The sequence below is a fragment of the Gopherus flavomarginatus genome, chromosome 3, assembly GCF_025201925.1.
Source record: "Gopherus flavomarginatus isolate rGopFla2 chromosome 3, rGopFla2.mat.asm, whole genome shotgun sequence".
In the NCBI taxonomy this organism is placed as follows: domain Eukaryota; kingdom Metazoa; phylum Chordata; order Testudines; family Testudinidae; genus Gopherus; species Gopherus flavomarginatus.
In genome coordinates this window covers 69,367,938-69,922,379 of record NC_066619.1, presented here as the reverse complement: position 1 = coordinate 69,922,379, position 554,442 = coordinate 69,367,938, and the positions used below count along the sequence as shown (strand labels likewise).

General features: G+C 42.3%; 2 protein-coding genes across 19 annotated transcripts; one reads left to right on the top strand and one right to left on the bottom strand.

Annotated features, from left to right (window-relative positions):
- Positions 1-93,707: 93,707 nt before the first annotated feature.
- FER (FER tyrosine kinase) lies at positions 93,708-549,934 on the bottom strand. Of its 18 annotated transcripts, XM_050945724.1 has the most exons (21): positions 538,298-539,007; positions 535,553-535,685; positions 515,101-515,230; positions 500,738-501,002; positions 494,340-494,513; positions 489,304-489,403; positions 462,507-462,690; positions 457,705-457,842; positions 456,695-456,814; positions 433,664-433,786; positions 429,717-429,906; positions 385,077-385,169; positions 371,771-371,974; positions 356,791-356,913; positions 278,249-278,305; positions 267,692-267,807; positions 265,248-265,342; positions 203,357-203,480; positions 110,428-110,582; positions 101,289-101,411; positions 93,708-99,706 (listed from the first exon to the last, which is right to left on the bottom strand). In XM_050945724.1, the coding sequence occupies exons 4-21, from the start codon at positions 500,942-500,944 to the stop codon at positions 99,564-99,566; spliced, it is 2,469 nt and encodes an 822-aa protein (XP_050801681.1). In that variant the 5' UTR covers positions 500,945-501,002; positions 515,101-515,230; positions 535,553-535,685; positions 538,298-539,007; the 3' UTR covers positions 93,708-99,563. The 18 variants fall into 18 exon arrangements, with proteins under 18 accessions (XP_050801681.1, XP_050801679.1, XP_050801682.1 ...); XM_050945722.1 differs by lacking the exons at positions 535,553-535,685; positions 538,298-539,007 and adding an exon at positions 549,696-549,791; XM_050945725.1 differs by lacking the exons at positions 535,553-535,685; positions 538,298-539,007 and adding an exon at positions 547,711-548,000.
- On the top strand, positions 516,470-518,377 carry LOC127047565 (uncharacterized). Its single transcript, XM_050945982.1, has 2 exons — positions 516,470-516,854; positions 517,863-518,377. Exons 1-2 carry the CDS (start codon positions 516,674-516,676, stop codon positions 518,357-518,359), a joined length of 678 nt encoding a protein of 225 aa, XP_050801939.1. The 5' UTR covers positions 516,470-516,673; the 3' UTR covers positions 518,360-518,377.
- Positions 549,935-554,442: the final 4,508 nt, after the last annotated feature.

The following is a 554,442-nucleotide window of genomic DNA, read 5'->3' as shown; positions in this document are numbered from 1 at the left end:
CCCTACTAAACTGCTACTTTGGAGTCACTGGCATGTTGGACATTGGCAACACAGATCCAGATGGTACCATGGTGAAATGAGGAGAGCAAGGTAGCTGTGTGATCTTTAAGGTTCTTTCAAGGTCCACATGAATCTTGGGGCATTTGAAGATTTAGGAGGCAAGACGGGAGGGAAAGTGCAGGATTTAAAACAAATTCCTGTCCCCTTCATAGGAAAAACATGTAAAAAGGTGGATATAGTGATGTGGGGCTGAGTTTGCTCCTTGTTAATGTCATTGTTCTATATACTACTGCACATGTGCAATTGATAATACTACAGATTTCTTGACAAGCCTATATGTATTATTTGGCTCTGTTGTATACTGGCTCTGCACTGTAAGATGCCCTTTCTTTCTTTCTCCTAAAGAACAGTTGTTTCAAAGAGAGTTCTCCCAGCTTCTATGTTACGATTTAGAAACTGCTTGCCAGTTGTTCAAAATTTTCAATTCTAAACTCCACCAGCAGTGTCAAGAGCTGTTAGGGTTTTTTTTTTTGTTTGTTTTTTGTTCTTGCTATCTGTTGCTGGTCTCAGCCCTTGTCTCCCTTCTATCTCTACAGAGCTGGTACACAAAAGTTGTTCAAAAGTTTACTTTTTAAAATCTGTATTTATAGGCCTTCCTTGCATACCTTTCAAACTCCTCGTCCTTAATTGAGGAATAACACACAAAATCTCTCTTTAACTAGTGGTTGAATCAATAAATACTAGATCATAATAAAAGATTACCAGTCAAATTATATCTCAGAGGAAGAGGAAGAGTCAAATGATGAACTGTTCTCCAAATGTTATAGCTACTGTTTTGTTCGTTATGGAAGCAGTATCCTATGTACGTGCAAGATTCTGCTTTGAATATAAAAATATATCTGGCCAAAATAACTCCTATATGGGCATAAGTGCTCAGAAAAGCACTGTATTTTGTCCATAGTCAGTTCAAGGTGACTTTTATAGGCTATAACTTTGTTCTCAGAGAATAGTCCACTCATCATCTTATAAAAGAACTCTGATCAACCACCAGACTAAATACTTCTGTTCTTCCCTGTCACCTAAAACACAACTTTCAAGCTCTTAATCTGTCTGCATGGCTAAAGAAATAACGTGACAAGTTACGCTCATTTATTTAAAAGTACTTCTTCTTGGTCTTCTGTGCGTACAGCAATATATTGCAGAGTCTCCTTAAGAAAAGACCACAAAAATGAGTAGCAGAACCACAACAAACTACCCCATTTTGAATGTTTGTGTTAATAGAGTATTCATTCTCCAAAAGCAGTTAAATATATGGTATAAACTGATTGCACTTAATATTGTAATAAAACATCTCTAGTTCTAAAGTTAGAATGCAGATTTTTGTTAGCCAAAAATCTAGTATTAGTCACTTTGATTCCCCCTCAGCCCTTCCCCCTTTTTCCTTCCCTGCCAACTCCTCCCCCATACACCTTGAAAGAAAGAGACTTTGGAAAGTAAGTTCTCTATTTGTGCACAAAGTAGATCTGGATGGAGTAGTGTGAGCTTTCTGGCATAGCCATAACTAAATGAAAGAAACCACCACAAGGCAAGAAGGTAGTTTAATCCAGTTTTCATGTCCATTCAGACTCCTCTTTGCTGGGAACTGCAGTCAGACCACCAATTTGTTTAATGTGTCCTTGGTTTAAAAAAGAAATTTCATTTTGCCTTTGCTTAAGCTCCTGAAAGATCCTTTTAGATTGAGATTTCTGTTTACTACAAAAATTCATTATATGTGCCCAGACAACCTGAGAAATATATATGTTGTAAACAGATGACTTGGGGTATTTTTATCCTGAAGAAATTACACACCAGGTATCACAGCTGAAATGGCAGCCATTGAGAAGGAGGCATTGTGCTTTCTAGAATTTTTAGTTGTTACACACACGTGTGCACTCAGACACAATCCTACAATATTAATATCCCATAACTGCCAAAACATGTTGTCCAAGGCCAGCCAACCTACCTAAACATCAAAATACTAAAATTCAAAACTGAAGTTCCAGGTAGTAAAACAAAATAATGAAAGCCATCGATTTGAGTAGCTGCTTCTGTATAATACATATGAGGGACAGTTAGGTTCATATCTCAAGTATCAGAGGGGTAGCCGTGTTAGTCTGGATCTGTAAAAGCAGCAAAGAATCCTGCATCTGAAGAAGTGGGTATTCACCCACGAAAGCTCATGCTCCAAAACGTCTGTTAGTCTATAAGGTGCCACAGGATTCTTTGCTGCTTATTCATATCTCAGTTTATCAAGCTCTGAGAAGACTATATGATGATAATTGTAACCCAAACCAATGGGTTGTTTGTTTTGTTTTACTGTATTTGATACCCTCCAGAGGAAACTGTTTTTCTCTTAAATGATTTCATGCCATATTCATGGCAACTTTTTGATCCTTTTTATTAATTTTGATATGTACTTAATAGGTAAAATCAGTTATTGCACACACATTTCTGTCTAGGCCAGTCTTCTTCCAAGCCAAATAAACTATTTACATCAAGAATTATTTTAACAGGACTTTTAGTGTAGCAATACTAAAAACTTTATATTGTATTACAGTTCAAGCTATTGCATGGCATTGCTCTCATTGAAGGTTCACTGTCATTAAAGGTTTTTAAAAATATTTGCTACATGGAGGCAGATACTAACAACACGAATTTAGAAGGCGTGGTTAGATGTTGATAGATGTTTGGCTGCGTGTGCGTGTGTGTTCCCTCTGTGTGGGGCTCCAGCCCTGCACAGACAGCTGGCATGGCAGACTTTGAGTGAACTGCCCAATCACCACAAGATCTAAGGGAGGAAGGCACCCAGCCAGGGTTATTGTCAATGAAGTACAGTACTAGTATCTCGCAGACTCTACTGGACCACTAATATTTGTATGCCCATAACAATGGACCAGCTCAGTGAACGGCAGGACTTTCCCTTCCTCCCTAGGCCAGACAAAGATACTCCCTCTGAGCTACATCTTTATACCCTGATACAAACAAGTCAGTGCTGCCCCCTGACATAGTTACTGCCTTCGACGTGGCTAGTTATTACCCATCACCTTGTACATGTTGGTTCAATTAAAACATTTGTGTTACGTACTGTTATCCTGACTTTATCTTTTAAGAGGGGTCACTGTGTTCCTGTTATCCTTGGGGAATATTTTTGTACCATCCTTGATATTGGGATGATCTGCTACCACTTGGGATGTGTTTGTGTGAGTACTCTGTGACTAGCACTTCTTAGGAATGTGTATTTCTGCAACGTTAACCTTGTTCTTGCCAGATTCTGTGAGCAGGTCCTGCCTCATACCAGGCCTCTAATACAAGGGCTTATGTCTCAAGCTCTTTTCCTGCTACACATAGCAACACCATTGGAAATAGTTTTGTGCAAAGAGATCATATTTCTACTTTTGGATCCAGCTCCCTAGTGAGAGATAGGATGGAGCTTCTCTATCTATCAAACTTTGTTAGCCCTTTGAGGTGCTGGCAAGTCAACCTCATTCTAAGACCAACTGCCTGTGTGTCTCTGCCTTCTTGAAGACTCAAATCCAGTTCTTTTATGACTGTGCTCAGCTAAGGAGTTCCCTGTCTAAAGTGTAGTCATTTAGGCTTATTTCTTCAATTTCTTGATCTCTGATTTTTTTCTATCAGGCCTCAAGTGGCTTCTCCATGACATTGGTCTTCTTTGGTTTCAGTGGGGGACCTGCCATTGTCTTTCAACTGGTGGTACCCCTCTGAAACAATGAGAGTTTTTCAGCAGCCCCAGTTCACTGTTGATTATTGTGGCCCACTCTGGGTCACTGACTTCATCATTTCCTCAGTGTCCTTTGGTGCTTGATGCATCATGAGCTTCCATTTTTTTATTGGTAGTATCACCTTTTTACCATGTTATACTTCTGTGTTCAACACTTGCCCTAAAGTTTCATATACCCCATCTAAATTTACTAGATTTGGTTCCTTGATGTATGGTTTCGATGCTGAGTTCCCTCTCACAATACAAAGTCTATGCACAAGTGGTGTTGGTGCAGAATTCTTACTACACATTCATTCTAGGCATGAAATAGTTGATCAGGAAACTAATGCATGCACTGCTCAGAATCTGATTTTGTTCACTCAAGACTGTACGGGAAGTAACTAGTTGTATATAATTCAAATAAATATTTTTCTTGTCTGCATTCTTATAGAAGCACTTAGCATGGAAGTTCAGTGTATAACACCTTACTTCTAGTCTTCTCTTGCTATTACAGAACAAAGAGTCCAGTTCTGCTCAGTAAACCTGTTCTAAATATTTTCTCTTCTGTCTTTAATTTGTTGCGTGTTTGAGTTGCATAAGGTAGATACTTGCATCTTGTAGAGACAGCTCTTTGGCTCGTTAGCTTCCAGTAGTCTGTATTGTCAAAGTTAGAATCAGGACTCACAATTTGTCAGACCACTCTGTTTTATTAGCTCAGCGCTCCGCCAATAACACCCAGATAATGTGAGTGGCCGTGCAAGACCCAAACAGTCTTATTTATACAGATAAAAGAGCGGGAATTAGAAAAAGGGACAAAGAAAGCAAAACAGTAAAATTCACCAGGGGCATAGCATGCATATCCTATTTCCTTACTAACTCTTATCGATCTAAGGCTAATACTTCACCAATTGCCCTTAAATGGTGCAATTGTTCTATGTGAATGTCTGTATTCCCGACATCTGGATTGCAGCATTCCAACAGTTTTACTTAAAGGTACAGACAGCATTTCTTTAATCCTTTCTATTTTCACAATATAATTCATTCTACTTTCACAGTATGAAGCGCTACTTTAATATAGAGCGGTTATATTACTTACTTACTGCATCTGTAATTGTTCTCTGAAGATATTTTCTTGCATCAGTAAATATCTGTTCCATTCAGTTTGCATCAAGGGTTACCATGTTATCTTGAGCCTGCAGTGGGGATATACAGCAACCTAATTTTTACAAAAACTCTCACAAAATTAGCAAGATACTGTCTAATTACAGTAGCCTAGAACTCAGTATTTTCTCGTAATGGACACTGCTGTTCCCAGTTTTAAAAAGCTGTTGTGCATGTAATTCTTTCTGTAGAACAAAACAATGGGGGCAAGTTAAATATGGGTGGACCATATAAAGGGTGTTTGAGGTGAAAAGTGAATGATGAAGCATTTTAAGAAAGAGGGGAATTAGAAATGAAATATTAAGAGATGCAGCCAGAACTATTAACTGTTTGGGTTGGTATCATCTGGCTCTATTGAAACACACTTTCAACCTTAATTCTTCTTATTAAGCTTTTTGATTGGGAATTACTACAATGTTTAATTTCAATTGCCTGAAAACATTTGTTTGGTTGTTGTGTTATTTCTTTGCCTCAAGGAAACTATTGGGCCTGGTGTGTTTACATGTGTGAACTTTTTTATATATTATCATATAGTAATGGATAGTCCATACGTGAATGATCCAGAATAGACTTCTTATCTGAAGAGAATATTTCTTTCTGTTTGCCATACTCAGGATAAGAATAATCCAATTTTACAAGATCTTTTTCTAATCCTCTTTTTCTAACCTTTTTGAAGACACAGAATGCACAAATAAGTGGCTTTTTTATTAACCACGCATACATTTAATATATGGAAATATAAATGGGCGGATGCTTTCAGCATTTTGTAAATAAAAGAATAAAGGAGTTACAGTTTGCTTAACAGAAAATCAGCCACTGTGAAAACAGTTCTAGAACCTATGGATAGTTTCATAACAGGTAGGATCAAAGATTGAAAAGACTTGACTGAGTCCATCCCTCTACAAGAAGAAAATACTATTATATAATGGAATGAATTACATATTATTTGTACTACATCCTATCTTAGCTAAAAGAGAAGGAAGAAACCAAAAATGCCAAAATGAAGAGTTTTTCTCTTTGATTGCATGGTTGTTCCTGCACCTTGGAGGTACTACCCATATGACTCCTTTCTTGTGAATTCATTTTTAATGAGATTATGCAGAGTGTTGAGGATCTCCACAAGGTGGACCTCCTTGAAATCAAGATCGTGGATGTCTTTCTAAAAAATATGCTGTAACTCAGCCAGAAAAATACATAAATTAGTAGGTGGGGTTCTATGGCCTCTGTTATCAAGATCATAACGATCTCCCTCTGGCCTTAAGAAGTATGAAACTATATCAGAGATTAGGAGCAATGGGTGAAAAGTCCCTAGTTCACACTGAAAGTCAATGTGACTTGTGTTCAACCCTCACTTAAATGCTTTTGAAAATCCCACCCAAACTAATTGAAACAAAAATTGGTCCCCATTTTGACCTTCTTCTTCTGAATCATACCCACATTTTTAGAGGTCCCATATTGATGGATTTAATATTACTAGTTTTTACATTTCATTTTACCTTGATTTGTTTAAAACAGATAATAGAAGTACCCATTCCAAGATCTGGTTTCTTTTTACTAAAATTAAAATTCACAACAGTAAAAAGTAAGTAAATTAAACTCTTTAAATACACTGCCAGCCCCTTTCTTATACCTTGCCCCTCACCAAATCGTAATTGGAACCAGCTTCAAAATCAAGTTAACTAGAGCGAAATGTAAACAACCAGAAGTTTTGTAAGTATGACTGGACTGTTGCTATTGAAGGAAAAGGCTGTGACCAGATTGATGTGGGAGGGTGTAATATGCAAATGTACCAAACTAACCAGGCATGCTGCTCATTAAATGACTTTTTTTTCCCCTGTTTTTTTTCTTTTTGATATCTGGAAGCCTCTTCCTTTCAGGGATGCTGCTTTATTGATTGTCTTGTCCGCTGAATACACCTTTGTGAGTGCAGCCTCTGTAATTGGAATTTGCAATGTACTTTATACTGCATGTAGAGACTTCCTTTTTTCAATACTATAATATAGGCCATGACCCTTCTAACATGCAAATACTTAAGTTTTAAAGTGCTTAATTTTAAAGTTAAAAATATGCATAAGTGTGTTTGGAGGATCAGAATCATAATGTATGATCCAAACTGCATGGCTATACTCAGAATTTCTAGCTTAAAGAAATGAGACATCTTCTCTTTCTTTCATCCATTCTTGTCTGATTATAAGATATTCTTTAGTCTTGCAGCAATATTATTACTTCCTGTGTGTTGGAGGAAAGGTTAACCAATAGGGAGACAGCTATCTCACAAATACTATTTCAGATTATGTTCGTTAGTTTAAAAAACAAACAGTATTTAACAAATCGGGTGGCAACATACTAGACACTGATAAGAGAGTGGAATATTTGTTCCTATTGGACTTTCCGGAAAGAACTGTAAAACTTCTCATCGTGCCCATTTTTGCAATAACTAGATGAAACTGACGTTCTGGGGGCTGCCCTAATTTTTTCTTATATTATTTTCTGTTAGAAATATGTGAATGCTCCTTGGAGGAGTTGTGATCATTTAGATGCACCTCTTCTTTTATAGTGAATGATGGGGATTTTCAAAAAGCTCAACTCTTACTGACTTCCTGTGAGAATTGCACACCTCTCTCCCTTAGGAACTTTTGAAAATCCTCACCAGTATGTCACTTTTACAAGTGTTTTGGGCAACTAAATATAGATCCAGAATTTGACCTGTATCTTATGCGCTTGTTCCATGACACGTTATTTTATTGATGGACCACAGGAAGAACTACCATCTTCCTCCACAAAAACAACATTATTAATTTTCTAGTGAATTCACCCGGCCCACCTCAGCTTTCTTTTTTTTTTTATTTTGTTGTTTTTCATGTCAAAATAATTGTATAATAAAATTTTGAACCTCAATTTTTGACTTTATCCAGTGCAGGACATTTCCTTGTACTGTACTGATAGTGAACCTCCATCAAAAGTCTGATCCATCTGAAATTATTTGGGAGCCCTCTTTGCACTTTCTTAAGCACTGTTCAGTATAGTATGGTGGGACATTAAATCCCAAAACAATCGTTGGTTGTGTGTTTATATCAAATGCAATGATGTACATTATCTATCAGCTCTGAATACACCCTGCCAGTTCCTTTCTTCTTCAGCAGGTGTTTATTTCTCCCTTGTTTAACTTCCTGATCATTGATATTCATTTTAAATACCATCCTTGTAGACTAAGGAATTTCACCAGATGGCATCTGTATTCCTTTCTTTTTCTAGTACCATAAAAACACAGAAAAAGAAATCTGTATTTGCAAATTTTGTTTCAATGCTGAAACTCCATATTGGAAATTAAGTAATTTTTTTTAAACTATTAGTTTGAAACATTTCAGTAGGTGTATTTTTGAGGTAGATGTCTTTGTAATCATTACTGTTTAAGAAGCATATTGGTTTAGTGGTGTCTCATACATTAAAGGCTAAAACATAATGGGCTAGATTCTCATTTCCACTAAGGTCCTTCTGCATAGGTGTGGCAACATAAAACTGCATTAAAGTGGATGTAAAAGTAATTTATGCTGCCACAGCAGTATAAAGGAACCTTTATGTAAATGAAAATCAGGCCCAATGTTTCTCAAACAGCCTTTAAGCAAAGGTAAAAATAGAATTGATGGGCACAATTTTCAACAGTGAAACAGAACCATATTTCACCTATTCAGACAGAAATTTTCCCAGAGGCTTCAAAGAAAGTCAATTACACTTTATTTTAGGAGCAAGGTAATTTTTTCAAAGTTTGAGGTTGGGTACTTTGCACCAGTTCTTCTATTAAAGAAAACAAACGATGAAATATTCAGTATTTTAAGAATACCTTGAATGGTCCCTGTTAACTACTTATGCTAAATAATCTGTTCCATACTGTATTTATGTGCAACATTAAGTTTCCCATAGCTTAACAAGAGCTCTGTGTAAGCTCAAAAGTTTCTCTCTCTCACCAGTAGTAGTTGGTCCAATAAACGATATTACCTCACGCACATTCTCTCTCTAACACTGATTAAGAACAGCTAGACGCTAGTGGCTGCTTGATAGCCCTGAAATAGGAAAACCAGATGAGTTTTTTAAAAAGTACAATAAAGGCATATTTTTGTTGTAAGTTGAATAATAGTATTCTACTGTGACCTGTTAATATGTAAGATAATTCCTGTAAAAGTGGAAATAAGCGTCACTGCACATGAGCAGAATTCTCGTAACAAAAATTTGAAGTCAGGGTGTGTTTTTCTAACGCTTCTTGAAAATTATAGTATAAAGATACTAGCTGCAACAATATTTGTATAGATTTGAAATAAATATATTTACTTATGCCAGTAAATTCCTTATAAGACAAATTCTGTCTTAAACTGACATTTTGATTACATTTGCTAGTTTAGGGAGATGCCACTGTGAGCCATATTGGAAGTAGATTGCCCCTCTGAATTACCACAGTGGAATGCATTACAAGTGGGCTAGAGCCGTTCATGTATCTCTGATTGTACCTGTTTTAGCAAGATAGGTGGATGAGGTAATATCTTGTACTGAACCATCTTCTGTAGGTGAAAGAGACAAGCCTTCAAGCTACACAGACTACTACTTCTGTTTTGTTATTTTACTAACTTGAAGCACAAAATTAGTTCAGGAAAGGGAGTTTGGAATGTTTGCTGATTAAATCAGAAAAATGGGACCCAGTCATTCAAATAAATTAATGTAATGTTAACCTAGGGAGACTTTCCTCTGGGTTTTAAATAACTTGTTAAAAATGCATCAGTCCTTAGCGTGAAAACTTTGAGAGAGGCTCTGCAACAAAGGAGTACAAATGAAGGGGCCATTTCAGTCAACAATGGTGAAGGAGGTGAGTTCTGTACAGAGTGCAGAGCACTACTCTGTTTTGTAAATCTACTTTTATAATCAGTAGTAACAATGTAAATTTATAAACCAAATTATTTTTTAAAATGCAAAGTCATTGAGGTATGTATGATTAACCAACCACATGAACTTGTTTCTGACTCTTTGTGTCAGGTTTTACTTTGTCATCAAACGTTGTGTGTTTTGTCAAAATTTAGGCCTAAATCCTGCACATACTTGCAGAGGAGCATAAATTTACTCCTGTGAGTAAAGCTCACTTCAGTGGAACTACTTGCAATACTTGAAGTTAATTCATTTGTCTGGAAAGTAACACAATAATAATCAGTACTACTGAGGGTCCTAATTCCAGAGGATCAGATTTAACCCAACATGTGTTCAGTTTAGTCATTACACATTACACAGGTTTTTAAATGCTTACAATGAGATAGTTGGACATTTTTTGGGGAGTGGGGAAGTTTACTAAAGGTAAAATCCTAAATTGAAGGGGCTCAGAGACTCCCCTTCTATAAATCTTTTGGAACAATAGATCTCTCTCAACATTTTGATGCCAAAAGGGCAACACTCTGTCTCTATTTTCACTTCCATGTTTGGTTTTCAGACCTTTCATCAGATTATTTTTCTGTCACTCTTGCATCTTCCCAATGTATAAATCTGCCATTCTGCATGTAACCTGTCCTATCTGTTATTACCTGAGACAGTGTTTCTAGAAAGATGAATTATCCACCTCTTTACTTTGCCTTTTGTTTTCTTCCCTGTATTTTCTGGTTCCTCCTGTCTTTCTCTTTTCTCTGCTTTTTGATTTTTACTCTTCCCTTCTATTTTCCCCTGCAGTCACTTGCCTCCATTTGTAAAATATGCACATTTCAGCTCACTACCTAGGAAACCCGCTTATGTGTAAACCATTTGCTGATGGTGAACTGGATTTTATGTGGGCAATTTCTCTACTTTCTGTGCTAACCTAAATCACTATTTTAAAATTTGGCCCTTAAATTGATTTTAATTCATGACACACAATTAAAAGCTAATTTGTGTCAATCTCAGCTATGTGAGAGACAGGAAAAGGTTCAACCATAACAGTAAGTATAGAAAATTTGCAAAATTCCTTACAAAAAGATCAGAACTTAAACAATGAATGTATTACTGAGTTGCGTAACTTGGGATAATGGTGAGTGGCCAAACTTCTAAAACAGTCATCGCCTGAGAAGAGGAATAACTCAAATAGCAAATGAACATTCAGTAATACTTGCCTATTGACAAATATGTACACAACGTTATATGGAAAAACTAGTGTTGAAATAATAGGCTGCTATTGTGTTGTTTTTTTCTTTTGTTGTGTAAGGGAAGGAAAGAGAATAGGAAAACATTTATTACTATTTACATTTCAACGTTGGATCAATTGGCATGTCTAGGCAAAAGAATGAAGCACCAATGTATATTACAATATTTTGTATTACTTTACAGAAGACATACTGGTGAATTACAGGATTTGAGATGTTAGGAGATGAAATATAAAGGGTATAATATTATTATCTGTATAGCCATTATGCATATTCATGAGAAACGGTCATTCTGCATGAAGCTGCAGAAAGTTATTACTTTCCCACCCATATACCAGTGAGTGAAGAAAACATTTCTTTTTTTGTAGAAGTAACTCCAGACCTTAGTATTCAAAGGCAGCTTGCAGATGTTTCATCTTGACAGCTGGCAAATGTTTATTATCAGAAAATTCAATTAACAGTAATCAGATTTCTAAACAATTATAGTTTCTTCGTCTTTTGTTTTGGGTTGCAATTTGCTTTTCTTGCCCACTGAATGCCACTCACCCTTTGTATTTTTAAGCTGTCACGTCCTGTAGTAAGTGCAAGGATCAGACTGTCTAGATTTAGTGCCAGTCTTCCCCTACCAGAATAGGATTAAGAAGCTGTTTTTATCCAACATGTTCTAAAACTAGAGTCTAGACACAGCAAATTTAGTAATTTTTAGCTGGGCGAGTTGAACCCTAGAAAAGAGCATGTGTAACTAGATTTGTGTGGGCAATTCTCTACCTAAAGGAGAGCCTCGGCTTCAGCTCAATTTAACACATGGTAAGTACAACCTGACTTATCTACACTGTGGTTTTCATTAGACGTCGTAACTAATGTATACTAAAAACATTTTTACTCTAGTCCAGACCTACCCAAAAAGACAGAAGGTGCCAAAATCAGGAAAGCTACTTCAGTGGAACAATCTAGCTCATCAATGAGACACTGGACAGTATTTCCAGAAGCAGACAGTGGAGCCAAGTGGGCTCTGGTGACTACTAGGTTGGCAGAACTCAGCCTTTACATAATTTCAAAACTCACCAGAAAGCCTTCTGAATACTCTAACATATAATAATAGCACCTGCCCAGATTTAAATGTCTGAATAATATTTGTGACTCCCCAAATAACCTATCCTTTTAAACAAAATTTTCATTTATGCACTTCAATACAGTACAATTCCTATTTGTTGTTTTAAAGCCTTGAAGATGTTATAAATCCTAGGAGGGTTTATGTGATTGGGAAGAAAGTGCTTTTGAGGTTCAAGAAATTTACTGAAAAATAGCAAGCTGATATCACAGCAGGTAAAAAGAAGGGCTAATTTTGATGAAGTATTATTTTCAGTGAGAAGTGACCTAATGCCAATTTGAGCTAACATTAGATGGTCCTTAACAAAACTGATTTGTTCATGTACATTTTGTATCCACAGAGGAACCGAGCTTTGGTAAGGATCTAATGCTCCAAAATCCCTGTCACTCTTTTAATGAATTAAATTAGTATTTATTAATCATCCCAAATGCAAAAGGCCATTGCAGTGAGCTATACAGAACCTCTTCAATCCCAGTGGTCTTGGTATTGAAATAGAGCACTGTTAGAGTAAAAAAGATGCACAGCCTTAGTTTTTATCTTTAAATTAGTAAGCCTTTTGTTTTTTTCTTAGACTTAATAACTAATTTTGTGGAATATCAGTAAATGATTTGTAATGGCATTGCTTGCTGGATAACATTGTGAAAGCTGAGTTTTAAATCTTAAAATAATAGTAATTGCAAAGAGGCTTCTGGGCTTGCAAGCATTTACATTTTTATCTGTACAACATAAGGATATCTCTAGACTATACGTCTTACAGTGGTGTGTAGAGTATATATGCCACCTGTCGCCCTAGCACAGGTATAAATAGCAATGTGGATGGTGAGGCACTGATTTGGCAAGTAAAATGTACACCAGAACCTCAGAGTATGTACCCTAAAGAGTGCCCAAGCAGTGCCCTCCCCACCACCACCACCATCTACACTGCTATTTTTAGCAGAGTAGTGTCCTGCTGCCAGAGCCTTTCCCCACTGAAAGGAAAGGCTCTGGCAGTGGAGGAAAAGTTCCAGCATCTCCCTGCTATACAGGCCTTTCCCTTCTGCAGGGATCTGCTGCAGCCTTTCCCTACTTCTTTTCTCTGCTGCCGAAAAAGACTCCAGCAATGGGAAAAGGCTCTGGCAGGGGGAGGCAGCGCAGGTTGACTCTGGAAACTCTGTGCTGCTGGAGCTCTGTGCCTTTATACTTACACACAACTATTTCAAATTTGATGACAATATATATCTCCAGATCAGTGGCACTGCTATGGGCACCCGCATGGCCCCACAATATGCCAATATCTTCATGGCCGACCTGGAACAACGCTTCCTCAGCTCTCGTCCACTCACACCCCTTCTCTATCTACGCTACATTGATGACATCTTCATCATCTGGACCCATGGGAAGGAGACTCTGGAAAAATTCCACCATGATTTCAACAGCTTCCACCCCACCATCAACCTCAGCCTGGACCAATCTACACGGGAGGTCCACTTTCTTGACACCACGGTGCAAATAAGTGATGGTCACATTAACACCACCCTATATCGAAAACCCACCGACCGCTATGCCTACCTTCATGCCTCCAGCTTCCATCCCGGGCACATCACACGATCCATTGTCTACAGCCAAGCACTGAGGTACAACCGCATCTGCTCTGACCCCTCAGACAGAGACCAACACCTACAAAACCTCCACCAAGCATTCTCAAAACTACAATACCCACACGAGGAAATAAGGAAACAGATCAACAGAGCCAGACGTGTACCCAGAAGCCTCCTACTGCAAGACAAACCCAAGAGAGAAACCAACAGGACTCCACTGGCCATCACATACAGCCCCCAGCTAAAACCCCTCCAACGCATCATCAAGGATCTACAACCCATCCTGGACAATGATCCCACACTTTCACAGGCCTTGGGTGGCAGGCCAATCCTTGCCCACAGACAACCTGCCAACCTGAAACATATTCTCACCAGTAACTGCACACCACACCATAATAACTCTAGCTCAGGAACCAATCCATGCAACAAACCTCGATGCCAACTCTGCCCACATATCTACACCAGCAACACCATCACAGGACCTAACCAGATCAGCCACACCATCACTGGTTCATTCACCTGCACATCCACCAATGTAATATACGCCATCATATGTCAGCAATGCCCCTCTGCTATGTACATCGGCCAAACTGGACAGTCTCTACGGAAAAGGATAAATGGACACAAATCAGACATTAGGAATGGCAATATACAAAAACCTGTAGGAGAGCACTTCAACCTCCCTGGCCACACTATAGCAGACCTTAAGGTGGCCATCCTGCAGCAAAAAAACTTCAGGACCAGACTTCAAAGAGAAACTGCTGAGCTTCAGTTCATCTGCAAATTTGACACCATCAGCTCAGGATTGAACAAAGACTGTGAATGGCTTGCCAATTACAGAACCAGTTTCTCCTCTCTTGGTTTTCACACCTCAACTGCTAGAACAGGGCCTCATCCTCCCTGATTGAACTGACCTCGTTATCTCTAGCTTGCTTGCTAGCTCACATATATATACCTGCCCCTGGATATTTCCATTACATGCATCTGAGGAAGTGGGTATTCACCCACGAAAGCTCATGCTCCAAAACGTCTGTTAGTCTATAAGGTGCCACAGGATTCTTTGCTGCTTTTACAGATCCAGACTAACACGGCTACCCTCTGATGCTTGAAAAGGTGTTGCTTAATTCACTGTAGGTTTTATGTTAAAATCTGATCTGAATAGGTAGCCATGGCACTTGGATAATAATTTGCCCTAAGATACAGGGAGTGGAAAGAGATTAAAGATTATTTTTCCGCTGTCAAAATGTGGATACTGCAATGTAGCTCCAAGTCTCCAGCTGGCAGTTCTGGTTTATAATGTCTATAAATTGACAGTGTCTGTGGGAAGCAAGGATATGCATAGATCACTGTCCATGGAGCTTTGTGCCAACAGTTGTGGAGATTAGATTGTCAGTTTTCTTTCTCTATTTTCAGAATCAGCGTTGCTTTTTTGGAGGAGAAATATTATAGATTTTCATTCATAAATAATTCTGTTCATTTAGTGAAATCATTGGAAGATAGTTTTGTGTTTCAAAGGATTATGTAAAAATGGGTATTTTTAATGCATGTAAACTTCTGTTTGAGAAAGCCTTACAAAACTGTTGTTTTATACAGATATTCATGTAATAAAGAGTCTGTTTAGAAAATGTACCGTCTCAGAGGAACGAGTTTTAAAAAAAGAGAAAAGAAGTGGCCGGCAATTAGCCAGTAACTGAAAAACAACTCAAATTGGACAGTGTTGCAACGCTTACTCAGGCAAAATTCCCATTGAAACCAAGGTACTAAACCCCATAAATAATCATTTAAAAGTGGTGTAGCTTAGCTTTCTTCACATCAGTGTAATTTAATCTAGAAACATAGCTCTTTGTTGAATTAATAGAAGCATTTTAGTATTTGCCATTAACCCCAAGGCATTTGCAATCTGTCTTCCTCAATTGTTAGTCATCCTATACTATTATTTTTTTAATTATTATTTGTACTACAGTAATTCCTAGAGGTCCCTGTCAAGAATTAGGGCCCCATTATGTATGAACAAATTAAAAGAAAAAATATGAAAAAGTAAGGGTTGCTAGCCTAAGGTGCACAGAATCTAGGATTATGATAAGATGCAGTAGGCGGAAGAAACATGCAATAGGGTGGGATAGAGGGATGAGAAGATTGTAAAATAAGAATGTTTTAAATAAATATTTAATCTTTGCTTGCCACCTGCCTAACCATTATCAGATTGCAATGTTAGTCATCATGACAGAGGGTTAAGGAGGGATTTGAAGGGGAGGGCATGATAGTAGCTTTATAGATTTTGACAAGTGACTGTATTTGCTTTTACATTTTTAAAAATTCCTGCCTCAGTGGAAGTTCTGAGTCAGGACTATAGAATTAGCTGCTATGGCCCAAATGTTTTGGTGCCCACAGTGAACAGTGAGGCTGTGCATGATGGTACATCTCAGGAGGTGAGAAAAGATCCTCAGGCTGCAGTGTGGCAGAGGAGATACTCGTAGTTGCTACTGTAACCTTAGGGCTGCACTAGTCCCTATGATGTTGGTCCTCTGAGCCCTTATGTGGGAGAAATGGTCATTGGGTCTGGACAGCAGTACATCCATTTGGTCCTTCAACTGCCGTGTCTCAAAATGGTACGCATGGGGCTCCCTTACAGATGGGTTCTGTGGTGCCTAGAGGCTTTGTGTTACATGCGTGTTCTCTAGATTTGCCCTCATGTAGAGCAGAAGTATTTATTTTGCCCAGGCAGGAAGAGGCAGAGTTTGAACCTTGATGTTCAAAAAGGGAATAAAGACAACACTGTTACAACCAGTTTTGTGACTTCACCATACAGAACATTCATGCCCTTCTGTATATTTTAGAACAACTGTTGTTAGTGGGAGACTGAAAGAGTTGTTTTGTCTCTTCATTATGTTGTCATCTTTGAAAAAGTCTCATAATTTATCATCTGTTGCCTTAGGTAGCATAAAAGAGATGAATTATTGTTTAGATTTGTCTATTTAAAAATCAGTGTAATACTATGATGGTTATTCAGACAATATAATCTCAGAATAACTAAATACAATCTGTTACATTTTATATGTGCAATTGAAGTTATAGCATCTGCTTACACTGTCTGTTATTAATGTACAATGTGCATCCATGCATGTAGGTATATATGAGAGAACAGTGAAATGTCAATATTAAGATGAGAAGGCAATGGAAACAGATGGCACGTTCACTTAAAAAATGTTCTGTTGCCAGCTTTGGTAGAACAAATACTCTTGATGTACTTTCATTTGTAATATTGTGCGTGTGTGTGTGTGTGTGTGTGTGTGTGTGTGTGTGTGTGTGTGTGTGTGTAAAATGTATATATGTGTCATATACACAAAATATTATGTGCTTATGTAATAAACACAGAAAATATTACAAATGAAATTATATCAAGAGAATTATATATAAACTAGCCCTGAATATTTGTAATCTGGAGACTTTATTCACTGAGTACACTTAAAAAAGAAAGCATCTTCCAAAATTGCATATTATTTTTCTCAGTGATTAATGTAATATATTTTATTTTTAAATGAAAAACAGGATAACATTTTTAATATTCAGTATTTTATTTGACAGCTGTACTAAAACTCTTGAATATATTGATCTTCTAGGTGCATATTTAAATGTATATGGCTCAAGATATACATAAGCTTCAATCCTTGAATTTGCATGTAATATAATATGTAAATTTTTAATAGTTGGTAAAACTATGGAGCTGGTTTTACTAGTTAGGTTTGCTTGTTTTTGAAACATGATTTATATGTTCTTGATCCTCAACTTTGTGGCTTCTACTTTCATCCCATGGGGAGCCATTCATCTACAAATGGCTGCAGGGTCCTGAATCATTTATCCTCATGGAAGGCACAGAAAGTTGCAGATTTCTTTTTAGCGTTTCTTATGCCACCGCTAACCTGACCACTTTTCCACCTTTCGCTAAGGTACTTATCACCATGGTATCGAAGCAACACAAACAAGTTATGCAGAAGCATAAGACTCCAGATAGCTTTTTTTTTTCCTTTTTGTTTGTCCAAGTGCCAATGTGTGTGTGTTTTGTGTTCAAGGACTCTTTTAAATTAAGGAGGATAAATCCTTCCCCCTTTTTTCATACCTCACTGGGACAGAATTCCTGAAGGGTCTTACTAAACTTTTTTCACCAGTAAAGGAACCTTCCCCACCAGGAGACCTCAGTGAGGTTCTTACAGGTCAAAAGAGTCTCTCCTTTTGAACCCATGGCAACCTGTTCTTTACTACATCTGTCTATGAAGACCTCTTTTTTTTGGTTTCAGTTATGTCAGTGAGAAGGATTGAGGAAATACAGGCCTCTATGGCAGACCCATCTTATACCATATTCCACCCTGACAAAATATCTCTCAAACCCCACCCAAAATTCCTTCCTAAGGTAGTTATGGACTTTCATTTGAACCAAATGATCCACCTACTAATATTTTCCTCCAAATCTCACTCAAATAAAGGAAAAGATATATTCGAGATGTTCAACAAGCATTAGCCTTTTACTTTGGAAGAACTAAACCTTTCAGAACATCCCTGAGGTTCTTTGTAGCAATTGCTGAGGGAATGAAAGGTCAATCAGTTTCAGCTCAAAAATTTTCTAGGAGGAGTTTGGATTGTATTCAAACCTGATATTCTATGACTAGGGACCGACCAAATTCATGGTTAATTTTGGTCAATTTCACAGTCGTCAGATTTTAAAAATAGTAAATTTCATGATTTCAGCTATTTAAATCTAAAATTTCATGGTGTTGTAATTGTAGGAGTCCTGACCCAAAAAGAAGTTATGGGGGGGTTGCATTACTGCTACCATTACTTCTGCACTGCTGATGGTGGTGGCACAGAGCCACTGCCAACAACAGTGCAGAATTAAAGGTGGCATGGTATGGTATTGCAACCGTTATGTCCGTGCTACTGGTGGTGGGGCACTGCTTTCACAGCTGGGTGCCCAGCCAACAGCCGCTGCTCCTTGGCTGCCCAGTTCTGAAGGCATCGCAGAAGTAAGGGTAGCAATACTACAACCCCCTCTAAAATAACTTTGTGAACCCCCAACCCCTGCAACTCCCTTTTGGGTTAGCACCTCCAATCTGAGAAACGCTGTTGTCCCACATGAAATCTGTATAGTATAGGGAAAAAGAGCACAAAAGAACAGATTTCATGGGGAGAGATGAGATTTCATGGTTGTGAATTTGGTAGGGCCCTAGTTATAACATTGGCATTTTCGGTACTCAAGATCAGATTAGGGTTTATTGTGTTAGGGCTCAGGCAGCTTCTGTAGGTTCTTTGCAAAGTATTTCTATTTCAGACTTCTGCAAAGCAGCCACTTGGGGGTCAATATGTCTACAAAACACTGTTCCATTAAGACTGTATGCTCAGAGCTGTAGTGCAGTCTCTTTTTAGCTGGACACTGAGTACCCACCTTCCTAGATCAGGTCACTGCTTTTGAGTGACCAAGAATGGAATGAACACACACACACATACACACACACACGAAGTGCTTGAACACACAAGTGTGCTCGAAGTGTACCGTAACCGAAGTTGTTCTAACAGTATTTTATATATTCATGTTCCATGACCCGCTCTCCTTCCCCCTCTACTATAGAGTCCTACACCATCTGGATTTTACGGTGACAAAGGACCTGAATGATGGTGGGCTGCTCTGCCCTTCATGTCCTCAGTGCAGGGCATGAGGCCACGTATGCATGTGTGGTCAAAGTACACAGTGCTGGCCAAAGGACTCTAATCCCGAGTTCTTGGGGCACATGCAAACCAAGAGTGGAATGTATATCTATGGATTACACATCTCAGAGCACTCCAGTTACTATCCAGGTAAATAACTTTTCTCTACTTGCTCTTGTCCTAACCATTTAAGACATTATTGAATGAAATGTTTTAAAAGGCTTTTAAACACAGAAAAATCTTCAACCTGTTTAGCAGTGACTTTGAAAGTGTGTGTACATACAATGGAAAGCGGCTATTTCATGATGAAGAACTGGAAGTATAAAACAAGTTCTTTGCGTACCATCATCCCTGTCCTTGTTCCACCAGACATGGAGAGCATGACCTCTCCTTGCTGTCCTTATCATTTGGGACTGAACTTCATCTTGCCTTTAATTCTTAGTACCGTCTTTCCAACTTCAGCTGGTTGTTTTGGTCTGCTAACAGAGCAACAGAAATGTCTCCTTTTCAGCAGTTCCTGTAAATATAATACTATGAATTGGCAACCAAAGAGTGCTAAAAGAGAAGCAAGTTGGGCAAACCTTTTCCCCTCCTCCACTTCTGTCTGCAGTGGTGGAAAACATACGACTCACTTCCTCAAAGTACTGAGATCATACTAGCCCAAAGAAGATATTTGCTGAAACTACCTCAGATCTATCACTCCTGCATTAGCAATGGAGATTGAAGCCCATGTCACCCTTTGTCTCAAAATTATTTTCATTATAAATTCTGAAATTGTTTCTATTTACTACTGAAAAAAGTGTAGATGGAAAATCTTTTACAAAGTGATACTAACATCCATGTTAACCTCTAGTTTTGTTACAATCAGTCCTGGTTCTGATTTGAAATAGGGAAAAACAACTTTCCTCAGTAAGATAGATTTGATATTTGTATACTGTAACACTTCACTCCTGAAAGATTCTAAAAGTGCTTTTTTGATACACAAATTATATGCAAGAATCACTTCATCCATCATGGAAGCGTAGGCACTTTTAGACCAAGGCAGTGTGTTTTATTTGATATTGTACAGTACTGGTAATCAGTACTTCTGTGTTATGTGCCCACATCTTTGAAAAAAAAAAAACCCAAACCTATTCACTCTGTAACCTTGGGCCACGTCACTTAATAACTGTATTTCATTTTACCATCTGTAACATGGAGTTAATGATACTTAACCACTTTGTAAAATTCTTTGAAATCTATGGATATGAAGGAGTAAGTATTATGAGTAATCACTTTAGAGTGTAGCAAGAATATACCAGTTTAACAGGCAAGAGAAGACCCTCAATGGCTTTTTATAAGCTTAGGACAAAATGTTCTAACTAAAATTAGGCACCTAAATCTATAATTGGGTTTCTAAGTTAGCTGTCTGATTTTCAGAGGAGCTGACCACCCACATCTTCACGTGACTTCAGTCGGGTCACTTGTAGATTTCAGGCACTCAGGTTTGTAAATATTGATCCTAGGACATGTCACAAACAGCACCATATCATTTAAATCCTAATATCTGGTTGACAAAAGTGGTGTGGTGGAGGAGATTCTTGGGATCATCCCCTCCTTCTGATGGCAGAATTTCAACAAGGGAAGTTTTCGTCACTGCCAATGCTAAAGAATGAGAGTTTAACATGGAACAGCCTGCCTGAATCTTCGCTGAAGATTTAAAGAAACAGTATGCACATCCTCACAAGTTGGATGGTTTCTTTGGCTCTAATGAAGAGTACCAGTTCCTATGTACAGTTTACTAAAGAGATCTCAGGGGCTCTTTAAATATTTCTGAAGAACAATATTTGTGTTTGAACCAAATAGCATTTTCCAAACATCTTCAGAGGATACCCAGGATTACCCAGTCCCTCACTCCCCTTCTCTGCACCACCCACTCCCCTTCTAGATGGAATTTTTCACATGCTAAGAGGGGGGAATTCTGTAGGATTCCCTTGTTTAAAACACTGACAGCTCACAACTGATTGGTAGTTTGTACCCTTTTGCCTGAAAGTCAGGAATTCCTGAGTTCCAAATGTCATCTTTGCCAGTGGTCTGCTGTTTGCTTGGGCATAGCACCTTAACCTTTCTGTCTGTTTTTATATCTGTAAAATTGGGATAATAATGTTTGTGGACTTGAACACCTAGCACAATGTTAACCCTAGATAAATAATAGCTCACAGGAGTGTTGAGATGATTAATAATTAAACACTTGTACAGTGCTCTGAAGATGTGGAGACAGATTTAACTCTAGGATATGCCAACAGAAACAGGATCCCCAGCACTAGAAAGACTGCCTGGAGGAAGGTGTTGCAAGGTGCCTATAGCCTCTGCTCCCGTGGGAAGCTTGCAGCTGGCTAGTGCAAGTTTTAAGTCTGCAGGCTGGATACTGTTGTCTAGGGAAGGGGCAGAACCTTGTGCAGAAACAGCACACGCTAATTCAGAGATACTTAGGACAGCTTTTTGCTGTGGTTGCAATTTTATTCTGACACTACCTCCTCCTTAGGTTTGAGCAATGGAGGCAATCCTTGACCCACAGCTATACACACCAAGGCAGGAGATGTAGGTTGGATCCCTTGGTGCAGAATCAATGTATATAAAAATGCCTTTCCATGTATAATATAAAATTTCCTGTCACTTTGCTTTGATTTTCAGAATTCTAACATGGAAGCTGCAATGTCATTTCCTTACAGCACTCAAGGGCCTTAAAATATTATATAAAGTAGAATACTGAAGCATTGAGCCATTGGATAAATCTAAATGAAATGACAGGTCATCGTCATCTAAAGTTAAATAGTTGAGGAAAAGGCTCCTTGTGCATAATATGTGTGTAACATATTCTTAATATCTTTTGAGGTCTGTGACTAATATTATGACAGACTCCTCAAAACTGTTTCTGAAAGCCATTTCCAAGTTAATATTATTCCAATTGATTTTCATCATCCCTGGAAGTTTTTCTTTTCAAAAAGACCAGTTGCATCTGTTCTACCCTTAATTAAAAAAAAAAACAAAACAAAAAACAAGCATCACCTCAAAGGCAGACATTTACAGAGGCATAAATTAGTTCCCTAACACAGAACACTACTCAATGGCACCTCTAATCCTGGTTTAGAAAAGCAGAGCCACTCTGAAAAAACAAGTTTGTATGATCCTGCTAGTCTTTCTGTGTTCTCAATCCTTTTTATTCTCTGACTGGTTTAAAACAAGGGTCCCACAGAAATTCCTGATCAGATTTCTGGTACAAATTTTGATGATATCAAGACAAATTCACTTGGTAATTGGACTTTTCAACTGAGTTTCTCATTATTTTTATTTCCTGTTATTGCTTAATTTAAAGTGATGAGCAGCAGATATATGTAGAAGCAAATCAACCTTATTACACCTCTACCCCGGTATAACGCAACCCGATAGAACACGAATTTGGATATAACGTGGTAAAGCAGAGCTCCCGGGGTGAGGGCAGAGCTGCACGCTTCAGCGGATCAAAGCAAGTTCAATATAATGTGGTTTCACCTATAACGCGGTAAGATTTTTTGGCTCGCGAGGACAGCGTTATATTGGGGTAGAGGCGTATTTGCAAGTTACCAAGCAACCATGGAGCCCTGCAAAGGGTGAAGCCTACCATTTTGGTCCCAGGGCTGGAATCAGTCTCCCCCTACAATTGCATAACCAGAGGGAGGGAATAAAAGATGGCACAGACTTCCAGATCTGATGTTGAACTGCAAAGCCCCCAGTAGAACAGGGCTCTGAGTGGCCTTGTGCTTCGCTTGTGTCTAAGGCTGATCCTGTAGACAGTCAGCTTCTTCCTGTATTCAGAATGTTGTTCTTTACATTCTGCAGGATTTCCAAAATTAACTGTGTTGACAGAGGAGGGGAAGTTGCAGGAGAATAAGAAGGAAACCATCAAATGTGTTTTTAATATGTTGTATTTTGATTTTGGGCCTCCAATTAGCAAATGCACAAGCAAGTCCAGTGTCACCCAAAATAATTAATAATTCCGGGTTTGCTAAAATGTGTCTGCTTAGAGTATTTGTCTGAAATGTTTTTGTGCTGATCCTGTTTGAAGGCCCACTACTGAGATAAGAATTACTGTAAATACCTCATGTGTGGCATTCTGGAACTATGCAGCCTGTCAGCTGGAGATTGTCAACCTCAGAAGAGCTGGCTAAGAAACTTTTCTTTGTTCTGGTAGATGCCTGGAAATATTGATAAGAAGTCTTTTTCATATGAAATTTCCAGTAATTCTTGGGTTTTTCCAGGCAGGAAAAGCAATCACAACACCTTTTATTCTGAGTTATTTATTAAACACCAATAATGTGCTTGGTGCTGTACACGACAAAAATACTAAGACATTCCCTGTGTTATGGTGTAGAAAACAAAGAGAAGATACAAGGAGAGCTCCAGAAGGAGGGGTTACTTTTCCCTCATCTCAGTGTAACATTTTGCAATTTTTTTATTTTCACTCAGGAAGAAATGAGAATGTAGGAGCTATTTGAATGAGGAACAGGCAGGCTCTGGTGCTCTTGAGTCTGAGAGATGGTTCCATGCATAGCAGGGAGCATGAAAGAAGGCACAAACTGGGAGCAGAGCAGCTTTTCTTACTATATACTTTCACTTCCATTTCTGGAAGAGTTGTATAAAAATTAAAATAAAAGCACTAAAAAAGTAGCAAAGCCTTTTTTAAATACCAGAAAGACTTCAATTTGATTGGGGTTCTTATTTCATTCAACCCAGTTTGTCCATCTTACTTGCCAAAAAGGAAAGTCAAGATTTGGAGGAGATGTAGGATGCTTGGTCTTGTCCTCTTGTGAAGCCACACATAGTTTCTGGGTGTTGTAATGCTCCATGTTTATGGAAATTTCCTTTGTGGTACTCAGTAGATCAGTGGTTCTCAAACTTGGGCCACTTCTTCTCCAGGTAAACAAACTGGCCTGGCCTGCCAGGGGCTTTCCTGAATAAGAGGCAGCCCAAGTTTGAGAACCACTGCAGTAGATTATCTTCTATCCTGACTATTGAGTTTATTTTCTTTTCTGGACAGAGGATGTACAGTAACCCTACTCCCAACATCATGGGAAATAGTAAAAAGCTGTGCCAGTGGTTGCTAGCAGGGAAATGTCAAGACAATTTTAAAAAGCTCGTATAAGCTGCAATACAATTTCATCCTGATATGAGGCAATTTGGAAGCACTTTGTGGAATTTAAAATGATGGGGTATAAGTGCATCTCACATACTGATATATGTCTTTGAACATGGTGTGTTTCACACTGTGTGAAATATGTATGTATCACTTAACTATATATATGAAATGTAATTGTAATCTCTTAACAGAAGGGAGAAATGTCTATTTGTTATTTCTTATGTAACTATAATGTTCTATTCATTATACCTGAGCTCAGTGTTGCTGGTTATATGTCCAAGTGCAATATTGCTTAAAATGAAATAATGATTTTTCTAAATAGAACAAATAGCAATGTACATTGTTTTTTATTGGCTGAGTAACTGAATCCGTTTTATTTTCTGTAGGGTGTCTTTGTCTTTGCTATTGTGTTGGTTTAAAAAACAACAGGACCTCAGAGTAATAAATTGTTCTTACATTTTAAATGAATACTCTTAAGACATTGGGCCACATTCACCCATATGGTAACTGTATTGGATTCAGTAGGTTTACCAGGTTCAGTTTGGCTCATTGTGTCTAGCTTTGTAAAGCACCATCTGTTTATGCACTTAACAGGTAAGTCTCTTTGCAGGTCAAGAAGAAATTATACTGTCCTCTGAACAGCTTCAGCAGCAAAAAGAAAATTTCATTGCAGTAAAACCCATAAAGTGCTTTCACTGTATATAAGTAAAATAAAGAAAAACTATACACATTTTTCTTTCACAGAAAAGAAATACTACATTTTAAAACTACCTTTATAGGTCCTTTGGTTTTCATCATCTTACAGAGCACTAGTCAAACATGAGTAAGAAAACTGTTTCTGAACTGAAGGACTATCATACCTGTCTCGGAGGGGAAGCGACGGAAGGGTTATAGAGTGAGTATGTGTTGGCCATGAAGTTAGGGATAGATTTTTTTCTTTTTTTTTTTGTTTTTGCTTTTCACCTTCCTCTCTGCTTTTCTACCCTGTCTGTCTCTCTCTCAGAATTGAACAATGGGGCAGGTTTCAGTGTTGGAGTTGCTTGTAAGTTCTTAGAAAATTCATTCTGCACTCTTTACTAACACACAGAGTTCTCTCCGGTGAGGGGCACCTTTTCCACCCTTGGGCAGAACAGAATGCGTCCGTAAACGGATAAGTCCAAGGCCATAGTTTCCTTAAGGATGGAAGTCCAGTGGTATGTTTCCCAGAAGACTAATCTTATGTAAGTGGCCTTTGCACCCAAAATAGGGGCACAGGGGCATGACTGTTGGGAGCACTCATGATGTGGTGTGCCTAGGGTCACAAATTACTTTAATCCAGCCTTGCATAAACAATTGGTGAGTCTCAATTTAGAGGTTTAGAGTGATTAGTTAAATCAGACAGACTATTTATGCAGTGTTATCTATCTTGCAAAATCAAAAATCTTTTGACAAACCAAAAAATTATGGTGGGTGTTTTTTTTTTTTAACTCTCATTGCTTGTAGGTTTGTTTCCTGATTTTTAAACTAAAAAAAAATTCACACAGATTAGCGGACCTCTTACTCCTCACAGATAATTGGACACTTCCCCCACCACACTAAGCACTGTACTCTGCCCCTTGCAGCCTTCTCCCTCCAATGGGTGCTGACACATTAATTTGGGTGCAGTAAATGGGTTATAGGGGTTTACATGACCCACTCACTGTTCAGTATTCAATAGTGTTAAACAAGATTTGGGGCTTGATATACAGAGACCTCAGCCTGCTTAGCACCATGGCAAACACATCATTAAAAATCCTTTAAATCTTTTGTTTGAGATACAGAAAAGAAAGAAGAACACAGCATTTAGAAAGTAAAGCACTAAATGTGGCTTTCATTTTAACAACATCGTGTGTTCCCTATTCATTTACAAATAGACAGTTTTTTAGAAGGAGAAAGATTTTTTTTTTACGAGTTTTTGACAGTCTCTTTGATACCATCTAAGATGTTAATAGCTATCCTTTGGAGAAAAGAGAAGTTAGTTGGGATGAGCTGGAGCTGCCTTTGCTGCTGTTTAAAGTCCAGTCTTAGGGTATGGCTACACTTACAGTTTTGCAGCGCTGGTAGTTAAAGCTGTGTTCGTACAGCTGTGTAGGGCCAGCGCTGCAGTGTGGCCACACTGACAGCTACCAGCGCTGCAGTGTGGCCACATTTACAGCACTTGCAGCGCTGTTGGGAGTGGTGCATTGTGGGCAGCTATCCCACAGAGCACCTCGTCCCATTTTGGCACTGTGGCTTGTGGGAAGGGGAAGGAAGTGTGCGGGTCTTTCCGCTTCCTGTTCCAACGCCCCGTGGTGCTTTGCTACACATTCCGAGCAGTTTGGCGGCATTGTGAGTCTGCAGCGCGATTTCTGAGATTTCTGTTACAAATGGAGCCTGAGCTGCTGAGGACCTTGCTGATGAATGTTGCCAGCACATCACGCATGGCAGTGGAGCTATTCCTTCAGCTGCAAAGTGACAGTGAGGAGTCAGACGATGATATTGAAATGCCTGACGCTGAAGACACTCAATTGCTTGTGGCAGTAACAGACGTGCTCAGCACCGTGGAACGGCGCCTTTGGGCTCGGGAAACCAGCACTGAGTGGTGGGATCACATCGTCCTGCAAGCCTGGGATGACGAGCAGTGGCTGCAGAACTTTCGGATGAGAAGAGCCACTTTCATGTCACTGTGTGCTGAGCTTGCCCCTACCCTGCGGCGCAGGGACATGAGATTGAGAGCTGCCCTGCCAGTGGAGAAGCAGGTGGCTATTGCAATCTGGAAGCTGGCAACTCCAGACAGCTACCGATCGGTGGCGAACCAGTTTGGAGTGGGAAAGTCCACCGTTGGAATGGTGCTGATGCATGTTTGCACAGCCATTAATCGCACCCTGCTAAGAAGAACTGTGACTCTGGGGAACGTGCAGGACATTGTGGATGGCTTTGCAGAAATGGGGTTCCCTAACTGTGGAGGGGCAATAGATGGGACGCATATTCCTATTCTGTCACCACCTCACCTGGCATCAGAGTACGTTAATCGCAAGGGGTATTTCTCCGTGGTTCTCCAAGCGCTTGTGGATCACCGTGGGCGTTTCACTGACATTTACTCAGGATGGCCTGGAAAGGTGCATGATGCACGCATCTTTCGGAACAGTTCCCTGTTCAGGAGGCTGAGGGCCGGGACTTTTTTCCCAGACCACAAGATCACTGTAGGGGACGTCGAAATGCCCACTGTGATCCTTGGAGACCCCGCTTACCCCTTAATGCTATGGCTCATGAAACCGTATACAGGGAAGCTTGACAGGAGCAAGGACCAGTTCAACTACAGGCTGAGCCAGTGCCGAATGACTGTGGAGTGTGCTTTTGGCCGTTTGAAAGCCCGCTGGAGGTGTCTTTATGGGAAGCTAGATTTGGGGGAAAGCAGCATCTCCGCTGTTATATCCGCGTGCTGTACCCTCCATAATATTTGTGAAGGGAAGGGTGAAAGATTCAGTGAGGAATGGACCTCCGAGGTTCGACGCCTAGAGGATGAATTTGCACAGCTAGAGAGCAGGGCTACTAGGGAGGCCCAGGAAAGGGCTTCAAGGATTAGGGATGCTTTAAGGGAGCAATTTGATGCTGAGAGCCAACAGTAATGTTTGGTGCCTTTGCTGTGCTTTGTTCTACCTTGAGGTACAATATTTACCACTTCCTGCAATACTAAAACGTATTGTAAAAGCCATAAAATCCTTTATTCAAAGTACAGTACATAAAAGGCCAGGGGGGTTAGGGTGGTGGACTGTACATTTATAGGTTTGAATATGTCCTGTTTTGATTACTGTTCAATGTCTGCTGCACTTCAGGATTACTATGCTGCAGGGTAATGGGGGTGGAGTGCACAGGGTAAGAATTATAGTTATCAGGGCTGGTAGGTGATCGTACAGGTGTTGGGGGCAGCTGGGGGTAATAAGAAACTGGCTGCTGGAGAAAGGTGTTTTGTGCAAATACTGGGGAACAAGAAAGAGAGCTTTGGGAGGGCTGTGGGTTACCACGGTACATATCTGCCTGCATGGCTACGAGAGACTCGAAAGACTCAGTTTGGCGAGCCAGGAGGCTTATCATCTGCTTTGAGGTTTTTTTGATTGCCAATTCCTTTCTCCTGCTTTCTGTTTGCCTCCAGTCATACATTTTCTCTCTCCATTCATACATTTTCTCTCTCCGTTCCTGCGTCTTCCTACTTTCTCTGTTGTAGTGATTCATAACTGCTTTGATCAATTCTTCTTTTGATTTTCTGGGATTTCTTCTCAAGTTCTGCAAGCGACGTGAGGCCGGTGATCCGGCTGCATTAGTCAAGGTCACTAGAAAAAACAAAGATAGAACCATGTAATACACAGAGGCTACATTGTTTATTATCACACAGTGAAGGAGTTTTTAGACTTTTTGTAGCATCCTTCCCACATACCTCACATAACACAGAGAGGCCAGGGAAGCTGAAAGTCATGGCGAGCAATGGTTTGAGTGTTTCTGCCCCGAGTGCACCTGGGACGGGGAATTGACCGATGGGTCACTGGGGTTTATCTGCACTGGGTACAGGAGGTAGCTGGTGTCCTGCACAGGGGACAGTAGTGAACAGGAAGGTGGCGAGCTGCTGGTGGGGGGGGGGTCCGCGTAACTGCCGGCCTGCTGGTGAGGGGGGGGAAACGCACAGCTGTGCTGGCTGCCTGCTGGGAAGGGTGAGGGAACACCGTAGTGCACCGCGGGGCTGGATGCCTGCTGGGGGGGGGGTGGAAGACCGGAGCGCACCGCGGGGCTACCTACATGCTGGGAAGGGGGGGAGAAGACCGGAGCGCACCGCGGGGCTGGCTGCCTGCTGGGGAGGGGGAGGGGAGACCGGAATGCACCGCGGGGCTGAGGGGGGGACCGCGAACCTGGCACCCTGCACTCAAGTATCCCTAAATTCTCAACAGGGTTTCCTACTGCCAGATATATCACTGCTGCGTGTTACCTGGGAAGAGAGGGAGGGTCTTTTACAGCAATGTGGATTCCGCCCTGGCCCCTATGCAGCTTGCCTGTGTGCAGCCATGGTCCCCCCACCCCTCGCTGCACAGTGGATCGGATGAGTTAGCCTGACCGGGACAAGGACCACGGTGGCTCTCCCGATAAACTTGAGAAAGCACATAGCGCACACTTTGGCCGCAACTTTTCAAGAGATTACCGAGGCAGATTACAGAGACGTGATAGAGCAAATCAATGGGCTATTCCACGTTTAGGCATGCATGCAGGCAGCCATAACCCAAACCCTCCTCTCCCAAAACATAAAAATCTGCTTACCCCGAGCACGCTCCTCAGTTTCTTCCTCACCAGCAACTTCCTGCTGCTGCAACTGGCTAGCCTCCTCCTGGCTTGAGAAGAGCTCCTGGCTGCATGGCTCCTGGGACTCCGAGGTGTCTCCCTCCACGCCAGTAGCCTCACTGTCGGCTTCCTCTACACCCTCCCCCACTTCTCCCTGCTCTGAACTCTCCATCGTGGTCCTCGGATTGGCAGTGGGGTCACACCCAAGTATGGCATCCAGCTCCTTGTAAAAACGGCAGGTCGTGGGGGCAGCTCCTGAGCGGCGATTTCCCTCACGGGCTTTGCAGTAAGCACTCCTCAGCTCTTTTATTTTGACCCTGCACTGCAACGCGTCCCGTTCATGGCCCCTTTTCAGTAAGGACTGCGATATCTGCCCATAGGTATCATAATTTCTCCTTCTGGAGCGCAGCTGTGCTTGCACAGCCTCCTCACCCCAAACACTGATGAGGTCCTGCAGCTCGGAATTGTTCCATGCTGGGGCTTGTTTGGGGCGTGGAGGCATGGTCGCTGATTGATTGAATGATTGATTGCACTCCACACCTGGCTGAGCAAACAGGAAGGGGATTTTTAAAATTCCCGGGGCATTTAAAGGAGGGGTCAGCTGAGCCCAGGGCAGTGGAGTGTGCATGATTACCAGAGAGGCTTCTAAGGTATGCTGGGATACCTCCTTATACTACGGAGGTCAATAAAAGCGCTGGTGGATGTCCACACTTGCTGACCAGCACTGGATCACCAGCGCTGGAATCCCTACACCCGAGGCTCGACCGGGTGTACAGCCAGCGCTGCAACCAGGGAGTTGCAGCGCTGGCCGTGCTTTGCAAGTGTGGCCACATCCTAAGTTGCAGCGCTGTAACCCCCTCACTAGCGCTGCAACTCTGTAGTGTAGCCAAGCCCTTAGAAGGAAAAGCCCCTTTGTTTGACTGTCTCTTAGATGGTAACAGCTATCCACTCAGGTGGTGGTTTGGATTAGCTGAAGCTGGTAGGGATGGCGATATCATCTAGGTAACCCTCTCTCTGGCCTATTCTGGCCAGGACATCTCCTGGGATCAGGATGATGGAGGCCCAGGGTCCCAGGAGCAGGTGATGAAAGCATTCCTAGTAAAAGTACCATTAGTAATGTTGCCACATAAGAGCAGGAAATATTTTTTTTGGAAAGGCAAGCTTATGGATATGGTAACTCCCATCAAGGATATTGGTGAAAATATAGTGTGGAGAAATGGGTATTGAGAAAGAAGACCTTTGATGCACTTGCTCCACCACCAGTAAGAAAATACCCTGCCTGGAGGATGTGGATTTTTTTTCCTGATTTTTGTTTTTAATACTCTGAAATTTGCTTATACACTTCTACCTCAATATAACACTGTCCTTGAGAGCCAAAAAATCTTACTGCATTATAGGTGAAACCATTTTATATTGAACTTGCTTTGATCCACCGGAGTGCACAGCCCCACCCTCCGGAGTATCTGCTTTACTGCATTATATCCAAATTCATGTTATATCAGGTGGTGGTATATCGAGGTAGTGGTGTATGTTACAAGGTAGAAGGAAAGGAAAGACTGTCTACGTTTATATTGTGTTCTTAATTTTGATGTATTTATTTGGTATTGCTGGATAGGACTAATACTCGATACATCATGTGGGAGCAGATTGTAGTATATATAGTATAAGTAAGTTGTGGTAGCCAATAAGGACCAATCCAGGAAAGTATATAAGCCCTTTGCTGGATCAAGGCCTAATAGTTATACAACAACCTTATTGAAGAATTATTATGAAAAACAGCAAGTATAATGCTTATCAACAAAAATGATATGATACGTTCTATGTTTTAAATTGCAGATCTCAAATATTTATTCTATTGAAATTAAATACAGACACTAGATTTCATGTTGCTGTTAGTCACGGTACTCCTGCAAAATGATTATATTTCTAATGTATCTTTCTGGTGCCATTTTTAATGCAACTATATAAACTGTGAAGATTGAATAGCTAAATATTGCATTTATTGAAACACAGAGACTGAAAAGGACAAAGAAATCCTGGTTATGTAAACTATCAACCTCCAGCCATGCAGAAGGCATTATAAATTTGTTCTCTCAACACGAAATTGCATGGTTTGCTGTCCTGCCTCTACTCCTCTGTTCACTTCTGGATTCCCAAGTCCAGTCTAAATCTAATTAGAAAAAAATAAATCAAGCACTATGTAAAGAACAGCAGATATTATGCAGTTTTGGATAATTAAATTCTGTCTTAACTTTCAAATTGAATTTTTTCCCTCACAGTAATGTGAGACATGGGCATCTGCACCTCTTCTTCAATAAAGACTAAGAGCTTACAGCCCTGCATTCCAAGAAGAGAGAGACAGTAAATACATTTAGTACAGCAGTATCCTAAGATTTGTAAAAATGTAGATTGTTCTACATAGTGCATACAAAAATGTGAAAAACTTTACTTTCGCAAAGTAAGCTGCCACGGGATAAGAGGGAAGGTGCTCTCATAGATTGGTAAATGGTTAAAAGATAAGAAACAAAGAGTAGGTATAAATGGCCAGTTTTCAGAATGGAGAGAGGTAAATAGTGGTGTCCTCCAGGGATCTGTTCTAGGAGCAGTCCTATCCAATAAACATTCATAAATGATCTGGAAAAAGGGGTAAATAGTGATGTGGCAAAATTTGAAGATGATACAAATTACTAAAGATGGTTAAAGCCCAGGCAGACTGCAAAGAGCTACAGAAGGACCTCTCAAAACTGGGTGACTGGGCAACAAAATGGCAGATGAAATTTAATGTTGGTAAATGCAAAGTAATGCACATTGGAAAGCATAATCCCAACTATACATATAAAATGATGGGGTCTAAATTATCTGTTACCACTCAAGAAAGAGATCTTGGAGTCATTGTGGATAGTTCTCTGAAAACATCCACTCAATGCGCAGCAGTGTCAAAAAAGTGAACAGAATGCTGGGAATAATTAAGAAAGGGATAGATAATAGGACAGAAAATATGTTGCCGCTATATAAATCCATGGTATGCCCACATCTTGGATAGTGTGTGCAGATGTGGTTGCCCCATTTCAAAAAAGATATATTGGAATTGGAAAAGGTTCAGAAAAGGGCAACAAAAATGATTAGGGATATGGAATGGCTTCTGTAGGGGGAGATTTATAATACTGGGACTTTTCAGCATGGAAAAGAGATGGCTAAGGGGAGATATGATTGAGGTCTATAAAATCATGACTGGAAAGTCGATAAGGAAGTGTTGTTTACTACTTCATATAACACAAGAACTAGGGGTCACCAAAGGAAATTAATAGGCAGCAGGTTTAAAACAAACAAAAGGAAGTATTTCTTCACACAATGCACAGTCAACCAGTGGATGTTGTGAAGGCCAAGACCATAACAGGGTTCAATAAAGAACTAGATAAATTTATGGAGGATAGGTCCATCAATGGCTATTAGCCAGGATGGGCAGGGATGGTGTCCCTAACCTCTGTTTGCTAGAAGCTGGGAATGAGCAACAGGGGATGGATCACTTGAAAATTACCTGTTCTGTTCATTCCCTCTGGGGCATCTGGCACTGGCCGCTGTCGGAAGGCTAGATGGACCCTTGGTCTGACCCAGTAGGGCCATTTTTATGTTCTTATGTGAAGATTTTAAAACATTTGCAGATTTAGGGATGAGCAGGCTGCTAACATCTCAACTTGACTGTGTCTCATCCCTGGCCTTTGACAGGCTTTTCATCTCTCCTTTCTTTCCCTCGCCCCCAAGAATTGCCATCTCCATGGTAAGCTCTTAAGTCACTGCTCCTAGCTACATCTCTCAGCCAGAATGATGTTTCCTGTTTAGCTTCAACAAGGAAATCTATCAAATGTGTCAGTGCCTGTAGGATTCTCATAGGCATTTCCATTCCTTTCTTCTATCTACCAACATGGTGTACATGTTTTACATTGAGAAATGTGCAATCCTCTGCTACTACAGCTTTGGTAGCCAAAAAGGGTTTTACCAAGGAGGGAGCTGCTGTATGGCTTGCTCTCAGAGACACAATCCTACTTGTATGAGCATATCTTTCACCAAAGAACGTCTTAAATTGCCTCCCTTTTCATTCCTCACAAACATCACAGTCTACAAAGTGGCATATATCAAGTCAAATACAAGTATCTATTTGTTGCCTTTTCTACTTACTACTTTCTAGGTAACACTCTCAGATTGGGTCAACTTGTCATGGCAGCACCTCAGTACTTCCCCACCTGGACTCTCTAGGTACATACGTGGGCAGCTAGTCCAAGCTACCGCCTGTGCTACCCATGGCTACACTGCTATTTTTAGCACACAAGCAGAGCTAGCATGGGCCTGTCTATTCGAGCTGGGAAGCACACTCCCAGCTGCAGTGTAAATGTAAGTGCAGTACAGAACTCACAGTTTACGGCATTGAGGTGGTTCTGGCAGCTTGAAGCCACCTCTTGCACTCTCTCAATCTTGGACTGCTGGTGCGTGGACAGCCCTGAGGCACCACTCAGGCAAACTGCTCAAATATGTACCCAGGTGGTCAAGTGGGATTGTACGCAGAGAAGCTAGCCCAAGCAGCCAGCTTTGCTGCTGTGAACACACTGCTATTTTTAAGTGCTAGCTGTGCTCGAGCCATGTCTACGCAAGCTGGGAATCAAACGTCCAAGCTCACATGTAGAGATACCCTTAGTTACAGCAGCCTCCTGGTGCTGCGCAGCCCAGAATCTCTGGAGCACTGTTTGCTGCAGCCGTGCCTTAGCATGGCCCTTGTGCCAGGGTTGTCTTCCACAGTGCCTACGCCAGGGGAGTTCTCACCCAGTTGGAACCAGAGCTTTTAGGGCTCTTTTATACTGTTCTGATCCTTCAAATGCACCCTAAAGGGGCGAGAGTAGGGCTGGGGATCTCAAAGGCACTGAAAAAATTTTCTAATAAAGATTATGAAATAACAGTAATATATCAGATGCATATTCTTCAAAAAGGCACCACCAATAAATGTTAAGAACTATGTGCAAATGTAAACCATCCCACATCCCTTAACACTGCAGCCCTGACACCCCAATATTAAATTAATGGAATTTTTGATTGGTTTTTCCTTTAATCTGAGGTGTAGTACACATGATTTTCATCATTGCTAATACGCATATAATGAAATACATTACTTATTTTAAATAATAAACCCAAATCACACTTGATAAAATTTGATTTTTCTGACTTCAATTTCATAACTTGTGGGTGCACATAACTTAATTTTCCTTTTCTCCTCTTTCAAGCTTGATGTTAAAATTGACAGTAGGTAACTTCTATAATTTTTTTCTTTTTCTGTAATTAGAAAGCCTTTAGCTTGTTCATCTAATCCCCAAGGACAGAGTGATTGCTATGTAAGAATAAGTGGTGGTCCACTTACATTTTAATTAAAAAGATGTTGCACTCTGCAGGAAATTGATTAAATATATTAATACAGAAGTGTTTAAGACAAATGATTTTTTAAAAAATGTTTCTATAGGTGTAGTAAGTTGAACAATGATTTTTCCTAGTTTCTTTTCTTAGCTTTATTCAGGACTCATCATCTCTTCACTCTAAGGGCATGTCTACACTTGCCATTTAAAGCAGAAAAAGGTCCCTTTTTTGCGCAAAAACCATGGGAGTGTCTATCTTTGCCAGTGATTTTTTGCTATGAAACTCAGAAGTTTCACCGCAAAAGGAAAACAATCTCCATGAGCGGCGTACATCTCTTACCAGTGATGCTTTTGCAATGATGTGCAAATGAAGGCACGTTCTTCCTGTTCACACAGCTTTTAGCCTCTGCCGGATATCACACAGTGCCTAGGTGATCACTCTAGCCAGCAGCTCTTCTACTCTGATGCCAGCTAAACAGACATCCACTCCTCCCCCTGTAAATCCCCGGGAACTTTGAAACTTCCCTTTCTGTTTTCTTGGCAAGTGCTCAATTATCATCTGGCCAGGTGACATTGGCTGCTCCACGGAGCAAGCGATCCCCTGCTTGGAGCAATGCTGAGCTACTGGAGCTGATCAGTGTTTTGGGAGAGGAGGCTGTGCAGGGACCCAGGATGCCCTGCGATCGTCCCCCATCTTCCCACAAGACCTATCATCAAAATGGAGAGATCTGCATTGTGGGATATCTCCCTAAAGTGCTGTTCTCGTCAGCGATGGAAGAGCTGCAAATGTAAACACTCTGTGACACCTGTGGAAATGAGTGAGTGCATAAACCAGCGCTTTTCTTCCACTGGTTCGCTATCACCGTTGAAACTGACAGCACAAAAACTCTGCAAGTGTAGACATAGCCTGAATATGTACTTCCATGCTCCTTTCTTTGTTTTTACTATAGCAGCCCAATAAAGGCTGTGACCTACATTCAAGACCTCCTTCTTGAGCCTCATGACAGAAAGTATTGCCTGAGCAGATAACCATTAGGAATTCTCACATTGCGTCCTGTGATGACGAGTCCTCGGGTATGGAACATATTCAGTATTCATAATAATGTTGTCTCTTTGCTGAGTGGCAGCAGAAGTCTGGCTTTTGCAGTTGTTTGCTATTTGGAGCAGTAATTGTTGACAAGGAATTGGATAATTTCATGGTGTAATTGTTTATCTACAGAAAGTACATGCATCCTGTTTCCCTGATCAGTGTTGGTAACAGACAACACAGAGGCAGTTAACTGCCTGTTGCAGAAATCTCAGGGAAGGCGCCTCTGTCTTGGGAGCCGCACTCCCAGTTCTGGTAGCTATTCCCCTCGTGGAGGTGGGCTTTTAGAGCGCTGGGAGAGCTTTTTCCCAGTCCTGTGCTGAGACTACACAAGCCAGTTGCCAGTGGAGACATGCCCTAAGGCTGCTCACTGAGGTCACATGGCCTGGAAAGGTGGGCCTGGGCAACTACCTTTCTTGTATTGCAGAGCAGCTGCACAAAAAGGAACCTCAGAGCTTCACCTGCCAAACAAATGTCCACACAATGTGCTTATCAATGCGCTGAGTAGTTATTCATTACACATTCACACTGAGTGCTTACATATCAGTGACGCCTAATGTGCATGCTGTTAGCACTTTTTGCCATGCCAATAATTGTGTATATATATTGTTGGAACAGCGCTGGTTACGTAATCAGGTCTCACAATGCCATTCTGAGCAGCCCTATATTAGGCAAAGGGAAATCAAGTCAAAGCTGAAGTGACTTTCCCAGCGCTACACAGTGAATCAGCAATGAAAACAGAATTAAGCTTTCCTGATTCTCAAAAGCTTTCAGTTCATTTTTTAAATAGCCACTATTGGCACTGTACTTATTCTTCCCTTTTCCCCATTTTTTTTGCAGTTTGAACCAACTCTTATACATTTTCCAAATCTAGATCCACAGGTGGGGTGTGCTTCAAACTTTAAATTGTGATTTGACAGCACATTGTTTACTATCACCCATTTTAACTGGTAGGACAAAGTAAATATCTGAAATCCTGAATCAAATTGATGCAGCTGCAAGTGGGGGGAGAAGAAAGCAGTTCATCCAAATTATCCTGAACTTCACCATATCTATAGCGTGCCCCTTAGGTTGTATTTATTCCTAAATTAAAACCTTCTCTTTTTCTGAAATCAAAGCTATTCCCATTCTAACTTTCCCATGCCATTTCATCTTATTTTCAGAAGAACCCAGAAAGCAAAAATGACTCAAATGTTTTGCCCTGCTGTCACTTACTAGATTTTGGTCATGTTTTCAGGGGCAGTATTTCACTTGATGTGCAACTACATTACACCAAAAAGGTTATGAGGAAAATTGGTATGTTTTATATTTCTCTTACAAATCTCTCTCCTGTCCTTTTTAACATTCTTTGTTCTTGTCAGCTGTAGTTGGTATGGAAGGAACTTTTAATCCTAACAGCATAAAACCTGAGGACTTTTAACATGGAAGTACTAAAAATAAAAGTTAAAAATGAGTTTGAACTGATTTAACATGTTTTATGTTTGAAACTCATGTGCAGCCTATCAGCCCCAGCACAGCCTTTTCCGTTCATACACTAGTCCACAATGACACATCTTGCTATTAGTGACTCCGGTGGGTATTTCAGAAAATAAAACCACATCTGGCATTTTTTGCTGTTAGACATTTTGATCACGTGAAGGAAAAATGTGATCTATAAAACTTTGTAGTTTCCTAAAGGTGCAGTTGAGGTGAACTTTGATCAATGAAAAGTGTCAACATGTCTCAGGAAACCAAGCCTGTGATTAAAGGGTGGTTAATTGGCTACACCTTTGTTAGATAAGCCAGCTACATATATTGATTGCAAAAAGTAGTGTGGCTTGATTAACAAAACCTCTCAGCATCAATAAAATAATTGCTTGTTTTAAATTCAAATTTTCACCCCAGTTGTTAGTAAGTTGACATAAATAGCTTTGAAATGAGATAGGAAGAGGGTGGTATGTGTGCGCACATGTGTGAAGGGGGAACAGCGTATAAATGGAGGTCTGTTTTTGTTGTGGACTGACCAAGTAAGGCCTAACCCTGTCCTTGCACTGAAGGGGCAAAACTAGGGAAATTGAGATTTGTTCTACTGGAGAAATCCCAGGAACATTATAACTCTGGGGAAAATTAGATATTGGACAAGAGCTTGTAGAAATCTCAGATAGTGGGCAAAAGTCTATTCTTACTTTGTGGGAAGGGTAATACTTATCTGAAGAAGATATTTGTAGGCAAAAGAATTGGAGACATTGACACAGGAAGGAAGACTTGCCTTGTTAAAACTGGAATTCTAAAGGAATCTGTAGTAATAGTTTGTATTCTAGTGCAGTCCAGAAGACCTAACCGGGAGCTGGACTCCTCTGTGCTAGCTGCTTTACAGCCCCTGTCCTCAACAGCTTACGGTCTAAAGTCTGCTTCTGTCATCTCTACATTAAATAATTTTCTGTTCTTCCAAAAGTCCCACTAGCATGGATGGGACTACTTGGTAAGAAAGGTATGACCTGGCATGAGTAAAGACATCAGAATCTGGGCCTAAATAGACAACAGATGAAGCATTGGGGTGGCTTCAGTCTCATCTTGGTGCGGGAAAGAGAGTGGGGAGACTGAGGTGGGCTAGACAGAAAAATCAGAGTGGGGGGGGTCTGTGCTATACATCTTGTGGGCACACATTCTTATTTTTTTTAACAATATGCACTTAAATGTGTGTGTTTATCTGTTTTCCTCAAAAAGAATAAAAATATATACAGACAAATCTGTTTTAAACTTCATCTATGACAGGTCACTTGTCCAACATTTTATTCACAGAAAATCAATAGGAGAAAAACCTAAGCCAATAAATAAATAACAAACAGAACATTCTGGAAAATAATTACTGGTTAAATAATACTAATAGCTAGCTACTTTAAATCAGAGAATGTACTGTATTATATTATAAAATTAGCCATTTGCACATGGCAAAGTAGGATATTTGGAGACTCAGAGACACAATACAGCAACTCACACTGCAGTCAGTCTGGAGCAGGGGACCTCGGTGCTAGAGATGGTTAACTGAGCACAAGTGCTGTAGGAGGTGTTACCTGGGCACCTTCTGCTCTGTCCTGTCCAGTATATACAGCTGCAGCAGGCACGTGGCAGAGAGCCACATGCTGGGGATGTGAACCAGGTGGGGAGGATGCAGGCGTGCCATTTCAGATTTTGGTTGGCAAGGCGAGGGGGAACTTTAACTGTGATTTCATGGACTACTCACACATCTGAAAACTCTTGTGTTTTTGCAGATAGTAACTTAGAAATTAGCTGACAGGAGCACTGTATCTAATTCTTATATAAAGAAAGAAAAGAGTATACAAACACAAATTAAAGCCATATTTTAAGTTTATATGTACGTTTAGAACAATCAAGAGATAATACATCAAAATATTCCCAATCCCAAACCTTGAGGTATCAGTTTTGAAGCCTTAACACAGATATCAGAAACACACATTTGATACTGTGTACTCTATCCTTAGTAGAGATAAATAAAATCTGCTTACTTTCTCTAACAGACATACTCTATTACTGCCATTATCTACTCTACTTCAGTCAATTGTTTTTCAATCCACTAAAATGTATTTACTTAATTTTAACATACATAATTATGTTCTCTTTTATTAGAAATGGGAATTTATTTTTCTAATTATTTTGGCATTTGTTTTCCAGTCACAATCATGTACATGATTCACCAACATTTGACTCAGTCATTACTAGTATCAGATTTAGAACTGCATTTATTTGTGTGAATTTTAAGTTATTTTATAGATAATTAAAAATACAATTTGAAATTAAGCAACTTTCATGTGCACAGTGTCTAACGTTATGTGTTTAGCTAATGTTTTCTTTTTAACTGGCACTGCTAAGGTGAGTCCAAGCTAAAATTACATTATAGAAGGTCTGACCGGAATCCCAGGGGATCCATGCTGAGGTCACTCAGTGTGGGTGATTAGATTTACCAAGCCAGCACAAAATAGCTTCTCTAATACCTCACTGGTTACCCAGAAGCCAACAACACCATTCCCTTAAAGCAACCCAGCCTCAGGCCTCCACCCAGACATCCAAGTCAAATGTGATAAGGATTACTGAAAATCTTAATCATCATATAAGAATGTTCTACCAATCCCAAAGGATCGGACACATTACCTCCCAGGTTAATGAATATTGCAGATCTTACCCAAATACACGCTTACAGTTAATTCTTATTAACCAAACTAAAATTTATTCAAAAAGAAAAGAGTTGTTTAAAAGATCAGTATACATACAGACATGAGTATAGTTCTGAGATCAGATTCATAGTAGAGATGGTGAGCTTTGTACTTGCAAAGAGTTCTTTCAGAATTAGTCCATAGGTTATAGTCCAATGGCCATATTCAGGATGATTCAGACAGGACTATGGAGATCTCAGCCTTATGGCTTAGGCTTCCCCTGGATGAAGCATCAAGCAGAGCTGAGATAAAAAGAATCAGGACCCAAGAGGTGTTTATACGGTTCCAGGCCTCCTCTTGACAGGTCGGAGTCCTTAGGTGAACAGTAGGCAACCATGGAAACTTTGAAGTAGATGTATTTCCTAAGAATCGTTGGTAATTAGCTACACAGATTAACATAAGGCAATTGCCTGTTTGCCACCATTTGCAGGTGGTTTGCTATACATTTCAAAGAGAGAGGAATACAGTGGTATCACTATGTTTACAGTTCATTTAAATGTTAAGAAGTCCTTTTGATCTCTGAATTAACAGAATACAACGTAGACAGGGACTGTTTCATTACATTATTAACCTCTAACAATATGTATGTAAACACGCAAAACACAAACATCTACCAAAATGTCTCTAAGGTTTGAATTTGGGTCAGTTAGCCTGCAAGCTGCTTGAACCTTATACAAAGTGTGATGCATGGCCAGAAAGGGTTGTTGCAATTATATAACAATGGTAGCAACAGTGATTTGAATGGTCATATTTTAATTATGCCACAGAAGGATACAATTATTTGATTGTGACAATATGGTAATAAAAGTAGTAATGGATAATTACTCCAACTGGGATAGGTTAGGCATTTTAGAACTCACTACTTAAATAATTAAATTTAAGCATCAGAGAAAAATAAAATTAGGAAATACACAGACTAGTCAAAAAACTTATGTAACAGTACTGTAATCCTTAACAAACTTTGAAAGAAAATTACGGAAATATGTGCATTGCTCATTTCAATGGGAAATACCAATGAGTAACTGCAACAAGACCAATAATACTAGAGAGAGAGAGACGTGTGTGTGTGTGTGTGTGTGTGTGTGTGTGAGAGAGAGGGAGATGCTGAGAGACTGTGTGTGCTGGGGGGACTCTGTCTGAAAGAGAGAGTGTGTGTGCCTGAGTGATCGCGTCTGTGCACTGTCTCTTTAAGATGAGCACGCAGGAGCTTGAATGCTTATTCAGTGCAGCTGCAGCTCCCACTTCCGAGCACCAGCACACACAGGCTTCGTGTCCCCCCATCTCAGCTCAGCGGAGATCCCTCTGTGGAGACTCTGGCACAGCCATCTCAAGCATTTGGCGAGATCCCCCAGCCCCAAGCCAGCCATGGGTCAGCTTCCCAAAGAAGGGGAGACTGCAGCAGCAGGAGCTGGGTGGCTAGAGAGCAGCATCTGCTGGTTGGATGCCCAGCTTTGGGAGGGATGCATGATTGGCGGGTGAACTGTGGGCTTGAGGAGGCTAGCCCCCGGCCTGGCCCGCCCCTTCTGCCTGAGGCCTAGCCCCGCCCCTCCCACTAAAACCGAGAGGCCCCCCCACATGGCTGCCAGCCACCCTCTCACCAGCTCCAGGCTGTCCCGCTGCCCCCAACACACTGGGCGTTGTGGCCCCTCTCCCCCAGCATTGGGGGGTGGCAGGGTGGGGAGTGCAGCCCTCCCCAGTCCTGGAGCACTGGCAGCCCCCATTAGCTTCAGCATGGGGCCCCAGCCACAGGGGGAAGAGCCCCCTCACAGCGCTGGGAAGCAGGAAGGGCATGGGAGCAGAGTGTGAGCAGGGCCATGCAAGGCTCTTTGGGGAGGATCAGCCTTCCCCTGCCTTCGATACCCACCACCCATGGGACGGCTAAGGCAAATTTTGGGGTAGCTATAGCCACCACAAGCCCTCCTCCCCAGTGCCACCCCTGTGAAGCATCAGGGAAAACAAGGATACAATATACAAGCTGAATTGACAATATGGGTAGTATGTTACAGCAGCCAAGACTCATACTGGGACTTCTTTGGATCAAAGGCACAAGTACCCCCAGAGTACAAAGAGCACTGACCTCCTGAATCAGAGGGGTAGCCGTGTTAGTCTGGATCTGTAAAAGTGGCAAAGAGTCCTGTGGCACCTTACAGACTAACAAACGTAACCACCTCCTAACAAAGACTGACTACCTCCTGTAGTGCAAGCTGGAAATGTGCTAATCTTGTCTCAGAAGAAAGGCTGCTTGTTGCATTTCTCACAGCTGTCTTTAATGGATAGGGTTAGTTTTCGGACTAACATTCAGAAATCTGTTGTCTAGTAGTTAACCTAAATTACTCAAGGAATTGTTTGCTTCCCCAGCGTGTTCCAATCAGCACTGTAGGTCTGTTATTATTCATTGATACTGTGATTTGAAGTTAAGCTACAAGAGAAGCTAAGATGTTAGTTGATTCAGATTACCTTGGAATGATTGAGGGAATCCTTACAACAGAAATTCTTCTATATAGCCAGCTGGCTAGATATTATTTTATTTCAACAGATCATTGTTTCTGATTAATGATAAAATTGTCTTCATCTTAGGAGAAGCTGACAACGGCAATTTAAAAAAAGAAGCAAGACAATGAACAATTGAGATACTTGGAGCAGAAGTTTCTGAAATGACATGGCAAACTGTAGGGGTTGATAGTACTAGCAACCTAATTCACCATTTAAGACACATGTCACTATGTGATGTAAATGCACCAAAAAAGGCTGTTTTACTGTTCTTCTACAATCTAGGATCAATAGCAAACAAGAACTGAGGACATCCATCAGCAGAGAAACAAGCAGTACTTTGAGAAAGGAAAAAGTGCAGGAATGATTCCAATAAATATCCTGTAGAATGTGGCGGTAATTTATTTGGCTCCCGTACTAGCTTATGGTGGTAACAGTAAAGAACATCCATGTTCAGTACTAGGTTAATCAGTCCTGCCCTCAGACAAACGGACATTTATGTATCTCCTATAGTAACAATAGTATTTTATTGTGGGCAGAGATGACCCGTGCTTGCCGACGTGGGGGGCAGAGTGAAGGCAGGTGGCTTTGCAGTGTTACTGAGCATGCTCAGTACAAGCCAAGGAGCAAGCCTGGGGGGGGGGGAAGTAATTGCCTACAGTTCCCCTCCCCCCACACACACACACCACCTTTGCATGTGGGTAGTGACATAGGAGGGGCAAGAATTACAAGGCTGGGTGGCTGTGACATAAGGACATGTTTAGGTTCCTAGTTGGCTAGCTGGCCTGTTTTGGTATGCAGGCCGTGTGAGGTGAGAAGAGCATAGTGCTCCTTTTTACAAGAGCATGCACCCCATCTTGAGGTGTAGTGGTCTAAGCAGGTTTTGATGACACTGTTAAATGCCTGTGCTCTCGCTGGAGTAGTACTAACACTGGTGGAATTGTAGGAGATTGAGAAAATTGCTAGTGTAGAGTCTTGCAAAGAAATGGATATGGTTTTAATTCAAAATGTACTTGGGCCATCAAAATTCTACTAGTATTAAACTCAGGGGTCTAAAAATTACATAGGAAATGGAGTTCACACACTACTTCTTCCATTCTGAGCTCCCTCCCTCCCCCCCAACTTTTCCAGCATTGGCTCTTTGCTACATCCAGTCCCCAAAGCAAGAATTTCCTTTTTAGCTGTGCTAACAGGAGGCAGTGCTTTCCTTTCTCTCCCCACCTAGCTTTCTGTTTTCGGCAGTTAGCTTTTTATGTACCACTTAACTTCTGCCATAAGATCGGCCCATATTGGCTCCTGTCTGCACAGATGAGCCGCAAAGCTAAAATGAAAGCTGATTCCACATTTCTGTGGCTGCTCCTGCTAAGCAGGTCCTGGATAACAATCAGCAGAGAAATATTTTAATGAGAACCAACTTTTAATGGATGGTTGGGCAGCACATTGAGAGGCTTCTGCTTCTCTTCTTGGGACCGCTACTGTAATGAATTTGGCAGGGTGCCAGTTAGATTTTAGAGCTGAAATTTTATGTTGACATAACTTACGTTACTCAGGAGTATGAATAAACCACCTTCCCTGAGTGTCATAAGTTACACCAACATAAGCACTGGTGTGGACAGCACTATGTCGGCAGGAGAGCTTCTCCTGCCCACATCACTTGTGTGAGCGGCAGAAGCTGTTTTATTATGCTGACGGGAGAGCTCTCTCCCATTGGCGTTAGAGCATCTTCACCAGATGCGCTGCTTCAGCACAGCTGCAGGGCTGTATGTATAGGCAGGCCCTAATAGAATCCAATAGGATAACTCCCTTTTATTGAGTCCAGGGAGTGTTAGCTGCATGCTGGGTTCTTTTCAGGTCAACTTTTAACTTGAACAGTATTTCTCAGACTAGAACTCTTGCTTATTCTTAATCAACTAACAATTTATTAATTCACCCAGAACCCCATTAATATATATAAATCAACAGTTCAGCACTCAAATGCAGACACAACCAATTGTGTCTTCAAGGCACTTTGAAGAGTGTGATTACTACTTTGACTAGATTTGTCCAAAAGGGACAAAGTGTTGTTTTCAAGCTGTCTTAGGCCAATTTGCCAGGATATATAAAGGAGTTAGACTCTGAAATATGGGGTTCCGTGAGTTCTCATTAGTCATGTAGACTCAGAAAGATAACCTATAGTTTATTTATGTTAAAGAAAAGAAGAGGAAATACAATCTCTGCAATGAAATCTCACCATTTCTGCTTAGCCTCCTAACCATGAGGTTGGGGAGTGGCCTTTCCACACAGCTGGTCTGGATGTCAGTTAAGATTCTGCAGTTTCTGATGACAGGTTCAGTCTGCTCTCTTGAGTGCATGGTGACATGAGTTTTATGTTCCCTAGTTTCAGGGCTTGTTGGAGAGAGCCACCCCTCTTATTGGTGTTGTACACATACCAAGTGGGTGTTCAGATTTCAGCTCAGTCTCTCTGCTGCTTCCATTAGTATCCAATAGATGATGACCGTGTAGACCAAATTTTTGTAATCCTTTTCTTGTTGGAGGCTTTTTACATTCGATTCATTTAAAGAACTGTATTTCATTATTAGCCCCTACAGCTAGTTGAGATCCCCTCTTTTAAGCAATTTCTCTTAATACCTCAAAGTTATACCTTGGTTTATATCTTTTAACATTTCTTCTTCCTTGTGCCAGACAATTCCTATTATTTCTAAAGTGCCATACTTATTACAGTGAAAACCAACAAAATACTTTAAATCTTCTAAATTTGGAGGACGCACTCCATACTTTATTTAATTTATATTGTAAGTGAGTCTCGCCGGGGCTCGACCCTCCCGGATGAGGAGGGGAGCCACAGCGGCCGTGACTTGTCCTCTGAGGGTCTCGGTTCTCGGAACTGTCGCCCACCGCCTGGGTAGCTCGGTCCCTGTGGATAGGACCGGGTAGTGGCACAGTCAAAGGAGGCCCAGCCCTTGGTTCGGGTGGGGCACCAAACACACAGTTATCTCAGCTCAGGCCCTTTGGTTCAGGGGCGGGCTGGCAGGAATGCGGGTTGCTCGGGCCCTTTGGGACAGGGCCGAGCAGTGGCACAGTCAAAGGGGGCCCAGCCCTTGGTTTGGGCGGGGCACCAGTTACACAGTTATTTAGGAGCTCAGGACTTCTACTGCAAGGCTGAGTGGCAATATATGGTCTGTTGAGAGCTCAGGCCCTCTGTCTCAGGGCTGAGCAGCAACATACAGTCAATTCGGGGCTCAGACCTTCTGCTGCATGGCTGAGCAACAATACACAGTTACCAGTTTAGCTGGCCTCTTCAGGCCAGGGGAGGGGGATTCTGCCACCCGTGGACGGGTGGCAGGGGGAACGCAGGCCCACCCACTCCACTGCGTTCCAGCCCAGGGCCCTAGTAGTGGTGATCACCGCTGCGGGTGGTCAGAGGGGATCCTGACCGTAACACACTGCCATGGGTATCGGGAAATCTGCAGCCTGACTCGGGTCGGCTGCCCCCAGGCTACTTCCAATATCCCCCTCCAAGCCTACCTGGTTCGTGCGATCAGCTTCGGGGATGTCCCACCACGTCGGCTCCTCACAGCCAGGGCTGGGCGGCAGGTCCGGCAGCTCCTCCTGGAAATCTGGCCAGGCCTGTTCCGGGGTGTCCTCGGGGCCGCAGCAGGGACGAGGCGGCTCTGGCTGCTCCTCGTTTTAGCGAGCGCAGTGAAGCTCTGGCAGCTCCTCGGTATAGCGAGCGCAGGGAAGCTCTGGCCACTCCTCGGTATAGCGAGCGCAGGGAAGCTCTGGCCACTCCTCGGTATAGCGAGCGCAGGGAAGCTCTGGCCACTCCTCGGTATAGCGAGCGCAGGGAAGCTCTGGCCACTCCTCGGTATAGCGAGCGCAGGGAAGCTCTGGCCACTCCTCGGTATAGCGAGCGCAGGGAAGCTCTGGCCACTCCTCGGTATAGCGAGCGCAGGGAAGCTCTGGCCACTCCTCGGTATAGCGAGCGCAGGGAAGCTCTGGCCGCTCCTCGGTATAGCGAGCGCAGGGAAGCTCCGGCCAGTCCGGACACCAGCCGGCGGCCTCAGCAGCTTCCCAGTCAGGCGCTCCCGCGGACAGGTCTGCTCCTGACGGTGGCTAGGCTCCAACTGAGGGCTGAGGGCCGGCTTTTATCCTTCCGGGTCACCGTTTGACCCTCTGAGGGGCGCGACTTCCGCTTAGAGGCCCCGCCCCTATGGATGATTGACAGGGCTCGACCCTCCCGGATGAGGAGGGGAGCCACACCGCCTCGTTACAATACATAAGAATTTCACATCCTTTAGGACTTACAAGAGACATTATCTATGTATAGAAGGATATTAGATTCAAGGCAAACAAATGTACAGATTCTAATTAGGAGTGAAAGTTGGCTTATTTATGGTATATTCGAATTATAAGGACAGCAATCTATAGTTTATTCTTTGGAGTGAAAACTTGTGGCTTTGATTTCTTGGAGCAATGGTAGTTTGTCCAATTTGACCTTTGATCTTACTGCCACATTTCTAATTTTCTTAACTTGCTGTCATAAACAGATAGTAGGAGTTACTAGAACAGAAGTACTTTATATCTCTTTTGCCTGTAAAGGGTTAACAAGATCAGTGAGCCTGGCTGTCACCTGACCAGAGGACCAATCAGTGGACAGGATGCTTTCAAATCTTGAGGGAGGGAAGTTTTTGTGTGTGCTGTTAGTTTTGGTTGTTGTTCACTCTGGAGCTCAGAGGGACCAGACATGCAACCAGGTTTCTCTCCAGTCTTTCTGATACAGTCTCTTATATGTCCAGAATAGTGAGTACTAAGTAGATAAGGCGAGTTAGGCTTATGTTTGTTTTCTTTATTTGCAAATGTGTATTTGGCTGGAAGGAGTTTAAATTTGTATTTTGCTGAAAGGATTTTACTTTGTACTTATATACTTAAGCTGGGAGGGTATTCCCAGTGTCTATAGCTGAAAGACCCTGTAACATATTCCATCTTAAATTTACAAAGATAATTTTTACTGTTTTTCTTTTTTTTTATTAAAAGCTTTTTCTTGTTTAAGAACCTGATTGTTTTTTTATTCTGGTGAGACCCCAGGCGACTGGGTCTGGATCCACCAGGGAATTGGTGGAGAGAAAGGAGGGAAGGGAGAGAGAGAGGTTATTTCCTCTCTGTGTTAGGATTACTTTCTCTCTCAGGGAGAGTCTGGGAGGGGGAGAGAGAAGGAGGGGGGAAGGTGGATTTTCCTCTCTGTTTCAAGATTCAAGGAGTTTGAATCACAGTGATTTTCCAGGGTAACCCAGGGAGGGGAAGCCTGGGAGAGGCAACGGTGAGGGAAAGGGTTTACTTTCCTTGTGTTAAGATCCAGAGGGTCTGGGTCTTGGGGAGTCCCTGGGCAAGGTTTTGGGGGGACCAGAGTGTACCAGGCACTGGAATTCCTGGTTGGTGGCAGCGCTACAAGTACTAAGCTGGTAATTGAGCGTAGAGGAATTCATGCTGGTACCCTATCTTTTGGACGCTAAAGTTCAGAGTGGGGAAATTATACCATGACACTTGCATCTTTCGCATTCACCTCTTGATCCATTCACAATGTGCAACGGGTCACTGCATAAGAAAGTAAGGTGTCACCCTTACTGGGTAACTTTTTAGCTAAGTTGGAGGAGAGAAAGAGGTTTTATCTGTATGCAAATTGAGAGATTCTTGACTAGGTGATTGACAGTACTGTCACTTAGCCATTTTAGCTTCTATTCGTGGGGAGAGGAACTTTGGCTGATTTGTGTGTCCTCAGACAAAGCGTCTCATGTGGTGTAAGGCATTTTCTTATTGTCTTTACTTCTTAGGTTGATCCTGTTTTGGGGATAAACAGAGAAGGATAACTTTTCTAATTTTTGGGGACCAGAAGGAACCATTAGCCATTACTCATTCAAGGCATATGTGTTTCTCATAACCCATATACTATCCTTAATCAGATTCCATGGCAAGCTGCTGCATTGCCTCCCTGCAATGTTCAGCAGCTTACTCCATGATTCCTTGATTTTGGGGAAAGGATGCATGTTGTTTCTGCTCATCACTGGAAACCTTCATTGGTGGCTAGTGAGAGGGCAGCCTAGTTTTCAGGCAGCAATCGGCTTAGGAAGAGGAGAGGATCACCTACCAATTTCAGAAGCAGGGATAAGCAGGGAGTGCATGTGGCTATGGAAGGAAGCATGGACGCATGGAGAAGCATAGGCAACAGGAATGGGCTGACAAGTATCTTTTGAGCAATTTGCAAATTGAGTAATCTGCAGGTAGAGGGATGGGGGAAGAGAAGTCTTTAAAGAGGTTAGGGGTCAGTGGAATGATTTCTTCCCCTAGGGAGGGATATTTTGGGAAGAAGAGTACATGCAAAACTGATGCATTCCCAGGGCAAAACTTGCTCTCATGAGTGTCATGAGCTAGGGATAAAAGTAAGGGATGGTTTAGCATTTAATCCCATGAAAGCCAGGAGAAATCCCTGCCCACTTCATCCCTGCTTACTATTCTAGCATTTGCAGGCAGTCAAAATGATAGTTAAAATGATAGCAACTTAACAACCACAGTGCTCTCTGGGAGTATTTTACCTCATTACAAGTGACACCCAAGCTGACTGTAACCAAAAGATTAGAGACAAATGTATCTTTTTGTCACTTTATTTGCTTTGTGCATTTGAAGGGTTTGCATATAGTCAGTTTTATTCTCCCATTTTTGTGTGGATTATTATTAATTGATATTAAGATAGCTATGACAAGGACTCCATTGTAGGAGGCATGGAGCAGACATAACAAATACAGTGCCTGTTGCAAGGAGTGTACATTTTCAGTGTTAAACTATAAACACTGCTGGAGAAAACAAACAATGGGAAGCACAAGGGAAACAATGAGAATATACTGGTCATGTAAAGAAATCAGTTGCAAGAAACCAGCTGCCAAACCATTTCACACCAAGAGGGGAGAGACGGATACTGTTTTTTAAAAAGAGGAAAATGGAAAATCACAAGGAGCAGAGCGATAAAGAGCAGGTGTAGTACCTGAAACTATGTCTTCTACTTTATGTTTTGAAACTGACTAGAGTTTAGTTTGATGCCATTCCTTTAAGGTTGAATTCCAGCTTTCATTAAAACCTGTCTCTTTTGGTTGCTTGTACTTTTCTCAGACAAATTCCTGTTAGGCTAGATTGCTGTTCTATGCTTTCTCTCTGCTCAGAGGTTACTGCTTTGTTTTGTTTTCTTGAAGCTGTAGCAATATCCCTTCAGCCGTTGTTTTGTTTTTAATTACCATGTACAATCAGAGATTGTAGGTCCATAAGTCAACATCAACTAAACCAACTTTCTTCCCCCGGGGGCTGTTCTTGAAGAAATTGAGTTCAGTAGCTTTTGCAACATGAATGTTCAGTTTTCTTATACATGTGCAGTAAGGTGAATCTTTTTTTACATTTCAGTCAAAGCCATGTATGTTGGGGTGGGAGAAGAATGTGCCTAATCCTTTGTTTCTTATTGTTCTGGGAATTCAAAACAGCTGGGAGCTTCGAAGTTTTTCATCTTATCTTGTGGAGTTTCCTAACTTTTGAAAGCTTGATTTCTTGTTGTTCATTAATACCAATATTTTGCATGAAATTTTATATTTGTATATATTTAGTTATAACATTTCTGGCACTTATCTAAGAACAAATGGGACTCACTATAACTTTATTCTTTTCCATCTTTTCATTCTTCATTCCACTTTTCATTTGTCTTCCTCTTTTAGTCTTTTTTTCCTCTTCTGTTTTGCTTCCCTTGCCTGAATTGCATTCTCTCCTTTTCCTTCTGAGCTTTCAATATCTCTTCCTCTTTCATCTCTCCTTTTATCTCCCGTCTTCCTTCCTCACCTATTTCTTACCATTTCTTGACACTTCTGTAAAATCAGCTGAACATGAGCTCCTGATGAGATGCTGTGTCCAAAAGGGCTAATGTGATCCTTGGATGCAGAAACAGTAGGAGTAAGGAGGTTGTGTTGCCTGTGAATTTGGCACTGGTGCGATCACTACTGGAATATAATCTCCCACTCTGGTGTCTAAAATACAAAACAATGTTGATAAATTGGAGAAGTGTCAGAAAAGGACCATCTGAATGATTAACGGACTGAAAAACACGCCTTGTAGTGAGACTGCGGGAACTCAATATATTTAGCTTAACAAAGAAACTATTAAGGGGTGACTTGATCACAGTCTATAAAAACCTAAATGAGGAACAAAAATTGGTAATCAAGAGCTTTTCAATCTAGCACACAAAGGTGTAACAAGTTCCAGTGGTTGGAAGATGAAGCCAGACAAATTCAAACTCAAAATAAGATGCACAAATTTAATGGGATAATTAGCCATTATAACAGTTCACAAATATTGTGGTGGATTCTCCATCACTGGAAATGTTTAAATCTAAGACTCAATCTTTTTCTAATATATTTACTCTAGTTCGAACAGGAATTAATTTAGGGAAGTCCCATGGCCGTATTTATACAAGAGGTCTGACTAGATGATCACAGTGGTCTGTTCTTGCTCTATAGTCTCTGAATCTATGAAAAAAATCTCCCTTGATTTAAAACTACCCTTCTGTACTCCAGTAATGTGGAGGGTGATGACAAGAGGATCTGGTAGCCAGAAGTAGTAGGAATGGCATTGGTTGCTTATTAGATGGAGCGTTCCTCACTGCCTATGGTGGGTTGGGAATCCTTCTCTCTCCCCCTCCCCAGATTGAGCTGTTGAAGGTGGAATCACTGGGTATGAATTGCCTGTATCTCAGGGATGAGGCCTGCCAGAGCAGGAGAAAGTTATTCCTACATAACTTGGGAAGCCAGAGGAAGGTGAATACTAATACCCTTTACAAATGATAAAGCTAACTAACCTACCTCTGTTCCGCTGAATTACAGAGAGTTATCCTAGGGGACAAACCTGGTCAGGCAGAAGTTTGGACTGATGATGTGAATAGTTTGATTCCGTGATGATGAAGTAAATGCAGAATTAATGACTATAGCTAAACATTTCTAGAACTGTGCTACTTTGTGTCTGGAATTCCTAACCTGCACCAAATGTGTACAACGGTATAATGTACGCGGAATGGGTGACAGCTACTTTCATGTGTTTATCCATTAAAGGGTAGCATCATGTACCTAAAGCAGTTTAGTACTTTTCCCCATTTTAGTTGGTCAAAAGTTGCTGGTGCCAGAAATGTACAGACTAATAATTGGGTGAACAGTGTCACACATTCTGCTGCAAGAAACTTTGTATGTATTTCACAACCTAAGAAACAAGGTGCCCCTCCTTCCTCTTTGCCTCTTGTTTTTGGCAGCTATAATGCCCCCCTTCACTGTGGGTATGTCTACACTGTGATAAAAGACCCCCACAGCATGGCTGCAACTGGCTGTCAGCTAACTCAGGCTCACAGGATTTGAGGTGCAGGAATATAAAATTGTAGCATAAATGAGCGCTGACTGGAGCCCTGGCTCTGAGATCCCATGAGGGGTCCAGCCTGAGCCCAAATATCTACACTTCTATTTTTTGCCCCTAGTCCAAGCCCCCCAGACCTGGGTCAGGGACTCAGTGCTGCAGGTGTTTCATTGCAGTCTAGACACATCATATATGCAAGCTCCATTGAGAATCTGTGTGTGGCTCTCATCCCCTAAGCTGTATCTTTAGAGCTTTGATATGCCCTAAGAGCTCCTCTGGTACCCATGATGGTTCAAAGGAGATGCAGCTGTTGCTAGCAAAGAGGACCCTGCAGTGCACCAGAGATCAAAAGTACCTGTACAAATGAAATCTCTGAAGTGTGGAATCTATTGGCAGCGAGAACCCTGCGATGTCTCTCCGCTCAGGAGGTTTTAGGACATGCTTCAGAGCTTTTGAAAAGCTGTGGTAACAGGGACAAACTCCTGGGGTGCATAAGAGCAGCATTTTGAGGATGCTGGGTTACTGCACCTTGGCGCAATTTATAAGTAGGTAGGAGGTGGAAAATGGACCTGATTCTCCACTGCCTTGCATTCTGTATAATCACTTGCATCTGTGCAAAATTTGTATACAGTGCTGCCCTGTCAAAACTGCACGGTTACACATCCACTTGGCAAAAATGTAAATGACTAGATTAGGGTGCCAGGCAGTGGAGAATTAGTTAGCCCTGATGATGAGCATTTCATATTGAGAATCCTGAGCAGGGGAAAATGAAGGCGCTGATAAAGAGAGAAGTGCATTGGTTGAAAGGAGACCTGTTGTTTTTCTCTGCAATAAATGGTGTTGATTCAAGTTCTGAGGTTTGTATTTAATACTAACCATTATTATCCCATAGGGTATAATAGGCTTCATTCTCCTTCCATGGTCTGAAGGGCAAATGTTTTTCTGATTGCCTTAGCCCTTCTTGCTGTAGCCAATATCAGACGTAAAACATTTGCAAGGTTTTAGAAAACAAAACAACAGTTCATGCAAATGTCAAAGAGCTGCCTGTTGAAGTAATAAAAGGTTATGCAAGATATCCAGGCTGACTTCTCTGCCCCAGTACTCTTGAAGGTTTTAGGTCAGATGCGCCAATTTAATGTGGCCCTTTAAATGATTTGCTCTTTTCTAATGTGACTATTTTAGTGTCACTAAATGCTTTCTCTTCTCCACCCCTTGAGGTTGCTCTCGGATTTGTGAAATGTTTGAGATGTGATAGTTGTATAACTCAGTTTACCACCTTCCTAAAAGCAAAAAAAACCATTCAATTTTAATTGCACTGATGCAGAAAAGTCCATATATTTAAAAAAAAATTAAAAACAAACTTTTTAACTCAGTGTCTTTCAAATGTAGCAGCCACTACACCTGCTAGGCTGCACGCTCTTTAATGTTTGTTCAAATGGAGGTAGCCTCCATATTTTACCATCAGTTCAATAGAATTGTATCAAGAATGGTTAAAGATTAATTTACAAACCTGAATGGAAAGTTGAAGCCAAGTGAAATCGGAGTTGAAGTTCATGCTCTGATCTTCATGGAATTCGTAAGAATTGGACACCTGGCAACCCTAGGCATAGCCCAGATTAGGACAGTCTGGGCCTGCTCTAGAGACAGCTGGAATGCACTGCATTCAGGCTACTTCCCCTCCCCCGGAGCCTGCAAGGAAGTGAGCTAGGAGCCAGCTCCATACCCTCTGGGGACTTCTCCAGGCTGGGGCCATGCCCAGCAGAGAATTTAGGGGATGCATCTGGTCCCGATGTGCTCTTTGAGTGTGCTACCTGCCTCTGTTAGGAACTGTTAGAGCAACATGCTATAATCCCCTTGAAGTTCAATCATGTACCACCGGTAAGAGTAGTGCTCACTTTCTAGCTTGGGGGAGGGCAGTACTTGGTAGTCTGCAGGTAAAGAGTATCCACAGCTGTGCATCTTGACCTTCCTTTGTCACACATTCTCTTTTCCCCTCCCAGAAGTACTGCTGGAGCACAATCCAATTGTCTGAGTCTAGTTAAGATCTTATGGTGCTTCTTTAACACCTTCCCTTTCAAATGATCTTTGTTTTAGTCCTCTTTTTGGCAATTTGCTCTGTGATGAATAAAGTGGGGGATAGTTCCCTTTGATAGACACCCAGTCAGCCAGTTAGCTGTAAAATCCCCCTTGGTAGCTCTTCTTTACTTGCTTTATGTGTAAAGGATTACAAAGTTCTCCAGGTAAAGAAAAAAAAAGTGGGCACTGACCAAAAGAGCCAGTGGGAAGGTGGAACTTTTTAAAATGGGGGAAGAAGCTTTCCCTTTGTCTGTTGTTCTCTGGGCTGCAAGGACAGAGCAGCAATGCTGTAAGCAAGAGTGCTGTGTAAGGCTTGAACCAGGTACAGGAACTCCTCACTTAAAGTCATCCCCGTTAATGTTGTTTCGATGTTCAGTTGCTGATCAATTAGGGAACATGCTCGTTTAAAGTTGTGAAATGTTCCCTTCTAATGTTGTTCGGCAGCCACCTGTTTTGTCCACTGCGTGCAGGAAGAGCAGCCCGTTGCAGCTAGCTGGGGGGGAGGGGAGGTGGCTTAGAACCAGGGTGGACCAGCAGCCTCCTAAATTCCCTGTGCAGCAGCTGTCCTTCCCCACACTGCCACGTGCTGCTCCTGCCCTCTGCCTTGGCGCTGCTCCCAGAAACTCCTGCTTGCTGTACGCAGGAAGGGGGGGAAAAGGGGAGTTGATGTCAGGGTGTCTCCCCCTCCTCCCTGCTCCTGCACCCTGCTTACCCCATCTTTCATAGAGCAGGTGGGACCCGCGATGGAGGGATGAAGCTTCTAGGCCAGGGGTCAGCAACCTTTCAGAAGCGGTGTGCCGAGTCTTCATATATTCACTATAATTTAAGGTCTCACGTGCTAGTAATACATTTTAACATTTTTAGAAGGTCTATTTCTCCAAGTCTATAATATATAACTAAACTATTGTTGTATGTAAAGTAAATAAGGTTTTAAAAATGTTTAAGAAGCTTCATTTAAAATTAAAATGCAGAGCCCCTCCATACTGGTGGCCAGGACCTGAGCAGTGTGAGTGCCACTGAAAATCAGCTCGCGTGCCGCCTTCAGCACCCGTGTCATAGGTTGCCTACGCCTGTTCTAGGCAGTGGCTGCGGTCTCAGGTCTCAGCAAGCTGATTTAATTAACAAGGCAGTGTACTTAAGCCTGGGGTCAGCTACTTAAAGGGGAAATGTGCATTTTTTCTCTCACACACAGGGTGTTTGTCTCTGTCTGCCCTCCCTCCTTTCCTGCTGCCTTTTATAGTGTTGTGAGAGTTAACCCTTCAGGGCTCAGTCAATTGCTAGTTCATTCAGCAGTAAGGCATTCCCTGGGAAATATTCCACCCTCTGACTCCTCCACCTCAACCAAGCTTCACAATCATCATCGCTGTGTATCAGTATTAAATTGTTTGTTTAAAACTTGTACTGTATGTATGTGTGTGTGTGTGTATATGTATGTGTGTGTATATATATATACATATATATGTCTTTTGTCTGGTGAAAAAAATTTATCTAGAACCTAACCCCCTTATTTACATTAATTCTTATGGGGAAATTGGATTTGCTTAACATCATTTCGCTTAAAGTCACATTTTTCAGGAACATAACTACAACATTAAGTGAGGAGTTCCTGTATTAAAATTCATCAGATCATACCTAAAGTTACTTATTTGGAACCCCCCAAATATGTAAGTAAATTAGGGACATTTAGCTAGATGCAATCTGGTTTGTTTTCTCTGTTTTGGCTTGTGGATCTCCTCTGTGCTAACTCCTGATGCTTTTGTTTGCTTGTAACCTTTAAGCTGAGCTCCCAAGAAAGCTGTTTTGGATGCTTAATTTTTGTAATTGTTTCTAGCCTGAGTTCTAGATGTATTTTTTCTCTTTTTGGTTTTAATAAAATTTACCTTTAAGAACAGGATTGGATTTTTGGTGTCCTAAGAGGTTTGTGCATGTTGTTTGGTTAGCTGATAGCCATAGCTCATTTCCTCTGTTTTCTTTCTCAGCTCTTCCGGGGTGGAGGGGGTGAGTGAAAGGGCTTGAGGGCACCCTGCAGGGAGGAATTCCCAAGCGCTCCTTCCTGGGTTCAAAGAGAGTTTTTTGCAGTTGAGTGATGACAGTGTTGACCAAGCCAAGATCAGAGAAAAGCTGTAACTTTGGGAGTTTAAAACAAACCTAGAGTGGCACATACTAATTTTTAGAATTCTTGTAGGCCCGCACCTTCTGCACTTGGAGTGACAGAGTGGGGATTGAGCCTTGACGGCTCCATATTTTATTTTTTACACCAGATATGGAGCAGGATGGGATTTTACCCTATAACAGGGTGGCTTGCCTGGAAGGACTGGAGCCAGCCAGCCCTTATTACTAAGGAGCCACACCTGTGTGATGGCAGTAGGCAGCTGCAGAGGTGGGAGGAGGGGGGATCAGAGACTGCTAGGAGTGAGCAGGCTGTAGCAGTGGCCTCGGGCTTAGGACTGAGACTTCAGCCAGGTAATGTCTAGGAGTGGTGTTCTAAAGCAGGAAAGACCCCAGGTAGGAAGGCCTGAGAGGAGGTAGGGCAACCTGTGTTTTGGGTGGACTTTGTTCTGGGATTTTAAGTTTTATTTTGAGTTTATTTTGTATCAATAAACCCAGGCCTTAGGGAGGGGTATGTTTGACCACAAAAAGATTGGGTGAAGTTTTAGTTTTATAATCCAAGAGGGGAAACAGGCAGGCTGCCTGCATTGTGGCCCCCAAAGCTATGTGTATGGGAGGGATGGTGTACATAGAAGGCTGCCAGCTTGTTACACTCCCAGACAGAAATAAGATGTCCCAGAACCCAAGCATTATAGCTAAAGCAGGAATCCTAGAAAAATAAGATACATGTTTTGAGTGGTTTTTGTGTGAGAAACAGGCAGTGGTGGCTCTATCTTGGGAGAGGAAGAATAGATTAGAAAAGATGACTTTACATTTAAATGGCACTTTTTATCGTGTGTGCTTGTGTGTGTATTCAGGATAAGAAGTGCAGAATACCAGGACCAACAGAAACAGGAGGTTGGAAGGATGTGTGTAGGCAGGCTGTAGGTAACAGAGGGAAATTTGGTTAGGGCTCCAGAGCTAATCCCACTTTGGCAAAATCCTGCAGGATGTTTAAAACAGGAATTAAAGTCAGGAGAGAGAGGTTATTTCCCCCACTTGTTATATGATATAGGCAGTCAGTTAACTACTCTGGGCCTCAGTTTTCTCATGTATATACTCACCCACCTGTGTAAAATGCTTTAAGATCATCACATAAAAGGCATCCTATAAATGATGATGATTATTTTCAGGGACTCAGGTTTACATCTCATCTAAAAGATGGCACCTTTCACAGCACATGAACATCAAGCTATAGGTTTGATTTAGCATTCAGTAAGACTTATCTAATGAGCCACCAGCACCATTCCTATAGCTGCAGAGTTTTTTGGGTACAGCGCTGCTTTTCAAGAACTGAGGATCAACCCAGTTAGTTTTTGAGATCTGACAAGATCATAGGCTGGGGGGGTCTGATGGAAGAAATGTTCGGTGGGGGAAATAGACAAAATAAGCTCTTGGCTAAGTTTATGTGTATAATTGCTTCTATGTTGGTGTCCTGAGCGTTGCTTGTATCCCACTGTGGTTTTCTACTTCATCTCTTCTTCTGAAGGTTTTTAAGAGTTCAGCCTCAGGGGGTGCCTTGTAGAGTGGTGACCCCCCTCCATCAAACTTAATTGCTGTCCTTTTTAATCTTAGCAGTCACCAGCTTAGCAGCTAATAGCTAAAATGAAAAGTCTTGGAAATGTTATCTAATATTTAATCAATAATCCCATCCATCAGACTGCATTGAAAAATCATAGAAAAGCTATGAAAGGGGGGAAAAATAACCATGAAGTGAAAAAGACAGCTTTAATACCCTCCGGCATGCCCAGAGGAGAGATGTGCCTCATCGCACAATGTTTGGACATGGAAACCAGCTGTTTGTAACCCCCCTGGCAGCACAGTTTAGAATGCAATTCATCAAGTATATCTCTCTTGATCATAATTCTAACAAGAACTTTTTTTTTATTACCAAGAAAAATTACATTATTTTGCACTTTGAAGACTGATTATGAGGATTGTGGAATAATCTTCACTAATGCATAATTAATACACGCTGATTTAATTTGATAATCAGCCCCCCCCTCTTTTTGTTGTTGAGCAAAAAATTTGCATTTATATTAAAGTAGAGAAAGTATTAAGGAAGAAACTGCTACAGATTCCAATTGTTGTTGTGTCTGACAGGAGAGAAAACAATACATAGATTGGAGACTTCTTTCTTTTTAAAAGGAACACCAAAAAAGCTATGAGTCAGGTCAGGAAATGAAGTACTTTTTACAGTCGGTCAGTGTTTCCGCTAATTCATGAGGAAATTAAGGAAGGAAAGAGCTGATCACAGATGCAGGGATACTTTTGAACAGGTGAGAAAACATAATATTGACAAAAGCATTCTCCTTTTATGGTTTTCTATGCAGAACCAAGGCCAGCTGTGCCAATCATTATTGCAGCACTCTGTAACTGTGCATTTTGTTCAAACACTACCAGAGGTTTGTCGCCCCTCCCCCCACCACTTTTAGACTGAGCATTTACTGCAGAGCGCTGCTAACTCTTGGATATTGGAATGCCATGTTCTAAGCATACCATATATTTCAGGAATATATCTCAGCATGCACACATAGTATCTCACAGTACTATGTACCGTGCATACCTGGATCAGGGCGCTATTGTGCTAGGTGCTCTTACAAAAAGACCGTCCCTGCCTGAAGGGGCTTACAATTTATGTATAAGATGACACAAAAAATTGATACATGTAAACAAAGAGACAGTAATAACATGGTAGGCAGTGGTCTCTGCACAGCAGCAGCAAATATTTCTCAAGTTTTATGCATGCATCCTGGCAACAGTTTTGAGGAGGGATTTGAAAGAGGCTACTGAAGTAGCTTTGTGGATGTATATGAGGAGCACTTACCAAGTATATGGGACAGCATAGGAAAAAGCATAAAAGTGCTTGCTGAAAATTTTACTAGTGGGCAGTAGAGACTGGAATCATGAGCTGATCAGAGGTGAAACTCATCTGCTCAGCACCAAATGAGAGAATGGCTGTGAAGAGCCCTGAAAGTGAATATGCATGTTCTCAGAGAGTTTGGTCTCATGGCTAGATTTTTTGGAACTTACTATTTGCCAAATTCCAGCAAAGTGTATTAATTTCTGAGCTATCTGGATAATTGAACTGATCCATCTCTTCGTAGAGCCCAAGATCATTTTAAAAGACTGTCCACTTTTCAAATATGGACACCTGTTTTGCTCTGCAAAGTGTCTGGGGGGGCATGCAGGGGAGGATGGGGTCAGGCAAACAAGTTATCATTCATATATACTGGCTTATTTTTTCAAATAAAATATGTAAAGTAAAATCAGAAAAATCTCTTGCATTTGAAATTTTAGGATCCTTTTTTAAATTATGGCTCTAATTAGTTGTATTTGTGCACTAAAGGTAGAGTATGGAAAAGCAATGCATAAATATGTTGATAACATTTACTACTGTCCAGTGTAGAACGTATACTCTAATATTTCTTTAATTGAAATAGAAGGCAGTTGTGCAGGAACTGAAGGAGGACCAGTCCCAGAGCTTCTCTCTGTTGATTGCCCACATAACTAGTGAGGAGTATTGATGACTGTTGAGCTTTTCATGCAGAGTACGGAACGGAAGAGTGGCTCTACCTGCAGCAGAAGCCCTTATTGGTCAGTCAGGTAGAATAGGGCACTCACCAGTCCTCTGCTAGTGAATAACTGTTTCCACTCTTTGAGAACTCAAACCTTCCCCGTCCCTCATCCCTGCTGAGTCTGAGATCTTCACCCCATGGCAGTGCTGCTGTTTCCATTACCAAGTCACTGTTATATGATTTAATTTGAAGGGCATATCACATCAACCTCTTGTTGTTTTTCCATTTGACTTTCTGTGCTTCATTCTGTCTGTTCTCAGCAACAACAAAATAATAAGACTTTCAAATGTGTTTACAGAAATACAAATTGGTCTTCTCTTTCAAAAGCAGTTTGCTTGCTGCATATTGAATGCCACTGCTACATAAATCTAATGCTCTCTTCAGGCCTAGATTATGCAATATTTCTCTAGAAAATCAGCAGAATACGTAAAATCAAGCTTATTCCGAGTGAGATTGTGGGGGATTTATTTGAGGGGAGAGGGGAGGAGATTAAGGAAACTGAGAAGGTCTTAGCAGCAAAACAGATTTTAAAACTGGTTGCACACAGGAATCTAATTTAAAAATGATCACTGTTTGTAGGAGTTGAGAGAACTTACTTGAATTGTTTTAAAAGGAAACTTTTGCAGTTGTTTGAGAAATTCTTTTGTGAAAGCGAGATATTAATAAATTGTAAGTAACTATGGAAGAGAAGACAAGCAAGATAAAAAGGTTGCAGTCTAAGTAGGAGATATAGCAATCTAAACAAAACAAATATATTGGAAAACAACAACAGTAAAAAAAAAACTTGTGCCAGAATGTTTCAATTACCCTTCACCCAGAATTTCCGCAGTGGCATAGTAGCACAGAAGTGGCCTCAACCTAGCCTCCATTTTTGTGGAAATAAGTAGTGTTGCTGCAAATTCTAATAAATAGACATGTAACTCTCTGATTTCCAGGTGCAATCAAATAGTTTAATGTCTAAATGCTAAATAGCAAATACCCAAAGTCAGAGATGGAACATAGCCAAACTCCAGCCTGGCCTCCTTATTCCTGTGACAGTGGGTTCTCTGTGAGGGGATGTATAAACAAAACATTGGCATGACCACCTCAGCTGTCAAATGATGTCTGCACTTGGCGTGTTTCTTCAATAGCCACCATCAATTGCTATTCCCTTCTGGGTGCATTTGGTGAAGGCCGGATTTCACTACCACAAGGACCTAATTGGTGACTCGCCCCACCCCTATTCTTTGCCAACCTGTAGTGCATGCCACTGTAGGCAGGTCCTAGAGCCCTGTGGAGTTTGCATTGGTAAAAGCCATATTGTTGTTTGTATTACAGTAGCACATGTCCCAAAAGGACAAATTTCTCTTCCCATTAATTGCGTTCCTGCATGTGGAACCTACGTTTCTGCTAGTGTGCCTGGGCACTGCCTCCATCCTTACCCCTAGCACCTAACTCACAGCTATGTCGTGGCAACATGCACAAAATTACTGCCCTCCTGCATCAGGCCACACACAATACACAGCTGGATGAGTCTTTTACTCAATAGCCCAGTGGTTTGAGCACTCATGCCTGATATGGGAGATGCAAGTTCAAATCTCCACTCTTCCTGATGTGGGGCAGGGACTTGAAGCCAGGTTTCCACCCTCCAAGTGGCTTCCCTAAGCACCAAGCTATAGAGTTGTTCTTGTTGTAGTTCTCTGGCTCAATTAACATTTAATTATTTTATAAAAAGTGTAAGAGCTCCAACAGGAGAAGTAGAGAGAGACTCTCCCTAAATACCCTATAGCTCAGGAGTTAGGTTACTCCTTAAGAGGTGGGACACTGGTTCAAATTCCTGAATGCATATCAGGCAGAGTTTGGATGTGAATCCAGGTCTCCCATAGGTCGGGTGGGAAGCACTGGATGTTCAGAGAGAGATTCTAGGCTGTGAGTTGGATTTTATACAGACATATCTATGCTTATTTCATTTTACTCTCTTAAAAGCAGAGCCTCAGTGACGTCACTAGGTGTGGGACTCAGGAGTTCAGCACATGTAGAATAAGATGCCTACTGCACAGCACGGCAGGCTCAAAGCCTGAAGTCTAATGGTGTTACTGTGTACTCCTTCAGTTGCACTTCTTCTCATTAGCCAGCTATTTCCAGTCACTGCTGCTGAACGTGCGTACTACCACCCCACCCTCTATCGCTACTGCTTCAACTATCTCATGAAAGAAAGACACCTCTAGAATAAAGAGACATCTTAGTTCTTCTCTTGGTCAGCTCTGGCAATGATGCTGCTTTCATTCCCCTGTCTATTGTCTTCAGGGCTGGTGCAACCATTTAGGTGACCTAGGCGGTCGCCTAGGTCATTAGGATTTGGAGGGCGGCATTTTCTTCAGCAGCAGCTACGGCAGCTGGATCTTCGGCTGCCTCATTTGCCGCGGCATTTAGGCAGAGGGAGCTGGGACGGGGAGCGCAGGGAGGGCCGCCTGCAGCAAGTAAGGGGGGGGCTGTGGCACACAGAGGAACTCCCTGCCCCACCACCTCCTCCCTGAGCACGCCGTGTCTGCTTCACTTCTCCCGCCTCCCAGGCTTGCAGCACCTAAGCTGCTTGGCGCCGCAAGCCTCGGAGGCGGGAGAAGTGAAGCAGCCACAGCGTGCTTGGGGTGAAGGCAGGGGTGAGCTGGTGGGGGGGGATGCCTCAGGGCGGAGGGTGGGGGGTGGGGAGTTGCCATGGAGGGGGCGCCTCAGGGCAGAGGGAGGGAGCTGCTGTGGGAGGGGCACCTCAGGGCGGAGGAGGCTCCTCAGGGCGGGGGCTCGGGGACAGGGGAGGGTGCAAGGTGGAAGTTTCACCTAAGGCACGAAACATCCTTGCATCGGCCCTGGTTCTCTTTCGTCTTTTATGCCTATTTTGTAAATATTTTTCCCAACCAGAAAATATCCAAACATGAATGTCATTGGAATCTGAACAGCCACTCATAGAAAATTCATCAGTTGAGAAACATTTGGAGGCTTTTTGGAGGAGATGGGGGGCATTTGATAGTTAGGGTAGTTCCTGAATATTTCTCAAAGAAAATTTCATATGTTTGAATCTATATATGCAGGAAAAAAGCGTGCTATCCCAGCCTATCTACGTCTTTCTCCTTTTCCCAGTTCCCACTTCTTTTTTTTTTTAGCAGCCACAAGCAGAACATAAACATGGGCATACTGGTTCAGAGCAAAGGTCTATCTAGCTCAGTATCCTGTCTCTGATAGTGGCCAGTGCCAGATGGTTGAGAGGGAATGAACATCCGGGACAATTTATTGAGTGATCCATACTGTTGTCCAGTCCTAGCTTCTGGCAGTTGGAGGTTTAAGAATACCTGGCGCATGGGGTTGAATCCCTGCCCATCTTTGCTAATAGCCATTTATGGACCTATCCTCCAGTAACTTGTCTAGTTTTTTTTAAATCCAGTTGTAGTTTTGGACTTTACAACATCTGCTGGCAATGAATTCCACAGGTTGACTGTGTATTAGGTGAAAAAGTACTTCATATTGTTTGGCTTAAACCCAGCTGTCTGTTAATTGCATTGGGTGACCCTAGTTCTTGTAAATAACACTTCCCTATTCACTTTCTCAATACCATTTGTGATTTTTTTTAATAGACCTCTATCATATCCCCACTGAGTCAGCTCTTTTCTAAACTAAGCAATCTCAGTTTTTTAAAATCTCTCCTTGTATGGAAGCTGTTCCGTACCCCAAATCATCTATGGTGCCCTTCTCTGCACCATTTCCAATTCTAATGTATCTTTTTTTCAAGAAGAGGCAACCTGAACTGCAGGCATTATGGATGTGGGCATACTATGGATTTATATAGTGGCATTATGATATTTTCCATTTTATTATTAATCCCTTTCCTAATAATTCTTAACATTGTTAGCTTTTTTGTTTGTCCATGCACGTGTTTTCAGAGGACTACCCACTGTGACTCCAAGATCTTTCTTAAATGGTAACAGCTAATCTAGAACCCCATCATTTTGTATGTATATTTGGGATTATGTGTTCAATGTACATTACTTTGCATTTATCAGTATTGAATTTCATCTGCTATTTTGTTGCCCAGTCACCAGTTTTGTCAGTGACTCTCTGCAGTCAGTTTTGGATTTAAGTAATGAGTAATCTTAAGTAATTTTGTATCATCCTTAAATTTTGCCACCTTACTGTTTACCCCTTTTTGAATATGTTCAATAGTAAAGGTCCCTGTGCCAGTCTTTGGGGGAATGCACGCTTTACCTCTCTTAATTGTGAAAACTGATCATTTATGGCTATCTTTGAGCCAGTTACTGATCCATGAGATAACCTATCCACTTAAGCAAACTAAGCAATCATGGGATAAGAACCTTTGGTGACGACCTTGTCAAAGGCTTTCTGAAAGTCCAAGCACACAGGATGACCCTTCTCAACAAACACATGGAGATTAGTGTGGCATGATTTCCCTTTACAAAAGCCATATTGACTCTTCCTCAACATACTGTGTTTAGCTAGGTGTATTATAATTTTGTTCTTTACTATAGTTTCAGCCAGTTTGCCTGGTACTGAAATTAGTTTTACCGGCCTGTAATTGCCAGGATAGCCTCTGAACTCTTTTTTTTAAAAAGCAGTGTCACATTAGCTACCCTCCTTTCCTCTGGTTCAGAGGCTGATTTAAGCAATAGATTACATGCCACAGCTAGTTTTGCAATTTCCTATTTGAGCTCCTTCTGCACTCCTGGGTGAATACCATCTAGTCTTGGTGATTTATTACTGTTTAATTTATCAATTTGTTCCAAAACCTTCTCTGTTGATACCTCAGTTTGGGACAGTTCCTCAGATTTCTCACCTAAAAAGAAATGGTGTCGGTGTGGGTATCTCCCCCAGATCCTCTGCAGTGATGACCAATGCAAAGTATTCGTTTAGCTCAGTGGTCCTCAAACTGTGGGTCGGGACCCCAAAGTAGGTCACAACCCCGTTTTAATGGGTTTGCCAGGGCTGGCTTAGATCTGTTGGGTCTGGGGCTGAAGTTGAACCTGAGGGCTTCAGCGCTGGGCAGTGGAGCTCAGGTTAAAGGCCCCCTCGCCTGGGCTGAAGTCCTTGGGCTTCGGCTTTGCGCCTCCCCTCCATCCCCTCGCTGCCCAGGGCAGTGGGGCTCAGGAAGGCTCAGACTTTGGCCCCCCATTCTGGGGTCATGTAGTAATTTTTGTTAGAAGAGGGTCGTGCCGCAATGAAGTTTGAGAACACCTAGCTTTTCCACAATGGCATATCTTCCTTGAGTGCTCTTTCAGTATCTTGGTTGTCCAGTAACCACACGGACTGTTGGGCTGGCTTCCTGCTTCTGATGTACCTAAAAGAATTTTTGTTGTTAATTTTTGTGTCCTTAGCTAGTTGCTCTTCACATTCTCACTTGACTTGCTAGAGTTCATGATTCTTTCCATTTTTCTCACTAGATTTGACTTCCAATTTTGAAAGGATCCCATTTTGCCTCTAATAACCTCTTTTACTCTGCTGTTTAGCCATGATGACATTGTTGGTCCCTCTTACTATTTTTTGGTTTAGTTTGACCTGCTATTATGGCATTTTTAACTAGTCTTCGGGCAGTTAGTATGCATTTAATCCTTTGTGATTGTTCCTTTATAATTTCCTTTCAACTACCTTCCTCATTTTTGTGTACTTCCCCTTTTTGAAGTTAAATGCTACTATGGTGGGTTTCTCTGGTATTTTTTCCCCTACCAGGAAGTTAAATTTAATTACATTATGGTTGCTATTGTTGAGTGGTTCAGCTATATTTCCCTCTTGGACCAAATCCTGTGCTCCACATAGGGCTAAACCAATAATTGCCTCTCCCCAGGGACAAGCTGCTCCAAGAAGAAGTCATTTATGATGTCTAGAAATTTCATTGTTGCATCCCTTTCCGAGGTGTCATGGACCCAGTCAATATGAGACTAGGTGAGGGAGGGATAGCTCAGTGGTTTGAGCATTGGCCTGCTAAACCCAGGGTAGTGAGCTCAATCCTTGAGGGGTCCATTTAGGGATCTGGGGCAAAAATCTTTCTAGAGATTGGTCCTGCTTTGAGCAGGGGGTTGGACTAGATGATCTCCTGAGGTCCCTTCCAACCCTGATATTATAAGATTCTGTGAAATCCTCCATTATTATTTTTTTGCTTTTGTAGTCTCTCTGATCTCTCTGATCATTTTGCAATTATCACCATCCTGGTCAGGTAGTCGATAGGAGTAAAGCAGTAAGAATCTATTATTATTCATGCCTAGAATTTCTATCCATGGAGATTCTATGATACTGTTTGATAAGATTTATCTCATTGATAAGATGACTCTATGCTTTCTCCCCCACTATGTGACCTACTTTCTCATTCCTATATATTTTGTACCCTGCTATTACTGTGTCTCATTGATTATCCTCATTACATCAAGTTCCTGTGATGCCTATTGTATCAATATCCTCATTTAATGCCAGGGACTCTAGTTTGCCCATATTAGTATTTAGACTTCTAACATTTGTATATAAACACTTGTACATTTTGTTAGTAATTCAGTTGATTGCCTTCCTGTATTGTATGTTTGACTATTCCTTGCTAGTTTCTACCTGCACTATACCAACTTCTTTCCTATCCTCTTTATTAGTATAGAGTTCCCCCTTTAATAACTTCATCCCTAAGGAATGTTCCACCGCAAACCACATGCGCCTGCACGCTTTGGCTTTCCCACAGCCTGTAGTTTAAAAACTCCTCTACAACCATTTTAATTTTAAATGCTAGTAGTTTGGTTCCATTTGGGTTTAGATGGAGCCCATCCTTCCGGTGTATATACAGGCTCTTCCTCTCCAAACAGGTTCCCCCATATCTCTTCCCTACACAACTGTCCTCCCTACACAATAGTCTTATCCATGTATTGAGACTCTGCTGTTCTGCCTGTCTTTCTGGTGCTGTGCAAGGAACTGGAAGCATTTCAGAGAATGCTACTATGGAGGTTCTGGAATTTAATCTCTTACCTAGCAGCCTACATTTGTCCTTCAGGACTTCTCTCTTACCTTTCCCTATATCATTGTTACCTACATGTACCATGCCCATTGGCTTTTCCAGCGCTGAACCTAAGTCTGTCTAGATGTCTCTTGAAATCCGCAATCTTCACACCCAGCAGGCAATTCACCATGCAGTGCTCCTGGTTATCACAAACCCAACTGCAGTAGAATCCCATTTATCAGACTTTCTATTATCTGACTGACCATGTTTACTGGACAACCAGCATGCACAGATCCAGAAGGGGGCGATCTCTCCTGTGACCACTAGATGGCGGTGCATCGTTGCACTTTCCCATTCTTCGTTTCATCTGGATTTTTAATTATCCAATATGACCCTGTTCCCAGTTCATGGCCTCCCAGAAGATTCCGGGGGCCTGGGCCAAAGCAATTTTGGGGGCCCCTTCCATAAAAAAAGTTGCAATACTATAGAATACTATATTCTCATGGGGGCCTCTGTGGGGCCTGAGGCAAATTGCCCCACTTGCCCCCCTCTCCCCCCGGGCAGCCTTGTCCCAGTTAGATCAGATAAATGGGATTCTACTGTGTTTATATTTCTAATAATCAAATCTTCCATTACTATTACCTGGCTCTTCCTAGTAACAGGGTTCCCTCTCCAGGAGTTTTCAGTGCAAGAACATACCATGACATCTTCTGGATGGAGAGTCCCAACTATGGGATTGTTTCCTTCCACTCCAGCTTGATGTTCCCCTTTCCTGAGACGTTCATCCTCCTTAACCCTACAGAGGCTGTCAGATGGGGTGGGACCTTTCTACTGTGTCCCTGAAAGTCTTGTCTGTGTAATTCTGTGACTCCCTTAACTCCTCCAGTTCAGCCACTCTGATCTCAAGAGCCTGTGTGATGTCTCTGAGGGCCGTGAGCTGCTTGCACTGTATGCTTACATACACCACCTGCCCATGGGGCTGGCAGTCATACATTCTGCATTCAGTGCGATAAGCTGGATCACCCCCACTCTGCTGTTAGACTTCTACCTTCATTATTTATACTCTTGCAGGGGGGAGGTTGGGGGGGGACGAGGGAAAAGGCAGTGTTGGTTAGGTGTAAGGAAATGAAAGAGACAGATACAAAACTCTTCTGTTTGCTGGTCACTTAGGAGCTGGCTTTTTAAACTCCTGTTCTCCCTGAGTTAGCCCTGCCCCCTTGTTAAGGGATTCTAGAGGGATAGGTTTGGTCTACAGAGTTAGGTCAATGTAAGGCAGCTTATGTTGGCCTATGTTAGTGTCTAAACTACAGGCTTGCTCCCGCCGATGTAAGTGCCATACTACACCGACATCATAACTCCACTTCCATGAGAGGCATAGGGCTTATGTCAGTGTAGTTAGGGCGACACAGTGTCCATGTAGACACTGCGTTACTTACGTGGGCTGTTGGCTAAAATTCTTGTCAATTTCACAGCTCTTTGTAGGAGCCATAAAATTTGAGGAGAGAGGCTAGTTAGTTCCTTGCTGTAAACCCTGTGCCTGGCTCACAGCTTGGGCTGTCACCACACAGTGGGTGGGGGTTCCCAGCTGCAGCCTGGCTGCCTCCCGGCCCCCAGCTGGGCTGCTGCCCAGGCTCCCTGCTCCGAGCCCAGGTGCCCAGGCTTCCAGTTCCCCATAGAGCTTGCAGAGTTGTTAGAGTGCAGCTGCTCTGAGCAGAGACAGTAGCAGCATGAAATTTACAAGAATGCCAGTTTCATTGCTGCTAGGCTCTGTGCTGTGAAATTGAGCCTGTATGGGGCTCACAGCTCGACTGTCACCCCAGGGTGGATGAGGGGGCTCCAGCTGTGTGAGCTCTGTGTGGCTCAGTGCCCCATACTCAGCTGTCAATGCTCCACTTCAGTTGGTGCAAGCGCTCCTATTGAGCGTATGTTCCACCAGCAGAAGGAGGGGAATGTGGACACCAACAGCTGATTGAATTACTGCAGTGGCTGTAGGTTGATCTAAATTAAATCGACCTAATTTTGTAGTGTAGACAAGCCCTTGGGAATCAAAGAATAAGATACATGAGCATGATATATACATGCCTATTAAGAGCATTATGGTATCCTTTCTGGACTCCACAGATATGTAACAGAACAGGTTCCTCTGAGGATATGCAATTGATGCGTTGTTCTCAATGAGAAGATAAGTCACAAATAATTGTATTTGAGAGTGAAAGGACAGTGGAAACTCCACAAAATGCTCTGGGGCCAAATAGAGTTTTGTCCTCAGTCATGGAGATCACGAAGTTTGAAAGAAACAAAAGAGGCATTGGTGCTGGGATACTCTCAGCGGGACCAGATGGGTTCATTTTATCTTGAACTTAGTGATCTTTATGATACAGGACTGGCAGAACAGGAAAAAATTCAGCCTCTGATTTATGTGTAACTAGCATGGATGAAGAATGGTAACTAACCCAGGCTGCATGGGATTCAGCCAGACTTCAGTCCATTACCTGGCTCAGAATGATTTGTCATCTGCCCATTGTTTGACTGTGGCCGTTACAACAGACCTGGGTTCTTTATTGCCCTAAAGCAATGCTCCAAAGTCTTGGTGCCACATATAGCTGGTATATTGGGTGATCGGGCTTTGTTTGTTTTTAATGGGGAAAGTTGTATGATTCATTTTAAATAGTTTCTAAGAGGAATGACCAGTCCTCCTCTTCATGCATAACCCATGACATTTATTATTTATTTTATTCTAATTATTTAGAGTGCCTCTTACTGTGCACAGCAGCTACTGCATCAGAGAGAGGATTGGGTGTAGCTCTTTTGCAGGAGCAGTGACTGGACAAGTGTATGCCTAGATAGAAAAATAGCTTCTGGCTGTGGTATTTGGAGTGGAGCAATTCCATCAATACACCTATGACCATCCAGTAATTGAGTAATGGTAAGGTGGAATCAGCTGTGAAAACCTCAAAGAGTCTGTTACACAAAGCTGTTTCTTGTGGTTCACACCCCTTGTTAGAATTTTTGACACACATGAATACCCCATCACAGAGATGCCACAATAGTTCAGTGCAGCCATTGATGGTGCAAAGCACCAAAGCCCTGCTACCAATGAGGGGAGACAAGTTGCAGCCAAAGGATGATGATATCACTGAGAGGAGATGGCCAACAGATCCGAGGAAGCAGACATTAGAACACAACAGGTCAGCCAAGGACCTACTGCCCCTGTAGACAGGCACTCCTGTAAGGATCCAGCCATTAGAAAGAGACAGCAGAAAGAGTGGACCAAGTGAGAGAGCTGCAGTGTCACCCAACTCATATGAGATGAGGAAGGCTATGATTATGTCACGGAAGCCACAGAATCTGTGACTTCCGTTGGCCTCCATGACCTTTTCTGCCCCGAGGCTGTAGTTCTCAGCCAGCCCCACCCCTGCAGATCCCAGCCCCCACCCTGGTGGGGAGGGACCCTGCAACTGCCCAGCTGCAGAAGAAGGGGGCTGGCAGACCCTAAGCTGCTCAGCTGCAACTGGGGGCAGGGGACCCCCCCGCAGCTGTCCAGCTCCACGAGCAGGGGGACCTGGGAGCCCCAGCAGCAGTGGGTGCTGAACCTGCCTACCCCTTTTGTCAGGGATATTTTTAGTGAATGTCTGTCAGGGACAGGTCACAGGCTTCTGTGAATTTTTGTTTATTGCCCGTGACTTGTCCATGGCTTTTACTAAAAATATTTGTGACAAAAACGTAGGCTTAGATGACCACTCAAAAGGGACAAATGAATCAAAGGAACAGAGCACATGAGCCAGCAGACACCTCACCCAGAGGGAGCCTACAGAGAGACAAAACCAGCCAGAGGTCCACAGGGAGGGAGGAGACTGCAGAAAGATAGTTGGCAAGACTTTGAGACAGGTGACAAGGAGACAGAGAAAGTTCCCTCATGATGGTTGGTCTCCTCAATGGATCACTCATAGACTTTGTAACCAGCTCGGTCTGTGGTAAAATCAATACTCTAGTTTGGCTATGCGCTAGCAATCTCTGCCAAAGGGGACAGGATGAGGGTCTGGGCATCAAATATTTGTTTTTAATGTTTATAATAAAATGTATGTAAAATAGGGAAGATGTCATTGGTGGAACTGGAATCAAAGAGCTCAAGTTCCCTAAAGGGACTGTTGTTGAGGGAACCCCAGAAAAAACAGGCAATTTGAGCAGGGGCAATGCTAGAGAGGGGCAGGAATGGTCATTGCCCCTTCCCCGATGCCTGCAGTGGCACATTCTAGAGGGGGTAGGGGAAACTACAGCTGTGCTCAGGTATGTGCCTCAGGTCAGGAGGAGAGTACCTTGCCTGTGCTCTTTGGCTGCTTGCCTTGCCCTGGTGAGCTTCTTTTTTGCAGTGACAGGGCAAAATGGGAGGGCCCAGGGGTAGAGTCTGTATATGTAGTGGTAGCTCGGGGTGAATGCTTGCTCGTTCACTCCATTGCCCTCCCAGAATCCCAGGTCAGAATTAAAATACCCTGGATTTCCTCCCTGACAGACACATCTTGAGTCCCTTAGAATTAATTATCCCTGGGAATTGTGGTCCCACCGTTTTCTGTTCATGCCGTCATGTCTGCAGACAAGTGAGCTTCACCTTGCTAAGGCCCCTACTACTGGGACTGACAAGAGCAGCTCAAGGACAGTTCTCTGAGCTGGGGTGTAACTGCTTGAGCCCTGGTTGGATGCTCAAGTGGTTAGAAAGTCCTGGTTCAAACATGCTGTCAGTAACCTAGTCCCAGATTTGGACCTTAGCGTCCAAAATATGGGGTTAGCATGAAAACCTCCAAGCTCAGTTACCAGCTTGGACCTGGTACTGCTGCCACCACCCAAAAAATTAGAGTGTTTTGGGGCAATCTGGTCCCCCCAAAAACCTTCCCTGGGGACCCCAAGACCCAAATCCCTTGAGTCTCACAACAAAGGGAAATAAACCTTTTCCCTTCCCCCCCTCCAGGTGCTCCTGGAGAGATACACAGAAGCAACCTCCGTGAATCTAAGCAGAGGGAGTCCACCCTCTCTAATTCCAGTCCTGGAAACAAAAGCACTTCCCTCTTCACCCAGAGGGAATGCAAAGTCAGGCTATTAAATCTAACACACACAGATCTCCCCCTGACTTCTTCCTCCCACCAATTCCCTGGTGAGCTGCAGACCCAATTCCCTGGAGTTCCTCACTAAAGAAAAACTCCAACAGGTCTTAAAAGAAAGCTTTATATAAAAAAGAAAGAAAAATACATACAAATGGTCTCTCTGTATTAAGGTGACAAATACAGGGTCAATTGCTTAAAAGAAATATGAATAAACAGCCTTATTAAAAAAGAATACAATTCAAAGCACTCCAGCAACTATAGACATGTAAATACAAAACAACAAACCATTTTTGTACTCACAACTTGGAAACAGAAGATTAGAAAGCAGGAAATAGAAAAATCCTTCTCATAGCTGAGAGAGATTCAGGCAGAAGACAAAGAACTCAGACACAAACTTCCCTCCACCCAGAGTTGAAAAAAATCCTGTTTCCTGATTGGTCCTCTGGTCAGGCGCTTCAGGTTACTTTTTTTTTCAGGTGAAAGAGACATTAACCCTTAGCTATCTGTTTATGACACATGCCCAGTGCCCCTTCCTCATTTCCTTACCCTCTTCTGAATGGGCAGGTTTAAACTGGGAAAATAGGCAGTGTTTAAAAATATGTTTGCTAACATGCTTGAACTATCACATTTTTCAATACAACCTACTTCCTAGCCTAGACAGGGTGGGTCAGTGTCATATCTCCACATTCCATTCTTCCCTCCAGTATAGGCTTTAAAGAGGGAAATTGCTCTATTGCAGTGGTTTTCAAACTTTATTTTCTGGCAACCCAGTTGAAGAAAATTGTTGATGCCCATGACCTAAGAGAGCTGGGGATGAGAGGTTTGGAGTGTGGGAGGGGCTCAGGGCTGGGGCAAAGGGGTGGGGTGAGGGCTGTGGGCTGGGTATGGGAACAAGGGGTTCAGGGTGTGGGAGGGGGTCAGGGGTCTGGGCAAGAGGTGCATGCTCTGGGGTGGGGCTGGGGAGGAGGGGTTTGAGGTGCAGGAGGGGGCTCTGGGTTTGAGGGGGGCTCAGGCCTGAGGCAGGGGATTGGAGCATGGGGTTGGGGCACAGCTTACCTCCAGTGGTTCCCAGTCAGCAGCACAGCTGGGGTGCAGAGGCAGACTTCCTGCCTGTCCTGGCACCGGAAACGGCCAACAGCAGGTCCCACTCCTAGGCGGAGGTGTTCAAGTGGCTCCGTGCAGTCTCGCCCTCAGGCACTGCCTCCCTTCCCCAGTGCAGAGCTGGTGCTCAGGGTGGGGCAGCATGTGGAGCCCTGTGACCCCCTGCCACCTAGGAGCCAGACCTGCTGCTTCTAGGGCGCAGTGTGGTGTCGGAACAGGTAGGTGCTAGCCTGCTTTAGCTGGGCAGTGCTGCTGACGGGACTTTTAATGGCGCGGTCGGCAGTACTGGGTCACAACTCACAGTTTGAAAACCACTGCTCTAGTGTATATTCCTGCAATGTGTCTCTTGATTTTCATTATTCACCCTCTCTCATAGCCCTGAGACAGAGGCAGTTGCTGATTCTAGGCTCCTTTAAGAACCAAACCCTCTCTCCTTTCTGGGAGTGTGAGTTGTATCTAATGCTGGAAGAGCTGTGCAGCATGTTTAGCTGATGATCTCCTTTCACGCTATGCCCTTAGCAGCCCATCCAAGGTAGCCCTTCATTTCATATGTAAAATCTTCTGATAGAAGAAGTTTGGACTGGTCAGGTGGGTTGTTTGCATTAGCACTCTGGTTTCTGTAGGTCTACAGCACATGCGCCTTATTCCCATAGTAGCATTTTGGTGGTCTTGCTCTGTAACAAGAGAGCCACTTTCAGCTCACATTGGATATACAGAAAGTAGCATGGATGGCAATGTTTTCACTGCAAAGAGTTTGCCAAGAAAGGATAAGGACAAAGTGTTAGCTGCTCTCTCCCACCAGGTACAACGTACACAACAGGTGTGCAGCGATCCTGAGTGTCACCTTACAGCACCCATCCCTGCAGTGGCTGAGTGTTACATGGATACATACGTCAATATTATTTCTATTACAATATGTGGGTACCTAATAGGGATTTATAAGTTACAAGCTCTGAAAATACTGTATACAGAGTAGGGTATTAGAAGGTATGTATACAGTGCTGGGTTGGAAGGTATGGCATATTGTGTACAGTGGAGTATTGGAAGGTATGCTATAGTGTATTGTACACAGTGAGGTATTGAAAGGTATGGCATATTGTTGCACTTCAAAAGCTAGGGGTATAATTAATCTGTTGTAATTCCAATGACTCCAGTGAAATTACACCAAGGGTAAAATTGGCCTAGTAGATTTAATTCTTTTTCTGTATTGTTGCAAAAATCTCTTATGGCATACATTGTTCCAGAAATCCTCAGCAAACATACAGTTAGTTATTGTTTGTTCCCTGCACTTCAGTGTAACAAAAACTAAAATGGAAAGAAAAACGTAAGGCTTAAGCTATAAAGCAAGCAGGTCAAATGTATAATTGAAGTGGCTGAGCAATGCAATAGATGTCCAAAAGCTGAGCTGCTAAGGAGAACCTGGTGTCCGGTGGAGAGAGGTAATTGATCTGCTCTGCTCCCAAAGCCAAACAGAAAATAGCAGGTTGGTGGTGATAGAGGAGGTAAACCTGGTCTAAAATGATCACACCATTATCCATCCCTGGTATTACGGACCTAAGGGACAGCTCTCTGCTTACGCAGCACAGAGTGAACTTGAAACAGCCAAAGGAATCTCCCTAGTGGCAGTGATGGTTCTGCATCTGCCATCTACTGTGCTGCAACCCACTGCATGGCATAAGGGAAAGCAAAGGCTTCTCAGAGGCGAGAAGACAGAGCATGTGAGGGAAGGGGAGGAGGCAGAGGCAGGCTCTGATATACTCGGTTCTCAGCTGGCTTAAGGTCCTTGAGGGATATTCTCCACTGTGCCCAAGTGGAAAGTAAGCCCAAGTCTCTGAAAGAGGCCAGAGTAATGGATCACTGAAATAAGCGTCTTGGCCTGGTGTCTGAGGAGAGCGCCCAGCAAATTGTGCAATAGAATGGGGACTTAGAAGCAAATTAGCAAGATCTTGTTCAGCTCAGACAGTGCACAAAAATGTGTCATTGATTTGCCATCTAGCTGGCTTTAAACCCTGCTAAAGTGAATGAGAATTTTATGCCCTTGAGCTGCTATAACCTCATCAAACCAGTGAGACAGCTGATCCACCTTTACTTCTGTATTACTTATTTTAAAAAGACCAGCCATGGGCTAAAATATAAGAGACCAATTTGAATAGATGTAAACTGCAGAAGTCCAGTTACATGAAAAATCTTTCCCCTCACCATTTTCACACCACCTGTGGCTAGCAAGAAGTAACTAATCTTGTAACGAGAGGAGCCCTGACAATGGACCTTGTAGTTTGTGCATGGTGGAATGATGTGCTGAATGATGTCAGCTGTGGCCTCTGACTTGGAAAACATTTCAGGGTTTCACTTTCAAGACTGTCCATCTTTTAATTCAGAACAAGGAGAGTGTAAGGGTAGCCTGCATTTTCTGAGATTCCTTACCATCCGAGATTCTGCTTAGTGCCGTTCTGAGAAGTGTCGGAACAATGAGTTGATGAAATCAATATGCAGTAATGTCAGTTCAGGAAGCCTGGTAATTGGTTTCCTTCTTAAATGGAACGCTTGTCAGGATGCATTTGTTGTCTAGGAGTCTCATCTAAATAGCTTTATGAAGAATGAATCTGACTCGATCCAAAGGACAGGCACATAGACATAAGTTCAATGGAACTTATTTTCTCTCCAGAAAGCTTACCAAATCTATTTTCTTTTAAAGTGAAAGTGGAAATGAAACACTTTAGCTTGTACAAATTACAGTTCAAATTGATTGTTCAGGACTATCAACAGCATCTCTTCTATCTCAAATTCCAGCCATCATAACCATGTGAGAAAAGGAAACTGACTGACAGCCTCTTCAAAGTAGGCCGACTACTTCTAATATCATTATTTTCCCATAGATTTCCTTTTCAAGCATGATCACTGATCATTTTTATCAGTGATCAAGGACTGTGCCTGCTGAGTATGAGGGAGAGTTGGCTGAAGTAAAACCAGGGCAGGAGTCCAGATTGTAGTAAGGCAGCACAAACCTTCTCTCTTACGCCAAAGTAGACATCATGCCAGCACAAAGCCATGGCCCAGCGATAGAAAGGATGGGGAGCTTCCTCCATAACAAGCAGAAAGGCAGACTTGCCCATTTCCACCTCAACTACTCACCTCCAGAACTGAACTATATCAAATAAGTAGCCTAGTATGATAACTCAGTACAGTAACTCCTCACTTGAAGTCGTCCTGGTTAACGTTGTTTTGTTGTTACGTTGCTAATCAATTAGAGAACATGCTCCTTTAAAGTTGTGCATTGCTCCTTATAACGTCATTTGGAAGCCGCCTGCTTTGTCCGCTGCTTGCAGGAAGAGCAGCCCTTTGGAGCTAGCTGGTGGGGGCTTGGAACCAGGGTGGACCGGCAGCCCCTCACTCCCCTAATTTCCAACAGTTCAGCTGTTCCTGTCCCCCACTGCTATGTGCTGCTCCTGCCCTCTGCCTTGGAACTGCTCCCAGAGACTCCTGCTTGCTGTGTGGGGGCTGGGGGTAATGTCAGGGTGCCCCCTGGCTCCTGCACCCCCCTTACCCCTTCTCCATATAGAACAGGGAGGGGACACGGACAGAGAGAGAGCGCGCGAGTGAGCTTGGGGCAGCAGCTGCAGTCTCAACTTCCTGATCCACTTAAAAAGACATTGCACTTAAGAGTGGGTCAGCTTACTTAAAGGGGCAGTGTGTATCTCTCTTTCTCTCTCCCACACATAAGGTGTCTCCTATGCTGTCTCTCCTCCCTTGTGTTCATGCTGCCTTGTGTGAGAGGTTACATTAACAATGTGTTAACCCTTGAGGGCTCGGCCGAGTGCTAGTTCATCATTTAGCAGTAAGGCATTCCGTGGGAAATATCTCTCCCTCTTCCATCCTCTCACTTCACCACCTCAACCAAGCCTCACAATTATCATAGCTGTGAACAGTATTAAATTGTTTGTTTAAAACCGTATACTGTGTGTATAGCTATATAATATATAGGTTTTTTTTGTCTGGTGAAAAAAATTACCCTGGAACCTAACCCCCCCATTTACATTAATTCTTATAGGGAAATTGGATTCACTTAACATTGTTTCGCTTAAAGTTGCATTTTTCAGGAACATAACTACAACGTTAAGCGAGGAGTTACTGTGTAGCTGTGAGATTATTCCACTGCATCTCTGAGCAAGTGTTTAATAGAGAGCGCACCCCATCTATGTTTCCTTGCATTTGCTGATGCTCTTCCCAAAGTTTTCATCAATTACATCATTGTAAGGAAACATTGTCAATAACTTTCCATGAAGTTTACCCATTTATTCACTTTTCAGTTAGCTATTCATTCTTCTTCCCCCACCTCCTTATTCTGGTTACAGACTATTTGGTACCATTTTTCTAAAGGCGGTGCGGAAAGTTTGTGAGATACATTGGATTTAATAAGGAGCTAACTACTGTACAAAACAAAACCCTTGAAAAAGCATTAACCGTCTAAGTGGGCAAGTTAAACAAGATACAGTCTGGGCTAAAATGTTCCCTGTCATTCATCCTGAGCATCCATTATGTAGGGATTTAACAGATAAACCAATTTCTCTTAACATATCTTTAAAAAATATTATAAAATACCTATTTATCCAAATAGCTTTTATTGGGTATAACATGATAAACAAGACAATATACACTGTATTATTTTTCCTTCTTGAAAATATATTAAAACATAAGAATGGCCATACTGGGTCAGACCAAAGGTCCATCTAGACCAGTATCCTGTGTTCTGACAGTGGCCAATGCCAGGTGTCCCAGAGGGAGTGAACCCAACAGGTAATGATCAAGTGATCTCTCTCTTGCCATCCATCTCCACCTTCTGACAAACAGAGGCTAGGGACACTGTTCCTTACCCATCCTGGCTAATAGCCATTAATGGACTTCACCTCCATGAATTTATCCTGTTCTCTTTTCAACCCTGTTACAGTCCTAGCCTTCACAACCTCCTCAGGCAAGGAGTTCCACAGGTTGACTGTGTGCTGTGTGAAGAAGAACTTCCTTTTATTTGTTTTAAACCTGCTGCTCATTCATCTCATTTGGTGGCCCCTAGTTCTTATATTATTGGAACAAGTAAATAACTTTTCCTTATTCCCGTTCTCCACACCACTCATGATTTTATGTACACACTCATGTTGTGTAGAAATATAGAGAATTTAAGGTTTGCAGCACTCCTCATGTTACTCTATATTTTGTTAATATTATTACTATAGTAGTGTTAGAAAAATTTAGGAAATTTAATCCATTCAATTGGTAATCTGTAGTGTCAAGGCAGCTGACTTATTCTGAACTTTTTCACTGTCAAGTTAATACAAGGAAAATACTTCGTTCAGAAAACTATTTTTTTCTTCTATTAGCATCATAATTTGTCACCCAGAGAAGTGTCCGGATTAGCTCAAGGTGATGCATGATTTATTTAAATGTTGTTTGAATGCAACAGAACCATGAATTCAATAGAGGAAATAACATTACCTTTTTCACTTCAAGACACAACAAACCTGACCTTTATTATGTTTTGACTTTGTCTAATTCCTGCCAATGAGACTTTAGGGTGAAGAAAGAATTGCTTTTATAAAATGACTGATGATCACTAATATGGATTTGACAGTAAGCAATATTCATATCCAGAAATAAACCTTCAGTATTTAATTTATGTTGGGCAGCAATACTGTTTCACACATGTAAATGTTGGCATGGATAATGCCCCAAAGCCATGAAGGCCAGGCTGATAGCTCCTTGTTCTCTGATCTTTGCTGGTCTTCTAACTAAAGTTGTACCCAGATTTAGCTTTGAGACTCACTTCAGACAACACTCCCAAATGTGCAGCCAAACGCAGCCGTCTCATGTTGCAGTGACAGTAGTATGTTCAGTGCTTATTCTCCAGTGCTGTTCATTTTACTGAAGATAAGCACACTTGTTCCTAGTATTGTAAGGGACATTAAAAAAAAATTCTACCTGTACTGTAGCTTTTTCCTAACATGTTGTGAAGATAAAATGGGGAAATGGCTGTTTGACTAATATATATGGTGAGGTAATCAAGTTAGCTAATTATTGGCACTGGCCAAACGCCTCAAAAAGAGGAGCCTGATGTCAGGTGGGATTTTTAAGTGCCTGAATCATAGACGTGTAGGACTGGAAGGGACCTCAATAGCTCATCTAGTCCAGTCCCCTGCACTCAAGGACTAAGTAATAGACCAGCCCTGACAGGTGTTTGTCTAACCTGCTCTTAAAAACCTCCAGTGCAGAGATTCCACAACCTTCCTAGGCAATTGGGCTCAGTGCTTAACTACCCTGATGGTTGGGAAGTTTTTCCTAACGTCCAATCTAAACCTCCCTTTCTGCAATTTAAGCCCACTGCTTCTTGTCCTATCCTCTGAGTTTAAGGAGAACAATTTTTCATCCTGTTCCTTGTAACAGCCTTTGATATACTTGAAAACTGTTAGGGCCTCCCTCCATCTTCTCTTTTTCAGACTAAACAAACCCATTTTTTTTCAAACTTTCCTCACAGGTCATGTTTTCTAGACCTTTTAATCATTTTTGTTGCTCCCCTCTGGCCTTTCTCCAATTTGTCCACATCTTTCCTGAAATGTGGCACCCAGAACTGGACACAATATTCTAGTTGAGGTCTTATCAGCACAGAGCAGAGTGGAAGAATTACTTCTCATGTCTTGCTTACAACACTCCTGCTGATACATCCCAGAATGATTTTTTTTTTGCAAGTGTTACACTGTTGACTCATATTTAGCTTGTGATACCTCCCCCTGTCCCCCCGCTACCTTTCCATAGTAATCCTTCCTAGGTAAGTGTGTGTGTGTGTGTGTGTGTGTGCGCGTGCGCAATTGATTAATGCTTCCTAAATTGGAATACTTTGGATAAATAGGATTAAATTCAATAAGGACAAATGCAGTTTATCCAGATCATTTTGAATTTTAATCCTATCCTCCAAGGCACTTGCAACCCCTCCCAGCTTGGTATCATTTGCAAACTTTATAAGTGTACTCTCTGTGCCATTATCTAAATCATTTTATGAAGGTATTGAACTGAACCCAGGACTAATCCCTGCGGGACCCCACTTGCTATACCCTTCCAGCGTGACCTTGAACCACTGACAATTACTCTTGGGGAACAGTTTTCCAACCAGTGATGCAACCGCCTTAGAGTGACTCCATCTAGGCTATATTTCCCTAGTTTGTTTCGGAAAAGGCCGTGCAAGAGAGTATCTAAAGCCTTACTAAAGTAAAGATATATCCCATCTCCTACTTCTCCCTATCTACAAGTGTTGTTACCCTGTCAAATGACTTAAGAGCACAAGTCCCACGTGCTTTTGAAAATCCCACCGTTGTGGCTTTAGGCTCCCACTTTTTAAAACTTTAGCTGTTGTTCTCATCGCTAACATCCCGTTGTATTAAACAATTCAGTATAATATTATAGTTTACAGCCATGTCTGGTAGTTGGCTGTGAATTAATACTATTGCCCTTATTTTATATTAGATGTTCGGTACCCCCACATTTAACCATTAGAAAACTAACCAGTTATTAAGGTTTTGCAGATAAAACCATTAGGACAGTTAATCCAGACTAGGGAGAAATTCTGCAGAGATGAAACATGCTTCATTCAAGAGTCCCAAACCAGCAAGTCCTGACCTATCCCCAGGACTGGCAATAGTGTTTTTAGTGCCCTACGCGCCCTGCCATTTCGCCGCCCCGCACGCTGGTCCCACGGCTCCGGTGGAGCTGCCGCAGTCGTGCCTGCGGAGAGGTCCACTGGTCCGCGGCTCCGGTGGAGCTGCCGCAGCCGTAGCCGTGCCTGCAGCAGCTCCACCGGAGCTGCAGGACCAGGGGACCCTCCGCAGACACGACTGCGGTAGGTCCACCGGAGCCGCCTGCCGCCCCCTCCAGCCAAATGCCACCCCCCAATAATCCTGGCGCCCTAGGCGATTGCCTACGCCGCCTAAATGGAAGCGCCGGCCCTGCCTATTCCCATCTCCCCTGCCAGAAGCCTCTCCTAATCCAGGCAAGTGATTCCAACACAACCAACTTCCCTCTATTTGGTTCTTGAGCTAATGGAAAGTGTATACATGGGAATGAGGGAACAGGCAGGGAGCCAAAGTGACCGGCAGTGGGGAAATAGAAGAGAGAGAGAGAGGGAGCTAATAAAATGGCGGTACATGGGTTGTGCGGTTCTTTGCGTGGGAGGAGAAGGGAACTGGGAGGGGGAAAAGAGGGGATGAGAAGTTGAGCATGAAAATAGTCTTTATTTCCTTAGGGACGCTTAGGACATCTACAACTAGGCTTGATAAAGTGATGACAGGCAGGAGCAACAGCTGGGGGCCTCCTCCCTTTGGGAGCAACAGAGGCAGGGGTAGGGTACCCTGTCCTCCCCCAGAGAGGCAGGGATGGCAGCAGAAGGGGTCCCCTAGTACTTACCTCTGCATTTGGAGGGAGTTCTGGGCCCTATATACACTTCTCTTCCTGCCTCACACAGAATCCTTTGCTAGGAGGGTGATAGTGCAGCCCCCAGAACAGTGGAGGCTTGGAAGTAACACCCCACTGATAATGAAGCAGTTCACACCTTCAAGAGGTATTGTTTCAAGCTGTCTGCAGACTCAGGCAGACATTATTGTATCGGTTACATTTGGTCAATGTTTTCAAGCATTTCTCCACAGCCACCAGCCATGAGGTATAAAAAATGTGTATCAGAATCTTAGCTTTCATTAAAAAAAAAAAAGTGATCACATGACTTGAACAGGCACTGTACACTGCCAGTGCCCAGTATTTCCAACCCTACATGTTCACTAATGATGATTCAGCTTCCTAAACGTCCTGAATCTGTGGTCTTTAATAATATATTCTGAATCCTTTTTAGTTGCCTTTTGGGTTTTAAACCTCTATGGTGCACTTACTTGACATTTTAAATATATATTTTTTCTTCCACCCTGAGGGGGTAGAAACTTGCTTGTTTCAGTGAAAGCTGAGCAGTTCATTCAATCTCTTGATTCCAGCAGCAGGGGCTTTAAGGAAAAACTCCTAAATTGTGAGAGTTGGCAACCTCCTGCTCAGAACTGATCCCATATCTCCTGTGTCCCAGGCCAGTTAAAATAAGGGGGCCAAATGTTTACTCTTCTAACTCTGTGGCTCCTTTGTTTGCTCTTTCTGCAGGTGCTACAATAGGACAGGCTTTCTTAGCTGCTGCTTGTACTTCCTAAGTTTTAGCTGAAGGATTAGCCTTCTTGTCCTTCTCTGTGCTTTCTCCATTGTGCAAGCCCCCTTAAATGTGTTACCTGAGGGAAACATGGAGTGTTTTGCCTTTTCAGCTCTCTAATCACACAGTCTCAGAAATTCCTTAAAACAGTAGGAACTATACCCTAGGCAACTGGCAAAAGACCAATGGATCCTGAGCCCAAAACTATCTGCACTAGAATATTCTCCCCAGCATTAATACACAGTCAGCGTTAGGCTAGTCTCTTGAGGTTTCAGGCCAGCAGCTGGTTAATATTCCACACCTCTCCTTTGGGGTGGAGAGAAATGTATTTGCAGAGTATTAGGACAACACAGACTATTAACTCACAGTTGCTAGAAAAAGTAGGCACAAGCTTGTGATAACTTTCCTACTGCTGCATAATGTTACCTCTTTATTTCAGTTGCATTTCAGAGGATAGAATCACACAGGAGCACTTCTAGAGTAACACGCTTCTAGGGAATTAAAGTGAGGGGAGAAGCTAGTAGCAAAATAATCTATTGAAGACATGGCAGGTTGCAGTTTCCATGGTGTCTGCATACAGTCTGAGGAACTAAACCATCTCTGGACTTAGGTGTGGTACTTCATCTGAGACAGGAAATGTACAGCTCCCAACTTAGGCCAGGCCTGTTGTTGCATTTGTACATTTCTTACACATTTATAAAATGGCTGGAATGAGAGTTGCAATTTGATTGGTGGCAGAGCATTTCTAACGAACACACATGGTGAGGTCACACAGCCTTGTCATAAAGTCTCTGACTGCACCTCATCCAAACTTGGTTTTACTAAAACTTCACATTAGAACCCCACTTTTACAAGCTGAATTTATTACAGTCCTTTCAATTTGAAATATCTTTATGGCCTTCTGTCCCCATTGGTGTGCGTAGCCTCTTTGTCAGAAACTGGGAATAGGTGATAGGGATGGATTGCATGAAGAATGGTACTGTTGCAAGTTATCCTCAGTTGTATCATGGTAACTCCTGAGACATTAATAAATTCAAATCCTTTCTGTAATATGGGTGTTGTATCAAACAATCACAGTATAGCATGTAGGAGACTTTTAAATTCCCTCGAGTCACCATTCACTGTTCAGTTTCTTCTCCCATCCCATCTCTTTTCTTCCATAGCCTCCTTGCTAATTAGCAGGACGAGAGCTTCAAAACAGAGGCCACCGCTGCTGACCCTGTGCTATACTGCAGTTGATAGTAGCAAGTTTTCAAAGAACGAACGTGTCTTCATTCTTCTGAGGCCAGCCATCACCGAGCTGAGCAGAACAGGGCTGGTTGCAGCAGCTTCTTTTAAAATTCTGTTATTGATAATTAGAGACTGTTTTAACTGGATAAACTGTCAGGATGATTTTCCCAGAGTTTAGCATGCAACATTGGCTCCCTCTTCACTTCCATTGCAAAGTCCATGTCCTAAGCTTAAAGGTCAAAGCCCTCAATAGGTCTGGACACATCTGTATAAGAGGCCTCTTCTCTCATGTATGACCCCGCCTCAGAGATAGCTGTGGCCCATTGGGAAAATGCAGCTGACAAAGCTTGTGAGAGCCTGAGATAAAACGTTTTCAGGCATGAGTGTTTGACTGATGAATTAGCTACCAAAGGAGATAAGACTTGTTCAAAGCCTGTCTGTGTCCAGAGCATGCTCTCATATGCACTTATTTGACATAGCCTTGCTCCCATAATCAATGGCCCTTTACAAGAGCCAGTTGAATCCATTTTTTACAACAAAACAAAACCTGTTTGTAGAAGAAAAATCATTTTTGTCAATTTTTATTTCAAAATTTTATGAAAAATGTACAAAATATGAAAATTTCCAAAATCATCTTTTTGAAAGTGTATAAACCTCTGTTTCTTTGTCTCAAATTTTTTTACTCTTCCTTCTCCCTCTTTTCCCCTCCCCCCATTGGAAAAACTTAAAAGTGAAAGAAAACAAATATAGTTAATTTAGAACCAAAAGTTCATTCAAGGTGCCCTAATATCAAAATCAGGCTCAAACTATCTCAACTTGGGCAATGAAAAATTAAGCTTCCCAAAGAGTCAGTGACTGCTTCTGATGCACTGCCTCTAAATCTCTCTGTGACTGTTTTTTCATTTATAAAATGGGATCATGGCGGTGTTGTGAAGCTTAGTTCATTAATGTTTGTAGAGCACTTTGGAGTTCTTCAACTTACTGTCCCTATGTGTGCTTCACTGTAGGATGTTTGTGTGCCTGTGCACTCTCGAATGGGAATTTGTAGTTAGTAGGGGCCGTGGATTCGCGCTTGGGTACTTCACATCCTCATGCTCTAGTATAAGGGTGTATTGGGAGAGGGGTGCAGACCTGCCCCTGCCACCATTTCAGTTCCTTGTCAACTGCCTCAGCTTGAAATGGAGCATTCATTGTCCACTGCTAGATTCTCAGCTTCTTCCTTCCTTAAGTATTTTATTTAGCTTATCTTATTTTTATTCACTTTTTAGTTTAGTTTTAGCACAGGCTTGTGTTTTTGGGCTCCTCTTAATCCCTGCTGAACAGTACCCAAGCTCTCCTCTATTGTCCAGGTTCCTCACTCACAAAGACTACCTGGTTCCAGAGGAACCAAAAATTCCTATGCTAAGGGATACTGAGAGAGATTTCTTCCTGGGACTGCTGCGCCCTTCAGAGATGGAGCCTTTATCCTTATGTGAGGCCTATAACCCCTGAAAGAGGTCCACACTTCACAAAAAAACGCCCTCCTCAGCAGTGACCTCCTACTCTGCACCTGCTTTCAAACTGCCATTTTGACAGATTTGTTGAGGGTTGTGAACCACCCTCGAGAGTCTTTCAGACATCCTGAGGGCCTTTACAAAGGTCCCCTCAGTCATCACAGCTCACTTGCATCAGTGGGAAATAACCATCATTCCCTATCTGTATGATTGGCTCTTCAAGGATCACTCCCTCTTCAGGGTCCAGTGAGCAGCTGACAAAGACCTAGCCTTATTTCACTCCTAGGACCTTTGTCTAAATGTGGAGAAATCTGCCCTAAAACCAGTACAGTGCACAGACTTCATCAGGGCCATTCTGGACTCCTCAAATGCTAGAGCCTACCTGCAGACAGTTTCACAATTATAGCAAGTCTTATCGCCACACTATAACTGAGCCCATAATCCACAACAAGGGCTTTCCTGCAGCTCTTAGGCCACATGCTGGCCTGCATGTGTGTAATGCCTCACCCAAGACTACACCTTTGATAACTTCGGACCAGTCTCAGGGCTATTTACATCCTCAACTGTCTTTTTCCAAATGAGTGACCGTAGCTCCCAGTGTTCTCAACTCCCTTAACATGTGGAAGGCTCTTCTCAAAGTCTGTGTGGAAGTTCTGTTTTCATATCCACCCCACCTCAAGAGTTACCACCACCTGTTCTTCCTTGAGAAGCTTCTCTGCTCATCAACATTCTCTAACTCAGGGCAGATCACTACATGGGCGAATACTTCCTTTGAAACATCAAGGGCTGCCCTGGCAAGTTTACACTGGACAATAGAGCAACAGTGTACTGTGGTACTGTATCAGTTGTCAAAGTGCAGCCAGGTCCCAATCTTTATGCACAGAATCACTAAAACTATGAATATCCTACTACATAGAAATCTCAGTTGTCTACTTTTCTGGGCCTGCAGGATAACATAGCAGATACCCTGAGCAGGCATTTCCAATTGAACCATAAATGGGAACTCAACAACTTGGTCTTTTAGAACAGTGTTTCTCAACAACTGATCCATGGGCTGGCATTGGTCCGTGACACAGTTTAGGAAGGTAGCTAGCCGATCCCTGGTATCAAAAAGGTTGAGAAACACTGTCCTAGAGTGACTGGCCATTTCACTAGGGCCCAATCCTCCTCAATAGCCTTTCTTAGAGACATATCCATCTTGGACATCTGCAGGGCAGCAACCCGATCCTCCATTCACATGTTCTCCAGGAACTATTGCTTCCTACGTCCTTTCAAGGCAGATGTGGCCTTTGCTGACACAGTCTTCAGCACCTGCCTCTATCTTGAGATACTGTTTGGAAGTTTCCAGCAGTGGAGCACCCATAGGGACAATACCGCAAAGTAGAAGGTGAGATCACTTACCTGTACAGTAACTGGGCTTTGTGTTAAAAAGGAACTGAGGTGGCTGCAGATCTGCCCCTCCTATATACCTTTGCACTGGAGCATGAGGATCTGTAATGCATAAGCATGTACCTGTGGGCACTGCTGACTAAAATCTCTGATCAAAAGTGCAAGGCACGTGCACACCCTATGGTGGAATGCCCATAGAGAGAAAACATCTCAAAGAACTCCAGTTACTCTACAGGTAAATAAACTTGCTACCTTTTAGCAGGAAGACACTATATAAGAGCAAGATCCTACATTGTAAGAAGATCAGTGTGCCTTTTAAAGCAAATGAAATCCATGGGTGCAGTGGTGGGGTGACTAGGTCATGCTATAACGAATGGGAGGGGAAAGGTAGGCTGGTCAGCCATCTCAGGACTGGAGTTGGGGAAGTAGGTTACCAAGTCACCTCTGAAGAGGAAATTCACTTCCTGAGGGAGTAGAAAGATGTCTCATGCCTGCCTTCAAAGAGGATCTACTGAAGACCAGTGGCCGGGAGGCCTTAAATAAACACATCCAAGCTTTTACAACACCCTAGTTTGTGTTTTGGTTAGTTTTTAGCTTTCATTTTTAACTAACTGGTTCGCTCATCCCTAATAGTTTCATCCTCAATCTATCAACTTTTGTTCTGGAAAAATCCCTTGGGATTTTACATAATTAGCTAAACTAACAGTGGGCTTCATAGAGAGTGAATAAGATATGACATAAGAAAGCAAATAAAACTTCAACTGTAACAGATATTTAAGGTGGTCTGCAAATCTACTGATAGGAACATGTAATGGAGAGAATTTCATTAAGTAATAAAATACCTTATTACTCGTATATTTGAACCATGAATTAATTGAAATGTGTAAGACTTGCTAGCAGGGTGGGACAAAGGTGAAGTCTTAGGTGTTCATAAGTATCTCCAAATAAGTAATTAAAAAATAAAGCAAATAATACACTAGGTCAGTGGAAATGTCCTGAAACTGAGTAAAGTTCAGAGATGTCTTTGTTCGACTTTAGGATTATTTTTAGTAAGCGCAATCAGAAAATGAGACTTTTTGGAATCATAGCTTCAAATACAGGTGGGGAGGATTTGACCCGTTGTTCTTCAAGGTAACTATATTGAGTTCCAGGCGTTTTATTGTGTGTGCGCATGCACCTGCATGTCCATCTTTTTTGACAGTTCTTTAAAAAGAGAGAATATCTGCTTCAAGTGGGCATTACAGAGACCATCTTTATTCTAAAAATAGGGGACTGCTTTGGTGTCTTTGACTACAATGTGTGCTGCTCACACTTGTGCAGTGAAGTGGTGGCCTCCAGTCCAGAGATGATACATGGAAATCAGTTTGGGATAAAAGGCAATAGATATTTAATATAAAATATTTGTGACAAACAGTACAGCACATGTAAACACCCTCCAGGCTGCACACTCTTGTGAAACATGATGCCATTGGTAAAGTTAAACTGGTGTAAGGTAGAGGTAACCAGATTAAATCACATCACAGATGGCATCACAGAGGCGTCTGTGCCAGCTACTCTGTGCAAATGACAGAAAACCTTTTTTAGAAAGATTATTGATTTGCAGAATGGAGGGTAAACAGACATCAACAAAAGTGAGGCTGTTCCTACTATCAATTGAAAAAAGAAAATATGCTCAAGTTACCAGGGTTCATTGTTCTAACTTCAAAGTCGGTCAGACTTTGGCCATGTTTTTTATTCTTGTGCTCATTTTTGGCAGTATTATAATGATTGAGCAACTCATAATAATAAATATTGGCAAAGGACTGCCACACACTAAACATGTGACAATTGAACTCTAGCAGGTAATGTCTGAGGCAAGGCAGCAGGGATTGCAACCAGAACTCAGATAAGCTTAATTGCCACAAAGTGGTATATTATGTGTATTATGCATTGTATTTGTAACATCTCTAGGATGAAGGTTACTATGGAGATAATCCTCTGTCTTCAGTGTACAATATATTTGTTTATATTTCTCCCCTTCCTGTTATAAATATTGATATTTAAATGAAGTAGAAACACACCCTGACATAAATATTTTACATTTATTGGAAGAATGCAGTAAAAAGGGGACTGCAGACTCAGTGGTAATTGGTCCATCAGAAGAAGCTAAAAAAAAGTCTGAAGTTTACAAGAACACGGACCTCCTATTTTGTAACAGACTAGGAAAAAATGTTACCTTAAATTCTAAAATGTAACTTTTATGTATATAAAAATTGGCAAATAAGTTAAAATGCAGATCTGTTAAAATGATAGACAACTAAACTGTATTACACAGCTATCATTCTCAGACGTTTAAAAACCAGATAAACCTACATAAGACTCCCCCCCCCACCTCTCTTTTTTTACACATGCACTTTTGGGAAGAAGCACCCATTTCCAGTGTTACATATTATCAATCTGTTTCACAAATATATTATTTTTAAACAACAAAGAGCATAAAAGGTGTTTTACCTGATGTTATATTTGCTGGTGCATTCATTGGTATTAAATGAAAAAAAACCTAAATACATTTAAAAATTGTAAACTACAGCAGTGCCTGGCTACTCCAGGCTACAGTTGTCAAAAGTCTGCAATGGTATGTCAATGACTCTTTCTTTCCCCCAGTTTCCACCATGCAGTTATACAAAAGAAAAATAAACACATACACAGTTGGAAAGACAGTGCCCCTACAGCTCAAGTGTCCTTTCTGGAAACCTCTTGATTACACACAGGGGCGGCTCTAGACATTTCACCGCCCCAAGCACGGTGGCATGCTGCGGGGGGCGCTCTGCACGCCTGCGGGAGGTTCACCGGAGCTGCGGGATCAGTGGACCCTCCACAGGCATGCCGCCGAAGGCTGGCTGCCTGCCGCCCTCCCGGTGACTGGCAGAGCGCCCCCCCCCGCATGCCGCCTCAAGCAAGACTGTGCAATTGCTGTAGGGATGGCAATGAAATGATACAAAATATATGTTGTGGTTTTCAATCCTTTTCCAGGATGTTTTTAGAATAATTAGGTCAGATTAGCTCTTTGGACTGTTTTTTGGATCATGTCCTTTGAGGTAACACAATGCCCAAGCCTAGACCTGGAGTCCTTTCCTAGTAGATTTTTCTATTTTCTTAAGCTTTTAGGGAGCTAACATGTAATAATCAGATGGGCAAGCTCCCAGTAGGAAATATGTTCGTTAGCCATTATTATGCTGACATAATAAGGAACAATGGAAGTTTTAATTGATTGCATTTCATCTGGTTGGCCCTCCTATGGAGGGATTAGTCGAATCTCCTGCACAGGGGATATGCAGGAAGCCTCATCTACATCTTCTCCCTTGTGGACCTGTATAGGACCCAGGCAAAATGCTGTCACTATCACTGCCTGGGCACTGGGGTTGTCCACAGTTGCAAGCTGGCAGAGGTAAGCCATGAGGGGGCATGGCCAGGTTTCTGCTACTTGTGCAGCAGTTAGCAATTGGCAGCAGGTGCTGGGGGGAGCACAGCGTGCACATTTTACTAATGGACGTAGGCAATGCTATAGAGAGCGCTCCCAGCAGCAGTGCTCTGAGGCATCCTGGCTACATCTGACCTGTATAAGGCAGAATGCCAAAAAGCACCTCTATTTGGCTGCTACAGTTCTGCACACACCTTCCCTAGTACTCCAGAGAAGAGCTAGAGCACAGTTTAACTCTTTTATGTGGAGCACCATTCAAATAAATAACATTAGTGACTAAAAGAAAAGCCATGTACCTGTTAAGGAGAAAACTGCATGCAAGAGACACTGATATAACTTTAAATAATATTTTTTTACCAACTCATCTGTGACTGATTATGACACTACTGGTATTTGATCCACCTGCTGAGGAAAATTTATAAAGCTTTATTAATTTGGTCACCTAAAAATCAGTCACTTCATCATGTATTAAATGTTCTGCAAGTAACTATATATTTAGTGGATTAAAAAACCATAAATTTTTAGTCTGCAAGTCTGATCTTGAGCTGTACAGTATTTGCTCACCAGTACACCTCGTTACATGGTGTAAGCAAGGAAACCAGGCCCCTAAAAACAAAATGGATGACAATAAGAATGATGATTTAGGAATGCAGAATGTGTTTGGAGTTCTGAAATGGGCTAAAAGGAGAACACATTTCCTTACTGAGGATCAGTGGAAACTGGCATCACAACACTCTTTATTCAGTAGGAACTGGTCTGTTGACTGCAACTGAAGCAGGGTAATTCTCTCAGTGGGGGGGGCACAGTGTTAGTTACACATTGTTCCTCAAAGATGAGGAATAGAATGCTGTGTATTTCAAAGAAAACATCAGTAACAGAATGTCATATACTGTAATATGAAAAAGGAATTTGTCAGCTTTCTTGAAGAAGTCTTCAGTTGGATGAAACATTAATTAGAATGTGAACTAGGCATTCACCTTTATCTTACAGTTACTTTGGGATGTTATACCTAAAGTAGTATTTTTGGGGTCTCTGGAAGTAGATGTTGGGCCAAATGAAACCAGAGACGAAGCTAGAACTTTGCCTCTGAAGAGCAACTCACAGAGTAATGTGAAATGGAAGTATGTGAGGGATATGGAGACATCTAATTCAGATGTCTGAGAAGGCCTGAAGAAGGAAATATTAAGGGCCAGACTGTCCTCTAAAAATAGTCTTGGAATGAAATTTTGCTGGCTTCATACATAGCAATGCAACTGTGCTAAAATCAAGCATGAGAGCAAAATTTTTTCCCAAGAGACTGATCTTTTTGAAAATCCATACACAATAATGAGAGGTGTATCTTACTCTTTCCATATCCCATAATGGTGGTTACATTTGTTTTTTTGTAGCTGGTTACCCCTAGTTTTGTTCTGCTGCTAAAGTTGAATACATCTTTTTACCAGTATTCAGCAGAATGATTTTTTCCCCTCTTTATTTCTTGATACAGTTTAGCAAGACTGATCTGATATGTCTGTACTGGCTGTTCAATAAGAGAAATTTTAGTTGGATATGGAGAATGCTCCCTCTGTAAACTAATAATCCAAGACTGCCCATTCTCTTTCTTGTTTGACAAGCTGTTTTTTTTCACAAATCACCTTAGCTTGGATTGTTGATGGTATTTGGTACTGGTGTGTGCTTTTCTGTCTGCTCTTACTACACACAGTCCAAGTTTGGTGAAGTGGGATGCTCTGCATGTTTACAACCAGTTCTAAAATTATAGCAGGGTTGTAAATACAGCATGGTGGTAATTTAGGACTATTCTAGCAGCAGTTCATGCTTTTTGAAGTCATGTGACTTCATTGTCTTCCATGCTAGCCTGCAGGCATTTTCAGAATGAGAAGTAGGCTCTTGAGTTCCCAGTTGCAAAGCTGTACCCTAAAATTTATGATCTAAAACAAACATTTGTTTGCAAGGTGATTTGCTCATAAAGATGCACTGTGGCATTCCTTTTTGGAAAAACAAATTAACGTAAGAATAATCTAGTGCAGTTTTTTCACTGATGGGGTTTTGTGGTTTCAGCCTACTTGAATTTATTGACCATATTATTAAACCACTGCAGAATTGAATGTGACCCATGATCTCTCTGATCAGGAGTGAAAGTCCAGTGCTAGCAAGAGATCTGCAAGTAAGTCAAGAGTGAATATAGAGTGACGAGGGGAAGCATCAAAGTAACTGTGTGCCCCTTATGCCTGGCTCTAGCCAGGATTGTGAATTAGTACTTATGAACTCTTTTAAAGCCTTTAAGATAAGTGCTCTCCTGCTAGAAAGTTCAAAAAGGTCCTGCCTTAGTGAAGTGATAATGCATTTGAAAGAAGACTAGTCTTCAAACATGGCCAGTAATAAGAAACCTGTAGAAAAAAGAAATCAAAACTGAGGCCCCAGTCCTGAAGTCTCCCTGCACAGAACTCCAATATACTTCAGTGGGAGTTACATGGAAGTAGGGATTTCAGAAAGTTAGTAAGATAATTGCTTTCTTTATCTATACGTGCAATTTCCTCTTCTTAATAACAATTTTAAATGTATGTATGTCCTAAAATTCCCATCTTTTCAGATTACTGGGCAGTAGATATATGGAAATCATTTTTTTTTCTTTTTAAGTGATGATTTCCTTTGTTCAGGGTCAAACCAACAAATTTTCTTTTCTGGTGTCAAACCCACACAGAGGATTTAAAAAGTATGCTATCTTGAGTGAGACACAAATTAAAGATGAAATCTCTAAATTCCCCTTCCTCCCAAACTGCTGGGTTGTGGTACCTAAGGATTGTATCCTGTAGTCTCAAGCATCTTCTAGCCAGAAATCACATTTGTCACATCAAAGGAGAAACATCTTACATATTAAGTAATAATTAAAATTTAAAAAAAATTGATGGAATTTAGCAAAGTAGTTCAATGGGATTCTAGCTCTGGAGCCAGTGACTGCTGCGAGGGATTAAGGGGAGCAAAAATGATGAGTGGAATTTGAAGAGAATTCATTCTCTTTTTAAGGAAAATGTAAGGAATGTAAACTTTTTGGAAAAGCACATTGCCGATCTGAAAACTCAGCTTCCCTCTGCAAGCCCACCAACCATTTGCTGAATGTTTTGCTACTATAAGTGACCATCTGATCATGCAGGGGCGAAGAGAGATTTTCAGAGAACATATACTAGAAAATATTATGCCTACATTTTTGCTGTTTTCTTACCAGTATCAGGCGAGGTCTACATTACACTTACATGGGTATAACTACGTTGCTCAGAACTGCAAAAAATCCACACGTGAGCAATGCAGTTATACTGACCTAACTACGGCCCCAAAGATAAATGAGTTCAGATCAGGGAAGGAGGAATGGGACACACCCGATGTAAGGACTAAAAGCAGGAGAGGCAACATGTCATGAAAATCACACTGACAAAATCTAAGGACAAAAATCAGCACCTTTATTTTCTAGAAAATGCTGTACTAGCGGGAGAATAAATAAGGTGTTTGGCGACAAGTCGCTTTTTAACACATTGCAAGGCCAATCATGAAATACTCCACATGGTGCTTGTGTGATAAACACAATGAATTGATGTTGGCATTTAAATCTGCTTTTAGTTTTCGTGTCTGAGCATGCAGTATGGTTTCACCTGAAGTACTGTCCTGCTTTCTCTTTCCTATCCAAGATGACAAATTATGTGCTTTAGGACTGCACTACTTTTATATTGCTACAGCGAAAGTTCAGCTAGCAGTCACTATACCCCTACACAGTACAGCTTCAGAAAGGAAAGATATTGGCAAGTGAGTGGCAGGAAAAAAAGGATTTCAGCAAACTAACAGGAAGAGAGACTGTTGTTTTTTTTTCCCACTTGAGAGTTTAATCTGCTTTCCTTGTAGTTGTTTGTGCCTCCACTGTCAGAACTAGACATTATACTGGGATATTCTAGCTATTGGCTCAAAAGCCTTATGATATGTCCTCTGCGGTATAAATAATAGTCCTTAATGAAATGATTATTTGTCCTCTCCTTGGTAAAACTGCCCAGTTTGCTTATCAGCAAACATGTTTTAACCTGTATATTTTTCAATCTTTTGTCAACTTAAATTATAAGTGGAAACAAAACAATGAGAAATTATGTCATCATATCCTTATTAGGCAACCAGCAGCATCTGTGTATAGGAGACAAATCTCTAATCTTCCTGTCATGACACAAAGAAATGACAGGGTCTGGGCCTGAAGGACAACACTGTCCATCCCAGCCGCTTGGGCTACAGTTTATGTGAGGATAATATATCCTAGGATCTCATTTTCCAAACATTCTGTGAGAACATCCTTTCTTTAAGGGATATTTCTTCTTGAAACCTCTCTAGTACTTTCTTTCTACAGCGTTATTCTGTTTCCAAGGATTTCAACAGGGCACTCCTGTAAGTGTCTTCCCCTCCTGCAGTAGGGAGTGTAAGGACTGGCTGAATATGAAGAGGGAAGGTGCCCTGCCAGTTGGTGTGGGAATGGAGTGGACACAATCTGCCCTGTATGCCCCCAGAGCAATTATGGCTAAGTCAGTCAGAATGTTTCCAAGGATTGTCACTACAGCATGAATTCTCTGTACCCCACCATAGTGGTTTAGGAGTTACTGCTAATCATAAAATGATGTTAACCAAGTCTAATAAAACAACTCATGTACTTTAGGCAAGTAATTGGAAAAGGTGACCTCTTTATTTCAATGGCAAACTTTCATGCTTACCTAAATGGGTAATGACACGGTAACAAACAAATGCATTCTCCAGTGCTAATGAATAAGGTTATTCTTTTGGAAAGAGACTTCTTCCTCTTCACTCCATCTCTCTCTCTTCTTGCTCCTTTACATTATGTGCCATTACTGTCTGTGACATCTAGCCATCCTAACAATCACCAGCTATAATGTCAGATTAAGACCTCTTAAAACCACAGGGCTAATTTACATATCTTATTTACACATGCCTTTCTCCTGAAATATTTCCAAGGTACTGCTCTATCAATGAGTAGACTTCAGTGTTGCCGACCCTGTCCAGAGCTGTCCAGAAGTTATGATGATACGAATGCTGGCAGCCAGCCTACATTAGCAGTCCCACCATTGCTACCACTGGTGGGAAACATCGCAGAAAAAAGGCCAATATAGACAAGATGCTATTGGCACCAGTAATTCACGTGAATGAGGAAAAAGAGAAAGCACAGGCCTAAACTTTAGATCTGAACAACTCCAAACTTTAGACTCAGCTAGAAATGTCGTGGCTGAGGCTCTCTAACTTTGAGGGGGGGGGGGGAAAGCACCTGCTTGCTACTATTTTTGATTAATAGTATTACAGTAGTAGTAAAAATGCCATAAATAATGTATATGACTTTACACTGATGTGTATCTGCAGCATTTGAATAAGCACAAAGTTACTCATAAACAAACATGGGTGGGTGAAAAACCAAGGGGAAACAATGAGGTACAATAACCTGTTTCCTTACAACTGCTTTCTGCCCAAGAAAGGTTGAGGTTTATTTTGTAAACGGCACTGTTCTGATACTGTACTTCCTGACACAGACAGCATATAAAGTGGTGTTAAGCCATTGAAAGCCACACTCCAAAATAGAGGCTGATTTTATGACATAGTTAGTTACAAAATGCACATCAAGCTCTGAAACAAAAATGCAAAATGATTGCAGTTGCTAAACACTGTTGTTTACTTTTTCATTTTAGATTAAAAATCTAAAACAATTTTGTGAAATGCAGACTGTAGAAAAAGATTACACATCTGCTGAGGGCACAGGTCTCCGTCTTGTTTTCAAACATGCTGTTTCTCAATATTGCACTTTCTATAAAACCATGAACTCCAGACATTTGGGAATCTTAATAACCAGGATGATGATTTCAAAACAAAACACAGGCTAGTTTTAAATGCTCAGTTTTGATTGTAAACAACTGAAACTGTACACTCATTATTAGCTTTAAAATAATCTCTTAAATTTATAAATGAAATATGACAGTAGCACTTTTCATTCTTTTATAATGCCTTGAAAAGGAGGAAAATAATTGGCAATAACTGGAGAAATCACACTCCATCTCCTATAATATACGTAGAGGTTTTAATTTTTAGGGTACTATTAAGTGTTATATGAATTTTAAAAGACAGGAGTATTTCCTGGATGTATAACCATCTGAACATTTCCAAAGCCTGTTAGAACCCCATAAAATGGGGAAGTGCAGATGTCAAAGCCTATTAAATACACTGAATTTCCAAAAGCGTATACTCTTCATTTTGCTGTATCTTAAACAAAATGTACAAAACACTGTAAAAAAATTAACTATCCAATCTCCGATTAATTAATTAACAATGCTAAGATTTTAACCCTATGTTCATTAAAAAGACATCAAGACTACAGAGAAGGCAGATAGCTGCCAATTTGGTTCTTGAATGCTATACCTGGTTTTCCATTGATTAAATTGAAGGGCTTTTCTTTGTACATTTTTGTAGTCTCCCCTGCCATAAACTGGCAAAGTTAAGAAAAGTAGTTATAGACATGTATCTGATACTGACATAACCTCCTAAAGTACACAATTCCAATAATTTACATGTGACAGATGGGACAAATAAATTATGCCACAAATGCAACTGAATTAATGCTGACAAAACAGTTTGAAAAAGTTTTTGTGAAAAACGCACATGCCTATATTAAATTTATTCTATACCAATGAACTCATCCTGACAGTCTCCCAAAGGATTATTAATCATGAATTGAATTCCTGTCTGCTTTCGGACAAAGAACACAACATACTCTAGATGCTGCAGGTGTTCCATGTTTTGAAAAGCCTTTTCAATGTAAACAGAAGCATGATGTGAATTGCAAAATGTTAACTGCTAAGATAAGTGAAAAATGAAAACAGTTGTTGTCCTTTTACCTCTGTACATAAGAATCAGAATTGTGTGTCCTGTTTACCAAATTTAGACAAAAAGAACTGTTCTGTTTTCTTGTTGAAAGGTAGGATATATACAGTCCTTTGAAATAGTATAGTGTCTTTCATTCATTTAAAAAAAAAGTGTGTTAATCTAAAAGCGAATACATTCTTGTCCTTCCTTTTAGACATTAGCGAGTCCATAGATGGGGACCTATAGTTGGGTGATTTATCTGGATTCTTACCAGAGTTATCGTTGCACATTTCTGGCATTTTCATGCACTTTTATTCACACAAGCATGCCAGCTCATTAAGGCACGCTGTTTGTGTAACATTTAGTATCAATGCTAACTGACTAAACAATGTTTCTTAGTGGTATTGAGACAAAGATCTTTGGACCAAGTGTGAGCACAGTGATGATTAAATATACATAGTAATTACATAAAGAAATGATGATGATAAAGGGATTACACTAATTTTTCCTTTATTTTCAGTTTCTACTCCTTTTCCCCAGTGTGTTTTGTTTCCTTTGCCCCCAGAACAAACCTAAACTGCTAACAATTCCACCTACACTGAAAAAAGTGTTCTCCAGTATGGTGCTTCACTGTTCATTTGGACACTAAATTTAATGTAACAGATACTGGTCGAAAAACTCATAGCCTACAAATACTTCAGTCACTCATCTATCTCCTTCAATACTACCATAAATGTACTTTAAAGAGCAGAAATTATGCTCTGCACAATAGAAGAGTCACCACAATAGAAATAAAATATTATACAGCCCCACGAAAAGAAATAGGGCCACTAAAAGTCCCAAATGCTGTTTTTTCTTTTATTCCTCTGTTTTAGTCACTTGGTCTGGCAGTTAATTCCTTGTTAACACACCTTGAGCTGATAACAGTTTGATAATTATTAGAGAGAGGTCTCCCAAACTTTGGATCTCAGATCATAACTTTGTTGCTAAAGTCACAGGTCTCTATGGCAGTTGGGAACCCTTATCAGGTAGGTCCAAGCCAGAAATAATTTGTGCTCCCTCCCTCCCCCCAACTGATTAGCTTTTATTCTTCTTATAAGAATACTATTTTTATACCAGTCTTTTCCTCCTTGACAGTGTGAATATGCAAATCTGAACACAACTAAAGACATTTCTATAGATTAATATTTCTACTCTATGCCTTGTTCAGCCTTCCAGAGGTTTAAAACAGGTAGCATTTCTTTCTGCAAGTGAGATGTAGCCTTTTTCTTTGGACAATATGCATGGAAAGTATTCTTTTAAAACATGTCCTTTTGCTGACTCCAACTGCATGCAGAAAAGGAATATCAATTATTTGAAAATTGGAAAAAAAAATCAAACTATCAGAGAACCTCCAAAAGCCAATTTGGTAGTTTGCATTCTTTTACTCATCTAAAATCAATGCTACCAGTTACTTTCCACTCTCGTTCTCAAACTTGCTTCCTGCTGACCTCTTTTCTACATATGTACATTCAAAACCAACGGTTTTCTTCTTCTGCTTGTACTTTGAAAGGCAGATGATTTGGAGTATTTCCTGACAAACATGTATCACCCAAGACTGGATGTTGGCCTTTTAGAAAAAACCTAGCCTATCAAAGGAGATTTGTGCATAAAGATTCCTGATAAACTACTTAATTTTTCACAGGAAAAAAAGTAGCAAGTAATGTCCAAAGTTGAACATATTTACTATGATGGGAGCAACTGTAAGAAATCTAAGGATGCATTTGTAAATGATGTGAATATTATTCTACAAAAAAATTATGGATTTCTTTGTTTAAAAAGAATACATGCACATCCAGAATCTTAACTGATGTTCTCTCTTAAAGCAATATATCATTTAAAATATCAGTTGCAGAAATGGTTTAAAAAATATAAAGTTCCTGATTGAAATACTATTCAAAAATTGTGGTCCTCAGATTTAAAGTCTTCAGAAACATGGCACAGCAACCATGTTTTAATGCCACTGGTGTTGATATCTGCAACTGAGATAGCAAATTAAGAATACAGCATAAAGTAGAAAACCTTTAGGAAATGTCACTAGCAGTTTATCACTGTAAAATAGATAGGAGTCATAGTCCTTTAAATCTACAGTATCTGATGTTCTATTTACATGTATCCTAAATGACAGTGTTAATGTGACTAGATATATAACATTTGGCAGAATCGTCTCCCTTTTTAACATATGCTTAGACATTTTCCAAGATGGTGCGCACACGCACACATATATATAAAAATGAGTTAATTTTAAAAAGTAACCCTAGAAGAATATTGCAGATAATGTGGTATAAATGCACAGTGTTTGAGGGGAAAATATTACTTTGTTGAAAAACAGAGTTCTGTAGGTTGAGTTTGGCACTATTTTATCACTATGTCACTTTCTTTTTGATTGAAGATAGTTCTTTCTGAATTTCGCTGAATTTTGGTCGGTTTTCTGGTTTGTAGTCCCAGCATCTCTGCATTATTTTATATATTTCCTCTGGGCATTTCTGAGGTGCTGACATTCGATATCCTGACATGCAAAGGGAAAAAGTTTAGTATGCAAAAATAACATAAATTGAACAAATGTTTAAAAAATAATAAGGAACTATAATTAAAAATGAATGAGCAAAGTTCCTTGAGGTCACTAAATACAAATTTTTATAAGGTCAGATTTATGCATCTCCTAGGTATAAATTAGATGATTTTCACACTATGAAGATTATAGTGCTTGACTAGCAAACTAAACACTGCTCACATTGGGAAAGGTAAAATTGTCAGTATGCTCCTCCAACTGCCTAAAAATTCACTCTCCCCATCCTAGGAAAATGACTGGCCCCTCTTTTTCCTGTGTCATGAAAATCCAATAAAATACAGGAATGCTAACAAATTAAAACACACTTACCTTAAGGGTGAGTGTGAATTTCCCTTCTGCCCCTTTTTTTCCATTTCTTTATTCCTTCCATCTCCCAGTCCCACTCTTTTTTCTTTTCTTTCCATTTTGATTTCCCTTGCCTCTCCTTTTTATACTGAAGAAATAAGCCCCCCTTTCACCCTCTAATTCATTTTTCCTTTCCCCTATTCTCTTGTCCCTCCTTACTCTAATCCCTTGTTCTTGTCTCCTCCTCAATTCCATTGCCTGCCCTCTTTTCTGCTCTTCCACTTTACAAATTTCTTTTGTTTGCTCCCTGCTTCCATATTGTGACCAAATAAATGACGTCTCTGGCTTCTTGGAGTGCAGGTGCCCAGGCAGTCGGCAAAACAAGTCATCAACTGCGCCCAGGCAGTCGGCAAAGCAAGAGCAACCTGGGTTAACACACACCAGATAAAATTTACAAATGTAAAGCCGCATAAAATCCATGTTATGTATATAACTCCTACAGCTGTCAGTATAGGTTGTGGGCACAGATTGGGGAAAGGACAGTGTGATGGAGACATCACTGTGGAAGGAAGGAACAAAGAATGCACTCAGATACCTAATATCTTAATCAGAGTTATCTACTTTTCATTACTTCGTGAAAGAAAAGCTGGGGTTCACTACTTAAGCCAATTCAAATGGAGCTCTTCACTACATTTGTTCTTAAATTTTGCTCCAAAGGCCAAAGCTTTAACAAAAGAAAGTGCAGACAGATAGTGTTTTTCGTATTTCCAGCAGCTTGGGATGTTAGCACTGAGAGTAAGAGCAATTTACTTGACGAGCATCTTCAGGTTTAACCTTTGTGCTGCCCAAGCCTCGCAACTAACCACCCCCCTTATGTTCACCTCCCACTCTAACCTTCATGTCTTCTTCCATAAAGCCCTACACGGTACCTCAACCTTTCGCGGATTCAATCAATTATGCCTGTATCCTCCCAGCCTTCAAGACCCCACTCTTCTTCCAGGAGGCCTATAAACCCTAATCTTCCTCGCAGGGCGCTCTTAGCAAGTGATTTAAATAAGATCAGACAGCAAACTTGTGGAATGACCAGGACATTTTTTAAAGTTACTTGATCATACTGTGTGTCACTTCCCATTTGCAGATTGTCTCTTTTGTTAAGCGCATGGACCTTGTCTTCCTACAGATCTATGAAGTATATCTTGCATGAAGCTGCACCCTATAAATAATAACAATTAACCTTTCTCCACTTGTTCCCGTGCTTGCTGGTTGGTCATTCCAGGGTATGGACATACGCCTAGACTGAAGGTCTCCCAAAGAAGGATCCCAAAGCTCCATACATCACTTTCAGAAGTGTATCTCCCTGAGGAAGGAGAGAAAGTAGATAATATAAATTCAAAGAATATTTCTGAGATGTACTGTACGCTGCCCTGAACCATTGGTAAGAATTTTATTTAAATAAAGTAATAACAGCACATTCCCACTACCCTTGACGAGGTGAAATTAAAGCATTATAACTGAACATTCGCTCCTAATGGATACTCTTCCCATACCAATGATCTCATTTTTCAAGTGATTAACAATCAATTATCTTAGATCAAGGCAAATGTTTAAAATTTGCAATTCTGTGATTTGATGGGCAGACTTGTTATGCTAGTAAAGATGCGAATTTACCCAGGGCCAAGAGACTGAGATGATTTAAATGAGCTGGATTTTTGCTATTTTGTTTTCCAGATGGACTGAGGTCTCCTTCTCCATTCTCCTGTCCAGCAAACTTTGAAAGAAAATAAATTTAAAAGGTGAGGGACAGTTAACTTTTTTTTTATTTTTCCTTGTTCACAATTTCTCAAACAAGCACTGTACTTTACTAACCAGCTGTTCTTTTTCAATCCCCCAACTTGCCATGGCAATTAGTATTCTGAAAAGAGCTAAAATTGACATGATTGTTATTAACAACTTCTTGATATTGCAAAGCACACTATCATGTCAAAGTGCCTTTGTGAGCCAGCAGCATTGAATGGTATCAGCCCAGCTCATGGAGTAGTGCTTTTATAGGGTCTACTGGTAGCTTTTTTAATGTAAACAAAAACAACTTTCTCCATATACCCCATCCCCATGTTTTGTTTTTGTTTTGTTTTGTTTGTTTTTTGTTGGGTTTTTTGTGGGACAATGGGTGAGATATTGTTCAGAGAATACAAAACAATTTCATCAACACTGGAATTAAGAATCTAAAGGACTTTATCCATTAAGCTATATCAACTGTAGAGACCCTGTTTTCCCCATAACATGTTAATAAAAGAAAAGGCCAAAATTTTGGGTACCTCAACTTGAGCTACTGTGAAGGGGGCCTGGGTTTTAGCAGTAGTGAGCACCTACCATCTCGAAGTCAGACTCCTTTACAATATTTGAAGCTGGTCATCCAAAAATTGAAGCAGCCCAAATCACTAGTCAGTCTTGGAAAATTTCAGCCTATAGTTTTTACTAATAAAACTCCAACTGTGCTTTTGAACACAAATTTCAAAGTTAAATTGTCTGTTTCTACAGCCTCTGTCTTAATTGGATGAAAAGCAGGCCCTGTGGATAAGAGTGATGCTGCTAGATGGAGAAGGTGAGACTCTTAAGAGCTAGGCGCCTCAGCCCCTTTGTCCCTTTAGGCATGACCGACATTCACCAAACTCCTGCTCAGCTGTCACCTAACACTGTAGGCCCTGCACACTTGGGCAACTCAAAATTCAAATCCCTACTCTGCCTGATTTGGGAGCAGGGATTTGAACTCAGATCTCTCTCTTCCCATGTGAGTGCCCTAACCCCTGTGTTTACAGGTTTACTTTATTTGTGAGAAAGGGCTGACAGGGCTTACCTCCAGAAGAGAGTTCACCGGTGAGACACGAGCCTTGCTCCAGCCTGTCAGTCTGGTGCTGAACGCCCAGATCAAAGGGGAGTTAGGCACGTCTGTGCACCTTTGAGGATCTGGGCCTTATGCCTCCCTGCATTTCATTGCTGACTAGTTTAGGTAGCTCCTCACTCAGCTTGCTGACTTCTGAGAATCTTTCTTAGATACCTAACTCTCCCTATACAAGTCAGGGGCAGCCTGGCACCTACCTCAAGGCTGTGAATTCCACTAGGCAGCAGGGCTCTGCAGCACTCGGTGTTGCAATACCTATAGTCCCCTTGTGAATTTTGCCCTTAAAGACAGTGGCCATGGCTACACTGGTGCTTTACAGCGCTGCAACTTTCGCACTCAGGGGTGTGAAAAAACACCCCCCTGAGCGCTGCAAGATACAGCGCTGTAAAGCCTCAGTGTAATCAGTGCCGCAGCGCTGGGAGCTTGGCTCCCAGCGCTGCAAGCTACACTCATAAGGGATGTGGTTTACGTGCAGCGCTGGGAGCTGCAAAGTGTGAGTGTGGTCGGAGCGTCAGCACTGGGAGAGCTCTCTCCCAGCGCTGGCGCTCCAACCACATTCACACTTTGCAGCGCTGCCGCGGCAGCGCTTTGAAATGTCAAGTGTAGCCATACCCTGAATCTCACCACAGTGGCCATAGGGTATAACTCTATTCTCCAGGTTTGAACTTCCTTTCTAAGGGTATGTCTACACAGTAGTTGGAGGTGTGATTCCCAGCTCAGGTTAGACACATAGGTGCTAGCACTGCTCGAGTTAGCATGCTAAAAATAGCAGTGTGGTTGCAGTGATATAGGCAGTATCTGAGTACAACACTGTCATAAGTATGTACTTGGGCAGCTGGTCCAAGCTGCTATAGCTGCTATTTTTAGCGTGATAGCTCCGTAGAGCTAGCATGTATATGTCTACCCAAGCTGGGAATCACGCCTCCCAGCTTCTGTGCTGACGTACCTAAAGAAGCCAGTTTAGTGAAGTGAAGTGAAACCTGGGGGCTCTGAAAATATATCTTAAACAGTACATTTGCTTCTGTCTTTTCAAAAGCAGACCTGTCCTTTTATTAGTAAGAACATTACTACAGAGGCCAACAGCAATGAGAAAATCCATTTAACGCATCTTTGCATCAGTTATCTCTGAGCTTTTAAAAAAAAGCCCCAAACATTTCTCCTTTATGTATCTTCTGCCCCATTTCCAACACTGCCATTTTTCCAGTGTCATGCTGCTGATGTTTGAGTGTTAAATATTCAGCTAATCATTTTAAATGTAGGATATGTTTTTTTTCCTTTCTTTTTTCCCAGTCTAAATGAAGTAAATGTAAATGATAATGACAGTTGGGGCCATCTGATATCAGAAAGTTCAGTTTGCACTTAAACTAAATTTCATTTCCAGCTGTGTTAAATTAGCTTGCTTGCTTAGTAGATAGTAATTATGGACATTCACTGTGCTGCTGGTGGTAAGATTAGTTTTCTTGTCTGTATATCAACTCTCTTCAGAGTTTGGAATCCAGTAATTTAACACTTTTCATTAAAGTCATTCAGTGGATACAAGTTAAAAGTAATTAGTTTCTTAAGAAAGCACAAGTTATGCAGAGTCAATTACCTTTCTCAGTATGATAATAGTTGGGCTGAGAAAGGGCATGCTGTTTATATATACGATTATTTATTAGTGTTGTAAAGAACTGAAGAAATTATAGTGGAAGATCACATCAAACAAATATACAAATTTTACTTTTTAAGAGCAGTTAAAGCACAAAAAATACACAGTGACCAAACATATAAAATTTTACTAGATACTTTGATGAGTAACTTTTTCAAGTGTTGAAAAGTGTTTTAAGCCATGCAACTCCGAATAGAAACAGGGCTGAAATCCTCATCCTACTGAAGTAAACGGCAGAACATGCATTGACTTCACTAGGGTCAGGATTTCACCTGAGGAGTCTTATGACCACAATCTGAATGTAAAACATGGAAAATGTATTCTTAAGTATTTTGTGTGTTTTATTCAGTGTCTACATCCTAAAGTGTATACTATTGTTGTCTGAAAACATACCTTCCATTTTTTTGGTCTCATGAATACTACTATTTACAGCCTAAGTTTAAATTAAAGTATTACCTTTACACTACAATCAAACTATTCCTGCCTGTCTTCCCATATATAGTGAAAATGGAATAAACTAACCATTTTGAAAGACATATTCTAGATAGTGGATAATTCTCATTTGCACTGTTGTTCTCAGTGATACCCCAACACGTGTGTAATAGTTTTTAGTATGAGCACAAGTATCCTGCATGTAATTTTCATATGAATGGCAAATGATAAACCACACCTTTGTAAATGTACATTTGAACAACGTGGGGAAAAAAACCCAATCAGCAACTGAGGAAACTTCCTCATATACTCTTGCAACAAGGAATGCCTTTCCTTTCCCCAGGCCTGCAGAGGCATTGTGCTGAGTTGGGCTGTGGAGCAGGCACTTTGATAAACGAAAATGAATGAACGGTGCTAGCATTTTTGCCAAAAGTTAATGTAGCTGAAAGCCAAGTTACTACCCTATCCACTGACGGACTGGTATTCAGAGGTGTTAAGCCCACAACAGCAACAGCAACCAGTGAAACCTGTTGTTGCTTAGCACCTTAGGCCATATTTCATTCATATTTTGTTTAATTGAATTTACAAAGACTTGTCAATCATTTCCTCGCCCAATCCTTGATTTTTCACTAGCGATGTTTCACCAGGAAAAAAGAGTCATTGCAGTAATTTTTACTGTGCTGAACCACAGTCACTTCATTTTAAAAAAAAACTATTTCTTGTTAGTCAGTTGAAAGTTATGTTCCTTTTCCCTAGGCTGCCAGGTTTTTTTCAGCTAGTGTAGCAATGATTTTATATTTTATTGTCTATTTAACTGTAAACACTGAAATAATAAAAAGACCAAACTTTCCAGATCTGAATGAACAAATAAAACACAAACAATATTGCAAGCGAAACATTAGAACAGATACTGACCAGTGGTGGATTCACTCTAGCAGCAAATATTACTAACTTTCCAGAGGGAAAGCTTTTATTCTCACAATGTAAAATTCACCCCTGTATAAGGCCCACAAGACTTATTTAAACCCTATTGTGTGGGTTTATGCAGCGGCCCACCTCAAAGGAGTCAATTTCACTCATGGGGACTAATATAATCAAAGGATGAGAGCTTCCAATACATTTTCTTTATGTAAACGTTTCTCCTGTTAAAGTTTGTGAGAAAGCTCAGTTGTAAGATTTAATAGTTTAATTTTTCACTTAAAATATTAAACATCAAACTGGTTTACTGGTTTCAAGACACTTAGCATTGCAATGCCTAACCTCCTGCCCTGACAAAAAGTGGAATCCACAGCCCGCAGTTAGGCTCCCTGTGTGATGCAGGGGGGTGAGTTAGGCATCTACAAATGAGATCCACAAAAGCCAGCAAGCTGAGGAGGGAGTTACTTATGCTAGTCAACAGGAAACATCAAGGAGAAAGGTGTAGCCTAAGTCGCACTCCAAAACATTCCACATTGGAGGGAGGCACCTATCTCCACTTGGTATTCACAGCCAGGAACCCTCTGCTTGAGTTGGAAGTCAAAGCCCTTTCTTGTAAGCAAAGGGGGAATAAAAAAAGAGGCAGTGCACTGACCCTCTCTCCATAACCTTTAGCCCAGTGGTTAGAGCAGTTACCGATTCAAGCAGATTCAAATCTCCCTGAGGTGGTGCAAGGCTTGAACCCACATCTCCAAGCTCTCAGGAGAATACCCTACCCATTGAGCTATGGGATCAGTCTGCAGTTAGTTGCTCTCATTCTCTCCATTGAAACTGTTCCACTTAGTAAAAATTGTAACTGAAACAGGGCTTGGATCTCCCCCATGAGTACCCTCACAATTTGGCTATAGTCATTCTAACTCTTTCTCTGGCCCAGTGAATACTATAATTATTTTTATAAAGAGGAATGGCTTCAAAAGGAGAGCCTGAGAGAGAGAGAGACGCACATCAGAATACCTACACCAGGGGTCGGCAACCTTTCAGAAGTGGTGTGCCAAGTCTTCATTTATACACTCTAATTTAAGGCTGAACATGCCAGTAATACATGTTGACGTTTTTTAGAAGGTCTCTCTATAAGACTAGGTATTATATAACCAAACTACTGTTATATGTAAAGTAAACAAGGTTTTCAAAATGTTTCATTTAAAACTAAATTAAAATGTAGATCTTATCAGTTTACTGTGATCCTTGCCCTTGCTTTCCCTTGCTGAGTTTTCCAATGTCTGGCACGTATTTGGATACTTTAAGCTGCACACAGGCTTCTGAGTGATCAGTTGTTAACCGGCTGGCAGGAGGTCAGCGGCTGGAACCCCAGATTGGCAGCTGAGGTGAGTGGAGCTGGCGGCTGGTAGGGCTGAGCAGAGCCAGAGGCCTGGACCTTGTCTGGCAGGGGGCCTGCGCTGGAACTCCAACTGAAACCAAGGTAAGTGGGGCTGCGGCGGGGTCCCTGGCTGGCAAGGAGCCAGCAGCAGGAACCCCAGAGCAGCGACTGAGCGGCTCAGCCTGCCGCCTTTCTGGGGTTCCAGCCACCAGCTCCTGCCAGCTGGGGTCTCAGCCCACTGCCAGCCTGAGGTTCCTTCACCCAGGCCAGCAACGGGCGCTGAGTGAGACCGGTGGCGGACCCCAGCTGGCAAGGGGCCAGCAGCAGGAACCCGAGAGCAGCGACTGAGCGGCTCAGCCTGCCACCGCTCTGGGGTTCCATCCGCCAGCTCCTGCCAACCGGGGTCTCAGCCCGCTGCCAGTCTGGGCTCCTTCACCCAGGCCAGCAGCAGGCGCTGAGTGGGACCAGCAGCGGGACCCCGGCTGTCATTACTGTAAATAATCACTCATTTTTCTGTTGGTGAGAGAGACAACTTTTGAGCCACACAGAGCTCTTCTATTCCTGGTCTTACTGATAAATAACAAAACAGAAAATATCATATTACCTCTGCATAAATCCATGGTACACTCACATTTTGAATACTATGTACAAATGTGGTCTCAAAAAAGATATATTGGAATTGCAAAAGGTTCAGAAAAGGGCAACAAAAATGATTAGGGGTATGAAAGAGCTTTTATATGAGGTGAGATTAGTAAGACCAGGACTTTTCAGTTTGGAAAAGAGATGACTCGGGGGATATGATAGAGGTTTATAAAATCATAATTGGTGTAGAGAAAGTAAATAAGTGTTATTTATTCTTTCTGATAACACAAGAACTAGGGATCACCAAATGAAATTAATAGACAGCAGGTTTAAAACAAACAGAAGGAAGTATTTCTTTACACAATGCGCAGTCAACCTGTGGAACTCTTTGCCAGAGGATGTTGTGAAGGCGAACACTATAACTGGGTTCAAAAAGAACTCCATAAATTCATGGAGGATAGGTCCATCAATGGCTATTAGACAGGATGAGCAGGGATGGTGTCCCTAGCCTCTGTTTGCCAGAAGTTAGGAATGGATGACAGGGCATGGATCACTTGATGATTACCTGTTCTGTTCATTCCCTCTGAAGCACCTGTCATTGACTACTGTTGGAAGACAGGATACTGGGCTGGATGGGCCTTTGGTCTGATAGAGTATGGTCGTTCTTATGAAAGCGTGTCTCTCTCACCAACAGAAGATAAAAGATATTATCTCACCCATCTTGTCTCACTAATTATGTATGTCCACTACAGGAACAGGCCTTTCCCCCACGCTCCACAAGAGGGTTATAATTTAAAGCCTGGGGATCTCAATTCTGCCATATCCTAACTAAAATCTCAATACACAAACTACAGGCAGAAAAATAAAGTTAAACTGTAACTGTCTTCATACATATGTGTTTTACTGGTGGTAACACTAAAGCTACACTAACAAGAAACTACAAAAGGGACACTAAATGATGTTCTGTTTTGCCTATGGAAATCTGAAGAAACTGAATGTCAGCTGGGGTTGCTGTGCTCTTTATATCCTCATGCCCCCTTCCTGAGGTTATAAAGTGCATGAGTATGACCCCTTCAGACACTGTTAGTGAAAATGTTCCAAGCTACTGCAGGGGGATGCCCATACATCAGGAATGGGAGACAGATATGCAGTAGATAAAGAGGAAAGCCTAGTTTGAGGGTCCCAGCAGGACATACGTGTGCATGCTCACTGGCAGATTCTTAGGTTCCTACGGGAGTTTATGGGCTGAAACTTAGGCACCTACAGGCTTAGGCAGCAGCCGAGCAAGGACTTTGAGGATCTAAATTTTGTAGTTAGGTGACTAAAGTGGCAGTTATGCACCTAAATTCCTTTGTAGATCTAGTCCACTTACTACACCATTCACCAGTTTTGCGGCGCATGTGCTGCTTCTTAACTACCTTTTTCCTAAGTAGAACTTGCTTACTAATTTCACTTTAACCCTCCCACTCCCTCCAATCTGGCTTTTTCTCTTTTTGTTCTCAAGCTATTACCCCTCATGTTATGGGCCATTTCCCCCCACCCACAAATAGGGCTGTCTTATTTATTTTCACTGACAACAGCAGAAAGATGCATAAAATTGCAGGTTACAAGAACAACGAGTTTAAAAATATATATAATCAATTATGATCCTGTCCTCTTCCACAAAGATTTATGTAATGTTTTCTCAGATGTTAAAAGTATCTCTAGTTTTCATAATAAAAGGCTAAATCAATCACCACCATTATTTTGAGGAACTTGCCTACTCATTTTGCTAATGATAGTCATCTGGATGAATGACTAGGTAGTCTACTGTAATGTTCTAGCTTCAGAGGATTATTATGCAGACATTGTAATTGTTAAATCAGAAGGATTTAAGTATTCGACTTTTGCTCTGTGGATAGGAAAAATGTTCTTGTTTTTTTTGTGAGGAAAGGGGAATCTTAGGCCTGGTCCACACTACGCTGTTAAACCGATTTTAACAGCGTTAAATCAATTTAACGCTGCACCCATCTGCACTACACTGCTCTTTATATCGATTTAAAGGGCTCTTTAAATCGATTTCTGTACTCCTACAAAAAGAGGAGTAATGCTAAAATCGATATTACTATATCGATTTAGGGTTAGTGTGGACGCAAATCGACGTTATTGGCCTCATTCTTTTACAGTAGCTACCCACAATGCACCGCTCCAGAAATCGACTCTAGCCTCGGACCACGGACACACACCACCGAATTAATATGCCTAGTGTGGATGCGCACAATCGACTTTATAATATCTGTTTTATAAAATCAGTTTTAGCTAATTCAAATTTATCCTGTAGTGTAGACGTACCCTTACATTATGAAGTAAAAGACATAACCTTAATAGGGCTGAATTGTTAATTTATTTAAACTGAAATGTTTTACAGACCACAAGGAAGACTATATATTTGTGTACAGACCATAGTGTATTTCCTTTATACCTTATTATCTTACATAGTACATTTCTACAATAAAAAGTTAAAGATAACATCTCCTTACCATAGTTGAGTGCCTCTGGAGCAGTCCATTTGATAGGAATCTGCTTTAAGCCTGAAGATGAATATACCCCATCATCCTCTTGACGAGACATTCCAAAGTCACTGATTTTCAGAACATTATTTTCACCTACCAGGCAGTTCCTTGCAGCAAGGTCCCTGAGTTAGATTAAAATACAGAAAACATCCCTTAAAAATTAAAAGCACTGTTTTTATGTTCATAACGTATTTATACTGAGATGTGAAGAAACACAGGTTCAACAATTTCCCACATATTTTCTATTACAACTAAATCTATCCACCAGTGATGCATGCAAGGCTCCTGGTGCACAAAATAAGCATATACAAAGCAATAATGTGCTGTGCCCATACTGCCCATCAGGCTTGTCTGCACTACATTACATGCCAACAGACCAAATTTGATGCAGAATGTAACACAGCTCAAAGACAAAGCTGAAACACTTGTTCCGACAACCATAAAAAGAACTAGAGAGGCTGGAAAACTATTTCTACCACAGCTAAATCAACACTATGGGTTCAATTAAAAAAAATAAAGCTGATCTATACTACCTGATCACTGCCAATGGAAGAAAGGTCAAGTAAAAGCCCTCCCCACAGAAATAAAGTTTTTTTTCAGTTAAAAAATCAGAGAAGCATGATTTCAGGCCTTATATTGTAAATTCTATGAACACAGCCTACAGCCAACATTTTTTTAAAGAAAAAATATTAAAAATTATTTGAAAACAAATCCTTAGTATAGAAAACTACCAATGGGGGCATCAACAATAATTCCTTCTACAGCTGTCTTTACCAACAATTTATGAGATTTGTTTTCATCTTAGATCATATGCTAACAAACAGGTGGCTATACATAATAAACAGTTTCTTTTAAGATAATTAATACTCAATTATAATTTGCTTTTAAAGTCATCGTTATATTATTCCTATGAAGCTGTACAACCAGTAGGAGGTTTGAAACATTCATACATCCCTGGGCCTGAGCCTATTAATTTCTCATTGAGATAAATTAGGAGAAACTCCTCTGAAGTCAGTGAAGTTACACTAGTTTTAAAATCGGTTCATTATCAGAATCAGACCCCATCTCAGGAAATATGCAGCTTTGTTTATAAATTATGAAATACACATTGACAGAGGCATCTCAAGTTGTATAAGAGTCTACTGTGACTGGTATGGGCAGGAGAATTGCAAAGCAAAAATCAAGAGATTCTGGTTCCTATAGCCAATTCCATAAGAAGTGTCCCAAAGAGCCTCAAGAGTGGAGGGTGAAATCCCAGACTCATTAAAGGCAATAGGAATATTGCCATTGTCTTCAACAGGGCAAGGATTTCACCTGAGGTGAATGCAGGGAGTGAAACAAATCAAAGTGGCAATCTCTGGAAGGAAGACTGAAATGCTGATTGATAACATAGGAATCTCTTTATCTGAATCATTCCTGAACTTTAAAAATATTTTGGGTTTAAATTGAAGAAAAGGCTATATGTTGATCTAATACTTATGTTTTTGCCTGATGTTTGGTCTTCCTACCCCTGAATATCTGAAATAGATCCTACTTACAAAACTTACTACTATTTTATGCTTACAATCAGGACACATAATTTGTATGTTTTCTATGTAATAGCTGGTTCTTTTAAATTACGCAAAAAGAAAAAGAAAGATATGATTATGCTGAAAATCTAGGAGTCCATTTTCATGAAAATTAAAGTTAATGTGTCATTTTGAAGAGGTTGGCTATGACTACTGTAGTTTAGCTAAGCACATCTATATTAATAAGGTTCTTCGACAGACAAATGTATGAAGCTGTTGCTTTGCAAAGTATTCTCTTCTACATCATCAAATCCATTATAAGATTTGGAGTTCAAAAGCTCTTGTAAGATTCTTGGACTATGTAAACAATGGAGGCCTGCAGTGTCTCCACTAATCTTGATTTCTTCAAATTGAGAGTGGGACCAAAATTTTTGCTGGTGGTGCTTCAAATCACATCCAGCCAAGAAGCTAATTTTGCTTTAATTTGCCACAAGCACAAGGTGACTTCAAGCTTTCAGATCCCTTAAGTTTGCTGTTGAATCAATTTAAGATGCTCCTCAGTAGGATGTAGTGGTAGAGGAAACAACTTCATTCTCAGCATTACTACCATCAAACTGGTAGCTCTGTAGCCATGTCTGTTGTGGACATCTTTCTCGCTTTTTCAGGTTCTTTTTTCACTAAGTATCACCTCCATCAAGTTTGAGACTCTGCATAAAGTCCTTTTTTTCTGACGTTTCTGGCATTTAGCTCCTTAAGCTGGGCATATTTTCCATGACTGTTGGGTAGTCTCGCTAAATTTTCTGCATGCCATTTTCCCTTTGTTTCTTATCCTCAGAGTTTTCTGTTGAGACCTGCCAGGTTTTCTTATGTGTGTGTCTGTGTGGGAGAGGGAGAACAGTCAGATGGGAGTAGCTTTTTTGTTGAGCTTCATGAAATTGAAATGTACATCCTCATGTTTTCCTTTCTTGCTCTGTAGGGTGCTGTTCAGGTTTTTTCAATGAAATATATACCAAACAGTTTCTTCACTGTTTCACTAGCTCCACTGCTGTTTCATTAGCTCCACTGCCTTTGAAATACTCCTTCTATGACTTTAGAGCATTTAAAAAAAACCTTTCACTGTTCCTGTGGAGATAATCATCTTCCTTTCTACTGCTGTGGGATATAGACCTCTTTGCTACAGCTAGCCTGTTTTGGACCTGTAACCCCATTTCACATCAGAGGCCCCTTGTTTAGGAATTTACTTCTATCTTTGCCTGTCCGTTTGAAATGGCATTTACTTGGCCCGTTTCAGAGCACTTAACTGCTCTCTCTTCTCTTTCAGTGCTTCTGGAGGCTGTTCCACTGCTTGGACTGAGGAACACAAATCTTCCTTCCTACTCTGCAGAGGGGTCTCATATGCTCTCTCTTCCCTTCATTCCTTTCCCTTGTTTTCTCCTGTCTCTGGAGGTAGGTTCTAAAACCATGTTGGAGGCTGGTGCAGGGAGATGCAAGGAGCAGAAAGACTGAAGAGAGGCGCAAGAGAAAATCAGAATTAATCCTGGATGTATTGAAATCTATGGTAGCAAGTCTTCCAGCACACCATCTACATCATATCCATCTAATTCTCTGTATAAAATGCACCAAACAGGATTTCCCTCAAATGGGATCCCAAAAGACAATATACTATGTTGGTTGCTATTTGTGAGGCAGGTTATGGGATTATAGTGATGTGGAAGAGGGTGGTTTTTAGTATTACAAAGTTTAGACAAAACTGGTGGCAGATTACCAACTGTGAAAACTGTCGCCAGAGAGTAGTTATCAGTAGTTCACAGTCAAGCTGGAAGGGCATATCAAATGGGGCCCTGCAGGGATCAATTCTGGGCCCACTTCTGTTCAATATCTGCATAAAATGATTTTGATAATGGCATAGAAAATACGCTCAAAGTTTGCAGACGATACCAAGCTGGGAGTGTTGCAAGTGCTTTGGAGGATAGGATTAAAATTCAAAATCATCTGGACAAATTGGAGAAATGGTCTGAAGTAAACAGGATGAAATTCAATAAGGACAAATGCAAAGTACTCCATCCACTTAGGAAGGAATAATCAGTTGCACACATACAAAATGGGAAATGACTGCCTAGGAAGTACTGCAGAAAGGGATCTGGGGATCACAGAAAATCACAAACTAAATATGAGTCAACAGTTCTGGGCACCAGATTTCAGGAAAGATGTGGACAAACTGGAGAAAGTCCAGAGAAGGGCAACAAAAATGATTAAAGGTGTAAAAAACGTGGCCTATGAGGGAAGATCGAAAAATTAAGCTTGTTTTAATCTGGAGAAGAGAAGACTGGGACATAACAGTTTTCAAACATATACAAAGTTGTTACAAGGAGGGGAGAGAAAAATTGTTCTCCTTAACATCTGAGGATAGGACAAGAAGCAATGGGCTTAAATGGCAGCAAATGGCAGTTTAGGTTGGACATTAGGAAAAACCATCTCGGCGGGGCTCTGCTAGGAGAATCACAGAATATTAGGGATTCCACTACCTCCCTAGGTAACTCATTCCAGTGCTTCACCACTCTCCTAGTCAAACAGTTTTGCTAATATCCAACCTAGACCCCCCCCCACTGCAACTGGAGACCATTGCTTCTTGTTCTGTCATCTGCCATCACTGAGAACAGCCTAGCTCCATCCTCTTTTGAACCCTGCTCAGGTAGTTAAAGGCTACTATCAAATCCCCCCTCACTCTTCTTTTCTGCAGATTAAATAAGCCCAGTCCTCATAAGTTTTTGTGTAAATGCTAACTATGTTAAACTGTAATATAAATGAAACAAAAAAGTTTACTTAACTACTGTATACAAAGAGGTATAAAACAGTTTCTCTATAATAGTTATAGCCCATGCTTTTATAGACTCATCAATTTGGACCTAAATTAAGAAATAAAAAGTGCATACAGGTTTATATCAGCAGTGCACAATAATTTCTATTAATTTACTGCTGTAATAAGACTCAGGACTGTGTTAATTTGTATAGTCTGAACAATGCTCAGCTGCTAATGAACAAACATAATTACAGTAGAATATACCTATATTTACAAAGATCTTGTGATGGAGAATGGATACATTACTCAATTGTATGTGCAGCCATGGTGCTGATCTTAGGACATTAGAGGGTAGTTAAGCACTGGAATAAATTGCCTAGGGAGGCAGGTTAGACAAACACTTTCAGGGATGGTCTAGATAATACTTAGTCCCACCATGAATACAGGGGACTGGACTAGATGTCCTCCTAAGGTCCTTTCCAGTCCTATGATTCTGTGTGTCCAAGTGGAGAAAGTAAATCTTGACTTTTTCCCTGACCTGAATTCAGTCTAGCATAATGTACTGTAAGTTTGAAAATCTGTTCATGCAAGTACCGAGCACTAAAATTCAGGATATAAAACTGAAAATTCTACATGATCACTTCAGGTCTTTCTTATCTCTAGTATGTGGCAGCTATTGACTACATCATGCTTTGTGTGTCACAGCTTCTGATATGATAAATTATTCATTTATAAGCCTTCATTTACAACACTACTTCAGAAATAATGGCATTATTCTTCACTCCTCAACTAAGTCAAATCTTTTATTATAAGTTAGACTTCGCTGTGGCATCGGAGATGCCTGGCTTCTGACAGCAGGACTACAGTTCTACTGCGAAAGCAATGTAACTCAGATCTAGCTACACATCTTTTGAACATTATCAACAATGCACTGTAAACTGTTACAGCTTCAGTGATTTTTTCTCCATAAAACAGGTATTCGTCTATATTAAGATATTAGCATCTCTTACCATAAAATATATACGCAAATACTACAGAGATATACATATCATGTGTATATTCTCTGTTTAAGTTACAATTGCTGTGTCTGCAAATGAAGTGAAGGATTATTTTATCAGTGCTTGTATTAGTGTATACTACAAGCCATGTGTTAATTAATTTCCATTTACTTCTGTATCAGGCCAGTTAGATGAGTAATAAGTTAGATGGATCTTACTAGGCAAATGTCTTGTAAGGAACAGTAATTATTTTCTCAGAATACATTATAAATTACAAGCTAGAAGACTTATGTTCCCATTTTGCTGTTGCTAGGCTCAAGCTTGATATCTTTATTTAAGAGCCCACAAGTTCTCAGTAGTGGAAATGGGCCAAGCTCATTTGGAAAGTTCACCCCTAAACAGCATGCTATCTGCCCATCAGTTACAATGGTGGGCATTTAAGTACTCACATACCACTAGTATTACTGTGATTAGAATGGGAGTGAGGAAGAGATAGATGGGACTAATAAACTTCCTTTCCCCTGGGATTTTCTATGACTAGAGGCTGCCTCTGATTAGGCGCCAGACAATGTTTTGTCCAGGGTATTAGAAGGAAAGATAATAGAAGCAAACACACTTTTATGACATGTTAAAAGCAGTTGAATCTCTTCTTTAAAAGTATTTGTTTCTAAAAAGTATTTTAGTGTCGTGTTTGGGTTTTTCTAGTTTTGATGGAAGGAAGATGCCTGTTTGGGGCAAAATGTTTTGTAGCAACTCACCACAGTTTTCAGATGAAGACATTGTATATACTTGTATATACTTATGATTAGTTGAACAGATTTAGTATTGTGTGTGTTTTCTCTTCATTTCCCCCCTGAAATGTTCTGGCTTCTTTTTTCCCCAGTGGATGATCTGAATATTGCAGCAAATACTCCAGTGAAGCCCAGAAATTATTTTACAGAAGACTCAATATTCTCTCTCTACGGATTGGGCAGAGGTTTTTTTCTTTTGAACAGTATTTACTACTTGGCTCCAGAGATTTCATGAAGTCAATATTTATCTTTGACATAGAAATGTAGTAAATAATGTTTACTTTGTTTTGCTGTGAAAGCTATTTAGGTTGGGCACAGATTATAAGGAGCCACTATAGAGTAGCTGCATTGGTAGGAAAGAAATCATATATTCCTGACTTGTTGGTACTAGCGTCATGGAACGCCTCAGTTCAGGTAATAGATACACATAACAATACAACCCCCCCTCCCCGACCACCTTGCAAGATCATGGAGTTAACATAAGGAAAAAAGAATTGTCATTATTTTAACTACAGCTCTAAAATTCATTCCAACCACAAATACCGTATTGATGACATATCACTATTATACCATGAGTGTGCTGGAGCCATTGTGAGGCTCTCAGAAATCCCTTGTTAAAATTTTATCACGACACCGAAGAGAAGTTAGGGGAGATTTCTTGCCTTTGGAAGTTCACCCCCTCTTTTGATTCATCTCTGCCACAGAGTACTTGAAGCTCACAAAAAGACTTATAAGAGACTTTGGAATGAACCAAATGGCAGTTCCACCTATTAAAACCTATCCATGAAGAGCAACCTACTATTGGTACACGCTGCCTCATGGAGGAAATCAATCATGCTATTAAAGAACACAATAGCCACTACGCAGTTTCTTCCTCTTTCCTGGTAATAGTAAATAGTAAGCAGCCCAAAACTGTTCTAACAAACAATATGCAGTAAGCATTCAGTGTGGAAACAGTTAGGTTTATGCTACTTCCTATGCCAGTTTAATTTGAATAAAACAGTCTCTGACCCAGCTTTAGAGAAGGGGTTGGAAGGTCAACTAGTGAAACTGTTGTGTGGGAGGATTAGTGCTAATGGGTTACATACACTTCCTCTGTGCAACAATTGTAGGCAACTTCCAAAGGATTGCTAGATAGCTAAATCAAAGCACTCCTGTACCAGATATCTCCTACTCTTTGTGTGCTGCTGCTGATCCATCTACAAAACACATCACGTGTTAGCTGTTTACTTAGAATGGATTGGAAATATGAATATTAGAGAGTCTACAGCACAGTTCAGAAACCTTTCTTTCCCAGTACTCTCCTTCCACTGTGCTTCAAGGTTTTCGCCTTCACACTATGGTAGTTAACCATAAAATGAATACTAATGAGACGACTTTGCATGCAACTCCAAGCAGTTCTTTTAGAGTCATTTCTTTGAATAACTAGCACGAATCCTCATTTTCTCAGGTAAAAGTGGACTGGGTTAATAAAATACATGAGTATTTTGGCAGTACCCTCATGTGGTACAGTGCTTAGACACTATAGAAAAAATCTAAGTTAATTGACTCTCAGAATCTGTATCTCGACTCTGCCACTGACAGTCTATTTGGCTGTGCCAAGAAGTCATGTAACTTCTCTGTGTTTTGATTTTTCCCCCACTGTAAAATGAGCAGAATATCACCTACCTCACAGGGTAGTATTAAGGTCTAATTATTGTTTGTAAAGTGCTTTGAGATTATCAGATAAGAGGAGTGTCATAAGAGCTAAGTTCTAAATTAGCTGTGTAAAACTAATGCTAAAAAGCAAAATTTGTTATTTTCAGTACCAAGTGAACAACATAAAAAATAGCCTTATCATAAATGCACCCCAAAAAACTATTCTGCATCATTGTGATTAAGCTGGCAACTTTATACTTTTATGAAATCTGTAGTCTCCATATGTAGGATAAAATGTATATTGTGTTTGGAGAGCATTCAGCATTCCAATCAAGGGCTATCCTGTGAAATGATATAGAGGAGCTCAGTGAATCTATCCTCGTGCACAAAAAAGTTTTAAGAAAATATTGGTAAAAAGGCAAACCTTATAAATAAATAATACATAGATCAAAGTGGAAAAATACACAAAACTTATGAAGCCTAAATATTTAAATTACTTTAATTTACACTATAGTTAAATCTAACTAGAAACTTGAATTGGTAAATAACAAAATGATACTCCATTTTTAAAAACTATATTCTAATTCTAAACAGAAATCTGAAGACACAATACAAACCCCTGGTACAGTAGACACTCAGTGTACCAAACAACAGCAATACTAAAACTAGTGTTTTCTTCTACTATTTTTCAATACTTTGATTAAAAAAAAATCCTATATAGTTCTCAGCAAAATGCAATTGAGAATAGTTGTTTTCCCTTAAAACAGTATAGAAGTTTAGAGAACAAGTATTGTGTTAAAGTACAGTATGACCTATGAATTATTTAAAAAAAAATAAAGATTAAGCACCTTATCTACTAAAAAGTCATTTTCCTTGGGTTATAATGTTTAATTATACATTTTAGGTTTATCAACCATGTTACAGTATTCCTGCCAATCATCTGGACAGGGGACAATCAAGTACTTATCAAATAATAATAATAATAAATATAACATCATGTATAACATCATAAATAGTGAATAAATGTATGTGTGCAACTGTGCACACCAAATTTAAAATTCTAGTCATGTATGTATGTGTACACTTGTAGTCTTTGCTCCTGCTTCACCCCTCCTACAAAACTTACTTTTGACTATCATTTTGTTCCTGATTCTCTCTTCTTCTATAAATGCCTTACTGCATAGGAGGTAAATTGCGCTATTTATGCCTTGGGTCTAAGTAGGAGGCAATGTAAAACTATATTCCCCCAGAAAGAACTGCAGAGAAATTGTATAATCTCTCCAGGGCTGCTCTGTGCACATAGTGCAAAGGATGATCTGTCTGCCCCTTTAGTATGGAGCAGATTGCTTCAGTTGATGCTCTATCTGTTGTGTGGGCTGATGCAGAATGGAGGCAGGGAGGGCACCCAAAGCCCTGCACCTCCATTTTTAGCATGTTGTTCCCGGGGAGGAGCATGGGCTTCCCGGAGTAAAGGGACTGTACTGTGGGAGACTCTTGCACAGTCATATCAGAGGTTACTTGCAGTCCACTGCATCCGTGTGTGACCAAGCAAGAGTCTCTCATAATTTGGGACTATAGGTGTATGGTATGCAAGTGTCTCATATTCTAGTGCCACCCTCTTTCATAGATTCATAGAAGAGTAGGGTTGGAAGAGACCTCAGGAGGTCATCTAGTCCAAGGCCCTGCTCAAAGCAGAACCACCCCCAACTAAATCATCCCAGCCAGGGCTTTGTCAAGCCGGGCCTTAAAAACCTCAAAGGATGGAGAGTCTACCACCCATTCCAGTGCTTCACCACTCTCCTAGTCAAACAGTTTTTCTAATATCCAACCTAGACCCCACCCCACTGCAATTGGAGACCATTGCTTCTTGTTCTGTCATCTGCCATCACTGAGAACAGCCTAGCTCCATCCTCTTTTGAACCCTGCTCAGGTAGTTGAAGGCTACTATCAAATCCCCCCTCACTCTTCTCTTCTGCAGACTAAATAAGCCCAGTCCTCATAAGTTTTTGTGTAAATGCTAACTATGTTAAATTGTACAATATAAATGAAACAAAAAAGTTTACTTAACTACTGTATACAAAGAGGTATAAAACAGTTTCTCTATAATAGTTATAGCCCATGCTTTTATAGACCCATCAATTTGGACCTAAATTAAGAAATAAAAAGTGCATACAGGTTTATATCAGCAGTGCACAATAATTTCTATTAATTTACTGCTGTAATAAGACTCAGGACTGTGTTAATTTGTATAGTCTGAACAATGCTTAGCTGCTAATAAACAAACATAATTATAGTAGAATATACCTATATTTACAAAGATCTTGTGATGGAGAATGGATACATTACTCAATTGTATGTGCAGCCATGGTGCTGATCTTAGGACGTTAGAGGCGCCTCCATATAATTCTCATATCCCTTTTGTGCTCCAGAGCCCAACTCTCTCTCTCCTCCCTCTCCAGATCCTCCTCAAAGAATATGAATAACCCCCACTGATTTCCAACAGGCAGAAGTTGTGTCCCGGAAGTGCTAGGTGGAAGTAGGAGCTCTACTAGTATAGTGTTTGCCAAGTTGATAATTTTGTTGCAACTCTCATAGTTGGTATTTTACATACAGCCCCCGCTCCTAAAGTCAAATGATTATGTGAGAATCTGAGTTTTCATTTTAAACGAAGTTTCTAGCTTAGATGTTTGTAGCGAAAAGCTTGAGCATGACCTGAGTATAGCTTTCATACTACAAAAGGAATGATTACTCACTCTGTAGTAATGTTTGAGATGTTTTTTCCCTGTGTGTAGTGGACTTCTCAATCACAAGGTCATAAGATGGGATCTGAGGTAGCAGTGAGAAGGAACTGAAACAGCAGCAGTGTGGCAGCCCCCTTTATACCTTTTGTGTGGAGCATGAGTAGAGTGGGGGTGCCTGCATACACTGAATGGACACTACTAAGAAGAATTCTCTAGTCCTAGGTGCATGCAAAACCTGAAGTGCACTACACATTGGGACAAGCACTGGAACAATGTAAATAAGATGCCCCCGTATTTATTATTAGTTCTTAAAAGTTTCACGGTTTTTAAGACAATCTCATGATTTTTGGAGTGCCTGACTCAACACCTGAGGTTGGCAATACTATGTACAAGAGGGTAAGGGATGAGTCTACCCTTGTTGTAAAAGAGCTGCTCCTAATAGCCTCCCTAGGAAGAAGGTGGATTCTTACTATGTCTTAGCACAAGGAAATTGACAAGGTAAAAATCAGAATGAAGACAAGACACTTGTAAATGTTAACCTGTGTTAGCAGCAGTGTTGGATTAAAGAACGTTGGGGACCTGGGCACTATAGAAATTGCCCCTTCCTCCCCCATGACTGGCTCTGTGACTTGGTGCATGTGTCGTAGCATCATTCCAGTTTTTTTCCCCTAGTGGTCAAGGGCCCACTGAGATGGGAGCTGGTGCAAGCGAACCAAGTCGACACTGGTTAGTCTGGGACTGATCAGCAGAACTAGGCTCTGCTTCTAGTCTTTACTTTGATCTACAAGTACATGTTAAAACTACACCACCTTATTTTCACCAGGATTTTACCTCATGTTAGTTGCCATGTTTTAACTCATTTTTTTTCCCCTAGTGAAGACCATCTCTGTCACAGCTGTGCTGAGAGGCACAGGAGTGCCAGGGCCAATTACAGCAGGGCCGAGAGGACAGGCAATCACAAGGATAATAATGCCAGAGAAGCTAACTGTGGAGCTGCAAGTATGTCAGAAGTAGCAGAGCAAGAAAGTTGCAGTGCACAGGACCTGCTCCCCTACACAAAGCCCCTGCATCAACAGCGTTTTCATATGGACTAGGACCATCCATAGCAGTAGCAGCTGTATGTAAATCATTGTACTCTCCAATATTTGTAAAAATGGCAAAGATGTGGTGGTTGCTTCATGTGTATCTAAACAGTTATTCATGTTCTTTTGATGAAATTTTCATCATTCCAATTTCAATCTATAATGTAGTTTTCTTTGTTTATATATACACACAGCGATATCCCAGTTGACTTCATAATAAATTTCTTGTGCTCTTATGATTGCTTTCATTGTGCTGAAACAAAATATAAGACTAAGTTATGAATACAGGTCTTTTTTCCTGTAATTCATTTATACCTTGAAACAAAGGTCTGCAATTCAATTTCTTTTCTGTCTTGACATATTTCCTTTCTGTAGACAGGAAAGCTTGCCTTATCTTTGTCCAATTTCAATAATTCCACAGTGTGTTTGATAAGACTTTATTTTCTATGGTATTATATTAAGATGCAGTTTCATCTACGTGGCTGGTTTTTCCTTTCTGCAGTCATGTGAGTTGAAGAGTTTTTATTTGGTAAGTTCACTACTAAACTCCCCATCCTCAGGTCCTTATGCCTTTCATTCATTTAGCTCTCTCACTATTTCATATAAACCAACACAATCTACATATTATATCCATGAAAAATCATCTCATGTCAAACTGTGATTGTGAATGAACTATCCAACCTTCACACTTCCAATGCATTAACAGTTTTCCATGAATGTTCTAATTTCCAGACCACACAGAGCACAATGTGGGCTAAATGATCCTATTCTGCAGAAAGGGATGGAAATGACGTTATTCCATTGTGTGAACTTTCTGGTTCATTATCAGTTTGGGAAAGGGGTGAATCTTGAGAAGATGACAGCAGATGTGGATGTTGTATGAGTTACAGTGAAACCCCACAGAGTTCAGGGCATCTGGAAGGACGGATATCCCTTGTGTGCCTGTTCCAAAACATGGCAACATGACTCACTCAGGAACTACACTGACAGTGGCTCCCCTCATGTTCCTACATACTACCCTTCACGCTGAGGATAACAGAAGATGCAGAATAATGGCTATTGAGAAAACTGTCAGCCAGGGCTGGTGCAACCATTTAGGCGACCTAGGCGGTAGCCTAGGCCACTAGGATTTGGGGGGCGTCATTTTGTTCGGTAGCGACCGCGGCGGTCAGATCTTCGGCCGGCCCGGTTGCCGTTGGTATTTAAGCGGAGGGAGCTGGGGCAGGGAAGCGCGGGGAGGGCCGCCTGCAGCAAGTAAGGGGGGGGCAGCACGCAGAGCTCACCGCCTCAGCTCACCCCTGCCCTGCCTCCTCCCTGAGCACGCCGTGGCTGCTTCACTTCTCCCGCCTCCCAGGCTTGCAGCACCTAAGCTGATTGGTGCCGCAAGCCTGGGAGGCGGGAGAAGTGAAGCAGCAACGGTGTGCTCGTGTGCAGAGCAAGGGTGAGCTGGGTGAGGGGGGGTGCCTCAGGGTGGGGAGCTGCCACAAGGGGGGCATCTCAGGGCGGAGGTGGGGAGCTGCCGCGGGGGGGTGGGGAGTCGCCAGGTGGAAGTTTCACCTAGGGCGCGAAACATCCTTGCACCAGCTCTGCTGTCAGCATTAACACCCACCGGTGTCCCTAAGTTAATTCCATACTTTTGCCATGGAGCAGCTGTTTTCCACCTACTGCTAGAGGACAGTGATGCATGTTCAGCTCTTCCTCCACACTTCTGCACTTACTAGTCAGACTGGGCTGGAGTTTGTGTACCTAGCAGCAAAGAGGATGACATGTCTCTATCAATAAAACACTTCATCCAACACTGAAATGCAGCCACCTCTAGGCATCTATTTAGCAATCTCAAAGCAGCACTACAGAACACTTAAGGACATGACCTGAAGAAGTGTATCATACCCAACTGAAATTACATGGGGAATTAGCTGTTTGAAATCTAATTACTCAACATGGAATCTGGCCAGGACACTGCAGTTAATACTCTGACTCTCAAGAAAAGTGAGATGGGAATTTTGGTAATCACGAGTGGTTAAGATCTCAGTTTTACATCTCCTCCAAAACACAGCTGTACTTGATAGCATTACTTGGTTACGCTGTTAGGATAGCTTCATGGAATAGTAAAAGACGGTTACTCACCTTTGTAACTGTTGTTCTTCGAGATGTGTTGCTCATATCCATTCCAATTAGGTGTGCGCGCGCCGCGTGCACGTTCGTCGGAGATTTTTACCCTAGCAACACCCAGCGGGTCAGCTGGGCGCCCCGTGGCGTGGCGCTGCTATAGCACCGAATATATACCCCTGCCGACCCGTCCGCTCCTCAGTTCCTTCTTGCTGGCTACTCCGACAGTGGGGAAGGAGGGCAGGTTTTGGAATGGATATGAGCAACACATCTCAAAGAACAACAGTTACAAAGGTGAGTAACCATCTTTTCTTCTTTGAGTGCTTGCTCGTATTCATTCCAATTAGGTGAATCCCAAACCTTACCTAGGCAGTGGGGTCGGAGTGAGAAACTGCAGAATGCAAAACTGCTAAGCCGAAGGCTGCATCGTCTCTGGATTGTTGCACCAGGGCATAATGGGAAGCAAAGGTGTGTACCGAAGACCACGTAGCAGCCCAACGTATCTCCTGAATAGGTAGTCGGGCTAAGACGACAGTCAACGAGGCCTGGGCCCTGGTAGAATGTGTGGTAATATGACTGGGAGAGGTATGTGCTAGATCACAGCAAGTCCGGATGCACGCTGTTACCCAGGACGAAATCCTCTGAGAAGAGACGGGCTGGCCTTTCATCCGGTCCGCCACTGCAACAAAGAGTTGGGGCGTTTTACGGAAGGGTCTCATACGGTCAATATAGAAGGCGAGCACCCTACGGACGTCAAGCGAATGTAACTGCTGTTCCCTACGAGATGTATGCGGTTTGGGGAAGAAGACTGGGAGGAATATGTCCTGGTTGAGGTGAAAGGTCGAGACTACTTTCGGGAGGAACGCTGGATGTCGGCGTAGCTGCACCTTGTCTTTGTGGAACACCGTATACGGTGGGTCCACCATCAGAGCCTGAAGCTCAGAGACTCTCCTAGCCAATGTAATAGCCACAAGGAAAGCTGTTTTCCATGATAAGTATAGGGATGAGCAGGTTGCTAATGGCTCGAACGGGGGGGGACATAAGTCTCGTCAGGACTAAACTGAGGTCCCAGGAAGGGGCGGGGCGACGTACTAGGGGTATAGATGCTCCAGGCCTTTGAGGAACCTCAAGACCATAGGGTGGCAGAAGACGGAGTAAGCTCCTTCTCCAGGGTGGAAAGTAGAAATAGCCAAGTGCACTCGCAAAGATGAGATAGCGAGGCCTTGTTGTTTAATATACCGGAGGTAGTCCAAAATAGTGGGGATGGGAACCTCTGTAGGTGCGACATTTCGCGTTTGGCACCAGCAAGAAAACCGCTTCCACTTGGCTAAGTAAGTAGACCGAGTAGAACGTTTCCTGCTACCCAGGAGTACCTCTTGCACCGGTGCAGAGCAGCATAACTCCGATTGGGTTAACCATGCAGGAGTCACACCGTTAGATGGAGGGATTGCAGGTCTGGGTGGAAAAGCCTGCCGTGGTCCTGCGTTATCAGATCCTGATGAAGGGGCAGGGGGATCGGGTTGGCTATCGAGTGGTCCAGCAACGTGGTATACCAGTGTTGTCAGGGCCATGCAGGGGCGATCAGGATCAGTCGAGCCCTGTCCCTGCAAAGCTTTACAAGAACCCTGTGCACCATCGGAAAGGGTGCAAAGGCGTAAAGCAGGTGGTTCGCCCAAGAGATTAGGAAGGCGTCCGATATTGAGCCCGGGGCGAGACCCTGGAAGGAACAGAACCTCGGACACTTCCTGTTGTTGTGGGAAGCGAAGAGGTCTATGTGAGGAAAGCCCCACTTCTGGAAGATGGAATGTGCAATGTCCGGGCGAAGTGACCACTCGTGGGAGAGAAAGGATCTGCTGAGATGGTCTGCCAGAGTGTTCCGGACCCCTGGGAGGAAAGACGCTACAAGGTCTATGGAGTGGGGTATACAAAACTCCCACAGTTGGATCGCCTCCTGACAAAGGGGGGAAGATCGAGTCCCTCCCTGCTTGTTTATGTAGTGCATGGCTGTTGTGTTGTCCGTGAGTACTAGAACACAACGGCCCTGCAGATGAAGTTGGAACGTCTGGCAGGCGAGGTGAACTGCTCTCAGCTCCCGGACGTTTATGTGCAATGCCAGCTCCTGAGAAGACCAGAGACCTTGCGTGTGACAATGGCCTAGGTGTGCTCCCCAGCTGAGAGATGACGCATCCAACGTTAGGGATACTGAGGGCTATCTCGGTTGGAACGACATTCCTGCACACACCAGGGGAGATGTTAGCCACTAGCTGAGGGAGCCTAAGACGCTCTGAGGAATGGTGACGACCAAGTCTATGGCATCCCTGCCTGGACGGTAAACCGAGGCGAGCCAGGTTTGAAGGGGACGCAGGCGTAATTTGGCGTGCTTGGTTACAAAAGTGCCCGCGACCATGTGACCGAGAAGGCTGAGGCAGGTGCAGGCCGAGGTCGTTGGAAAAGTTCGGAGGCTTTCTATGACCGAGGCTATTGCCTGAAACCGGGGTAGTGGAAGGCAGGCTGTTGCAAGTTTTGAGTCTAGTACGGCCCCAATGAATTCTATTCTTTGAGTGGGCACTAGAGTAGACTTCTCTAGATTGATCATCAGGCCCAACCGCTCGAATAGGTCCATGATGAAGGCAACATGCCTGGTAACTTGGGCTTTGGAGGTCCCGCAAATAAGCCAGTCATCTTGGTAAGGAACGACGTGTATTCACCGACGACGGAGGAAGGCGGCCACTACAGCCATGCACTTTGTAAATACGTGCAGGGCGGTGGAGAGGCCAAACGGAAGGACCGCAAATTTAAAATGTTGATGGTGCACCATAAACCGTAGGTACCGTCTGTGAGGAGGGTAAATGGTGATGTGAAAGTATATGTCCTTCATGTCGAGAGCAGCGAACCAGTCTCCGGGATCCAAGGATGGGATGATGGTCCCCAGGGACACCATGCGGAACTTCAACTTTTTCAGAAAGATGTTGAGACCGCGCAGGTCCAAGATAGGTCGAAGACCTCCTTTCGCCTTGGGGATTAGGAAATATTGGGAGTAAAATCCCTTGCCCTGAACTCCTCTGTCACCTCCTCTATAGCTCCGATAGAGAGGAGCGTACGAACCTCTTGACAGAGGAATTGCTCGTGAGAGGGGTCCCTGAAGACGGATGGGGAAGGAGTGTGGGAGGGAGGGGGTGAAATAAATTGGAGGTGGTATCCAGACTCCACCGTGCGCAGGACCCAACGATCTGAGGTTAATTGGGCCCACACAGGGAGGAAGGAGGAAAGACGGTTGGAAAACTGGAGGGGACCCTGGGAAGGGACTGGTGCTCTGCTCTTGGGCGCACCTTCAAAAGTTCGGTTTTGGTCCCGCTGATGGTTTGGCGGAACCGTTATTCTGGCTCCCTTGGGAACCCGATTGCCGTCTGCGGTTCCCGCGAGCATGCCTCCTGCTAAAATCTTGTCATGGTCTGGGTGGTGGGTAAGGGCGCTGAGGTTGGGTACGGAAGGACCTCCGTTGGGTTTGCGGGGTATGCATCCCGAGGGAATGCATGATGACGCGATTGTCTTTGAGACTCTGGAGTCTAGGGTCCGTTTTCTGAGAGAAAAGGCCCTGTCCATCAAACGGAAGGTCCTGAATAGTGTGTTGCAGTTCAGGAGGTAGACCTGAGACCTGTAACCACGATATTCTCCGCATCGTAATCCCTGAGGCCACAGTTCTGGCCGCCGAGTCAGCAGCGTCGAGGGAGGCTTGCAGGGAAGTCCATGCTACTTTCTTCCCTTCCTCCAGAAGGGCTTGAAATTCCGGGCGGGAGTCCTGTGGGACCAGTTCAGCGAACTTACCCACCGATTGCCAGGTATTATAATTATACCTGCTGAGCAGGGCCTGTTGGTTGGCTACCCGTAGCTGGAGGCCCCCGGCGGAGTAGACTTTACGCCCCAGCAGATCCATCCGTCTAGCCTCCCATGATTTTGGGGCAGGGGCTTGCTGTCCATGGTGCTCTCGCTCATTCTAGGATTGAACGACCAGAGAGCATAGAGGAGGATGGGTATATAAGTATTCGTACCCTTTAGAGGGTACTATGTATTTCCTTTCCACGCCTCTGGCCGTAGGAGGGATAGACGCCGGAGATTGCCAAATGGTGTCCGCTTTGGCTTGGATGGAACGGATGAATGGCAGAGCCACGCGAGTTGGGGCATCTGCTGAGAGTATGTCAATGACTGGATCTTCCACTTCCGGGACCTCCTCCACCTGGATGTTGATATTTAGGGCGACTCGCTGAAGAAGATCCTGGTGGGCTCGGAGGTCGATCGGGGGTGGGCCCGATGACGAAGTGCTGGCTACTGCCTCGTCCAGTGAAGAGGACGACGACAGACCCGGCACGGTTGGCTCATCTAGTAACTCCAGTTCCGGAGGAGCATCAGGGTCTGGGAGCACCTGTGGATCCGGCGCCAGAGCCGACTCATCTGTACCCATTGGAGGAGGGCGGCTAACAGTGGCCTCTGGTGCATGATGTTCCGACGGGACGGAATGAGGTGGAACCATGGGTTCGCCTTGGGCCTGGTGATATGCCCAAGGCGTCCAGAAGGACCACTGAGGCACTTGTTCCGAGCCCTGAGCCTCCTGGAGGACACGGCTCTGCGTTTCTGAGTCCCCATATGCGGCGCTATCCGCGTGTGAAGACTCAGATGGGTGCCATGATCGCCATGGCGGAGCAGAGAGTGCATGAGGAGCCCTGTGAGCATGGTACCGGACGTCGTGCCGTGCCGGAGAGCAGTACCGGGAGTCGTAACGGTGCCGAGAGGTTGACCGGGACCTGCGACCGGTACGGTGCTGGGAGGTTGACCGGGATCATGAGGCTCTATGGTGAGAGCAGCTGCGGCGCGAACGGTGCCGGGACCTGGACCGCCATCTGGAGTACCGGTCTGGAGAGCGGGACCTTGAGCGGTGCCGCGAGTATGACCGGTACCGAGAAGGAGAATGGTACCGGGACTGCGAGCGGCGTCTAGATTGGGATCGGCGACGAGATCGGGAACGCTGTCGAGACCTCAATCTGGAGTGGTGCCTGCCTGCGGCGTCGATGGAAGGTGGCCTGACGAGGGCAGGCTTCCCTGTTGACGCAAAAACCCGCACCAGCGGTGCTGGGGGTTGAGGCAGGGAAGGCTCCGTCAGGGCAATCAGTTCCCTCGCCGTCGAAAAGGTCTCTGGCGTGGTGGGAACGATAAGCTCTACCGAAGCGTGTGCCGGGGAGCTATCCTGCACCGGATTTGACGGCTCTTGCATGGCCGGAATCAACGGTGCCGAACCTGCGGGTGCCGCGGCAGTTGTTGGCGCCGGGCGACTCGGCTTTGGCTGGTGCTCAGACTGCGGTGCAGATATCGGAGCCGCAGGAGCTTTAACCTTTTTGGCACGCGGGGAGAGGGAGCAGTGCCGGGCTGGCTTCTGTGCCGGTGACGGCTGTTGCCGGGGCATCTTGGCGGTGCTGGCACTCTCCGGTGCCGATGGGGAACTTCTCCCCAGCGCGGACTGTGAGGTACTCGGTGCCGAGGATGGAGGGGTGAGGGCCGCCTCCATTAGGAGCTGCTTAAGACGAAAGTCCTGCTCCTTTTTAGTCCGCGGCTTAAACGATTTGCAAATCCAGCACTTATCTGTGAGATGGGATCCCCCCAGGCACTTTAGGCAGGAGTCGTGGGCGTCTCCCGTTGGGATTGGCCGCCGGCAGGCCGAGCACGGTTTGAAGCCCGGTGAACCAGGCATGAGCCTGGGCACCGGGAGAGGGGAAGGGCTAATCCCCAACTCTGAACTATATACACTAACTACGTTAACAAAAGGTTATGAAAAGTATTAATTACAACTATGAACTATAAAACTATATACACAATAAGAACTAGAACGAGTGAATAGCTAGGGAAGTGGAGATCAGCTGAGCCGCGCTCCACTGTTCCAACGACCAACACGGGCGGTAAGAAGGAACTGAGGAGTGGACGGGTTGGCAGGGGTATATATTCGGTGCCATAGCAGCGCCACGCCAGGGGGCACCCAGCCGACCCGCCGGGTGTTGCTAGGGTAAAAATCTCCAACGAACGTGCATGCAGCGCGCGCACACCTAATTGGAATGGATATGAGCAAGCACTCGAAGAAGAACTAGCTACCACAGCCACTGTCCTTGAGCCTTCACAAATACAAGCCTATACTTTTCATTTTACTTTCACTGGTAATGTTGATGACTTAACTTTTAATTAGGGTTCTGTGTCCTTTGTTTATTCTGTTCTACAGCACACTGAAGTGTCTGTCACAGAATCATTGATTTCTATACAAAATCATTAAATACGAGTTTAACATTGTTCACAGAACTGATAACATCTGACCAGGTAGTCCACCTCCATGATGACAAAGACATTCACTCAGACATTATAAAATCAATGAAACCAAAGCTTTGATGCTGAATTTAAAAGAAAACATTAATAAGAGAAAAGGCATTTTTAACACTCAGTCTTTCTGCTGGTTAGTAATATTTTTTTTTTGTTTTTAAAGTGGGTTCGTTATACTGAGCTAAAGCACTTTCATATTCCTGGTTTTGTACTATTATGAGTCAATAAAATAGGAATTTAACAACAGTTCAAGGCAGAATCTAGAGTGAGGAAACACACTAAGGATAGATGGAAGATACTGGAAACAGTTTAAAAGGAGCCCAAGTATTCATAACTATCATAATACAAGTTGGCTGTTCTGTCATTTCCACCTCCACTAAAATAAAAAGTATATATTTAAAGCAGGGAACACAATCATACTATTGAGCAATGCAGTTCTTACCTGAAACAGCCATTTTTAAAGTTTTCACCATTCCTCCTGCTAGTTAGTATAATTTGTTGTGGCTAGAATGTTTCAAATGCTTTTAGATCAGCTTTACAGCAGGAGCCAAGAATGTTGTGGAGGGAGGCACCAAGCTCATCCCCTGGTACAGGGAAAAGAAGAAACAGAAGGGAATGCCTCGTTCTCTCACTAGCTAACTCTCTGTCGTCTCCTGGAACAGTGCTGATGGGCTCCAGTAAGATTCTAGTCCACCTCCTCTCTGCTGGAAAGAGGATGGCATTTGCACAGTCCTTGAGGATGAAATGTATACCACAGTGACAAGCAAACCTCAAGCAGGAACTACCATATCATATCAGAACAATGGTTCATCTAGTCCAGTAACCTGCATCAGCTACACTGAAGGAAGGCCCAAGAAACCCTTGGAAAATTATGGAATAACTTGCCTACAGAGAATGAATGTTTCTTCTTAACCCTGGCCATGTAGAGGTTGGTTACTGCCCTGACACATGAGAATTTAAATACACCTGTAAAGAATTTTTGAAAAAATTCTAATTGTAGATGCTCTGTTTATTCTTATGAATGTCTAATCCTTTTGTTTACAGTACTAAAAATCTTGCTCTCAGTCTTGTGCCTATGAGATAAAAGCAAATAGTTTGGACAACCATGCAAAAGAGTGGATGCTCTCAGAGTCTCTATTTGGGAAATTAGAATTAATTTTCCTTGAGCAGGGTTTCTTGGAAGATTCAGTATGTCATGCTTCTGGACAGGCAAGAAAGAGTGCAAAACAGCTTCCACACCTGCTTTCAGTCCCAGTTAGAACCCAGAAGTGCAGAGATGATGAAAATGAAATTTAAATTTTCAAAAAAAGTATGCTGAGTTTTTCTATACTTTGAGCAAGTTTTGAACAATTCAAGTTTTGGGCATACCTTCAGGCTAGTTCTTATTTTTTCTGAACAAAAACACACAATAAAGAGATATTATGTTATAGTTACACTGTATTCCACAGAAACAAATTACATACAGATAACACACAACCATGGAAGATTATGAACACTAATTCTTCACAGATGATGTCTTTGGAGGTGATCTTCACATAGATACTTTGGCCAAATTGAGTGAAAAGGCTTATACTAGAGTATTGGATTCACAGGACATTGCTATGTAACACAAAGCTAATTTAGCTGAGTCTCCATGCAAGTAGACTGGGTGCCATCCCCCTTGGTTATAAATAGACAGGGCTTCCTAAGTGGTCTTTAAACTAGATAGGAAGGAAACCTCTATCTTCATTATATAGGAAGGGACAATCTGTCAGACTTCTAATGGAGTGTGTCTTAATTTTTAGACCAGAGTCAAACCAATAAAATGAACAACAACAAAAAAAATGTGAGGACTCAAGCTAGGCTATAACAATGACAAATTTACATCCACACATTTTAGAAGTAGAGTTTTTGCTTAGTTAAAAACATCTATTGTATGAAGCACTTCCAGTATGACTAGAAAGACAATGGAAATGTTCTACAAAAGATGACTAAAAAGGAGATATTACTAGTCTGAAGGGTTTATGAATGCATGCAAGGGATATTACAGCTATGGTGTAGTGTACAAAGCGAAGAGCATATACAACAAAAACAAGATGATAAAAAAGTCACTGCATGCTTGATAGTTTAATATAATGGCATAACTGAAACTTAGTGAAAGGTGGCTCACAACTAAAATAGTCATGCCGAGGGGTAGGAAGAGTTGGAAGAGTAGCAATTTAAAATAACGCTGGACCATGTACTGAAGATTTTGAAGCCAGAAGAGTGCACTTGTACTCATGGGAGCATCAAAGAGTTTTCTGAGCTGCACATGATAAAGACCAGTAAGAGAAGAATTTAAAAAGAAGGGAAATCATTCTAAATCTACCGTCATTCCTACCACTAAAGGGGTACTGATTAAGAAAGAAGTTAACAGGGAGAGTTGGGCGAATGACCATGGATTTATCAGACACATCAGTGAATGGGTGCTAGATTTCCAGACAGTCTATGTAGGGTGGATATGGCACAAAAAAAGGAAGTTTAAAAATCTTTTGAGTGTAGCAGACTGCAAAATCCTGAAAAGTCACTAGATTTAAGGTGCAACAGACTACAAATGCTGTGGAAATTTTTTTTAAAGCATGATGTGACCAGTGTGGCCTTATGAAGGACTGTTTAAGGATGAGAGGGGAAAAAAGTACCTGTACTGAAAACAGATAAATAATTCAGGTCAGTTCAAGCTGGCAGCAAAAAGATATGGGCAGTAAAGAAGCAGAATGAACTAATGGCTAGTCAGAGGGATTATGTAGACGAAGAACTTTGACAATATTTTTAGGAGAATAAAATGCTAGAGAGAAAGTAAGACAAACAGACAAAAGGAACAATGATTCTAAAATGACTGAATTAGTAATTCGCTTTTGTCAGTTATTAATAACAAAAATAAAGTAAAGGGATATGGATTACAGGGATGTAACGTAGGCCAGGTCAACATCGTAGTCAATGAATACTAGGTAAGGGCTACAGAAGAACTTCACTAATTCATACCGTGTTAATCAGTACATCAGATAATTTATAAATATAATCTGATAATCTCTCCTTACTTCTCGGCAGACTCTCAGTCACATCCTGAATTCTAGCTCCAGGCAAGCAGCACACTTCTCAGGATTTCCAGTCCAGATGGCAGATGGATGATTCTGTCTCCCTTAGAAGGGAGTCCCCGACCACCACCACCCTTCTTCTCCCTCTTTGGAGTGGTGTCGTGGAACCCCCATCCTTAGGACAATTCATCCCATGCCTTCTGGTCAGCAGCATCTCCTTCTGATACCTTCCCTCAGATGACTCTTCCAAGGCATTCTCAGCAGCACCTGTGCAGAGAGCCTGAAAATGGTTGCTTACCTCTACCTGCACTGGGGGTATATTGGTTCTCCTCCTTCTTCTGGAGGAAACATGCTGCCGACTTTCTTACTTGTTCTTCAATCCCCATTCCCCTCCCCTCTGCACTGCCTTCTCCAATTCTTTGGCACTCTGTGCCCGCAGTACCAAATCCTGACTTTTATCTAGGAAGTCTTCGTTTTCTCTGACGCAACATAGAGTCATTTACTTGGGTCTCTAGACCTTCAGCCTTTTCTTCCAGTATGGAGACCAGCTTGCACTTCGTACAGACACAGTCACATCTATCCTCTGGGAGAAAGACAAACATGGCACATTCCATGCAGGTCACGACAGCTGATCCCTCAATATCCATATTTCCTACCTTGTAATGTATCAAGAGCCTCTTCAGATAATGTATTTACTGCTTGCAGAAGCCTGAAAGGCAAAACCTTGTGTGGCTTCTCCCCGTAGGTGAACTCTCTCTGCTTCTCCTCTGTTTGCAGTTGTATGCATGTCCACCAGAGAAGTATACATGGAATGGTATGAGAGTGTAGAAGCAAAAACAGGAAAGCCAAGGCAAAGAATGAATTACAGCTGGCAAGAAATGTTAGAGACAACAGGAAAGGATCTTCAAATATTTCAGACAAAAAAGAAAGATCAAGGACTGTTTGGGTCCACTGCTCAGTAGGGAAGGTGAGCTGGTAACAGAAGATGATAGAAGGCAGAGCTCCTCAATGCCCACTTTGCTTCAGTCTTCTCACAAAAAATAACATGTGACTGGACAACTAATGGAGTTACCATAGACAATAAAGAGAAAGGGATGCAGATTAGGATAAGTAAAAAACATGTCATAGATCTTCTGACCAATTTGAATGAATTCAAATCAGTAGGGCCAGATGCTATTCACCTGGGGGTACTGAAGGAATTAGCTGGAGATATCTTGGCATCCCCAACAATAATATTCACAAACTCGTGAATGACAGGATGGGTCCCAGAAGACTGCAGAAAAACTAACATAGTACCCATCTTGAAAAAGGGGAAAAAGGAGGAGGTGGGAAACTATAGATCAGTCAACTTGACTTCGATATCTCGGAAGCTACTAGAGCAATGTATAAAACATTCAATTTGCAAATACTTGGAGGATGAAGGGGTAATCACTAGTAGCCAGCATGGATTTACCAAGACCAAATCATGCCAAACCAGCTTGATTTCCTTCTTTGACAGGGTAACTGATTCGGTGGATGCTGGAATGCGGTGGACATAATATACCTAGAATTCACCTATGCTTTTGACATATTCCCATAACATTCTGATAAGTAAGCTGGAGAAATGAGGGCTCGACAGAACTACCATTAAATGGATACAGTAACTCCTCACTTAACATTCTTCCGCTTAATGTTGTTTCAAAGTTACGTCGCTGCTCAATTAGGGAACATGCTCTTTTAAAGTTGTGCAATGCTCCCTTATAATGTTGTTTGGCTGCCTGCTCTGTCCACTGCTTGTAAGATTCTGTGGAAGAGCAGCGACTTCACAAGGGAGCATTGCACAAGTTCCTCTTCTCCACCTCCTTCCTCTCCCTCCCAGAAAGTCCTAAGCGCCACCAAACAGCTGTTCGGAGGCTGCTCTTTCCTTTCCCAGAAAGTCCTAAATGCAAAGTGCTGGGAGGGAGAGGGAGGAGCAGGGAAGCGCTGCATCTCCGCTCCTCCCCCCTCCCTCCCAAAAGTCCTAAGCACGAAGCACTGGGAGGGAGGGGAAGGAGCAGGGATGTGGCGTGCTCTGGAGAGGAGGTGGATTGGGGGTGGGAAGAGGTGGGTCTGGAGCATTCCCCAGCAAAGTGGGCGCCTGCTCTCTGGAGAAGCTGCTGCTGTGAAGGTGCTTCCTAGAGTCCTTGCCTGCCGTGGGCTGTGCCTGTGTGAGGTAAGCCAGGGGCACTTCTCAACCAGATTATGCCTTTTGTCTGCCCCTCAAAAAATTTCCTTGGAACCTAACCCCCCCGCATTTACATTAAATCTTATAGGAAAATTGGATTTGTTTAAAATCGTTTCACTTAAAGTTGAATTTTTCAGGAACATAACTACAACGTTAAGTGAGGAGTTACTGTACATAAATGGTTAAACAACTGTAAACACAGAATAACAATTAATGGAATTATGTCAGATTGGAGGGAGGTGTCAAGTGGAGTTCCACAAGGATCTATTCTGGGTCCAGTGTTGTTTAATATCTTTATTAATTACCTGGATGTAGGTACAGAGAGCATACTGATCAAGTCTGCAAAGGACACAAAAAAAGGGGGTTTGCCAATATTTTGGAGGATAGAGCTAAAATTCATAGGAATTTTGATAAACTGGAGGACTTGGCTTTAGACAACAAAATGAAATTCAAGAAAGACTAATGTAAGGTGCTACACTTAGGGAAGAAAAACCAAATGCACAAATACAAAATGGGGGGCAGTGGGAGATGGCTTGGCAGCAGGACTGCTGAGAAGGATCTGGGAGTTGTGGATCACAGTCTTAACATGAGTCAGCAATGTGATGCTTTTGCTAAAAAAGCAAATGCCATTTTAGGTTGCATGAACAGAGGCATAGCATACAAGTCACAGGAGGTGATAGTATTGCTCTAACTTGGCACTCGTTAGGCCTCAGCTGGAGTAATATGTCCAATTTTGGTCACCAATGTATAAAAAGGATGTAGACAAATTGGAAAGAATCCAGAAGTGAGGAAGAAAGATGATTAAAGGGAGGGAATGCAAGCCTACAAGCAAAGGCTGAAGGAACTGGATATATTTAGTTTGGAAAAGAGGAGATCGGGGGCAGGGGGGAAGATAGGATAGGGATCTTAAGATATTTGAAAGGCTACACGAAAATATGGAGAAAAGTTGCTCTCTTTTGCCACAGAAGCAGGACAAGAGGCAGTGGGTTCAAACTACAGCATAGGAGATTTAGATTAAATCTCAGGAAAAACTTCCTAACTCTAAGAACAGTAGGACAATGGAACAGACGGTTTTGGGAGGTTGTGGAAGCTTCTTCCCTGGCAGTTTTCAAAAGGAGGCTGGATAGTAATCTGTTTTGGATGGCTTAAACACAACAAATCCTGCACTGTTGGCATGGGGTTAGACCAGATGTCCCTTCTAATCCTGTGGTTCTGTGATTCTCAGCAAAGAATTATCAGAATGCTTGAGTGAGGACTTGCAAGTTAAGACTTCATAGTATACCAGTAATGTTCTGTAGTTTATTTTGTAAAAGTTATGAAATATTACCAATGAAAGCTAAACTGCAATGAAGATGATGAATAATTTACCAATTTCCTTGAAAAACTAAGTAAGATCTGCAGTTAACTAATCTCACTAGTCAAGATATTTCTTGTGATAAGTACTGTATAGGGAACTGTAAAGAGATACTGCAGAGAGTGTAATTACCATATCTATTTACTGTTGCTAAAACTGGCAAGATTTTCTGTACCATTACAGTGCACCTAAGACAACTGGACAAATAAGTTTTGAAATAAACTAACAAAATCAAAGATAATGTATTTACTTGCTAATCCACAATGCTAATCCTAGTCATTAATTGGAATTAGCAAAAACCTATTGTCACTGGAAAAAATAACACCCACAGAAAGTTTTACATATTTTGGGTCACAGCACATAGAAGAGGGAAGCTAGGGGATACTGGCAGTTTGTGGTGGGAGCCTTGGCCTAGGAGGCTATGGATGGTCTGATGACTGATTGAGGGTGGGGATGAATTGGGATTTTTTTTTTTTATTATTATGACTGATGTGATGAGACTGCAGGAAAGTTTAGAAGCAGAGTGGGGGGTCACATGCAAAGTGTGAATGTGGAAGGATTTTGCAGTTAGGTAGGGCTAAGGGTGCACATTTGTGACCATCTGGGTCCTCCATTTATAAATCACTGGCATTCCAGTCTCTATTTCCCTGCTTACTGCAATCTCACAAAACCTCCCTACACCCATGTATCACATGGACCTCCTTCCCTTGAAAACACCACAACTTTATATATAATATAATTATGAATTGCCCCTGTTGCCTGCTTCTCTGTTGAATCATGTGCTCACTGGTGCATAACTAAATCTTGATTGCCTGGGATTTAGAATGCCCCTGAAACCTCTGGACACTCAATTAATTAGGGGTACCGAAAACTGTTCCCTAAACTTAGTACTAGTAAGGATGGGAACCAAATCACTATTATAAAACTGGGACAAAACCTTGGTTTAGATGACAACAGCACTGAGATACTTTGACATTTCCAGGAACCAAGCACATCTAGTTACCCTACAGATAAACATGATTTTTTTTTACTACAGGCAAAGGTGATATAGTAAAATGCCTAAAATTTAGTAAATCATTCGACACAATGCCTCATAAAATCCTTCTAGAAAAATTAATTAAAAAAACCTTGGCTCTGGGTACTGGGTTTGAGGCTTACAGCTCATAAAAAAGGCAGTGATAAATGGTAAAGTACTGAATTGGGGGGGGGAGCGAGGTGTCCAGGAGGTGCCTGTTTTAGGCCTATTTTCATTTAGCAGCTTTATTAATGGTCCAGAGGAAGAGGCAAACAGCACATTAATTCACAGCCAACAGAGGTGCTACAAACACCAGTGAGAGCAAAGTAACACCACCACAAAGGAATCAAGGGAGGCAGAAATATGGGCAAGAAATAACAAAATGAGATTCAACCTGAAAAACAAAAGCCAGTATATGTCTGTGGAAAAATAAGCCAAAGTATCAATATTCAGTGGGAGGGAAATACATGGAAAGCAGTCATGCTGAAAGAAAGGGAATTCAAAAGAAAAATAGAAATGAGTAAGGAGCTAAAGGAATTGACTATGTATAAACAGGAGTAATGGGATTAAATTGAGCATAGGGAAATAAAAGATGATTATCTCAGATTGTGGAAAAGTCTCTCTAGATAAAAGGCAGAAGTACTTTCTTAAGCAATTAAAAAAATAAAACTGGACAAAGAACCTGAGAATATATTGTAAAGAATATATTGGCATGAGGATGAACAAATTAAGGTAATACGACTTCTCTCCTTGATTTTATGTGAAACTTTGTAATGGTCATATATGTTTGTACTGTAGTAGTGTGCTACTGTTTATACACTATAGACTTATTAGTGAAATCAAGTATGCCCCAGAAACCATTTTCTGAAGGGTTCATTAATTCACTTTACTCTACATGAGCAGATAAGCTTGTCAGTTAGTCATACATGCATATTCTAAACAAACTGTTGTCTATCTCATATAAAGATCTGAAAGGATAATTACTGTTACTTAGGATAAGAATTCCTAACACTGCACAACAAAACAACCCTAACATTTACATATTTTTTTAAATGTAAGTAGAATACATTGTACTAAACAGATTGTCTTGATGAAGTTAAATTGCAATTTTGGTCTGTTTTATAAAGTAAATTGAATTACTGATCCAATGACACCCTAAACAGAGAATAATAGTTTTATTCACACACCTTTGTAAGCATACTTCCAGTCAATTACGATTTCTGAAAAAATCTTTAACTTAAACAACACTAACACCAATGTTGTTTCTTGAGTAAAACAAAATAATTGTTGGTGTATGCAGTAGTCCCTCCTTTGTGTGCAAACACATTACATCTTAAATGTTACCAAGTGTGCACAAGGAAGTACCCATAAAATAAGAAGCCAAGAATCAAAATCAGGCATTTAAAATCTACACATTATTTTATAGTAAAATCTGCATCAACTGCACAAAGCCCAAGCAAACAGGCTGTGAGGAGGTATGACCAGTTGCTGCTGATAGCTATAAATTGAGCCCTTTGGAAGCCAGCACCATGGTCACTTAGAACACCCAGGACAGCAAGTGTAGTTAGATAGAAGGCACTTAAGCAGTCTGGGTTTGGAAGGATAGAAGGGATCACTTGCACCTATAGGAAGTCAGATGAGCGAATGAGCTAATTAGCTCACCAACTGGATAGCTCTGGGAAGAAATTACGCAGTATAAAAGGCTGAGCCATGGAGCAGGAAGGGAGGCTCCACATAACTGCTTCTATGTTGTGATGTACGTGAAGCATAAACAGTAATAAAGACACTTTGTGGAGGTACCATGGTGGATTGTGCATGCTGCTTAATTCACAAAGAGAGCATACCAGCCAGGGGTTCTAGGGAGCTGAAGGGACAGCTTGTTCACAGAGAGGAATAAAAAATTGTGGATGTGGAATCCCATTATTTTTCCACACTCCGCCCTTGCCTTTCACTAGCACTAAATCCACACAAGTTTTAAAGCAGAATTTTAGTGATATGCAAATTAGTTTCAATTGTGCAGATCTCCATAGCACAACAAGGGACTACAAGGTCCTTCTGCACAACTGCTCCACATCCTGATTCCACATCTGGGGAATGACTCTGGCATGGCAGGAGAGCAGGAGGGTAAAAATGGGAGTGAAAGAGACAGGTTGTCACTAAAATAACTTTAAATTTTGAATATTTTTATTTTATTAAAATACATTTATGTTCTTCTTTAATGAAAGGGCCAAGTTTTAAAAGGTAACTGCTGTCACAGAGCGTGAAAGGCACTGTAGCACTTGGGTAAGGTATATGATTTAATCTATTATCCCCACCACCACATTACAATACAATGAATTCCTATAAGAGAATTTAAGAACTAACTCTTCTTTCCTGTCTGCTCTCTTAACACTTGGGGGTATTATTTCAGCACATTTTAACTGCAGCATAGTGCCCTTTGATGTTAACTACAAAATGAATCAGTCTCAAGGGTCCTCGCTGTGGCTGCTGACACACTATTTATACAAAATACCAATACACACCTTTTGGAGGGCCAATTTTTGCTTTCATTTCCATAAGGGACATTATGCTGATACACTGCACCAGTGCAGAGAGAGAATCTCTGAGGCATGATTTCCTGCCTTTTGTCCCCTTGCTGAAAGGAAGTAGTAATTTCCTACTGTCCTCACTGCCCCTTTGCCTCCTCAGACTGGTTGAGCTGTGCTGTCTTAGCCATAGGGGGAAGAAGCCAAGGATCCACCCCTCTGCCCAGGCTGCCTGTGTAAGAGCATAAGTGGGGTTCTTACTCCCCCTTGTATTCCTACACACCTGTGCAGTCATTGCCACAGTAATCACAGTGGCCACCACAATTAGCTTCCTAGATTTGTGTTATGTTGTACAGCTTTGACCCAGGAATCTAATTTAGCTACTGTTCAGTTACTGTTTCCCATAGTTCTGTGTACAGTGCATAGTCTTTGACTTCTCACAACAAAAAAATTGACAAAGTAGATTTCAAAAACAGGATTTATGATGATAAAAGGATTGGAGAACAACCCAAGAAGAGAGATTAAGGAAAATGAATAAATTCAGTTTAGAGAAAAGAAAGCCAGCATATGGTAATGAGGCATAAATACCTGTGAGGTAAAGAAACAAAGAAGGAAGGAATTATTTGAAGTGGTTAAGAATGGGATAACAATAAGTACTGGCTTGAAATTAGAAAATGTTATTTCTTCTTAATATTTCACCTAAAGTTTCCAATGGTAAGGTCAGCTACACTACACTATAGAATATTACACAAAGAGGAATAATCAGCTATAAAGATCTAAGATTAAACTAGAAGAAAACAGTGGGTTTACGGCAGAGATCATATTGTACTAGTAAAGAGAGACAAATTAGATAATCCAGAAGGTATGCAACCTTTGTCATTTGTAATTTTTCACTATTTATCTTTGTCTGCTTTGGAGGGAAAAGTTAAAATCAGTTTGAGTAAGTAAAACATAATTCTAGAACTATTCTATTCAGATTATTATAGTTGGAAGGAGTATATCCAAAATTCCATGCCTAATAATCCATACATTTTAAAAGTAAATATGAATGACAGGTAATGTATCTAAACCATACAGTTAAAATGGCCACTGTTAGGAGACTTATTTCTCATTAAGGTGTACTACAAATACATTTTGTAATATTCAATAAAAATAGTTCATTTTGCCAATTGAACAATGAAAGGGAAGAGTGTAAAATAAGTCACTGTTTCGCTATTAAAAGTGTAAGTTAAACGTTGAAAAAGTTTAGGAGTGAGTCAAAGAAAAGTTACAGTAAAACAGCAAAACTTTTTGTGAAAACAAGTAAGGCAGCAAAGGGGAGAGTAAAAGCTTATTTTGTACCGTTTGTCCTTGCACTTATCAAGTTACCAGCAATGTAACACGCACAGGCAGGGATGAAGAGGACTGCTGAAAATGGTCAGCACCAGTAGAAAAAGAATCTCAAAACCCAGTGCTAGTAATCAGATAAAATAACTACTGTGTACACTCCAAGAGAAAGTGCCTACAAGCAGATAAACAATTTACAAAAATTGTAATCAAGGCATACCACATAAAATGGAGTTTAGAACAGAGAATATTCTACGGCTTTTTCATTTTGCTGACCACAGCAGAAAGTTATTTAAAATATTTAACATAAATATTGTTGTCAAGAAAATCGCTATCTTGTACTAAATTGCCAGGAAATTTAGAGGGTGAACAGCAGCTCTCAGCCAGGGGTGCTGGAATAATTTGTATAATGGGGGTACTGAGAGCCACTGAACCAAACTGTAAAACCCTGTATATGATGGAAACCACTTCTAGCCAGGGGGTGCAGCAGCACCCCCAGTTCTAGCATCAATGCTCTCTGCAGCTAATAAAGATCATATTTAGTCTATCTGCATATATATATTTCCATTTGATAGGAAATTAAATACATGGGACACAAAGAGGATTGGAAATTGCATATGGAGCCAGATTTGGATTCCGAAGTAGGTCAGTAAAGACCATAAAAATCGTATGACATTTGATTGGTGGTATACAAGAGGTAAGTCACAGAGAGGACCACAGGGGCCAAATTATCCTTTTACAGTGAAAAGAGGCCTCCAGGTCAGAGTTCAGGCACACTGGTAGAGAAGTGATCAAAAGTTTGCCTTGCTGATACCTGGGCTACAGCTGTCTGGAAATAAATGATTTTCAAGCTGAACCCTTGGCTTCATTAAGGCTGCTTTGCATTGCCTCCACTTAACGGGCCAATTGAGAATTCCCCAGTGGCACGGAGAAATCCTCTGTTAGGATAGGACTGCCATAGCAGCTTTTACACCAACCTCCGCACTGGCCTCTGGAACAAAACAAACCAACCCACCTAAGTTTAAATAACTCCACTTTGTTTTTTCATCATAGTAACTTCCTAAAATAGAAGTTAGTTTCTACATTTTAAAACTGAGAAAACAGATAATGTTTATTTTTATCAAAAACTTCAACTAGAAAAGTATGTCATATCAGGAAAGTTGCCAAAATTATCATCATTTCCTGTTCAGTAAAGCTGCTTTCAAACAATTTATCACTTTTTGAAGGAATGGAGTAGCAACCATTTATGCATAGTTTTTCAGTCCATTTGTTTGCATGTCTGTAATTCATACTTTAAAGTTTGTCACTTATCTCCTGTACAATGGTAAGAAGGTTTGAACACTCTATACTCGTTTCTTTTCAAAATTATGTGCAAGATAGGGTGCACTGTGGTTTAACTTATTATGAAGAATTTTAATGAAAGGTTGAGACTTCTTCCTTCTTATCCCAAAATCAGGTATTACAGTGATAGATGCTATAAAATTTCCTATAACAAAGTAGACCAGAGCTGTTAAAACCTTGCTATGCACTGGATCGCAATTTAAACTGGTATAAATAGTTTGTCTTTCTAACATGAAAAATGCTAAAATCCTCATGCATTCTTTTTTCATTAATTTTATGTTTAAATATACACATATGCTTGTTCAAAAAGCACACGAGAAATACTGAGGTGTAATGTGCCACTTTTTGTTTCATATCATCCAAAAGTAAGTTTCTGGATAACCTAAACAAGGTGTTTTCTGCATTATATCCACAGCCAGGACATCTTTGGTTTATTACAGTGGCTCTCCAGCTGTGATGTGTGGAAAGTCTGAAAGTGTTCTGATTAGCTTATTTTATCACAATGGTGAAACATCTGTCAGTGGTGTTCCCAATCCAGAACTATACACCCACACACCATGGCTACTTCATGCCTTTCTTTGTTAGACATTTCTTTTGGGGTAAATTTGATCATGACCAGAATAGTGGATAACACCAAAATCAGAGGAGCAGCAAACACACAAGATAACATTTTAAAGTGACCTGGACTAATTAGAACAGTGGGGGCTACAGGCAATGAAGAGAAGTTTGGTACTAATAAAATCGGACAGAGAGAATATGATCATAAACAGCACAGTAAAATGGAGGATGTTACCAAGGAGCTGCACCTTTCTCATTAAGGCAAGTTTATGTAATGTGCACAGTATGCACACATAACCAAGCAGTCAATATGCCTCAGCAGGGAATGTTTGGGACTGAGAGCTGAAAGGAGAGGTTGTTCATTTAAAGTGCTTTTTATGTACTACTTAATCTTTTTATTGGTTATAGATTCTTTTTATGTCTCTCTCTCCGTCACTATTTTGGTAAATTTTGAGAGTTTAGTTGACTTACAGTTCTGCTAAATTTTGTAGTTTTCCCTTCTATTTGCATAGATTCCTTTAAATGTAGGTATTGGGATTTTGTCAAACTGACCCAACTGATCGTTGCAATAGTGACTTTTACTTTCATAGCACAGTAGAACCTCAGAGTTATGAACACCTCGGGAATGGAGTTTGTTCGTAACTCTGAATTGTTCATAATTCTGAACAAAATGTTATGGTTCTTCTTTCAAAATTTTACAACTGAACATTTACTTATACAGCTTTGAAACTTCACCATGAAGAAGAAAAATGCTGCTTTTAACCATCTTTAATTTAAATGAAATGCACAGAAAGTTTCCCTACCTTGGCAAATCTTCTTTTTAACCCTCTCCCCCATTTTTTTAAAGTAGTTTATGTTTAACATGGTACTGTACAGTATTTTCTTTTGGGGGGGGTTGGGGTGGGGTGTCTTCTGCCTGACTGCATACTTGTGGTTTCAAAGCAGGTGTATGGTTGACTGGCCAGTTCATAATTCTGAGGTTCTACTGTAATTTTAGTACCACTTCAGTTGTCTTCTTTTCCTGGTATTTGAACATAAACAGTGAAGTTCTTTTTTTCAGGATTACATAGGGCCTGATCCAATGACCAGTGAATTCAATGGGAACCTGTACATTGACTTTGGTGGCCATTGCATCAGGCCTTTAATCTTCACCAGACTGGGACACGGTTTCACTGTGGTTTTTGCTGTTGTTGGTATTTTCAGACTTTATTCTTTTATGTTTGAGTAGCTTTGTAATTTTCCTTTGCTTACTTTCATCAGGGTACTTTTTGCTGTATTCCATTGGACCACTTCAATTAATCTCCCTCCTCTGTATTCATACAAGTTCAGGTAGATATTTCACTAAGTTTTGTTGCTCTTTTCTGAATTCCCACCATTTTGTTCATATCACATTTAGGCTCCCCTATTCTCTCCGGATGAAGCTATTCCACTGTGCACAAATACTTAAATATAAATTGGGCCAGAGAATAAGACTGACATAATAGGGCATTCATCAAGGAGTTAGGAGACCAGGGGAGATTCCAGTCACCCTGCTCCAATGAATCAGTGGTTTGAGCATTGGCCTGCTAAACCCAGGATTGTGAGTTCAATCTTTGAGGGGGCCACTTAGGGATCTGGGGCAAAAGTCAGTACTTGGTCCTGCTAGTGAAGGCAGGGGGCTGGACTCAATGACCTTTCGAGTCCCTTCCAGTTCTAGGAGATTAGTCTATCTCCTATTATTATTATATAAAGTGCTCATGGTGGTAAAGAATGATTTCATTATAAAACCAAACAATGTGATGCAAGAGTCCATGCCAAAGTCCAGTCGCATTGCGGAATGGAAGGAGGTGGGGGTCATGCTTACACACTAAGAAGTCAATCAAACAGATGTAAGTTAAAGAAGGGTAAACAAACAATTACTTGATGTGGACGTACTTCTAAATCTTAGAGAAATAGAAGTACCACCTCGAGTTCAGAAGGAAGGGGTTTCACTTACATTTTCTAGTCCCAAAGAAGAAGGGGGTCTGGTGTCCAATTCTGGATTTGAAACTTGTCAACATCTTCATCCACTGCTTATTATTGAGGATGTTAACCCTAGCCTTTATAATCCTATTCCTAGATTTCCCAAAACTGGATTGTGGCTCTTGATCTCCAGGACATGTTTTCATATATCAGTCCACCTGGCACACAGAAAATACCTCAATTTCCAAGTGGGAAGTTCCCACAGTCAGTACAGAGTTTTTCAATAGCCCTAAAAATATTCACCCAGTGTTTCGCAGTCATAGTAGCTCATCTGAGAAAGCAAGGGATCCAAGAATTCTCATTTCACGACAATTGGTTCATTTGAGGAAGATCTCCACAACAGAAAAATGACTCCCTTTACATGATAAGAACATAAGAATGGCCATACTGGGTCAGACCAGTGGTCCATCTAGCCCAGTATCCTATCTTCTGACAATGACTAGTGCCCAATGCTTCAGAGGGAATGAATAGAATAGGGCAATTATCAAGTGATCCACCCCCTATTGTCGAGTCCCAGCTTCTAGCAGTCAGTGGTTTAGAGACATCCAGAGCATGGGGTTGCATCCCTGACCATCTTGGCTAATAATCATTGATGGACCTATCTTCCATGAAATTATCTAATTATTTTTTTAACCCAGTTATACTGTTGGCCTTCACAACATCCTCTGGCAATGTGTTCCACAGGTTGACTGTGTGTTGGGTGAAGACCCTGGTTTCAGAGTTAGCAAAGGAAAGTCAACACTACTGCTTATCTAAAGAATAGTGTTGATAGTGACAATGCTAGATTCCACAACAGCAAGAACTTATCTTCCACTAGACAGATTAATTACCATAGTAGACCTCATCAGCAAGCTGCAGGCTCATCCTCAAACATCTATAAAAGTCTGTCTCAGACTTCTTCTCTGTCACATGGTCTTCTACTCAGATATCACACAGCATGCCAAACATCATTTACATCTCATGCAAGGGTGTTTCAAATCTGTATACCTACCAAACATCTTAATAGCTAGGTTATCTCATTAACACATCCTCTCCCATTCACTATTATGTGAACCAACTTTCCCTCCCCTTTGCTATGATATAGACCAATCTCCATTTCCATTGTCAAACAGACTATCCTTCCCTCCCATACTGCTTGTGGACTGACCTCTCCCATGCATGATTGTCTGGACCAGATCCCTCCATCCTGGTCACAGTGGCATGGACTGGTTCACAACAACATAGACCACCTCCCCCTTCCTTTTTACTATTGTGTTGATCACCAGTCCTCCCATTCATGTTCCCAAAAAGATCCCTGTGGCAGCTACAATAACTACTTATATGAAAAAATGACATTAGGTAAATGTTTAATATATCTTTAGCTTGAAATAGACAGTCAGCACCATGTAACCAAAGAGTAGCATGCAAGTCTTTCAGGGAGTGCAGCTCTTCATTGGTCTTGATACTAAAAGAGGTCATAGTCTTCAAATGGGAGATGGCCAATAGTAGTAGTTGGTATTCCTGAATACGGCAACTATGATGGATGGATGGCAATGGATGTGGTATACATCTTGCTGCTGTGTCCAACATATCAAACATTACCTGCAAAGAACGACTATCAGCTGACCCTCAGTGATATGGATTTTAATTCTTTTATACTGTCTTGGGGAAATTTGTCAATAAAAAGAGATATTTTGCCCCAATTTAAGTAGTTATTTTTGCTAAGTGGACCTGATAATTAGCAATATACATTTGTAAACTTGGGGAAGAGTAGTTCTTCCAACTGATCTTTATCCCTTGCTTTTGGTAGCACTTGCTATCTGGATTGCTCATGAATAGCAGCTACTGTCAAGCATCCCAGCACTAGGTGAGCATAGAAGTATTTGAACCCCATTGAAGACACTTGATATCACTAGTCTGCCTTTTTGGAGGTGTTAGCTATAAATACTGCTGGATTTAATAGTCCTTGATTAATCAGCATGGTCAATCTTCCTAGGCATTGCCATACGTAAAAGTCAAATAGTTTGTGTGATTTTTCCTGTATAACTTCAGCTGAGATCTCCAAAGTATCTGCCATTTGGTGCAACAGTTACTGGAAAGTCTTATAATCATCAGTCTGGGTAGAAGTGGTGGGCACTACTGCCTCATCAGGGGGAGGACAAGCAAATAGCTGGAATTAGCTGTTCCTCAGTCTGAATGTATTCTTTGTTACTTTTTCACTCAATCTTGTTGAGCAGTTTGAATACGTGTCTTCTGAGTTACCCTGAATGATTTTACAGAGAAGGGAGATATAGCCTTTGAAGGGGCAACAGAGGTTGGGTCACTGCTTAATTTGTGCCAGGGCTGAGCCCCAGCACCTCTAGGCTTGGCAGTTCATAGTCCCAGCACCTCTAGGCTTGGCAGTTCATAGCCCCGGCACCTCTGGACTTGCTGCATCAGTTATTCAAGTTAAAAAAAAATGCTTGAGCAATTTCTTTCTTTCCTTACAAATTAACTGAGCTGGGTTCATCGTTGGCTGCATGCCCCATGGTTAAGGCTACATTTATTTCATGGAGATCATGGAAGTCACAGAGACCGCCATGACATTCTCTGCTTCAGCCCCAGGGGCTTCGGGACTCTGGAGCTGGCAGCCAGTGGGGCCCGGGCAGGCAACAGCAGCAACGGGGGGGTCCCCTGCAAGTTTCCAGTGACAGGGACAGAGTCCTGAGGGGGTCCTCCTCAGTGTTCCAGCAACTAGGTTTCTAGGCAACAAAATGGCAGATGAAATTCAGTGTTGATAAATACGAAGTAATGCACATTTGAAAACATAATCCCAACTATACATACAATTACTGAATTTCTGAACAGGGGATCCACCTAAAGAGGAAGCAAACATCCAGGAGGCATACGATGATCTTGATATTAACATAGACACCCCAACTAAGGAAGAGATCATTCAAGCCATCAAATCCTTGTCAAGGATTGCTCCTATAAAGTCTATGATTTTTGTGGGAGTCAAAGTAGACTTTTCTGTATTTCCACAGATTCCCAAGGATGCCAGAAGGTGGAGTAAAGAGCTGACTGAATATTCCAGCTGGATTTGCCTATTTAAGAACCAGCTGTCCAGATAGGAGAAGATGGTGTAGTCACTTATTCTCACATGAACCTCCATCACTGATGAGACCTTTGTGAAGAGTGAATGCCAGTCTGAATGGGAGTACTCTTACCTGGGAGTGCTCTGGTCCTACCAAAAATCTGAGGGAACTTTTGTGGTATGGGTGAATGTCCACATGAAAATAAGCATCTTTCAGATCGATAGTGCCAAGGAGGGGATTATTGATGGCAATATACTCATGCGGAATTTTGATTTGCATATAAAAATACTCAGCTGATGTAAGTTGAGAATGGGATTCTATCCTCCATTTCTCTTGGGGACTTTGAAATATTGGGAGTAGAACTATTTCCCTAGATATCAAAGTGACAATTGCTCTATAGTCCCTCACTGGAGGAGAAAGTCCACCTCCTCAGGCAGGATCACCTCATGAGAGTGGTCCCTGAAGAAGAACCGGGAAAGGGGTTTGTGAGGAGGAAGGAGGTGAAAGAAATTCAATTGTAGCCAGAATCTAGTCTCCACTTGTCCGTTGTTATTGCCTTCCAGTTGTTGAGAATGTATGCTAAGCAGCCACCAAATGTTCAGGAGGGAAGAGGGAAGGAAGGTAGGGGGTGGCATCAGCAATTCTCAAGCATCCTGTCTAAAATAACTTCTGGATGGTGGGTGGGGTTGAGTGACTGAAGCTGAGGTGGAGGAGGTTCCATACTTCACTCTCTGGACAGGATTCTTCACAGAGCTCTGAGTGCTCAGTTCCTTTGTCTTCTCAGGTGAAGGATAACTTTGGGGTTCTCTCCTGCCATGTCATTATAGTCAGTACATTTTGAAATGTATTCTTCTGAAGGATATACCCAGATAAAATTCCATTTCCCTGTTGGATATAGATACCATGCTATCTCGTGTAGACTCCATGCTGGGTCCTCCCACGCTGGTGATTTTTTACAATGCAAATGATCTCTTCTGCAACCTCTGTTACAGACGAATAGCTCACTGAATTTGGCTATATCTGGATTGAGGTGTTAGCCTCTTTTCTTTGGAGCAAACTCATCTGTCAATCCCCCATGACATGGCTGGTTTAAACACATTTGCGTCACATAGTTCCAGCATATGTTTAAAGTTCTTTGTGGGCTTACAGTACATACATCACACAATAATATTAACGATCAGTAAGCTATTAGTTTTCCAGTGATATATTACATATCACCTTCTGGGTAAGCAACATAATAATAGCATAGCATCTGGTATTGGGGTGTTCTTAAAGTCACAGTGGGTAAATAGAATTTCTGACCCTTTAGATGATACAAATTAATGTCTCTCAGACCTTTACAAGGTGTTGGCCACAAGACGCCTGAGTATATGATACCATTGTGGCTGGTTCCATGTTGGTTTTGTTCACTGGGAGAGCCACCTGACTGGGAGCAGCGTGCTGCCAGATGTGCAGGAGCTTATGCTGTGTATCATGAACTTCTGAGTGTGATCTGGAGTTCAAAAGCCATCCCCTACAACAGCTGTCAATGTTGCCTGTGGTCATCAGAAAGGGATGAGGAGGATGGGGTGATTGCCTCATTGGGTGAGGGGGACTATACTCCCATTGGTACCAGTGCATCTGTCTCAACATCTTCCTCCCCATACTCTGGTGGTGCCAACTATTACTGTTTAGAAGGGGAAGGATGATGGGACCCACACACAGACCTGGAATGTCTAATATAGTGATCCCATGGAGCCCAATAGGGCATGTATGGTGGATCAACTTGTTGAGGGGACCACAAGTCAATAGATACCATCAGTCCCCTGGAAAGTCATTTCTGGTTGAAGGACAGGTCCCAGACATGCTAAAATCTCTATCTGGGCTAACCTCCCTACGTGGAGGTGATGGTTCGTCTGGGATGTCAGTTTTGGCTCATGAAAAAGGTAGGTTCTGGCTTCACCATCAGTACTGGTAGATGAAGGTTCCAGTTCATGGCTGAAGTAGGACAGTAGCCCATTCCTCTCAAGGTGGGTTTCTCTTCCACATTTGAGATATTCCTCAGGAGTGGACCCAAAAGAAGAGCATATTGAGGGTAAAATAAGGCAAAAAGATCCTCCAGAGAGGTATAAGTTTCAGTCTGTCTGATGGTGCAAAGTGGCCTAACAGTTGGAACCAATGGATGCAGTATGCCCACTGGCATGGTGGTTGGAGGATTCTAACAGGAGTAACTCAGTGCCATTGAAGAGAAGTCCAACCTGGAACTCTCAGTTGCTGCTGGCGATGCCAATCTTTTGGCTTATGAGCTGGAACAGAACAGACAGATTTTCTCTTTTCATTCCTTAGCCCCATGATCGGGAGGTTTAGGCAGATCAAAGTCTTTAGGATCTATGCACAAGGACTCACCTGACTGGGACAGAGTTGGGGAGAGATCCTTTCTTTTAGGAGTGGATCTAGAAGGGGATCTGCTATGTCTACGAGAGTGCCTCTTACTCTTATGAGAGACTTGAGGCAATAGTTTCTTGGGCTTAATAATATTGGCTTGTGCTTTGCAGCTCATGGTCAGAGGAGTGCTGCTCACAGCCCGAGGCCAAAGCACAGGAGGGTTTCCCTGGCCTGGATCCAATTGGGGTTTCATGGCCTTTTCCATGAGGTAGTTCCTCAGTTGATGCTGTGACAAAGTGGGAATATTCTGTAATATTTTTGTGAATCCCATGAGAGCCTCAGTTTCCCCCAGACTTTGCATTGCTACCCAGTGGGGGGGAAGCCAGGGAAGACTAAGACACAGTTGTGTGTGTCACTTCCCTGTCCCGCGGGGCGGGAATGAATAGAGAAGGAACTGCCTGAAACTGACCCAGATCAACAAGGGGTCCAGAAAGACAATGCAAGTTCCAATCGCTCATGAATTGACACTCACAGAGAAGTTGAGCAGAGACTCAGCTCTAGAACAAAGGATTGAGAAGTCTGAGGTGGAGGAATAACCATAGGCTCTGGAAGAACCTGGTGGCACTATCACCTGCGAACTGACTAAGAAAAGAAGTCAGAAAGAAGTCACAGAGAGAGAGAGAGAGAGAGAGAGAGAGAGAGAGAGAGAGAGAGAGATCCTGAAAATGGAATTTACTACAATGTGGCTAGTGAACTGCGGCTTGACCAGAATAAACTATGCTTTAACCTTTATTTCCCTATGCTAACCTAAGGACTTCCAAAGCTGTGTTCCACTTGACTAATAAATTCTACCGTTTTGAAAACCTGGTTTGAGTTGCTCCTACAAATACTGGCTGAGATGCATTAGTCCCTGAAGACTGTACAAGAGTACTACCAAGAGTCTACCTCAGTTGGACTTGCTAAGCAGAGCTCATGGTGTGGAGCCCAGTAGCTCAGTCTGGGAAGTCGTGAGGCTCCGTGACCTACCCTGAAAGTACCCTGGCGTATGAAAGGGGTTCTTTCTAGATACTGTTTAAAAATGGGTACATAGCACAGATCCTGTGGATCTGTGAAAGTAGCTCCTGTTCCTCTTGAGTTTGGAGAGGGAAGGAGCAGCCGATGCTGCATGTGGCAGAGATATGAGCCTCCGCAAGGCAGTAATGGCAACATTGATGGTTATTGTTGATTGCGTCTCCTGTTCCCTCTCAGTTCTCAAAAATTGGGACTCTGGACACAGTTCTTCTCTAAAGGGAGAAGTATGGGAAGGTCCCTAAGGCAGAGAAAACTACTCTACTCTAACTGTAAAACAACTAAGGCACCAAATCAGTAGAACTGTAAAATAATGCACAAAAATGTGCAGGATAAGAAAATGATGAAGAATCTTCAGACTCTTGCCATACGATGGTAAGAAGGAACTGGAAAGGCATTAGCCAGTTTGAAGCATGAAGGGAACAATGAAGCACGCAGGCATGGATCAATGAACACTACTTGCTACAAATCTCTGATCTCAGGCAACTAAAGCACATGCTTAGCCTCATGTGGAATACATATGAGGACCAACACTTGGAGAAGAACTAGGATTTTTTATTACAGGAAAAAGAAAATGTTCTCCGCTCTTAAAATAAATACATAGTTGTAATTCATTGTACATAACAGCATGCTTTAGCTTTTGTTTATGAGCACTGAAGCATTCAGTTACCTTCTGGACAGTTTACTGTGGTCCGAGAAAAGCCTTGTCTTTCATTTCTGAGAAGATTTGCGAAGATACTTGGTAGTGATTGCGCTTCTTTCATTTAATTCAATTTTTTACTGCAATCCATCTAATGCTTTTGTGTTTGTCTGACTAACTAGCTGCCTGTCTTTCTCACTAAAACCTACTTCACCCATTGTAAAACTAAGAAGAAGACTTCCGTCAATCCTCATTCCCAATCCAATTAGTGAAAGCTCTACCATCGGCAGAGTCAGCAAAGAGCATATCATTTCTACAACATCCCATACCAATAACTGAACTAGGAGCTCAAAGTCACAAGAGGATATCCAATTATTAAGACTTTGTATTGATTTAACAGGAAACTTTTGAAACTTAACAGTAGTTGGACAAGAACTATTGCCACTGGTTTTGCGAAGATATACTTAAGTTAAACCCTGCTTAATAGCTTAAGTATAGCAAAGAACCACATTTCCCCTTAAGGACCTGATCCTGCTCTAGCTGATATCAATGAGAGTTTTGCCATTGATTTTAACAGTGACAGATCAGACCTATATACCTTTACACACTGAACCAGTTTTAAAATATCTCTTGCAATAATCTATTTTAGATTTTGCTCTAACTACTGGTCTGCAGACTCAGTCTTTCATTACAATTAAACAGATTTTTCATTATGATGGTGCTAAACCACTGTTAAGGCTTAAAGATTCAATACCAGAAATCCAATGTTAAAAGCAGCTTCATTCATTTCTATTTTACTGGATTATAAAAAAGACCATCTTGTCAAAAGAGTGCTGTGTATTATTGACTAAACATTCAGTCTTGGTGTGAGGGCATGCTACTTGGTCAGTAGTATGAGGACTTAGTTCGAATGGTGGTTTCCTTTTTCTATGAAATCTCCCAACACTGATTCAGGATTCATGTCTCACTGCTTTCTCTCCTTTACTATTATTTTATTATTAATAAAGCTACAATGTAGCACACATTGCTTTGAAAAAAATAAAAGATAAATAAAAGATAAATATAAGATCTCTCAGAATTAAAGCTTTGGGGAAAAATAAAAGGAATAGATTGTTTTTCCCAAAAGAGATGAGAAACTGGATAATGTAGCCACCAGCAAGATCACAGATGTAAATTGGTTAAGTGTGTCAGCATTAGAGAAAATTTGTCTATACAGAAGAGTCTGGGGAATTTAAGAATGGGCAATAAAACAACAATTTTCTCCTACCTGAGGGAACCAAGCTGTAAAATCTATCAAACTTTGCGAGGATATTTTTTAAATGACATGTTGGAATTGGACTTTTGGCTGATTTTCAAAAGTACTGAGCACCTAAAACTCCATTTGAAGTCAATGGGAGAAAACAGAGCTCAGCAACGATGAAAATCAGATTCTGAGGAATAAAAAAGAAAAGTTATCAGAGCTAGATGAAAACATATTCAGAAAATGGCCAAACATTTCAGAATACAGGAGCTGAATAAGAGACAGATTCAAAAAAGTTTAAGAAAGGCACAGCATTTTCTCTGTTGTTGAATAAATGGGGTATGACTTACAATGATTCTGGGTTTTGCATTTTTCTTAATCTTTCTTGTATAATACAAGACAGAAAGAAACATTTAATTAATTTAAGACCTATTTTTTTCCTTTATCTAATGCAGAGATTGTACATGCCATTAAAACTGTGAGATTTACCACGTGCAGCAGTTAAATTTAGTCCAGTATGAACAAGATTCCCCAGCACAAGTAAAACAAATACTAGGAATACCATGGTGTAGAAAGCACCAAGATTTTATTGGCAGTCCCTTTAGCGTTCTCTTGATTTTAACTAAAGATAATTTTTACTGTGATCTTAGTAGTAAATTGTTCCTTGCATCAATGAGTACGAAAAATATTAATCACCAATTATATCACGTATAGTTTCACTTTCTATTCCTTATTTTTTTAAAATTAAGGAGTGGTTCTCTCTCGCTCTTAAACTGTGAAAAGCTCTATAGTCTTACTCTAGATATTTTTCATTTTTAGTAGCAGGTTAGCATATTGTCTTCTGTTGTAAATCTATCTGGCCTCTATAACATAGGAAGGAATATTTAAAATCAATTAACATAACATTGAATATTCCAAATAATATAAAAACAGTACACAAAATTCTGTATGTAGATTTTTTTGTATGTAATGTGAAAGTGTTGACTGCTTAAAATATATTGATGAAGCTGCTTGGATCGGTCAGTGTGAAAACAGGAGAACTGCCTACCATATATGAATACATTTCTAGGAATTATCTAGAAATGTTTATTTTTATTTAACAAATAAGTTCCTTGTACAACAGTTGTAAATGTGTAAATATTTAGAAATGAACACCTTTCAATGAAGTTAACAAAAACAATCTTGTCATATCAGATGATTGCTGTGCCATGGCTGGCTGAACAAAAGAAGACTATATAAGACTTTGCTTACATATCTTTCAATCACATTTGCGATTTTTCTAGCAAAGCTTGCTTCTTTTCACAGTTTTGAGAATGCTGTAATAAGGACATCGCATGATGAGAAGGGCAGTGTATACTGATTCAGCTCCACTGAAGTAAATAATAAACATCCCTGTTTATGATATGCACCTTTTTATAACACAAAAAATATATGTTCCTCTGAAGTTCCTTATGGAGTGTGTCTGTAATGTAAGTATTTCTAGTGATCTATTGCTGTATTTCTTGTCCTCTCTTTAACTCTGTTCTTGGTTGATTGTCTTCCCTGCTGCATTATGTCTGAATTAGACTATAAGCGCCTTACTGTGAAAATATCTGACAAAAACTATAATAGATTATATTCATATAAAATATATTTAAAAAGCTATTTTGAACACACAGTATTCTGTTGTGAGCTTTCTGATCCAGGGTTGAACAATGGGATTTGTAAGAGCTCAACACCACATAAAAATCAAACCATATACAGTAAAACTTTGTTATCCAGCATGTTAGGGGAATGGAGGGTGCCCGTTAGTCAAAAATTCCAGTTAACTAAGAGTTATACTTACCAATGGAATACCAATTTTCAAAAATTAGAACACAATAAAATGAATAAAGTATAAAATAGTATACAGGTACTCACCAATCCAGTAGTAGTACTGCACTGCAGAGTGGTTGGTTTCCTGAAGCACTTAAGTGTATACAGGTAAAGTTTTCTATACAGTAGATTGTATTATGACACTACATAGCACTATGAACAGCACATGGTATACACCCAGATCACTAAAATTACACTGAACACAAACTATACTGAACATAATTTAATCTTTCTTTGATGATTCAGAAGGCACTTCCGGATCTTGCAGTGCCTCATGGTCATCATTATTAACATCGATTATCATTGTAGATTTAGAAGGTGAAGGAGATTGGGCTAAATCTGTAGTTACCCTATGACACACCCCAGAAGCTGCTTTTTTGAATAAATCCCTGATATCAGCTTGCTTACTTGTCTTGTGCCTCTTTTGCATAAAAGTAGAGTGCAGAATGTGCAACTGCATAGTCCCTTGGGCAATAGACTAGTCCTGGTTACTAGATTGAAGATTTGTATTGGGAGATATCAGAAATGCCAATTAATACAGCTTTCTGGTTGATAAAGTGCTGGCTTTGATAGCACAGCTTTTACTGTACAATTTTTTTCCAGTAAACCAGTAAATGCTTGAAATTATATGAAGAGATGATTTTTTCAAGTATGGCGCTATAGCGTTTGTATGTGGATTTACAGTTCTGTGGGAAAGACAATGTCCAATAAAATAAATCACTGGCCACAAAAATAACAGTTCTACAATTCTGATGGTGCAAGTGGTGCTAAGAAGCATACAGTCTGCACATGTGTTTTTAAAGACAAATATTTTTTCCCAGGGCCTTAACTCCTCATGCTGTTTGGGACTAACAGCAAAATGGAGTTAATTCTCAGGCTAACCAGCAGGGTGGCAGCAGGCAGGATGTTGAGAAATCTCTCTGAGGGCTACCTTAGAGGAATAGTACAGTTTCAGAGAAACGTGTTCGGTCTCGTAGTTGTATAAATGTGATATGATACAAATGCTGATGCATATGGAGGGAGTATCCCCATCTGAGAAAAACAGACAGCAAAGAGTAATGATGTGAGAAAATTATATATTATATGTCCATTCTTGACACATTGCTCAGATGGTGTAAGCTGATGTAGCTTTGTTGATTTCAATGAAGCTACTGTCCATTTCTTTTGGGATGACACCGCTCTCTTGGCATGCACCATAGTTTGAACAGGTGAATGAGAGAGAGTCTTGCGTTCAGGGGCCTTTTGTTCCCTGAAGAAGCATAAAGGCAATTTTTATCTTTTGTCTATCTTCTCTCTTTTAAATATAGTGATAACAGATTATTTATGCTGAAATTCTATAGCTGCTTAAATACAGATGCCTTTCTAGAAATCCAAATATGGGAGAGTTTCATCTGATAATTGTTTTTTTATATTAAAATCAATACTATTCATTTCTTCTTTGTAATACAGTGAAGCCTTGATAAAATTAATCCATTAGAACAAGAATAGAATTGTGCTATTATCTGCTAATAATATTGCCATATTAAATTTAATCCTTAACAATACATTGAACGGGTTCTTTTGACAGGGTGATTTTTTAAAAATCTCAACAATCTCAACAATCGTGGTTTTTTTCAGAATTTTCAGGCCCTATTCCATTAAAATAATATGTGGCTAGGAGGCAAAGTGCCATAATATAAAGTTAGAAGTTAGGTGCATTTACTTTCTGTTGCATATAATGGCTATACAAAAGTATGTTTGTATGTAGTGTGTGTGTGTGTAAATTAAATAGCAGGCAACTGAACTGCAACAAGTGATTCTAATGACATTATGAATGACATTGCTATGGAAACAAAACTTCAGTTTTAGTTGCCAGAAACCCCAGATAAAAAGATAACAAGGCTTTCTAATGAAGGTATTTTTTTGAAAATTATATATATCTAATACATCTCTTGCATGGGTTCAATTCAAACCTGCCTCTTTATGTACTGCTCCTCCCTCCTTACTGCTGTCACTGTCCCATCTAGTTGCCACTTCTTATAACTGGCTAAGACATTAATTCACAAAATGCGGTTTACAACACTTCGTCTTTATGTGGGACCATTAGAAGTATTTATATTTAAAACAACAATTAGAAATCACACGCATTTTACAGAAAGACCAGATCTAAGTCTAGTAACCGGGACAAGTATACTGCCCAGGAGGCTATGCAGTTTCACATTTTGCACTCTACTTTTATGTAAAAGAGGCACAAGACAAGTAAGCAAGCTGATATCAGGGATTTATTCAAAAAAGGAGCTTCCAGGGTATGTCATAGGGTCATGACAGATTCAAACCAATCTTCTACACCTTCTACATCTACAGTGATAATTGATGTTGTTAATGATGACCTTGAGGTATTGCGAGATCCTAAAGTACTTTCTGAATCACTAAAAATAGATTAAATTATGTTCAGTATAGTTTGTGTTAAGTGTATTTTTAGTGATCTGGGTGCATGCCATGCACTGCCCATAGTGATATGTAGTGTCATAAGATAATCTACTGTATAGAAAACATGAAATATATACAGGAGCGGCGACAGAGTTTCTGGCGCCCTAGGCAGAATTCAGGGGGCGGTATTTTGTGCTCCCCCCCCCCGGGTACGAGGGAGCTTCTGGTTCCACTCCCATCACGCCGCTGAAGAAGGATCCTCCGCCGAAATGCCGCAGGCAACAGCGGCAGTCATTGAGCTGCTCAATTGCCTGCCGCTGTTTTCCACGGCACGTCGGCAGAAGGTCCTTCTTCGGCGGCGTGACAGGAGCAGAACCAGAAGCTCTCGTGCACCCGTGGGGAGCACACAAAATGCTGCCCCCCGAATCCTGGCGCCCTAGGCGACTGCTTAGGGTCGCCTAATGGAAGCGTCAGACCTGAATATATGGCAGAATGTGGGTAAAACAGAACAGGAGACAGAATTCTCTATCAAGAAGTTCAGTCAGAAATTTAATTAACGCACAAATTTTTTAATGATCATCCTCAGCATGGAAACATGTCCCATGGGAATCAAGACTGAGGGGAAAAATAACTGAGGAGAGTTGGCAGTATTTCAAAGGGACACTATTAAGGGCCCAAAAGCAAGCTATTCCGCTGGGTAGGAAAGATAGAAAATGTGACAAAAGACCAGCTTGGCTTAACCATGAGATCTTGCATGATCGAAAATATAAAAAGGAGTCATATAAAAAATGGAAACTAGGACAAATTACAAAGAATGTATATAGGCAAACAACATAGGAATGCAGGGGCAAGATTAGAAAGGCAAAGGCACAAAATGAGCTCAAACTAGCTATGGGAATAAAGGGAAACAAGAAGACTTTTTATCACTACATTAGAAGCAAGAGGAAGACCAAGGACAGGGTAGGCCCACTGCTCAGTGAGGAGGGAGAAACAGTAACAGGAAACTTGGAAATGGCAGAGATGCTCAATGACTTCTTTGTTTCGGTCTTCACCAAGAAGTCTGAAGGAATGCCTAACATTGTGAATGCTAATGGGAAGGGGATAGGTTTGGAAGATAAAATAAAAAAGAACAAGTTAAAAATCACTTAGAAAAGTTAGGTGCCTGCAAGTCACCAGAGCCTGATGAAATGCATCCTAGAATACGCAAGGAGCTAACAGAGGAGGTATATGAGCCTCTAGCTATTATCTCTGGAAAATCGTGGGAGACAGGAGAGATTCCAGAAGTCTGGAAAAGGGCCAATATAGTGCCCATCTATAAAAAGGGAAATAAAAACAACCCAGGAAACTACAGACCAGTTAGTTTAACTTCTGTGCCAGGGAAGATAATGGAGCAAGTAATTAAGGAAATCACTGCAAACACTTGGAAGGTGGTAAGGTGATAGGGAATAGCCAGCATGGATTTGTAAAGAACAAATCATCTCAAACCAATCTGAACGCTTTCTTTGATAGGATAATGAATCTTGTGGATAAGGGAGAAGCGGTGGATGTGGTATACCTAGACTTTAATAAGGCATTTGATACAGTCTCTCATGATATTCTTATCAATAAACTAGGCAAATGCAACTTAGATGGGGCTACTATAAGGTGGATGCATAACTGGCTGGATAACCGTACTCAGAGTAGTTATTAATGGTTCCCAATCCTGCTGGAAAGGTATAACAAGTGGGGTTCTGTGAGGGTCTGTTTTGAGACTGGCTCTGTTCAATATCTTCATCAACGCCTTAGATATTGGCATAGAAAGTACACTTATTAAGTTTGCAGATGATACCAAACTGGGAGGGACTGCAACTGCTTTGGAGGATAGGGTCAAAATGATCTGGACAAATTGGAGAAATTGTCTGAGGTAAACAGGATGAAGTTTAATAAAGACAAATGCAAAGTGCTCCACTTAAGGAACAATCAGTTTCACACATACAGAATGGGAAGAGACTGTCTAGGAAGGAGTATGGCAGAAATGGATCTAGAGGTTACAGTGGACCACAAGCTACATATGAGTCAACAGTGTGATGCTGTTGCAAAAAAAGTAAACGTGATTCTGGGATGCATTAATAGGTGTGTTGTGAGCAAGACACGAGAAGTCATTCTTTCACTTTACTCTGCGCTGGTTAGGCCTCAACTGGAATATTGTGTCCAGTTCTGGGTACCGCATTTCAAGAAAGATGTGGAGAAATTGGAGAGGATCCAGAAAAGAGCAACAAGAACGATTAAAGGTCTAGAGAACATGACCTATGAAGGAAGGCTGAAAGAATTGGGTTTGTTTAGTTTGGAAAAGAGAAGACCGAGAGGGGACATGATAGCAGTTTTCAGGTATCTAAAAGGGTGTCATAAAGAGGAGGGAGAAAACTTGTTCACCTTAGCCTCGAAGGATAGAACAAGAAGCAATGGGCTTAAACTGCAGCAAGGGAGGTTTAGGTTGGACATTAGGAAAAAGTTGCTAACTGTCAGGGTGGTTAAACACTGGAATAAATTGCCTAGGGAGGCTGCGGAATCTCCATCTCTGCAGATATTAAAGAGTAGGTTAGATAAATGTCTATCAGGGATGATCTAGACAATATTTGGTCCTGCCACGAGGGCAGGGGAATGGACTCGATGACCTCTCGAGGTCTCTTCCAGCCCTACAATCTATGAATCTATGAACAAATAAGTGATGGGACCACTGGATCCTAATTCATCTTCTTTTGCAGCAAGCCAAAAATATTAAAAGACATTTACAGAAAAAATTGTAACACAGTTTGATCATATCAACATGCTCAAAATTTACACTATTCTTTTTCCTTTTCCTCTTAAAAGAAATAATGACAGTGTTTATGAAAGCTGATATACAGCACTGTGGAAGTCGATACCATCAATTCATTAACATAGGATGTAGAAGGTGAATACTTTCGTCCACTGCTCCTCATCCCAATACTGGAAGGAGCAGAGGTTAGTTTATCACGGTGCCTATTCAATCCATGGCTTTTCTTCTGAACTGCTAACAAGGGTGCTAATTAAAGATGTGTCTGATGGTGGCTTTTGTGATGTGGACATCTGTCCACAAGAAACTGAGACCACAAGAGGCTAAAACTAGATATTAATTTTATATTAGCCACCAAACTGCTATCAGATTGCAATGACTTTCCATTCACTACTAGCATGGCCAAAGTATGTTGAATAGTAGAGACTGATGGAGTCATGGACCTACAACTGATATAAACTGATTTACCCCTTCCCCAATGTACCTTCACACCCCAAACTCAAGGCAATATTCTATTGCTCATAAAATAACTATGTTAAAAAACATTATTAAGGTTGCAAGATCAAGCAATTAAAATTTAGGAAATGCCAAAATTAAAGTTGCCCTTGGTTCAGCTGTATTAACCATGAGATTGAGATAATCTTTTCTGTTCCTGCTGTCTTCTGCCTCATTCACTGCACAACTTGCAACTTCTGCAACAAAGGAAACAGAGGTCCTATGAGCAGTGTTCTTTACTACACAACCCTGATTCATCCTGTGTGCTGAATGAGGCAGGAGTCATGTGGAAAAAATAGTATGTGATGATGTAATTAAAGAGTGTATCATAATTAGAGATGACTGGAAATTTTTGAACAAAACTTAGTTTGGAAAATGTGAATTCAGTGGAGTGATACATTTCACCAAATCTATCATAATTTCAACAAAGCTTTTGTGAAAATACAGGCAGATTTCTTTGCATCCCTGCCAGCTCTGGGGGACGAAGAGGCAGAGCACTGGGGAGCTCTGACTACCTGCCTCTCCCCCGAACTCCGAGGGACAGAAAGATAAAGCACTGGGGCTCTGCCTCCCCACCTGCCCCTAGTTCCAAGGGATCGAAAATCATAGCACTGGAGGCTCTGCTTCCCCCCACTAGCTCTGAAGGATGGGCAGCACCTCTCTGGCTTCTGGAACTGGGGAGTTCACAGGGACTCTTCTGCTCATTTCCCCCAAACTAGACAGTTATTGTGCCATCCTCTCCAACCTGTTCCTGTCCCAAGTCCTGTCCCTTTCCCATCCTGGCTCCTTATTTCAGTTCCATTTTCCTTGCCTACCCAGACCCAGTCTCCACTCCTCAAGTTTCCCATCCCAGTCTCTATGCCAAGTCAGTCCTAATCTCTCCCTCTGGGCTTGCTGTCTGAGTCCCACTCCCCCATCCTAGTCTTTTGTACCCACCATATCCCATCCAGTCCCCTTGCCCAGCCAATCTGAGTTCCCAATCCGAGTCTGGGCCAGGGGGTTAGGGTGTGGGAGGGGATGAGGACTCCAAGGTGGGGTGTGGGCTCAGGGCTGGGGGTGTAGACTCTAGGGTGGGGATCGAGGGGGTCTGGGGTGCTGGAGGGGACTCAGGGTTGGGGGAGAGGGTTAAGGTGCAGGCTCTGGGATGGCGCTCAGGGCTGGGTGTTGGGGGGGGAGTGAGGTGCAGGATCTGGGAGGGAGTTAGGGTGCAAAGGGTTCAGGGGGTTGGCTCTGGCCAGGCGGTGCTTAGCTCAGGTGGCTCCCAGCCGGTGGCGCAGTGGGGCTAAGGCAGGCTCCCTGCCTGCTCTAGCTCCCGGAATTGGCTGTCATGTCCAGCCCCTGGGTGGAATGCCTATTCAAAAAGGGACCCTGGTGGCTCCGGTCAGCAGCATTAGAAGTTTGGATGGTGGTGCAGTGGGGCTAAGGCAGGCCTGCTGTGGATCCGCGTGGTTCCCAGAAGCAGCAACATATCCCCCCTCCAGCTCCTACGCGTAGGGGCAGCCAGAGGGCTCTGCTCTTCCCGCTGTCCTCACCTCAAGCACTGGTTCCACAGCTCCCAATGGGAGCTACAGGGGTGGCACCTGCGGATGAGGCGGTGCACAGAGCTGGCTGGCTGCACCTCCGCGCAGGAGCTGGAGGGGGGATATGCCACTGCTTCTGGGAGCTGCTTGAGGTAAGCTCCGCCCAGAGCCTGCACCCTTGATCCCCAACCTGCTGCCCCAGCCCTGATCCCCCTCACACCCTCCAAACCCCTTGATCCCAGCCCAAAGCACTCTCCTGCACGCCTCAGCCCCAACTGAGCCCTCACCTCTCCTGCACCCCAAATTCCTCATCTCCAGCCCCACTCCAGAGCCCTCACCCCCAGCTGGAATCCTCACTCTCCCTGCACCCCAACATCCTGCCTCAGCCTCCTCACCCCCCCTGTACCACAAGCTCCTGCCCCACCCTGGAGCCCCCTCCCACACCCTAAACCCCTCATTTCTGGCCCCAACCCAGAACTCACACCCACGGCCCAGAGCCTGTACCGCCTGCCTCAGCCTGGAGCCCCCTCCCATACTCCGAAAGCCATAGCACCCTCCTAGACCCTAAACCTCTCATCCCCATTCCCCACACCAAAGTCTGCACTCTCAGCTGGAGCCCTCACTCCCCCACTGCACCTCAACTGCCTGCCCCAGCCCAGAGCCCCCTCCCACACTCCAAACCCCTCCGCCCTAGCCCAGATCCCCCTCTTGCACACCCAAATCCTTCACCCCTGGCCCCAGACCAGAGCCTGCACCCTCAGCCAGAGTCCTTACCCTCCTCCCCCACCCAACCGCCTGCCCCAGCCCAGACCCCCGTCCCACACCATGAACCCTTCATTTCTGGCCCCACCTCTGGGACTGCACTCTCAGCTGGAGCCCTCACCCCCTCCCGCACTCCAACTCGCAGAGCCAGCCCAGTGAAAATGAGCCAGTGAGCGAGGTTGGAGAGTCCAAGTGACAGAGGCAAGGGGATGGAGTGAGTGGGAGGCGGTGCCTCAGAGAAGGGGCACGGCAGAGCCTTGGAGTAGGGGCAGGGCAAGAATGTTTCGTTTTGTGTAAGTAGAAAGTTGGCAAGCCTACCAATGCCCGCAGGCCCCCAGAGCTGCAGTTCTTGGCCAATGGGAAGTGCGGAGCCAGCGCTGGGGGTAGCATGCAGACCCTCTCCGATCGCCCCAGCGCCTAGAGGCTGCAGGAACATGTCAGCCTCTTCTGGGGAGCTGCACAGAGCCAGGGCAGGCAGGGAGGCTACCTTAGCTCAGACAACTGGACTTTTAACGGCCAGGTCAACAGTGCTGACCCGAGCTGCCACGGTCCCTTTTTCCATCAGGCGCTCTGGTCAAAAAGCGTACGCCTGGAAAACCACATCCCATTCTCTCCCATAATGGTTCCTACCCTCAGTTTCCTTGTATAGTCAGTCCCAGTTCCCCTCTTCCACCCCAAGGCAACAGTTCATCTGGCTCTCGGTTCCCCTGCCCCAAGTTTCCCCCACCAGCCTCAAGTCCTACTCTCTTCAGGCAACTAGTTTCATCCTCCTCTCCCACTGGATCCCAGTCTCCTTGCCCACCAGTCTCCTTGCCCACCACTCCCAGATCACTCCTCCCACAGCTCCTCATCTCCTTGTTCTCCGCTGCCCTGGTTCTTAGTCCTAGCTTCCTCTCTACCCACCCCTGAGGTCTCAGCTCTAACATGATTGTCCAGCTAGGCCGAGTACCAGTTTCTCTCCCCTGCCTTCGGTCCCAGTCTCATCATCTCCTTGTCACAATCCATTCCCTTCTTGCCCCCCGGTCCAGTTTTTGTCTCCTCTGCATTTTAATCCAATTGCTCCTTCTCCATGCTGCCCAGGTGCCAGCAGGCTGATCGTTCAGAGAACAGGAGAGAGACGGACACGCTGCTCTCAGTTCCAGTGCCTGCCCCACACTGGAGCAGCCATTACAGAGAAAGCAAGGCTTTACCCCTGTAGCCTTGGGCATGCTCAATCACTCTGTGGGGACAGCACATGAACAATCTGGTCAACATAAGGAGCTGTCAGTGGATGAAGTATGCTCAGTGAACATGGACTCTTCTGAGATTTTACCTGCTAAAACTGAAGAAGTCTCGACTAAGCCCATGCAAACTGATTTTTCAAAGACTTTTAACTTGGCCAAATTTGGACAGATTTTCACAGGGATGGCATGTCTCTGAAACAAAGCTCTCTGTCAAATTTCAAGTCCCTGCTCCAAAGCATGGGGGTGCTAGAGTTGTTCAAAAATGGTCACCAGAATTTAACATGGGCAAAACAATGTATTTTTTCTTAACCTTGTTCTGGTATATGGCTGAACTGTTTTTGCTGAACATTTTCAAAAAATTTCAGCTTGAGGTAGAGGTTCTGCACATAAATTTCTATCCCAAATGGTTAATGTCTGGCAAAGTTAAAAGCAACTGAAATAGGGTCTTATAATTAGAAGTGTCAGCCAAGCTTAATGTATTATAGGCAGGGCTAGTAGTACTGCACATAATAAAATTCTTAGCTATTTGTATATGGCTATTCAAGAAGTTGATGCAGTTGAGAACATGAATAAAGACCCTCCAGGAGAGGCTGCAAAGGTCATCTATAAATAATAACCGCCCATATCCCTAGACTTCTGGCAAACACCAGTGAGACTGAAGGTATCTAACAGAGTATTGCAGAGCATGCTCTTAGGTTCGGCCTTATTTAACAACTTCATTAATCTATCTGGTAGAGGAAGTAAATAGTATTCAGAGGGTGCTCAAAAGGGAGGATTAGAAAATGTAGCAAAGATAGAGAAATAATACGAGGGCTAGAGATACTAGGTCAGAAAATAACTAAATGAGAATCAACTTTGAAAAATTAAAATAATTTGATCTGGAAGAAAATAAACAAATATTGACAGTCAGTGGAAGGGAGAGAGACTCAATGAAACAAGGCTGAAAAGATCTACAGGTGATCTTACTGAACACAAGGCACTCTCATACTTTGCTCATCATTACAGTATAAGTGCCTGGATAATCAGTTTGCAATGTGATGTGTTTTCCCTTCCCCTGACACCAGTGTCTTGCTTTCAACTCCATTGTCATCCCTCTGCCACGTGGTAGCAAATGTCTGGGACTGTGCAATTCAGCTTCTCAATGGGGGAGTAAAAAGCACAGTCTGAGAATATTCTACGTATAACTTGTTTTATTTACACATATTTATAATTTTTTATTTGGCTAAAAGTGATCAGGAAATGATAAATTTCATGACTCTAGGAAAGGAAGGACTGAGAGCAGCAGAATAAGAATAATGGACTTAAAAAAAGCAGACTTTAACACTCAAAACTGGAAGGTAAATCCCATTGCAAGAAAATCTAAAGGATTAAAGAGTTCGGGAGAGCTGGTAGTGTCTCAAGGAGAGAATATTAAAGGCATAACTGCAAAGTATGCCAATGTGAAGGCAAGCTAGGAAGGATAGTAAAGGTAAATAGGGCTCTATCAGGAGCTCTTTAATGACTCGAAATCAAAAAGGAATCCTACACAAAGTGGAAACCATGGGCTAACGGTTAAGAAAGAATGAAAAGAACAGCACAAGTATGTAGGGACAAAACCAGAAAGTCTAAGGCACAAAATGTTACACTTAACAAGGGACATGAAAGAAAATAGGAAGTGGTTCTTTAAATACATTAGGAGCAAGAAAATGACAAAGGAAAATGTAGGTCCTCTGGTTAGTGGTGAAGGAGCACTAAAACTGATGACCTCAAAGAAGTTATTTAAAGCCTATTTTGCTTCAGCCTTCACTAAAAAGGTTAATGGTGACCAGATACTCAACGCCATCAATGCTAATAAAGGGGAAGGAATGTATGACAAAATAGAGAAATAACAGGGTAAAGAATATTTAGATAAGTTAGATGTATTCAAATCAGCAGGGTTTGATGAAATGCACAGTAGGACACTTAAGGAACTATCAAAGTAATTTCAGAACTGTTAGCAATTATCTTTGAGAACTCATGGAGAATTGGTGAGGTCCCAGAGGACTGGAAAAAAGCAAACATAGTACCTATCTTAAAAATGGGAACAAAGAAGAGCAATAAGCCTAACTCCGACACCTGGAAAGATATTGGGACAAATTATTAAACAATCAATTTGTAAGCACATAGAGGATAATATTTTGTCAAGAACAAATCATTCCAGACCAGGCTAATTCCTTTGTTGACAAGGTTACTGGCCTCGTGGATAGGGGTGGGGAAACAGTAGCAGTGATATATCTTAATTTCACTAAGGTTTTTGACACAGTCTCCCATGACAGTCACATAAACAAACTAGGAAAATGTAATCTAGAAGACCTATTACCTGAGTCCGGTACTGTTCAATGTTTTCACTAAAGACTTGCATAACGGAGTTGTCATAAACAGATAGCTAAGGGTTAACGTCTCTTTCACCTGGAAAGAGGTAATCTGAAACACCTGACCAGAGGACCAATCAGGAAACCAGACTTTTTCAGGTCTGGGTGGAGGGAAGTTTGTGTCTGAGTTCTTTGTCTTCTGCCTGGATTCTCTCGGCTATGAGAAGTGATTTTTCTGTCTCCTGCCTTTCTAATCTTCTGTTTCCCAGTTGTAAGTACAAAAGATCAGATAGTGATTTATATGTTTTTTTGTATTTTACATGTGTGTAGTTGCTGGAGTGCTTTGAATTGTATTCTTTTTGAATAAGGCTGTTTATTCATATTTCTTTTAAGCAATTGACCCTGTATTTGCCACCTTAATACAGAGAGACCATTTTTATGTATTTCTCTTTCTTTTTACATAAAGCTTTCTTTTAACACCTGTTGGAGTTTTTCTTTAGTGGGGAACTCCAGGGAATTGAGTCTGTGCTCACCAGGGAATTGGTGGGAGGAAGAAGTCAGGGGGAAATCTGTGTGTGTTAGATTTACTAGCCTGACTTTGCATTCCCTCTGGGTGAGGGGGGAAGAGAGATTAGCTCTCGGTACTTCTGTTTTCCAAGGCTGGAAACGGGGAGGGTGGAATCCCTCTGTTTAGATTCATGGAGCTTGCTTCTGTGCATCTCTCCAGGAACACCTGGAGGGGGGGAAGGGAAAAGGTTTATTTCCCTTTGTTGTGAGACTCAAGGGATTTGGGTCTTGGGGTCCCCAGGGAAGGTTTTTGGGGGGACCAGAGTGCCCCAAAACACTCTAATTTTTTGGGTGGTGGCAGCTTTACCAGGTCCAAGCTGGTAACTAAGCTTGGAGGTTTTCATGCTAACCCCCATATTTTGGACGCTAAGGTCCAAATCTGGGACTAGGTTATGATAGGAGTGTAGAGCACCAAACTGGGAGGCATTTAGGAGGACAGGTTAGGAATTCATAACCACCTTGACAAATTAGAAAACTGGTCTGAAATCAACAAGATGAAATTCAATAAAAGACAAGTGAAAAATTCTACACATAGGAAGGAAAAACCAAATGCAAAACTTCAAAATTGGAATAACTGGCTAGGTGGTAATACTGCTGAAAAGGAACTGGGGCTTTGTGATGGCATTAGGGATACCACCTCTTTGGAGTCAGAGGCCAGCAGCTGGCTGGCTGATTAACCCCACACACTGCCTCTGGGAAAGACCTGAAGCTTAATAGGTGGATCATCATAAAATAAGGAGTAGGAAATGGATTAGGACATCTGAAAGACCTGCCAGAGGCTGAAGCTGTGAGGAACTGCTCCCAGAAACAAAACTGACAAAAGAGAAACTATGGGAAGTCCTATTATCACAAAGGGTCTAAGGCAAGGGTCATAAATTTTTGGGTTGAGAACCTTATAGGGGTGAGTGACAGACTGGGGAGGTTTTAATCTTGTTTTGTTGAGGAGACTTGAAATAAAATAAAAGAAACCATAACAATTTATCTGGATGGAAATTACCTTCCCTGGACTATCTGAGAAAGTTCCAGGCAGAATTCCCCCATGGAAGCAGCTGGTTTAGCAAGAGCAATCCTGTGTCCAGCTGGAAGAGGGGGCTATAAAACAAGCCGCAATCCTTTACAGGGTGGATTTCAAATTGAATATGAGTCAACAATGTGATAAAGTTGCAAAAATAGCTAATATAATTGTGGAGTGTATTAATAGGAGCTTCATATCTAAGACACAGGAGAAAATTGTCTCACTCTACTCTGCACTGGTGAGGCCTCAGCAGGAGTAGTACGTCCAATTCAGGGTGCCAAACTTGAGGAAAGATATAAATTGGAGCGATTCCAGAGGAAAGCAAAAAAATGATAAAAGGTTTAGAAAACCTGACCTATGAGGAAAGCTTAAAAAAAAGGCACTTTTAGCATTGAGAAAAGATGACTGAGGGGAAACCTGACTGTTAAGAGCTGTTATAAAGAGGACACTGTTCTCCATATCCACAAAAAATAGGAAAGAAGTAATGAGCTTAATCTGCGCAAGGGAGATTTACGTTAGGTATTAGGAAAAACTTTCTAACTCTTAAGGGTAGCTAAATTCTGGGATTGACTTCCAAGGGAGGTTGTGGAATCATCATGATTGGAGGTTTTTACGGACAGGTTAGACAAACACGTGTCAAGGATGATCTAGGTTTACTTGGTCTTGCCTCAGTGCAGGTGACTGGACTTGAACTCCTGAGGTCCCATCCAGCCCTACATTTCTTCGATTCATGATCCACCAATCCTGGAGCAGAGGACATCAAAGCTGCAAGGCAGCAATTCTTTCTTTCAGTAATCACCAATCAACACCAATGTCCAGTTCCCAGAAAGCAACTCTGCCTCATGAACTAACTTCAGTCAGAGCCCAAGACAAAAACAATGTTTTCCTGAAACTCATTACAGTTCTCTCCAGAGTTGCCTCTACACATAACCTTGCATAACCAAAACCACCACCACACAGCAGGTCTTCCCAAGCTGAAACTTTGTCTTGGCATGTAAGAAAATAATCTGGAAGACTATGTAACAGCATCACCTGATGACACCTGCCATAACATGATACAACAATAAAAATGTCAGAGCAATATGGGCTGCATATGCAGAAACATCGTGTAATACAACAGGGAGGTGAAACAGCTTATTATGAGATTTGGCATAATCATATCTGGAATATTATACTTGGTTCCAGTCATATTGGTGCTAGAAAAATGCAGACAAAGTAAAAGCTGAGCAAAAGAAATAAATTAGGGTCTGCAGGGGCTGACATGAGAAAAGATTTAAAACAAGATAAACACATATATTTTGGCATAGGGACAGCTAAGTCAGGGTCTGACAGCAATCTACAAAAATATCTGAAAGATAGCAACACCAAAGGAAGACAAGGAATTATTTTCTGGAGGTTATCAGTAGAAAGAATTAAATAAAACTAAAATCTTCATGATAGCGAGTTCCATTATGCTGTAAAATGATCTCCCACATAAAGTGATGTAAGTCCAAGTTCTTGAGAAATTTAAAACTAAATTGAGCACCGTGTTACCATTATATATGTATTGTATGGAAAGATCCTGAATTTTCATATAGTGAATCTGAAAGACTTTTACCTGCTTCACTTTCTATGATTCTCTACAGTAACATTCAGCAAGTCAGGGACAAAGGAATGCACAGAGCTGCAAACTGCTGAACTGCACAAGTTCTTCAGTTGTTTTCTTTGTTTCCAATAAACAGGCAGGCAACCTTGTCTAGCTCAGTTTTGCATTTTTTTGTAACCACAAGAACACCTCTGCACTGCACAGGACCTTTATTTTAACTTGCGGGGATGGCTCTCTTTTCTCCTAGACAGTTATTTCTTCAAAGAGATTGAATAACAAAGATCAAGATTCTAAATTATTCTAATACTTCAAAATGACTATAATGGAAATTCAGTGACATGCAGGATAATTAGGTTCAGGTTTCCATTTTAAACCAGCATTTAATTGAAATGCACAGGACTATAAATTACACAAGAAGATAAAAATAATGTACTGAAATACCCATTCAATCTGGACCTTTTCTCTGCCTAAGTAAGATTATTCCCTACAGCATATTGTCAAGTGATTTGTCCATTCATCTTTAAAGTAACTCAAACTAAGGTTTACTCATGCAGCAAATGAAAAATAATAAATATTTTAAATACATAAATCAGAAGAGCAGAAAAACGCATGGACTAATAAGATATAGTAGGAGAAGATTAACAGGAAAAAATACAACAGAATTGATGTTTAGAAAGAAAACTGGAGCTCAGAAGCAAAAAATGGACAAAGTTTCTAAGGGAAGGATAGATGACAGGGAGCGAGGAATATTAATAACAAACAACAAATAATAGTAACAATGATATTCAGATTCACTGATGATAGATGGGGGGGGGCGGGAAGTGGGAGGGGGAGGATAGTGGGCAGGGGCCAGGCTGTTTGGGGAGGCACAACCTTTCCTACCCATTCCTCCATACAGTTTTGCAACCCTGATTTGGCCCTTGGGCCAAAAAGTTTGACCATTCCTGTTCTAGGTGTGTACAAATTGATTGTTTATTTTCTCCATTATCTTTCTGGGTACAGAAGTTAAGCCGACTGGTCTCTAATTCTCTGGGTTGTCCTTTATTCCCCTTATTATAGATAGCTACTATATTTGATCTTTTTCAGTCCTCTGGGATCTCTCCTGCTGGTCAGAACTACTGTCTACCCCTCTGCTTACTACAAAAGACAAGGAAGAAGAGAACAAAGGCCTACAGACTTTTCTTGGAGAGCACGGGTGCAGCCCTGCACTGGACAGATCTTGCAGGAGACTGCCAACTAATGTTCATGTGAAACAGTGGCTACACTGGATGCCCACCAAAGGGAGCACTCATCTGAGTCTTTGCCCACCCTGATAAAAGGAAGCTGCAGGGCCACTGCCAAAAACACATGACTACATACTGCCTTGAGAAGACTCTAACTGTAAACAATCCATATTTCAGTCTGGTCTGGGAAGTTTGCCAGACCGAATCCCTGGAAGAGGCAGCACTGGCTAAGGGGGTTTTCAAGCCCACATCTTGTATATCCACTCCTAAAGCCTTAAAGATAGGGATCACCGCTCTCAAAATGTTGAGCCATTTTTTCTCTTTCATTATCTTGTTTTCCTTTTGATCTTTTTGTAACATTCATCTACTGGGAGGAAAAACAAAGCAATTTGCAGAGGTAGGCCGTATTTACAGCGTTTCAGCTTCAAGGAGACAAAAAATCTGGAGAAAAGGGGTTAGTAGTTTTATATGCAATGGAGGTGTGGACTGACGTTTTTAGCCTTCTTGATTTCTGATGGGTGGAGTCAGTGTGGCAAAGAATTTCTCTTTTTGTCAGCAGCAGATCACAGTCCACTGCCACAAAGCTGTATCCCTAGAACACAACAAAAATCAACCATTTTTGTTTGTGAGATCAATAAGATGAAACTTACTTGAAGAATTAACATATCTACCACAGTAAAAGCCTTCTCTACATGTTTTTTCGGCAATGGCTCTCCCTGACTCGGTACTGAAAATGATTTAAAGGAGGCACCATTCAAGTTAAAAACCACAATTCTGTCTGACCCATTTCTTTTCCAGCTGTTGTTCCAACTAACACCTACGATTTCTATAAGTGAAAAAGATTGGTGAAAAGTAGCGTTTCTCTGTTTTTTCTATTTTCTTACTTTGTGAATTTAACAGCAATTTGTGCATATTCAGTTTTATTCTCTCCCTGTTTATGAGAGTCTTTCAAACAGCAGGAAGGGGAAAAAACTAGGTAAAATAGAAAAAATGTTATTTCTAAACATAAACATTGGCTGAGAAACTTTGAGGCAGTTGTAGTATATTTAATTACTGCCAAACACATTTCTTTAAACTGAGTAGATTTCAAGAAAACAGTGTCCTTTTACATACAAGTGTGGAACTGACAATTCTGTTTTCAGTAGCTATAAATACAGCTTGACTGAGATGTGGAAGGAGGGATGTTTCGTGAAAGCAAGAGGGAGGAGTACATTGAACAAGAGTTTTTCAAAAAAGTGCTTAGGCTGACCTATTCAATTATATGCTAAGGCCCAACAGATTTCACAGATCAAAGTTCTGAAACTTTGATGTGTTTCTTTGTCAAAAGCCATTTTTTCAATTTGTGCAGAACTTGTCTGAGGATATGTTGAAGTGAGTCAGTCACTGAAGACAGAAAAAATGGAGAAGAATGAAATCTGAATGGTGATCAAGTACCTCCACAAGAAAGGCTTGATTCCAAAGGAAATGCATGAGGACACGGTGACAACATGGGGGATGATATCCCTTCATATTTCACAGTGGGGGTGGGGGGAAGGGCTGCTGAATTTAAGTGAAAGAGAATCAGCACGGAGGATAAACAAGGTCAAGACGTCCCAGAGACACCACACCAGAAAAAGTTGATACAGTCTACAAGATGGTGACGAACGACAGATCAGTAGTCAGGCACATAGCTGAAACAGTAGGCACTGGGACTGGTCAGTGCACACCATCCTCAATGAAGACCTGGGCATGAAAGACGTGTCAGCAAGACCGGTAGTCAGAACACTGAGCGCTGATCAGAAGACCGTGCAACTTGACATTTCCAGGGAACTTTTTGCTTCTCCAGGACAATGCATTACCCAACACATCATAGGTTGTAACGATCACAGTCACAATATATGGCTTTCAACTACTTCCCCATCCATCCTATTCATCAGATTTTGCACCCTCAGACTTCCACCTGTTCCCCAAGTTGAAGTTTTAATGAGAAGAGTTTCAAATATGATAATGATGTGATTGCACCAGTCAAGGAGTTTCTGGACACACAGGAAAAAGACTTCTATATGATTGGCAGAGCCAAGCTGCACCTGCACTGGATCAAGTGCATTGATGTCCAAGGGGATATACTGAAAAATAAATAACTGAATGCAAATTATGTATTTTCCTTTGTCAGGCTAGAAACTTTCTGAATGCCCTCCTATGTTGTGGAGGTAACACTAAAAGGGATTCATATTGTTTTGGGAGATTGGGGAAACACTGCCCCAGAAAAAGAGGCAGTTTCATTTCCTCCAAAGAAAGAAAAAATAAATGTTTGTGTTTAGTTCACAACCATGCATTTCTCAATTGTTTTCAATGTATGTGGCTGTGATGCTGGCAAACCAGGTACCAGCTCTTGCCAAGTCTTTAGGTCTCTACCAAGCACTGACGAACCCATTGCTGGAAACCAGTCTGTTTCAACTATGTGTTAGTATGGTTAAGTTGAATACTGAAATTACATGAATGGGTTTAGTGTTTATATTTGAGGAAATGCTTGTAAATTGCTGCATGCATTAATCTCGCATCGCAGCTTTAGCACATGATATAAAGTAATAATTAAGTTTTTGCTTTGCAACTGTAAAAAATGATGGCTCTGGAATTGTGAACCTGTCAAGAGGGATTGTCTCTCGCTCGTCAAGAAGGATAACAAAATTAAATGGGCCACTGTGAGACATCACAATACAAAGACTTTGTTAATTGCCCTTTCACAACCACGAAGAGGCTATGTGCAAAAGGGTTCATCCCATCAGCTTGAATTGTGGAAAAAGGAAATAAAGGTAGCTGACAAGAATATTTTTCATGTTTTTTTGCTCTTTGGACTCTGACAGGGCTGGAGCTATGAAACAGAAGCAGAGATCCCTAGGGTCAACATGGGTTAGCCCTAAAAGACATTCAGTGCTGACATATTACTACAACTCTGTCACTTTTTGGAACTATAGATTGTAACTCATTTGTATAGACAAGTTTGCCTTCTTTAACTTGCCAACCTCTCTCCTTTCCTTTTCTATAGTTAATAAATCCTTACTTAGTTTACTATAGGATGGCTACAAGTTTGTCTTTGGTGTGAGACTGGTGGTACACATTGAGCTGGGGTAAGTAACTGGTGTCTTGGGACTGGAAGCAACCTGAAACTTTTGTGATATTTGGTGTAAAGCACCCAACTATCAATAAGTCCAGCTTGCCTGGGTGGCAAGATAGACTGGAATGCCCCAAGGGACTGTCTGCGGTGCCATGGTAAGACTGTTATAGTGCTTCAGGAGTTCATGTTTGATAGTGGGTTGGTGAAATCTATTTATGGAACATATAACCAGTTTGAGGTGTCTGCCCTGAGGTTGGCACACATAAGCATGAACCACTCAAACTTTCTGAATATCCTTCATAGGTTGTGGGAGTAACACTACAAGGGATTCAGATTATTCTGGGAGACTGGGGAAGCACTGTCCCAGAAAAAGAAGAGATTACATTTCCTTCAAAGAAAGAAAAAAAATGTTGGTGTTTAGTGGACAATCATGTATTTTTCAGTTGTTTTCAACGTGCTTTAGAAGACAAGTCCAGGAATTCATTTTCTACTATTACCAGATCTTTTGTACTAATAAGTGGAAATATAATCAACTTGAATGATTAATATCAGGGGTGGCTCTAGCTTTTTTGTCGCCCCAAGGACGGCAAGCAGGCTGCTTTTGGCGGCTTGCCTGCAGGAGGTCCCCGGTCCTGCGGATTCGGCATACCTGCTTCTGAATCCGTGGGACTGGTGGACCTCCCAAAGGCAAGCCGCTGAAGGCTGCCTGACTGCCGCCTTTGCAGGGACCAGCAGGGTGCCCCCCTGCGGCTTGCTGCCCCAGGCACGCGCTTGGAGCGCTGGTGCCTGGAGCCGTCGCTGATTAATATATTAGCAGTTGGGCTCAAGCTAAGAAAGGTGGGTTAGTAAGCAGGTAATACATTTCCCGTTTTCTGATTATTGTAACTGGTAGAGTACTGCACATATTACTAAACAGCCCCCGTAAAAATAGGGCACACTGTTACACAAACATGTTTTCATGATCTAATAATTTGAAAAGAAAGAGATCAGATCCAACATTTGTCAAGAAAATTGATAAAAGAAATTTTAAAATATGTTCACATCCAAGCTCTGTCTGTTCAACACAGTTGGAAAGCAGCTGCATTCAGCCGGGGGGGGGGGGAGGGGAGGAGGTGAATTAGCTCCTATAGAAAAGAATGCTGAATCACCATACTTAGTTTAAAAAAAAATGGAAATCACCAGGACTTTTGACATACCCCGAAGACAATAAGTCTGGGGGCAAACCCCCAGAGTAATCAGGAGTCAACGGGCAAATGGTCTTCCTATCCAATGATACTCCAAAATGAAGACGCTTTTGTGTAAATGTTAATGAAATCGCACCCTGATATATCAATGGACACTCATAACTGAAAGATGCATAGATGGCCAGGATGGGTATGTTTGGATATACAAGCTGATCCAGAGGAGGAACTTGAAAAATGGGTCCTCGTGATAAGCGAGAGGGAGATGCTATCTATACAGCAAGCAATGACAACTAATTGACCAGAATGATCAGTGAGGGAGGACTGATTTCAAGAGATGTAAGCTTTTTACTTTTCTCTTTTTACTGAAAATGCCTTATCTTCTTTATCTTATGAGAGAATTAAATTTAAATATGTTAGCAAACAATTTCTTTTTTTTATTCAACTTCTCTGTTTTAAATAAATCTTTGTTAAGACTTTTGCATGGGGAACTTCACACAGATGTACACAAGGAAAATGGAAAACTAAATGCTCGAAGGTAACACACTAAAGCAGAGGTGAGCAAACTTTTTGGCCAGAGGGCCACATCTAGGTGGGGAAATTATTTGCAGCGCAGGGGGCTCAGGGCAGGGGGGTGGGGTGCAGCAGGGGGCTCAGGGAAAGGGGTTAGGGTGCAGGAGGGTGTGCAGAGTGTGGCAGGGGACTCAGGGCAGCGGTTCAGGGTGCAGGCTCCAGCCCTGCTTACCTCGAGCAGCTCCAGGGTGGCAGCAGCACACAGTGGGGCTACGGCAGGCTCCCTCCTTGCCCTGGCCCCGCGCTGCTCCTGGAAATGGCCAGCATGTCCGGCAGTGGCTCTTGGGGGTGGAGTGGGGCAGATGGCTCCGCTGCGCGCCGCCCTCACCTGTGGGTACCATCCCCAAAGCTCCCATTGGCCGCAGTTTCCCGTTCCCAGCCAATGAGAGCTGGGGGGGACTGCAGGCAAGAGCAGTGCACGGAGCCCTCTGCTCCCCTTCCCCCAGGGGCTGCAGCGATGTGGTGCCGGCTGTTTCCAGGAGACACGTGGGGCCAGGGCAAGCAGGGAACCTGTCTTTGTTGTGCTGCACCACAGGACTGGCAATCCCACAGGCCAGATTGCCAGCCCTAACGGGCTGGATCTGGCCCGCAGGCCGTAGTTTGCCCTCCCCTGCACTAAAGGGTAAAGAGATTCTGGAACCCAGACCACTCTATTCAGTCTCAGTCAAGGGACATGGAGAGATGATTTGTTCCTAGAGTTGTGTTGTGTTGCATCGCATCAGGCTGTGTTGAGTGAACATAATGAGAAAGAAGAACCAAGCAGGAGATGGTGTTGGTCATAATGTCCTTTACACCTTTATTACAATTTTATCCTGAAAGGAGCAGATTTGGAGTTGCTTCAGTTAGATTGTATGGGATTAATGTACTTTCTTTGGGAAGAAATCAAGACAGTGCCAAGTTACGTGTCTTAAAATGAAGATAAAGTTTGTGTCAAAGATGAGTTTAAAATCAGAAAGCCTAGACAAACTGTCTCACATTAGACTCTTCTCTACGAGCCCTGACATTTATCATGATGCAAAGCAAGTAAATCTTTTATCACAAACCTAGGGATTCCATCTATCTTCTGTACTGTGACCTTTTCAAAAACATGATCAAATATAGATGCATTTCTTATTATTCATTTCAATTTAGTCCGCTTCTTTAACAGAGGAATATATTTTAACAAGGAAGAGAAATGGAAAATATTATGATGCTCTGGTATGTCATTTGTCTTTACCCAAACTATGTCTGTGTCTTCACTCACAGAAAGTATCATCCAAAAGGCAAAATGCAATGCTGTTTTTTTCCACGTATAAGTAGTCATACTGCATCAATAACAATTATCTTGAAATATGATGGCAACCTACAAACAAGGACATCAGCATGGATGCAGAATGTATAATGCTCATTTGCTGTCTTTACATAAAGCAAAACTGTTCTCTTTATACAACGCAAAATGTCAATATAATTTAGTAAGTGAGACGAAATAAATATTTAGTCAGTTCAACTGTTCACATATTTTACATCTACCAAGCTTTTCTTCTGTTTCTGCAGATCAAAAAGTTATCTTCTGCATCAGAATATGTTTCTTGAGATTGCAGCAAAGAATCCTGTGGCACCTTATAGACTAACAGACGTTCTGGAGCATGAGCTTTCATGGGTGAATACCCACTTTGTCAGATGCATGTAGTGAAAATTTCCAGGGGCAGGTACATATATGCAGGCAAGCTAGAGATAATGAGGTTAGTTCAATCAGGGAGGATGAGGCCCTGGGAGGATAAACTGGAAGGAGAAACTGGTTTTGTAGTTGGTAAGCCATTCACAGTCTTTGTTTAATCCTGAGCTGATGATGTCAAATTTGCAGATGAACTGAAGCTCAGCAGTTTCTCTTTGAAGTCTGGTCCTGAAGTTTTTTTGCTGCAGGATGGCCACCTTAAGGTCTGCTATAGTGTGGCCAGGGAGGCTGAAGCATTCTCCTACAGGTTTTTGTATATTGCCATTCCTAATATCTGATTTGTGTCCGTTTATCCTTTTCCGTAGCGACTGTCCAGTTTGGCCGATGTACATAGCAAAGGGGCATTGCTGGCATATATTACATTGGTGGACATGCAGCTGTATGAACTGGTGATGGTATGGCTGATCTGGTTAGGTCCTGTGATGGTGTCGCTGGTGTAGATATGCGGGCAGAATTGGCATCGAGGTTTGTTGCATGGGGTTCCTGAGCTAGAGTTACTATGGGGCGGTGTGCAGTTACTGGTGAGAATATGTTTCAGGTTGGCAGGTTGCCTGTGGGCGAGGACTGGCCTGCCACCCAAGGCCTGTGAAAGTGTGGGATCATTGTCCAGGATGGGTTGTAGATCCCTGATGATGCGTTGGAGGGGTTTTAGCTGGGGACTGTATGTGATGGCCAGTGGAGTCCTGTTGGTTTCTTTCTTGGGTTTGCCTTGTAGCAGGAGGCTTCTGGGTACGTCTGGCTCTGTTGATCTGTTTCCTTATTTCCTCGTGCGGGTATTGTTTCTTGAGATTGGCACATAGAAATGTCCTGGAAAATGCATCACCAAACTGTTCAAGCAAAATCTTCTTCCTAAACAATGCCAAGTCACCTGTTTCAGTAGTCACACACTCCTAGGTCTTCAATTATTCCTTCTTTCATAATTTGTTCTAAGTCCTTGCATACAACTGATGTCAAACTAATGGGCCTGTAGTTTCCCAGATCACTTTCCTTTTCCCTTTCCTAGATATAGGTATTGTATTTGCAATTCTACAGTCATAGATCCCTGAGTTTAGGGATTCATTAAAAATCCTTGCTATTGGGCTTGCAATTTTATGTGCCAGTTTCTTCAATACTTTTGGATGGACATTATCCTGGCCCCCTGATTTGGCCTTCTTAAACTGTTTGAGTTTGGCTTCCACCTTAGATGTGGTTATTTCTACTTCCATATCGTTTCCATTAGCCATTCTTGTCTTCCTATTTGTTCATAAAGTGTCTAGCATACTTTTAGCATTATATTTGTAAAGACATTCAAAAATATGGTAAAGGAATATTAATATCGCAGAGTCAATCACTCAAAAGTTAGAAAACGCTAGAATTAATGTTCTATTCACATAACCTTATTTCAGCCCCTTTGTGCATACTGATGATGATTCAATCTTTAACTACATGATCAGATACCAGTTTTCGACAGGACTCCTGCCTCATTCAAAGAATAGGTAGTTTTTCAATATTTTTTTTTGTCCTCTATACTCAGTATGTGCCTCCATCCTTATTTAACACACACCATCCAACCCCCGCACTGACTAAAAAAGTAATAATTTCCTAATGGGGTCTCAAAATATAACTGAGTGCTTCACAAATATTAAAGAATTTACCTTCACAATACCCCTGAGAGTTTAGGTGGTATTACTGCCCCATTTTACAAGTGGTGAACTAAGGTACAGAGACAGTAAGGCCAAAATTGCCAAATGTGTCCACTAATTTTGAGTGCTCAGCTTGAAACACATAGGGCCTGATTTTTCAGAGTACATAGCATTCTTACAGCTCTTTATATAGTCAAAGCACAGCTCCAATTGACGTCAGTTGCAGATGAGCGTGATCAGCATTTCTGCAAATCTTGCCCCAGACGTCTTACGTTGGGCATCCAGAAAATAAAAAACACACCATTAGTGGCCAGCTGTGAAAACTGTGTTTTAAGCATCTTGCCAAGCGTCCTATAGGACCTGTGCGGCAGAGGCAGACACAGACAAATTTAATTCTGGCATTTCTGACCTTGTCAATTCTTTCAATGTAAACAAGCATACAATTTCTTGGCTGTTTTTTAAACAACCCCCCCAGAAATTCTGTCTTACAGAACCAAATATTGCCCTTGAACTTTGGTCATCAGGGTTGAGAGCTTTATATCCACAGCACAGACCCACTACCACTTGAGCTAATGGAACAGAATAGCAGTAGTAGGCTGTTATCCTCTATATAGATCAGTCACTAGATGGTGGGAAATGAGACACACTTTGCCAGTGGGTTTCACAGCTATTTACTAACAAGAAAGGAATGCTGAGACTCAGGACTCCAGAGCTCAGTTCCAGAAGTTAGCGGGAGAGTGTTCTCTAGTGGTTACAAGTATCAGAGGGGTACTCATGTTAGTCTGTATCCACAAAAACAACGGGGAGTCTGGTGGCACCTTAAAGATTAACAGATTTATTTGGGCAAAAGCTTTCATGGGTAAAAAACTCACTTCTTCAGATGCATGGAGTGAAAATTACAGAAACAGGCATAAATGTAGATTGGCACATGAAGAGAAGGGCATTACCTTACAAGTGGACAACCAATGTTGAAGGCCAATTTAGTCAGGGTGGATGTTGTCCACTCCCAATAACTGATGAGGAAGTGTCAATACCAAGAGAGGGAAAATTGCTTTTGTAGTGAGCCAACCACTCCCAGTCTCTATTCAAGATGGTGCTAAGTTGGTAAATGAATTGTAGCTCAGCAGTTTCTCTTTGAAGTCTGTTTTTGAAGGTTTTTGTTGAAGAATGGCTACTTCTAAATTTGTTATTGAGTGTCCAGGGAGATTGAAGTGTTCTCCTACTGGCTTTTGTATGTTACTATTCCTGATGTCTGATTTGTGTTCATTTACCCTTTTACATAGAGACTGTCCAGTTTGGCCAATGTACATGGCAGAGGGGCACTGCTGTCGCATGATGGCATATATCACATTAGTAGATTTACAGATGAATGAGCCTCTGATGGTGTAGCTGGAGTGGTTGGGTTCTCTGATGGTGTCCGTAGAGTAGATATGGGGACAGACAAGGCAACGGGGTTTCTTACAGGGATTGGTTTCTGGGTTAGTGTTTCTGTGGTGTGGTGTGTTGTTGCTGGTGAGTATTTACTTCAGGCTGGAGGGCTGTCTGTAAGCGAGGATTGGCCTGCCTCCCAAGGCCTGTGAGAGTGAGGAATTGTTTTCCAGGATAGGTTGTAGATCACTGATGATGTGCTGGAGAGGTTTTAGGTGGGGGCTTAATGTGATGGCCAGTGGTGTTCTGTTATTTTCCTTGTTGGGCCTGTCCTGTAGTAGGTGACCTCTGGATAATCATCTCGCTCTGGCAATCGGTTTCCTCACTTTCTCAGGTGAGTATTGTAGTTTTAAGAATGCTTGAAAGAGATCTTGTAAGATATCTTTGTCTTTGTCTGAGGGATTGGAGCAAATGTGGTTGTATCTTAGGGCTTGGCTGTAGACAATGGATTGTGTAATGTGTCCTGGATGGAAGCTGGAGGTATGTAGGAAAGTATAGCGGTTAGTAGGTTTCCAGTATAGAGTGGTGTTTATGTGACCATCACTTATTTGCACTGTAGTGTCCAGGAAGTGGATCTCTTGTGTGGGCTGGTCCAGGCTGAGGTTGATGGTGGAGTGGAAATTGTTGAAATCCAGGTGGAATTCTTCAAGGGCCTGTTTCCCATGGGTCCATATGATGAAGATGTCATCAATTTAGCATACGTAGAGGAGGGGCGCTAGCGGACAAAAGCTGAGGAAGCATTGTTTTAAGTCAGCCATAAAAATGTTGTCATAGTGTGGTGCCATGCAGGTACCCATAACAGTGCCGCTGACTTGAAGGTATAGGTTGTCCCCAAATCTGAAATGGTTGTGGGTGAGGACAAAGTCACAAAGCTCACCCACCAGGTGTGCTGTGGCCTCATCAGGGATACTGTTTCTGACAGCTTGTAGTAGGAGGGACAGCTCAGTGGTTTGAGTATTGGCCTGCTAAACCCAGGGTTGAAAGTTCAGTCCTTGAGGGGGCCACTTAGGGAACAGGGGTTTAAAAAAAACTGTCTGGGGATTTGTCCTGCTTTAAGCAGGGGGTTGGACTAGATGATCTCCCGAGGTCCCTTCCAACTCTGATATTCTATGATCCTCGTGTGTAATATTGGTGTAAAGAGCTTCTACATCCATGGTGGCCAGCATGGTGTTTTCAGGAAGATCACCAATGCACTGTAGTTTCCTCAGGAAGTCAGTGGTGTCTCGAAGATAGCTAGGAGTGCTGGTAGCGTAGGGTCTCAGGAGAGATTCCAAATAGCCAGATAATCCTGCTGTAAGAGTGCCAGTGAGATGGGGCATCCAGGATTTCCAGGTTTATGGATCTTGGGTAGCAGATAGAATACCCCTGGTCGGGTCTCTAGGGGTGTGTCTGTGTAGATTTGTTCCTGTGCTGTAGCATGGGAGTTTCTTGAGCAGATGGTATAGTTTCTTTTGGTACTCCTCAGTGGGATCAGAGGATAGTGGCCTGTAGAATGTGGTGTTGGAGAGTTGCCTGGCAGCCTCCTGTTAGTAATCCGACCTATTTATGACGACTTCAGCACCTCCTTTGATTTTAATGTCAGAATTGTTTCTGAGGCTGTGGGCAAGTGATGCTGTTTTTTCACAATTTCAACCTGTGCACGTCTGTGGAAGCACTCTATGTAGAAGTCCAGTCTGTCATTTCGACCGTTAGGAGTCCATGCAGAATTCTTCTTGTAGTGTTGGTAGGAGGGTTCCTGTAGGTCAGTGCTCTGTTCAGTGGTGTGTTGAAAATATTCCTTGAGTTGGAGATGGCAAAAGTAGGCTTCCAGATCACCACAGAAATGTATCAGGTACGTGAGGGTGGTGGGGCAGAAAGAGTTCCCAAGATGGGACAGACTCTTCTGCTGAGCTAAGTGTGTGGTTGGATAGATTAACAATATTGTTGGATGAGTGGAGGGTACTACTGTTGTAGCCCCCTCAGTCATGCAGGAGTTTAGATAGTTCATTCAGTAACAGATTTAAAAGTAGGACGCTCAGTAACAGATTTAAAAGTAGCCATTCTTCAACAAAAAAACTTCAAAAACAGACTTCAAAGAGAAACTGCTGAGCTACAATTCATTTGCAAACTTAACATCATCTATTTGGGCTTTAATAGAGACTGGGAGTGGTTGGCTCACTACAAAAGCAATTTTCCCTCTCTTGGTATTGACACCTCCTCATCAATTATTGGGAGTGGACCACATCCACCCTGACTAAACTAGCCTTCAACATTGGTTCTCCACTTATAAGGTAACTCCCTTCTCTTCATGTGCTAAAATACATTTATGCCTGATTCTGTAATTTTCACTCCATGCATCTGAAGAAGTGGGTTTTTTACTCATGAAAGCTTTTGCCCAAATAAATCTGTTAGTCTATAAGGTGCCACCGGACTCCTCGTTGCTGTAATGGTTAGTGACTATTCTGTACTTGTGCTCCCAGCCTGTTCTCACCTCCTCCTATGCTGCCCCCAACCCTTAGGAGGAGAGGGGGAGGAGGTTAGAAGCTATCCAACCCCTAGCCCCCGTGCCCGCCCCCACGTTCTATGTACCAACCTGGCTCCTGCCTCCCTCCCTCTCTTGTCTATTAAAGCCCCTGCGACTTACCTCCAACCCCTCCACATCTTTCCCCTCCCTTTTTGTCTAATTCTTTCCCCACAAGCTCCTGTCATGCTCTTCTCCACCTTCTGGCTTCTTCAACCCCTTCATCCCTCTGTATTCTATTGTGGCTGCTTCCTTCTCCTCTTTACTGCCTAGGCACCAGCGGAGGGAGTGGGGCATTGAGGGCACAGAAGTGAGAGTCTCCCTACTCTCAGTTCCTGTGCCCAGCAGCACTGGAAGCAGCACTTAAAGGGAAAATCCTGTTCCACTCCAGCATACCTGGGATGGAGCATGCTCAGTTGCTCTGTTGGGAATTTGTACATGCTGTCTGATTGCGGACAGAAACTATAGGGGGATGGAACAGGGGTTGGCAACCTTTCAGAAGTGGTGTGCCGAGTCTTCATTTATTCACTCTAATTTAAGATTTCGCGTGCCAGTAATACATTTTTATGTTTTTTAGAAGGTCTCTCTCTGTCTGTATTATGTAACTAAACTATTCTCATATGTAAAGTAAACAAGGGTTTCAAAATATTTAAGAAGCTTCATTTAAAATTAAATTAAAACTCTGATCTTACGCCTCCGGCCCGCTCAGTCAGCTGCCAGCCTGGGGTTCCGTCCACCTAGGCCAGCAGCAGGCTGAGTGAGACCTGTGGCCGGGACCCTGGCTTGCAAGGGGCCAGCAGCCAGAACTTGGGGCCAGCAATAGGCTGAGCGGGGCCAGTGGCTGGGGCCCCAGACTGGCAGTGGGCTGAGCGGCTCAGCCCACTGCCACTCAGTCCGCTGAGGGTCTGGGGTCCCAGCCCTGCCCACACAGAGTGGGTACCTACCTTCTCCCTGGTTTGAGCCCATTCTCTTCCTCTCTCTCTGTACTGAGCTGAGGGTGGGAGTGCACTGAGCACAGCGCTAGGGGTGAAGGAGCAGGCTGGGAGTTGGGGTATAGGGTCTGGCCAGTAGCTAAAATGAAGGAGGGGGCTCAGGGTTGGGGCAGAAGGTTTGGGTGTGGAGTGCTTACCTGGGCAGCTCCCATTTGGTGCGAGAGGTGCAGGTGGGAATGTGGGGAGGGCAGTGCAGGAGCTCTCATTTGGTGTTCAGGCTGGGGGTGGGGATGTGGGGGGTTCAAGAGTCAGGGCATGGGGTGTGGGAGGGTGCAGGAGTCAGGGCATGGGGTGTGGGGTGGCTGCGTATGTGTGGGGGTGCAGGAGTCAGGGCATGAGGTGGCTGGGTATGTGTGGGGGTGCAAGAGTCAGGGCATGGGGTGTGGGGGGCTGGGTATGTGAAGGGGTGCTGGAGTCAAGGCTGGGGTCATGGGGGTGCAGGGTCAGGGCAGGGGGCTCAGGGTGTGTGAGGGGGCTGCAGGGGTCAGGGCAGAGGGCTGGGTGTGTGTGTGAGGGGGGTGCGGGATCAGGGAAGGGGCTTGGTGTGTGCAGGGAGTGGGATGGGAGTTGGGACTCTGGATTTCTAGGTTTCCAGCTGGGCTCTAGTTGTTTGAGGGGGTGAGGGGCAGACGGAGACTAGGGCTTTGGACTCCTGGGTTCTGCCCTCAATGCCAGAGGGGATCAGGGTCCAGTGACCTGGAGTGGGGAAAGAGGCGTGAGCAAGCTGTTGCCAGGGTCCAGCAGGCAGTGAGCCGTAGCCCCTGGGCAGCCTGCTGGAGCCCAGGGAGCAGGGCCGACCCTGCTTGGGGCAGGCGGGCACACAGCACAGCTGGGACCCAGGACCCTTCCCCATTTACAGGCCTCGCGGACACTGCAAGTCCTGTTGAGCCGGGTCCCTCTTCCTGTCCCTGCCGGTGGGACCGCTCAGACTCTGCGGACAGCAGATAGTGGTATGGACACGCTAACCCGGAAACACAAACTCCCGCCGGAAGTGACGGAGGTCAGGAAAGCACGTGCAAATGTCGGCGGGGGGGTGGAGAAGAGCGGGCCGGGCCGGACTGGGCCGGGCCGGATTTTTAATGGCATACTGCTGCCTGCTGGGGTCCCAGCTGCTGGCCCCGCTCAGCTCTCTCATCAGAGACATTTATCTCCCTGGATGATTATTGTGTGTCTTACAATGGAAGTTTGCATATGGAATCAGTCACCAGCTAATCAAGACTGCAAAGCTGACAAGAGATCACAAAAACCAAAGGAAGTAACATACAACAGGAGGGTGTCCAGTTTATGGCTAAGATCAAATAATTACTTTGGTATATCAGTAGAATGCAAGGAAACAAGCAATATCTTTTACCTAGGAAGTTAGATAGCAGTGGGCTTGGTTCATGAATAAAAGATCGCAGCCAAGCCTGGTTGGAACACTGGAAGAATTTTGGGTAAGCTTTTGCTTTTAAGACAAAGTCTTATTAATTAAGTTTAGGATCTAATAGGCATGTTATGATTTTATTTTAGGTGTAACCCTTTGCTTCCAATATTTCTGCTTGCTATCATGTGAATCTCTGTTCTTTGTTAAGTAAACTTATACCTGCTTTCTCTGTAAATACATTTAAGTACTGTGTCTTAGGGTGAGCTGTGCTCTACGGTGTAACAGATAAATTGTGTTGTACTGTTCCTTTGGAAATTGAGGATCTAGGTATTCTGTGACTGTCCAGTGGATCAGAGGCTGGGCACTCCAGGGAGATGCTTGGAGAAGTTGGGGTTTGGAGTTAACCTGTAAAGAGAGAGCGAAACTTGCAGAGGCCTGGAAGCCAGTGCTTGTGCTGAGGAACTGACGTACAGCAGGTACAGAAAAGGCTTCCTCATGCTAAGGGCAAGTGGTAGCAAAATGCCTCACAACCCTGGGTACCCCTGGGAAGCATCACACCAGCTTAACTGGTCACAAACTAAATTTTTCTGATAAACAGAGTTGTTTTATAAGAATACAGAAGAATTTTTTCAAATATAATAATAAAAAGAATAGCAGAAAATTAAAATGCTCTTACATTTTAGCCTGGTCTACACTACGAGTTTAGGTCGAATTTAGCAGCATTAACTTGAATTAACCCTGCACTCGTACACACAACGAAGCCATTTTTGTCGACATAAAGGGCTCTTAAAATCTATTTCTGTATTCCTCTCCGACAAGGGGAGTAATGCTGAAATTGACATTGCCGGTTTGAATTAGGGTTAGTGTGGATGCAATTCGACGGGATTGGCCTCTGGGAGCTATCCCACAGTGCACCACTGTGACCTCTCTGAACAGCAATCTGAACTCAGATGCACGGGCCAGGTAGACAGGAAAAGCCCCGCGAACTTCTGAATTTCATTTCCTGTTTGCCCAGTGTGGCGAGCTGATCAGCACAGGTGACCATGCAGAGCTCATCAGCACAGGAGACCATGGAGTCTCAGAATCGAAAAAGAGCTCCAGCATGGACCGTACGGGAGGTACTGGATCTGACTGCTGTATGGGGAGACGAATCCATGCTATCAGAACTCCGTTCCAAAAGACGGAATGCCAAAACATTTGAAAAAATCTCCAAGACCATGATGGACAGAGCCACAACAGGGACTCAACACAGTGCCATGTGAAACTTAAGGACCTGAGACAAGTGTACCAGAAAACCAAAGAATCAAATGGACGCTTTGGGACAGAGCCACAGACATGCTGCTTCTACGCTGAGCTGCAGGCAATTCTATGCGGGGCCGCCACCACTACCCCACCCCTGTCCATGGACTCCAATGATGGGGTACTCTCAGTTGCCATGCCTGAAGATTTTGAGGCCGGGGAAGATGGAGGAGGACGACGACAAGGTTGAGGAGAGCACACAGCACACTGTTCTCCCCGACAGCCAGGATCTTTTTCTCACCCTGACTGAAATACTCTCCCAAGGCGGTATCCCAGACCATGAAGCCATAGAAGGGACTTCTGGTGAGTGTACCTTTGTAAATATAAAACATGGTTTAAAAGCAAGCGTTTTTTAATGATAAATTTGCCCTGAGGACTTGGCATGCATTCGTGGGCAGTACAGCTACTGGAAAAGTCTGTTAATGTATCTGGGGATGGAGTGAAGATCTTCCAGGGACATCTCCATGAAGCTCTCCTGGAGGTACTCTAAAAGCCTTTGCAGAAGGTTTCTGGGGAGAGCAGCCTTATTCTGTCCTCCATGGTAGGACACTTTACCATGCCATGCTAGTAGCAAGAACAGGCAAGTCTTATCTTAGGCGGGGGTTCCGTTCCGCGGTTATCGCGTAAAGTGAAAACCGCTTATAGTCAAAATTACATCCCCAAGCCCTTTAAACCCCGCCTGCAGCTCTGGCAGCTGGGCTGTGGGAGGCATTTAAAGGGCTCCACCAGGCTCCCCGCCACCCTTTAAATGCTGGCCCCACCCCTGCCACCAGAGCTGCAGGCGGGGTTTAAAGGGCTCCGCTGGGCTTCCCACCCCAGCGTGGGAGCCCAGTGGAGCCCTTTAAATGCCCACCCCCCCCTGGCCCTGCCGCCAGAGCTGCAGGTGGGATTTAAAGGGCTTTGCTGGGCTTCCCACTGCGGTGGGGAGCCCAGAGGAGCTCTTTTAATCCCGCTCACAGCTCTGGCAACCGGGCTGGGGCTGGCATTTAAAGGGCCTGGAGCTCCACGGTGGCTGGAGCCTCGGGCCCTTTAGTTCACCCCAGGGGCTACCAGCCACCTCTGTAGCTGGGAGCCCCTTGGGTGGTTTAAAGGCTCTGGGACTCCCAGCCACAGTTGGTGCCCCAGGACCTTTAAATCTTGAGGCCAGCCCGCCCCCCACCCCCCGCTTGAGGCCATGCCCCCCCGATTCCGGCAGTACGTGTAAAGTTGAAATTGTGCATGTTAAATGCGCGTAAGTTGCAAGAGACCTGTAATCTGGTATCATTGCATGACAAAGCCTGGCAGTGTATGGTCCCGGTGTTTGCTGGCATTCAAGCAACATCCGTTCTTTATTTCTCTGTGTTATCCTCAGGAGAGTGATATCGTTCATGGTAACCTGGTTGAAATACGGGAATTTAATTAAGGGAACATTTATAGGTGGCCATTCCTACTGGGCTGTTTGCCTGTGGCTGACAAAAAATCCCCTCCCCGCCCCAGTTAGCCGAGTGATGGTGGTGGCGGCGGGGTGCATTGGCGCTGAGCTGTTTGCATTTGGCTAGCAGGGATCTCCCCTGATACCAGCCATGTGGTGCAGGGAGGGTTAAAGTGGTCATCCCAGAGAAAAGGATGGGGGGGGGGCCTCATGCTGAGCTGTTCATGTTTGGCTAGCAGAGATCTTTTCTGATACCAGCCACGTGGTGCGGCGGGGGGAGGGTTAAGTGGTCATCCCAGAGAAAAGGATGGGGGGGGGGTAGTTTGGTTTCCGCTGCTGCATGTTAACATGAAAACCGCAGCACAAAATGGACAACTTACCTTGTACCGAAATCACATGTGCTATGTAATGTGAATAGTGTTGTTCACCGTGAAAGAGTATACCCATTGTTCTGTAAAATGTATCTTTTTAAATACTTCTCTCCCGTTTTTTCCTCTCGCAGCTGCAAATGTTTCAATCCTCCCTCCTCTGTCCCAAAGACTATCTCAGATAAGGTGGCGAAAAAACCGCACATGCAATGAAATGTTCTCTGAGCTCATGTAGGCTTCCCGCACTGAAAGAGATCAGCAGAAAGTGTGGAGGGACATAATAGCACAAGACAGGAAAGTGGCCAGTGAACGTGAAGAGAGGTGGCAGCAGGAAGATCAGAGGAAGCAGGATGCAATGCTGGGGCTACTGTGGGAACAAACAGACATTATCCAGCATCTGGTGGAGGTTCAGGAATGTCAGCTGGAGAGACTGCAACTGCAGCACCTGTTTAACTGCCCTCCCTCCTCCCCAAGTAAGTTCCATAGCTGCCTCCTCACCCAGATGCCCAAGAACATGGGGAGGGGGGGAGAATAAAGAATACATGGTTTTAAAACGATGGTGACTTTATTTCCAAGCTGTGATTGAAGGGAAGGTGGTTGGCTTACAGGGAATTAGAGTCAACCAAGAGGGCAGGTTTTTATCAAGGAGAAACAAATAGAACTGTCACGTGGTACTCTGGCCAGTCACGAAACTGGTTTTCAAAGCTTCTCTGATGCGCAGCGCGTCCTGATGTGCTCTTCTAATCGCCCTGGTGTCTGGCTGCACGTAATCAGCGGCCAGGCGATTTGCCTCAACCTCCCACCCCGCCATAAATGTCTCCCCCTTACTCTCACAGAGATTGTGGAGCACACAGCAAGCAGCAATAACAATGGGAATATTGGTTTTACTGAGGTCTGAGCGAATCTGTAAACTGCGCCAGCGACCCTTCAAACGTCCAAATGCACACTTTACCACCATTCTGCACTTGCTCAGACTATAGTTGAACAACTCCTTACTGCTGTCCAGGGTGCCTGTGTACGGCTTTCATGAGCCAGGGCATTAAAGGGTAGGCTGGGTCCCCAAGGATAACTATAGGCATTTCAACATCCCCAACAGTTATTTTCTGGTCTGGGAAGTAAATCCCTTCCTGCAGCCATTTAAACAGACCAGAGTTCCTGAAGGCATCCTTTGTGATCCACCAGTGCTTGCAGCACCATTGAAAAGTACCCCCTGCGGTTTATGTACTGGCTGCCTTGGTGGTCCGGTCCCAAGATAGGGATATGGGTTCCATCTATTGACCCATCACAGTTAGGGAATCCCACTGCAGCAAAGCCATCTACTATGACCTGCACATTTCCAAGAGTCACTACCTTTGATAGAAGCAGCTCAATGATTGTGTTGGCTACTTGCATGACAGCAACCCCCACAGTAGATTTGCCCACTTCAGATTGATTCCCAACTGACACGGCGGTAGCTGTCTGGCATTGCAAGCTTCCAGAGGGCTATTGCCACTTGCTTGTGAACTGTGTGGGCTGCTCTCATCTTGGTATTCTTGTGGTTCAGGGTAGGGGAAAGCAAGTCACAAAGTTCCATGAAAGTGCCCTTATGCATGCAAAAGTTTCGGAGACACTGGGTATCATCCCAGACCTGCAACACTATGTGGTCCCACCAGTCTGTGCTTGTTTCCCAGGCCCAGAATTGGCGTTCCACAGCATGAACCTGGCCCATTAACACCATGATGTCCACATTGCTGGGGCCCGTGGTTTGAGAGAAGTCTGTGTCCATGTCCTCATCACTCTCGTCACTGCGCTGCCATTGCCTCCTCGCCTGGTTTTTCAGCTTCTGGTTCTGCATAAAATGCACAATAATGCGCAAGGTGTTTACAATGCTCATAACTGCTGTGATGAGCTGAACGGGCTCCATGTTTGCCATAATATGGCGTCTGCTCAGGCAATCCAGGGAAAAGGGTATGAAATGGTTGTCTGCCGTTGCTTTCACAGCGGGAGGGTTGACTGACGACATTTACCCATGACCACTCATGACAAATTTTTGGCCCCATCAGGTATTGAAAGCTCAACCCAGAATTCCAATGGGCAGCGGGGACTGTGGGAACTGTGGGATAGAGTGCACTGCTTGGAATGTCGACACTTGCCACGGTACTATGAACACACACTGCTGAATTAATGTGCTTAGTGTGGACACATGCACTCGACTTTATACAATCTGTTCCCAAAAATCGACTTCTGTAAAATCAGAGTAATTTCGTAGGGTAGACATACCCGCATCTTTCATCCAAAGGAACGAGAACTTGGGAAGTGCCATACTGGATCAGATCAATGGTTCATCTGACCCAATATATCGTCTCAGACACTGGTTACTACCAGATGCTTTAGAGGAAGAAACTTTGCAGCAGAAAATGATGCGATATCTGCTCTCTAAGGAAAATTTCCTCCCAACCCCTAACCAAGTATTTAGGAAACAAAGTGACATTCACATTCAATTGCTATTGAATTTAAAAAAAAAAATTCAATTAAGCAGAAAATTCGAGAAATGTTTTAAGCACTTGGGTTAACACTCTTGTACAGGGAGTGCTACATGTCAGTTAATAATCACAAATGACGCAGACATCAGTTTTACATATCTTTTGAAATCTGGCACCTCAAGTACCACAGCATCGTCTTGCTGGGGTAATGGCTCAATAATAACAGGGAAAGGTGAACTACTGAATAACAAACATTATGTCTGAGAACCTTTGTTTAGACTACAGTTTTAGATTTATATAATTATGGAATGTGCTCAGATGCTACATTGGTAACCAAAGGATAAATAGATGGGAGAGAGAGAAAATGAAAAAAACTAATCAAGTAAGCATGGATTATTCTGCAAACTTGATTTTCATTTCTGAAGACCTACTGTAGCTTCAAATACCGTTTAGAGTTGTAAATAAAACTGAGTTTGGTTAAACAAATTTTGCCCTCATTGGATGTTTGACTATATTACAAGAAGTGACTACTTACTATGCTAAGGAAAGGCTAAAGTTCCTCCATTCCAAATGGAGGAGTTGTTCTTTATGGTCCAATCTAAAATTGTTGCACTTTGTTGTTGATGCACAATAACTACATGTTCCATTACAGAAAGGCTTACATTTCAGTAGAAGTGAAGTGATTTCTGTATTTTATATAAAATTCAATGTTTGTAAAGTGCTATGGTTTCCTTCAAGATAAAAAAAATTCTATATAATGTAACTTATTGTTAAAAAATTGCAATGGTCAAGACAGAAATTTACAAATTGAGTTTTATGGGAAAACTTACACAATGCATAAGCAGTGGCTTCAGTCTAGGATTAAGACTCTCTGGTGTTTATTTAAACTAAATTCACCCAAAACTTAATTATAACAATGTAGCTTAGTACTAGAATCTGGAAACATTTAGTAAAAATAGCACTTTCCCTTAATTTTATAAGCAGTGCATGCATTTCAGAGATCATGATGCATTTCAAAGATTCATGTTACTACATAATGTATGAAGCAGGGTAAAATGTTCATAAGATATTTATGTACCAAACATGTTTTATTCAGCCACAGATCTGCTTTATGGCTTTGTGCTGCCAAAGGGTTTATAAATGACTCAAATAGCAGATATGATAATAGCAGTTTTGTCTATTTATGTAATTTATGTAAGAAATGAAGTCCGTATATTCAAGAAAGAATTAAGGGAGAGGAAAACTTTTACACCATGGGATTAAATATTAATTAAATGATCAAGAACTACCCAACTCAGTATCTTAAATGAGGAGGAACTAAATACACTGGAACTGTGTAAACAGAAGAGCAACTCCATCACATATATTTACATAAATAAAAGAGTAAGGAGGCAAGGAGAAAAGGGGGTGAGGGGAAAGAGAGACACTAAATGAAATGTTTGGCTTACTGAGCAGTTCTCTAGGCAGTAAAACAAAAGTTTACCACCAAAGTTATTTTAATCATATGTTAAATTTTCATCTTTTCTAGATACGTACAGCAATTTTATAAAGCTTGAAGCACAGTCTGCCATACTTGAATGTCAGTGTAACAAATAACCACAGTTACATGACAAATGGAATGGAACAAGATAGCATTCACCTGTCTGTGACCCTGAGAACATGACAGCACTTAGAAAACAGCACCATTGTTAGTCATTTTTGTGCTTGGTAATACCACCTTGCAAAACACAAGTAACAGGCTGAAAACTAACAATTAAATAATACCTTTGAGCACTGTGAAGTGGTGTCACACCCACATAGTCTAGTTACACTCTGAGTGCCAGATTGCGGCTTTTCTAGCCACTGCCACATTAGGAACATATTTGGAAAAGCACTGCATCAGCAAGCTCAGGCTGGAGGCATTCTGCCTTTGTAAAACACAAGCAGGCTGAATATCTCTAGGTGCACTGAGGTAGCATAAAAACAACAGCAATTGCTACACCATTTACAAAGGAGCCACATATGTTCTTGCTCAGCACCAGTAGCACTCAACTATTCCTGGACTGCTGAGTGTGACTGGCCGTACTAATAACTGCTCTACCGTTTTTCACTTAGGGAGAGTACGCAGAAGGATCTGGCCCACCCAATGCACACAGGTGAGGGAAAAAGGGTTCCTTCAGCAGCCTTCTCCACTAAACTCTTGCAAGATCTGGTCTTTCCACACTGTACTGCAATGTGGAAATCAGGTTCAACATTGTACTTAAAGAGACAATCTTAAGAACATGACAATGCTTTAAGGATTTTTTTTTTTTTTTACAACAAAGAAATACTAAGCAATTGAAGAAAAGTCCAATACAAAATAGTAGTTCTCTCATCAAGCTTTTAGTGATAAGATTTTACTATTTCTGTAACAGTGCTGATGATATTTTGAAACACACTCCTTTATTTTAGAGCAGACACTTCATCTAACAGGAAAAAAAATTCAAATGTATGACAACTGATTCCTTTTCTGCACGGTTTAAGTTCTGTTGATGACACCAACTCTCTAAAGGAAAAAAACTTGTTTGCTCATGCATGATCAAACACCATTATTAACCACCAACACTACAGAACTATTTGCGTCAGTAGTAAATAATTAAATGTGTTCTCTATTCATGAAACAGGAAGCTACAAAAAAAGGTATGATGCAAACTCATTTCATTTTACCTAAACAATTTCAAACCAACTGTAAGAAGATGGTTAGCAATGGCAATGATTGTACACTAAGTACAAACACACTTTTCTAAAGATATAACTTAATGCACTTAATTATCTCTAGCTGAAACAATAAAAATACAATTGAGACCCTAAGATTGATATTCATTCCAAATGACAGAAGGCATAAGGCTTTCTTTTACTTTAAAACAGAAATAAAACCTCCTGAAATATTCTTCAGAATTTTTATAATCCTTATCGTCAAGAATGCTAAAAAACAGAGAGCAGCATATAAAGCAAAAACTAAACATGAAGACTGTATGTAAGAAACAAGTAAAATCAAGTGAACAGAATTTACAGATACTCTAATAAAGAGGAAGAAAAACATTGTATAGATATATTTCCTTTATTAGATTTCTTTGAACATGAAAATGGAATATGTTATTTTAAAATTAACAGAACATTGGGGCTAACATCTACTGTGCTGTAAATAAGAACAGCAAATATCTTAGTGACCACAGCTGATCAAACCTCTTCATTTAATTTTATCCAAATGAAGACTGGTTTAAAGGTAAACACCCAGATATTTTCAACCAAAAAGTCTATGTCTATATGACACCTTTATTATAAGGCACTTCTGAGTGTTTATTCAGTGAGAATATTTGACTCATTAAACAATCCAAAGCTCTCAGACATAAGGTAATAATGTTCTAAGATTATTCTTCACAGAATTATGACAGAGTATCACTTCACGAAGAATTCTTGATTGTAAAACAAAATTTAGTGGGTCTATCCAGTTGACAGAAATATAAATGAATGAACCTTTACAAACTTAAAAAAAATGTACACCACACTATATGAAAGTATTAAATTCTACAGTCGTGTATTACCTTCTCTGTCCCAATATGGTAAAGTGCACTGTATGTAGAACACACTACATGTCAAATGTATTTTAAGAAGAGAATAATTTTCTTTCCATAGCTACCACAAGTAAAACAATTGTAAAACATTTTAGGTACACCTTTACCCTGATTTAAAGTGACCCGATATAACATGAATACAGATATAACACGGTAAAGGAGTGCTCCGGGGGGGCGGGACTGCGCACTCCACAAGATCAAAGCAAGTTCGATATAATGCAGTTTCACCTATAATGCAGTAAGATTTTTTGGCTTGCGAGGACAGTGTTATATCGGGGTAGAGGTGTCTGTCAAAATATTCAAAATACACTAGTGTCATTCAGATATTTGTTAAGCAAGTTACACCTTTCAAGGGCTACTGTAACTAGTGCCTCTGATTGATTTGTAAATGTATTTTGGTCATGAGCTAGCTTGTCATTTCAACTACCTTTCCCTTATTTTTGTTCAACTTGTCTATTTGTTAGACAAGGCTACTGATGTACACTTTCTTATACACTGATGTACACTTACAGATCCAGACTAACACGGCTACCCCTCTGATACTTGACACCATGCAAGGCACTGAATTTAGCCGTATGGAGTGGAAATCCATTTTTGGCATCCAGTGAAGTAGATATTCACCCAAGAAAGCTCATGCTCCAATACGTCTGTTAGTCTATAAGGTGCCACAAGACTCTTCGCTGCTTTTACTGTCTTGATGGTTGCCTGTGTCATGTACATTACACAGTAAAGGGGTAATCTGCATTTTTCTATGTAATTTATGCAAAACAAATGTATGTGGTGCATATTTATTTCAGTTATGTAATCTTGAAAGCATACTCTTACAGACTCTAGGGCAGGGGTGGGCAAACTATGGCCCGGGGGCAGCAACTGGCCCTCCAGACGTTTTAAACTGGCCCTCAAGCTCCCACCGGGGAGTGGGGTGCTTGCCCCACTCCATGCAGCTCCAAGAAGCAGTGACATGTCCCCCTTTGGACTCCTACATGTAGGGCAGCCAGGTGGCTCCGCACACTGCCCATGCCCCAAGCGCTGCCCCTGCAGGAACTGCGGCCAATGGGAGCTGCAAGGTGGCACCTGTGGACAGGGAAGTGTGCAGAGCCACCTGGCTGCCCTTCCGTGTTGAAACTGAAGGGGTGACATGCTGCTACTTTGGGAAGCCGCTTGAGGTAAGTGCCACCCAGAGCCTGCACCCCTGACTCCCTCCTGCACCCTGCACCCCTGTCCCAGCCCTGATTCTCCTCCTGCCCTCCAAACCCCTCAGTCCCAGCCTGGAGCACCCTCCTGCACCCCCAACCCCTCATCCTAGCCCCACCCCAGAGCCTGCATCCCCAGCCGGAGCCCTCATCCCTCCCATCCTCCAACCCTCTTCCCCAGTCTGGAGCCACCTCCCGGACCCTGAACTCTTCATTTCTGGCCCCACCCAAGAGCCCGCACCCCAAGCCCTAATTTTGTGAGTATTCATGGCCTGCCATACAATTTCCATATCCAGATGTGGCCCCCGGGCCAAAAAGTTTGCCCATCCCTGATCTTGGTGAAATTCTGGGCACTTTGAAATCAGTAAGAGTTTTGCTACTGACTTCTGTTGGAACAGGATTTCACCCTATGGGCCTAACTCAGGCACTGTCAAACTTTGGTGTCTGTACAAGCTGCAAAAATAGAATTAAAATGTACTGTATTTGGACTTGGATGAAGTTAAGGAGAGCCCCTCATTCTGAAGCAGGAGTAATCTGATTAAGACTCAGAATTAGCTGGAACAGGAAGAATTTTGACCTAACCCTTGAAGGCATGTGCTATAGGTTTGTTTACTGAAGACTTCCAGACTATTTACTCCATTTACTCCAGAGGCTGGAGTAGGGAACATTACTTCATTTGTGCTTGGCCATACCTTTTCACATACACTGTATGTATATGGAAAAGAGATGGCCTGAATTTGGCACTAAGTGTAAGCTACATATTTAGGCCTGGAAGCATTAGATTTTTATTGGTAAATGTCGATTTCACTTTACACACTTAAACCAATGAAAAACTATTTCCATTGATGATCATCAAAATGTACAGATAGGCAAAGTTAGAAAAATGTTGCTTGAGAATGTAAGAGATTGTTTTCAATAGACACCTCTACCCTGATATAACGCAATCCGATATAACAAGAATTCAGATATAACACGGTAAAGCAAAAATAGCTTTCTGTCTCATCTACAAAAAAGCTCCTAATGGGCTAAATTCCAGGCACAGACAGTATAGTTCACTGGCGGGCAGCCAGCGGCCCACATGTGGCCCATCAGGGCAATCTGATTGCAGGGCACGCAACATTTTGCTGAAGTTGACTGTCCATAGGCACCGCCACCCCTCACCCCCCAACAGCTCCCAGTGGCTACAGTTCTCTGTTCCCATCCAATGGGAGCTGCAGGAAGCAGTGGCCAGCACGTCCGAGGTCTGCTGCTTCTTGCAGCTTCCACTGGCCGGGAACAATGAACTGTGGACACTGGGAGCTGCGGGGGGGCAGTGCCTGCGGATGGTCAACATCATCAAAATGTCTCGTGGTCTGCAATCAACCAGATGACCCTGATGGGCCGCATGCAGCCCGCAGGTTGCCCACCACTGGTATAGTTACTCCAAAAGTAGTATGTTAATGGTAGTGTAGACTCAGATGCTGAACAATCTTCAATTTCATGATAAAATAACTCAAATGCACATAGTCTCAAACGAATAGCAAAATAAATACAGTAACTAAAAAAATATGCTAGGGCTTTTAGAAGATCTTCAGCATAATACACAGAGAAAAATAGTACTGCAGAAAGAGCAGGGTATGGGAGCAGAATATTTTCCCTTTTTGTTGCAATCTACAGAATAGAAACTGTTTCTAATTACAACTTATTTTTATTTTTTGATGAAAGCCGTAATAATAAAGCCTTCTGCAGTATAAGAACATAAGAACGGCCGTACCGTGTCAGACCAAAGGTCCATCTAGTCCAGTATCTGTCTACCGACAATGGCCAATGCCAGGTGCCCCAGAGGGAGTGAACCTAACAGGCAATGATCAAGTGATCTCTCTCCTGCCATTCAGCTCCACCCTCTGACAAACAGAGGCTAGGGACACCATTCCTTACCCATCCTGGCTAATAGCCACTTATGGACTTAACCACCATGAATGTATCCAGTTCTCTTTTAAATGCTGTTGTAGTCCTAGCCTTGACAACCTCCTCAAGTAAGGAGCTCCACAAGTTGACTGTGCGCTGTGTGAAGAAGAATTTCCTTTTATTTATTTTAAACCTGCTGCCTATTAATAATTTATAATTTTAAACAAAATAGAAGATATTTTGCTGTCAGGTCCATTTTTATCTATAACTAGTTCTCCCCTCACCTTTATTTTTCTTTTTTAACCTAGATTATCAATTTTCAATCCCATGAATTTTCTCAAATTCTTGTTGTTTTTCACAAGGCCAATGGCCTGATCATACAATTAATTTAGTTTCGCCATTACAATAAAACATTTTTCAGCAATCAACTTATCTAGCACTAGACTATTTCCTTGTCTTATCTGGCAATGCAGGAAAGTACAAAGGGACAAGGTCTCCCATATTCTTTGTATAGCCCACGTATGGGCACACATGCAAATCTGGGTGTTCAGAGAACACAAGGAGTGGAATCACAAGGGCTTTAACTAGGAGGGAAGTAGATAGAGCCACGGCTGTGCCACACATACATGCCAGCTAACAAATCTGGCAGGCTACATGATATAGGTGTGTATGCACACACATGCATTCAGGTTATGATGCGCCTCACAAAAAGATGTTGTAAATTACTCCACTGCCACCACAGTTCAACTAAGGAGTACAGGGAGAGACAGTGGCTCAATGAAGTTGAATCTCTCCAGAGCTCCTGTCATAAACAGGTGGTTAAGGGTTAATGTCTCTTTTACCTGTAAAGGGTTAAGAAGCTCAGTAACCTGGCTGACTCCTGACCAGAGGACCAATAGGGGGACAAGATACTTTCACATCTTGGTGGAGGGAAGTCTTTGTTTGTGCTTTTTGTGTTGTTCGTTGTTTGCTCTTGGGGCCAAGAGGGACCAGACGTACACCCAGGCTTTCCCTATCTTTCTGAATCAGTCTTTCAGGTTTCAAAATTGTAAGTAATAGTCAGGCAAGATGGATTAGTCTTATTGTTTGTTTTCTTAACTTGTAAATGTGTCTTTTTTGCTGGAAGGATTTTTACCTCTGTTTGCTGTAACTTTGAATCTAAGACTGGGGGGGGGCGGTCCCTCTGGTCTACATGAATCTGAGTACCCTGTAAAGCATTTTCCATCTTGATTTTACAGAGATAATTTTTACCTTTTCTTTTTTTAATTAAAAGCTTTCTTTTTAAGAACCTGATTGATTTTTCCTTGTTTTAAAATCCAAGGGATTGGGTCTGAACTCACCAGGGTTTGGTGGAGGGAAAAGGAGAGGGGATGGTTAATTCCTCCTTGTTTTAAGATCCAAGGAGTTTGGGTCTGGGTTCCCCAGGGAAGGTTTTGGGGGAACAGAAAGTATGCCAGACACTAAATTCTGGCTGGCAGCAGCATACCAGATTTAAGATAATAATTAAGCTTAAAAGTGTTCATGCAGGTCCCCACTTTTTGTACCCTAAAGTTCAAAGTGGGGGAAAAAACCTTGACAGCTCCCCACTGGAACAGTTTGGGTTCTTCACCATCCCCCTTGCTTCAGGTTGTGACTAAATGACACACATTTAGTCTTTAGTAAACATATACAAAAATCTGATAATCTGTCTTTTAGGCAATACTAGTTCCTGAGCTATGCTAACACGGAGAAAAAAAAGCAGCTATATAATACCTAAGAATGTACACTGAAACTACTAAATATATACATTTGAGGCCCTGATCCACAATTTTTCATCCTCTGATTACCTGTCAAATTCAGCACCATCAACTCACAGACTCTAATAAATTTACATTATATGGCACCATCTAGTCAGATATTTTGCTAAGAGCTCAGAACATAGTACAATAAAGTACTATTCAAGTATTATGAAAGCTGAAATATATAGCTTTTTGATATAAAGTTTACTGTCCTCCAGATTTCATACCAGTAGTGGTGAATAGCTAATTTAATTGCTTAATTAATTTGTAAAACTGTAGTTATTTTCTTCAGCATGTGTTTACAAGAAAAGAATATAGACACTATGTCCTTTTAATAAAATATTCTGTTTTTGTCAATCAAATAATGTGTGAATTCTGAAGTTAATGAGCAGTTACGAAATTGGAAATTCACACATCTACCCTCCCCACGCATAGATACCGCATGCTGTGTGTGACCCAGCACAGATTTCTGTATTTCAAACTATTTCTAACTGTCTAAATCGACTTTATTTTAAACATATGGATGCTGCAAAGCTCCACCCACATTAATAAATCATTGTTTCCATAGTAACTAGTGTGGCAAAAGCAAAGGGAAACTAAAAATAGTACAAAGCGAACAAAATCTGACAAATCTCTGGCATTAAAGAAAATGTGAGATGATGCAATGTATTACACAGTTTTTATCACCTTTGTTTGAGAAGACCTGCGTAACTCATAGCTGAACTTTGCCACTGTTGATTAATACAGGCATCCCAAACTCGTGACAATCAAAACTTTATACTACTCACACCGCAATCTCTCTCTATACAATGTAGACCTTGAGCCATTCTGTATCCGTATACATACTTTAAAAAAAACCCAAAAAACAAAAACTCCCTAAAATACAGGTTTGAGAAAAAGATAATTAACAATTACAAAGTTAAATAAATGTTACTGCAAATCATCTAATTAAAACCACTAGAAGATCAACCCTAAGACCACTTCACCACAAAATTAGTCTGATTTGGGAGATAACATGTAGAGTGGCACCAAGTAAGAAGAAATACTAAGCAAGTAACATAAATACAATTGAATTAGCATACAAGTTTTAAAAATTCCATGTAAATGAAATTGTATCCCCCACAATAGGATAGTATACGATTGCATTTGAAAAATCCCAGAGTCTCCTTCACAGATAACAAAAAGCAACCCCCCACATATACAGCAAATAGCAATGGTTCCAATTAAGCTGAAAGATCCAGGAAATCTTTCTCCAGAGTTTGAAGAAAAGTATGGGGCACTTCTCCAAAGGTAAACCATTTCTTTTAGCAATTATTTGTTTGCATTTTGCAGCTGACATGTTTTTATGTAATGAAAAATTGCCTTGCTCTTTTATCAATAATCACCACTATAGAACACAACAAGTTGCTTACAAACCTACAAAATACCATTTAGTTATTTATTTTCCCCCTTTTTTTATTTTCTGGAAATCCTGAAGATCTGAGCAGGCACTTTTCATCTAACAGTGAGTGGGACCAGGAACAAAATTAAATGATACAAATTTATAAGGATATTTAAAAGCACTTCATGTTTGTGATTCTGCTTTGATTTATACTGTGGTTATATTTTCTTAAATGAAAATACCATACCTGGATTCATTCTAACATGCTAAAATGCTGGGTTTTGAATCCTGTTTTCCCATATTGTTTGTAATACCTCCCTAAGATTTTCAGTATTGGATACTTTACATTTAGACTTTTTTTTGTTTCTATGTTTCTTATGTAGCACAAGCCATCATGAGTGTTCTGTAAATTCATCTGTGCATCACTGATAATGTTAGTACAATTTTGAGCGCAGAGTTTGATAGCTAATAGTAATTCCTCAAGTGGATGTAAAGTAAATCACAAAACATGGGGACATCTACATAAATAATGCCTACAAAATGTTGTGAAGTATATGGTGGATTTTTTTCTAACTTTATAAAACATTCCCCTAATCCAGATTAAGATAAACATTTAACTTGATTATCTGATAGTGGGACAAATTCATACCTGAAGTAAGTAAGGGAATTATCATTCAGGTCTCTAAAAATCTGACTTCCGTGGAGTTGTACTAGGTATGAAATTAGACCATTAAAATAGGTTAAGCAGCCCAATTCTTAGTTAAAACCTTTTTTATCTGTAGTTTGAGCCATATCATAACTGTAAACAAGGAATTACCATTATGTTCCTGTCATCTTCCACCTTCATAGTGATTCATATATGTCATACTAAAAAGCTACACACTGGGATAGTTGGGAATACAAATGGGGGTAAACTCTTTAAATTCCACTGAAATACAGAAAGCTCCACAGTGGAACTGAGTGGGGGAAAATGGCAAATATGTTACTAGAAAGTATAGGGACTGTTTGGAAAGTTGGCATGAGTGAACACTGTCTGATGTACAGAACTTCTGCTGTACACAACTTCTGCTGTTAGCCCATCTTCATGATTTTACATATCAATGGGTTTCCCTAAAATGTGAAATGTCAGCATAGTAACATATTTCTTCTGCCTATGCATATGTCTCTTAGCTTCAGAAATGACTCTAGCTGGTTAATTAGTTTCTTTAATTGTGCCATAATCCTTTTCTGCCATATCAACCATGTTCTTCGTGGCTCAAATTCTCTCTCAGTGAGACATTCATTGCATGTTTAACTTATCTTTCCTGTCTTAATCATTGAATAACAGAATAGCTTGAAACCAGAGTTACTAATCATTGAACTCAAAACCTAGACACAGAATCAGATCTCTTAAAAAAATGGAGCTTATTTTACATTTTAAAGATCCATCCAGTTTATATTAAGCACTACACATTTAGTCTGTTATCTAGCCATTAAAGTGGCTAAAACTGTAGTATGGAAAATAAATATCTTCCTTACCTGTGTATACAGTTTTTAGACTCGAGATACGCCATACCAGCAGCAGCATCTAATGAAAATTTCACTAACTGTTTGGTTTTTAGCTCATCCTTCTTCTTTCTTAAAAAGGAGAGGAAATCACCTCCTAGAGAAATAGATGGACAATGAGACATGACAGCAATGATACTCACATTTATTTCTTATTAGTGATGCTTGACTGAACAAAAAGTATTACACTATCAGCCATGCTTTTCAACCAATTTGTTTGACGCTAAGATAAAAAAGAAAATGGAAAGAATATATTCCCATCAGTATGTGGCCTCCTTAAGCTGCCCTGAATATTGCTCTAAGTGCTTCAATGTGCAAGCTGTACTAAGAATGAAAGAAATTAATCAAGTCCATATTTTTACTACACTATACATCATATTTCCCTATGTATATTCAATATATATTTGCATAACTATGAATTATGGAGTAAAGAATCTATGTGTCATAAAAAGTAGCTTTAATCACATCTTTCAGCTGCAACAGTCTTATTAAAAACTGAATATTGCAATAGATGATGAGCTTGTATTTGCAGATTTATAAATGTTAAATAATGTCTCTGCAACTGATGATTAGGGAAAAAGTAAACAAGAGAGAAACGAGAAGCCATGCACTGCTACATGCTGATGGTTAGAAACGTGAATTCAAGTCTAAAATATGCCTCATTGCAGCAGGCAATGCCAGAAGTCATAGTATAGCTTTTTCAAGTCTGAAGGTTTACATTTATTATACAGAGGGCCGTTTCTCTAGAATTCATTTCATTTTACTGTGTACTGAACTGATTCTAGTGATCCTCTCTCAAGTAATGCCCCATGACAGTTTTCATATACTGTCTTTGTTGGCACTAAAAAGAGGCATTAACATATGTTAAAAGTTTCAGAGGGGATTTTCTTAGCAGGAAATATCTATTTATATTTCACATTATAAGAGAGAATAAAACTTCTTTTCTCCTAGCTCTATGGCCGTCAAATATTAAGCTGGAATGTTTGTTAAAGGAATTAGCATCTTAATGGTCAGCTCCTGCACTTTTTTACCCACATGACCAAGAATCTGTGCTTCTTTTGATACATAAGCTCTAGAGGTGATGGCTTACTGGGTTGGTTCCTTAATGAAAGCTCCCAGTAAGCTTAACCTACAGCTAAAACTCTCCTGGCTTTACCGACTTTGATTACCCAAGGGGCACCACAAACATTTTAGAAACAAATATGCTTTCTTTCATCTTGATTTCTGATTAACTTTTATGTGTCAGGCGAATGTGACGAGAGAATGTGAATAATATTTTATCATCTTTTATGTATCCTTTATTATTTAACAATTCCCAGAAATAAAATGAGCTCTTTTTAAAGGAATGAATATGATAGATATATAGATACACACATTTCACTTAGGTATGTACATATGTATATATGTCATCACTAGGGCTGTCAATTGATTTAAAAAATTAATCACGATCAATTGTGCAATTAAAAAATTAATCGCATAATTAATCTTGCTCTTTAACAATAATAGAATACCATTTAATTTTGGTTGTTTTCTACATTTTCAAATATATTGATTTCAATTACAACACAGAAAACAAAGTGTACAGCGCTCACTTTAAATTTTTTTATTACAAATATTTGCACTGTAAAAAACAAAAGAAATAGTATTTTTTAATTTACCTGATATAATTACTGTAGTGCAGTCTCTCTATCATGAAAGTGCAACTTACAAATGTAGATTTTTTTTTTTGTTACGTGACTGCACTTAAAAACAAAACAATGTAAAACTTTAGAGCCTACAGGTCCTACTTCTTGTTCAGCCAATCACTAAGACAAACAAGTTTGTTTACATTTGCAGGAGTTAATGCTGCTCACTTCTGTTTACACCTGAAAAAGAGTATAGGCATTCGCATGGCACTGTTGTACCCGGCATCACAAGATATTTACGTGCCAGATGCACTAAAGATTCATATGTCCCTTCATGCTTCAATCATTTCAGAGGACATGCGTCTGTGTTGATGACGGGTTCTGCTCAATAACAATACAAAGCAGTGTGGACCAATATATTCATTTTCATCCTCTGAGTCAGATGCCACCAGCAGAAGGTTGATTTTCTTTTTTAGTGGTTCAGGTTCTGTAGTTTCTGCATCGGTGTTGCTCTTTTAGGACTTCTGAAACCACGCTCCACACCTCGTCCCTCTCCGATTTTGGAACGCATTTCAGATTCTTAAACCGTGGGTCAAGTGCTGTAGCTATCTTTAGAAATCTAACATTGGTACTGTCAATAACCTAGTTCCAGATTTGGACCTTAGCGTCCAAAATATGGAGGTTATTATGAAAACCTCCAAGCTTAGTTACCAGCTTGGACCTGGTACTGCTGCCACCACCCAAAAAATTAGAGTGTTTTGGGGCACTCTGGTCCCTCCAAAAACCTTCTCTGGGGACCCCAAGACCCAAATCTCTTGAGTCTCACAACAAAGGAAAATAAACCTTTTCCCTTCCCCCCCCCCCAAGTGTTCCTGGAGAGATACACAGAAGCAACCTCCGTGAATCTAAACAGAGGGATTCCACCCTCCCCGTTCCCAGCCTGGAGAACAGAATTACCGAGAGTAAATCTCTCTTCCCCCCTCACCCAGAGAGAATGCAAAGTCAGGCTAGTACATCTAACACACACAGGTTTTCCCCTGACTTCTTCCTCCCACCAATTCCCTGGTGAGCTGCAGACCCAATTCCCTGGAGTTCCTCACTAAAGAAAAACTCCAACAGGTCTTAAAAGAAAGCTTTATATAAAAAAGAAAGAAAAATACATACAAATGGTCTCTCTGTATTAAGGTGACAAATACAGGGTCAATTGCTTAAAAGAAATATGAATAAACAGCCTTATTCAAAAGAGTACAATTTAAAGCACTCCAGCAACTATAGACATGTAAATACAAAACAAAAAACCAACTTTGTACTTACAACTTGGAAACAGAAGATTAGAAAGCAGGAAATAGAAAAAATCCTTCTCTAGCTGAGAGAGATTCAGGCAGAAGACAAAGAACTCAGACACAAGCTTCCCTCCACCCAGAGTTGAAAAAAGTCTGGTTTCCTGATTGGTCCTCTGGTCAGGTGCTTCAGGTTACTTTTTTTTTTCAGGTGAAAGAGACATTAACCCTTAGCTATCTGTTTATGACAGGTACCTTCTTTGTGTTTTGTCAAATCTGCAGTGAAAGTGTTCTTAAAACAAACAACATGTTTTGGACCATCATCTGAGACTTCTATAACAACAAATATATGGCAGAATGTGAGTAAAACAGAGCAGGAGACATACAATTGTCCCCCAAGGAATTGAGTCATAAATTCAATCAACGCATTTTTTTTTAAACACGCTTCATCAGCATGGAAGCATGTCCTCTGGAATTGTAGTCGAAGCATGAAGAAGCATACGAATGTTTACCATAACTGGCATGTAAATACCTTGCAATGCCGGCTACAAAAGTGCCATGCGAACACTTGTTCTCACTTTCAGGTGACACTGTAAATAAGAAGCGGGCCGCTTTATCTCCCGTAAATGTAAACAAACTTGTTTGTCTTAGCGCCTGGCTGAACAAGAAGTAGGACTGAGTGGATTTGCAGACTCTAACGTTTTACATTGTTTTGTTTTAGAGTGCATTTGCATAACAAAATAATCTACATTTGCAAGTTGCACTTTCACGATAGAGATTGCACTACAGTACTCGTATGAGGTGAACTAAAAAATAGCATTTCTTCTGTTTATCATTTTTACAGTGCAAACATTTGTAATAAAAAATAATATAAAGTGAGCGCTGTAGACTTTGTATTCTGTGTTGTAATTGATCAATATATTTGAAAATGTAGAAAAACATCCAAAAATATTTAATAAATTTCAATTGGTATTTTATTGTTTAACAGTGCGATTAAAACAGCAATTAACTGCAACTAATTTTTTAATCATGATTAATTTTTTTGAGTTAATCATGTGAGCTATCTGCAATTAATCAACAGCCCTAGTCGTCATATACTGGAATAAAATGCTGATGTGAGATCCTTTCTGTTTTACATGATATATAACTACATGCATTAAAGCTGCATAAAGGTTACAAGCTCAATCCTCAAGTGCATGCAGTACTGGCTGGGCACAACTGGGGGAGAAGGACCACAGCAGGTTCTCCATTGCAGGGCTGACCAAGGGCTGGTATGGTGCAGTTTGGACCAGTGGCTCTCAACCTGTGGTCTTCAGACCTCTGGGGGGTCCATGGATTATGTATAAGACTTAGAATGAAAACTGTCTGAACAGATTTCAACTATATATATAATAGATTTCGAAAGGGGTCTGGACCTCTATTTGAAATTTCCAAAGGGATCCACACCACCATTCTAAATTTTTCAGGTGTCCTCAGATGAAAAAAGGTTGAGAATCACTGGCTTAGAGCCGCAATGGAGTTTTGCTAAACTATGCTCATCTGACCCATGGCCCCTAAGTGTAGGTGCACAGTGCAAAAAAATACTCATGGCTGGCCCATGGAAGGGGCCTAGACTTGCAGAGGTTGGCCTGCCAGGCTATAAAAGTGCAGTGTAGACATCCAGGTTCAGGGACCCCGCAAGGAGGGAGGGATCCTTCGCTCTGAGATTTTGAAAGCAGTACCCACACTGGTCACGCATGTGCAGAGCCTGCCCCACGCATTGAGAGTGCTTTAATAGTACGCGTCTGTCATAAACAGATGGTTAAGAGTTAATGCCTCTTTTACCTGTAAAGGGTTAAAAAGTTTACCTAGCCTAGCTAACACCTGACCAGAGGAACCAATGCGGGAAACAAGATGTTTCCAAAGGAAGGAGGGAAGTTTTTCTTTGTTTAGAGTTTCAGTTTCAGCTGGAGTGAAAAAGATCAAGGAACCAGCCTCTTATCAGAGTAGTAAGTTTTAGAAAGTAATAAACAGGTAGGGTACAGATGTGGAGACTTGCATGGACACTACTAAGCTTAATTACTAGCTTAGATCTGGTATCGCTGCCACCATCCAGAATTTTCAGTGTCTGGATCACTCCCTTTCCCCCCAAAACCTTCCCCTCCCTGGGTAGCCTTGAGAGACTCCTTCACCAATTCCCTGGTGAGTCCAGATCCAATCCCTTGGATCTTAAAACAAGGAAAAATCAATCAGGTATTAAGAAAAAGGCTTTTAATTAAAGAAAAGAAAAGTAAAAGAAAACCTTCTGGGAGAGATTAGCATGCCAGCTACTCTCACAGACAACAGATTCAAAACACAGAGGATGTTCCCCTGGGCACAAATTTAGTTACACAAAAAAATACCCAAATACCCAATTTGATTCTACCTCTAATTGCATAAGACAGGTTACAAAGAAATAAACATAAATCTATTTATTCCTTTCTATAACTTACTACTCTGGTAAGAGGCTCGTTCCTTGATCTTTTTCACTCCGGCTGAAACTGAAACTCTAAACAAAGGAAAAACTTCCCTCCTTCCTTTTGAAACATCTTTTTCCCCCATTGGTTCCTCTGGTCAGGTGTTAGCTAGGCTAGGTGAACTTATTAACCCTTTACAGGTAAAAGAGGCATTAACCTTTAACGATCTATTTATGACAGTGTCCATGACCGGTCTCCTCAGTTTCTTCTCTACAACAGAGGCTACCCCAACTCCGAAGTAGAGGGGAGGAGGGTGAATAGTGGAGCACCCACAGGGACACTCATCTTGAAGAACGTCAGTTACTGCACATGTGAGTAACCTCCTCTTCTTCTTTGAGAGATGTCCCTGTGGGTGCTCCACTCTGGGTGACTTAGGCCTTGGCTACACTGGCGCTTTACAGCACTGCAACTTTCTCGCTCAGGGGTGTGAAAAACACCCCCCCCAGAGCGCTGCAAGATACAGCACTGTAAAGTGCCAGTGTAAACAGTGCCCCAGCGAGCTAATCCCCAGGAGGAGGTGGAGTACGTGCAGCTGACGCTGCGACCACACTCACACTTCAAAGCGCTGCCACGGCAGCGCTCCCACGGCAGCGCTTTGAAGTTTCGAGTGTAGCCAAGCCCATTAAAACAATGTATCTCAAGGAGCTAGGGACTTCGGATCTGGTAGGAATAGAATGGATAATACGGCTGTGCCCAACCATATATCAGTGAGAGAGCCTTGAGTAAGGGCATAATGCTTAACAAATGTGTGTTCAGAAGCGCAAGTGGCCACTTTACAAATGTCAGCCAGAGGAATTTTGCATTAAAAAGCCATGGAGGTAGGTACAGATCTAGTGGAGTTGCATCCTTTAGTTGATAGTACAGTCAGATACAATTGGAAAGCTCTGGGTAGAAATAAGTGTCCCTTTGGATCGCTCTGCAATGGAGACAAAGAGAGTCTGGCAGAGTTCCTAAAAGACTTGGTTCTAAACAAATAAAAGGACAGAGCCCTGCGTACATCCAACGCAATCATCGGGATTCAAAGGAGTAGTAGCTTTGGAAAGAAGGGTGATAGGTGTGTAGATTCATTGATGTGAAAAGACAAATGCACTTTTGGAAGACATTTGGGGTATAGTCGGAGGGTAACTCTGTCCTTAGAAAATATTGTGTAGGGTGGGTCCACCATGAGAGCTGCTATTTCTTCTGTGTGTCTGGCGGAGGTGATTGCTACTAACAATACTGTTTTCATGGAGAGGTGTAAGAGAGAGCATGTGGCTAGTGACTCAAAAGATTGTTGAGTTAAGCAGGTTAACACTAAGTGAAAGTCCTATGGAGGGGTAGGGGATTTAATGCCCAGGTTTAATGTCCAGGTATAGGGATTGGTGCCCTTTGAGAAAACGTTTGGTGATTGGATGGGCAAAAACAGAGGTATCGTTGATCTTGCGGTGAAAAGTTGGAATAACAGCTAAATGGACTTTGATGGAACTGAAAGAAAGGCAAGATTGCTTAAAGTCTAATAGGTAGTCAAGGATTAACAGAAGAGGTGCGGAAGTGGGAGGAATCTGTTTGGTCGAGAATCATTGTGTGAATCGCTTCCACTTTTGAAAATAGGTGGTGTAAGTAGACTGTGTTCTGTTTTGTAAGAGTATTCTTTGAACCTGTTCAGAGCATGCTAGTTCATTTTGTGAGAACTATGTAGGATTCAAGCTTTGAGGTGAAGCATGGATAGGTTGGGGTGGAGAAATTGGCTATGTTGCTGCAATAGGAGGTTCGGAGTGAGAGGCAATGAAATTGGTGGGCGAACTGACATTCTGGTGAGGAACCGATACCATGGTTGTCTGGGGGCAATCAGAATTACCATGGCACGATCTCTTCATATCTTTGTCAGAACCCTGTGGAGAAGCGGTATCAGGGGAAATGCATACAGTAAGTCTTAATCCTATGAGATCATGAATGCATCTCCGAGGGAATGTCTGCCCAGTCCCGCTCTGGAGCAAAATTCGGGACATTTCTTGTTCTTTGCAGCTGCAAAGAGGTCCAGTGTTGGGTAGCCCCAAATGCAGAATATGTTGCGTAGACCATCTTGTTTATTTATCTCCCATTCATGATTCCAAGGAAATTGTCTGCTTAGTTTGTCCGCAGTGGTATTCATGGCCCTGGGTACGTAGGCCACTGATATGTGGATGTTGTGCATGAAGCACCAATTCCAGAGCTTCATAGCTTCTGAGCAAAGCGAGTGAGATCGAGCTCCTCCCTCTCTGTTTACATAGAACATGCAGGCAATGTTGTCTGTCATTATTCTAACATGCTGGTTCTGAATGAATGTGAGGAAGTGACGGCAGGCGTTGCATATGGCTTGAAGTTCTAGGACTTTATGTGTAGGGAGATTTTGGTGGAAGACCCTAGCCCCTGGGCTGTATGATGGGACATGGGTGCTCCCCATCCTGTGAGGGATGCATCGGTAGTCATTATAATGGATGGAACATCCTGGAGAAAAGGGACTCCTGAGCAAAGGTTGGAGGGAACTGTCCACCATAGGAGGGAGTCCTTGACTCTGAAGGGTATGGACAGAGGTTTGTTTATAATGTGTACATTTGGTCTGTAAACTGTGGCCAACCAAACTTGGAAGCAAAACATGAACAGGCAAAAGTACACGAGGCCATGTGACCTAAAAGTTGAAAGCAGTCCTGAGCAGTGACATGGGGACTGTTACGAAGTTTTGTGACCAGAAGTTTTATGGTGTTGAAATGGTCGGGAGAGATGCTATTCCCTTTCGGGAATCAAGGTGTGAGCCTATGAACTCCAGCTGTTGGGCAGGAGATAAGGTGGATTTGTTTTTGTTTATTTGTAGGCCGAGGGACAGGAAGCAGGTGACGGTCAGCTGCATGGATCAAAGAGCTTCATGAAGCATTGAGGCTTTGAGGAGACAGTTGTCAAGATAAGGAAATATTATAATTCCCTCCGTTTCCTGAGGTAGGCAGTGACTACAGCTAGGAGTTTGGAAAAAACACGGACGGCAGTAGATAGGCCGAAGGACAACACCCTGTATTGAAAATGTATCGAAACGAGGGTAAAATGAAGAAAACATCTGTGGGTCGGATGTATAGTCACATGAAAGTAGGTGTCCTGTAGGTCGAGGGCTGAAAACCAATCGCCTTGCTCCAGGGCTGGGATTATGGTGGTGAGGGTAACCATTTTGAACTTTTGCTTTTTGATGAATTGAGCCACCTGGGGTCGAGAATCGGTCGCCATCTCCGTTTTCTTTTCTGTTAAAAAGTAATGGGAGTGGAAACCTTTTACTCTGTGTTGTTTGGACACAACTTCCACTGCTTCCAATTGAAGGAGATGTACTTCTTGGAAGAGCAGTTGCTCGTGAGAGGGGTCCATGAAGAGAGATAGGGAGGGTGGATGGGTGGGAGGCAAGGAGAGGAAAGGGATGGAATAGCCAATTGTGATGACCTCTATAGCCCACTTGTCGGTGGTAATGTTCTGCTATTGATGGGAGAATAAGCGTAGGTGGTGTCCAAAATAGGGGCAGGCAGTGTAAGCGGTGAAGTGGCAATGTTGTTTTCTATACCTTCGATCGGGGCTTCAAATTTGCTTATTAGTCGGACAAGTTGAGATGCTGCTGAAGAGTTGGGCCGGCAGCGTTGGTACCTGACGTTGGTCTCTGACGTTGCTGTTGTTGCTCATGTGATCTATGGGATTGATGGATATATGTGGGGTAGCATGGACGCTGGTAAGGCTGGTATCTATATTGTCTCCTTCTGGTTGCAGGGGTTTGAATTCCTTTATGGGTGAGAGAGGCTGCCGTTTTTCTGAAGATTTCTTTTCTTTTTTTGAGGCGGGGGGGTGGGGGGAGGCTGCGGTGTGCAGCGGAGTCGGTGCCCGGGTCTGAGGCTGGTCCTAATGACTTTTGCACGAGAAGCAGTTTCAAATCGGTAGAGAAGGAACTGAGGAGACTGGTCGTGCATGCATGCTATTAAAGTACTCTCAACACATGGGGCAGGCTCTGTGCGTGCGCGACCAGTACAAACACTGCTGTCAAAATCTCCGAGCAGAGGCACAGGGGCGCACCAACACCTGGAATGGAGCACCCAGAGGGACATGTCTCGAAGAAGAACTACTATGTTTGTGTTTAACAAATAGACATTCTGTTCACATATGAAACTTTAATTATATGTGTAAGGAAATATTTTAATTTTTTTTTAATTTAATGTTAGTATTTATGGAAACCATGAGTTTCGCTAAATTGCTGATACAACACAGTAAAAATATTTATAGCACTGTTTACACATAGTGACTCAAAGCAATTTATAATGAAGATAAAAATACCATAAAACACAAAAAATATTAAACAAATACCAGAATGAAAACGTCTTCAGTCTAGAGGATTTAGAATAGAGAGATTCAGAATTCCCAACAACCTATTGAAGGACGTAAAAGACGACACAGCCCTAGCCACAAATGAGTTAACAGGAATTGAATATGGTAAAGAAAGAAGCTTCTGCCTGAGGCACCACACTGAAGATGAAGGCACATACTAGGAGGTTAGCAAGTCTAAAATATAAAGGGTCTGCCACACAAAGCCCCCTAAAGTAACTACCACGAGTTTAAAATCAACCAAGGACACTATAGGAAGCCTGCATATGGTCTTTATGACAAGAGTAGTGTTCTGGGTTGACTTGGTCCTAGTGAAGGCCCTAACTGCTTAAATCTCAGTAAGCAGAAAACATCTGGTCAGTTTAAAAAGAAGTCCAGAAAACCACGGCACAAATTTCAGAATTGAGCTTTGCTGTTCTTGAAAAAGGAATTAATGCTGCCAAATAAACTTTGGAGAGAAAAGGTCACACTCCAGTAACGATGACAATAATATTTAGTGATGTTTTTATTGTGTTCCAACATGGTTACCCCACAATTCAACAGTCTGAAGAAACAAACACATATGGGGGACCTATCATGATGTAAAATTACAGATAGTATAAAATGTAGCGATCATTTTGGAGTTTTCAGTTTGATCAGTGTTTAATTTGAGGGGAATTCTTTAACACTTATAAATTCACAGGTGAAAGCCATCAGATAAGGTTCGGTCTCTGAAAAGATCCAAATATTCCACATAACTGCACTAAGATATAATAAATCTAAAAACTGAGTCAGCCAAAATGTAAATATTAAACAAGCTAAACTGGAGCACTTAGAGAATCTCAATACTTTCCAAAAATTGATTCAATATTAATAGAATATATTAATTAAATTAAATTAAATATGTTTAGAGAAACAGGATATAAACCACTTCAAAAGCAGTGCCTGGCAGTGGAACTTTACAAACAAACTGATAAAACTAACTGAAAATACTTATAGAAGCTAGTTGCACAAGGATTTAAAAGCAGCACAGTAAGTGTGAAATGTGAGAAAAAATATACAATGAGATGATAGTTATAGACTCTGGTCACAGCTGACATTTCAATGCTAATAATTACCTCATTATTGTAATCTTTATCCTCCCTTTCCCTTATCGTCCCCCATTTTGGTTGTTTCTCTAATGAGACATCTCTAGAATTAGATTGCAAACCCCTCTGGTAGGTACTGGGTACTGTGGCTTTTATTCTGTAAAGCGTCACAAACACTTTTGGGTACTGTACAAAGATAAAGGTAGTAATAAAATGCTACTATATTTTTGCAATGCAATGTTTTTCTCCAGCCCCTCTGTGAAAACCAAATTAGAAATTGGTTTATAATCAACAAAATCATTGTGGGTGTAGTTGGGCACTTATCCATGTTTGAAAAAAATGTCCACTTACTTGAAAAGGAACAAGAAAACAAACAAAGCAGTTTAGTTCACAAATTCAGTAAAGACAAACAACAGAAGTCCAGTACGCACCAAAAAATTATGCATGCAGGCCATGGATGAAATATATAGGAGGAATGACAAAAGAACAGACATAGAAGAGAAACTTCTAGGCAGGTCAGAGAAGGTGACCAAAGTACAAGAGTCCAAAGAGGAAATTATTCAATGGAAACAATAATCAATAGCAAACAATAATTATATATTCTATTTGTATTACTAAAATAGGATGAAGCTCAAGAAAGCAAGAATTCTATAACTGAGTTAGCGCTGTAACACAAGGATTCAAAATCTCTTCTGGGAACTCCAACAAAACAATTGGTATATTCCTTCCATGAAAAATTAGCTTAGGATAAAATAGGGAGTGTGCCATAACCAGAGTTGTCTTATTGCTCAAAATAAATTTTCTAGCTCAGATTAGTTTTTAATGGGAACTCCTTGTATATGATTCTCCTAAGAGCCTTGCTAAGAAACAACAGGATTATCTATCTGAAGTGGACAACATAGTATCTTCTATTTTAACCCCCAGTCCTGCTGGGTCTACTAAACAACAGGGACTGAACTTCACTGTAGCAGAAAGGATGAAAAGAACAAGGCAGAAAAAGGGGGAACCCCCTCAACCAAATCAATTAAACGAAGATTTCAAAACTGAACATTCAAAATTAGCAGTGGGAGAGACATAATTGACTGTCAAATATGTTTCTAACTATGAATAAGCTCAAATATAAATGTGAACAAGAGTTGAAAGATTAAAAAAAAAGGGAGGAGGGAAAAATGCATGAAAAGATCTGCATAGATCAAAACGAATATGAAGATTACCCGTACAAGTGAGTTATTGTTCTCCACAATTGATATGGAAAACAAAACTCTGCTACCTCCTGTAACAAGCTACTAAAGATAATTAGATGCCAAAAGTAAATAATAATGATAAGAAGATATTCATCTGAAGAAAAAGAAAAGCTAGCCATAACTGTACAAACAATTGGGAATAATAAATCAAGGCCAGAACACTTCTCTTTCCACTCTAGCAGATGACATGTCTAAAAAACTAAGCTACAGTGTTCTGCAGAATTTACCCCAAAACAAACATTAATAAGCCACAACTGTAGACTTCTTAGAATCTTTTTTAGCAAACTATCTCAAAATACTGTTTACTTTACAACTATTAAATATTTTAATCAGTATTGTCAAGGTCATCATTGCATTAATAACTAGAATTTTTGGAGGTATTTACAAGGAAGAGACTTGGAGATATTAAAAAAAACAGATTTCAAAATTGAATGTATTCTGCACAGTCAATAAGACCCGTTTATGAACAGTTTATCTGGCACTAAGAAAAAGAAAATTTCTAAAGTCTGTCTTCCAATCCCAGCAAGGTTGGAAACACAATATGCTGAAGAGAAGGTTATTCACATTGTGCAGTAACGGTGGTTCTTCAAGATACGCCCCCCCCCTGCGGGTACTCTACTCCAGGTGTTGGGGCATCCCTGTGCCTTTGCTCGGAGAATTTTAGTAGCAGTGCCCGTCTGGGTCATGCATACGCGGTGCCTGCTTTGAGACACCATTGGCACTTCATCTAGCACATGTGCAACCTGCACCCCTCAGTTCCTTCTCTACCACAGAGTCTGCCATTTGAACTCCGAAGTAGAGGGGAGCAGGGGTGGGTAGTAGAGCACCCAAAGGGACACACATCTCAAAGAATCCCAGGTACTGCACAAGGTGAGTAATCTTCTCTTCTTCTTCTTCAAATGATGTCCCTGTGGGTGCTCCACTCCAGATGACTGTAGAGCAGTGCCCTGCTTACGATGGGAGGGATTTCAGAGATGGTAGGTTGAGTGAATATAACATAACTCGGCCCAGGCAGGAATCTGCCTCTAGGCCTTGTGTAACTGTATAATGTTTAGCAAAGGTGTGTTCAGAGGCCCAGGTGGCAGCTTTACATTTGTTTATGAGGGGGACATTGTTTAGAAATGCTACTGATGATGACATTGATCTGGTAGAGTGCATTCTGGTGCCTACTGGAGATTGTACGCCCTTTAATTGATAGCATAGGTGAATACATCCAGATATCCATTTGGTGAGCCTCTGTGTAGATATGGTGGCACCTTTGGACCATTCTGCGATGGATACCAATAGTTTCAGTGAAGCTGTAAATGGTTTGGTTCTCTCCAAATAGAATGTTAATGCTCATCTAACGTCTAAGGTGTACACTGTAGCTTCAAGTGCATTCTCATGTGGTTTGGGAAACAATGCTGGAAAATATTTGGTTGATTAATATGGAAGGATGAGGGTATCTTGGGGAGGAATTTAGGATGGGTCCTTTATGTAACTTTATCATTAAAAAGGATCATGTATGGCAGCTCTGCCATGAGAGACCCTATTTCTCCCATATGTCAAGCCAACGTGATTGCTATTAGAAATGCAAACTTCATGGATAGCTGTAGTAGGGAACAGGTCGCCAGGGGTTCGAATAGTTTTTCAGGTAAAACCTGTTAAAACCAAGTTTAAGTCCCATGGTTGTGTGGGGTCTTACTTCCAGAAAAATGATTTGAATGCTCTTGAGAAATCTTTTAGTGATTGGGTGAGCAAATACTGTGGTGTCATCAATTTGTTGGTGAAAAGCAGCGATAGCCACAAAGTGTACTTTTGTTGGACTGAGAATGTTTTAATTCAAGGATGTAATCTAATATCAGTGGCAGGAATGCCGATACCGAAGTGATTTGCTTGGCGGTGCACCATTCGGTAAGTCTCTTCCATTTTTGTAGGTAGGTCTTACGTGTGGTATATTTTCTACTGTGGAGTAGCACTTGTTTGACCTATTCTGAGCAACCAAGTTCGTCATTAAAGAATCACAGAGGAGCCATGCTTTCAGACGTAGCATCTCTATGTTCGGGTGGTGAACCTGACCCTTGCAGTGTGTTAACAGGTCCGTCTGAGGTGGGAGAGTGATTGGAGCACATGCTGACACATGTGTTACGTATGGATACCACATTTGTCTTGGCCACGTGGGGACTATTAGGATGACCCTTGTTTTGTCTGACCTTATTTTCTGTATGACTCTGGATAGTAATGGTATGGGTGGGTATGCATACAGGAGAGATGTGTCCTATCTGGTTTGAAATGCATCCCCCATTGATTGTGTTTCCACATCTGCTCTTGAGCAGAATCTCAGGCATTTTCTGTTCTGGGCTGTCGCAAATAGGTCTATCTCTGGGTGACTCGATTTTTGGAATATGTGCTCATCGTTCATCTCCCACTCATGATTGTAAGGAAATTGTCTGAGCTCATTTGCCGAGGTGTTCTGATATCAGGTAAGAGGCAGAGATGTGAATATTGTGTTGGATGCACCATTTCCAGAGTCTCATAGCCTCGGTGCATAGTGAGTGTGATTGGGGCCTCCCCTGACCTGTTTTTGTAGAACATGCAAGCAATGTTGTTGGTCATTACCCTTATGTTCTGATTCCTTATGAGCAGTATGAAGTTGAGGCAGGCATTGCAGACAGCATGGAGTTCTAGAAGATGTATGTGTAGTCTTGTCTTGACTGGGGACCACAGCCCCTGAACTGTGTGGTGTTGCATGTGTGCTCCACACCCTATGAGGGAGGCATCCGTTGTGATAATTAGTGATGGAAGATCCTGTATGAATGTGATCCCCGAGCACATGTGTGGCTGAGTCCACCATGTTAGGGATTTCTTGACTTTGGGTGGCATCGTTAATTGCCTGTTTAATCCATGTCTGTTTTGTAAGTAGACAGTTCCCTAGCCATTCCTGCAGGCAGCGCATATGTAAACGTGCATGTTTCAGCACAAATGTGCATGCTGCCATGTGGCCCAGAAGTTGGAGACATGGGCAGGCTGTAATCTGTGGGCTGGTCTTTGCTGTGGATATGAGAGCATTTATTGTGTTGAATCCATTTTGTGGTAGTGATGCTTTTGCTACTACTGAGTCAAGGTAAGCACCAATGAATTCTAGTTGTTGAACTGGTTCTACTGTTGACTTTTTTTTTATTTGTAGACCCAGACTCGAAGTCTACTGTCACTTGGTTAGCCCGGATGGAGTCTAATCGAGTGTGTGACTTCAGAAGACAGTTGTCCAGGTAATAGAATATTATCATCTCTTGTTTTCGCAGGTGCGCCATTACTACCACAAGAATTTTTTAAAAAACTTGAGGTGCCATTGATAGGCCAAGAGGTAGGAACTTGTATTCATAGTGGTCTTTGCCTATGGTAAATCTCAGGAACCACCTATGGGTGGGTTGTATTGTAATATGAAAATAAGCGTCCTGTAGGTTGAGGGCTGAAAACCAGTCCCCCTGTTCCAGTGTTGGTATTATTGCTGTTAATGTGACCACCTTGAACCTTTTTTTTCTCATTAACTTGTTCAGTTGTCTGAGATCCAAGATAGGTTGCCACTCCCCATTTTTTTTCTGTGTGAAAAAAACAGTGGGAACAGAAACCCTTCTTCCTGTATTGGATGGGAACTGCTTCCACTGCCCCTAGTCGGAGGAGGTGATCTGCCTCTTGTCAAAGTAGATGTTCGTGACAGGGGTCTCTTTCAAGGTGTCAAGGTTTTTTTCCCACTTCGAACTTTAGAGTACAAAAAGTGGGGACCTGCATGAACACTTCTAAGCTTAATTACTAGCTTAGATCTGGTACACTGCCACCAGCCAGAATTTAGTGTCTGGCACACTTTCTGTTCCCCCAAAACCTTCCCTGGGGAATACAGATCCAAACCCCTTGGATCATAAAACAAGGAGAAATTAATCATCCTGCCTCCTTTCCCCCAGACTTTCTCCTCCCTGGGTTGCCTTGAGAGGCTTCACACAGATCCAAACTCCTTGGATCTTAAAACAAGGAGGAATTAACCATCCCCCCTCCTTTCCCCCCACAAATCCCTGGTAAGTTCAGACCCAATCCCCTTGGATTTTAAAACAAGGAAAATCAGATTCTTAAAAAGAAAGCTTTTAATTAAAGAAAGAAAAAAGTAAAAAATATGTCTGTAAAATCAGGATGGAAAATGCTTTACAGGATACTCAGATTTATATAGCCCAGAGGAAACCCCCTCTAGCCTCAGGTTCAGAATTACAGCAAACAGAGGTAAAAATCCTTCCAGCAAAAAAAACATTTACAAGAATAATCCGCCTTGCCTGGCTATTACTTACAATTTTGAAACATGAAAGACTGATTCAGAAAGACTGGGAGAGTCTGGGTGTACGTCTGGTCCCTCTTAGTCCCAAGAGCGAACAATGAACAAAACAAAAAGCACAAACAAAGACTTCCCTCCACCAAGATTTGAAAGTATCTTGTCCCCCTATTGGTCCTCTGGTCAGGTGTCAGCCAGGTTTACTGAGCTTCTTAACCCTTTACAGGTAAAAGAGACATTAACCCTTAATCATCTGTTTATGACACAAGGGAAAGTAGTACATTTTGTATGCTCTTTTGCAGGTAGGAGATATGGTGGCTGGAGTTTGCCATACCATTTTAGTGGGTTCCATTATCACCCTATTAATTGTCAATGCTATCTTGGATGAGAAAGATGTCTGTAAGATGTCCAGTAATTCATGTTGCATTTCTAATACTTTTTTTCAGATGAATTTTGAGCTTATCAGCTACCCTTTTGAATAAGTCCTGGAAGTGGCTGAAGTTATCAGTGGTGGTTTAGAGTGGGGGCACTACTGCCTCATCTAGTGAGGAGAATGAATTAATGTTGTTTGGCGAGGTATCAGGAGCAATTCCTTCTTCCTGTTCTGCCATGGGTTCTTCTCTTGTCTCAGTAGTTACAGTCTCAGAGGGTGGAGATGGGGATCTAGAGCCTTACCTACATGGGCTGGGGAATCTCCTTAGTGTTTTCTGTTAGATCCCATGGATCCCAATATGGTCAGTGCCTGGGGAAAGGCATGGGTTGTCCCACCCATAGGGATCCATGCCATGGTGGCATGTTGCACGCGTATGTAGACCTTGATTGTAGCGGTCAAGCTGCCACAGGTGTTCTGATCAGAGAGAAACAGTGAGGGAGAACACCCCTTCCAACTCATCGTCTTCATCACTTGAGAGTGAGGGGCTATCAGGGATAATGGTTGCTTTGGTACCGCTGGCATCAGTGAGCAATTGGTGCCCAAAGGAGCGAATTCCGGAGCTGAGGAGACCAATAGGTCCTTCTGGTGTAGAAAGCAGTGCAGTGCCGTGAACTTCAGTGCCAAAGAGTGCAGTGCCGATTGTATCGAGCAGCACGCGGAGCCAATGCAGGTGCAGTCTGTGTCAATGCCATTGCACTAGCAATATTAAGGAGCAGCATAGTTGGTGGAGCAGCTGTCAGTGCTGTCTCCTTCAAAGCCGTCTATGGTGCTGTGGTGGAGGAGGGAGGCTTAGAGCAACTCAGCTCCGCACCAGAGCGCCAGATTCCAGCATCAGCCACTGCATTGGCGGTGCTGGAGGTTCTTGGAGTGTCATAAGTACTGAGCTGCAGTGTGATCAGCATCGATGAGAGTGATTTGATCAGAGACCATTTTCTGCTAGTCTGGTCTCTATGAGGCGAAGAGGACGCAGATTTTTTGGACTTCGGGGATCTTGGTGGAGAAGAGACCAGTGATCTGTGCCAGGAAGAGGTTTCCTGCCCCAGGTTGGAGGTTGGTCTTAACGATTTTTCCATCAAAATAAGTTTCAGCCTCAGGTCTCTTATCTCTGTGTGCCTTGGCTTTCAGTTCATTACAATGGGCACATTTCTAAGGAACGTGTGTTTCAATGGAAACATTGTGTCCATCTGACCCCAGCATTGCTTTCCTATACGTGGTGAATTGTTTAAATCCTGGTGAACCAGGCACTCTTTTTAGGTTCATATCTAATCCTAACTGTACTAAAAGAGAAGAAAGAATGTATTTATTTATTTATTATTTTGGAAAGGTATGTATCTAAGCTATCTTAACTATCTAACGCTATCTAACAGCAGCAAAATGAAGGCTTTTGATGGGACTGCTGGGAACTCCATCTCAGCCCAGGTACAGTTAAGAACAAACTCAGGGATCCGGGCTGTGCGGGCAGGCTAGATTAATCACCAACTGTGCCGCGTGGCAGGCACTGCGCATGTGTGACCTGTATGGGCACTGTTATTAAAACTTGCTCAGAAAACGTGCCGGGATGCACTAGCACCTGGAGTGGAGCACCCACGGGGACATCACTCGAAGAACTAAACCATTCTCACTGGATTAGAATTAAGAAAGTGACTCAACCAGCAGTATAGGTGGGACAACTACAAACACCATTTAAACCCACCAGTTCTCATCCCACTGAACACTCCAGTCTGTGTTTCATTTCACATACTTACTACAGTCCTAACTCCGTGCCACAGCTTCTTGTACTAGCTACAGCACTGACAGGTCTACAGCTAAGTCTACTAGTCCACACTCCCTCACTGATGACCAGTGACTGCCTACAACAACTCTCAATTGCCACATGACCCAGTAAACACACATCTCACATTAATTTCTGTAGACACCACTCAGAATTGGACCAGACCCTAAATTAGGGTGACCAGATGAGATGAAAAAAATATTGGGACACATAGGGGGAAGAGGGTCTGCCGGCAGAGCAAAGAAAAGTGCTGCCAGTGGAGCAAAAGAGGGGAGAAAACAAGAAAAAAACAAGTGTTGTCGGTGGAGCGAAATATCAGGACAAATTTTGCGTCCAACCACCCAAATATCGGGACGAACAACCACTGCTACAAACAACTTATGGAACAGCTTTGTGCTATCTATGGAGAAGGCCAGTGCCCTCCTGACATCCAGGGCATGCAGCCTGCATTCCTCGTCTGATGTATGAGGCTTTGGAAAGAAGACAGGTAAATGTATGTCCTGGCAAGTATGAAACTGGGAAACTACCCTGGGCAAAAACACCAGTGGTCACAGCTGGACCGTATCCTTATAGAATACCATAGAGGGCCCTTCTGAAGTAAGCGCCCTGATCTCAGACACCTTGTGGGCCAATGTTATTGTAACCAGGAATTAAACCTTCCAGGAGAGAAGCAGAAAAGAGCAAGAAGCCAGAGACTCGAAGGAAGGCCCCATGAACCTCAACAGCACAAGATTCAGTCCCAGGGAGGGACGGGATCGTAGATGTGCAGGTAGAGGTGCTACAGACCTTTCAAAAACTGGGCTGTCATGTTGTGAGTGAAGACTGACCTGCCTTGGAAATGAGGGTGGAAAGCCAAAATAGCCACCATGCGGACCCTGATAGATGATAGGGATAAAACTGTCAGACGCATCCTTGGAGTTTGAGGTGCAGAAGATAATCCAGGATCTCCTGCAGTGAGGCCTCGTTGGCCCAGATGCACCATTCTGAGGCCCAGCACGTGAACCTTTTCTACTTGCCTACAGGATAACATTTGATCCTATTTGATCTTCATGAGGACTCTATGAATCAACAGCACTGGCGGGAAGGTGTACATCAGAGCCCCTGACCACAGAAGGAGAAATGTGGCTGACAGAGAGCCCGTCCATCCCCTGGATCGAACAGAACACATAGAATTTCCTGTTCTGCCTGGATGAGAACAGGTCCACCTGGGGAGTCCCCCATCTCTGAAAGATTGTACTGTGACTCTGGATGGAGCGACCACTCGTGGTGAGACAAGAAGGTCCTGCTGAGGTGATCTGCTAACACGTTCCTGGTTCCAGGCAGGTATGCGGCTACCAGATGAATGGCATGGTGCATACAAGGTGGACAGCTTCTTGGCAACGGACCGACAACCTGGCTCTGCCCTACCTGTTGATGTAATACATCATGGCAGTATTGTCCATCAGGACTTGCACCACCTTGCCTTTCAGGTGGTGCAAGAAAGTCTGGTGGGCCAGGCGAACCACTCCAAACTCCCGGACGATCATATGGAGGGTCAGATTGTCCTGCAACCAGCAGCCCTGCATGCTCAGCTCGCCCAGGTGTGCTCCCCACCCTAGGTCCAAAGCATCAGAGGGTCAGTGAGGGGGACAGGGCCATGAAGGGAACTTCCTTCAATACCAACCCAGGGTCCAACCACCAATCCAGGGACGATGAGATGCGATCTGGCACCTCGACTACCTGGTCTAGGTCATGTCTGTTGGGAATGTAGACAGATGCCAGCCACGCTTGCAGAAGCCTGAGATGGAGCCGGGCATGACTAATCACATATGTACATGCAGCCATGTGGCCCAACAACCGGAGGCAGGTGCGAGCCATGGTAAGTGGGTGGTTTTTCACATGGAGATCAGGTCCGACATAGCCTGCAAGCGCGCCTCTGGAAGGAAGGGTCTGGCCCGCGTGGAGTCAAGAACTGTTCTGACTTTACTTGTTGCACAGGCTTTCAGGTTGAATTTTTGGTACTTTATCAATAGGCCCAGGGCACAGAGGTGGAGCGCACTTGTTCCAGACATCTGCCCTTCATGAGCCAATCGTTGAGATACGGGAAGACCTGCACCTTTCGATATCTCATGTAAGCGGCCACTGGTGCCATACGTTTTGTGAAGACCCTTGGGGCTGATGAGAGGCTAAAGGGCAGTGTCTTGAACTGGAAATGGTATCTGCCCACTATGAAACGGAGAAAACATCTGTGACCTTGAAATATGGAAATAAGTGTCCTGCAGGTTGAGGGTGGCAAATCAGTCTCCTGGATCCAGGGAGAAGATGATGGAGGCCAGGGAGACTATGCAAAACTTCAACTTCATGAGAGACTTGTTGAGGCATCGCAGGTCTAGAATGGGCCTTAGGCTCCCTTTTGCTTTCGGGATTAGGAAGTAGCGGTAGTAGATCCCCTTTCCCTCCATGTCCTGAAGGAACTCCTCCAACGCCCCCATGTGCAGTAGGTTCTCGACCTCTTGAACAAAGAGTAGCTCATGAGAAGGGTCCCTGAAGAGGGATGGGAAAGAAGGGAGGTGGGAGGGAGGGGTGGCCGAGAATTGCAGGGTATAGCCTCAAGATACTATCTTTAGCACCAAGCGGTCTGAGCTGACCCGCAATCAGACTGAATGGTAGGAATGGAGACGGCTGAGGAAAGAACCAGGCAGGCTAGCCTTCGAGAGTCCTGCCACCACCTTGTCTGGGGATGAGGACAATCATTGTACGACAGAGTCCCCAGGGCATCACCCTCATGGGCACTGATTCCTCTACCCCAATCTCCGAATGCATTTCCTGCACCGAGCCGAGTGCCGCCAACTATTGCTGGCCACTGGCCATGCTGCCAAGGCGGCCTCCTCCTCATAGAGAGCCTTTGCTGCTTTCTGTGGCACATGCAATGCCAGCAGCGCTCATAGAAGCCTCTGCTCTCTATGTGCCAGAGAGCCTTGGAAGGTTGATCCCACCACAAGTCTTTGTTTCCTACTGCTCCCGGGAGTTGGTGGTGGATCCTTCAGGGGGCTAAGGGCCCCAACTGGGGAGGCACATCCACGTGGTTCCTGCATGCTCTTTCTGGGTCCTAGGTCTAAAGTTTTACAGATACGACACTTGTCCTTCACATGTGATTCCCCCAAACATTTGGGGGAATCTGTGGAGGTCACTAATAGGCATAGGCCTGTTACAGTCCATGCAGGGCTGAAACTCCAGAGACCGGGGCATGTCCCGCCTGGGGCAAAGTTTCCGATGGGACTCTAACTTCTAACTATGCTTAACTAAACACTAACTACTATAAACAAACTATTTACAATGACCTAAGGCTCCAAGTCAGAAAAGATGAAACCGCTAGTCTTTGCTATGCAAAGAAAGGTGCTCCGACTAATCACCACGGGTGGTAAGAAGGAAATGAGAGGGCATAGGGCCAGCGGCATCTGATATACTGATGCATGAGTGTGGCACTAAGGGGGTGGCACAGTAAACACTAGGGGTACCGTTAAGGCAAAAATCTCCAATAACAGTGCGTGTGGGCATACGCACACCTAGCATGGAATTGACATGAACTCGAAGAAGAACTAAATATCAAACAGGAACACTCAGCAAGAGCTCACCAGAGGCAGCACCATCATCTTGTTTTAGAGTACAAGTCATGTGCATTTTTGTGATGAGTAAGCTAGTTTTGTCTTCAGTTTCAGGTTGCAAAGTTTCTGTTCTGTTAAAGCTACACAGTTCCTGCTTGCAAAGAGATATCCTTGCATTCGAAGGTCTGGTGATCTCACTGACACTATGATTAAGCCCTAATGTGGGAAATCTTCTCATGGTAAAAGGTAAATCAATTTTCTTCTATCCTGAGTAGATCTGTATTGTCTTGTCTCAAAGTATTCTTATTTTAAATCAAATAAGATGACATACGAATATTAGTATTCTTCTTGATATTAAACAAGAGAAATGTCAGTAATTTAAAAGGAAAGACTAAATGATCAACTCAAAGTGGAAGAAAACTTTTCTTTTTAAACCCTCCCCCTACACTCCAGGGCTTACCAATAGCAATACTGATGGTACCATCCTAGCGCAGGTTGGGAAGAATCCATCTGAGTTGGAAAGTAAGTACTTGCAATACTAATTAAAGCCATGTGATTTAATTCTGAGGGTTTTAATGTTTTGCTTTGTTAAAGGTGGAGAGTGATCCATTTTAATACGAACAAGGAGTTTTCAGTAGTGTTTACTTCATTTCTTTTTTCTGGTTTACAATTACTATTCTAGCATAACAAAGATGACCATTTCAGTGGAATTTTGTTAACATTTCTTGTTCCTCATCTAACTATCAGATTAAAAGAACTTTCATATTCTTCAAGAAGAAAATGTGTCAACTCTCCACAGGACATATGCCAGTCCACAAATCCCAGGATTTCTGCACATGAGCTAAGTACCACATGGCTGAGATTATACAATGCAGTAATCCTTGTTTTAACTTTTGCTTACATCTTCACTAGAAAAAATATAATGATACAAAATTTCCTATAGGAACTGAACATTTTTGGCACTCTGTAAATGTTGGCTCTGAATGTGCAATATATTGGCTTTATATCTCTTTCAAAGCCTTTACAATAATAATAGTCAGTTGGTATTAAACTGAGATTGAACGATTTTTTAAAAAACATGTTTTTCCTAGTAAATTTAAGCAGTCAGATGAAAATCACCATTTTCATTAGTTCATCTTTAAATAGGATGGATACTTGTTTACAGATTCTTACATTAGTCTCTCATGCTGCAACTATCACACATTCTGTTACTTTTCAGCAAGAGTAACACCCTCAGATGGAGACTTAGAAACACGAACATATTTTCAGTGCTTGGCATGAATTACTTATGAGCTATACAAACTTCAAGTTGTTTGAACAAAAAGGATGCAGTATTCCTTTAAAAAGTATACAGCACAATTTATGGCTATTATTAAAACAAAATTTTATGAAAGCTATATTAATACCGAAAAGTCATAACAGGAAAAACAAATTTCAGGGTTTTCCCTCCAGGATAAAATTTTGGAATCAGGACTACAGAAAATGTTTGTTACTTATTTTGCTCAACTCTGATTGGAAATATCTGCTGCACAGAAAATAAAACAAAGCCATTTACATCACTAAAGCATTCTGTACAAAATACTGCATGTCATTTCATATTAAATCCTGATTATTTTCATCACTGTGATAAGAATACAAGCTTAACTGTCTATCTTTTAACAAAAAAGGATTATTCTACTAGTAAATTCAGATTTTTTCAATTCACTGTGGCAAATGTTCTAGTTATCCATCTTCACAAGAAACGGTCCATGTGAATATAATCAAAGCTGAGCTAAGAAGATTTAATTGCAGTCCTTTCAGTTTAGAACTCTAGTCGTGTGATTTTTTTTACTCACTTCTTAAAACAAGTTTTAATATCAGTATATTATTAACTTTATTTGGGACATATTTGAAAACATCTTCTATAAGATAACAGTTTTTGGTAAAATTGAAATAAATAGTCTGTTTAGATGGAATATGAAAGTACTCTACAGTACAACTGAAATAAAACTAAATAACTTGATAAGAAAATAATGCCATCTCTCATACATGGAATTCAGTGGTTTGCATTCTGCATGGCTAGCTTTAATTTCAGTTAATGGCACACAACACAACTAGAAAATGAGTTCTGCTTCAACAGCTATAAGCACTACAGAAATAATTGGACATTATAGTGTCATCACCAAGCAGAAATCAACTGCTTGGTTTATGTTTACAAAAATGGACAAATAATAGGCCTAGACTGGGCTGCACAATATGATGCAACTATTTTATTAACAAATAGATGCCAACTTGTTGTACAACTAGCATGGAGCTCCATTATACCACCCTGCTGTACTTGGCATAATCCAAAAATAGCCTTTTATATATTTCACTGTGATATATGTGCTCTGTCTCTCTCTCACATACATATGGAGGTGGTAACGGAGTACTCACAGCATCATATGTCAGAACTTCTTGCTTACTTGAAAAGATGGGAGTAATATTGTGTGGCTATGGAAAAGACAGTTACTCACCTTTGTAACTGTTGTTCCTCGAGATGTGTTGCTCATATCCATTCCAGTTAGGTGTGCGTGCGCCACGTGTGCATTCGTCGGAAGATTTTTCCCTAGCAACACTCGGTGGGTCGGCTGGGTCACCCCCTGGAGTGGTGCCAGCATGGCGCCGGATATATACCCCTGCCGACCCAACCGCTCCTCAGTTCCTTCTTGCCGGCTACTCTGACACTGGGGAAGGAGGGTGGGTTTGGAATGGATATGAGCAACACATCTCGAAGAACAGTTACAAAGGTGAGTAACCGTCTTTTCTTCTTCGTGTGCTTGCTCACATCCATTCCAGTTAGGTGATTCCCAAGCCTTACCTAGGCGGTGGGGTCGGAGTGAGATGTCGCAGAGTGTAATACTGCAGAGCCAAAGGCTGTGTCATCTCTGGACTGCTGAACCAGGGCATAGTGAGAGGCGAAGGTATGGACTGAGGACCAGGTAGCTGCGCGACACATCTTGTGGATGGGCACGTGAGCCAGGAAGGCAGCACATGAAGCGTGAGCCCTGGTAGAGTGGGCAGTGACATGGCTCGAGGGGACATGAGCCAAGTCGTAACAGGTGCGGATGCACGATGTCACTCAGGATGAAATCCTTTGTGAGGAAACGGGTAGGCCCTTCATATGCTCTGCCACCGCGATGAAGAGTTGGGGTGTTCTGCGAAAGGGCTTTGTCCGCTCGATATAAAAAGTGAGTGCTCTACGGATGTCCAGGGAGTGCAATTGTTGCTCCCTGCGCGATGAATGTGGCTTCAGGAAGAAGACCGGAAGGAAGATCTCCTGGTTAACATGGAAGGCCAATACTTTGGGGAGAAAGGCCGGATGTAGTCGCAACTGCACCTTGTCCTTGTGGAACACAGTATATGGAGGGTCCGCCGTGAGAGCCCGAAGCTCGGAAACTCGTCCTGCCGATGTGATGGCCACGAGGAAAGCGGTTTTCCAGGACAGGTACAGAAGGAAGCAAGTTGCTAACAGCTTGAATGGGGCCAACATAAGTCTGGTAAGAACCAGGTTGAGGTCCCAGGTTGGGGCGGGGCGGCATACCTGGGGGTATAGGCGCTCCAAGCCCTTGAGGAATCGAGATACCATAGGATGTAAAGACACTGAGCGGCCATTCTCCCCTGTGTGGAAGGTAGAGATGGCAGCCAAGTGTACCCTCAATGATGATACTGCTAGGCCCTGCTGTTTAAGAGACCAGAGGTAGTCCAAGATGGTGGGGATCAAGACTTCGGCGGGAAGAATGTTCTGCTTCCACTTGGCCAGATATGTTGATCTAGTGGAAGGCTTTCTGCTACCCAAGAGTACTTGTTGCACCGGGGCAGAGCAACGCAACTCAGACTCGGTCAACCATTTAGAAGCCATGCCATGAGATGAAGAGACTGTAGGTCTTGGTGGTGAAGTTTGCCATGGTCCTGAGTTATCAGGTCCGGGTGAAGAGGTAGAGGGATGGGGTTGGCTATTGACAGGTCGAGCAACGTAGTGTACCAGTGCTGCCTGGGCCACGCTGCAGCGATCACGATCAAGCGGGCTCTGTCCCTGCGTACTTTCAGCAGGACCCTGTGGACGAGCAAGAATGGTGGAAAAGTGTAGAGCAGGTGAGTCATCCATGGTATCAGGAAAGCATCCGCTATCGAACCCTGGGAGAGGCCTTGAAAGGAACAGAATATCTGGCATTTCCTGTTCTCGCGGGATGTGAAGAGGTCTACACGGGGAAATCTCCACTTCCAAAAGACCGAAAGAATAATGTCTGGGCGAAGCGACCACTCGTGAGAAAGGAAGGATCTGCTGAGGCGATCCCACCAGAGTGTTTCGAACCCCCGAGAGAAAGGACGCTATGAGGTCTATAGAGTGGGCTATACAAAAGTCCCAGAGTCGTATGGCTTCCTGACAAAGGGTCGAGGACCTTGTCCCGCCCTGTTTGTTTATATAGTACATGGCTGTTGTGTTGTCTGTGAATATTGACACACAACGGCCTTGCAAGTGCTGCTGAAACGCCTGGCAAGCAAGGTGGACTGCTCTCAGCTCCCGGACATTGATGTGCAAGGCCAGCTCCTGAGATGACCAAAGGCCTTGAGTGCGTAGATGTCCGAGGTGAGCCCCCCGGCCGAGAGATGACGCGTCCGTCGTTAGGGACATAGAGGGCTGGGGCAGATGGAACGGCAGCCCTGCACACACCAGGGAAGGGGTCAGCCACCATTCGAAGGAGCCTAGGATGCTCGGGGGAATGGTGACTATCATGTCTATGGCACCTCTGCCAGGTTGGTACAGTGAGTTGAGCCACGATTGGAGGGGACGGAGGCGCAATCTGGCGTGTTTCGTCACAAATGTGCAGGCCGCCATGTGACCCAGGAGACCGAGGCAAGTGCGAACCAAAGTCAACAGAACAGCTTGCAGGCTCTGGATGATGGCCACCATTGCCTGGAACCAGGGCAGCGGTAAGCAGGCTCTGGCGAGATTGGAGTCCAGGGTGGTGCCAATAAAGTTTATCCTCTGAGTGGGAATCAGAGTGGATTTTTCCGCATTGATCATCAGGCCTAGATGTAGGAAAAGGTCCTTGACAATGCTGACGTGATGGGTGACTTGTGCCTTGGAGGTCCCTCGGATGAGCCAGTTGTCTAGATACGGAAAAACATGTATCCAACGGCAGCGGAGGTGGGCGGCGGCTACAGCCATGCATTTTGTAAATACTCTTGGGGCTGTAGAGAGGCCGAATGGTAGGACCGTGAACTGAAAATATTGGCGGTTGGCTACGAACCGGAGGTACCTCCTGTGAGGAGGGTAGATGGCTATGTGAAAATACGCATCTTTCATGTCGAGGGCGGCATACCAGTCTCTGGGATCCAGGGATGGGAAGATGGTCCGCAAGGATACCATGTGGAACTTCAACTTTATCATGAATTTGTTGAGTTTCCGCAGATCCAGGATAGGTCTGAGACCCCTCTTTGCCTTGGGGATTAGGAAGTAGCAGGAGTAAAACCCCGTGTCCCTACCTCCAGGACCTCCTCGACTTGCAAGTTCATATTTAGTGCCACACGCCTGAGGAGGTCCTAGCGGGCCCTCAGGTCAATTGGTGGAGGGCTTACAGATGATGTTCCAGCTACCGCCTCGTCAGGGGAGGAGGATGAGGAGACATCAGGGACAAGCGGGTCAGTTGAGGCCTCTTCTTGGTGGCCAGCCTCTGTCTCCCTTGGGATCTGGGAGTCTTGTGGCTGGAATGGCACTTCCTCTGAAGTAGAAGGAGGAGGGCGGCTTATAGTGGCTTCCGGCACCCGGTGCTCTGATGTGGCAGAGCGAGATGGGCCTGGATGTGCACCCTGGGCCTGATGATATGCCCAAGGTGTCCAGAATGCCCACTGGTGAGGGCCATGACCTTGGGCCTAGGGCTCATGGAATATCTTGGTGGGCACATCGGAGTCTCTGTCCTGGGCATACGAACTGTCTGCCTGCGAAGACACAGATGGGTGCCGGGACAGCCAGGGAGGAGCTGAAAGACCCTGGTAAGAGTCCTTCTCTCTCACTGTTGCTGATCTCCTTGGCACCGGGGATCGGTACCTGGAGTCATACCGGTACCAAGAACGAGATCGGGACCTGTGACCTGCACGGTGCCAGGAGGTCAACCTGGATCTAGAAGGTCTGTGTCGGGAACAGCTGCGAGAGTCCCAGTGCCGGGAACTGGAGCGGTACCGAGAGTACCGAGCCGGAGGCCGAGACGTCGATCTATGCCGTGAGTACGACTAGTACCAAAGAGGCAAGCGGTGCCGGGACTGCGAGCAGCATCGGGTCCGTGATCGTCAATGGGACCGTGAATGGCGCCGGGACCTGGATCGTGATCGGTGCCAATCTGTCGGGTCGACTGAAGGCAGTCTCATTAGGGCTGGCTTGCCTATAGAGTGTAATACTCGCACCGGCGGTGCCGGGGGTTAAGGCAGGACAGACTCCATCATAGCTATGAGGTCCCTGGCTGTGGAGAATGTCTCCGGTGTAGAGGGGACCATAAGCTCAACCACAGGCCTCGGCGGGGAGCTCTCAGGGACCGGAGTCGATGGTAACGCAGCAGTCGGTGCCGCGGTAGATGTAGGTGCCGGGCGGTCCAAACGAGGCTGCGTCTGTGGTGCAGAAGGCACAGAGGTAGTGCAGGACTTCGACCTCCTCAGTTTCGGGAAGAGAGATTGGTGCCGAGCAGGTCCCTGTGCCGGAGATGGCTGGTGCCGCGGTGTGTTAGCGGTGCCGGCACAGTCCGGTGCCGGAGGAGCACTCCTAGCAGAGTGCTCAGCGCTCGGTGCCGAGGGTGGAGGGTTCAGAGCTGCCTCCATGAGGAGATTCTTTAGGCGAAAGTCTCTCTCTTTCTTCGTCCTCGGCTTAAATGCCTTGCAAATATGGCACTTACCTTAATGTGCGATTCCCCGAGGCACTTGAGACAGGAGTCGTGGGGATCTCTTGTAGGCATTGGCTTGTGGCAGGCCAAGCAAGGTTTGAATCCCAGTGAACCGGGCATGGGCTCCAGCACCAGGTATGGGGAAGAGGCTAATGCCCAAACTACGAGTAGCTAGGGAAGTGGAGGACAGCTAAGCCGCAATCCACTGTTCCAACGACCGACACGGGCGGTAAGAAGGAACTGAGGAGCAGTTGGGTCGGCAGGGATACATATCCGGCGCCATGGTGGCGCCACTCCAAGGGGCGACCTAGCCGACCCACCGAGTGTTGCTAGGGTAAAAATCTTCCGACGAACGTGCACGCAGTGCGCGCACACCTACCTGGAATGGATATGAGCAAGCACTTGAAGAAGAACTACATGTTTGATATATTGATGCAAGTGGAAGGAAGTTGTGGTTTTCCAAAATGACAACAACTATGGAAAGAAGCTGAAAAAGTAGAAAGTAACGATTAAATATGGTAAAGCTGTTTAGTTTTACTAAATGCAATATTATATTATATTCATATCTGGCACATTCTAAGAGAAATTCAGCTATTTAGTCTACAGCAAAGAAGTTGTTAGTGATGTACGTAACAAGGGATTCTTTCTTCTGTCAAATGATAGAAGATGTTCTTGTCTGCTACTGCTCTGCAGATTTATTTAGTTCCGGCAGCATTTTGCTTACATTTATGAAGTTCTGAAGGTAAAACACCCCCAGCTTTGGACAATTTTGTAAACTTAAGCTCCTTTGATAACAAGTACCAAAATAGAAAATAATATTTATTTGGTGTAATAAACATTGTTAAGGCCTTGATTAATCAAAGCGTTTAAGCAGGTGTTTAACTTTAATGGGACCCAAAAAAGGGGCTTCTATCCATATGTTCTAAGCATCCTTGGAATTACTCAAAAAACAGCTAAATTGATACCCAGACATTAGGGAAATATGAAGGGAAACATACCGTGTGTGGGAGATGTGTAATATATAAACTATATTTCTTATAAGTACAAAAACTTGTAAAATCTAGCACTAATATACTTCAATATATTCAAATATAATTATCTCTGAAATAGGCACCAGAGTTTGAGGCATTCCCTGGTCCAATATCCTTTAAATGATATATATATATGGACAGTCAAATACTAAAAAAATACTCATGTTAATTTTCATGGAAAGCCTAACAATCTTAGAGGTTTTAGTGGCTCCAAGTCTTTTGATTGCCTAATGGAACCCAAATCGTATTGCCTTTTTTTGCCTACCATCAGTCCTGTATTTGTTACCAGCAGAATAAATATACATTTTTAACGTGAATTATTTAAATGCATGTTTAAGGTACTTAAAATGTGTTTGTTCTAATGCTAGGAAAATGAAATTTCTAAGATATTTAAAAGTATCTGCCTAATATTCAAAGGCATAATTTTAGAGGTGCTCAAGAGATTGCTTTCATTAAAGTTGTATGTGCTTTCATTTCTCTATTATTGATTTATTGGCTAGTTTTATAGCAGGTTGTAATGCAATACACTATCCAGTGAGATTGTGTGTGCATAGATATAAGGAAATAAAAAGCAACACTGTTAGCTGGAAAAATAGCTCAGGTTTCTTATATACGTATTCCTGTTAAGATAAACAGTATTGCTACTGGAACATCCAGTTTACTGAGATTATCTTACCTTGTTAAGGACAGTAAAGAATAAATGATTGTAACTAGAGTGTTTTAAGGCTGATACACTGCAAGTGATTTAGGATAAGAAAGCAGGAGATGATCGACATAGAACTTCAGCTTGTAAACCTTTCACTCATTTTGTCTAAATGATGATGAACATGGTTCTTTAAATGGTGAAGATTTGTTAAAAGTCAGAAATACCATTTTTGTTTAGAAATGGTTCTAAGTCAATTCTACAAAACAAAAACAGACAATATGTATGGTTGCCAATTTTGTAATCTCTGAAAACTGAACACCACTGCCCCACCCCTTCCCCAAACCCCTCCCCCGTCCCTCCTCTTCCTCTGAGGCCCCAACTCTGCCCCACTCCATCCCCACTGTCATTGCTCGCTCCCCCATCCCCGGGACTCACCTGCTGCCTGCAGAGCCAGGCTGGGAGGAGCTGATGTGGAGTCTGCCTGCCTATCCAATCAGGGCACAGCAAAGTCCCCGGAGTGAGGGGCTGGGGTGGAGAAATCGTGGCACGGTGGGGTGGGGAAATTGGGGCACAGCAAGGTGGGGTGTCTGTCCCTGCAGAGATGGGCTGGGGAAATCAGGGCACAGCAGGGTGGGGGGGTGGGGAGGGAAACAGATTAACACCCTCCATGGCACCAGTACCTCCTTTGGAGTCTGGCCCAGGAGCCAGCCAGTTCTCTCCATCAGGATGGGTGGTGGGAAGCACAGCAGCTGCTGAGCAGAGTCACTGCTTCATATTCCAGCAGCAGCTGCTGCTCTTTCTGCCCCCAGTGGCAGAGGCCAGTTACTGCAGGTAACTGGACTTTTAGTGTCTGGTCAGCTGTGCTGACTGGACTCTGCCAGTTATCCAATGTCTGGTTGAAAACTGGATACCTGGCAACCCTATATGAAGGCTGGAACACCAGAGAATAAAACTAAAAAAAAAAATACAACACTATAAATAAATGTTTCAGATACGTGGCCTCTTTTGAAGGAGGAATTTAGCAGATTTTTTTTTTTGCTACAATATATTGTTTGTTTGGTTTCAATTCTAATCTCAAATACTACAATAATAGGAAAGACGGCACATGGTGAAAGCCTCATTTCTGTCTCTGTCAGACAGCAACATTTCCACACATGGAATTTTAGAAATTTTACTTCTTCCCCTGCAAGGTGAATCACTATATTCAGAAAAACAAGTTACTTAGCTGTAGGTGGAATTCTTTGAGGCAAGTCTGCCCTGGTCAACATTCCTGAGTTTATTGGCACATTAGATTCCTGTGCTGCAACCTCTAGAAAATTTTGGCAATTGGAGCCATGCAGAGGCTCCCTTGTGGTAGTGAATGTTTTGACTCAAGGTTTTATGAAAGGTGATGAACCTGTCTCACCTCTCAATTTCTTCCAGTACCTCAAAGTCCAGGACACAGACTATGATGAAGAAGCAGAAGTGCCGGATGGGTAGTGTGGATCTGTACAAGCAATCATCTCAAAATACGCCAGCTACAAGTAACCTTTTCTTTGATCTTTTTCTGAACCGATCCATATTCAACAGACACACAGGAGCCTCTCTGTACTAATGGTGTCTCCCTTCCAAACTCTGAGTCATTTGGAATCAAAGATACTGTACCTTTCCTCCCTCTTCTGGATCAGAAGAGGTGACATATGGTATTAAACCACTATCCAGTGGGCTCTTTTTGTCCTTTTGGATTGGATATATTTCATGATCTGGACTCCAGCAAGTGACCCATGCCCCATGCTGCAGAGGAAGGCAAAAAAACCCAGCGCCTCTGCCAATCTGCCCTGGAGGAAAATTCCTTCTCGACCCTAAATCTGATGATAGGATGATAGGAACCTGAGTATGTGAAGAAGACACACCGCTAGGCATCTAGAAAGAGGATTCTCTGTATCACCACAGAGCACTGGTTCATCTTGTTCGGTGTCCCATTTTCCAGCAGTGGCCAATCTCTCTTGTGCTTCAGAGGAAGGTGCCCCTGACTCAGTTGTGAATACATCCATGCATCAGAGGAATTGTGCATCGAGGGGAAATAACTTTCCTACAGGTGACCAATGGAAGCCCTGAAGCACAAGATTTGATTATAGTAGTTGTCTTAACACAGAGTTGCAAGTGTTATGAACATGCTGAGGACAGGAGAATGCAATCCCATTCTCTTCATGTCCAATGGAAGAAGATGTAAACAATAGGACTCATATGGTACATCTACACAGCAGTGTAAGTTTGGGCTTGACCAACCCCCCTTGCATCCACACACCAACTGCATTAACCTAGGGCTCAAACATAGGGTTTCAGAACCCTGGAGGGCTGGAGGATCCAAGCCTGTGTTAAGGTGGGATCTAGGGTCTGAGCCCTATTGCTTTCCTGTGTGCACATGGCCCCGGCTTGACCCAGATGATGGAAGTCTTCCAGATGTATCCTACTGTATGTCTACACAGCAATGTAAGCCAAGGGTTAGTGAGACTCAAGTCAGCTGACCCATGTCAGGGAACCCGGGGCTTGAGTGTCTATGCTGCATTTTAACCCTAGGTTAAGGATTATTTGACCCATGCTTGAACCTAGGACTCTGGCATCCATACTGCAGTGCACAGACCCATGCCAAAGTAAATCTACCCCAGAATGCCCTCGCTGTATTGACACTACAAATGTGTTACACTGTGGGAAAACTCTACTGCCTACCCTGTTTCCTAACTGTGATGGTGCTATTGATGGGACTCGATGCTCAAGAGCACAAGTACATAAACTGCATAATTACCTCCACTGGTAGTTGTCTCAGTAAAATGACTGCAATTTGAGAAGGCTTTATACTGAACTACCATCTAGTCGGAGAATTGGGCTCTCCACCTCTAGGTTGAATCACATTGGCAGGACAATGCCCATGTGTACCTGCTCTGAGGATAATTAGGACATCAGTCTCCAGGGCTCATTAAAATGAAACTTTGCCATTCATAATTTTTTAAATGGGGATGTTCGATGAAGGTGTGTGGTTGTTTTTTTATTTATTGTCTGTTTTGAAGTTTGACATAAAATGTAGGTTTCAGAGGAAACACACACACACTTATTCTAGCCCGACTGATGCCAGCAGCAAAGTGAAGTGCACCTCCAAGCCTGCAGTGCAGTGTGCTCTAGCACTCCCCCCCAGGGATCTCTTATCTCTGCACTATGCACTTGGGGACAGGGTTACTTTGACCTGAGTCTGTGCACTGCAGTGTGGATGCCAGAGCCCTAGGTTCATGCATGGGCCAGAAAATCTTTAACCTAGGATTTAAATGCAGTGTAGAAGGTCAAGCTCACTTGGGTTCCCTGAAACAGGTTTGTTAACTTGATGCGTAGACATACCCCTAGACTCTCAGGCCAGGTCTACATTGGCGGGTAGTGTAGACATACTCTCAGATTCCAAGGCCAGAAGAAGCCACCATAACCATCCAGTCTGACCCAGTGCAGACACAGACTATGGAATTTCTCTCAGAAGCTGACTTAAAGCTTTTAAAAGTTTAAAGATTTAAAAAGATGTCTAATTTGTTTTGAAGACTTCAAGCAATAGTGAGTTCACCACCTCTCCCAGTAAACTGTTCCAATGTTTAATTACGCTCAAAACTAGGAAACTGCATCTTATTTCAAGTTTGAATTTGTCTAACTTCAACAATATCCAATCAGCAAAATTGAAAAGCTCCCCACTCTCAGATATCTTTTTCATGTGTTAAGTACCTATATGGAACGATCAAGTCACCTCTCAACCTTGTCCTTGATAAGCTCTGTAAGCTTCACATTGTAAGACTTGTTTTCCAGGCCCTGGATCATTTTTGTAGTCTCCTTGGAAACTTTTTTAGTATTTCTTTAATAAAGTGTGGATACCAGAACTGAACCCAATATTCTAACAGTGATTTAACCAATGCTGTGTACAGACGTAAGATCATTTCTATTTCTCCCTGATAGTTCCCTTTTTAGGCATCTAAGGATTTCATTAGCCCTTTTTGCCACAGCAGTGCACTGAGAACTCATGCTTAGGAAATTATCTAACGATCCATAAGTCCTGCTCTGAGTGAGTCTCCCACCCTCCAAGTATAACCTGCATTCCTGGTTCCCCGATGCATTACTCTGTATTTTACTGTATTAAAGCACATTTTGTTTGATTGTGAACATTTAACAAAATGATTCAGATCCTTCTGTAACAAAAGCCTACCCTCATTATTTACCACCCCACCAATCTTTGTGCCATCTGCAAACTTTACCAGCAAATTTTTTATATCATTGTCTAAACTGCTGATAAAAATACTAAATAGCATGTAAAACAAGGAAAAATACATTGTACTGGCCATATTAAAAAAAAAATTAAAAATTTTTTTTATAGAGAATCTTGAGAACCTTCATTCTTTCAAGCAGGGACATGAAATTTAGCAGGAGCTGTCACCCTGGTATCACGTCCTTTTGCTGTCCTTTTGAAAAATTGCCTAAATTTGCCCAATTTACATGCATCAGAAAAATCTCTGCTGACATATGCTCAGTAATCTACTTAGAGTTTGGCAGCTAAACAATATGAAAATTTCATCTACACTAAGCATGCTCTAGCTGTAGGGGCTGAGCAGGACTTTCTTAGCAATTGCTGTTCATGACTGCTGCTGCGGGTCCCTGTGGCACCAGGACTAAGAGAAGGGAGACATTCTCTCCAGTTCTCTCCGTGTCCCTACTGCTGGCATCTAGGCAGCACAGAAGAGGAGGAGGGCACAGCCACACTGGACTGCAGAAAGGTAAGGAATAAAGAGTGGGGTGGCAGGCACCAGAGACTGGGGAGGAGCAGAAGAGGAGGATGGGCAGGAGCTGGAAGGAACTGCAAAGGGAGAGCTTTATATGAACAGGAGCAATGGGTGGGGAGTGAGTTAGGAGCAGAAGGGGTGAGCGTTGGAGGTTGAACAGAAGCAGAGCATGAGAGAGACAGGAGTTGAGAGGTTGCACAGGAACAGAGTCAGGGGTATGGGGAAGACTGGATAGGAGCAGAGGAGAAGGGAGGCAAGAGTTGGGGATCTGTGTGCCGCTTGTAGCAGACTGGATAGGAGCAGACAGGGAAGGAAGCAGGAGCTGGGCTGGGAGGTGGTTGGATAGCAGAAAGGTGGGGGCAGGAGTATAGGAGGAGACAGGAGCTGGGATGGGAAGTGATAGATGTAAGGAGAGGGGGACGGGGGGAAGTTTGGATAGCAGCAGAGTGTCAGGGACCAGCATATGGGCCCTCTGACTTAGTGGTTAGAGCCTGAGCCCCATCTAGTCTTTAGAGCCATGAACAGGACCCTTGGAGTCAGAGCCAAGGGTCAGAGACGGATTCAGAAGCTGGCCAAGGGAGCAGAGCTGGAAGAGACTGGAGCAGGACAGGAACAAAGCCAGAACAGGACTGGAGCAAATCTGGAGATGGCAGATGCGGGCATAAGCTTTGAGCAGCCAGTGATCTGCCGCCGCTGCTAACCATAAATGCAGACCTGTCAGTGTCTTGCAGCCAACTGGGCAAGCCAGCCAGTCAGGAGATTCTGCCACGACCCAGCAGGGCTCATTAACTAGCCTGAAGACTGAGCCAGCTAGTCCCAGGCACCAGCTGGGGGAACTCAAGCCCATAGTTCCTGACACACAAGGACAGAAGCAGAATGGTCTATAACCGCTAAAGCACATTCCCCTACAGAAACTGTAATAGAATCCAGAAGTCCTGAGTCTGTACATTCCTCTGCTGTTAGCTGTCCATTGGCAAAGTGCCTCATTCCCCCCTCTAGTGACTAGTGCACATGGAGGACAACAGCCTACTACTGGTACCAGTTCCCACCAGAAACTCGACAATTTATGCCTTAATCTCTCTGCGCTTCACTTCACCAGATATAAAACGGGGATAATACCACCACCTCATCTTACAAGGATGTTGTGAAGACAAATTCATTAATGTTTGTTAAGCACTCGATACTATGGTGAGAGTACCATAGAAATGCCCATGAGGAAATTAATAATATTGTATTCAGTGCAGGGTATGTAAGCTGTACGTAAAAGAGTATAAAACAAATATTGAATAACTACTTATTCACTGAAAGAGGAAGGGGTCCTGTATAAAAAATGTGCTCATGTAATTAAAGACAGTATCATAATGCATACACACAAGTGGGATGAATTGAGTTTGTGCAGACAACTTTAATTCTAGTATTACCTATGCTCTGAATGTTTGACTTAACAATCTTAACATTCTTTTAACATTTTTTAAATGTAATCCAAGAAACAATGAAAGTGTTTAACTACAAGAAAACTTCAGACAACAGAAAAGCAGATGGAAGGAAGTTGCTTTTGTCCAGACATTCTGGCAGCTGGAACGAACTGATGGTGAGGCGATAGCTTGTTCTACAGCCTTAGATCTGAACATGCAGTGTCATGAGGGAATATTCAGGTGGCCTCAACAGACAAAGTTTTCTAGAAGGTACTGAAGTTTGAAATCTTACTTAGGTTTGGATCTGCACAGGAAATACTTGTAGAAGAAAACAGGGTTTCTCAGTTTTACAACATACCAAGCATGACCTTGCATAAAGTGGTGATTGCAAAAGACTGCACAGCTCCCTGACTGTACGTATGTACTCAAAACAAGTCTTCATCAGAAGTAGACATCTGTACAATGTGTAATTCAGCTGAACTTCATATTTTCCTCTAAAGTAAATCCCTTCTGTTACTTCAGATTCTTCATCGCATCAAGGAGTTCCACATTTCATCATGAGTGATGGGTGAATGTGTGTATGATGTCCTGGCAAATGATTCTGTCATATACAGCATATTCTTGCACCTAGATAGCCCATATAACCTTGTGTATGGAACAAAGAAAACTGTCTGAGCAAATGATCTGGAGTCCTGTTCTTGTATACTTCCTGACCATTACTTTCCTTTCATACAATACACAGAATATCTCACTCACAAGGATTACATATTTGTCTTCAGATAGGAATATGAATTGCTGCTATGTAGTCCCTGAATGATTTATTGAAATTTAGTTATATACTTAACTGGGGAAACAGTAAGGTTACTTTGTGTCTTTTGGCTTATTTTGATGTCAGTTTAGTTTTTCAGGTGAATACCTTCTAGCTTGGTGTGAATATGAAAAATGTTGTGTTTTAAGTGGTTTATGATCACAGAAGCACACATCACAAATACACTTGGGTGAAATTTCCAACACCTAATGATCTGATATTTTCCACTGCATGAAAAATGTAGGTACATTCTTCAGGAAAAATACAAATATACATAAGTAGTAATAACCATTTCCTTTGCCTGCAAATGTCAGTGTGTCTGTATTTTGTTTCTCTAGCAAACTATGGCATCCAAAGATCCTACTCTGAACTAGATTCAGGTTCTGGCATCACTTCTAGGCGGGAGACCCTCAATTGCTCGTCTCTGTTGACTTGTTCTTTAAGACCTCAGTTCACTCCACCTGTCTTGTACCTTCAAACCTACTTCCTCCTGAGTAAATAGTTGTCTTTGTTCCAAACTGTTAAATATGCTATCACTCTGACTAACTGAGATCTTAACTGTGCTCATAATGGCAGTAGTCTGACCTCCCCCAAATTTTTTCCTCTCACACAAAATAAGTAAATGAGATTGTCTTCTATAGCTTGACAGAAGAGCATCTGAATCCAGTATGCCTACATTTGTCTCGGTGAGAAAAAAATATATCACTAACTTCTATGTCTGTGGGTCTGCCCATGTGCTAATTACATTCCACCTCAATTCTGCTCTAGCACTCTGACGATACGGCCCTTCATACATACATATCTTAATGTTTCTGTTCCAGAGTGTCTCTTACATTCTACTTTCCAGGTGCAGCTGGTCTTTAGGGGCTAACAGTGCTGACTGTTTAGTGTTACTGATGTACTGTGAAGTACAGCACCACCTGCTGACACAGGAGATTCTTGGTGGGATTGGAGCTGCCTTCCAGTATTGAACGTTGCAGTACTCATGGCCTGCAGAATATGGACTTCAGGCAGCATGGTGAGGTGACAGACGGCAGAGAATAGAGGTTTCTCAGAAGCTTTTTCAGTTCTGCTCTCTAAAGAAAGGGAATAGGTCTGTCTGCACATGCTCCCTGCCGACTCCATCCCCTGGATCACATGCACTACACGGGCTACAAGCAACAGCATGAGAAGGCATGGAAAAGGCTTCTGTAAAAAGATTTCAGATCAGATGCACATGCTCCTTGCTACCTCTGTTCCTGCTTTGCGGTATGCAACAAGTAGAAATGCAACAGTAAAACAAAACACGTTAATATAATTTGCGTGAGTTATCTACTGTAGTTGCATATTTTGTTCTATTTCTCCATGTTTAAAAAATTATAAAAGGGGTTTCTACACAGGGCTGGGGTGTGTCAGAGCTATAGGAGGTGAGAGTGAAGAGTGTCTTTTGCATCTTGTGGCAGTGGATTGTAGGTAGGAAAGGGAAGAGTTCTGAGCCTGGAAGGTTGTGTGTGTGTGTGGATTTATCTTGTTCAATGGAGTGCTGGGTGAAAAGACGTTCAGAGCTTAGCTGGTGGTTTTGAGCTGTGGAAAAGTTCGGCTGTAAGAAAACGTTTCTCAGTCTGGGGAGTTAGGCATGTATGTCAGAATGCATTCATGTGTAGTGTGTTCTTGAGCAGGTGAGGGGTGGGTGGGAGGACAGATTGTTTTCGCAGAGTTGAGGGCAGGAGGAAATGAAATCAGCTAGTCATGAGAGTTTGGATGAATTGATGGTGTGTGTATGGAGGAGACCATAAGAGGATAGTGTGGACTAGAGGGTCAAAGGCTGGGACTAGAAAAGTCAAGAGGTGTCAGAGAGATATTGTTGTTTCCCTCCCTGCTTTCTACTGTAAAATGTCCCAGTTCTTCATTCTGAAAGGAGGAGGTGGGAAAGGGAATCTGCCCCACTTTCTTCCCACTTCTGCACCAACCTCCCTTATCCCACAACATAATACTTCCTTGTAACCCTCGCTGATCCCCATGTCCCAGTCTGTCACTTAGAAAGCATGATTCTCCCATGAAAAACTGCTAACTGTAGTCCCACTAGTTATTCTGGGCAGCAGCTACCAATGCTAAATTTGATTTATTATTATTGGTAACTTGTGCAGCATCTAGCTGGACTCTGGGCCTTTCCCAACAGAGCGTCTACTTAGGGGCATTCTCTTCTAAAGAACAGTTATACTAGGGAGTCTTTTTAAAAGTAATTTAATTTTTCTTTTTAGATGTTATTTCTCCAATTCTTATGTTTACACCATACTGCGGTTTCTCTGTACAGCACTTCAATTAATATATAAAACAGAAAACAGTAGGATGGGATCTGATTGTGCTAGATGCTCTACCAAAATATATGAACAGTTCCAGCCCAAAATGTTTACTACCTAGGAAAATAAGGCTTAAGGTCTGTTGCAGGACTTCACTCCTAATGAGTCTAGGAACCCCAGATGGTGGTCTCCTTCCTCTGCTACATGAGCTCCACTCCTGCACTGCTCAGGCACTTCAAATGGCAGCTACCTTAGCCATTTTTACCAACTATTTGTGAAGGAAGGCCAGACTCAGCAGGTTACATTCGTTCCTGTTCCTGTCGTTTGCTGTTCTGAATCTCAAAAGGAACTCCCTACCACTGCCTCCCCTGCTGTACTTTTAAAGGCAATAGCTTAGGATGACGCACAGGAAACCCACGGCAGAAAAGAAATGCAAAGAAAACAGAACAGTGAATGGACAAGTAAAGGTGGAAAACGGGAATAAAATAAACACTGCTGTAGACTTATATGGCTTCTTAGCAAAAAATTAAGTTATATGGCTATTTATATAGCAGTATAATTGTATTATACACTGAGACCTACCTACGCCTCACGGTTGCATCAGGTCTATGAAATCCACTCTTTTCACAGAACATATGGCACTTCTATGACACAGTACTAGTGACATGCAGTATTACACAATATGTACCACTCACCTAACCACTCTAACCTGCATCCATGCTTAAGAATAGTCCTATGTTTGATGCAACATTGTCACCAGCCCAGTGTATGCCAGTGAACCAAGACCAATGAATGCAGAAGCTTGTGATCTGTGGCAGATCTGAATGCTGCAGCATCTGAAAGAGAGAATCTAAAGCAACGTGCTAGTGTGAATCTAAGTGTAAGTGTAAATGTGCCAATCTAAAGCAAAGTTCCTTCCAGGCTGGCAAGTGAAGACAATCAGCACATCTTTCCATATCTGGTGAAACCGAATACAAGACAAGCTATAAAATAATTGTACCTATCCCCTGCAATCTTTTCTTCTATTTTCAATTATATATTCAGCAAGCAATGCAGCTGTGTTCTTTGGAAAGGTGAGCATAGCATGTATTTGAAAATTCAGCTGTTACTGAATCAATATGACCTATCACACAGACATTTCTATTTAAACCTACTTCTGAGATACTGGTGTAGTAAGGATACAGAAAGCAATATTACAAGTATTTTTCAGATGCCTTTTTGTTGAACATATTATGAACAATACGGGTCTGCCTCCACTGCAACTGAACACTTGCAGCTGGCCTGTGTCAGCTGACTTGGGCTTGCAGGGTTCAGGCTATCAGGCTGTAAAATAGGACTGTAATACTGTGGCATACACATTCAGCCCCTGCACAGGGAATGGGGAGGTTTCCAGATCCCCAGATCCAGTTTGAGCCCAAGGGTCAACATCACAATTTTACAACCCTGCAGCCTGAGTCCCACGAGCCTGAGTCTGCTGTCAGACATACCCTAAACATTTGACAGAAGTCTGTTGGATTCCTAAACATCTTTTCATTAAACTCAAAACAGCATTCAGCATGGGCACAGTCCCACTGAAGTCCTAATTCAAAATGCCATATGTTTGCCTACATTTTTCATGGCCTCACTCCACAGCACATCTCTAACTATATAGCCTCCTCTTGCAATCATCTGCTTAGGTCCTCTCAGGCTTCTTCTCAACACAACTGAGAATTTCTCTTTGACCTGGGATATCTATCAGGAAATCTCCCAGGAATTTACTTTTCCTGTTTATAACTCACATGAGTTTATTTTTCTCCTGAGGCTACAATTGACTGTGTAAAACAATTTGTGATATCCTAAATGAATGGTGCTGTATAAAAATTTTATTGTAACATCTTCTTTGGCCTCATAGCATCCAAGATGTTTTTCTGGATTAGAAAATGTCAGAAAAAGAATCAGTCAAGATTTTCTTGATACCAAAGGCTAGCTAACTGCTTATCAGACACCGCTCAGTCTATCAGGTGGAAAACAACTTCCTGTAAATATTCTGATATACAGTATACTCCAAATAATCTGAAACCCTATTCTCCAAATCATTTCCTTGTTGCCTAGCATGAGATACATGTCCTTTGCAGCACGTACATCATGTATTTCACGCTGGGGGATAAGGAAAGCATACGGATACTATGATGGTTTGGACAATAAAGCAGAGACCCCTTGCTAGGACTGCAAGAAGGAGGCGCAGCCGCCCTTGGCTGCTGGGGAGGCCACCCTGCTGCTGAATGGCTCCTGGCCGTGCAGCGATCCCCCTGTAGCCCAGCTGTCACCAAAACATGTGGAGCCATGGCAGCAGAGCTGCAGAAGATTTCTTCCACTGCCACAGAGCCGGTATCACAGCCCACTGCAGGCGCAAGGGGGAACGCTGCAGTCCTAGTGTGGCTGCAGTCCCAGCTGGGTGGAGCCTACCCTGCTGCTAAATGGCTCCTGCCTTCTCAATTATCTGAACTCCTGATAATCTAAATAAAATCCATGTCCTCCATACTATTCAGATAATCAGGAGTATACTGTACAGGGTTACTTACTTGTTTGAGAAAATAATCTAAGGCCATCTTGTGCAAATACCAGAGATTGATAATGCTGACAAGTTCTGTCAAATTGGGAGGCTTCTGGTCTTGAAGTTGTGAACCGTGTGGAAATTTGAGAAATCTACACTAACTGAAAAACTATATTCTACTCAGTTTCTGATTTTCCTTATAGCTATTCCAGAATGACTGATCATTAGGATTTTTAAAAGGGGGCATATCACCAGAGACGTGGAGCTAGAAATGTAGATGCCAATAGCTACTGTTTAAAGAAACACAAGTCTTGAGTTTTTACACTAGCCCCAGAACACAGCCTTTAAAAATTCTGATGATGTGCCTTAGATTCCTAATTTTTTAAATAAACCCTTATAGTCTCTTTATATCCGCAGTTGAGGTCTTTTAAATAAATAAATAAATAAAAATTAAAAAAATAATAAAAAAAAAAGAACAGTGATGGGTAAAATCTGATCTCTTCCCTTGCTGTTGGTAGTGTAGTAGCTATGTTGGTCCCAAGATATAAGAGACACAAGGTAGGTGAAGTTATATGTTTTATTGGACCAACTTCTGTTGGTGGAAGGGACAAGCTTTCAATCTTGAGAGAGCTCTTTCTCAGGTCTGGAGAAAGTAACCCAAGTGTCTGAATTAAATACAAGGTGGGACAGATTGTTAATAGAAGGGCTTCAGACACGCTGTAAGAAACCACTTAAAATGAACTGGGCAATAGGAGTTAGCAGGCAGGCAGGTGTGTTTAAAATTGTTTTAATGATCCCAAAAAACAGTGTCTGTATTAAGTATATCGTTTTTAGTGTCCAGCAGAGTTATGAATTAAAGTTCCCAGGCTCCTCTTTTGAAGTTATTGTGCAGATTTCCTTTGAGAATGAGGACCCTTATGCTTAACTATCTGCCACACCATATATTTGGCTCACACACTCTTGTTACTTTCCCCAGGACAAAGGAAGAATTCTGTGAAGCTCAAAAGCTTGTCCCTTCTACCAACAAAAGTTGGTCCAATAAAAGATATTACCTCATGGATTGGTCAAGAACAAATTGTGTCAAAACAATCTGATAGCTTTCTTTGACAGGGTAACAAGCCTTGTGGATAGGGGGAAGCGTTTGACGTGGTTTATCTTGACTTTAGTAAAGCTTTTGATATTGCCTCGCATGACCTTCTCATAAACAAACTAGGGAAATGCAACCTAGATGGAGCTACTATAAGGTGGGTGCATAACTGATTGGAAAACCACTCTCGGAGAGTACTTATCAGCTCTGTTCTGTTCAATATATTCATCAATGATTTAGATAATGGCATACAGAGTACACTTATAAAGTTTGCAGATGTTACCAAGCTTGGGGGGGTTGCAAGTGCTTTGGAGGATAGGATTAAAATTCAAAATCATCCGGACAAACTGGAGAAATGGTCTAAAGTAAACACGATGAAATTCAATAAGGACAAATGCAAAGTACTCCACTTAGGAAGGAACAATCAGTTGCACACATACAAGATGGGAAATGACTGCCTAGGAAGGAGTACTGCGGAAATGGATCTGGGGGTCATAGTGGACCACAAGCTAAATATGAGTCAACAGTGTAACACTGTTGCAAAAAAAGTGAACATCATTCTAGGATGTATGAGCAGGAGTGTTGTAAGCAAGACATGAAAAGTAATTCCTCCACTCTACTCCGCGCTGATTAGGCCTCAACTGGAGTAGTGTGAGCACCGCATTTCAGGAAAGATGTGAACAAACTGGAGAATCCAGAGAAGAGCGACAAAAATGATTAAAGGTCTAGAAAATATGACTGAGGAGGGAAAATTGAAAAAACTGGAGAAGAGAAGACTGAGAGATGATGATAGTTTTCAAGTACATAAAAGGTTGTTACAAGGAGAAGGGAGAAAAACTGTTCTTTTTAACCTCTGAGGATAGGACAAGAAGGAATGGGCTTAAATTGTAAGAAGGGAGGTTTAGGTTGGACATTAGGAAAAACTTCCTAATGGTCAGGGTGGTTAAGCACTGGAATAAATTGCCTAAGGAGGTTGTGGAATCTCCATCATTGGAGATTTTTAAGAGCAGGTTACACAAACACCTGTCAGGGATGGTCTAGATAATACTTAGTCCTGCCATGAGTGCAAGGGACTGGACTAGATGACCTCTCGAAGTCCCTTCCAGTCCTATAAACCTATGATCCTCCCTCTCAGTGAGCAGTAAGAACAGAGATTTCAGCACTTCCACAAAACAACTGACAAAACATATTTAAACAAGCTATGTTATTTTAGAAGTTTTTATCAGAAGAATATAAGCGACTGCAATTTCCCTAGAATTCCAACCAAAGGGTGCTGCACTAGAGGACAAACCATCATACAGCTGACAATAGTGCTGCCTTCTCCCCTTGTTAAAAATATATTTAAAATACTTCATATGTTAGCTGATTAAATTTAAAGTAGTTTTTCTTCATGGGTTCTTATACCATGAAACAATAAATAACTTATTTTTTTACTACAAAACTGAGAGGTTGTTAAATGCTTTGTTTCTTTATTCTGTTTGGTAGGGTAGAGAAGACTTTCTTATTTCACACTTTGTAGAAGGCACAATTTTTTTTAAACTGTGTATTTGTTTCCTTTGGGAAGGAACATTATTTCTTCCATTATATGATTTTCATACCATCAGTGTTATCTCTTTACCAAGTAGTCACAAGTAAATGTATTTACAGTTTTCATACAGCAAACTTCCAAAATTTTTGAATGATTTATAAGAAAAAGAGTACATAAATGGTGATATCTAGCAAATATATAAAATTGGTTAAGAAGTATGGGAAGAGCCAAAGGATTCTCAGAGTAAGTGTATCATTCATTTCAAAGGAAAGGCTGGGCACAATCATCTATTCCCTAAAAAAACCTCAAGAAAGAAAATGTCTGTATGGAACCCTCTGGAAGTATTCCCAAAAATAATTTCCATGGGGGAGGAGAGGGAAGGTAGATGTTCTCCCTGCAAGAACAAGATGTTCACTGTGCTGAAAATATATACAAGTATATCTCTATTCCCAGGTTAATGCTGCTTTCATGAAGTTTGACTAACTTTTGCTTTAGTTCAGCATACGATCATGCTTTAGTCCCAACATACCTCAGGAATTTAAACAAAATAATTGAAGATTAAAAACAGTTAAACACAGTTTAAGGAACACAAAGTAAGAAAAGTTCACATCTTTCTTCGATACTGAATAACTGTAGGGCATGGCTTTGGGCACAGAAGATCGAGACTTTACTATGACATGCAAAAGCAGTGCTAGGTCTACATTATTGCAAATATTTTATCCATGGACTCACTATATGTTCTTCTGCACACTTCTGTTCTGTTTCTCTGATTTTAACATAACTCATTATTGAGATTCTTAAAACTTTTTAGGTCCTATTTTCATCCTGATGATAATAGGACAGGGCAGTACAGGATATGGTTGGTCACTTACACAAGAGCTTTTCAACCCTAGGTGTCTAAAGTAAGGTCCTAAATCTATACTTAAGTACCTAAATAAAAGCATCCTGATTTCCATAGATGCTGAGTACTCATACATTCCACAGAAGCAATTACGCAGCACCTTTGGAAATTAGGAAACATTTAGGGGCCTAAATATATACTTAGAAGTCTCATTTTCAAAGTTTTGGCCTTAATTTGTATCTCTTTTTGTTTTTCAGAAGCAGGAAGATCATCATTCCCTGTATGTTAACTTTTTCCCTACATCTAAGATGAAACTTGAAGTACCTACTCTGAAACAAAGGCCAAGGGAACTTTCACCAACTTTCACTGCTAAGGTAAAAATGCTAGTTTCCAAAGAAAAAACACCTTTATAGTAAAAACTGAAAGGTGGTCTTTGTCAAGTCTATCCACTACCTGTTTTAATGTGTCCATTTCCATCATCTACCTTTCTAGGTTACTTTTATAGCCCCCATTACCATAGTATCTGAGTGCCTATGACAAGAGTCCTTGGCAAAATCCAAGGATTCTCTGGCAGAGGGTTATTGGCTGTACCCTACACCAATTAACATGAAAGCAAGCCCAGGAACAGTTTTAGCTATGGAAAGGACACACACAAATAGTTCTCTATGATTAGAAACTTCTCATTGTACAGTGATACAAAAAAGTCATCTCTGTTTCAAAATAAACAATGTTTAGTGCCCCAAACCTTTTGTCCTATTCTGTTAGCCATAAGCTACATTATGATGTGCATTACTTTAAGCTGGTGCACCATTAGGCTGGTTAAACAAACCTGAAAAATAAACCAGTGGCCTAGGAACGCAAACCCTGTAGTGGCTCACAGCCCACACATTCAGCCTTCAACAATGCAACTTCAACCCTGATGAAGCTTGGAAAGCCAAATGGAGTTCACAAGAAGTGAAACCTCGTGAAAGACCTGACGCAGAAGATTTCTGGCTTCGATCTCCCATGAAGCGTATGGGCAACCCTAAACCATATCTGCGCAGACCATGGAAGATGTGGATACTTGCTGCACAAATGGAGAATTAAAGACTCTCCTGTGTGCGACTGTTCTAGTCACCCAGAACAGACCATAAAACATATAACAACTCAATGCCCGTTTCACAAATATGAAGGAGGCATCACAGCAATACGCTCGGCTACTCCTGACGCAATTATGTGGCTTAATCATCTACCTGTAACATGACAGTTGTTGCTCTACATTTACATCAGCCATACAAAGATGAAGATTGCTTTGTTTAGGATTCATATAAAGTACTCATTCATTCATGAGAGGAGCAAATTCTTATTTCATTTCTTTTTAAACTATGGAAGATACAGGAATGATTCTGTAATGGTTGTAATAAATTCTGCTTTACGTCTAATAACGCTTTTCAGGATTAATGCTTTGTTAGTTAAGCCTTTTACTTCAGCCTCTAGAGAAGAATAAGCACTATTGGAATGTAAGGGTCTATTCAGAAGACAATAAGAAAAAAGCCAGTACAATGTCTGTGCAATATGCAAACAGGTAATAACCTTTTGTAATGTACAAATTAATGGAAGCAACTCTACTTTCAAATGATTAATATGCTTTCATGGTCTTGGTAAGTGGTAATCTTAAACTATTCCATCCTAATTTGTTTTCGGATATTAGGCACCAAATGAAACATTAGAGAAATCACACGTAACAGCCTGCTGCATTATGAAGTATTACCTTAAAATATCCATTGCTTCCAAATCATAGAATCATAGACCTTAAGGTCAGAAGGGACCATTATGATCATCTATTCCGACCTCCTGCACAATGCAGGCCACAGAATCTCACCCACCCACTCCTGTATCAAACTCGTGTCTGAGCCACTGAAGTCCTCAAATCATGGTTTAAAGACTTCAAGGTGCAGAGAATCTTCCAGCAAGTGACCCGTGCTCACAGGGCTTCTGCCAATCTTCCCTGGAGGAAAATTCCTTCCCAACCCCAAATATGGCAATCAGCTAAACCCTGAGCATGTGGGCAAGACTCACCAGCCAGCACTCAGGAAAGAATTATCTGTAGTAATTCAGATCCCACCCCATCTAACATCCCATCACAAGCCATTGGGCATATTTACTGGTAGTAGTCAAAGACGAATTAATTGCCAAAATTAGGCTATCCCATTACACCATCCTGTTCAAAAACATTTTGATGGATGAAACCAGAAATATAAGCTTTGATATAATACAGTAATGAAAAAGTTCATTGGCATGAATATGGTGGTTAATAATCTACACATTAACAAAAACAACCAGGTCAATAAATTAGTTTGAAATTCATGAAATTCATAATAAGAATTACAAGAAACTAGTACATTTAAAAACAACAGAAAAGAAAGGCTAGACTCTGCTTTTTGCACTTATCCCTGAGTAAGCAGTCACATTACAGCAACATTGTCCCAGAAAAAGCATCAGAATGCAATTGGACCCAGGTCTTGTCTACACTCACAATGCTGCAGCGGAACCATTGTTATGCTTAGTGAGGACGCTACCTGTGCCAAGAGGAGAGCTTCTCCTGTTGGCTTAGGTACTCCACCTCCCTGAGAAGTGGTAGCTATGTCAATGGGAGAAACTCTCCTGTTGACATAGCGCTGTCTACATCGGGAGTTCAGTCAGTATAACTACATTGCTCAGGGGTATTTCTTTTCCACACCCTTGAGCCACACAGTTATACTAATGTAATTTTGTTGTGTGGACAAGGCTAAGTGTCACAATTTGTCCTGAGTCCTCTGCATGGTCAGGTTAAAGCTAGTCACTGCAGTCTAGATCTATATACTAAAGAAAAAATGCATGCTTGAAAATACATTTCACCCCAAAGGATTTCTAATTAAAAGTTTACAAAGCTTTCATTTCCATTCTTTTGTAATGCAACAACAACAAGAGCGAGAGAAGAAACAACAAAGTACCAGATTTTATATTCAAACTAATGTCATGTTATTGTTCCTTTCCTTTCCTCTCCTAATCCTCCCTTCTTTTCTTTTTTAATTTTTTTGTTTGTTTTTCCTTCTATCCCTCTTTTGCTATGCAGGGTTTTGAATTTGCTGTGCAGTCATGGAGCTTTACACTTCCTCATGCAATTACAATTCTCCACAAAGGTGGGAATATCCTACCATGCAACTAAGCTTGCTTAGTGGGACTGGGGTCCTCTTTAGCACAGCAGTGCTAGCTCAGTGCTTTAGCTAGTTAGTGGCCAGCTGGAGAGAGAACTTGGGGAAGGGGACAGGAACTCAAGATGTTTCCTTTTCTTTAGATTTCCTGCTGCTTGCTCAATAGCCTTAGAGCTAAGTGCGGGGAAATCTGAGGCCTGGTCTACTCTCTCTCTCTCTAGGCCAAGGTGGGGAAGGGACAGTGTGGGGAGTGTAGGTGATGTCTGAAGCTGTGACATAGGAACAGGGGCAAATGTATAGGAGAAGAGAAATATATGTGAAATTGTGTATCAGAAAGAAAGAATAATAGCACATATATAAAATGGAGAGGGGGATGAGAGGGACATAAAACACCTATAGTACCTATAAGATTATGGCAAATGTACTCTATTTTTTCTTTAAACATTCTTTAAAAGTAGAGGAAAATACAAAGGAGCATAAACTCTGGTAAGTCAAATGTAAACGTATAATTAGACAGTTCAAGAAAAAATGTGAAGACCAACTAGCAAATTTTTTTTTTTTAAGTACATCAGAAGCAGGAAGCCTGCAAACAATCAGTCAGTGGGGTCACTGCATGATCGAGGTGCTAAAGGAGCACTCAGGGAAGATAAGGGCATTACAGTGAAGCTAAATGAGTTATTTGCATCAGATGCATTCTTGCATCTTCTTCACTGCAGAGGAAGTGAGGGTGATTGTTGAGCCATTCATTTTAGATGCCAAATGTGAGGAACTGTCCTAGACTGAAGAGCCAATAGAAGAGATTTTGGAACAAACTGATAAATTAAACAGTAATAAGTCACCAGGACCAGATGGTATTAACCCAAGAGTTCTGAAGGAACTCAAATATGCTACCGCAAAACTACTAACAGTGAGATGCAACTTATCACTTAAATCAGCTTCTGTACCAGATGACTGGAGGATAGCTAATGTGACAACAGTTTTTAAAAAAGGCTCCAGGCAATCCTGGCAATTACAGTCTGGGTAAGCCTAAACAATCTATTAGACTTCTTTGAGGGAGTGACCAAATGTGTTCCAGGCTCATCTGGCGGTTAGAGAGTACCTGGACTTTCAGAAAGCCTTTCACAAGGTCCCTCACCAAAGGCTCTTAAGCAAAGTAAGTGGTTACAGGTAGATCATCGCATGCACCAGTAACTGGTTAAAAGACAGGAAAGAAAGGGTAGAAATAAACGGTCAGTTTTCACAACAGAGAAAGGTAAATATTGGTGTCCCCCAGGGATCTGTAATGGGATCACTGCTGTTCAACATATTCATAAATGATCTGGAAAATGGGGTAAACAGAGAGGTGGCAATATTTGAAGATGATACAAAATTACACAAAATCGTTTAGTCCAAAGCAGACTGTGAAGTGTTACAAAGTGACCCCAAGCAACTGCATGACTGAGCAACAAAATGGCAGATAAAATTCAATGCTGACAAATGCAAAGTAATGCACATTGGAAAATACAATCTCAACTATACATACAAAATGATGGGATCTAAATTAGCTGTTACCACTCAAGAAAGATCTTGGACTCATTGTGGATAGTTCTCTGAAAACATCTGATCAATGTGCAGCAGCAGTTAAAAACTAACCAAATGTAGGAACTATTAGGAAAGGGTTAGATAAGAAGACAGAAAATATCATAATGCTACTATATAAATCCATGGTATGTGCACACTTTGAATCCTGTGTGCAGTTCCGGTTGCCACACCTCAATAAAGATATATTAGAATTGGAAGTAGCCTCTGACAGCCAGAAGCTGAGTGTGGACGATAGGGGGATGGAATCACTTGATAACTGCCCTGTTCTGTTCATTTCCTCTGAAGCACCCTGGCACTGGCCACTATCGGAACATAGGATACTGGGCTAGATGGACCATTCGTCTGACCCAAGATGGCTGTTCTTATGTTCTTTATATATTTATAAGTAACCAAAACCTATATTGTTAAAGGAGAAATAGAGAGTTGGGACTAGCAGGTAGGAAAGGAAAATGGTCCATGAGAATATCTTCATTTTAACCAGAGGTTCAAAATGCAAGAGAGTTTGAGAAATCCTGATATACAATCCTTTTCCAAATTGTTTTGTATTTTTATTCTCAATTCTGCATCTTATCTTATTAAACAAATCACATGCAAAAAACCTTCTCTGCCGTAATTATTATTACACAAGAGTCAGGATATGTTGATTTAGGCCCATAAAGCTGAGTCTTTGCAAGAATTTGTGGGACATTTTTCTCTCAAATTATTTTCTTGTACCATTTATCCTGTTCTACTGCACATTTATGATTTCAATGAGTTCATATTATCTGAGCAAGACAGGATAAAATTAAATCTTTTTAACAATATTTTCAAGGCTGTTAGCAAATTAGGCATAATGCAGCCACAAAACATTTTAAACCTTCTCCTTCACTAAATCTTTCTTTCACAGAAGTGAATTAGCAAGAACAAATACCTTAAATAAGAGTATTTCCATTTTCCATAAAATTCCAGTCACTTATCTTCAACAAAAAATACATATGGTCAACAGATTATAGAAAAAGGACTTGAATGGTTATCTTAGCAATGTATTTCAAGGGGACAAATTGCTGAGTTTTTAAAAGACTTCCTAGATATTTTTTTATTCTCATTTTAAATTTTTGAATGGACTACACATTCAGATCTCTTTTACAAATATAACTAGATAGCCTTTTCAATAAATCTGAAGGCTATAGAGTTGATCTTGATTTAGAAGTAATACTGATTTATTAATGGGTAAATAATAGTAAATCTAAATTATTTTGTAATAAAATACAAATAAATTACTAATTATGTTACACACAGCCAGAAAAGTATACTTTCTACAAGATACCCCGGAGATTCCTTTTTAATAATAATACCAATGTTATTTTATTGAGACATTTATACATGGTATCTGTGGCATGGCTAGTATGTGAAATGTGAACCAGTTGGCAAAATCCCCTCTTTTTTTATCCAAAGACCTAATTACTGCTACTGCTTAATTATGGAAAAGGCCAGTGGTTTGACTGGAAAGAAACAGAACACAACACTTCTTAGAAAGTGATTATAATATTAGCCTTTTTATATTAAGATAGAAAGCTGTGTTTGCAAACACAGATGTGTATTGTTGCTTTTTAAATATAATGAAAGGGTGTAGTTATTTTTAAAATTTTGACATGTTTGACTAAAATGATCCCATTTCTAAATTAAATTACAATCTGGATACTAGAAAATAATGCTTTAATCATCTAGGTAAATACAAAAGACAGATGGCTACTGTAAGTACACGAGGATCTTGCAATGAGTTATCCCACAGCTATCTAAATCAATTTGTAAACATAACATAAAAAAGTTAAAAGATGTTTCTCTTGCAATTGCCAAGATTTCAAACAACTGCAAAAGTAAAAATATAAAAAATGCAGATGGGCAGAGGATATTTTACATATATTGTTATTTTCAAATGTTTTTCCTGTTAACATTTTTTTCTGATCTTTGTAGCACTTTATAGCCTCTGGATGTTTTGATTCCTCATGTCAAATCTGCTTTTCATGGTGTAAGGATCTTCTGTATACATATCTTTTTTATTTCTCTCTCTCACTCTCACTGTTTTCATTCCAGAGAACAGAACTACTTAAACTCAGTTCTGCTCACAAATGCTTTGATCATAAAAAATGTAGTACAGGGTGAACAAATAGCCAATTTAGTCTTATTTTCAATATTTAACCACCCCTTATTTCCCCAACCCCACTAGTTGCCCCTCTCCATTCTCTGTCGTTTTCAGGTAGAAATCCCCAATCAACTTCTCAGGAGAAAGCAGGGAGCAGAAGGAGCAGCAGTTATTTCAAAGAGCACTAGTCCTCAGAAACCAGGGAAGCATCATGCCTCCTCTCCCTGGAAATAATAATGGTAAAACGTGGCAGTTTTGGGGAGGAACACACCATCTGCCCCCCCAAGGGAGGGGGCAGGGGAAGACTTGACAGGTGCATCTGTGCCACCCCCTCTAGTCCCAATAAGCCAGGGCAGTTTGGTAAGTATGGGAAGGAACATTTCCTGCCTATCCTTCCAATGGGAGGAACAGAATTAGAAATACAAATAATAAATGAATAATGAGGCAACTGAAAAGGAGCACTAGTGGCCATAGTACATTTCAGCAATTGGAAAAGTAGGATATAAAAATGAAAAACCCTGTAGAACATAAAGATGGAAGGAGTAGGGGGAAGAGATTACAGGGAGATCAGAGGACCATTTACTGATCTTGAGATCCCCACTCTATCCCAGTGCTACTGAAGAGCTGACAGAGAGCCCAGTGTATTCCCCTCCCAGAAGTCATCTGTTCTACCACTGGGAGAAAGGGGAGAGAAACCTGCACCTGTGAGACTTTCAAGCCCCAGAGCAGGGGATTTGTCTAACGTAGCTAACAGAGAGGGGTCTGAGAGAGAGAGTGCACAAGACAGCGCAATTACATAATTGTTTGTTTTTCGGTCCTGGGTCCCTTAGCAAACAGAAATTATATATTTTGTGGAAAAAATCCCTACATTTGGCTTTCAGTTCAGAGACCTTCACTTTTATGTAATGTAATAGCCAGGAATAAATTACTAAAGTCACTTTAATAAGTTATTATAGGTTTATGTTGTGGGTTGAAGACTGCTAGGTTGAGATGGCTGGTTGGATTGGCAGAAGAAAATGTGTTGCAATTAGGTGACGGTTTGCTCTCATTACCATGCATGGCTCTTTTTGTGACCTTCACTCTCTCTCTCTCTCTCCTGGCTGTATTTCTGCAGTATGTTCTTTTATTTATTTATTCTGTGGAATATATCATTCCAACATAGGCTTTTTTGAATTTTCTTATCACAGTGTTTGTCTCATAGACTCATACACTTTAGGGTCAGAAGGGACCAATATGATCATCTAGTCTGACCTCCTGCACAAAGCAGGCCACAGAATCCTGCCCATTCACTTCTATAACAAACCCCTAGCCTATGTCTGAGTTATTGAAGTCTTCAAATTGTGATTTGAAGACCTCAAGCTGCAGAGAATCCACCAGCAAGTGACCCACGCCCCACGCTGCAGAGGAAGGCGAAAAAACTCCAGGGCCTCTGCCAATCTGCCCCGGAGGAAAATTCCTTCCCGACTCCAAATATGGTGATCAGCTAAACCGTGAGCATGTGGGCAAGACTCACCAGCCAGCACTCAGGAAAGTATTCTCTGCAGTAACTCAGATCCCATCCCATCTAACATCCCATCACCGACCACTGGGCATACTTACCTGCTGATAATCAAAGATCAATTGCCAAAATTAAGCTATCCCATCATACCATCCCTTCCATAAACTTATCAAGCTTAGCCTTAAAGCCAGATATGTCTTTTGCCCCCACTACTCCCCTTGGAAGGCTGTTCCAGAACTTCGCTCCTCTAATGGTTAGAAACCTTCGACTAATTTCAAGTCTAAACTTCCTAGTGTCCAGTTTATACCCATTTGTTCTTGTACCTACATTGGTACTAAGCTTAAATAATTCCTCTCCCTCCCTAACATTAATCCCTCTGATATATTTATAAAGAGCAAGCATATCCCCCCTCAACCTTCTTTCAGTTAGACTAAACAAGTCAAGTTCTTTGAGCCTCCTTTCATAAGACAGGTTTTCCATTCCTCAGATCATCCTAGTAGCCCGTCTCTGACCCTGTTCCAGTTTGAATTCATCCTTCTTAAACATGGGAGACCAGAACTGCACACAGTATTCCAGATGAGGTCTCACCAGTGCCTTATATAACGGTACTAACACCTCCTTATCTTTCCTGGAAATACCTTGCCTGATGCATCCTAAAACTGCATTAGCTTTTTTAACGGCCATATCACAGTGGCAGCTCATAGTCATCCTGTGATCAACCAATACTCCAAGGTCCTTCTCCTCCTCTGTTGCTTCCAACTGATGTGTCCCCAATTTATAACTAAAATTCTTATTATTAATCCCTAAATGCATGACCTTTCACTTTTCACTATTAAATTTCATCATATTACTATTACTCCAGTTTACAAGGTCATCCAGATCTTCCTGTATGATATCCTGGTCCTTCTCTGTGTCAGCAATACCTCCCAGCTTTGTGTCATCCGCAAACTTTATTAGAACATTCCCGCTTTTTGTGCCAAGGTCAGTAATAAAAGGTTAAATAAGATTGGCCCCAAAACTGATCCTTGAGGAACTCCACTAGTAACCTCCTTCCAGCCTGACAGTTCACCCTTCAGTACGACCCACTGGAGTCTCCTCTTTAACCAGTTCCTTATCCAGTTTTCAATTTTCATATTGATCCCCATCTTTTCCAAATTAACTAATAATTCCCCACGTGGAACTGTGTCAAATGCCTTACTGAAATCAAGGTAAATTAGATTTACTGCATTTCCTTTGTGTAAATAATCTCTCACCTTCTCAAAAAAGGAGATCAGGTTGGTTTGGCACGATCTACCTTTAGTAAAAACATGTTGTAATTTGTCCCAATTACCATTGACCTCAATGGCCTTAGATACTTTCTCCTTCAAAATTTTTTCCAAGACCTTACATACTACAGATGTCAAACTAACAGGCCTATAGTTACTCGGATCACTTTTTTTCCCTTTCTTAAAGATAGGAACTATGTTAGCCATTCTCCAGTCCTACGGTACAACCCCTGAGATTACAGATTCATTAAAAATTCTTGCTAATGGGCTTGCAATTTCATGTGCCAGTTCCTTTAATATTCTTGGATGAAGATTGTCTGGGCCCTCCAATTTTGTCCCATTAAACTGTTCAAGTTTGGCTTCTACCTCAGATGTGGTAATATCTACCTCCTGTCAAAAACAGATAGTTAAGGGTTAATGTCTCTTTCACCTATAAAGGGTTAACAAACAGTGACCTGCAAACACCTGACCAGAGGACCAATCAGAAGACAAGATACTTTCAAATCTCGTGTGGAGGTAAGCCTTTGTTTGTGGGTTTTGGGTTTGGCTTTGTTCTCTCTGGGTCCTGGACGGGGCTAGAGGTGCAACCAGGTTTCTGCCAATCTCCCTGCTACAGTCTCTTATCTATTCAGAATTGTAAGTAAGAAAAGGCGGTCATAGTCTTTTAATTTGTTTTTTTTCCATTTGCATATGTGTACTTGCTGGAAGTAGCTTAAATTGTGTTTCTGCTGGAGAAAGTTTCTTTCTATTGTTTATAAGTTGAAAGACCCTGTAACTGTTTACCATCTAAAGTGCAGAGACAAACTTTGTACTTTTTTCTTTCTTTTTTTATTAAAAGTTTTGCTTTTAAGACCTGTTGATTTTTCTCTCCTAATTAAGGCTCAAAGAAATTGAGTCTGTATATACCAGGGAATTGGTGGGGAGAAGGGAAGGATAAATTTCCTCTTTGTGTTAGATTCATGCAGCTTGAATCTGTATTGCCTCTGGGTGAGGGGGAGAGAGAAACTTGATCTCTCTGTGTTGTGTTTCAAGGAATTGAATCACAGTATCTCCTAGTGTACCCAGGCTGGAAAGATCTGGGAGGAGGTAAAGAGGTGGGAGGGAATGGTTTATTTCCCTTTGTTGTGAGACTCAATGAATCTGGGTCTTGGGGTCCCCTGGGAAGGTTTTGGGGGGACCAGAGGGTATCTATCAGGCCCTAGAAATCCCTGATTGGTGGTAGCGCTACAGAATCTAAGCTGGTAATTAAGCTTAGAGGACTTTATGCTAGTACCCATATCCTGGACGCTAAGGTCCAGATTTGGGAATTATACTATGACACCTCCATATCCTCATTCCCATTTGTCATCCTTCCATTATCCCTAAGCTCCTCATTAGCCTCATTAAAGACTGAGGCAAAGTATTTATTTAGATATTGGGCCGTGCCTAGGTTAACCTTAACCTCCATTCCATCCTCAGTGTTTAGCGGTCTCACTTCTTCTTTCTTTGTTTTCGTCTTATTTATATGGCTATAGAACCTTTTACTATTGGTTTTAATTCTTTTTGCAAGGTCCAACTCTACACGGCTTTTAGCCTTTCTCACTTTATCCCTACATGTTCTGACCTCACTAAGGTAGCTTTCCTTGCTAATCCCACCCTTCTTCCACTCCTTGTAGGCTTTCTGCTTTTTCTTAATCACCTCTCTGAGATGCTTGCTCATCCAGCTTGGTCTGCAACTCCTGCCTATGGTTTTTTTTCCCCTTTCTTGGGATGCAGGCTTCTGATAGTTTCTGCAGCTGCGACTTAAAGTAATTCCAGGCCTCCTCCGCATTTAGATCCATAAATTCTTCAGTCTAATCCACTTCCCTAACTAATCTCCTTAATTCTTTAAAGTTAGCCCTTGAGAAGTCAAAAACCCTAGTCCCAGATCTATTTTTGTTTATCCTTCCATCTAGTTTGAACTGAATTAGCTCATGATCACTCGAACCAAGGTTGTCCCCCACAACCATTTCTTCTATGAGGTCTTCACTACTCACCAAATCTAAAATGGCATCCCCTCTTGTTGGTTCTTCAACTACCTGGTGAAGAAATCCATCAGCTATCACATCCAGAAATATCTGAGCCCTATTATTCTTACTAGCACTTGTCCTCCAGTCTGTATCTAGGAAGTTAAAGTCTCGCATGATCACACAATTCCCATTAGTGTTTACTTCATTAAAAACATTAAAGAGGTCTCTATCCATATCCACATCAGATCCCGGCAGTCTGTAGCACACCCCAAGCACTATCTCAGGGGAGGCTCTAGTAGCTTTCTTTCCCAGTGTGATTTTTACCCAGACAGACTCTGTCTTCTCCATTCCATCACTTCTTATTTCTTTACAGTTAACCTCCTCATTGATATACAATGCTACTCCACCACCTTTGCCTTTATTTCTGTCTTTCCTAAACAGCACATAGCCTTCAATACCTGTACTCCATGACTACTATTCCACTATGTTTCTGTTATCCCTATAATATCCGGTTTCACTTCCTGCACCAGTAGCTCTAGTTCCTCCATTTTGTTCCCTAGGCTCCTCGCATTAGTGTACAGACATCTTAATTTTTGCCGTTTGGCTTCACTCACATTCTTTACCCAGTTAGGCACAGACATTCTACCACCAGCATCACCTGTTAGACTGTTATCTACACTACCCTTCCTCCTTATGCCAATTCTTCTGTCCACGGCTGTATCCCCTCTTACTTTGTTTACTTCCCTCTCAAGGTTAAATTCCGGCATGGAGATCACCTGGACATCTCCCAACCATCTCCTCCAAATTCCTAGTTTAAAGCTCTCAATCAGTTGGGCAAGCCTCCATCCTAGAAGTCTATTTCCCTCCTTGCTCAGATGAAGTCCATCCCGAGAGAACAGTCTTCTGTCCATAAATGCTTCCCAGTGGCCGTACATCCCAAAGCCCTCCTTATAGCACCACTGCCTGAGCCATCTGTTGATCGCCATAATCTTGTCACACCTTTGTTGCCCTTCTCGAGGAACCAGTAGAATCCCACTGAAGATCACTTGAGCCTCGATTTCCTTAAGCGTCTTCCCCAGTCTGGCATAGTCTCCCTTGATACGTTCCAGCGAGAATCTAGCCGTATCATTCGTTCCCACATGAAGGACAATCAACGGATTCTTTCCCGCTCCCGTTAGGATCCTTTTCAGCCTCAGGTCCACATTCCGTATCTTAGCACCTGGCAGACAGCACACCCTTCTGTTCTCTGGATCAGCTCTAGTTACAGCCCTGTCTATTCTCAGTAAGTCCCCAATCACGTAGACCTGCCTTTTCCTGGTGACAGTGTGATTCTCCGGTCTATCCCCTGCACCCACTGGCTGCAAGTCCTCTCGATTCCTATTCACCCTTGCAATCCTCCTGGGGCTCATATTTGGTGTTGCCTCCATTGACTCCTCCCCTCTTCCTGTTGGACTAACAGCTCTTCTCTTTTTCTGTGGGAGGAGTGTCATTTCTTATGCTCTGTAAGAAAGGTGTTCACTTAAGAAAGATGTTTGTGTTTCAAACATGTTATATTCGTTGGCTATGTGTATAGCAACATCTGAGTTGTTTCCTGTGGTCAGCAGTGATTGTATTCTTGTTTAACTGTGAATCTGCCACCCTTCTTTTGATTCCTAACATGAGCTATTTTATCCTGAGATACATTTCCTTTTCCAGCTTCCAAAATATGGGACACTCATGAAAATGATCTGACTCTGCAATGTCAACTAGAAAGAGCCACAAATAAAGCACTGAAACCCAAATCACGGCAATCTCAAAAGAGAATAAACAGCACATATCCCACACGTAGGAAGTATACAAGGGAACAAAAATATACTTGACAAATAAGGAATCAGAACATTCTATAGCAAAGGGAAAACTATATGCAAAAAAAATGAGCAAACATAATAGGTGAAATCCCAACACAGTATGTAGCTAACTGTTTCTACTACATTCCCTGGAGAGACTACAATTTAGCCTTATAAACCACAGTCTTCTACAGTTCTGCATTTCACAGTGTGATACAATTTTATACAATTAAATGTTCTGTTTTGAACTTTTTTTTTTAAATTGAGTTGCAGAATTATATAGTTTGAACACCCTCAAGTGTACTGGCTAGAATTGCCAACTTTGTAATATATAAAAAACGGATACTCCAGCAGGAGTGCTGGAACTGTTCCTGCCTGCCTCTTCCCCCCGGTTCTACCCCTGACCCACCCCTCCCAAGGCCCTGCTTCTGCCTCTCCCTTCTCACCAAGGCCCTGTCCCCTATTTGCTGCTCTTCCCTCCCCCTCTGCCATCTCCTGTCATTCTCTGCTTTTTCCCTCCCCTCCATCCCCTCTGCACGGAAGGGACTTGCCTTTGGAGATAGGAGCTGCTGCTGCACAACGCAGTAGGAGGTGGCTCCAGCTGAGGAGGGGCTGGCACAGGTAATGACCAGGCACCTCCCTGCCTCCCCGACCCACAGTAACCGGACACTGTCAGGTCCCCTTTTTTACCAGACTTTCCGGTCGATAACCAGACACCTGGCCATTCTAGTATCTCCATTTGTTATTTTATTTGCAGAGAGAAAATATAAAGCGAGGTAAACAAACACACATGGAGAAAGCTGGGGCAGGTGGTGCAGTGAATGAAAGCACTAGTATTTCACCTATGAAGATCAAAGTTCAAGTTCTAGGTCTGATCACAAGTGAAACTTATTTTAGGTAGTCTCATCCAAATTTGCCACCAGGGAGGTGAAAACATTAGTAATATTCTGCACACATCCATCACTCCTCTAATATAAAGTTAGTACCTAGACATTCCTCTGTCTGCCCCATTCACCAGCACCTGAATTCCTAATTTCTCTAGTTGGGTTGGTCCTGCTCCTGGTGTGCCTGCCATTTTTAACTCTCACTAGGTGTGAAGGACTGTACAAATACTACAAAGGCTACTGAGGCATGCAAGCATGGAAACTAGACCGAATACCCAGAGCACAACAAAGCACACCAGGATCAGAGTTAGGAAGTTTCTTGCATATCTGAAGCCAGGAGGGGGAAAAAATAAACTTTTATGTGGGTGTCAAGGTAGAAATGGTCACAGGGATGGGTAAAAGATTTAAAATTCCATTCGTTGATTCCCCACAGACCACTCTACCAGCGGCCTGTTTTTTCATCTTGTCCTGGGCCCTGTGAATCCTGTACCAAAATGGCAAGAGTGTCTAATGCCAGGAAATAAGAACATTGGCAGAGATGTTTGTGGAAGCCTTCACAAAATATGCCCAGAATAAGCCTGGCTCAAGACAATACTATTAGTCTCCCATTTTCATAAGCTATAAAAGTCAGTCACATGTACAGCATAATCTCAATGAGAAAGACAGTAAATCATAATGGGACTAAGATTTCACGGTTGCATCTGTACTTCTGTTAATACTAAGTATTATAAACAATAAACTACACCCAACCTTCAGTGAAAATGCAGCCTATTTCTTTGTGAATGGAATGGTTCTTGCTACATCCCAGAATATGATTGTGAAGACATTTTTTTTAAAACTCATCACCTGTATTAACTGTGCTGCATAGTAAGGAACATCAGAGGTTACCAAGAACATAGCTTTTCTTGCTACAGATAGATTCAAAGTGGGAATAAAGTGCCTAGCAGCTGCTATTATCCTAACAGTTGGAAACTGTCTCCACCGGCTGGCAAAATACAAACACAGCAGTCCCAAAGTGGTACAAGGCTATCAGAAAAAGAAACAATAAAATTTTCCTAACTAACTTATGTTCATACTTTTTAATGGAAGAGATATACATAAAACACAGAAAAAACTTCAGTGGATAGGGTATATTATAGATCATTACTGATCTGCAACCAAAGATGTTACAGAAGTTGAACATCTAAATTTAAACTCAGTTAACTCATCAATAGAAAAGACATCAATTACATAGGAAGCTCATGAAACAAACGGTTATTTTGTTCTACACTGGAGTGAGGAAAACTAAGACTATTCCTGCACTAAACAAATGTGTAATGGTATTTTCTAACAGCTTGTGTTATTTGAGTTGGTTATAGACAAACTCACAGAAGACCTGCACAGCATCATGGCTAGCATAAACCAAGATATCTGAAAAGTTTATAAGAGTAGATCTGTTGGCATAGATCATGATAATGCTAATCGAGGCAATTAAGACATAATAAACTCAGGGCTCCATATTATAAAAATGCAAATAATGAAATTTACCTGGAATAAGTTCCATAACTATATAAATAGGCTGCCTTTGAGTGCAAACTCCTATTAGCTTGACAATATTGGGATGGTCATATTGCTTGAGTATTCTGCATAGGGTGCAAAAAAAGTTTGATTATGTTAGTATATTTCATTATGCAAGTTGATTAAAATAAATATCAGGGGCAAGTATCTTAAACCTCTAACATTATTTTAAAGCAAAATTTCCCTTGTTATATTATCCAAAACCAAGTTGCTTTCAATGCATCAATGGTACCACTCTGTGGAATTACAATCATACCACTCTGATGAGAAAATAAAAAAATTGTGAATATATTGACTAGTTTACAAGTCAAGATCTACTTAAGTATTCTCATAGTGACCCCACCATTTGTCCACAGCATAAAAGAACTATATAATTTGCAAAACAAGGCAGTCATACCTCACGAGGCCCAGAATTTAACTAAAAGATCAGAACTGGGGAGTGCTGGGAGAGTTCAGTCAAAAACCTTGTAAAGCATCTGTCTGCACTTTGCCTACCCACAGCTCAGCCTCCAACTCATTTTCCTGAGCATTAAATACAGTAAAAATAATTTAAACTGAAAACAACAAATTAAGGATACCTATTCCAATTTAGGAAGCTAAAACAATAAAACTTGCATCTGCTTAAGTAAGGCTATGATGAGAATATTTACAGACAGAAGAATATGCCATGATTTATAAATGAAAAGGAGGGCTGGTGAGAATTCTAGAGAGACATCATAGCTTTTGAAAGTTTGATAACTACTACTTATTAACTTGAACCACCTCTTGTAAAAGAAAATGGAAAGTGTTAGTATGCTTGAATGCCATCTCAGTAAAGAATGTATTTCATTTTCATTTCAATATAAAATCATTTCTTGAGTTGGAGGCTGCTTAGCAAGTGAAGAAATTCCTTGGTAGCCAGCCAGGCTATTAGCATGAAATCAAAGCCATTTTCAAGGAATTATATAGTTGAGATATCCAATAAAAGTCATTTGTATATAGCTAATGTTTTCTACGTTTCTATCTTCGTAAAACTTAGTTATTTATCTAACAATGAAACTATGTTAAACTCTAGAGTGAGGACAGCAAGAAAACTTAGAACATTTTAAAATTATTGTGGTACACTCCCTTACCCTGAGAATTTAAAGGCCATGTACTTGTATTCTCATGTATCAGCTCATATACTTGGGCTTACCACTCTTTTCACCAATGTTTTGTAATATAAATTACTGTATATACTCGTTCATAAGCTGAATTTTGTTAGTAAAAAAGGGAAGCACCAGAGAAGGGGGTTGGCTTATGAACAGGTATAGAGAGGGAGACGTGGGACACAGCCCCTGTCCCCAAGAGAGAGAGAGCAAGAAGAGGCAGCACAGCCAGCAGAGACAGAAGGGAAGAGGTGGGGCCAGTCTCTCTCCACTCCTGGCCACCCTGCTCTCCCCGCAGCCTCCGAAGCAGCTGCAGCTCCAGTGCTGGCAGGCTGCAGCCGTGCTGCTCAGTCCTGCCCCCTGAGCAGGCTGTGGCCATGCCACCCGACCTGCCGGAGCACACTGCAGCGTGATGCCCAGCCCAGCCCACTGGAACATGCTGCGGCCGTGCCACCCCGTCTGGCCCGCCAGAGCAGGCTGCAGCCGCGCTGCCCAGCCTGCCGGAGCAGCTCCAGTCAGGTCAGAGACATCCTCCCCTGGCCCTCCCAGATAAGGTGGGAAGGGATGGGATGGGGAAGAGTGTGGGGGTCACAGGGAAGAGTGTGGGGTCACGTGGAGGGTGGTCACAGGGGTTACTCCCCTGACTCCCAGCTTCTCCCCCGCAAAATATTTCCCCACTAGTTGCTGTCCCGGCCCATCAGAATAAGCAGTTGTCAAGCCGGGACACTTTGTTTACTTAGGTTTACCTCCATGCCTGTGGATGTGAGGTACACAAACTATCTCGGCCCACCAGCGGCTTATCCTGATGGCCTGGGAGCCACAGTTTGCTGACCCCTGAATTATAGGGTCGGCTTATGAACGGGTCATAAAATTTTTCTATTTTTACTTATCCATCTTGGGAGGGTCGGCTTATAAATGAACCAGTTTATGATCGAGTATATACGGTATTATTCCAACCTCATTTTCCCCCACTATCAAGGAATATCCTTTGCCTGAATGGCACAACCCAGTTCTTCCAGAGGGCCTGTTTCTTCCCAAGATTAGTTAATGAGGTCAATATCTACATGTCTTTATGACTACCACTTCTAAAGTCTTGCCTGAGTCTATGATAAGGTCAGGTCTTTGAAAAAAAGCTCTTAATTGGGCGGCAATGTTAAGTTACAGGGCTTATTTATGATTGCTGGAATGGTCACTACAGATATCTGAAATCTTTAATTTTCAAAGTTAAAATTTCAATTAAAAAAAATCCAAGATAAGCACATATTTAATTACATGTAGAGAACTTACCTGGCCTCTGATAAAAATTTTATTTTCAGTTCCTGAGGAAGGTCTTCTTTACAAGTTTTTACAGCAACAGGGGTTTTATCCTTTAATGTTCCCTTATATACTTCACCAAAGTTACCCTGAAATTGCAAATATATATATTCATTGTGCTTTTAAGTCTTCAGAAAAATAAAGCTAATCATTATTCAGGAGAAACAGATACTTCACGTCAAAGAATTTTCATTAGGATCTATGTTTTAAAGATGCTCTTATAAAATCACACACTAACTTCAAAGGAAAATTGTTTTATTTTCTTGCTCTTACTCTAACATCATTCAGTTCATAATACATTTTTATATTTGACCATATCTAACATACAGAATTTGACAAGATATTCTACTGTAACTTTTCTGAAAACAGTAAAGCATTTTCTGAATAAACAAAATAAATTTTTCATCAAATCCTTTTTTTAGTCAGTGGAACTTCATTAACTTCTAAAATATTACTTTCTTCCTTCTCTTTGATATTAACTCCACATCTCCAGATAAGAAAATGGGGAATTGTTAATTCCCTACTCTGACATGCAGAATTTTTGTTATCGGATATGATCTTTGATGGGGCATGACTTGGGAACTGTACTGATTACAGTATAATCAACTATTGTTACAGCCAGGTGGGGTGCGGGAGGAGGGGAGAAGGGAAGGACGAGGCCACATTTCTTATTGTAGCCACACTATAAATCAAAAGTTTGAATGACAGCCTTCTATTGCTTCAGCCATAATCTAGAGCGAAGTGACTGGGTGTCTAGACCCTCCCTTCCACCCCCCCACGTTCTTGGGTGTCTCAGTGAGGAAGATATGGAACTTGGGGAGGAGGGCAGGCGGTTATACAGTGGATGCAGTGGCAGTCTGTGCTCTTGTTGCCTTTCCTGAAGCTCCACCAGAGGCCTGAGCATGTCCGTTTGCTCCTCCATTAACCTCAGCATTGCCTCTTGCCTCTTCTCATCGTGTTCACTGTATGCTTTCTTGGCCTCTGTCACTATATGCCTCCATGCATTCAGCTGTGCCCTATCAGTGCGGGAGGACTGCATGAGCTTGGAAAACATGTCATTGCGAGTGCATTTTTTTCGCCTTCTAATCTGCGATAACCTCTGGGATGGAGATGATGGGGGAGCATAGAAATATTTGCATCTGCGGGGGGATAAAAAGGGAGGGTAGAATTTCAGAAGATACATTTCTGAGAACAAAAGGGAGATTCTTTCACAGTGAATTAAGCAATTCACAGCAGACAGTACATGTGCTTTAGGTACAAGGTCGCATTTTCCCTGTTATATTGAGCGCCTGCCGGTATGGTGATATCACACATGGCTGGGCAACAGAATTCGGTTTCCAGGCAGCCATGGTAAGCCAAAGGGTACGCGGGGTTGACTTCTTCTGCTTTCATAACATGTGGGAACGGTTTCAAACTGCAGCACTCTCCTTTCCCATAGCAAGCAATGCAAGTTGGGTTTGCCATTTAAAAGGAGGGTCTGCGGTTTTTGGGTGGATGTGCAGCACACCATTCCCTCCACCCCATCACATGGCTATTCTCTGGGATGATCCCTTCATCCCTCCCACTACTGCGTGACTATTCCTCAGGGATGATCCCTTTTAGCCAAGCACAAACAGCCCAGCATGAACGGGGTCCTTTTACTGTTCCATTACAAAAATTCCCCTATTTCAACCAGGTGACCATGAATGATATCACTCTCCTGAGGCTAACACAGAAAGAAACAGACTGAATGTTGCTTGAATGCAATCAAAACCCAGGACCATTCGTTGCCATGCTTTGTGCTACAATGGTTCCAGACTACTTGCTTGGAGTGGTAAAGTGTCCTACCGTGGAGGACGAAATAAGGCAGCCCTTCCCAGAAACCTTTTGCAAAGGGTTTCAGAGTACCTCCAAGACAGCTTCATGGAGATGTCCCTGGAGGATTCCTGCTCCATCTCCAAACACATTAACAGACTTTTGCAGTAGCTGTACTGGCAGCGAATGCATCCCAGGTCTTCAGGGCAAATCAAATTGCTTTAAAACCCTGTAGTGTAGTTACAAATGTGCACTCATTAGAGGTGCCTTCTCCAGCTTCAGAGTCCGGGAACCCGCCTTGTGAGGCTATTGGCTCCAGGGTGATGAAAAGGTCCTGGCTGCCAGGGAGAACAGATTCTCTGCTTGCCAGCTGCTGCGCATTCTCCTCCTCCTCATCCACAAAATCTTCCTCCTTGTTGCATGAGACTCCTCCCATACAGGTGTCTACAGACAGTGGTGGGGTAGTGGTTGGGTGCCCCCCAGAATGTCATGTAGCTGATCACAGAAGCAGCATGTACGGGGCTCTGACCCGGAGTGATCATTGCCTCCTTTTGTCTTTCAGTAGGCTTGCCTGAGCTCCTTAACTTTCACACAGCACTGCTGTGTGTTCCCGTTGTAGCCTCTGTCCATCATGCCCTGTGCGATTTTGGCATATATGTTAGCATTTCTTCTTTTTGATAGAAGTTTGGCCTGCACAGATTCTTCTCCTCATACAGCAATTAGATCCAGTGTCTCCCATTCAGTCCCTGCTGGAGCTTGTTTGCAATTATGGGACTGCATGGTCACCTGTGCTGTTGAGCTTGCCACACTGACCAAACAAGAAATTAAATTCAAAATTTCCCGAGGCTTTTCCGGTGTACCTGGCTAGTGCATCGGAGATGAAAGTGCTGTCCAGAGTGGTCACATTGGAGCACTCTGGGGTAGCTCCTGGAGGCCAATACCATCTAATTGCATCTGCACTACCCCAAATTTTACCCAGCAAGGTCAATTTTAGCACTACTCCCCTCGCCAGGGAGGAGTACAGCAGTCAATTTTAAGAGCCCTTTAGGTTGACGGAATGGGTTGGTTGTGTAGACACACTGCTTATAAAATCAACCTAATGCGGCTAAATTCAACCTAACCTTGTAGTGTAGACCAGGGCTAAGAAACTATAAAAAGGTTATACTCATGCAAAGGAGCAGACCATGCATAGGAGCACAAAACTGAAGGGCATATTTCCTTTGTCTGTGCTTGTTGGGTTTTTTTCCCTTCCTCCTCGCCATAAGAACAGATATGGCTAAATCTTAAAGCTATCCCTGGTTTATCTATACACAGATCTCTTTCCTTATGTATGCCTCTGTTTGGAGTTACGTGACTTCAGTAAGCATAGATAGAATTTGTAGGAAGTGCTTTCCTTGTTTCTCTGAGTAAATGAGATTTTTTAAAATAATCACCACACATCTGTACATGAGCACACATACTAATGTCAAAAGCAAAAAGATGGAAGAGATACAAATGGTAAGGAGAAACATATAAAATTCAGATGGATGATAGCAATGCTGTTATAGTTACAAGGTACTTCTATTCTAAATCCCTACTTATAAACACAACTTTGAAAAATGATCTTGCACTAAAAATACCAAGATATAAAACAATATTTAAAATATTCAAGGCTGTACTTGTATAATATTCGTTATATACTATATTCCTTTCATGAAACAGAACTGTAAAATTATTACATCCTCTACTATCTCAAGCCTCTGTTAATTTGTCTAAACTAAGATAAAAGGTATATTTTTAAAACATGTGGGATAAAACATGTTCATGCTTTTTAAAACCCTAATTGTATTTGAACATGTTAGCTCAGTGGTCTCCAATCTTTTCGTCTGGCGCCAGATGAAGGACCGTAGCGGTGGTCGAGCATTCGCCGAAATTCAGGGGCATTTCGGCGGTGACACCTTTTGATGACGCCACTTGTCAGTGGCAAGAGGCGTCATCAAGAGGTGTCGCCGCTGAAATGCCGCTGAAATTTGGCAGCATTTCAGCGGATGCTCGACCGCCGGCCAGGACGTGGGCGCATTTAGATGCCCCCGCAGGTGCCATGGCGCCCATGGGCACTGTGTTGGGGACCCCTGTGTTGGCTGGTCGAGGTGAACCAGAGTGCATTACATAAAGTACACCTGTAATCCTAATTTAGACAAGCCCAATGTCATGGCAATCTTCTTTGGGCAAGAAAGTGCTAGCTGGAAACCCCTTTCAAGTTAGCATCACCACTACATTAGTGCGCCAAAGAAAAAAAAGTGCAGAGAGACAAAGTTCTCTATGAGCCAAGCCTGCTACTTCTACAGTGCTTCCTGGCAATGTCAGCCCAGGGAATGATATAGTAAATATGGATCTCATCACCATAAGACTACTGAGCTCGTCCATAAAAATGTTTAAAGAAAGTCTTTCACACCAGTGAAATTTGGGAGAAGAGAACAGATTCAAGAAACACCAGTTTTTCGTAGCAACTTCACAGCAGCAGCAAGCAAGAGAAGCTGATGGGCTGGGAGCAAATTCTTTTTTAAAAAAAGGCTAGCAAAATGGTAAGGAACAGTATGAAAGCCTCACGCCAGAGAACTAGCTCAATAAAAAATATACACAATAGTTTTCTACAGTCAGAAGTCCTCCTTTTGGACTGTCTTTTACCCTAGAGCTTCACGCAGAAATCCCAATGGTATCAGTGGTGGTTCTACATACAAAATGAAGGTAGACTATGGCTCATTAAGTATTCTAAAATTCTCTCATGCCATTAATAACAGCAATGAGAAGTTCCAAGGGGTGCCCACGCTGGGAAAACTGTGGCACATTCACCGAAACTAGGTGCTTTTAACCATAATACATTACTAAAATCACTTTGCAGCTCCTTTATTACTTAAATTATGGTGTTTTAGGAAATTTTTGACAGAAAATGCTCTTAAAATAATTTATTTAGATATTTTAAGTTAAGTACTTGTATTTTTTTTATTGTTCACAATGTTCCCTTTGAAGTTTGAAATTCATTTTTAATTTCCCATCAAGTTTGTATTCACAGCTCCAATTAGGACTGCTAATTAAAACAGAGAGGCAAAACTAGAAACACTGAGCTGTGGCTGATATTTAACATGCATTTTTCTTCTAGGACAGTGGCTCCCAAACTCGGGTTTGTGAACCCCTGGGGGTTTGCGAAATGTTACAGGGGGTTCTCAGGAAAAAAATCCCTAATGGTGGACAGAGCTGTCCCTAAGGTCCCCAGGCAGCACGGGGCCAGGAGCCCACAGCCCCTGGACTTCCAAGAGCTAAGCAGATCAAAGCCAAGCATATCTATCACACTGAGGAGATTTAAACTTCAAGACTCCTTAAAAGAAACAGAAAGAGAGGTGAATATTTTTTGCTGTTCTTAAAATTAAAAAGGCAGCTAGTATTTTTTTTAAATTATTATGAAGAACAAGTTTAAACATTGTTGTAACGTGCGCTGTTTGGCTGGACTGCTCAAGACCTGAATGCTTGTGTAGGAGGAACTCTTGAGTTGGCTTCTTAAATACCTTCATGCTATTTCACATCTGATACTCCTTGATGAAACATAGGAGCCTTGTCTTATAACAGGATTATTCAAAGTAATACAAGCTATGAAAGTGAGATCTTGGACGAGTGTTGGCACTTTCATAATGTAATAAAAATACTTTAATGATAAATAATAATAATAAATAGTGTGTAATAAGCATGTCACAAAACAAATTTTATATTTCCAACTTCACTGCTTTTTTAATGTATACTTAGGTAAAGGAGAAAATCTCTGGAAATATTCATTTTTAAGAGGGGGTTCGTGAGACTTGACAAGCAAGTGAAAGTGGTTCACAGCCTGTTAAAGTTTGGGAACCACTGTTCTACGAGATTAAAATAAATGATTCTTTGTAACCGCTCTTGCACAGATTTTGGCTCTCACAGAATGCAGGCTACACATGGCATTGCTTTTGTGGAACAAACAGAAACAGCAGCAATTTTTTTAAATTACCTGGCACTGCAAAGATGACTACTAACACAATTAAATTTACATGGGTCAAGGTAATGTAGATATATTTCAAACCTAACTACTTGACAACACATTTTGTAATTTCACAGCTTTATAAAGCTCTGTTGTTATATGTTTGAGCTTTCTAGTTCTTTAAACAGGGATTATTTTCTCCTCTCAACGATTAGTAAGTAGCTTATACTTTGAAATCCAAACTTCGGATAGGTCATCTTTGAACCACAGCATTACTCTCACTCAGCAAGAGCTGTAGATGCTCCTGTGCTTTGAAAAGGAAAATAGAGCATAACAAAACTTTATTTTACTCTATCCTGGTTAATTTTATTTTATTCCTTGTGAAGGAAAGCCATAGGTAATTGAACATAAGCAATCCATTCATTCTGGGGAAGATACTGCTCACTCATTTATTCTCAGTCTGTTCTTCAACATGGTGACCACTATTTAGAAACTTTTAATACATCTAGAGGTGGTGGGATAGAATGTGAGGCCTTGGCTTTATAGCGCTGCAACTTTCGCGCTCAGGGGCGTGAAAAAACACACCCCTAAGCGTTGCAAGATACAGAGCTGTAAAGCCTCAGTGTAATCAGTACCGCAGCGCTGGGAGCGCGGCTCCCAGCACTGCAAGCTACACCCGTAGAGCATGTGGTTTATGTGCAGCGCTAGGAGAGCTCTCTCCCAGCGCTGGCACTCCGACCACACTCACACTTTTGAAATTTCAAGTGTAGCCATACCCTGAGTTGTCTATATGACTTAGCTGGTGTCTTCTGAGGTACTGCTAGTACTGCTCCATACAGCTGTAAACAGAAAAGTCTCAATAGTGTAGCAATCAGCATCTTCCTTCCTCTTTTAATTTGGAGTAATCACAGCACATTTTTAAAGAGCCTTGTCAAGGCAAGATATATTTACAGATTCATAGATTTTAAGGTAGAAGGGACTATTAGATCTTTTACTCTGACCTCCTATATAACAGACGCCTACCAAATTCATGGTCCACTTTGGTCAATTTCATGGTCATAGGATTTTAAAAATTCAGCTATTCAAAACTGAAATGTCATGGTGTTGTAATTGTAGGGGTCCTGACCCAAAAAGATTTTGTCAGGGGGTGTCACAAGGTTATTGTGGAGGGTGTTGTGCTAGTGACCCTTACTTCTGTACTGTGGCTGGCAGCAGCGCTGCCTTCAGAGCTGGGCAGCTGGAGAGCCGGCTGGATGCCCAGCTCTGAAGGAAGAGCCGCCACTAGCAGCAGCGCAAAAGTAAGGATGGCATGGTATGGTATTGCCACCCTTACTTCTGCACTGCTGCCCGCAGAGCTGGACCCTCAGTCAGCAGTCACCACTGTTTGATCACCCCACTCTGAAGGCAGCAGCCACCCTTACTTCTGCGCTGCTGCTGGTGTGCTGCTTTCGGAGGTGGGCGCCCAGCCAACAGTCACCATTCTCTGGCCGCCCAGCTCTGAAGGCAGTGCAGAAATAAGGGTGGCAATACCAAGACCCCCCTAAAACAACCTTGTGACCCCCCCTGAAACTCCCTTTTGGGTCAGGACCCCTAATTCGAGAAACGCTGGTCTCCCCCATGAAATCTGTATAGTATAGGGTAAAAGCACACAAAAGACCAGATTTCATGGTGGGAGACCAGATTTTGCAGTCCATGATGCATTTTTCATGGCCGAGAACTTCGTAGGGCCCTATGCATAACATATACCTTGGAATTTCATCCAGATACTCTCGCATTGAGCCCAATAATTTGTGTTTGATTAAAACATGCTTTCCAGGAAGGCATCCAGTCCTGATCTGAAGACTTTAAATGAAGGAGAGTCCACCACTTTCCATGGTAGTTTGTTCCAATGTCTAATCATCCTCACTGTTAAACATTTGAGCCATTATTACTCAGTATTTTCTCCCCATGAAGGTACTTATAACCATACTCAAATCACTTCTTGAATTTTATTTTGATAAGCTAAACAGATTGAGTTCTTTAAGGGCTTGTCTACACTAACTTGTTGAGCGTCAAGTGTCCATGTGGACTCTCCTGCCATGCAGTAAAATTTCCCTAGTGTGCTTTAATCTACTCCCATTTCAAAGGGAGCAGTAGGCTAATGCAAAACAGAGTTACATCCTAGCTTCCCCCCAAACAAAGCATTTGTGTAGACATTGTTTCCTGCAGACATAATTTTTGTGGCTTTTCTCAGAATCTCCAAATTTTTAACATCCTTTAAAAAACGTGGACATCAGAAAAGGAGGTAATATTTCAGTAGTGGTCTCACTAATGCTGTATATGGGGGAAGTCACCTCCTTACTTTTACTTACAAGTCCCCTGTTTATACATCGAAGGATTGCACTAGCCATTTTTGCCACAGCATCACTCTGGACGTTCATGTTCTAGCATTTGTCTGCTATGATCCCTAAATCCTTTTCAAAGTCAATTCTTTACAGGATACCATCCCCCATTCTGTAGGAGTGACCTGAATTCTTTGTTCCTAGATATATGACCTCACAGTTAATTGTATTAAAATATATTTTGTTTGAACGGGCCCATCTTATCAAGTGATCCAAATCACTTTGTATTACTACCTAGTCCTCATTATTTACCATTCCTCTAATCTTTGTGTCATCTGCAAATTTTATCAGCAATGATTTTATATTTATTTGATAAAAATGTTAAACAGTGGGCCTAGAACAGATACCTGCAGAGCCCCACTAGAAACACTTCCATTCAACCATTTCGCACTGACAGCTGATTTTTTGAGATCTGCCAGTCAGCCAATTCTTAATCTATTTAACACATGGTGTATTGATATTATCTAGTACTGATTTTTAAAGAGAATGTCATGTGGTACTGAGTCAAATGTCTTATAAAAGTCCAAGTACATTACATCTGCTCAACCTTTATCAATCAAACATGAAATCGCATTAAAAAATCAGGTTTGTTTAACAAGACCTACTCTTGCATAAAACCATGTTAATTAGCATTAAGTATAATCCAATCCTTTAATTCTTTACTGATTGAATCCTGTATCAGCTTTTTCGTTATTTTGTCCAGGACTGATGGCAGGCTAACTGGCCTATAATTAGCTCTGTCATTCAGGCTGGCCTTTCTGAATATTGGCATGACATTAGTCTTTTTCCATTCTTCTGGATTTTCCCCAGTATTCCAAGATGTATTAAAAATTAACGTGAGGGGATCAAGGGTGTTTTATGCCAACTCTTTCACAATTCTTGGATGTAAGTTACCTGGGCCTGCTGATTTATCCCTACTGGGTACTGTTTCATATCCTTCTTAATAAGTAATCGACTGGAAAGTAGTTCACCATCTTCGTGTGATATGAGTACATCATCCTACTCCCTTCCAAATACAGAAATGAAATACTTACTGAACATTTCTGCCTTTTCTGCATGTGGTTGCTCCTGAATCAGTTCTTTTACATAACAGCAATATACATGCACGATTGAGGCTTCAGTTATTGGATGTTCTGTACATTTTTCTGTCAAACTATAGCTTGACATAATCATAACTAATTTTACTAACTTATTTTTTCATGCACAGTTACTTAACTTCTTTTACTTAATGTTGAAATGTATTACTTTTGTTCAATGACTCATTGTGTCTGTCTTGCTCACCTAGGGATAATTAATGTTTGTTTTTGTGAGAAGGCCTTGACTGATGCCAGAAATGTGTATTTTTTCCAGCCTGCTGCTTTTCCATGTTCTTCAGTAGAACTGGCATTATAACTGTGTGGCATTTTTAGTGGGCATAATTCTCTGTTTATCTAATGGCAGTTTGTGTTTTTGTTTCCTTAGGCGGTCAAATGGATTTTATCCTGTGCAGCAGAAGGCTTTGATAGAATTTTTCTCTCCTATTCTTTGAACAGTTCATCAATTCTTACAGTATAAGGAAAATACACATTTTACACTAAGTCAGCTGTCTTTGTGTGTGTTCTTTTGATTTAAACCACTTTTCAGGTTTTGGGGCATTAGAGCATTAGGGGCAGTGTAGTAAAGTGGATTAAAACACAGGGCTGAGAACTGGGAATTCCTGAACAATAATTTCAGTACTTGTGCTAACTCACCATGTGGTTTGGCATCAGTTTCACCAAATATAAAATGGACTATAGGGCTAGTTACTTACCTAACTTGTAAAAGTGTTCTAAAGATCTATGTTTGTAAAAGACTTTGATGATGTAAACCACTATGTAAGTGTTAAGTATTATTTTGACTAATGCATCTATTGTGATGTTACCTACACTACTATTTTACTTGCCTTCTAACACTGAACAGGTCATACAAAGTCAGTTCAGTCCACATAAAGCATCCTATTTTTATCAGCTCACTAATTTATGTAAGCATCTTTACTACTTTGCAGTAACTTTCTTCATTGCTTGCATTTTTACAAAACATAAAATTAGATTGTTAAAAATCAGTATGCATATGTAAATGTATGAAACATGCAAGCTGCTTTTAAAACACTTATACCAATCAAAAAAACACAGAACATTTATTATTTATAAGTAAACATGGTGTACTTTTATGTATGCTGAAATTCAATGCTATTTGAAATGCATTAAACCATATGAATTCTACAAAGAAATGTTGTTTACTAGAAAAATAAAAACTCAAAAAATAAGAAAACTACAGACATCACAATCAATACATACTTGGAACTCATAGGCTAAGGATTTATTTATTTTTCATTTAGTTCTGTTGATTACTTACTTTGCCTAGTAATTCTCCCAGTGTGACATCTTCATGATTGAGAACCCATTTCTTATCCTACAGCAAGGAGAAAAAAAACAGTTCTTAGTCCATGCAAGAGTATATTTCCTATAAGATGTATCTGAGCTAGTAGAAATAGACCTAAAGGAATATTTCATTCAGACCATTCAATCAACAGCATGCCAAGACATTATAACCTCAAGAGCTATAAAACAGATTTAAGAAATGTTGCTGCACAATAGAATATTAAAATCTACATTATGGCAAATTTCTCCTTCAGCATGATACTATACATGTAAATAGAGCACAACAAGCATTATTTTCATAAAGCTCAGGATCTGATATCTGCTATTGCTGATTTTAAAAATGAGCTTAGTCAAAGTAAGGAGATAAGCATAAGGAGACTTCCTTTTGCAATATAAAAAAATAACAAACCTAATTCTGACTTGATCCAGCAAAATAGTTTCCCTTCCAGTACATTATAAAAAGAACCAGTTTTTCTACAGATCAACTGGCCATGTGTTAGCATTTATTAAACCTACTGTGTACAGTTTTATGTATTTCTCAAGCAATATCCTGTAGTATAATAAAACAACCAAACATCAATTATAGTGTCAGTACAGTACTGAAGACCAGTCATGCAAACATTCTATTACAGAACAGCATATGCATTAAATGACTGCAATAGCTGCTGACTGCACTGGGACACATTTGGATTGATACAAACACCTTTTGCTGAAACATTTCCAGAGCTGTATTTTAATACCAATAGGTATGGTTATGCAGAGGATTATTTATTTCTGTTTATTTCTTTAGATTCTTCCAGCATATGATACTCTAAGCACCATGCAAATACCATCAGCAAGAATATCTTACATGAAAATTTATGATCACACTTACACCACGGATCTGTCCATTACTAATGAAACAAACCCAAATCTAAACCAGTCTTTTGCGATCCCATCAATCCATCTTCTCCCTAAATCTCAGAGTAAAAGGTGGGTTTTGTAGCGTGCCTGGTAAAATAGCAATTCTAGCCTTAATGCGCCAATGGAAAGCAAATTCCAAAGTCAAGGACCTCTTTATCTGTTTCCACCCTCAAAGGGAGAATGGTCAAGTTTGAGCAGCATTACTAATCACAGCTGCAACACAGGAAATAAGGTGGTCTCTCAGGTAAACCAATTTCAAAATATTCAGGGTTGTGCATATTGACACTTAGTGCAGATTACAGATTAGGGGTATAAAGTGCTAAGTTTTTGTATTGCACTGCTTAATAATCAAGCGGCTGCACTGAGCATTAACTTCAGTTTTATAATGGTCGTACTGTGGAATATGTAGAACAATCTAATCTAGAGGTGACAGCAACATCAATAACTGACCAGAATTAAACTAAATTTATTTAAAGTCTTTCGGATTCTCTTCTTTCTGATATTTAGTGTTGATTTAAAGGTTCCTTTGTGCCACCAATGTTAACCTAAAATTAAGAGCTGCAATGTATTGTAAATACAGCTTAGTTGGTCATGGATTAACTTGGAACAAGTTTCACTTTCTAAGAAGTTTTTTTAAAACAAACTTATTCTCAGCCAAAATTCAAAACCTGATCTAATTTTGCTAAATTCAAAAATGTATCCTGGCTGTAGGACAACTTACAATCAACTTAGTTGACTTATTTAGCATTTCAAAGTGCATACTTTTTTTCGCTTTTCTTAAATTAGATATATTTTAAAATCTGAACCACTACATTTTCTCATCTGGACAGAGGGAAAAAAATATAGGAAGCTTTTCTTTTATCAAATGGATTGAGGGAGCTCATTAAAAATATTATTTCTCAATCTGCCACAGACTTCCCCTCTTTCTTTTGACTGCTTTTGTTGGTTTGCTTCATGTCCTTGACAACATTTAAGATCATCTTGAACATATTCTTTTTGTTTTCAATTGTCTCTCTTAATTTTGCAGCTGAGTTGTTTTGTTTTTTTTAAGGTGATGGAGTTTATGAAAAATATTCTATTTTTAGATTCTTTTGGAACAATCTGATTCCTAATAAATCATCAGATTTTTTCTAATCAGACACTAAAATCTCTTCTGTATTGATCAATGATTGGGACATCATTTGGGGACCTCTCATCAGAGAATCATAGAAAGGTAAGGCTAGAAGGGACCTTGGGAGGTCAGTCCAGTCCCCCCACCCACATGGAGGCAGGACCAAGTATACCGTGACCATCCCTGACTGGTGTTTGTCTAACCTGTGCATAAAAACCTCCAATGATGGGAACTTCACAACCTCCCTTAGAAATCTATTCCATATCTTAACTTAAAGTTAGAAGGAGTTTCCTAGTATTGAACCTAAACTTCTCTGACTGCAGATTAAGCCCATTACTACTACTTCTACCTTCAATGGACATGCAGAACAACTGATTACTGTCCTCTTTGTAACAGCCCTCAATATATTTGAAGACTATCAGACCCCCCTCCTCAGTCTTCTTTTCTCAAGACTAAACACGTCCACTTTTTTATTTTAAACCTTTCCTCATAGGTCAGGGTTTCTAAACCTTTTATCATTTCTGATGCTCTCCTCTGTCCACATCTTCCTTGAAACATGGTGCCCAAAACTGGGACACAGTACTCCAGCTGAGACCTCAGTAGAGTGGGACAATTACCTCCTGTGTCTTAGGGTACATGTACACTTGCAATAGCATGTAGAGTACAGACACTGCATGCCCAGCTAGCACAGGTATAAATAGCCGTATGGATGATGAGGCACTGTTTAGGCAAGCAATGTACAGACATGTCAGTACTGTAGATTATATACCCTACACAGCTCCCTATATACCCCAAAAGTGCCATCCACATCTCCACTGCTATTTTTAGCAGTTTACTATTTCACTGCCAGAGCCTGTTCCTACTGCAGAGAAATGCTCTGGCAGCAAAAAAAGGCTCTGTCAGGCAACAGGCAGTGGGGAAAAGGCTCTGATAAGGAGGAGGCAGCAGGAAAAGGAACAGCCAAAGCCTTTCCCTGCTGCATGCCTTGTGCCAAAGCCTTTCACTGCAGCACATAGCTACACACTGCAGTGTGGATGCAGCCTGTCTTTCACTGCTGCATGTTGCTACATGAACCCTACATGTTGCTGTAAATGTAGATACAGCCTTATATATGGCACTCCTGACACACCCCAGAATAATAGCTTTTTTTGCAACTGCATTAAATTGATGACTCATAATCAATTTGTGATCCACAATATCCCCTAGATTGTTTTCAGTACTACTGCTTAGCCAGTTATTTTCCATTTTGTAAATGTGTGTTTGATTTTTTTTCTTCCCAAGAGTAATACTTTGCACTTGTTTTTACTGAATTTCATCTTGTTGATTTCAGTTCAATTAGGAATATCTCCATATATTATTGTATCTCATAGAACTGGGGACCTGGAAATGTCATTGAGTCCAGCCCCCTGCCTTCACTAGCAGGACCAAGTACTGATTTTGCCCCAGACCCCTAAGTGGCCCCCTCAAGGATTAAACTCACAACCCTGGGTTTAGCAGGTCAATGCTCAAACCACTGAGCTATCCCTCCCCCCAAAATGTTTCAATTTGCCAAGGTCATTTTAAATTCCAATCCCGTCCTGAGAATGTCATGGGGGACTGTATCAAACAAAAGCCTTACTAAAATCAAGATATATCACATGTACAGCTTCCCACTATCCACTTGGCCAGTAATCCTGTTAAAGAAGGAAGTTAGGTTGGTTTGGCACAATTTGTTCTTGATGAAACCATACTGGTTCTTCCTAGTAACTATATTATCTTCTCAGTGCTGACAAACTGATTGCTTAATAATTTGTTCCAGTATTTTTCTGATATTGAAGTTAGGCTGACTGGTCCAAAATTCCATCCTTTGTTCCCATCATTTTATTGTGCGGGCCACTTCTTAAAAGGTAGAAATGTCCTTGCAGACTAGCTCCCCTCCAGTATCCTTGTGTTTGGTTCTCAAAATGTTTCATCTGTGGGCTATAGTACACACATGGATTACAACTTGAGAACTACTGCATTACTTAATAAGACACTAATCCATAGATGTTATGTAGTGCATTTATGCCCAAAATCGTAGGTAAAAATTTATCGCGCTGAGATTATCAGATTTACAATGCAAGACACACACTGCTAGGAGAATTTCAAAAAAATCAAGCACCTGTCCCATTTAACCCTTCTCTGCTCATTTCCCATGTACATGATGTGCCGTGTTGAAGAAGATTAGCTGAATGTTGTGGATAGAACTTTGAAGAGTACATCATGTTCTTTTCCTCCTTGCTTAGCTCCTAATGGATTACCATAAAGCACATCAAATTCATGAACACATTTGTGTACTTCAGCTCCTCAAGCTAACTGGGTACATCAAAGCAGCAAACTTCTACACCTTTGGTGGAGGGGACAGATAGGAGGAGAGATCCTGGGTGCAGAAAGAACCAGCAATAATTGTGCTTTATAGTCGTTAATTACAGGATACAAGTGCATTCTTGGTGACTACTGTCTTCCTACAGGGAAGTGAAATATTCCTTCAACCATCTAGTTTTACTCCAGAGGCTCTGTGTGGTCCAGTGGTTACAACAGAAGCCTCAGAGCCCAGAAGAACTGGTGGACCTAAGCAAGAAGATTGTATAGAAGACAGTGCAGCTCAGATTAAAAAGTATCCCACTCATCTATTAATTTTCTGTGCTGGCCAGGGCCTTGGACAGATGGAAAAAAACCTTTGGTACAAATCTCTGCCTGTTACAAACTGATAAACATACAGTGCAGATGCGATAATATTGCTGCTGCTCTTAAATTTTGGTATTAGATAATTTTACAGGTGAAGAAAAAAGTAATCTAGGTAGGATCCATCTGATAAAGACATTCAAGGGGAAATGCTTGTGCAAATTTAATTTTTGCTTTGAAGATCTTTTGTGGTATCACAGCTTCAGAACTGAAGTTCACTTCATGCAGCCATTCTTTATGAAAAGTATAAGTTAAGTCTTAAACTGAAAGAAGTCACTGTGCTGAATTTGGAACTTCCCATACTAAAATAACAAAAATATATATATATTTTGACTTACATATACAGCTACTTTGGCAAATAATGAGAAGTGGTAGCTAAGTTCTACAAAAACATACATCCATCCCTTCTTAAGATGTTCATGTCAGCAATTGCTAGAATACACCAAATAATCAGACAATGCACATGCAATGGCAATGCATGACCTAAATGTGAAAATATCTTTGATTAGTATGCACAACAGCAGAGTAAAAAGTATCTGATTTATGCTGTTGTTGCAGCAATCACATACAGTACCCATTCTCCATGCCTCTCTCTATTACATGCCAGGGGCTGTGTGTGTTCCCCATGCCCCACATGTCATTGTCCTCTATTCTATACTCCCATGTCAGGGTCTGTCTGTGACCCTTATTTCCCACTCCCAGAACAACAGAGTGTCCCAATTCCCCTCTCCCCCATGCCAGGGGCTTTCTGTGCCCTTCCATTCCCCATCACCATTATTATTTCCTTTCTTTCTGTCTGGGAGATAAGTCATTCAGGGTGTCAACATTTTAAACTCTATCAGGACAATGGACAGAGCTGAGAGGGGATTGTTATTGGCTGGAAGGGTTTAATGGATGCTGTGGACTGATTATTCCATCTACAGACAATTATAGATCTAGCTGAAGCTGCTGGGTCTGCTAACCAAATGAAGGTTCCAGGTGTCCCCCTTAGGTCCCTTTGTGGTTTTTTTATTTTCACCAAAATAAATAGCCTTCTGTTCACTGAAGTCTAGAACATTCCCTGAAATTTTGGAAAAGATGAGATGCAGTGTTCAAAAGTTAACACAATTATGTACAACAGAGAAATGCCATCAAGTTAAGAGTAAGGCCTTGCTTTGCTCACCCAATAAATCAAAGGCAATAAGGAAAATATGATGGCTTCTTGGAGAAGAACATTTTAAAACTGACTTCCTAAAGAATTTAACTTGATGATCTTCAGGATTAAAAATATTGCAAGAGCCCCCCCCGCCCCCCAAAATCCAAAACAACGAACACTGAAATTGAAGTTAAGGAATTTTTACCTATTACTTTCCCAAGATTTAATCCTTCAATGAAAGATTCTTTGAAAATATTGACAAGAAGACATTTCAAAGGGAGAGCAGCGGAGCCCTGATTAGGGGGTGGGGCTTACCTGATTAGGGGTCCTATATAAGTAGCCAGTCAGTCAGGCAGCGGCACAGGAGCCAGCAAACAGAGCTGTAAACAGGGGAGTTTCAGTGGGAGTTTCCAAGGGGAAGTTGCAGGGGAGACTAAGACAGAGGAAATGACAAACTAGTTAAGGGATAGGGTGGTGGTGGGTGCTGGCTGGTGAGTCTTGCCCACATGCTCAGGGTTTAGCTAATCGCCATATTTGGGGTCGGGAAGGAATTTTCCTCCAGGGCGGATTGGCAGGGGCCCTGGAGGTTTTTCGCCTTCCCCTGCAGCGTGGGGCACGGGTCGCTTGCTGGTTGTTTCTCTGCAGCTTGAGGTCTTCAAACCAATTTTGAGGATTTCAATAACTCAGTCCTGGGATAGGGGTTGTTATAAAATTGGATGGGTGGGGTTCTGTGGCCTGCCTTGTGCAGGAGGTCAGACTAGATGATCATATTGGTCCCTTCTGACCTATGAGTCTATGGTCTGGTGCCTGCTGGGGGTTTGTGTTGTGTTGACTACCAGGCTTTAGGTGGGAAGGCTATGACTGATACAGAGGTAGCAGTGAAAGACACAATGAGGATGACTGGATGTGGAAGCTGCGGCATGTACATGATCCTAGGGGCGGGGGGGTCTGAAAAGAGTTTTGTCTGCATGAAGTGCTGCCTGATAGAGCTGATGGAAGAAAAGATCCAAAGACTGGAGATGCAGGTGCAAACTCTGGTTGAGTTTAGGAGAGGGTTTGAGCAGATGATGGAGCACAGACACGAGGGGGCTGAAGGGATAAGCTCAGACGTGCAGATGGAAGCAGGACCAAAGAATTCAGAGGAGAGACTGCTGGAGGAGGAAAGTGGATGGTGGAAGCATGTGACTAAGAGAACCAGGCAGAGGAAAAGACAGGCCAGTGAAGGAGAAATAGAACTCAGGAACAGGTATGCAGAGTTGGAAAATGAAGAAGGGGCACAGCAGGTGGCCGCTGAAGGAGAGAGGGCAAGGAAAAAAGAGAAGAGCTGATAGTCCTACAAGAGGAGGGGAGGAGTCAATGGAGGCAACACCAAATATGAGCCCCAGGAGGATTGCAAGGGGGAATAGGAATCGAGAGGACTTGCGGCCAGTGGGTGTGGGGGATAGATTGGAGAATCACACTGTCACCAGGAAAACGCAGGTCTATGTGATTGGAGACTCCTTACTGAGAAGAATAGACAGGCCTGTAACTAGAGCTGATCGGGAGAACAGAAGGGTGTGCTGTCTGCCGGGTGCTAAGATACAGGATGTGGACCTGAGGCTGAAAAGGATCCTAGCGGGAGCGGGGAAGAATCCATTGATTGTCCTTCATGTGGGAACGAATGATACGGCTAGATACTCTCTGGAATGTATCAAGGGAGATTATGCCAGACTGGGGAAGACGCTTAAGGTAATCGAGGCTCAGGTGATCTTCAGTGGGATTCTGCCGGTTCCTAGAGAAGGGCAACAAAGGTGTAACAAGATTTTGGCGATCAACAGATGGCTCAGGCAGTGGTGCTATAAGGAGGGCTTTGGGATGTATGGCCATTGGGAAGCATTTACGGACGGAAGACTGTTCTCTCGGGATGGACTGCAGCTGAGTAAGGAGGGAAATAGACTTCTAGGAAGGAGGCTTGCCCAACTGATTAAGAGAACTTTTAAACTAGAAATTTGGGGGAGATGGTTGGGAGATGTCTGGGAGATCTCCACGCCGGATTTTAACCTTGAGAGGGAAGTAAACAAAGTAAGAGGGTATACAGCCATGGACAGAAGAATTGGCATAAGCAGGAAGGGTAGTGTAGATAGCAGACTAACAGGTGATGCTGGTGGTAGAATGTCTGTGCCTAACAGGGTAAAGAATGTGAGTGAAGCCAAATGGCAAAAATTAAGATGTCGGTACACTAATGCGAGGAGCCTAGGGAACAAAATGGAGGAACTAGAGCTACTGGTGCAGGAAGTGAAACCAGATATTATAGGGATAACAGAAACATGGTGGAATAGTAGTCATGACTGGAGTACGGGTATTGAAGGCTATGTGCTGTTTAGGAAAGACAGAAATAAAGGCAAAGGTGGAGGAGTAGCATTGTACATCAATGAGGAGGTTAACTGTAAAGAAATAAGAAGTGATGGAATGGACAAGACAGTCTGTCTGGGCAAAAATCACACTGGGAAAGAAAGCTACTAGAGCCTCCCCTGAGATAGTGCTTGGGGTGTGCTACAGACCGCCGGGATCTGACTTGGATATGGATAGAGACCTCTTTAATGTTTTTAATGAAGTAAACACTAATGGGAAATGTGTGATCATGGGAGACTTCAACTTCCCAGATATAGACTGGAGGACAAGTGCTAGTAAGAACAATAGGGCTCAGATTTTTCTGGATGTGATAGCTGATGGATTCCTTCACCAAGTAGTTGAAGAACCAACAGGAGGGAATGCCATTTTAGATTTGATTTTGGTGAGTAGTGAGGACCTCATAGAAGAAATGGTTGTAGGGGACAACCTTGGTTCGAGTGATCATGAGCTAATTCAGTTCAAACTAGATGGAAGGACAAACAAAAATAGATCTGGGACTAGGGTTGATTTCAAAAGGGCTAACTTTAAAGAATTAAGGAGATTAGTTAGGGAAGTGGATTGGACTGAAGAACTTGTGGATCTAAATGCGGAGGAGGCCTGGAATTACTTTAAGTAGCAGCTCCAGAAACTATCACAAGCCTGCATCCCAAGAAAGGGGAAAAAAACCATAGGCAGGAGTTGCAGACCAAGCTGGATGAGCAAGCATCTCAGAGAGGTGATTAAGAAAAAGCAGAAAGCCTACAAGGAGTGGAAGAAGGGTGGGATTAGCAAGGAAAGCTACCTTAGTGAGGTCAGAACATGTAGGGATAAAGTGAGGAAGGCTAAAAGCCAAGTAGAGTTGAACCTTGCAAAGGGAATTAAAACCAATAGTAAAAGGTTCTATAGCCATATAAATAAGAAGAAAACAAAGAAAGAAGTGGGACCGCTAAACACTGAGGATGGAAAGGAGGTTAAGGATAACCTAGGCATGGCCCAATATCTAAATAAGTACTTTGCCTCAGTTCTTAATAAGGCTAATGGAAGGATGACAAACAGGAATGAGGATATGGAGGTGGATATTACCACATCTGAGGTAGAAGCTATACTTGAACAGCTTAATGGGACAAAATCGGAGGGCCCTGACAATCTTCATCCGAGAATATTAAAAGAACTGGCACATGAAATTGCAAGCCCATTAGCAAGAATTTTTAATGAATCGGTAAACTCAGGGGTTGTACCGTACGACTGGAGAATTGCTAACGTAGTTCCTATCTTTAAAGGAGAAAGAATGATCCAAGTAACTATAGGCCTGTTAGTTTGACATCTGTAGTATGTAAGGTCTTGGAAAAAATTTTGAAGGAGAAAGTAGTTAAGGCCATTGAGGTCAATGGTAATTGGGACAAATTACAACATGATTTTATTAAAGGTAGATCATGCCAAACCAACCTGATCTCCTTCTTTGAGAAGGTGACAGGTTATTTAGACAAGGGAAATGCGGTAGACCTAATTTACCTCGATTTCAGTAAGGCATTTGACACAGTTCCACATGCGGAATTATTAGTCAAATTGGAAAAGATGGGGATCAATATGAAAATTGAAAGGTGGATAAGGAACTGGTTAAAGGAGAGACAACAACGGGTCGTACTGAAGGGTGAACTGTCAGGCTGGAAGGAGGTTACAAGTGGAGTTCCTCAAGGATCGTTTTTGGGACCAATCTTATTTAACATTTTTATTACTGACCTTGGCACAAAAAGCGGGAATGTGCTAATAAAGTTTGCAGATGACACGAAGTTGAGGGGTATTGCTAACATGGAGAAGGACCGGGATATCATACAGAAAGATCTGGATGACCTTGTAAACTGGAGTAATAGTAATAGGATAAAATTTAATAGTGAAAAGTGCAAGGTCATGCACTTAGGGATTAATGATAAGAACTTTAGATATACATTGGGGACACATCAATTGGAAGCAACAGAGGAGGAGAAGGACCTTGGGGTATCGGTTGATCATAGGATGACTACGAACCGCCAATGTGATATGGTTGTTAAAAAAGCTAATGCGGTTTTAGGGTGCATCAGGCGAGGTATTTCCAGCAAAGATAAGGAGGTGTTAGTACCGTTACATAAGGCGCTGGTGAGACCCCACCTGGAATACTGTGTGCAGTTCTGGTCTCCCATGTTTAAGAAGGATGAATTCAAACTGGAACAGGTTCAGAGATGGGCTACTAGGATGATCCGAGGAATGGACAACCTGTCATATGAAAGGAGACTCAAAGAGCTTGGCTTGTTTAGTCTAGCCAAAAGAAGGCTGAGGGGGGATATGCTTGCTCTTTATAAATATATCAGAAGGATTAATATTAGGGAGGGAGAGGAATTATTTAAGCTTAGTACCAATGTAGGTACAAGAACAAATGGATATAAACTGGACACTAGGAAGTTTAGACTTGAAATTAGACAAAGGTTTCTAACCATTAGAGGAGTGAAGTTCTGGAACAGCCTTCCAAGGGGAGTAGTGGGGGCAAAAGACATATCTGGCTTTAAGACTAAGCTTGATAAGTTTATGGAAGGGATGGTATGATGGGATAGCTTAATTTTGACAATTGATCTTTGATTATCAGCAGATAAGTATGCCCAGTGGTCAGTGATGGGATGTTGGATGGGATTGGGTCTGAGTTACTGCAGAGAATTCTTTTCTGAGTGCTGGCTGGTGAGTCTTGCCCACATGCTCAGGGTTTAGCTGATTGCCATATTTGGGGTCGGAAAGGAATTTTCCTCCGGGGCAGATTGGCAGAGGCCCTGGAAGTTTTTCACCTTCCTCTGCAGCGTGGGCATGGGTCACTTGCTGGTGGATTCTCTGCAGCTTGAGGTCTTCAAACCATAATTTGAAGACTTCAATAACTCAGACATAGGTTAGGGGTTTGTTATAGAAGTGGATGGGTAGGGTTCTGTGGCCTCCTTTGTGCAGGGGGTCGCACTAGATGATCACATTGGTCCCTTCTGTCCCTAGAATCTATGAGTCTATGAAGAACAAATCTGATGTACAATCATTCAGAGGAATAATTAAACAAAATGGCACTATAAACTGCAATCAAAGATCTGTCAGAGGCCGTATTACCACTATTAATATTAGTGCATTAATCACTACCTGGATTTTTCCTTTTAATGCAAGCTTTCAGTCAGCCTGCTTTATTATATACCAGTGTAGCACATACGTTCCATTCAAAATCTCAGTACTAGCAGATTTTTCAGAGCCAAAGTATTATTCAAAATTTGATCAGCTTTATCAGTGAAGTTCTTATGGCTGCTTTAGAAAAATTCTTTATTGATAAGTATATGCAAATTGTCTTGCCTTGTTAGAATCAGTTTCACAAGCCGTCAGTAACTGAACACTTGTTTAAATAGTCTATAAATTAGTCTGAGAGTTGTCTTGAATAAGACTGTCTATTTATGAAGGATTTGTTTTATCAGCATAGATACATTTCATTCCCTTTGGGTACATAAGCTATGTTCTTCTAGTTTTTCCTTCCACAGAAAATGTTAACTGTTCTGATTAGTTAGAGCAGGTCTGCTATGCTTGGTGGTACAATAATTTCTTTTCCCCATTTCAAAGGACTATCATTTAAGTAGAAAGATCTTCAAAAACAACTAATTACATATTCAAAAATACAAGGCTTCATAGAGATTCATCTTTGGTATCAGTTTCATTCCTTCTCATCTGGTATGTCATAACTGTTTTACAGGGTTTTTTTGTTTTTAAACTACTACAAAATTATAGTACACTATAATAATAGGACACTTATCCAGCCCCCAAAATTGACCTTGACAACTTCTTATTCAAAGAGAAAATTACCCCTCTGGAAGTAGCCAGACATCACGCAATTGTCCTAGATCGCTCCTTCTCCACTGTCACAGATATATGGCAATATGACTCAGTGAGCCACACACAAATGAAATGAGCTACGACCCTGAGTAGATTCTTCCTGGCTGACAGCTATTCTTGTGATCTCCATTTTAATTTTCCTCTATCAAGCCAAGCACTCAGTGCTAGGATAAAGGGTTTTTGGTTTTTTTTTTTAACTAAGATTCAAAAGTTAGTCAAAAAGGAATTTATTAATTCAAACCTATTTTAGGGTCTGGGAGAGGGTCATTCCCTATCAATCTTTATAGTACACAATCCTTTGTTTATTTAAAAGTGCTTGACTATAAACAGAAATGAAATCTTGAGCAATTACAGTATACAGTGGCTATTCCTGAAATCTTGCAAATTCTAGTCCAGAGGTCCTGGAATTCTCTCTTAACACTTTTTTTTTGCACCAGGATGTGAAACATGGAGGTGAGCAGAGAAATAAAAGTGATGTCCTAGGCAAGGCAGATTTTCTCTTTTCTTTAGTGTTGAAAAGGGCATGGGAGATTAGGGAAGTTCATATATAAATAGTAATGTTACACAGTATATGAGGAAGGTATGGCACATCCTGTAACCTATTCTTGGAATAATATCTCTCTTTTTGTATAACAAGGGTTTTGCTTTTCCTCTTTCAAATATTTCCTGAAAATGCACTTAGTCTGCCCTGTTTTTCATAGTTAATTTACTACAATGCTGCTGGCTTTTACTCTTCTCCATCTTCCTTTCATTTATGTAGTTATCAACTTCTTTTTTGTTCGACCCTTCCCTCCCATTACACATTACAATGGATTGGGTAGTAAGGGCTCCCACCCCTGTACCACAAGACCCTGGGCCCTGCTGAAGGTTTCCACTATTTACAGTTTTTTTCTCTCTCTTGTCATCACATTTTTTTTCTTCCCTTTCTCTTTTTTAATCTACCAGCACTTAAATGGATCCATGCTGGAAGGAGTAGATAGTTGAAGGCTCTGTTCCCTCTGTGTGCTTCCACTGGAACACAAATGAAGACCACTAAGCAGACAAGTGGCTATGTAATCTCCTCACACGTTCTGTGCCTGTGACTGGATGATCCAAGAGAACTAAAAGAAGGCAGGTGGGGCTTAAGAGGATATAACAGCGATTATCTCTGATCCTGGCAGGGACCGCCTCAAAACTGCTCCTTTTCTCCTCTTCCTACCAGCACCTGCAGCTACTCCAGTCACCCTCTCCCCAGCTCAGAGTAGCCAACCAGGGATTATGGTGCACCTCAGATGTAGGACTTTATTTTTGTTATTATGTATACATTAGGATTCTCGCAAATTCTGATATTATTATTCTGACCCCAAGAAAATTTGGAGTGACTCATTTAACGTAGTCATTTGGTATTACTCCACAATACACACATACTTGAATGGACATTTCTATAATACATAGGCAAAACACAGTGTGTTGAAGATGACAAGTCTGCTTCTGGCTTTGTCAATGTATACTTTCTAAAATATATCACTGTCCCTGCATACACTGTTGAAGTACACTGATTTTATAAGATGCTGAATGAACCCATGTGTGTTCATAAATCACAGTGCAAAAGCTCAAGCACCTGCAAAAATAAATAGCCAAATTTAGGCTCCTAAATCCATATTTTAGCAGTTAAGTTGCCTGATTTTCAAAACAAAAATATTTACTTAGAAGCCTAACTTTAGGATCCATATTTTTTTGAAGATCTTGCCCTTCATCTTTAACTCACTCTGTTTTGCCTAATTATTACTGGACCCAAGGTGAAGAACTGTCCACTAAGAATGTGGGGAAAGAACTTCCCCTTTACCTCAAGAGGCATACAGCTTTATCCTTCAAGGGCTATGCTGCGTGTCTTGCTTCCCCCCCACTGAAACTAATGGGGTGATGGGTGTCTGGCTAATGACCAGTAAATTACTGAATCACTTAAATTGCAGGTGATCTCTTTATAATATATCATTGGTCAAGGTCAGTGGCTGAGGAAGAAATTTTTGCTTGGATGCCCAAAATTCACTAGGAATAATTAATTGTTCTGGGAAAGACACCATAGCACTCACTAAATAAAACTGTATTCAGTGATTTTTTGAAGAATGATCACTAACCATTAAAATGGACTTCCATTGGGAGTTCATCATTCCAAATTCTCAGGGCTACCAAAAATGAATGCTTGCCTTGCTACTTACAGCAAACTGGCAGTTCTAGCAACAGATGGTGTGACAGCAACTAAGGAGAAGAGACATATTTACTTTAACAATGACAGGACAAAACTAGAAGTTTAGTTTTTCAATGTAATGTACTAAAAGCCACTATTTAAATGCTGAATTTTGAAAATGAAGGTTACTTACCTGTAACCAGAGTTCTTTGCATAGTCACACTTACGGATATTGTGCTGCCTAACAGTAGAAACTTTTCCAAGAAGTGTCCATTAGAGTATTCATGTGCCCCCTCCGATCACTTCCCTTAGCACCTCCAAATGTTCTGAGAGTGAGACTATATAAAAAGAGGTGGAGAGCCCTCTACCAACTCAGTTCCTTTCACTGCAAACCCACAGACACAGGAACAAAAGGATTCTCAGAAACAGAGGAAGGCAGGTGGGAAGTGTGAATTTGCAGAGCCATTTCAAAGAATTCCAGTTACAAGTAAGTAATCTTCATTTCTTCTTTGAGTGGCTCTGCATATTCACACTTATGAGGAGTTTGATAAGCCTTGACAGAAATAATTTGGAGGATGGAACAGAGTACTAATTGAAAAGAGACTGAAGCACCATTCTACCAAAATTTAGCATCAGCCCTTGAAGCCAAATCGAGAGAATAATGTTTAATAAAAGTGTGTACAGAATTCCAGGTTGTAGCCCTGCCAAGTTTAGTAACAGGGATTTGTTTAAGCAAGCAAAAGACATTGCCACAGCATTAGTGGAATAAGATCATAACATCATAGGTACAGGACTTCCTGCTAATGTGTAACATTCAACATGTGTTATTTAATCCGTTTAGAAATAGTCTGTGGAGTCATGGTATAACCTATGTGATTGTTAGCATAAAACAAATAATTTAGATGATTTTTGAAATTTTGTAGTTCTATTAAATAATATAAAAGAGGCCTTCTTGCATTCAAAGTATGCAATACAGATTCCCATTTTAGTATGTGGCTTTGGAAAAAACACTAATTGTCGATTGATGTGAAAGTCAGAAACCACGTTTGGAAAAACCAAGGATCAGACACTGTCTTTATGAAAAGACGTAAATGGTGAGTAATTCACTCAGCCTTCTGGCTGACATTACGGCAACAATGAAGGCTGTTTTAAGAGATTAAAAAATATAAAGAACACTCAGCCAAGGTTTCAAAAGGTGGTTTCATGAGTGTACATAAAACCAAATTAAGATCCCAAGAAAGGACAGGATTTCTCGAAGGGTGATAACTCCTCACAAACGTTGACCTACCATCAACCAAAGCATGATAAACCAAGATAGCTGCCAAATGAACTCTCAAAGATGAGTTAGATAACCCCTCCATTTTTACATGCATTAAATAATCCAAACAACAAGTTATGGAAGCTCAGACAGGAGAATCAGATTTTCCCTGCATCCAAGCCACAGACCTGAACCATTTCCAATAACACCACTTCTTGGTAGACAGCTTTCTAGCATTAAGCAGTACATTCTGCACCAGTGAAGAACATGATTGTTCAAGAATAGACAGAGTCAGAGTCCAATCACCCAAGCTGTCAGGTGAAGGGACTGCAGATTCGGATAAAGAATCCTGCCCTATTGCTTAGGCACAAGATCTGGAGACAAAGGAATATGTATAAAGACCCTGTTGGACAGCAGGGGCAGATCCATAAACCACTGCTGAATGACCAATCAGAATTATCTGTGCCCTCTCCTGACATATCTTCCTTGCCTCTTTCTGGATCAATGGGAAGGGGGGAAAAACGAACATACAGAAGTCCCCTTCCCCAGTGCAGAATGAAAGCATCTGAGAGACTGACTACCACGTCCTGCTCTTGAACAGAAGAGGAGACACTTTCTGTTGAGCTTTGTAGTGAACAGGTCCACATCTGGTTGACAGCAGTTGGAAAAGAGACTCTCAATGAACTGATCCTTCAGGGACCATTTGTGCATTTGAGAAGTGTCCCTGTAGAGATGATCTGCAATCACATGGTTCTCTCCTGCTAAATGTAGGGCCACAGGTGAATATCATGGAGAACGCACTAGTCCAATAATCTGCTAACTTCTTCACATAACTGAGCGGCATAAGCATCCCCCTTTGTTGACGTAATACATAGCACATGTATTGTCCATTACTACTTGAACAATCATCCTGTGTATGAGAAGGAAAAATGACCCGAGGGCGAGATGAACAACTGAAAACCAGCAAATTGATGTGCAGAACTCTCCTGGGAAGCCCAGTGACCTCAAACTGTAAGATGACTCAGATGTTCCCTTCCCATCAACATTGTTTCATGCATGTGAAGTTTCAATCCCCCTTTACCATTGCTGAGGTTACTAGATACCCCTGAGAACGTTTTCTTTTACTGACCACCACGTGAATACGTTCAGAATGTCTCGAGGCATGCTCATATTTGAAGATTGTCCAGATTTGGCCTGTAGACTTGAGCTATCCAGTACTATACTCACGGCCGGCTTTAGGCCGATTTGCCCGATTCCCCCGAATCGAGCCCCGCCCCTGAAGGGGGCCCTGCGCTGGCCGGCTATCCCCCGGAAGCAAAGTTCTGTGTCTCCCGGAAGCAGCAGCTGTTGCTGCTAGGCAACGAGAGAGGCTGGCCAGCAGAAGGCTGAGGCAGAGACAGCCGCTGGGTATTGCAGGTCAGGAGAGGGGAGAGGGGAGAAGGCACACGTGCTTGCAGCCTTCCTCCCGTCCCCTCCCCTCCCCTCCCCTCCCCCCAGCAGTCACCTGGAGCCTGGAGGAGACGCCGAGGGAGCTTCTGATCCAGTAGGAGACACAGGAATCTCTGCAGTGGACCTCACTCACCTGAACAGCTGCTGGGGCTTCCAACGGTGAGTGTTTGACCCTGTGATTCCCCCTAGTTTTGTAATATTGGGTTGGTGTTGTGGTTTTCGGGGTGTTGCTGTTTGAGGGTGAGTTTGTGCCTGCCTGTGTCTGTTTCAGAACTAAAGTTGGGATCATGTCACGTAACCCAGGAAAAAAGCCCCCAGCCGGTACTTAGTGCTGTGAACTCCAGGTGAGAGAGAGAGGGAGGTTTGGAGGAGGAAATCAAATACATCAAGGAGGGGAGAATGTGAAAGGTCTGCAACATGGCACAGCAGGCTGAGACTTATCTCCCCCCCATCTCCCTGCAGAAGGGGAAACTGAGGCACAGCGTGAGCTGATTCCCTTTCCAAATTATTTTGCAAAGGAAGGGGACTGGGGCTCCTATCCAAACCAGTTCCCTTCCCATCAACTCTGTTTTTCCTGCTGCAAGACCACTGTAGGAGCTGAATATTTCCATTAAACTATGGCTCCTTCATTTGCCCTGCAACAATAAAATAGACCAGCTGGGGAGGGGGGGAGAATAGCCCCCCCAAAGCTGTGTGGCTATTAAGTTTGGGGGGGGGCATGATAATATTCTAGATCAATCAAATGCCCAGCTCAGCTTTTTAGCCATCCAGCAGCTCTAGGGCAGGGAAGGAAGGTGCTCTTGGTGCAGAGTGGTCGCAAAACAGGGGTGAATTTAGCGGGGGGTTGAGGGGTCCGCTTGAAATCCCACCCAATGCAGCCACACAGAATCACTGGCAGCGCTGGGAGAGGCCAGGAGTGGAAGCAGGTGGCCTGGGGGTGGGGGGACATTGCCCTCAGTCCTGGGCTCTGGGATGGACTAGGCTGGGTGGTGGGTTCTGTCTAGTCTTCCAACCTGCTGTTCTCACTGGGGTTTGTGGTTTTCATCTGGCTCCACCAAAAAGATCAAACAAGCCCAGTGAAAAGGGGAGTGAGAGAAGCGGGAAGGAGTTTGTAAGGGGTTTAAGTGGCCTATCAGTGAAAGAGTAAAACCAGAATTTGACTGGGTTTCCCCCCAGCCACCACTCCTACAAACACTGGGGAAGGGGCAGCTCCATCCCCCACTGAGGCTATGGTGAGGGGCATCAGGGGAGGAAGGAAGCCACATGGCAGTCCCTTCCCCCCAGCACTCCCCTCCAGCCCCCAAACTCTGTCCCAAAGCCTGCACGGCACCCACCCCTCCGCACTCCCTCCCAGAGCCTGCACCCCTCCACCCTTCCTGCACCTCACCCCGTGCCCCAGGCCAGAGACTGCACCCAGCACCCAAACTCCGTCCCACTCCGCCCTGGGCAAAGCTCCTTGGTCTGGCTCCCAGCCCCTCTCCAAGGGTTGCAGCTGTCTGGAGGTGCCTGCCTTCCACACCTTCCTCATTCACACCTCATTCATTCAATAGGGCAATTGATTACAAAGTGGAGGAAAGATCTCATTCTACTTCTAGCAAAAAGACATTTTTCTTTTACCTTAATTATACTACCTTGGGGCCCACTATAACATATTACCAAGGTTCAATACAAAGTCATCTAAAAGGTATACAAAAATGCATAATGCAGAGATTTATCTACAACTGCATTGATTGATTGCCGTGTGCAGTAATATAGTGACCCCTGGGTCTTTGAATGAGGCTATATCCTCGGGGGGGGGGTGCAGCAGCAAGTTGGGGGCGAGCGGGTGGGCAAGTGGCAGGTGGACAAAGAGGCAAGCAGTGAGCCAGCAGGGGTTCTAGGGGCAGGCATAGGGGTTTCTGGCAGGGGAGGGAGAAAGTGAAAGGAAGCGAGTGGTGGGTGGGGGACTGACTAGGAGGGATGCAGCAAGTCAGTGGGGGACTAGGGGGTGAAGAGGGTGTGATGGTGGGGCCGAGCGGGGAGGGGGTGGGTCCTATTTTACTGCTGTGATTTGGTCACCCTATTTGTGCCAGGTTTCAGAGTAGCAGCCGTGTTAGTCTGTATCTGCAAAAAGAACAGGAGTACTTGTGGCACCTTAGAGACTAACAAATTTATTTCAACATAAGCTTTCATGGGCTACAGCCCACTTCTTCGGATGCATAGAATGGAATATTTCTTTTGCCTATGTGTGCCGTTTCCCCCCCCCCCTCACAAACCTTCTTCTTTGGCCCACAGCTGTTTTGACGGGGTGGCGCTGAGGAAGGAGGGTTTGTTTCTGCAAGACGGGCGGTGCTGGGGGGTGGGGCAGTGTTTCCACGGGGCCGGGCGGTGCTGGGGGGAATGAGGGGGCATAAAATAAACTTTATTGAAGAAAATCAGTTGTACAACTATCAAAACAAATTATTTTCCTAAGAAAGTGAAAATCTATAATTAATATTCTTTTAGAATGTGGTGACTTCTATCAACATGGGCAAGAGATCAAGAGATATTGATAGAAAGTACCCAAGTGGGAGTAAGAAAGAGCCATATACAAGGCAAAGGCAGTTGAAAGACAGAAGCAAAACGATGCTTTAAGCAAGTACTTTAGCAGACCTGATTCTACTGTTGAGCCAGAAGAGCTCAGTGAAGATGCAGATATGGTTGAAAATTCTCCAGTAGAACATACGACAGACAGAGAATGACAGCAGTGACAAAGAATTTGAAGAGCCAAATCAGTCTGAAGAAGACACTCAAGACAGTCACGGTGAAGAGAAGACTACAGAAAGGGTTGTAACTGATGCTGAAGGTACTGAGGGTCAAGAATGCTTTTCTGATAATAAAGATGTGACTGGTTTAGATTCAGAGCAGAAAGGCAACTTCAATTCTGCTGACTACATGGAAATATCTGATGATCCTGCAACTTGGCCAGAATATATTAGCCAGCGTATCAGGGAGTATTTAGTAAAACAAGGGCCACCTAAAATTACTGTAAAAGACTTCCCTAAAAATAAGATTGGGAAACACTTTTCAAAGTTTCACTGCAAAAGGAAACTTTCAAATGGTGAAATTGTACCTCGTCCATGGGTGATATACTCAGTGTCAGCCAACAAGATCTTTTGTTATTACTGTAAGATTTTGTGAAATAATGTGACAAGTTCATTAGCATCTAATGGTTTTAATGACTGGTCTAATATTCATACGAGATTGTCCGAGCACGAAAACTCAAAAGGACATTTACAAGCTATACTTAGTTGCTGTGACCTTCAGCAAAGGTTATCTGCTCAAAAAACCATTGACTCAATGCAACAAAAACTTATTGACCAAGAAGCAAAATGCTGGTATCAAGTTTTTGAGAGACTAGTTGCTGTCGTTCAGTTGCTAGCAGAATGAAACTTATCATTTCATGGGTCTGATGAACGGCTGGGAACATCAGACAATGGAAATTTTCTTGGAGTTATTGAATTACTGGGAAAGTTTGACCCAGTGATGCAGGAACATTTACGAAGAATCAAGAACAAAGAAATACATGACCATTATTTAGGAAAAAACATTCAAAATGAACTTATTAGTATTGTAGGGAATGCTGTTAAACATGAGATAATAGCTTGAATTAAGGCTGCTAAATATTTTACTACTTCTGACATTAGTCACCAAGAACAAATGTCATTGACAATTAGATATGTGGCTGATGGTGTATCACCAAATATTCCAGCAGGAGTATATGAACATTTCATTAAGTTCATAGTAGTAGAAAGCAGCACAGGTGAATATTTGTACAATATCCTTTTAAGTGAACTCAAAGACCTGGGATTGGACGTTGCAAATATCCGTGGGCAGGGCTATGACAACGGTGCAAATATGAAGGGAAACATATCAGCTGTACAAGCACGACTTTTGAAAACAAACCCAAGAGCTTTTTTTTATACCATGTGCATGTCACAACTATAATCTCATTTTGGGAGACATGGCCAAAACATGTCCAGATGCGATGAGTTTCTTTGGAGCCTTGCAGCGTATTTACGTCCTTTTTTCTGCATCTACTAAAAGATGGACTATTTTTAGAAAACATGTTACTGGCCTTTCGGTAAAGCCTCTTTGCAAAACACGATGGGAATGTAGAATGCAAAGCGTCAAAGCTCTGCAGTACCAAGCAGGGGAGTTTTATGATGCACTCGTAGAGGTAGCAGAAACTGATGATGCTCAAGCAAAAAATGAAGCTGAATCGCTTGCTATTCAAATAAAGGATTATAAGTTTTTGGGTTTCGCTAGTTTTCTGGCATGATTTACTTTTTCAAGTGAATTTTATGAGCAAAGAGCTGCAGAGTGATACAATGGATATTTCTGCAGGAATTTCTTCATTTGAAAAGCTTTGTAACTGGTTAAAAATGTACAGAGAGAAGGGTTTTCAAGAAGTGTTAACTGGTGCCAATGAACTTGCCAAAGATCTAGATGTGACTCCAGTATTCCAGACTAAAAGTTTGCGCAAACAAAAAAAACAGTTTGAGTAGGAGTCTGCAGACAAGCCTTTTCCTGATCCGAAAGAAGCTTACAGAGTGCAATGCTTCAATCAAGTGTTAGACAAAGCTTTACAGTCACTTGAACCAAGGTTTGAACTGTTACAAAAGCATGAGAGTTTATTTGGATTTTTATGCAAATTCAAAAATCTTCCCAAGGACACCACACGAAAATCTGCTGCAGATCTGGAACTTGCATTGATAGATGTGAAACTAGTGCAGGAAAACGAACAAGTTTCAACTGTAAAATCAGTTGACATAAATGGCTACATGCTTTGTGAAGAACTGGAAGCATTAAAGCCAATTATTTCGTCTGATTGTAGAAACCCCCTAAAAATCCTTCAATTTCTTGCATATAATAACCGATCAACAGCATTCCCAAATTTATTTATAGCAATTCGAATCTTCCTGACTATTCCGGTAACTGTAGCCTCAAGAGAGAGGAGTTTCTCAAAGCTAAATCTAATTAAAACATATCTGCGATCAACAATGCAGGAAGACCGATTAAACAATTTGGCAATCATGTCAATTGAATGCGAAGTAATGAAAAGCTTAGAGTTAGGCAATATACTGAAAGATTTTGTCAAACAAAACGCGAGGAAGATAAAGTTTTAAAAAAATATAGGTGAGGTGTATAATAAAGTTCCTCTTAATGAACTTGATATTTATAATATATGATGTAATGTATGTAATATATAATTTTGTTATGTGTATATAGTCATGGAAAGTAAATAATACATGGAAGAAACGAAAGGTGGTTTTTTTTTAAGTGCTTTTTTTTTTTGGTCATCCCTGCTGGGTCCCCGTCGAAACTGTTCGAATTGGGCCCCGCACTTCCTAAAGCAGGCCCTGACTACACTATCCTCATTCTGAGACATTCAAGTTGAGTCACATAAGTAATAGCTGCCATGAAACCCAAAAAAAAAAAAATACTTTCTGAGTTTGACATCTCAAAACTCCTGACCACAGGTGTCCTGAAACCTCCTCAACAGCCCCTATCAGAAGAAATTTCTACACTTCTGAAAGTAGACTAACCTTGTGAGAAGGTTCCCTGAAAAGGAAAGGGTAGGGGGAATTGAAAGGAGGTATTTGCACAAACTGAATGGCAAAGCTCTTCTCTATAATTTCTGGGATCCATTGGTCCAGTGAAATAAGCCCTCACTTGCTGATAAAATGGGCTGGCCTTTCTTGAAAGAAAGGATCCTCACTGATTGCTTCTCAACTCTCGATCTTCACATAAAATCTAAGGCCTGATGTTGGACAAATATGATGGAGGGATCAGACTGATTAACTTCAGGCCACAATTTTACAGATCTCTTCTTGTGTCATCTCTGGAAAGATGTAGCCTGCTGGTGCTGCTGTTGACATCTTTGATTTGATGAAAAATAAGCCAAGGAAGCCAATACTATCTGATAACAGAAAGAAGTATAAGGTCTCTTCCTAGAAAAATGAGGCCCTGAGAGCCAGCCATCTGTCTTGTCTCCAGCTTTTCTAGCATCTCAGTCTTTTCATTGAAAAGACCATCCCCCTCAAATGAGATATCTTCCATTTTCAGTCTAGTATTCAGATCCAGAGAAGAAGAGCAAAGCCAAGCATGATTTCTAAGAGAAACTGCAGAAGCCAACACTGGCAAACAAGTATGAGGCAAACACAGCCACGAGGGCAGTTTGCCACATTGTGACTCTCCATTAGGATTGCATTTGTCAAGCTTCTTTTGTCATCTGCATAAACAATGCCATCTTTTTCCACAAATGGAACTAGCAGGCCAGAACTGCTTGATAATTTGCCACCTTAATACAAAGAGGTCGAAAAGAACACCCTTCTCTCTAGGGAATCAATCTTGTTTCCTTCTCTATCAACATGAGTGGAATTGCCTGCCCAGACCTCAACCTGCTGGCAGCAGCCACCCCCGGCAAATTAGGTACAAGCTGTGTGTGAAAATATGAAAAGCCCTTTGAGATATTTGATATAATTTGTCTGCCTTCTTAGAAAAAGGCAAGAGTGGACTAAAGAATCTTAGCAGGCTGAAACAAACCATCAATTGGTAACAACTTCCTATTCTTAGAGGTCACCCCAAGGATAGCAAACACCAGATGGGAGGTTTCCACTAGTCCTATGGAAGATAAATTCAATATGGATGCCCTGTGATCCAGAAGGTCACAAAACTACAGAGCATCCTCACAAGGCAAAAAAAGAGGCAGAAGTCATGCCCACATGCTAATCTGATGACAAATAAGGATTGTAGTTTGTGTCATCATGCTCTTGTACAAAAAGAAGAGCGATTGCCTCATCATCTTCACACAGAGTATCATGTATCATTGCCTGAGATGCAAATGCATCTGGTAGAACTAGATCCAAGGATTTCTCCATCACCAGATCCCTTACAAATGAAACATCACCTTTCCACTCCTAAGGAGGTCTGGCTGGTGAGTCTTGCCCACATGCTCAGGGTTTAGCTGATTGCCATATTTGGAGTAGGGAAGGAATTTTCCTCTGGGGCAGACTGGCAGAGGCCCTGGAGGTTTTTCGCCTTCCTCTGCAGCATGGGGCATGGGTCACTTGCTGGTGGATTCTCTGCAGCTTGAGGTCTTCAAACCACAGTTTGAAGACTTCAGTAACTCAGACATAGGTTAGGAGTTTGTTATAGAAGTCATGGGCAGGATTCTGTGGCCTGCTCTGTGCAGGAGGTCAGACTAGATGATGATATTGGTCCCTTCTGACCCTAAAGTCTATGAGTCAACTGAAAAATTCCTGTGAAGGCCCCCAGTAAGGCCAGTCTCCCCAGCAAGTGGGATTCAGGAACATACTCAAAGGAGGAGGACCAAAAAGAGGCACAAACTGGGTGGAAACAGATCTCTTTATTCTTCCTCTATCGTCTACACACGGATCTGGCCTTGGATGATGGAATGCACCAGAAACAGCAACAGACCTGGAGGGTAGAAAGAAACAAATGCAGAGAAAGCTCTTGGGAGGAGGAGGAGGAGGTATAGACAGATTAGGAGAAAGGCTAATACTCTCTTCTGCTCTTCTCCGTTTTCAGGTGAAAATGATGCTGACCTTGGAATCAGCAAAGCATTACTCAAGATCCTCTGTTTCCTCACTCAGACCCGAGAAATGCTTAGAACCCAAATGGTGCACATTAGCCACCAAAGTAAAAGCCCTCTTCAGATCCAAAGATGAACCTGCAGAAGGGGTCAAGGCCAGAGTTAAAGACCTGGACAGCCGAGGATCCAGTGAAATACTCAAAATCTACCCCCTGGATTATCGAAGCTAACACCCGAACAAGCCTTGATTTGGAGCTGTAGAGGCTGTGTCAGAATCAGACAGATATGACAAATCTGACATTTGGGATCTGGCATTGGTAACAGTGGCCATCTTTTCCCTTGCCTTATTCTTGTTTGGAACTGACACAACCAAAGCAGACAATGTGGCTCTTGTTTCCATAATAGGCTCTTCTCTATCAACAGTACCTTCAAGGATCTGACTTCTTTGAGCAGCAGGATCCGGAGCCAGACTCAATAACGGTTCCAATTTTCTGGAATCTTTAAGCTGCCTTGACTTACTGAAGTAAGAACAGACCAGAATGGTTCACTTCCATCTTTGGCATGATGGTCGGAAGGAATTGAGGTAGTAGAGGGTTCTACAGTCCGTTATACAGCCTGCGATATACGGGCCAGCTACTGTCTGCAGAAAATGAACCGGGAGGAGGATGTGAGGCATACCTCCTGGCCTTCGAGAGGACAGCCCTGAGGGAAGCCTGACCCTGAGACCAGTGGTCAGGTATCCTTGCCCTATTTTTGTGCGGAGAGGCCCAGAAGGGCTACTATGATATGACCACAGAGGAGGAAGCAGATTACCCCTGACTGAAGGCAGAGATCCTAGCAAGGGCAGGGGTAATGATGGCCTTGCGAGCCCGGAGGTTCCATGAATGGCAGTATTGTGAAGACAAGACACTGCGATCACAACTATTTGACCTAATCCACCTAGTCCAGAAGTGGTTAGGCCTAGAGGCTCTCAGCTTGGAGAAAATGGAGCTCCTGGTGCTGGACCACTATACGAAGGGACTACCCTTGGGCCTCTGAGCCTGGGTAGGCCAGAATGACCCCTTCATCTATGACAAACTAGTCACCCTTGTAGAGAGACAACTGGCAGCCTGTGAACTGTTTGAAACCCCAGGAGATGAAACATGGCATTTCAGGAAACCAGTCCTGACCCCAAGACCCCAGATCATCGAGAACTCCAGGAAAGCCATAGCTGGAAGAACAGGCACCAACGAGCGTCCTAAGGCCCTAAAGGGACCTGCGAGTCTGGGGGGAGAGGGTTGGGAAAGTGAGTTAGAGGGCCACTTCCGGAATGAGATATCGCTGTTTGAGTGTGGGGAGTTGGCGCATATAGCAGCCCAGTGCCTCAACAGAGAGGAACCCATGCAATGTAATCTGGAAAAATCCCGGGGACCAATGTGGCCTAGTCAGCCTGGTTGGGGTCACGATGGCCCAACATGAGTACACCAGGCTGGTAAAGATGAATGGCATCCAGACCATAGCTTTGGTGGACTCTGGGAGTGCTGTTACACTGGTCTCAGGGAAGTTAGTGGGACAAGACCAACTGAGCTGGGGCAAGAGCACTGGAGCAACATGTGTCCATGGAACAGTAAATTTCTACCCCACAATTCCAATACAGATTGAGATCCAGGTAAATACTACCAAGATGACTGCAAGGATGGTCCCCAAGCTCCCCTACCCAGTTTTAATTGGCAGGGACTTTCCTTGGTTTGAGAGTCTACTCCCCTCACATCGAGTTAGGGGAGGAAAGTAAACCCTGAGGTGCACATGGATGTCCCTACCACAATTTTTGCTGGGTTTTCCCCAGAGTTATTTTTACCCCCTGGGAAGTCCAGGAAAACCAGATGGGAAAGGACGGAAGACAAAAGATTAGGAACTAGGATCTTGGTGGCAAACCAGAGAGCTGCCCTGGTTGGGAGACCCAGAAATGGCCCCGAGCACGAGTGGACACACTCCAAAAGAAGAAGGGGAGCCCAAGTCAATAGAATCAGGCCAGACTGGTCCCGCACGCAAATGTTTTGGGCAGGACCAAGCCAATGACCCACTATATGCAAACATGAGGGAGGAGGTAGTAGAGATAAATGGCGTGCCAGTAAAAGGGAAAACCAAAGGCACCGGGCCATACTATATAATCAAGCAGGATCTGTTGTACCCGGTAGTGCCAATACAGGGGGAAGCAGCAGAACAGCTCTTGGTGCCACGGAAGCACACAAGGGCTGTATTAGAGTTAGCTTACAGTCATCCATTTGGGGGACATTTAGGAGCAGAGAAAACCCTGGATAGAGTCCTAAGAAGGTTCTACTGGCCGGGGGTATGGGCAGAAGTCCAATGCTATTGCATCTCCTGCCCTTAGTGCCAGCTGCATAGTCCCCAACCTCAGTTAAGGGCCCCGTTGGCACTCTTGCCTATAACTGAAGTTCCTTTTGAAAGGATAGCAATGGATCTAGTGGGCCCACTAGAAAGAACGGCCCGGAGCCATACTTGTCATCCTGGACTACGCTACCTGGTACCCCGAAGCCATTCCTTTAAGAAACCCCACATCCAAGGCAATCACAAAAGAACTGGTGCAGGTTTTTGCTAGGGCAGGTATCCCTAAGGAGATCCTGACAGATCAAGGGACTCTCTTCATGTCGAGAGTAATGAAAGACTTATGTACCCTGCTCCGCATCCAAGCCTTGCTGACCTCGGTCTATCATCCCCAAACAGATGGTCCGGTTGAGCGATTTAACCATACTCTCAAGAGTATGATCCGAAAGGCGGTGGCCCAAGACGGAAAAGACTGAGATACCCTCCTACCATACCTGATGTTTGCAATACGAGAAGTTCCCCAAGCATCTATTGGTTTTTCCCCCTTCGAGCTATTGTATGGACACCATTCACGTGGCATATTAGACATCGCGAAGGAGGAATGGGAGGAACAACCCAACCCAGGGAAAAATGTCATTGCACACATAACCCAGATGAGAGAACGAATAGTCTAAGTGATCCCCATAGTATGAGAGCATTTGGAGAAGGCACAAGAGTCCCAACGAATCTACTGCAATCCTCGGGCAAAAACATGGAAATTTCAACCAGGAGAACAGGTGCAAATACCAACAGCAGAAAGTAAGCTCCTGGCCAGTTGGCATGGGCCCTAGGAGATCGTGGAAGCCATTGGGAAGGTTAATTATAAGGTAAAGCAGCCAGACCACTGAAGGCCGGAACAGATCTATCATGTCAACTTACCGAAACCCTGGCACGATCGGGAGATGTGCCTGGTTGTCCTGCCAGCTCCACCCCCAGCAGATGGCCCCCAAGAGCAGGTAAGGATATCCCCCAAATCAGCCCCAGAACAACGAACAGAGGTCATTGAAATGATTCACCAGAACCAAGGCGTGTTCTCCACACAACCAGGCCGTACGACGCTGATCCAACACCACATCGGCACTTTTCCTGGAGCAAGGGTGACAATAAAACTATATTGCATACCGGAGGCAAAAAGAGAAGAAATTAGGGCGGAAGTAAGGAAGATGCTGGAACTTGGGGTGACTGAGGAATCCCACAGCCAGGGTCCAGCCCTATTGTCTTGGTCCCCAAGCCTGATAGCACCCTGAGGTTTTGTAATGACTTTCAGAAGTTAAATGGGGTATCCCAAGTTGATGACTACCCAATACCACGTGTTGATGAGCTGATGGATCAGTATGGCAAGGTCCAATACTTGAGTACCTTGGACTTGACAAAAGGCTACTGGCAGATCCCCCTGGCTGAGGTCAAGGAAAAAAACATTTTCTCTACACTTGACGGCCTCTTTTCAATATAGCGTCTTCACTTTTGGGTTCCATGGGGCCTCCACGAATTTCCAAAGATTGATGGACAGATTACTTCAACCCCATGCCAAGTATGCTTCAGCCTATTTAGATGATGTGGTAATTCATAGTTCTGACTGGGAGATGCACCTGGGGAAAGTGGAAGCAGTACTAGATACTCTTAGACAGGCTGGCCTCACCGCTAACCCATCCAAATGTGCAATAGGACTATCCGAGCCCAGACACCTCAGTATCTAGTCGGAAGGGGCCTGGTGAAGCCCCAATGGAACAAAGTGGAGGCAATACAGAGATGGCCCCACCCAATTCGCAAGAAGCAAGTAAGAGCATTCTTAGGGATAGTTGGGTACTATCACTGGTTCATCCCTCACTTCAGCACAAGGGCAGCGCCTCTGACGGACCTGATAAGAGCTCAGGGCCAGGAGACAGTTAAGTGGACCGAGGAAGCAGAAAAAGCTTCCACAGACCTCAGGATGGCCCTTTGCAGCCATCCAGTGCTCACAGCCCCAGATTTCACAAAGAAATTCATCCTACAAACAGATGCCTCGGAGGTAGGACTTGAGGCCATCCTTTCACAGATGGTGGGGGATGAGGAGCACCCAATCCTTTACCTCAGCCGAAAGCTCATGCCCAGGGAGCAACGGTACACCATAGTAGAAAAGGAATGCCTAGCGATTAAATGGGCCATGGAGATTCTATGGTACTACTTACCTGGGCGGCAGTTCACCCCTGTCACAGACCATGCCCCACTCCAATGGATGCACACAAATAAGGAGAGGAATGCACAAGTGACTAGATGGTTCCGATCCCTACAACCTTTTCACTTTCAGATCCAGCATAGAGCCGGAAGTCAACACAGCAACGCAGACAGCCTATCACGACAAACTGTCTTTCGTCCCAAGTAGCCCAATCCCATGGTGTTGAGTGGGGCGGGGTGGTGATGGTAGAGGAGAAGTACGTGATACAGAAGGGCCAGGGAGCAGTGGAAGAGTGGTAGAGGGGAAGTGTATAAGCCCTAGGCTAATTAAGGTGTGGTTCCCTGTAGACTAGGGAGGGTTGCTACAGGTTAACTGGAGCACCTAATAAATCCCCTGCTTCAGGCAGTCAGGGGAGAAGGAGGAAGGAGAGAGGACTGGAGCTTGGAGGTGTGCTGTGAGCCTTGGAAGATCAGAAAACCAGAGTAAGGGAGACCCTGCCCCAGCAGGGGAGGGAGACTCCCTCCCCCAGTGTTTAAGGACCAAAGGAACCTCACACAAGGGGGAAGAGCGTAAGAACCCGCAGGAGTTGAGAGGGGTTGGGGCTCAGAGTAAGGAGCAAACCCAGACACCTCCCCCACTTCCCTCCTTTACCACCTTCCTGCGCCACTAGTGGTGCCCCAAAAGCAGAGGCAAGGGGTGGCATCTTAGCCCCCACCAAGAAAAGCGCGGGACCCACCACACTACATCGGCCATCTTGTCATAAGCCTCACACTCAGAATATCCAGCAAGCGACGCTGAGGAAAGGGATAGGAGGGGACACACAAATGCTCTAATTGACACTGCTTGGAGAAGGTTCTACAGCTAGGCACAACTAGGCAGTGCAGTACCCATCAGTGGGAACATGCATAGCTGATCGAAGGAAAACAAAAGTTCACCTTGAAGCGGTTTGGTACAAATTGTCCCCTTTACACAGCATACTACAAAGTGATTAGTATTTCAAGGTGAACAATGGCACAGGAGAGTCCATTTATGCTTCCACTGAAAGAATATACCCTCACTAACATTCAACTCACTTCAATTTGAATGGAGCATGTGATCAGTCAGATCTTTATTCTAACAATATTCCTGCATACCTGCCAACAATTAAATACATTAATTATACACACCAAGGAATGGATGTACATTAGCATAAAATAAATCTGGAATCTAAACAATGTCATTTGTCTTTTCTTGTATCTGATCATGAGCTGCATCATTTTGTGTGTGTGTGTACATTTTTGATTATGAACAGAATATAAAATAAGAAGTATCTCTAATCAATATATAAGTGTACCCCATATACAAAAGTAACAAATTAAAAGGTGAATGACAGCATAGTTATGAAAAAAAGCCTTAACTTAGTTATGGATAGATAAATAATATAATGCCCTTCACTCTACTAGAGTAATAAAAATTCTCATTTAATCAGGATTGCTCCTAAATCAAACAGAATAAATTCACTACGTTCTCGTAACTAATCATACTGTAATCAAAATTGGAGAGAAGGTCACAACTCTTTGAGATCATTATGTCCAATACTATTCCCCAGAAAAAGAAAAGTGGGCTAAGCTGACCCTTTGCTTAGCAACCTTGCAATAAATCCTTCCGTAGGCTTCTTTACTTGTATTCATTCAGATTTATATTTTTACTTTTTGGATTACATGCATACAAAGGGCACACACAAAGTCAGATAGAGAAACTGACCCTGGGACTTAACTGCTGTTTATCACATATATTCAAACCACAGATCTAAAGTAAGCACAGGGATGATTTATAACAAGCCTACTTAAATAACTCAGAAGTTCAATCATGTGCTTTATGTCCATAGGCAAACACAGCCACCAAGACATTACACTTTAAGCAGTATATGAAGGGAGCCTAAATTGAGTCACACAAATGTTCAGTTTTCTTCTTCTGCTTTATCAAACTCATTTGACTGACACCTTGTCATGTCATTCAGTCCTTCTCTGTACAATATTGCTATTCAGCATTTTCTGCTCCATGTTTTACTAACACCAAGTAAAACTGAAAGCTGGTAGTTTAGGGAACTTCACTAGTTTCCAATACATATAAAATATAGGTTTTCCCCATAAGATAGAGCAGAAATCTGTTTGTTATTTCACCTAAGTGTATATTTTAGTCTAAACTAATGAAACATTTGACACAAAATTTATTGTTTCAGCCTTGTGAAAAATTTCTGCAGTACATCCTATATGGCTGTACCGAGTTCTACTTTGTATTTGTGAAGATGTACATTCTGAAATGGTTGTACAGTAATTAAAATCAGAAAACAATTTTATATTATGCTGATCTACAAAACATTTGGTTTCAGTTCCTTAGATCACTCTGTTTAAAAGTTTAAGCATAACTGAAGTTGAATTTTCTGTGCAATTTGAGCGTGAAAAATTCAGCATAAACTGAGAAAAAAGGATTATTCAGCAAAAACCAGATGTGCCTGCTATCTTTTTATTTGTTGAGAAAAGTTGTGGGATTCAGAACTGGGAAGATTTTAGACACAGACAGACTGAAAAGGGAACAGAGGAAACTCTTGGGAATTAGAACATCACAGTCCATGTTCTTTCTTGATTGAGCTGCAGGGAATTATGAATCAATCCCTTCTGGAGAGTTTGAGATTGCAGTTGCTGGAATTGCATGTGTATGACAAGGTTCAGTCATACAATCTCTTATCTAGGAGTCTGACATTTGATTCTTTTTAATTTCAACTCTTTACCGAATACTGAAGTTCAAGTCTGAGGTACAGAATTCCTTATGCGTATTTGCTTTTATTAACAGTGCTCATGTTATCTGCACAGGATTTGTATTACAAGTTCCACCTAACTCACCTTGCGTGACTGAAACAGATTGTCTAGCATAAGTAGTTAACACATATTTTAAAGGGACCATTCAAGATAGACTGATCCCTTAACACTTCTGCAGTCCTAGGACAAAAAGAGGAGACTAATGGGTTACAGACTGTTGTAATAAGCCACAAACTCAGGTTCTCTGTTCAATCCATGATTTTTAGTACATAGCATAGCAATGAACTTAAGCTCATCTTTTGAAAGTGTTGTGCAGGTTTCCTTTGAGAATGAGGACTATATGGAGTGACTGCTTTGCAACGTGATATTTGCCATCATGTGCCATCAATGCCGCTACGCCATATACACTGGCCAAACCAGACAGTCTCTACGCAAAAGAATAAATGGACACAAATCAGACATTAAGAATTATAACATTCATAAACCAGTAGGAGAACACTTCAATCTCCCTGGACACTCAATAACAGACTTAAAAGTGGTCATTCTTCAACAAAAAAAATTTAAAAACAGACTCCAACGAGAAACTGAAGAACTGGAATTAATTTGCAAATTGGACACCATCAAATTAGTCCTGAATAAAAACTGGGGTGGGTGGGTCATTAGAAAAATTAATTTCCCTCTGCTGATACTCACACTTTCTTGTCAACTCTTTGAAACAAGCCACCTTGATTTCATTGGCCTTATTAGCATTCACCCCTTCTTGTCAACTGTTCAGAATAGCCAACTTCCACCTTAATTGAATTGGCTTGTTAGCACTGATCCCCCCAATTGGTAAGTCAACTTCCATCTTTTCATGTGCTGTGTATTTATACCTGCTGCTGTATTTTCCACTCCATGCATCTGATGAAGTGGATGTTAGCCCACAAAAGCTTATGCCCAAATATATTGCCCTTTCTTCATAACACTTCCCAACTTAGAAAACAGGTCAGGACAGAGAGACATGGACCAAACAGAGGAAATGGGATACAGACAGGAGGAGGGAGGAGCAGTGGGAGAAGGTTAGCTGCTTAATCGTCAGTTTCATGTAGCACCTTCCCTGCCTTCAGGACTTGCTGACTGAGGGAAAGCAGGCACCCCAAACATACAATATGGAGCACACATTTCCTATGTATGTCTCCACCACATTAATTTTAAGGATAGTACAGCTAGATATAGGTCTTACAGTAATCTTCAGTGACTAATTAGGCAATACTACCATAACAGTACAGAGCAGCTCTGATTAGTATTGCTTCCTAAATCCAGGCCAAAGGAGGTTTGTAAGTGCAAAGCTACAGCTAACTGTGGCAAGCTGGGGAAATACCTGGTTTTCAGAGCCAGTCTGACTAATAAAACAAATGTACAATATACAACATATCAGTAAGTAAATATCAGCATAATAAAGATTCATGTATTCTATTTCAAAAATGGCTCCAAATCAAAATCCTGCATCTGAACACCCTAAACTTTAGTATATTTAGAACCTAGACCCCAATCTGCCATTGCTCGTCATCACTATCATGAGATAAACCAAGATACTAGATCAGGGGTGGGCAAACTAAGCCGGTCTGAGAGTGCCTGCTGGGGAGCAGGGTCCGGGGACGCATCATATGGCACAGCCTCACTCCAGCCAGGGCGCTGGGTCAGGGGCTGCTCCAGCACTCCAGCCGGGGTGCAGGGTCAAGGCTGCACCACGGAAGCCATGGCATGGCCCCGCTCCAGCACGCTCCAATGGCCCCCTCCGTCGCTCCAATGGGAGTTGCAGGAGTGGTGCCTGAGGATGGGGCAGCATGCAGAGCCACCTAGCTACGCCTCTGTGTAGGAGTAGGAGAAGGGACATGCCGCTGCTTGCGGGAGCCACTTGAAGTAAATGCTGCTCGGAGCCTGCACCTGAACCTCTCCCCACGCCCCAACCCTGGCCCTGATCCCTCTCCCGCCCTCCAAACCACTCGATCCTAGCCCAGAGCACCCTCCTGCACCCCAAACCTCTCATCTCCAGCCCCACCCCAGAACCTCCACCCCTTCCCGCACCCCTACCCCAGCCCTGATCCCCCTCTCACTCTCCAAACCCCTCGATCCCAGCCCAGAGCACCTTGCTACACCACAAACTCCTAATCCCCAGCCCCACCCCACAGCCCGCATCCCAACCAGAGCCCTCACCCCCTCTCGCACCTCAACTCCAATTTTGTGAGCATTCATGGCCCACCATACAATCTCTGTTGCCCGATGTGGCCCTTGGGCCAAAAAGTTTGCCCACCTCTGTACTAGATCCTAAAAACCACCAATTCTGCAGAAAAATGATTACTAACATTTCCGTTAACTGTTGTTCTTCGAGATGTGTTGCTCATGTCCATTTCAGTTAGGTTTGCACATGCCACAGGCACAGTCGCTGGAGATCTTTTCCTCAGTGATAATCACCGGGTCAACCCTAGCACCTCCCTGGTGCTGTGCACTCCTGTGCTGGTATAAGGGACGTGGCCAGCCCCGCACCCTCAGTTCCTTTGTGCCGACTAACTCTGACAGAGGAGGAGGAGGATAGGTCATGGAATGGACATGAGCAATACATCTTGAAGAACAACAGTTACAGAAAGGTTAAGTAACTGTTTGGTCTTCGAGTACTTGCTCACATCTATTCCACATTAGGTGACTCCCAAGCACTACCTGGGGAGGTGGGCTCGGAGTTCATGGACATATGGATTGCAACAAGACTCTACCAAATTTGGTGTCATCCCATGCCTGCTGGAGCATAGGTGACGAGTTTCTAATCTGCAAGGGAGTGCGCTCCCCCCAGTTCTGCCCCCACTCCACTTCTTTCCCCAATGCCCTACCGTGCCCTGCTTCTTCCCACCCCTATCCTCCCCCCACCACACCTCTTCCCCCACCAGTTTTTCCCCTCGAGCATGCTGTGCCCTTGCTCCTCCTCATCCCTCCCAGTGCCTCCCAACGCCTCTAAACAGCTGATCAGCAGAAGGTGTGAGGCGTGGGGAAGGCACTAATCCATGGGACTGCAGGTGGGCGAGAGCTGCTGGGGGGAGGGGAAGTTCTGATAAGGGGGCTGCCGGTGGGTGCTCAGAACTCACCATTCTTTTCCCATAGGTGCTCCAGCCCCGGAGCACCCACAGAGTCGGCACTTATGTGCTGGGAGATGGCACAGTGGGAGGAGAAAGTATGTACTGACAACAAGGTTGCTGCCCTGCAGATATCTTGGTTTGGGACCTGGACCAGAAATGCCACAGGTGAAGCCTGAGCTCTCATCAAATGAGTTGTCAAGATGGCAGGAAGTGGGGCACCCACCTGCTCATAGCATGTATGAATGCAGGGGGTGATCCAGGATGAAATCTCTGGGCTGAAACCGTCAAGCCTTTCATTCTGTTTGCTACTGCCACAAAGAGCTGCGTGGATATATGGAACAGCGTGGTTTTCTTGATGTAGAGGGCCAAGACGCATCTAACATCCAGCATGTGCAGACAACGCTTCTCCGTATTCTTGTGCAGTTTTGAGAAGAAAACAGGCAGGAAAATAGCCTGATTACTATGAAACTGCAAGACTGCCTTTGAGAGGAACGCTGAGTGGGGACACAGTTGAACCTTGTCCTTAAAGTACATTATATATGGAGGTTCTGACCTCTGCTCCCTGTAATCTGTGAGCTTGGGTGGCCATGCAGGAGAGATTCAAATGCTGCCCAGAAGATTAGAGGGTGCGCACAGCCAGCAGCATGTGTTCAGGTACCCGTTCCCCAACATTGTTCCATCCTGCAGCTGCTCCCAGGACCCTCCTGTTACCTGTGAAGGGGAGGAGGGAGCTGGTGTCAGGGTGTCCCCTTCCCCAGTAACCCATCTCCACACAGCAAGGCAGAGAGGACAGCCTGGAGTACTCTGAGCAGTTGCGGACTGAATGGTGAGTGGCTAAGGGCCTTTCTTAAAGAGACAGTGCATTGTTTCTGAGATTTCCCCAGCTCTCTCAGTCTCTGTCTGTCTCTCTCACCCACACACACACACACACACACACACACTCTCTCTCTCCCACACCTTCCTCCTGCCCACGTACCCCATCTCCATAGTGTGGAAGAAGGAAGAAAACAGGGCTCAGGACAGAGCAGGAGAGTTTTCAGTGAGTGAATTAAAGAGACAGTGCACTACTCTACCCAGCAGCCAGACCTCCCAACGCATACTTGTATTATTGTTGTTGTTACTTCTTGGTACTTCCTGTAATGCACATATATTCTCTATAATTTTATTCTTTCGAAGTATATTGTTTTAGTGTTTTGACTGGTCCTATGCACTTCATAATTTTTATTTCTCTTACACTTACATTTAATTCTTTCAGTAGTGAGTTCTAAAACGCCTAATCTGTCCTGGCTGGAGCAATTATCCCTACGGTAACTTTATATATGTATTATATCTACGTTTTTTTTCCTACTGGCGGTGTACATCTGCACATACCTCAGTGCACATAACAAAAATTATTCTGCACATGGACTGAAAAAATCTGAGGGAACACTGGTTCTAACATAAGGGTCCTGATTTCTGAGACCCTTCTGGATGACATAAATTGCTACCAGGAATGTAGCCTTCCGAGAGATACGACAGAGTGCCCGATGCCAGCGGCTCAAAGAGCAGGCCTCTGAGTCTGGACAGGACCAAGTTAGGTCCCACAGATGTTCACAAATTTTAGGGTAAAGCCTCTCTGGACCCTTAAGGAAGCAAATGGACTTTTCATGTGAAAAGACCAACTGTCCACCACAGGGTGGAAGGCTGAGATTGTCGCTAAATGAACCTCGACTGATGAAATGGCTAGGCTCTGTTGTTTTAGGTGGAGCAGGTATTCCAGCATGGACTGGAAAGGTAAGCAAATTGGTAAGAGGCCTTATTGGAAAGACCATGCTGAGAAACGCTTCCACTTAGCTAGATAAGTCGCTCTAAGTTTTCTACAACTTAGCAAGACCTGGTGGACTTGTTACAACAGACCAGCTCCACCAGATTCAACTATAGAGCTTCCATGCAATCAGGTGGAGGATCTTGAAGTATGGGTGGAGCAAACGGCCATGATCTTGCGAGTTCAGGTCTGGGAGCGGCAGCAGAGTCAATACTGACATATCCAGTAGCACATCGAACCAGTGTTGGCACGGCCAAGCAGAGGCTATAAGAATAATCTTTGCTTTGTCTCATTTGACTTTCGGAAGGACTTTGTATACCAGAGGAATAGGAGGAAAGGCACAGAACAGGAGATCTGTCCAAGGGAACAGAAGAAATCAGAGAGAGCCTGGGTTGTAATGATGCAGCAAGCACAACTGCTGACATTTCCTGTTCTATTTGGCTGCGAACAGGTCTACGTGGGGAAACCCCCAACTCTGGAAGATGGATCTGGTTCTTAGGGGATGAAGAACCCACTCATGATGAGACAAGGAGTTGAGGTGATCTGACAGAGTGTTCTAGGTTCCCAGGAGCTGTAGTGATGGGGTAGGTCTTGACCTTAGATATCAGAGCAGACGCTGTCTGGAAGCAAACCTCTGGGTAGAAGGCTCTGGCCTGGGTAGAATCAAGCAGTGCACCAATAAACTTCATCCTCTGAACAAGGACAAGCATTGATTTTTGCTCATTTATCAATATGCCCAGGGCACAGAAGGTAGCTTGGACCAGGTTGGACGAATAGGCCCAGGGCCTCAAACTAGCCCTTGATCGGCCAGTTGTCGATGTAAGGATAGACTTGAATGCCTTGCTTCCATTTTGTGAAAATCCAAGTGGCTGTCAACAGGCCAAAAGGGAGAATCGTGAACTGGTAGTGGATCTTATTTACAATTAACCCGAGGAACCTTCTGTGACCCTGAAGACAGAGATATGAAAATAGGTGTCTTTCAAGTCGAGGGCGGTGTACCAGTCTCTTGGATCAGGGGAGGGAATAACGGAGGCCAGGGAGACAATGTGGAACCTCATCTTCTTGAGATAACTGTTGAGGCAACACATGTCTAGGATATGTCGAAGACCCCCTATGACTTTTGGGATTCGGAAATAGTGGGAGTAAAATATTTTTCCTCAAGTTCTCAGGCACCTTCTCCACAGCCCCTAACTTCAGCAAGTTTTGCACCTCTGGGACTAGAAGTTGCTCATAAGATGGGTCTCTGAAGAGGGACAGGAATGGAAGGTGCGAGGGAGGAGATGAAGAAAACTGAAGAGTGTAACCTTTCTCCACCGTACTTAGCTGAAGTAGGGGAGATGGTCACAAAACAAAGGGGAGGGCACGATCCGGTATGTGAACTGATATAATGTCCTCAGGCACCACTCCAAAAATTCTGCTTGGGACCTCCTGGATATCTGTGCAAGCCCAGTAGCGAGGCTGAAGTGTAAAGGGGCAGCTGCCTGCACTTATAACCTCCGCTCCATATTTTAAACACATCTTGGTGAGGTGGCGGTGCCGAGAAGCAGAGCAATTGCTGAGGTCTGAAATGCTTCCTCAAAGGAGCAGAGGAGTACAGGCCCAGGTATCTGATAGTAGCCCTGGAACCTTTCAGACCATGGAAGTTTATATACATCTGCTCCAAGAGGGAGGTTCCCTCAAATGGAAAATGTTGGTTGGGCTGCTGAACCTCCGGTGGCAGCCCCAAGGATTGGATCCAGGTGCACCTTCTCATGACCACAACTGATGCCATTGTTCTGGTCGCCATGTCCGCTGCGTCTAGGGCCACCTAGAGGGAGGCCCTGGCTATGGTCTTCCCTTTCTCCATCAGAGCGGAGAACTCTTGCTTGGACTCCTGGGGCAATTTTGCCATGGCGTCCGAGATGTTATAGTCATAGCTCCCAAGCAAGACCTGCTGGATGGAGATGCAGAGATGCAACTCATCAGCAGAATAAATCTGACTACCAAACAGGTCCATCTTCTTTGAGTCCTTTGGCTTAGGGGGTGTGTATGTGCGTGGGATGGGGTTGTCGCACCTTGCAGCCCCCTTGCCTGCCTCTTTCATTGGCCGCTGTGACCATGAGGGAACTGGGAGGGGGGTGGGAATATAGGTCTTCATACCCCTTGGCAGGAACATAGTACTTCTCTGCTCTTTTTGAGGCAGAGGTCAGAGAGGATGGGGTCTCCTGTAGGGACCCGACTAGATCTATAATGGCCTTGTTGAGGGATAGGGCCACCTTTGATGGGGCCGCTGTAGCCAATATGTTGATTAGACTGTGTGAGGACTCTTTAAGCACCTCCATCGCTAGCCGCAGGTTAGAAGCCACCCTTTTCAATAGCTTCTGGTGACCTCTAAAGTGGTCCTGTGGCACTGAACCACTTGATCCTGACATAGCTATGTCTGGGAAGAAGGGGAAGGAGGCCTGCACTAGCAGGGCACCTTCCTCCTCTTCCTCTGCACCAACCACAATGCACAGGCCTAAGTCCTGACTGTTGGTACCAGACTCAGTACCAGAGTCTGGGTTGGGTGCAGGATGGTGTGGCCGAGAAGCCCATCTCTTGGACACCACCACCTACAAATGGCTGGAAGGCAATCGCTGTACTGGGGAAAAACCCCACTGATTCCAAAATGGCCACTGGACCTGCATAGGCCACTGTCCTCTGGCCCAGGTGTCAGGGGACGGAGGAGGAGAACCTGCACCAAGATCCAGTGGAATGTATGTCAGGTACTGGTAACAGCCCCTTGACTGGATGATAGACTCAACCTCCGACTCTGAGGACTAGCCAGCTTGGGGAAACAATGGAGTGCGGTACTCCTCACTTCTGCTGGCTGGTGCCAAGGATCCAGGAATCAGTGCCGGAGCGGAGAAGTTTTCACCACCATTAGCAGAGCTGGTTTCCCGCTGGTTGGTACCAGAGAACCTGGTACTGGATAGGAGCTTGGGGTAACATGCTCCTGTCTACTAAGTGATCTTGCTGGTGCCAAAAGTTGCCACGCCGGGGATGGCGATACTTGGAGAAACATCAGTTCCCTGGCCACTGGTGCCACCGTCTTCTCCTGGTGTCAGTGGATGGTCCTGCACTGGACTCAACGGCACCTGCCTGCAGGGTGGAGTCGATGGTGTTGCTTGCGGAGTGGGGGTGGAGGAGTGGCCTAACACAGGTCACACACCACTGCACTCCCCTGGTCCTTCCTCAGTTTTGGGGAACATCCCCTCTCAGACCAGTATTTCTTGTGTTTCTTTCCCAGTACCAGTGAAAGGGAATGGTACGAACAAACCTGTGCTGCTGGACGAGCACACCACAAGGAAGCTAAGATACTCAGTGCCAAGTCCAACCGGCTTGGCTCAGATGTCCGTCTGAGTGAAGCTTCCATAATGGCCATTAGTCTATCCTCTGTAATAACCTTAGTCCCAGATTTGGACCTTAGCGTCCAAAATATGGGGGTTAGCATGAAAACCTCCAAGCTTAGTTACCAGCTTGGACCTGGTACCTGCTGCCACCACCCAAAAAATTAGAGTGTTTTGGGGCACTTTGGTCCCCCTGAAAAACCTTTCCTGGGGACCCCAAGACCCAAATCCCTTGAGTCTCACAACAAAGGGAAATAATCCTTTTTCCCTTCCCCCCTCCAGGTGCTCCTGGAGAGATACACAGACACCAACTCTGTGAATCCAAACAGAGTGAATCTCCCTCTCTGTTCCCAATCCTGGAAACAAAAAGTACTTTCCTATTCCCCCAGAGGGAATGCAACATCAGGCTAGCAATCCAACACACAAATCTCCCCTTGATTTCTTCCTCCCACCAATTCCCTGGTGAGTACAGACTCAATTTCCCTGAAGTAAAGAAAAACTCCAACAGGTCTTAAAAGAAAGCTTTATATAAAAAGAAAGAAAAATAAGTACAAATGTTCTCTCTGTATTAAGATGATACAACACAGGGTCAATTGCTTAAAAGAATATTGAATAAACAGCCTTATTCAAAAAGGATACAAATCAAAGCACTCCAGCACTTATATTCATGCAAATACCAAAGAAAAGAAACCATATAACTTACTATCTGATCTCTTTGTCCTTACACTTAGAAACAGAAGACTAGAAAGTAGAACTACTTCTCCAAAGCTCAGAGAAAGCAGGCAGCCAGAAAACAAAGACTCAGACACTCAAATCCCTCCACCCAAAGTTGAAAAAATCCGGTTTCCTGATTGCTCCTCTGGTCAGGTGCTTCAGGTGAAAGAGACATTAACCCTTAGCTATCTGTTTATGACACGCCCCCCAAATTGCAGACAGTGGGGAAGCTCACTGGCGGCGATTTCCTTCTAGAACTTGAAAATAAACAGATTAATACAACACATACACCTTTACATATACTCCTAAGTATATAACTAACAGACTTCTACATTTTAAGAACACTTTTTAACTACTGAATTGTGGGAAACTCTCACGGGAGAGTGCATCAGCAACTTTATTAGAAGCTCCTGTGATGTGTTGAATTTTAAAATCAAAATCTTGGAGAGCTAAACTCCAACGAAGAAGTTTCTTGTTGTTCCCCTTGGCAGTATGAAGCCACTTTAGTGCAGCATGGTCAGTTTGTAGTTGGAACCGCCGTCCCCAAACATATGGGCGTAGCTTTTTCAGGGCGTACACAATGGCATAGCATTCCTTTTCACTGACTGACCAGTGACTTTCCCTCTCAGACAGTTTCTTGCTGAGAAACACGACAGGATGGAAGTTGTGATCTGTTGCTTCCTGCATGAGCACTGCTCCTATACCACGCTGAGATGCATATGTGGTTACTAGGAATGGCTTGTCAAAATCCGGGGCCCTGAGCACAGGGTCAGACATGAGCGTTGCCTTAAGTTGGGTAAAGGCCTTTTGACACTCATCAGTCCACTTAACTGCATTTGGCTGGGTCTTTTTGGTCAGGTCGGTCAGTGGGGCAGCGATTTGGCTGTAGTGTGGTACAAATCGCCTGTAGTATCCGGCCAAGCCTAAGAAGGATTGGACCTGTTTGTTTGACCTTGGGACAGGCCACTTTTGGATAGCATCCACCTTGGCCTGTAGGGGGTTTATGGTTCCTCGACCCACCTGGTGCCCCAGGTAAGTCACTCTGTTTTGGCCTATTTGACACTTTTTGGCCTTAACAGTTAGTCCGGCCTGCCTGATGCGCTCAAAGACCTTTTCCAGGTGTAGTAGGTGTTCGGGCCAGGAGTCTGAAAAAATGGCCACATCATCGAGGTAGGCAACTGCAAATTCTCCCAGTCCAGCTAGTAGACCATCTACCAGCCTCTGGAAGGTGGCGGGTGCATTTCGAAGGCCGAAAGGAAGGACATTGAATTCATACACCCCCGCATGGGTGACGAATACTTGCCAGTACCCCTTGGTTAAGTCTATTGTAGAGATGAACTGGGCACGTCCCAACTTTTTCATCTTATGGGCCTGTTGCGCCTTTAAGACCATAACCTGGTCTCCTACCTTGAAGGACCGATCTCTGGCATGTCTGTCATACCAGGCCTTTTGCTCTTTTTGAGCATCCTTTAGGTTCTCTCTAGCAAGGGCTAAAGAGTGTCGGAGGGTGCTTTGTAGGTTGCTTACAAAGTCCAGAATGTTAGTTCCTGGAGAAGGCGTAAACCCCTCCCATTGCTGCTTCACCAACTGTAATGGCCCCTTAACCTCGTGACCATACACCAGTTCAAATGGTGAAAACCCTAAACTGGGATGTGGTACAGCCCTGTAGGCAAACAGCAACTGCTGCAACACTAGGTCCCAATTATTGGAGAATTCGTTGATGAATTTTCGTATCATGGCCCCCAAAGTTCCATTGAACCTTTCCACCAGGCCATTGGTTTGATGGTGGTATGGGGTGGCAACCAAGTGATTCACCCCATGAGTTTCCCACAGTTTTTCCATGGTCCCTGCCAGGAAATTAGACCCTGAATCTGTAAGGATGTTGGAGGGCCAACCTACCCTGGCAAAGATGTCTGTTAGGGCCAGGCACACAGTGTTAGCCCTGGTGTTGCCTAGAGCTACTGCTTCCGGCCATCGGGTAGCAAAGTCCACTAAAGTCAGTACGTACTGCTTTCCTCTGGGCGTCTTTTTTGGGAAAGGGCCCAGAATATCCACAGCTACTCGCTGAAATGGGACCTCAATTATGGGGAGTGGCTGGAGAGGGGCCTTGACCTGGTCTTGAGGCTTTCCCACTCTTTGGCATACCTCACAAGACCGGACATACTTGGCAACGTCCTTGCCCATCCCCTCCCAGTGGAAGGACTTCCCCAACCAGTCTTTGGTTCTGTTCACCCCAGCATGCCCACTGGGATGATCATGGGCTAAGCTTAAGAGCTTCCCCCGGTACTTAGTTGGAACCACCAACTGTTTTTGCGGCTGCCATTCTTCCCGGTGTCCACCAGAAAGAATTTCCTTGTATAAAAGTCCTTGGTCTATAACAAACCGGGATCGATTAGAAGAGCTGAGAGGCGGTGGGGTGCTCCGTGCCGCCGCCCAAGCTTTCTGAAGGCTGTCATCCGCTTCCTGCTCAGTCTGGAACTGTTCCCTTGAGGCTGGGGTCACCAGTTCTTCCTCAGACTGTGGACTTGGGCTTGGTCCCTCTGGAAGCGATGTAGGTGATGGAGTTGTTTCCGTTGCTGGTGAACCGCTCTCCGCTGGTGCACCTGAGGGTATTTTAGGCTCTGGCTGAGCCTTTTGGGTATGGCTGTCTGTTGCTTCTGCCAGTTTTGGCTCGCTGGCGCCCTTTGGCGTTGAGTTTGAAGATGTAGTTGCACTTGCTGGTGCTGGTTGCTGTTCCAGTTCCGGGCCTGGGACTGGAGATGCTGTGGCTGTTTCAGTGGTAGGCATGGAATCCGGGTCCACTACCTCTGTCTGGGTCTCTGGTAACACAGACGGGGCCTCTGTGGACGGTTCAGGAACAGGAATGGGTCTGGAAGCTTGCCTGGTTTGGCTACGTGTAACCATTCCCACTCTCTTGGCCCGCCTCACCTGGTTGGCCAAGTCTTCCCCCAGTAGCATGGGGATAGGATAATTGTCATAGACTGCAAAAGTCCACATTCCTGACCAGCCTTTGTACTGGACAGGCAGTTGAGCTGTAGGCAAGTCTACAGCTTGTGACATGAAGGGGTAAATTGTAACTTTGGCCTTTGGGTTGATGAATTTGGGGTCAACGAAGGATTGGTGGATAGCTGACACTTGTGCCCCCGTGTCTCTCCACGCAGTAACCTTCTTTCCGCCCACTCTCAAATTTTCCCTTCGCTCCAAGGGTATTTGCGAGGCATCCGGGCCTGGGGATCTTTGGTGTGATGGTGGTGTAATGAATTGCACTTGCATGGTGTTCTTGGGACACTTGGCCTTGATATGTTCCAGTTTATTACACTTAAAGCATCTTCCATCTGATGGGTCACTGGGCCGAGGTGAGTTACTGGAGACTGGTGAGGTTGAAGGGTAGGGTATCTGTGGCTTTACTTGGGTGGTATGTGGGGTCTTTGGCTGTCCTCGGTTGTAGGGTTTATGGTCTGTGTGCCCCCTGGGGTAATCGTTCCCCTTGACAGTAGCTTTCTTGCTTTCTGCCAGTTCCATCCATTTGGCTCCAATCTCCCCCGCCTCAGCGATATTCTTGGGGTTTCCATCTTGTATGTACCGCGTGATGTCTTCAGGAACACCATCCAAGAACTGCTCCATTTGTATGAGGAGGTTCAGTTTTTCCAAGGTTTGAATGTTGTTTCCTGTTAGCCAGGCCTCATAGTTTTTTGCAATGTAGTAGGCGTGTTTGGGAAATGACACCTCTGGTTTCCACTTTTGGGTTCTGAAGCGCCGACGGGCATGATCTGGGGTTATCCCCATCCTGTATCTGGCCTTGGTTAGAAAAAGTTTATAGTCATTCATTTGGTGCTTAGGCATTTCAGCTGCCACCTCTGCTAAAGGTCCACTGAGCTGTGACCTCAATTCTACCATGTACTGGTCTTCGGGAATGCTGTACCCAAGACAGGCTCTTTCAAAATTTTCCAAGAAGGCCTTGGTGTCATCACCTGCCTTGTAGGTGGGAAATTTCCTGGGCTGTGGAGCAATATTTGGCGCCGGGTTGTTAGGGTTGGCTGGCACAGGCAGCCCAGCTTTTGCCAACTCCAGTTCATGTTTTCTCTGTTTTTCCTTCTCTTCATTCTCTTTTTGTTGTTTTTCCATTTTTCGGTGGTGGGCCGACTTTTCTTCTGCTTGTTTCCTTCGGTAGGCCACCTCTTCTTCTTCTTGCTTCCTTCTGTGGGCCAACTCTTCTTCTGCTTGTTTCCTTCGGTAGGCCACCTCTTCTTCTTCTAGTTTTCTTTTGTGTGCTGCCTCCTTGGCTGCCTCTTTGGCTGCCTGTTCTCTTTGGTAGGCTGCCTCTTTGATCTGTTCTTCTTTTTCTTTCATCTCCATCTCTTTTTGTTTTATTTCCAGTTGTCGCCTGTGTTCAGCTTCTTTGATTTGTTCTTCGGCGTCAATTTTTGCCTTAGAAGTCATGGTTCCTGTTTTCTTGTGTTGGGGTGCCCTCCGGTGTTTATCTTCTGAACTGCAGGTTCTCTGTTGCCTCCTGAAGTTTGCCTAGCAACAGTGCCTTTAGCTAATTTTCCTTTTCTCTTTCTAGCTAATGTTCAATGAAGGGAAACCAGAAAAACCACTTTATTTGCATGCATATAAGTGCTATTACTTGCCTCCTAATGGGAGGGCTATTGCATGACAAAAGACCCTCAACAGTTTCTTAATGGCTTCTCGCTTAACATGCAAGCCACAAACTGCGAGAGAGAGCAGAAAAAAAAATTCTCTCTGGTTCCCTTTTAAAACCAACTGCTTCTCTCTGCTAAAAAGCCCTTAGCAGAGAAAAGAAAAATATAATATTCCTACTGGCTTCTGGATTCTGTCTATCTCCCACCCACTGCCACCATGTAATAACCTTAGTCCCAGATTTGGACCTTAGCGTCCAAAATATGGGGGTTAGCATGAAAACCTCCAAGCTTAGTTACCAGCTTGGACCTGGTACCTGCTGCCACCACCCAAAAAATTAGAGTGTTTTGGGGCACTTTGGTCCCCCTGAAAAACCTTCCCTGGGGACCCCAAGACCCAAATCCCTTGAGTCTCACAACAAAGGGAAATAATCCTTTTTCCCTTCCCCCCTCCAGGTGCTCCTGGAGAGATACACAGACACCAACTCTGTGAATCCAAACAGAGTGAATCTCCCTCTCTGTTCCCAATCCTGGAAACAAAAAGTACTTTCCTATTCCCCCAGAGGGAATGCAACATCAGGCTAGCAATCCAACACACAAATCTCCCCTTGATTTCTTCCTCCCACCAATTCCCTGGTGAGTACAGACTCAATTTCCCTGAAGTAAAGAAAAACTCCAACAGGTCTTAAAAGAAAGCTTTATATAAAAAGAAAGAAAAATAAGTACAAATGTTCTCTCTGTATTAAGATGATACAACACAGGGTCAATTGCTTAAAAGAATATTGAATAAACAGCCTTATTCAAAAAGGATACAAATCAAAGCACTCCAGCACTTATATTCATGCAAATACCAAAGAAAAGAAACCATATAACTTACTATCTGATCTCTTTGTCCTTACACTTAGAAACAGAAGACTAGAAAGTAGAACTACTTCTCCAAAGCTCAGAGAAAGCAGGCAGCCAGAAAACAAAGACTCAGACACTCAAATCCCTCCACCCAAAGTTGAAAAAATCCGGTTTCCTGATTGGTCCTCTGGTCAGGTGCTTCAGGTGAAAGAGACATTAACCCTTAGCTATCTGTTTATGACATCCTCCCTATCCTTTTTTTGTATAAGGCTTGAACTCACAGCAGATCTGGCAATGCTCTCACATGCAGACTTTCCCCAGACACTTCAGAGAGCTGGAGTGTGGGTTGCTCACCGGCACGGGCTTGCTGCAGGAGGAACAAGGTTTGAATCCCAGAGACTGGGGCATGCCTAGCCCCAGGGATGGAGGATGCCCCTTTAAGCTAAATGTGGGGTGTGTTTAACTATATACACTAGTACAGGGGTCGGCAGCCTTTCAGAAGTGGTGTGCCGAGTCTTCATTTATTCACTCCAATTTAAGGTTTTGCATGCCAGTCATAATGTTTTTAGAAGATCTCTTTCTATAAGTCTATAATATATAACTAAATTATTGTTGTATGTAAAGTAAATAAGGTTTTTAAAATGTTTAAGAAACTTCATTTGAAATTAAATTAAAATGCAGAGCCCCCCGGACCGGTGGCCAGGACCTGGGCAGTGTGAGTGCCACTGAAAATCAGCTTGCGTGCCGCCTTCAGCATGCGTGCCATAGGTTGCCTACCCCTGCTCTAGCAGTATATGCTCTAATGCTAGAGAACAAATTGAAATAACTGAACTTGAGAAAGAAAAAAGAGTGGACTGGACATGAGCAAGCACTGAAAGAGGAACTTAGATTCAGATTCACACTGTACAGGTTGGGACCATCTCACAACTAGCTCTAGGCAGCCTGGTTAATAGTGTCCACATATCAGGTTGTTAGCTGGTGAGGTGATTCAGCAGAAGTAAAACAGAAGTCAGTAAGATTTTTCAGTGGGGAAAACACAAAGAATCAGCAAAATGCAAATTACCCTAAGCAAAACAAACAATAAATAAAAAATAATATGGAGATATACCTATCTCATAGAGCTGGAAAGGACCTTGAAAGGTCATTGAGTCCAGTCCCCTGCCTTCACTAGCAGGACCAAGTACTGCCCCTGACTTTTTTATTTTTTTGGTGCCCCAGATCCCTAAATGGCCCCCTCAAGGATTGAACTCACAACCCTGAGTTTAGCAGGCCAATGCTCAAACCACTGAGCTATCCTTCCCCCCATAACAGGAAAATTACCCAACCCAGAATTGGGTCCTCAGCATCTGGGTGTGTCTTCCCACAGGCACAGTGAGAGGAGAAAAAGAACTGGGAAATCAAATGGAGCTTTTCTGAGACCGGTAACTAATGGGAAAAATAAGGAGATTCACACAAAAGAACAAAGCAAGTTAAACAATGTCATTGTGATACCTGCATTGTTATATACTGCTGAAACGTGGCAAATGCTAGACGATCACAACAGGAAACGACGTGTTCCATCAGAGATGCTTGTGTAGAATATCCAGTGTCCACTGGAGGAAAGTAACTAATACTGATGTGTGTTGCCAAAAGACCGTAGAGACAAGGAAGCAAGAAAGGTAGATGAAGTGATCTGAGCATGTTGTATCAATGTCAAAAAAAAAATATTCCTAGACAAGCCCTTGCCTGGATACCACGTGGTGGAAGACAGAAATGAGGACGACAAGAACTGACATATTAAAAAGCACTGAGAAAGATGTCCCTGCCATGGAAACAGACTAATGGAGCCAGAAATGTGGCACTAGAGAGATGGCCAGTGGAAATACTGAGATACATCACGTGCCACGAGACAAACAAGCCTTTAGCATTTAATCTAACCTAATCCACAGGCATTTACCCCTGTCCTTCTTCAGCAACTCTTCTTACTGCCCTTCCCCTAGAGCACCTGTGTGATAGAAGAGGAAAGTGAAGCTGGAGTTAACCCCCTCTGAACTGAGTGTCAGGTGATGTCTCTCCACATCATCATGGGTATGTTTAAATACATGACAATTTTATAATTATGTTTAATATATTATGCCTAGTTTTTTTTCTTCATATAATAATTCAAAAATTACTTCAGAGAGATACTTTTGAGAGAGATACTTCTCCCCCCACACACACAAAATGGAAAGTAGCAATAGTATAAACTACTGCAAGCTAAGAGAAATTTTTGCATAATGATAGAAAAAAGAAAAGTCAATCTTTCATTTGCAGTACTGGGGACAATTACAGGTGATTTTTTTAAATGAATATCAAAATCATCACTGCATACCATTTTTCATCAAAAGTGGGCATTCAAATGCCATTTGTCAAAATTTGCTGAAGCAGAGAAAGAAATGAAGGTGAATAACAGATGTGTACCTATTGATTCAGTCTGCTGCTGTGGAAATGATCTTGTTAGGGAAACTATTTTTGAAGGCACCTACAGTGGTATATCTATAATGTGCATATGAATTTCTTGAATCATAAACTGTGTCTGAGGTCCTTCAGATGAACTACAGAAATAAAGGTAGCTAGTGGAAAAGATTTTTCATGAAAATGGATGTGCTTTAGGAGAATGGTTTTAAAAAAAGTCTGTGACTTCATCTTAAAAGTGCTTACAAAATAAAGATTCATGAGCAGTAGAAACTGTTGTAGAAGCAGTTCTGCATTACCATCAACATCAAGCCAATACAGAATACCTTGGTAAATGCAGTAATACATGTGGGAACAATAGTGGAGGTTATGTATTTTACTAGAGACGATCAGGCTATTTCTTTGCAATTATTATTCTGTAAGACCTGCTGTGAACGTCAACCTTCTTTCTGAATGAAACTCATATGGTACACTGGCCGCAAACCCTGCTGCAGGGATACACAGAGGCTTATAACTGCTTCTACAATATATTAACGATAGTAATGACCACAGACCAACTGTACAGGTTTACTGCACTCTTTCCATCCCCAGCCACATAGGGGTCACCTCACAAAACCTGTTTTCCTGAACTTTTCTTGGATTATGTGAATTTCAACAAATTCAATTTTAGCAATATTTTACAAAACCTTGTGTTTTCTTACTTCATTCTGAAGGCAATGAAAAGTCTCAGCAGGTCAGACATACTGCCTGACCAGCCCATATTCTTGCTCAAGTACGGTGATAAGAGTGAAGGAGGAACTCCGTATCATGCTACTAGTGATGCTAGCTAGCAATGGGTGTTTGTTTATGGTAAGCCTCTTAGCAGAAACTCTAGAAGGGATTTCTTTTCAGGCTTCTTGGTCAGAGAAGAGTCAGAATGAAATGTGAGATTCATATTTTTAGTATAGAATGGAAGGAGTGGGACTAAGTCAACAGCAGAGTGAGTGTGTGTGTGTTTGTGTAAGTGAAGCCTTCAATACTCCATTGTCCGTTTGTACTAGACTATTTCATCTTCATTAGTTTTCCCACCTGAAAGGCCCCTGTTCTCATGCAAGTGCAAAGCAAGGAGAAGCTACATGAAGAGGATGACATAGGGAAAACAGGCTTAATAGGTATGATTTTACATTTAAGTGCCTAATAGTCCTTAAAAAACAGAGACAAGAGTAGAAGGTCATCAGGTTATTTGCACAAGCAATAACATTTCTAATTATACCACTGAAGTATGCGTAGATGTTTTCTTTAACATGTATATTTAAATTTCATATATTAATGAGTGTTCATGTATTACTAGGTTTAACTACTCAATGAAGTATTGAGGGACTGCATAGGGATTTTTTTTTAAATACACAAGAGATTCTTCTAGTAGTATGCACAATAATTTTTGGAGGCATAATTTAGTCTTATCCTCACTTCAGCTTCAAATCATCAAGGTGTTTTTTGTGGGATGTAATTCATTCTTTTGGCCAAGTCCACATACTTATTTACATTCAACCCATGCACACTTCTTTACCCAGCCTGCAATCTTTCCAAGATTATCTCCTAATTTCAAAATACTCTAACTGAATAAAATTAAAATGCCACATTGTGACCTTATTACATAAATAAAGCAAAAAATAGCATTTGGGTGACACAAAAGAGCTAACCTTTCAGATTAAGGTCCTACCAGCTTTTCACTCTTTAAAAAGCCCATAGAACTTCTTATAAGAGATGGAGTTGCCCCAGGGTCTGAGGCAAACATTTTCCACCTGCCCACTATTGAACAGTATACCATATGCCAGCTCACTATCGCACTCCAGAGGAGGCTGGATTTCAGTGATGTGCATATGTATGCTCCAGCACCCTTTTGGACGAATGGCACTATCAAATATGTAACACACTATTGAGGCAATTGCAAGTAATGCATGCTGAGAGACAACAGCCTGACCAGCGAGCTCAGATGGGCTACAACTCTAATTTTTATAATTTACAAGAAAAATTAACTCCAAAAAGACTATTAAAGTCTAAAAGAAAAAACATGGAGTGATTTTCTCAATTCAAAAAAGACCTTGTTATGAGACGTTTTAATGATAAATGTGAGAGAAAAATACATTCTGACAACATAGGCAAAAATGTAGAATTTTCTCCAGTAACATTCCACTGAGCAGCCATCAAATCAGATACTGTTGTTTTTAATCATTTTTTTGCAGGGACCTTATTTTAACTTCTCCATGTGGGAATTTGAAATTAAAATTCAAGACCTTTATGTACCTTCTGTTCAGACGTAGCCTTTTAGATTTTTCCTCTCTTGATGGTGATTTAAGTATATTTAATAGTGAAATATTTTAAGTTGGCAAACTCTCTGCTGTTACCAATTCCTTGTAAATTAAATACTCAATATACAGTTTGTGTAGAAATGTTAAATAATGGATTTCTTCTAGGTGTGTAAAAATACCAAAATGTTTTTGAGCACTGCATATATACATGGGTTAAAGTCAAACACACAGAGAGCAAATGTAATACTGACAGACCCCGGTCACTGGCAGGCTAGATCGAACCTGGGACCTCTGAAGCCTAGCGCATGAGCTTATAGCCACATAACTCTTAGCCAGGGCTGTACCAAACTAATTAATTGCCAAATGGTCTAGGTGCCACTAGAGGAAGACAGAGCACCACATCAAGAAGGCATGGGTTACAGACACATTCACAAAGAAACTAATGTATCGGCAGAAACATTTTCATTTTATCTAGTCTCTCATTGTCTAAGGTTGCAACACAGAAGGATAGAAAGTTAAGAATTTGCCATACTTTGGCAGTGCTATGTCATCAAGAACTAAGATGAACATCTTATTTGGGTTATTTGAGACTTTCTAAGAGTATTCAATATTTTAAGTGCTGTACCTAGGTTAGCAAAGGAATGACAAGGAAATGATGAGTTATTAGAATGCATGCTGTGAAACATCATTTTAAATATGTGCAATGTGTTTTTATTTTTAGTAAAATGTTACTTTCCCAGACAGCAAAATTACTGGCACACACAGCATAAATAGTTTATTTTACTGTGAAATGGCTTTGTCAGATATTCTGTTCTGATAAAATCTTCCTCGTACAAGTGATGGAGGAACCAACTAGGGGCCATGGTCCTCTTGACCTGCTGCTTACAAACAGGAAAGAACTGGTAGGAGAAGTAGAAGTGGGTGGCAACCTGGGCAGCAGTGACCAGGAGATGGTTGAGTTTAGGATCCTGACAAAAGGAAAAAAGGAGAGTATCAAAATATGGACCCTGGACTTCAGAAAAGCAGACTTTTACTCCTTTAGAGAACTAATGGGCAGGATCTTCTGGGAAGCTAATATGAGTGGGCAAGGAGTCCAGCAGAGCTGGCTATATTTTAAAGAAGCCTTTATTGAGGGTGCAGAAAGAATAGCAAATATGGCAGGCAACCAATGGCTTAACAGTCAAATCTTCGATGAGCTTAAACTCAAAAAGGAAGCTTACAAGAAGTGGATGACTAAGGAGGAGTATAAAAATATTGCTTGAGCACGCAGGGGTGTAATCAGGAAGGCCAAGGCACAACTGGAGTTGCAGCTAGCAAGGGACGTGAAGGGTAAGAAGAAGGGTTTCTACAAATACGTTAGCAATAAGGTGGTCAGGGAAATGGTGGGACCCTTACTGAATGGCAGAGGCAACATCATAGTGACAGATGATGTGAAAAAAGCTGAAGTACTCAATGCTTTTTTCACCTCTGTCTTCACAGACTAGATCAGCTCCAAGACTGCTGCACTGGGCAACACAATATGGGGAGGAAGTGAGCAGCCCTCAGTGGTGAAAGAACAGGTTAAAGTCTATTTAGAAAAGCCTGACGTGCACAAGTCCATGGGTCCAGATCTAATGCATCCAAGGATGCTGAGGGAGTTGGCTGATGAGATTGCAGAGCCATTGGCCATTATCTTTGAAAATTCGTGACAACTGGGGGAGGTCCTGGACGACTGGAAAATGGCAAATATAGTGCTCATATTTAAAAAAGGGAACAAAGAGAACCCAGGGAACTACAGACCGGTCAGGCTCACTTCAGTCCCCAGAAAAATCATTGAGCAGGACCTCAAGGAATCCATTCTGAAGCACTTGGAGGAGAGGAAGGTGATCAGGAATAGTCAATATGGATTCACCAAGGCCTGACCAACCTGATTGCTTTCTATGATGAGATAACTAGCTCTGTGGATATGGGGAAAGCAGTGGATGTGATATATCTTGAATTTAGCAAAGCTTTTGATACGGTTTCCCACAGTATTCTTGCCAGCAAGATTAAGTAGTATGGATTGGATGAACGGACTATAAGATGTATAGAAAGCTGGCTAGATTGTCGGGCTCAATGGGTAGTGATCAATGGCTCAATGTCTAATTGGCAGCCGGTATCAAGGAAGTGCCCATGGATCGGTCTGGGGCCGTTTTTGTTCAACATCTTTATTAACGATCTGGATGATGGGATGAATTGCACCCTCAGCAAGTTTGCAGATGACTCTAAACTTGGGGGAGAGGTAGATATGCTGGAGGATAGGGTCCAGAGTGACCTAGACAAATTGGAGGATTGGGCCAAAAGAAATCTGATGAGGTTCAACAAGGACAAGTGCAAAGTCCTGCACTTAGGAAGAAAGAATCCCATGCACCGCTACAGGCTGGGGACCTACTGGCTAAGTAGCAGTTTTGCAGAAAAGGACCTGGGGATTACAGTGAACAAAAAGCTGGATATGAGTCAGCAGTGTGCCCTTGTTGCCAAGAAGGCCAATGGCTTTATTAGTAGGAGCACTGCCAGCAGCTCAAGGGAAGTGATTATTTCCCTCTATTCGGCACTGGTGAGGCCACACCTGGAATATTGCGTCCAGTTTTTGGCCCCCCACTACAGAATAGAAGTAATTGGAGAGTGTCCAGCAGAGGGCAATGAAAATTACGGGGCTGGGGCACATGACTTACGAGGAGAGGCTGAGGGAACTGGGGTTATTTAGTCTGCAGAAGAGAAGAGTGAGGGGGGATTTGATAGCAGAACTATCTGAAGGGGGTTCCAAAGAGAATGGACTAGGCAATTCTCAGTGGTGGTAGATGAAAGAACAAGAAGCAATGGTCTCAAATTGCAGTGGGGGAGATCTAGGTTGGATATTAGGAAACACTATTTCACTAGGATGGCGATGAAGCACTGGAATGGATTACCTATGGGAATCTCCATCCTTAGAGGTTTTTAAGGCTCGGATTGACAAAGCCCTGGCTGGGATGATTTAGTTGGTGTTGGTCCTGCTTTGAGCAGGGGATTGGACTAAATGACCTCCTGCGGTCTCTTCCAACCCTAATATTCTATGACTCTATGTAGAAGAAGAACCACCAGATATTTAGGAAAAGTTAAAAATACTGGGCCAAATTCACATCCTGAAGTAATTCCACAAACTTATTTAGGTTAATTCTCCAGTCCTGTAATGAATTAGTAATGTGTGTAATATTTCTAAATGTAAGGGAAACATCTATTAACATTAAGTTTCTTGCATCTACACATACTTACATAATACGTTTATCAATTACTGTATTTTAGCTCACAATATTTTCTCTTTTATTTTGTGAAAGCTAATGTGAGACTTAGAAAGATTCTCTGACCCAAAGGTAACACAGTTAATCCTCACCCAGTCTTTAAAGGAATATTTTGTGTGCTTTTGCACATTTGTGGAATTAGAAACAAATTTCAGAAAACAGACTGAATAAGCAGCAAAGAATCCTGTGGCACCTTATAGACTAACAGACGTTTTGGAGCATGAGCTTTCGTGGGTGAATGACATGCATCTGAGGAAGTGGGTATTCACCCACGAAAGCTCATGCTCCAAAACGTCTGTTAGTCTATAAGGTGCCACAGGATTCTTTGCTGCTTTTACAGATCCAGACTAACACGGCTACCCTCTGATACCAGACTGAATAAGAGAATCATTTTAAAAGCAGAACTTTTAGGACACTTCAAAAGCCATCTTTGCTGAAACACAAGGTGATAAAATGTATCAAGTTAAAATTCATCATCTCTGTATGAATCAACTGAAATGGCTGAGAGCACTTTAGTGAAATTATCGATTCAATATAAACTTATTGATCACTTATGAACTGTCTAATTTATGATACAGTAAAACTATCCATGTTACTTTTTGGTGTAATTTACGTCCCATTTCAATTTGTCCAGCAAAGAATACCCTCTTGACGAAGTTCTTATCACTCATTACATTTAGTAAAATTTCTGTTAGAAGCTCTCCAGGAATGACACAAAAGTTACTGCAACTAAAATGAATACACATTCTGTGTTTCATTGATTGTTTTTATTTTGTTTGTCAAATAAATGATTATTGATAAACGGCATTATTTTGATTGCCTCAGTCATGATATCTCTTACAATGTTCAAAAAGCCTTTGAGTGACAAACAATGCAGTAATACCCTTTAATTTTAATTATGACACTCTTATAATGGACTTCTGCTTCTCCATACTATGGGCCAAATCCTGAAGTCCTTGCTCAGACAAAAGCTACTCTTCAAAGCAGCAACACTTTTATGTAAGGGTTTAAGGCAGTGATCATGTATACTTCTGTAATTTTTCGATAAAGTTATTACCAACACTTCCTACCCCCTGCTTCTCCAGCTGTGGTTTGTGCGGGGCTCAATCTGATGCACGTGCTCTAAGGAGACCTCTCAGCAGAACTACTGGATCAGGCCTGATTTAGGCATGTAACTCCAGGAGAGGGCTCACCACAGTGAATCCCAAGTGAAGATAGGCACCTCCCTCCAGCCCAGAGGTTGGAGCCTAACATTCTTTGAGTTTGAGGCTTATGCCACACCCCTCTCCTCAGCATTTCCTATTGGTTAGTTTAGATGGCTTCCTCCTCAGCATGGTAGATTTTGTGAATCGCATTCTTAGGTACTATCTTCCCCTAAGCATTTTATAAGGAGCCTCAGTGCCTAACTTGGGGCTAAGGATTCCACTAGGTAGCAGGGTGCCAAAGGTTAGGCATTGTAACTTTGAACCTAAGTCCTCTTTCTGGATCTAGCCCAGGGGTGGGCAAACTATGGCCCGCGGGCCGGATTCGCCCCCTCTGGGCTTTGGATCCGACTCGCGCTGCCACCAGCACCATGTCCCTGTGGCCCCCAGGCAGGGGGGCAGAGGGCTTCATGCGTTGCCTGTGCATGCAGACACCATCCCCCGCAGCTCCCATTGGCCAGGAACAGGGAACTGTGGCCAATGGGAGCTTCAGAGGAGGTACCTGGAGGCACAGCAAGGGCAGTGCACGCGGAGCCCTCCGCCCCCTCTCCCCCAGGGGCCATAGCGCTTCCTGGAGCGGCACGGGGCTGGTGACAGGGCAGAGATGCAGAGAGCCTGCCCTGGCCCCAGTGTGCACCACTGCTATCCCAGAGCCACTTGAGGTAAGCAGCGCTGGGCTGGAGCACTACTCCTCATATCTGCAGCACATAAGGCATTAGAATGGCTGTCAATTTACAGCTTTACTGTAAAGATGCCAAAAAAATTAAACTTTAATTTCCAATTCAAGCACTGAAATATGATCAGAAAGGCTTAGCCTACAGTAAAGATCAGTTGTTCAAAAATTCAATTTTAAAACATATAGTGTTAAAATTATATTAAGTTTCTTACAAACAAAAGTCAGACCATTGAGAAGTAAAGCTGCGACTCTTCCTCAATACACCACATTGTTTCTGAATAAACGGACATATTTACCCAATACATATAAATTAATGATCAAGCACAAATATATTTATTAATTGGCTAATATATATTTGACTTAAGACTGAAGGCAACAATCTCAGGTAAGGATGGAATTCATGCCTTTACTTCCATCTGTCTTGGTTTTGTTAGTTTTAAAGGACTGTGAATGTCTGCATTTTCTCCTCTGCTTTTCTTTTTAAAATTTACTTTTCCATTCTTTGCAAGACAATCAAATTTAATAAACCTAAAAATAAATATCCCTCTTTGCTCCTCCTCTAATAGGTTTTTCCCTTACTTATCAATGATTGATTTTTTAAAATCAATTTATTTTGAACAGAATTAAAATTAAACTTGACTTTTCAGCAGTTTCAATCTTTGTATAACACCTTATGGACTGTCATCACTGTTCCTGGCATGAATATAGTAGTACTATTAGCTAAGTGCTACTCCTGAACCATTACAAGGAGCACAAAACTTTTATGGAACCCATGTAACTTACAATTATATTTTTGCAGTTAAGTGTTTGTAATTAGAAATCAAAAGTTTTTTGATCATGAGAATACAACTTTAAGGCATTTTAGTCTAAAATACTTGAATATATGCCTTTAAATTAAACCTAAAATTTTATTTGAATAGATTATTTTAGTATTTATTTCTTTTTTTAAAAAAACTATGTATAGTAATTTATATATGGGACAAATGCTCCCTTTACAACTTTTTCCATACAGTGGGATAATCCAGCTCTAACTTTTAATAAACTCCCATTGATACTGCAGTGGCTCTGCACAAGCTTAGGAGACACTAGTGCTAAGCAAGAGAAACACTGACCAACCTTCCATTAGTTAGAGTCAATTTGAAGTTAGGGCAGTTATTGGAATTAAGTCAATAAAATTACCGCTGGAGGATGAGGATGGAGTCTGTTCAGTTTAATAGCTCCCATTCAGATTTCTGTGACAGCTGCATTTTGGGGCTATTAGTCAGAAGCTCCTACTTCAGCTAGCCCTTTTAAAGTTCCCAGCGGCCTATAGTGTGGAAGACCATAACCTCCTTCACTCTGCACTCACCTGTGAGAAGGCATTCAGCAAAATATTGCCTTCTGTAGATAATTCCTGTCATCCAGTTGGCACAAAGCTATTGACCCCATTCCTGAACGAGACTAGTATTACTATTTAGAAGCATCTTTTCTTCTTTTTTTTTTTTTTGGTGTGGCTCAAGGGTGGGCAAGAGAAAATCAGCCTATTAATAAAAGGTCACAAAGGCTTCTTGATACAGAGGTCGTAACTGTAAGATTTGGCCTAAAGGATATTTTTCCTATTCATGTACTGCACATAACCCCAAATAGTGTCATGAGAACAGTACACTATGTACATACATATGCTGATTAGGTAATAGAACCTAAAGAGGAATACAAATTTCAGTTCTCAATATAAAACAAATTGATAACCATCCCTTCACCCCCAAAATGTGCCAACTTTAAAAAAAGATTCAACTTCAAAATGTTACAACCTCCAAAGCAGGGTTTAGAGCAAAAATGAACAATTCATCTTTCATGATAAGCAAGCTAGTGGGTGCTACTTTAACTACTATCAGGACAGACCCTGCACAATGAAAAACTAAGTGATTCTCATATGTGACATTCAGAAATAGTAAAAAGCTCCTCTGGCGGTAATATTAATCTTAGCTATCCTCTTTTTTTGTCATTATCTTAATGCCAGGAAGCATCCTTTTCAATTAAGTGAGGTGTTTATTTGAGTCATAACACTTTAATCAGAGGTTCATTTTCTTGGCTGGCTGGCTGGCTGGGTGTGTGTGTAACTCTAACTCCTGCCTTTCATTCTAATGTCAAAGATAAAGACCCTTCCCAAAATGTAATGATACTACGCTACAATTTTTGTCTGCTGTTATTACTTATTCCTATGATCGATGAATGAGAAAATATTATTTCTAAAACATTATCAACTCATTTTCAGTCTGAGTTATACAGAATTTATTTGTAAACCTAAATATTTAACAACTTATGCTGTTATATTTAACAACTATACTGTTAATCAACTTCTATAAACAACCTCGTTTATAAAATAACTAACTACCAGTGGCTCAAAAGGGCAATAGTAACATATTTACCTGGTATTAAGGATTCTATGTTTAAAAATAAACTCGATACATTCATTTCTAGATCATAGGAGTTCAGAAAGGGAATGTCTATATGCTAAAAGGGAAACACCATATATACTGCCCTTACCTCCTAAATATCTAAATATGGTCACTGAACAGACTAGACCATTGTAGCTCTGATGGAATCTAGCCACTGAAATCTTCCAGTTGGAAGTTAATGCACCACTTCATAGTCTCTCTGCAGGGATGGAAGGGAAGATGTGGAAGTTAGAATGATGAGGCATTAAAAAAAATCACCAAGTTCCAGGGTAGTTCTAGAAGTCTGACAAGTAAATCATTTTGGTAAATACTGTTGAAACTAGAAATCCATGCAAATAGATGTATGCAAATGTGTTAAATGTCAATTTGCATGAAAAAAGCTCAAAGTGTGCATACAATTACTGTACTACTATACATGTTACACTGTAAAGTATTAACATCATCCTGCTTTATTACATGTTTATTCTTCCAGGCTTCTGGAATGAGCCCTCAAAGCCCCAATTCCAGAAAGCACCAAAGCATGCCCTTAACATTTCGCGCATGATTAACTTCCTTTGACTTCAATGGAATTTATGCACATGTTAAGTATTGTTTTAATTAGGGATGCTTTCCTGGCTGTGACATAGATGGGACGAATGGCAGGGAAGATGGGAGAGGTTGGGGATCAGATGAGGGAGCTATGGCAGTCCAAGCTCTGCCAGTGCACTCCAAGTCTCCTGCACTCTGAGCTCTGCCAGTTGATCCCAACCATCCTGAACCCCAGCCTTCCTGCACCTTCCTTTCTGCCAGTGCAAGCCAGCCCCTGTTACCCTACAGCTCAGATACTGTGCCCCAACACTGCATTAAAGCTATTAATAAGCGCAGGAAAAATATGTACTCTATGGCACAGAATACAAGCTCGGATACCTCAGTGTTTCTCAGTGATAGGGTACATCTACTAGATAAGGATGAGAGGCTCTTTTTCTCAAACATACAACTGTCAGTATTTTGCAACAGAAATCTGTCTGTAATTTCTTTCACCAGCCCTGCCATAATGCTACTTCAGTCACTGTGAAACATGATCAGGAACACTATACCACTGTAACACAGGGCAGGTCTGCATTACAAATTTACATCAGTGAAGCTGCACTGATGCAGTTGTGCCACTGTTGCATGCCTTGTGAAGATGCTCTAAGTTCACAGGAGAGAGCTCTTCCATCAGCTTTGTAACTCCACCTCTGAAAGGCGTGATAGCTATGTCGGCGGGTAAAGCTCTCCCACTGACACAGTGCTGTCTAGATGAGAGGTGTGGTTGGTATAACAACAACGCTTGAGGGTGTGGATTTTTCACACCTGAGTGACATGGTTATATCAAAGTAAGTATGTAGCGTAGGCCAAACAATACTTGTCCTTAGCTCCAGGTATTGTATGCAAGTTAGATTATAGGAGGGGGGAAGTAACAGCAATAAAACATCTGTATACCAGGGAGTTAAGACTTCAGGGAGATATACTTGTGGTGGGGAGGCCTGGATACTGTAGTGGAGAGGGGTCAGTTTGGAGGGGGAGACCAGGGTACAGTAGTGGGGAGGGGCCATGTTGGAATGGGGAACGCATGAAATGAGTCAGAGGCATGGCTGAGGAGTGCCAAAGCAGGGCTGATGGGATGCAGCTGATGTGCATGGGGATGGCAGGGAGGCAGCAGCTGGCTCAGTAGATTAATTGCAGGACTTGATATGTACAACTGCATAAATGACTCCTAACAACAAGAACAAATCTAGGAAAAAAACCTAGGAAGCTCAATGGCAAAAAGCTATAACTCAGTTAAGGTTGCTCAGTGGTATATGTCATGCCCTTGCAGAAAGTTGAGCAAAACTCAAACTTCTGAAAACCAGGCAGGACCAGCTCCAGGTTTTTTGCCACCCCAAGCAACAACCAACAAAAACCCAGAATGCTGCCCCTTGAGAAGTGCGGCCCCAAGCTGGTGCCTAGAGCCGGCCCTGAAACCAGGAAATGCTCAGGCAACCTGATCTCTGCTCTCTTTCAGCAATGCCCCAATATGTCTTATTAACACATACACACCTTTCCTCTGCCAAACCACAGTTGTTGAAATATACAAGCTTTTAGTTCTTCTTTTACCACCCATTCACTCTCACCAACAGTATTCTCTCTAACACTATCAAAGGAGAAAAAGGGATGGTGGGAGGAGAGATTGCTTACTTCATGAAATCCTGTTAGTGAAAGTGAATGAGTCTGAAAAGGAGGTGAAGACCATGTATATTTCAGAAAGTGCGGGGTTGCCAGAGTAAAAGGTATGTGTGTTAACGGGGAATAACTGAAAAAAGGTTTACAGATGTTTCCAAATTTTTCAGAAGTCTGAGTTTTGTTCTGCTAAGAGATTACTTACCTCTAAGCAACCTTAATTCTACCATAGAGTTTTTTTATCCCTCAGTTATAATTATTGCCCTCATTCTTATAATGATCTTTTTTGTGAAGCATTCCAAAGATAAATTATATTAGTTTTAAGCTATCAGTTTTATTTTCATAGATTCATAGACTCTAGAACTGGAAGGGACCTTGAGAGGTCATCGAGTCCAGTCCCCTGCCCTCATGGCAGGACCAAATACTGTCTAGACCATCCCTGATAGACATTTATCTAACCTACTCTTAAATATCTCCAGAGATGGAGATTCCACAACCTCCCTAAGCAATTTATTCCAGTGTTTAACTACCCTGATAGTTAGGAACTTTTTCCTAATGTCCAACCTAAATCTCCCTTGCTGCAGTTTAAGCCCATTGCTTCTTGTTCTATCATCAGAGGCTAAGGTGAACAAGTTTTCTCCCTCCTCCTGATGACACCCTTTTAGATACCTGAAAACTGCTATCATGTCCCCTCTGTCTTCTCTTTTCCAAACTAAACAAACCCAATTCCTTCAGCCTTCCTTAATAGGTCATGTTCTCAAGACCTTTAATCATTCTTGTTGCTCTTTTCTGGACCCTCTCCAATTTCTCCACATCTTTCTTGAAATGCGGTGCCCAGAACTGGACACAATACTCCAGTTGAGGCCTAACCAGCACAGAGTAAAACGTAAGAATGACTTCTCGTGTCTTGTTTACAACACACCTGTTAATGCATCCCAGAATCCACAGTATCACACTGTTGACTCATATTTAGCTTGTGGTCCACTATGACTCCTAGATCTCTTTCTGCCATACTCCTTTCTAGACAGTCTCTTCCCATTCTGTATGTGTGAAACTGATTGTTCCTTCCTAAGTGGAGCACTTTGCATTTGTCTTTACTCAACTTCATCCAGTTTACCTCAGACCATTTCTCCAATTTGTCCAGATCATTTTGAATTTTGACCCTGTCCTCCAAAGCAGTTGCAATCCCTCCCAGTTTGGTATCGTCTGCAAACTTAATAAGCATACTTTCTATACTGACATCTAAGTCATTGATGAAGATATTGAACAGAGCCGGTCCCAAAAACAGACCCCTGCAGAACTCCACTTGTTATACCTTTCCAGCAGGATTGGGAGCCATTAATAACTACTCTCCGAGTACGGTTATCCAGCCAGTTATGCACCCATCTTATAGTAGCCCCGTCTAAATTGTATTTGCCTAGTTTATTGATAAGGATATCATGCGAGACCGTATCAAATGCCTTATTAAAGTCTAGGTATACCACATCCACCGCTTCTCCCTTATCCACAAGGCTCGTTATCCTATCAAAGAAAGCTATCAGATTGGTTTGACATGATTTGTTCTTTACAAATCCATGCTGGTTATTCCCTATCACCTTACCACTTTCCAAGTGTTTGCAGATGATTTCTTTAATTACTTGCTCCATTATCCTCCCTGGCACAGAAGTTAAACTAACTGGTCTGTCGTTTCCTGGGTTGTTTTTATTTCCCTTTTTATAGATGGGCACTATATTTGCCCTTTTCCAGTCTTCTGGAATCTCTCCTGTCTCCCATGACTTTCCAAAGATAATAGCTAGAGGCTCAGATACCTCCTCTATTAACTCCTTGAGTATTCTAGGATGCATTTCATCAGGCCCTGGTGACTTGCAGGCATCTAACTTTTCTAAGTGATTTTTAACTTGCTTTTTTTTTATTTTATCTTCTAAACCTACCCCCTTCCCATAAGCATTCACTATGTTAGACATTCCTTCAGACTTCTCAGTGAAGACCGAAACAAAGAAGTCATTAAGCATCTCTGCCATTTCCAAGTTTCCTGTTACTGTTTCTCCCTCCTCACTCAGCAGTGGGCCTACCCTGTCCTTGGTCTTCCTCTTGCTTCTAATGTATTGATAAAAAGCCTTCTTGTTTCCCTTTATTCCCGTAGCTAGTTTGAGCTCATTTTGTGCCTTTGCCTTTCTAATCTTGCCCTGCATTCCTGTGTTGTTTGCCTATATTCCTCCTTTGTAATCTGACCTAGTTTCCATTTTTTAATATGACTCCTTTTTATTTTGTAGGTCATGCAAGATCTCGTGGTTAAGCCAAGGTGGTCTTTTGCCACATTTTCTATCTTTCCTACCCATCGGAATAGCTTGCTTTTGGGCCCTTAGTGTCCCTTTGAAAAACTGCCAACTCTCCTCAGTTGTTTTTCCCCTCAGTCTTAATTCCCATGGGACCTTCCCTATCAGCTCTCTGAGCTTACTAAAATCCACCTTCCTGAAATCCATTGTCTCTATTTTGCTGTACTCCCTTCTACCCTTCCTTAGAATTGCAAACTCTATGATTTCATGATCACTTTCACCCAAGCTTCCTTCTACTTTCAAATTCTCAATGAGTTCCTCCGTATTTGTTAAAATCAAGTCTAGAACAGCTTCTCCCCTAGTAGCTTTTTCAACCTTCTGAAATAAAAAGTTGTCTGCAATGCAGTCCAGGAACTTATTGGATAGTCTGTGTCCCAAGGTGTTATTTTCCCAACATATATCTGGATAGTTGAAGTCCTCCATCACCACCAAATCTTGGGCTTTGGATGATTTTGTTAGTTGTTTAAAAAAAGCCTCATCCACCTCTTCCACCTGGTTAGGTGGCCTGTAGTAGACTCCTAGCACATCACCCTTGTTTTTTACCCCTTTTATCCTAACCCAGAGCCTCTCAACACTTCCGTCTCCTATGTCCATCTCCACCTCAGTCAAAGTGTGTACATTTTTAATATATAAGGCAACACCTCCTCCCTTTTTCCCCTGTCTATCCTTCCTGAGCAAACTATACTCATCCACATCAACATTCCAATCATGTGTATTATCCCACCAAGTTTCAGTGATGCCAACAATGTCAACAATGTTTAACAATCTTTGTTCTTACAGGAACCTTCCCTTCACTTTAGTAGATATTTGACTAAAAGTTTAAACTGTTTATCTTTTTCTAGGATGAATACAAAATAATTGCTACTGCACTAGACAGCTAACACTCTTACATCCACCTAGTCTCTCTGATATCCTGGTACCAGACACAGCTACACCACCACTGCATACAAGACTGTTATTCATGAGACAAATAACTGTCACACTTACTGAAAAATCTGAAATATTGCAGAATTTTAGCCAATGTGTTTTTGTTCTCTGTACATCACTTAAAGATAACTCAGTGGTTTGAGCATTGGCCTGCTAAACCCAGGGTTGCGAGTTCAATCCTTGAGGAGGCCATCTAGGGAACTGGAGTAAAAAATCTGTCTGGAGGTTGGTCCTGCTTTGAGCAGGGGGTTGAACTAGATGACCCGCTGAGGTCTCTTCCAACCCTCATATTCTGTGATTATTTGAAAAAGTGTGGTTAGAATTCTTTTCTTCTGGAAAATAAGAAGGCGGCATTATGTACTCCTATAAGAGCTAATTTTATTGTACATGAGTCAAGAAAAAAATATTTGATGGTCTCATGGTTCCACTATAAAACCTATAAAAAGTAGGTCTGACTTTACTCTCTGAGCTGTGGGTCATTAATAGCCAACATATGTTCCCTTTCCTGGTTCTCTAAGACACTGCATAAGAACAGGAACATAAGAATGGCCCTACTGAGTCAGACTACTGGTCCATCTAGCCCAGTATCCTGTCTTCCGACAGTGGCCAGTGCCAGGTGCCTCAGAGGGAACGAACAGAATAGGTAATCAACAAGTGATCCATCCCCTGTTGCTCATTCCCAGCTTCTGGCAGACTGAGGGTAGGGACACCATTCCTGCCCATCCTGGCTAATAGCCATCTCCTCCAGTGTTAAAGATTTTTTTTTTTTTTTTTTTTTTTTTTTTTTGGAAAACAGGTTCTCTTTGTCAAAGGGGAGACTCTCCACTTTGGACTGCAAATCTTAGGGGATATTGGATGCTGAGAGCCAAGACCACCAGAACATCACCACTGCAGTGGTGCAGGCTGCTGGGATCAGTCCTGTCCATGGATGCTTGGAGTGCCATCCTAGACACCAACTGACCTTTGATGAGGACTAACTGGAAGTCTGCTCTCCTGTCCTCTGGTATATGGGAAGCAAATCAAAGACCTTGTTGCAGTTGTCATGGTCATAGCTTGCAAGGAGGGTAGAATAAATTTGCAATACTAAATTGAAAAGTAGAAGAGCATAACCCTTGTGGTCCAGGAGGTCAAGAGATTTGAGATCCTTGTCCTGCAGAATGGGCCGGTAGTGTGGCTGCTTTGTTCTGTGCATCACTGCATCAACCACAATAGAATTGGGTTATGGGTGAGAAAGTAAGAAATCGATGTCCGTCGCAGGCACGTAGTATTTATGTTGAGCTTTCTTGCATGTTGGTGGAATGGAGGCAGGGGTCTGCGAGAGAGTACCACCTGGTTCTAGGAGAGCTTTCTCTATGGGTAGTGCTATCTTTGAAAGTGCAGAAGGTTGGAGGATTTTGAGAAGCTTATGTTGAGTATCCTGGACTTCCTCCAAAGGGATGTCCTGGTTGAGTGCCATTCTCTTTAAAAGTTCCTGGAACCACATAAAATCATCCAAGTTTTGTGGAAGTGGAGGCATAAGGGCTACTTCTGCAGCTGATGGCGAGGCAGGAGCCAGTAAAACAGGGAAGGGTTCATAGCCCATGTCTTTAGAAGGGGGTTCACTCCAGACGTTGATAGAGCTCAGGATATAGGCATAGGAAAGTTTGTGGTCTGGTAGAAGGGGCACAAGAAAAAGCGGTGGCAGGAGCCAACCACAGGTACCACTGAGGCCAGGGCACTGGGTAGGAAAAAAATGGGTCCCAGCCACTGGGGGACAAAGTAGGGAAACTGAGGCTGATTCTTATGATGCCCCATGTCTTGGAGTATGTATGGCTCCGGTGGGCGGGGGGAGGGGGAGAAGACTCCGGCAGGGAGAATTCTGCCTGCTGCTGTGTGCTGTTCTCACTATCAGTGAAAGTATCCAGGTCACGTGGGGAGAGCTGCTGTTCAAAAACTGAGTGCTCCCTGTCCCGGAGCAGAGAGTCAGGCTTAGGGGCCACAGAGATATCCGGCTGATGCAGAAATTGTTGCTGCTCCCTAGGCTGGTGTGCTGCAGTGTGAAGTCTGAGCGGCAGCCAGGAGTGATTTTAGTTTCACTTTGCAGGAGCTGAGATCTGTTTGTGAAAGCCCCGCAGGGGGTCTGAATCTGCTCGGGGGTAGCAGGCAGGCTCGGTGCTGGGGTGGATCGCGTTGTCAGCACCGGGTCCACTGTCAGTGCTGGGGGAAACGGTGCCGAGGAAAGCTTCCCGCTGCAAGAAGTCGAGTCCCTGCTTTTGAGCCCTGTGAAAGTTGCTTGTAAAGTGCTGGGGCGGTCAGAGTTGCTTGCTCTCGGTGCTGACAGCATCAAGGGTAAAGACGCTGCAGGAGATCCTTTACCTTCTTGAGTGTCTCTGAGAGGAGACATTAGGGCTTCCTGCCTCTTCACTTGAGAGGGTGAAGCTGGGCGGTTCTGACTTTGCAAGGGAGCAGGTTTACTGCCCTGCTCCATAGGCAGCTGCAGAGCTTCTTGCCTCTGCTCCAGAGAGGGTGAAGCCATGTTCCTAGTCGGTTCTGCCTTGGCAGGGGAGCGTGAGGGAGCAGGTTTACTGCCCTGCTCCACAGGCAGCTGCAATGCTTCTTGACTCTGCTCCAGAGAGGGTGAAGCCATGTTCCTGGTTGGTTCTGCCTTGGTAGGGGAGCATGAGGGAGCGGGTTTACTGCCATGCTCCATAGGCAGCTGCAGAGCTTCTTGCCTCTGCTCCAGAGAGGGTGAAGCCATGCTCCCGGTCCGTTTGGACCTGGCCGGGGAGCAAGAGGGAAAGAGTTTGCAGTTGCCCGTCTCCAGAGGTGGCTGCAGGGATTCCTGCATGAGAAACAGTTTCAGCCACACGTCCCTGTGAGGACGAGCCCTGCTTTTGAGGTTTGTACTGTGGACACACTTGGCAGGGACGTGTGTCTCGCCAAGGCACTTCACACAGCGTGAGTGTCCATCAGACATTGGCATAAAGTCCTGACAGGAAGCACATTCCTTGAATCCTGAAGCCCCTGGCATTACTGCACTAGTAATGTCAGGGGAGAGTGTCTCAGGGGGAGACAAACTTGAGGGGAATTTATTTTTTTTAAACTAAGTAACTATTCTAAAGGAAGGGAAACAACTGGGATGTTACTAACTATTTCTATGTTCTTTGTAATTGTTTCCTTCAAAAACAAGGGAAGAGGATCAGCAGTGCTCCGAGTCCCATCTTCGGCCAAGGACGGTTGAGAAGGAACTGAGGAGAGTGCGGGACACACAGCTCAGGAAGATTACAACGAGATGGGAGATACCAACTGAATGCATGTGTCCCGACCAGGCACTGCTACCGAAAATCTCCGATCAACGGCGCCAGGACGCACCGTCACCTACAGGGACAGCACTCAAAGAAGAGTTCTTGTCTTTAACACTCAGATGCCCAAGTCCCAATGGGGTCTAAACCCAAATAAATCCGTTTTATCCTGTATAAAGCTTATACAGGGTAAACTCATAAATTGTTCGCCCTCTATAACACTGATAGAGAGATATGCACAGTTGTTTGCTCCCCCAGGTATTAATATATACGCTGAGTTAATTAATAATTAAAAAGTGATTTTATTAAGTACAGAAAGTAGGATCTAAGTGGTTCCAAGTAGTAACAGACAGAACAAAGTAAGTCATCAAGCAAAATAAAATAAAATTCGCAAATCTATGTCTAATCAAACTGAATACAAATAAGATTCTCACCAATTCCAGAATGCTCCCTTTTACAGACTAATCTCCATTTAGCCTGAGTCCAGCAATCACTCACACCCCTTGCAGGCACTGCTCTTTTTTCCAGTTTCTTCCAAGTATCCTGGGGGGTGGAGGTGCTCTTTCTTAAGCAAATTGAATGAAAAATGGAGGGGTCTCCCAGGGGTTTAAATAGACTTTGTCTCCTATGCAAAGTCCAGCTCCAAGATGGAGTTTTGGAGTCACCTGGGCAAGTCACATGTCCATGCATGACTCTCAGTTTTTACAGATAGCATCCACTGTTTACATGCTACCTTGAACTTCCTCAAGTAGATTTCTCACGTGGATTGAAGCATTTCAAAATCCATTGTCCTTTAAGTGTTTCTTCATTAAGCACTTAATTTAAACATTCCTTTCTCCAGGGACTGACCAAATGCTCTACTAAGGTTATTTAGAACTGAAGCCAGTACACAGCCGATATTCATAACATTCGTAACTTCGAATAAAAAAAATGATACATGCATGCAAATAGGATTAATACATTCAATAGATCATAACCTTTACAGATATATGTTACATGGCATATGTAGCATAAAACACATTCTAAGCACATTTCCGTAGAGCCTTATGGGAGGTACCATCACAGTTTTATTCTCTACATGCAAGACCACATCCACATCTTCACACAGATCTATTATTATTAGTCTACAAAATCTACCTCAGCAAACTTCAAAAGCTCATCGATATGAGGTCAAAGATTTTAGAAAGTTAAGATACACGGTGTGGTTAAAAAGGCCTTTTCATTATTTAAGCCCTTGGATACATATTCTCTGAAGTTATTCTGAAGCCTTTTACATACTCCAGTTGTTGCATTAATAATAAATTGAAGAACATAAAGTGCAGTCTTCTCAAAACATTAGAATTAAATAAAAATGAGAAAGTTTTCCATTTCAAAAAAATCACTCACATATCTTTTTAATGCCCTTGGTCTTTCTAATTTATATTCTATTATTTCTATGTCATTATAATTCCTAGCATGTAGTTAGTCTACATAAAACTGGATGTGGGGCAGGTCTTTTGTGGCACAAATAAAATTGCTTCCTTCAAGGACAATGTAACAGAAGGTGAACAGTAATTAAGCTAATATGGCAAAGGAGGATAAACACTTGTGGGAAAAAATAGTAAAGAAAATATTATAGCATAATTTTCTTTTGTTATGCTTTCTCTGGTATTCCACTTTCACTTTCTAAATGGATTATTACAGGGACAGCAATTTACATAAAAAGATTAAAGAGTACATAAATGTCAAAGATTGCTTCACTGTTCTAAGGGAAAGACTGGAGAGGAATCATGTCAAGATGTCAAATGAACTATAAAGAAATGATCAAATGTATTTTACAGAGGTTGCACAATGCAGAGTACACCATCCAACAGTATGTGTCAGAGTACTCACGCTGTTTCCTAAAATAAGCATGCCTGAAGCTTCTTCACTGTCCCATAACGCTACGAAACCCAGGTCATAGCTCCAAAATGATTAAAGGAAAAGGGAGAGCACACAACGAAAAATGATTACTTTTATTAATTCTGAAGCTTTGCAATTCTTTATTTCATAATTTATTTTGACTTTGCAACTAAGTTTTTATTAGAATCAGTGGGTGGGGGGAGTTATGTAGAGCCAACAGATCTGCAATGATTTTTTAATGTATTAAAATGCCCTGTACTCATCAACATTTTTGTTCAACATTTACTACAATATTGTCTTACTGTCTGAAAATGCTGAACTGGAAGTACTTTCAAATTTCTAAATTCCTGCAGTCATGAGCATCAATGAATCACAATAAATATAGAACATGTCTTCTACATCAACAGTGCACTAGAGGAGCTATTTATCACTGTGACACTGGCAAACCAGGGACTAGCTCATGCCAAAGTCCCCATGCCTCCAATAAATACTGACAAATACTCAACTGAAATCAGTCTGGCTCACTTGTGTGTTAGTACTGTTAAAATATGTATTAGAATTACAAGAATGTGTTTAGACTTGATTGACTTCTTGTAAGTTGTTACATGCATTAATCTCACTTACACAATCTTTAAAGTAATATTTGAACATTGGTATTGTAAGCTTCTGTAACTATGTAAGTCACCACACAAGAAAGAGAAAATAACTAGTGTGAAGTGTTCATCTGCAACCAAAGGCATTCTGTCCTGTCCAACAGGGAAGGTCCTTTTACACCAGATAGACTATTGTGAGATGTTAAAGAGAACAAGAGACTGTTGTTCTGAACCCCGAACCCCAGCCCACCCCATGGAGAGGAGTCAAGCTTGCAGCTCAGAGCACATGGAAGAAGGGGATTAAAAAACCTCTGAAAAGAAGGAACTAAAAAGATTACTATGCTGCTTGGACTCTGGAGGGCAAGGTTTCTAGACATAAGCAAGGGATTCCCAGCTGCTTAGCCCTAAGGACAGAGAGCTTGCTTATTATAGAAGCTTCTATTACTCATTTATGTATCTATGTTTATCTGCTTTAACCTTGTAAATAATGCTCTCATTTCTTTTTCCTATTTAATAAATCTGTATATAGTGTGACAAAGTTCCTCCTCTACCTTGGTGGGTCCTGCACTTATTGGCGGATTTGCTCACCTCAGTGATCTTCCCCTCTGATGGAACCCACAGTATGGGTCAACTCCTCCTGTGTCTGATCAGGAGTTGCGAGGTTTGGGGGAAACCCCGGCCCGCCCTCTACTCCGGGTTCCAGCCCAGGGCCCTGTGGATTGCAGCTGTCTATAGTGCTTCCTGTAACAGCTGTATGACAGCTACAACTCCTTGGGCTACTTCCCCATGGCCTCCTCCAAACACCTTCTTTATCCTCACCACAGGACTTTCCTCCTGGGGTCTGATAATGCTTGATTGTCTGATAATTCCTCAATCCTCCAGTAGCACACCCTCTCAGTCTCAGCTCCTTGCGCCTCTTGCTCCCAGCTCCTCACATGCGCTTCCTCTCCTCTGGCTCCTCCCCTCCTGACTGGAGTGAGGTCCTTTTTAAACCCAGGTCCCCTGATTAGCCTGCCTTGACTGGCTGCAGGTGTTCTAATCAATGTAGCTATCTCCACTGCCTTCTAGAAAGATCTTAATTGGCCCCAGGTGCCTTGATTAACCTGGAGCAACTGCCATTTGGTTACCACGGTACTAGGGATTTGTTTAGCCTGGGGCTAACATACCTGTTCCTCAATATTTTACTGTAGCCATCTGGCCATGCCCCATCACAATAGTTTATTACATAGGACAGGCTATGAACATTGTCTTTGGTGTGAGATCCAAGGTGCAACTGGCCTGGGACAAGTGACTGGTCCTTTGGGACCGGGAGTAACCTGAAAATTGCTGTGATTCTTGGAGGGAAGGTTCATCTGTCACTAAGGTAGGCTCACCTGGGTGGTGAGACAGATCAGAATATCCCAGGGAGCTGTCTGTGACTCCATGTTAAGGCTGTTACAGTGCCCAAGTAGTTTATACTTGGTAACTGGTTGGTGAAATCCAAGTCTAGAACTCACAGGCAATTTGGGGTTTGTGTCCTGGTTCTTAATGGTCTGCTCTTAGAGATTGGTACTCATGCTCCTGAGTAACACCAGGTGACTTAACAATCATCTTTTTCCAGCACTGGCTACACATCTGTGTCACAAAAGGCTGTGTTGTGACAAGATTATAAATCCTCTGTGAACTGATATCAACATCAGCTGCTATAATATTGCATTTCTGTAAATGTTAAAATGTTAAGAAATCTGAAAAAATTGCAAAGTTCCATAATCACTTAGAATTGTTTTCAAAATTGTAAAAAGATTTGAATATTTTCTTATTGTTTAAAGCATTACAGTTGTATTGTCAAAGTCGTATAGTCTGCCAGGACACAACCTGCCATTAGAAGGCAGAATAAACTTTTATAGCCCCGTCTGATGACTTGCAGCCCTAAAAATAGTCTATATAAATATTTCATTGACAATTAATTGCTAAATCTCAAAAAAGAGCCCCTAATCACATATTGGACTTCTATTGGTAAAACAGTACTTCATGTCCCATCGATTATGAAATTACGAGAGAACTGCTAACTTTTGTAGGAGTATTCAGAAGCGCTCTCATGTTATTTATGTCTGGAGTATAATTTGCCAATAGATAGTAACATCCTTCTTCAACTGTGGGCATCAGAACTGGACACGGTATTCCAGTAGCACCAGTGCCAAACAGTAAAATAATCTCTCCTCTCAACTGAGATTACTGTTTATGCATCCCAGGATCACATTAGCTCTTTTGACCACAGTGTCCCATTGGGAGGTATGTTCAGCTGATTTTCCACTATTACCCCCAAACCATTTTCAGAGTCACTGCTTTCCAGGACAGAGTCCCCCATCCTCTAAGTACAGCCTACATACTTTGTTCCTTGATGTATACATTTACACTTAGCCGTATGAAAACACATATTGTCGGCTTGTACCCAATATACTACACAATCCAGATTGTGCTGAATCAGTGACCTGTCCTCTTCATTATTTTCCACTCCCCCAGTTTGTGTCTCATCTGCAAACTTTACCAGTAATGACTGTTTTCTTCCAGGTCACTGATAAAAATGTACAATTGCGTAGGCCAAAAACCAATCCTTGCAGGACCCCACTGGAAACATGCCCATTTGAGAACAATTTCCTGTTATATAATTATATTTTGAAACCTATCAGGCAGCCAGTTCTTAATCCATTTAATATGTGCCATGTTAATTTTATATCATTCTAGTTTTTTTAATCAAAATGTCCAGTAGTACCAAGTCAAACACCTTACAGAAGTCTAAGTATATTATATCAATACTACTATGTTTATCAGCCAGATTTATAATATCAAAAAAATATCAAATTAGTTTGACAGGAACTATTTTCCATAAACTCACATTGATTTGTATTAATTACCCTACCCTCTTTCAGTTCTTCATTAATCAGGTCTTTTATCAGCTGCTCCACTATTCTGCCTGGCACATCCTGATGTCCCTTTTAAAAAAACTGGAACAACATTAGCTTTCTTTCAGTCTCTTAGAATTTCCCTAGTGTTACAAGAATTACTGAAATTTTACATTAATGGTCCTCCAAGCTCCTTAAAACTCTTAGATGCAAGTTAGCCAGATCTGCTGATTATAAAATGTCTAACTTTTATATTTTCTTTTTAAACATCCTCCAGTGATATCAGTGAATGGAAAGAGTGTTGTCAACACCATATGATGAGACCATATTGTCTGTTTTTCTACAAATACAGTACAGAAATATTTACCGAACTCCCCTACCTCTTCTGCATTATTCCTGATAATTCTACCATGTTCCTCTAGTAATGGACCAATACCATTGTCAAGATTCTCTGTGTTCTTAATATATTTTTAAAACTCCTTCTGTCCCTTAACACTATCGGCCATAGATTTCTGGTGGTGTAACTTTGCTTCCCTTATCAACATTCTGCAATTCCTAACTTCTGATTTACATTCATTATTACCAACTTTCCCTTTCTTCAATTAGTTTTTTATAATATATACACACACACACACACACACACACTATATATATATACACACGTGCGCATGATCTGCAATCATGACTACTAAACATCTGGGGAATAATCTGAGTGCTACAGAGAGGCCAGAAGGCAATGATTTGCACAGGTAGTGGCTGTTATCAATGCAGAAACAAGGATATATTAAGTTGGCCAGTCTGATATTGCTGGATGGAGTAAAGCGATCAATACCAAAACCCTTCGAGACTTCTCTGCAACCTTATTAATTATCGGAAAACCCAGGAGTCAGGTATCAGAAGAAATTATGAAATCTCTGCTGAAGCTACTATGTTCTGCCTTCTTGTAGCCAGCAGGTACTGATGCTTAGATTAGCCACATCTTTCTAGCAGGGTGCAACAAGCTCCACTGATGAGTAAGGTTATCTTCCCCTTCTCCTGGGTCTCCAAAATAGAAAGAGACAATAAGTCTTTCCTGAACTGTGGCACTCTTCAGTTCTAACAACTCCACTATTTGAACTAGTGACTTCTGAAACTGTCTACAATCATCAAGAAGCTATACCAATGAGGATATTAAGGACATTAGCAGAAGATACTGTACTTTCCTTATCAGTAGCAAAAGACTGGTTGATGTCATCCTGTGGTTCATGCCTATTTACCCTAGATAAGTAATTGTGAATGCTATCCAACAGCGAAGAAAGATGGACAGTTAAAGAACTGAAGAGGAATTGGCACCATGTAATAGATGAAAGCAAATCAGCACAAAGGAAGTCACATTGTCATCACAAGAGGGAAAGCCTGATAGATACTAGGGACCTGGGACTGCCTTTGTGACCACCAAGTCCTCCAAGAATTGCCAGCGGGTCCCTGAAACAGAAACTAGCACCATGAAAATCCCTGCCACCAAAATTGCCTTGGTAGCAACAGACACAAACAACAAAGTCATCTTTTTTGACACGAAATACAGGACAGAATGTTCCAAAGACTTTGTACTGAATGATGGTAACAGACACTGCACCAAACGTTTCTGCTCTCTCACTTTAGGAAGCTCAGAGTTTGAAAACAGACAATTTTATCCCTTCACAGGAGTAGGCCCTTGACTTGAGGACAGATCAGAGTCAAGCGTGCTTGTCTTTTGGTGACTGAGGCATAATATATTAAACAAATGAAAAATGGCTATCACCAAGGCACACCAGACAACGTGTAAGTGTATCCATCTCCAGGAAGGCTGAGCAGTATGAGACATACTGCTTAAATTGTTTCACCCCACACTGGTCTTTGGGATTCAGACCAGATAGGATAACCTGAAAACACGCAGAAGCTCATTTGGGAATGTAACTGTACAACAGCACAGAAACTAGACAAAAACTTTTTACACACTATACAATTACTAATAAGAACTAGTAAATCTACTAACACTACTAAAATATACTACTAGTACAACAAGAAAACAAACCAAAACTCCAGGAACAAAAGGAAGTTTCCGATGCCCACAGCTAGTTACACAAAAGGAGGAACTGAGATGACTGGGGACTGCACAAACCTTTATAATCTCAAAGAAGAATTTTAATTATTCTTCCATGTGTACTCAAACAACAGTAGAGATTTTATTGTAGGATTGCTCACAAAGTAGAACAGCTGTCATAGCTCTTTTGCAATTCAAAAGTGCATAGATACTACAATGATGAGTATAATACAAAACCAGAAGATACAGAAACTATACAGAGCATTAAATATCTGAAACAAATAGATAAAGAATTAAAACAATGAACTCACAAACAGACTGAAGGAAAAAAAGATATAATTTTGGGCTCTTCAGTCTTAACAATATCACTTTAAACCAAGCAGGTTAGTCTGAACACATTTACTTAAACTTCTAAAACGAAATCATAAGCTTTATCGTGTAATATTTAGATAGCAGTATTTTATGTACATTACATTAGTCTTCAATTCTGCAAACACTATGAATAGTAACCTAGAACATTTTGTACTGTTTTCTTCCTACTTGCATCAGTGTCTTATAAAACCTTGATTTCTACATTTAAAGCACTCCCTGAAATAGGACAAACAAGTATGTCAACAAGAACAGAAAGAACCTCCATTTACATAGCAACTTCAATAACTTTTGAAATTACTTAGGAGTTAAGCAGAATAGACACGACTTCACATCTAAACCAGTGCAACTGAGGTCAAGTGTTAATGTGTTTTCAATAATTTTAAATTCATTCTATTAAGCAGTTATAAAGGAAGATAAAATTATAATCATACACGTGCCTCTGTCTTGAACCGTACCTTTCTCTAAGGTGACACAGAATTAAAAGTTTCTCTAGAAGGTTTGTCTTTTAATTATGACATGACCTAGGTCTGCTATATAAATTCACAAGTGCTTAAACCAGTGAATCTTCATAAGAGAAGTCAAGAATGTATTCATATACTACAGGAATGAGTAGCAATGTGCATTTAAGACTGCAAGTTGTGACAGAAAGAAAGGCTCCCAACACAAAATTTAATCCATCCCTTCAAATTTTTCTCAGCACACACAGGCTAACATAAAAAAAAAAATTCTTGTTGGGAGCAAAAATAGAAACATGCTTTACTTTCTTGTGACTGATATTGCAGAAGATCTGAGATTATGGTTTAGGAAAGTAATCCTGAATTATACATTGTCATTTTACAAAATTTATAGAAATCATAACAAAGTTGCTTTACAAATGTCTGAAACTATTTATTTTTCTGACTAAGCACAAATGGCTACTTCAGAACTATGTCCAGAGTTGAAATGGAAAGATTTAGTTCTTAATTACACATGGCTGGTTTGTGTGTGAGATAATGGCTGAGTGGATACCAAAAACCTAGCTACTGGAAGGAAATATGAGGATTGCTAGCTCTCTCAAATTGTGCTTTGCTGATAAGGCCTCAGCTGGAGTAGTGTACCCTCTTCTGAGCGCCACATTCCAAGATGTAGACAAATTGGAGAAAGTCCAGAGGGGAGCAACAAAAATGATTCAAGGTTTAGAAAACATGACCTATGAGGAAAGATTGAAAAAACTGGGTTTATTTAATCTGGAGAAGACAGAGGGGATATAACAGTTTTCAAGTACATAAAAGGTTGTTACAAGGAGGAGGGTGAAAAATTGTTCTCGTTAACCTCCAAGGATAGGATAATAAGCAAGGAACTTAAACTGAAACATGGGAGGTTTAGGTTAGACGTTAGGAAAAATTTCCTGTCAGGATAGTTAGGCACTGGAATAAATTGGCTAGGGAGGCTGAAGAATCTCCATCACTGAAGGTTTTTAAGAACAGGTTAGACAAATACCTGTCAGGAATGGTCTAGTTATTATGTAGTCCTGCTGTGAGTGCAGGGGACTGGACTAGATGACACCTTGAGGTCTCTTCCAGTCCTACACATCTATGATTCTATGGGCTTGTCTACATCACAAAGTTGCAGCGCTGGTGAGGAGGTTACAGCGCTGCAACTTAGGAGGTGTACACATCTGCAGGGCATCACCAGCGCTGCAACTCCCTGTTTGCAGCGCTGGCCGTACTCCCGTTTTGTCTTGGGTGTAGAGGATCCAGCGCTGGTGATCCAGCGCTGGTAATCAAGTGTAGACACTTACCAGCGCTTTTCTTGACCTCCGTGGAATAAGCAGGTATCCCAGCATACCTGAGGAAGCCTCTCTGGTAATCAAGCAGGTCTCCTTTCCCGGTTTGCTCTCGCGTTCCCCGAACCCCCGAGCAAGCAGGTCTCCTTCCCTGCGGTTTGCTCTCGCGTTCCCCAAACCCCCGAGCAAGCAGGTCTCCTTCCCTGCGGTTTGCTCTCGCGTTCCCCGAACCCCCGAGCAAGCAGGTCTCCTTCCCTGCGGTTTGCTCTCGCGTTCCACGAACCCCCGAGCAAGCAGGTCTCCTTCCCTGCGGTTTGCTCTAGCGTTCCACGAACCCCCGAGCAAGCAGGTCTCCTTCCCCGGTTTGCTCTCGCGTTCCCCGAACCCCTGTGCAAGCAGGTCTCCTTCCCTGCGGTTTGCAGGGGGGTTCGGGGAACGCGAGAGCAAACCGCGGGGAAGCTGGTCTCCTTCCCCGGTTTGCTCTCGCGTTCCCCGAACCCCTGTGCAAGCAGGTCTCCTTCCCTGCAGTATGCAGGGGGGTTCGGGGAACGCGAGAGCAAACCGCGGGGAAGCTGGTCTCCTTCCCCGGTTTGCTCTCGCGTTCCCTGAACCCCCCTTGAGGCCGCCCAACAGCGCTGCAGTGTGGCCACATCTAACACCACTTGCAGCGCTGGTTGCTGTAAGTGTGGCCACTCTGCAGCGCTGGCCCTATACAGCTGTACTAATACAGCTGTAACAACCAGAGCTGCAAAATTGTAGACGTAGACATACCCTATGACTATGTAGGCCTCTTATTGTACTACAGCGCTTTATAAGGTTTCTTGTTTCCTTCTATTCAACAATGACTTCTTGACTATAAGGTGAAGTTCAATTTCAAATTTTGACTGAAATAACACCACAATTAAGACTGGAGAAAAGAAGAAATACTTAGATCTGGTGTTCAATGCGCATCATTGTCTTCAAGTTATAAACAGAAATAATTACCATTAAAATAGTTCTCCCAAACTTTATAAAGACACTTTTGTTTAAAAGACTGCTGTTTTCCTTCTGAACACTTTTATAAGCAACACAGCTTCATGGAGAAGGAAACCAATCTCATGGTCTACGGGTTACTGAGCCAGCAACAGATTCTACCTGGAAGGTGCAAAAAAGAAGGAAGAGACGAACGAAGTATAAGAAAGCTTTGTCAGACTCAGAATGACATCCTTCCAGAAGGATGGTATGTGGGTACTTGCGATGCAGACCCTGGAGTCTGTTAATTGGGATGAATCTTCAGTGCTCTAACAAAAAGACTGTAAACAGCTCAAGAAGCTACAGAGTAATGAGCAATAATAAGTTATTAGTTAAGTGTTTGGAAGCTACAGTAATCACTTAAGAGGAACTGAGGAGTCTGCTATCTTAAAGAAGTCAGTGAAGCACTAACTGAATGAGATCGTTCTGATTAGCCTACAAACTGCTTAACATTTCATTTATAATTGCAAAGATCATGGTTTAAAAGGTTAAATGAAATGCAGCAAAATGTTCTATTTAGCAAAATACATATGATAGATGCATACCTTAACAACAGGATTCAGCAGAACTACACCTGATTTCTTAGTAATTACTTGTTTTGTTGTGTAATGATGGTCTATAAGCTGAGGAATAGTTGGAAACCCAGTTCCTTCAAATCGGTACTGATTCTGCAAAGGGGCAAAAAAAATTCAGTTTCAGAATAGCTCTAATGAGGAAATGCAAAAGATGCAATTAGCAACTCTTACCCACAAATAACAGAAAAGTTTAATTTCATAGGATTAAATCTTGGTCCCACCCAGGTCAATACAAAAACTTCCAGTGACTTCAATGGGACCATGCTATGGGTCATAACAACTACAAAAAATATCTGTTGATTCAATTAGCGTAGCATAATGAAATAAACATAGATCTCAACTCTTAAATTAAAGCGAGAAAGAAGGAAGTCCTTGTGATTCAACAGATGGCACAGCAGTAGTGACTGAGACATATTAAATATGAATAAAAGGATATGCAATAAAATATTGCCAAGTTAAAGAACAAAAAACATTTATTTTAAGACCAAGTCTAAACATGTAAAGTGTACAAAATACGCATGTAGTGCAAAAAATATCTTTGAAAATCTAAAACACAGGGTAAATTTCATCTCTCTAGCTCAGAAACAAAGCTTAAGGAACAGGGGCCAAATCTTAATTCACCATGCAATGTAGTCTCCAGGCAATGTGTGATAAAAGTGACGAATGATTCTGACACACAGAAAATAAAATTTTGTCAGGTCTTTAATAAATAAATTAAAATAATAATAATGTGTGACCAGCACAGTCTTCAACAGTACTTAGGAAAAAAGCCCAGCCACCACCATACTTGAGAAATGCTGAGTGAGATGAAAGGCATTTTTGTCTCCCCACACTTCTATCCCTCTCTGTTTTTCCTATCATTCTGTCTCTCTCTCTTTTTTATTTTAAATATTAAAAAAGTTCCTGCTGTGGCTACTATAACTCTCTTGCCATCATGCTGAAATTGTGTAGATTCTTTTATAAGCTGTACTTCCTATCACAGAATGTCGGGAAGCATTGTATCTGTAGGTGCAGAGAAAGAATGCAAGTGACATAGGTACACTAGTGGCTGCAAGGGCAGTGATAAGAGATTTAGAAAATTCTTTAGGAAAAAACCTGTACTGCTCAGTTCAGCCTCTTACAATGAATTCTGTACAGGATTTCAGAGACTAGTATATGGGATAGGGTATTTGTGCCTCTATAAATGAATGGTTATCTCCACTTATTCCCTACCCAGCACTTTCAAAAGCATAAACATTGCCATAAACAATGTGGCCATAAACATTTAGTACAAGTAAAGCCAAGGACTGGAATAGTAAAAGTGACGTAAATTGAGATTCAGGTTCATTTGCACTAATGGGCAAAGAAAATTAAATACTACTACTAAAGAATTGTTTTTAATCTACAGTAAAATACTTTGCAAGTGCACTCAGTATACTAGGGCTCTTATGGAAAATTACTTTTTGGAAACTACAATAACTGCCTGCCAAGGTATTATCATTTTTTAGGCAAGCAAAAACAACAGGCCAGTTTGAACAGATAAACATTCTCTTTGTATCCATCCACTGCTACCCGCCGCTCATCAAACATAAGTTGCTTGTCTTTACTTTCAAGACCCTTCATGATGTACCCGCACACTACCTATCATCTCTCATTCACTGTCAAAATGTTGACTCTGGTTATCCCATTATGTCAGCCTCTGTTGCCCATTTCTAAATTTCCAAACAAGCACCTTCATGCTTTTTCCTATGCTGCCCCTCACACCTGGTAAGTGTGAAACAGCCACAAAATCACCTCATTATTTTCCTTCAAATCCCTCCTGAAAACGCTTTTCTTCTGATGCCCACAGATAAATTGACAAGTTAGGCTGCTGGAATGCAGAAATCACTGCCCAGTATGCTAACCAATATTGTTGCATTGTTTCTTTGTTAGTCAGGACAATCTTTCTATTCATAAAAGACGGTTACTCACCTTTGTAACTGTTGTTCTTCGAGATGTGTTGCTCATATCCATTCCAGTTAGGTGTGTGCGCCGCGCGTGCACATTCGTCGGAAAACTTTTACCCTAGCAACTCAGTGGGCCGGCAGGTCGCCCCCTAGAGTGGCGCCGTCATGGTGTTCGATATATACTCCTGCCGGCCCACCCGCTCCTCAGTTCCTTCTTGCCGGCTACTCCGACAGTGGGGAAGGAGGGCGGGTGTGGAATGGATATGAGCAACACATCTCGAAGAACAACAGTTACAAAGGTGAGTAACCGTCTTTTCTTCTTCGAGTGATTGCTCATATCCATTCCAGTTAGGTGAATCCCAAGCCTTACGTAGGCGGTGGGGTCGGAGTGAAATGTGGCAGAATGAAAACTGCTGAGCCAGAGGCTACAGCATCTCTTGACTGTTGAACCAGGGCATACTGCGAAGCAAAGGTATGGACCGAGGACCAATGGAGCTGCGCGACAGATCTCGTGGGTAGGAACACGAGCCAGCAAGGCGGCAGATGAAGCCTGAGCCCTGGTAGAATGCACGGTGATGTGGCTTGGGGAAATATAAGCCAAATCATAACAAGTGCGGATGTACGCCATCACCCAAGATGAGATCCTCTGAGAGGAAAACAAGCAAGCCTTCCCTTTGGTCTGCTACCGTGACAGAGCTGGGGCACCTTACGAAGTGGTTCTGTCAGCGCAATATAAATGCGAGCACTCTACAGATGTCCAGGGAGTGCAATTGTTGCGCCCATTGCGTTGAGCTGTGGGTAACATGAAAGGCCGAAACCACCTTAGGGAGGAAAGCCGGGTGCGGTCATAAGTGCACCTTGTCTTTGTGAAACCTAGTGTACGGCGGAACCACCGTAAGAGCTCTGAGCTCGGAGACTCGTCTGGCCGATGTAACAGCTACGAGGAAAGTTGTCGTCCAAGACAGGTATAGCAGAGGGCCGGTCGCGAACGGCTCGAATGGGGGAGACATAAGTCTGGTTAAAACTAGGCTGAGGTCCCAGGTTGGGGCTGGGCGGCGCACCCGAGGGTGCAAGCGCTCCAAGCCCTTGAGGGACCTCGAACACATAGAGCGTGAGAACATGGAACGTCCACCTTAGCCTGGCTGGAAGGTAGAGATGGCTGCCGAGTGTACCCTCAGCAATGATACCGCCAGGCCCTGCCACTGAAGGCCGGAGGCAGGCCAGATAGAGGGGATTGAGACCTTGGTAGGAGCAAGATCGAGCGTATTGCACCTGTAGAAGAAACGCTTCCACTCGGCCCGGTACGTTGACCAGGTGGAAGGCTTCCTGTCACCCCGGCTCAGTTACGCAGCAGCCACACTGTGAGGTGAAGAGGCTGCAGGTCCGGGTGACGAAGCCTGTCGTGGCCCTGAGTGATGAGGTCTGGGTGGGGTGGCAGGGTAATTGGGTTGGTTATTGACAGGCCGAGCAACGTGGTATATCAGTGCTGCCTGGACCACGCTGGAGTGATCATGATGATGCGCGCGCTGCCCCTGCGGAGTTTGAGTAGGACCTAATGAACCAGTGGGAACAGTGGGAAGGCATAAAGGAGTTGGTCTTTCCACGGCATCAGGAATGCGTCCAAGATCGATCCCGAGGAGAGACCTTGGAAGGAGCAGAACATCTGGCATTTTCTGCTCTCGCAGTGAGCGAACAGGTCTATGAGAGGAAAAATCTCCACTTCTGGAAAGCAGAACGCCTCACATGGGGCAGAGTGACCACTCGTAAGACAGGAAAGACCTGCTGAGTCAAAGCGCCAAGGCGTTCCGAACGCCTGGGAGAAAGGACGTCACCAGCTCCATCGAGTGGGCCATGCAAAAGTCCCAGAAATGGATGGCCTCCTGACAAAAGGGGGGAGGACCATGTCCCTCCCTGGTTATTTATGAAGCACATGGCCGTTGTGTTGGCTGTAAACACCGAGATACCACGGCCTCGCAGCTGCCGCTGGAACCCCTGGCACGCCAGGCGGACTACTCTCATTTTTGGGGCATTGATGTGGAATGCCAGCTCCCGAGAAGACCAAAGGCCTTAAGCTCGGAGGTGACCATGAGCACTCGAGTAGAGAGATGACGCGTCCGTCGTCAGAGGCAGTGAGGGCTGGGGCGGATGGAACCGCATCCCTGCCCACACCAGGGAGGGAGTTAGCCACCACTCTAGGGAGCCTAAGGTGCTCGAGGGAACGGTGACTACCATGACCATTGGCTCCCTGTCCGGGTGGTACGCCGAGGTGAGCCGGACTTGGAGAGGACGGAGGCGGAGCTTGGCGTCTTTGGTTACAAACTTGCGGGCAGCCATGGACCCAGGAGACTGAGACAAGTGCGAGCCGAGGTCGTTGGGAAAGTCTGCGGACCTCGGATGATTGTTGCCATCGCCTAAAACCGCAGTTGTGATAAGCAGGCTCCGGCTAGGTTGGAGACCAGGATAGCCCCTAGGAAGTCCAACCTCTGCGTGGGAACCAGAGTGGATTGCTCTATAGTAATCATCAGGCCTAGATCTGTGAATAAGACCGTGACGATGCCCACGTGCTGAGTGGTTTGCGTCTCGGAGTCTCCTCGGATAAGCGGATTGTCCAGATACGGAAAAACGCATATCCGACATCACCGAAGGTAGGCGGCGACTATGGCCGTAAACCAGAAGTACTGACGGTTGGCTAGAAAGCGGAGGTATCTCCTGTGCGGAGGGAAGATGGCGTTGCGAAAGTACGCGTCCTTCATTTCGAGGGCGGCATAGTAGCCCCCAGGAGGCAAGGATGGAATAATGGTTCCCAGGGATACCATGCGGAACTTCAACCTTAACCTAAACTGGTTAAGTCCGCGCAGGACTAGGAAGGTCTGAGACCTCCGTTCGAGTGGGGGACTAGGGCATAACAGGAGTAGACCCCCTTGCCCCTTTCGTCAGTCGGCGTCTGCACCTCTTGTACGAGGAATTGCTCGTGAGAGGGGTCCCTGAAGGGGGACAGGGCTGGAACAAATTAGAGGTGGTACCTATGCTCCACCGTGCGCAGGACCCAGCGATCTGAAATTAACTGGGGCCACGCCAGGAGAAAGCGGGATTGGGATCCTGGCCTGTGACTGGTACACCGCCCTCAGGCGCACCTTGGAAGGTTCGTCTTTGGTCCCAGTGGTAATTGCGAGGGACCTTGACCTTGGCTCTTTAGGGGTCCTGACGTTCGTCTGCGACCACCTTGGCCTCGCCGTTTGCCAAAGTCCTGTCTCTGGCTAGGCACAGACTATGGCGGCTGGGGACAGAAAGGCCTGCGTTTGGTCGCTGGCATATGCATGCTGAGAGAGCGCATTAGGACCCTATTGTCCATAGGCTTCGCAGCCTGGGGCTGTCTTTGCCACGAAGAGGCCTTTACCAACAAAGGGTAAATCCTGAATGGCATACTGCAGCTCCGGCCGGAGGTTTGAAACCTGAAGCCATGAGATGCACCTCATGGCGACACCAAAGGCCAGAGTCCTGGCTGCTGAGTCTGCTGCGTCCAACGAGGCCTGGAGGGACGCTCTCGGTACCTTTTTCCTCCGTCCTCCAAGACGGCAGCGAACTCTTGGCGGGAGTTTTGAGGGAGAAACTCCATAAACTAAACTACTTTCACTCAGGTGCTATAATTATAGCAGCTAAGCAAGGCTTGTTGCTTTGCTACCCAGAGCTGCAGGGCCTCTGCAGAGTACACCTGGCGGTCAAGTAGGTTCATTCGCCAAGCCTCCTTTGGTTTCGGGGCTGGCGCCCGCTGGCCATGCCAATACCTCTCCTTAACCGACTGAAAGACTAGTGAGCAGAGAGGAGAGCAGACAGACGGTAGTCGTACCCCTTAGAGGGCCCCATACCGGGTCCTCTACCTCTGGGACCTCCTCCACCTCAGGTTGTCGGGGGCGTATCAGAATCGTGGTCCTGAGCATAAGATCTGCGCATGTGGGATGACACAGATGCGTGTCTGGATGGCCATGGAGGTACTAAAAAAAGGCATGGGCAGAGTCTCTGACTCTATCGGACCTTGCCCAACTCGGCACCGGGGACCGGCACCGGGAGGCGTACCGGTACCTGGAACGAGATCCAGACCTGCAACCAGAACGGTGCCGGGAGGTCGACCGAGATCTCGAGGCTCGGGGAGAGGCTACGGGAGTCACGGTACCTGTCGCGGTGCCGGGAGTCGGAACGGTGCCGATAGTAGTGGGTCGGCGAACGGGATACCGACCGGTGCGGCGAGTGCGACCAGTACCGATGAGGAAAACAGCACCGGGACTGCAAGTGGTGTCGGGTGTGCCGACGGGACCTGGAGCGTCTGCGGGACCGTGATCATGAACGGTGCCGCTCTGCTGTGCTGGCAGAGGACGGTCATATGAAGAGACTGTATTACCCGCACCGGCGGTGCCGGGGTCAGGCAGCATCGACTCTGTCATGGCAATGAGATCCCTCGCCGTTGGTAATGTCTCCGGCGTGGAGGGAACAGCAGGCTCAACCACAGTGCATACTGGGGAGCTGTCAGGCACCGGATTCGACGGCCCTCATGGGACCGGGATCGACGGTACCGAGGTCATCAGAGCTTCGGTAGGTGTCGGTGCTGGGCGATCCGACTTAGACGAGCTCTCTGGCTGCGGTGCAGTCGGCACGGAAGCAACAGGAGCAGTAAGCTCAACCACGGTGCGTGCCGGGGAGCCGTCAGGCACCGGATTTGACGGCCCTTGTGGGACTGGAATCGACGGTGCCGACGTTGTCGGTGCCTCAGAGGTGTCGGTGCGGGGCGATCCGACTTAGACGAGCTCTCTGGCTGCGGTGCAGTTGGCACGGAAGCAGCAGGAGCAGTAAGCTCAACCACGGCGCGTGCCGGGGAGCCGTCAGGCACCGGATTCGACGGCCCTTGTGGGACCGGGATCGACGGTGCCGACGTCGTCGGTGCCTCAGAGGTGTCGGTGCGGGGCGATCCGACTTAGACGAGCTCTCTGGCTGCGGTGCAGTTGGCACGGAAGCAGCAGGAGCAGTAAGCTCAACCACGGCGCATGCCGGGGAGCCGTCAGGCACCGGATTCGACGGCCCTTGTGGGACCGGGATCGACGGTGCTGACGTCGTCGGTGCCTCAGCAGGTGTCGGTGCCGGGCGATCTGACTTAGACGAGCTCTCTGGCTGCGGTGCAGTTGGCACAGAAGCAGCGGGAGCAGTAAGCTCTACCATGGCGCGTGCCGGGGAGCTGTCAGGCACTGGATTCAATGGCCCTGAGGGACTGGAATCGACGGTGCCGATGTCATCGGTGCCTCTTCAGGTGTCGGTGCCGGGCAATCCGACTTAGACGAGCTCTCTGGCTGCGATGCAGGTGGCACGGAAGCAGCAGGAGCAGGGGGCTCAACCACGGCGCGTGCCGGGGAGCCGTCAGGCACCAGCAGGAATTGTAGGCTCTCTCGACCTCGGAGGAAGGGAGCGGTGCCGAGTCAACTTTGGTGCCGGCGACGGCCGGTGCCAAAAGGCCTTGGCAGTATCGGCGGGGTCCGGTGCCGAGAAGGCGCTTCTGCCAGCCGCTTGATCATCGCTTGGTGCCAAAGGTGGAGGGGTAAGTAAAAGTCCCGCTCCTTTTTGTTCTCGGCTTAAAAGCCTTGCAAATGGGGCACTTAGCTGTCAAGTGTGATTCCCTGAGGCACTTCAAACAGGAGTCGTGTGGATCTCCCTTCGGCATCGGCTTCTGGCAGGCCGAGCCCATTTTAAAACCCGGTGAGCCGTGCATGGGCTCCGGCACCGAGTGCAGGGAAGGGGCTACTTCCTGAACCCCGCTAACTATTACTAAACTAACTATGTTAGCAAAGAAAAAACGTATAACTATACAAATATATATATAAAAGGATTATAACTGCATAACTATATACGAGAACTACGAGTAGCTAGGGAAGTGGAGGTCAGCTAAGCCGCGCTCCACTGTTCCAACGACCGACACGGGCGGTAAGAAGGAACTGAGGAGTGGGTGGGCCGGCAGGAGTATATATCGAGCACCATGACGGCGCCACTCTAGAGGGCGACCTGCCGGCCCACTGAGTTGCTAGGGTAAAAGTTTTCCGACGAATGTGCACGCGCGGCGCACACACCTAACTGGAATGGATATGAGCAATCACTCGAAGAAGAACTGTGTGTTTTCTCCTATCTTATATGTAGGTTGTAAGTTCTTCAGAGCAAGAACCATTTTTTCTTCTGTTTGTACAGTGCCTGCCCAATGGAGTCCCAGTCCATTACTAGGGCTCCTAGGTGCTACAATAATACAAGTAATTGAGAATAATTTGGAAATTGATTAACAGTGAATGACAACAATGTCTTTAGATGCTTAATAACAGAAATTCTTATTCATATTCACAGGGTTAAACTGATGACCAAATTTGGAGTCAGGGAGGAATTTTTCACCAAGACTTAATGGAAAGGAACTTGGACTTCCTTTTCGCAAATATCATGAAACAGACAAAATTCATTACAACTAGGAGGTATATTCCCAGGTCCATCAATTTCTTTACCAGAAATTTAGCAACCAGCAATTTTGAGTATTAGGACATTTTTATTATTATCATTACTATTCTTTAATATTTGTATTGCAGTAGCTCCCAAGAGCCCGATTCATGGACCACTGTAAAAATATGCAACAAAAATTGGCCCTGCCCCAAAGTGCTTACAGTAACTTTTTAGTTGCTTAAAGGGATTTAAGAATTTCACCTCAGACACGAAAGTCTGAAAGTTTTCAGCATAAGATATTAATTGTTACAAAAAGTTGGCACTCATTAGCAGAAAGAGGTGCTCCTATATTAACAAGTGTAATGTCCACTGAGGAGGATAAATGGCCTCTGTAATTAACCGCAATACATCCTCTGTATTCCATACTTTTTAAAATATGTACATTTTGGACCCTATAGTCAAAGTTGTTTTTGTCAGGAAATATTTAAATTTATAAAAAATATACACTCATTTCTTAAAAGTTCAGTTTTAGTTAAAAACAAATTAGCAATTCCTATTTGTTTTTCACAGATTGCCTGACAAATTGATTGATCAATGGCTGCATCTGACCAGTTCAACGTTTCAAAACACAGGTCAAATCAAACAGGCTATTTAAACAGCTGGACTACTGTCACAACAGCTGTACATTGCACTGTTTTAGAGTCTTGGATTCAGAGGCAAATTCACATCAAGGGAGACCAGGCTTGTCAATGATATGAGACAATGCTGATGTTGTTACACAATGTGATGGAGATTTTAGCCTCACACTTCTAATCATGTGCAGTCGTAACTGGGGAATCTAAAAATCAAATCTGAGAGCTGTCCCTGAAAAGACATACACCAGGCCCTTCCACTGAGAAACAATACCACACAGAGACAGCTATTCTAGTGAGGGATGGCAGGTGAAACTGGAGTGAGAATGCAAGGAGATATTCTTATCCATGAATAAAGAAATAGGAAATAACATAGATCTCTGGGGATTGTGCACACAAAACTAGGAAAACTCATGTAGTTTTGAAAATATCTTATGCTTATATTTTGATCTATCATTTGGAATGCATGTTACCAAAGAGAAGCAAAATAAAAATATAGTTTGTGTCATGCTCATTTGTATCCTATTTGTGAAATCAGACATATGAATTAATATAACAAATAGTGATCACATGCTCATTTCCGATAGGAAACATCAAGAAAAGTGGCACTGGAACAATACAAAAGTCCTAGAAAAAAGGACACTGAAAAAGTGAAAATGACAGGATTGTGATATTGATGCAAGGGAAAAAATATTTTTATCATTTGTGTCGCTTCAATTGTTTTGTAAGTTGCTGAAATTTCTTCATGCAATGTATCTCTCTCTATACTTGTGTAGTATTAAGTATTCAAGTTTGGCGTACTGGGGAGAGAACATGAAAGTGAGAGATGCTGTGTAGTAGTCTCTACATCTATAAAACTGGAAAAGCTAAGAAATTTTATGTTAGTGCACTCAACAGTTAAATAATTCTTTGTAAAGGAATCTGATGGAGTTGGTAGCTAAAATATAACTATCCTACTATATATCATTGCAAGACCTTCAATAGCATATTTTTGGATGGTTTTGTTATGGAACTATCTGAATACAGATTATCTTTTACCAAGTCCAGCTCTGATGCAAAACTCAGTCAATAAAAACTTCTATGGGTTTTCACAGTAGCCATTATACTTTTCTATTCTCTTTAATACCCACGCCTTATTAGATAGAGGACTTAGTAGCACTCTTCCTTCCAAGAGAAGAGTGTGTTTAGATTCTTCTGAGATCAACACTAAACCAAAACTGTCTATGAAACAAAAATCAGGAGAACCTGAAACAGAGTCAACTCAACCTATAAACAAGCCAATTTTTGGTCACAGCCTTGGGAGTAAGAGCCTTGAAACCAAATCTCCGTCTTGACAACAATGATCAGCTTAACTCCAGTACCGAACAAAATTATATGAGTAATAGTTTTAACTTTTGGTTAAAAGAATACATTTTTCCTTTCCAATCTATCATATTCTATAATGTGACATTTACCTAAATTCTTACAATAAATTCACAGGTTACAATTTACTACACATTCCACATAAAGCCCAACACTAGTCAATACAAATTTACTGACATGAGAAAAAGGTCAACTCATCCTTGGTCTAAATTTAGAGATTACAGTTTGAGAAAACATCTCATGACTTTCCCCAAGCCCACAGAGACTGGCTGTGAAACATTTAAAACTAAAAGATTTTAACTAAATTTGGCATCTCAAACACCACTTGGTTGTGGCCCTGGGATGAAATCCTGACCCTGTTGAAGTCAAAGGGGCCAGGGTTTCACCCCAGAATCTAATAGAAATCATGATAAACTACTTGCTATCTAGCTGAAATAATTTTATTATGAATATACTAAAAACAAGTTATTTTGATATAGAACTTATTTTAATGCAAGATAGCATCTGGCTTATAGTGTCTTCTGTAAAGGTTTCACATTGTAGCTATCATATTTTATGTTACTGCAAGGCTCAAAAATGCCAGTTAAAATATTTATTTTCAAATACTTTTCATAGAGTACATGTACGTGATTGTCACTGTATTAACTTTCACTTTGCTGTGCAAATTATTTCTAAAGCAAAATAGTGTAAGACTGGAAAGATCTGCTAGGGAGTATGAAAATTATTTAGTCCAAGTATGTGGCTAGTCTCTTGTATTACGGCATTATCCCAAAATGAAGAATTAGGTGAGATCTGTGTACTTGCACTCTATATAATTTTATGAAAATATGCTAATGAGTGTGAATATGACATAACTGGAATATGCTTCATGAAAAAGGTCTCCTGTAAGGTATCATTACAAAGCTTATAATCTACTGACGTGGTCATCCTATTTATATGCATGTATCATTCTTGTGTCTGAAACTATAAATATGAAATATAACTCTGAGAGCCTATTGTAGTTATGCAAAGTGTGGGCCATTAATGGTGGTTTGGAATCTTGATAGCTCCCATCAACGAGAACAATTGACTGTGGATGGCTCTGTTTGCTTGCAGACCTTCCTGTGAGTCAGGCTGGGAGGTATGAAGGCTTGGGGTCTCACAGGACATGTGACCATGTCACCTGGTACTGAAATCCGTCTTAAACCTGGTGCTTTTCCATTTAGGAGGAAGGGCGGGAACCCAGAGACAAAAGATTCCCACCTTGGGCCAAATCTATATAAGGGGGTGAAACAAAACAAAGGGGGCTGCAATCATGAGAAATCCCCTAGCTACCACATGACCTGGAACAAGGGCTATACCAGGGGAAAGGATTGTACCCAAACTAGGAAGGCATCCAGTCTGTGATAGAAGCTTATTGAAACAGCTGAGAGTGAGTTTTTATCTGTATTCAGTTTTCTTACTGTACTAAGCTTAGATTTGTGTGTTTTATTTTATTTTGTTTGGTAATTCACTTTGTTCTGTTATTACTTGGAACCACTTAAATCCTGCTTTTTGTATTTAATAAAATCACTTTTTACTTATTAATTAACCCAGAGTAAGTATTAATACCGGGGGGGGGCGCGCAAACAGCTGTGCATCTCTCTTTATCAGTGATATAGAGGGTAAACAATTTATGAGTTTACCCTGTATAAGCTTTATACAGGGTAAAACGGATTTATTTGGGGTTTGGACCCCATTGGGAGGTGGCTGAGTGCTGGAGACAGGAACACTTCTTAAGCTGGTTTCAGTTAAGCCTGCAACTTTTGGGGGATATGATTCAGACCTGGGTCTTTGTTTGTAGCAGACTAGAGTGTCTGGCTCAAACGAAGCAGGGCACTGAAGTCCTAAGCTATCAGGGGAAACAGGCTCAGAGGTAGTCTCAGCACATCAGTTAGCAGTTCCCAAGGGGTCTTCTGTGATCCAACCCATCACAAGGTCCACTGACTTTCTGTGGATCTTATGAAGGTTTCTGAGTCACTGTTGCCACAGTCTCTGTTCATACAGGGTCAGTTACTTGTGTAGAGGAAGCTACAACTGGGATTTCAGAACAAACAAACAAAGAAAATGTCTGTCCTATTCCCAAAGGCCCAAATTAATCTCAGGCAGTATCAACTTATTCCAGGCTTATGCATATAACATGCTATAAAAAAGACAAAAACAGAAGTCCTGGGCCAAGGAAAGTTTGGCACTGTGCAGTGAACACTGTGCAGTGAACATTCAATAAAAAAAAATCGTATTTGCCCCAAATTTGCCTGATACATTCCTTGATTGTTTCAACAGTTGACCAGTCCACTCTCTCATTGCTTTGAGGAGCATATCTGAAAGTATGTATGTTATACATCTTAATATATTTCAAACTATCATTGAACTCTACAGGAAAGCCTGATTCCTGTAGTGCATGGTGTGCAGCCCTTCCTAGTGTTAACTATCTGTGCCTAGTTCCTCCCCTTTGCTGCAAAATCAAGTAAGTTTCTTTTCTGTACTTCTTGGGAAAGCTCTATTTACTCACCTCCTTTGTAAAGTGCTTTGAGATCTACTGATGAAAAATACTGCAAGATCTAGACAGCAGTATTATTTATGAATAGAGGGTCAGATGATTTTTGACTAATGGATGATAAATGCTAATTTCAAATTATTTACTATGATCAGAGCAATATATATTGCACATAATTTATAAGCTGCATGTGCACACGAGAAAACAAATTCATATTTCTCTCTCTCAGTCTATTGGTTCCAGAGTCTTACTCAACACTCTTTAAGGCTGGTCTACACTGTGAAATTAGGTCAGTATAACTATGCTGCTCATGCGTGTGAAAAATCCACATCCCTGAAACCATTGCCAATTTTTGTTGGATGTATACTTGGAGCTTTCATCAATGATATAATTTTTAATTAAAAACTAATCTTTATTTCTTGGAGACTTCAGAGCAATCCTGGAGGGTTAGCAACCCTAATCCCTGAGCAACACAGTTAAACCGACTTAACCCCCAATGTAGACAGTGCAAGGTCAAAGTTAGAAGTCTCCTGTCAATCTAGCTACGATCCCCCAGGGAGGTATATTAGGTCAATAGGAGATAGTGTCTTTACTGCAATCTTACAGTGGCACAACTGCAGTGTGTTGAGTGTAGACAAGCCCTAAATCACATCATTTTCAAGTCCTAGTGGAGTATCATCTGAGATATCGCAAGAAACTATAAAGCAACCCTAGCAAGGGGTTTAGCACATCAGGGCCAGAGTGCTAAGCACCTCTGGGATTGAACACACCTTCTTTATACAGAGGTATGCTCAGTTTTAAAGCATTTATTTTCTTATTTAGGATTTGAAGACACATTCCAGTATATCACTGGCTATATAAAATTATGGTAAAGTAGCATTAACATTTGTGACCAGATTTTCTCCTACTGGAAAACTTCTTGTACATTAACAAAAACCAGAATGACACCTTCCTAATCAGTGATCTTCCATAATCTCGCTTTCCTTTATATGGATCTAATGAAATCATTGGGCCCATTAAAATAGACATAATTGAACAAATTGGGGAGTGAAACGGGTAAAAAAAAATTAATTCAAAAGAAAGAAAAGAAATGCATTAGCTAAAGTGGTTTTTAGGACAAACTGCCCAAATTCACCATTTTTTCCATAAATAATATTCATATAAGAATAACAGAAGAAATCTTGTCCCTTCCTCCACAACAGCAATCTTCTACAGAACTTTTGAGGTTCTGCTCAGCTAAAGAGAACAGGCTTCCTGTGTCTGTGTAGGGTGTGTGCAGCTTCTAGGCAGCATAGATCTCAATTCACAGCAGCACATAGGAGACAGAACAAATCTTTTGCTATGTGAACTTTCTCATCCACAAGGAGACTACTGTGGCTCTGGAGTTTATTTAACCTTCTCTTATGGTTTGTTAGGCTGTTTTTGTATATTTTTCCTTTTTCAAACTCAAAAATACCTAAGACTATTTCCACAAACTGTACAAAAAATTGGTCTTAGAACAGAGATCACCCATGGAAAATTTCAGCCCCAAGAGTGAATGTTTCAGAAAATTATGATCACGTGAAAAGAGGGGTGGGGTTACACTGAAATTGCTTTGGAACCTGAGCTATCATCCCATTATCGAGCACCAACTATAAAAAAAAGCAGTGGGGGAATAAAAAAAAAATTGTACATATATAATACATTTAAATTAGTAGTTTAAATGTCTGAAGTTACATTTATAGAAGTAATTTTCTGCTTTCTAATAGGGAAGAAAAACAATGCAATAACTTCACACCTTTCTTTTATTCCTAAAAATATTTGACTAACATTGTTTTTTAAAATTTCAGCACCTAACTCAACATGGGAAACCAGAGATTACCATATTTTTAACAGATTTCATACTGGCCTTTCCATATGAGAAGACTAAAAACTTACTTCATAGTAAACCTTCTCACTTAGTTTTATCTGTAGTAAATAATGTATTTTATTCTGAACTACTCATCTGAAATAATTCTTGAGTTAAATACAAGCTGCCTGACATGAAATAAACATTCAGTACTACATCAGAGACGTACATCAGCATATTGTATGATAAAGTGTCTCCGTTGTCCATCTGAAAACACAGAAAGGACATATTCACCAGGTTTCCCGTGGCTCTCTCGCACCAGGAAGTCTCCTTGCTGCTTTAACAGCTCCTGGGCTTCTATTCGTGGAATTGCACCATGATACCAATCTTGCTCAGCCAAAGGTTTCTCGCTGGTTGATATCACATCAAAGAACTTTAAAAAATATAAAGGAAAAGAAGTTAGCAAACTGTAATCCATTTTATATGTTTTCTCTTTTCATGAAATTTATGATAGACTGTGATAAACACTTTCACACTCCTCTCTAATTGTCTATTTAACACACCTATTCTCAGAATCAAAGTGAACTGAACAACTTTTTTTAACTACGCTTTTTTAAAAATAGAGGCATATGTACATATGAAAGCTCAGCACAGATTTCTGAAAATACAGACAAAAGGAATATCAATAGTTCTATAAAGGCAATTTTATTTTTACTTTAAAAAAAAAGCTCTTTCTTGGCTGAATTATTTTTCTCACTCTCAAACTTCCTAGAAATGCTCTTAACCTTTGAAATGAATTATTCCCTTACCAATGAGAAAGAGGTTAGGAATTTATGAGACATTATGGGTGGAATTTTCAAAAGCACTGATTTTTATTACCCCCCCACACCCCGACAAAAGCCTGTAACCAAGTAGCAGCATTAGGAACCAAGGTTTTCTAGCAATTTAGCAGTCTCTAAGCATATGCGCAGTGTGCCCAGCCATTTGATACCATCATCATCAACCAGGTGAAGAAACAGTAGTAATTTAGTATTTGTACTGAAATTGAACACACAGGCCTACCCTCATTGTACTTGTGAATTTAATTGTGAATTCTGAGGTAAGACATACAATTATTATTTTTTATAGAATGCAACTGGAGTATGACTTGAGATTTTTTAATATTTATCTTTGTAATTTATGTATTTATTTATTTCATATATTCTAGAATAGGTTGTTGCTGGTTTTACAAAAAAAGTCTAGTTTTCAATAATCAGGCCAGATCTATTTGTTAGGACTAGACAGTGCAACTCCATGTTGGTGAGCACTTACATGAGCAGTCCCAATGAAATCATGCAAGTGCTCGCTATTACAAGGTGGGCTCTTTGTTTTAAATTAGGAACTCCATTTTGTTTTGTGTGTGGAACATATGTCTAAACTTGCCAAGGAAAGCCCTGCCCAGGAAAGGTGTCTGACATCTTGCTGAAAGACCGTCATGGAGAGTCATCTAGAGCTATCAATTCTGAAAGTCTGAACTACTGACCCATGAGCATGGAACAATCATTTTTCTACACACAGGACTTCACACAAGACAGGAGAAGGGGCCTGAATCAACCCAGTGGAGGATATGGGAAGGAGAGAGCACCTCCACTTCAGAGGGGGTACTGCTCTGTGCAGGATGCCAACCATCCTCACATATAAAGAGATCTTGCTGGAGATAGAGGGTGAACAAGAGGGACTCTGTCAGCCTGAAATGCTGACAAACATCAAACTCACAGAAGGGGTAAGATCAGAAATGGGAAGGGTGCATTGTCAGGAATTTTTGTTGTTGTCAAAGATCTGCAATATTAAAGTAATCTTAGAGTAAAGTTTCTGCAGCTAAGAAATAAAGTCCTCTGTTAATCACGTGTTCCCTTGCCTTCCTGTCACGTTGTCCCAAAAAGGGTTAAACTAGAAGTCCAGAATGCCCACAACCTAGGTGGAGTTCTAGGGAAGTGCACCTGGGAAGGCTTGAAAGGCTCAGAAACTAATCTTGGGATCTAGGGTGGCTGCAGTCACAGAGCCTCAGAAGGTCTGAGCCTGGGAATATGTCCTATCAACCCAGAGCTAGAAACAATTACTAGTCTCTACCCAGACAGTTTAGAAGGATGTGGGACCTAGCAATTAGGTCCATTCACAAGAGATTGGGGATTGTAGAGAGGGGAAGGTAGCCAGGTTGTAACACTTACCGCATGAGTAAGGGTGACACAATCTAGCCTTCAGTGTCACCCAACTCTTTTGTAAAGGACCTATTAGCAAACAAAGAAAAATACAGCAATATCTCCCAGAATATCATATTTTCTTCCTAATTTTGAATATTTCCATTCAAAATCAGTTAAAACCCAAGATCAAATTTCTCCATCATTATTAAAATTCAATAACACTGCTCTACAGCCAAAATGCTTCTGAAATAAATGTAGTCCAACTTTACTAATTCTGGGTCACTGAGAACAAAAATGATGCTTAAAATTGTTGATTGGCTCTAGTTTTCAAGATATGCTATTGGGTCAGTATATATGACCCTTGACTTGAGAATGGCGGAGGAGAAGTGAGTTATAAAGGGAAGGGATCTCAATTTAAACCAGAAATGACTAAAATACATCTTCGACTGGATCTATGAATAAATCTATGACTGGGTTTGGACAGTACTTGCTTTTGAGGCAAAACAATGAATGATGCAATCTGAAGCTGGTATTGCATCATACATGACATGAATTGCATCATGTTATTCCTAGAAGTCCTGGATGATGCAATCATAACGAAGCTTACATCACTCTGCTGAACAAATTGCCCTATATCAGCTCTAGAAATCATACAGTGTGGTGCTCTCATTTGTCAGTGTTTGATTTTGCAAAGGGACACATTCCTGTTTAGCCAAAGTGAGCAGAGATGCCTCGTACTTGTGTGAACAGTGCAGATAACTTCTGCTATGTTTGTGGTGAAGTGACTTTTGCATCACAAAAGCACAGTATAACCACTGTGGTTAAGAAAGCCTATCACCTTTCTTTTGGCTGCAAAATTGGAGATCAGGACAAGAGGTGGGCCCCACACATATGCTGCAACCACTTGTGCAACCAATCTTCGCCAGTGCTTGAACAGGAAAAGGAAATCTATGCCTTTTGCAGTGTCAATGATTTGGAGAGAGCCAACAGATCATACCAGCAATTGTTACTTCTGCATAGTGCCTCCAGTTGGGAAAGGTGTGTCAAAGAAGAAAAAGTGGACTGTGCATTATCCAAACATTCCATCAGCTATACGCCCAGTACCCCACGGAGGAGGACTGCCGGTTCCTGATGCAGCAGAATCATTCTCACTTGAGTAAGATAAGGAAGAGGAAGAGGATGAAACTTCTGGTCTTGAACCATCAATGTCACAGGACCCACAGTTTCTCCCATCCTCCTCCTCTGAACCACACCTCATAACACAAGGTGAACTGAATGACCTTGTCAGGGATTTGGAACTACCCAAGAGTAAGCCAGAGCTGTTGGGCTCCAGACTACAGCAGTGGAATCTCCTGGCAGGCTATCAGGGCAAATGGAGCCCATCAATGCTTGCAGACTATTGCTAGACAATGACGAGAGATGCTCCATTTAATGAATACAAGAGACAAGCCAAGAAGCGCCGAGTAGACACTGAATAGGACTAAACTATGTACATAATAGTTTTTTGCCTTTTGTTTCATAATAAATTTTATTTATATAACCCTTTTGCTGATTTTGAACGTGTTACATAAACAGGACAGGTGAAATATTATCATGTAAAGCAACCATAAACACATGAAAAGACATAGGTTTACAATTTATGATTAAAACTCTACTATCTACACAATATACATAGACATAAAATGTAAAAACTTAAATATCTTAGAAACAGTAGCCAATCAGTTGTTTTAATTGTCATATTTGAATTCAGCACATCAAAATACATAATAAATATCACATTTTATCTCTGAAGCAGACGACTTCTCAAAAATTGTAGACCAGTGTAATACCAAAGATACTCTCCATTGAAATTACCTACATATAAAATAAACTTTTCAAATTACAAAGAAAAAATGTCTTATAAAAGATTAAATTAGTTCAGTTTTTGTGAAAGATGCTGGGATTGACAGCCCAAAAGATTGAGACCTCACTGAATGTTCACAGAAAAGCTGCAGGATAGTGTCAAGGCAACAAAATCTTTCACACATCACCTCAGTGCTACTCTGGAGAGAACTTCTCTAGTGGTATAAGATAGGGAGGTTTCAATACATAATCAGTTCATGGCCTTCCTGCTGAAATGTGCAACAAAAGGTGCCATTTGTGATGGACTCTGTAATGTGGACACTAGTTCATTAAGAAGGAAACAGACTAAGCCACACAACTCAGTTTACAGAACACAAACAAGCAAGTCATCAGATGGTAACAGTTTCTCACTTCCAACCTGCATCATGTCTGAACCAATGTCCATGACCATATCATTACCTGTCCCCAGCATAAAATATCCTAAGAGTACTTCTTTGAAATAGAGAAGATTTCGTGGAAAGAAAATGGGAGCAGGTTAAGCTCCCCCTTCCCCCCACCCCCTACAGCAAGAACTTGCATTGTACTTAGATAACTTTAGAAAACCTGTTTAAATTGAGTTAAAACTTTATTAGGAAGGCTTTGTCAGGTGTTTCTCTCAAATTTCACGATGGTTTTTTATTCACTCTGTGGTCATTTTAGCTGAAGCAAGAATTATCAATTAAGTATTTCTTCACAGAAAATAAATGAAATCTAAATCAATAAATGATGTTGATTTGTATGTTATATAAATTATATAACTTCTGCATGAATGAACCCCCTCACTCTTAACAATGGTATTGTATAAATTAAAGTACAATGTTTCAAATAAATAGGATATATGATCATTTGCACTTCAAAATTGCTATTTAGGGGAATATGGTTACAGCCAACTAAGAGTATTAAAGAAAGATGTATAATCATTTTGACATTAATTGTAAATGAATTTATCACTAATTTCTAAAACACTAGATTTCTACTACATTTTAGAGTTAGAAGAAAATTTTGCAGGATTTAACATGAATAGTTGAAACATAAAATATTGCCCTTTTAAAGAAGGCAATTTCTGTTTCACTATTTCACAATTCCTATCTGTTTTTCTTCTACAATGTTTAATGTAAAGTATCAGGATGTAGCTGTGTTAGTCTGTATCCATAAAAAAAACAAGGAGTCCGGTGGCACTTTAAAGACTAACAGATTTATTTGGGCATAAGCTCACTCCATGCATCTGAAGAAGTGAGGTTTTTTACCCATGAAAGCTGATGCCCAAATAAATCTGTTAGTCTTTAAGGTGCTACAACTTTGTTGTTACTGTAAAATAAGACTTTAAGAAACATTCAATTACTTGATAATACAAATTAGTGACTGTAAGTAAGATACATATTCTAGGACTCAGGTTTTCTTGGTTTTTTGGTTTTTTTTAGGGATGAAGATGTCTCTGTCTGAGATTGACATATATAGTTTTTCTCTCCCTCTTTCTTTATCTAATGGAGGAATTCAAATATTTAAATGAGAAGGTTTTATTTCTAAGTTTCTTTTACTAACCAAATTAACAATCACCATAAAATTAAATGGTATTTGAAATAAACTGAAATGTATCATCCACATTAACATGAAGTAATGTATTTCTATTTATTATTCTCTCTTTGCCTCTCTCTCTCTCTCTCTCTCTCTCCTCTCTTCCCTTCAGGGATTTCTGTGGTTCACCATACCTTATCTTGGGCTTGGGGGGGGGGTTCCCTCAGATTCCCCTTCACTCTCCCCTTATGTGTTGACCAATCTCCTCTTTCTCCCTTGTAGATCCTCCCCTCCTTTCCACTTTCATCTGAACTTAATATGAAGTTGAAATAAGTTTTACTCTAACAGCAGCACGTGAATGTGCTCTCAAGCAGCTGCTTATTGAAATGTAGAGCAAAAGTTTTCTGACTTGGCATTTTTTTAAAAAATAAGATTTCCCAACCCCATTATCTGTGAAGAGACTGAGCAACAAGCTGTCTCTGAAAAAACCAAAATCTAACTCCCTGACTTTTAGTGCAACACCACATTAAGGTTGTTGATAAATGTGTGCTCTTATAAACACGGCAACCCGCCACCCACACACATACCTCAATGATACTCTATTACTTAATAATGAACATTTGTTCTATTTTCTCACATTTAATTAGCTGAAACTTGTTGTACTGCTTTTATTCTGTGGTCTTTAAGCAATGAAAATTTATATATTTTTTACCAGGCAGATATTTTAATTCTCCCCTGGAGAAAGGGAATGACATACTCTTGGATTAGTAAAAAGATAGAAATAAATTTAGGTTGATCCTTTTAGAATTTTCCCTCTGGCACTTTTCTTAACCTAAACAGCATAATTCTTACCCTGCCATTAGACGCATTCAAATGTGATTTGCTATTTATTTTGCAAGGCAATACGGTATATGAATCCAATAGCTACTTCAGGGCAAGGGAACCAAAAATGCAAAGAAGCTACAGCATTTTACAAAACATTACATATTAAAGCAAAAGTACATAAACCACAAAAATGTAAGATAACAGTGATACTAACAAAATTTGAAAAATATTTTATAACCAGAAATAGCTGAATTTGGTAAGCACAACAACCCATTGTATAAACACTATTACCAAGTTCATTAAAAAAAAACCAAAAAAAAACAGTCAGAAACCAGAAAACACCATTGCTATCGTCACAACTGTCATATCTGCAAAAAGTACAAAATTTCTCAGGGGAAAAAAACATTGCATTGAATCTGAGGGGCAGCAGGGCCTATTTCAAGGTACAGTTCGTTCACATACTGGTCCAAACAGGACAGTGTCCTATCAGGGACTAAAGAACAGGGTTAAAATGTGAGAAGTAAGGGTTTACCTACTAATTTTTGTTTTCCTACCTCAGATCATTAAACTTTATATTACTGCTCTTTCCACTTATGGATTCCTGACTTGGTTTTGGTCTGACAAAAGCCATTAAGTCTGCGGGGATTTTTTTTTATTTTATTTGTTTTTGAGTCTCTAGTTCTTCTCTTTTCCATCTTATCTGTCTTACTCTTCCTACTTCATAGGGCTTTGAGCTTTTCTCTCTGTTTTCCTTTCACCCTCTCTACTTTTCCCCCCATACTCCATTTCTATCCCTTCCTCATCCTTTTCTTTTCCATCTCCTAAAGGTACTAGAGCACTTCACCAGAAAAGCTGCGAAATTCTGGCTTTGGTTTCATAAGAGAGTTGCCTAGTCACACAATGGTGACTCTCCTTTCTTCCAGCTGCTAAATTCTTTTAAAAACAACTAAGAAAAAGACATTAACTGCTTTTCTACGGGTAAGTCTACACTACCCTCCAGATTGGTGGGTAGTGATCGATCTATCAGGGATTGATATATCACGTCTAGTGTAGATGCAATAAATCGATCCCCAATCACTCTGCCGTCGACTCCTGCACTCCACCGTGGAGAGAGGTGGAAGCGGAGTCAATGTGAGAGCAGAGGCAGTTGACCCCGTGCCGTGAGGATGCGAGGTAAGTCAACCTAAGATACATCGGCTTCAGCTATGCTATTCTCGTAGCTGAAGCTGCGTATCTTAGGTCGATCCCCCTCCACCTCCAGTGTAGACCATGCCTAATACTGAAGAAACAATTGTTGTCACAGTTATGTGCTTACAAATGCCAGGAGAGGTGGTCTGTATGACAGTAAATGGCAGGGGAGCTATAAAGCAGATAGCGGCCCATGGCAGCAGATCTACAGTTGAATCCTCAGCTGTATCCAGTAAGTTGTTTGTGGCTCCTCTATTCTGGGGCTCTTCCACCATTCGTATCTTCACCATAGTTTGGAGAAGCCTTCAAGCTCTCTAAAGTGCATTAGGATTAAAAGAGTATGTCTACACTGCAGCCGGGAGGTGTGATTCCCAGTGCAGGTAGACAGACTCGTGCTAGCTCTGCTCAAGTTGGCATGCAACATTCACACTGATATTTTAGTTTGCTAATTTGAGCAATGCTAGCGGGAGTCTGTCTACCTATGCTACGAGTCACACCTCCCAACTGCAGTGCAGACATATCCTAACTCCAAGAGGCTATTACATTGACTTAGTTTTCTGGTATACAGAACAATCTGACCAAGGCCGCAAATACTTGCTACACTGCTGTGCCAGGGGAAATCGGAAAGAGTTGCAAAGGGCTTATACACCATCTCCACGCAAGCCAAGAATTACCCCATGCTGAAAGAATCCTCACTTGCCTACTTCGAGCAGCTTTCTGGCCTCTTTGCAATATCATCACCCAGAGTCTCATTCTAAATGGTATTGTTTCTTTTCTCTGTTGGCAGCAGCACTACTAGCAATTCCCAAATGTTCTGTGATAAAAGCTCAGCCAAGCATCCCTTAAGGCTTCAGAGTAAAATACTAAATAAAAGACTTTTAATCACCTGTATCCCCTCCTCCTTTTGTTTATCAGAGACTAGGCAAACCACATGGATAAAGACCTTGAGAACTATAAGACATCTAAATACTAAGAAATGCATGATAATTAACCTGAGCTTTACTAAACTCCTGGGTGTTTGAGGAAGTACAAGGTTTCTCTGCTACTTTCTCCGGAGGGCACTAAAAAAAAATAAAAGGTTTTCTTCGGTTATGCATGATAGCAACTATATTTCCCTGTCACTAACTGTGGATATTTATTATTATGATAATACTGCATTTAAATAAAGATTTGATGTTTGTTTGTTTGTTTTTGCTTATAGATTGTCAAAACATTGAAAATGTATATTTAGAAAGCAAGCAGTTAAAATGATATTTTAACTGGAGATATATTCTGTAATAGAATCAACACCAATGTTCTTCAAATTTTACTTCTACATGCTTTATTATTTATGCACATTATTTAAAAATATTTGTATGGCTTTTAGTTTAAAAAATAATATTATATTGTTGTATAATACATCTGGCATATTATATACCATAATATACTTGATTGATTCGTAATATACCTGGAATACTTGGAAAAATGCACAGCGAGTTTGAAATGCCAATATTCTAACAGTTAATCTTCATGTCAAGAAGCAGCGCCACATAGAGGGCAGCAAGAAAAAGATTAATGGCCAGTAGCTAGTTACTGTGGCAGTTAGCTACAAAATCAAAAAGGAAATTGTACCCATGCATATATATGGTAACCATTACTAAAAGGTTACATTACATCATGAACTCACCACAACACATGACAAAAATACTTAAAGAGTGCAGGTGAATGGGTGATATGTTCTAATTTAGTAGGTCACTTATGTAATGAGATACAGAACATATATTAGGATATTGCCCTTCTCTGGAATTTAGTTAAGGTTCTTCACAGACCTGCCCTTCTCTACTCCTCTCTCTACTCACTCACTCACCAAGCATCCTCTTCTCTGTCCATTCACACAATATTGTGATTAATTGGCACAAGAGCCTTCTCTGCAGCTCCAGCCATTTGGAAGTAACTTCCTGTACCTCCCTGCCTTCAAGGGCCTCATTCTGATATCACTTACACCAACATAATTCAAATGACATAAGTGTAGTTACTCCTGATTTACACTAATAAAGATCAGAATCAAGTCCATAGATTCCTTTGTTAAATCCTGATTCCTCTGAAACCAATAGAAGATTTGCCATTAACTTCAGTGGAGACAGGTTTCACTCTCAGGGTATGTCTACACTACGGGATGATTCCAATTTTACATAAACCGGTTTTGTAAAACAGATTGTATAAAGTCGAGTGCACACAGCCACACTAAGCACATTAATTCGGCCATGTGCATCCATGTACCGAGGCTAGCATCAATTTCCAGAGCGTTGGACTGTGGGTAGCTTTCCCGTAGCTATCTCATAGTTCCCACAGTCTCCCCTGCCCATTGGAATTCTGGGTTGAGATCCCAATGCAAAAACAGTGTCGCGGGCGATTCTGGGTAAATGTCGTCACTCAATCCTTCCTCCGTGAAAGCAACGGCAGACAATCATTTTGCGCCCTTTTCTCTGGATTGCCCTGGCAGATGCCATAGCATGGCAACCATGGAGCCCGTTTTGCCTTTTGTCACTGTCACCGTATGTGTACTGGATGCTGCTGACAGACGCGGTACTGCAGTGCTACACAGCAGCATTCATTTGCATTTGCAAGGTAGTAGAGACAGTTACCATCCCTATTGCACCATCTGCCATGCCACTGTAAACTGGCGAACAGATGACGGTTATCAGTTGTTCTGTACCGTCTGCTGCTGTCATGGGTGCTCCTGGCTGGCCTCGTTGAGGTCGGCCAGGAGTGCATGGACAAAAATGAGAATGACTCCCCGGGTCATTCCCTTCTTTATGTTTTGTCTTAAAATAGAGTCAGTCCTGCCTAGAATATGGGGCAAGGATAGTAGAGAACCAGAGAGCACAGCTGGTCATGGCAGAGCCCCAGAGATCTCGCAGAAATGATGAGCTGCATGCCATTCTATGGGGTGTCCCTGCAACAACCCCACCCATTGATTCCCTCCTCCCCCAACCCTCCTGGGCTACCGTGGCAGTGTCCCCTCATTTGTGTGATGAAATAATAAAGAATGCAGGAATAAGAAACACTGACTTTTTAGTGAGATAAAATGAGGGGGAGGAAGCCTCCAGCTGCTTTGATAGTCCATACAGGACATTAAGGGGGGGGGAGGAGCCCAGCCTCCCGCTGCTATGATAGTCCAGGAAGTACAGAATCTTTTCTTTAGACATGAAAGGGGGAGGGGCTGATAGAGCTCAGCCTCCAGTTGCTATGATAAAGATGGTTACCAGCCATTCTGTACCATCTGCCAGGAATGACTGGAAGTCATTCCCATTTTTACCAAGGCCAGCCAGGAGCACTCACGGGCTGATGATGACGATGGACAGCAGTCATATTGTACCGTCTGCCACCGGGAAGGGGATGCTGGTGTTCAGCGCTGCAGCACCCCGTCTACCAGCAGCATGCAGTAGACATAGAGTGACACTGAAAAAAGGCGAGAAATTTTTTTTTCCCTTTTCTTTTGGGGGGGCGGGAGGAGGGTGTAACTTGACGACATATACCCTGAAACACCCGGGAAAATGTTTTTGACCCTTCAGGCATTCAGCCAAGAATGCAAATGCTTTTTGGAGACTGTGGGGACTGTGGGATAGCTCGTGTCCTCAGTACCCCCTCCCTCCCTCCATGAGCGTCCATTTGATTCTTTGGCTTTCCGTTATGCTTGTCACGCAGCACTGTGCTGTGGCCTCTGTTTATCATAGCCTGGAGATTTTTTCAAATGCTTTGTCATTTCGTCTTCTGTAACGGAGCTCTGATAGAACAGATTTGTCTCCCCATACAGCGATCAGACCCAGTATCTCCCGTACGGTCCATGCTGGAGCTTTTTTTGGATTTGGGACTGCATGGCCACCCGTGCTGAACAGAGCTCCATGCTGGGCAAACAAGAAATGAAATTCAAAAGTTCGCAGGGCTTTTCCTGTCTACCTGGCCAGTGCAGCCAAGTTCAGATCGCTTTCCAGAGCGGTCACAATGGTGCACTGTGGGATACCGCCTGGAGGCCAATACCGTCTATTTGCGGCCACACTAACCCTAATCCAACATGGCAATACTGATTTCAGCGCTACTCCTCTCGTCGGGGAAGAGTACAGCAATCAGTTTAAAGAGCCCTTTATATCGATATAAAGGGCATCGTTGTGTGGACGGGTGCAGGGTTAAATCAGTTTAACGCTGCTAAATTCGGCTTAAACGCGTAGTGTAGACCAGGCCTATATTTCACTTCAAAATGCATTTACAATCTTAGTTTCTCTCTCTTCCTTTTTATTTCTTATTTCATTCTCTATAATGGTTTGGGATACACTTTTTATGGATCATGTCATAAAAAATAAAGTTGTATTGAATTATACTGATACGAATGAGGCAAAGGCAGTGGAGTATCTACAGAAAGGCTGGAGGGCAACACACATTCTCCAGAGTATCTTACTGTAATTATGAACATATGAAAAATATTGTATTGGTATAACTTACATATCTTAAAAACATGATCATAGAATGTACATACTTCATCTCTTTTTTGTAAAGATTTGTTCTCTTTAAGTGCAGTGCTGATCCAGTACAGCTTTAGATGTTCAAGCAATGCAACTTGTCAACACTACAGATTATGTTGGCATAATTTATGTCACCCAGGGGTGTGAGTAAGACATCCCCCTGAGCGACGTAACTTACACCGACCTAAGCGCTGGTGTGGCCAATGCTATGGTGGCAGAAAAACTATATCCCGCCAGCAAAAAGCATCTTCACCAGACGCACTACAGCAGTGCAGCTGTGCCACTTCTAATGTAGACTAGCCCTCACTCTCAAGGACTTTTTTCCACTATTGAGCCTAAAATTTTCCTTTCTTAATATCATCCCATTACTGCTATTTATAGCCTTGTTTGGACCACTCTACATAATTCCTCCTTTTTACTACGATTTATACTCTTCAAATACATATAGACATTTTGTCACCTCTCCCACACATCTATTTCAATTATTTTTAGCTAAACTACATCTTATGTGGTTGCTTGGTAGTAATGCAATACTTTCTCAAGAAATTTCCTTTTGGGCTTAACTTCAGGTGACGGACCTCACCCAAAAGATGAATTTTTTTGGAAGTTCTAGTGAGGTTTGTTTGGGCCTTCTTTGAGCTTTTGGAGCAATAACTTGCCCTTCGCCAGATGTGAGCGTTCAGCTAAGTTTTGGAAGGGAAATGTTTTTAAAATAAAGTTAGACATCTAAGTGAAATGTATGTAATTCAGCATTTTCTCTAAGTTTTTTAGTGTATGCTTCAAAATACACTGGCAAGCATCACACAATTTGTTTTTCTTTTCCTCCTCTTATTTTTATTTTTTTAAACTGTCTTAATACATCCGGGTCTCAAAAGACTTCCTTTGTTGCTTACTGGCCTGCTTCAAAGCCTATTTAAATAAATGCAAAGACACCCACTGGCTTAAATGGACTGTGGATCAGGCACTAGAACACCAGATATTCCAAGGGTGCCTCAAAAATCAGCACGTAAGTCAAAGAGCTCCTTCATGCATCAATATTCCTAAGAACTGTTTTTAGTAAGTGGCTTCAATGCATTGACGTGGCATGTAAAGGATGCACTATATCACCAGATTCACCAAGGAATACCACAGTCAGTCACTGTCAATCAGTCAATAAACTAATGCTTTACAAAAATGAGCTTTTTCTGGTATGACAATGACCCCGGAGCAACAGAAGAGACATTTGATACATATTTTTCTAGAGTGCACTGAATAAAAGTAGTTCTGACTCATACTGTTATTTCATGGTATTATCATGTCTACTTACCAGTCAGAATATAGGATTTTCTAATGCTATTTTAATATAATATTTTACATGTAGGTTGAAGTGTGTTGTACTGTTAAAAAGAATGCTATCTAGGTTGCAAAAAGGAGGACAATGTAACACCCCGCTGTCAATACTACTTACTGATGAAGAGCCCAGCATGGATTTTGGAGATCTTATCATTCCAGCGATGGAGTGACGAATAGTATCAAACCTGGACACCTTATCCTTCTTATCCTAGGTTGGGAGGGAAAAAAAGAATATTAGCAATAAAAATAAACTACACAACACAGATTTCTGAGTATTTATAATCTGATGTATTTTTCTGTTTTAGTTAAATATAAACTGATAAACTAGCATAGCTGCACAAACTTCAGAGTTATGCCAATTTACATCAGCTGAGGAGCTAGCCCAAACTGTATAATGTTAAATACAGAAGTTTCGAGTAATTATTTAAAAATAAAATTACTGTCAACCACATAACAGATCTGAAATTCTATAATAGTACAGTCAGGTCTCACCTATTTCTTTAGTTGCCCTAGGGTAGGTAATTTTTGAATAGGACAATTTTTTTTTTTTAAAGAGTAGAACACCAAACTCTACAAGCAGCTTTTTTGTATATATCTAACTCAATTTTTACCTTCCTTTATTATCTCTTTCTGCTCTGTACACCATTTAGTGCAGCCTGAGGTGCACACAGAACAAAGGTGTGGAATAGATACCAAAAACAGGAAGAAAAAGTGACAAATGGGGGAGGGTGATGTGGGAAGTAGGTGGAGAGTGTCCATCCAGTACACTAAATAAAGTATGAGTCCTGTAGAAAAGTGGCTCTCAGCCTTTCCAGATCAGGACTCTGATTTGTCTTGTGTACCTCAAGTTTCACCTCACTTAAAAATTACTTGATTACAAAATCAGACATAAAAATAGACAAGTATTACAGCATACTATTGCTGAAAAATTGCTGACTTTCATTTTTACCATATAATTATAAAATAAATCAACTGGAATATAAATATTGACTTACATTTCATAGTATATATAGAGCAGTATAATCAAGCAATTGTATGAAATTTTAGTTTGCTATTGCTTTTTATGTAGCCTGTTGTAAAACTAGGCAAATATCTAAATGAGCTGATGTACACCCTGGAAGATCTCTGCATACCCCCTGCTGTAGAACAAGTAGTATGCTGTAATGTAACTAAAGACGTATTATAATGCATATGCAGAAGGAGACCCAATTAAGGTAACATGGACTGTTTTAATGCTGCCATTTCCTAATTTCTGAGTGCTTGACTTTTCAACTTCAGTATTTTTTTAAGGTAGGAAACTTCATGCCAAAAAACCCCAAGTCTTTTAAAAGAAAACTGGAAAAACAGAAATTCCAACATATAGAACCATACTAATCAGCACATCAGCAGAGTCTGAATCTAGGAACTTTAAATCTCAACACAGACTTCATCACTTGAGCTAAAGGAGTAAATGATAGCAGAAGCATGGATTGAGATTTGGGGACATGGGGGGAGAATATAGAAGGCATTGTACCCCCCATCAAAACTGTTTATCAGATGTTTTCAAACTGTGGGGTGTGCCCACCTTGGGGGTGCAGAGGAACATTCGGGGCAGCAACCAGCAATGCCAGGTGGCTCAGGCCAGCCGCACACAGCGGGGCTCGGGGAGGGAGCACCATCTCCACCCCTAATTCACTCATTAAGTACACTGTAATTTAAGTATCACTAACAATCAATAAAACCAGAAGGTATGCCTATACCTATTATTAATAATAGTAAGCCCCATGATCCCAAATATAAAAGCTGAACTACATCTATGAGCAAAAGTAGGTTATTATCGTCTATATCGACCAACCACTAGAGAGGGATGTGATGCACACTTTGCTGGCAGCACACACAACTATTTACTAGACAACATTGAAACATCAAGAGCATAGGCGGAGGGTAAAAATATTGTTTGGAGAGGCTGGTTCCGGCTCTATCCCGGTCCAGCATGGAGTGGAGATCTGAGGGAGGGAGGGTTTGGAGACCAAGACAATCCCACATTAACCGCAAACAGCAATGGCTCCTGTCTCAACAGAGATTGCGGACTGAGTCTGCCTGGCCCCACATCCATCCCGAGCAGTGGCAGCTCCTGTCCAGGATTTAAAAATAAGTCTGCCGAGTTCTGCATTCACTTTGAGCAGCAGTGGAACTGCTCCTGTCCTCTGGCTTTGGGTGAGGCCCTGAGGTTGGAGAGTGAACCTACCCAGCCCCACACTCACTCTGGCTCCGTCCTGACCCACAGTGCTGGGTCTGAATAATGGAGAGAGCACCCAGGCAGTTGCAGCTCCATTCTGTCTCTTGGTGCTTCCCTGGGCCCAGCATCCTGCTCCAGACTGTTGCCTCTTGTCACTAGGAAGAGACTCAAAGAGCTCACCACAGCATTGTGCGACACATGCCAAGGCTTTGCCTTTGCCTGCAAAGGTGAGTGTGTGCACCAAGGGATGGGGGCAGCCCAGCGACTGCTGAACTGGCAGGTAGATAAACTTGCTGCGGGGTGGAGGTCTGAGCCCTCTGTATAAGCTGACCAGATAGCAAGTGTAAAAAACTGGGACGCGGGTAGGGGGGTAATAGGTGCCTATATACAAAAAAGCCCCCAAAAGCTGGACTGTCCCTATAAAATTGGGACATCTGGTCACCCTACCTCTGTACCACTTAGCCCTAGCCACTCAGCACCTATAATCAGGAGTCAGGAAACTGGGTTCTTTTACTGGTTCTGGTATTATAGACTCAGACTTGAAGGTCAGAAGGGACCATTATGATCATCTAGTCTGACCTCCTGCACAATGCAGGCCAAAGAATCTCACCCACCCACTCCTGTAACAAACCCCTAACCTATGTCTGAGTTATTGAAGTCCTCAAATCATGGTTTGAAGACCTCTAGGTGCAGAGAATCCTCCAGCAAGTGACCCGGGCCCCATGCTGCAGAGGAAGGCGAAAAACCTTCAGGGCCTCTGCCAATCTGCCCTGGAGGAAAATTCCTTCCCAACCCCAAATATGGCTATCAGTTAAACCGTGAGCATGTGGGCAAGACTCACTAGCCAGCACCTAGGAAAAAATTCTCTGTAGTAACTCAGATCCCACCCCATCTAACATCCCATCACAGACCACTGTTGATAGGGGTCTAGCAATTACAGAAAGAGCAACCAAGCACACAGATTTGGCACATATATTATGAAGAGCTGCGCAGCTGTGGATGTTGCTTACATCTGACATGTTAGAGGAGAGGTTCTCATTCTTGTGCTAACTTTCAGTTACTCTGTCTGTTAAATGGTTGGAGTGATAATGATTGCCTCCAAAGGTTAGGCCTTGATCAATAAGAAATAATCTGAAGTGCACAAAAATATGAATTCTAGTGCAAGAGCTCAAACTAGAATTCATGGTCTCTCCTTGGCTCCTTCCATAAGCCAGCACGGAACTGGACTTGTTCTGTTTGCAGCTCAGTCTCTGTTGGGCCAAGGAGAATACTCAGTGCAGATGGAGTGTTAACCGAGCCAATAAAAACCTCTAACAGATCACAAGCTAATAGAAAAGTGTAGATGTTTAAAACCTGGCAAAATCTGAGTGTATTTTCATGAGGCCCACAAGGAACTTCCCTATTCCCAGAACTACTGTCAAATTTCAAATTCTTGCACCACAGAGCAGAGGCACTACAGTGCTTCAAAGATTTTTCCTTATCTGCACTCCAGAAAACTAAGCTGTTCTGATTTATCTTTTCTTTCTTATTATATTGAATATTTTGGTTCTTCCCCAAAAAAGTAAAGGAAAGGGAAAGAAGGGAAAGAAAAAGGGAATAGCAGAGCCACACCTCAGTTTCCATCTGTCCGGAATTAATCAAAGGTTTCCAAAAACGTAGATCAAATTTTTTCAAATTTGTCTGAAGTCCTTCTTCCCTTAAACATTACCCCTCTCTTTAGCTACTAGGTCAGTCAAGTCACTGAACCAAGTTTCTATCCCAGAGGCAGTTTGCTCTTCCATCTAAGCAATATGGATCGTTTGGGTATTGCTGAATTTTTTCAAAAGAATTCAATTTAAGACAGAAAGCAAGCATGGTAAATTTCAGCCCAAAGTGTTAAAATTTGGCAAAGTAAAATACCAGCTAAAATAAGAGGCCTGTAAACAAAAGTGTGAGGCAACCCTAACTTCAGCAATGATAGCATCTTCACACGTCGTCAGTAATACCCCCCCAAAATTTGTCATGGTCCATCTTTTCTCTCTGGCCCCTTAAACAGGGATGATAGATTGGGCTGGGTAGCAGAATACGTGGGATTCTTTGGAGGAATTTAAATCAAATTGCACTATATCAATGTATTGGATCTTGAGGTAACAGGTCTATTGGGGTTTTCTGAAGTTGTCTCAGAGCTTTGGAACTGTAGAAGTTAAAATTTGAAATAAATTAATAAATACATAAACAATTATGCAACTTCAGCTTTTCTCGAAAGAGTTTTCTAAATGGTCAGGAAAATGTAAAACCAATAAGCAAGGTTAAGATTCTGTCACAGGTATTTTTAGTAAAAGTCAGGAACAGGTTGCAGGCAAAAAAACAAAAAAAAAAATCACAGAAGCCCACAACCTATTTCTGACTTTCACTAAAAATACCCTGGGGGTAAGGGTGGACAAACAAACAGTGCTACTGGAGCATGAAACGGCTCCAGCCCCACCACTACTTGTGTGGAAAAGGCTGTCCACAGCTGTTCCAGCCCTAGGGGGATGACCCAACCCTAGCTGCTGCTCTGGCAGCTCAAGAACTGCTGCTCCTGCTGCCCTGGGTCTGGACTGCCAGTCATCTGTTCCAACTGACCACCAGTAAAGATGTTCCGGTCGCCGCCCCCCGGCCGCTGGTCTGGTGGCCCCAGGGCTGACTGCCTGTCAGCTTTTCTAGTGGCTGCCCGCCTGGCTGCTGTTCTGTCAGCCCTAGGACTGGCCAACAGTCAGCTATTCTGGTGGCAACTTCTCCAGTAGCCCTGGGGCTGACCTGCTCCTGCCCTGTCCCAGACCCAGTCATGGAGGTCCTGGAAAGTCATCGAATCTATGACCTCCCATGACTGAATTGTATCCTTACCAATAAGTAAATATTATCTACAGCAGGGGTTCTCAAACTGGGGGTCACGACCCCTCAGTGGGTGGCAAGGTTATTACATGGCAGGTCACGAGCTGTCAACCTCCACTCCAACCCCGCTTTGACTTCAGCATTTATAATAGCGTTAAATATATTTTAAAATGTTTTTAATTTATAAGGGGGGTTGCACTCAAAGGCTTGCTATGTGAAAGAGGTCACCAGTAAAAAAAACTTCGAGATCCAGTGATTACAGTGTATACCCACTATGGAAACTAAGGTACTACTGCAATTCAGCCAGTAGACAATGCCTATTCTATTTGCTAGTTAAAATAAACAGTTATTCCTTTTACAACAATATTCCGCAGTGTGTCCATAGTTTGCACTATAACTGCATAAAAACAGAATATCACCAAAAAGAAGAGGTGAAAGTTAAATAATCATGAGAATAATCATGAGACAGATGGGGAACTTATAAAACAATGTAACTAATACTTGTTCACCATGTGTCCAGTTACTCACAAATAAAACATTTCACTCCTTTTATTAGTCTCATGTCTACAGAATACTGCACGTCATTTTAAGTTACAATCTGATAATACAACAGGTCAATTCTATATGAATGAATTAAATGGCTACTTTTAAAAAAATGCTCACTGCATTACCATGTTACAGTACTTAATTTTGCTTACATGCTTGCCAGGGCTTGGGATGATCAGCTCATTTCAAGCAGCTCAGGTAATGACACGATAAAGTGTCTTCTTCTGATAAACGAGTCATGGGGATTAGCAGAGGCTAAATGACTGCTTCTCATATCACAGAGGGGAAAAAACTGCAGGGAACATGTGCATTCTGATGAGTTTCCCACAAATAAATTCAAATAAAGTCTTAATTCTACACGTACAGCAAATTTTCTAAAGACAACGACTAGAAAAGCCCTGGCAACATTAAGCTACAAGTAATGTTCTAACTTTCACTAATGGCTTTTCCTTTGTTCTAAACTCTTTTTGCCTGGGGACCTGGATGAGGCCTGATCTTGTTTCCATAGGGGTATTAAATACACCAGATTCAGTGCAAACAGATGATGACACGTAAAAGTCAAAATGGAAGCAGAGACTTATAGGATCTCTGCCTGATGCACAGCAGTCAGTGACTATGCCATCTGGACTTCAGAACCTGACATCACCAGAGAACCTACACAAGAAACACAAAGAAACAATGCATTTCAGAGCACGAAACTCCTATTAGATAGGACAGATATTAAAATGTAAACTTAAAACGGATCATTTTCTCACATTTAATAAACTGGAGAGGGTTCAGAGAAGAACTACAAGAATGAATAAAGGATAAGAAAACATGCTTTTAGTGACAGATTCAAGGAGCTCAATCTACTTAGCTTAACAAAGAGAAGGTTACTGGGTGACTTGATTATAGTTTGCATGTATCTACATGTGCAATAAATATTTAGTAAGGAGATATTCAATCTAGCAGGAAAAATAACAACATGATCCAATGACTGGAACTTGAAGTTAAACAAGTTTAGACTGCTAATAAGGTGTAAATCTTTAATGCTGAGGATAATCAACCATTGGAACAATTTTTAGAGCACCATCGGATGTTTTTCTAAAATATTTGCTCTAGGAATTATTTTGGGGAAGTTCTATGGCCTCTATTATACAGTAAATCGGACTAGATTAGTAGACCTCTGAACGTATACAAAATTTATATCCATGGATATAAAACAGATATCTGCAGAGCTGCAGGGCTCTACCAGGAACAGCAGTAGTGAAAGCAGCAGCATATCAGGCCACCGATGACAGGAGCCAGCAGCCTGGGCAGTTCCCCTGGCATGGCTGTACTGCCTCAGCCCTGTCCACTGGTGCCGGCACCATGCTCACCGGCAGCTGTCCCTGGTGAGGCTAGTGTGTGAAAGCAGCTCACACACTCCCAGACGCGAGTCCCTTCCACACCACAGTGTGTCTCTCCTGTCTGGCAGTGTGGGAGCCACTTGCACACACCAGAATCACCAGGAAAAACTGCCAGTGAGCCTCTTGTCTGCCCCAGTGGACAGAGCTGGGGCAGTACAGCCACACCAGAGGAACTGGCTACTGTGAGTGGTGGCCCGACATCTGCTGCTTTTGCCACTGCAGGTCCTGGTAGAGCCCTGCAACTTTGTGGATATCCGCATCTGCAGATATAAATTTTGTATCCACACAGGGATCTATAGGTCAGTGGTTCTCAACCTTTTTTCATTTGAAGATCCCTAAAAAATTTCAAATAGAGGTGCAGACCCCTTTTGAAATCTATTGTCTGTACCCATATGGTTGAATTCTGCTCAGTCAGTTTTCAGTCTAAGTCTTTCACGGACCGTTTAGACATAGTCCACAGACCACAGGTTGATAACCACTGGACTAGATGATCACAGTGGTCCCTTCTGGCCTTGGAATGTATGACTATTGCTATGCAGTCTGCAATATTTGTTGTAAGCTAGCCTTTATTTTCCCTCAGCTGCTGCACACCACATTACAAGAACCTCCTAGAGCCCACAGCCAATAAACCCCATGTATAGAACAACATCATCACAGTTGTGGCTTTTTTTTCTTGTCTCCATCAGTTGAAAGAGAAGAAAAAGCCTGCTGAGTTGGCATAAGGGCACAATCAAAAAAATCCTCACATTCTACATTTTGCTGCAGATATTGGTTTATGAATTCAGTTTTTTTAAAATTCTTAGCAAACATTCATACTGCTTTTTCCCCAAACTAATGCAGAGAATGTGCATTTTAACTGATTTATTTTTGTAATTGCACTCCAGCTGAAAGTAATTAATTTAAGAGGTGTAACTACAATAACCCCTCTCCCCACTATTTTGCACAAAGTTTGCATGGTGAGAAAGACAAATCATAGCGTACAATAAGAACACTGAAATGCATCTGAAATACACTTTGTGATTAACACAGCATTTCTGAGTGTACTGCTAAGACAGTAATTGTTTAAACGTGGCTTTTTGTAATAGCAGTAGCACGAAAGCCTACAAATTAAAAAAGTACAACTGTGTTACCTGATGTTTTCTCTTCTGAAACTGATCAAACTTTCCATCCATTCCTTTCAATATAAGTCAATATGTTAACTTCTTCAGATTCCTGAGGTAGTATAAACTGGTAACAGGGGTTTTGAGGCTATGCTAGGACTTTTCCATCCACCTGACACTTACTTTCAAAACTGCAGAAATTCTTAACTCTGTACACTGGATTAAAGTTTGCTAGAGGAAGGTCTGCGCAGAATAGAAACTCCATAACTTTATTTTGATAAGACTTTTTCCCTTCTTGTAATGTAAGATATTGTGGTTTTCCAACTAACCTAAGAGGCGCTTGTTTTAGAGATAAATTTCTAATTCCAGCAGCATTAGTCTCACTGCTCTCAACTCCTGCAAGTTTATGCTATTGGGGCTTTCTACCCCAGGGACAATCTTCCACAAAGGTGGAGTATAGAACTGACAGTGTTATGGTGCCACCAACTGGGAAACATGGAGTCCTGACACTGTTTGCAATTGTATAAACTTCAACCAGACTCCTCCCTCCAGTTTTCTTTCCTCCTCATCTCAAAAGCATGAAAGTTTCACCTCAGCTCTCTTACTTTTACCCTCCTTATGCCTCTCTCCTGCCTGAAGACACAAAGAGGAGAGGAAAAAGCAAGGAAAAAGGCAAGAAAACTAAAGACAGAATATAAAAGTTATTGCCTCTCTTCTCTGGAGGATCCCTCACATTCTTCTAGCAGTTTGTGGCTCTCTGGGCTGGTGAGATGTACAAATATATGCTTCTGCATTTTGTTTGTACCCTCTTCTGCATGTTGCCGTTGTGAGTATAGAGCGTTCATGTGTTTTCTTTGTTTTGTTTTTTCATCTTCTTTTTCATACTGGTTTTCAGTCATGGCTGCGACTCTTCTGCATACTTTTTCCAACTTGTCCAGGGTAGAAAAAATTGTTATTTTTCAGATTGCTCTATGTTGTCAGACTCTGTAGGCTCTGCTTCCTAGTGATAAAGCTGGAGGAAGAAGGGGATCTGGAGGATCTGACTGACTTCTTTTTGTGCTTCCTTCTTTAAAAGTGATTTCTTATTGACAGCTGCATTTTGAAACAACACCATATGCATGAGTCTTACCCCATACATGAAGCCAACAGCTATCTGAACACTAACCATTTGTCTGAACTAGGGAGACCTGTGAAAACCATCAACATCCAGCTCTGTTTGCCAGGGATAGTGAGATATGTATCACTTGCCTGGTTGCTGCAGAGATCTAGAACTGGGACGTGGACGTCCTGGACCATAAAATTGTAACATGAACACACAAAAAAATCAGAAAATCCAAAGCTTTTAGAAAGTAGTTTAGTTTTGTACTACATATTGAGTACGCTTAAACATTTGTACCAATTTGAGATACATTTCTGGTTATACTAGTATTCTGAATTTTAAGTAACGGAAATCTCTCTCAAATCAGTAGAAACTTTCTAAGTTTGACCACTGTATACTTATTATAAAATACCCTGTTGGATGTTCTGGGCTGTAGCAGAGAGCGGGAAGAGCAGCAGTTGCAGACATGCGGAGCACCCTCTCAAGAGCCCTTGGAGCTGCAGGTTGTGCAATTAGATATTATGATGCTATCAAAATAGCATATAGTTCATAATAAATAAGCGAAATTTCTTGACATATGTCATATAAAAAACTTAATGGTTCGCATTTGAAGAAAGTTTTCTGATCATACATATGATTTCCTCTATACATCTATGCGTGAAGACAGATAATGCAAAAGCTGAACGTGATGCTTTTTCTTTTGGACATGCTCAGTTACAACAAACTGAATTTGTACTGTATGAGACTGGTTATATTTTTGCAGATACAAAAACATCTATGCAGTGGTAATAGGTTGGCCTGCTCATCTTCTAAAGGAAATGAGGTCCCTCTCTTCCTCCTCCCCCCAGCCTTAATAGTATCATCTTTCTCATAAGCAGTGTCGGAGAGACCGCTAACCTAATTTCAGAAAATTCCAGCCAGTCCCTACATCTCCCTCTATACATTTTTGGGTATAAATCTAAATCAATATCTTAAAGCAGATAATAATGGCAGTTACTTTTCAGCACTTAAAACCCAAGCAAGGAAACCTGTCTAACATGATTAGGAACACTTGTGTTTTCTATCTACTTTTTTTTTTTTTTTTTTAAAGTAACATTTTGAACACAGAGTTCTAAATTCTCTTGGGTCACTTTTTTTTGTCTTTCTATTTAATAGTCTGCATTACAAAACAAAGCAAATTTTATTACGATTTGATATTCTGAATATGAAAAAATCATGAAGGTACTGCTCAAGATATCAGATGACAAAAAAAGAAAAAGAAAAAAACTGCATTTGATTGATGAATTGTATTGTCTTCCCAAGCAACAGCTTGGAGAAATGAAAGTAGGAGAAAATAAAATAAAATGAAAACTAAAAACAAAACTTCAAAGAAATACAGTCTTTCATACCAGCACAGGCCAAGAACATAACCCCTTGGTAATAAACAAACTGTAATTCTTAACAAAAATACCAAGATAAATGCACCCAATAGGCTAGAGGTATGTTAACACCCAAAGCACAGGCATTGACAAATATAAAACTAACTTCAGAATGGCAGTTTTCCTGGTTGGTGGAAATTCAGCTGCAAATCCTGCCCCTTCTCCGTAGCCTAATAAGACCCATCCTGCAGCAAACCAATGTGGTTCTAGAGCATGTGGTGAAGGGAAGGAGGAGACTGGGAGCAGAACAAATCCACTGGCACAGTTGCCATTTTAAGTATTGAAGCCTTCATTTTGGGGGAATATTTTTTAGACTAGATAGATTCATATATATGTTGACATCGTAATTTTTCCTTTGCTGAAGTGTACTATACTAGTAATGAAATTCCTGGGAATGTATAGTAAGAAATGGGTTACTGGTCATACGTAAACACCATATCATATTAGTGATATTCTGAGAATGCTCCTTTTTATTTGGTTCCATCTCTATAGAATAATAGATAATCAAAATGAATCTACAATAGAACATGGCTTCCATTTACCGCCCCTTTGACACACTGCATTTGATTTCCTACTCACAACATAGAAGTCTTGCCTCAGATCATGAGGTGGGCACCTAACAATGGTGGGCATATTTCTACAACCCCTATATTAATGAGCACATATTTAGTAGTCCTATTAAAGTCAGGGGGACTCTTTGTGCTATGTACTACGGAATGTCAGTGAGAGTTGAAGAATCTAGCCTCAATTAACTTCTTAAAAATCAAATAAAAATAAAAGTTGACCCCTAAGCTCCTCAAATGCAGTTCTACTTATACTACTTTCAGGCTGTTTAATTAATTAATGTATTATTATGATTAACAGTGTCTGTAGAACTTCCTAATAATAAAATGAAAAATCATTCATTATATAAAACTGACCATAGTGGGCAACATTACAGAAGCACTGTGCAATCTCAAAAAATATCAGCAGCTACGATGTCATTTTGTCAGAAGAAAAAAAAAAAGGGGGACAAAAACTAAACCAAATTAAGATGTCTTGCATCATGCTCTGAAGTTTGCTACACTCAAGTCCTGGCAGACCACCAAGTATAATGAATTCCAAAACCAAGAGCCTTCAGCCTAAGAAATCCATGAATTAAATCCCCGACCTCCATTAGCAAGTGACTCCCAACTGATCTTAACTGCTACAAATGGTTATAGAGCAAGTCTGTGTATTGTACTATACATCTTTATACTGTGGAAGTAGTAGTTACCTTGTGCAGTAACGATGGTTTTTCGAGATGTGTCCCCCTCATAGGTGCACCACTGTAAATGTGTTTGCATCCCTGCGCTGCTGATCTAAGAACTTTGGTAGCAGTGTCCATTCATCTCGTGCAGCATTGCCTCCCTCCTCGTGCTCTGCCACAGGGCTAATCAACGCTATGTGAGCGAACCCTTCTCAATTCCTTCTCTACTGCAGAGCTATGATGAGAACTCTGAAGTAGAGGGGAGAAGGGTGGGCCGTGGAGCACCCATAGGGACAGACATCTTGAAGAACCATCATTACTACACAAGGTGAGTAACAACTTCTTCTAGTAGCATCCCTATGGGGCTCTACTGTAGATGACTCCCGAGCAGTAGCCCTCACTAGAGGCTGAGGTTTTGGAGTCGAGTCTGTTTTGGATGATGGTACCGTGGCACTGAATCTGGCATTTGTAGCACAGTCCTGAAGGATGGCATAGTGTTCTGCAAAGGTATGTGTTGACGCCCAGGTAGCTGCTTTGCAGATTTCTAATACATGCATATCCTTGGAGAAGGCGACGGATGAAGAAATCAATCTCAAAGAATGTGTGCAGACTGCAGATGGAGGTGCTAAATTGAATCTGGTAACAGAGTTTGAAACTGTTCAAGACCCATTTAGAGAGTCTTTGAGCTGAAATCGCTGTGCCTTTGGACCTGTCTGTGATGGAGAGGAAGTGTCTCGGAGATATCCTAAAACCTCTTGTCCTGTCCAAATAAAAGGCCAAGGCTCTCCTTACATTGAGGGTATGGAGGATGGCTTCCCTATTATCCTAGTGAGGCTTAGGACAAAAGGTTGGAAGGTAAATGAGCTGGTTCACATGAAATGCAGAAGTCACTGTGAGATGAACTTTGGATGTGATTTAAGCATGACTTTGTCGGGAAAGAACACTAAATGGGAGATGCGCCATCAGGGCTGCTGTCTCCCCTATCATTCTTGCGGAGGTAATGGTGAATCTCAGGAATGCCATCTTCATGGAATGGTGAATTAAAGAACAAGTGGCCATGAGTTCAAAGGGCAGTTTAGTCAGTCCTTTTAACACTAGGCTGAGGTCCCACTTTGGGGTAGGAAGCTTGGATTGGGAAAAGAGGTTAGCTATGCCTTTGAGAAACCTCTTTATAGTTGGTCGGGAAAAAATCAGTACCGTTCTACCTGCTGGTGGAAGGTCATTATTGCTGCTAAATGTGCTTTTAACAAGCGAATTGAGAGTCCCATAAGAACAGCCATACTGGGTCAGTTAGTCCAGTATCCTGTCTTCCAACAGTGACCAATGCCAGGTGCCCCAGACGGAATGAACAGAACAGGTAAGCATCAAATGATGAATCCCATCACCCATTCCCAGCTTCTGGCAAACAGAGGTTAGGGACACTATCCCTGTCCATCCTGGCTAATAGCCATTGATGGACCTATCATCCATGAACTTATCTAGTTGTTTTTTGAACCCTGTTATGGTCTTGGCCTTCACAACATTATCTGGCAAAGAATTCCACAGCTTGACTGTTCATTTTGTGAAGAAATACTTTCTTTTGTTTATTTTAAACCTCCTGCCTATTAATTTCATTTGGTGACCCCCCCCCAGTTCTTGTGTTATGAGGAGTAAATAACACTTCCTTATTTACTTTCTCTACACCAGTCATAATTTTATAGACATCTATCATACCCCTCCTTAGTCTTTTCTAAGCTGAAAAGTCTCAGTATTATTAATCTCTCCCCATACAAAAGCCATTCCATACCCCTAATAATTTTTGTTGCCCTTTTCTGAACCTTTTCCAATTCCAATATTTATTTTTTGAGATGGGGTGACCACATCTGCATGCAGTGTTCAAGATGTCGGCGTACCATGCATTTATATAGAGGCTATATGATATTTTCTGTTATTATCTAACCCTTTCTTAATAATTCTCTATTTCTTGAGATTCAACAAATAGTCCAGGACTGTGAGGAGAGTGGCTGTATCTGGGGTGACCCTTTTTGATTGGCACCAACATCCAGAACCTGTTCCACTTGCATGGGTAAGTATGACGGGGTAGTCACTTTCCTATTGTGTAATAACACTTCCTGTACCTCTTCATAGCATGATGTTTCTGTGTGCTGGAACTATGAAGGAGCCAGGCTTTGAGCTGTTGTATCCCCAGGTTGGGATGGAAAGTGCATCTCTCGCTCTGCGAGAGGAGGTAAGGAGTGATAGGAAGGAGTCATCAGGGGACACAGCACCAGTTGTGACAGATAAGGATACCACGTCTGTCTGGGCCAGGTGAGAGTGATCAGTATCATGTGTTCTTTTTCTTTTTTTAAACTTTCAGCAGGACTTTCAGCAATAGAGGGAATGGGGAAAAGGCATGAAGAAAGCCCTTGTCCCATGAGAAGAGGAGAGCGTCTCTCAAGGGATGCTGGCCGATGCCTGCTCTGGAGCACTACTGTGGCCATTTCTTGTTCTAGTAAATATTCAGTAGGGCCACGGAGGAGTTGGTGATGTGGATCTGATAGCATGGTCCACCAGTGCCTGGCGGGCTGAAGAACGTACCAACATCGATATTTGTACCGAAGAAGCCATGCCCAAGGTGAATTCTATGGATTGTTTGCGCTCAGTCAGTACCAATGAATCCTTGTCTCTGCCCACTGCATCCTTAGGCAGCCTAACATGCTCTGTCAGGGCAGTACTGCGCAAGCCCTGGGTACCAGACTTCGACAGCTTCAGTGTTATCGGTACAGATGATACCAACCAAGCCAGGGATTGTTTTCAGCTCAGTCAAGGCTTGCTGTGGGGGACTCTCAGCCCTTTTCTTAGAAGCCTCGCATGAGTGGCTCGTGGGTACCTTCTTGGGCACACCTCCCTTAGAAGTAGAGGGTTGCTGAAGGGCCATCTATATTAGGAGTTTGAGTCTGTGATGGGATGTTAGATGGGGTGGGATCTGAGTTACTACAGAGAATTTTTTCCTGGGTGCTGGCTGGTGAGACTTGCCCACATGCTCAGGGTTTAACTGATAGCCATATTTGGAGTTGGGAAGGAATTTTCCTCCAGGGCAGATTGGCAGAGGCCCTGGAGGTTTTTCGTCTTCCTCTGCAGCATGGGGCACAGGTCACTTGCTGGAGGATTCTCTGCACCTTGAGGTCTTTAAACCACGATTTGAGGACTTCAATAACTCAGACATAGGTTAGGGGTTTGTTACAGGAGTGGGTGGGTGAGATTCTGTGGCTTGCATTGTGCAGGAGGTCAGACTAGATGATCATAATGGTCCCTTCTGACCTTAAAGTCTATGAATCTCCGCTCTCTATCCTTTCTGGATCTGGGCTTTAGTTGTTGGCACAAACTACATTTCTGTAGTATGTGGTTCTCTCCAAGACAGTGGACACACTGAGAGTGTCAGTCAGTCAGTCACCTGGAGAGATTCCTTGCAACTAAGACACTTCTTGAAGCCTAGTGAACCAGGCAGACCCTGTCTAAGAGGGTCCCCCCATGGGAGAGGGAGGAAGATGAAGGAAAAAGTCTGAAATAAAGCTTTTGAGGTTTGGGGGCAATAAAAGATGAAGGGGTGAAGAAAAGAAAGCTTTCCTTTTGGAGCTTCCCTAAAATTAACAATTCTGAAGAAGTTAATCTGCTAACGGTCACCTAAAGCTTCATCTCTAGCCAGGGGCAGTTGAGAAGGAACTGAGACCTTGGCTACACTGGCACTTTACAGCGCTGCAACTTTCTCGCCCAGGGAAAAAAAACACACCCCTGAAAAAAACACACCCCTGAAAAAAAACACACCCCTGAGCACTGCAAGATACAGCGCTGTAAAGCGCCAGTGTAAGCAGTGCCACAGCGCTGAGAGTGCAGCTCCCAGCACTGCAAGCTAATCCCCATGAGGAAGTGGAGTACGTGCAGTGCTGGGAGAGCTCTCTCCCAGCGCTGGTGCCACGACCACACTCGCACTTCAAAGCGCTGCTGCGGCAGCGCTTTGAAGTTTCGAGTGTAGCCAAGCTCTGAGGAGGGTTTGCCCGCACAGTGTTGGTTAGCCTCGTGGCAGAGTATGGGGCTGGGGGAAGCCATGCATGCACGGGCTGAACGGACACTACCACCAAAGTTCTCCAATCAACAGTGCAGGGCTGCAGACACATCTACAATGGAGCATCCATAGGGACACTACTTGAAGAAGACTATTGTTTTAGATCTTTTCAGCAAATCTTACTTACATTAATTCACATCAGCAACTGGGAGACACAAAGTGGATTATGAAATTTGAGTATGTTGTATCCTTTAAGACACAGCGCAGAATAAGGGGCAGTATTGCAGGGATAGCACCAGAAGCGATTCTGCCTCAGGAAGGCATATGTTCCTGTACTCTATAACACATAAGGGGAGTGCATCTGCTGCCAGGTCCATTAATGGAATGCAGCCTGTTCCCTCTGCAGGCTGGTGTGGAAAGCAGGATTGGTTCACCTTCCATCTCTTCTGGGCACCATGCATCTCTGGGGGAGTAGGGATGTATTCCCTGTACTCCTGAGTGTAAAGACTGCAATTGTGCATGGTCCTTACTTGGGCCAGTGACTGATATGGAACTGATATATACATTATTATATGACTACTGATTTGTAATAATAACTGTACCAGTGCAACAGTTTTTCAGCGGCTGAAAATAAATAATGCTATTGGGGTTTCACAAATGCGTGGGTTTTTGTTTTTTGTTTTAAACAACAACGTGTGATGTAAGTGCCTTAAAAGACGTAAGTGTTGTAAAATAACATGATTCAGTTAATTTTTTTCCAGAAACTATTTACAGGTATCATTAAACAACCAACACATTCAACGTACAGTAGAATATCAGTAGTAAAAGCAGTGAAACAAGTATGTTCTAAAACCTTTTAAAAAAAATAAATCATTTCAATACTTGGGCAAACTATGCCTCCAAGCTACTTAGAATACTACTGTGTGACCTGAAAGATTTTAGCACCTCAACTTTCAAAAGCAACAAGGTTATTTAAAATTATTCAATATGATAACTGGCAACTGTACCCTGCTTCGAAATGCACATTGAAAGATACTGCAAATTCTTTATCACAGTAAAACAGAAGACTAATGGAATTAACCTTGATCAGCTTTAATAAGACAGAGAAGAAAATATGGTCTTAACCAGTGTAGCTTTCATATTAACTGTGTTAAAGGATAACGTGACACTTTCAGAAACTGAGACAGAGTTTCTAAGTAGATTAAAATCCATTTGGCTATTTCCATTTAACAGACAGTAGTTAGAATTTTACACTTCCATCTGGTTTCAACAAGTCTGTCAGTTTATTAGAAAAATCCATGTGTGCATTAATATAAGATATGGCAATTTCATGAAAGCTGCAACATGCAATTCCCTTAACAAGAGATCTGAGCCAGACTTAAATGAGGAACCTGCGTGGGATGCCTGTCTGTAATTATTTAGATTGACAGTTAACAAAAATTCCACTATTCCTGCATCTGTATGATTAGATTTTAAGAAAATATTTTAGAGCAAATATTTGAGGAACAGAAATTCAATATGCTATTTCAAATTAAGTACTTGTCTAAATATCAAATCTTTCCAAACATATGCAATTAACATGCAGTAAAAAATGATAATGTATGTAGGCATACTACACATAGGTGGTTTCCACCTTGCTCTGAACAGAATCTACACACCTAAATTTAATTCTACTTGCATCCTATATTGGGCTTGGCTTTACATATAAGTCAAATAAAACGTGTCAGCCTAAGATTTGTCTCCACATTTATCTGTTCATGAAGTTATCATGTAGACCTTCACCTTTGCTAGACCCAAGTTACCTCTGGCCAGAGGGAAACTCATCTCCCCTCTATCCAAGGTAGAGTTACAAGCTGTACTCGCACAGTGAGTCAAAATGAATCTGTCAGCATCTCCCTGCAGAATTTCAACACCGGCTTCACCTGGTGGGTCAACAGACAAACTCTTCCATCGTGCTATATTTATTATACACAAATTATTATTTCTGGTTCATCTGGGATAGTGTTAGAGAAAAACTTTGTATAAAAGAAATGAATATGGGAAAGAAAGGCTGACATTGGTCACAAGGCTACCACACAATGATACTGGGAAATCTAAAACAGTGGTTCCCAAACTTGTTCCGCTGCTTGTGCAGGGAAAGCCCCTGGTGGGCCGGGCCAGTTTGTTTACCGGCCATGTCCACAGGTTCAGCCGATCGCGGCTCCCAGTGGCCGCGGTTTGCTGCTCCAGGCCAATGGGAGCTGCTGAAGTGGTGGCCAGTATTTCCCTCAGCCCACACCGCTTCCAGCAGCTCCCACTGGGAGCTGCGATCGGCTGAACCTGCGGACATGGCAGGTAAACAAACTGGCCCAGCCCACCAGAGGCTTTCCCTGCACAAGCGGCGGAACAAGTCTGGGAACAACTGACCTAAAAGTACAAATACTAAAAATTGCAAAACAAGCTGTCCTCCAATTTTTATTTGTACAAATTTGGCAGCACCAGCATTGGACATGGGATTAGCAACAGAAACTTTAAGCAGTGCAAGCACTGCTTAAAACTAGCATAGCTCTATCAGGTAAAGTGATCTTCCATTGGCAGTATATAAATAAATCACTAAGCAGGGAGGTTAGAGACAGGATAAAATGGTGAACTGAGGGAATCAACAAGTCCTGGCTGATTGCATAAGTACTCAGATAAGCGGAAGTCTCCTCCATAATATTGTTGGCCTTAAAAGCAAGCAGTACAGTAAGTAACTCAGACAGACTGTTGGTCAGAGGTGCTAGAAGCTGAAGGAGTATCAGTGGCACCTGCACAAGGACCCAACTGATGACAATAAAAAGGGCATGAACAGACAACCAAACTAGGCAGAGGCAGAAGACTCCCTCTAAGAAAGAATCAAGCGAAGCAGACTGTGTCCCCCAGAACAAAAGACATGCAAGATGCCAAAGCAGAGAAGAGTGGGGAACACTAAGGGTGGCATAAAAGATAAACTCAAAGGACAGATTGCGTCCCAAGATTGGAAACCAGAATGTATGAAAGTAAGACACACAATGCCACAGATCCCATTGTATGCAGCTCCTAGTCCTACATTAACCAAACCTTGTTTCTGGGGCGTTTACAAGGACCACAGGACCAAATCTTTTTCTACCCCTTAAGAGAGCTAGTCCTTTATATCTGAACACCAGTAAAACCATGTGGCTCCACTGAGGGAGAGCTGAAGCATGAAGAAGAGACCCTCACCCTCTCTGGTGAACTGGTAACCCATGGCCTCATTATGAGGCATAGTTTTACACACAACCAACCCACGATTTTTGCCTGGTGACATCAGAATGGCCCTTCCAGTACCTACTAGGAAAGCAAAGAAACTGTAGGTTCATAATTCAAAACCGTGCTTTCCACATGGGCATCTCCTCGGTTGGTACTTATGGATGGGAAAAGAGTATCAACAAATAGAGAATAAGCTAGTAGTCACCTGGGAAACAACACAGTATAAATCATGTTAGGCTCAGAAAGTGTTCTAAGTATCTTTTTTTAAAATATACATGTGTACCATGCAAGTTGTCTGCAGACTGCAATGTCATACACAAGTCAGCAAGAGAGACTGTACTCCTGCAGAAAAGGGTGCACCTCATAATGCTGTGGCATGTCTATACTACAATCTGAAGTTGACCTATCTAAGGTCAACTTACAGCCAGTGCAGAAATTACTGCAACGACTGATGTCCACATTACCCTCCTTCTGTCAGTGGTGCGCATCCTCACCAGGAGCTCCATACAGGTCCCCATTGGGAGCCCAGCTGTCCTTCAGGCTTCTTGCTTCCCTGTGTTCAGCCAGGAGCAGGTGAGGCAGCTGCCCAGGGCTTCTCACCTTCATCAGTGAAATCCACCCCTGGCTGCCACGCTCCCGTCAGAGAGCCAGGACCCTGGGGGGTAAATAGGGCTCCCAGTGGGGAGCGGGGATCCCAGGCACCAGCCCAAGCTGGTTTGAAGCAGAAACCCGGTAATTGCTCGGCTGGGGAGTCGGGAGCTGGCTTTCTTGCTAGAGCCATGAAATTGACAAAACAGCCAACAGCAGTTGAGTCGCCCTAATTACACCAACATAAGCCCTACACCTCTTGTGGGTGTAGTAGGCACTTACATCAGTCGGAGCAAGTTTGTAACGTAGACACTGACATAGTTAGGTTGACATAAGGCAGTCTGTGTCAACCTAACACTGCAATTTAGACCAAGCCTTAGTGATGTACTTTACCACATTTTAATAACCAAAGATTCAAAGTATAATATTGAAGAGAGTTACTATGGAGACTGTCAGCATGACTTTACTTCTATTTTTATGAAGATTCATAGTTTAAGACCAGAGGGGACCATCTAGTCTGCCCTACCCAGGGCAGACTAGATGGTACTTGCTATACCTCTCATGAGCCTAATAGTGTTTGTTTAAAGCATAACTCGTGTTTTCTGGAAAATATACTTTAGCCAGAAGGCAGCGAGTAGCCCTCAAGAGATAGAGAATCCACCAGTTCCCTTGGTATTTTTTTTCAATGGTTAAATAACTTATTGAAAAACTGCACCTTATTTCTAATCTGAATTAGTCTGGCTTCAGCTTCTAACTATTTGTTCTTGGTATGCCTTTCTCTGCTACACTAGAGAGCCCTTTAATATCTAGTACATTGCCTCATGAAGATACTTATACACTAATCAAGTCGTCTCTCCATCTTCTTTTTGATAATCAAAACATACTGAGCTCTTTAAACCTCATATTGTAAGGTATTTTCTCCAGCCCTCCAATCATTTTTGTGGTTCTCTTCTGCACCCTCTCCAGTTTTTCTATATCCTTTTCAAACTGTGCACATTATAGCTTTTCCACTTCACTCAAACTGTAAGATTCTGTACCCCACCCCTTAACAAAGAGTAAGCTGCAAGCAGGAAGCATGATGAGGGATCCTCCCCTCACAAGGCATGAGCAAGTTAAAAATGGCCAGTTAATCTTATAGGCAGCAACTGGAGGAGAGCCAACGAAAGATAAAGTCTAACTGAAGATGAAGACCTGCTGGGCAGGGGTAAGCTGGGCTTGTATAAAGACAGGAAGTTGAGAGCAGTTGAGAGCAGAAGGGGGCTGCAGGGAGGAGCTTTGCAGTAACTAGATTAAAGAAAAGGAGTTAGCTATGGACAAGGAGGAGTTCTATGGGGAGAGTATACTTTGGATCCTGCCCTGGACTAGAGAGTCTGGAAAGAAGCTTAAGTATTTGGACTGTGAATAAATTATTGGAAGATCCAGCAGGAAACTGATGGTCAGATGCCTGCAAAGCCATGCCATGAGGGGGTGTACTCTGGGTAGCACTCTGCCACAGCATGATTGACTTCACATGGATTTCCTGAGATTGGGGAGCTACCAAGTTTGTGATATATCTAAAACAATAAAATATACTAAATAAAATGGCATTATGCAGCAATAATAGGATTCTTTTATAGTGCCACTGATGAAAGTTTTGAACCTAAGTGCTATACACTTAGTAGCTACTGTGGTACAGCAGGGCCAGAGGGCAGCAGGACAGTGATCAATGGGAGGTATATATAGTAAGTCCTATGATCAGAGACTTATTCCCTGTGGACTAAGGAGAAGTAATAAGAGCACCTGGAGCCAGTTAAGGCCTTGCCTGAAACCTAATAAACCCCCCTGTTTCAATCAGACAGGAGAGGGAAAGGAGAGCTGACTGTAGTCTGGAGGCGTAGTGCTGTTGACCAGGGAATCGGAGTACCAGGGGAAAGGATACCCTGCCCAAGCAGGGCAGAGGGACTCCACAGTTCAGAAGACAGACAGAAACCCTGCCCAAGGAAAAAGAGGTTAAGAAGCCTGTGAAGCTAAAGGGGCTGGGACTGAAGTAGGGGGTGGACCTGGGAACCTTACCCACTTCCCTTCTCTCCCCCTCCAGGGCATTAGCAGAGCCCAAGAATAGGGGCAGGGACAACACTTTGACCCACCACAGCAAGGAAAAGTGAAAGACACACTACAATAGCCTTGGCCATTTGCCACACTACTTAGGCATGACAATTCCATCTCACTATTGTGGAAGTTTCCTTGTACACTTTAGCACAATTTGCTATTGCTGATAAATACTATATAAAATAGAAGGGCAAGGGCTTAGTGTGCATTTAAACTACATTTAATATTACCTTCGAATTATTAGCTTAATGACTGAAGGGAGCATAGAACTTCTGCTAAAACTGACTATTTTACTTCATATTTGACCTAAGGAATAAAGATATTGCTGTGAGTTGGTTTAAATCTTGTTATAGGTAGGGTGTAACAGCCACCTTTCATTCAGATTAAATGTACAGCAATGGCTGAAACAATAACAGCAGCACACAAAACACTAGTTCATGGAAAAGCTTGAGTAGAAGCTGAAATATGTGGCCCAACTGGCTTTAAATGCAAGGGCTGCAGCTTTGATTGGTAGAACTGGTTCCATCTGTGTGCACATGGGAGAGACAGAAGCAGACAGAAAACTGAACAGAGAGCGGGGCTTGGGGTTGGGTTGCTGGCTAAAAGGGGCTTGAATCTGGGAGCAAGGAAACTGTCTCCACTGTTCGATTCATCCTGTGTTCAAGGAAACTAAACTTTGGACATTCATTGTAAATAAACAAAACTACAAAGAAAATATCTGATGTGCATCCATTCCTCCTTCTAATTGTAACAACCTGTACCATACAGCAGTCCCAAAGGTTTCTCTCATTTGATGCCAATGCTGTCAACCTGTGCAACAATAATCACAGCTCAACAGCACCAAGCTCATTCAATTTTTCTCCCTCTGGCTTTTAACTAATCTACACGGCAACTGCTTGAGCATTGACTTACAATTTTATTTGCTTTGCTAACATTTACTAGAATACCAACTAACAAGTTTCTGCTCATTATTGCTCCCTACAAATAAGATATCGATACAAGTGTACAGGAAGAACAGAAAATTCAAAATAGACAAATATAGTGGGTGAAACTGACCTTTTTGGGAAAAAATCGTGACTTTTTCATCAATTTGTTTCATATTATTGTGGACTATTCCATGTTTAGATTTTTTTTTTTTAACAAATGTAAGGGTATTGAAAAACATTCACAATCATTCTTGACTGATTAGTAGAGTTGGAACCACTTGGCTACTGATGCAGAACAATTCTTCTGACTTAAATCTTGGCTAAGAGGTGTAAATATAGCTGGTAGTTGCCTGCTAAGTGTGTGGACTGAGCTCAGAATCGCATATCTCTTTGATTCAAACTTTGTCCTTGATGGTAACATCATGGGCCTATACTCCCATTAAGTGAATATTTCCTGGAAAAATACCTTTACTTTTGCAAAGTCCTTTAATAAAAGACACTATCTGGCAATGCTAGATTTTGAGACAGAAATTTTTTTCTTGGCTGCTCCCAACCAAACAGTCTTTCTAAATTATAAAAATCACCTTCTGGCCATCACACAGTGAAAATCCTTTGCCTTCTGGGATTCAGGGCTTTGGAAAAATAAAGGCAAAACCATGTCTTGCTTCAAATGAAACTTTGTATTCACTTTCAGAATGGACTTGTATATAATAAACAGAATAATCTAGTCCCTATGAATTGGAAAGTTACTGATCACTTAAAAATAAAGCAAAAAAAAGAGAGGACTTTTGATCATTAGTTGAAAGAAAGTAAGAAATTGTTCTAGAACAGCACTTTTGTAATAGCTTAAAGAATAAAATTTTATCTCTAGGGTCTGATACTCTGGATTTTTCTCTTCAGAATAGAATACCTGTCATTTTCAGAAACTTCAGGTCACCAAATATCACCCTAGTGACACATTTTGCTATTTTTCTTAGATTGTCCCAATGACCACTTCTCAAATAAAATGTATGTTCTTTCCAGGGCTTTGTCTAGTCCCTCCTGAAACCTCTTCTAGAATGGTCTTTCTGACTCACACCAGATGCCAAATAGCACTGATTTGACAGCAGGCTTTAAAGGTGGTCTTTTACCCTGCTGTATTTTCAATACCTATTGAAAATAGCCTTCATTTTGAGAAAAAAAAGTCTGTAGTTTGGAATGCTGGATGATAGCCTGGTGAAAGAGTTACTAATATTGCTATCTTGCAGTGAAACACTACACAGAAACTGGGCTTCACCTTAGATGCAGTTTAAGTGAGGTCACTCAAATATGGCTGCACGTAGACTCCATCCAATAATAATCTCACTCATAACACCACCAGCATATTCTGTGAATACTCAAGATGCTGATAAGGTCTTGAATAATGTTGATGAACCTCTAAAATTTTTGTTTATCAGTACACTGGTGTGATTTGTTTAGGCCTATGAAGACTAATTAGTTGGTCTGAATTACTAGGGATACAGCAAATATTTGTATCCAATAACGAGACTTTTCTAGGGAGAGATTTAATTTTCTTCAGAACCAAGAATGTTCTGAATTTTCCTGTTCTTTTGGGAAGTAGAAAGATAATGGAATACGAACATGTATCTCTTTATTTTGCTGGTGTTACACAGATGGTTTCCAGCTCTAGATTTGTCAGACTTTAAATAAAAACAGTTACTTAACCTAATCTTCTAGATGTTTTGTCCACATGCACCCTATGCAGCCAACAGCATCTGTAGGAGCTAAACCTGCACCTACAAGACCTAAGCCCCCCTCCCCCCCCACTCCTGCTCTCTGTCTTGGAGTTGCTCCCCGGAGCCTCCTGCCTGCTGTGAAAGGGGGGGGGGGAAAGAAGGGAGCTAATGTCAAGGTGTCTCCCTCCCCCCTGCTCTTGCACCCCGATTACCCCATCTGCATAGAGCGGGGGTGGGGGGGAACACAACAGAGCTCAGGACAGAGGGAGCTTGCTGGCAGCAGCTGCTGTCTTAACTTCCCGGTCTACTTAAAAAGGCACTTTACCTCTTTAATTACGCTGATCACACTCTAAGTAATGTGTATCTCTCTCTCACACACGGTGTGTGTCTCTATCTGTCATACTGTCTCTCCTCCCTCCATTCGTGCTGCCTTGTAGAGCGTGTTGTTATTAACAACAATGGGTTAACCCTTGAGGGCTCAGCCACTTGTTAGTTTATCATTTAATAGTAAGTCATTCCCTGGGAAATATCCCACCCTCTGACTTCACTACCTTAACCAAGCTTCACAACCATCATCGATGTGTACCAGTATTAAACTGTTTGTTTAAAGCTTGAGAGAGAGAGAGAGAGCGCGAGAGAGTGTGTGTGTGTGTGTATATAAAAAATAGTTTTTTGTCTTAAACTGGTACTTAGCCCCTCCATTTACATTAATTCTTATGGGGTGTGACGTTATTGACAGAATCTGTAACCGTATAGATCACTGTTGCAACCATTGTAATATATTTGCAGCAAATATTGTACAATGGCTGTCGTATGATTGGCTGGTTATACTTGTGCTAGCTGTATACGTGTATCATTTTTGTAGTTGAAGTTATGAATATTGGCTCCATACTATCTGTATTTCAAACTTATGCTATGCTTCTGGGTGACATCCCAGACAAGCTGTTGTCAGCTCTGCCTAGCCTGCTTGATTGTCCATTAAGGACCATCAGCTATGCAACTGACCCACTGAGAGAAGGCAGACACACCTTGTGACTCGGTAAGGTATGCAGAGATCTGTCTATGGACAGAACTCTAAAGTTTTTCTATGTCATGTGCTGGATAGCGTGCCCTTGGGACAAACAAAGCAAAGATCACATGGCAAGAGAATATAAAAGGCTGATGCCTCATCTCCATCTTATCTTCAATCCCGCTTCTTACCTCTGGAGGGACTTTGCTAAAAACGGAAGCTCTACACAAAGGACTAATGACCCATCCCAGCTGTGGATGTACTCCAAAGACTTGATTTGAACCTGCAGTTTATTCTATCATTGCTACAAGCCTGAACCAAGAACTTTGCCATTACTGTATGTAATTGATTCCATTTAACCAATTCTAGCTCTCATCTATATCTTTTTCCTTTTAGATTAACCTATAGATTTTAGATTCTAAAGGACTGACAACAGTGTGATTTGTGGGTGAGATCTGATTTGTATGTTGACCTGAGTCTGGGGCTTGGTCCTTTGGGATTGAAAGAACCTTTTTTCTTTTACTGAGGTATTCGTTTTCATAACCATTAGTCTCCATAACAAGTAGCACTGGTGGTGATATTGGGAAACTGGAGTGTCTAAGGAAACTGCTTGTCTGACTTGAGGTTAGCCAGTGGGGTAAACCAAAGTCCTCTCTGTCAGGCTGGTTTGTTTTGCCTTGGTGTGCACAGAAACCCCAGCCTTGGGCTGTAAGTGCTCTGCTTTAAGCAATTTGTCCTGAATGGATACTCTCAGTTGGTTCCCACTAAAACCAGCATCGTTACATGGAGAAATTGGATTCGCTTAACATCATTTCGCTTAAAGTCACATTTTTCAGGAACATAACTACAACATTAAGCATGGAGTTACCGTACACAACAAAATTCATAGGATGAGGATGGGGCCCAGGAATTCTTGGGGGAGGGGGCTCAGGGCTGGGGCACAGTGTTGGGTGCAGGGGGCAAGGGCTCCGGTTGGGGGCTCTTGGGCAGCACCGGGGAGAAGTGGCTCAGGGCTGTGGCAGAGCGTTGGGTGCAGGCTCTAGTAAGGGGGGCAGGCTCTGGGGTGGGGCTGTGGATGAGGGGTTTGGGGTGCAGGAAGGTGCTCTGGGGCTACAGCGGACTCCCCTCAGCACTCTCTTCCCGCAGCAGCACCTGCGCTGGCGGGAGAGGAAAGGGAGGCACTTGTCCCCGCCACGAGAGCTCTAGGGCTGGGGCTGGGGCTGCAGGATAGCCACCCTTCCCCCAGCCTCCCCACTGCGCCAGCCTGGGCCAAGCCACCCTGGTCATGCCCGGGCCCAATCCGGCCACTGCAAGTCCGGGCGTCAGGGTGAGTTAGGGCCGGGGGAAGGGTTCCCATCCCCCAGCAGGTCCCCGGGCAGGTTCTGTAAGCACTTGTGTAGTGCTAAATAGGCTGCTGCATGACCGCGCCACCACACAGCTTACAGGGAACTTAGTCTCTGAGTACAGTTTTCCAACTAATTGTGCACCTCTCTTATAGTAGGTTCATCTAGGCTATATTTCTCCAGTTTATGACAATGTCGTGTGAGACAGTATCTAAAGCCCTAAAAGAAGTAAGATACATCATATCTACTGCCTCCCTCCATTCACAAGGTTTTTACCCTGTCAAAGAAGGATATACAGTTGGTTTGACATGATTTGTTCTTGACAAATCCATGTTGACAGTTACTTATTACCTTATTTTCTTCTGAGGGTTTGCAAACTGATTGTGTATTTGTTCCATTATCTTTCCAGGTATCAAAGTTAAGCAGACTGGTCTATAATTCCCAGGTTAGTAAGTAGTCCAATAGCACTGAAAGGGATGTTGTCCAGGGAGACAGCTGGTGCTACAATGCCAAAATAGAATACTTTTCAGTTAGGTTTATAAGTCAGTCTTTCCTGCTTTGGAGCAGAATGTTCTGAACTTCAGCTGAACAGCTTCCTTCAGTGGGTGTTAGCCAGTCAGTACCCAGGCTGTCTGATGTAATGATGACAGGACCAGGACCAGGACCAGGAGCTGACCGTTTTTTCTTTGAGACTATGTCAGACAAAGCAGCTAAGATGATATCCGGATGTGGTAAAAGGGCAATCATATCTAAATCCAAGACCTGTGCAGACCATCCTGGGTCTATCATAATCATCAATTCTAAATTTTGCATCAGTTTTCTCAGGACCTTGACATCATGGGGACTAGCAGAAAGGCATACATACAGAAAGTTCCAGGGTCCAAGGGTTGAGAAAGACATCTGACATGAAGCTCAAATTGTCTGAACCTGACCTTGTGTACATGAGGCCCATGCGCACCAAGTGTGGGATCCACTTAGGCAAATAATGAAGAAGGAGATTTTCACTGAAAGGGGATTGTATAGGAAAGTCTTGATAGAGCATCAAGAAGCATTTGATCAAATAAGACGTGTTCAGCTTCAGTGATGTATGTATTGGTTATAAACAGAGATGGATCATTTATGATGAAACATCAGGTTCTTGCATCTGGTGAATGCCAGAGATTTTTGTGGAAATAGGAAGTGATACAGGGGTGTTCCAACTCCTGTTATCAGCTACCCTGCAAAGATGGGACTGATCAGAACAAAGCTTGAAACTCTCCTTTCTCTCTCCATCCTCTTTATTGTTTCAATCAGTCCTTTGGCATCAAAAATGATTACAACTTTGATTCTCCTGGGAGAGCTGGTATTTAAAAGGAGGCAAGCAGGATAGGTGAGCACTCTTTTTAAGAAAGGGTGACCAAAAAATGAGAGAAAATACAAAAAAGAAGATATAAGTAATATGGAAGAAGACCAGAAAGGACAAGTCCTATAATTGGTGGAACACATTAAGCTACAAACGTATGTAACACAATTTAAATGAGACTAAACAAGATATGTATTATGATCACCCATTATGTTAACAATAATGCAACTTGTTATTTCTATTAACTACCGTATATACGCTATCTGGGGAGAACCAGGAGAGGATCTTTCTTGCCTGGCTGGAGCTAATCCGGCAGGCTGGGCAGTGCAGCCGCAGCCTGCTCTGGCGAGCGGGACCGAGTAGCACAGCTACAGCCTGCCAGCCCCGGAGCTGCAGCTGCTTCGGAGGCTGGGGGGAGAGCAGCGTGGCCAGAAGTGGGCAGACTCTGCCCCACCTCTTCCCTTCTGTCTCTGCTAGCTGTGCTGCCTCTCCTTGCTCCCTCTGTTGTGGGCAGGGGCTGTGTCCCACCTCTCCCTCTCTATACCCGTTCATAAGCCGACCCCCTTCTCTGGTGCTTCCCATTTTTGACTAAAAAAATTCGGCTGATGAACGAGTATACATGGTATTTTAAAATGCTTTGGAACAAAGGGGAAGAATGTTTGTTTTTTTAAATCTCAAGGAAGACTCTTCCCCCTGATCTCTGAATGAGATAGTATTCTGTCTTTGATCCACTGCCATTTTACTTCCACTTTTCCCTAAAATCCTGGCAAAAATTACTGCTTCACATCCATGCTTCAGGTATACTTACAATGAAAAGAAATAATAAATCCACCTAATGAGATTGTAATGGATAAAAATATTTAAAATGGCTTGATAAACTAGTGCAGTGCTTTGAAATGTGAGAGACGTGTTAGATTGCCATTCCCTATTTCTAGCTGGAGGGATAGAGTCTAAGAGAAATGAAACTCCGAACAAAGCAGAAAACATGCCTATGCCACCAAACCAGGACAAAAATGAGAGTTTGGTTAATAAAATGAGTTTACAGCCTATGATTTTGCCATAGATCCTTCATATGACAGAGGAAGAGGTCAAGAAGGATGTTGTATGTCACATTTTAAAACTTTTGGAAACATATGTAAATAAATAACTGTCTTCAATTACTTTTAAACAGGATTGATTTTTAAACAGGCTACTTCAAAAACCATAGACATAATACTGCCACCATTATGAAGGACTGTTACCCTGACAGCTGCAGGAAATTCACTTGACCGGAAGCCTATTACTATGACAAAAATTGTAAGAGTTCAGCATAGCAAGTGATGATTGTTTAGAAAGTATCACTACTTTTTCCTCCCCTGACCAAACACTTAAATATTTGCAATATATATTTTCTGTTCAAATGGTCCTCAGGGACCTTTTTACTGGAATGATTGTTTTGCAACCAATTAGTAAGACAGCAGCATTCATTAGATGAACAATGGCTTATTCCTTGGCAACTTGAAAAGCTCTTCAAGTGTCTTTAGATTCACTCACTACTTATACACTATTACTGCACTAGAAATACTTTCAAGAGCTCTGAAACCTGCTCTCATCTGGTCACTTCTCAGCACTGAAAGAGCTTCTACATGCTCCAGGTTCATTCAATAACAACTCTTTTCATTTCTAATAATATTCCCTGGTCTCAGTACCTTGTCATTTAAATCCTCCTTAACACTCATTTTCCCTTTCCTTGAGCATGACTGGAACACTATAGAGATTTTTTAATAAATAATTCTGGCTTTAGGAAGTTTAAAGTCTTTGACCTTGGTTCTACTGGAAGAATCCTGTAGGGATTTCAGAAACTGCTAGGCATTTTCCTCACTGGAAGAGGCATTTTGAAAGATTGATATGGTTTATTATATTTTGTGAATTCTAGCCCAGTGGCTTGACATCCAGCTGGGGAAGGGCATGAGTGGGCTTCTGTCTCTTACCTTATCATTTGAGGACCTTCTTTCCTCTGATGTATGTCCAGTAGGCAAGGAGGATTTGGAAGAAGGAGAGACGGAGGCCAGAGCATACTCACTCTTATTACAAGAAGTGCAGTGTTCATTCTCCACGCTTGGTGGAAGTAACTGACATTTGGAGCATTTTTGCTCCATGGTTGGTTTTCACAGTGAACCAAAAATATACACCTCTGCTGGTGAACTGGAAAAGTAGTCCCAAAGCAAGATACCACTTAGATTAACTTTGTCTGGGAATGCCTCCAACAGAACAGTTATAATTCCCAAATCTGCAAATTAATATATACAGTTTCTATAACACCTCTTCCATGGCTGAGATGAAAACAAGATGGAGAAGGCACCAAAGCCACACCAATCTGATACACAGTTTGCTTCTGTTCCCTCTCTGGCAGTAAAGTTCACTCTAGAACCCTGAATTACTGGAAAGAAATGTTACAGGAATGCAGTCATTTATATTATGTATTTATAAGGGCTCTCCTGCCTCTCTCTCGTAAGTGCTCTCATGCACTGTTAGGATGATAAACAGATACCATAAACCAACAAGTCAGTGGTTATTTAATCCCAGAGACAGAGAAACAAGGGAGCCCTTTGATAATATATTACAAAGCACTAAAATACTTCCATTTTTCTCAACAAGCAAAAAAAATAATTGTTTTACTCTCCACCCTCAGAATTGTTGTTACTGCTGTAATGGAACATCCCAGAAGCTGACAGTTTCCCTGTGTTTCTCTTTGAATATGAACATTCTACAACATGAGGCATTACTGGAAAAAGAGGCACTTAAAACAATGGTGATCCTCTCCTGTAATGGCATATATTAAAGAAAAATACATACTTCGGGAGTTATGTTTATCAAAGGAGTCACTGATCTCATTATTTCAGTGTATTTTAAAAGATATATACCTGACTTTACATATTTGGGAATTTTTTATTGTGACTATGGCAATATGATAGTTCAATCAATTGAACCAGAATCTGAAAAGTCAAAACCTGTACTGCAAGGGAAGCTAAGAACAGTGACTCAAGTGAGAGTTAGAGGTCTGTAAGCCACACTATTATGAGGCCCATAGGGTAAAGGATTCCAGGGACGTGGGATGGGATTCAGGAGCTATAATATCAGCAGCCAGAAGTAAATTGTTTTTAAAAGTATCACAAACATTTTATGATTTCAAAAATCAAACTAAAGTATATTTTAATTAAAATGTGACTGCTGGTATTTTCACAACATCAATATATGATGCCACCCAAGATCACTGTGTACCATTTTTTGCATAAATTTACTATGATGAACCACTAGTCATAAATATTTGATTTACCTGACCAAATGTTTTTGCAGTTAGCTTCGTTTCTACTCAATCTGTTAATGCAAAATTAATTCTGAATATGTTAAAAAGGAACATCAAATATTAAAATAAATTATGAAAGTAGCCAGTCTTTGCCAAAGATTGATACTTTTAAAGTTGTTTTGTAAATATGTCAACAACTGGTATTAAGTTTCTTCAGTAATTTCTACTATAATAACAAAGGTGACAGAAACTTTAAAGTGTAATAGATCGCAGTTGAACATTTATTCTCAGTTATCCCACTGTGTACAACTCAAGTACTGGAACCCTATTCTGTTGGAATGTAGGAGTTAAACCTACCCACAGAACCAGGAGCTAGTAAAATAACAGTTATGTAGCTTTTCCTCTGGCTTTCACACCACAGCTGCTATTCCAATGTCAGCCCGTTTGTGGCATTTGTATGTGGTGCTGGAATCTCTAGATCCATAAAACCACAGACCTTGCAACCTTTCCCCTGGTTTACTCTTATCAGCTCTAAGATTCTGATATATGCAGGCAGCCTCACAGACCCTTTATGTAGTATTTACAGAGTGAATAGTAACTTTATGGTGCTGTCCTATTGCAGTTATTATGCAGGGCTTACATGGTAGAGAAGGACCTTGTGCTAGTCCTCTTTACTATAGGTGATTTTCACTCTGTATATACATAGCAAAGAATGCCTTGGGTGAGTTTGTATTTTACAAAATGAAAACACTGTCTTTTCCATACATATCCGTACTTCATGATTAGCAATCAAAATCATACGTTGATGATGAATACTGTTTTTCAGGCACTTAGCTTCCAGCAAATTTTTCAAACAACAGATTTTCTACACCAATATTCAGTTTATCAGTACCTCCAGTGTAATCCTGCAGTATGCAAAATAAAACTCCTACAGCCACATGGCTATGCTGAGATAACTAAGCAATCTGAGAATGTTCTACAGTGGATCTAAAGAAGCATGGTCATCTTACCACAGCATATTGGCCCTCGTGTGTCCAGTTTTGTTTTTAAAGGGTTACATTCTTAAAACAAACATTTAAAAAATGCTTTAAAAATATTTTTGCACTGAATATATTTTTCATATTCATATTCAAAGAACTAGAAATATTTTTAAATGACTGTTTCTACTAAGTTTAAATCTGAATGGAGCTTTCATTATCCTTTTAAATAAAAGAAGAATTGTGTACTGTAGAGTTTAGCTTCCAGATTCTCCTTAAGTAATTTATTTTAAAACCAATTAGAGCTATAAGCAGTCTGTGCTGAAAAATGGTTTGTCTTTGGCCCTGATACCGCATGGACTACTCCTGTTATTAGACCTAGCAGCGTTTGCAGAGATCCCTAGTTCCTAACATTAAACAAAGCCTAACACAACATATATAAAGCTTTGTTTATACTATGACTTAATATGAGCAATGAATGGCTGCTTTTTAATAAACTGGAATAAAAAATAGGTAATGAATATGTGTCATACTTCTTTATTTTCTTTCCTGCAGCTGTAAAGATTTATATTTAAAGTATTACCTAGAAGATACCAGAAAGAAAAGCATTGCAAGCAAAAAATCTTTAAAGGGAATAAAATTGGGGCTTAGACTCTTCTTGATGTTTCTCTAACTTTTTGTTTTCATCAACATTTATATCAAACAAAAACCACACTTAGCACCTCATCAGGATGGCCAAGGGGACATGGAGACTCAAAGTCCTATGTGTCTCCCCAGGGCTGTACTGATTTCTACCAGATAGGACTCTGGCCATACCTCTTGTCATCTCCCCCGACACCTCCTTTCAGGCATGTCCCCAAAGTGAAGGGAATAGAGAGCAGTTGGTTTTCTGTGACAGAAAAATGCCTAGCTACCCTTTAAGGCAACTTTAAGTCCCCTCGACACTTCTGGCACAGTGCAAAAGGCACAAGAATCTGGCTCACCATTAAGGTGGTGTGGGGAATCATGCATGACCTTTGCTAGGCCTCTTCATGGATAAATAAAGGACTTAAGTTTCAAAGGCTGAAAATCCAACATTTTTCACGAGCATCAAAATGTATATACTTTCTTTTGTAAATCTAACAAAAGGAATTTATATGTAAAATAAAATTGCCCAATTATGCTATAAATAGTAACTTATCTTAGTAGCAGGAATGAGAAAATATATTTCGCAGCGCAAGTTATAAACTATATATTAATTAGTAACCTATACAAGTAAAGCCCAGATCTGCCTACTGATTATTATAATTTCCTTTTACTTTTTTTTTTATAAAGATCACATAACTATCTATATACCATCCACTGAATTTTGACAAATATATTATGGTATTAGACAATTTTTTTTAAAAAATTTGTATTTCCGTTATTATTTCTATTTTCTAAATTATTATTTTCCTGTGGTTTTGATGTTGCTGCACTTTAATGGAAATCTACTATAAGTCTTCTGGTTGTAAAAGAATATCCTATTGCATAATTGTACAACTGTTCTAAGAGCAGAGGTTCTAAATTTTAATGCTGGAAAATGCTTCAAATTCAAAACATTGCTCAATTATTTCATTTTTAATTTACATCCTGGGAACTAATTCCTAAAACTATAAAATATAAATACTCTTCTGCATGTAAAGCTAAAATTCTGTAATCCCATTTGTCAGGGTTCCCTCCGCACTCTGAACTCTTGAGTACAGATGTGGGGACCCACATGAAAGACCCCTTAAGCTTATATTCCACCATCTTAGGTTAAAAACTTTACCAAGGCACAAATTCTTCCTTGCCCTTCGATAGTATGCTGCCACCACCAAGTGAGTTAGACAAAGATTCAGGAAAGGGACCATTTGGAGCTCCTGTTTCCCCAAAGTATCCCCCAACCCCCTTCACCCTCTTTCCTGAGGATGCTTGAAAAAAATATACAAACCGAATAGGTAACCAAGTTGAGCACACTAAAAACTCAATCAGTTTCTTAAAAATAGAACTTTATAATAAAGAAAAAAAGTAAAAGAAGCACCTATGTAAAAATCAGGATGGAAGGTAATTTTACAGGGTAATAAGATTTATAACTTAGAGGATTCCCCTCCAGGTAAAACTTTAAAGTTACAAAAAAACAAACAAACAAAAAACAGGAATAAACCTCTCTCTTAGCATAGGGAAAATTCACAAGCTAAAATAAAAGATAATCTAACGCATTTCCTTCCAATTACTTACAGTTTGTAATCTTAGATGTTTAGTTCAGGTATGGCTTTTGGAGATGTATATTCCCTGCCCTGGTTTCTAGTTGACCAGCAGAGAATGACAGAAAGACAAAACAAAAACCTTCCCCCATAGATTTGAAAGTATCTTCTCCCCTCATGGGGCCTTTTGGTCAGATGCCAATCAACTTATTTGAGCTTCTTAACCTTTTACAGGTAAAGGAGGGATTTTATGCTACCCTTAGCTGTATGTTTATGACACCATTACACTCAGGGGAGGGCAAAAATGGATTTAAATAAGACTACTCAACTTTCATTTTGCCATGCAAGCATGTGTGAACATGAAAAAACTATCTAGTAATTTGCTTTTCTCATAAAACACTTGCATTGGAGACTAACACGTATATAAACAGACAATGAATATTTTATAAGTAATAAGCCGAAACAGCTCATAACATCAGAAAGAGAGGATATTTGATATGATGAAACAAAGAAATATTTAGAGAACCTTCTGACAGTCAGTAAAGGCACAAGGAAAGGAATATGGGCAAATTTTATAAGCCTACAGGAAGATGTATAACTAACATAATCCATTCCTTGAAAAGTCTCTCAGACAACACTACACAAAATACCAGGCACCTTTTAACAATGTCTTACAGAACTCTCTTTTTTTCTCCTTTTAACATGATGATGGCAGAAACCACAAAACTAACCACTTTTGACCTGTTCCTCTGATTAAGGATTGGGTTATATAGTAAGCTTCCATGCAGGTACTTCAGATAAAACAAATCATGCAATTTTAGTAAGAAATAAAGCTGTATTGTGTATCATGTTGTGCAAAAGTTCAAAGAGCAAGGACAAAAAAGCTTGCAGCTAAACGTATTAAATTCTACTCTATATGCCAAGATACATGCTTACAATGCAAGGTGATAAAAAAGATATTGTCCTTAAGAAGGCAACTTGTAAAACAAGTCGTTATAATTAATTTTTCAAGAGAAATAAATAGCTAAATTGCAAATATTTGGGCTGACCTGTTCTAAGATGAAGACGACAGACCTAAATGGGTTTATAATTGAAGAAATAATGATCCTCCTGAATTATTAACATAATAGGTATGTCAAGTAATTTAAAGATGACTGGCAGAGCTACAGCTAAGAGATAAAAGCCCATTATTGATTGCTCAGCATCTGCATAATTTAAAGGAGTTTTATCATAGAAATCCTCTTAATTATTATGACAGATTGTCCATTTATCTAAATAAACATTTTGTCTAATCTCTTTCTTCCTCCTTTAGATTGTCTAAGTATTATTGTCTCAATGCGCAGGATATCTAGAGTGGTTTAGATTACATTAGATCACAATAGATCTAATGAACACAACAGTGTTTTTACCAATGCCCATTTTGGCAGTTTTGTTAATAATGAATTGACTTTTAAAAGTGTTGACAGTTAATGAAAAAGTTGCATCTGTAAACCAGAGAGCCACCGAATACGATATAAAAAAAAATCAACTTTAAAATTTTCATATTACCAATTCTTCAAAATTTCTAATCAGAGCAGGAAAATTCTCCTCTTGTGATGAGGTCTCACCCAATGCCTTTTATACCACCTAAGCTTTGCCAATCCATGTTGAGGAGGCAAGAAGGATGCATTATACACCTTCCACACCCTCTGAGCACTAAGGAAAAAGAGCTCTTTGCTGACTCCAAGGGTATGTCTACACTACAGGATTATTCCAATTTTACAGAAACTGGTATTTGGAAACAGATTGTATAAAGTCGAGTGCACGTGGCCACACTAAGCACATTAATTCGGCAGTGTGCATCCATGTACCGAGGCTAGCGTTGATTTCCAGAGCGTTGCTATGTGAGTAGCTATCTCATAGTTCCCATAGTCTCCCCCACCCATTGGAATTCTGGGTTGAGATCACAATGCATGATGGGGCAAAAACAGTGTTGCAGGTGATTCTGGGTAAATGTCATCAGACAATCCTCCCTCTGTGAAAGCAACAGCAGACAATCATTTCGCGCCCTTTTCCCTGGATTGCCCTGGCAAACGCCATAGCATGGCAACCATGGAGTTCGTTTAGCCTTTTTTCACTGTCACCGTATGTCTACTGGATGCTGCTGACAGACACGTACTGCAGTGCTACACAGCAGCATTCACTTGCCTTTGCAAGTTAGTAGAGACAGTTACCAGTCCTATTGTGCCATCTGCTGCTTTGGAAATTGGCAATGATGGTTACCAGTCCTATTGTACCGTCTGCCGCTGTCATGGGTGCTCCTGGCTGGCCTCGGTGAGGTCAGCAGGGGGCGCATGGACAAAAATGGGAATGACTCCCCACGTCATTCCCTTCTTTACATTTTGTGTAAAGGTAGAGTCAGTCCTACCTAGAATATGGGGCAAGCCTACTAAAGAACCAGAGAGGAAAGCCATTCCAGGTCAGAGCCCCAGACATCCCGCAGAAATGATAAGCTGTACGCCATTCTAAAGGGTGCTCCTGCAACAACCCTACCTGTTGCTTCCCTCCTCTCACACCTCTCCTGGGCTACCGTGGCAGTGATCCCCCCATTTGTGTGATGAAGTAATAAGAATGCCTGAATAAGAAACACTGACTTTATTGAGATAAAACGGGGGGGCAGCAGCCTCCAGCTGCTATGATATTCCAGGCAGGACTGAATCTCCATTAGACATTAAAGGGGGGCGGGAGGGAGAGGAGCGCAGCCTCCAAGTGCTATGATATTCTAGCCAGGACTGAATCTCCAGGAGACAAAGCTTAAAGAAGGGAATGACCGGGAGTCATTCCCATTTTTGCCCAGGTGCCCCCGGCCGACCTCACCAAGGCCAGCCAGGAGCACTCACGGGATGATGAGGACGGTTATCAAGCCTATTGCACTGTCTGCCATCAGAAAGGGAAGGGGAGGGGATGCTGCTGCTCAGCTTTGCAGCACCGTGTCTACCAGCAGCATCCAGTAGGCACATGGTAACACTGAAAAAAGGCGAGAAATGATTTTTTTCCCTTTTCTTTCACGGAGGGGAGGGGGGAGATTGACGACATATACCCTGAACCACCCACGACAATGTTTTTGACCCTTCAGGCATTGTGAGCTCAGTCAAGAAAGCAAATGGTTTTCGGAGACTGCGGGGACTGTGGGATAGCTCGAGTCCTCAGTCCCCCCTCCCTCCATGAGCGTCCATTTGATTCTTTGGCTTTCTGTTACACTTGTCATGCAGCACTGTGTTGAGTCCCTGCTGTGGCCTCTGTCTATCATAGCCTTGCAGATTTTTTCAAATGTTTTGGCATTTCATCTATTGGAACGGAGTTCTGATAGAAAAGATTCATCTCCCCATACAGAGATCAGATTCATTATCTCCCATACAGTCCATGCTGGAGCTTTTTTTTTATTCTGGGACTGCATGGTCACCCGTGCTGATCGGCACTCCAGACTGGGCAAACAGGAAATGAAATTCAAAAGTTCGCAGGGCTTTTCCTGTCTACCTGGCCGGAGCATCCAAGTTCAGATTGCTGTCCAGAGCGGTCACAACGGTGCACTGTGGGATAGTGCCCGGAGACCAATACCGTCGAATTGCGGCCACACTAACCCTAATCCGAAATGGCAACACCGATTTCAGTGCTACTCCCCTCATCAGGGAGGATTACAGATACCGGTGTAAAGAGCCCTTTATATTGATATAAAGGGCTTTGTTGTGTGGATCGGTGAAAGGTTAATGCGGTTTAAAGCTGCTAAATTCTCTATAAATTCATAGTGTAGACCAGGCCCAAGACAGACACCACCTTGGAAATCAGATCGAGAAGTAGCTATTTGATCTGCACTCAAAAATCGTGTTTGGAGGTATACCAGAGAGCAGTTGCAACTCCAGAGGTGAAGGTAAAATTGCAGCTATGAAACGTTTATTGAATCCCTATGCCTGCCCCAGGAAGGAATGGGTGTTTGTGAATAGATGTTTCAAAGAAAGATCTGAGATGAAAGTAAATTATTTTAAACTTGTTCTTCAATAATGTGACAAGCTATAGTGATTTCAATATTCTTATGGTAATTTCATATCTATGCCTTTTACCATACTTCACCAACTCAGCTAAAGCTGATTACTGAAGGTTACTCAGTAGAATTTAGCTTATTATTCAAACAATCTATTTAACTGATTAAAACCTAAAAAATCCAGTTACCTACCTTTGATAACTGTTGTTCTTCGAGATGTGTTGCTCATGTCCATTCCATTCTAGGTGTGTGAGTGCCACATGCACAGTTGTCAGAGATTTTTGACTTAGGTGGTATCCACGTTGGTATATCAGGCGTCGCCAGCCATAGGCCCTCTCACTACCTTCTTTACAGCAACTCCAACAGAGGGATAGGAGGGTGAGTAATGGAATGGACATGAGCAACACATCTCAAAGAAAAACAGTTACGAAAGGTAGGTAACCATTTTTCTTCTTCGAAAGCTTGCTCATGTCGATTCCATTCTAGGTGACTCTCAAGCAGTATCCATGGAGGTAAGCTTGAAGTTCACAGTTGTGCAGCTTGCAACACTACTCTACCAAAGCCAACGTCATCTCAGGCTTGCTGGGTAAGCACGTAGTGAGACGTGAACATGTGAACAGATCACCAGGTAGCAGCTCCACAGACATCCTGAATTGGCACATGGGCCAGGAAGGCCACCAAGGAGGCTTCTGCCTTAGTCGAATGGGTGGTTACAATCGCCGGTGCAGACAATTTCTCCTGTTTATAGCAAAACCAGATATAAGTGGTAATCCATGATGAAATCCTCTGGATGGACACCAGTTGACCATTCATTCTGTCCGCCACTACGACGAATAGCTATGTTGACATACAGAATGACTTGGTCCTTTCAATGTAAAAGGTTAGTGCTCTTCTGATGTCCAGAGAGTGAAGTCTATGCTCCTCCTCACACTGATCAGGCTTTGGGAAGAAGACAGGCAAGACTATGTCCTAGCTCATGTGAAAAACTTGGGCAGGAAGGCTAGGTGTCGTTGTAGCTAGACTTTGTCCTTGAAAAACACTGTATAGGGTGGCTCCGAGGTAAGTGCCCTAATCTCAGAGACCCTATGAGCAGATGTTATTGCCAACAGGAAGGACCTTCCAAGAGAGTAGAAACAGATAACAGGAAGCCCATGGCTCGAAGGGGGCTCCCGTGAGCCGTGCCAGCTCTAGAATCATGCCGTGAGAGAAAACCGACCTACCCTGGAATGTAGGGTGAAAGGCTGATCTGGCAGCCAAGTGGACTTTAACGGATAAAAAGGACATGGCCTGAGGCCTGAGATGCAGAAGGTAGTCCAGGATTGACTGCAGCGAGGCCTGTTCAGGGCCATGTTCAAGGTGCCATGTGACCTAGTAACCTCAGGCAGATGCAGGCGGTAATGAGCGGGTGGCCTTGTACATGAGAGATCAAGTCCAACATGGCTTGAAAATGGGTCTCCAGAAGGAAGGCTCTGGCCCATGCAGAATTGAGGACAGCCCTTAGGAATTCCATTCATTGCACCGGTATGAGGGTCTATTTCTTTTTGTTTACTAACAGGCCCAGGTCAAGACAGGGGGAGTGCACAAGATTGAGATTCCTCTGCACTCAATCCCACAATCTGCCCTTGATGAGCCAATCATTGAGGTAAGGATAGACCTGGACCCCTCGACGTATCAGATAAGCAGCTACCGAGGCCATGCATTCTGTGAATACCTGCTGGACCGACGAGAGACCAAAGGGTAGCATCATAAATTGGAAGTGGCACTGGCCCACAACAAAACAGAGCAACCGTCTGTCATGGAAGATGGAAATATGAAAATAAGCAGCCTTGAGTTTGAGACCAGCATACCAGTCTCCTGGATCCACACAGGGAATGATAGAGGCCAGGGAGACCATGAGGAACTTCAACTTCTTGAGATATTTGTTGAGTTGCCGCAGGTCCAGAATGGGTCTTAGGCCCCCTTTTGCTTTCAGGATTAGAAAGCAGCAGGAATGGAACTCTTCCTCCTCATTTCCCAAGAGACCTCCTCCACCACCCCCAGCTGCAGAAGGTTTTCGACCTCCTGAACAAGGAGTTGCTCATGAGAAGGGTCCCTAAAGAGGGACGGTGAATGAGAATGGGGGGGGGGATATAGCCAAGAATTGCAGGGGGTAGCCCAGAGATATTATTCCTAACACCCAGGAGTCTGATGTGACTCGCAGCCAGGCCATTTGGAAGGGACTTAAACAGTCGAGAAAGGGTAAGATGGATCCATAGTGAATGGGGTGTTGCTCTCAAGTGAACCATCAAAACAAGCACTTCTGGCCCCCAAAGTGTTTTGCTGGGCCAGGCTGAGCTGGTGAGGTGGAGAGACAATGACGATTGAAACTCATGTCTCTTTTTTGGCCTTGGCCTTCACAGACAAGGTCAGCTCCCAGACTGCTGGGGAGGAGGTGAGCAGCCTGCAGTGGTGAAAGAACAGGTTAAGGACTATTTAGAGAAGTTGGACATCCACAAGTCCATGGGTCCAGATCTAATGCATCCAAAGGTACTGACGGAGCTGGCCGATGTGACTGCAGAGCCAATTGGTCGTTACCTTTGAAAATGCAAGGCAATCAGGGAAAGTCCCGGATGATGGGAAAAAGGCAAGTATAGTGCTCATATTTTAAGAAAAGGAAGAAAGAGAACCCAGGGAACTATAGATCAGTCAACCTCACATTTCAGTCCCCGGCAAAATCATGGAGCAAGTCCTCAAGGAATTCATTTTGAAGCACTTGGAGGAGAGGAAGGTGATCAGAAACAGTCAACATGGATTCACAAAGGTCAAGTCATGCGTGACCAACCTGATTGCCTTCTATGATGAGATAACTGGCTCTCTGGATATGGGGAAAGCAGTGGATGTGATATATCTTGACTTTAGCAAAGCTTTTGATACGGTCTCCCACAGGATTCTTGACAGCAAGTTAAAGTAGTATGGATTAGATTAATGGACTATAAGGTGGATAGAAAGCTGGCTAAATTGTCGGGCTCAACAGGTAGCGATCAATAGCTCGATGTGTAGTTGGCAGCTGGTATCAAGCGGAGTGCCCCAGGGGTCGGTTCTGTTCAACATCTTTATTAATGATCTGGATGATGGGAAGAATTGCACCCTCAGCAAGTTTGCAGATGACACTAAGTTGGGGGGAGAGATAGATATGCTGGAGGGTAGGGATAGGGTCCAGAGTGACCTAGACAAATTGGAGGATTGGGCCAAATGAAATCTGATGAGGTTCAACAAGGAAAAGTGCAGAGTCCTGCACTTAGGAAGGAAGAATCCCATGTACCACTACAGGCTGGGGAGCGACTGGCTAAGCAGCAGTTCTGCAGAAAAGGATCTGGGGATTACAGTGGACAACAAGCTGGATATGAGTCATCAGTGTGCCCTTGTTGCCAAGAAGGCCAACAGCATATTGGGCTGTATTAGTAGGAGCGTTGCCAGCAGATTGAGAGAAATGATTATTCCCCTGTATTCGGTACTGGTGAGGCCACACCTGGAATACTGTGTCCAGTTTTGGGCACCCTACTACAGAAAGGATGTGGACAAATTGGAGAGAGTCCAGCAGAGGGCAACAAAAATGATTGGGGGCTGGGGCACGTGACTTATAAGGAGAGGCTGAGGGAACTGGGGTTATTTAGTCTGGAGAAGAGAAGAGTGAGGGGGGGATTTGATAGCAGCCTTCAACTACCTGAAGAGGGGTTCCAAAGAGGATGGAGCTAGGCTGTTCTCAGTGATGACAGAACAAGAAGCAATCATCTCAAGTTGCAGTGGGGGAGGTCTAGGCTGGATATTAGGAAAAACTATTTCATTAGGAAAGTGGTGAAGCACTGGAATGGGTTACCTAGGGAGGTAGTAGAATCCCTAATATTCTGTGATTCTCCTAGCAGAGCCCCGCCAAGATGGACAAGGCCTGAATTGTTTCCTCGCCAACTGCAGAGTATGCATGCCCAGCAAACAGGGGGTGGGTTGTGTAGCTTTAAGCTCATGCAGCCTCATATCCATCTGTTCTGCGAAGAGTCCGTTCCATCAGATGGGAAGTCCTGGATAGAGGACTGCATCTCCTGAGACAGGCCTGCGTTTGAAGTCATGAATTGCACCTCATAATCATGGCCAATGCAACTACCCTGTCCACCGAGTCAGCTGGGTCCCAGGCCATCTGGAGAGAACATCTGGTCACTGTAGTTCCCTCCTCTACTAGAGCTACAAACTTTCAAGACAAGTTCTGGGGCAGAGAGTCCTTAAATTTCCTGAGGGAGTCTCACAGATTAAAGTTAAAACTCCCCACTAGTGCCTAGTGGTTTGTCACCCTGACTTGAAGGCTGGAATAAATCTTTCGCCCAAAAAGGTCCAGCCTTTTGGCTTCTTTATTCCTGGGGGTAGAACTGGTGTGCCTCTGCCTTCCTTCTCACTTGCTGCGGAGACGACCAGCGAACCTAGGGGCAAGTATTCAAACCCCTTGGTCAGGACAAAAATACATCTTTTCAGCCTTTTTGGAGGTGGGAGGAATGGAGAATGGAATTTGGCAGAGGGCTTTAGTTATTTTTAGGACACCCTTGTGTCCTGGCAGCGCAACTTGAGAGGGGTCTGCTGCCGAGAGCACATCAAACAAGGTGTTCAATTGCTCCGCCATCTTCTCCACCTCCAAGTTCATGACCATCCTTTAGAACAGGGCTTGATGCTCTTTGAAATTGTCAGGTGGACTAGTGTGAGATGGTCTAGCCACTGCCTCATCAGGTGATGAAGAGGACGACTGAACCACCAGGGGAGGGCCTGGCACATCATTCCCCATGAAGGAAGGGACTTTAGAGATGGATATTTGCTCCTCTGCCCCAGTGTCCTATTCCACTCCGTGCGCTGAGCCCAGTGTCATACGCTGTTTTTACGAAGTAGCCACTGAAGAGTGGTGAGAGAAGGGCATCGGCAACTGGCTTGCCCCACGCATTCCAGTAAGGTCACTGAGCAGTCCACTGACCCTGTTGCCAGGTCGGCATCGCAAAGGTTGATGCAGTCTGCGATGCCCATGCAGGCTGCTACTGCCCCAGCAAGGAGCTAAACTCCTGATCTGACCTGGAGAAATCCCCTTCCGGAGACCATAGCGGGGTCGTTGATGCCGGAGTTTGAAGTCTAACTGTCGCTTTAGGTGAACAATGTATAGGAACGTATTCCTGGGGATCAGTGCCGGGAACGGGGAGATTGGTACCGCCCCAGAGATCTGGAAGACAGGGATCTGCGCCGTTGAGTCGGCAGACGGGAGGTCGACTGGTGCTGGGTGTATAGTGACCGACGCCTCCCTCTGAGCAACCCGTGTCCAGTTGGTGGAGATAGTGAATGTGGTGCCGGCCAACTGGAGCCCTCCGCTGTGGAAACAGATATCCACTGCGGAGACGGCATGCAGATCTCTCTCCTCGCACATTAGAAGCAGTTAGTTAGCTTATCATATCTTCCTGACTTTACAGCAGCTGACAAGGAAAGCCTAAGACTACCTGCCTCCCCAACATAAACAGGATCTCTTCAGCATAGAGGTCTGTAAATACTCCTACTTGTCTCACTGCTGTAATTACCCTCTTCCAGCTTATGGAGCAAACAATGCCCAGGAATACACTATTGGAACAATCTATTATTTTGACCAACAGTCCAACAAAAGACAACTCACGAGCATGATTTATTAAATTATTCAAGAAAATCACATAATGGGTGTACAGATACTTGCAGTTCTTCATTACCAACTAACAGGAACTCCCTAAAACAGTGATACATTCTGCTACATTTCTGCTCCAGAATGATTTTACAAGTAGTAATTGCAACAGGACGAGCAACTGTATTTACAGTCCCCTACCTGCTGGTAAATGGAAAAGCAGTCCACCCTTTCCCCTGAATATATTCTGTGAATATGAGGCAACAGTAGTTTTCACCATGCCCTGAAAAATTCACAGATGTAGAAAGACCCAGCCAATCAACAGAGTTGGTTGGTCCCTCTGGATGGTACTATGACTCCCTCTCAGTTGGCTGATGTTCTCTGCTGAGCAGTCAGGCCTCTGACCCCGAAGATGAACAATTCAGTAGTAGTAATGGCTGCATCGTGCAGTGGTATAAGCACAGGACTTACCATAGAAGTGACTGATCTGTCATCTTCTTCATAATTTACTACTGGAGGTGGCTCTTTCCCATCATTCTCCTGAACTTTTTGTTCTAGAAGTTCTTTCTGGGCTGTAAATTTTGCCTCCGTGCATCTTAATTGCTGAACTGTTTGCTTGAGTTCTTCCAGTGCTTGCTTTTGGCTCAGCAAAAACACAATGCTGAAGAGAAAAAGGACACGCACAAATTAAACACTGATTATTTTAAAATGATTTTTCTCATCAAAAGAATATTGGGGAAAAAAAATTGTGTCATTGATCATTTGGTTTCCCTTTTCTACCTTTCTACCACCCACCTATCTCAAGTGGAGAATACCCAAGTGACCTCTTCTTTGAAAAACAGGAAGAGATCTCACTTATGTTTACTGCTCTAAGTTCTTCGCATGAACGAGACAAATATCAAAGTTTTCAAAACCAGAAGAAGAATAAAAACAAAGTGTAGCAAGCTTATATGTTGTTGTCTCCCCTTCTTTCTCAAAGGAACTACACAATTAGTAAAAACAGAGTTTTCTTTAAACATTTTCATTAGTAAAATGGAAGTAAGGACATGCCTGTTCTTTTCTTCACCCTTTAAAATTCACCAAATCAAGCACAGTATTTCCACTCTTGAGCAGCATACACAGAAAAAAAGGTATACTCAATTATGGAAATCCTCAAATGTGCATTCTAAATTTAGGCTAGTACCAAAGATTTTATTATCTCTTTTTCTGAAACTTCTTCATTTTGTGTGAGCTGGGCTAGGCTGACACACAGAGATATGCACATGAGAGAAGGAAAATCCTGAAGGAGGGTTGTTTTGGTTTTGTATTTTTGAAGATTGTAAGCTCTTTGGATAGAAATTTTAATCTATGTTTCTACACCATTTAGTGTGTAATTAATAAATAATAAATAAAAATAAAACATATATTGCAAGTAAAAAGGTGAATACCTGGAATTTAAAGCCATGTAGATAAAATAACACTGCTTGAATGCTTCAGACATTCTGTTAAGAGCCTCTGATTAAAATAAAAAATAGTAAGAAGGATTCACCCAGGTTCACTAGAAGTGCAAGAATCTCATTAGCTAATTGAGTGGAATTTAGCTAACTGGAAATTATCTAATTAGCGTAGTGAAAAATAACGGAAAAGGCAAACTTCTAAAGCTTTTGATATTTTTTCAATAGTATCTAATGCATTAAGATGACTGCCTTCAGCCCTGTCAGAGCTCATACTAACTTATTTTTTCATTGTTTTATTCATTAAGATATTATTTAAGATATTGTGCGCCAGTTCACTGTTACTGGAAAGTAATGGTGTTAATCTGTCACAGAGTCAATTAAATCTTGATTGAGGGTGGAAACAATCGGGGAAGGGGGGAAGGAACTAAGTACGACTCCAATTCTATTCATCAGTTCTTATAACTTCCATTTTGAAGTAGAGGCTAAAAGCTATATAATCAGAGCTGGAAAAAGATTGATCTTAAATCATAGAAGATTAGGTTTGGAAGAGACCTCAGGAGGTCATCTAGTCCAATCCCCTGCTCAAAGCAGTACCAACACCAATTAAATCATCCCAGCCAGGGCTTTGTCAAGCCAGACCTTAAAAACATCTAAGGATGGACATTCCACCACCTCCCTAGGTAACCCAATTCCAGTGCTTCACCACCCTCCTAGTGAAAAAGTATCTCCTAATATCCAACCCAACCTCCCCCACTGCAATGTGAGACCATTGCTTCTTGTTCTGTCATCTGCCACCACTGAGAACAACCTAGCTCCATCCCCTTTGGAAACCCCTTTCAGGTAGCTGAAGGCTGCTATCAAATCCCCCCCTCACTCTTCTCTTCTCCAGACTAAATAACCCCAGTTCCCTCAGCCTGTTCTCGTAAGTCATGTACTTGAGCCCCTTAATCATTTTCATTGCCCTCCACTGGACTCTCTCCAATTTGTCCACATCCTTTCTGTAGTGAGGTGCCCAAAACTGGATGCAATATTCCAGATGTGGCCTCACCAGTGCCGAATTCAGGGGAATAATCACTTCCCTCAATCTGCTGGCAATGCTCCTACTAATGCAGCCCAATATGCCATAAGCTTTCTTGGCAACAAGGGCACACTGCTGACTCATATCCAGCTTCTCATCCACTGCAATCCTGTAACCACCGTAATGTAAACTGATGACTCCATTCAGCGTAACACACAAAAACTGTGATTTTTATAATGCTTGATTTGCTTTATTTGTGTTATTGTTTAATATTACAGGCTATTAATATTCAGCATAATATTCAAACGACTTCTACATTCAGCATTTGGAACAAGATGCCTTGAGTAAAGAACATATCCAACCTAGGTCCAAATGTGGAGACAATTCAAAATACAGATTACGTTTGAGTAGTGTAGCTCTGGAAACTCCTCAAAGCCATATCTGCACAATAAGACCTGGTGGATCCAAGGTCTAGGACACTCCCACCTTGCAGGGCTCCAGCCTGAGTCCAAAAATTTACACAGCAGTGAAACAACTCTGCAGCCCAAGCCCTGCAAGTCCAAATTAGCTACCATAGAGAATGTGGCTTGCAGGGTGAGGGCAGGGGGAAAGGGTGATATGTATATAGGCTTGACTGGGGAAACAACTTTAGCGAGGAAATTTGGATGAGGATGTCTCCTTAAAAAAAAAAAAGGCATGGAGGATCAGCAACCACGGTATATAACTGTGCCAGCCACCTCACAGAGGTAGTGGCCACCAAAAAGGCTAGCTTTACAGACAGATGTAACAAAGAAGTTGTTCTTCAAACAGCTTCAAACACGGATCCATGAGTGAAGATTGTGACACACTATACCTTGTGGGAGAATCCTGTAATCTCCATATTCCTCATGTATATGTAATTGAGATATTGCATAATATACAGGCCATGTGAGGTATCAGGGAAAAGATTATGATCTGCTGAAAGTCTGCTGATTATGATCTGCTGTTCTATCAATATATGTATATCATGAATGCCTATGAAGTTAAGACCATTGTGTTTTATGGTTGTTTCTAAAATATGCTATGTGTTTGGGATGCGCCCAGATACTAGCTCTCCAGAGACAATCTCCTCTCAGGACTGCATCTACCCATCTTAGAGGAACAGTGCTCACCAGATCTCTTGTGCTATTTCCTAAGTACCAAAGAAGAGGATTGGTGTTTTCTTTCCAACAACCTTCTCTGGGGTGGAAATAGCAATGTCTGGAGGGACACTCCTTGCTGAAATGGAAGCACTCAGCACTGCACCAACCCTCTGAAGGTGGATGCAAGACAGCCTCCATAAGAATGTGGTTCAATCTCATGTCCCTGTTTTTTATACAATGCTTGAAATCTCTACAGATCTGGTTATGGTCTTGAATGTGGACCTCACCCGGACATTTGGAGCAAGGATCACCCACCAGCAGAGATTTCTTGCAATTGGCACAAGACTTAAAGCCCGGGATTCGAGGCATCTCCCAGTACTGAGCATAAACATTTGCACTAAGAATGTCTCTGTCAGGAAACTAAGAAAAAAAAGAAAGAAAACCTAGACTAAGTACAATAATGTACACTAAACAACAAGAATGCCCCCAGACATCTACACACTATTTAACTATATACAAATAGACAGAAAATCAATGATAGTGGGGAAAAACTTGGATAAACAAATTGACATGCTCCAACTACAGATCACAGCTGATAGAAGGAATTGGGGGAGAGAGGGAGGATCATGACAGCTCTGCCCTTTATATCATCAAGCATGAGTGGGCTGAAGGCAAATGCGTCACCCTGATGGATACCACTATGGGGGAAAATCCCCAGCCCTGGGAACACATAAACCTGAGGTGGAACAGACGTGCATATCACTCAAAGAAGAACTGCATATTACAATGTAAACAACTTTTTCCTTTAAAATTTTCACCTTCCAATATCACTGCCACACTTACTCTGATTTTTTTTCACAGGTCTTAGAAGATTCTTCTATTTTCTTTTCTAGTTCCAACAAAAGCTCCTCTTTGTTCAAAAGCATCTGCTGTGTCTGAATCAATTCTTCTACTATTGTTTTCAACCTAGAATACAGGACAGTGTACAAATCAAAAATATGCATGTTCTACATACAGACAATTTAAACTATTTGTGCGCGAAATATGGTTCTCTGTATATCTAAAAAGAAGAGCTGAAAATTGAAGCAGCAATCCTTAAATTAGTTTCTAGTCTGCCAGTTTCCCTTTCTTGGTAATATGTTTATTAAATTGCTTATTTTGTGAATGTACTTTATTATAAGGGGACACTCTAGATGTGAGTGCACACTGTTGAGAGTGAAGGCATATTTTAGGCCTGATAAAAGTCTGCTGTGATTTTTAAGAATCTGTTTGGATAATTTTTAACAGCTTAAAGCTTAAAGTAGACCAGCCCATGTGTAAGAAAATAAAGAGTAATCACATTTGTGAGGAAAACAAGAAGATAAAGCACCCATAAAGCAAGAAAAAACTGGTTTGAGTTAGCACAAAACTTGTACCAACAGGGGTGGAGAACTGATATGAAACAGAAACTAATGTATATTCATAAGAAAAAACAACCAAAGTTAAAAATACTTAGTCTAAACCAGGGGTGGGCAAACTACAGCCCACAGGTCGGATCAGGGCCCTCAAGGCTTTGGATCCAGCCTGCGAGATAGCTCCCCGTGGTGCCACAGGCCCCATGCCACTCTCAGAAGTGGCCCTCGGGTGGGAGAGGCAGAGGGCTCCACATGCGTTGCCCTTGCCTCCAGGCACCACACCACCTTCCCCGCAGCTCCCGTTGGCTGGGAATGGGGAACTGCAACCAATGGGAGCTTCAGGAGAGGTACCAAGAAGCATGGCAAGGGCAGCGCAGGCAGAGCCCTCCGTCCTCCACCCCCCAGGGGCCGCAGCGCTTCCTGGAGCAGCGCAGGGCTGGGGCTGGCATGCAGGGAGCCTGCCCTGACCCCAGTGCAGTGCAGTGCACGCCGCTGCCACCCCAGAGCCACTTTAGGTAAGCGGCGCTGGGCCTGAGCTCGAACTCGTCCTGCACCCCAACTCCCTGCCCTAAGCCCCCTGCCTGCACCTCGCACTCCAACTCCCTGCCCTGCCACCTCGTACACCCCGCACTCCTCCTGCACACCATCCCCCTGCCCTGAGTTCCCTGCTGCACCATGCACCCCTGTGCAACCTAAACCCCTGCCCTGAGCCCCTTCCTGCACTCCGCACCCCTTCTGCACCTTAACCCCCTTCCCTGAGCCCCGTCGTATACCCCACACTCCTCCTCTGCCCCAATCCCTTGCCCTGAGTCCCTTCCTGCACACTGCACCCCCTCCCACACCCTGCACTGCCTTCTGCGCCCCAAACCCCTGCCCTGCATACAATTTCCCCACCCAGATGTGGCCCTAAGCCCAAAAAGTTTGCCCATCCCTGGTCTAAACAAAGGGAAGCTGAAGAGATATATTTGTCTGGCACTGGAGACGTCTGTGTGGTGACTGTCCGGATGAGCTTCCCATTTGTGTGTAATTGATCACTACTTACTCAGCAGATAAAGGCTTCATTCTATGATGCAGTAGCACTTAAAATGCTTCTTACGCATTTTAATATTTTTTTAAACTTGAAGCAGTTGCTAGGCCAAGAGCATACATAGTACTATATAATAGAATCAATTCCTTCCCAGCATTCATCCAGTTATTAATTCATTAATATAGATATTCCAAGCAACAGTGGCATAACACAGTTAACATAAAGGATTGGATTTACTTTTTTGGAGCTTTTCTCCTAATGGTCTACTACTGCCCACACTTTTTCAGTTGGAAGAAGAGTCAAATCAAGCAGGCTTTAGCTATCTGGGAATTGTATTTCATATACCCTAAAATTAGATTAATCTGCGTTTGATCCTGTGATATATATTCATGATTTATCTCCTATGTAAACTCGTCTATTTTACAATTCCAGATTTAAGCTTGCAATACTTCAATTTATCAACACATATAATTATATCTACAGATTCCTCATTATATATTAATCTCAAATTTAATATTAATTAAAAATCCTTTCACTTTAAAACCTTAAGAACGTTTATTTGCTGACCCTACATGTGACTGTAAATATTTCTTTCACAACTTTCAAAAATTCATTGACCTAACAATCATTTTATACAGATTAGGCACTCTATTTAAACATATAGAAATTTAAATCCAAATTAATATTATAATTTGTCTCTAAAGCATCAACATTTTAATATGCCCTACAATTTTAAAAATATGTATGCAGTGTAGTGGAAGCCATATCGGTCCCAGGATATTAGATAAATGAGGTGGGTGAGATAATATCTTTTATTGGACCAACTTCTGTCGGTGAGAGACACAAGCTTTCGAGCCATAGAGGTCTTCTTCAGGGCTTGAAGTTCTGTGTGGCTTGATAGCTTGTGTCTCTCACCAAGAGAAGCTGGCCCAATAAAAAGCATTACTTCACCTGCCTTGTCTGTCTAATTTAAAAAATTCTGATTTAAATCAGAGCACCACGTTGGAATAGGAAACTGATGTAGCTCTTCCCAATACCTCTGAACTATATGAGGAAGTTTGGACTTATTTTTGAGCAAGAGAAGATAAATTAGTTGTTTTAATCTTCCTTTTTGTTCTAAATACCCATCTGAAGTTTGGACATCATTTAGGACTGGCTAGAGCTGCTATCTCAGACTATCTTGTATCATCACCCTGTTTACAGTTTGTCACAGGATATTTCACCATCTGTCTTCTGGACAAAAGCAGTTCAGAATAAGACTATTACTAACTCATCAGTCACTTTAACCATAGTTAGCTTTCAAAATAATACATTTCCAAATTATTTATCTGTAGACTGACCATGGACATATCAAAATATTATGAAACCTTCCATATGCTGGGCTTACAAATTATCTTAATGATCTGGAAGAGCTACTTGGGAATTCTTCTTGATCACTGATATAAAAGTCTCAAATATTAATAAATATGAATACATATTTGTATAAAATAGCTGTTTGAAAGATTTGTTTAACTCATCCTGGTACTGATTCATATTCCCACTCACCTTTTCACTAGTTCAACAGACATTCTCTACCAGCCATATATTATTTGTTCATTTTAGTCACCTCACCATCTTCCAAATGTAATATTTTAATCATAGATTATATTTTAAACAGCCTCTGTGTTTGCATGTGTTAATGCAGTAGCTTCCATTAAACCATCAACACTTATCAGCAAATACCACAGTTTCTCTTTGTACTTAGAACAGAACCACTGGTAAATGTTGACACGGAGACCACTATGTGTATACTATAATTCTTTAAAAATAATGTAAAGCAAAGTAAATAATCCAATAAACATCAAACTGATCCAATTTTCCACACAATGTATTTTATAATGAGGATAATGGTTTAATTAAACTCAATCCAATAATATAATGTAGGAAAATATGTTTTCTGTAATTTAAGTAAAATAAAGGGGGTTTAGTAGCCCAAGGAAGGCTTAAATAAAAAATGTAACTAGCAAGGTAAGTGGTAAAAGTGCCAAGCTCAAATTGTAGCTGGTAAGAGAAGAGAAGCCTGGAATTATCAAAACTGATTCTGACAAAGAAAAATTGTTTTGTGATGTAATACTCTTATCGTGACCTTTAACATACCAATGTCAACTTTAAGAAAAGGGCCAAATCATAAAAATCTTGTCTACTCAAAGCCAGAAAACGGGTCATTTCCAAAATGCTCAAAACTGGTTCTTAGCTAAAGTGAACAATTGACTCTGACATCATTTGTTTGTTAAAGACTATAAAAAGGTGAGCTCTTAGAGGGTTCATTACTAGCGTCTGCCTGTGCAAGCTGGAGACAACCATCGTTGGTTTGAGCACCCCAGAGCCAAGTCCTGCGATAAGCACCTGATCATTGTTTATAACTGTATTTTATAAGGGTGTGATGACTGCTTATGCTTCTAAGGCACATTTGAAGCAACTGTATAAATACCATTCAGCCTTTGAATTTAATAAAAGAATGATGGCTAAATTAATATTTGGTGGTATCCTGCATAAACAATAATATCAATAACCTTCTCCACCAGGAGGAGCTATAACAGCTGGATATTTCTTCATACACCCTCCTTCAAAACTGACAGTCTGAATTACTACAAATTATCACTATGTTGGGATAATTACAATAATAATTTATTACAGATACAAATCTTCAGATAGATGATTAACTTATAGTACGTTTCCTGATAAAGGGACACACTTCCGTCAGCTGAGTGTGGGTGCACAGGGGATGAGGGACACAAAGAACCTTCCCCTTGGACATCCTGTGCAAGAATAAAGGACAGTTGCAATCCCTGGCCCCCGGAAAAAAACTACTGTGGAGATCAAAGAAAATACTCTTTTCATGTATTGCCAAAGGAGATAAGAAGTGGCATAGCTTTGATCCTTTCCACAATCAGACTATGGGAGTACACTGTACCATTCTTCTGGATGATAGAGAACACACTCTTCATTTGCACACCAAGAGACAGAAGAACTCCTCACATCTTCCCTGAGACAGTTCAGCTTCATATGAACTCATACTGGGGACTGAGGCTAAATGTCCCAATCTAGCCAACAGATACTTTTTGGGGAAAGGCGGCAAACAGTGACATTTAAAAAAATTACATCACATGCTATTCTATATTTGCTTTCTTCTATTTATTAAATATTTTAATTATTGTTTAATTATTGTTTAATTATTAAATTCACTACAATTAGGACATATATAAGAATACAACCAACTCTGCTTTTATAATGGACTCATGCATAATAAATTGTAATAATAAATGGCAAAAAGCACTGATTTTTCACTTAAGCAGTCTATTCCCTCAATATAGGTGTGCATATTTCCCATTACCATCAGCAACAATCACACACACCCATCAAAAGAAGAGTAGATTACCCTAATTTAATTGCACTGTGTCCATAAGCGTGCTTGGATTCTTGCTGAACAGTCCCCAACCCAAAAAGTTTATAACTGGACCATGAATGCCTCTTGGTGTAGATTTGCAGAGACTGTGGCCTGCATTTCCCACTTTCAGAAAGCCAGGCTGGGGGGACCATCCAGTGTGAAAGGTGTCTGCTGGTGGAATTTCTCAGGAAGCAAGTTGGAGAGCAACAGGAGGTGGTGGCTAGGCTGAGGCACATCCATGCCCATGATGAATTCATTGAGAGTATTCCTATGGAGATGTCCAAGGACAAATATGATGGCTTACCAAATAGATGTTAGTACTTTTCGAAGCATAGGGGCATGGAAGGAAATATCTGTGAAAGCAGACAAAGTGGGTGTCCGGGCTGACACTTACGTTGCAGCAGCGGGTGTGGGTGGGTTAAACAAAAAAGAGATCAGAGGTCAGAGATGCAGGCAGGTGCTGAGTGATTAAGGCCTTTTAGCCAAGGACAAGAAGTTTGAACTTAATGAACAGGACTAGTCACAGCAGCAAGCAAGAAAGATTTTGGCTATGGCTTTTCAGATGTATTTAGCTTTGGCTAGAGATACTGCCAATATCTTCAAAGTTTCTCAGTCAAGCTTCAGGCCATGTCACTGAACAAAGATGGCACTAGATAATCTCGAGCCATGGACAAAGGCCACACATTCATATTTATACTGTTACACTTCTCTGCAGAATTTGATATTGCTGACCATGGAATCCTGGAATGCTCTGGAAATGTAGCAGGACCATTCCAAGTCATTTCTCTCAAACTGGAGTGTCACGTGGGATCCTCCTCCAGAACTCTCAACCCAGGGAGTCCCATATAGATCCATCCGCTCCTCCTTGTTCAACACTGTATACGTAACCACTTGATGAGACTGAAACAATACTAACTAAACTGTCAGCAACAAATGGAACACACCCACTCTACATCAGCATTACATCAGATGCAAATAGCACCATTTCTCAATTATCCAATGGCTTGGCTGAAATCAGTAATTGGTTGAAAAGTTGAACCTAGACCCTAGAAAGTGATGCTGCTGAGAGAAAAGCAAGCACTTTAAAAGCTCATTGCCTCCACAGCATCACTTGCAGGTTGTCAAGACGGTCATCAGAACTCCTCACTGCTTCTAGACACCCAAATAGACAGAGCTGTGAAAAATAACCTTTTCTATCTATGACTGGCAAGAACACTTCACTCCTCATATCACATCCAGACTTCAACAATGATCCATGCAGTAATGACCTGTAGCAAGGTATGACTCCCCTAACCACATAAAAGCAACCATTTTTTCCCCCATAACACAAGTATCCAGTTGCTCAGTAACACAGGGTACCAAGAGCACATCATCCCACTGCTCTCTTCATTGGCTCCTTGTAGAACGAGAGGTCAAAATCAGGGTTTAAATCTTCAAAACCCTGCATAAGGTCAGCCTAAATTCCCCAGAGGTTTACCTCATTATGTGGGATCACACCTTATTACAACAGCTCTAAGCTTCTTCCCAGGCTCTTCCATAACCTCTCCAGCCCTTTGGCCTGTACAAATCCAATAGTACAATCTATTCCTTTCAGGTCTCTCAATGTTCTGAAAAATGTTTCTTATATCCCTCAGGAACCTTTTTCACGCATCTTCCTGTGCCGACGGTTTCCAGATTCTCACTAGACTACAACCCACAGACTGTTTCCACTTTTTGTATATTCATCTTACCAAGTACAAATACCTCTAAGCTTCCACAAGATTCATAATCTTTTTAGTCATACTGTCCATTAATCGAAGTAAAAAAAATACATCCTGTCATGGAATAAAAAAAAATATTTCAAGGAATCCAGATAGTAATCTAATTAAAAAATGATATCCTATTCATATGAGCAAAAGTTTCAGGATTGGGCACTAATGCTTAAGGATCTGAAGTCTGAAGCTAATCCATAAATAACTGGAATCAGCCCAGGAACCCGCTATAAAATAAAAAAAGGATATTCTCTACCAGCATGCAAGTAGTGGAGTGCCACGTGGTGATACTAGGATGACTTAATCTTGATATTTAAAGGATAATGTCTTTACCAACAAGATGTACGACTTAGGACATAGATAAGAATGGTAGAACAGCTGACTCTCCAAGAAGTACTAACAAGTGAATCAATTTGCTTTATTTTTTGGCAGATATCAAAAGAGGCTCTCACACTGGGATGGTTCAGTTGGCTTCGTTATTTTAACTGTTTCCTAGAATTTGTGTTTGTGAAAATCTGTCTGCCCCTATTCCAAATACAGCTCTAATTTTACGAAAGCCTGCTTCCATGAGGAAAATACTGATAAAGAGGAAGGTATTTACCTGTAACTGGAGGTTCTTCGAGATATATCATCCCTATTTAGATTCCAAATGTGAGTACACATGCATGCCATGGTCCAGAGCTGGAACAGTTGACCAACATGAGCACCGTCCTTACGTCCACAGCTAAGGTTATAAGAGGCCATGTGGGTCGACACGGCTCTAGTTCCCTTACCACTAAGCAGCGTAGTCCATAGCAGAGGGGATGGAGAGCAGGTATTGGAATCCAAACAAGAACCACACATCTCGAAGAACCTCCAGTCACAGGTAAGTAGCCTCCTTTTCTTCTTCAAGTGATGGTCCCCATATGGATTCCAAATGTGGGTGGGTAGTGAGCAATGATCAACATAGAGGTGAGTGCGAAGACTCATGGGAAGTGATAGTCTGCAACATGGCGCAACCAATGGCTGCATCCCCTCCTACCGCTGGGACAATGGCATAGTAAAAAGTAAAAGTGTGGACAGAGCTCAACGTGGCTTCTTGGCAAACATCCTGCCATGGCACATCTGTGAGGCAGGCCATTGTGAAGGTGTGTGCCTACATGGAGTGAGCCGTGACTCCAGGAGGTGAAGGTATCTGGGAGAGTACAGCATTCGAAGATCCATTTGGAGATAAGCTGCAAGGAGAGGGCTTTTCCTTTGCAGTGTTTGGCAATGGCAATGAAGACCCTGAGTAAAATGCAGAAGGCATGGGTAGATGTAGAAGGCCACTGCACGGCAGACATCAAGAGTGTGCAACGTTTTAGCTCTGTAGGAGGCATGGAGTTTGGGATAGAAGATCGGGAGGTGGATGTACTAATTGAGGTGGAATGTGAATACCATCTTAGGGATGAATTTGGGGTCCAGGCATAAGGAGACCTTGTACTTATGGAAGATAGGGTGTGTTGGCCAAGGGGGAGGAGGGGTCAGCTGTCATGGCCACCAGCTCGCTAACTTGTCACACCAACATGACAGTGACCAAGAAGATCACCTTCATTGAGATGTAGTAAAGAGAGCATGTCACGAGGGGTTTGAAGGCTGGCTTGATCAGGGCAGAGTGACATTAAGGTCCCAGGAAGGGGATGGCTTGCGCAGTGGTGGACAGGCATTGAATAGACCTTTGAGGAAACAAACAGTGGTTGGATGACTGAAGACAGTGGAACCATCTACCGGAGGGAGGAAGGCACTGAGCACCGTCAGGTGAATCCAAATGGAGCCGTGGGCAAGGCCCAACAGTTTGAGTTGGAGGTGGTGGTCAAGGAGATAAGAGATGGATATGAAGTCTAGCGGGTAATGGTGGCAGTGAGCCCAGATGGTGAACTGTTTCCATTTCACTTAATCGCAGGCCCTGGAGGATGGCCTCCTGCTGTGCACAAGAACAAGCACTGGGGTGGAGCATGCCCTGTGTCCTCATCAGCTCCATTCAAACCCCAAGCCGTGAGGGAGAACAGGCTCGGGCTGGGGTGCCGGAAACATCTGTACATCCATGTGAGGAGATATGGGTGTGCACAGAGGCAGAGTGGAAGATGAGCAGAGAGGCGGAGGTCTGTGAATCAATACTGATGAGATCAGTCTGCTACTCAATACCGGCAAACCTTGCGCAGGACTTGTGGGAGCAGGGAATGGATGGAAAGGCATAGGAGAGATTACCGATCCAGTGGAGAAGAAGGCCACTGCCCCAGAAGTCCGCCCACACAACGCCCCCAGGAGTAATAAAGGGGAAATTTGCAATTCTCTGTGGCCATAAAGACGTCCCAGCGCAGGGTGCCCCACCTGCGGAAAACAAAGCATAGGGTAGGATTCTGACGCTCCCACTTATGCTTTGTATAGAAGGACATGCTGAGCAAGGGAGTTATGGGCACTCAGGAGATATGCACCTGGAGTGTAACACCGTATTTGATGCACCAATTCCAGAAGTGGACATCCTCCACACAGGAGGAGGGAGACTTGGTGCTGCCTTACTTGATGACAGACTACCACAGCCATGTTGTCAGAGAGCAGTTGAATGTGGCAAGATCGTATGAGGGGGAGGAATGCCTGACAGGTGAGGCAGGGAGCACGCAACTCCAGAATGTTGATATGCATCCTGGCTTCTTGGAGAGGTCCAGAGACTGCGACCAGGTGGATGCCCCAGCCAATGAGGGAAGTATCGACCGTGAGTGGCATGGGGGAGTGGGAGGTGTAAAGGGGGTGCCAACCAGGACCTTGGATTGGCTGGTTCACCAGACCAGAGATGCTAGGACAATGCTGGGAGGCAGGACAAGTTTGTCCAAGTGGCCTTTCTGCAGCTTGTAGATACACAGGAGCCACATCTTAAGGCAGCGCATGTGGAGGTAACATGGGACATCACGGAGGTACAGGCCATCACGTGGCCGAGGCAGGAAAGACAATGGTGGATGGAGGTGTGTGGGGTGCAGCGCCAGGTGATAATTATAGAAGTGAGGGCAGCAAAGTGGTCGACCGGAAGGAAAACTTGGGCCATGATGGAGTCCAGATGAACACCAATAAAGGTGATGTGGTGGGTAGGCACAAGGTCTGACTTCTCCTCATTGATTGAAATCCCAAGAGCAGCGAGGGGCCCACAAAGGGCCAGGCAGGCTGATAAGCATGTGCGGGGTGGTTCAATGAGGAGCCAGTCGCCAGCTAGGAGAATACCAAATGGCCGAGACAGAGCTGTTGCAATATCAAAAGGGTGGACATGGAACTGATAAAATGGAGAAACTTCTGGGGATGACTGTCGATGCGGAAATAAGCAGCTTTCCTGTCAAGAACACAAACCAGACTTCCAGGAAAAGAGAAGGGAAAATTAAAGGGAGCGTCACCATCCAGAACTTGAATTTCTTTACAAACCTGCTGGGCAGCCAGAGGTCCAGGATAAGGTGGAGAAAGCATGGGGAACAGAAGTCGAAACCTCTGTAACAGAACGAAACGGTGTTTCAACTCTGGCCATACCGCGGTAAGAAGGAAGTGGGGCGGTGTCTTATAACCTCTGCCTCCTATAACCTCAGCTGCAGAAACAAGGACAATGCACGTGCTGATCAACAGACACTACTGCACAATTATTCTGGTTCCGGTGCATGCGCACTCATGTTTGGAATCCATATAGGAACCATCATTTACAGATGCCTTAATATTTTGGTATTTTAAAGCAGACATTTATGCTGCCCACATACAGTCTCTGATGAAAGACAGTTATAATGTAACTGAAATAAATTTGTATTGATTTCATAGTACTGTAAAAAGCAAAGCCATGCAGAGTTTGGAAAATAAATTGTTTTTAAAAGACTGAAAGAGGCAGAAAAATGTATTAATATTGAAGATAGAACAAGCTTCTTCACAAGAACTGGATCTTGCTGTCCTGATGAATGATTCATACCACCAGACTGCCGATTTCTTGTTAATTGGTTACCATTTTTAAGTTTTATTTTTAGGGCTGTAAATTACACGATTAATCGCACTGCTAAACAATAACAGAATACCATTTAAATATTTTTGGATGTTTTCCACATTTTCAAATTGTGGCAAAGTACCTTCTTCTCCTCGGCAGGCTCAGTCCTTTTTAGCCTTGGAGAGACAGGCTTGGACAAAGCAAACCCTTCTAGGTAGCACAGGGTCTGGCTAATCCTTCCCTCAGTCAATCCCTTGTACTTGTTTATCCCCCTTCTGGGGACAGAGCACAGCCTTCCTTGCTGCAGAGGTTCAGAGCCTTGCTGCACCTAACTTGCTGGCAGCTTCCCTGCTTCTCTCACTCTCCCCCCTGCTTCCATGCCAGGGAGGGTTTAAATGGTCTCCAGCAGTTGGAGCCAGCTGAACCTAATTAATTCCCTGGTAACTCCTGTTCCAGTTGAACCTTATTTCCCCCTGGTTATCTCTCCTCAGTGGATTGGGAGAGGCCTTTTAACCCCCTGGGACTAATTACTACCCTTCCCTTTGTAGCCTTTTGTCCTGGGTTTGCCACAAAATATATTGATTTCAATTAAAACACAGAATACAAAGTGTAATGTGCTCACTATATTTATTTTTATTACAAATATTTGCACTGTAAAAAACAAATAGTATTTTTCAATTCACCTAATACAAGTACTGTAGTGCAAGCTCTTTATCATGAAAGTTGAACTTACATGTAGAATTATATACAAAAAAAAAACTGTATCCAAAAATAAAAATGTAAAACTTGAGAGCCTACAAGTCCACTCAGTCCTATTTCTTGTTCAGTCAATTGCTCACTCAAACAAGTTTGTTTACATTTGCAGGAGATAATGCTGCCCACTTGTTTACAATGTTACCTGAAAGTGAGAACAGGCATTCTCATGGCACTGTTTTAGCTGGCGTCGCAAGATGTTTACATGCCAGATGTGCTAAAGATTCATATGTCCCTTCATGCTTCAACCACCATTCCAAAGGACATGCTGATGTCCATGCTGATGTCAGAACAGTGGGGACCGACATGTTCATTTTCATCATCCAAGTCAAATGCCACATGCAGAAGGCTGATTTTCTTTTTTGGTGGTTCGGGTTCTGTTGTTTCCACATTGGAATGCTGCTCTTCTAAGACTTCTGAAAGCATGTTCCACATCTCACCCCTCTCAGATGCTGGAAGGCACTTCAGATTCTTAAACCTTGGGTCAAGTGCTGTAGCTATCTTTAGAAACCTCACATTGGTACCTTCTTGCATTTTGTCAAATCTGCATTGAAAATGTTCTTAAAATGAATATGTGCAGAGTCATCATCCGAGACTATTGCAACATGAAATATATGGCAGAATGCAGGTAAAACAGAGCCAGAGACATACAATTCTCCCCCAAGAAGTTCAGTCACAAATTTTATTAATGCATTATTTTTTAACAAGCATCATCAGCATGGAAGCACATCCTCTGGAATGATGGCCGAAGCATGAAGGGGCTTACAAATGTTTAGCATATCTGGCACGTAGATACCTCGCGACGCCAGCTACAACAATGCCATGCGAATGCCTGTTTTCACTTTTCAGATGACATTGTAAATAAGAAGTGGGCAGCATTATCTCCTGTAAATGTAAAAAAACGTGTTTGTCTTAATTGGCTGAACGAGAAGTAGGACTAAGTGGACTTATACTCTTTTCTTTTCTAGTTCAGTTATGTAACAAAAAAATCTACATTTATAAGTTACACTTTCATGATAAAGAGATTGCACTACAGTACTTGTATGAGGTGAACTGAAACAATATTTTGTTTATTATTTTTACACTACAAATATTTGTAATAAAAAATATGAAGTCAGCAGCGTACACTTTGTATTTTGTGTTGTAATTGAAATCAATATATTTGAAAATGTAGAAAAACATCCAAAAATATTTAATAACTTTCAATTGGTAATCTATTGTTTAACAGTGTGATTAAAATTGATTAATCGCTAGGAATTTTTTGAGTTAATTGCATGATCTGTTAAAAGCAAATCTGATGCAGTGGACAAAGAAATTTGCATTTAGTTTCCAAAGGGCAGGAAAGAATTAACATTATTCATATGAGTGAATTGTGTTCTGGTAACAATCAGTTATACAGAATTAGAAAAATCAGAGGTAAAGACCTACAGTACTAGGTTATCTAGCACATACCTTCTACTAATGGAACAATGCTCGTCACAAATATCCATAAATCTCTCGTGTAACAATATCATTTATACTTTACCCTTCTTAATGTAAAAGAAGGTTCTAGATGTTCTTGGTTCCAGAGCCCTTTACCTAAAAGTACTTTCATAATAAATTTATGAGAGACTTTATATAATCCCAGGCTAGTAAATAACGCTAGTAGATCTTACCAATATTTCAGGCAAACAAGTCTTGGAGCAAACCTCTAATCACTCCCCACCAAAGTATTCATAATCCAACATGTTCTATTAGCAGCAGGACCTGTGATTCTAACTTCTCGGTCCTATTTTGGAACACTTAATGATGAAATATTTTTCACAAAAACAGTTAGGTTTTAAGTCATTTATACTGTAAAAACATGAGAGAGGACAGAAAATTAGTCCCAAAACTCATGTCTCCAACAAGACCACTCTTGCCTTCCTGCCTACTCCTATGATAGAAGACGGTTACTCACCTTTGTAACTGTTGTTCTTCGAGATGTGTTGCTCACATCCATTCCAGTTATGTGTGCGCGCCGCGCGTGCACGCTCGTCGGAAACTTTTTACCCTAGTAACTCCAGTGGGCCGGCAGGTCGCCCCCTAGAGTGGCGCCGCCATGGCGCTCAATATATACCCCTGCCGGCCCACCCGCTCCTCAGTTCCTTCTTGCCGGCTACTCCGACAGTGGGGAAGGAGGGCGGGTGTGGAATGGATGTGAGCAACACATCTCGAAGAACAACAGTTACAAAGGTGAGTAACCGTCTTTTCTTCTTTGAGTGATTGCTCAAATCCATTCCAGTTAGGTGAATCCCAAGCCATACCTAGGCGGTGGGGTCGGAGTGAGAAGTCGCGGCATGGAGCACTGCAGATCCGAAGGCCGCGTCCTCTCTTGACTGCTGGACCAGGGCGTAGTGGGAAGCAAAGGTGTGGACCGATGACCAGGTCGCTGCCCGACAGATTTCCTGGATAGGCACACGGGCGAGGAAAGCCAGTGACGACGCCTGCGCCCTGGTAGAATGCACAGTCACACGGCCCGTAGGAACATGGGCCAGCTCATAGCAGGTCCTGATACAGGAAGTTACCCATGAGGATAACCTCTGCGAAGAAATGGGAAGCCCCTTCATGCGGTCCGCTACTGCCACGAAAAGCTGGGGGGATTTGCGGAACGGTTTGGTCCTCTCCACATAGAACGCGAGAGCCCTACAGACATCAAGCGAGTGGAGCTGTTGCTCCCTGCCTGAAGAGTGAGGTTTCGGGAAAAAAACCGGGAGGAATATCTCTTGGTTGACGTGGACGGCTGAGACCACCTTGGGGAGAAAGGCAGGGTGTGGCCTCAGCTGCACCTTATCTTTATGGAAGACTATATACGGGGGGTCTACCGTGAGAGCCCGGAGTTCCGACACCCGTCTAGCTGAGGTGATAGCTACTAGAAAGGCAGTCTTCCAAGAAAGATAGAGTAGGGAGCAAGTAGCTAACGGCTCGAAGGGGGGACCCATGAGCCGAGACAACACCAGGTTAAGATCCCAGGTCGGGGCAGGGAGTCGGACGTTAGGGTATAGACGTTCCAGCCCCTTCAGGAATCTAGTCACCGTCGGGTGAGAAAAAACGGAGCGGCCATCCCCACCCGGGTGAAAGGTGGAGATAGCCGCCAGGTGGACCCGCAGGGACGATATCGCCAGGCCCTGTTGTTTGAGGGACCAAATATAGTCCAAAATATTGGCCACCGAAACTTCCATCGGGCGGAGACCTTTCTCCACGCACCAACAGGAGAAACGCTTCCACTTGGCCGAGTATGTCGCTCTAGTGGAAGGCTTCCTGCTGCCCAAGAGTACCTCCAGTACCGGGGTGGAGCAGCGCAACTCAGAACTGGTCAGCCACGCAGGAGCCACGCTGCTAGGTGCAGCGACTGGAGGTCCGGGTGACAGAGAGTTCCGTATTCCTGGGTGATCAGGTCCAGGTGAAAGGGCAGGGGAACTGGGTCGGCTATGGCCCAGTCCAGCAACATGGGGTACCAATGCTGTCTGGGCCACGCCGGGGCTACCATGATCACGCGGGCCCTGTCCCTGCGCACCTTCAGAAGGACCCTGTGGACCAGCGGGAACGGGGGGAACGCGTAGAACAAGTGGGTCGTCCATGGAATAAGGAAGGCATCCGCTATAGACCCCGGTTCCCGGCCCTGAAAAGAGCAGAACGCCTGGCATTTCCTGTTCCCCCCGGACGCGAAGAGGTCCACACGGGGACAACCCCACCTCTGGAAGATCGAGAGGGCGACGTCCGGGCGAAGGGACCACTCGTGCGAGAGGAAGGATCTGCTCAGGCGGTCCGCCAGCGTGTTCCGTACTCCGGGGAGGAAGGAAGCCGTGAGGTGAATGGAGTGGGCTATACAAAAGTCCCAGAGTCGCATCACCTCGTGACATAGGGGAGAGGATCTGGTGCCGCCCTGCTTGTTGATATAGTACATGGTCGTCGTGTTGTCGGTAAATACCGCGACACAACGACCCCAAAGTTGGTGATAAAACGTTTGACAAGCAAGGCGGACCGCTCTCAACTCCCGCATGTTGATGTGCAGCTTCACCTCCTGCGGGGACCACAGGCCCTGTGTTCTCAGGGTTCCCAGGTGGGCCCCCCAGCCGAGATCTGAGGCATCCGTCGTTAGGGACACCGAGGGCTGGGGCGGGTGGAATGGGAGCCCCGCACACACTACGGACTGGTCTAGCCACCAGCTGAGAGAATCCAACACCCCCTGGGGGATTGTGATCAGCATGTCTAGTGGTTGCCTTGCCGGCCGGTAATGTGCGATGAGCCACGACTGGAGGGGCCTCATGCGGAGCCGAGCGTAACCGGTCACAAATGTGCATGCTGCCATGTGGCCTAACAGGGTTAGACATGTCCGTATTGATGTTAAGGGGGCTGCCCGCAAGCGCTGAACGATCGCCGACAACGCCTGGAACCTTGGCAATGGCAGAAGGGCCCTGGCCACGGTGGAGTCCAGGACGGCCCCAATGAACTCCACCCTCTGCGCAGGGAGCAGGGTGGACTTGTCCACGTTGATCATGAGGCCCAAGGTAGCAAACAGGCCGGTGATCCTGCGGACGTGGCTGCAAACCTGTAGCTCCGACGTGCCCCGAATTAACCAATCGTCTAGGTAAGGGAACACGTGGATACGACTGCGCCAAAGATGTGCCACAACGACGGCCATGCATTTCGTGAATACCCTCGGAGCCGTAGAAAGGCCAAATGGGAGGACTGCAAATTGGTAGTGAAGGCGGCCCACCACGAATCGAAGGAAACGTCTGTGGTGTGGCCACATGGCAATGTGAAAATAAGCGTCCTGCATGTCGAGGGCGGCATACCAGTCTCCCGGATCCAGGGATGGGATAATGGTCCCCAGGGATACCATGCGGAACTTCAACTTCACTAGGTACTTGTTGAGCTCTCGCAGGTCGAGGATAGGCCTGAGGCCTCCCTAGGCCTTGGGGATCAGAAAGTAGCGGGAATAAAACCCCTTGCCTTTCTCGTTTTCCGGAACCACCTCTATAGCTCCTTTGTTGAGGAGCGTCTGTACCTCCTGTCGAAGGAATTGCTCGTGAGAGGGGTCCCTGAAGAGGGACGAGGAAGGGGGGCGGGAGGGAGGAAATGATACAAACTGCAGGCGGTATCCCGTCTGCACCGTGCGTAAGACCCAGCGGTCCGATGTTATTTGGGTCCATGCCTGGAGGAAAAACTAAAGGCGGTTGGAAAACGGGGGGGAAGGATCCGTGGGGGAAACTGTTATTGCGCCCTCGGGCGCACCTTCAAAACGAAGGTTTGGGCCCAGGCGGGGGCTTGGAGGAGCTTTGATTCTGCCCCCCTTGGTTCCCCGACTGTCTGCGCCTTCCATTCCTGCCGCGGCGCCTATTAAGGTCCTGCCGCTGGCGGAACTGGGGGTATGGCCTACACTGCTGCTGCTGTTGCGGCCGGTAGGGTCTGCGCTGCGTCCCCGGCGTGTGCATCCCGAGGGAGCGCATAATGACCCGATTGTCTTTAAGACTTTTCAGTCTGGGGTCTGTCTTTTCTGAGAACAGGCCCTGGCCTTCGAACGGGAGGTCCTGGATGGTGTATTGGAGCTCCGGTGGAAGGCCAGAGACCTGAAGCCAGGAGATGGGGCGCATCGTTACCCCCGAGGCGAGGGTACGGGCAGCCGAGTCTGCAGCGTCCAAAGAGGCCTGTAACGAGGTTCGTGCAACCTTCTTGCCCTCGTCAAGAATCGCCACGAATTCTTGACGAGCCTCTTGTGGCAGCAGCTCTTTAAACTTGTCCGCTGCCACCCATGAGTTAAAAGCGTAGCGGCTAAGAAGGGCTTGCTGATTTGAAACCCTGAGCTGAAGGGCCCCAGCCGAATAGACCTTGCGGCCGAGGAGGTCCATACGCCTGGCCTCCTTGGATTTGGGGGCTGGGGCTTCCTGTCCGTGGCGCTCCCTCTCGTTCACCGACTGCACCACCAGGGAACACGGTGTCGGGTGAACGTGGAGGTACTCATAGCCCTTGGAGGGGGCCATGTACTTCCTTTCGACGCCCCTCGCCGTAGGGGGGATGGAGGCCGGTGACTGCCAGATTGTATTGGCGTTGGCCTGGATCGTCCTAATGAAGGGTAGGGCGACCCTGGTGGGAGCATCGGAGGAGAGGATGCTGACGACAGGGTCCTCGATCTCAGAGACCTCCTCGGCCTGCAGGCTCAGATTCTGCGCTACTCGCCTAAGGAGGTCCTGGTGTGCCCTGAGATCTAGCGGAGGAGGGCTATTGGAGGAAGTGCCAGCCACCGCTTCGTCGGGAGAGGAGGATGAGGGGACCCCTGGCAAGAAAGTGTCCAGCGGGGGGTCCGTCTCAGCCCTCGCCTCTGGCTCAGGAGCAAGACCATGGTCTTGCTGCTTCGATCCTTCCTCTCCATCCGGGGAGGGAGGGGGGCGAGACAACGACGCCTCTGGCACCCTGTGCTCCGCCGTTGCAGGCCTAGGAGGAAGCTGTTGGGGGCCCTGGGCTTGATGGTACGCCCAGGGTGTCCAAAACCCCCACTGCTGCGGACCCTGGTCCTGTTGCGGAGGGTCCTGGAATAGAGCCGCTTGTCTGTCGGTGCCCAGCGCATATACGCTGTCCGCTTGTGATGACACCGACGGCTGTCTGGAAGGCCATGGCGGGGCCGACCGCGGCTGATAAGAGTCTCCGCGGTCCGGCACCAAAGATGTTCTCGGTGCCGGGGATCGGTACCGGGAATCATACCGGCGCCGGGATCGGGACCGAGTTCTGTCTCGGTGCCGGGATCTGGACCGGTACCGGCCGCTGCTGGGATCTGGACCGGTACCGGCCGCTGCTTCGGTGCCGGGATCGGGACCGGGACCTGCCACCGATGCGGTGCCGGGAGGTCGACCGGGACCGGGACCTGCCACCAGCTCGGTGCCGGGAGGTCGACCGGTGCGCTGAACGACGGCGAGACTGGCTCCTAGAGTCACGGTGCCGGTATCGGCGGCTGGAGCCAGACCGTGACCGTCTGGAGGTCGATCGGTGCCGCGAGTACGACCGGTACCGCCGAGGGGAGCGGTGCCGGGACTGCGAGCGGCGGCGGGATCTCGAGCGACCGTGGCGTCGGGACCTCGATCGCGAGCGTGAGTCCCGAGACGGCGCCGTCATCATGGGCTTGCCCCTAGATGCTACCCGCACCGGAGGTACCGGGGGTGGCGGCTGAGTTGACTCAGTCAGGGCAATGAGGTCCCGTGCCGAGGCGAAGGTCTCTGGAGTGGACAAGACCAATAGCTCAACCCCAGATCTTATGGGGGAGCTCGGCGGTACCGGACTCGACAGACCCACCGGGCCCGGAGTCGACGGTGCCGGTAGCGCCGCGGCAGATGTCGATGCCGGGCGCTCCATTCGAGTCTGCCTGGCTGGAGTTGCAGACTTCGATGGTCTTGTTTCTGCACCCGGTGCCGGGGAAGGTCGGTGCCGGGGAGTCTTTCCGGTGCCGGTGCGATCCGGTGTCGGCGTAGAGATCACGGCCTGCGAAGCTGCTGGGTCAAGTGCCGCTTCCATTAGGAGAGTCCTGAGTCTCTGGTCTCTCTCCTTCTTTGTTCTGGGCTTAAAAGCCTTGCAAATGCGGCACTTGTCCGACCTGTGCGATTCCCCCAGGCACTTTAGACACGCGTCGTGAGGGTCGCTGGTTGGCATAGGCTTTTTACAGGCCGCACATTGCTTAAAGCCCGGTGAACCAGGCATGAGCCCGGTGCCGGGAAGGGCTACAGCCCAGACCGGCTAACAACTATGTACAAAATTATTTACACTACAAACTAATTAACTAACTATACTTAACCACTAACTAACAACGGTAGTAACAACGGTAGTAACAAGGAGAGCTATGGACGTGGAGGACAGCAATGCCGCGCTCCACAGTTCCAACGACCGACACGGCGGTAAGAAGGAACTGAGGAGCGGGTGGGCCGGCAGGGGTATATATCGAGCGCCATGGCGGCACCACTCTAGGGGGCGACCTGCCGGCCCACTGGAGTTGCTAGGGTAAAAAGTTTCCGACGAGCGTGCACGCGCAGCGCGCACACCTAACTGGAATGGATGTGAGCAATCACTCGAAGAACAACTCTCCTTTCTGTGCTGCAAACATTCTCAATCTCTTAATTCAAAATCCCTCTTCAAAAACAATCTTTAACCCTGCTCCCATTCCTTTTTCCCCTACTATGGTATTTACATCTTATCTCTTATTAACTCAATCTCTATCTAAAAACATTAAAATGTGAGCTTTGGATTACTGTAAATATACTGTAAATATAACAACAGAAGTTTTATTTCTTTTAATCCTCATCCCTCCTTTTCCTATACTTTTATACTTTTTCTCTGTCACTTTCAAGTTTTATAACTGTCCAAGTAAGATTTTTAGCACTTTCAGGATGCAACTGTCTTTTTTTAACCTCTAAAAACCCCTTCCCTTTTCTTTCTGTAATAAAGGTGACAAAAAGCTAACTACTAAGGAAATCAAAACTGGCAACTAACAAAAAATAAATTAACCATATTTTAACACCTCTCACCCACTAATTTAAAGAAGTTGGTGCATTGCACGACCATGTAGAAAACAAAAGCTATGTAAGCACAAGTGTCTAGAAACTGGAAGATGAAGACATGCTGCCTAAATTATTTATCCTGTGTGAAATTCCCTCTTAGCAAACCTCAAGCTATTTATTACATATACTTTATGTCATATATTAACCCTTTCTAACTACTAGAGGGAAGCTTTGAGGTCTAAGAAAGATGGTCTAGACAGACCAGAAAAACCTCACAACATTTACACATAGGAACTGGATTTTTCTCCTTGATCAAATCCTTTCAATTCCTGGCTTTTTTTTTTAATCATCTGAAAATTATAGTTACCATAAAGTTTTTTTTGAAGCAGAATAACTATTAGTAGTTACTGAAGCAATGACCAAAAGTCCAGGAAGTGATTTGATTCATTCCGTCACCAAGATACTGAAGGTGAAGTGTTAATTTAATACTTGTTTCCAAATATTTATTTTGTACAAGGAGCAAACAAACCAACCAGTGGATAATCATTTGAAATAACTTGAAAACAATTTCTGAACTTGTATCTTTTTAAATTTGATAAACTGATTATGTGCACTGTAGGATGAGCTGGGTGCATGAACTCAACACACAAACAGTAACTAGTAGCTGGAAGCCTATGCTGTGACATGGCTGTAATTCATAAAATAATGTGTGTAAAAAAATCTAAAAACAGCTGAGAACTTAAAACCTGCTTGGTAACAGACCACAAATCTCACTGATCACAGAATCATAGAAGTGTAGGATGGGAAGGGACCTCAAGAGGTCTTCTAGTCCAGTCCCCTGCACTCAAGGAAGGACTAAGTATTATCTGCCATCTCTAATAGGTATTCATCAATAGAGTGTTTTAAGAGCAGATCATACAGAGATTCAATAACCTCCATACACAATTTATTCCAGTGCTTAACTATCCTGACAATTAGGAAGTTTTTCTTAATACCCAACCTAAATCACCCCTGCTGCAATATAAGACCATTGCTTTTTCTCCTATCCTCAGAGGTTAAAGAGAATTTTTTTTCTCCCTCCTCCTTGTAACAACTTTTTATGTATTTGAAAACTGTTATGTTGCCCCTCACTCTTCTCTTCTCCAGACTAAACAAAGCCAATTTTTTTTAATCTTCCCTCATAGATCATGTTTTCTAGAACTTTAATCATTTTTGTTGCTCTTCTTTGGACTTTCTCCAATTTGTCCTCAACTTTCCTGAAATGTGGCACCCAGAACTGGACACAATACTCCAGTTGAGGCCTAACCAGGGCACAGTAGAGCAGAAGAATTGCTTTTCATGTCTTGCTTACAACACTCCTGCTAATACATCCCAGAATGATGACTGCTTTTTTTGCAACAGTTTTACACTGTTGACTCATATTTAAGCTTGTGATTCACTCTAACCCCAGATCCCTTTTCACAGGACTTCTTCCTAGGTATTCATTTCCCATTTTGCATGTGTGCAACTAATTGTTCCTTCAGAAGTGGAGTACTCTGCATTTGTCCTTATTGAATTTCATCCTATTTACTTTAGACCAGAGATCAGCAACCTTTCAGAAGTGGTGTGCTGAGTCTTCATTTACTCACTCTAATTTAAGGCTTCGCGTGCCAGTAATACATTTTAACATTTTTAGAAGGTCTTTTTCTAGAAGTCTATAATATATAACTAAACTATTGTTTTATGTAAAATAAATAAGGTTTTTAATATGTTTAAGAAGCTTCATTTAAAACTAAATTAAAATGCAGCGCCCCCCGGACCAGTGGCCAGGATCCGGGCAGTGTAAGTGCCACTGAAAATCAGCTTGTGTGCTGTCTTCGGCACGCGTGACATAGGTTGCCTACCTCTGCTTTAGACCATTTCTCCAGTCTGTCCAGATCATTTCGAATTTTAATTCTACCCTTCAGAGTACTTGCAACTCCTTCCAGCTTGGTATCATCCACAAACTTTATAAGCGTAACACTCTATACCATTATCTAAATCATCGATGAAGATATTGAACAAAACCGGATCCAGGACCCCACTTGATATGTCCTTCCAGCTTGACTGTGAACCATTGATGACTACTCTCTGGCAATGGTTTTCCAGCCAGTATGCATCCACCATATAGTAGCTCCATCTAGGTTGTATTTCCTAGTTTGTGTATGAGGTCATGCAAAACAGTATCAAAAGACTTACTAAAGTCAAGCTACGCAACATCAGCCGCTTCCCCCTTATCCACAAGGCTTGTTACTCTGTCAAAGAAAGCTACTAGGTTGGTTTGTCATGATTTGTACTTATCACCTTATTACCTTCTAGATGAAGATTGAACTTGATTATAATCCAAATAAAAAGAGTTCTCAAGTCATGCTTGTAGCTGTCTCCATCGCTTCACACTAACTCAACAGACATTCTAGGCTTCACAGTGATGTTATGGGTTATTGTGTGTGCTGCTGGTGTTGATTTGTGTCTGGGGGAAATATCCTGGGAAATTTGTGTTCATTTATGAGGGTGGCAAATGAGTGTGTGTGCTGCAGTGATGGGCTCTGTGTGTTTGGTGTTAATGTGTATAAATAATGGTGTTGTGTGTAAGTCTTACTGTGCTTGGAGAATTATATGAGCTGCTCCAGTGTGGCAGCTGAGCCAAGTAACCCATTCTCCCTCATACAACCAACGAAATTGTTGTATGCAAATTACCTGTAGAGTAATTGGTTGAGTTACCTCTGATATTACAATGGATTAGGACTCTTGGGATAGCATAGATACATGCCTTATTGTAGCTATATACTACACAGGTGTAATTCATAAAGTCAAAATAATTAAGAAGTTAAAAATCTTGACAGTAACAGACTGTACCATCCTGGGGTTTCACAATCTGGTGATATTTTGAACAAAACACTCTTAACCATGCTTGTAGCTGTTTCCATCACTTCACAATGACTCAACAGACATTCTAGGCTTCATAGTGACACAGAGTGTCATTTCTGGAATTTTATTACACAGTCAAAAAGGATGCCACATTTTTTGAGAAATACGTACATTCCTTGCAAGCTTTCTGCTGTTAAGTTATTCCACATGATCTCGTTAGCTTGAAGATTTTCATTTTCTTCCAGTAAAGATGTATCAAACACTATTTCTTGTTCTACATTCTCTGGTGACCTGTTACGTATACAAAATAGCTTAAGATTTATATTACACAGTATATGTACACACACACACACACACACACACACAAAGTGTAGCTCAGAAGCTAAATATTTGTTCCTTTCTAAAAGATTATATCAATAAAAAGAATATTTTAATCATACTGAAAACAAAAGAAGATCGAAGACTGGAAACATGCTCGCTTTCCTTCAAAAGAAGAGTACAGTTTTAAAAAACACACTAGAAAATAAAATGGAAGACATTTCCTTGGATTAAGATTATTACATAACTAAGGCTTTTAATGGAACTCCATAGGGGTGTATGGGTACACAATAACTGATCCAGTTGCAAGTTTAGGACTAACTAATAATATGAATATTAATCTATATATTAGTAACTGACATAAAATAAAAATGCATGCACATAATTCCAAGATCTCACCGGGACTACTTACCCGAGTAACAAATGTGCAAGATCAGATCCATAAAGAACAAAAAAAACCTATTCTTAAGACAATCTTTGCTTGAAATAATGTAGCACATAGCTAATGTTGAGGATCACATTGCTGTGACTCAGAATTTCTAACTCCCACAATTGTGTCTGCTTACATATTTTTATCAGTAATTATCAGAATTTAGTATTTTCTTTTTTAAAAAACATATTGCTGCATTTAAGACTTCTTTATCATTTAACTAAGTCCTTGGACAGTTTACTTACATGGAGATACACAGGTCAGACAATCTTACAAATAAGGATAAAGCATTACAGTCAAGTAGCAATTTAAAGGAACCCAACTGAAAACAAACTAAGCATATACCATTTTTCAGTATTAAGGTTTAACACAGAATATGGTTTCTTCTTGAGAGGTAAAAATAAATAAAAGGATTAGAATGGAAAGTTTATACCTGTGAGCTTCTATGAAGCTATTGTACTCTGAGTTAGGGTCTATCTGTTCAACAGAAGTCTGGATCTCTTTATGGACATTCACTATCTCTTCTGTTACAAGACTGGTGATCTGACTGTATTCATCAAGGATTCCTTTTCTGGGGGAAAAAATACCATAATTCATAGATTCAAAGGCCCGAAGGGACCATTATGATCATCTAGTCTAACCCCTTGCATAACACAGGCCACAGAACTCCTCCAAAATCATTCCAAAAGCATATATAATGTACAACATAGCATGTTTTTATGAATTAAGATTTTTTTGAAATATATATTTACAAACTAAAAGAACACAAATTCAGATATTTTCTTATTTTTTCTAAACCTTTAGTGCGAACCTTCATAATACTTGGCATTCTTTAATATACTAAAACACTTAGTTAAGATTTTTAACCCTGAATTCAACAAAAAGGGGTAAACTTTTGTTCTTGTTCCTAGTTTTCATTCTTCATACAGTTTTACTAATATTAAAAAATTCAGCATTTTCTTAATATTCTTATTCTGTTCTGCTACTGCATTTTAAGTTACATCTCTGAAGTAACTGATGTAAAATTCAATTACGATAGCAAACAGAACTGAGTGCTCTGCAGTTAGTTGTTCCTATAAATGGCTACAGAGAGGGGGGGGGGGGAAATCGGATTGTACATTATTGGAAGAAATAAAAGACCAAAATATGGCCCCTAGATCAAAGGCACTCTGTGAGAGGGAGGGCTCTGGGAGCATATTCCCTACCACCACCTCAGTGCCTCCAAACAGACAAATTAAGGAACCACTAACACAAGCAGCACTATTGGTTACTCGTGACACCATATATCATTACCAAGGAACAAATGCAGCTGTATTTCATCTGAATTCCCCACTGATCATTTTATCATCAAAATGTAGAGCTGCAACACTGCCTCACTGGTTTAATAAAGAATGAGCTAGTTCAATCTAAGACAATAAAATATGGCACAGTTATTCTCCATATTACAGGCCAGCGTGCATGTGACCCATGGGACCTTTTGCTCTCTATCATTTTAACTAATGAAATCTCCTCTCTGAACTACTCAATGCAGAGTTCGTGTACGTTTTATTTTATTACTAGATCACCAGAAAAAGAACACGCATGCTCATGTCACATTTCAACATATATACAACAGTAAATAAGGAAGTGTTATTTATCTCTTCTCATAACACAAGAACTAGGGGGGGTCACCAAATGAAATTTAAACAGAAGGTTTAAAACAAACAAAAGGAAGTATTTCTTCACACAGCGCACAGTCAAGCTGCGGAACTCTCTGCCAGAGGATGTTATGAAGGCCAAGACTATAAAAGGGTTCAAACAAGCACAAGGTAAGTTCTTGGAGGACAGGTCCATCAGGGGCCAGAAGCTGGGAATGAGTGACAGGGAATGGATCACTTGATGATTAGCTGCTCTGTTCATTCACATGGGGCACCTGGCACTGACCACTGTCGGAAGACTGGATACTGGGCTAGATGGACCTTTGGTCTGACCCAGTATGGAGGTTCTTATGTTCTTATATCTATCAAACCAAAAAACCCAACAACAGGAATATTTAATTTTTGGCATTCCATAGCCATTTTCTATTTTACCTTTTCACACTTTCAATATTAACTTCAGCTATCACACTGTGTTCAGAAGGAAGACAAAAAAAAATTTAAAAACTGATCACTACTGACCAACCAGAGTGGAGTGCACAGAAGGAACATTCAACTATTTGCCCTGTCATAATTTTTCAGGTAGATGCTTATGAACCCCAAAATGTTGCTTGCCTAGATTTCCTCACTATTTGAGTAAACAGTGGAGGCAAGAAAAAAATTGAAGTTCAACCTAACATTGGAAGATATTAAAAAAAAAATTAAAAATACAAGGTACGTGATTTATTTGAGATGAATGTAAAAAGAAGTGGGCATTTAGGAAAGCAAATATTTAGACGTGTCTTAAAAAATGATACTTGTAGAATGGGTTAATTGCCTATTTTCTATAATAGTTTCTGTGATAAAGATCTTCTTCCCTTCAGTTCTAGACATTTTCTTCCATTCTATCATCAAGTTGAAGCTATATTACATCTTACCAATTAACTATAGGGCCACCTGTCTATAAAACCAGGATTATTCAACCATATCTTATGAAGGTGTCCCACCTCCCCCACACTAAAGCCACCCAGATCCTAGCCTGAAATGCCCCGTAACATAAGCTTTGGTTCCACCTTAGACTCAATGTTATCCAATAGTAGCAATGTTCCAGTGGAACGCCACTTTACAAAGAGTATTCTACTAAAAAGGTGATTATTTATAAATGGCACCTTTTTACTATAAGATCTGATCCTGTGTGTATTCAGATATCCATGTCTACTTTAGTGACAAAACTAAATTTTTACTGCTTTATACTCCTGTTGGTCCTGCAGATAAGAGAGAAAATGCTGGATTCTATCCCAACATGTGCATCAACAGAACTATTTATTAAAATTACAGAGATAAAGTGGGTGAGGTAATATCTTTTATCGGTCCAACTTCTGTTGGGGAGAGACTCAAAGCTTTCAAGCTTACACAGACCTCTTCTTTAGGTCTTGAAAGCTTCTTTTCCACAAAATGAAGTTGGTCCAATAAAAGATATTACCTCACCCATCTTGTCTCTCTAATATCATGGGACCAACACAACTAAAACAACACTGCAAACAACAATATTAAATTACAATCATTTACAGCTACGGACCTCCACTGATGCTACTGCGACTACACACTGGTGTAACTAAGGGCCTACAGTGGCCCAAACACTATTACTGGTGATGATTAAGTTAAGAACTTGGCCTGATTCTCAAAAACTCTATAGAGATTGTGTCAGCAGGGCTGGCAATTAGAAAATCCAACTTGCGTACATGTAAATTATGCACACTTTGGGAAGGATTTTCAAAAGAACTCAGTGGTGGTCTTATTCTCAATGGAAGCAGAGGTAGGCCAATATTCAGAGCTTCTGAAAATCCCACATTTGATATGGAGTTAATGACACAATCAACATGGTCTCTGTAGATCAATCCTGGTCAGTCAGGTGGAAGAAACTCTCAGCAGCTGATGGAGAAGTACAACTCAAAAAGTAGCTGGCTAATTTGGGTCAGATGGCTAACCGTCTCTCAAGACCCAGGGAGAGAAAGGAGCGGTATGTCTACACTGCAATCAGATACCATCAGCTTGCCCATGTCAGCTGACTCAGGCTCACAGGGCTCAGGTCGCAGGGCTATTTAATTGCAATGTAGACTTCTGAGCCTGGGCTGTAGCCTGAGCCCTGGGACCCTCCTACCTTGCAGGGTCCTAGAGCTCCAGCCTGAGCCTGTGTCTACACCACAATTAAACAGCCCCTTAGCTTACATCCCATGAGCCCAAGTAAGCTGGCATGGGCCAGCCACTGGTGTCTAACTGCAGCTGGTACCATTGACAAGAACTGGATTTTTTCCCTGCCTCCTTTCCTACAGAGATCACAGAATTCTATTGTACCAAGTTAAGGAAGCAGCAATTTGTCCTCACCTATTCCTCTCTTTCTAGTCAGACATTAGCAAGGAATAGGAAACAAGAAGATCAAGGAGCAAGTTGTTTCGTGAAATCAGTTTAATTCCTGACAAGTTCTGATCTTAAAGGATCCCACAGTGTCCTCTCCATGGTCCTTGAGAATATATACTTTTTTCAGGAGGCTTCTTCCTTCTTCTCCTATTCTAGTAGCTGCTCTCCTCGCTAACCCAACCCCAAATTCCTCCAACTTGTCCTTGTGACTCACCCTACTAGCTGACAAAAACAAAAAAACAAACAAAACTAAGACCAAAACAAACACACTATAGGCACAAGTGAGAATGGCTGCAGGGCCAGGATCAAAGAAGTCAATGGGAAAAGGGTTTGAGGGGAATTTTATATTTAAATGAATTTATGTATGACCTGTTACACTAATCAGTTTGTCCAGACCAAGTCTATTGCATCCCAGGAGCCTGGGGGCATACCAGGAGGTACAAGAGCTAGAAAAAAGATTCTCATCAGAATCTGGAGTCCTGCAGGTCAAGCTTCTTTCTGAAAACCGGAGCAGAAGTCCCTAGGGAGCCAGACACGTCACTTTCTCACTGCTCAGAGTCCATGCAGGTTCAGCAAGACTGTCCCACATAAGCTGAAATGAGTGATGCCTTACATCTGAGGTATATTTTGCCTTTCTATTGCTCATTTGAGCAGATGTAAACTGAGTGCATTTAAAACCACTCCTATTTCATGTAATCCCAGATAAGACAGAAGGAAATCTAGGCAGCAATGAAGTGAATAGAAACAGTACATAAACATGAAATCACTGTGCTCCGTGATTGACACTGCTGTCTGTGATTATGATGAAAAGGCAGAAATCACAACACAAAATTAGTGTCATCTGCAGGATTAGCAAATATGAGTTTAAATTAAATGATTCATTTCAAAGTTTTAAAAATGAAGATTGAGGATTTACTCAAAAAACCTAACTAATAATTTTAAAAGTTTATAGGGGGAATGCCCTGTCTTTGACATGTCCACATATTCCCTTAAGCCTGAAAAACATGAAGTCCCATTTATTTGAACAGACTCTCTATAGAAAACTGCCACCAAAACAAACACTGACTTTTTTGGCCATTCCATTTTATGGCAATAAATAACACTGGTTTATTATTTTCTAATAGTACTAAAATAAAAATTAAATGGGATATTAAATAAAATTGACATATTTCAAATCAAAAGCAAAAGTAAAAGATTATCTTACAGTGCTTTAACCATTTCTTCTTGCATCTTCTGTAACGAATCAAGTAACAGAGGAAGCGTAGTGTCATAGTACTGGTGCTGATGTAACTGTGCTCCCTTCAGTGCCAACACATACTGATTATGCAGCATGTGAAGTTTCATAGTGGCTTTATCGTAACGATCTTTGGCTTTTTCAGTGTCTTTTCCTGAAGGAAAAGAAAAAGGGAAAATTCATACAGTGATCTAACAGCACACTATTACATCACTGCTTGTTAATTATACCAGAAATGAAGTATTCACAATTGCATTTTAGATCCATGACAAATTCACCCCTTTTTTCACTTCTAAAACTTTAGGCAGATAGTTAAAAAAGACTAACCCTGAGAATTCTTTTAATTCTTGCATTGGCCCAAATTCTGCTCTTCTTACCAATGATTAAATATGGCAACAACCCCCAGTGAATTTAGTGAGCTTTTGTCTGAATAAGTCTTGATTAAGAACTGCAAGATTTGGCCGACTGCTTTTCAAAGGTATAGCCTAATAGGAGTTTATGAAAACTTCGCAGCAGCTGCCTTCTAATACATGGCAAAAATTACAATAATTTGATGGCATATAACAAAAATACACAAACACTACAAATCTATGCATACAATGTTCAATCTGCTTCACCATTTCCTACCACAATATTCAATACTTATGAAGTCTCTCAAATCGCTTTTCCTCCACGTTATCTTCTTTTGAAACTGGAGATTAACTCTACTCCACACTTCAAAAATCCAACTGAAAATTATCTAACCAAAGACTCTGAGGTACAGATCTGAATTCTTTATTCAAATCTCCCCTAAAGACCCTTTTAACTATAGTGGGCATTTTCCTGTGCATCTCCAGTGTTTTGTCTTATGTGTCTTTCTTTCAGGCCAAGATGCTGCAATAACTCCATGGAGGCAGAGAGCTTCACCCATACTGAGCTTATTACAGGATCAGAGCCTTAAAATACAACCTCTCCAAGGCAACAAGTGTTTTAATATTTGTGACACACTCTTGATAACAGTAGTGTCTTGTACAAAGGCAAGCATACGATCAATACTTGAGTAAATGATAATTAATCTCTCTCTAAGAGGCAACAACTACTACGGTTACATAAAGCAAAATACTTTAAAAAACACAAAACAATATTTGCATTTCTAGCAGTTTGAGATTGTAATATTTTTAAACAGTTTCTGAAAATTTTTTTGCCACTTAAAGTTCAATGGTCATGACCATTATAATGCATTTTTAAAAAAAAATCACTATCTTATGGGCAAACAAAGCTTGTACTAAAGCTATCAATAAAACCCTTTGCCTCCAACCAGAAAAATTCAGACTGTGGAACCACATTTCCCAGCTTCACAAAGACAGTAATTGTGCACAATTGTTTTAAAAGATAATTTGTTTTCACGTAATAAAACTATTTTTCCAATTACTTACCTGTTTTTTCCCATGTAGAAGGAACAGATTTCTCAGGCTATAAAGTGATCTAGATGAACCCTTCACATTCTGTGTACCAAACAGAAATCATGTACATCTCCACACCCTCACTAGTCAACTCTTTATCTTAGGCACCTAAGCTAACTACTTCACCGTCCACATCAGGATCGAATGAATTCCTAAACTCTCCAAAAATTAAATTGTTCGAGTTACACTTTACATAGAACTCCTACTCTGCAGAGTCCACATTCTTAACTGAATACCTCTGTAGTACTTTTCTCAGGGTCACAATTGTTAGATGCTGTGTTTGCCCAAAGAAGAACTAGCACCTCTACACTTAAGTTAGGTCGGCATAGCTATGTCAGTCAGGGGTATTAAAAATCCCACATCCCTGAGCTCCGTATCTATTCTGACCTAACCCCCAGTGTAGAAGCAGGTTTATCAATGAAAGAATTCTTCTGTCAATATGGGTATCATTACGCAGAGAGGCAGTGTTCCAAAACCAATGGAAAAATATCTTCAGTCAGTATAGGCTGCATCTGCACTATGGGATAATGCTGGCATAGCTATGGCAGCCTACCTATGCCAGTAAAGCCTCCATAGCATAGACCACAAATTGGCAACCTTTCAGAAGTGGTGCGTCAAGTCTTCATTTATTTGAGGTAATTTAAAGTTTTGCGTGCAGTAGTACATTTTACATTTACAGGGGCTGGCACATGGAACCCCAGACTGGCAATGGGCTGAGTGGACAGGCAGCTGGGACCCCAGGCCAGCAGCAGGCTCAGATCACTGCCGGTCTGGGGTTCCGTCCATCAGCCCTTGCCAGTTGGGGTCCTGGCCACTGGCCCTGCTCAGCCCGCTATTGGCCTGGGGTTCCGTCCATCCAGGCCAGCAGCAGGATGAGCAGGGCCGGTGGCAGGGACCCCAGGCCAGCGGCAGTGTGCCACAGTAAATCAGCTCACGTGCCATCTTTGAAATGCATGCCATAAGTTGTTGATCCTGGGCACAGACATACTCTTATGCTTCAACCAGAGAAAGCCTGTATTCTTCAGGCAACATGAAACCAGCAGGCAGTTGTTTTTAATTTTTATAACTGTTATATTCACTGTTCATCTCTTGGAAAAGTAGAACACCTTTTGCAGAACAACACAGAAATCAAAATACTTAACATTCTTTAGAGAGTTTCCATATACAGAACTGCCACACTACCAATATTTTGCTACATGCAAATTATGATATATATAGATATATGCAGCTGTTCACCCGATGCACCATGATGACCAAATGCACACAGTTGAACATATTCGTGTTGATCATCATCACATTGCTGCAGAGACCCTCAGTATTGCAACACCCTCAGAAACACTACTACAAAGGACAAATTATTCCTTTTATCTCTAACTCAGATATGTAATTGCTTTCCATAAATGATTCCTTTATAACATATCACAACTCATTTCAGAATAAATCACATTATTAGTATGCACTCTCAACTTTTAACTAACAGTTTTTGGACTCACTATTAATATAAAGAACTCAACTACAAGACTATATCTAGATTGAATTTTTTTGCCAATAGAATTCAGTGAAGCAACATGCACAGTTGATCAACTTGTCAATTAGCAGTGAGGAAAACATCCAAGTTCTCTTTATCTTTATAATTAATTTCATAAACAGATCTAATTATAATTCTATTGCCATCACTTGCTGACAAATCTGTTTAATGTTTATAGTAATAGACTGCATATACAGCATGCTGTGCTATAAGCATTATTATAAAGTTGGCAAAATTCAATTATGCAAGTTTGACATTTGCATGAGAATCTGGAGTGCTTGTTAAACTATTCTACGAAGTCAATTATTTCAGTTTTTATTATGAACTTTTCAAGTGTTTATTGATGATGATGATGATGATGTTCGTCCATCGTTGTCGATGAAGACCTCAACAACTCATTCGTTCGATGACTGGACTCTGTGCGTCCGAAGATGACTGATCCGTCTGATTTGGGCGTGGAATGTATTGTCACACGTCGGGCAGACATGTGATGGCACTGTCGATGATGTGCAGGCAGCTCTAGACTTGGGCAGCTCACGCTTTCTTTCAGCCTCAGCAGTACTCCTCGCCTCAGAGGTATTACTGCCTGTGTGAATGCAGCTGCGCCATGCTGGACGGTTCACTGCGAGGGTTTCCCATGTGGTGGTGTTGATCTCGAGGGACTTCAGAGAGGTCTTCAGCATGTCCTTAAACCGCTTCTTTTGTGCTTCATGGGAGCGCTTTCTCTGGGTGAGTTCTCTGTAGAAGAGTTGTTTAGGAATGCGCTCGTCTGACATTCTCAAGACATGTCCGACCTATCTGGTCTGGGCTCTCATCAGCAGTGTGGGAACTTACAGCAGACTGGCTCTGGTAAGGACTTCAGTATCGGGCACTTTGCCCTGCCATCTGAGTTTTAGAAGCTTTCGCAGACAGGAAATGTGGAAGTGATTGAACCTTCGTGTATGACTCCGATAAACAGTCCACGTCTCACAGGCATACAGCAGAGTTGGAAGCACCACTGCTCGGTAGACTTTCAGCTTCGTTAGTAGGCTGATCCCTCGACATTCCCAGATGTTGGAGCGCAATAGGCCAAATGCAGAGCTGGCTTTAGCAATTCGGCAGCTTACTTCATCACTGATTGACACTGCTCAGGAAAGGGTACTGCCCAGGTATGTGAAGTGGTCCACTGCCTGAAGTCTCTGTCCATTTACAGTGATGGACGGTTCTGAGTATGGAGTGTGGGGAGCTGGCTGGTGCATGACCTCAGTCTTCTTGATGTTAATGGTGAGACTGAAGTTGTTGCATGCAGATGAAAACTTGTCCATACTGGCGTGCATTTCTGGCTCTGTACTAGCATTCAGAGCACAATCATCGGCAAAGAGAAAGTCTCCAAGTACAGTTTCCTTCACCTTGGTGATGGCAGGTAGTCGCCTCAGATTGAATAGTTTCCCATCGGTTCTGTACTTCAGGCCTACTTCTTCAGTGCAGTGTTGAAAGGCATCAGTCAGAGTGGCAGAGAACATCATGCTGAACCAAGTGGGTGCTAAAACACACCCTTGTTTGACGCTGTTGGTGACTGGGAAGGCCTCAGATGTTTCTCCCGCCATCCAGGACTCGAGCCATCATATCGTGATGAAATTGACATACTATTTGTATGAATCTGTCTGGACAGCCGAATTTTGACATGATCCTCCGCAGGCCCTGGCGACTGATAGAGTCAAATGCTTTCGTGAGGTCCACAAAAGTTGTGTAGAGTTCACGATTCTGCTCTTGACATTTCTCCCGTAGCTGACGCGCAGCGAAGATCATGTCAATAGTCTCAGGTCCCTTGCAGAAGCCACACTGTGATTCTGGCAGTAAGCCCTGCTCCAGGTGAGTGATCAACCGGTTCAACAGAACCCGTGCAAGAACTTTCCCCACTACAGAGAGCAGCGAGATTCCACGGTGATTGTCGCATACCTGGCGATTGCCCTTCCTCTTATAGAGGTGCACGATGGACGCGTCTCTAAATTCCTGTGGAATGGATCCCTGCTTCCAGAAAGACTGAAACAGCTCAGTGAGTTTCCATAGCAGCATGGGTCCACCAACTTTGTACACCTCTGCTGGGATGGCATCTGACCCTGGGGCTTTGCCACTTGACAGCTGGTTGATGGCTTTCTTCACTTCATCCTCTTCTGGTGAAGCATCCATAGAGTCACTGACTGCAACCTGGGGCATCTTGTCAATGGCCTCATCACTGATGACTTTGAAGCAGTTCTCAACTGCCCCTCAAGGTTCAGCCCATCTCTGGAGAATCTGCATCTTTTCTGTAAGGAGCACAGTGCCATCAGAGTTCAGGAGAGGAAAGCTCCCAGAAGACTGTGGATCATAGAGTGTATTGAGGGCTTCATAGAACTGCTTATAGTCATTCTTGTCTGCGTACACCTGTATTTCATCCGCTCTGGCGCTCAGCCACAAGTCTCGCATTTTGCGTATTCGGTTCTGTACTGTTCTGCGAGTGCTGACAAAGGCGGTCTTCTTTGCCGCTGAGGATGGATCGTTCTGATATGCACGATGCAGGCGGTGCTTCTCAGCAAGTAAGGCCTGGATTTCGGCATCATTTTCATCAAACCAGTCTTGCCGCCTGCATGTGGAGGGCCCCAATATCTTCAATGCAGCTGTATGGACAGTGTTGCGGAATCGCTCCCAGTCTCTCTCAGCGTCATCCTCAATACAAAGATCAGCAAGCTCATTCTCTAGGTCTTCCGCTAGATTTTCAGTGACGCAGCTGTTCTTCAGCTTCGACACGTTGATCCTTTTGAGAGCCTTACAGCCCTGTGGTCATCTCGTCGGCATGATATGGAGCTTCATTTTAGATATTAGGAGCTTATGATCCGTCCAACAGTTAGCGCCGCACATAGCTTTTGTAACCCTGACATCTTGTCTGTCCCTTCTCCTGCTGATGACATAGTCCATCAGATGCCAGTGCCTGGAACGGGGATGCATCCACGAAGTCCTGTTATGGGTAGGGAGGTGGAAGACCGTATTAGTGTTCAGAAGGTCATGTGCTGCACAAGTTTTCAGCAGTAACAGGCCATTGCTGTTACACTTTCCCACTCCATTTTTCCCCGCTGACTCCTTCCCAGGCTGCGGCATCGCATCCAACTCTTGGATTAAAATCGCCAAGCAGGATCAGCTTGTCTGTGCGGTGCCATGATGAAAGCAGAGCATCTAGTTCTTCATAGAATTTATCCTTCACATCCTCTGGGTTGGTCATTGTGGGAGCGTATGCGCTGATCAAAGTAGCTTGTTTTCCTTTTTGAAGCGGAAGCTGCATTGTCCTGAGACGATCATTCACACCCTTGGGGGAACTGGCAAGTTTCCAAGCAAGATGATTCTTGATGGCGAAGCCAACTCCAGATTCGCGACGCTCATCATTGCTGAGGCCATTCCAGAAGAATGTATAGCCTCCGCCTGACTCGGACAGCTGTTCTTCATTAGCAAGGCAAGTTTTGCTAAGGGCTGCAATGTCAATGTTGTGGTGTGCAAGCTCTCTGGCGACAAGTGCTGTTCTTCTCTCCGGTCTGTCTGCTGTGATGTTGTCCAGTAGCGTGCGCACATTCCATGTGCCAATGGCGATCGGTGTCACTAAGTTTTGTTTTTGTTTGACCGCTTTTATGGGATCCCTGCCAGTCGCAGTATGCTGGCCAGGGTAAGGTGAAGCCAGCAATGTTTAGGGCACCTTTTCTAGCCCCCTCCTCATTCTACTGAGGTGAGCACTGCAATCCTGAATAGGGCTGCTCAGTCGCTCAAAAAGATGCCGAGCTCCACTGCTGCTTTGGTCAGTGAGGAACGATCATTATATCTGAGCCGCCTGTGTGCAGGTCCGCGGCTACAGCTCCCAGTGTATCCACACCTGCTGCTTCGTTGCTCGCCCATTGCCACAGGACTTGATATGATATGTCGTCGAGACTTGCGCGTGAACTGGATTAAAGTGAGGGAGAGTTGCGCGACGTCAACCTCACTCTCTCTTCCCAGTTCCTATCTGTATCCAGTGGCAGGACAAGAGTCGAGACGGCTGGAGATAGGGCAGGACGCAATGGATGACCAGGATGCCTACGTGTCTTGTCATGCTCTTGAGATGAGGGTAGCCGATGAGTCTGAGACCCTCGGTGAGTTAGGGCCTGTCTACCCATTGCATGCAAAGGCTGGATCCAGCTGACTGAGGAAACCTGGTTCAATGGTCAGGAAGGCGGTGATAGCAAGCCTTGTGGAAATGTTTATTACATATGGTATAAACATCATACTGTACAACATGGTAGTCCAGTATTTTTAAGAAGTATTTTATTTCAAAAATTAAAGATGGCAAATGGTCTCAGCATCATTCTAGTTCTTAAACCTATACATTCTGCGGTCCTTTGCCTTCTAGAGCCCAATATTTACTCTGAATAAAACAGCAGAGAAACTGAATTATTACATTTCTTTACAACCATTAATATATTCAGCTCACTTTCAAAATGTACACTTGAGTTTTACATTAAAGCAAAGAGCAAACAGTTCAAAGAACCTGAGTCTCAGAAAATAAACTATGTGAAAAATTTTGTTCTACTTCTGTATTTGCAGACATACTGTATCAGCAAGTGTAGGTTAATATGCAAGAAAGTGACTCCGACTCTCCTTTTTCTCTTCTGTATCCTATAACTTTTTATACTTCATCAAATGCTACAAGTTAAAGCTCAAATTTGGAGAGGTGTTAAGTACCCGCAGCTACCACTGACAAAAAAAAGAATTCACATGTTCAACACTTCTCCAGATTTGGACTGTGTGGTTCATATGGCAAAACCTGAATTCATAAGTCAGTGACAAAACACCCATTGACTTCAATGGGGCAAGGAATTCAGTCCTACACGCTGCAGCTAGGTATTTGTTACACAAGGTTAAATATACAAAAGTAACAAGCACATACATAATATGCTGGTGGATGCTACAGAAAACGTTTAGCAGGACAGATAAGTTCTATCACATATACCATTTCCCCAGCTAGCTTAAATGTTACAAAACTGTTACATTTCTATGTTACACTTCTATTTTCAATTCAGCTACATGATAATGTACAACCAACAAATAATTAAGGCTTATACTCTTTGTTGTTGCAAAGTTAAGGCCCAATTAAGCTTTCAGTTACAGAAAATCTTTCCCTTTAGCAAAATGTATATCATGTGTGCAGTATCATGCAACAATGAAAAGGAAAAGCAGAGGGAGATGCACCAGGACATAATGGGGCTTCTCAGGCAGCAAATACACACTGCAGATTCTTGTGGGTCTACAGGTTCCCCAGGCTCCCTCTGCAGCCCACTGGGAACTCCATATCCGAACTTCTCCATGCACACCCCTAACACTCCTTGTGGCATCAGGGGCCACCGCATTACCCTACTAGTGCACCGCAGCGGACATAAAAGACAATCATAGCTTCACATATATCAACTGTGGCTTTCACAGGTCAGCGTACATGTAGCTGAAATGGACATCAATGTACTTTCCCCTTCATCAGTTCCATTAATGTATTAAGTTTTTTAGTTTTATATTCAGACATGTACATCAAGCACCACATAACTCCTACTAGGCCCAAAATAACAGCAGATTACAACAAAAAACACATTACCATGGCACACTGTTAAAGCAGTCTTTTAAAGTCTCCATGAGCTGTATATCTCCCTGTTCAGCTGATTAATTAGCCCTTGTGTCTGGCTGTTCAAACTCAGCAGACAGAGACTCCACTGTCACTCCAACAGACACTTTTCTCCCTTTACTTCCCAAATATTATGCAGGACACAACAGGCAGCTATAACCACTGCGGTATTTTTCTCATCAAGGTCAGATCTTGTGAGTTAACAACCCCAGCATTCTGTCCATTCTTGGGCGGCAGAGTCTGGGCAGTTTTTTGTTTGTTTGTTTGTTTGTTTTTTTGCTTCAGCAGTTTGGGTGTGGCAGTCCAAGCTGCCTTTTATTTTTTTTTTGCTTGGGGTTGCAAAAATGGTAGAGCCAGCCCTGCCTCCAATCTCCCTGAAGCACATTCAACTGTCACGCTACATCTTCTGAGCCAGTAGCTGAATCTCTCCTGATTGTTGTCAAAGTGGCCAGTATATAGCTTCATGCACCAGGGTAGCAACAGTAGGCTGGGCCCTCCAGGATCACTACTGGCATTTCTACATTCCCAACGGTAATACACCAGTTGAGAAAGTCCCTGTTTGTAGCTTTCTGAAAAGTCCTGTGTTCTTAAAGATGAGAGAGTCATGCATCTTCACTGGCCAGCCCACACTGATGTCAGTGATTATCCACCAATGCTTGCATCATGATAGAAAAGTAGCCCTTTCTGTTGCTGTACTCTGTGGCAAGGTGGTTTGGTGCCAAAATAGGGATATGCGTGCAGTCTATCATTCCACCGCAGTTCGAAAATCCCATTACTGCAAATCCATCTAATATGTCCTGCATGTTCCAAGAGATGCAGGAGGCGATTAATGACCCCCATATGCTTGTATGACAATAGCACTTGCAGTGGGTTTTCCAATTCCAAATAGATTTCCTATTGACCAGTAGCAATTTGGCATTGCTAGTTTCCACAGTCTGATCGCCACTTGCTTCTCCACTGTCAATGTAGCTCTCGTGTTATTGTCCCTGAGCTCATAGGTGCTGACTTCATGGGTGCTCCGAGGCTGGAGCACCCACAGGGAAAAAATGGTACTGAGCACCCATCTGCAGCCCCATTAGCTCCTCTACCTTCCCCCAGTGCCTCCCGGCAGGCCCCACAAATCAGCATCTCCTCCTCCCTCCTGCCCACCGCAACCATGCAGCGGCGTGCAGGAAGCTGGGAGGAGAGAAGGGAGGAGCTAGGACACAGCATGCTCAAGGGAGTGGGCAGAATTGGGCAGAAAGAGTTGGGGCGGGGGTGGAGTGGAGGCAGAAAGAGGTAAGGCAGGGCTTTGGGGGAAGGGGTTGAGTGGGGGTGGGGCCTGGGGCAGAGCCAATGGTCAAACCCCCCTCAGCACTTTGGAAAGTCGGCTCCTGTGCCTGAGCTGGGAGACTGGATCATGCTCAGTGCACAGAGGCAGGAATGTGACCTTGTGGATCTCAGCATTCTGCAGCCACTCATCGTCATCTCAAGCCTGCATTATGATCAACTGATAGTTGATCTCTCAGTCCTCATTTCCAAAGGAAACCTGCACAACACTTTGAAAAGACAAGCCCGGGAGCTTCAATTCAAAACTTTGCTAGACACTAAAAATCATGAACTAGGGAGAGAGACTGAATGTATGGCTTATTACAACAATCTATAACCCTCTAACAAGTCCTACCAGCTGCCTCCCCCACCACTTCCTTTCCTCCTATGACTGAAAGACTATTAATGGGCCTCTTCACCTTAAATGGTCCCTTGAAATGTGTGCTAATAAATCATGCTACACTATCTGGTCCACATTGTATTTAGCTGTAACACTGAATATGTTTCCCAGACCTGAAGACGTGCTCTGTGTAAACACGAAAACTAGTCTCTCTCACAAATTGAAGTTGTTCCAATAAAAGATTACTACACTTTGGGTTTGTCTACACTAGCAAGTTTTGTAGCCAAAAACTGACTTTAGTGGTAGCGTACACACTGCAATGTGACTTTTTTCAGAAAAAAAAATCTAGTTTTGGTGACAAAACACTTCCATCCCTGCGAGAGACTTTTGTCTTTTCCCCTCCCTTTATTGTCAACAAACATGCAGTGTAGACACCATAGGGTTTTTTCCGATTTTACTGGTCTCCAGGAAGTATCCCACAATTCCCAGACTGCCGCTCCAGTCAGCAGTTTGAACTCTGCAGCCCTGCAGCCAACCCACCGCTCCGCCTTGCAAGCCCAGGGAATTTTAAATCTCATTTCCTATTTGCTGGCTTCCCAGGTGAGCATGGCTGGCTATCGCACCAAACATGCTCAAACATGGACCACCACTGAGTTGTTGGATCTTATCAGTATATGGGGAGAAGAGTCCGTTCAGTCGCAGCTGCGAGTGACCTGCAAGAATCGGGACACATCTGGGCAAATTTCTCGAGGCTTGTGTGAAAAGGGCTATGATGGGGACACGCAGCAATGCTGAGAGAAGATAAAGGAGCTGAGGCAGGCATACCATATGTGCAAGAGGCAAACCATGGCTCCGGTGGTGCACCTAAGACTTGCTGCTTCTATAAGGAGCTGAATACTATCCTCAGTGGTGACACCACCTCCATTGCCGATAGCCCCATGTATACTTCACAGGCAGCAGAAAGATGGGGTAACCTGCAGGCTGAAATTCTGGATGAAGAAGTCAAGCTAGAAGAGGATGTGGTGCCCCCAGCAGGGTTGCCCGGTGGGTCAGGCAGCCAGGAACTTCTCTCTCCAGAAGTGCTCAAGGGGGAACATGAAACAGATGAGATGCTGGGTAAGTTGCTGTGGCTTGTGTAGGGAATCGAAAAGTGGGATGCAGGTAATGTTTTCTGTGAGCTGGACATTGCCCTGTGTAGCTAATCTGCATGGCCAAAAAGGATGTCAATGGACATCGAGACCTGCAGGGAATCCTCCAGATGGAGGCTCTGGAAAGTTTCAAAGAGGTACTTGTGTCATAAACAGATAGCTAAGGGTTAATGTTCTTTTATCTGTAAAGGGTTAACAAAGGGAACCAAATACCTGACCAGAGGACCAATCAGGAAACAAGACTTTTTCAAATCTGGGTGGAGGGAAGTTTTGGGTGTGAGTTCTTTTCTTCGCCTTGGTTCGGTGACCCTCTCGGCTCTGAGAGTGATCTTTCTATCTCCAGGCTTTCTAATCTTCTGTTTCCAAGTTGTACGTACAAGGATAGTAAGACAATAGGTTTATATTGTTTTTTTGTATTTACATGTGTGTAGTTGCTGGAATGTGTTAAATTGTATTCTTTTTGGATAAGGCTGTTTATTCATTTTTTCCTTTAAGCAATTGACCCTGTATATTGTCACCTTGATAAAGAGACCATTTTATGTCTTTTTTTTTCTTTTTATATAAAGCTTTCTTTTTAAGACCTGTTTGAGTGCTTTTCACTGGTTAAGGCTAAGAAACGAAGGGAGGGGGAAAATCTCTTTGTGTTAGATTTACTAAGCCTGACTTTGCATACCCTCTGGGTGAGGGGGGAGAGAGACTTGATCTCTCGGTACTTGTGTTTCAAGGACTTGAAGCAGGGAATCTCCTAGAGTACCCAGGGCGGGGAAATCTGGGAGGAGGTAAAGAGGGTGGAATCCCTTTGTTTAGATTCATGGAGCTTGAATCTGTATATCTCTCCAGGAACCCAGGGAGGGAACACCTGGAGGGGAACAGGGAGAAGGGAAGTGGGTTATTTCCCTTTGTGGTGAGACTCAGGGCATCTGAGTCTTGGGGGTTCCCTAGGGAAGGTTTTGGGGAGACCAGAGTGAGCCAGACACTGGAATTCTGGCTGGTGGCAGTGATATCAGATCCAAGCTGGTAATTAAGTTTGGAGGTTTCATGCTAGCTTCTCATGTTCTAAACTCTAAGGTTCAGATCTGAGTAGGAGAGTTACGACAACTTGTTAATCCTCTGCCACAGATTCCAAGGGATTGCAGCCTTGTTAGTTCCCAAATTGTAGGAATCTGTACCATGCCATTTAGCAATCACTGGAGCTGGGACCAAAGCAGCATAGAGCTGAGCTGCATATAGACCAGGCTGAAAGCCGCCAGCATTCAGCAGCTGTGCCCTGGTTTCTCTTGTCACCTGCAGCAGCGAGATGTCAGCCATCAGGTTGGCCGCCTGTGAAAAATTGTTTTTAGACTGAGTTCCCTGCAAAGCTGCCCTGCAAGCCGTGACCTTTTGTCCGTATGCACAATCACCTTCCCTCCAATCCTAACACTCACCATGATTGGGGTGCTTGCAGAGCTGTGTGCCTGCCTAGAGTCTCAAAGAAAAAGTGATTTCTGCTAGGAAAATGCCCTTCTTACTAAAATGTTTCAATCATTTGCTGGAATGTAACAAATCTCTCTTCTGTTCAGCACACACCTTGAAAAACATGCCACGCACCCCCGTGGACCGGCTTTGGCAGATAAGGAGGAACCCTAGGCACAGCAAAGAAGATATGTTTCAGGAGGTGCTGCAGCCCGATGAGAGACAGACCAGGGAACGGAAAGAGTGCTGGGAAGCTGAAAGGCAGGACACAAAAGAGAATGCTGCATTTGCTAGGCAAGCAACAGAGCGGATGATAAAAGTTATGGAGGATCAGACAGAGACGCTCAAGTCTTTGATACAACTGCAGACTGAACAGACCCATGGCCAACCTCCACTGCAGCACATGCAGATGTACAATTCTTTGCCAACTCCACCTCCTCTATGCCCACGCATTCCTTTCCACTTCACAGCACTCCTGAGTTTTCCCATCACTGCACCCCATCTCACAATTTACATAATGAAAGCTGGAGCTACACACAGTTGTGAGGTTTTACCCCTTTTAACAATTAATAGAGACTAAGATATTTAATGGTACGGTGTTTTTATTCTGTGTTCTACAAAAGCATATAGCAATCAATTCACTCTCAGGAACAGGCTTCTAAAGCATTGGGCTGCATGGATCTTGGGCCCCAAAATTGAACATGGATGCACCAGGGAAGCAACTCCCATGCAGACATGTGTTAGTGCCCCTCATTATCAAAGTGGTTCCTCAAAGCCTCTCTGATGTTAATAGCAGCCCTCTGGGCTCCTCTGACAGTCCTAGCATCTGGCTGTTCAAACTGTGCAGCCAAGCGCTCTGCCTCAGTGCTCCACACCTGAGTAAACATTTCACCCTTAGATTCACACAGATTATGCAAAGTGCAGCACGCGGCTATGACCACGGGAATATTATCCTTGTTAAGGTCTAGCCTGCCATTGAGACACCTCCAGTGAGCTTTCAGACGGCCAAAGGCACATTCAATTACCATGCAGCACCTGCTCAGTATGGTGTTAAAAAGCTCCTTGCTGCTGTCCAGGTGCCCTGTGTAAGGTTTCATGAGCCAGGGCTGTAAGGGGTAAAATGGGTCTCCCAGAATTACTATGGGCATTTCCACATTCCGCACTGTGAACTTGTGGTCTGGAAAGAAAGTCCTTGCCTGCAGCTTTCTGTACAGGCCACTGTTCCTCAAGATGCGTCCGTCATGCACCTTTTCAGACAAGCCTGCATCGATGTCCGTGAAACGCCCCTGGTGATCCACAAGTGCCTGCAACACTATGGAGAAGTATCTCAATCTGATGTCCTTGTGCTGCAGGTTGGGAGATAGCTCAGCACATTGCTCCATGAAGGTTGCTTTTCGCATGCTAAAGTTCTGTACCCACTGGTCATCATCCCACACCTGCATGACAATGCAATCCCACCAATCAGTGCTTGTTTCCCCAGCTCAAAGGCAATGGTCTACCATATGCAGCTGGCTCTGTGAACGCACAAAGCACTCATAAGTTGCTGCCATCCATATCACACTTGGGTGCCTGCAATTCATCCTTTGCTAATTTTGCGAGTAACTCTGCGAGTAACTGTGCTGCCATGCACAATGTCCTCATGACATCTAACAGCGCATCGGAGAGAAGTACAGGATCCATCTTCTATCACTGCAGATGCTTGCACGCACTACAAAGAATGACAGTTGGAAAAAAAAAAAAAGCATGAAAAGAAGCCAGAAAGCTTTGGAGGGGTGGGACACAAAACGGTGCATGACGGTACACTTTGCACATCCCAGGATGTGCCACGCTCCGTTTCCACATTCCCACAACACCTAGCAACGGACGGTGTTGCTAAGCACTGTGGGATACATATCCACAGTCCATTGCTCTTGCTGTCAACAAAGGTGCCCCGAATGATCACAGAAACCCCCTTGGGAGCTGCCAACCGATGTGCCAAGACTACTTCTATCCCTGTTTTCCCTGCCAGCTTAGGACTTCAGCACCCTGTCATACTGAGCCGGACACTCTTGTCTACTTCAACAAAGATTCAGAGTCCGAATTACCTGCCCCAAAGCTGCAGGTTTACCTGAAAACAGCTCCCAGAAGTGTGCTTGTCTTTAGCACCCAGATGCCCAACTCCCAATGGGGTCTAAACCCAAATAAATCTGTTTTACCCTGTATGAAGCTTATGCAGGGTAAACTCATAAATTGTTCGCCCTCTATTACACTGATAGAGAGATATGCACAGCTGTTTGCTCCCCCGGGTATTAATACATACTCTGAGTTAACTAATAAGTAAAAAGTGATTTTATTAAATACAGAAAGTAGGAATTAAGTGGTTCCAAGCAGTAACAGACAGAACAAAGTCAGTCACCAAGCAAAATAAAATAAAATACGCAAATCTATGTCTAATCAAACTGAATACAGATAAGATCCTCACCAGTTCCAGAATGCTCCTTTTACAGGCCAATCTCCTTTTAGCCTGGGACCAGCAATCACTCACACCCCCTGTAATTACTGTTCTTTGTTTCAGTTTTCTTTAAGTATCCGGGGGTGGTGGAGCGGCTCCTTCTTTAGCCAGCTGAAGACAAAATGGAGGGGTCTCCCAGGGGTTTAAATGGTCTCCACCCACAGGAGAGAGTCTACCTCCTCACCCTGTGTAGAATCCAGTCACAAAACGGAGATTTGGAATCACAAGGGCACGGTCATATGCCCATGCATGACTCAGGACCTGCAGGCAGCAGTCATTACCCACATTCTACCTTGAATGTCCTCAGGTAGACTTCTTATGTGGATTGGAGTCTTCCAAGCTCTTTTGTCTGTTAAGTGCTTCTGGATTGAGCATTTAATTTGCACATTCCTTTCCCAAGAAGTGACCAAAAGGGCTACTTAGAAATCAAGCAATTATACAGCCAATGTTCATAACGCTGAACACACAAATGGTGCCTGCATACAACTAGGATGAACATAACCAGTAGATCGTAATCTTTACATGTAGAAAAACCCTATTTCAGTTATATCATACATACATTTATGAGCACCCCCACCCCATAAAGCCTTATGGGGTACACTGTTACAGGATACATATCCACAGTCCATTGCTCTCGCTGTCAACAAAGGTGCCCTGAATGTGGACACGATCTGTCGACAGAGGGAGCAAATGTAGACATGCTTTCATTCTTTTTATAGCATAAAGTTTACAAAACACTGCTTTATTTCTGCATTATTTGTGAGTGAGTAACTGTATATGTATCATGTATTCCATTTTTTTTTTTAGCCCTTGCATATTCCATATAGAGTCACTGCCCCCTAGCTCAAAAATATAAAGATATCTTGGGTCCCAAAAATAAGTTATTGGCAGCTGTAGCTAAGAAAAATGATTTCTAGAATAAACTGAAAATATTATGCAATATTTCTCCGTATTAGGTTTGGTAATGGGAGCCAGCAGCTGATGATTCAGCTGTCATGATAAGGTTAATCTGAAAAAATATTAGGGTGACCTCAACAAAATAAGCTAAATCAGTGAAGACTCTCACACTGTTTAACACACAAGGCCAACGAGTATATCATAATCACATTGTTGGCGTGGACTGACAAGAGTTCTTTGAAAAGCAGATATTGATCTTAAGGTGTAATCTTAAACTATTTCAAATACAAAAAGTCAAAGAAAAAATACAATTTCTCATTTGGTGTTCTTTTAACATTAGTGCAGAAGTGTACAGCTTTATCTAGTTATTAGTTTCAAATAAAATCAAAAGTCTGTGACAAAAATATCTGGGAAGAAAAATATGAATTTTTTAAAATATGCATTAAAGCGCAGTAGTAGTTTCAGGAATATAATTTCAAAAAGACCTCTTGGAGTTGCCCACATAATTGGGCATTCTGCTGCTCTTTCATTTGCATTTCCAATGCAGAGTCATGATAAAAATCCTATAAAAATGGCTGTTTCGTTTCTATGCCCATTTCTAGAATGAAAATTTTCAATATGACAGGTTCACCCACACATATTTCAATTATGTACATGCGCTTTTCACATAGTAAAGGCTGATAGGATCATCAAATTTGTTCAGAAAAGAATGCACTTTCATAAAGTTACTTTGTGCTCTTCACAAGTGACAAGTATGGAGAAAAACAGACTTCTTAATAATAGGGCTTTTCTCTGATCCCACTGATATGGTTTGTTTCTTTTTTTAAGCAAAGGCCAATATATTTTAAAATGGAAGCCCAAAGCTAGACTCCTAAATCTTTATACAGACTCATAAATGAGGTCTTTTTAAAAGTACTGGTGGGAAGCAAAAGTTCTGTCTGACATCAATGGGATTTGATGACTACTCAATGCTTTTGAAAACCAGGACAGCTAATTAATAGCCTAAATATGGCCAAAGAAACCTAATTTTAGGCTGTTTTGTTTTTTTAATATTAGCCTAACCATGTTAAGTCAAGGTAGCTAGACTTATTCAAGGGAACATGAATCCCAACGCCTTAAGAGGGTCCTCTCTAACTAACAGTATTCTTTTGAGAAAAGATTCTTCCTTCACATATGCTATGTTTTTCCACACTGATTCCCACCTTTGAGAGAAATCTCCTGCTTCCCAAGTGCCTAAATTCCTTCATCTCCAGTGTCAAGTTTCTCTTTATAATTCACTTATTTCACCTAGCTTTCCACTCTTAGTTGGGAACAAAGTCATAGTCAACCCTGTACCTCATTTTGTAATTATACTACAGCCATCCAAGTTAACCTAGGAGTTCCTTGGCATAGGAATTGGTTTAAACCAAGTCTTTTGTAAACTGTTATGCACATCTGAGAGATACTACATAATTTCTCTCTTTGACAACTCATTTTCTCCTGGGAAAATGCTAGTACATGACCCAAGGAAGCACCATGTTTTAAATACATTTTGGTTCCCAAGTTGAGTTCAGCTTCACTGAGCTTTGACAAGGACAGAACTCAAGAGACTTTAAACAAAGTACTTTTTACTTATACACAAAGCGCTTCGCAACCAAACAATCTTAACTGAACTAGAACAGTAAACCTTATAAAAGTTGGTGACGAAGGGTGAACTCTATGGAAATTACTGATCAGCCTCCATCACCAAGATTCTGCAGTTAGATATAAAATAAAAAGATGCAAGACAACTGCAGTTTAACCGACATGAGTTTCACTAGGCCAACAAAAAAAACCAACAGCAAGTAAAGGATAAAAAGGAAGTGAGTTTATTGCCTCCTTACCTATAACTCTCTCACACAAGAAATCAGAAAACAAGCCAACCATTAAATTAATGTTTAATCATTCCCCACAGAATTTTCTTTCACTGTTCCTACCATGATAAAAAGTCTTCCTCAAGTTTTTTATAAGAATATTTACTGTATCTTCACGAGTGCAATAGACAATAGTGTTACTGAGACGAAAGTAATTGAAATGCCTCACGTTTCTGAGGTTCTGAACTTACAGGGTCTGACTGGCTTCCCAGTGAGTATCAGCAGTTAAAATAAGCAATGCCCTGGTATATTAAAAAGGGATAGAAACAATAATGAAACTATTTATATATGTAATGTATATAAGAAATCTTTATATAAAACAATGGTACTTTATTATCTGGCATAATGTGTCTCATTTTGGTTGTTTCACTCCAAGAACAGGAGATTATATGATTAAAAGGTTACATATTTGAGGCATTTCCTTCTGCTACTAGATTTCCATGCCACAGCTGGTTATCAAGATATTTTGTGTCTGGATTAAACAACTGGTTAATATCTTGAAAGTTAATAAATGTGCACATTTTCAAGGGGTATGGTGGAAAACAGATTACCGGGATTTAAAAAAAAACAAGTGTTTAATAACATCATTTAATAACATACTGTCACATGCATTCAACAAAGTGGGCATTCACCCACGAAAGCTCATGCTCCAATACGTCTGTTAATCTATAAGGTGACACAGGACTCTTTGCTGCTTTTACAGATCCAGACTAACACGGCTACCCCTCTGATACTTGACACCATAATCATGACAGTATGTTATTAAATGATGTTATTAAACACTTGTTTTTAGTGTTTGCTTTTTAAGCTCTTAGGAAATTTTACACATCCACACAATCCACTATATAAAAAGATTATTAAAGTTGCAAAGTCAAGTAGCCAAATACCCAGAAATACCAAATGTACAGCAGGGGTGGGCAAACTTTTTGGTCAGAGGAATGCATCTGAGTATGGAAATTGTATTGCGGACCATGAATGCTCATGAAATTGGGTGCTGGAGTGTGGGAGAGGGTGAGGGCTCCAGCTGGGGTGGGGGGCTCTGGTGTGCAGCCACAAATGAGTTTAGGGTGCTGAGGGGGCTCCACGCAGGGGGCGCAGGCTCTGGGATGCGGATGGAGATGAGGGGTTTGGGATGCAGGAGAATGCTCCAGGCTGGGACTGAGGGGTTCAGAGGGCAGGAGGGCGATCAAGGCTGGGACAGGGGGTTGGAGCACAGGAGGTGATCAGGGGCGTAGGCTCCGGGCGGCCTTTATCTCAAGCAGCTCCTGGAAGCAGAGGCCTGTCTCACCTCAGGGTCCTATCTGGAGATGCAGCCATGTGGCTCTGTACACTGCCCAGTCCGCAGGTGCCACCCCTGCAGCTCTCATTAGCCGCAGATCCCAGCCAATGGAAGCTGTGGGGGCAGCTCTTGGGGCGGGGGCAGCATGCAGAGCTCCATAGCTGCTCCTATGGGTAGGAACCAGAAGGGGAACATGCTGCTGCTTCTGGGAGTCATAAGGAGCCACAGCATGCATGGAGCATGGGAAAGTCCCCAATCCTGCTCCCCAGCTGGAGTGGGGCAAGCCCTGGACCATGATCCCCAGCAGGAGATCGAGGACCACATTAAAACATCTGAAGGGCCGGATGCGGCCCCTGGGCCATAGTTTGCTCACCCCTGATGTACAGACAACTTTAATTCAGCCCCCTTGTGTGCATGCATCATTATAAGTCTCTGATTACATAATCAAACTATTTTTTCATAGGATCCCTGCCTCATTCAATACACAGGATAGACCATCTCTGGATATAGATCAAGGTTATGTCATAAAGGAGACTGCTGTCTCTCGGACTTCGAAGGTCCTAGGTATCTCAAAACTGGCATCCAAAATTAGTTCAAACTTTTTACTTAATGTCTCTACGCCTCAGTTCCCTATCTATAAAATGGTGATGATACATACACACATATCCCAACACCTCACAGGAATGTTAAGAAAATTAATTAAAGTTAATGGAGCGCTCGGATAGTGTAGTAATAAGCACCACCGAAAAAAGTTATAAGGAAATTAATAATTTTGCCTTCAGAGCACATTTTGAATAGCAAGCAGTAAATATTGTGTCACACACTGAACAGTGGAGAAAAAATAAAATATAGAATAGCTGTTCTTTAAGTGAGCACAGTCTGCCCTATATACCACGGGTCCCCAACATGGTGCTCAAGGGCGCCATCGTGACCACCGGGGTGACTAAGTGCGCCCGTGTACTGGCCGGTGGATGAGCATCTGCCGAAATGCCGCCGAAATTCAACGGCATTTCGGCAGCAATGCCTCTGGATGACGCTGCTTGTCGGCGGCATTTTGGCGGATGCTCGTCCGTCGCCACGGTCCTGTGTGGCTCGCTGTCTAGCACCTGCCAGACAAAAAATGGTTGAGGACCACTGCTATATGCTGAATGAGGGGTCTGTGGAAAAATATCGCATGATCATTTTTGTTCTGTGTTTGTACAGACCCTTGTATGATGGGGTCCTGATCCATGACTACAGCTCCTAGGCACTCTCTTAATACAAATAATAAATAACAAGAACAAGAAGAATGGAAATAATGACTGGGTCATAATGTAAACAGCACAAAGGGACTGACCTAAGGTTTTGCAGACAACTTTCATTCTAGCATTTCCTAACTTGAGGTCTCAACTTTGCAACCTTAATAATATTTTTAACACAGTTATTTTGTATGCAATACAGAGATAATCTCTTTCCCTATTCTTACTCAACATGCCCTTTTTTATACATCCAAGGACTGCATTTACCCTTCTGGCTACAGCACTGCATGGGGAGCTCATGGTTATCTGGTTATTCACCATTACTTCAAACTCCTTAGGCCACAGCTTTCCAGAATGCAATTCCCCACCCTATATGTATGGCCTACAATCTTAGTTCCTAGATATACTATGTTTTATCTGGCTTTATCTAAACAGATACGTGTTTATGAACAGTTTACCAGGTAATCCAGATGTTCTCTGTAAGTGACTTGTTCTTACACTATTTAGCGCTCCATCAATTTTTATGAAGAAATCTGTGAATGTTATAATCAATAATTTTATATTATTTCCAGGATAACTGAAGAAAATATTAACCAGTGTTGGGACAAGAATCAATTCCTGGAAACACACTCAGTTGATGATGATTCCCCATTAAATATTACATTTTGAGATCCATCAATTATCCATCAATCCATCAACAATTTTATATGGTTGTGACACAGGAAGACTAGCCAAACTGTGCATGGCCCATAACAACTTAACAAGAGGCATTACAATTGTAACTAGATAATTCACTTGTATGTGAATTTCAAAGATGTACTAGACCAGCAATGATTAACCCATTAATTTGTAGTAACAGAAATCAAGGGTAAAGGCTAAGTATATCAGCCTGTGTTTACCTATATCCTATTAGAAGTTTACCAGTGTAACCAAATTAGCTTTTAGATGCTAAGACCTTTTCGTGCCTTAATTGCTCTCACAGACAACTTTGTTAAGTTAACCTTATGATCAAAGGTGTGAGACACTGCCGGAAATTAATATATTGTCTTCAGCTTATCTGTCTCTGTTATAATGAAGGACCAGCTAATTGCCTTATGCAAATGAGTAACTACATTACCTGTATATGATAGGAAACTGAATGTTAACTTCGAAGAGTTGGGTCATTTTGTGCTCAACAAAGACGACTCCTCAGTCACCTGCTGTGCTCAAAGCACTTAAAAAACCTGCTTCGGCTCTAAGACAACCTTCAGGACTGATCCTTTCATCTCTAGTCTGCTTAACTTTAAACAGGGAAAGTTTAAGCCCTGGAACTGAGATCTTCCAACTAGTTTTTTGGAATACCCTGAAAAATGCATGAAATTACTAACAGCCTGTACATCCATGCTGTATTTGAATTCTAACCTTTGGGGATGATTCCAGAGAGACTTTTGCAAGAGAGCAGATTTCTCCAACACTGCTACAAGTCTAACATAAGGACCATACAAACATTTGTAATGTATATAATCTTTTAACCATTCCGTAACTATTTTTATTAATAAATCTTCAGTTAGTTTATTAAGGATTGGCTGATAGCATGGTATTAGGGTAAGATCTGAGACATATATTGATCTGAGGTTAAGTGTCTGGTCTTTAGGGATTAATACGAACCTCACATATGGATGAATTAGGTTTTCAATAACCCCTCACTATATTAGACCTGTTTACCTGAATAGAAGCCAAGGACTGGAATGCTAAAATGGGACTGTGTCTGGCTTCTTGTTAACCAGTGTGGTACTACAGAAGCTCTTTTGTTATTAGCTTGGTGAATCTAATTATAGAATAAACCACCAGTTTGGGGGGACTGTCTGCCCTGTTTCCTGCAGTCTGCCCTAAGTGTGGCATTCCTCAGTGTGATCCATCCTGGCACCTGGTCACAATAGTATATTGATATTTTACTATGCTAATTCTTTAATCAGACTGTCGCACATAAAGAGAAGCCCATAGGCACTGCATTAATAGTCACCAACATCAAACACATTTGTAAGCCATAGAATCCATGCCTGCCAACACTACACAGAGTGAGGAAGTGAAACTTTCGCCAAGGACCCTAAGACAAAAACCTCCCCCCTAAAAAAAAGTGTTGTGGGATCTTTAACATTCCCATATAGCAAGAATCATTTTTTCAAATGTTATCTAACAGAATTGTACACAGTAAATGCAATGGAACTCAATTTATCTATATTAGAAAAATGAGTGACTGAGCTGATAAAGTTAGAATTTAAACTCCTTATCCCAGCTATTCTAGGTGTTCCAAACCGGATATTTAGCCAAGCCTCCAGCTATATGATAATTATATGGCTGAAATTTAGCTGTGAAAGACTGGCTGTACCTGTTCAACATATCCGTTCCTTCTTTAAAATCTTGCAATAAAGAAAATATATAAAGTTAGAACCTGTACATTTAACACTAGCTTGTTAAGCCCCAATATAAAAAAAACCAAATTATTAAACTCAGTTATGCATTTTAAAAGATATTTTATACTAGTACTTCAAAAAATATTTATACAATCTGTATCTGTTTATACATAATGCATATTTAATTAACATGAACACATGCTTAATAATTAATAGAACTGCAAAATCTTTTGAAGATATGCAGGAAATAATATGGAGGGGTTGAAAACAACTGAGGGGCAGTTATGGGCCAAATAGTCCCCTTCTCTTCATTTTTTTTTTACTATCCTGTTGCTGTCTGTATGCAGCGCTGCAGGACTTATGCATTTTCACTCCTCGTTCTCCCTGCCTCTTCCACACAACTTTTAAAAAGGGGGTTGCAGCATTTATACAATAAAGAGAAAGTAGAAATCACCATCTTTTCTTTATTAAATTCTAGTATCAGCTTTAGTTTTTCTATAAGTACTAGAGTATTTCTTCAGCGTTTCTAAAAGAAAAACATACTATCCCCACTTTGCTAAACCCAGCAAACTTTCTAGACATAAGTCCTCCCCATAATGCTTTTTTTTAAATGCAAGTTTTTATTAAGTGATATTATAGAAGTAAATGAATAAACTTAAATGCAGCCATTAACAACTATGAAAAAAGGCTCACGCCCAATAATTTTCTACAAGCAAATATGAATCAAATGCAGACAGTCTAGCTTTTAAGAATTCTGAATATCTCAAGAATTAAGAACACACAAACATCCACTGCAGGAATGTAGAGATGCTTGCAGCTTTCTTGGTATTAAGTAAATAATGTGACTACACAAGTGTGTTAACAAATTTTAATTTCTAGCAAATGGAAATGTCACTTAATGATCATAGGCATGTCTCGGACCATAAAAAGTTCAGAAGAGCCACTGACACAAGCAATGGGCTAAGGCATGGAATCACAGAACTGGAAGTGACCTCAAGTGGTCATCTAGTCCAATCCCCTGTATTCAAGGCAGGACTAAGTAGTATATAGACCATTCCTGACAGGCGTTTGTCCAACCTGCTCTTAAAAATCCCCAAGGATGGAGATTCCACAACCTCCCTAGGCATTTTATTCCAGTGCTTAACCACTCTGACAGGAAGCTTTTCCTAATGTCCAACCTAAACCGCCCTTGCTGCAATTGAAGCCCATTGCTTCTTGTCCTATCCTCAGAGGTTAAGAACAACAATTTTTCTCCTTCCTCCTTGTAACAAACTTTTATGTACTTGAAAACTTAGCATGTCCCCTCTCAGTCTTCTCTTCTCCAGAATAAACAAAACCAGTTTTTTCCATCTTCCATCGTAGGTCATGTTTTCTAGACCTTTAATCACTTTTGTTGCTCTTCTTTGGACTTTCTCTCATAGGCCCTGACTCCATGGGTGCTCCAAGAAACACTAGGAGAGAGGGGGGAAGAAGGGGAACGCCGCGCACTAGGGGAAGAGACAGGGCTGGGGCGGGAATTTGGGGAAGAGGTCCAACAGGGGCAAGGAAGGGGCAGAGTTGGGGCAGGGACTTTAGGGAAGGGGTAGGAATGGGGCGAGGCAGGGGCAGGGTATGGATGGAGTCGAGGAGGGGCTACGGGTGCGAGCACTCGCTGGCGCCGGAAAAAGTTGGTGCCTGTGCTTTCTCCAATTTGTCCACATTTTTCCTGAAAAGTGGTGCCCAGAACTGGACACAATACTCCGATTGAGGCCTAATCAGCGCACAGTAGAACAGAAGAATTACTTCTCGTGTCTTGCTTACAATACTCCTGCTAATACATCCCAGAATGTTTGCTTTTTTTGCAACAATGTTACACTGTTGACTCATATTTACCTTGTGATTCACTATGACCCCCAGATCCCTTTCAGCAGTACTCATACCTAGGCAGTCATTTCCCATTTTGTATGTGTGCAGCTGAGTGTTCCTTCCTAAGTCGAGTACTTTGCATTTGTCCTTATTGAATTTCATCCTATTTACTTTAAACCATTTCTCCAGTTTGTCCAGATCATTTTGAATTTTAATCCTATCCTCCAAAGCACTTGCAACCCCTCCCAACTTGGTATCATCTGCAAACTTTATAAGTGTACTCTCTATGCCATTAGCCAAATCATTGATGAAGATATTGAACAGAACCGAACCCAGGGTCATATTCAGAGTCATAACCCAAAGTTTAGAAATGCTGTCACACATTATACTGGTGTGGGAAGAGAGTATTAACTGAATAAAAATGTGCTACAAGAACATACAAAATGAAGCTGGGGGTGAGGTAAATAGTGGAAGGACAGGTAAGTCAGTCCAAAAACAAAATTTTATTTTCATCTGTAGCACACAGAGGTTTGGGGGAAATGCTAATTTCAAATACTCAGAAGATCAGTAACACACCAGCCTCAATCTACATTACTTGTGAATCCAAAATTCTAATGGACTTGAATGGGAATTTTGGATTCAAAAGAAATGCAGAATCAGGCCCACAGTGAACAGAAGAGAAAGGAATAAAAGATAGTATGCTCTATCTTTTACAAGGTTACAAAATCCTTTCCATTTCCTAAATAGCAGCTAATGCCTATACTTTCCTGGGAATTATCACAGAAACTTGTAGATAACTTTGGAAACCAGCTGGAATGATGAAGTAATGACAGACAGATTTTTTTTAAATAAATCTGAAGACCAATAAGTACAGTGAAGCCCAACTATCTTTAATTGTTACCTAAGCCTCCCAACTCAGTCCTACCCCAATTTTCTGTTGCATCCACCTGTTTATTGTCTGAAATATAGAATGCAAGTTTCCTGAGGCAGGAACTGTTTTCTTTGTTAGTTATCAGTGCAGAGCAGAGCACAATGGGCCTTTGATCCTTGATTAAGATTACAGATGCTAATATAAAATAAATACTAAATATGAAGAAAAAGTGAAAAGTTGCGTTAGAACCTGTTATACTCACACTCCAGTGATCATTGAATCTGATTTATTTCCAAGGTAAAAAATGTTTTTAGAAATGTACAAAGAAAAATATTTAAAATCTGAAACAATTAACAAATATACACATAGGCTTTAAGATAGGGATTTCCAAAGGACTCTGAGGAAGTTAGGCATTCAACTTCCCACTGAATTTCCAAGGAATTTGGATGCTCAGCTCCCTTAGACACCTTTGAAAATCCCAGTCTAAAACTACAAATAAATACATACTTAAACAAAACAGTTTAGGAGCAGTTTCTCTTCTATTTAAATGTCAAGAGCCAAGTCAAGTCCCTCAGGGTCTGTGCCTTCCCTGCTACAGTTGCTATAACCAGTATTTAGAGCATAATAAGATGTAGTGAAATCACAGCTGGAACTCCACATTATCAGTGGCATTTGCTGCTACAGCACCACTATAGCCAACCTGTTTTATCTGTTTCATGTTCTGAATAAACCTAACAAAAGGATGAAAGTTTAAAAGAAAGGGTCATCATATACCCTATGAATTCTTTAGAAAACTGTACTATCAAGAAATGTGTGAATATATATTATTACAATTAATCTGTCTTATTTCAGCTTTGTGATATTTCATCAACTGAGCTGCTCGAAACAGAAATGTCATTTTGTTTTATTATAACTATTTTCAGGCAATAATAATTATTAAAGGCAATAATAAAAAGAGCTAAAATGACCACTATTTGTTAGTCACTAGTAACATACCTTTAGCCACAGCTTCTTTATACTTCTCTTTGGCAGAGTTAACTTCTTTTATTAATTGTCTGTAACTAGATTTTAATTTCTCCAGTTCTGTCTTTGTGACCTATGAAGAAAGCAAAAATAGGAAAGTTATTAAAACACTTACCTTCAGGAGTTATTAAAACACTTACCTTCAGGCTTCTTAACAGTAGGAAAAGATAATTACAGGATTTAATCTCCAAGAAATTAAGGATGTATGCTTTTTTCATTATTTCAGGGATGCTCTTAAATATATTGCCATACGCTATAATTAAAAGAAAAAAGAAAGTCTGTGTGTAAGTGGGACCTGCTGTCATCATAAATGTGTGGTGGAGCACATCAGGACATCTACTTTATTATTACTAAAACTGTGACAGTGCCCAAAGATCCAAGTCAAATCTTGCTAAAAAAAAAAAAATAGGATTTCAATTAGTTACTGTTTATACTTATCTGATCCTCATTACACTAAAAGAATTTCTTCCAAAGCCTGACACAGAGAAGTGACTGGATTTTAAAAATTTCTCAAATGCCATTAAAGGTGCCTTTGGATAGAAGAGTTAATCTCTTATGACCCAGGCCACTAGTTATGAGGTCTAGAGGAGCAACTGGCTCCTACAAAGAGATTGAAAATATGAGTCAGAGAATCTTTCTTTCCATAGACAACTGGACCAGCTCCGTGAACCAGGATATTTTTGGCAAAGAAGCTACAAGAATAGCATTACCTTTTACAGTTCAAACCTTTAGCACATTGTGGAGGAAAAGAAGTGAGCAACAAGTACAAAAGACCACTGGAGCATGGGATTGAGAAGACATTTGACAACACATTGGGCTCTGATATCAAAAAGAAAATCCTGAAGAGCTGTGCATTGAAAGAGAGGCAAAAGAGATTCTTTGATAGAGTGACTTCAAACATTCATGGACTAGGAGAGATCACTTGTGCTCAGTCAACCTGAGAGAACACTTAGCTTTTCTGCAAAATGGACTGCTCTTACATTTTTTCTCCATTATGAGGAATGTGAAGACTGGGATGGCTGGGGTTCATGATTCTCTTTTGCTAGGTTATATAAGCCTCAGCTACTGAATTATTTTACAAAACTAGCAATTGGTTAACTGTCAGAACTCCACAAGAAGCAACCAGGGCATGTCTTTCAATTCTTAGCTCTAATCTAGACCAGTTATGGAGAAGCTTAAGTCAGAGCAGGACCATTTCTAGAGTTATCCTGCTCCCACAAGCATGCATGCATGCACACACACACCCAATCAGTCAGATTTCCATGTGTTGTTAAAATAGAAACTACACAGGAAAGGACTTTTTGACAGACTAGACCTACAGGTTCCCAAGGAAGAAATACGGTTGGTGCTATGAAGCAATTAGTTTCTGCAGAAAAATATCTTGGGGCACTGGCTAGAAGATTGAATCAAAAAGACTCCGTTTTGAAGTTCTGAAAGGATGGTAAATCAGTGAAACCAAAGTAAACAAATGGAGTTGGACTCTTAAATGCCAAGGGTACTGATGTTACTCATCCCATGATTAGGAGGTGCTGAGCACAATTAGAAACTGGTCCTTTTACAGAAGAGTGGAGAACAAACACAGGGAATGAAATTAGTTATGAGAAATCTTTGAATTTAAATGTCTCACCTGTCTCAATACGCTCTTCTGTCGGTGATGAAAACAATGCCAGAAACTCCCTATCTGGATAAATCTAAGAGGATTAAGATAGTCAAAGTTATCTTTGGTTTTATCTACATGGTGTCTCAGTCCACACCAGAGAGGTGTACATTCTAATGCAAACCAGAGTGTCGCACACCAAGTGTCTTGTGTGGACCCTGCTGGTGCACACTAACATTCCCTAGAACATGTTAATATAGTCACATTTCAAACAATAGTACATTAATGAATGCCAGTAAGTGCACAACATGCTGGTATGCATTAGAATTTACACTCCTTCTGCTGTGGAATAAGGCATTGAGTAGACCATCCCTAAAGTGAGTACTACTAGCATCCAGGGCTGTGATGTGTATCTGATATTTTTGTCTTAGTAACATCATAAGCCCCTCTTTTTCTCCAATTTTTACAGAAAGAAGAATATCTGAGATTCGCAATGGGATTGGAATAAACCTGAAGGTAGAGTCTTTACCATTGACATGTGTGGAAAGCATGATTTTTGTTTGTTTTCAAGTAAGTCCTTAAGGGATGTATCAAAGGATTCCTCAAACAAGGATTCTCTGGAATATGAAACGATCATGTTTTTATTTTGCTATTATTACTCCTCTATGGCAAGATTTTATCCAGCATAAACTATGGACTATAATCAGCACAGCTGATAATCTTGTTGAATATTGGATAGTGTCCTAGGGGGCTATGGGTATTTTGATATTCTATCTAACAAGGCAGAAATTTTGCTGTGTATCATCTAAGGGGTCTTAAGTGGACAAGTAAGTAGCTCAATGAGCCATTCAATAAGTGCTCCAAAGGCACAAAACCATTGGACAGACAACAGCAGGTAAGACTATAAGAATACACAGTATCTCATCAGAAATGGATCCATACACTTGTATAGAGAACCTCAGGAAGGGCCTGAAAAACTCAACACCTAGAAGACAACATAGTCTACTGGCCAGGGTAAAAAAATACCTGTGTGGCCTTGCTCCAAAACCATGATCTGCTTCAGCTAAAAAATAGGCCTCACAAGGCTCATCATGCACTGTAGTTAATTTACTGTCAAAAAAAAATTAAAAATACATATATACATGCACACACACACCCACACACACAAATAAATAATAAAAAACTTGTTATTCGGGTTGGTTGATCAGCAGAATTTTTTTTTGTCAAATATATTTGTGATCTTACACTCCGTATTCTTTATGAAAATATAATTATGATATGGGTATGACATAAACTTTATGCAAGATGGCTCATGTAAGATATCTTTGGAAAGGTTATGATTTACTGAATGTGATTATCCAATTTGTATGCATGTATCACTTCCTTATCTAAAGTTAGGAATATTGACTATGTAACTGTGTGTGTTTGGGAGACACCCACCAGACAACCAGCTATAATAGCCCTGATGGCCCATTAAGAAGAAACAATAGAACTGTGAAGATACTAATCTCTCTCCTTCCTGACAGTCCTCCTGGGACTAGCTGTGACACTACTAGGTCAAGTGGTCCTGCCATGTGGTACTAAACACTATCTTGGACTTCTAGTAATTTTCCACTCACAGGAGGGGGTGGTCAAGTTTGGGAAACAAAAGTCTTCCCGCCTTATGTAAATTCTATTTACGGCTGGGAGGGAAGACATTCCAGAGTCTCCTCCATTGCCTACACAAGAAGAAAGCTTGCTGAAAGTACCTGAAAAGACACAAAAAACCAACCCAAAGGGAAAGGCAGAGGTAAGTCCAGACTGAGACAGAAGTCCAGTCTGTAAGAAAAATAACTGGAACTCTGAGCTACATAAACTCTGAATCTTGCCTAAATTCAATAGTTAGGGTGAGGAATTACATTTTGTAACCTGTTTCTTTAGTGATTTGAACTTAGTTTGCATGTTTTGTTTTATTTGCTCAGTAATCTGCTTTGTTCTGTTTGCTACCCCTTTAACCACTTAAAATCTGCCTTTTATAGTTAATAACATTTATTTTCCTTATTATTAAACCCAGTTTCTGTAATTTCTAATGGGGGAGGACGGCAAGAAATTGTGCTCATCTCCTCATTGAGAGAGGGGGCAGATTTCACAATATACCTTTGGGTCTGCACTCCAAGTGAGGTGGGCACCTGAGTACTGGGGCAAGTCCCTTAAGCTGAGTCTTTCCGCAGCGGGCTGTGTGTGTGCTAGAGGAGGCTTAGGAGTCTGGCTCAGCAAGACAGTCTAAAGAGGGGGCCAAGCTGGCAGAATAGGCAGGTTCAGTGGTATCTCAGCATATCAGGCCCAGGTGGCACCTTGAAGGGGGGCAACCCATCACAATATTGCCATATAAATGTTATTTTTTTTCTGTCCTATAGCAGAACATGGTATAATATAGAGTTCACTCCAGTGTTCTTCCACTATCATGTCCTTTTTCCCTCTCTCTAAATTGTTTTCTACCCACCTTAGATTTTGTGTCTCCTCTTTTCCCTTCCCCTTGTCCCTTCACTCACTCACTCTCGCTCCATATTTTGTCCTTTTTCTTCCTAACTTATTCCATCAATCTTTCTCATCACCCCAGAATATCTGATACACCCGAGCACATCTATTCATAGGCCCACACACAGGACTTGGAATTTTACCAGGCACCCAATAGGCTGAGAAGTCAAACTATTAACCACAGAGTAGTAAGGAGGACATCCATGTGACGTGTCAATCTCCCACCAGCTGCTGGGAAAGCGGAGGTTGCTGGGATTCCTAATAGGAAGCTGTCCCCTTAAATTTCAATAGTAATATTGTATCCAATGAAGTTAACCAAGGGATGATTATTGCTCATTGAAAACTTGTTGCGATACTTGTTTGGGGGCTCCATTATTCATATCAGTCTCTGGATCATAGGTATCAGATACATTTGAAGTCCACCCCAAAACCCACTGTGGCTGCTGAAAGGGAGAATTTTTTTTAAACACAAGCTTAGATTCCTCAGAAATTTACAGCACTCATCAAGAAAAGCTTTTACTTGCCTTAGATTAGTGGATTTTTCAAGCCCTGACCCCAGGAATGCCTAGAGGAGACAGGAGAAGGGATTCACACAGTCACGCTCTACTGGAAGGAGAAAATTTCCAGAGCGGTTAGCCTAACTGAATTCATTTTCAGGACAGTTTCCCATCTCTGTCTTTTCAGCTAGTAACTTGTAGAAAAATGGAGGAACTGGATTAAACAAGAAGAAAATGCAATCCAATTATAAAAAATCAGTATTTGTACTGCAAGATAAAGAGGAACGGTGGCATCTGCAGTATTTACGTGAATATTTATATGAAATAATTCTATATACTACTTTATAAAGCTTTAGTAATTTAGAAAATTAAAAAAAAACCCACGTATAATAAGGTACCTTGAACATCTCTGCCTCAATTTGCTGATGAACACCTATGTAACTCTTCTTTACTTGTTGCTTGTCTTTGATCATCATTGTAAGTCTATGTAGTGGCCCAGAGTTAAGATCTTCTGCATGTGTCTTCATTATCCTGCTAAGTTGCTCTGTCTGCTGTACCATAAGCAGCCAAGACTGGAAGAAGGAAAATGGAGAAAAACTTATCTGCTATTGCACGATCAAAAGAAACTGTTGGAAAAGTACGTTATTATTTAAAGGGGTTTTAGAAAGAATATTTTTCAACATTTGCCTGAATGAACACTTTAAATATAGAAACCATGTCTTTAACCCACCCACGCAAGGGAATTAGAGATGTATTAATGATGTATTATAGTCACATTTCAGCATTACACTAAAGTCTAGGTCTGTCATGAAAACCATTAACCCTCACTTGAGCTATCACTCAAATTTCTTTACTTTGACAGACATGCTCCCAGTGTCCTTTGTTCTTCCCTTTCTTGTATGTCTTTCCACTGTCCTAGGCAGATTTTTTCTTTTATTTAAATCAATCTCAATTACATGACTAATTCTCTTGGCGATAGCAGTGGCAATTTTTAGTAGAGTAAAATCGGGTCTCTCTTTATGTTACACACAGGGCCAGAACTTCTGCTGGAGTAAACTGACATTGCTCCACCAACTTCACTGGAGCTATACCAATGTACACAAGCTGTTGACATGAGCCTCAAACTGGCATTTAACTTGAATAAAAGTATTTGATATCCCCTGGAACCTTGTTCAGTTCTGCTGATGAGAACAGAATGGGGTTCACTGGGCATTCAACTTTATGATAGTATAATTTTTGTACTTCAGCACTGCTGAAGGTACCAATGTTTTTTTAATTACCACAATTGACTGAGTTCTCCTTTTCCCATCTCATCTGAAAAAAGGCACTTCCAATCTGTGCATGCCCCCTTAACACCAGACTAGACTGAGTTTATCAGAAACCTAAATGGAAGACCCGAAACCTATTAAATTATGCATAGCATTTCTTACAGTACTTAAGTGTTCTCTGGAATTCTCTCAGCAAGGTACTGAAACAGTCCTATTACAGTGTGCTTAAACAATGGTATCTAAAAGCTGAAAAATAAAATTAAGGAACTGACTACTTACAATCATATAGGAAAAGTTATTTTTTCTTATCCAAGAGAGCAAAGAATATATTATTCTCAATTCTATTGTCTAAAAAGGGTGCTGTATGGAATTGCTAGCACAGAATAGCTGCTGCATTTCACTCCCTCAGAAATGCCAACATTTTAGGTATAACAATCACTCCAGCACTAAATATGCACAGTATTTGGGATTCTATGGTATAAAAAATACATGTATTTGGTGGGAAATATTGAGTTCCAGTGTGAAGTATACTGTGTAAAAAACATGATAAAAATATTAGACTCCTATGGTGTTTAAACTGAAAATCATTCTCTTGGTCAGCCAAAATTAGAGCAAAGAAACAGAAATGACAAATATTGTAATAAATAGTAACTGACATTTACAATAATTGAAGTAAAAAATGTTCAAAAGTGGCTGAATGGAGAAAAGGATGGGGACATGATAATGAAAAGAGAATTCATATTGTTTATAGACTGTGTGGCCAGAAGTGAACATTTTAATCGTTTTGTCTGATGTCCTGTATAACACGGGCCATAGGACTTGCATGAATCAACTCCAATATTCATTTAAAAATTTTCTGTGATGGAAAATCCACTACAACCAGGGCCAGCTCCAGGCACCAGCAAAGGAAGCAGGTGTTTGGGGCAGCCAATGGAAAGGGGCAGCACGTCCGGGTCTTCGGCAGCAGGTCCCTAAATCCCTCTCTTCCTCTTTGAGCTGCTGTTGAAGTGCCGCCAAAGAGGAAGGATGGGAGCGAAGGACCTACCACTGAATTGCCTTCGAAGAATGAAGCAGCGCTATACCCAGCCCTGACCCTTGGTAATTAACCTCACTATTAAAAATTTGTGCCTTATTTCTAATCTAAACTTGTCTAACTTCACTTTCCAGCCATTGGATCTTGTTACACCTTTGTCTGCTAGACTGAAGAGCCCTCTGGTATCAAACTTTTCTTCTCCAAGTAGGTACTTGTAGACTATAATCAAGCCACATCTTAACTCTTTCTTTGTTAAACTAAACAGATAGAGCTCCTTGAGTCTTCAACTATAAAAAATGATTACCTACCTTTCATAAATGTTGTATTTGAGATGTGCTGCTCACATCCATTCCATGTTAGGTCTGGGCGCACCACATGCACAGCTGCTGAACATTTCCCCCCAGTAGTATCTGTAGAAAGTGACCGTCACGGGTCGTAAGAAGGAACAGAGGGCACAGGGCCAGCAGCATCCCATACACCAGCACATTAGCACGGGACTCCAGGGGGTACCGGAGGCAGCCCTACGGATACCACTAAGGGAAAAATCTCCAGCAGCCGTGTACATGGGTGTGCACACGTCTAACATGGAATTGACATGAGCAAGCATTCAAAGAAGATTACATGTTTTCTAATTCTTTAATCTTTCTCCAGACTTTCTTCTGAACGCCCTCCAATTTATCAATATCTTTGAACTGTGGGCATCAGAAGCGGACACGGCACTCCTGTAGCGGTTGCACCAGTGCCTAATGCACAGATAATATAATCTCCCTACTCCTACTCAGGATTCTCCTGTTTATACAACCAAAGATCACATTAGCCCTTTGGCCACACTGTCACACAGGCAGTTCATGTTCAACTGATAAGCCACCTTAATCCCCTCATCCTTTTCAGAGGTACCGTTTCCCAAGACAAAATCCCCTATCATCTAAGTATGGCCTACATTCTTTCTTCCTAGATGTATTGACTTTTACATTTTGTCATACTAAATTGCATATTGTCTGCTTGTACCCAGCTTATTAAGCAATCCAGATAACTGAATCAATGACCTGGCCTCTTCATTATTCACCACTTCCTCAATGTCTATATACTCTGCAACTTTATCAGTAATGGTGTTATATTTTCTTCCAGGTCATTGATAAAAATGTTAAATAGTACAGGTCCAACAAGCAATCCCTGTGGAATCCCACTAGAAACACCTGCTCAGTGGTGAATCCCATTAATAATTACATGGAGACATATGAATTAGCCAGTATTTATCCATTTAATGTGCCATGTTGAATCTGCATTGCTCTAGTTTCTTAAACGAAATGTCCCATGCAGTCCCAAGTCAGATATCTTACAAAAGCTTATTACACTAACACTATTCCTTTATCATCCAAACTTGTAATCTCAACAAAATAGGTTATCAAGCTAGTTTGATAGGATCTATTTTCCACAAACCTATGCTGATTGGCTTTAACTATATTACTCTCCCTAAACTCTTTATCAATCAACTCCTGTATGAGCCATTCCATTATTTTGCCCAGGATCGATGTCAAGCTAACAGGCCTATAATTACTCAGGTTGTCCCATTTACCCTTTTTAAATATTGGCATAACATTAGATTTGTTCCGGTCCTCTGGAACGTCCATAGATTTACTGGAAAAAAAAATATTAACCAGTCCTGAGAGCTCCTTGGCCAGCTTTTTAAAACTCTCAGATGCAAGTTATCCAGGCATGCTGATTTAAAAAAAAAAAAAAAAAAAAAAAAAAAAGGTCTTGCTTTTGCAGCTGCTGTTCAATGGACAGGGAGTTGTGTAACCACGCTCCTCTATAACCTTGACTCTGCACGAGGATGTCTAATTGTAGCAGCTGCATCAAGCCCCTCGGTTTCTGTTGGAACGGCAACTATTTCAGAGGTAGCAGTATTATATGATAGCAGTCTGGCTTTTTTCCAAACACAGAAGAAATATTTATTGTACACTTTTGCCTTTTCTGTATTATTGACAAGTCTACCATTTCCATCTAGTAATGGACCAGTATCATTTTTAGAATTTCTTTTGTTCCTCACATACTTGGAAAAACTCCTTCTGTCCTTAACTCTGATGGCTACAGGTTTTTCTCCTTCTGTTTTTGCCTCCCTTATTCTATAATTTCTAGCTTCCTATTTATATATAAGATACTGTGTAAACACCATTAATTTTCCCAACAGCAGAGAAGTGGATGCACATATTGGGCTAATTCAGCTGCTAAATCACAGTACTGGGCTAATTTGGCTGCTCACAGCAGGAGGCAGTGTCTCACCAGATAGCACCAGCATCCAAGAATCTTTATAACCTTTACAAATATTAAGGTTTGTAAAGAAAGAGACATGACAACTCTATGTTCTTCTTCTTCTATTACTGTTTTATTATTAATAAGCATATAGTATTTTGGTATTTTGCTCATAAGTAAGGCTCCGTGTTTGTCATGGAGGTCACAGATTCCGTGACTTTCCGTTACATCCGGGACTTCTGCAGTGTTTGGTGCGCCTGACCTGGGGGCCACCTGAGCTCTGGCAGCCCCCAGGCCAGACGCAGCAGACACTGCTGGAGCAGTCTCGGGCCCTTCTGTCCTCCAGCAACAGGAGTGGTTGGGTTGCGGGGCGATGCTTATCTGGGGGGGCCCCTCTCTGTGAGGGCAATAGGAACTCCCCTCCCTCAGCTCCTAGATGCACATGCTGCCTCCACTTGCAGGCACTACCCTTGCAGCTTCCACTGGCCACAGTTCCCAGACAATGGGAGCTGCTGAATCGGGGCTTGGGGTGTAGCAGAGGCAGCATATGGAGCTAGGGTTGCCGCTTCCCAAGATCCAGGTAGGGAGCCTGCCCCAACCCTCCCTCCCACCCCAGCACCCATGACCGCGACTCCCCTCTCCCCAGCAGCCACCGGGCCATCCCCCCCAGCATCTGCGGGGCCCCTGGGCCACACTCTCGAGCCACCTCCCCCTCCGCCAAGTCTTAGTCAGGGATATACAGTAAAAGTCATGAACAGGTCACAGGCCATGAATTTTTGTTTACTGCCTGTGACATGTGCATGACTTTTACTAAAAACATCTGTGACTAAAACGTAGACGTTAAGATGTCATGGATTTGTTGTTTTTTTTTTGGAGGGGGCTGGGTCAGTTGTTTCCATTAGTCTAGAAAGAGGGGAGGTTTACCCACTCTTTTTCTATCATGTGTGATTCAAGGATAGACAAAGGATAAGAAGCCTCTTGGTCACTTGTTCAAGTCCAATTCAGATTAAAAGTGATTAAAATTCATTAACTAACAACTATTTGGTGCCCATTGTGAAATAAGGCCTGGTCTACACTACGCTGTTAAACCGATTTTAACAACGTTAAATCGATTTAATGCTGCACCCGTCCACACTACACTGCTCTTTATATCTATTTAAAGGGCTCTTTAAATCGACGCTAACCTCGGACCATGGACGCACACCACCGAATTAATGTGCCTAGTGTGGACACGCACAATCGACTTTATAATATCTGTTTTATAAAATTGGTTTAAGCTAATTCGAATTTATCCTGTAGTGTAGACATAGCCTAAGTGAGCTGCTCCAGTCCAGCATTTTCAGCAGAAAGGCCAAGAATTGAGGAAGCCATTAAGACAGAATAGACCTCTAACTACCAAAGCAGTCATAAATCAGGCCTAAGGCTTATTAAAAGGTGAAGTGGGGACGCTTGCTTTGCCACTGCCATTGCTGTACCTCTTTTGTATCTATTCGGTACATAATGGATGGTTTTTTAACCTTTCATAAAAGGTTTTTTTTATTTTAAACTGTATACAAAAAACTATCTTTAACATTATTACAATTATGAGAAAAAGTCTGAGAAAATTTGGCCTTAATTAATGCTTTGTTTTTTACAACTAAACACCATGGTGTAAATAATGGTCAGAATGTCAGCCTTAGCTCTGAATTTCCTGGCTTTTTTTCTATTTTTATCACAACCTCTACATGGTATGAACAATAGTTTCTATTTAACACTTTAAAAAAAAAAAAACTTACTACAACATATTATAATCACAAAACCCCCAAACATAAGAATAAGTGGGTCAGCCCAGGGTCTACAATACCAGAGCTCAAAATTAGGGATTCTAGCTTGGGCACTTTTTTCAGTACAAAAGGAGAGTTTGCATGATACTCATTCCACCCAGGGACTGCCACACCTCACTTCAAACTCTTTACTAAAACTAACTCTCAAGAAGCTGCATTAGTGGAGTCCAGTGGGCACATGGTCTAACACAGAAGGAAAATGGAAAAGGTGGGAGAATAAAGCAGACAGAACACAAGGCTCAGAGTGGCTTAAGAGAGCCATCCAAAAAGGGACAAAACCACCACAGGACAATGACACTTTTCAAGTTAATCTTTGAGTTTACTTTATAACGAAGAAAAAAAAGGAGTTAACAGGCTTTTCTATATAATAATGAAAACAATGATTCCTCAATTTCAATTTCTAAGTAATCTTCTCTTACCTTGGATACATTGCTAATATAATCCAGTTGGGAAGTACTCTCTTTATCAACTTGATTACAAAGATTTTGTAAAGTGGATGCATATTCTTTGTCACTTTTTACTCGCATGGCCATAAATTTCTTCACAGTTTCTAGTAGTCGTAACTCCCAATCTTGCAATTTTATCAAAGCATCATGAGAATACTTCAGGTCACTTCCAAACCCCATCTTTATAAGGCACTATATGCACTATGGGCAACAATAGAGGTTCTTCTAGTCACCACATCTGCAGACAGAAAATTAATGAGAAAGATATTGAAAGAGGAACCTATAAAATTTAATCACCATAAAGTTATGACACATACTGAAATTTAAAGCAAGAAGCAACTATTTTAATTTAACCACTCATCTCTGAACTAATATAGTCAGTCAGCCACAATTTTCAACAGCAAGACTCAGCTCTATCTTGCACATTAACCACTTAGAAAACATCTAGCAGAGGAGAAAGGCGGTCCTGGTGTTAAAGCACTAACCTAGGACTTGGAGTAGCAAATTGAACTTGGATCTCCCACCACAGACTTCCTGTGTGAATTTGAGCAAACTGCTCAGTCTCTCTGTGCCTTACTTCTCCATCTGCATAAAGTATTACTATAGCAGTACTTCCCTATCTCACAGGAATGTCTGTCAAGATAAATATAGTAAAAATTTTGAAGTTCTTAGATAAAATGGCAAGAGGTCCATATAAGTACATAAGATACATTGAATTCCCAAACTAAATAGATTGGTTTGATTAAATAGTTGAGACAGATCAATGGAAACAGATATATTACAAGACAAAACTGTCAGATTATCCTGCTCTACTCCTAGTAACCACAGAGCCTCCTTTCTTCACAGTACACTGCTCCTGATAGCCCATAAAATTCCTAGTATCAGTCAATTGTCAGGTGTTAACACTTTGGGAATCAGTTTCCAGAAGGCTAACAGCCACATATAAAACCCCAAACACAATGTACAAAGACTGCTAAGGTTTCAAAATCAAGTGCTCCAAAGTTCAGAAATGCCAGAAGGAAGGCTACTAGTGCAACCTTAATTCAGCACCTTTGTGAATATGCATTATGATACAGTCTTAGATTCAGGGACAGCAGAGCCTTCCAAAAGCGTGAGGGGGGTTGGGGTCCTGGCCCCATAAGGCCCCCCTCTCCTCTTCCCAACAAGGTCCTGCCTCACCCCTTCCCCCTGAGGCTCCTCCTCTTCCCTGCAAAGCCATGCCCCGCACCCCACACCTTCCCTCAAGTCCCCTCCTCTTCCCCCCAAGGCCTGCCCCCACCCTCCCTTCTTGTCCCGAGGCTATGTCCCAGCCAAGCCAGAAGCCACAGCAAGGCCAGGGAGCCCTCCTCCCCCCGACCCAACACCCAAGCAGGAAGGAGGGACCCAGGCTCCCCACAGTTGTCTGCAGCTCTTGCTGTGACCGGGGGGCATGGCCTTGGAGCTGTAGCCTAGCCATATTAAGAGCCGTGTGGGCAGCTACGGGGAGCCGCAGCGCAGACCCTCAACCTGCCCTAGGCAGGTACAGAGGCCAGGGGCTGCTCTTTGGTCCCCTGAACTGTAGGCAGGTGTAGGGTCCACACAGGTTCCACAGCTCCCCGGGATCCCTGTCCTGGCTCCACCAGCTGCTGGCATGACCGGGGTCCTCAGGGGGAAGATGGGAAGGGGGCTAGGTTCACCATGGCAAAAAGTTTGAGGACCACAGCTCCCTGTCACCTCCACCACCACCACCCTGTTGTGATGTCACTGCTTTGATTATATGATCACATACTATTTTTCCCCTCACAGAATTCCTTGCTCAAGGATGGTGCTCACCAGATGCGCAAGAATTCAATATTTCTTTTTATCCTAATCAATCTTTGTGTGGTCTCATTCATTATTTACTGTACATCATCCAAACTATGCACTGAATACAGAATTAGTCAGGGTGGATAAAAATAAATCATTTTTTAAAAAAAAAAATCAGAATTTTTTAATTTAAATTGGATTTTTTGATAAAGTGCTTTTTGAGGGAAAAACCTATCTTAATTAAAACTCAAAGATATCATCATTGGCTAGGGATTATAAATTCTAATTCTATAGTATGAGACAATATAGTCATGTAACGTTTAAGAAAAGTTTTGTAAATGGCTTCCAATAGTTAATGGTTTAGGAACCCAATCTTATGGGGTTACAGGGGCTTCTGTATAGATTATTTATGTTAATCTATCAATCTACCCAATGGGACTCAGTGCTCAGCCTAAAAGATACCATCAGAAATGCTTAGTTTTGCAGTTCTCAAACTGTGGATTTGTGTCTCCAGAGAGAACATGCTTGTTAACAGCAAAAATGTTTTTAATATAAATAAATAAATAATGGAGGTGAGAAATAACAGACCTCAACCCTATTGTTCCTCTGCACATTTCTGTATACAGAGTCAATCCCTTACTTCTCTCTCTAAAAGTGCAAGTTTCAAAAATAAAATGAATAGAAGATTGCGGGAGGAATAGATCTGGACAAGGAGAAGACATCTGGAGATAAATGTGAGAACGGAGGGACAGGCGGTACAAACAAAGGTGAAACTGTTTGAGCAGCATATTCCAGAAGTCTTGAGGTCTTTCTGAGAGTAGCCTTCATTGATTTGAGATCTACCATACCATTCTTTCACTAGAAGGGAAAACCTATAACGGCAGTAGACCGTAAAAGAGACCCAGTTTTGGAATATTTTAATTAAGATCTTCTATCTGCGGGTAAGAGAGGCATGTATGTAAAATGCAAACAGTGCAACAAAGAAATGCAAAGCCTGATTTCCCAAATGAAACAACATCATGAGAAGTGTTCCTTCTCAGGAGGAAGCTGGGTTGAAGATGAGGAAAGAAACATGTCTGAACATGCAGGATCTTCAGGTTGGTAAACTTTTTTATTTCGTACTTCTTTCTTAAGTACTGCCTGTCTTCCTTCTGGACTATTCTTGAATTCTCGTGTTTGACCAAAAAATATAGTTGTTACTCTATGGTACTATCACTTTAGATGCAGTTGTAATAAAAAATAAATAGCTGAAATAGGTAGATCTTCAATTTACAATTTCACCTTTAAAGTAGTACTGAGTGTCAGTGAATGCAATGAGTAATACTAACACTAATAATAATTAAATAACTGCATTGAATTATTTTGTTTAGGAGAATCCATCCTCAACATACAGGATTCTGAAGACTATACACCTTCAAGACCATCATCATTTTCTATAGTTTCAGAGTTATCTGCCAATGATAGTGTTTCAGTCACATAATGTATGTCACATAGCCACAGTACATTATCTGTAGCAAAAAGAAAAAAAAAATCTCCATCGTTCTGAAACAAGCATAGATAAATTTGTGATAAGAACCAGCGGATTACAAGAAGAGATATTTGATGAAAAAATTGCTCTGTGTTTATGCAACAAACTCTTCTTTCCATATGTTTGAGAACCCACACTTCATTAACATGGTTCAGTCATTAAGACCAGGATACAGTTCACCCAAAAGAGCAGATGTCGCAGGAAAACTGCTGGATAAAGTGTATGAAAGAGAAATTGAGCAGTGTGCAAAAGATTCTGTTTTACGTGCTTGTGTGACAACAGAAAAAGGGAATGTCTTCCTTACAGAAAAAATTAAAACATCAGGAATTACACACACAGCAGAATACTGACAAGAAGCAGCAGTAAAAGCTATAACAAACTGTGGAGAAAAAAACCAAATCTCTAGTAGGTAACTTAGTCACAGACAATGCTGCAAATTTATCCAAGATGAGAAGAAATTAAGACGACAGTGAAGAGAGTCCCAAGCCAATAATATACGGTTGCAATGCTCATTTGATGCACCTCCTAGCCAAAGACTTCAGTGTTCCAGAAATAAAAGCTAATGTTGTCAAAATTGCAAAGTACTTCCATAACAACCACTTTGCAGCAGCTGCTCTGAAAAAAGTGGGAAGAACCAAGCTAACCCTCCCATAAGACATGCAATAGAACTCAGTAGTGGACTGTTTTGACCACTATATCAAGAACTGACCTAATCTGATGACAGTTTGTGAACAAAATCGTGAAAAAATAGATGGCACGGTCACAGCCAAAGTTCTCCACATTGGGCTTAAAAGAAATGTTGACCACATGCTGAGTACCCTGAAGCCTATTTCTGTAGCCTTGAACAAAATGCAGGGAAATAGCTGTTTCATTGCTGACGCTGTTGAAATTTGGAAGGAATTGAATGAGATCGTATTTAATGAGAGAGTTAAATTACAAGCATTAAAAAAACGAATAGGACAAGCTCTATCTCCAGCTCATTTTCTTGCAAATATTCTCAATACTTGGTACCAGGGTCAAATCTTAACTGCTGAAGAAGAGGAGGTGGCTATGACATGGACATCAAGCAATCATCCCTCCATAATGCCAACTATAATAAACTTCAGAGCTAAGGTGAACAATTGAAAAAATACATTTGCTGATGATGTTTTAAAGAAAGTCACACCAGTGAACTGATGGAAGTCACTTAAGCACTTGGAATCAGAGACTGTTGAAGTGATCATCTCACTTTTAACAGCAGTAGCTTCTGCTCCTGGAGTACAAAGAATATTTTCTTCCTTTGGACTTGTCAAAGGTTTCTTCCCCACTCTGAACTTTAGGGTACAGATGTGGGGGACCTTCTAAGCTTACTTATTAGTTTAGATCTGGTAACACTGCCACCACTCAGAATTTCAGTGCCTGGGGCATTTTCTGTCCCCACAAAACTTTCCCCTCTCTGGGTTGCCTTGAGAGGCTTCACCAATTTCCTGGTGAGTTCAGATCCAATCCCCTTGGATTTTAAAACAAGGAGAAATTAGCTATCCCCTCTCCCTTCCCCCCACCAATCCCTGGTGAGTCCAGATCCAATCCCCTTGGATCTTAAAAAAAGGAAAAAATCAATCAGGTTCTTAAAAAGAAAGCTTTTAATTAAGGAAAGAAAAGGTAAAAATTATCTCTGTAAAATCAGGATGGAAAATGCTTTACAGGTTAATCAGATTCCTATAGACCAGAGGATCCCCCCCTAGCCTGAGGTTCAAAGTTACAGCAAACAGAGATAAAATCCTTCCAGCAAAAAGAAACATTTACAAGTTGAGAAAACAAATATAAGACTAACACTCCTTGCCTGGCTAATTACTTACAAGTTTGAAACATGAGAGACTGATTCAGAAAGATTTGGAGAGCCTGGATGGACGTCTGGTCCCTCTTAGTCCCAAGAGCGAACAACACCACCACAAAGAGCTCAAACAAAAGACTTCCCTCCACCAAGATTTGAAAGTATCTTGTCCCCCTATTGGTCCTCTGGTCAGGTGTCAGCCAGGTTTACTGAGCTTCTTAACCCTTTACAGGTAAAAGAGACATTAACCCTTAACTATCTGTTTATGACAGGACTGATTCATTCCAAACTGAGAAATCGTTTGGGACCTGAAAAAGCAGGAAAGCTTGTTTTTCTTTTCCAGATTATGAACAAACAGGAAAATGAAGGTGAAGACAACTGAGTTAGCTGCAGAAGCCAATATTTTAAGTTTCTCATGTTGACCTGGCTGACACAGTCAATTTAATTTTTTTGGTTTTTTTAAATATTTCATTTAACAGTTTTAGTTAAAAACAATTTTAACAAAAACAAACCTGATTTTAAAAAACTTGAATGTTTAACTAAATTCAAAAATTCATATGCTTGTTTTGTTATAACATTATATGTTCGTGGTTGAAGAAAAAGATCCAGAATACATAACGTGGTTGTTTTAGTTAAATATAACAATTTAAATGTCTGTCTGTTGATGTTCTCCTCCTAATACAGCATGGCAAAAAAACTCTCCAAATATTAATGATTAACCTGTTGAATTGGAGACAGTTCACCTCCCAATGACTTCATAAATATCTGCTTCAATTACCTTTGGTAAATGAAATAACCAAACAATAATTCATTTTCTTATATACCCATAAAACTAATCTGAAAAGTTTTCAAAATAAACTTTAAAAATGTTGCTAGCAGCTTGAAGGGTGGGCCTGTCAGCTTTGCCAGGACGAGGTTTAGGTCCCAAGGAGGGATCGGTTCCTTTACCTGAGGGAACATCCTCTCCAGTCTTTGAGAAAACCAATTACCATTTCATGTGAAAAGACCAATGCGTTGTCAACCTTAGGTCAGATGGCTGAAATGGCCACCAGGTGGACCTTAACTGAAGAAGAGGGCCAGACCTTGTTGTTTCAAGAGCAGAGCGTACTCCAAAATAAATTACAATGAGTACTGTGTAGGTGGAACTCCAAGTTGGGAAGACCAGGTAAAGAATCATTTCCACTCTACCAGATAAGTTGCCCTGGTGTAGGCTTTTCTCCCTAGCAAGATTCTACAAACCTGCTCCAAGCAAGCTTGCTCTTCAGGATTCAGCCATGAAGGTTCCAGGCCAACAAATGAAGAGAACTGAAATTCAGGTGAAGCAGCTGACCAGGGTCCTGGGTGATCAGGTCAGGGTGCAGTGGGAGATGGACTGGGGGCTCCACTGGAAAGCTCAGAGGGTGGTGAACCAGTGCTGTCTGGGCCATACCAGGGTTATAAGGATGACCTGTACTCAATCCTGCTTCATCTTTGACAGAATCTTGTGAATTAATGTTATTCGGGAAAGGCAATAATAGAGGTGAGTTGCCTGGGCCAACAGGTAAAGCATCCATAAGAGAACCTGGGCTGTGGCCCTGCAGGGAGAAAAACTGATGGCATTTCCTGTTGCTCCTGCAAAGAGGTCTATAAGAGGAGCCCCCCACCTCTAGAAGATGTCTCTTGACGTGTCCAGTCAAAGGAACCATTCATAGTGAGTGGAAAGGGACCTGCTGAGGCAATCAGCAAGTTGGTTCTGTGTACTCGACATGTAAGATGCCTCTAGGTAGATGAAGAGTGTAATGCAGAACTCCTCCAGTTGGATTGCTTCCTGGCACAGGGGGAAGAATGCGCTTCACCCTGCCTGTTGATGTAGTACATGGCGATTGTATTGTCCATGAGAACCGAGACTGCCTTGTCTGCAATGTGGGTTAAAAACGCCTGGCAGGTCAGGCAGACTGCGCTGAGTTCTCTGATACCGATATGGATTGAAAGCTCTTCTTGGGATGACAGGCCTTGAGTCCTGAGACGCCCAAAGTGGGCTCCCCAACCCAACACAGAGGCATAGAGATCAGATAAATGGATGGTTGGGGCCTTGAAAAAGGTATTCCCAAGCAGACTATGCCCTGATTCAACCACCAAGTCAGTGAGTTGAGGACTTGAGTGGGAACATAAGTACCATGTCCAGATGATGTTGCGAGGGTGAACATACCGTGGCCAACTAGGCCTGGAAAGATCTGAGATGTAGTCTCGCATGTTGTACCACATATGTGCATAATGCCATGTGGCTCAGAAGGCTCAAGCATATTCAGACTGTCATGGTCAGATGCGCCTGAAGGGAACTTATCAGGTTCGAGATTGAGTGGAAACTATCCTCCAGAAGCAGGGTCTTCGTCTGTACAAGAGTCCAGAACCACCCTATGAACTATATCCTTTGTACAAGGCTAAGAGTAGACTGCTGGCTGTTTATTAATAAGCCCAACACCTGGAAGGTCGATTGGATGAAATGGATGTCTGATGCCACTTGAGTTCTGGACTGGCCCTTGATTAGCCAGTCGTTGAGATATGAGAAAATGTAAACTACCTTTCTCTTGAGGAAGGCCGCTACTACTGCCATACATTTGGTGAAGACCTGTGGGGCAGCCAACAGCCTGAATGGCAGAACTGCCAATTAGTAATGAGTCTGGTTTATGACAACACTTAGGAACTTTCTGTGCTTTGGAAAATCTATATGTGGAAGTATGCATCTTTTAGGTTGAGGGCAGCATACCAGTCCCTTAGATCTGGCAAAGGAATGATGGAAGCCAAGAAGACCATGCAGAACTTTAATCTCTTTAGATAATGGTTGAACCACTGCAGGTCTAGGATCAGTATGAGACTCCCCTTGGCTTTTGGGATTAGGAAGTAATGTGAATAAAACCCCTATCCTCTTAGATGGTGAGGAACCTCTTCCATGGCTTCCACCCAAAGGAGGGACTGGACTTCTTGTCCCAATATTTCTTCAGAAGAAAGGTCCCTATAGACGGACAGGGAGGGTGGGTGGACAAAAATTGGAGGGTATAACCTAATTCTATTGTCTTTAGATCCCAATGGTCCAAGGTAATATGGTTCCAGGCATTGAGGAAGTGGGACAGTCGGCTGGAAAACAAAGGGTAACTGAATCCAGAATCGAGGGGATTGAGATGTCATCCTCAAGCATGTCATCAAAACCAGTGCTTCGAAGTTGCCGAATGTCTAGGGAAAGAATGTAACAGCCTTAAGGAGGAGGTTGGTGTATAGGATTTATGCCAGAAGTCCTTTTTTCTCCTCCACTGGTCCTGTTTGGGAAGCTGCACGAAATAGCATCAAACCTGCTGAGGCCTGTAGCATCTTCTGGCTGCTGCCAGACTATACAGACCCAGAGATTTCAGGGTCGCCTTAGAGTCCTTAAGTCTGTGCAATTTGGTGTCCGTTTTCTCTGAAAAGAGAGAGGACCCTTTGAATGGGAGGTCCTGGAGGGTTTGCTGCACCTCTTGAAGAAACCCCAAGGACTGTAATCATGAGCTCCTGCACATGTTAACAGCCATAGCTATTGATTTGGTCACAGAATTGGGAGAGTCTAAGGCTGCATGCAGGGAGGGCCAGGCTACGATCTTCCCTCACACACAAACATTTCAAATTTGATGACAATATCTACCTCCAAATCAGTGGCAACGCTATGGCCCCACAATATGCCAACATTTTTATGGCTGACCTGGAACAACACTTCCTCAACTCTCGTCCACTCACATCCCTTCTCTACCTCCATCTTCACCATCTGGACCCATGGGAAGGAGACTCTGGAAAAATTCCACCACGATTTCAACAGCTTCCACCCCACCATCAACCTGAGCCTGGACCAATCTCATAGACTCGTAGACTTTAAGGTCAGAAAGGACCATTATGATCATCTAGTCTAACCTCCTGCACAATGCAGGCCAAAGAATCTCACCCACCCACTCCTGTAACAAATTCCTAACTTATGTCTGAGTTACTGAAGTCCTCAAAACGTGGTTTAAAGACCTCTAGGTGCAGAGAATCCTCCAGCAAGTGACCCGGGCCCCACGCTGCAGAGGAAGGCGAAAAACCTCCAGGGCCTCTGCCAATCTGCCCTGGAGGACAATTCCTTCCCGATCCCAAATATGGTGATCAGTTAAACCCTGAGCATGTGGGCAAGATTCACCACCCAGCACTCAGGAAAGAATTCTCTGTAGTAACTCAAATCCCATCACAGACCATTGGGCATATTTACCCGCTAATAATCAAAGATCAATTAATTGCCAAAATTAGGCTATCCCATCGTACCATCCCCTCCATAAACTTATCAAGCTTAGTCTTGAAGCCAGATATGTCTTTTTCCCCCACTGCTCCCCTTGGAAGGCTGTTCCAGAACTTTACTCTTCTAATGGTTAGAAACCTTCGTCTAATTTCAAGTCTAAACTTTCTAGAGTCCAGCTTATATCCATTTGTTCTTGTGTCCACACTGGTACTAAGTTTAAATAATTCCTCTCCCTCCCTGATATCTATCCCTCTGATATATTTATAAAGAGCAATCCTATCTCCCCTCAGCCTTCTTCTGGTTAGGCTAAACAAGCCAAGCTCTTTGAGTCTCCTTTCATAAGACAGGTTTTCCATTCCTCGGATCATCCTAGTAGCCCTTCTCTGTACCTGTTCCAGTTTGAATTCATCCTTCTTAAACATGTGAGACCAGAACTGCACACAATATTCCAGATGAGGTCTCATGGGAGGTCCACTTCCTAGACACCACGGTGAAAATAAGTGATGGTCATGTTAACACTATCCTATACCAAAAACCCACCGACTGCTATGCCTACCTTCATGCCTCCAGCTTCCATCCTGGACACACCATATGATCCATTGTCTACAGCCAAGCACTGAGGTACAACCGCATCTGCTCCAACCCCTCAGACAGAGACCAACACCTACAAAATCTTCACCAAGCATTCTCAAAACTACAATACCCGCATGAGGAAATAAGGAAACAGATCAACAGAGCCAGACGTGTACCCAGAAGCCTCCTACTGCAAGACAAGCCCAGGAAAGAAACCAGCAGGACTCCATTGGCCACCACATATAGTCCTCAGCTAAAACCCCTCCAACGCAACATCAGGGATCTACAACCCACCTTGGACAATGATCCCTCACTTTCACAGACCTTGGGTGGCAGGCCTGTCCTCGCCAACAGACAACTCGCCAACCTGAAGCATATTCTCACCAGTAACTAAACACTGCATATTTTCAGTGGCACTCACTGCCCAGGTCCTGGCCACCGGGCTGGGGGGGGTGAGCTCTGCATTTTAATTTAATTTTAAATGAAGCCTCTTAAACATTTTAAAAGCCTTATTTACTTTACATACAACAGTTTATTTATATATTAGAGACTTATATAAAAAGAGACCTTCTAAAAACGTTAAAATGTATTACTGGCACGCGAAACCTTAAATTAGAGTGAATAAATGAAGACTCAGCACACCATTTCTGAAAGGTTGCTGATCACTGGTCTATAACAGCTATGTTCCACTACAATTATTTAGCCATATGATGTGACAATCCATCTACTTCATGAAAAATCTCGCAAAGATACAGGCAGACATCTTTCTCTCTAAGTGCAAACAGATGGACATCATAACAAAAACGGACTGAAGGTAAAAAATCCATTACAAATCGACATACTACACTGACTATGGTGAGACATTATGCCACACACTGTCAAAGAAACTGCGGAACCAACTGATCAGCATCCTGTACAGCAAACAGGAGAAGATGAAGAATGAGCTCTCAAAATGCGAGATTCTCATATAAAACCAACCTTCCACACAAAATTCCACATGGTTGGACTTTACAAAGACAAGATAAGCCATTTATAACACACACTTTATTTCTCTACAGAGGAAAAAGGACAGTAAACTATCTAAATTCCTACATGACACAGGCAGCTACAACAGTGGTACCCTTAACTCACTCAATAATATTGTTAATCTATCCAACCACACACTTAGCCTGGCAGAAGAGTCTGTCCTATCTCAACCACCCTCACGCACCTGATACAGTTCTGCGGTGATCTGGTAGCCTACTTTCGCCATCTTCTACTCAAGGAATATTTTCAACACCTCACTGAACAGAGCACTGACCTACAGGAACCTTCCCACCAACTCTACAAGAAGAAGAATTCTGTGTGGACTTCTCCTGATGGTCGAAATGACAGACTGGACTTCTACATAGAGTGCTTCCACAGACGTGCACAGGCTGAAATTGTAAACCAACAGCATCACTTGCCCCATAACCTCAGCTGTATAGAATGCAACACCATCCATAGCCTCAGAAACAACTCTGACATTATAATCAAAGGGGCTGACAAAGGAGGTGCTGTTAGTCATCATGAACAGGTCAGGTTATGAACAGGAGGCTGCCAGGCAACTCTCCAACACCACATTCTACAGGCCACTATCCTCCGATCCCACTGAAACTACAAAAGAAACTACACCATCTCCTCAAGAAACTCCCTGCTACAGCACAGGAACAAATCTACACAGACACACCCCTAGAGCCCCGACCAGGGGTATTCTATTTATTACCCAAGATACATAAACCTGGAAATCCTGGACACCTCATCTCATCTCAAGCATTGGCACTCTTACAGTAGGATTATCTGGCTATTTGGAATCTCTCCTCAGACCCCACACTACCAGCACTCCTAGCTATCTTTGAGATCCCACCGACTTCCTGAGGAAACTACAATGCATTGGTGACCTTCCTGAAAACACCATCCTGGCCACAGTGGATGTAGAAGCCCTTTACACCAATGTGTCACACAACGGTGGACTACAAGCTATCAGGAACAGTATCCCTGATGGGGGCCAGGCACACCTGGTGGCTGAGCTTTGTGAAGCAAATACTCACCAGCAACTACACACCACACCACAGAAACACTAACCCAGGAACCAATCCCTGTAACAAACCCCATTGCCTTCTCTATCCCCGTGTCTACTCTAGCGACACCATCATAGGAACCAGCCACACCATCAGAGGCTCGTTCACCTGCACACCTACTAATGTGATATATGCCATCTTTTGCCAGCAATGCCCCTCTGCCATGTAAATTGGCCAGACTGGACAGTCTTTATGTAAAAGGATAAATGGACACAAATTAGACATCAGGAATAATAACATACAAAAGCCAGTGGGACAACACTTCAATCTCCCTGGATACTCAATAGCAGATTTAAAAGTAGCCATTCTTCAACAAAAAAACATCAAAAACAGACTTCAAAGAGAAATTGCAGAACTACAATTCATTTGCAAACTTAACACCATCAATTTGGACTTGAATAGAGACAGAGTGGCTGGCTCACTACAAAATCAATTTTCCCTCTCTTGGTATTGACACCTCCTCATCAATTATTGAGAGTGGACCACATCCACCCTAACTGAACTGGTTGTTCACTTGTAAGGTAACTCCCTTCTCTTCATTTGCCTATACATATTTATGCCTGTATCTGTAATTTTCACTCCATGCATCTGAAGAAGTGGGTTTTTTACCCACGAAAGCTTATGCCCAAATAAATCTGTTAATCTTTAAGGTGCCACCAGACTTCTCGTTTTTCCACTGAAACAATGAAACTGATGATCAAAAATGGGAAACTAGTAAATGAGGGGCAGACAGACTTTTCTCACTATCTGGCCCACAACTATGAACTTCACTCTCACAACACTTTAGAATGATCATGTAACTGCTCCTTTGACTCTGCTTTTCCACAATAACCACACATTCAAAATATTATCTGTATTATATAGAAAAAAAATTCAATTGTCAATAACAAACATTTGTCTAACTTTTGACTGTGCTCTTTCTTCCTTCGCTTTCCTCTGTCACATGTCATCTTAAAAGAATAAGCTCCTCTGGGCAGGGACCATGTCACATTATATATTTGTGCAGAGCTTATCACAAAACCAAACACCACAGCTCTGCCCCTGCCCTGAGGCCTCGCTCCTTCCCAGAGACTCTGCCCCTGACTCACTACATTCCCCCTCCCCGAGTGGCTCACTGTCCCCCACCCTCACTCACTTTCACTGAGCTAGGGCAGGAGGTTGGAGTGCGAAAGGGGGTGAGGGCTCTAACTGGAAAAGCAGGCTCCATGGTGGGGCCAGAAATGAGGGGTTCAGGGTGCAGGAGGGGGATCCAGCCGGGGGGTGGGGCCGAGGAATTCAGAGTGGGGGAGGGGGCTTCAGATTGAGGCAGGGGGTTGGAGTGTGGGAGGGGGTAAGGGCTTTGAGCTGGGGATACTGGCTCTGGAATGGGGCCAGGAATGAGGAGTTTGGAGTGCAGGAGTGGGTCCAGGATGAGGGGGGTGGGGCTGAGGGATTAGGAGTGCATAAGGAGGCTACAGGTTGAGGCAGGAGGTTGCAGTGCAGGAGGATGTACAGGCTCTGGGCTGGAAATGCAGGTTCTGGGGTAGGACCAGGGATGAGGGGTATGGGGTAGAGGAGGGGGCTCCAGATTGGGGGGAGGGCGCCTCGGGGTAGGGGCATAGGTTTACCTCAGGCAGTTCTGGCCAGCAGCACAGCAAGGCTAAGGCAGGCGCCCTGCCTGTCCTGGCTCCACGTGCCCCGGATGCAACCAGCAGGTCCAGTTCCTAGGCAGCGAGGCCAGGAGGCTCTGCGCACTGCTATCGCCCACAGGCACCACCACACCCAGCTTCCATTGGCCAGCAGTAAATAGCCAGTGCTCGGGGCAGGGAGAGAGCGCAGAGCCCCATGCCCTGCCCCCCCCCCACCCGCTTAGGAGACGGACCTGCTGGCTGCTTCTGGGGCGCAGCACGGTGCCAACCAGGACAGGTAGGGACCAGCCTGCCTTAGCGCTGCAGCACCATGAACCAGATTTTTAATGGCCCGGTCAACGGTGCTGACCGGAGCCACCAGGGTCCCTGGTCAAAAACTGGACACTCGGTCACCCGAGCCCTCTAGGAGCCATTGTAATATAAACATTCTAAAAACAAAACAAAACAAAACAAGAAATTCCTTCCATTTGGAAGATGGACAAAAAAGAATCCCATATATTTCTTTTTAGAAAAGTACTACAGTACAGTACAGTAAATTGGAATGGTAAGGACAATTATGAGATGACAAATTTTACAATGACTAATGATAAAGTGATCAGCCGACTTTCAGCTCAGCCGAAGGTAAAAGTTCACATACCTTTTTAAGTGTTGATGTTCTACAGAGGTATCCTCAATCCTGTGCTCCAGAGTTCAAATCTTCTGACTGTTCTTTTTCTTCACTTCTTCTCTTTTTTTTAAACAAATGTTCTTAAAATTCCCAAGGAACTCTGTATAAAAACAGACATTTATTTTTTCATCCATTTTACTGAACTCTTAAGTCCTTTACAATAATTTAAACTTCAACCAGATCATTTGCATTTTCAGATTGTTTCATGTCTTCAACTGATAAAGGGCTTGGAGGAAACAGAAGGAGCAAAGATTATTCTAATGACCATGAGCCATATCTGCCACCAGTTTCTATACGGAACTCCAAGTGAAGAAAACAGTTTTGCTTAAATATATATGGCACAGAATGGTTACAATAGATAGACTGCCTGAATTTATTGGAAGTAGAAAGGCTTATTTTTATTTTTTTGGTGGTATTTCATTCTGTTAACTGGAAATCAGACAATTGACTGTAACTCTGCAAATACATTTGAAATAAAACAAAATTTAGTACAATAAAACTGTGCAAAGAGCAACTCCTTACCCCATCCTCAACAATATACACAGGTTCTCTCCTCCCCGCTTCCATGCTGCTTTGGCTTTGCAATAACTCATACACTGCAGCACAAACACTTAAGACTAAATTTCCTTCTCAAGATTGGAGTTTCCCTTCAGAATTTCCTCTCTCCTAGTGCCCTCTGCTAAGAGAGAGCATTCCACTGCCTTCATTTCCTAACTGGGCCAATTCACCAATGTGAATCTCCAAAAATTACCCTGAACAGTTTTAGCAGAAGAGCCTTGCATTCCTTGGCCTGGTCTACACTATGCGTTTATACCGAATTTAGCAGCGTTAAACCGATTTAACCCTGCACCCATCCACACAATGAAGCCCTTTATATCAATATAAAGGGCTCTTAAAACCGATTTCTGTACTCCTCCTCGACGATGGGAGTAGCGCTCAAATCGGTATTGCCATGTCGGATTAGGGTTAGTGTGGCTGCAATTCGACGAGATTGGCCTCTGGGCAGTATTCCACAGTGCACCATTGTGACCGCTCTGGAAAGCCATCTGAACTCAGCTGCACTGGCCAGGTAGACAGGAAAAGCCCTGCGAACTTTTGAATTTCATTTCCTGTTTGGCCAGCGTGGAGAGCTCTCCAGCACAGGTGACCACGCAGAGCTCATCAGCACAGGTAACAATGCAGTCTCCTGAGAATCGAAAAATAGCTCCAGCATGGACCGCACGGGAGGTACTGGATCTGATCGCTGTATGGGGAGAGGATTCCGTGCTAACAGAATTCTGTTCCAAAAGACGAAATGAAAAAACATTTGAAAAAATTTCCAAGGCCATGATGCAGAGGCCACACCAGGGACTCAGTGCAGTGTCGTGTGAAAGTTAAGGAGCTCAGACAAGCCTACCAGAAAACCAAAGAAGCAAACGGAAGGTCCGGGGCAGGGCCGAAAACATGATGCTTCTACGCTGAACTGCATGCAATTCTAGGGAGGTCTGCCAACACTACCCCACCACTGTCCGTGGATTCTGAGGTGGGGGTGGTAATCTCAGCCATGCCTGAGGATTCTGCAGATGGGGAAGATGAGGAGGAGGAGGAGGAGGACGAGCTTGCAGAGAGCACACAGCACTCCGTTCTCCCCAACAGCCAGGAGCTTTTTCTCACCCAGACGGAATTACCCTCCCAGCCTTCCCAAGCCACTATCCCACACAATGAAGCCATGGAAGGGACCTCTGGTGAGTGTACCTTTGTAAACATAAAGGTTTAAAAGCAAGCGTTTTTTAATGATTCATTTGCCCTGAGGACTTGGGATGCATTCGCGGCCAGTACAGTAACCGGAAAAGTCTGTTAACATGTCCGGGGATGGAGCGGAAATCCTCCAGGGACATCTCCTTGAAGCTCTCCTGGAGGTACTCCAAAAGCCTTTGCAGAAGGTTTCTGGGCAGGGCAGCCTTATTCCATCCTCCATGGTAGGACACTTGACCATGCCATGCATGGTAGCAAGTAATCTGGTATCATTGCATGACAAAGCCTAGCCGCGTACAGTCCCGGTGTTTGCTGGCATTCAAGCAACATCCGTTCTTTATCTCACTGTGTTATCCTCAGGAGAATGATATCGTTCATGGTAACCTGGTTGAAATTCAGGAATTTAATTAAGGGGACAGAGATGGTCGGGCTGTTTGCCTGTGGCTTAAAAGAAATCCTTCCCTGCATTTAGCCAAGACGGGGGGGGGGGGGAGGGGAGTGATTGGCGCTGAGCTTTTTCTCGTTTGGCTAGCTAGGATCTTCCCTGCTACCAGCCATGCAGTGCGGGGGAGGGTGGCTAGCAGCGATCTTCCATGATACCAGCCACGCGGCGGGGGGAGGGGTAAAGCGATCATCCCAGAGAATTGGATGGGGGTGGTTCTGGTGCTGTACATTAACAGGAAAGAAGCAGCACTCAACGGGCTTTGCTTGCTATTTGGAAAAGGAGGGCGCTGGATATATGAAGGCTGCAGAAGCCGAAAGACAGTGGGATACCACGGCCACATGCAAGCCAAATTCTGAGGCCCGGACCTGCATCTGTGATCTCTAACACCAAAGCCACAGGCACTCAATATTAAGATGCAAAATGCGACCTTATAGTGAGATCACATGTGCTCTGTAAGGTGAATAGTGTTGTTCACCATGAAAGAGTATAACCATTGTTCTGTAAAATGTATCTTTTTAAATACTTCCCTCCCTTTTTTCCCTCCCTCCTGCAGCTGCAAATTTTTCAAGTCTCCCTCCTCCATCCCGAAGGCTATCTCAGATAAGGAGGCGGAAAAAAGAGACGCGAGACGAAATGTTCTCGGAAATCATGGAAATGACCCGCAATGAAAGAGCTCATCTGAATGAGTGGAAGGAAATGGTATCGAAGTACAGGAAAGATGCCAGTGACCATGAGGACAGGAGGGACGAACATGAGGATAGGAGAGACGCTCGAGATGAGAGGTGGCGGCAGGAAGATCTGAGGTGTCGGGATGCAACTCTGGGGCTGCTGCGTGATCAAACGGACATGCTCCAGTGTCTGGTGGAGCTTCAGGAACGGCAGCAGGATCACAGAGTGCCGCTGCAGCCTCTGTATAACTGCCCTCCCCCCTCAACATGTTCCTTAGCCTCCTCACCCACCAGACGATTAAGAACATGTGGGGGGAGGCTCCGTGCACCTGCCCATTCCACCCCAGTGGACAGCCCAACCAAAAGGCTGTCATTATTTTGAAATTTTTTCAGTGGCCTTTTCCTTCCCTCCTATTCTCCTCTCAAACTCCATCCGGGCTACCTTGTCAGTTCTCGTCCTATTTTTATGATTAATTAAAAAAGAATACATTATTTTTGAACGAGAGTGATTTTATTTCCTTAGGAAGCAAGCGGTAATCAAAGGGGGTGGGCGGGTGGCTTACAGGAAATGAGTCAATCAAGGGGGAGGGGAGTTTCATCAAGGAGAAACAAACACAACAGTCACACCGTACCCTGGCCCATGATGAAACTGGATTTCAAAGCTTCTCTGTTGCACACCGCTTCCTGGTGGGCTCTTCTAATTGCCCTGGTGTCTGGCTGCGCATAATCAGCGGCCATGTGATTTGTCTCAGCCTCCCACCCCGCCATAAAAATCTCCCCCTTACTCTCACAGAGATTGTGGAGCACACAGCAAGCAGCAATAACAATGGGGACATTGGTTTGGCTGAGGTCTGATTGAGTCAGTAATGTGCGCCAGCATCCCTTTGAACGGCCAAATGCACATTCTGCCACCGTTCTGCACTTGCTCAGCCTGTAGTTGAACAACTCCTGACTACTGTCCAGGCTGCCTGTGTATGGCTTCATAAGCCATGGCATCAAGGGGTAGGCGGGGTCACCCAGGATAACTACAGGCATTTCAACATCCTCAACTGTTATTTTCTGGTCTGGGAAGTAATTCCCTTGCTGCAGCCCTTTAAACAGAGTAGTGTTTCTGAAGACACGAGCGTCATGAACCCTTCCTGGCCATCCCACGTGGATGTTGGTGAAACGTCCCTTGTGATCCACCAGTGCTTGCAGCACCATGGAAAAGTACCCCTTGCGGTTTATGTACTGGGTGCCCTGGTGCTCCGGTGCCAAGATAGGGATATGGGTTCCACCTATCGCCCCACCACAGTTAGGGAATCCCATTGCAGCAAAGCCATCTACTATGACCTGCACATTTCCCAGAGTCACAACCTTTCGTAGCAGTAGCTTAAGGATTGCTTTGGCTACTTGCATCACAGAAGCCCCCACAGTAGATTTCCCTACTCCAAATTGATTCCCGACTGACCGGTAGCTGTCTGGCATTGCAAGCTTCGAGAGGGCTATCGCCACTCGCTTCTCAACTGTGAGGGCTGCTCTCATCTTGGATTCTGGCATTTCAGGGCAGGGGAAAGCAACCCACAAAGTTCCATGAAAGTGCCCTTACGCATATGAAAGTTTCACAGCCACTGAGAATCATCCCACACCTACAACACTATGCAATCCCACCAGTCTGTGCTTGTTTCCCGGGCCCAAAATCGGCCTTCAATGGCTAGAACCTGCCCCATTACCAGCATGATCTCCAAAGTGCAGGGGCCCGCGGTTTGAGAGAATTCTCGGTCCATGTCCTCAACACTCTCGTCGCCGCGCTGCTGCAGCCACCTCCCCCTCGACTGGTTTTGCAGGTCCTGATTCAGCATTGACTGCACAAGAATGGGCAAGGTGTTTACAATGTCCATGATTGCTGTCTTGATCTGAGCAGGGTCCATGCTTGCCGTCCTATGGCGTCTGCACAGTTCACCCAGGGAAAAAGGCGCGAAACGGTTGTCTGCTACTTGCACAGAGGGAGGGGTGAGGCTGTACCCAGAACCACCCGTGACAATGTTTTTTGCCCCATCAGGCACTGGGATCTCAACCCAGAATTCCAATGGGCGGGAGAGACTGCGGGAACTATGGGATAGCAGTGCAACACTCCGGAAATCGACACTAGCCTCGGTACATGGACGCACACCGCCGAATTAATGTGCTTAGTGTGGCCGCATGAACTCGACCTTATACAATGTTTTAAAAAAACGGTTTCTGTAAAATCGGAATAATCCCGTAGTGTAGACATACCCCTAGATAGGGTCTTCGAATTAGCCACTCTACTAAAGACAGACCACTTACTTAGCATACACACATCACAGTAATTGACAAAAAATATGTATATGGATTTGTATAATTTTTAGTGTGTTTACAACTGCATGGGACATGTAGGAGCCGGATTTTATAATGTACTATAAGAATTCATGTATGATTTGATTTCATTCTGTTAGCCACCCTTTTTGAATAGCTGAAAGGAATGACAGACCAGAATAATCCTTCTGACTGATTATGGTCACCTTTTGTTTTAGGATAAGTTATAATGTCTACTATGGTTTCCTATATGTATTACGAATTAGGCACTAGTTAAATATACATTTCTTTGTTTAAGGTTTAGTAAGTAAGAGACAGCATTCTCTATTGTGTCTATGTTAAGTAGATTTGAAAAAACATTGAAGGCAAGGTTTAATTTGCAATGCCTTTTTGCTCGATATAAAATACTACTGTTTGTATTCTCAATCTGTTTGTGTGAATGAGGATGTATGCATCAGGAAAAGATAAGGTGTAAAGGCCACTGTTATAGCCAGAGTCAAGGAAGAAAAAGTAAAGAGACTTAAAGATAATCAAAGGATCATCAACGCACATTCATAATGAAGGGCAGATTGATGACCCTGAGGTAAAGGCTGGCACCCCGAGGACAACTGATTAAATCAGAACAAAGGACAAAATGACCCTCTCGGAGGTGTACTGGAATGTTTACACAAATTAAGAAGTAATCGGTCCATAGACTTCAACAAAGGAAAAAAACCTATAAGAACCAGGGTGCTTGGCCATGGAACTTGGGTTCATCTTGCCACGCTCCAGGAGCATTGGATCATGAGAGACAAGAGCCCAGCTCCACACTCGTGCTCAATCTAACTGGCCATTAGATTGATTCAAGCTACAACAGACTGGTAACTATGAACATCACTGGCAGGACAGAGTGTGTGTGGTGTGTGTGTGTGTGTCTGAAAAGCATACGCTAACTGTTGTATTCTCAATAAATGCTGTGTATTTACCTTCCTCTACAAAGATCCCATGTGCTTTGTATGAGCATAACAGACAGACATATTCAAATGACACGTGTCAAATATAGGTTACATACTTAAGTGCTGCATAATATCACAAGTATACCTAAACAAAGATAAATCTAAACTAGGATTTTCAAAGACGCCTAAGGTTCTTATGCATCCAGCTCCCAAGTCTCCTTGGCAAGAAAGGCTGCAGAGGCTGCTTGCAATCTGATTAGGATGCTAGCATGGTCAATCAGTGTAGTTATATTAGGCATGTCATAGCACAAATGTATACAGAAGGAAATCCAGGATAAGATTCTTTGAGAAGAAACTGGAAAGGCCCTTCATTTTGTCTGCAATTGCCAGGAACAACTGCAAGGATGATCTAAATGGTTTAGTCCTGTCCAAGTAAAATGTTAATGCTTTCCTAACATGTAATGTGTGGAGTCTCTCTTCATCCCTGTGAGCATGAGGCTCAGGGAAGAAAGTTGGTAAATATATTGCCTGACAGATGGAGATGTGAGAAACCACATTGCTAAGAAATTTCAAATAAGGGAGTAGGTACAACTTGTCCTCGTAGAAGGCTGTGAACACAAGGTCACACACTAGACCTCTTAATTCACCCTTAATTATTGGCCCAAGTGATTTCCACCAAAAGGCAACGTTCAGTGAGAGATGGAACAACAAACAAGTAGCCAACAGCTGAAAAGCAGAACCCATTAATTTTGTTAACACTAGGTTCAAGGGCGATTCTCTACTTCGGGACGTAACCAGTCCAAACCCTTCAAAAACACAGTGACGTGGGACCGGAGAAAAGTGAACAGTTGGAGGATGAAAAGATGAAATAGCTGCTAGATGGACTCAAATGGAACCAAAGACAAGGCCCCGCTGTTTCAGAAATAACAAACAGTCCCGCATGTGTCGTATCAGAGCTCAGACCAACAAAACCCCTTTCTGCTGGGACTAGATGGAGCATCTCTTCCACTTCACCAGGTAAGTATACCTAACATGAGGTTTTCTACTAGTTAAAACAACATTTTATAGCTCCTTTGAACAGATCTTTCTCTGATGTGCTAGCTATACACCATCCAGGCTGTGAGGTGAAAGGCCTTCAGACTGGAATGGAGGAGGCAACCATGGTCCCGTGAGATCACATCTGGGTTCATGGGCAACGTCAATGGATACCTGACTGAGAGGTTCAACAGTGGAAAACAAACGTTAGTGAGATCACAGTGGCACTATGACTATCACAAAAGCATGATCCTGTTTTATTTTTAACAATACTCTGGGTAGGAATGGAACCAGAGGGAACACACACGTGAGCTTATCTGTCCAGGTTAATAGGAAAGTATCTAAGATGAAGCCTGGATAGTGACCAGCTCAGGAACAAAACACTTTCTGTTGATTTTTTTGCAAACTGGTCTATGTGGGGAACCTCTCACAGCTAGAAAATGAACCTGGAGATATCTGAGTAAAGAAATGACTTTCTGTGGCTGGTAAAAAACCTGCTCAACCCATCTGTCAGACAATTCTGAATACCCAGAAGTTGGGAAGTTTCAAGATGTATTGAACTGGTAATACAAAAGTCCCACAGAAGCACTGCCTTTTGGTATAGCCAAGTCGATCTGGCCCCTCCCTGCTTGTTCACATAGGGACAATATAGCAGCCATAGTCTAAGTACTAGTAAATTCCTTCTCGTGACATGGATAAGGGATGCATGACACACTAGTCAGAGGGCTCTGAACTCTCTTACATATATATGCAGAGTTAAGTCCTGGCCAGCACATAGCCATTGAGCATGCAGGGATCCCAGGTAAAACCCTAACCCAGGGTGGAAGCATCTGTAACCAGAGTTAGAGTATACTGCAAGGCAGTAAATGGTAATTCTGCACACACACTGGATGGATCTGTCCACCCACCCAAAAAGACAGACTCGTGTGGGCACCTGAAGCATCATGTGAAGAGGATGATGGACCCAGGAATACACTGAGCTCAGTCACCCCCGCAGCCTCCTGAGATGCAGCGTTGCTCACTGAACCACATTTAAGTACATGATGCCAAATGGTCCAGAAGTCTGAGACAATTCCATATTCTTCTGGTAGGATGGGTCTTCATGTCTGAAGAAGTGACCAATATCATCTGGAACCAGGACTGTCGGAGGAACAGCCTTACTTCTGTAGACTCCAAGATTTCTCCTATAAACTTTATCCTTTGTGAAAGCGATAGGATTGACTTTTCCTTGACAATAAGCAATCCCAATGCACCAAAATGCACTGGATTATGGCTATGCTGGACAGCACCTGGCCCCTAGATTGGCCTCCTATCCACCAGTCATCTAGGTACAGAAACACTCAAATTCCTGGATTTCCTCAGGAATGCTGCCACCGCTGCCATGCACTTTGTGAACACATGTGAGGCTGTAGACAGGCCAGATTGCAGGACTGCAAACTGATAGTGAAAATGGATGATTATAAATCTGAGTAATTTGCTGCGGCTTTGGTGCATCACTACATGAAAATAAGCATCCTTTAAGAAGAGGGCAGCATATCAGTCACAAGGTCCGAGGGAAGGGATAACAGAAGCCAGTGACCACGCAAGAGGTTATTTTCTTTAGGTATTTGTTGAGCTTTCACAGCTCTAGTATGGACCTAAAACCTCCTTTGTTCTTGGGATTAGGAAGTAGCAAGAATAAAACCTTTTTCCCTGTATAATAGAGGAACTGCCTCTATGACTCACAAAAGAGAAAAGATTGTAGTTCCCAAAGCAGAAGTTCATTGTGAGAGTGTTTCCTGAAAAGAGACAGTGAAGGGTGGCAGGAGAGGGGGGAGGAGGGAATGAAAACAAACTGAAGGATATATCCCACTTCCACTGTGCTTAAGACCCCTGGTTTGAAATGAAGCCAGTCCAAGCACTTAGGAAGTGGGGAAACATCACAGTAGAAGCTGACAAACTGGTAGGTTGTCCTCAACAAGCATTTCAAATTGACTGCTTGGTATTTCCAAGCTGCGCACATGAACTGCCAGCAGATGAAAGAATAGGTGGAGGAACAGTTACTCCTGTAACTTTTTCCTTTCTTCCTAGGCTGGTCTTGGTAGTGAAGTCTCAAAGAAGCATACTGATGAGGCTGCTGTGGACAGAACTGCTTCTTCTTTGATATTGGTATTGTGACAAAGTTCCTCCTCTACCTTGGTGGGTCCTGCACTTATTGGCAAATTTGCTTGCCTCACAGATTTACCCTGTGGGTCAGGAAACAGCCCAGTGACCTTCCTCTCTGGTTGAAGCCACAGTCCAGGTCAATTCCTTCTGTGTTTGATTAGGAGGTGGGAGGTTTGGGCGGAACCCGGGCCCACCCTCTACTCTGGTTCCAGCTCAAGGACCTGTGGACTGCAGCTGTCTAGAGTGCCTCCTGGTACAGTCATACGACAGCTACAACTCCCTGGGCTACTTCCCCATGGCCTCCTCCCAACACCTTCTTTGTCCTCACCACCGGACCTTCCTCCTGATGTCTGAAAACACTTGTACTTCTCAGTCCTCCAGCACTATGCCTACTCACTCTCAGCTTCTTGCGCCTCTTGCTCCCAGCTCCTCATACACATTTCCTCTCCTCTGTCTCCCTGGCCTGACTGGAGTGAGCCCTTTTATAGGATCAGAGGGACCTTAATTAGAGTCCGGTGCTTAACTGCCTCACCTGACTCTTAGCAGGTTAATTGGAGTCAGGTGTCCTCATTGGCCTGGAGCAGCCTCTGCTCTGGTCACTCAGGGAACAGAAAACTGCTTATCCAGTGGCCAGTATATCTCCCTTCTACTACTCTGCTGTTCCCAACTGGCCTGGGTCTATCACAGTATATAAAAACCCAAAGACTTAAGCATAGCCACAAACATCCGTGCATTGTAATAGCTGATGTCACAGCTCTGGCAGCATAATCCACAGCACCTAATGTGGCCTAAAGCAAGGTCCTAGCCACCACCTTTCCCTCAGCCACCACAGACCGAAACTTGTCTCCCCTCCTCTGACAACTTGTCCATACACTTTAAAACATTGTCCCAGAGGGAGAAATCATAACATCGCAGCAGAGCCTGCTGATTAGCAATCCGGGGGTATACTCCAGCACTTGAATAAAGTTTCCTTCCAAAAAGATCACGCTTTCATCCTTTTATTTTAAAGTAGATGCTTGCTGATTCGCTCTCTTATTGATAGCTGAAACCAGCAAAGACCCCAGGGGAGAAGGCATGAAATGTTCAACCCCCTGGAAAGGAACATAATACCCACTCATTTATTTTAGCTGTGGGCAACAGGAAAAATGCAATTTGACACAGCATTTTAGTGGGCTCCAGAATAGTTTCACTTATTGGAAGCACCACTTGAGAAGGTCTCACGGATCCCAAAGTATCACCTAATCTGTGAGACCTCTCTTGAACCCCTTCCACCTGAATATCTAAGGTGAAAGCCACCCTCTTTAGAAGGTCCTGGTGGTCCTATAATCATACAGTGGAAGTACAGAACCCTTAGACACAACAGCCTCATCTGGTAATGAGAAAGAAACCAAGGCTGTCTGAGATGGAACTCCCTCCAAGTCTTCCAAAGGGGAATTTACAGAAACAGATGGCTCCTGTTTGGCACCAAGCCCAGTACTGGGAGCAACTTCTTGCAGGTCTTGACAACACTTACTGCAGAATGTGGAACGAGGAGAGGGCAAAGATCATCTAGAAGCAGGAGGAAACTCCCAAGGGTTCCAATATAGCCATTGATATGGCCCCAAAACCCAATTTCTTCCTGACCAAGAGTGTCTACCAGCTGGCAAACATGGAGCTTCCACTGGATATCAGGGTGGAAACCCTTCAGGAAAGTGGTGGCTTACATGGTGTGACCATGACACATATGAACCGACTTATAATTCGGACAATGAACCAGAATCATCCAACTAGGGAAGTGCAGCTTCTGTTGGAGTCTGGAATCCAGGAAAGATGGCATCAATGAAATCATTGACTGTTTACTTACACTGGTCTACAATTTTTGAGAAGTCGTCTGCTTCAGAGATAAAATGTGATACTTATTATGTATTTTGATGTGCTGGATTCAAATATGACAATTAAAACAACTGATTGGCTACTGTTTCTAAGATATTTAAGTTTTTACATTTTATGTCTAAGTATATTGTGTAGATAGTAGAGTTTTAATCACAAATTGTAAACCTAGGTCTTTTCATGTGTTTATGGTTGCTTTACATGATGATAAGATTTCACCTGTCCTGTTTATGTAATACTTTAAAAATCAGCAAAAATTTATTATGAAACAAAAGGCAAAAAAACTATTATGTACATAGTTTAGTCCTATTCAGTGTCTCTTTGGTGCTTCTTAGCTTGTCTCTTGTATTCATTAAACGGAGCATCTCTCGTCACTGTCCAGCAATAGTCTGCAAACATTGATGGGCTCCAATTGCCCTGATAGCCTGCCAGGAGATTCCATTGCTGTAGTCTGGAGCCCAACAGCTCTGCCTTACTCTTGGGTAGTTCCAAATCCCTGACAAGGTCATTCAGTTCACCTTGTGTTACGAGGTGTGGTTCAGAGGAGGAGGATGGGAGAAAATGTGGGTCCTGTGACATTGATGGTTCAGGACCAGAAGTTTCATCCTCTTCCCCTTCCTCATCTGACTCAAGTGAGAATGATTCTGGTGCATCAGGAACCGGCAGTCCTTCTCTGTGGGGTACTGGGCGTATAGCTGATGGAATGTTTGGATAATGCACAGTCCACTTTTTCTTCTTTGACACACCTTTCCCAACTGGAGACACCATGCAGAAGTAACAATTGTTGATACGATCTGTTGGCTCTCTCCAAATCATTGGCACTGCAAAAGGCATAGATTTCCTTTTCCTGTTCAACCACTGGCCAAGATTTGTTGCACAAGTGTTGCAGCATATGTGTGGGGCCCACCTCTTGTCCTGATCTCCAATTTTGCAGCCAAAACAAGGGTGATAGGCTCTCTTAACCATAGTGGTTATACTGCGCTTTTGTGATGCAAAAGTCACTTCACCACCAACATAGCAGAAGTTATCTGCACTGTTCACACAAGTACGAGGCATCTCTGCTCACTTTGGCTAAACAGGAATGTGTCCCTTTGCAAAATCAAACACTGACAAATAAGAGAGCACGACACTGTATGATTTCTAGAGCTGATATAGGGCAATTTGTTCAGCAGCGTGATGTAAGCTTCGTTATGATTGCATCATCCAGGACTTCTAAGAATAACATGATGCAATTCATATCATGTATGACGCAATACCAGCTTCAGATTGCATCATTCATTGTTTTGCCTCAAAAGCAAGTACTGTCCAAACCCAGTCATAGATTTATTCATAGATCCTGTCAAAGATGTATTTTAGTCATTTCTGGTTTAAATTGAGATCCCTTCCCTTTATAACTCACTTATCCTCCGTCATTCCCAAGTCAAGGGTCGCATATACTGACCCATTAGCATATCTTGAAAACTAGAGCCAATCAACAATTTTAAGCATCATTTTCATTCTCAGTGACCCAGAATTAGTAAAGTTGGACTACATTTATTTCAGAAGCATTTTGGCTGTAGAGCAGTGTTATCAGCAGCACCATACAATGGAGGCACCACAGTAACTGCTGGTGCCCACCGAACAAGGCGTTAAACTCCAGTAGCTTGAAAAGCCTCATGAGTACCAAGCAAGAAGATTCCAGTATTGCCAGAGAAGTTGGCACCTAGAGGCTCAGCAGACCACGTGTTGCAGAATATGCTTCAGGTATTGCCAGCATCGGTACAGACTCCCTTTGCTGCTGAGGCAACAAAGACATAACCACAGAGCTAGATGGGGCTGCCCTAAAGGTTGATCTCAATGGGGCAGCATCAGACTCAATGACTTCGTCTGAGGACCTGCATGTTCCAGGTCATAACTCAGCCTCAAATGCACTCTACCCTTTTTCTCCACATTCTTACTGTAAGAGCAAAAGGAATTTGTTAACTCTTTGCTTATGGCAATCCTCTGCTTATCATCCCAGTATCATCCCAGTTAATCTTTGCACGTATGTAACCCTTCTTAAATGCACGTAGGCAAAATACCTAGGAGGAAAATGTTGAACAGATCCAACTTATCTAAAAAAAAGAAATTCAAAAAATGTATGGACTAACAAAAGTTTTGCACGTAAAGATGTTTGTAACCTAGTATATAAAGGCTGTTCCAAGCCAGCAAGGTGTGTCTTCTTCTCTGGCATTAGCCGAGGAGAAACACCCGATCAGCTGACCGAGAATAAAAGTTTGGTACCCGTCTTCCTGTCTTCCGCGCCTCCTTGGGGTAATTAAGTAGCTCCGGGGGAAACGAGCCTATTTGGCTAACATTACTGGATTTCGGTGCTGTAGACCTCGATCTCTTAGACACTGTATCTTTTGATGTTGTCTTCTGACAACAGACATGCTCAGTACACACTGAGGCTGGACACATGGCTGCCTCCCTTAGAAGGTTTTTTAATCTGAGCTCCCTGTCTCTTTTAGTTCTGGGCTTAAAGTTCCTGCAGATTTGGCACCTCTCTGATGTGAGCTTCACCTAAGCACTTCAAGCACCAGAAATACAGGTCACTAACTAGCATCAGAATCTTGGCATCACAGAGCTTGAAGCCCGGGAAATGAGGCATGTCCCACCGGACTCCGGTATCCAAACAGCAGGAATCACAGAGTACAAAAGATATAGCAGAAAAAGGAAACCTAACATTAAAAACTATCCTATTACTAAAACTATGATTAAGTACAACTATATACACAACACTAACAATAAGAGAAAAATTGCAATAGCAAGGAACAACTCCCCAAGAACCGTAATGGGTAATAAGAAAGAACTGAAGGGGATGGGGAACAACTTTACTCTTCTTACCACTGCACAACAGCATTAGCTGGAACAGTACGCATACACTTCCCCAACAAGTATCCCTGAGGGAAAAATCTCCCAGTGAACGCACACACACCTGAAGTGCAATGGACGCATGGTACCACTCAAAGATGATGACCATCTTAGCAGAAGCATTTTTAATGGACTTAAGGGAAAGAAGGTTGCAGGCAGCAAAACCAGAGAACAGGAATACATAGAATCATAGGGTTAGAAGGAACTGCAAGGGTCATCTAGTCTAACCCCCTCCCAAGATGCAGGAAAAAAATTAAAGTTTGTGAGGCACATAGATACTGCGGTAATGGAGACCATGTAAGTACCTAGAATAGCTAGTTAGACGAGGTTGAAGGAGTTAAAACACAAGATAAGGTTCTAGACCACAGCTTAAGTGATGTGGCGTGGGAAGTGTGGCTGGCTCTTACAAATATTATGTATGAAGAAGAGACAAGCTTGGACAGAACTTGGATGTATAGGTATAGATGCAAGCTAAATTGATATGTTATATTTAGAAAGATTTGAAAATATCCACTTACAAAGTTGTACTAGTTACATTGGTTGAACTTCATTGTTTAGACAGCTGGTGTGAATGGGAGGAGAGAGTGTTGTACATGGTGCCAGAGAGAGGGCAAACAGACTATTTTATAATTCTGGGCACATTCTTTTTAGAATAGTAGAGATGCACCTTGTTTAAAAATCATCAGGACACAAAGGACTATAGGACAGGAGTTGAGATCCAAATAGACAATATTCAATAATCCTTTCAGGTAACATTGTTACACTCTAGCAACTAAATATATTTTATTATGGAACGAGTGTGAAACTCCCATTTCTAACTGACCAAAAACAGAAAACACTCTAGAAATGATACTTATTTTACAGTCATAATGGAGTACTAGCAGCTGTACAACAGTTAAGGAAAAGAATATATATGCAAAGGTTGTGAACATTACAAAAGTCACCACCAATGTAACATGCATCTGACGAAGTTGGTATTCACCCACGAAAGCTCATGCTCCAATACGTTTGTAAGTTTATAAGGTGCCACGGGACTCTTTGCTGCCACCACTGTAACGGCATCTTCTCTGGATGCAGATGCTCTTGCTAGAAACCCCAACTGTGACCCCACTGTGGCAGGCACGGTACACACACACACATATATACACAAAGCATAAGAGACAGTCTGTGCCAAGAGTTTACAAATGCAAGATAGTGGCAAGTTTGTTTCCAGCTCCCACATCACAAATCTATTTCAAAAAAGAAGCAACCAAACCACCATTAGACGAGAAAAAAGTTACTTACCTGTACAGTAACTGTTGTTCTTTGAGATATGTTAAAAGGATAGGGCTACCCTGATCCCCTTTCAGTTCCTTCACACAGGAATCTTGATGCCATTAGACTCTGAAACATCAGGGAAGTATGGTGGTTCATGGAGAAAATATACACAAACAAACACATCCAAAGAACAGTTACTGTACAGGTAAGTAACCTGTTCTCTCTCTTCCAGCAATTACACACGTATATATTCCATTTCAGGTGATTTCCAAGCAGTACTCCTTAGGTGGCAGAAATTCAGAGTCTATCTGGTTGGACAAAGAATGAAAAAGATTCACCCAAGTCAGCATCAACTCTGGAAGCTACTCTGAGGTCATAATGTCTAGCAAAAGCCCTCCAGATGTTCACATTTTGGATGTTATTCAAAAAGGCCACAGAGATATCTTGAGCTCTGACGGAATCAGTAATTTTCTCTCAAGAGGTGATACATTAGTCATATTATGACAAGACCTGATACAGATCAAAATTATCTGTGCAGAAATTGCTTGGTCTCTCATTCTTTCTGCATACACAATATAAAAAATTGGTAGAGAAATAATTTGCTTCAGACAGATTTGAGTTAAAACTGGAGTGTGAGGTCTTAAAAAACTCTCTTTGTGAAAGACTGCATAAGGAGCCTGAGTTTAAGCCAAAACAGACCACAAGATCATCTAATCTGACCTCCTAAATATCACAGGCCACCACCATCACCCACAAAGTAAACCCAACGACTGAAATTAGACCAATGCATTACAGCCCACAGGAAACTGGACTATTATCTGCCACAGGCAGAGAATAGGAGGGACCGAGGTGCTTCAGTGCTCGAGGTCCGCACAGTGGCAGGGAAATGATTAAGTGACATATACCCAGATAACACTGGCAAATGACCCTATACTTATGCACCAAAGGCAGACAAAAAAAAAAAAAAAAAAAAGTCTAGGGAAAATTCCTTCCCAACCCCACATACAGCAATGAGTTAGACCCTGAGCATGAGCAAGAACCAGCCAGCCAAGCACCTGAGAGAAAATATGCTTGGCACCACCTCAAAGGCTAACATACCCCACCCACTATCCTATCTCCAGCTGTGGCCATCCCTGATGCTTCAGAGAAAGCATACAAAAAAAAAAAACCTCCCAGAATGCAGGGATGGGAGGAGGGATCCCTTCCTGATGCTGCCAGTGGTTGGCTGAAACCCTGAACCACAAGCTTTAGGGACATAAAGTGGAAGTGAGCCCTCTAGCATCAAAAACAACCCTATCATCCACTCACACTCAGACTGGTCCACCTGTCTCTTAAAATTAAGTTGTTTGCCCCCACAACTACTATTGGGAGGTGTGATACATGAAGAGGGGGAGGCTGGAGGAGTAGATCCCTTTGATCAATACCCAGCTAGCTGTAAAATCCCTCTTGGTCTGTTCTCTGCTTGCTTTACCCATAAAGAGTTAACAAGCCCACAGGTAAAAGAAAAGGAGTGGACACCTGACAAAAAGAGCCAATGGGAAGGAAGAACATTTTTAAATTGGGAAAGAAACTTTCCCTTTGTCTGCTGTTCTCTGGGCTTCAGGGACACGGAGCAATAATGCTGTAACCAGCTTTAAGCCAGGTATGATTATAGATTATCAATTCATACCTTGAACCTACTTATCTGGAGCCTCAGATATGTAAGTAAAATTAAGGAATGTCTAAAAAGACATGATTAGGGTTATTTCTTATGGGCTTGTGGACTCCTCTGTGCTAACCCCAGATGCTTTTGTTCGCTTGTAACCTTTAAGCTGAATCCCCAAGAAAGCTATTTTGAGTGCCTGACTTTTGGAATTCCTCTTTTAAAATCTAGCAAGAGCCTAAGTTCCAGATGTATTTTCTTTCTTTTTGTTTTAATAAAATTTACCTTTTTTAAGAACAGGATTGGATTTTTGGTATCCTAAGAGGTTTGTGCATATGTTGTTTGATTAGTTGAGAGCCACAGCTAATTTCCTTTGTTTTCTTTCTCAGCTTTTCTCTGCAGGGGGGGTAAAAGGGCTTGAGTGTACTCCATAGGGACGAATTCCCAAGTGCTCCTTCCTGGGTTCAAAGGTTTGTGGGTTTTTTTGCATCTGGGTGGTGGCAGAGTTTACCAAGCCCAAGTCAGAGAAAAGCTGTATCCTTGGGAGTATAATACAAGCCTGGAGTGGTATGTATTAATTTTTTTAATCCTTGTGTGCCCCTACTTCTGCTCTCGGAGTGACAGAGTGGGGATTCAGCCTTGACAAGAGGCTGTTCCAGAACAACATCCCTCTGTTGGTTAGAAACCATCATCTAATTTCCAGCCTGAATTTGTCATGGTCACCATAAGAGTTTGTAGCTCTCCTGCTCTCTTCTCCAATTTTATTGCTACCAAGAAAGCAATCTTAGCAGACAATGAAATAGAAGAGCGATCAATGGTTCAAATGGGTGACCCATGAATCTTGTCAAAACTATGTCAAGGTACTAGGAAGGAATGAGTTCACAAATAGGTGAGTTAATCCTCATTAAACCCATTAAATATCTTCCAAACATGAGGTATGAGAAAAATCAATAATCTTTTAACAGGATTAAGCTTATTTCAAGGGGTATTAAGCATAATAAAGGTTCTGAACTGGAAAGAAAGAGTATTAGTGATAATACTGCTGGAAAAAAATAGAAACAATATAAATGTTCCATTCTTCTCCTTAATATCTTTACTAATGGGAAAAGAGCAAGCAGCACCAAACAGAAGAAAAATGAGACTCAGTAGCCAAATTAAAAATAATTCTGAATCTTTATTTCACTGCTGGCAGCAGTACCCAATTAGGCATCTGAAGATGTTTGAAGGTTCAGTTTATCTATAGTGAGTGAGGGCAGTGAAGACAAGAGAGATCCCTTGCAAATATCTTTCACTGAAGCAGATGTCCTCTCTGTTCAGGAAATAGCAATGTTGTGAAAAAAGCCTCATTACCCTCAAGACACCATTTTACCTAATGCTTCACAATCCTCTAAGATCATCTCATCCACTCTGACATACGTTTTCCATAATTTTCACTCCTTCCTTTTCAAATGGAAGGAAACAAAGAAGCGGTCTTCTAGATTTGCCATGTTTCAAGTGCTCTTTCATGCAGGTGACTTGGGCTTACACACAACAAAAAAACTCATTCTTGAGACTTGTCAATAGAAGTGTCTACTTTGGGAATAAATTCTGATACTGTTTTAAAGACCATCTTATCATCATGAAACACACAGTGAGGCTCTTCCGCAGTAAAGCCATAAGTTCTGAAAATCATCTAGCAGATATCATTGTGACTAAGAAACAGGTTTCAATAGACTGAAAATAAGAATATTACCAGAAGCTTCTTCCAGAAGCTTTTGAGGTGCAAGGGGGGCTGTCTCCTTATTTTATCTAAGATCAGGGGTAGAGTCTGTTCCAGTATCTGGCAGACAGCTGGGCTGCAGAGTCTCTTTTTGAAGAGAAAAACATTTGAATCACTTCCTCCAAGCACACAACCTGGGCTAGAATTTTCCTCTCAACCGCCAAGCAATTAGATTGAGAGAACTGACATTAGGTTGTAATACTTGATCCTAAGACAGAAAGTTTGGTCTCTTTAGGAGTGAAATAACGGATCCTACCCCCAGAAAAAATACAGGTATGGTTTGGTGTTTTGCCAGTTTGTAAAGAGATCTGCTAACAGCAAGCCCAGAAGATTAGCAACATCTCCCTATGAAGAAAACATTCTTTTCTGATAAGGACATGGTGACCAGCAAGATATTCCATACGTATTCGCTGTCCCAACACTGTCCATTGTCTTTATCCTTTTTTCCAGATAGCATCGGGTATTCTCCACCATTAGTTTGGGCTCCTGGATCACTAGAAGATAGAGGAGATGATTGTACTGGGAACCTGCACTCCACAGGCAAGATTCAAGAAGGTGCAAGTTCAGGTATATAACATCACTTTTAGTATGCCCATGCCAAAGATGGTATTATAACGCATGAAACCCAGGAGAAGTTGAAAAAAGTATAATCATGATAATCCTATTTTTGGATAGCTTGTCAACCCTTGTTTGAATTTTGTCACATCGTTCAACTATCAGCAAAGTTCCTGCCTATGAGATATTATTTCTACTTCAAAGTGTGAGTTACATGATGGGCATAGTGAACTCTATACAACTTCAAAACAACACCCTGCACTCACAGATTTTTGAGCACTTTTTATATCACTTCTCAGCTTCCTAGAATAATAATGCTCAGATAAGGAGTAAATATAGGTTGTCACGGTTACCAGATAAGAATGAAGGAGTAAATATAGGTTGCACAGTTGCACTCAGCGAGAGCCCAAGAAGGGACATCAACCAGGTGTCAGGCTTTGGACCTTTAGCTCTCCTTGGGCGGAATTCTGCAATTCATCCACTCTCAAAGCAAGACCTGAGTTCAGCCCCCTGAGTATCAACCCTGGCTACCTCAGCAGGGCTAACAGCATTTGGACCGGCAAGCCCTTTTTCTCCAGGCCAAAATATAAAAAACAAAACAAAGCCGGAGTCCTACATACGTACTTCCTTACCTGAGCTTAAACCTCTCTATTTATAGTGCTGGTGGGTCTGTTTTAGTCCTCATTTCTGATTTAGGAGAAAGAGCCTGAACTGCTTGCAACCTTATTGCTTATTCTCTGACTGAGAGCTTGTCTTCACTACCGGGATAAGTTGACCTAAGTTACCCTGCTCTGGCTACATTATTTATGTAGCTGGACTCAGCGTAGCTTAGGTCAACTTACCCTGCTGTCTACACTGCATTGCATCGACGGACGACGCTCTCTGGTCGACTTACCTTCACTAGACCCGCTAAATCAACATCCACTGCATCGATTGCAGCAGTGTCGATCTCCCCAGTAGCGAAGACAAGCAGAGTCTTCCGAGCAGTTATTTCACAGATACATCCAAGGCCACCTCTCCTGGCTCACCCAAAAACCTCTCCTTTTCTAGGTTTAGATTTTAGATCTCCTTTGACCTCAGTTTAGGCTTGGAAAGAGTAAAGCCTCCTAATCTGGATGGAACCAGAATATTTCCCTCTCCACACAAACTGAGGGCCCAGCTATCAGTTACCTTATCTCCTCTGGAGCAGGGTACCTGAGGCTGACTTTTAACGCATCATTGGTTTCCTTTTCCTCCTGGGTTCTGTAACAATCCTTTACAGCCTCCTCTGACTTTACATATTCAAACAGGCAGCAATGAACAACTGAACGGAGAAACAAAGTCATACATAATATTTATAAAAAATAATACAGGCATTTTTCCAATTAGTAACATAGGTGTCCTACACTAGCACCATCAATCCCATGGGGCAGGAGTGAGGAGAGGAAGACAGTGATGTTTCAAATAGGTAAGCGTCAGTTATTAATGGTCTTGATGGGGCTATGTACATAAAACTCAGCCTAATCTACTGAAATTACAAGATCTCCAGAACACATTACAGCAAGAATTGAGGCTGTCTCCACCCTGAAGTTTGTCATTTTTGTGAAAACATTTTAATTGTTTCAGCTCTAAAACTGCACAGCCTCTACTGCTTTTCTTTTATTCAAAGGAAGAAAATGGAACAGAATACTTGACATTGGAGAAGGAATTGAAAGATGTGGCCTCATAAACCAAAGTGGATTACCAGAGTGAGATTTTGAGAAGAGAGGCTGAACGAGAACCCGATAATTGTTTTCTTCTATAGTTTTGCTTCCAGTGTTTATTGCACTTATAAAGTTGCATCTCTCTGGGTACACAACTGTTGTAGCTAGAACAAAAACACAGCTACAAAGTCAACTGAGGGTTTGAACTCTCTTTTGCCTACCCTATAAGGACGTGTTAAACTGCATTTTTAGATTTGTTTGACTCATGCAGTACTATCTTCACCAACACAGTTGTATTCCTGTGAAATTGGAGGAACAAAACATCTGCTCAAAGTGTGTGTCTGAATTCCAAAGCACAGCCACTAGTGACATTGAGCTACAGAACTGTCAGGCATGCCTTGAACAGTAAGGCACATGGTATCACAAAAGCAACCTCCATGAAAGATGAAGCCATGAAACTCTGTTTGTGCGGTCAATGGTCTTCAGGACATCACACTAGTTCATGGGTGCTCTAGCCACTGGCAGCTGTTGCAGGATCTCCGGGTGCAATTGCACGCACAGAAATCAGGCCCAGATGTGCACAACTCACATGGCTGAGAGCATAGCTGGCACCAAGGTCCCACTCTGCCTGCCAAACTCATGGCTGCTCCTCTCAATGTCTAAAGACTAAAGACTAATGTCTAAGGACTAAAGAAAGCCAGGAGCCAGCAAAGAGGAGCAATGCAGGCTAGTTCTCCTTGTCTGGCCCAGAACAGAGCTACTGAGTGGTGGCAGAGAGAGGAAGAGGGGAGTGGGAGCCTGTAACACTGCCACTGAGTCAGAGGTCCTTGTCCTTGTGCTCCTGCCATTCTGGGCTCCAATGCCAACGTTCTCCTGGAGACTCCAGGGGAAGGGGCAAGCAAGGCTAGATGTGGGACAGAGAGGAAGACCATAAAATCCTTTCCCCCAAGGAAGCCTCCAGACAACAGGGAGAAGTAAGAAGCAGGGGGATCAGGGAGGCATGGCAGGGACTCATAGGAGAGGATGATAAATGGGGGCTCCCTCAAAAACTGAAGTTCCTGGGAGCAGGTGGGTGTAGGGGTTCATGTGGGAAAGGTAGTGGCTGCAGCTTTTCTGGGTTTCTGTTAAAATAATCGTAATTAAACCTTTTTACACTGAACTGCAAACACACGCTGTACAAGAGTTTTGCATGATCAGTCTCTTGTACAGTAGCATATGTATACAATTGTAGCAGCACAGCAGGAGTAAGTCCAGTGTAAAGAGACTTGATTATGATTACTCTTTATGATGTCTCTACCTGACTACACAGTAAAGATTTCATAGCTGCTTTAAATGTTCATCAACTAATGGAAAATTATAGTGAAATACCAGGTAAAAATACCCAGGAGCTACCAGCCTGGACCCTCTCTGACCCCTCCCCTCCCCTCCCCAAATCCCTGTACAGAGGACAGCAATTCCACAGGCGTGGACCCTCTCTGACATCCCATCCCCACCCTATTTATTCCTTATGAAAATAGATCTACATTATCCCCATCTAGATGTCATTATGATCAAGTGGCATTTAAAAAATTCCTGGAATTACTTTGACATATGTATCTTCAGTAAAGGGAGATGAAAAACTCTTCGCTCATGAAACCTGAATCATCTTTATTAGTAAATAAAATTGGGACATAAAGTGGGGAAGGTATATATTGGCTTCAAAGTCAATTGTATCATCCATGCCAGATTAGCAGTTACCAGGTACTAGCGTTCATACCTAGACTTCAAAGGAACTGAGAGTAGAAATGACAGACCCTTAGATGAGAGGATTGGAATACAGTCTCACTGACAGTTAGAATCTGAGGCATAGGGATGTTGGGGAAAAAGCAGAGCCCAAAATAGAAAGACAGACACAGAATGCTTGAACTATCATCTCCAATTTACTAAGACTGGAACTATAAAGGTTTAACCATTTTGGTCAATTTCACAGTCATAGGATTTTAAAAATTGTAAATTTCATGATTTAAATATTTAAATCTGAAATTTCACAGTGTTGTAATTGTAAGGGTCCTAACCTAAAAAGGAGTTTGGGGGCAGGGGGGATCGCAAATTGTAGGGATGTTGCAGTACTACTACCTTACTTCTGTGCTGCCTACCCTGCCATCACTAGATATGATGTTACTCCATTTGCCTTCGATTTAATTCAATTTACTAAAAAGCTATACATTACTAATAAACTTCAAAACTTAGTAACCTGAGTGGCACTGTGATCCTATATGCCAGGTCACAATACATGGAGTAGGGAGCCAGGCTCAGCTTTGTGGGACAGGAGCCACTGCTGCAGGGTAAATTCTCTCTCCAGCATCCTCCCCTTCACAGCAGCTTGGAATTACAGTTGCAATGCTGAAGCAAAGGGTGCTGCTGCAACTGGTTGGTGCCCTATGGACAATACACATAGGAATAAGCAATGGTAGAGTGCACCCAATGAATTGGGAGTATGCATCCCTCCCTAGCTCTAGCAAAGCATATGGCCAACAGGATGGCTTGTACTGAAGGTCCTCTTGCTGTAAAGTCCCTGTTCAGGGACCTTTTTTACTTTCCTGTTCATTGCAACTTCTCGGGAAGAATTCCACTAACAACATCTTTAACCAGTGAACCCATATTAGCATCACCATTACAAAAAATTAATATGGAACCCTTAATCTCCTGAATTTAGTTAAATATTGATGATCTGTTTGTTTGCTCGTGTCTTGGAATCCTTTTCTAGATCAAGTGAAGAACAGAGTAAGAATTCCTGCTTCTCTTCAAAGGAGAGGTAGCTACTGGGGTCTTTAGATTTGCATTTGCTTGGACAGGTTACATAGGCTGGGCACCAATGATACTTTGTTACTTTCCTTTTTGTGGCTTCACATCCATCTTGAAGAAAGACCCTTCCCATGTACAATGGTCAATGTTCCTAATCAGAATCTAATATTTCACCATCCACAAGACGCAGGACAAGGGAGACTTTATGTAGAGGCTGCTGTAATGGAAACATTTTTATTCAATCTTAAAATACTGTCTCATTAATGAAAAACTTACTTAAAGTTTAGCATTATTAAATACAAATTTACTTTTTATTTATATTTGCTTTCATTGTAAAAGTTGAGAGAATTTTTTTTTAAATAACTGTCCTTTTCATTTGATTATAGTCATTTCTGACTCTATAGTTAGGGACCTACTAAATTCAGAGTCCATTTTGGTAAATTTCATAGTCATAGGATTTTTAAAATTGTAAATTTCACCATTTCAGCTATTTAAGTCTGAAATTTCACAGTGTTGTAACTGTAAGGGTCCTAACCCAAAAAGGAGTTGGGGGTGGGGGGAGAAAAATCACAAATTGTAGGGGATGTTGCAGTACTACTATCCTTACCTCTGTGCTGCTCCTAGCAGCTGGAGAGCGGCAACTGCTGGCCAGGAGCCCAGCTCTAAAGGCAGAGCCACCACCAGCAGCAGCACAGAAGGATGGCATGTTATGATATTGCCACCTTTACTTCTGCCTGCAGAGCTGGGCCCTCAGCAAGCAGCTGCCACTCTCCAGCCATCCAGCACTGAAGGCAGCAGTGCAGGAGTAAGAGTGGTACGGTATGGTATTGCCACCATTACTTCTGCACTGCTGCTGGCAGGGTGCTGCCTTCAGAGCTGGCCGCCCAGTCAACAGCCACCGTTCTCTGGCCGCCCAGACAGAGAGAAAGGGTGGCAATACCACAACGCCCCTAAAATAACCTGCGACTGCCTACAACTCCCTTTTGGGTCAGGACCCCCAATTTGAGAAATGTTGGTCATCCTCGTGAAATCTGTATAGTACAGGGTACAAGTACACAAAAGACCAAATTTCATGGTCTGTGATATGCTTTTTGTGGCCGAGAATTTGGTAGGGCCCTGCTTATTTGTTTCAGAAGTTACAAGGTGTGTAGTGAACAAGACAGTTTAATGTTACCCTGGAGAAGTGGATTCTACACCTCTGCCATAGAATTCCTATGTGATGTTGGGTAAGTCATTTACACCGAAATTTTCACAGGCTGTCACTAGTTGTGTGTTCCTTCTGGAGTCTGATTTGCAGATGAGCTGAACACTTACATACAAAATGCTACATAATGCTAAACATTCTAAGAATTCTAGTCTTGGACATCTCAAAATGGGAATTCAAAAATGGTGCCCATTTTTACCTTAATCGATCCTTGCCTCAGTTTCCCATCAGTAAAATGTGGATACTACCCTCTCTTCACAGGTGTGTTGTTAAAATAAATAAATGTTTTCAAGCAATCAGATAGTACAACGAGAATCATGGAAAAGCCCATAAGAAAATTAACAGTTCTGTATCCAGACAAGGTTTTGAACAGTGTGCAGGGAAAAAAAAGTCATACACCACTTTTTAACAATGAGAACAAAATATTAAATTTCCAACCTATGCACAGACTGAAGCAGTGGTTCTAGAGGAAAAAACAGTATTTAATTACAGGATCACATACTATCATAATTCATAAGCAAAGGGGGCCATATTAAGGCAAACCTTAATGTTCTTTTTACATAGCTTTTTGGTATATTAAATAATGCAAGATAGAATCCTTCTGCTATACATCATGATATATTCTCCTCCCACTTCTGCCCCTCCACAAAGAAAATAATCATAAAATTTGGCACGAGCATTTTTTACTCCATGGATCAGGCCAGTACAGCAATCCCCCCAGTTTTGTGATCACAAAAAAATACAATTAATCCACAAAAAAATATTATTTTAGTGGTTAGATTAAAAATTTTAAGGCCAGAAAGGAATATTATGGCCATCTATGATGACCTCCTGTATAATGTAAAGCTGATCACCATAACTTTAAGACGTTCCCATGGCAACTATGAAGACTTCCTGGCATACACTGAAAAATAAGTCTAATGTACCTTTATTTGCATAAGCTGGCTAGTGACAGATTCAACTATTAGAAGGCAGTTTGAAATTAGAAAGGTTGGATTCTGCCTTCAGTGTGCCAAAGGAGCACTGAAAAAGGAATTAGAGACCTACACAGCATACAGCAACTACAGAGTCAAAGTGAGGTAAGAAGCATCCTATAGAATATGCAGTCTGAATAATTGTTTGAACGTTAAGGTTAGCAACAGTACAAGCATTGATATGTATGCTGAAGCATAGAAAAATGTCATTTTTATAATTAGTTTTAATTTAAAAACGTTAAGAATGGCCATAGTGGGTCAGACTATCTAGCCCAGAATCCTGTCTTCCGACAGTGGGTGATCCCTGGCTCTTGTGTTATGTGAAGGGGTAAGCAACACTTCGTTATTTACTTTCTCCACACCACTCAAGATTTTATACACCTCTGTCATATAAGCCAGAATTGCCTCTGGAGCCTTTTTAAAAAGTCAGCATTACATTAGCTATCCTCCAGTGATCTGGTGCAGAGGTTGACATGTGATGGGTTACATATCAGTTAGTAGTACTGCAACTTCATATACAAGTTCCTTCAGAGCGCTTGGGTGACTATAAACAGGGGAGTTTCAGAGGGAGTTCTCTTGGAGGAGCAGTTTGTATGTGTGGAGGCTGCTGGGGCAGAGTGCTGGGAGAGAAGCTGAGCCCTGATTAGGGGGCAGGGCTTACCTGCTTAGGGAGTCCTATAAAAGTAGCCAGCCAGCCAGCAGCACAGACAGCTGCAGCGGCACAGCAGCCAGCAAACAGAGCTGTAAACAGGGGAGTTTCAGAGGGAGTTCACAGGGGTAGGTTGCGGGGCAGACTAAGAGACCTAGGCAGAGGAACTGACAGGCTAGTTAAGGGAGTGGGTGGTGGTCTGCCAGTGTTCTGGTGCCTGTAGGGGGTTTGTTTTGTTTTGTGTTTCTTGGACTAACAGGTTTTAGGTGGCAAGGCTATGACCGATACAGAGGCAGCAGTGAAAGACACAAGGAGGATGACTGGAGGTGGAAGCTGCGGCATGTACGTGATCCTGGAGGGGGCACCTGAAAAGAGTTTTGTCTGCATGAAGTGCCGCCTGACAGAGCTGATGGAAGAAAAGATCCGAGGACTGGAGATGCAGGTGGAAACTCTGGTCGAGTTTAGAAGGGGGTTCGAGCAGATGATGGAGCAAAGACATGAGGAGGCTGAAGGGATAAGCTCAGACTTGCAGATGGAAGCAGGACCAAAGAATTCTGAGGAGAGACTGCTGGGTAAGCAAAGTGGACGGTGGAAGCATGTGACTAAGAGAACCAGGTAGAGGAAAAGACGGGCTGGTGAAGGAGAAATAGAACTCAGGAACAGGTTTGCAGAGTTGGAAAATGAAGAAGGGGCACAGCAGTTGGTCGCTGAAGGAGAGAGGGCAAGGAAAAAGAGAAGAGCTGCTAGTCCTACAGGAAGAGGGGAGCAGTCAATGGAAACAACACCAAATATGAGCCCCAAGAGGATTGCAAGGGTGAATAGGAATTGAGAGGACTTGCAGCCAGTGGTGCAGGGGATAGACTGGAGAATCACACTGTTGCCAGGAAAAGGCAGGTCTACGTGACTGGGGACTCCTTACTGAGAAAGATAGACAGGCCTGTAACTAGACCTGATCCAGAGAACAGAAGGGTGTGCTGTCTGCCGGGTGCTAAGATACGGGATGTGGACCTGAGGCTGAAAAGGATCCTAACGGGAGCAGGAAAGAATCCGTTGATTGTCCTTCATGTGGGAACGAATGATATGGCCAGATTCTCGCTGGAATGTATCAAGGGAGACTATGCCAGACTGGGGAAGACGCTTAAGGAAATCGAGGCTCAGGTGATCTTCAGTGGGATTCTGCTGGTTCCTAGAGAAGGGCAGAATCCCACTGTGACATCCTGGTGAGAGTGGGAATTTGCATTATCCCCACTTCACTTATATAAAGCTAAGGCACAGAGAAACTAAGTCTGAAGATGAGGCAAAAACAGAACACTGAGCTTCTTTGGGGTGATCAATAACACCATTCATCCTATTCCAAGAGACCTACTACATTCATTAAACACACCATATGGTTTTTGCAATGATTGAAGAGAGGCTGTTACAGCTACCAGCTTCACTGAACATACAACTGCATTAAGAGAGGCCACAGATCAATTCACTATATGGGCTTGCCTCATACTCTGTCAAACAATCTGATAAACAGATTGTCCTATGGTTATAAAATAAAGTATGTGGCTACAAAGTAAAAAACATAATACTCAAGAAGTAAAAGCTACAGAGAGCTTTTATTTTCTGAAGAGTGCTTCATAGTAAAAACTTAACATTTCTTTAATATAGGTTTATCTTGTATGAAATTGTATATACATGCTTTGCTTCTTTGTCATGGTCTATAAATAAATCACATTTGTTCTGGATTATCCAATGAAGTATTGCTTATAAATCAAGATGATACAAAGCCTAAACTGGCCTGCCCTCACAATACAATACATTGAAGCCAGAAAGGGACGAGAGAGAATATAATCTGAATTTCACTCTATCCCAAAAAGTAACTGTGACATCAGCATAAGGAAATCCTACAACCTAGGCTTGAGAAAGTCTGCTTGCCCAAGACAAACAGGAAAAGTTAACTTGCACAAAGCAAGCAGGAATTTGGAGTGGGTGAAGAGAGTGCAGGGAAGAGAGAGTCAGTGAACAGAGGGGGCATATGATTTTAAGAGTGTAGGTAAGCGATTTTAAAATAATGCTGAACATTTAAAGTAGTTTGATGTATACTGAACGACATTCATATATGATATTGAGATTAGACCAGTGATACTTAAGACTGAGTTTAATGTGTCTCCCACAGTTCTTTGTGACGTGTAACGTTCAAACACTGTGATTTAATTAACTAATCTAAATTACTAACTAATCAGGATGCTATTCCTATGTTATTAGCTAATTGTAGAATACTTGGTCAGTCTTTTTTCTGTGAGAATAATTATATATAGAGAAAGAGTACATGGAACAATGAATTCACACTACTGTGGCTCCTTTGGGTAATGTTGATCACTAATCTGGCTCCTGAAGCACAGAGGTCTGAGTATCACTGGATTAGACCAACATGCAAAATAAATACTCATTACTGCAAGGGTCATATAGGAAAATATTTTTAGAATTAGTTTATGCCATATAAGAATTATTATCCCTTACCATTGAGATATTCTATTTTCATACCTTTAAAAGAAAACTTCCAAAGCCCAGAAAGAAAGGGTAGAATGATTTAAATGAGCACTCTGCACCGGCCTAACTCAGCTTCCATTAGCCACTGAAGTCAATGGTAAAACTTCCAAATACGGGAAGATTTTCCAAATGCAATTCACTTCTGAAAAGTGCTTCGGTAGAAATGGCAGTAGGATTCCAGATCTAGTCTCTAACTTCAAGATTCACTTTACATGATTCATCGAGAGCTTTTTTAAGTTCTCTCTCATAACTGCCAGTTCCGCAAAGTCAGATATAAACTGGGATCCTTCTAGATCAGGCATCATTAGAAATAAAGAATACAGAGCCCAATTTCTCTATAGAAACATCCAACAGCAGAATTTGGTCCTGCAATGGCAAAATAATTAATAATTCAAACCATGTGGAATCCAGACAAATCCATCTGAAGTAAAATGTATTAGATATGACATATGAGTATCAAATCCATTGATTAACAAATATCTTATTCAGTTCCATTTGATCATAATCAAATTAAACAGGGGGAGGTGCATGTTTATCTCGGAAAATGCTTTTACTTTCACTACTCTATGTCAGACTTGAAGCAACTTAAAATATTTTCTTGAATATATATTGAAAAATCATATTTATGCATTTTGCTTGTATGAAGTCTCCCTTAGAATTAATCAGACAGAGGCAGGGCAGTTATTACATAAAACATTGGTTTTTTACATTTTTGGACTTCAAGATATAGATACATTTCTAACTGCTTATAAATTATTAAAATTATTTACTCAATAGTAGCATTGTCAAAGGAAATTTTATTACACGATGTAACAAACTGAAGACCTAAGTATAAGAAAAATCTTTTAGTTTGTAATTAGTACTCCAGTATCTGGAGCTGATTTCACATTGCATTAGGGGAGCACTGTGAGCATGAAGTGGCAATGAAGCCATTGCAAGTAGCATAGGTGCCTCAGTCCAGTGAAAGGAAATCCACTAACAGCATAGTAGGTCCTACTACCACAACCATCCCTGGAGCTTGCCTAAGGGGCATGGCCAGCATTTTCTTGCGCCCTGGTGTCCAAAATCTACTGTAACAGCTCCTTGGCTACTGGCAAGTGGGGCAATCTAGAGCAAGCGTTCTCAAACTGGAGGTCAAGACCTCTCTGGTGGGTGCAAGGTTATTACACGAGGGGCTGCAAGCCGTCAGCCTCCACCCCAAACCCCACTTTGCCTTCAGGATTAATAATGATGTTAAAATATATTAAAAAGTGTTTTTGATTTATAAAAGGGGGTTGCACTCAGAGGCTTGCTACACGAAAGGGGTCAGCAGTTCAAGTTTGAGAACCACTGATCTAGAGCAATCCTTAAGAACAAATTTAGAAACGGAAACAGAACAAGAAGCAAAACAGCACAGACAATGAGAAAAGCACAAAGGAGTTGAAAGCTCCCCCATGCCTCCAAGTTGCATGGTTGACTATAGGCAGGCAGCCCATCTGAATGAGGTCTGGTCTACACTAGGGGAGGGGATCGATTTAAGATACGCAACTTCAGCTACGTGAATAACAAAGCTGAAGTCAAAGTATCTTAGATCGAATTACCTACCATCCTCATGGCACGGGATCGACGTCCGCGGCTCCCCGTCGACTCCGCTACTGCCATTCGCGTTGGTGGAGTTCCAGAGTCGACAGGAGAGCTTTCGGGGATCGATATATCGCGTCTAGATGAGACGCGATATATCGATCCCCGAGAAATCGATTGCTACCCGCCGATACGGCGGGTAGTGAAGACGTAGCCTGAGTCTCTAAACCAGCACAAAACTCTTAAATCAAACTGGCTGCTCTGCCTTCTAATATTTGGTCTGATAGAAAGGAAATACCCTGCAGGAGAGGACAACACAAGATATCAAAGAGCCTAGTTTTTCCATTTCATTCTTTTAAGCTTCAGTGTTGACAGCAAATTAGAATAGCAATGATGGTCCTAAAAGCTCTCTTCTTCAAAATCCTTTCTATAAACTGTGTGCTGTAGCTCTAGTATGGAACTACGTTTAAAAAATGAATTTATCTTGAGCCAAAATGAAGTGTTACAGTTAATTTTTGTAAGCGTTTACTAACAAGTTTATACGTTGAGGCAAATGTTGCATGGATATTAATATTCACCTCAAAGAAATTTCTAAACCAAAATTAAAAACAAAATAATTTTATACTTTCATGAATATTTAGTCTTCAAAAACAAAGTAATTTGCAACAGTGCACTGTGATAATAAAAATCTGTACCTTAGAAACTATGTTCATTTAAATATAAATTATTTTAAGTTCTCTCACTGTTTAAAGATGTATTCCATATACATATTTTTGATGAACGGAGAGCTTTCTATTGTGATTTGAAACAGTGAATGCTTTATTTGTATTAATTCTCTCCTCCATTTTTAAGAATACTCTAAGTACAATATAAGTAAGTAATTAAGAAGAATTTATAATTAAGTTAGTGTTTAGTGTTGAGTAATAAAAAAAAAGGCTTTAAAGTAAAATTTAACATTTAATAGGAAGAACAAATGTTTGCTCCAGAGGGAAGTACACTGCATAAACTCTCTCCCTCTTCTTCCACCCACAACCTGCCCATCAGCAAAAGGAACCCCCTTTTCCCTTCTCTAAGCCCACTTCCCACACACTAGCAGACTCCTCCCTGTAAGCAGATTACCTCATGCAGCTAGACTACCTCCCTGTAACGAAGCAGCTCTGTCTGGGCTTTAGACCAGTTTTTCCGTGCCCCCAGCATGACTGGGCAACATACTTTACTCCAACAGTTCAAACACCAGGTCAGCGACTGACGGTAAGTGGAAAAGGCAATGTGGAGAATAACATGAGATTCAGCACAGGGGGAAAACAGGATCAATCTAGACTTGCCCAAGGCAAGAATCCTGTGCCAACCCACCTCCCACTAGCAAGACACCCTTTTTCCTCATGATACAAAATAATATGCTAAATTAAAGAAGTCCATGAATAGTACAGGAGTACATTTTGAAATTAGTATGAATTCAGTAGGTGCTATATTACCCACTTCTAGTCCAGTTTAGTAAGTTAGCTCTCTCGTCCCTTTTGCATAAAGTCTGAGCTTCTAAAAATTCCACCCTTACCTACACTTTACTTTCTACATTTCTCACAGAAATCTCACTTTTTTTTTAAATCAGCTACCTTTTTTTTTCTAATCTCTCATTAAAATTCATTTATTCTGACGTTAAACATTAAGTCATCAGTATACAGTAAAAGATCACTCCACTTTAAGCTTGGACCTTACCATACATATCATATCACATCATAAATAGAGAAACAGAACGAACAGAGTAGAGGCTTGAAGAAAATAAAGTTGTACACTCACAGCATTGAACCAATGTCCAATATTCAATATGATATTCCAGTAGGAGAAGATATATATAAGCAAACCAGGGACAGAATTTGCATTGGAACAAGTAAATCATAGAATTCTCAACATAGGGCCTGTCATTGCCTTCCACCTACCCTTCCTTCCTTCCCCATGCTTGTTTTACGGAGTTACAACCACTTCCCTTATTTAAATGGGATCATGGGTCCTGAAATTTGTGGGAGAAGAGAACTTCCTGTTATAACACAGGGTCATCTTATGGGAGAGGTTGAGAATCACAGATCTAAATCCTCCTTCCCATATTTAACACATCCTCCCTCCCCCTTCTCTTCTAATTGTTACATCCACTTTTTACTTTAAGACTGTAAATTCTTCATGACAGGAACCCTGAGTACCTAACTTTGTCCAGCATCTTTTCATAATAGGATCCACAATACTGACTGCAGTCTCCAGGTACTACCATAATACAAATAAAAGAGATAGATTCAATCCTATATGAGACCAGAGTTTTGGAGACTGTGACTTTTAATACAAGAAACAGAAAACAATTTTGTATATAAATTACCTAAAATCTTGTAATCGAATAATCCTTAGTTTGCCATTTTATATATATTATATACATATTTAATTTAGATTAAGTAAAGGTATTAGGGGTTTTTTTTAATTTATCTGTTTAAGAGATGACCTCTGAAAGTACTGTTGCTGACCCTATACAATCACACAAACTTGTGAGCTTTGAGGAGATCTTTGAAGCAGAAGAACTTTCATGTTAGCCTTCCAGCAATAACCTCCACCCATAAATTCACTGTAGACAATATTTTCAAGTTGTTATACTACACTGAGAGAACAAAAAGGAGGAATTTACCAGATGCATGTTACTGTGATCATTCATTATTGCAACTCAGCCTCCCCATATCTCTCTCCTTGTTTATTCTAAACTGCTCAAGGCAGGAACCTTTAACTTATTATTTAAAAGCACTGTGTACATTGATAGCGCTATGCCAATAATAAAGCTAATCTTCTAGAGAACACATCTTTGTTTCTTAATAAGGTTCCACGAATATTCTGCTTGAAAATATTCACTGATTTTTAGTTTGCAACACATTTCATTCTAATCTAAACAATGTGTCTGCCTAACTTTATCAGTAGCTATTCTTTTAATCTATCTGACAAGGACATAGTTTCTCAGCCTTTGCTTTCACTACAGTGCCATTTATTTTATTTTAACATAACCTCAGACTGACAACATTCTAAAACACTTCATGTAGGTTTCTGATGCAAATCTGGGTTTTAAGCCAATTATCAAGAGTAAGCTGCAGGTGGGTTTTTGCAGTGCTCACCCACATGAATTCATCAGGGTCCAGAATTTTAGCGTGTTAGGAGCAGCTAGGCTTGTTCTCTATTTTGACAGCACAAGCAGGAGGAATATCCAGCACCTGCTCCGAAGAATGTACAGTCTGAACAACCAGGGTTGTCGCACACCAGCAGAGTGAACAAAGCGAGAGTACAGCTAATGGCACATAAGCGCCATAACGGGGGAGGGGGGCTCTGTTAGGACGACAGCAGCTAAGCGGAAAGGGGAGGGAAGGGAGCCGAACACTAAAGGGGGCGAGGAAGCAGCTGTGGAGTGAAGCACCTTGGCAGGAGGGGAGGGCTGAAGCAAATACCCAAGTACTCTCCACAGGCTGACACCCAGCAACGCCTCACCCTCGTGCGCAGACCTCCGGCCAGCGCGCAGTAACGCCCGCACCCCGCGCTCTCCCGCCGCCGCTCAGGCCAGGAGTGGGGGTGACACTGACGAGACTGGAGAGGGCGGGGCACACAGCGACCCTCGCCACGGGAGGAGCCGGGCAGGCTGTCGCTCACTGGACACGGGCTGACAAGCGACACCGGGTGCTCGTAGCAGGCCAGGGGACCCGGCTGCCACCGCCCCTGCCCGGCTGCAGGTAACTTAGCGAGCTGGGCCTAGCCACCCCCATCCTGCCCACCACAGCCCCGCAGACGAGGCCCAGACGGGAACAGAAGCCACCTCTCCTGCCCCCTTCCCGCCCCACTGCCCCGCCTAAGCCCCGCTGCCGAGATACGGGGCCACCGCACCGCGCCGCGCTCGGCACCTACTTACCTGACAAGCCGAGCCTCTCCACCACAGCGCGACGTCACAGCCCCGCCAGCGTCCCGTGAGCGCTGCCAACGAATCAGCTCGGACCTCTCGCCACCCGACAGCCAATCCACATGAACTCCGCCCCCTCGTGACACTCTAGCTCCAGCAACCAATTCCGTAGAGAAGACTGACCTGCCGTTGCCGCCCCTACTCTGAAGAAAGCCAGGCGATTGGCAGAGGAGGCTACTGGGCGGGACATTAGAAGACGTAAGGAGGGCGTGGCCTCTGTCTGCACAGCTAGCTATAAATGCTGCGTTCGGAAGCGTGGCGTTACCGTTGGCCTAGCTGTTAGCATAGTACGTATTTAAGTCCTGCGGAAGTAGCGGTCATCGTACTCCTTCTCCGTCGTGGCCGGGACTCACCTGCCTGCTAGGCGGTGCGGGCGCGCACTGTTATCGTTGTAGCGGTTTTTTACTTACAAGCGCGCCCCTTCCGTGGCGCCAAAGGGGCCAAACTGTCTTGTCAAGTGGCCACCCTGTCCTGCCTGGACATGGCTCCCCAGCAAGAGCTGGATCCAGGAGTCATAAAGCCTGTTGCTGTCCCAGGTAGGGTGATCAGTTAACAAGTATGAATTCTGGAGGGGGGGAGGGTAATTCTGCCCATATAAAACAAAGCCCCAAATATCAGGACTGTCTCTATAAAATCAGGATATCTGGTCATCCTAGCTTCAGGCCTGCCCAAAAATCAATATTTTAGAGATAAATAAATGGGGAATTTGGTTTGTTTGCCTTGTTGGGGTCCTGTGCGTTCAGAAAAAGTATAAAGAGTTAAAAACTTTCACTGCTAGTCATGTGAACTGGGATGTGAATCCCTTATCTCAGGGAGCCTGCATTTGAAAAAAAAACCACCCAATTGCTTGGGAAAATTCAGAGAAATAGATAAGAAACAGAGTTGTGAGAGTCAGCCACAGAACAAAGCAGGCAGCACAAGGAATGCTAGGACACCCCATGCACATAAGATAGTTTCCACAATATACTGTAACCAAGAGTAAGGGTAGGTATACTCTTAAAACACTACACTGGAGCAGCTGAACCACTACCACTTCAGTGAAGATGGTCCTGTGCTGACAGGAGAGCTTCTGCCATTGGCGTAGTTAATCCACTGCCTCAAGAGGCAGTAACTATGTCAAAGGGAGATGTTCTCTCACCAGCATAGCGCTGTCTACACTGGGGATTAGGTTGGTATAATTACATGACTCAGGAGTATGGATTTTTTACACCCCTGAGTTTTATGGTTATACTGCTATGCTGGCTCTATACTATAGGCTTATAAGAGAAAAAGACTTTTACAAGAGATGGTTCTTGTGTCCTATTCACAGTTGAGATGACTAGCACTCCCATATGGGATGGGGAAGCTAGAATGAGGTGCCACAGTTACTACTCTCTTGGAGGAAAGTGCAGGGGTCTTCAAAGATGGTGAAGGAGGGGCATACACACTCATCTTTTCCTCAAGTTCACCTTAGGCTAACTTCTACCAGCTTCCCTTCTCTCTCACTATAATGTTCTTCTCTCAGCTGGACTCTGAAATACACTGCAGCTTCACCTACAAAAAGTAGGCACACAATGAATGTAGTGCATTGCTGTAAATTCCCCAGAAGGACTGAAAAAGGATTCTTTAATAAGTAGATGTTACTGCACACTCATTTGCTGCATTTAGAGTTACTGTCAAAAATTCTCTGCCCTAAAGCTGCACTTTCCATTTCCATATTGCACTTAAAAGGCAGACTAGCTAACTGTTTAATTCCATTTATGTTGTATTAGACTAATTAAAGAGCAGTAGATGCCTTACAGAAAACCATTTTGTCTGACTTTTTCATAATTATAAAATGGGTAAATCCCACATGCTACACTTTTCACCAGGTTCTGTTCAGTTACTACACATTAATTGTTATGCTAACTTAGTTGAAGTCATGTACACATCATTAGATTCTAGTGAACATGACTATTAGCAATCTATATAATCATTATAGTGCTAGTAATACTGTTATGGGTATTTATAAGGAAAGTGGGTTCTGCCACTTCTATCCTAAACAGTAAAGAGTTCCACACTACTAAAATTTATATGATGAAACATTAAACTGAACTCCTGACGGCCTGTGATAATTAACAGTAATGAGCATTTTTCACAAGAGATAGGATGCTCTTCTAGGTACCCAGCCAAAATAACATTCTCCTTATCTCTATTCCCTTTATAATTTCAATTGACATCATTTTTCACATTCTATCCTGAAAAAAGGAACCTCTGACAATCAGCATTCCACCAAAGTAGCTCCATACTAGTGGAGAATGTGAATTCTGTACATGTTGCTACCTATAGCAGACATATATCACAGCAACATGGTGTGAGAGGCCAAACAAACCACTGAAAGAAGCTTTAAGTCCTCCCCTGTGTGAGATATAATAGTTTAACAAAAAAGCCTTCCTTTTCAAAAGGCATACACAAGTTCAGATAAGCATCCTTCCTGCTACCAATTTTTTTTTTATTATTAATATAGAAAAACAACCTCTTCCTTTTTGGAGTCCAACTATGGGCACAACATTCACTCATTGCTGAGTCTCTCCTCATCTTCCTTACTTCCATCTCCTTTTATATCTAGTAGCTGTGCTTGACAAGTTGCTGAGTTCAGCTGCCAAGTATCTTACACTCAATAGTGTGGAACATGGTCTTCATAATGATTTTTAACTGAACCAGTGCATTATAATGATTTCATTGCAAAAGTGTACCAGAAAAAGCAGTATACACCCTGTACTAGTACAATGACCAGACTAAAATATCTGTAGCAAACAAGGAGGAGATTATTTTCCAAGATAATGAAACTGGCCTACTGTCTTCCTACATTCTGAGTCAAGTCCATAAGAATAAAAATTTGTAAAACTTCTCCCACCCCTGCCCCAAAAAATCACCAAAATATGCAAATCACCATATGCTGAATATGTAAAAAAAAATGTGTGGCACTGACATCTAGAAAAATCTACTATTACTGATAACGTGTGGACCAAGCAAAATCATGAGAGTAGGAATTTTTTTTTTACATTTTAATTATTAACCTTTCAAATTCTCAGAAAAATATTTTTCATACCCTATTTTAAACATCCCAGTTTGCAATCAAATTTGTTACTGCTGTAACACAAAGATCCCTTGGCAAAGGGTCCTCTTGTTCTTTGTAAACAATCCTCACCTCAGGCCTGACAAATTATTTAAACCAAACATATTTTGCAGGATATTTATCCATAAGGGATATCATGTGAGATATCTTCAGAAACCTCCTAACTTTTCAAGACTCCGAATCATTGCAAGATGTATGTAGGGGTAATATTTAAGGAACAATGCATTTATATTGAAAGTATGGTGCTTGGGTTTGGAGTAGAAATTAATCACTAAGAGGTAATGAGCATCAGGGATGGCCCATCCACACAAGAGAGAGGCATCTCCCCTTCCTAATCAGCCAGTGATGTTATACAAGGCTCAGTTGACCAGCCTTCCTCCCAAAACTCAGTGGAAAATCATCAGAGGTATCACCAAACAATCAAAACCTCTTAGAGGGAAAAAAAGGGAACATTACAATAGACTGAGTTTTGCCCTGGCTGTGAATGGAAACAAAATACTGTTTTCAGTAAAACAAAGTGTAGGAAAAGGCACTATTCATTCACTGGGGAAACCACTTGAGGAGCAAGAGTACTTTCATGAAAATTTGGGATCCTGGTTATTGAGAAAATACGGAACTTAGGGCAGGTGGGGTGGTGAGGAAAATCTGTGTTAAATACAATAGGCAACTACTGGTAAGTATACCCACAGGTTCACATTTGATTATTTTTTGTTGTATTGTAACCTTTTGCTTCCAGCATTCTTCCTTGTTTGAATTTAAATCTTTATTCGTTCTTAAATAAACCTACTTTTGTTTGATTGTAAGTGCTGTGTGGTTTACAGATAGTTTCAGGTAAAACGGGGTTACACTGCACCTTTAGGTGTAGAGGATCTGGAATTTCTGTGATACACTACCCCTTTGGTTGTAGAGGATCTGGAATTTCTGTGAATAGTCAGTTTCAGGGACTTGATACCACAGGAAACAATTCAAGGGTGAAGCTAGGGCTGGCATATCCCAGAAAAGAGAGCTTGAGTGGCTGAAAGGCTGTTGGTGCCAGGAGCTTTGTCACAGATGCCCTTCTCTGTCCTTTTGGACCACTGCAGACAGGCTGGACACTTCCAAGTTTATAAGCACCAGTGTGTTCTTGATTGGGTCTCCTCTACCAGTTCACCAGTACAGCCTTGTGCAGCAACATACAAATTAGAAGTAAACTTCCCCTTTGGTCCATTCTCCCAGAAGTACCCCTGGAGGAAATTCTGCACCAAAAAGTTAAAAATTCTGAGCACAATATTTTCAAATTCTGTAAAATTTGCATATTTTATTTGTCAAAATAACACAATATAATCATGCGAGTTTCAATCATTTTGGTAATTTATTTTAAAATTTCTGTAAGCAAGTAAGTCTGTAACAATACAGACAACAAAAAATGATTCAGGAAATGTTTTTTGACAAATAGATTCCTTATTAGGTATATTAATACAGAACTTTGAGTAATAATTCATTTTGGCTACAATACACAAATGTATTTCCTGCACCCCTTAGAACCAGTGCAAAGGCTTGGAGTAGTCAGCGATAATGGAGGAGCTGAGGGAGAGAGAAGTAATTGCTGGGAAGGAGCCTGGA

What these genes read in the sequence shown, in the direction of transcription:
- FER (XM_050945722.1), bottom strand. Translation starts at nt 500,944, where the DNA reads ATGGGGTTTGGAAGTGACCTGAAGTATTCTCATGATGCTTTGATAAAA. An exon ending in GCAGAAAGCTTGCAAGGAAT is followed by an intron (nt 433,787 to 456,694) that starts GTACGTATTTCT and finishes CCTGTATTCTAG; the next exon opens with GTTGAAAACAATAGTAGAAG. An exon ending in TGCTGAATCCTGTTGTTAAG is followed by an intron (nt 278,306 to 356,790) that starts GTATGCATCTAT and finishes TCCTTGCTGTAG; the next exon opens with GATAAGAAATGGGTTCTCAA.
- LOC127047565 (XM_050945982.1), top strand. Translation starts at nt 516,674, where the DNA reads ATGCCTGAGGATTCTGCAGATGGGGAAGATGAGGAGGAGGAGGAGGAG. An exon ending in AGCCATGGAAGGGACCTCTG is followed by an intron (nt 516,855 to 517,862) that starts GTGAGTGTACCT and finishes TCCCTCCTGCAG; the next exon opens with CTGCAAATTTTTCAAGTCTC.